General features: G+C 42.9%; 2 protein-coding genes and 1 long non-coding RNA gene across 10 annotated transcripts; 2 read left to right on the forward strand and 1 right to left on the reverse strand.

Annotated features, from left to right (window-relative positions):
* The first annotated feature begins 7,603 nt into the window (after positions 1-7,603).
* lama1 (laminin, alpha 1) lies at positions 7,604-298,783 on the forward strand. Its single transcript, XM_072569885.1, has 64 exons — positions 7,604-7,707; positions 7,787-7,999; positions 68,595-68,765; positions 69,808-69,920; positions 110,919-111,161; positions 122,668-122,847; positions 123,154-123,243; positions 128,091-128,208; positions 130,388-130,566; positions 131,652-131,757; positions 132,970-133,130; positions 135,544-135,684; positions 138,704-138,877; positions 140,863-140,964; positions 145,186-145,397; positions 149,131-149,242; positions 153,644-153,754; positions 154,351-154,478; positions 155,926-156,012; positions 159,600-159,811; positions 163,970-164,076; positions 167,994-168,174; positions 169,786-169,922; positions 173,746-173,982; positions 175,320-175,463; positions 176,953-177,132; positions 179,328-179,513; positions 185,826-185,953; positions 189,051-189,171; positions 192,367-192,492; positions 195,256-195,377; positions 197,663-197,749; positions 198,156-198,349; positions 202,948-203,090; positions 212,400-212,498; positions 216,923-217,034; positions 221,269-221,431; positions 224,729-224,939; positions 226,844-226,960; positions 230,482-230,645; positions 232,625-232,763; positions 238,273-238,375; positions 241,133-241,249; positions 242,488-242,670; positions 242,937-243,091; positions 245,868-246,011; positions 249,180-249,313; positions 250,762-250,918; positions 251,025-251,149; positions 254,071-254,221; positions 256,008-256,152; positions 257,840-257,981; positions 259,503-259,617; positions 262,615-262,785; positions 265,717-265,868; positions 266,946-267,131; positions 269,129-269,318; positions 271,687-271,793; positions 274,424-274,613; positions 279,143-279,295; positions 281,972-282,125; positions 285,942-286,075; positions 294,628-294,850; positions 298,284-298,783. Exons 1-64 carry the CDS (start codon positions 7,623-7,625, stop codon positions 298,442-298,444), a joined length of 9,528 nt encoding a protein of 3,175 aa, XP_072425986.1. The 5' UTR covers positions 7,604-7,622; the 3' UTR covers positions 298,445-298,783.
* A 3,557-nt stretch (positions 298,784-302,340) lies between these two features.
* arhgap28 (Rho GTPase activating protein 28) lies at positions 302,341-467,358 on the reverse strand. Of its 8 annotated transcripts, XM_072569894.1 has the most exons (17): positions 467,094-467,335; positions 436,047-436,120; positions 435,769-435,909; positions 368,138-368,334; positions 355,920-356,137; positions 341,585-341,675; positions 335,539-335,702; positions 333,339-333,504; positions 331,824-331,915; positions 329,041-329,118; positions 324,288-324,447; positions 322,942-323,024; positions 320,531-320,728; positions 318,405-318,638; positions 316,013-316,137; positions 309,825-309,889; positions 302,341-308,725 (listed from the first exon to the last, which is right to left on the reverse strand). In XM_072569894.1, the coding sequence occupies exons 4-17, from the start codon at positions 368,313-368,315 to the stop codon at positions 308,634-308,636; spliced, it is 1,944 nt and encodes a 647-aa protein (XP_072425995.1). In that variant the 5' UTR covers positions 368,316-368,334; positions 435,769-435,909; positions 436,047-436,120; positions 467,094-467,335; the 3' UTR covers positions 302,341-308,633. The 8 variants fall into 8 exon arrangements, with proteins under 8 accessions (XP_072425995.1, XP_072425987.1, XP_072425989.1 ...); XM_072569886.1 differs by lacking the exons at positions 435,769-435,909; positions 436,047-436,120 and adding an exon at positions 416,219-416,269 and having other exon boundaries at positions 467,094-467,358; XM_072569888.1 differs by lacking the exons at positions 309,825-309,889; positions 435,769-435,909; positions 436,047-436,120 and adding an exon at positions 416,219-416,269 and having other exon boundaries at positions 467,094-467,358.
* A 15,553-nt stretch (positions 467,359-482,911) lies between these two features.
* On the forward strand, positions 482,912-486,709 carry LOC140476934 (uncharacterized). The gene is made up of 3 exons (XR_011960627.1): positions 482,912-482,971; positions 483,171-483,252; positions 486,025-486,709. It is a non-coding gene; the product is annotated as an uncharacterized lncRNA (long non-coding RNA).
* Positions 486,710-566,011: the final 79,302 nt, after the last annotated feature.

Below are 566,011 nucleotides of genomic sequence, written 5' to 3' on the forward strand. Positions count from 1 at the left end.
ACTGTGAGATGTGTGCTAATATACTTGAAGCTTTGCCTTTGAGAGGAACAATGTACTTAAACTATCACTGGATGCCCAGAGGGCATCTTCAACCACGTGGGAGGGGAAATTGCGGTCTCTAAAGAAGGAGGCCATCTGGTGTGTTCTGTGGTGGAACTGGTCCTCCTGGGAGCAGGTACGACAGAGGTAGAGGAATTGGGAATACTGGATAGCATCTTCTTTGAGGATGAGTCGTGTCAGACTCACACATTAACACTGTTTCTCCCTCCACAGATAGAATCATTACAGCATGGAAACAGACCCTTCGGTCTGACTCATCCATGCCGATCAGTTTCCCAACCTAAGTTAGCCCCATGTGCCTGTGTTTAGCCCATATCCTTCTAAATGGTTTCTATTCATTTACCTATCCAGATGTCTTTAAAATGTTGAATCTGTACCAGTATCTACCACTTCCTTTGGCAACTCATTCCATATATACACCGACCTCTTCAGCATTTCCTTGTGTTTGTTACTTGCTATCCCTCATTTTTGGCCTGGATTGGACAGCTTGTCAAAGAACCTTTTCTATAACCTCAGGAAGGTTTCAAAATTTTGAGGAGGGGGCATTAAACAGAACCAGATGGGGGAAAAAGAAAAGACAAAGATATGTGACAGATCTCTCTTCGCGTCAGTTTACAGTGGAGGGATATCAGTGTGCACTCTGAATGGAGAGAATCAGCCAAGAGTTTCCAGCACTAACGAGATTACAATAGCACACAGAGGTGTTAATCATGATTTGGAGATGCCGGTGTTGGACTGGGGCGGACAAAGTTTAAAATCACACAACACCAGGTTATAACCCAACAGGTTTATTTGAAAGCACTAGCTTTCGGAGGACTGCTCCTTCATCAGGTGATTGTGGAGTTTAAGATTGTAAGACACAGAATTCATAGCAAACGTTTACAATCTGTGTAACTGAAATTATATATTGAAAAAGACCTGGATTGTTTGTTAAGTCTCTCATCTTTTAGAAAGACCATATTAGTTTCAGTTCTTTCATATGTAAATTGCAGAACTTTTTAAAAGTTACATTCTCAAGTGAACTTTAACAATTGATGTCATGTCGGCCCAGTAAGGTGTGAGGTGCCCTGTGTGAGACTGTCTGTGCCACAATAGTCAGACTGATTCTAATCTAAAACGTGGATTCACAGAATCTTACATGGATTCATGCACTTTTTGAGCAAAATAAAATGTAGTTCTGCAAATACAAATTCACCCCACAAACTTATATGTGTGTGTGTGTGTGTGTGTGTCTGTGTATGTGGGTGTGTTGTGGAGGCAAGGGAGGTGGGGAGGGTTATGAGTGTCTTTAGAGAGTGTGTGTGTGTATGTGTATGAGTGTGAGTGTAAAGGTGTATAAGTCTGTGAGCGGGTACGGGTGTGCGTGTGAGTGTGAACTTGTGTATGAGAGAGGGTCTGCATGAGAGTATAGGTCTGTAGGAGTGTGTGTGTGTGTGTGTTTGTGTGTGTGTGTGTTAATGCCAGCCAAAGGCAGGATCGACCTCACTGTTTTAAACCCTACAGTACAGTAGCCATTTGACCACACTGTCTATGCTCACATCTGATAAACATTCACTTGGATAAGTTAACGGTGCAGTGTCAAACTGGAAATTATCCCTGCAAGCTTGAGTAGTTTGAGGAGCTCAGATCTTTAAAATAAAAGTATTATTACAGATATAACTGAAACATTAAGAAGGGAAGAGCATGGAGACAAAACAAAGGAAGCAACATTAAAAATCTCACTGTGAGGCAAAAGGGTTTTTGGAACTAGATTAAACAAAGATCAGGTAAAGCAAATAAATGCGACAGACCTGGAAAAAAACTGAAGGAACATGAGCAGACGGTGGAAGCACGTGGATGTGACAAAAAGGAAAAGAAAATAAACAGTGTTAAAATGAAGCAGATTAATGTGGGGAATAAGAGTCAGAGCAAGAAACATATGGACAAAGTTAGACCAACTTCTACAAAATGAAAGAGACTCTAAGCAGCATGACAGCGTCAGGTAGGTGTGCATAGATTCCAGAATATAAAGGAAGATACTGAAATAGGAAGCAAAACTTACAGACTGAAGAATTAAAGCAATCAACAACATTAAGTGAGATCAATTCACTTGAACGTATTTGGATGTGTGGGACTAAATGAAATAGGATGCATTTAAATTAATATACTTATAAATTGAATTGTTCCCTTGAATATTCAGGAACAGATCTATTTGATTTTGTTTATTTTTGTAACAAAATAGAATGACAAAGCTGTACTTTATCATATAACAAAAATATATACTTAGCCACCTCAAAGTTTGTTCTTAAATATTTTGGGGTGTGGCATTATCTTTTTGGACATAATTAACAAAGTGACAAAAATTGTTCTCAAAGTGGCATCTAGAAGTGTCGTTTTCCTTGAGTTTTTACCTGAGCTTGTTTATATATTGCCAACATATTTTATTTTTAAAAATATTTCTTGATTTATTTAAAAGCATTAACTTTGTCGAGTTGGATTAATACAACTCAACATGGATTTATTACAGTGTTAATCCACCACCTGTGAGTTACCAGCTTCAAATTACTAGAAATTGCTTCTAAAATATCAACAGAACAATACGCCAGTCACACTGGGATACAGAAGTCAGTTTCTTAACAAATGAAACAAATCATATTCGGAAACTTTTAGAAATTTCCTGGTTCCCAGATATAGTTTAGGTTTTGGAACCTCTTCAATGTCTTGCAATCAAGAGAAATACTTAATGGTGATTAATTCACCCTGGGATGGGACATATTTGCTTCTAAATTTGTTGCTTTCGAAACTAGCTCAAAAAAAATCACAGAAGCCTTGATTTGTGTTGAATGTACTTTGCAGTTAGAATTCTGTGATCTTTTTTCTGGGTTACTCTAGGTTTGGGCTGATGAAGTAACAAAATCAGTCCAACCAAGCAAAAAAACCCACTTCTCTCTCCATGAGGTATTGATACAATGAGTCTAGATTGGAGTGGTGCTAGAAAAGCACAGCAGGTCAGGCAGCATCTGAGAAGCAGGAAAATCAATGTTTTGGGCAAAAACCCTTCATCAGGAATAAAGCGCTTTTGGCCGAAATGTCGATTTTCCTGCTCCTCCGATGCTGCCTGAACTGCTGTGCTTTTCCAGCACCACTCTAATCTAGACTCTGACTTCCAGTATCTGCAGTACCCACTTCTGCCTATCAATATAATGTCATTGCCATAATACCCCCTCATTATTCTGGACTGTTCTGATAGTAATGGCACTGGTTGTATCTCGGCTTTGGTAATTTTACAGTCTTTCAACTATGGCATCATACAGCAAAATATTTCAAATGAGAGGGGGCGTGATGGAATTTGCTTCACTGTAGGCAACTTTTTTAAGTTCTTACCTTTGCCATTGTAATGTGACTCCATTTCTTTGCTTATTTATTTTTCCCTTTCATGTCTTTCTGACACATCCTTGACATCTAACTCTCTATCCCCTCTACCACTTCTGTCACCCTTCCATCATTTAATCTCTCACTCCTCTTTTACTTCAGTCTATTGCATCCTACATTCATGCCACCCTGTCTAAATGAACACCCTGTAGAAATGAACACCCTGTCTAAATGAACACCCTGTCTAAATGAACACCCTGTAGAAATGAACACCCTGTCTAAATGAACACCCTGTTGAAATGAACACCCTGTCTAAATGGACACCCTGTCTAAATGGACACACTGTCTAAATGAACACACTATTTAAATGAACACCCTGTCTAAATGAACACCCTGTCTAAATGGACACACTGTCTAAATGAACACACTATTTAAATGAACACCCTGTCTAAATGGACACACTGTCTAAATGAACACCCTGTCTAAATGGACACACTGTCTAAATGGACACACTGTCTAAGTGGACACACTGTCTAAATGAACACCCTGACTAAATGAACACCCTGACTAAATGAACACCCTGTCTATGTGAATAATATCATAAGAAGTCGGAACAGGAGTAGGCCATTCCACAAGATCATGACTGACCAACTTGTATGCTGTATTCCACTTTCCTGCCCCTCCCCATCACCTTAATTGCCTTGTTGATCAAAGATCTGCCCAACAGCACTCTGAGAGAATAAAGTTCCTCCCCTTTGTCGTTGTAAATGGGGACCCCTTTTTAAATTGTGCTCCTAGTTCGAGGTTCCTAGATGAGGGAAACACTCCCTCAGCACCTATCCTATAAAGTCCACTCACAATTTCTTGTGCTTCAGTAAGATCACCTCTCATTCTTTTAAGCTTATGATTTGGAGACGCCGGTGTTGGACTAGGTTATACAAAGTTAAAAATCACACAACACCAAGTTATAGTCCAATAGGTTTGTTTGGAAGCACTAGCTTTCAGAGTGCTGCTCCTTCATCAGGAGGTTGACAACCACCTGACGAAGGAGCAGTGCTCCGAAAGCTGGAGCTTCTAAATACATGTGTTGAACTATAACCTGGTGTTGTGTGATCTTTTAAGCTCCAATGAGTACAGGCCCAACCTGCTCAACCTCCCCTCATGAGATTAGGAGAAAGTGAGGACTGCAGATACTGGAGATCAGAGTCAAAAAGTGTGGTGCTGGAAAAGCACAGCTGGTCAGGCAGCATCTGAGGAGTAAGAGAGTCGATGTTTCAAGCATAAGCTCTTTATCAGGAAGACATCTGCTTGAACTCAGGAATGTTAACTTGTAACCTCATTCCCCAGTCCTGTTTAGCCAATTCTGACTTCATACCCTTGCAATTAGTTTTATTTAAGACATAAGTCTCTGGCCCAAATTATTCACTCTAAAACAGAATGTGTAAGTCTATGTTATGATCATTCTTACCTCGAGGATTACTTTTTTTTTAGATTAGATTCCCTACAGTGCAGAAACAGGCCCTTCGGCCCAACCAGTCCACACTGACCCTCCGAAGAGTAACCCACCCAGACCCGTTTCCCTCTGACTAATGCACCTAGCACTATAGGCAATTTAGCATGGCCAATTCACCTGATCTGCACATCTTTGGACTGTGGGAGGAAACCAGGGCATCTGGTTATTATGAAGTAATTTGTTAACCCTGTGACATGACACATGACAGTCATAAAAGAACCTGTTTCCTGCCAAGTCTCAGACATTATTGCTGTAAGAAACTATCTCAAATCACGTCCATGAACTTATCCTCTAGGTTACCCTTATCTGACTCTTATTCCTGTCTGCCTTTTGCTATCTCACTTGGCTGGATTGATGGTTTGCAGCACAGTTCCCATGTCAGCGGACGTTACAATGAAGGACCCTCCTTCCTAAGGTGTGGTCACCCACCAATTAAATCATCACCAGTTGTCTCTTTCTCTCTCCCTAATGTGAAAGTGGGATTACAGTGAGGTATATCCCTTTTATCCAATTCCCTTTATCAGCTTAGAATAGAATCACTACAGTGTGGAAACAGGCTGTTCATCCCAATGGGTCCACACTGACCCTCCGAAGAGCATCCCACCCAGACCCATCTCCTTACCCTATTCCTGTAACCCTGCATTTCCCATGGCCAACCAACCTAACCTGCACATCCCTGAATACTATGTTCAATTTAGCATGGCAAATCTGCCTAACCTGCACATCCATGGACTGTGGGAGGAAGCTGGAGCACTCGGAGGAAACCCATGCAGACACAGGGAGAATGTACAAATTCCAACAGACAGTCAGCTGAGGGTGGAATCAAATCCGGGTCCCTCACGCTGTAAGGCAGCAGTACTAACTCATTTGTAATTCTTGCCCTATCTTTATCTCTCTCCTCCCCCAACCTAAGTTTATTCTGCTCTGTCTCTGCTTCATTACTTCATTTTTCTCTTACTTTTTGCACTATTTTTATTGCACTTTGGTATTTCTTTGTGAGGAACGTAAGGATTAAGACGAGCAGTCAAGTTTGGCAACTATAAAATCCATTACTCATTGGGAAGGAATGCTGGGAGTGCTTCGTTCTGCTGAGGGATACTTTCCCAATTGATGGATGTACATGATTTTTCACAGCTTGCTGGAGTGCTAAAGGATGGTGTGTGTTGGGGGGGGGGGGGGGTGAGGTGTTACAGAAATCAACTTTTTTTCCAGATGACTAGACAACTTTTTTTCCCTCCTGCAAGTTGGATGTGTCACTGATTAAATCAGCACTTATTGCCCATCCCTAGTTAAGAGTCAGCCACATTGTTGTGGACCTGTAGACCAGGTAAGGATGGCAGTTTCCTTCTCTGTTAGTGAATTAGATGGGGTTTTTGGATGCCATTAGATGAGTTTTTATTCCAGATTTTCCAGATTGGTAGGACTAAAGGAAAGGATTCTGGATTAGTGGTGCTGGAAGAGCACAGCAGTTCAGGCAGCATCCAAGTAGCTTCGAAATCGACGTTTCGGGCAAAAGCCCTAGAAGGAAAGGATGATAGTTGAGCTCAGTGGGAGATTTTCTAAAGGCAGTCGATTATTTAAAAGTAGTTTTTACATTATATATATGTGCTGAAAATTCAGTACAGTGCATGCTTTAACATGCCTCTTGTTTTAATTCCTGATATCCACACCACACATCATTTTAGAAAAAGCTTTGAACAATTATCTTGCAGAAGGAACCCCTTCAGCCCTTATTGTCTCTGCCAGCTCTCTGGGAGAGCAATTCACCTTGTTCCATTTCCCTGCCTTTTCTGCACAGACCGACAAACTTGTTCGCTTCAGATAATTAACTAAACCTCCTTTGAAGGCTCTGAATGAAAACCTTTTAAAGTATTATTTCCAAACTTTTATATTTGCCCACCCCATCCCAATTTTCTGCTCCCAGATTAATGAGATGTCAATTTATGAACACAGCATTCTGAGTTACAATCATGGATGCTATCTCTGAGCCATTTGGGCACCTCTCGTTTCCCTAACTATTTAGACATTAATATTTTTAAAATAAAATTATGCTGACAGCTTAGCCATAAATGCTCATTCATGTTTTAAGTAATTTCATCTATTGGATAATGGCTCGACTGAACTGGCTCAGTTTGAAGCAAAACGGAATAAACATTGCAGGATGTAACATTAGCAAAGTTGCAATACGAGAAACTCTACAGCACTTTATCCCAATGGTCGAAATGTGTAACTATTGATTGTGTTCGAATAGTTTTGTACTCCTCGATTCTCCTTCTGATATCAGAGAGCACAGTGTCATGCCAGGGATCTGATAATGTCATTGGCAGTTAAGTACTTTTAATTAGAGGGGGGGGGGGGAAACGGAATGATAAGGCAAATAATTCTGAACTATAAGCATAGGCAGGGAGTTAGTTAGTTTACATGATCGTTTCTGCCTTTGTCTCGTTTGGAAGGCTTTAATGCCATTTACTCATTATGAAAAATCAATTACAGACTTTATTAGTGATGAGAGGAAGGAGTAAAGGAATGCACAACCACTCACGAATCGTTATTGTCTAAGCTTTTTAAAAGTCCTCTCTGAGAGTGAGGGCTCCAGGCAGAGTGTACCATACATCCAGATGGGAAGGGGGAGTGGGAGTGGATGGGGACAGGCCAGTTGGCAATATTTGACACCTCGGCAAAAAATAAATTTAAAAAAATGTGCAAATGGTTGTTTATATACGTGAAAAACCTGCGTACAGTTTTTTTTTTGTTTTCAGGACTAGCAGGCGCAAAACAAGGAGGTAAAACCCCAGGCAGCACTCTTGATGCACCCCCTCGAACTCAAGTGGCGTGGGTCCAAAAGTGTAACTTTTTTTTCAGACGGTCGAATAACACAGAGACACAAGTTGCTGGGACATTGCAGTAGGAACGGTGCAGAGAGAGATTTAGAGCTGCCAGGAGCTGGTGAATTGTGGAAGTGTCAGACAGCACTCAGGGAGATGCAGCCCAGGAGAGTGGGAGAGCTGCAGGGAATGTGGCCGCTGACGGTGCTCCTGTTACTCCTTTGTGTCCCTGCGGAATCTCAGCAGAGAGGTAAGTGCACAGATCAGACCAAAAACAAAACACACACATATCCCTTTGAGCTAACTGCTGGGTCACAGTGTCCGAGCAGCTAGGTCAGAAGGTGAGAACAGTGAGTGAGAGAGAGAGAAGGGGGGTGCGTGCGGGGGAATAAACTCACAATCTCTTTCCCCCTTAAAAAAAAGTGGACTCTGACTCTTAAATACGTGAGGTTCGAATAAAAAGTCTACGTGAGATCAATTCAGGAACGTCCATGGGCAGGAAGGCTAATACAATCCGGAGAAAGTAACCCATTTGGAGTGAAGGAAACAAAAAGCAGTGTTTGCTCTTCAGTGATGTGGCTGAACTCTCGCTCCGATTGCTGATGCCTAGGAGTTCCAACTCTTTCTGTGTTCTTTATTTCAGCATTCTTAACATTTTTACCCCTACTCTGATTCTATGATTTGCAGCCTCGGGAATAGCCTGTGGGGGTTGGGGGTTGCAGAGTTTGCTGAGGGGTTGATAATTAAACATTACTGGCAGTTCATTTTGAGAGAAAGCTCTTATCTCCTGAGAGTTGCAGTAAGAACATCCTTGAGCCATGTGTGGCTGTAAGATTTGTGTGAGAGAGAGGTAGAGGGGAAAGGGTGTCAATTAATATACAGATTCATGTGCTCACCAGGACAAAAAAACAACTCAATTGCCACACACCTTCCCTCCATTTCTGGACGGAAATTATTGTGAAAATAAACCATTTTTCCCTTAGCCTGTTTTGATTGTCTGGACTCAGTAGGTCTGGCAGCATCTGAAGACCATGAAACAGGGGTAACACTTTGAGGCTGGTCCAATCTTATATGATGTAAATCCTTTTGTTTTAAACACCTATTTTGAGGAACTTCCCAATTTAAAAAATAAAGTCAGCCGGATTGTTTTATTTAAACTTCCCTTGGATAACGAGGCAAATTAATTGTGCGATTTGTAACAAAATATTTTCTTGCATTTGATGATTTCTGTCTCTGTGCAAAGGTTTTGTTTTGACATCTGCAGTGATCGGGGAAGACCATGCAGACAGGTTACTCTCCCGCACTCATTCCCACTTGTCTTCCTGTCCAGGAGAACTGAAGACGATTTCATTTACAATCCCATTACTCCCGCTGTTGTTTATTTTTAACAAAGGCCAGCATCATTTGCAGCGCTAACCTGTGTGTTCTGAGTTCCTCATGAACCAATGTTTTAAACAGCCCTCTGCTCGTTCCCACCGGGCCACGTTATTCCATCATCTTCCCATAGATCCTTTTATTCTGCCAGTGTGATTGCATCTGGTCACTGCACTGGCTTCCTCAATACAGTTTGGCGAATTGGTTTACTTATTGCCTGAAGGTTCACAGAAGCCCCTCAAGCTTCCACAATTTTCAATCACTGAGCGTAGAACGGTACCACTGGAACAGGCCATTCAGCCCACCATGTCTGTGCTGACCATGATCTATGTGTAAACTAATCTGATCTTCCTGCACATGGTCCATATCCCTCTATTCCCTGCCTGTTCGTGTGTCTGTCTAAATGCCTCTTAAATACTGCTATTGTATCTGCTTCTACCATCTCCGCTGACAGCGTGTTCCAGGCATGTAACACCCTCTGTCAAAAAATCTTGCCTCACACATCTCTTTTAAAGATTCCACCCCCCCACCCCCCCCCCCCATCTTAAATTTACGCCCGAAATGTCAACTTTCCTGCTCCTCGGATGCTGCGTGACTTACTGTGCTTCTCCAGCACCACCCTTTTTTGACTCTGATCTCCAGCATCTGCAGTCCTCACTTTCTCCTTTAATACCTGTGCCCCGTGGTACTGTATTTGACATTTTACCCCGGGGGAGAAGTCTATTTGTTGCCAAATAAGTGACATAATTTTATAATTGGGAAAAAGTAAAACACAGAATTGCAGGTGCTGAAGATCTGAAATAAAAGCAGAAATAGCTGGAGAAACTCCACAGCATCTGTGGAGAGAAAGCAGTTTTCTGGCTTCAGTCCAGTCCTGAAGAGTGACTGGACTCTTTTTTTTTTTCTCTCTCTCTCTCTGGTGATTCTGCCAACCCTCCTGAGTTTCTCCAGCAGTTTATGTTTTGATTTAGAACTGGGAGCTGGATTTTACCTCCGGTTCAGTAATGGAGAATTGTGGTTTTGCAGGAAGATAGTAGAGCAGGACTAGGCCATTTACCCCTGCTCATGACTCCACCCCCATTCCCCCCACCATCACACCCACTCCAGTTACAGATTCCGACCCCACTCCCAGCTCCACACCCACACCAGATCCCACCTCCCAGCCCTGCCGAGTTTTCACCATCCCCCCCAGACCTCCCCCTCACTGAGGACGAACGATCAGTCCTCAGCAAAGGACTCACCTTCATCCCCCTCCGTCCATGCATCAATGAATTTAATACACGCCGTGACATCGAACAATTCTTCCGTCAACTCCGCCTCCGAGCTTACTTTCACAATCAGGACTCCCGCCCACCTTCCGAGGACCCCTTCGCCCACCTCCAACACACTGCATCCACCTGGACACCCCGCGCTGGCCTATTACCTGCCCTCGACCTCTTCATTTCCAACTGCCGCCGGGACATTAACCGCCTCAACCTGTCTACCTCCCTCCCCCACTCCAACCTCTCACCCTCACAACGCGCAGCCCTCCAATCCCTCTGCTCCAATCCCAACCTCACCATCAAGCCAGCGGATAAAGGGGGCGCAGTGGTAGTCTGACGCACTGACCTCTACACCGCTGAAGCCAAACGCCAACTCGAGGATACCTCTTCCTTCCGCCCCCTTGACCATGACCCCACCCCCCATCACCAAACCATCATCTCCCAGATATACAGAACCTTATCACCTCAGGAGATCTCCCACCCACCGCTTCCAACCTCATAGTCCGGGAACCCCGCACTGCCCGGTTCTACCTCCTTCCCAAGATCCACAAGCCTGACCACCCTGGCCGACCCATTGTCTCAGCATGCTCCTGCCCCACTGAACTCATCTCTACCTACCTCGACACTGTCCTATCCCCCCCTGGTCCAGGAACTCCCCACGTACGTTTGAGACACCACCCACGCCCTCCACCGCCTCCAAGACTTCCGTTTCCCTGGCCCCCAACGCCTCATCTTCACCATGGATATCCAATCCCTCTACACCTCCATCTGCCATGACCAGGGCCTCCAAGCCCTCCGTTTTTTTCCTCTCCAGATGTCCCCAACATACCCTACCACCGACACTCTCATTCGTTTGGCCGAACTGGTCCTCACCCTTAACAATTTCTCCTTTGAATCCTCCCACTTCCTCCAGACCAAAGGGGTAGCCATGCGCACACATATGGGCCCCAGCTATGCCTGTCTCTTTGTTAGCTACGTAGAACAGTTGATCTTCCGTAATTACACCGGCACCACTCCCCACCTCTTCCTCCGCTACATTGATGACTGCATTGGCGCCACCTCGTGCTCCCGCGAGGAGGTTGAGCAATTCATCAACTTCACCAACACATTCCACCCTGACCTTAAATTTACCTGGACCATCTCTGACACCTCTCTCCCCTTCCTGGACCTCTCCATCTCCATTTAATGATGACCGACTTGACACGGACATTTTTTACAAACCCACCGACTCCTACAGCTACCTGGATTACACCTCTTCCCACCCTACCTCTTGCAAAAATGCCATCCCGTATTCCCAATTCCTCCGCCTCCGCTGGATCTGCTCCCAGGAGGACCAGTTCCACCATAGAACACACCAGTTGGCCTCCTCCTTTAGAGACCGCAATTTCCCTTCCCACGTGGTTAAAGATGCCCTCCAACACAACTCGTCTACATCCCGCACCTCCGCCCTCAGACCCCACCCCTCCAACCATAACAAGGACAGAACGCCCCTGGTGCTCATCTTCCACCCTACAAACCTTCGCATAAACCAAATCATCCGCCGACATTTCCGCCACCTCCAAACAGACCCCATTACAAGGGATATATTTCCCTCCCCACCCCTTTCCACCTTCCGTGAAGACCGTTCCCTCCGCGACTACCTGGTCAGGTCCACACCCCCAAACAACCCACCCTCCAATCCTGGCACTTTCCCCTGCCACCGCAGGAACTGCAAAGTCTGCGCCCACACCTCCTCCCTCACCTCTATCCAAGGCCCTAAAGGAGCCTTCCACATCCATCAAAGTTTTACCTGCACGTCCACTAATATCATTTATTGTATCCGTTGCTCCCGATGCGGTCTCCTCTACATTGGGGAGACTGGGTGCCTCCTAGCAGAGCGCTTTAGGGAACATCTCTGGGATACCCGCACCAATCAACCACACCGCCCCGTGGCCCAACATTTCAACTCCCCCTCCCACTCTGGGCCTCCTTCACCGCCGCTCCTTCACCACCAGACGCCTGGAGGAAGAACGCCTCATCTTCCGCCTCGGAACACTTCAACCCCAGGGCATCAATGTGGACTTCAACAGTTTCCTCATTTCCCCTTCCCCCACCTCACCCTAGTTCTAAACTTCCAGCTCAGTAACTGTCCCCATGACTTGTCCGGACTTGTCCTACCTGCCTATCTCCTTTTCCACCTATCCACTCCACCCTCTCCTCCCTGACCTATCACCTTCATCCCCTCCCCCACTCACCCATTGTACTCTATGCTACTTTCTCCCCACCCCCACCCTCCTCTAGCTTATCTCTCCACGCTTCAGGCACTGCCTTTATTCCTGATGAAGGGCTTTTGCCCGAAATGTTGATTTCGAAGCTACTTGGATGCTGCCTGAACAACTGTGCTCTTCCAGCACCACTAATCCAGCATTTGGCCCTTCAAGTTTGCTCCATTCATTGTGATCATGGCTGATCATCCAATTTGAGAACTATTCCCATTTATCCCCCATATCCTTTGATCCCTTTCGCTTCAAGTGCTATATCCATCTCCTTCTTGAAAGCAGGAGAAAGTGAGGACTGCAGATGCTGGAGATCAGAGCTGAAGATGTGTTGCTGGAAAAGTGCAGCAGGTCAGGCAGCATCCAAGGAACAGGAGAATCGACGTTTCGGGCTTCAGCCCTTCTTTAGGAAGCCCTTCCTGAAGAAGGGCTGATGCCCGAAACGTCGATTCTCCTGTTCCTTGGATGCTGCCTTCTTGAAAGCATACAATATTTTGGCCTCAACTGCTTGCTGTGGTAACAAATTCCACAGGCTCACCACTTTCTGGGTGAAGGAAAAAATAAGCGATTTATAGAGGTATACAGCACAGAAACAGACCCTTCGGTCCAACTCATCCATGTTGATGTGATATCCCAAACCAATCGAGTCCCATTTGCCAGCATTTGGCCCACATCCCTCTAAACCCTTCCTATTCATGTACCCATCCAGATGCCATTTAAATGTTGTAATTGTACCAGCTTCCACCACTTCCTCTGGCAGCTCATTGCATACTCGCACCACCCACTGCGCGGAAAAGGTGCCCCTTAGTTCCCTTTTAAAACTTTCCCCTCTCACCTTAAAGCTATGCTCTCTAGTTTTGGGCTCCACTATCCTGGGGAAAAGACCTTGGTTGTTCACCCTATCCACGTACCTCCTGATGCTATAAACCTAAATAAGGGCACCCTTTAACCTCTGACTCGCCAGGGAAAATAACCCTAGGCTGTTCAACCTCTCCTTATAGCTCAAATCAAATGGGCTTTTGGGTCCCAGTTGCTGATTAGAGATTGGGTAAGCTGATGATGTTGAGTTTTTCATAGGTAGAAATTGAAATCATTGGACATATTTTATGTCCCCGTGGCTAATTAAAGTACTTTGGGAATAGGCCTTTGGTTTTCGTGCATTGAAGCCCAGTATCTGGGGAGGTCATAGAATCCCTACAGTGTAGAAACAGGCCATTCAGCCCATCAAGTCCTCACTGACTCTCCAAAGAGCATCCCACCCCCTCCCTCACCCCATATTTCCCAATGACTAAGCTACCCAGCTCACACATCTTTGGACTGTGGGAGGAAGCCCATGCAGACACAGGGAGAATGTGCAAACTGCACACAGCTAGTTGCCTGAGGCTGAAATTGAACCCTGGCCCCTGGTGCTGTGAGGCAACACAGCCAACCACTGATCCACTGTACCACATGACAGATTTTTGTATTCCAAACATCACTGGCTTCGTAATCCAGAATCCAGCATCCAGACTGATGGTCCAATGCTGAATTATCATTGAGGCAGGGATATAAATATGAATAAGTCTGGAATTGGGAGCTAGTTTATTCGTCATGAACAGGAAATAATTGGGGTGGTTGCAAAAATGCTAGTTTCCCTGATACCTTGTTACACTGTTACCCTTACTATGCTCAGGTTCCAGGTGACTCCCGAAACACAGCAATGTGGTGAACTCTAACTCTGCAGTGTCTCAGTGACCCTCTTGGTTTCAGATGAGTTAGGAGTGGGTAACAAATGCAGCACCTACATGGTGGCGGGGTGGTTATGTCACTGTGCTAGAGAGCTAAGTCTATGCAGTGGTGGCAATGGTTCAAATCCCACCAGGGCCAGCTGGTGAACCTTGCCTTTAGTTAATACAGTTTGGAATGTAACATTAGTATTGGAAGTGGTTAACTATGAAAATGTTACAAGTTATTTTTAGAATCTGTCTGGTTCACTAACTCCCTTTAGGGAAAGAAATCTGCCATCCTTACCTGATCTGCTGTGCACGTGACTCCAGACCCATAACAACGTGGTTAACCTTCCCTCCGAAATGACTGAACAAGCTATTCAGTTCAAGGCCAGTTAGGGATGAGAACGATTCCCACATCCCACAAAAGCAAGAAAAGAAGGAAAAATCTAATCACAGAATATTATCTTGCACTATCTGATATACGAGAACGCGATTTTGGATTTGAATCAAGTGATGGGGAAATACATTTGCTTCTTAAACCCCAAATAGAGTTTCTCCAAGTCCTTTCGTACTTCCAGCAACTAGCATTTGTTACATTCCTGAGACATCTGGCCTCAATACAGTTGCATTAAACTTGCTCGAATGACCCACCTTTCAAAAGAAATGCTACAATTCTTTAAATATTCCTAAAGTATGCAGAAGGCAGTGAATAAAATGCAAGAAAATGATTAAATTGCAGTGAACGATACAGAAATTGTTATATCCACAGTTCTCAAACACACCTTGTGTCTCAGATTGCTTTGAGTTATAAATGAACGAACTTCATGAGTCAGGGAGTCCCATTGAAATGATTGAAGAGAAAAGTATTCCATAGACCAGAAGGCGTAATCTCAGAATGAGGAGTCACACATTTAAGACAAGAGAAGAGGAGGAATTTCTTCACTCAGAGACTTGTGAATCTTCACCACAGAGGGATGTTGAGGCTGGATCATTAAGTTCAAGAGTGAGATGGACAGTTTTAATGTGCAACGGAATCAAGGGTTGTGAGGAAAGTGGAGTTGAGGATAACCATGTAATTGAAGGATATTAGCCACGAGGAGAGATTGGACAAAGTTGGGGTTTTTTTTTTCAATTGAACATCGAAGGATGAGAGTGACATTTACAAAATTATGGGAGGCATGGATAAAGTCAAAGTTGTTTTCCCGGGTTATAAATGTTAATTACTCGGGGACATACCTTTATGGTAAAAGGGGTTAAGTTAAAAGAGATGTGACAGGCAAGTCTTTTACACAAGGGCAGGTAAGTGCCTGGGATGCACTGCCAGAGGAGGTGGTCGAGGTGGATACAATAGCAACAGTATCTTGACCGATCTCTGTATAGGCAGGCAACAGAGGGATACGGACATAATGTTTTTAATTTAGAAAGGCATTGCATGTTGGCACAATCTCAGTGGGCTGAAAGGCCTGTTCCTGTGCTGTATTGTTCTTTGTTCAGATCATCCATGATTGCATTGAATGGTGGAACAGACTTGATGGGCTGAATGTGTCAAGATTAGAGTGGTGCTGGAACAGCACAGCAGGTCAGGCAGCATCCAAGGAGCCGGAAAATCAACGTTTGGGGCAAAAGCCCTTCATCAGGAAAGGGCTGAAAGGCCTACATCTGTTCTTATTTCTGAGGTACGCAAGTCTTTTGAAAGCAGAGAAAGAGGAAGTAAGATTGGACATCATCGGCAATGTGTGGAATAGGTCTCATTAATCAGGATAAAGTCATTATACAGTATCCAGGCTACTCTTGGTGGCATTCTAAGAAGACAGATGAGGGAAGAGTGGTAAATGTTGTCTGTGTGGACTTCAGTAAGGATAAGCTGGCTGGATGGCTGGTTTGTGATGCAGGGCGATGCCAACAGCATGGGTTCAATTCCTGCACTGGCTGACATTGCCATGGAAGTTTCTCCTCTCAACCTCTCCCATTGCCCGAGGTGTGGCAACCCGCAGGTTAAACCATGACTAGCCACTTCTCTCTAATGAGAGAACGTTCTCATAGGACAGTGGCGACTTCATCTCTGACTTCCGTCCATGTCTTACCATGATAAATTTTACCTTCTACACGTGTGGCAGCCCTTTTCATAAAAATCTTCAAAGTCTTACAGATCTGCATTATCAGTTGGGGTCTCGGAACATTTTTGTCATCTGCCTATGTAGACTTCTCTCCCTGGCAACCTTTATCCCTTTTCACTTTGACCTTTCGATATACACTGCCAGGGACAGCAGCCTCTGACTAACCGTGCAGACCCAAAAAATTGCTTTTAGTTTCATACTTTTATTAACATTTTAAGAATGTCTGTCTTCCCTTCTGTGGTAATCAGATTGGTGACTATTTCAGTGAAAAGTCTGGAAGATAGGTTGTGGATTTGAACTGTTAACTTTTTACGTTGTGAGTGCCATTTCCTGCTTGACAAATTCACAGTCTTGCTATTGGACATCTGGAAGACTAATTTTCTCTAAATCTTTAAATAAATGATCTGGACCTAAAAATGAATGGGTTTATTGTCGAGCATTGAGTGAGAAATAGCCCTGCATTTAAATAATGTTTTAAGTGGAGAATTAAATTGTTTTAAATTCATGGCATAGTGGTTGTCCATACGAATAAATGAAACAAACATTTGCTTTGACATTTTTTTTTAATTCATTGTGTTTCCATTTAAAAAGTGAGAGATTTTGGGAGCTGAATCAAAGTGAAAAATTCAGACCTGGTGTTTCTGCTCAGTTGCGCTGTTGTGTTCAGCATCATTTGCCTCATTGTGCAACTGGTGAGCAAGACTGCAAACTTCAAGTGAAAAATTGGGTTCATTGAAACATGGGTTTCCACAATCCTTACAAGTCCTGCTAAAATTGAATTACTCACTGGTGCTGTCTTGATACTGTGATTTTTAAAATGCTCACTTTTTTGTGGTAAGAGCATTTCTAGCTATCTTAATCAAACCACCCTAACTTTCCACTTTTACATACGTCAAGGAAAATTAAAAACAGAACTTCTGTGAAGATTGAGGTTTTAAAACATTGCCCAATGGTGTTGGTTCATGGCATGTCTTAGGATTGGCAAGATGTAGATGAGTTAGTGTGGAAACCTGGGAGAAAATAATTCTTTCCAAAATTGCCATCTCAGCCAGAATCAAATGCATCCATAACTTAATGCATCCTATTATTTTACACCTTGGAATTCAAAACAATGCAGGACTTAAGCCCTAATGTTTGGATCCATTGATATCCTTTGGATCGTTGGATAGTCACAGTCAGTGAATCCACAGACAACCACACATTTGTTTGCTGGTTTGTTGCAAGTCAACCAGAAGATCTAAAATGATTCCAAGGTTATGTTAAGTTTGGGATCCCGTTGGGATGGTGCATGGCTTGGGTGTGCAACAGGGCAGCACATTGTATAGAGACACAGGATTTGGCTTGACATGGTACTCTATAGTCTACAGGTTGTTCTGCTATAAAGCACATCTCATCAAAGCGAGTTCGCTGTAAGGCGATTGATGAATTGGGGACACTTTCTAAAGAGCAAACTCTTAAAATGTGCATTGGTTGTAACATGATTACATTGCCAACACTTTTTAAGCGCTGTTTCTGAAGCATGATTTTTTTCTAAAATGTGGGGTTGCACAAGAACACAACCATTCGGTTATAGAAAAACCGACTGTATTAGGAAAACAATGTCACTTTGAGCCAGATTGTTTGCAGTGTCCCAGCAAATAACACCTTCATGTATTGATTCACTTTTATCTGACATCTTTAGTTCATAAAACATCCCATAAGTGGAGCTGATGGCCTAGTGGTATTCTACTAAACTATTAATCTAGTGACCTAGGTAATATTCTGGGCACTAGGGGTATGAATTCCACCATGGCAAATGGTGGGATTGAATTGAATTCACCAAAAGTATCTGGAATTAAGAAAACATCGTCGATTGTTGGGGAAACCCTATCTGGTTAACTAATGTCCTTTTATGTCGTCCTTACCTGATCTGGACCTGTATGTGATTCCAGATGCATAGCAATGTATAACTCTTAGCTGCCCTATGGGCAATTAAGGATGGCTAACGAATGCTGACCTAGCCAGAGATGCCCACATCCTGAGAATGAATTTTTTAAAAAGTGTTTGAAATAAATAGTGAGTGTCCTGACAGAGTTAGAGGGGATAGAAGGGGTTGGTTTAAACCAGAATTGAAAAATACAAGGCCTGTGAGTAGGATAGAGTGGCAGGATTGAAGAATAAGTACTGAGAGAGGGGGCTGTGATTCAATGGGAGCCATCAAACGCAGACTGATCTGAAACAGTGCGGGGCAGGAAGCTGTTTGGAAAATGTGGTCGTTTGTTTCGGATAGAGTAAGGAGGACGTTTTGATGGTTACATATGGATGAGGAAATTCAGGATGGCACCAAAACCTTCACCAGCCCCCACCTTTTCATCTCCAATAGAATTAGGTTTAGTGTGGGAAGGCCCATAGTTGAACTTCTCTTACTGCAGTTAATGAACCTTAAATAACTGCTTAATGGCCATTTCAAGGACTCATCTGCTGTGATTAATAATCTGGTTGCAAGGGGCCCCTTGTGGTGTGGTGGTAGTGTCCCTGTCTCTGAGCCAGGATATCCAGATTCAGATGAGTCATAATATCTCTGAACAGGTTGTTTCAAAAGATAGCTACAATACGTTAACCCTCTATAGGTGGGCATCTCATGGCATACTCTGCAGCTATCTGAGTAGTCTTCAGGAAGGGTGGGGAGGTGAGTGAGAGAAGGCTTTGTCTTGATTGAAGAAACGCAGTGATATATTGAGAGATCTGGCATGGAGAGTGAAAGGGAACCCACTCAGAACCCCTGCTGTATCCTTACTGCTGAGTCCCTGCATCATGCTCTCTATAACTCCCCTTCCCATTTAAAAAAAAACCCTTACCGCCATTAGTTACTTCTGGCCTGGGTCTCTGTGATCCTGGGATTATGAACCCATGACCCTCCTGCCCCCGTCTCACTACTAAAGACAAGAGTCCGGCAGCTCTACCTGAGGATACTTCCACCCCCTGAGGCTCCAATTCCATCGTGGAGAATTGTGGCTGGCCTCACCACTGCTTGATTGGTCTGCAGTTCAGAGGGCCAAAGTGAAAACAGGCAGTGGGCGTTCCCGTAGGGGTCTCACTGACAGGCAAGACCACCATCTTCTGAAGCAGAACTTGCCCATTGTTTCAGATTAATGGCCTTCTACATCAGGCTGTGGCGCACATGGGAATATGCTGGTCGTGAAATGTCAGCCCTTAGTTTTATATTCGTTCAATACTGGAATGTATCTTTCTTCAGATTTTAACAATTTAATCCCAACTATTTTTTTTTTACTGTGACTGCTTTTCTGCATAAGGGGAAAGTTATGTACAGCACATCTCCTTAAAAACTGACTGAATTGTTTCACATTGGTGCTCAAACAAATGTGATTTTGTACCTGTGTAAAACAACTTTAGCTTGTGAAGTCAAGGAATCTCCTCCTGAACATTTGATAGGAACCTGATTACTCCATTCTCTTTATTCTCTGTTGCTGTCATTGTTTATGGTGATGTGTCTGAAGTGTACTCAAGCAATCTTCTTCTCTTTGAAGGCAGCTGTTTGTTCACTTTGCCTGCCAGTCTTTTGATTCCAATCTACCTTAGCCATTGTCACACAACTTTTTCTGGTACATCTTGATTTGGACTTTTCTGTGTTAAGTGATGTCAAAGCAGAATTGAAAGGATAGACCGATATAAAAATCACCATTTACAGTTTTTATTCTTTTGTGAAAGGTGGGTGTCATGGGCAGTAGCTAGTGTGTACTGCCTACTCTCCTCAACTGCCCTTGAACTGAGTGGCTCGGTTGGCCGTTTCAGAGGCAGTTTAGACTCAACCACATTTAGGTAAGGATTTCCTTCCCTAAAGGACATTGTTGGGCTAGATGGTTTGTTACAATAATCACTAGTTTTGTGAGCACCATGACTGAAACTGGATTTTAGTTCTGGATTTTGTTCAATTGGTTTTGTTTAAATTTTCAGCAGATACCATGGTAGGGATTTGAACTGGTGCTTACAGTGCACAAATTTGGGCCTCTGGATTTCTGGTCTAAGACATTACCAACATCTCCCCATTGATTTAGGGTCATAGAGATGTACAGCATGGAAACAGACTCTTCGGTCCAACTCGTCCATGCCGACCAGATATCCCAACCCAATCTAGTCTCTCCTGCCAGCACCCGGCCCATATCCCTCCAAACCCTTCCTATTCATATACCCATCCAAATGCCTCTTAAATGTTGCAATTATACCAGCCTCCACCACATCCTCTGGCAGCTCATTCCATACACGTACCATCCTTTGCGTGAAAAGGTTGCCCCTTAGGTCTCTTTTATATCTTTCCCCTCTCACTCTAAACCTATGCCTTCTAGTTCTGGACTCCCCAACCCCAGGGAAAAGACTGTCTGTTTATCCTATCCATGCCCCTCATAATTTTGTAAACCTCTATAAGGTTGCCCCTCAGCCTCCGACGCTCCAGGGAAAACAGCCCCAGCCTGTTCAGCCTCTCCCTATAGCTCAAATCCTCCAATCCTGGCAACATCCTTGTAAATCTTTTCTGAACCCTTTCAAGTTTCACAACATCCTTCTGATAGGAAGGACACCAGAATTGCATACAGTATACCAACAGTGGCCTAACCAATGTCCTGTACAGTTGCAACATGACCTCCCAACTCCTGTACTCAATACTCTGACCAATAAAGGAAAGCATACCAAATGCCTTTTTCACTATCCTATCTACCTGTGACTCCACTTTCAAGGAGCTATGAACCTGCACTCCAAGGTCTCTTTGTTCAGCAACACTCCCTAGGACCTTACCATTAAGTGTATAAGTCCTGCTAAGATTTGCTTTCCCAAAATGCAGCACCTCGCATTTATCTGAATTAAACTCCATCTGCCACTTCTCAGCCTTGGCCCATCTGGTCCAGATCCTGTTGTAATCTGAGGTAACCCTCTTCGCTGTCCACTACACCTCCAATTTTGGTGTCATCTGCATTAAGAATTAACAACGTGTAATACTGATTTTTATTATTGAAAAAATGAGGATCAAATGCCAGTTTCTATTAATGGTGTTCCTTTGACAGTAGTGGGAATGCCATCCCATTTAGCAACAAAGCCAAGGATGAAGTTTACTGCTTGTCTCTGTTGAAATGTAAATGTTTCAAGGCCTGATGGTCCTGGATGTATAAAGACCTCAAAACTCCTCTTAATTGACCCCCACAAAGTGAACAAACAAGGGAGAGCAGTGGTTGACACCAACCAACATCTCAGGTGGAAAGCCAGAAGCCCTTGGAGAGCTAATGTGTATCAGCCTTGGACTGGGGTTGTTTCCCTTGGAGCAGAGGACAGTAAAGGAGGACATGAGTGAGATGTATAACGTTATGAGGATTTTAGATATGGTAGACGGAAAAGAGCTTTTCCTCTTGATGGAGGGATCAGGGAGACGTAGATTTAAGGTAAGGGACACGAGATTTAAAGGGAATGCGAGGAAAACATTTTCACCCAGATAATGGTGGGAATCTGGGACTCACTGCCTGTAAGGGTGGGAGAGGCAGAAACCCTAGCTGTGCACTTGTAATGCCAAAACATACAAGGCTATGGGACAAGTGCTGGGAAATCAGACTACAATAGTTCAGTAGGTTAAAATCAAACAACCCAGATGGCCTCCTTCTTCAAAGACCGCAATTTCCCCTCAGACGTGGTTGACGATGCTCTCCACCGCATCTCCTCCACTTCCCGCTCCTCCGCCCTTGAACCCCTCCCCTCCAATCGCCACCAGGACAGAACCCCACTGGTCCTCACCTACCACCCCACCAACCTCCAGATACATCATATCATCCTTCGTCATTTTTGTCACCTCCAGACAGACCCCACCACCAAGGATATCTTTCCCTCCCCTCCCCTATCAGCGTTCCGGAAAGACCACTCCCTCCGCGACTCCCTCGTCAGATCCACACCCCCCACCAACCCAACCTCCACTCCCAGCACCTTCCCCTGCAACCGCAAGAAATGCAAAACTTGCGCCCACGCCTCCCCCCTCACTTCCCTTCAAGGCCCCAAGGGATCCTTCCATATCCGTCAGAAATTCACCTGCACCTCCGCACACATCATTTGCTGCACCCAATGTGGCCTCCTCTACATTGGGGAGACAGGCCGCCTACTTGTGGAATGTTTCAGAGAACACCTCTGGGACACTCACACCAACCAGCCCAATCGCCCCGTGGCTGAACACTTTAACTCCCCCCTCCCACTCGGCCAAGGACATGCAGGTCCTTGGCCGCCTCCATCGCCAGACCATGGCAACACAACGCCTGGAGGAAGAGCGCCTCCTCTTCCGCCTAGGATCCCTCCAACCACAAGGGATGAATGCAGATTTCTCCAGCTTCCTCATTTTCCCCTCCCTCCACCTTTTCTCAGTCCCAACCCTCAGACTCAGCACCGCCTTCTTGACCTGCAATCTTCTTCCCAACCACTCCGCCACAACCCCCTCTCCGGCCTATCACCCTCACCTTAACCTCCTTCCACCTATCGTATTCCCAATGCCCCTCCCTCAAGTCCCTCCCTCCTACCTTTTATCTTAGCCTGCTTAGCACACCTTCCTCATTCCTGAAGAAGGGCTTATGCCCAAAATGTCGATTCTCCTGCTCCTTTGATGCTGCCTGACCTGCTGCGCTTTTCCAACAACACATTTTTAAGCTACAATAGTTCAGTGTTTGAGATAGGCATTCATTTGATGGGCTGAATGGCCTTTTCTGTATTGTAAACCTCTATTACTCTATATAGTTGGTACTGAGTAATATTCACTGATCTTTGAATATTTGAAATTATGTAAATATATATATATTTGAATATATGTACATTTTTTGAGGAAAAATACTTGGTGGATAACTGTCCGACTTTTCAAAGTTTATAACTTGATTTGATGATTACATCGATATAATTCACTCAGTAATTTTCAGCATGTAAATGTTCGTCATTAGTAACTAGCTTTGTGACTTGAGAGGGAGTTACGATTTTTGACAGAAAGTTGTCCAGTTAGTACTGACATTTAAACCTAGAAGGTTCAATCTGCTCTACCTTAAAGCTTCTAATTATTATTCACGTTGGATAAGTATGATCCAGGTGTGCACTATTTCGGATGATTTCTCACTAACATGCATGTCTTTCAGGCTGCATCACAGCTAAATTTGGATTTTCTAACTATTGCAAGTAAAATGCCAAATAAAATGAGACCTTAAATAAACCTAAAATCAGATTCCAGTTTGTGAAACGGAAAGTCGCAAAGCTGGAAAAGGGGAAACGAATAGTGGGAGCATAAGTTACAGGAAACAACCCAGGACAGGGATTTGAGATGTTAGTGAGAAAAGGACATGAACTGATAGTGCATTGCACCCCATCCGTAAAATGGCAAACATTATTTTTGAGAAACACATTGACCTGGTGTGCCTTGTGCAGTTCTGCACTTTTAGGAGTTACGAAGAGTAGAATTGGAAATTTATGATGTAAGGAGACACTGCAGGTATTCAGGATGTTAATGTTGTACATGATTGATAGTTTTCAAAACAAATTCCTCGAGAGAGTGGGTAAATTAGATCAAGAAAGACACAAGCAAAGGACAAGATCACGAATTTGAGCTTGGACAAGAGACAGTCACTAGACATGTATAGGATAGTAAAATATCAGCAGAAAGGTCTGAAACTCAGCAGGTCTGGCAACTTCTGTGGAGAGAGAAATATGTCAGTCAATGGGCAGAGTGGGGAGGGCAGTGGAAGCAGGGATTATTATACAGAATAGTGAATTTGTTTTGTTTAAGATCGGATGAACGAAAAGTTTACAGGAATTGAAGAGTGTGTAAAGTGATTGGCCTTTTGTGATGGCTAAAAATGTTAGCTCCCTCCCCGTGTTCAGCAGGACCTCTAGGTCCCTACTTGCGGAATGGGCTGCCAACTTCCCCCTGGTCTATTATGCCTGGGACAAATATCAGGAACCATGCAGGGCAACCCTAGATTGGGTAGTGCTTGCCTGGGTGCACTTTCAGACTGTACCTGGGCAAGAGTCTGGCTTTCTTGAGAACATTGTAACACATTGTCAGACAGAGTGATTACTTTGACATTAACTCGGCTGGTTAAACACAATCCTTGAAGTTTGCACAATTGGTTGTGTTTAGGAGAATCTCCCAAAAGCTACACTAAAATTAGTTTGTTCTTTGCTCCCCTTCCCAAGAAGTGAACTTTGCCGGTGATTGGGTGGGCTACCATTTAATCAATAGGGAACCATTAATGGATACCATATTTTCTTTCCTTTTTGTACTTTCAAGTGTAAGCCAAATCCAATGTTGATATTTAATTGGAGTAGGAAATGCTTATCAGAGGCACTTTTTATTCACCTTAGGGGGTGTGGGGGTTACTGATGGACTAGCGTTCATTACTGATCACCAGCTGCCCTTGAGAAGGTGGTGGTGAGCTGCCACCTTAAACTGCTGCAGTCCATGTGCTGTTGGTAGTCTCACTATGCCTTAGGCCTAGACTTCTGGAATTTGACCCAGTGTCAGTGAAGAAACAGCGATATGTTTCCAAGTCAGCTTGGAAGGGAACTTGCAAGTGGTGGTATTAGTATGTATCTGCTGCCCTTTCCCTTGTAGAAGGGAGTGATTGAGTTTGGAAGATGCTGTGCTCTCTGAGGAGCCTTGTTGAATTTCTGGTGTGCGTTTTGTAGCTGGCCCACTCTGCTGCTACTGACCATCAGTGGTGGAGGGGAGTGGATATTTGTGGATGTGGTACCATTCAAGCGGGCTATTTTGTCCTGAACGGTGTTGAATGTATTTGGTATTACTGGAGCTGCACCACCCCATCGTTCTGTACTGCAGTTCCTCCCTGGCCAATATATTCTTCTGAAGATGGCCAGTACTGCTCGCAGGTACCTCCATGGGTGAACTTTAGTGTGTTTCCTTGTAGGAAGGTTTATATGTAGGGGCACTGCTAAATCACCTCTGATCTTTTTCCTATATTGCCGGGCATTTCTACAGGTGGCTGTGATGGCTCTACGCTGAGTGGCACCCTCAGACCATGGTCAGGTGTCGTGGCCTCTACTAAAAGGACCTGGAGGAGGGCAAAGTCCCACCCTCCGTTCAGCAGGACACCTAGGTCCCTGCTTGCGAAATGGGCTGCCAACTTCCCCTGGTCTATAATATCCTGGGACAAATATCACGAACCATGCAGAGCAACTGTATATTGGTACTGCTTGCCTGGTTGCACTTTCAGACTATACCTGGGCAAGAGTCTGGCTTTCATAGGTAGCACGGATGGAAGGGATGCTGGTGAATTCTGGGATAGCCGAGTCGTTCCAAAAATGGTGTGTGGTAAGGTAGGGCTACAATTGGACAGGAGGGTCAGGATGGGTCATTGATGAGGCACAGTCAAAATGTACGGCGCTGGGAAAACACAGTAGGTCAGGCAGCATCCAAGGACAGGAGAGTTGATGTTCCGGGCATCAACCCTTCATCAGGAAGACCCTTCACCCGAAACGTCGAGTCTCCTGCTCCTCAGATGCTGCCTGACCTGCGCTTTTCCAGCGCCACACTTTCTGACTCTGATCTCCAGCATCTGCAGTCCTCACCTTCTCCTAACTGATAAGGGACGTTTGGCAAGATACAGTGAGAAAGCCCTCCAAAGATCTTGACGCAATTCACACTTAAACCAAACAAAATGTGTGATACAGCCTTCTGCCTCAGAGGAGACAGTGTCATTGACATTTTTAAGGTGGCAGAGGATACAGTTTTGTTAGGCAAGGGAATCCACTATTACCAGGGGCTAGAGGCGAATGTGAAATTTGGAACACACACATCTGTCAAGATCTTTTATAAAATGGAGGAACAAGCTTGAAGGACGAAATGGTCAGCTCACAATTTTCATTTGTTCATAATTGCATATTTTTGGTGAAGTTTACTTCCCATTAAATTTTGGTGGCATTGTAAATGAATTGTCTTCACTGTTTTACCTGTTCCATTTTCTGATCTCTTGATCCTAAAAGCAAGCCTGTTCTGTCACGTGAGGGTGCTTTCTCACAGAGAATCAAATCATAAAAATGGAACCCGTCTGGAGTTGATGGTTTGTGACTTGCCTGTTGAGCGGCCGGGTAATTGCTTTTCCCACTTTCTGCTGTCGTCTTGACACTGGCGAGGACTAGAAAATGCTAATTCTCTCCCAGCTGTGCTATCAACGATTATGGACTTAAAAAGAGAAATCGTGCTTTTCAAATCTACTGGAATTTTTTGAGGATGCAATGGGAAGAGTTGATGAGTGGGAACCAGTGGATGTGGTTTATTTGGACTCTCAGAGGGCTTTCAATAAGATCTCATAAGAGATGTGGCATGCAAAAGTGAAGCTTATGGGATTGGCAATGATGTGTTGACATGGATAGGGATCTGGTTGGTAGACAAAGCAAAGAGTAGGTACAAACTGGTATCCAGTGACCAGTGGGAGACGCAGAGATCAGTGTTTGGAACTTACCTATTCACGTGATCTAGATGTATATTAATGATCTAGATGTATTAAATGGAACTAAATGTATTAGCTCCACATTTGAGATGATACAACGTTGGGTGGGAGGCTAAACTGTGAGGCGAATGCAGAGATGCTTCAGTGTGATTTTGATAAGTTGAGTGAGTGGAGAGCGTGTTGCTGGAAAAGCACAGCTGGTCAGGCAGCATCCGAGGAGCAGGAGAGTCAACGTTTCGGGCCAGAGCCCTTGATTCCTGATGAAGGGCTTATGCCTGAAATGTCGACTCTCCTGCTCCTCGGATGCTGCCTGACCTGCTGCACTTTTCCAGCAACACACTCTCAACGCTGATCTCCAGCATCTGCAGACCTCACTTTCTCCAAGTTGAGTAGGCAATGCATGCAGATGAAGTATAATGTGGATAAATGTGATGTTAACTGCTTTGGGACCAAAAACAAGAAGGCAAATCTGAATGACGATAGATTGGGAATAGTGGTTTGCACCGATGAGATTGCACCAATCATATACCAGATTCTAAAAGTAAGCATTAAGGTACAGCAGGTGGTGAAGAAGGCAAAAGGTATGTTGGCTTTCTTAACAAGAGGATTTGAGGACAGGAGCAGGGATATCTTGCTGTAATTGTTCAGGGTCTTGGTGAGACCATAGAAGAAGTATTATGTGTAGATTGTTCTCCTTATCTGAGGAAGGATGTTCTGGCTATGGCGGGAGTGTAACAAAGATGTGCCAGACTGATTTCTGGGATGGCAGGACGGACATATGAAGAGAAACTGGGTCAGCTAGGTCTATATTCACAAGGATTAGAAGAACGAGGAGATGTCATAGAAATCTACAAAATGCCACTTGGACTAGACCGGGTAAATGAAGGAAGGCTGTTCCCCATGAGTGGAACCAGAAGTTAGTCTGTAGATAGAGGGGAGGCCATTTCGGACTGCGATGAGAAATTTCTTTATCGTGTGAAATTCTCTACCACACAAAGTAGCTGCGGTTAAAACGTGGAATGTTTGAAGAAAGAGTTAGATGTAGATTCTCGACCATGACCCCTTCCCCCATCACCAAACCGTCATCTCCCAGACCATATAGAACCTCATCACCTCAGGAGACCTCCCACCCACAGCTTCCAACCTCATAGCCCAGGAACCCCGCACTGCCCGGTGCTACCTCCTTCCCAAGATCCACAAGCCTGACCACCCTGGCCGACCCATTTTCTCAGCATGCTCCTGCCCCACTGAACTCATCTCCACCTACCTCGACACTGTCCTAACCCCCCCCCCCTAGTCCAGGAACTCCCCACATACGTTCAAGACACCACCCACGCCCTCTACCTCCTCCAAGACTTCCCTTTCCCCGGCTCCCAACGCCTCTGCTTCACCATGGATATTCAGTCCCTCTACACCTCCATCCGCCATGACCAGGGCCTCCAAGCCCTCTGTTTTTTTCCTCTCCCGACGTCCCCAACAGTACCCTTCCACCGATTCTCATTTATTTGGCCGAACTGGTCCACTCCCTTAACAATTTCTCCTTGGAATCCTCCAGACCAAAGGGGTAGCCATGAGCACACTTATGGGCCCCAGCTATGCCCGTCTCTTTGGCTACGTAGAACAGTCGATCTTCCGTAATTACACTGGCACCACTCCCCACTTCTTCCTCTGCTACATTGATGACAGCATTGGCGCTACCTCGTGATCCCACGAGGAGATTGAGCAATTCATCAACTTCACCAACGCATTCCACCCTGACCTTAAATTTACCTGGACCATCTCTGACACCTCCCTCCCCTTCCTGGACCTCTCCATCTCCACTAATGACGACCGACTTGACACCGACATTTTTTACAAACCTACCGACTCCCACAGCTACCTGGATTACACCTCTTCCCATCCTTCCTCCTGCAAAAATGCCATCCCGTATTCCCAATTCCTCCTCTGCCTCCACCGTATCTGCTCCCAGAAGGACTAGCTCCACTACAGAACACACCAGATAGCTTCCTTCTTTTAGAGACCACAATTTCCCTCCCCACATGATTAAAGATGCCCTCCAACGCATCTTGTCCACATCCTGAACCTCCACCCTCAGACCCCACCCCTCCAACCATAACAAGGACAGAACACCCCTGGTGCTCACCTTCCACCCTACCAACCTTCGTATAAACCAAATCATCCGCAGACATTTCCGCCACCTCCAAACAACCCACCCTCCCATCCTGGCACCTCCCCCGCCACCGCAGGAATTGCAAAACCTGCGCCCACACTCCTCCCCCCCCCCCCCCCTCACCTTCATCCAAGGCCCTAAAGGAGCTTTCCACATCCATCAAAGTTTTACCTGCACATCCACCAATATCATTTATTGTATCCGTTGCTCCTGCTGTGGTCTCCTCTACATGCCTCCTAGCAGAGTGCTTTAGGGAACATCTCCGGGACACCTGCACCAATCAACCACAGCGCCCTGTGGCCCAACATTTCAACTCCCCCTCCCACTCTGCTGATGCCTGGAGGAAGAACGCCTCATCTTCCACCTTGGAACACTTCAACCCTAGGGCATCAATGTGGACTTCAACAGTTTCCTCATTTCCCCTTCCCCCACCTCGCCCCAGTTCCAAACTTCCAGCTCAACACTGTGTCCCCATGACCTGTCCTACCTGCCTATCTTGCTTTCCATCTATCCACTCCACACTTCTCCCTGACCTATCACCTTCATCCCCACCCCCACTCACCTATTGTACTCTGCTACTTTCTCCCCACCCCCACCTACCTCTCATTTATCTCCACCCTGCAGGCACTCTGCCTGTATTCCTGATGAAGGGTTTTTGCCTGAAATGTGGATTTTACTGCTCCTCGGATGCTGCCTGAACTGCTGTGCTTTGAGTGTGTGGCTGCCTGTGTATGAGTGGGTGTGTGTCCATCAATATCTGTTTGATAGTGTGTGCAGTCATGTGCACATATATGCATTGCATAATCTGTGGAATGCCAAAATAAAAAGAAAAACTTGGATAATTTTTTTAACATGCTGAATGTTACTAATGAGCATTACAGAAGCTTAAGTCGGTCTTGGCTTGTGTGCTTTAGTGATTAGATGTTGGGCTTCAAGCCAGGGAGTTTTTGTTTGCACCCACCCCCGCAGTTATTTCATCAATTTATTGACATCCTAATCTGCTGCTGTGTCCCCTTTAGAATAATTTCCTTATTCTAAACTAACAGGTTAATTGTACCACCTATCCTTCTCACAATACAGTGAGCTCATCTGAATATGGAGGTGAAGGTAGAGTTGGAGCAGTGGCTGTATATTATAATAATAATAATAATAATAATAATATTACTACTACTACTACTACACACCGCTGAAACAGATGGGACTTGAGCTCAGGCCTCCTGGCTCACAGGTAGGGACAATACCACTGTGCCACAAGAACCCTTTGCTGAAGAGACTTCAGGAGTAGTGAAGCTTCAAAGACGGTGCTGAAGGCCTCCGAATCACTGCTTAACATCAAATTATTGAAATATAGTCTTATACAAGCAAGAAATGCTTGGGTTTGCTTGCTGGACTGAGTCAAACTCCAGTTTGTTTCATCATATGCTACTGTACAGAACAGAACTGCTTTAGGGAGTGTGTACTTTTGTGAATGAAGTATATTTTTACAGTGGTTAGCACTACTGCCTCACAGCACCAGAGACCCAGGTTCGATTCCTGCCTCAGGCAACTGTCTGTGTGGAGTTTGCACATTCTCCCCGTGTCTGCGTGGGTTTCCTCCGGGTGCTCCGGTTTCCTCCCACAGTCCAAAAATGTGCAAGTTAGGTGAATTGGCCATGCTAAATTGCCTGTAGTGTTAAGTGAAAATGTAGGGGAATGGGTCTGGGTGGGTTGTTCTTCGGAGGGTCAGTGTGGACTTGTTGGGCCGAAGGGCCTGTTTCCACACTGTAAGTAATCTAATCTAAAGTAATCTAATTTTTGAATTAACCATTCATAGGGTTATACAGCACAGAAACAGACCCTTCGGTCTGCGCTGACCAGACATCCCAATCTGACTTGGTCCCTTTTCCCAACGTTTGGCCCATATCCCTCTAAACCCTCCCTATTCCTATACACCTCCAGATATGTTTTCAATGTTGTAACTGTACCAGCATCCATCACTTCCTCTGCCAGCTCATTCCATACACATACCACCCTCTGCGTGAAAAAGTTGTCCCTTAGGTCCCTTCTAAATCTTTCCCCTCTCATCTTAAACCTTTGGACTCCCCCTATCCTGGGTAAAAGACCTTGGCTATTTACACTATCCATGCCCCCCCCCATGATTTTATAAACCTCTAAGGTCACACCTCAGCCTCTGAAGCTCCAGAGCAAAGAAATCCCCAGCCTATTAAATGTCTCCAGCCTCTCCCTATAGGTCACACCCTCCAATCATGGCAACATCCTCGTTAATCTATTAAGAACCCTTTCAAGTTTAACAACATCCTTCCTATTGCATGCTGTACTGTAAAAGTGGCCCCACCAATGTCCTGTACAGCTGCAACATGACATCCAACTCCTATAGTCAGTGCACTGACCAATGAAAGTAAGCATGCCAAACACCACCTTTACCACCCTGTCTACGTGTGACTCCACTTTCAAGGAACTATGCACCTGTGCCCTTTGGTCTCTGTTCAGTGCGGCCATACTGTTAAGTGTATAAGTTCCGCACTGGTTTGCCTTACTAAAATGCAGCATCTCACAGTTATCTAAATTTAACTCCATCTGCCACTCCTCAGCCTGTTGACCCATCCAATCAAGATCCTGCTGTACTCTGAGTATACCTCCTTCACTGTCCACTATGCCACCAATTTTGGTACCATCTGCAAACTTACTAACCATACCTCCGCTATTTGCATTCAAATCATTTTTATATGATTCAAAGATGGCACTAACTGTGTGCATTCACCGCTTTCATGCTTCTGGGGAATCTATGCGTCTTTAAACATTTGATCTCACTGGCTGAGTAATATTAGAGGTGCTTGTTGTTATACTAATGCGTTTGCCACATGTACAGAGTATTGGAAAGTGGCTGATGACTGAAACAGTACCCCAGCGAAAGACTGTGCCTTCAAGAGAGCCAGTGAATGTTAGGAAATTGGAAAAGAAAGATCTTTAAAAGCGAGACACTTTGTTGTATTCTTGACTCAATAACCTGGCGTGTCAAATGTCCCTTGTTACCAACTTCATTGGATCCAAAGGCTCCCAAACAAAATGTTAGTTGAAGGCAACATTTTAAACCTGACAGTGTTTCAAAAATGATTCCTGTAATGAATTGAAGAGTTTGGGATTTGCTTATCTGCCCCTGTTGACTGTGCTGCAAGTCAGACTGGTTTGATCTGTGATCCTTCTCATTGTTTGTGTGAGTATGGGTCCAGCTTTCACTCGCTGTATTTACATAAAACCCACAAGTGAGACTCCTGGAAAGAAAAGATAAGAGTTCTGATTCCTCGGGGGTTTTTGTGACTGGAATTAATCTCGTGTTCACGTGTGTTAATATCTGCCACTTTGTAATTAGAATAATAATTTCTCCAGTGTGTATGCAGCCTTGAAAAGACGGTGTCTGTATAGAAATGCAAAACTTTCCAAATTACTGGGATGTTTTGCAGTTCTGAAAATCTTGGTCTCTCAGCTACAGATTCGCATTATAATTACCTCCACTGATGTGTGCTCTTACCTTTTGGTTCCACGTTGAGAGTTAATTTTCTCACTCTTGTCATAATGAGACTATTGTTACATTGGCATCACGTTTTGTAGTTTGGGTGAAGTGAGCCAGTTTTTCGCTATGGGGTGAGAGAGAAAGCTTGGCTGAGTGAGTGCGATGGTCACCCACATTCTGCGAGGATTTTCACAGCCTGGAGACACAACACAGAATGATGCCATTGTTTGATAGGATGGTCTCCTGCCAGCGTTGTGTGACAGCCTGACAATGAAAGCAGTGAAATATATTACAAATAGATTCCAGTAATTCTGACGAAGGTACCTACAGTTGAATATGTTGGACGGTATAACGCATTCCTGTACATTATAAATCAGCAATTATGTGGGCCACCTACAGCGGGCACCTCAAAGCACTGGTGACGTGGCAGCTCTGATGCCTTTGGGGACAGGATCCTTCAAATCTGGTGACAAGAAAAATGATTCAAAAATAATAGCTGCTGAATTCCTCCAGCAATTCCCGGGTTCAATTCCCGCCTCAGGCGACTGTGTGGAGTTTGCACGTTCTCCCCGTGTCTGCGTGGGTTTCCTCCGGGTGCTCCGGTTTCCTCCCACAGTCCAAAGATGTGCAGGTCAGGTGAATTGGCCATGCTAAAATTGCCCGTAGTGTTAGGTAAGGGGTAGATGTAGGGGTATGGGTGGGTTGCGCTTCGGCGGGGCGGTGTGGACTTGTTGGGCCGAAGGGCCTGTTTCCACACTGTAAGTAATCTAATCTAATCTAATCTAATCAATTTATTACTGGCATTCCCACCCTCTCTCAATAAGAGATTGGCTAGCTTGGATTGTGGAGCTGCGTGATGCCATGTTTGCAGGGTCACTTCCTGCACCAGCTGAGGTTACCATATCAAACTCTCCCCTCCCCTCCTGTGTGGTAACCCTCAGGTTAAATGCTGCTGGTTGGCTCTCTTTTTAACTAAAAGAGCAGCCTTACAGTCTGGTAAGACTGTGGCAAATTGGTGTCTCCCAATCTAACCTTCCCGACACTGAAACACCAATCACTCCAAACCAGCTCCATTGGGCACGTCATGTCAGTCTTAGACCTGATACTAAACTCCCAGCCCAGCTGGTGTACACGTCCCTGAGCAGGTCAAATGTAGACCCCGGCTTGTGATTCGCTGAACTGGAGAAGACTATTAGGCATTAACTAAATTGAGAGACTGTCAGAAGTAAGTAGATGTGAAATCGAGGAACTTGAGGGTATGTGCATGCAACCAAAACAGTTGGCCAACACTTTATAACCTTCCCTTTGTGCATACAAATCCATGCAATAGATTTAGTAGCCATTGGATGAAGTAAGTAATCCACAATCTTGAGGACCTGAAGATAAGAATTAGTCAATTGGCCTGGATGATGTGTTGTTCAGAAACTAACGGATGCGTGGGAGTCCATTACAGCAGGCTCTTCTTCCACACAGAATACCAGTTGCCCATAGTATCAAACAGGCAGCAGGGTGTACACACTTGAAGTAGGGATTGGGCTATTGGCATCTGCAAAACTGGGACCTACCAAACAATCTTTGGCCCCTTTGACCAGGATGGTTGGCCTCCTGTGTTGTTCTTCTGCTATCAGGCAGATACCACATTGTTTTCTATTTCCTTAAGGAACCATGAGGGGAAGGACACCACAAGCTCTGTGGGCCAGCCTTGCATTTGCATCCCGGCGTTTTGCCCACTTTGAAGGTATTCTCAAAGAGAGAGAAAAACAATGGGAGAAGGGATGGATAAGAAGGGGAGGGTGGTGGATTCAAGGAGCTGGGCCAATTTATATTTCATGGCTATACCACCAATAATGGCCGACAGGAAGAGAGCTGTGCATAAGATTATGTATCAGAGGGCTAGAGGCCAGAGGCAGGGAGAGAACGTCCAAGGATATATGGATTGTGATTTTGGATTTGGCATTTTGAAAATTGGGAAACTGATATTGTTGTCTGAGGATATAACATTCTTCGGCTGCTACTTGTGATCAGAGATGACGTTCTTTTTCAGTTTGATGAGTTCCATGATGGTTGATAAATCCAGTGAACCATCACTATCCTCAGCCAAATGCAGGGCAGGCTGTGCTTGGAGGGCTTGGCAGATGACTTAGAGTCATAGAGATTTACAGCACAGAAACCGACCTTTTGGTCCAACTCGTTCATGCTGACCAGATATCCCAAACCAATCTAGTCCCATTTGCCATCATTTGGCCCGTATCGCTCTAAGTAAGGGAAATGGGTCTGAGTGGGTTACTCTTCGGAGGGTTGGTGTGGGCTTGTTGGGCCGAAGGGCCTGTTTCTAATCTAATCCACCCATATGCTCATCCAAATGCCTTTTAAATGTTGCAATTGTACCAGCACCCACCACTTTCTCTGGCAGCTCATTCCATACATGCACCACCCTCTGTGTGAAAAAGTTGCTCCTTAGGTCACTTTTATATCTTTCCCCTCTCACCCTAAACCTAGTTCTGGACTCCCCCACCCAGGGAAAATACATTGTCTATTTATCCTATCCATGCCCCTCATGATATTTTAACCTCAATAAAGTCACCCCTCAGCCTCCGACGCTCCAGGGAAAACAGCCCCAGGGGCCTGTTCTATTACTCCGTACAGCTCAAATCCTCCAACCCTGGCAACATCCTTGTACATCTTTTCTGAACCCTTTCAAGTTTCACAACATTTCTTCCAATAGGAAGGAGACCAAAATTGCACGCAATATTTCAAAAGTGGCCTAACCAAAGGCCTGAACTGCCGCAACATGACCTCCCAACTCCTGTACTCCGTACTCTGACCAATAAAGGAAAGCATACCAAACGCCGCCTTCACTATCCTATCTACGTGCGACTCCAATTTCAAGGAGTTATGAACCTGCACTCCAAAGTCTCATTGTTCAGCAACATTCACTAGGACCTTACCATTAATTGTTTGAAGGACAGTGCATTCCCTCCGAGGCCTTGACTTTGCCTCTCTGTATTCCTGATATTCTCTCATCCGAAATGGACCTGCTTCGGTTTGGTCGGTCATAAGCCAGGGGCTGCCATGGGTTGAAGTCTTTAGAGATGCTTCAGTGACATCCCTTAAACATTTCTGCTACCCTCCTGGGAGCCACGAACAAGTTCCAAGTAGAGCATGCAAATGCCGTGAGCATTGAGTGATTAGCAGTTATTCGTTGGGTAGCGTACACTGATGCCACCAATTTCTTGTGTGCAAGTTATGGTCGAGGATTTCAGCTGTTTTTGGACTTGTCACAAGGATCTTTGCTCACGTCCTGCTCCAGCGTTTGAATGCAATGATAACTTGTGGTGCAGGGTCAGCCTTTATCAGGTCATTATCGGTTTGCTGTTTGTGGGAGCTGATTGCATGCACTTTTTTGGCTGTTGTATTTCCTGCATCACAATGGTGGAACAATGACCTGTGCAATTCTCTGCTCCAAGACATAGTTTGAGGGCAAAACATTCAATGTTTTTAAGGAGGAGTTAGATATAATTCTTAGGGATAAAGGGATCAAAGTGTATAGGGAGAAAGTGGGAACAGGGGATTGAGTTGGGCAATGAGGTATGATCATATTGAATGGCAGAGCAAGCTTGAAGGACCGAATGGCTTACTCTGGCACCTATCTTCAGTATTTCTAATGATTACACTTTTGAAACATTTTATTGGCTGTAAAATGCCTTGAGCTGTCTGGTAATTTGCAAAAAGTATCGTGCAAAAGGAACCATCTGATATTAATGAATTGCAAACATTATTGTATTGGAGAATGAAGAATGACTGGCAGATTTAAGTTGTTGAGGCTTTCCCTTTATTCCCCTCAAAGGATGACAATGTCGTTGTAACAGCATCTAAGAACGCTTGGGCAATCACTGGTATCTGTGTAAATATGTGTTTTTGAATCTGCTGTCCCAGCAAATGTGACCAGAAAAATTATCCATTGCCGCCACCAACACTGCTAGGGATGAGGGGAAGTTGGCAACTCCGTTGAATGTGGGAAAGCCTGTTAGAGTATCCCCTAATTGTGTTTGACTGATTACGCTCCATGGAATTTGAAAGCACAAGTCAAGACAATGAAAATTACTCAGATAAATGTAAAGTGGACTTCAATTCGACGTGCCATATCCTGCTTGAGAAATATGCAAAGTGTAATTAAAAATGATTAGAAATCATGAGTGGAGGAAGTTTAGTAGTCACTTTTTTAAAAATTTTATGCTTTCATGAATTGCTGACAAATTGACCACTTTTATTTTGATCTGTAGCGTGTTGTTTTTAGCACTGGAATTTGAAAGGGGTTGAGAGAATATCATACATTTGTCTGTGTGAACCATGCAAGCTGTGTATTTGGCTGAATTAATGAAACATCATCTTTTGAAGAGTATATTTTGGTACAATTAACCTTTTGAAAAATGTATCTGAGATTCCCGAGCAAGTTGTCTGCTCTGCTTTTTTTTTATGTGAATGTGCAATCATTATGTCGTTTGACAAAAACTAGGAGTTCTCAGTGAGAATCTGAAAGAACAACAGCTCAATAACATACTACGATGGCTTACTCTGGCACCTATCTTCAATGTTTCTAATGATTTCACTTTCGAAGCATTTCATTGGCTGTAAAATGTTTGAGCTGTCTGGTAATTTGCGAAAAGTATCGTGCAAAAGGAACCATCTGATACTAATGAATTGCAAACATTATTGTATTGGAGAATGAAGAATGACTGGCAGATTTAAGTTGTTGAGGCTTCCCCTTTATTCCCCTCATTGTAACAGCATCTAAGAACGCTTGGGCAATCACTGGTTTCTGTGTAAATATGTGTCTTTGAATCTGCTGTCCCAGCAAATGTGACCAGAAGAATTATCCACCGGCAATCCTGCTGGGATGAGGGGAAGTTGGCAACTTTGTTATTTCAAGACTTACCTGCAGTGGAGAACCATCCTTGAGGATGAGCTTGGTTAAATGGTCATATTCATTCCTGTTGTTCCACAGTCTACTGTGCCAAGCCACACTCCTAAATTTGAGCCCACAGTCTCGATCGATACTTCAATTTGGTATCGAAGGAGAGCTGCATTTTTGGAGATGGGGAGTCGCTTTTAATCTTATGAAATTGTCTGTCTTGCCCATTAAGTGGGAATGGATGTTGTCAAGTAGATGCAAATTAGGTTTCGGAGGATTTGGACAGGCTTAGTGAATGGGCAAGATGCAGCACAATGTGGACAAAATGTGAGTTTATCCACTTTGTGAGGATGTGCAGAGTACTTCTTAAATGGTGAGCGGTTGGAAACTGTAGAAGTACAAGGGGACCTAGATTCCTTTCGAGGAGAAAGTGAGGACTGCAGATGCTGGAGATCAGAGCTGAAAATGTGTTGCTGGAAAAGCGCAGCAGGTCAGGCAGCATCCAAGGAACAGGAGAATCGATGTTTCGGGCATCAGCCCTTCTTCAGGAAGGGCTGATGCTCGAAACGTCGATTCTCCTGTTCCTTGGATGCTGCCTGACCTGCTGCGCTTTTCCAGCAACACATTTTCAACCTAGATTCCTTTGTCAACCAGTCACTGAAGGTTAACATGCAGATGCTGTAAGCTATTAGGAAGGTTTATATAATCGCCTTTATTGCAAGAGGATTTGAGTACAAGAGTAGTGAGGGCTTGTTTCATTTATATAGGAGTTTGGTTAAACGACACTTAGAGGGATGCCACTTCGGTCTAAGATGAGGAGGACTTCTTTTTAATCAGTAAGTTGTGCACCTTTTGGAATTCTTTACCACAGAGGACAATGGAGGCTTAGTCCTTGAGTATATTTAAGGTAAAGATTCAGATTTATAATGACCAGTGACATCCAAGAATATGGAGACTTGTTGAGTAAAAGGCATCGAAAATTTCAGTCAGCCATGATCAAATTGAATAATGGGGCAGGTTTGATGGATTGAATGGCCTACACCTGTTCCTATGAGCCCCTCTGGAGATTGCTGACCCATTGAACTATTATTCACTGTCTCTCTGATTATTAACCTGAAGAGCTCAGTTCTGTGTGCTACACCTTCTTAAAACAGACAGAAATGTCAAGGATTTATGGAGGTCTTGATTCTATTGCGTACCTTGAATTACAGACTGTTTGCAAAGTGGACAGCTCTCTCACCAATGAGGACCAGATTGGGAACCAGTGGGAAGTCCAAAGGGCTTCTGTCGCTCAATCAGTGATCAGGAGGCCTGGGAGTGCAGCTAAGGTCCTCTAAGAGGGTCTCGTACCCTCTGCTGCATTGTTGGACTTCGCCCCCAGCCTAACCTACATCTTCACCTCTTCTCCCCATTCCCCCGCTCCGAAAACCTCCAGCCGAGTACTTATCTGGAAGCTGGCAGGCAGCCCAGTACTGTCTCCTCTTGCCTGACCACTGTGCCCTCCTCTTGCCCAGAATGGACCACTGCTATTTGGGGCGGGGGTAGGGAGAGGGTGAGCAATCGTATAGAACCATAGAAATGAACCATAGAAGTGAGTTCCATGTTACACCACTCTCTGCATAAGAAAGGTTTTCCTCATGTCCCCGCTACTACTTCTGCCACTTAGCTTGAATCTATGACCCCTGGTTTTTGAACTGACTGCCAAGGGAAACAGGCTCCTCCTGTCTATCACTCCCCTCAGTTTTGTACACCTCAATCATGTCACCCCACAGCCTTCTCTGTTCCAAGGAAAACAACGCCAACCTCTCCAATTCTCAAATCTTCTCTGCACTCTCTCCAGAGCAATTACATCCTTGTTGTAATGTGACCAGTACTGCACACTTTAATCCAGCTATGGCCTCACCAGTATCTTGTACATGGTTTGATTGTAATGTAACTAGACTAGCAATCCAGAAAGTTCTGGGGATGTAACTTTGAATGTCATCACGGCAGATGGTGAAAGTTGAATTTGGTATAAAGCTGGGATGAAAGGCTGGCCTAACGATGAGCTTATCACTGTCAATTGTTGTAAAACAGCTAATCTGGTCTGGCCCACATGAGTCTGCTCATCTGCAGCATTGTGATTGACCCTTACTGACTGGGGATGGGGCAGTAAATACTGAATTTAAAAAGGTGAAGCGTAAGAGGTTGTAAATATCTGGGCTTCAAACTGCCTCTGGCAGGCTGGAAAAGCAGAAGTCGTTTGCTATTGCAAATTGGTGTGAAAAATCCTATTTGGTGTGAACATCTACTGTTGCTCCTGGAGATAATAAAATGAAATGAATCACTGCCTGCCAATCTCTTACTCATTTTAACATAGACAGAGGATTGGATGGGTGATAGAAGGCAGAGAGTGGGCATACAAGGGTAATCTGACAGTCTGGCAGGATGTGATGAGTGGTGTGCCATATGGATCAGTGTTGGGGACTTTAATAATTTAGAATCTGTATAAATTAATTGAATGAACAGACTGAATGTATGCTTGCTAAATTTACTGATAATAGACAATAGACAATAGACATGATATGAAGGAAAGAATGTTTCGAACAAGACATGAGGAATCTGTGTAAGTTCGCATCAATGAGAAAAACATCGGCAGGCAGAATATACCAGGGGAGAATGTGAACTGGTCCATTTTGGCAGGAAGAATGAAAAGCTGCATATTGTTGACATGAAAAATGGCTGCAGAACTGAGTTACCGAGGGACCTGGTGTTTCTGGTCCTTGAATCACACCAGGTTAGTATGCAGGATCCATCAGTGAATCGAAAGGCAAACAAGGTTTTTGCAAGGGAAATGGGATATAAAAGTAAGGAGGTGCTGCTACATATATCAAATATTGGTCAGGGCACATCTGGAATATGGTATATTTGGTTTCCTTGTTTAAGGAAGGATGTAAATATGTTAGACACAGTTCAGAGAAGGTTCTGGGATAAGGGGATTAACATATGAAGAAAAATTGGACAGGCTGGGCTTGATTCATGAGGGGTGATCCAGAGGGGACCTGATGAGGCGAATGGTGAAAGGATGTTTCACTTAATGGTAGAGATTAGAACTGGGGGCAATGGTTGAAAAACAGGAATTTTTTAAATCTTAGGGTCCTGAGTCTTTGTAACTCTCTCCTAGTAAACAAGGTATCATTGACTATTTTTAAAGTGAGGTGGTTAGATTTTGAGTGTACTCTATAATCAGTGATGGTCTTCATTGTACCTGCTGTGCCAGTATCACCAAAAGAGCCGGTATTGTTAATCTGGTTTCTTGTAGAACATCAATGTTAACATCAAATTTGAAGGTGACTGTCAGTCTGCATTGTCTTATGTACACTTGCTGTGGACTTTGGGTCATTGTTCATGCCAGAGCATGTATTCCTGACACTCTAGCTGCCAAGTTGGACAGCTCTACCTGCCTTTTCTTTGTTTTCTGTGCAGTGTCCGGCATGGTTTTGGAATGTTTAAACTTTCACAGGGTCTGTAGACGTACCTCAACCCAGTATCCAGAGGAGAGACAAACACCTTGACGTTTCTGAGGCCTAGTTTGTTCGTTCTTACCTCAATGCTGAGATTGTGGTAAGAGATTTATATATGAGGTCTTCCCTGCTCAACAACTGCATTTAGATTTCTGCTGGCCATTTGTGCTTGAAAATGTGTTCAACACTCTTCTAGAACATCTCGTCGTCCCTGACCTAACCTGCCCTCTGATTATGGATATCTCAGCCATCTTGTTTCACCACCATGTTGCACTTTGCTGGAAACTCCAGAAAAAGACACTGGACAACATTTCAGAGTTGGGTCACTGCTGCTTTATAATCTTCCTCATGTTGCTCTGCCATATAAAAGAGGACATTTCCTCCAAAGATTTGCAGTTTCTTACATGTGTGGAAACTTGCACAAGAAAAAAGAGCTTGATTATCTGTATTAAAAAAAAAGTTGGATTGCCCTTGTATTTTTTTTAACGTGGAAAAAGCAATGTTCTGATACTTAAGATATCTGAGAATGTGATAGTAAGTCTATAGTTTATTGACCAATGCTGGTGTTTTGTATACTTTAATGGCTGATTATTGGTAGTATTTAATTGGCTTTTTTTAAAGGGCTGATTCACCTATTGAATTATTGAAAATCATGGCAGAGTAAATAGAGAAAAGTAAAAGAAGCAAAATTGATATAAGAACAAACTTTTCACACAGCGGGTGGTTAGGTTCTGAAACGCACTGCCTGGTAGTGTGGTGGGGGCAGATTATTCGAGGCATACAAAAGGAAATTAGATCTTCCTTGTGAAGAGGAATGACGTGCAAGGGTTAAGGAGAAAAATCAGGAAAATGGTGCTTACTGAAATGCTCAGTTGGAGAGCTGACACAGACATGATGGGCTGAATGGCTATCTTTTCATTTTAACAATCTCACTCATTCTGATATTGCTTTTATAATCTATTATAATTTTGTGTGAGATGCTAAGCATACTTGTTTGGGATTAGAACTTCTTTATTTGCAAAGATATTCAGAATGAATGCTTTGGTCCTGTCCTGATTATTTTTTTTGATCAATCGACTCACATGCTGCTGGTTGCAAACCCTGCTTTAAAAAAATTCCAAATCCTGACTTTCAGATGTGGAACAAATTATGATTCTATATAAATTCTGCACTTTTTTTTTGATGATTGCTAAGTGTAAACTACTTACTTCCTGGGTTTAAATTAAGAGTTCCAACCTAGTCCTGAGTACCACAACTCTGTAATTATCAGCTCAGCTCGTTAAGTGTGTCCTGAAGGCTTTCAGGTGCTGTGTGTACAAGGTGTTTGAGGCTTTGCTGTTAACCCCCTCCTGAATGGATTGGATTTCGAGATGAGCTCCACTGCTCTGAAATAGTGCTAAATTGTTACAGCACAGGAGGAGACTATTTCGCCGACCGTATCTGCTCCGAATCTCAGTTGGAGCAAATTACCTCAATGCCATTTTCCCACCTTCTCTCCATAGCCTCATACGTTCTTCCTTTTTCGGATAACGATCCAAATCCTTGCATTCCTCAGTTCAGCCTGCCTCAACTATACTGTCACTCAGAGCAATCTGAATACTTTCAAACCTGAAAAAATAATTTCTCCATGTCACCACTCCTGACGGATTATCCTACATCTGTGCCCTCTTCTTCTCGATCTTTCTATCAATGGGAATTTAAGCAGACCGTTCAAAATTTTGAATATGTCCATCAAATCTCAAATATTAAATCCCCTCACAAGCTTCCCTTCTCCATGGAAACAATGCAATCTCTCCACTTAACTGTCGTGCTTCATCCCTGAAACCATTCTCATGAATTCTTTACGCTGTGTTCCGAATGCTTTCACGTTTTTATCCGAGGTGTAGTGTCTGAAACTGGGCACAGTATTCAAATTGAGGCTGAGCCTGTGTTCTGTAGAAGTTCCACACAGCTTTCTTGCTTTTCTACTCTATGCCTGTGTTCATAAAGCTAGGACAACGTATGTTGTACCAACTGTCGACCTGTCCTGCTTTCAATGATATGCGCACATACACACAGGTCTCTGCTGTTCCTGCATCCACATTTATATACTGTACTTCGGTTTTTGTCTCTCTGCATTCTTCCCGCCAAAATGTTTCATCAATCAAATCATCTATGACCTTGATGTATTTATAAGGTTACACTGTTGCAAAGTGCCTTTCCAAGTTAGCCAGTCAAGGCTGGATGAGGTGACTGCCCTATGTTTCATTTGATGCCTGAATTGTTTCCGATTCCAGTTATCCTATTGTTGCTTATACTTTTGTACCCTTAACCCTTGAACTACCTTCTGATGCTTTAAAAATACTATTTTGTATCTCACTTAAACTATATTTGCATGTAGTTCTGCCGGCTATATGGAGAGAAAAGTTTGCTTAAAGAAGAAAGTTGTGTCAACTTTAAATCTGACCTTTTGTGCAAAAGTTTTTTTAAAAGAAAGAAGCTAGTTTGTTCATATTATTGGTTTTAAAAATGCTTAGCAGCCCACAATTGGACAAGAATTCAGGTGAAGTTGTAGACTGGAGATACAGATGGAACGAATGACAGTATTGTATAGTGCACTTGCAGACTTTTATGAAGGGCGAATTCAGCTTGAACTGCCAAGTGTCAGCTCTTGGTTAATGAGGTATGCAGTTTGAAGATCAGATTTCAATAACTAGGTGAGAAGTTTTTATGAAGCTTGTTGCTGTGAGGTCTGATCTTGCTTTTATGGGCACTTTGTAGTCTAATGTTCTGAATGTAAAGTACTAAACGTTGCTGTTGAGTTACATTTGAAGGGCTGTACTCCTCCCAGAGGAAATTTATTCAGTCATCCAGCTGCCCAGCTGGTTGTGTTGGTACTTTGATACCCACTTATACAATGAGCGGAATAAGGCAGCGTTTTCTCAAAGAGGCCTTTCATTTCCTCCCAGGATCTTCCCAAGAAGGGTCAGGTTCCTTGGAACAAAGGAGCAAGGCCATCACTCTGTCAGTGGGAGCAGCCTTGCATTGCAATTGAAGGTGGACTGAACGTACTCCAACCGGATAACCTCTGGGCCGTCTGTGCACTGAAAGCAGATCTCCTAGGAAAACACGTGGCTGACAATCAGCAGTTTCCCCAGATGGAGAAAACCCTCAGGAACGTGGCTCCAAAAACAACTTCTTTAAGCCTGAGTGTTCAGCACTTGTTCGTATGAAAATACAGTATACATAGTTCTTTACTTGAGTATATGTGACAATAAAGTTTAAATCAACATTGTAAAATACCTACAAAAATACTTTGTAAAATACGTGCGTGCATTATAATTTTGATACAATAACTCTAAATTGTGGTTCATTTTTGTGGGCATTTTAAAAGAGATTAATTTCTATCTGTGGTTAATTACCAGTTTTTGAGTGAGGTTGATAATTGACAGGAGCAGAAGATAGTCTGTGAGTGCACACAGAGCAGAAAGGGAGTGGGGGAAAAGTCTGAAGAGGAGCTGAACATCAGATGAGCTACTTTAAGGTTTACTGAGGCATCAGATATAGAGAGGGAAGACATCCAAGCTGTCTGAAGCTGACCAGACATGGGGCCGGCACACAGCAAGGAACATGGAAAGCTGCAAGGGACATCAATTGGCGACAGTGAGTAAAACATTGCAATAAATTAGACATCGTAATAGAGTTGGAGATGGCAACAATACTAAACGTTCATCAACACGAAGTATGCAATGGTCCAGGGCACCATGGTCAACACCATTTAAATGACTGCACTCCCAAGAGCTAGACCTATCCACTGTTAGTGAAGGCCGTGAGTGCCATTTTGGAGTTGCAGCAGCAGAACAGAAAGGGAACAACAGACCGTGGCAATGTGCAAGGGTGTGGACCTGAACTCCTGAGAATGTGCGGCGGCGGGGGCAACAGAGTCAGCTTCTCCCGGCATTCGGAGGCTGTAGCAGCGGCGGCAAAGGCCATTGGTCTTTCTGCGTTTCTTTTCCCCCATGGGGGAGTCGCTTGGGACGGGGCCTTGTCCAGCCCCGGATCCTTACCTGGCTCTGGCTCAGATGCATGAAGTCACAAAGGCTTCAGTGTCTGCTGTGGAGAAGCCCAGAGATAGGATCCCGGCGGCAGCTTCAGGAGGAGAGTGGGAGGACACCAGGCCCAAGGCTCTAGCCCAGATGTGGGAGTGGCAGCAATGGGAGAGGAGGGCCTGTTACCAAAACCCCGGAGCCCCTTACAGCCACCCTGGCCAATGTCAGACAGCAAGTGGAGGAGGAGGGAAAGATGAACTCTATTGCAGTAGAATCTTGCATTTTACTCAGTGTTTCAAGATGGCACTGTAGCATGGCAACACTTTGCACTTTACACGCAAAAAAACACTTTTCACTGTACTTTTACAAACATGCAGCAATAAATCCAAACCTCATCAAATCAAATCATTTGGAGATGCTGAGGAATATGGTGAATTTTTTTAGTGTGTATAACAGGTCCATTGCTGGCCTTTGTAGAACCCTGACAGTGAGCTGGCAAGGGGACCAGCAGTGGGTGAAGATGGCATGTGGATGCCAACAGGAATGAGCCATTGAGACCAGGGTGAAAGGTGCGAGTGCTGCTCAGTTTTCATGGTTTGCAGGGAGTCTGACAAAATTCCCACTTCTACTGGACTCTGACAATCTGGGAACTGCAAGCTGCTTTCTCTGTTCAGCTATGTTGCAAAGCTGTAAACTTTGATAGTAAATGTCACACTTCTTTCTCTACAAGATGAAGACAAAAAATGAGCACAAAATGACAAAAAATGTAGTTTCTGTTAATATATATTTATTGTCGCTCCACTCTTCAGCCTGAGAGAAAAGCCAGGCTGTTCTATTCCTGTCTGGATTCGGGAGTCCAGTTACCTGCAAGAAGGAGCATCTTGTCTGAGAGGAATCTGTCACTATGTACTGAGGTTCGACCTGTCCCCCAGTGTTGCAAGGGATTAGATTAGATTCAATTCCCTACAGTGTGGAAATAGGCTCTTCGGTCCAGCAGGTCCACACCAACCCTCCGAAAAGAAATCCACCCAGACCCATTTCCCTCTGACTAACGCACCTAGCCTATGGGCAATTTAGAATGGCCGATTCACCTGACCTGCACATCTTTGGATTGTGTGAGGAAACCAGAGCACCTGGAGCAAGCCCACACAGACACAGGGAGAATGAGCAAACTCCACGCAGTCGCTCGAGGCTGGAATTGAACCTGGGATCCTAGTGCTGTGAGGCAGCAGTGCTAAACACTGAGCCACTGTGCCACCCCATGGGATGGGGCTGTCCCCAGTGTTGCAAGGGGTGGGATTGGCTTCGTTGTCATGGGAACACTTCAAGTAGTTAGACCTCATGGAGAAATTTACAAAGTAAAGCACCTTTGACCACAAGTCCATCAAGAAGTGGTCAGCGTATAGCGTCCTCGAGACCCTGCAGGAAAAGGAGAGGGTGGACCTTACTGGGTTGTTCCCTGAGCAGGCTGTCAGTCATTTGGAAGATCGCCACATCACCACCAGAACTTTCCAGCAAGAGCCAAGAAGTCGCTTGGCTGGTGGTGAGAAGGGCACCATCCATCCAATCCGTCATATACATTTGGTTGGCACCGTCTCACACTGCCCTCCGAGCAGCTGTCAGGGAGGGGTGGAGCTGAGACTGTCACACATCTGCTGGAATGTGCCTTTGCAAAGGAAGTCTGGAGAGAAATGCACTGGGTTTTGTCCAAGTTCATCCTGTGAAGCAGGACTCTGTTTCACTGTTTGTTTTGCCTCGGAACACTTCAAACCCAGGGCATCAATGTGGACTTCACCAGTTTCCTCATTTCACCTCCCCCCACACCTTACCCTCGTTTCAACCTTCCAGCTCAGCACCATCCTCATGACCTGTCCTACCTGCCAATCTCTCTTCCCACCTATCCACTCCACCCTCCTCTCTGACCTATCACCTTCATCCCCACCCCCATCCACCCATTGTACTCTTGGCTACCTTCTCCCCAGCCCCACCACCCCTCCCAGTAATCTCTTCACCCTGGGAGGCTCCCTGCCTTCAGCCCTGATGAAGGGCTTTTGCCCAAAACATTGATTTTCCTACTCTCGGATGCTGCCTGACCTGCTGTGCTTTTCCAGCACCACTCTAATCTTGACTCTGTCTTCCACTGGTTGTTCCCGAGACGCACATGGAAACAAACATTGACTGCGCCTGGAGGACCATTAACTCAGTGGAGGATGCTCTCTGGTCTGCCTGAAACCTATTGGTCTTCCAGAGGAAGAAGTTGACTTTGACCAAGTGTTGCAGACTGGCACATCCCAAAGTCCAGGACTACATGTTGAGGGGCGCACTAAAGCTTGAGGCTGCTGCCAAGAAAGCAGTGGGGAAAGACCCCTGAGGTATTTCTGCGCAAGTTAAATGGGTATCTGTTCAGTTATTGGACCCTCCGAGTGCCTCAGATAAATGTAAAGAGTATCTTGCATAAGTAAGAGACGCTATGGGTTTTTGTTTAGAACATAGAACGTTACAGCGCAGTACAGGCCCTTCGGCCCTCTGTTGCGCTGACCTGTGGAATCAATCTGAAGGCCATCATCTAGCCTACATCATTCCATTCTCGTCCATGCGCCTATCCGATAACCACTTACATGCCCTTAAAGTTGGCGAATCGACTACTTTTGCAGACAGTGCATTCCATATTCTTCCTATGCAAAGAATAGACAAAACCAAATTGCTTTAATGATTATGTTTGTATTTTTCATGAATAAAATATATTTTTGAAATTAAAGCTTATCTTGCACAAGAGGAGTCTCAAAATCTTGCACAGTGCCTGGCCGGGGACCCAGCTCATGCTCTGGGGATCAGAGTTCAGCAAAAGTTCATCAAAAAGATTTGGAATTAAGAGTCGAATGATGACTGAAGCCATTGCTGATGGTCAGGGGGGGAGAGCCCACTGGCATGGTGGCTCAGTGGTTAGCACTGCTGTCGTATGGTTCCAGGGTCCCAGGTTTGATTCCAGCCTCTGGCTTCTGCCTGTGTGGAGTTTGCACATTCTCCCTGTGCCAGTGTGGGTTTCCCCTGGGTGCTCCGGTTTCCTGCCACAATCCAAAGATGTGCAGGTCAGGTGAACTGACCATACTAAATTGCCCATAACGTTAAGTGCATTAGTCAGAGGGAAATGGGTCTGGGTGAGTTACTCTTCAGAGGGTCGGTGTGGACTGGTTGGGCCGAATCTCTTCAAATCTAACCCGTCTGGTTCACTCATATATCCAGTTCGAGATGGGTAATAAATGCTGGCCTAGTTAGTGATGTGAATGAATAAGAGAAAAAAAAAATCCCTGTTTATTTGGCCAAATCTAAAATACTAGGTTGTTATTCAATGTCTCCCTTTTATTTGATTTAAGTTATTACCTGGTTAATGTTTGTAATAGGACTTACAGAATTGGTCTATCATCATGTGGTACTTTTAATCATCTAGTGTACACAATTGGTACCAATGATTGCTTTACAAGGAATCTCTGACCTTGAGAGTTTTGAAGAATGTGTCTTTTTTTTTAAACTGACAGTCTGACTACTGTTACATGGTTAGACGGTTGATTGTTTTGTATTTCCTCATTATCTGCTTCATATCTGTCTGTATCTTGGCAGTGACGGCGGGATTATGCAAAGGTGGATTTGGTCACTGAAGATCATGCTGTTTCGAATCTGGCCCGTTCATGACTTGTTCACGTCAGCTGCCACGTCTAGCTGAAAGCATTTTGTTAAAAAGGACCCCAATTGAAGTGGGTTTTTCACTGCCTTTTTACTACTTTGCCAGTGAGTTTGGACTTTGCTGGGGCTGGGGTATAGCATGGGAACTGGGGCTGGACCCCACTATAACAATGGGGCATGAGCCCAGCGCCCAGTTACAGTCTAATGTTTTCTGATGAACCATGGAGAAACCCTCCTGCACGTTCTAGCTGAGTGGAATTATAAAGAAATCAAGGACCCCAATGCGCCTCTGCCAGCTCGGTTTTTGTCTGGTGTCACCTGACTCCACCATTTCCTGAGGGAGACACATTGGTGCCTGGGTATCCTGGAAGCTGAAATGGACTGTGTGTAAGTGTTCAGGGGTTTGATGCCTCATCACTGGTACCATTTTATTCCACTCTCTTCACTCCTCAGTGAAAGGGCAGGGTTAGAAACAAGGCATCCATCTGAACTCGGAGTGAAACCGTACTGACTCAAGCTTCAACAGGGATCCACGCTAGCTCAGGTTTAGAACAAAGAACAGAAAACACAGAACAACACAGCATAGAACAGGCCCTTGAGCCCTCAATGTTGCGCTGACCTATGAACTATTCTCAGCTTGCCGCCTCGCCTTACGCCGCCTCGCCTCCCGGCCCCCCCCCCCCCCATTCCATCATCATCCATGTGCTTATCCAAGGATTGTTTAAATCACCCTAATGTGGCTGAGTTAACTACATTGGCAGGCAGGGCATTCCATACCCTTACCGCTCTCTGAGTAATGAACCTGCCTCTGATATCTGTCCTAAATCTATCGCCCCTCAATTTGTAGTTTTTCCCCCTCATACAAGCTGACATCATCATCCTTGGAAAAAGACTTTTACTGTCTACCCTATCTAATCCTCTTATCATCTTGTATGTCTCTATCAAATGCCGTCTTTTTTTTTTGGTTTTCGCATGCTTTTTGTTAGAAACAGGATAGGAATATGCACGTGACACTGTGGAAATGTGTCATCTGCCATCTGCTCAATGACATCGATGACATCAAGTCCCTATGGTCTTCGTCTCCCAAGCGAAAGAAGTGGGTGGTTAGTAATAGGAAGCATTGAGGGCAAAAACAGGACTGGGGAGTGGGAGGGGCAATGAATAAGTGTGCTATTGTATTCCTATTGATTTTCCTGTGCGAACTGGTGGCTCATTGATAGGCCCTCAGATGTTTTCCCAAGCTGTGGTGCTCGTTGTCTGGTCCATTTAAATTGTTAATCTCTCTGCCGTTAGAATCGATTTCAGCTGTGTTTAAGAGTCAGACAGAAGTCTAATTCAAAGCTGTTCTTCAGTTGGGGAAGAAAACTTAAAGTATTTATTTGTTTAGATTTGAATAAAAGCCCAGTACTTTGTTTATGGATGATTTCAAGTCAAGCGAGAAGGCTACGTAAATGCGGAAGAGCAGGCAGGTGTCTGACTTGATGATTGTTGGTGGGATTGCTGCTTAGTTACTTAGCTCAGCAGCAATATTGGACAGTCCAAATGAAGAGGGATAGACATGAAACAAATTAGCTGTTGGCTAGATCCAATTAAAATGCCTCTGGTGTTTCAGATTCCAGATTGATATGAATCACTTCGCTTACGTAAAATCACAAACTCTGCTTGAATAATCCAGTATTGGTATTAAAGTTGGAATAAAATTGATATCTTTTTGAGAACAATTTTAATCCAACTGAACACTGAGGAATTCTGGGATTGAGGTGGAATAAGAACAGAAAGTGTTTGAAGAAATTCAATAGGTCTGACAGAGAGAAACAAATATGTTTTAAATCTGGTATGACTTCTTCAGAACTGCAAGGGGCTGGAACATCGTGTTTTTTCATACTTGTGACAGAGGGAGAGGAACAGATTGTGAGAGTGATAGAGAAAAGGACAGAGCAAGTGTTATTAGTGGTAAAGGAGTGATGGTGATGTAACATTGGTGCAAATATTAGATGTGAATAGGTTAGGTGGGTCTGCCCCACTAAACAAAAAGCCAACAAGTCAGAAACAAAGTATGGTTGTCAGAGGGTGAAGTGATTTAAGAAACATTTGAGTGTAAAAGTTGTCCTTTGGACTTGTGGAACGCAGTGTTGAGTCCAACAGGCTGTAAGGTGCTTAAACAGGAAATGAGATGTTGTTCCTCAGTTAGAATTGACCTTCATTGGATCACTGTACCAGACCAGCACCAGAACTATTAGTGAGTTGGAAATGATGAGGTACAGCATCGATTTAACACACTCCCAGGATTACTCCTCCTCTTTGGGAGCATGCACCCCCCAATATTTTACCCAACACTGTCAGTTTCACAACCGGGGTGATAGGTAAAAGTTTCTCCCAGTTAATGGGGTGTAAAATCACTTTCTCACCTCATGTCGATATTGATTATTTCCTTGGAATAATACTAGCAGTACCAGCATTTTGTATCATGAGTGAAATATAACCACAAATCCAATAAACAAACATGCCGCGTGGCATGGGTGAAATCTTGTACCCTTCAACATGGTGAGTTTAGGGGTTGAGGGGCATTTCGGCAGGGGTGGGAAAGATTTGGGTGGTGACCTAGCCACCTTTCTGCTTTTACCTCAATTAAATCCAGTGCAGAACTAATGCCCATTTGAAGAACTGATTCCTTTTATCCCTGATATTAGTCCATGTGGGGAGAACAGCAAGTGAATCGCTGAACCAACTGGTGTTGTGTAGGGAAAGTGGGGTGCCCTGATTCAGTTAGACCCAGTTGCTGATCAAGGTACCTGGAGAGGGCAGGGTGGGTGATGGGTGGGTGGCAGTGTTGCTCACTGAGAGTCACCATCTTGCCCATGCTGCAGATTTCCCCCCTCCAAAACCCTCCCTGGAGCATCAGAGGCAGAGGCTGAGAGGTGGCCGTATAGACGTTTATAAGATCATGAGGGGTATGGGTAGGATAAATGGAAAAGGTTTTTTCTCTGGGTTGGAGGAGTCCAGAACTAGAGGGCATAGGTTTAGGGTGCGAGGGGAAAAATTTAAAACAGACCTAGGGCGCAACTTTTTCACACCAAGGATGGTGCGTGTATGGAATGAGCTGCCAGAGAAGTAGTGGAGGCTAGTCCCATTACAGCATTTAAAAAGCATCTGGATGGGTAAATGAATAGGAAGGATTTAGAGGGATATGGGCCAAGTGCTGGCAAATGGGACGAGATTAATTTAGGGTATCTGGTCAGCATGGATGAGTTGGACTAAAGGGTCTGTTTCTGTGCTGTATGTCTCTCGGCTTTTATGTACCTAAGTCCATCTCTCTCCGAGGCCTCCCCTGGATGTCATGTTGACTGCAGCCACTGCCTCCTTGGTGGCGCTGCTGACCTCTGAGTGTAGTACTCGAAGGATAGGGCTTCCATCTTGGGCTGGGCTGGTTTCCGTGCTCCCCGAGCGGGCTCACCATTGGCCTATTATGTGGCAAAAAAATCTTCCCAAAAAGGAGACAAGATATGGTTCTCACCAACTCCTCAGCGGACTGTCAAAACTCCTATTCCCTCCAGAAAATTTAATGACATATTTAAAGAATTAATGCAAGCCAACAACTTTTTTTAAGCACTTCCCATTCTAATCCAGAAGTTTTTGAGAGTTTGAAAAAGATCACAAAACCATGAACCAGGGTGGCATCGTGGCTCAGTGGTTAACACTGCCTCACAGCATCGGGGGCCCAGGTTCGATCCCCGCCTCAAGCAACTGTCTGTGTGGGGTTTGCACATTCTCCCCGTGTCTGCGTGGGTTTGCTCCGGTTTCCTCCCACAATGCAAAGATGTGCAGGCCAGGTGAATTGGCCATGTTAAATTGACCATGGTGTTAAGTGCAGTAGTCAGAGGGAAATGTAGGGGATGGGTCTGGGTGGGTTACTCTTTGGAGGTTCAGTGTGGACTTGTTGGGTTGAAGGGCCTGTTTCCGCACTGTAGGGAATCTAATCTAAAAACAATTTGTGTGAAGATGATGCCTCTGTGGATGCTGACTGACCTGTTAAATTTTTACAGCAAATTCTTTTAAAATTTAGTCTCTTGTTTTCAAACTTGGCTCAGCTAATGAAAAGCCTTTGTGGATTTTCTTTTGTCCAATGTGTGATAAAGATCTACCCTCAAGACATTTCTGTGGCATTGATTACAAGTATTAGCATAATAGACCACGCACTCTCCATTTTATGAAACTGCTTTACAGTGCCAGTGTTTTGGCTCAGTCGAAACTGAAGCTCACTTTGGTTTTGTCATGCATTTAAAATTTGTGTTTTTTTTTGTTATTGTGCTAAATATTCTGTTGTGTAAAGTGCTTGCAAATCCTGGAAAATGTTCTGTATGATTTTTGTTCCCATGAGTGTTTGCATAAAGTAACCATAGTCCCAGGAAACTCGTGAGAGTGAGAGAGAGCGAGAGAGAGATAGATAGATAGATAGTGGTGGTTTAACCTGAGGGAGACCACACCTCAGGCAAAGGGAGAGGTTGAGGAGGGACATTCAACAGTCTGAGATTTGAACCTACATTAGGCATTGTTCTGTATCACAGGCAAACTATCCAGCCAACTGAGCTGTATGCAGATACAGTGGTAGACTTGTGCATTGTCAGTGTAACACCTTTTGACAAACAATATAGATGTTTTGAAAAGGAATACATCTAGGGTGGCACAGTGGTTGGCACTGCTGCCTCACAGCACAAGGAACCTAGATTCGGTTCAAGCTATCTATGTGGAGTTTGCACATTCTTCCTGTCATTGTGATAATTTCCTCTGCGTGCTCTGGTTTCCAGTGGAGGTGGAAAGGCTGTGCCAAAATAAAAATGTCCCAAAGTATCCAGGGATGTACAGATTAGGTGCAGTAGCCATGGTAAAAACCCCATGTGGGGTTATTGAGGTGAGGGTGCATCTAGATGGGGGTCAGTGTAGACTCGATGGGCCCAATGACCTCTTTCTGCACTACAGGTCTTTTATATTCCCTTTTGTTCATGAAGAAAGTCAGCAATCTCTGAATACTAAGTCACTGGGCAAGAAGACTAGGACAACCCATTTATTTCCTATTCGATCAACAAAGGTGTCTTAATATTTGTCAGTTACTTTCAATACCTATTCTGATGCAATATTTGGAATTAAAATATTCCAGCTAAGCTGTCTAGCAGTAACTGTGTGTTTAGCATGTTTACATTAACAATAAGCTGTGAGATTCTGTACTTTTCATCCTAAGTATGTGGATGTTATCGTTTTCGGGTTACACTACGTGGTTTCTCCTTCAGAAGATTTTGAAAAGAGCTTGCTGAGATGACGTTGGCACATGTGACTGACCATTCAGTGAAATCATGGCTGGCCTGATAACCCTCAAAACTTCACTTCCCTGCATTTTTCCCCATAAACCTTGCATGCCTTACTAATTAAACATGTATCTGTCTCAGCTTTGAACGTACGTAATGACCCAGCCTCAACAGCCCTGTACGGTAAATGATTCCACTGAACTGGGAATTAGAGAAGTTTGATCCCTTTGGGTGTCCGTACGTTGCAGTGATTTAAGAGGGAAGCTCACCACCACTTTCTGAAAGGCAACTAGGGATAGACTAAGGAATGCTGGCTGAGCCAGAGATGCCCATGTCCCATGAATGAATTTTAAAAACCCAATTTCTACTCAAGACACCAGCAAAATGCAAACTCAACATTAGGTTATGAAATGATACTATTTCCTGTTGTATGAAGAAATAAAAATGAACTAGCAGCTCATGCTTCTGGTAGAATACTGCCAGCAGTTCTCTTTTCTGTGCCAACCAGTCTCAGGGTTTGATTGGTTAACACTGATAGAGGATGAACCACTAGCGAGTCTTAACAAAAAGAGGCACTTGCCTTCACAACAACATGTACTTTATTAAATTACAGCATTACTTAGTTAGACATAACTACCATGACTATCAGGAACCATGGATGATCCTTAAGGATCTTGAGCTGAACAGCCTGTTCTTCACCTAAGACTGACTGGCATTATCAATGTACTGATTGTGACAAGGTCTGTCTGGTGGACCTCTTAGAATATGAGATCCCAGATTGGGGCTGTTAACCTGCTCCAGTTCGGGAGCCCTGGCTGACAGAAGGACAGGCTGTTTACTCTGAGAGCTGGTTCTAATGGAGCCGGATCAGCTTCAAGGACGTGCCATGTATAAATGAAGGGTGACTTGGTGGCAGGATATCAGCCTCTGTAAAGCTATTTCAATCAGATCGGGTGAATCCTATTGCATGCAGTAACATTAACCCTTTCTGAACCGTTACTGCATGCAGCAAGGATGTTTTAGTGTTGTTAATAAGTTTGTCAGTGCACATATTAAAAGATCAGAGAAGGAATCATCTCATTTATGTAGCACAGCTGTCAACCTCCGAATGTTCCACAGTGAGTTACTGCCTTTGAAGTTATTTTTTTACAGGTTTAATCACTGTTCTCATGTAACAAGTGAATTCCATACATAGTCTTAATGAATTTACGTGCCAGCGTCTGATAGACATAGCTTCAAGCCAGTTATCAGTATGAAGAATGGATGTGTTAATAGGATGATAGAGGCCACATTCCTGCAGTCAAATGGAAGTGAACAACGGAGCTGCAAATTCTCCCGACAAGTGCATTTAGAGTGGGCTTTCTCATCCATATCAGTTTTATAATCTTGTAATGATCCTCAATTAAGCAAAGTAATCAGTACTGATATCTGGAAGGTACTCTTAGGTACTGTTAATGAAACCAATGTCTCCATTCAAAGTCTCCTCATTAATGGCTGCCAGTTCTGATTTGGCATTAGGGGATGGTAGCAGGGACACTGAAGTACTGCGATTAGTTGTTTAATTGTCACCGAGCACTACGGCATGAGACCCAATTCCAACTTGCACGCTGTGTTAACAACTTGCATTGATCTAGCGCTTTTGATTTTTCAGTTAAACGATTCGAGTTGCGTCACAGGTGAAAGCTGACTCCAGACATCTGATTGCTTTTCGCCGGAGCATATAACTGACTGTCCTGGGAACAAATTCTCTTGGCTAGAAGCCAGGGGCATTATATGGAGCACAAAATCAATGGAGTAAATACCCATTTGCTGTCTCAGGCCCTGGGACAGCATAAAGTGAGTTACAGGAGAAATGAGGTCTGATGACTGATTTAAGGTTAACCAGTGAGTCAGAAAGATTGGATAGACTCCAGTCAATTTGATCTCTACTCAATGGCCTGTGGTGAGCTGGCTGTTCTTAGCTGGGGTTTTAGTGATGCTGTTGCAGTTGGCATTGTATTCACTGAAAGCAGTAAGACCATGCATCCTCCTCAAACTATTTGACTGAAATAAGTCACTTTGGTCAATTATCAGGAGGTGTGGAGGATCCACAGGAGCAGATGACAGTACAAGGAGGTGAAGGAGAAAAATTGGTGGAGAAAATAGATACTAAGGCAGCTTCTTAGCTCTACAATCATAAGAGTAGTGGGTGCCACATCAGAATAGCATTAGTAATCATCAAAAGTGGCAAATTACCCCATCAGTTGCTAATAGAAACTCTTCGTGTTCCTTTTTTTTTCCCCTTTTGGAGCTAAAGTATGGTATTTTGCAGCAGCAAAGTGAAGACCGCACAGTCAGATGCACATGGCAAAATAGAACACGAATCACAGTTTAATCATTTCAGTTGGACACAGTATTCTCCCAAGCTTAAATTGAAACCTGTAACCATAATTACGGAAGGCCAGTAACCTGAATGATGGAACTGTAGGATGAAGAGAGTTGCTATTTAATGTTGCTGGTCCAAGATCCTTTGTTCAGAATCTGAGCATTCTTGAGGGAAACTTGATATCCAGATGGAAATGGTAAATGTATGCAGAGGTCATCGAGCCCTGGAAGGGAAGCAGTGATGTATCTTATGTAGCCGGATTTTGTGAATTTGCTAAGTTACGGTTTATCCACTTTCATTTTAACAGACTGGAAAACGTGGACTGGCGGAGCAGACAGGTTGTCAGTCTGGGTTTTGCACTACATTCATCCCTAGTGGTCTCCCATCCAGTATATTATAAATGTGCATTTCTGTGGTGTCCAGTCAGCAGTGTGTTGTTGTCTTGCTCATCACATTTCAGTAAAAGTTGTTTAACAAAATGCAGCAAAGGATTTTGCTAAAATCTATTTCCTCTGATGGATGAAATCCAGCACAGAGTCTGATAGTTTCTAGTCACTTAGAAATCCAGGGGTGTGAGTAAATTGTGTTTGTACAAGCAAGCAGGTATGATCTAAGTGACTGTGTGAACTGGATCAAGGGTTTGAATGGGAATTGGGTGGAATTTTGAACTTCTGGAGGTGGGCTTAGTTGAGTGAGTGGTGATATAGCTGAACCTCTCCTGCATCAGAATATAATGGGAAGGCTCATCATTGACGTTGCTGCTTCACTGCCAGTTGAGAGCCTTGAATGACGAATTACATTGCATGGGTCTTCTGTGGTCCTGGGTGTCATTCTGAAAACATCCACTGTGTCTTTCATGACACTGTTGAGTACAAGGGTGGCCAGGCACTGATTGGCCTCTATCGCCCAGATCTTAATTCTGAGCAAAGGTCCACTGGTGGCCTTCCCAATGCGTAATTGCTGTATCAGCATGTGACAGCTTGGGTCTCTCTGCCCTCAAATAAAAGCAAAATACTGCAGATGCTTGAAAAACTCAGCAAGTCTTGATAGGATAGTGAAGAAGGTGTTTGGTATGCTTTCCTTTACTGGTCAGAGTATTGAGTACAGGAGCTGAGAGGTCATGTTGTGGCTATACAAGACATTGGTTAGGCCACCTTTGGAATATTGTGTGCAATTCTGGTCTCCTTCCTGTCAAACTTGAAAGGATTCAGAAAAGATTCACAAGGATGTTGGCAGGGTTGGAGGATTTAAGCTATAGGGATAGGTTGAATAGTAGTTTTCCCTGGAATTTTGAAGGTTGAGGGGTGACCTTACAGAGGTTTATAAAATCATGAGGGGCATGGATAGGATAAATAGACAAAGTCTTTTCCATAGGTTGGAGGAGTCCAGAACTAGAGGGCATAGTTTTAGGGTGAGAGGCGACTGACTGTGTGGAGTTTGCACGTTCTCCCCGTGTCTGCGTGGGTTTCCTCCGGGTGCTCCGGTTTCCTCCCACAGTCCAAAGATGTGCAGGTCAGGTGAATTGGCCATGCTAAATTGCCCGTAGTGTTAGGTCAGGGGTAGATGTAGATGTAGGGGTATGGGTGGGTTACGCTTCGGCGGGCGCGGTGTGGACTTGTTGGGCCGAAGGGCCTGTTTCCACACTGTAAGTAATCTAATCTAATCTAATAATCTAATTATAAGAGAGACTTAAGGGGCAACTTTTTCACACTGAGCGTGGTACGTGTATGGAATCAGCTGCCAGAGGAAGTGGTGGAGGCTGGTCCAATTGCAACATTTAAAAGGCATCTGGATGGGTATATGAATAGGGAGAGTTTGGAAGGATATGGACTGGGTGCTGGCAGGTGGAACTAGATTGGGTTGGGATATCTGGTCAGCATGGACGAGTTGAACCAAAGGGTCTGTTTCCGTGCCCTACATCTCTATGACTCTATGTCTGGCAGCATTTGTGGAGCGAGAAACTGAGTTAATGTTTCAAGTCCGTATTGGTCTCTTTCTACATTGTTGAGTTTTTAATTTGGATGATTCAGTTATTGAATGTCAGCAACTGGTTTTAACATTGAAACGTTGGTGCACGGACATGTTTCAATTTCATTTCACATGGAGATTTGGCCACACCTGAAGCAATGATATTCAATGGCAATTATTTTTTCATGTCTTTCTAACATAATTGTATTGCTATGAAAGTAGTTACATGCATTTAAATACTGATCATAAAGAAAGGGACTGATTGTGTGAAAAGTTTTTGTGCAATGTTTTCAGAGCTTCAAACAAAATCGTTGCGAGATCTGAAAATCATGAGAAATGGCTGGAGAGTGGCTGAAAGTGTAAAATCTTTCACCAAAAATGGTAGCATCTCTTGGGCTGTTATAGCAATAAAGCTAGATCATGCCTTTTCAAATAAAAACAAACTTGTTGCCCATTGAGTATTTTCATTTGAGTCATTTTGGAACATTTGAATAGCTGTCTACAGTGTGCCTCACACCTCTTCACATTATCCTGCATAAAGATTTCCTGGTGTCATGTTTAATTCAGTTGCATTGCATTGGTATCCTTTGACGTTTTAAATCTTTTTTGAGAGCTTTAGTATGGATTCAGCTGTTTGGTTTAATTCTTTTAGGAAGTGACTGAAACCTAGTAGCTTTCGTTCAGGTTATTAATCACGAAAGACAACATTGCCACTTTACCCCTGTACGAAATGGATTTTCACACAGTCAATTGCAATCCAGCTGAATTTTAAGGAATGGTGAACTTTACATCGAGGTCTGCTGCAACAAATCAAAAGCAGCCTCATTTTTGTAAAATATAATCTATACCGTAGCTGATTTAATAATAGGTTCAGTAACTTAATCCAAATAAAAAAAATGGAAAGCAATTAACATTTTACATCAAAGTAATTTAGGAATTAGCTTGCCCGATATGAGTGAGCTGCCCACTGCAGGGTAAGGCAACAACATTGAATCAGATAATCTTATTTTCATTCAAAGGTACAGCATTGTTTCATTGAAGTTATGCAATAAATGAAAATTACTTCATATGTGCAGATAAACCTTCCTCCCACCTTCAGTGGTTTAGTACTGGGACTTAGGAAAGTACATGGTCAGAAAACATTTTAACAAGCTACTAAATCACACACAATATATCTCCGCTTTGGCCCTCTCATTTCCCCCTCCCCCAGTTCCCTCTGAATCAAACAACCTACTGCTGTGCTCTCTGACTAGATATGCACATAGTATGCATTGTGTGAAATATTATCACATGCAAAACACTCTTGCAGCCCCAACCCAGGCAGAGTTAACGCCTTCAGGAAAAGGTGTAGGAAGTGCATTCAAATGAAAAGCTCTTTGCAAATCATATTTTTCAAGAAACATCAGGATTATTTTAATGCATTTTCTTTAGCCTGAGGAGTTGGTTAATTTTGATCCCCATGTACGTTCTGAATCTGTCTTTGCCTATTTAAATAAAAGCACTTTTTTAAAAAAACACTGCAGTTAGTCTCACAGTAAACTGGTGCTAATGGATTTTCTTTCTTCTGGTCGAGAGCTAGAGGACATAATCAGGAACAGGCTGGGTCACAGTCCTGGACGTCACATCTTATCCACTGATGTAGTCCAGCAGTGTTCTTTAAAGGGATTTGAGGGTAGATGAGTGAGATCTTTATTTGCATGAGAACATCAGGTGCTGGCAACACTGCCCGCTGGCTCTAATGTCTCCGTGTGATGGTACTGGCCTTTTAAGAGACTTGCATTCTGTGCCGGTTCTCTTGCAGAGAGGTATTACCACAGTGGTGCTGAAATATCTCCTTCAGACAGACAGTTGGTTGAACAGCTTTTGAGTTCTCCCTGGGTGTTTGGTTTTAAATGAGTCAAATGAATCAAGAGCAGACAAAAAGTTTTTAAAAAATCACACAACACCAGGCTATAGTCCAACAGGTTTATTTGGAAGCACGAGCTTTCGGAGCTCTGCTCCTTCATCAGGTGGTTGTGAAGCAAGAGAAAAATAAGACACAAAATCCATACCTTTGTGGTTACCTGATGAAGGAGCAGCGCTCTGAAAGCTAGTGGTTCCAAATAAACCTGTTGGACAATAACCTGATGCTGTGTGCATTTTAATTAATGTCAAGTGGTGGATAAATTGAATCATATTCAGAACACAACACCTTACATTTGTCTTTAAATAAATATAAAAGTTAGTGCTGAGGCTATCTCCTTACCGTACTTTGAGAGGGTGGTCTAAGCCATAACATTAGTGACATTTGCCTTGCAAAGTGCAGACAAAAAGTCTGCCTTCTGTGAGACATACTGAGAAATCACAGTCCTGGACTCATTCCTTTTTATGATGGTTCTGGTGGATTCCTGTAGAACCAATGAGCAATATCTGGGACTCTTCAGTAATGGACCAGTAATTCAGGAACCCATGAGCTAATTAGCTGGGCACCTGCATTTAAATCCACTCCTATCAGATGGTGGAATTTGAATTTTTTTTAAAATTTGTAATTTGAATTCTAATGCTGACCGGGAAAGCATTGTCAATTGTCATAAAAACTGATCTTGCTCATGATTTTCCTTCAGGAAATTTACCTGGTCTGGCCTACAGCGATGTGGTTTACTTGCAAATGGTATCACAAGCCCCCTGGTCCTCACCTTCCAACCCACCAATCTCTACATAAACCGCATCATCCGCCGACATTTCCGCCACCTACAAACAGACCCCACCACCAGGGATACCTTTCCCCTTCCCCAGTCCTATCCGTTTTCCGCAAAGACCGTTCCCTCTGTGACGACCTGGTCGGGTCCACGCTCCCCAACAACTTCACCTGCACATCCACCAATGTCATTTATTGTATCCATTGCTCCCGATGCAGTCTCCTTTACACTGGGGAGACTGGACGCCTTCTCACAGAACGCTTTAGGGAACATTTCTGGGACACCGCACCAATCAACCCCACCGCCCCAACATTTCAATTTCCCCTCCCACTCTGCTGAGGACATGCAGGTCCTGAGCCGCCTCCACCATTGTTCCCTCACCACCAGACGCCTGGAGGAAGAACGTCTCATCTTCTGCCTCAGAACACTTCAATCCCAGGGCATCAATGTGGACTTCACCAGTTTCCACATTTCCCCTCCCCCCACCTTACCCCAGTTCCAACCTGCCAGCTCAGCACCATCCTCATGACCTGTCCTACCTGCCAATCTCCCTTCCCACCTATCCACTCCACCCTCCTCTCTGACCTATCACCTTCATCCCCACCCCCATCCACCCATTGTACTCTTGGCTACCTTTTCCCCAACCCGACACCGCTCCCCCCCTCCCATTTTTCTCTCCACCCTGGAGGCTCCCTGCTTCCATTCGTGATGAAGGGCTTTTGCATGAAACGTCGATTTTCCTGCTCCTCGGATGCTGCCTGACCTGTTGTGCTTTTCCAGCACCACTCTAATCTTGACTCACAAGCCACTCAGTTGCATCTAGCACTAAAGTGTCTCAAAGAAAAAATAAATTCAAGGCATAATACTTAACATGAATAAGTTTAATTAAACTCCGTGATCTATTGCTTTCCAGACACAACTTACAAATTTGACAGGTTCAAGTTAAAACATTTGTTGGTACAATCTATTAATACATGATGTTCAGATTTTCTTCAAGTAAAGTAAGTACAGTACTAAAAGCTACTTTGTGAACCTGGCATGAAACTGAGTCTCAGTGAATTCAAAAATGAGGTTCAGTTCTTGGTTTGAGTTGGCTCTGCCATAACAATGCCATTCTATTCAGCATTTGTGGGCTAGGTGAGGCCCCAGGTGTCAGCACTGCTGCCTCACAGTACCAGGGACCCACATTCAATTCCAGCCTTGAGCAACTGCCTTTGTGAATTTGATTAGGTCACCTACAGTCTGGAAACAGGCCCTTCGGCCCAACTAGTCCTGCACCGACCCTCCGAAGTGCAACCTACCCAGACCCATTTCCGTCTGACTAATGCATTTAACACGATGAACAATTTAGCATAGCCAATCCACCTGATCTGCACATCTTTGGACTGTGGGAGAAAACCTACACAGACACAGGGAGAACATGCAAACTCCACACAGACAGTCACCCAAGGCCAGAATCGAACCCAGGTCCCTGGTGCTGTGAGGTTGCAGTGCTAACCACTGAGCCACCGTGCCACCCATTCACTCCATTTACACATTCTCCCTGTGTCTGCGTGGGTTTCCTCTGGGTGCTCCCCTTTCCTCCCACAATCCAAAGATGTGCAGGTGAATTGGCCATGCCTATTGCCCATGGTATTCAGGGATGTGCAGGCTAGGTGGATTATCCATGGAAAATCTGGGATTTACGGGGATAGGGTGGGGGCATGGTGGATCTGAGTTGGGATGCTCTTTGGAGGGTCTTTGCAGACTCAGTGGGCTAAATGGCCTCTTTCTGCACTGTAACGATTCTATGATTCTCTTTTTGGTCATTACTCAGAATCTCACGTCCTGGGGTGGGTAGTGAGCTCGGAGAAGGGCAGCACTCTATTAAACAAGTTGCTGGTGTACACAGATCCTGCCTCCTCCTTCCTTCAAGTGGAGTTAGCTTTCTGGATGAGGAGGTCAACCATCCTGCCTCACCACCAGTTGACGTCCTTAAGTGATCAGCTAAAGACCACTCTCAACCCTTAGGCCCACCTGCCAGTGCTTGATCTAGTCACCATGTTACATTTCTGATAGTTATTACCCTGCAACCGGCTTGTCTCCTCAACTGGGAATATTTTGATCAAAGGCAGCCAGAGCCTGGTGGAGGGTTTGGACACTGGCTGAGAGGTATTGGAGGGTGAACGTGGTTGGACCTGCTGGGAGCCACTATAAATCCCTCTGACTTCATGCACAAATTCCTCTTTTCTACTTTGATATGGTGATCCCCATCTCCAGCTGATTTAGCTTAAATTCTTTCTAACCTCTTTGTGAGAACATTGGACCCAGTCTTACTGAGGCACGACCTGTCCATTCTGAATAGATGTCTCCTTTCCCAGCTCTAGCCACAGTGTCCCAAGAATCTAAAGCGTTACCTTCTGCACCAGACATTGATCTTCCCTGTCCTCTGTTCCTACTACCTCTAGTAAGTAGCACTTAACAATAATCCAGAGGTTACTTCCTTCAAGGCAATACTTTTTAACTTCTTCCTAGCTCATGAAAATCTGACTGTAGGATCTCAATATTGCTTGTATTGATGTGTACCGCCCATCTCTGTCAGGATTGAGGATGACCTGTTTCGATGGACTGCGAGATGACAGAGTCCATTGCACAATCTACATGCTTTCTAACATGTGGACAGAACATACTGGAAGGCTGAGGTAGCTGGGTTGTTTGTGCCACCTCTCCAACTCCATATCTTTATCTCTGCAAATTCCAGAAGAAATCGCTCGCTGTGTTCGGTGGCCTTTTGAATGTGCCACCTCCATTTATGGTCAGTCTCCCATGAATCCGCAGGGATGCCTGATCTATTCTGTTAAAAATCATACAACACTAGGTTGTAGTCCAACAGGTTTATTTGGAAGCACTAGCTTTCGGAGCGCTGCTCCTTCTTCAGATGGTTGTGGAGTGTAAGATTGTAAGGCACAGAATTTATAGCAAAAGTTTACAGTGTGGTGCAAGTACTTGCAGAATTATATTTTAGTTTGCTCAAAAGTTACATGCATCCACGTAAGATTCTGTAAATCCCTTTTTTTATAAATAGAATCAGTCTGAACATTGGGGCACAGACAGACTTTAACCTCACACCTTCAATGCATTATCTGAGCTGACATGGCACCTACTGTTAAAATTCACTTGACAATATAACTTTAAAAAGGTTCTGGGATTTACATTTGAAAGAACTGAAACCAACATGGTCATGCTAAAAGATGAGAGAGTTAACAAACAAACCAGGTTTTTTTAATACATAATTTCAGTTGCACCACACTGTAAACTTTTGCTATAAATTCGATGTCTTACAATCTTATATTCCACAACCACCTGATGAAGGAGCGGCGCTCCGAAAGTTAGTGCTTCCAAATAAACCTGTTGGACTATAACCTGGTGTGATTTTTAACTTTGTCCACCCCAGTCCAACACCACCACCTCCAAGTCATGATCTATTCGGGATTGCTTTGAGGATATGCCTGAAGTATTTCCACTCTCCGTCTGGGAGTCTCCTGCCAGGACTGAGTTCCGAGGAGGGCAGTAACTTGAAGATCCAGTTTATGAACAAGGTCCCTCCAATGAGGTTGATTCTCCTCAACATCTCACAACTTCTGACACACTCCCTTTTTTCCCCCTGCAGAATTTTCTGCCCCTTTGCCATGATATCTTTTATCCTGGCATTCGGAAGCATGTCTAAAGCAACTCCTGATGCAGCTGTGATTAAATATAAAAGCCTGTTGTCTTACTAACTATGCAATCTTCTCAAAGAGTTGCATTTCTACTCACTGCTGTTGACTCTGCTAACTGTTAGTGTTCTGGTATGTGCTCATACAGCCTTCAGAAAGATTTAAGTAGTCAAGTGTAAAGATTAGACTAGATTCCCTACAGTGTGGAAACAGGCCATTTGGCCCAACAAGTCCACATCAACCCTCTGAATAGCAACCCAGCCAGACCCAACTTCTTCTGACTAATGCATCTTACACTATGAGCAATTTAGTGTAGCCAATTCACTTGACTACACATCCTTGGATTGTAGGAGGAAACCAGAGCATCCGGAGGAAACCCGCACAGACATGGGGAGACTGTGCAAACTCCATACAGGCAGTCGTCCGAGGCTGGTATTGAACCAGGTCACTGGCGCTATGAGGCAGCTCAATCCTGATGAAGGGTGCTGGGCCCAAAACATCAATTCTCCTGCTTCTCAGGTGCTGCCTGACCTGCTGTGCTTTTCCAGCAACACATACTTGACTCTCCAGCATCTGCAGACCTCACTTTCTCCACAGTGCTAACCACTGAGCCACTATGCTGCTCCAGCAGTAAGGTTAACAGTCAGGCAGTAAGATTAGATGAAACCATTAATGTAGCTTGAGTAGATCTAGTACTTTCCATCTGTAGGTGCTTGCAAATGCAACTGACTTAATCGCCATGCCTCGTTAACATGAAAACATTAGTGACAGTCTATTTACCAAATCAATTATGGTTCAACAGTTTAAAACACTTCCAATCAAGCATGGAAACTTTTGCAACTTAGATCTCATTTACTTTGCTTATCTACCAATGTATATCTCAGAAACAATCTCCCAGTCAGGACCCCAGAGGAAGTTTGCTAAACCAGAACCATTGATGCTTTATTTCTTGTGAATTCCATGGAACAGCTGAGTACAATGGTCAGATTGCAGTTTGTGATTGTTTGATTACTAGAACTGCATTCTTCCTTTTGTTGCTGGTTAGAATGGTCACATTCCAGTGAGTGTTCCCTTCAGATTTAGGTTGCAGGGGAGAGTAACTAATTTCCCGGAGAGAAATCCGGAGTGGGTTAAAGTCAGAAGCCTTGAACAAGACGATGGAAACTGCTGATGGGGTCTGATTGAGAAAGTGAACGATGATCAAAGCTTTACTCCAAAAATTCTGAAGCAATGTTATTCAACATTTCATTACTTTTTGAGATTTGAATGAATTCTGAATGGAAGGGATAACTCTCCACCTTGTGCTTATAATTGAGTTTATAGCTTTTTGCCTCCTGCGTCACAATATGTTTGCACCACTGGAAAAAAAATCTGCACTTGGAACACTTCATTTTAATTTTTTTTCCGGAAAAAGTAAATAGAAGTAATACATTCCCAACATACATCTGCTGTTTATGGTATGGTCCAGTGTGGAACTGAGTAATCGGGACCAGGAGGTGTCGAGGTTTAACTTCTGCTCTGTAACGGGGTCGTTGTGTTTTGGCTTGAAAGCCACTGGAACTTGTTACAATTGACCACAATTTCCTTGATCCAGTCAGGTTCCCACTCCTCTCACTATTCAGTATGGCACGGGGAGAGGTAATGGCCTTGTGGTGTTATTGCTGTGCTATTAATCCAGGGATTTGGGTAATGTTTTGGGGACCTGGGTTCAAGTCCCAATGTGGTACGTGATGGAATTTGAATTCAATAATTTTTTTTAAAAAATCTAGAATTGAGAGTCTAATGATGACTATTGCCAATTATTGGAGGAAACCCATTTGGTTCACTAATCCCCTTTAGGGAAGGAAGCTGCTGTCCTTACCCAATCTGGATTACATGTGACTCCAGATTTATGGCATTGTGGTTGACTCTTAACTACCGTCTAGCATGAGTAATAAATGCTGCCATGAATGAATAAAGAGTGTCATATGCGAATATGACAGTTGCAGGAAGACTGAAATATCTGTGATAAACACCTTGATCAACTGCATACTAAAAGAAATGTGATACATGAAGAGAAAAGTCGATGACATCCTTCGAACTGGGCCATGGCCCTATGTCTGACTGTACAACTGTCCCTGTAGAACATTTTCTTGTACCAGCACTTACAGGAGAAGACTCGAGAAATTTGGAGAGAAAAAGGAGCGAAGAGTTTAACATGTTTCTTATCTTTGCCCTGGAAGGGACTTGAATTGAATTGAGTTGAATTTATTGTTACGTGTCCCGAGGCACAGTGAAAAGCTTTGTCTTGTGAGCAATGCAGGCAGATCACAGAGTTAAGTAACATAGATAGTAAATAATAGGTAAACAGCGGCAAAAGCAAAAACACAGGTACAGGTGAATGTTAAAAGTTTGTGAGTCCATTCAGTATTCTAACAACGGTAGGGTAGAAACTGTTGCAAAACCAGCTGGTGTGTGTGTGTTCAGGCTTCGGTACCTTCTCCCCGATGGTAGAGGTTGTGGAAAAACATTGCCAGGGTAGGATGGATCTTTGAGAATGCTTGCAGCTTTCCTTGAAAGTGGGCCTGGTAGTTGGATTCTATAGATGGGAGATTGGCCTTTGTGCTTGTCTGGGCCGAGTTCACCACTCTCTGTAACCGTCTCTGATCTTGAATGGTACAGTTGCCATACCAGGTAGCGATACATCCAGACAGAATGGTCTCGATGGTGCATCTATAAAAGCTGGCAAAGGTATTCGCCGTCATGCCAAATTCCCTCAGCTGCCTGAAAAAGAAGAGACTTTGTTGGTCCTTTGTAACCAGCGCTTCCGTATGAAGAGTCCAAGAAAGCTTATTGTGGGTGACCACTCCCAGGAGTTTTGCTGGCATTGGGAACTAGGTTGTTCTCAGTGCACCATTTTTCCAGGTGTTCCACCTTCTGTCTGTAGTCTGTTTCGTTGCCATCTGAGATTCAACTGACTACGGTGGTGTCATCAGCGAACTTGTAAATGGCATTTGTCAGGTATTTGGCGATGCAGTCATGGGTACACAGTGAGTACAGTAGGGGGGCTGAGTACACCCCCCCCGGGGGGCTCCAGTGTTGAGTGTTAGTGAGGATGAAATATTGTCCCCAATCTTCACTGATAGTTTCCTGACCCACAGGCCACAGAGGATCCAGTTGCAGAGAGTGGGCTTAGTCCGAGATCACAAATTTTAGTAATCAGTCTCGAGGGGATAATAGTGTTGCAGGCTGAACTGTATTCAATGAGTAGGATTCTTAAGTAGCTGTTCTTGGTGTCAAGATGTTCTAGGGAGGAATGAAGGGCATCTGACGTGAATCTAGACTTTCCTGTCTAGCCTGTAGAAGACTGTTGACCACATTAGGTCAAGTAACTGCAATCTTTCTAGCAAGATGACTTCTAAATTTTAAAAAATGCTCATGGAATGAGGGCATCATTGACAAGGCCAGTATTTATTGCCCTCCTTACATGCCCAGGGGGTAGTTAGAGTCGACCACATTGCCGGGGTCTGGAGACACATGTCGGCCAGACCAATTCAGAATGGCAGAATTCCTTCCTTAAGTGGCATGAGATGACTTTGGTCATTCGGTGTAACTGTGTGAACAGTGTATAACAAATAATGAGTAACTCAACAGGAGCCACATTTGCTGGCCAGCCAGCCAAGCCCAGTGCCATAAGGGAATGCTGAAATCCTCCTGCTAAGTATTCCGAACAAAATGATCATTCCTATACACAGTGAGGAGAGAGGTTCTTAGCTCAGTCTCCTTTTTGTCAAGCCTATATGACAGTTCATAGCTGTGGTTTGATATCAGCTGCAGACTTTCTCAAGATTTACTGTCTTTGTTTGTACCAGGTCTATTCCCGGCAATCCTGAATCTTGCCAGTAATGCGGTGATCTCCACCAATGCAACGTGTGGTGAAAATGGTCCTGAGATGTACTGTAAGCTGGTGGAGCATGTTCCCGGGCGACCAATACGCAACCCACAATGTCGTATTTGTGACTCGAACAGTGCAAATCGCAAAGGTAACTAACTACTTGTCAATGTCTGTTTATGATATAGGTCTTGATGTTCGCTGAATTGGTGTAGGAGCCCTTTTAAAAGCATGTAGGTTCCAATTCCAAGATTCTCAACCCTGTTTATTGCATTCCTTTGAAGAGTGTGAGCTAGTTCGGTTTGTGAACTAACACCCTGTGGCCCCAACCCGGGATGTGTAATTCTCTGCAATTTTCACATACCTTCGAGGTTGTGTGATTTAGTAGGAAGTATGCAGGTCATACTGTGCCCATGTATCCACTGGTCTTATCCTTCTAGATGGAAGAGGATGTGAATTTGAAAGGTGCTGTTGAGGGAGTGAGTTGCTGCAAGGTACCTTTTAGATATACACACTACTGTCACCGCTCACTACTGGGGGAGCCAATGAATGTTTAAGGCGTGGTGGAAGTGCCAAAGAAATGTTTCCAAACATTGGAGACTTGCCCACCAGCTATCTAGTACAGTAAAAATGGTATTTGATACATGTGCATTGGTTTGGAAGAGGGTGGAAGGTGAAGGAATCGTTAGGTTTCAACACCTCCATGATGCTCCTTCCCCGGCCTTCTCCTGTCTTTGGTAAGGGGTTTAATACAAAGGCTGAAACCTTATTTATAGGTCTGTTGGAGCATGTGTGGTTCTCCTGACTAAATAAGGAATTGTCTGGATCTCACCTCGTCCTGGATTCTTTGAACTTCTCCCCTGTTAAGAGTTCTCCACTCACAGGATCTGAGGGTGAGTGTGTCCAGTCTTTGTCCGTGGTCATTTGGCCCATTTCCTGTTAATGCCAGATTTGGCTGGGCAAGACATGAACAGGGTTATAAAATTTTTCAGCTGGCCCTCCCTTCCAGCACAGTAACCACTACAAAAGGGTGCTAATTTGCCCCTTAATAGGCAGCTCCCTTAGCTGAATAGTAGTGTGCTTTCAAATTGGAATGAGCCAAAGAAGCAAAAGATGGAAGAAGACAAGACAGCTTTAGGACAGTTCACACAAAGAACAAATCTTTCTCTTTTTGTTTTGTACGGTATGTTTAGAGCGACATCCTATCGTGAGTGCTATAGATGGTACCAACAACTGGTGGCAGAGTCCCAGCATCCAGAATGGGAGGAAGTATCACTGGGTGACAATTACCCTGGACCTGAGACAGGTGAGGGAAAATTAGTAAAATAAACTTCTTATCGACTTTGGTATAATTTCTTCTTACTACACAGTTCCTTAAATGAACCTTGTTAACACTGACATTTCAATCAATTCTTAAGACCATCAGTTCCTAGGGCAAATGTTAATGGTAATAAAGAGATCAGTCTCATTGTTGGTCTCATTCGACCTCAAGTGGAATATTGTATCAGCTGTGGGCGCCATGTTATAGGAAAGATTCTGATGTGTTGGAAAGAGTGCAGAAGCAGTTTCTAAGACTGGGTCCAGGTATGAGAAGGTTCAGCTGTGAGGATAGATTGAAAGAGTTGAGACTTCTTCCTGGAGAGGGGGAGGCTATGTAGAGATCTGATTGACATTTTCAAAGCCATGAATAGGCTGGACAGAATAGATAGGATGAAACTGTTCCTCCTTGTAAAAGCAACAAGAATGAGAGTGCTTAGAGTTAAAGTTATGTGCAAATGAAGCAAGGATAATGTGAGAGAAAGCTTTTTTTTTATACAGTGAGTCTTTTGCGGATGGTATGAAATGTGTTGCGGTATGTTCAATCCATTCATGTAGGCATTGGATAATCATTTGGTTCGCAATGATGTGCAGGGATAAGGGGAAAAGGCAGGAGATTGGTGCGAGTGAAAACAGTTGGTGTAGGCACAATGGGACACAAGGTCTCCTTCTGGACCAGAAACATTCTGTGATCCGGTTTAACGAGGTGTTGAGGTGCCAGTCTTGCACTGGGGTGGACGAGGTCAGAGGTCATACGACACTAGGTTATAGTCCAATGGGTTTATTTGAAATCTCAAGCTTTCAGAGCGCTGCTCCATTAAGTGACTTCGCCTGACAATGGAGTAGCATTCCGAAAGTTTGTGATTGCAAGTAAATTTGTTGGACCATAACCTGGTGTTGTGTGACTTCTGACCCTGTTTAACAACAAAAGCTGACATGTATTAAAATGATGCTATCGAAGCTTGTGTTCAGATTACAAAGAACCAAGTTCCTTCGGTATTGCCGGAACTTTCCAAAGTGTTTATTTGAAGGAGTGTGTAACACTGCTTCAGCGCTGCATTGAAGAGTCAGCCTAGTTTAGTGGCTCAGGATCAGGAGTGGGGCTGATTCTGACTTGAGCACACCATCACTGACATTTTCCCCAAATGGCAAGGTTTCACAGAACGTGTGCCCAGCCTCGGCAATGATGGGATTGAAATCTGTGTTCCAACGTTCTTGTAACTTTTAGACTTTTCATTATTATGACACGTTTTCAGTGATGTTCCTGAAATTGGCCAGCACTTCAATTTGTCACCGTGTTTGGCACTGACTGACAGCATGGAGGGGACCAATCGCTTGTACGTTTATTGTTTGATTGATAAACTATGGATAACCAATGCATTAACAATTCCCTCAGGTCTCATCCAGGTACAATAGTATGCTGGCCATGTTAACGAGAAAATGTGAAAGGATATAAACAGAAAGAAAACTAACTCGACAGATACTGCAGGATGAAGGGGGGGAAGGGTCACTGAGATGAATATAAGTTAATTTATAAATGCATCAAAGAGGTGCCCAGTGGGGCAAAGAGAGACCTATCTGAAACAAAGTAGCAGAAGCTAAATGCTAACAGGAAAAACAATTCAAGTTGACAACAGAGGGCATTCTGGGAAGGAACAATTATTTTGTGAAACTTGAAACAGGCAGAGCAGAAAATAATAAATACTTAGAGTAATTACTTGCTCCTGATATCCAGAAACAAACATAAATTCCCTCCCAATGGAGATAAGCAAATTAATTGGCAAAATACAAAAGTGACAGAGAATCTAAAAGGGGATAGACTGTCAAGAAGTTTGCGGCAGGAACCGCTAGGTTTCTCTTTACCTGACAGTGAAGATTGGGAATAGACGTTAAGCTGAATAAGTAAGTAAAGTGAGGTGAGAGGTGTTAGAAAGGCAGTGTGTAGCTGCAGCAATGCATACCAGCTGGAGTCAAATCGGACAGAGAGAGGTCAACTAACATTAAAAAGCATTTTTGCTGGGAAATAGGTCAGGGTCAACAAATACAATTCAGGGTCAGCAAGTACAAGTCAGGGCTTTGCCTAGTATGAAGCTCAGGGAGAACATTGAGTTTGACATAGCAGCGCAGTTAATATTAACTGCTATAGAAAAAAATTCTTCAACATTGAAAAGTTTAAATAGTTTTAAAATTCAAAGTTAAAAATCACACAACACCCAGGTTATAGTCCAACAGGTTTAATTGGAAGCACACTCGCTTTTGGAGCGCTGCTCCTTCATCAGGTGGTTGTCTTACAATTGTGTCCTCCACAATCACCTGATGAAAGAGCAGCGCTCTGAAAGCTAGTGTGCATCCAATTAAACCTGTTGGATTATAACCTGGTGTTGTGTGATTTTTAGCTTGTACACACCAGTCCAACACTGGCATCTCCAAATTAAAATTCAAAGTAGTCTTACTATACTGCAGCATTTCCTGGTTAAGCTTCACTGGTCAACAAGCTGGCAATATTGTCCAATGACAGATATGTAGAACTAATGCCTTTAACAATAAGCAGAAAGGGATGCCTTTGCAGGCAACTGTTACAAAATGTGCATTCACCACTACCACTGGCTGTCTGGGCTGTAGGCAGTGCTTCACAATGCTGTTATGTGAACACTTTGTGTCTATGCAAAGTAGTGTTGAATGTGCAGTGTAATGAGAGTCAGGAGGCTATCAGACTCCCCCATCAGTTAAACTTTGCACGTTTTATGACTCCAAGCAGATGCAAAGCCCCATTTTAAAACTGCAACATCAACTTTTCAGTCTGAGAATGGAATTTTTTCTATTGATAGGAAAGAGCAGATCTCCACATGATTTGTCACCGAATTTTAAACCAAGTGAAACTATCCACATCAGTCAGCTCTGCTTGCTGGGGCCTCCCAACACTTTGTTTTATCTTGTCCTTTGATGGGGTTTGCTGCTTGTTGCTAATTGTCCTTGAACTTGCTCGGCCATTTCAGGAGACAGTTGATTTTGCTGCAGAACACATAGACCGGGTAAGGGTGTTGAATATCTTTCCCAAAGGGGCATTAGACGGGTTTTGAAGCAATGATTGACTGCTGAGATGAGCATTAATAACGGCAAATGTATTAATTGGTTTTGATTATCACTTGGTGCCTTGGTGGGATTTAAATATACAGACCTGAAGTATTTGCCTGGATTTCTGGGTTTTCTGCCAAGAGGCATTCCCACAACACCACCCTCACCTCATCGTCCAGCTAGCACTCTGCAGCTGATAGTATTCTAGCCTTCAATCATCTGATTCATATTGAAGAATCATTTCTACCACAATATTGGTGGAGTTACTGCATCATCAGGGCAATCATAGAATGCGTGGGTTTCCTCCAGGTGTTCCAGTTTCCTCCCACAGTCCAAAGATGTGCAGGTCAGGTGAATTGGCCATGCTAAATTTCCCATAGTGTTAGGTGCATTAGTCAGGGGTGAATGTAGGGGGATGGGTCTGGGTGGGTTGCTCTTCGGAGGGTCAGTGTGGACTTGTTGGGCCGAAGGGCCTGTTTCCATATTGTAGGGAATCTGATTAAAAATAAAATAAAAATCAGACCATTCAGCCCATCTAGTCTGCTATGCTTTCCGATGAGATTTGAGCTCATCTGAAAATCCTCAACTCCCCTGTGCTGCCTTTACCCCATAACCTTGATTTCATTACTGACTTAAAACTCTGTCACAGCCTTGAATATGCTTAACAACCCAAACTCAGCAGCCCCCTGAAGTAAAGAATTCCCCTGTATTCACTATCCTCTGAAAGAGGAAATTCCTCCTTTTTCTGCATCTGCCCTGTCAAATCCCTGTAAGAATCTTGCATGTTTCAATAAGGTCACCTCTCATCCTTCTATAATCTAACAAGTACAGGCCCAATCTACTCAACATCTCCTCAGAAGACAGTCCATCTACTGTACACGGTGTTGATCTCATGAGGCTTCTCTGAGTGCCTCCTTAAAGCACAGAGGTTAAGAGGCGATTTGATGGAAGTGTTCAAAATCATTGGGGGTCTAAACAGAGTCAAGAATGGAAACAGTTCCCACTGGCAGATAAGCTGAGAACCAGAGGCCACAGATTTAAGACAGATTGCGAAGGAAACAACGGTGACAGAGGAAAACATTGTCTGGACAGTGAGTGATTGCAGCCAGGAATGACCGGCTCATTGTCACCCAAATGGAACGAGTACAGGGTACAGGGATTAGGCAGGGTAATGGGAGTAGGATAGATTGCTTTTGCAGAGGTCCAGTGCAGAGTCACCAGGAGAATGGCCTCCTTCTGTGCTGTTGTCATTCTGTCATTCTGCAGCTTTATTCCATATGGTCAGATTATCGCTAAAACGTTTGTAGTTTAGCAAGAAGCCATTTGGCCAAGTGTGCTGCTACTAGCCCCTCGATCAGTGTTTTCCTCTTGTCGATAAAGTTTCCTGCCTTGTACCAAGATTTTTTGAAACAATTCCTTTGTAGACACTCATTCAGATCTCCTTTAAAATGATAACAGTAGTTGACTGCAGTAGCTCATTCTTGTGTGAATAATTTTACGTGAAAAGAATTTTTGCTGTCAACCTCTCATTGATAATTCGGAGTTCTTCCATGGTACCTTCAGTAATGAATTTGCCAACCGACAGAAGCCGTCTTACAAGATTCACTCTGAAAGCCTCTCTTAAATCCCCGTTGACCTTCTGAGCTTTTGGTATTGAAAAAGAATTCTATCGTTTGTGCCTTTTCTCAGGATGATAATTTCTCATTGCTGCTATCATTCAGTTCAATCCTCAGTGTGAGCTTTTCTGGCTGTCCCATTTGATGGATACGTCCACTGCACCCAAATTGTGCACTCACAGAGCTGGACACTGTAATATTGTAAAAATGCTTTCAACTGGGGACATTTGAAGAGAATACTGTCAGTGATATGGAAAGCTAGAGTGCACAACAATCCCGATGGGAGGGTCTGGCTCGCTTTGTCTTGCCTCAAATGCTGATGGCCCTTCAGATGGTGCTTGAAAAGGTTTTGAGTGGCTATGAAAATAACAGAATTGATGAGGGTGCCTGAAGGCTTTGTCAAGAATGGGCTACGTGTCCAATTACATGTGGCCTTTGATGTGTATCCATGTTAGTCACTTAGTTATTAAAATGGAACAGTGATTGGATAGAGACTCCTACCACCAAGCGGATCAAAGCAGCATTCCCGGCCAACCAGTGAGGAATACCTCGGCTGTGAAGCTGACCTTTATCCTTCCATCACTGTATAATCGTTCTCAATTAGGTTCTTCAGAAAGAAGGAGATAGTTATGTGCTACAGCTGAATAGTTTGGAGGGCGGGGGTGCACAGTGATGGTGGTGTAGCGGTGTAGTCACTAAACTAGCAATCTCGAGGCCCAGGCTAATGCAGCTTCACATCCCACTGCAGCCGGAGGGATTTAACTTCAACTAATAAATCTGGAGAGTCTTCAGTCTTTGGAAGTCTCATCCTCAAAAGGCAGTGGAAGCAGAGTTTTTGAATATTTCAAGGTGGATAGATTCTCGATGAGCAAGGTAATCAGGATAGATGGGAACGGAGAGTAATTAGAAAAGTTACAAACTTATCGAATGCTGAAGCAGACTGAAGGGCTCCTATTTTGTATCTTCATATGCCTTAATGACCCAATCATAGAAACATACCTGTGCTCACCTATTTCAATCCTGTGTTTATACATATTTACATAATTATCTGTAAAGTGCCATCTTTGCAGTACAAACTTGAGATGTGGTGAGGCCACTAACCCCTGGGCAATGTGATGTGCTCCTCAGCTGAGTACATTATTTTGTATGATATACCCCCATTCCATAGAGTCATCCAGCACAGAACCCGATCCAACCAGTCCATGCTGACCATAATCCCAAACTCAACGAATCCCTCCTGCCTGTGCCTGGCCCATATCCCTCCAAACCTTTACTATTCATGTACTTACTCGAATGTCTTTTCAATGTTGTAACCCTACCCGCATCCACCATTTCCTCAGGAAGTTCTTCCGACACATGAACCATCCTTTGTGTAAAGAAAATTGCCCTTGATGTCTCTTTTAAATCTTCTGTTCTCACTTTAAAAATGTGCCCCTTAGTTTTGAAAATCCCTCACCCTGAGGAAAGGACATCCACCATTAACCCTATCTGTACTCCTCATGATTTTTAAAATTAGATTAGATTACTGACAGTGTGGAAACAGGCCCTTCGGCCCAACAAGTCCACACCGACCCTCCGAAGGGCAACCCAACCAGACCCATTCCCCTACATTTACCCCTTCACCTAACACTACAGGCAATTTAGCATGGCCAATTCACCTAACCTGCACATTTTTGGACTGTGGGGGGAAACCAGAGCACCCAGAGGAAACCCACGCAGACACAGGGAGAATGTGCAGACACCACGCAGACAGTTGCCCGAGGTGGGAATTGAATCCGGGTCTCTGGCGCTGTGAGGCAGCAGTGCTAACCACTGTGCCACCGTATAAGGTTCTATAAGGTCACCTCTCAACTTACTGTGCTCCAGGGAAAAAACTTCCCAGCCTATCCAGCCTTTCTCCATAACTCAAACATGTTCTGGTAAATCTCATTTGAACCCTCCCTAGCTTAATAATATTCTTCCTATAACAATTGACTAGATATTTCTAACTTGCCTTTGTACCTCAGATATGCTGAAGTTAAGATTCAGGTTTGCATGTGCTTCTTAATATGACGACTCTTAACTGCCCTCTGAGGTGTCCTAGCAAGTTATTCAGTTCATAGGGCCTTTAGCGATGGCAAAATTTACTGGCATTTCCAGTGATACCCAGTTTCCAAGAATATAAAAGATTAATTGTGCAATGTCTGTAATATATTGGGAAACAGAGCAAACTCACTTTGATTTCACCGAGATACATATTCCAAGTAACCATTGAGTTTCTGAGCCTCATTGCATCTACACACTAAGGTCTACCTGAAGAAACCAGTATTGTCTTGATGGAAATCAACCTCTCAACAGCTTGTGACTCACCATGCCATGTATCATTGGAGAAACAAAAGTGGTACAGATTTTAATGGGAATGTGGTGGAGAGTCCATTGTCATTGACAAGGTACACAAAGCTGTTGACACTGTTTAAAGCATGTTCGCTAGTAAGTGCGTGAGCAAGAAAGATTCCAGGGAAAGGAAACTTTGATTCTTGATTTCCCACGGTAATTAGTCAAATGGGTTCTCCCTTGAAACTATTTGCACATTTCACGACTCCTTTCCTGTCACAAATGCACAGTTTCCTCTTCACCCCCAACTGTTTCTTCACAAGTTCCTGGGCTGCAAGGCTGTCATCTTGCTCCTTTTGTTTACACTTGGCCTGTTTTCTAATTGCCCTAGCCAGCCCAGAATGGCTTTCCGCATTGCTGCTTTCTGTCGAGTCTGTGAAAGAAGCTGTTTAGATGTGAAATCTAATTGCAAATTCATTTTCTCTGAACCCAGGTTTAGGTTAACAGAGATTGCCGGGGTTAAGAAACAGTTGAATGACATATTGCTGTGCTGGTGTTGAGTGTGCACAGCATGTTAATATTGGATTAGAGGTTCCGTACACCGCAATGCAAACTCAGTTGTCATTGGTGTTAAAGCAACCACAGCTTTGAAACAGAAATGATTGGCTTGTTGTTGTTTTTATGTTGGGGGAGGCAGCAAGAGCTCTGTTGATCACCAGAAAGTTCTGTCAGCATTTAACGGGGTAAAATTCTCTCCCATTTAAGGGAATTGTGGAGAGCTTCTAAATATCTTCTACTTTGTCGTTAGATATGGCACTGAATGAGAATAGTTCACAACTGCTGTATACCAACTTTAGTTTAGTTGACCATAAGACCGTAAGATATAGAAACAGAATTAGGCCATTCTGCCCATCAACTTTGCTCTGCCATTTGATAATAGCTGATATGTTTCTCAACATCCTTCTCCCGCCTTCTCCCTGTAACTCTTGATTCCATTACTAATCAAGAACAAAAACCGAAATTTCTGGGAAAACTCAGCAGGTCTGGCAGTATCTGTGGAGAGAAATCAGCGTTAAATGTTTCAGGTTGAGTGACCCTTCCTTGGAACTAATCAAGAACCAATCTATATCTCTGTCTTAAATATACTCAATGACTTGGTACATGTTGGTAGGACTCTGAACTCTTAGTCAGTTTTGTCGGTTCAAATCCCACTCCAGGGATTTCAAATAAATGAAGCTGACACTTCATGGAAAGGATGTGGAAGCTTTGGAAAGGGTTCAGAGGAGATTTATTCGGATGTTCCTTGGTATGGAAAGAAGGTCTTAACGAGGAAAGGTTGAGGGAACTGAGGCTGTTTTCATTGAAGAGACAAAATTTGAGAGGTAACTTAATCGAGACATATAAGATAATCAGAGGGTTAGATCGGGTGGACAGTGAGAGCCTTTTTCCTCGGATGGTGAAGGCTAGCATGAGAGGACGTAGCTTTAAATTGAGGGGTGATAGATTTAGGACAGATATTAGGAGTAGTTTCTTTACTCCGAGAGTAGTAGGGGCATGGAACAGTCTGCCTGCAACAGTAGTAGACTCGCTGACGTTAAGGGCATTTAAACGGGCATTGGACATACATATGGATTACAATGGAATGGTGTAGATTAGATGGGCATCAGATTAATTTTGCAGGTCAGCGCAACATCGAGGGCCGAAGGGCCTGGACTGCGCTGTAACGTTCTATGTTCTATGTTCAGTGCAGTACAAGGGATGAACTTTTGGATGAAACCATTTTTAAAAAAAGTTTCTTCAAACGATGTGGGTATCTCTTACAAACAGAAAATGTTGGAGAAACTCGGCAGGTCTGGCAGCATCTATCGAGAGCGAAACAGGGTTAATGTTTCAAGTCGAAAGAATTTTCGCCAGTTCTGACAAAAGCACTCGAAACATTAACTCTGCTTCTCCCTCCACAGGTGCTACCAGACATGGTGAATTTCTCCAGCACGCTCTGTTTACGTTTCATATCTCCAGCACCCGCAGTTCTTTGTTTTTACACCCGTGTCAGAAAACATCGACATACAATTAGTTATCTGTACTGTCTCCTCTTCTGATGAGATTATTAGTTTCCTGTGCAATTTGTACACAAGGGTGACTGTGTCTTCCTATCAAATTGTCTTCAGCATTATGTTTGGATTCAGAAGCTATGATCAAAGGCTGTGGATAGGTTAATGAACAGAGCTAAAAGTGCGAATGATGAGAACTTGCAGCATAAAAATGTGCTTCAATTGAGGTTCAGTTTCAGCTTTAGCCTGTTGCTGAAATAACTGTTCGTTTCATGAAAGATGTAACGCCTTGTCACATATGCAGCACCTTACAATTTGCAAGCCTTTTATATCCAATCATAAGACATAGGGGCAGAAGCAGGCCAATCAGCCCATCGAGTCTGATTGACCATTCAGTGAGATTATGGCTAAACTGATAAACCTCAACTCCATTTTCCTTATCCCCATAAGGTTTTGCTGTTAAACTGGTGTGCCTAATCAGAGTGGGTGGATTGTCGGTTTTTGTGCTTTGAAAGTATTTTAAAAATAACGATTGTTGATGAGGCAATTAAGTGACTCACTGTTTGATAGACTGTTAAAGATTATTGGGATATTAAAATTAATCTACTCATTGAACTCCCCAAAATAAGATTTTATTTTTGTGTTGCTTGTCAGAAGAAGAATGAAAAAAAAAGTTTGCATTAATATAGTGCTTCTCACAATTTCAAAATATTGCAAAGGTCTTCACAAATAGCATTTATTCGGATGTTCCCTGGTATGGAAGGAAGGTCTTATGAGGATCATTATTTGAAATATGAGTCTAGGAAGATATTTTTGAATTAACCTGTTCAGCGATACATACACCTGGAGCAGATGGGACTTGAACCTGGATCTCCTGGTTCTAAGGTGGGGACACTACCACTGTGCTACAAGAGCCACCTCAAGTCTAGAGAAAAAAATATTTTCCAATCAACCTGCTCAAAGATTTTATTACACACCTCTGGACCAGGTGGGATATGAGCCAGGACCTCCTAACCAACAGTAGGGACATTACTACAGCTACTGAAGAATCTGCTAAGTTATTTTCTGACAGTCCTTGCTTCCTGACAGTGATCCTAATCAATCTGTTTCAGCAAACAAAAAAAAAACCAAGGTTACCTAGTCCAAAGGTGGTGTCCCTACCTCTGTGCTACAAGATCTCTCTTTGAATCTAGGAAAATCAACCTGGTCAAAGCAGTGTTATGACGCACCTCTCGATCAGGTGGGTCTTGAACCCGGATCTCCTGGCTCACAGGAATATTACCACTGCACCACGGGAACTCTAAACAGAAGCCAAAGTACCTTTCTTTGCAGACAGAATTTCTTAATCAGTCACTCTTAAAGCTCCTTCCTAAATATTACAATGGTGAAGCAGGTGGGATTTGAACCCGGGGCTCCTGGCTCAGAGATATAGACACTACCACTTTGAGAGTCAAGGAAAGATAAGTTATAATTGGAAATAGTTTTCTTACTTTCTTGGGTTACTGTAAACTGATGAAAATCAAATCTTATCTTTCTATGGGTGCAGACTCGATGGATTCCATGATTCTTCTAAATGCAAACTTTAGAAATATATAAAGTTTCTCCTCCTGAGCTTCGAAAGGTTGACCACTTTTGTGCAAAGGATGAGCACTTGCAGAATAAAAATGTGCTTCTATTCAAGGTTCAGTTTCAGCTTTAGCCTGTTGCTGAAATAACTGTTCATTTCGTGAAAGATGTAAGGCCTTGTCACATATGCAGCACCTTACAATTTGCAAGCCTTTTATATCCAATCATAAGACATAGGAGCAGAAGCAGGCCAATCAGCCCATCGAGTCTGATTGACCATTCAGTGAGATTTTGGTTAAGCTGATAAATCTCAACTCCATTTTCCTTATCCCCATAGTCCTTTACTGATTAAAAATTGATCTCCGTTTTGAACGTACCTCCAGACACAACTTGACAGCAGACTGCAGTAAAGAATTCCACAGATTTCCTATCCTCTGAAAGAAAAACTCATCTCTATCTTAATTGGGCAACTCCTTACTCTGCGATTATGCTCTCCGGTTCCCGATTGTCCAAAAAAGGAACCAACCTCTTCAAATTCGCCTTGTCCAGCCCCCTAGGAATCTTGTATTTCAATAATGACACTTCTCATTCTTGTAAATTCCAATGTATATAAGCCCAAGATTTCTTTATAAAACAGTATCTCCTTATCCAAAATCAACTGAGGGGAACCTTTTTGCGCATGCCAGTATATCTTTCATTACATCTTCAAGCGCACTATTTTAATCCACTTTGTGTTAGGAGCTCGTTTTAATTTTAATATCGATGTTCTGAGTTTGTAGCTGAACATTGAAATAATTTGTAATGAAAGTTTAACACATGTAATGGACGTTGTTAAGGTTAACTACAAAGACAGGTGATATCCTGGAATCTGGTGCATTAGTCAAAATTAAACACCTTATTAACAACGACTTACAAATTAAACACTTCCCACACTCACTTGTAATCATTACTATAGTTCATCCAAAGCAGTTTTAAACTCCATCAGGCAATTAAAAACAATTAAACTTCTATTCAGAATGCATATTCTGCAATAAAACAGCGACAGTCAACAAACTGAAAACAAGTCTTCCATATTTTCTTCAAATACCCTGCTGTAAAACTGGAAATAGTGCAGGATACACAATTGTGACTTCTAGACTGAGTCCTCTCAATGAGTTACATTGACTTGTAAGTGCTTCCCATTGTATTTCTGTAAAATGTTTAGATCTGATGTGAAAGCAAGCAATGAAGCCTAAATTTGGAGTGCGTAGACAAGTTGGTTTGGTATGTAGTCATTAGAGCAAGAAGGTTGAGTTGAATTTCTGCTCAAGCTGAGTTAACAGATCTCAATGGGTTAGCATCAGTACTTCAAGTCAACTCAGTACCTTGAGTCAAAAGAAAGAAATTACTGTGGGCTTGCATTGCTTTTGGAGAACCTACATCCATTCTGCAAGGCTGGTGTGAATATTCTGTTTTCTCAAAGCGTTGTTCACCCATCATGCTTACCAGTATTGACTCCAAGTTCAACAAAACTGCACTTTCTGAATTCTTTCTCTCATTTCCATGGTCTCAGCCCTCCCTATCTTGGTAGCCTCTTCCAGCCTTTCAACCTTCCAAAATCCTGATTGTGGAGGTAACCCCTTCAGTTGACCACGCCTTAAACATTAGACTTATCTTCATTAATGTCTCAGCTTCTTCACCTTCCTCTCTCCTCCTTTAAACCATGCCTTAAAACCTTGCTTTGGCAAAACCTTTGGTCAGTCATCTCTATTTTGCTTTGGGCTTGGGGCACACTTTGTTTGATAACATGGAGTACTGTGGGAAGTGTTTAATTTATAAGTAGCTGTTAACAAGGTGTTTGATTTTGACTAATGCACCAGATTCCAGGATGTCACCTGTCTCGGTAGTTAACCTTTACAACATCCATTTCATGTGTTACACTTTCATTACAAATTCTTTCAATTCTGATCTACAAACTCAGGAATACCTTGGAACAATTTGCTGACTTATGGATTATAGAGTCATACAGATGTACAGCATAGAAACAGATACTTTGGTCCAACGTGTCCGTGCCGACCAGATATCCTAACCTAATCTAGTCCCATTTGTTAGCATTTAGCTCATATCCCTCCAAACCCTTCGTGTTCTTGTACCCATCCAGATGCCTTTTTTAAATGCTGTAATGATACCAGTCTCCACCACTTCCTCTGCCAGCTCGTTCCATACATGCACCACCCTCTGCGTGAAAATGTTGCCCCTCAGATTTTAAATGTTTCCCCTCTCACCTTAAACCTATGCCCTCAACTTTTGGACTTGTCTGGGGAAAAGTCCTTGGCTATTCACCCAATCCATGCGCCTCATGATTTTATGAACTTTAACATAAGGTCACCGCTTAGTCTCCAATATATCAATGCAAGTTGTTGGCAGATCAGGATAATATGGACCACATCCTTTGCTGCCTGTCTCAATTAATCAATAGTGTCATTCTAAAGCAATTATGAAGAGCTGTCATCATGGACTCTCTTCTGGAACAAATGACCTTCCAGGACTGAAGGTGTTGACAGCTGATATTACAATCAAACGTTACTCAAGTCATCTGCAAGATCCATATTTGGAAACGGCAGGAATACTCAGGAGCAGTATGGAGTCTGAACCATATTAAGCATTGTATTCTCCGTGAATCTTGAGCCCTTTGTCTTCAAGATAATCGTCACCAAGCCCAAATTCAGCACTCCTCTATAATCACACATTACATACCTGGCCAAGAGCATTATGATGGCTCCCATCCCTCATCCTATCCTGTCTGAGTTAATTATAGCTCACCTGTCACCATTCTGACAAATACTGGCTAATGTAGCGCAGGGGATCGGTTCAGTCAAGGATTTAGAATCATAGAATAGAATTACACAATGATTACAGCCCGGAAAGAAGCAGTTCAGTCTGTGAAGTCCATATGAGCTCATTGTCAGAATAGTTCATTTATTCCTACTCTCATGGTACAGCTCAAGACAAATTGTTTATCTGGGAGCGTAGCAGAACAGCTCTTGCCATTGTGTGAAATTGAGAATTTGAAAACGTTAAAATGAAGTGGGTGAAGAAATATTGCTGTTTTAGGCTGTGTGCTTTCTCTTTCAGTGTCTGTGAACTAATGAATCTTCACTAGGGCGCGCTAGTATGTACTCAATTAGGAAGGAAAGTATTGTTTTGCCCGTGGGCCTGTTTTCATTATTAAAATTTTTGTCAGCTCGAATGTAACTGCATTTTAAAAGACCATGAATAATAGGCACACAGCTGGTTGCAGACAAGTTGAGATACTTAAGGGGTAGAGGCATAAAATGATGTGAGGAATACACATTTGTGTTGAGAATCTCAACAGAAACTGGTCCCACTGCAAAACTTGTGGGGCTGTGTTTTTGAACACCCCAGATGTAGATTAGAAACAGGTTCCTAGAATATATCAGTCAAAGATCTAGTGGATGATTGTTTAATGGCTGCTTCAGGCAGATGAGCAGGCCTGCTTGGCCCAGGGTTTTTCCGGTTGCTCCCATGACCTTCAGTGAAAGGGGGAGTGCTAACTTACTTTCCTTTAGAATGAAACCACCTTCCTGTATGGCCAAGAAAAGGCAAGAGTGTTTTACCCAGTTCCAGTTGACTGACTGACTCTCTCACACAACCCCCTCGCCTCCCCTCCACCCAAACCTGTCCATTCTTTCCCTTCTGGAATTTTACCCAGAAGCACCTTTGGCGCATTGTGAAAGGCATGGTCTTCCCAAGGTGTGTTGTCTCTGCCAGCAACTTATTGGGTGGGCTGGAGGGGGACTGATGCCTACTATCAGCCCTCTCTCTCAAAAGAACTGAGTCTGGGCCAAAGGATAAATCCAGATTAACTTCTAGTTAATGCACTTGCCCTTCTCCAGTTTGGATTTTCCTGATGCATCTATTACTGCTTTTCTGTTCCTTTTTGTTTTGCACGTTGAATCAGTCGATGTGCTGCTTGGCTGAAGGTCAGGGAGGCTCTAGGTCTTCACTAGCTTGTCTGAAAATATTGCAATATGGTTGTTGAGTCTGCATCCTTTTATATCGCTGGAGTGCTTTCCATCAAAATACTTCAGAAAGGGTGCAATCTGCTTTTGTCATAACGGAATGGCCGATGGTAATAGCCTTGTGTATTTTCATTTCAAATATCTTCATGTGCTTTTTTTCAGTTGTGAGATAGACGGAGTCTGTGAACTCTTAACCACAAGCAACTGGTTAAAATGGTTGCAAATTGCTTTAGGGTTAAAGCTATAGCAATTACCAGTGACTGTTAAGACTTTGTTTTATATTTCTGAGCTACACTTGAACTCAGATCCCTGCGATGAAAGGCTTGGATTTTTTACCTTGAGCCTACTTGAGTTAGGTTATTCTGCTCCTAGCTGGCCTTACATTAGTGGCTTGTTGTGATTGACAGTAATAACACACCAAAGAAAAGCAAGAGCCAATAATACAATGGGTTTTCAGGACAACAGTGCTTGCTAGAGCTTAAGAGCGTGTGACTAACTTTTCGCTAAGTAAATTGTGAGAAAATTAGACTCATTTTTCAGCTTCTTAATAACCTTGAAAGTGCACCCTGCTCCTCAGTGTATGCAGTGTTCTGCTAACACACCTCCCTTGTAAACCTACTCAGGAAAACTTAATTGTCAGGTCAAAACCTCAACCAAGAGAAATTTCATGTTGTCATGGAACATACTCAGCTATACCAGTTATAGACTGTGTTCCAAATTGAAATATGAACTCCTGTAGGCATTTTCAAGCCAATAAAATGATTTTAGGTAAATAATAGCAGACATATTTTTTAGAATATGAGCAAATACAATACTTATGTAAAACGCTAGGATGTTATAAATTTAGAGTTGGACTTTTGAGGATAAAAATATGAGACTGTAGCTGTTGTGGACTAGGTCAGACCACTCAAAAAATCTTAAGCAGGCAGCCCAGACCATAACTTTGGAATTTGATTCAGTAAGTGTACAGTGAAAATTACCTAGGTTAAATTAATGAGGTTGACTACCAGGTTTAAAACAGACAAAAAAATTATTCACAAAATTACACAATGAAACACGAAGAACGGAATAAAGAATGTCTACAGAACTTGGTCTATCCAAACTAGATTTAATTATGTTGTTCTGAATATGCACAGCAGTCCCAATAAGCAAACCCCCTTTAAAATACAGTACAAAAAAGGGTCAGATGTTTAGAAGTTGAAGTTATAGAAGGGAAGGTTAGAGAGAAGAAGGTTGAGAGGTGACTTAGTAGAGACATACAAGATAATCAGAGGGTTAGATAGGGTGGACAGGGAGAGCCTTTTTCCAAGTATTGGACGGCAAACACGAGGGGACACAACTTTAAAGTGAGGGGAGATAGGTATAAGACAGATGTCAGAGGTAGTTTCTTTACTCAGAGAGTAGTAAGGGTATGGAATGCTTTGCCTGCAACGGTAGTAGATTCGGCAAGTTTAAGTGCATTTAAGTTGTCATTGGACAAGCATATGGACATACATGGAATAGTGTAGGTGGAATGGGCTTCAGATTTTTACCTTCAAATTTGTATGACAGGGCAGCACAACATCGAGGGCCGAAGGGCCTGTACTGCACTGTAGTGTTTTATAAGGGCAGAAGAGAGAGGAGTTTCCACACAGCTCACTGTTGAACTCCCAAGCAGTTCTGGATCGAACTGCTCAGCTAGAGAGCTGACCACTCCCCTTTCATTCTATAGGTCACTTTGAAAACATTGACCACTTTGGCCTGAAGTCTCATCTGTTTACAGATAAACAAAAAGGTATCTCAAAGTCCTTTTCATCTCGGTACCAATCCAGACTGATCGGAGCCTGGCCTGGTTTATTCCCCTCTTAAAGAAAATCAAGGACAGTATCTCCTTGAGCCATGGAACAGCTTAGAGAACAAAAAGGACTAGCTTTGTGACACAGCCCTCAGAATTGCTGATGGATGTTTATTGCACAAATCACTTCTCGATTGCATTAGAGCAATGATGAACTACAATACAATATATATTAAGACAATCACTTCACTTATGCAGTTAAGGCTCCACTACTTAGATGTTCAATGTTATATTCCATTAATAATGTGTTAGATATAAATTCAATCAAGATAGTTATAGCATGGCTATAGGACCATCCTAGACACCTTCCTCCCCTTCCTGGACCTCTCCATCTCCATCAACGGTGACTCACTCAACACTGTCATCTTCTATGAACCCACCGACTCCCACAGCCACCTGGATCACACATCCTCCCACCCAGCCTTCTGTAAAAATGGTATCCTTTATTCCCAATTTCTCCGCCTTCATTGCATCAGCTCCCAGGAGGACCAGTTCCACCATAGGACACACCAGATGGCCTCCTTCTTCAAAGCCCACAATTTCCCCTCCCACGTGGTTGACGACACCCTCCAGTGCATTTTATCCACTTCCTGCACCTCCGCCCTCGAACTCCACACCTCCAACCACAACAAGGACAGAATCCCCCAGTCCTCACCTTCCACCACACAAACCTCCGTATACATCGCATCATCCACCGCCATTGCCACCACCTACAAATGGATCCCACCACCAGTGATATATTTCCCTCCACACCCCTGTCTGCTTTCCGTAAAGACCATTCTCTCCGCGACTACCTCGTCAGGTCCATGCATCCAACAAACCCACCGTCCCCACCTGGCATCTTCCCCTGCCACTGCAGGAATTGCAAAACCTGCGCCCACACCTCTCTCCCCCCCCCCCCCCCACCCCCACCTCCGTCCAAGGCCCCAAAGGAACCTTCCACATCCATAAGAGTTTTATCTGCACTACCATACATGTCATTTACTGTATCTGTTGCTCCCAATGTGGTCTCCTCTGCATTAGGGAGAAAGGATACCTACTCACAGAACTCTTCAGAGAACATCTCTGGGACACCCACACACTGCACTAAGGACATGCAAGTCCAGGGCCGCCTCCATCACTAAACCCTAATCACCTGATGCCTGAATGAAGGACCCTCCAACCCCAGGGCATCAATGTGTATTTCACCAGTTTCCTCATTTCCCCTCTCCCCACCTTACCCCAGTTTCAACCTTCCAGCTCAGCACCACCCTCATGGCCTGTCCCATCTGTCCATCTTCCTTCCCACGTATCCGTACCACCCTCCCCTTTGACCTATCACCTTTACCCCCACCTACATCCACCTTTTGCACTCTAAGCTACCCCATTCCCCACTCCTCCTCCCCCCCCCCCCCCCCCCCACCCCCCCCAACAGCCCCACCACCCATTTATCTCTCCACCCTTCCCAAGGCTCCCAGTCTCATTCCTGATGAAGGGCTTTTGCCCGAAATGTCAACTGTCTTGCTCCTACCTGACCTGCTGCACTTTTCCAGCACCACACTCTCGACTCTAATCTCTAGCATCTGCAGTCCTCACCTTCACCTAACATGGCTAAATGTTAATTATGATGTGAGATAATTATGCATGATACATTAAGGTTATTCACAATATTTCAATTCACCTTGAAATTTTAGGTATTCAAACAACTAGGAAACTATACTCTCAATCCTCTATAATGTCTTTTACATGTTCTTCGTCTTAACTTTGAAGGGAAGTTGGTGATAAAGCCGACCCTTTTGTCTCCTGAACTAATATCTCTGTGGCATTGCTTTTGATAGCTTCAGTTTTTCTCTGTGGTTATTGAACAGAACTTCATTGTATGCCCAGAAAAACACTTGCTGAAAATAAATTTAGTCATTTGTTTAACAACCGACTTCTTACATTTGCTTGAAGTTCACCGATCTTTTGATTGTTTCTATCTTTTATCTGGGTCTTGTCACAGGTGCTTGGATGTTTTCCAACAGTCAGGTTTTTAACGGTCTCCTTCAGAGTCCTGTAACTTGTTGCCATGTTTCCTCATTAGCTTTTTGACACTCATTAAAATGCTGCTGAATGCATTTGTTTTCATTAATTCTTTGAATTTAATTATCACCTTAACTTCATCAAATCGGTCACTTCTTCTGCAAGTATCCTTTCAGCGGTGGTGTAGTAGACCTTCCGGAAAACACTTTTGCAAAAGTGCAGTCAAAGTTTGGAACACTCCGATGGTTGTGATAAGGTCAATCATTAGTTTTCAGTCTGAGATCGCAAAGATTAGTTCACAAAAAGTATCAAGGGACAGGGGGCATTGAACATGAGAGCTGTTCTTTGCTCAACATGGCTGGCTGGTTGTTGAATTGATTGAATTGTGATCACCCTCATATCCAAGATAATGTTGCTTGTGCACAGCCAGCGTTACAAATTCCCAGTTCCTGCGTGGCTACACACTCACAGCCAAGACGGAACATTAATGTGGGCAAAGGTGACATAGGGAGTCAAGTTGTAAAGGCACTACCATCCCATTGAATGGTGGCAAACAGACTCAAACGGCCAAATGGCCTCCTGTTCCAATGTGTTTCCGTGCCTCAAGCTTTTTCTGTTCTCTCCTCGGATGTGGAATTTGCTGACTCAGCCAAATGGCCCAATCCGAAATGTCCTGGGGAAGGTGGTGGTGAGCTGCCTTCTTGAAATGTTACACTCCCTTGGGTTGTAGATAGACCAACAGTGTAGCTAGGGAGCGAGTTCCACAATTCAGCCTAGGGTTAGTGAAAGGCCAGTGTGTGATTCCAAGAAAGTATACTGAGTGGCATGGACAGGAGTATGCGTGATGTACAGATGTATCTGCTGACCTTGCCTTTCCATGGAATAAAGGTCATGGGTTTGGAAAGTGCTGTCAGAGATGCCTTGCAGAGCTATTGTAGTGCATTCTCTAGACAGGGTGTTGGTATTGTACACTAATAGTGAAGGGATGAAGTGAGTGAATGTGGAAAGTGGAGGATGTTTATCCTGGATGGCTTGAGTATTGTTGGAGTTGCACTCACCCAGGTGCCCTGACGTGTGCCTTGTAAATGGTGGCCAGGCTTTAGAGAGTCAGAAGTTGAGTAAGACACTGCAGGATTCCTGGTCTCTGACCTGCTCTTGTAGGAACAGTGTTTATATGGCTGGTCTACTTCAGTTTCTTGTCCCTGCCAAATCTCAGGACAGGTGAGGTATTCAGCAATGGTAATGGCATTGAACATCATGGTTAGACTCTCCTGTTGGAGATGGTCAAGGCCTGGTACTTGTGACACATGGATACTATTGGCTACTTAGCTGTCCAAGCCTTGATGGTGTCCTGGTCTTGCTGCATTTGAACATGGGCTGCTTCAGGATCTGAGGAATTGTGAACAGTTCTGAACATGGTGCAGTTATTGTTGAAAAATACCACTCCACTCTTGGAGAGAAGGTCATTGATGAAGCAGCTGAAGATGAAGTGAAGTCTAGGACATGATGTGGAGGAACTTCTGCAGAGAGATGAGCTAGAGCTGAAATCACTGACTTACAACAACTTCAACCATCTTCCTTGGTGTCATGTATGACTCCAGCAAGTGAAGAATTTTCACCTGATTCCCATTGCCTTGGGCTTTGCTGGGAGTGTTCGATGCCGCAGTCAGTTAAGTGAAACCTTGATGTCAAGGGCAGTCCCCTTACCTCTGGAGTTCCGATCATTTGTCATTGTTTGAACCAAGGCTGCTTAGAGGTCAAGAAGTGAGTGACCCTGGCGGACCCCAAGCTGAGCAGGTTATTGCTAAGCATGTGCTGCTTGAGAGCACTGTTGATGACTCCTTGTCACAACTTGTGGCTAGTATGTCAGTATACCTTCAGGAGAATTGTTCATGAAGCCATCATCATATCCTAGCATGTGACCTGAGGTCTAAGACTCCATTTTTGTTTGGCTCATTTGATGCATGACGCAATGATGAAAGCAATTGGCTGTTTGTAACTCAATAATGTAATGGTAGCCCGGACTCTGAGGTTCCATGAATGTAATGTTTGAAAGTATCACTGAGCTGATATCACATTGCCCTGGTTTCATATGTTATGAAGGATAACATGTAAAGACACGTAAGGAGGTATTTGGACGGAAGGTCAAAGACAAAGTATTCAGGAGCTTCATGCAGCTGCATAAAGGAGGCGGAGAGATCTCAAGAGTGAATTATTTAATTCAAAGTTTCAACAACATGGGCAGAGCTCCCAGCAGTGGAGCAACTGAATTCAGGGATAACCCTGAGGCCAGCATAGTTAGAGGAGTGAAGATAATTTGGAGAATTAGGGGGCTGGAGGCAAATGCAAAGATGGGGAGGGATGAGGCCAGGGAGAGACTTGAAAGAGGAAATTTGAGAATTGCAATATTACGCAGCAGGAGACAGTGTCGTGTGATGGGTGAGTGGGTCTTGGCAAGATTTCAGATGTGGGCAACTGTGCTTTCAATGAGCCCCAGTTTCTGTAGGGGATAGGACAGGTCAGCAATGGCATATGGATGTTAACTTGCATTATTATTGATTAGGGGGAGGAGGAGGGCCTGTAAAGGTGGCCACAGTACCACCCCACACTTTGCTGCTACCCCGTCACATATTGGAAAGAGTAAAATGGGGAAGTAATCGGTTCATGAAACAGAGAAAATCAGGAAGGAAGTATATAATTTGCCTTTGACATGGGGAAGGAACAGCCCACTGATAGCTGGTTGAATAGTGAGCTGGGTGTGCAGTGTTGCATACTGGGGATAACTTCAAATTACTGAGGAGCCAAGCTTGAGGTCTCTTCACTGCATTGTACTGATTGAAGTGAGTAGACGCTTAAAAGAATCAAATGCTTTGACTGATTGCTGAAGTAGGATTTAAAATGAACTGCGTCAGCTGCAGTCTCCATGCTGTGATTGTACAGCTGTAGTAACAGGGAGAGGGAATGAACAAAAAAAAAACCATGTCAGCACAGTCAGAAATGTTTCATTCCCAACGCGGTCAACTGTGTAATGAGCACAAAGGCAGTTTAACATGCCATGGCCAACAAAGGGTAAATGGTGCCACCATCCTCCCTCCCTCACTGTCGGCTGATGCAACAAGAGGTTTTGTAGCCAGAAAACACTATATTTCCTATCAGACTTTCTACTGCACTCAGCTGTGTAAGCTTTAGATTAATTGTCCCTGAACAATTTGTTCTCAACCTATACGATAGGCAAGATTTTTGAATCTCTTCATGCAATGTATGCACTATCAGTAAGGCCGGAATTAGCTGCTCATCCCTAATTCCCTTTGAAAAGGTGGTGAGTTGCTCTTTTGGCCTTTGGCACTTCATCTTGGGTTGATACTGAAGCAGCTAGTGCCCACATACTGCAAGACCTGAACATTGGCGTGTGGGGGTGGAAACACTGTTTCTGCTCAAAGATCAGGGCTACTGCCATCATCCTTTTTTTTAAAGTGTAGGAACCTGCAGTCCCTGTCTGGTCTCGTCTGGTATAGGAGAGCCACTTCCTGGTCAAACTAGAAGAGTCTCTTGCAGTTAACAAGGACATGGTGATAATGTGTTAGCAGCTAGTTACAGGTTACATTGATGTGACTGATGCATTACAGAGACTTTGAGGAGAACCTAGATGTTAGATCTCACTCTTTCAAGATCCCAAGCTCTGTTCTACTTAAAAGTCCATGTGACATCACCACAGTTGGTGGGACACACGATTGATCCTTTAAGACCCATATAAAAGCAGATTACATTCAGGTGAGGGCTGATAATTGCGAAGTAACATTTGTGTCTCACAAGTGCCAGGTCAGTGTTCATCTCAATCAAAAGAAAAGCTAATCATCTCTCTTTGGCATTCAATGGTGTTACCATTGCTAAATTTCCAACGATTTTCATCCTGGGGTTACCACTGATCAGAAACTGAACTGAACTCGCTATATAAGTTGGCCACAAGTGCAGGCAGAGGCTTGGACTCCTGCAGTAAGTAATTCACCTCCTGCCTCCCCAGTGACTGTCCACTGATACACTCCACTCACTTGACCACCAACACACGTGCAGTGGTGTGGGCCATCTAAAATGGGCACTGCATCAACTCACAAAGGTTTCTTCAACAGCACCCTCCAAACCCATGGCTTCCAACATTTAGAAGTACAAGGACAGTAAGAGAATGGGAAGACCACCAACAGCAATCTTCCCACACCCAAGGGCTTTAGGAGCTCCCCATCCATCGCCTTCTTCCAGGGTCATTATGAATGGGCAATAAATTCTGGTCGAGCTACATGCTATGAATGGATATAAGAAAAAGAAAGTGACACTTCCAATGTTATTGGGCAGGGAGTTCCCAAAATTTTAACCCAGCGACAGTGAAGGAACAGAAATCTTTCAAAGAAACATAGAATATAGGAGTAGGTAGGAGTAGGCCAATTGACCCTTCGAGCCTTCATGCTCCATCATTCAATATGGTCATGGCTGATTATCAAACTTGTACCCTGTTCCCACTTTCTTCTCACATCTTTTGATTCCTTTAGCCCCAATAAATATATCTATCTCCTTATTTTAGGATCAGCCACTTCCTGTGGCAGAGAATTCCATACGCTTCTCACTCTCTGGTGGAGACATTTCTCCTCGTCTAGGTCCTAAAAGGCCTATCCTGTATATTACAACTGAGACCTCTGCTGTCAAGAACTTTCTTCCTGGCTCGACCTTGTGCAATCCTGTTAGATTATTTTCTCAGTTTCTTCATTGTTCTAAGTTCTAGTGAATATTGGCCTAACTGTTCCAGCCTGTCTCCATACAGCAGTCTCGCCATCCAGGAGTCAGTCTGGTTTGGAAGAGCTGACACAGGGCACAATTGTGCAATGGTTACCGAGGTGCCTGTACCCCTAGACCAAAGGCCCTGAGTTCAAGTCCCACCTCCTGCAGAGATGTGGAGGTCTGAAAAAGTTGGTTATAAACATAAGTGATTTTTTTTTTACCAGGGTGGAAATCTGTGGTCTTAGTGAAGCACCATGTTGTTTGACGGGCAGGGGGCTGGATATAGTTTGGCATTTGTTATATAAGAACCCATTAGGGCTATTTGGAGGCCTTATTTTAGCACAAAGTGAATGGGAAGTGGATGAAAGAATTGGAAGTGGGCATGGGTTAGCTAAGAGCATACACTGCAGTTGTTGTGGGTATGTTTGCCGAGCTAGGACGTGGATATGCAGATGTTTTGTCCCCTTTCTTGATGACATCGTCAGTGCTGTGTGGGGCCTCCTGTGAAGTGTTGCTGTACTGTGTTGGTTAGAACTTATTTGGTTTCATTCCCACTGCTTCTGGTTGCCGGTTCCAGATGCTCATTGCAGTGGTCGGTATATTTGATCTAGGTCAATATGTTTATTGATGGAGTGCATGGATGAGTGCCATGCTTCTAGGAATTCTCTGGCCGTCCTCTGTTTGGCTTGTCCTATTATTGTTGTGTTGTCCCAGTTGAATTTGTGGTCCTTGTCATCTGTGTGTATAACTACTAGGGACAGTGGGTTTAGTGGCTAGTTAGTGTTGATGAATGTGGATCGCTAGTTGTCTGCCTGTTTGTCCTATATAGTGTTTTGTGCAGTCCCTGCATGGAATCTTGTACACCACGTTTGTCCTGCACAAGATGGGTAGTGTACATTGACAAATGGAAAGTGTGTGGGAGTGTGAGATGGCGCTTGAGGGATGTTTTATGTTTTGCTGTTTATATTTTAAACTTTGGTAGTGTGCTGGAGCACACCTTCACACACCTTGCCTCCTTACCTAGCCCCTCCACCCTCACCCAGCCATTGCCCAGAGTATCTGACCACCCTGAACAAAATCCAGACCCTCCCAGTTCTCCCCAGCTGGGATTTGCAGAGCTGTCTGCGTTCCTGATCTAGGTGTACAAATCTAGGCCCAGACCTCTTACTCCTCATCCCTGGGCTCACTGACCCACATTGAGATCTGGATTAAAATCTTCAAGATATTAACAGGACAAGACTGGGTAGATAAAGTCAACTTATTTCCACTGGTTGGGGATTCTACAACTAAGGGGAATAGTCTAAATATCAGGGCCAAAATTGTTCGGGAGAGATGTTAAGAAGTGCTTCCATACACAAAGCACCCTCTGGAATGCTTTGGTGCTCAATTAGAGAAAGGTTATTATAGTCATAAAAGACTATGCAGTGGAGATGGTGTGGGGGAGGGTAATGTTATTTGTAAGGGACAATGTGTAAAAGTGGAAGAATCTCTGCTGTTCAGCAAAGCCAGGAATTCATAAGGTGTTAACATTTGTGTTCTTTTGTTTAATTGACAAGAAAGGACTTTTTTTTTTGGTGAATTGCTGTGAAGGGTTCACCTATTTGAAATTCTCACAAAAGTGAGGAGAGAGATTTAGGAGAAATTTGTTTGTGCAGGGGATAATTTAAACAAGCAGTTTTCCTGCAGAAGTGTTTGATGCAAAGACCACTGTAATTATTAAGAGAAAATTGGATAGTTGTTTGAAGCAGAGGAAGATGAATATACTTTTTAAAGCATGGGCAGTGCGATTATTTATGGATAGCTCTTAAAATGAGCTGGCACATACTTGATGGAGCGAATGGTCTTTCAACATAACATAAACCCTGGATTTCTAAGGAAATGTTAAATCAAGCACTTGTTGATGAATTGTGCATACTTTTCATTTCAAAAGGGTTTCTAAACAACATTGGAAAAATCATGCCTTTCATTCCTAACTATTTCCACAGAATTGTGGAAGCAAGGGTATTAGATAGTGACTAACATGCCATCCCATCACTGCTGAGATCAATTGTCCTATCATGTGCCAATGAACACATCAAGGCAGCACATAGGTCAGTTTCTTGGCAAATCACAGGCTGTAAGACTGGGTCACCACAAGCAGTCTGCCAATCAGAAGCTCCTGGGTCCTAAAGACCACCATTTGTACAGAACGCTAGAAGGTAGATCTTTTTGACTTCTTGACCAGGAAGAGAGTGGACATGGTCTGGGGCAAAGGGGTTGAAGGAAAGGACTCAGGTGGTTTCCCAGAGGCGGACTTCTGTTCCTAATCATGTACCTGATTGCCCTCAGATTTGGATAATTGGAGGACCCCCCCACAACTGGGCTGGCATGTTGCCTTGGTTTCCCATTCAGGACGCTGGCCACCTTTCAGGGAGTTGGATAATCAGGGAGGTAGTGAGTTGAAACCCAAAACAAAAACAGGAATTTCTGGAAAAAACTCAGCAGGTCTGGCAGCATCTATGGAGAGAAATCAGAGTTAACGTTTCGGGTCCAGTGACCCTTCTTCAGAAATGATCCGAAATGTTAACTGGAATGTCTCTCCACAAATGCTGTCAGACCTGCTGAGGTATTTTTTTCCTGCAATTTCTATTTTTATTTTTGCTTCTGATTTCCAGCATCTGCAGTTCTTTTGGTTTTAGGTTGTAAATTGAGGTCCTTAAGTGCTCATTAGCTGACCACCTGAAGGTCTTAATTATTTAGCAAAATATGACGTTCTATATTTTGGAAAGGCGAATCAGGGCAGGGCTTATACACTTAATGGTAAGGTCCTGAGGAGTGATGCTGAACAGAGGGACCTTGGAGTGCAGGTTCATTATTACTTGAAAGTGGAGTCGCAGGTAGATAGGATAGTGAAGAAAGTGTTTGGTATCTTTGCCTTCATTGGCCAGTGCATTGATTATAAGAGTTGGGAGGTCACATTGCAGCTGTATAGGGCATTGGTTAGGGCACTTTTGGAATACTGCTTTCAAGTCTGGTCTCCCTGCTATAGGAAGGATGTTGTGAAACTTTAAAAGGTTCAGAAAAACTGCACAAGGATGTTGCCAGGATTAGAGACTTTGAAGCTGTAGGGAGAGACTGAATAGACTGGGGCTGTTTTCCCTGGAGCACTGGAGGCTGAGGGGTGACCTTATAGAGGTTTATAAAATTATGAGGGATATAGATAGGGTGAATGATCAAGGTCTTTTCCCCAGGGTAGGGGAGTCCAAAACTAGAGGGCATAGTTTTAAGGTGAGAGGGGAAAGATTTAAAAAGGATTTAAGGGGCAACCTATTCACACAGAGGGTGGTATGGGTATGGAATGAGCTGCCGGAAGAAGTGGTGTAGGCTGGTACAATTACAACATTTTAAAAGGCATCCGGATGGGTACATGATTAGGAAGAGTTTAGAGAAATATTGGCCAAATGCTGGCAAATGGGACTAGATTCATTTTAGGATATCTGGTCAGCATATACGAGTTGAACCGAAGGGTCTGTTTGCATGCTGTAGATCTCTGTGACTCTAGTGGCAAGTTGAGATTGTACCCAATGGACCGTTCCAACCAAAACTTAATCAACAACTGGGGAGAAGGGGACTGTGTTTTGATAGTACCAACTCGTCCAACTCTTTCCCCTTCAGGACACCTTCTGGTAAGAGAATATTCTGCCCCAAGTAATTGCTGCATACACAAAATGGTGATGGCTCAGCAACTATGACCCCCCAAACAATAGTGAGACAAATTGATCTGCTTAACTGATGACACTGCCTAAAGTGAGCCATGTTGGTCAGAATAACAAGAGAACTCCCTGCTCCTTCACTAATGGTGCATGACCTTTTTTAAGGACAACTTGAATGAATCAATGAATGAAATGGAGAGATAGGAGCTTGGTTTATTATCACATTCAGAAGCTGGGGGATCTAATCCTCTAACCAGATGATACACAAAGATTCTTACCACTGTATCGTGTCAAGGACATCAGTCATGGCTGTTTCTGTTCAAAATTTCATGAGGAATTTCTTCATGCATAGTGAATGAAAGGTTCATCACACATGCCATTTCTGTTTGGATGTTTTGCAGCCATGTCTAAAGTTCGGTGGGCGGTCTGTAGGGAGGAGAAACTTCTGAGCTTTGCCCTATTCTACCTGCATATTTACCATTGCAGAGTATTTCACTATTGAAGGGTTTAGCTTATTTTCCACAGTGTGTGAGCATTTCTGACTTGCTGCTTCACTCTAACTCTGTGACGCAGTACATCTGTGTTTCATTTTCCATGAATCACTTCAACAACTGTGAGGTTGGTCTGTTCCCTGGTCCATGAAAATTCTGCTCTTGTGAGTTGCTTTTAAAACTCATTTTTTGGAAAACGTATGTTTTCATGCAAGAAATTATATCTAGAATTTTGCAAAAAGCCTGAGGTGGGTCCTTTTATACAATTATTGAAAACCTTGCGCACTTCAATGTGCTTTTCTGCTTTATGCTCACTCTCAATATTTTCACCAGGATTACTGATGTGGACAGATCATTCCAGAGATACATGTGGGGATAGGCTCAATAGTTCTCCTGACCAACTCCCTTTCTGCACTTCATAAACTTTATCTTATCCAATCTTTACTGACTGTTTCCCAATTCATGCCAAGACTTGTTTATACAACACTCTTGTGTCTGCTGACTTGGCATGGTTCCTCTTCTGGTATCACATCTTCATCCTTGTTTTCACACCCTTCCGTGGCTTTTTCCTATTTTCTGTAATCCCTTCAAGCCCAACACTGCCAGATTTCTGCGTTCCCCTTGAAGATCCACAACCTTTATCACTCTACTATTGGCAACCGCACCTTGACTCGCAACTCAGATGTTCCCTTCACTGCTTCCCCATTTCTCTACCTCTCTTACTCCTTCAAAATGCTTCCTAAAACCTCGGTTTGTGAACAAGATTTTGCTCACCAATTCTAATATTTCCTTATGTAGCTCAATGTCAAAAGATTTTGATAGTACGCTTATGTAGAGCCTTGTCAGATTTCACTATTGAAAGCACTATATAGACGCAAGTTTTTATTTTTATTGATTAAGATCTTTTATTTCCTTCCTTCCTTGACATTTTGAACAAAGAACCAAAGTCTGGGTTGAAAATGAAGCGTCCTTGAATGTAGTCATACAGTGTCCTGCCCTCTGCAAGCTAGAAGGACATGTCCAGGCATTGCAGCTTTTAAATAAAAGCTTGGGTAACAATGGCTCCCCCCAGCCGTGTCCATGGCAATACCTCGACCAATGAGAGTTGACTGACCAACTGAGCCTTTTCTTTGCCAGAGTTCTGAGGGTCTTCAGACCCAAAACGTGAACTCTGATTTCTGTGAACTCCACAGATCTGCTGGGTTATTCTGCTTTTGTTTCTGATTTACAGCATCCACAGTTCTTACGGTTTTCAGACCTTTTCTTGTTCAGCGCAAGTTGTTCTCTTTTGAAATTGATATTCTCGCAACTGGTTTCATTAAGAGAAAATCTTTTCACCAAGTCTTGCACGTATAACTAACGGGGGCCCTATAATCCACATCAACAGTGGAAAAGTTAGAGTGCATTGTCAGTGAGGCACAACTTGGGAGCTTGTAAATGTCGACGTCTGGTTTTCTGCCTAAATTGTGACTGTGCAAAGCTTCCAATCTGAGCAGCACTACTCCTCCACCATTTCCCGTCCCCACTTTTACCATCTCTCTCATTCTGGTCCCTTTGTTGCCCGCGCCTTCAGCCTGCCTACAACATTCAACCCTATCACACATCATTTTCACCCAGAGCTAGTTCAGGAATTGCTGTACAAACTTTGCAACCGCTGGTGTGAGTGAATCCTTTCAAGGTATTTACAACACTGGAAACATTTCTCCCTTTTGCATTTGCATGACTAGCTGGGCAGGGTCCTAATTTGAGTGAGGTGTCTTTGATCCGCACCGGGGAACATGAGTAGTTTTCCCGGCGTCTTGTTATTCCAGAGAAGGGGAAGGAGGAAAAGGAGAACAGAGGGAGAAAGGGTGACTGAGGCAGCACGAAAGCAACCTGTGGCCAAATCACGATTCTGCCCCTCCATGACAGCAGAGAAATCACATGCAAATATTTGTTTGAATGGAACCATTCATTAACAGTTCCCTGAAAACCAAGTCTTCAAAAGAGTGGCCTGGGCCTAGAGTGCAAGGTCGACAATCAGGACACATAACGCAACTCATAGGATTGTCCTTTGATGAGCGGCTAATCAAATTGGGCTGGTTTTCTGTAGAGTTTGAAATCAGTAAGATCCTGAAGGGGGCTTGGAGAATCTAGAATATGGGGGCACAAGATTAGGGTGACACAGTGGCTCAGTGGTCAGCACTGCTCTCTCAGCACGCCAGGGGCTTGGGTTCAATTCCAGCATTGGGCAACTATCTGTCTGGTGTTTGCATATTGTCTGCATGGGTTTCCGCTGGGTGCTCCAGTTTCCTCCCACAGTCCAAAGATGTGCAGGTTAGGTGGATTCACCATGTTAAATTTCCCATAGTGTCCAGGGATGTGCAGGCTAGGTGGATTCACCATGTTAAACTTCCCATAGTGTCCAGGGATGTGCAGGCTAGGTGTGTTAGCTGTAAGAAATGCAGGGTGACAGGGATCGGGTAGGGAAGTGAGCCTGGGTGGAATGCTCTTCGGAAACTCAATGGGCTGAATGGCCTCCTTCCATGTCATAGGAACTCTGATTCTAAGATAAGGGGGAAATCATTTCGGATTTTTAAAAACTCAGCTTGTGGTCTATCACTGACTGTTTCATTGTCCATCCCAGGTTACCCTTGAAAGGAGATGAGGAAAAAAACTCTTCATTCTGGAATTTCTTACTTCAGGTTGTGGAGACTGTGTCCTTGGATAACGACTTATTAGATCAAGGGTATTGGGATAGAGCTATTCCAGGCAAATAGTATTAAAGCCAGTAGATCAGACATGATTCTGTTGACTGACAGCATGCTGACAGGAAAGTACAGTGTGTTCCAGTTCCTACTGTGTTCCAGTAGCTGATTGCTGTATGAATGGATCTCGTGTCCATGAGTGAAGGCTTATCTCAGCCTGAACGTATTTGCATTTACATTTGTTAAGCAGCCGGCTGAAGTTTACTTTTGCCTGCAGAATGCCTATGGTATAAGATAGTGCTATTGTTCTTGAAATCTACTCTTCGTCTGCTGGCTTTCAGCAGTGATACCACTAACTCAGGACAGCTGCTTTCTGTTTACACCAGACTCATGTGGAAGTTGTTCTATCCCACTGGAGTGAAACAATGTCTGTGAAAGCAGTCCTCGTCATCAAAATGTGTTTCTGCTCAGTCTCTCCTCTGTTGAAGGTGCTGACTTGTGCAGTCTTGTAAGTCACAGCAGCTCTCTGACAGCAGCCCCATCTCACGAGAGGGACGTAATCAGCAGCCATTTTCTTACAGTGCAGTTCTTCGATGAGTTTCTCCCCACCCTGTCCCCAGTGGAAAGCAACTTCATCAGTCAAGGTCTTGAATGAGCCCAGCATCTGATCTGATCTTTAGTAACTTTACCAGGACAATTCTGCTTTAGGAAGGATGTAATGAAACTTGAAAGGGTCCAGAAAAGATTTACAAGAATATTGCCAAGGTTGAAAGGTTTGAGCTACAGAAGAGGCTTAGTAAATTGGGGCTGTTTTTCCCTGAAGCATCAGAGGCTGAGGGGTGACCTTATATAGGTTTATAATTAGAATCCCAACAGAATTAGAATCCATACACTGTGGAAACAGGCCCTTTGGCCTAACAAGTCCACACCAACCCACCGAAAAGTAACCCACCCAAACCCATTCCCCTACCCTATCTAATGAGGGGCATAGATATAGGGTAAATAGTCAAGATTTTTTCCGAAGGGTAGGGAGTCCAACACTAGAGGGCATTAGTTTAAGGTGAGAGGGAAAAGATTTAAAAGGGACCTAAGGAGCAATTACTTCATGCAGAGGATGGTGCATGTGTGGAATGAGCAGCCAGAGGAGGTGGTGGAGGCTGGTACAATTACAATCTTTAAAAGGCATGTGGATGGGTATATGAATAGGAAAGTTTTAGAAGGATATTGGCCAAATGCTGGCAATGGAATTAGGCTAATTTAGGATTTCTGGTCGGCATGGACAAGTTGGACTGAAGGGTTTGTTTCCATGCTGTACATCCCTATGACTCTATGACGGTGATCATAGGCAATGTTTTCAACTCCAGACACTGCCATTTTGAAACTTGACATCCACATGATCTGAACGGATGGTGGAAAGTGAGGGAGAATAGGAATCATAACTTTTTGTTCTGCACACTCGAGTCATGCTTTTCACGCACAGCTCATTCTGTTGGGATTTCGGCTCTTGACAAAGATCACAGAGGAGGAGCTCAAGTGAGGGAGGCAGTTCATCTCCTCTCAAACAACCTATTTTAGAAATCTAGGCCTCAGGCCTTCTGGAGAGGGAAGAGGACCCAGGTACTGTGTGGTGGGGTTAGTGCGATCGCGTTACACCACCGTTGCACCCCATTGACACAGGTCCTTTCAGGTTGCAATCTGGTGATATGGACAGGTCTCCTGACTGCTCCCCCAGTTAACAGGACCATCAGCTAGGAGGAACCTGCTGGCCAGCCCGGTTTTTGCAGCTTCTGTAAATCCCCAAAAAGGCCCACCATTCACTACTGAGACAGAAATCTGATGGGGAACACCTTTCCCGAGGGCGTGACACAATATGTTGCTGTGATGTTGTAGATGGCAGCTGAGGACAGGTCATGTTTGACCTGTATGTCATGGCTGTACTGATAACCTTGGGGGCTTCTCTTTGGGATATTGGCAGATTGAGACTATCTTCTGACTCCACCTTGAGGAGTGAATGCTGCAGATTTGATTTGAGCCAAGGAGCCCTATCTCAGTATCTCACTGTATCATGAGTGAGTTTGCTCCCATTAGTTATGGGAAGAAGTGCTTATGGATGCCAGTGTTGGCGCTGCCTAGGCTGACCTTACAGGGGTAATTCAATGGTCTTCTCCTGGCAATGAGAAAGTTTCACTCAGATGTTATGAAGGGCAGAGGTAGAGTTTAAGCACTATAGTCGCTGTGTAACTCTCGGTTACTATCTTTCAGTTTTCAATCATGAAATAGTGTTTAGGATTAACTTCTTTTATTCCACTTCATATGTTATATGCTGTCTAACATTTACCCCACCTCACTCGTCAAGAGGTGGGAAGCCAATGACGATAGTTTCCTCACTGGCAGCAGGGTGATGGAGGACTCTGGAAGGAATGGGGGTTTATCGATGTTTCCACATTGCCAGGCAGTAGATAATGCACAGGGGGGACTTACTAACAGGAGAATAGTCTATCGTCAGCTACCATCATCTTTTCACACTTGGGCTGGGTCTCTGGTTGGGCACACAACTCAGTGTTTCATGTATTAAAAGGTCCTCAGATTTACAACGGTCCTACTGATTACGACAACAGTAGTGACAACCTACATTTATTTGGCACCTTTAACACAATGAATCAACCCAAGACCTTCCCTGTTAGAATACTGAATGGACTGACAAACTCTTTAACGTTTGCCTGTACTTGTGTTTTTGTTTTTGCCTCTGTTTACCTATTATTTACTTATCTATGCGACTTAAACATGTATTACTTGCAAGGCAAAAGCTTTTCACTGTGCCCGGTACACGTGACAATAAATTCAATTCAACATATTTGATTAGATTAGATTAGATTAGATTAGATATTTGAAAACAAAGTTTGACATTAAGCTGCATGAGGAGATATTAGGTCAGATGACCAAACGCTCGTTCAAAGAGTTAGGTTTTAAGACGCATTGTAAAGAAGGACAGAGACCCAAAGAGGGACTTTCGGGGTTTGGGGCTGAGGTATCTGAAGACATTCTAACCAGTTGTGGGACAGTATGACAGGGATGCACAAGAACAGTGCATGTGCCCTGGAAGGTTATGATGCTGAAGGAGATTACAGAAATGGGGAGAGATGATGCATTGTAGGGGTTTGAAAACAAGGATGAGAGTTTTTAAAAAAATCTGAAGTAACTTAACCAGGAGCCAGTGTAGATCAGCGAGTGCAGGGGAGATAGGTGAACTGGACTTGCTGTAACTAAAACATGGGCAGCTGAGATCTGCACTTCCCTCAGCGTTTGTTAACAATAAACCGTGATGACTGGGCCATGTTCATTCAATGTCAATCATTCAGAAAGCCTCTTATTTGATCAGATTTGACTTCGGAGTGCTCTGCACAATCATGTTTTAAATTGATTTTCAAATGGCGTTTTGCAGCAGATTGGTGACCCTATTGGAGACGGGGAACATTGTGTGCATTGGATTGGTGAGGTGCAGGGTTTAAACCAGTACCCTGTGCGTGCTGTGTGTGCCCGGTTTCTGGTGTGGCACTGAGGGATGATGATGTGGAGGAGCGGTGTTGGACGGGGGTGGAATCACACAACACTGGGTTATAGTCGGACAGGATTATTTGGAAGCACTAGCTTTTGGAGCGAACATAGATTTGATGTCCCATGTAATGGAGCATCGGTCTCAAGTTGAGCTCACACATATTAATAGTCAGTTCTATTGCAGTATTCACAGATGAATCCAATATATCAAACTACACTCTGTACAACTCATGTGCACTTTATGAATAATTAAAGGAGGGAGGGGAGAATACCAGGCATGCAGATTTCCTGGATGCTCAGTTTTCTGTTTATAAAGCAATACTGACTGCTGCTCTTCGCTGCTGGTATTTCTTGGCTTTTGCTGGCAAATGGTGCTGCAGGTCAGAGGTCATTGGCATTTGTAAACAAAGCTCCCGTTTCAGGATTTCAGCTTCTCCATCAAACACGTTCGATCAGAAAAGGATCGAATTTCGAACGACATTGCAGCCTTCAGAGGCAGCCCATACGATGAAGTTAGTTGTTTTCCGTAAATGCCTTGGTGACCTGAGAGAAAGAGAGAGTCAGTCAGTTTTCGATCGAGTGCATTTATACCACTTCCATAAGAAGTAACATTTTACCTTGGTTAAGCGTCTGTTTGAGCTTAAGCAAAGATGTGCAGTTGATTAACTTTGTACATAACTAGCAATTCCTTACAAAGTTAAAAATCATGCAACACCAGGTTATAGTCCAACAGGTTTATTTGGAAGCACTAGCTTTTGAGCGCTGCTCCTTTCAGGTAACTAAAAGCTAGTGCTTCCAAATAAACCTGTTGGACTATAACCTGGTGTTGTGATTTTTAACTTTCTCCACCCCAGTCCAACACTGGCACCTCCATATCATCAATTCCTCATAAGGCATGCCTGGATTCTGAACAGCTGACCAGGGAAATTCCAATTTTCTGGAATATGGCAAAAACCCATTGTGGTTAGATGTTAGAGGGTAGGAAGTGGGCAATTTAAAATATGTCTTTGAAATGGAATTAGTTTCTTTAAAACCAGTACGAGACAATTCAAATTAATGTGCTGCTGGAAAAACTACTACTTAACATCAATGAGTATATGCAAACAATTAGTTTAGTATTGAGTTTGTGGTGCTTTCATCATTTTCTTTTGAAGAAGTTAAGACGAAAGATTTCTACTTTTGTCAATACATAAGTACATTTCCTGTGGTAATTTACCTGTTTAGTTCTTGTTAGGTAAGGTTTTAAACTTAAAGTGTGAGTCTCGATTTTCCTATTGACAGCAAGACAGTGGAGAAATCTAGTTGCAAACTGAAATGATCAGTTGAGGAGCATGAAGAAACGAGTTGCTAGTTTTGGACTCATTGCCAACCAGACAGTTTGGTACTGTTCAGATAGCGGTGCGCTGCAAGTTTAAAAAATTCTTGTGTTTCCCCTTCCCCAGGATAATGTTCAGAGGTCATGGCCTCAGCTGCAGCACTCAATAGTTCCCATTGTCAGTGGCTCCTGTTCCCCAACCTGCCTCCTGGAACAGGACCCAGCGACAGGAAATGCCAATGCTCCTGGGCCAGGATAAACATGGGAGCCCAACCCCTCACCCCACCGTCCCAGTGCTCTCCCAGTGTCTGCGTGGAGGGGTCCCGAGTCTCCTTCTTTCAACAAACTTCAGTCAGGAAGGATTTGTAATCCTTTTTATTGCATTCAATCGTTTTTCACCTTTCAAGTCCATAGATTTTTTAAAAATCCATTCCATGCCTCTTCTGAGAGTTTGCTTTATTTCGTTTGAAAAAGCAACAGATCTATTGAAAGGAACATTCAGATGCTAAAGCCCACACATGTTGTTTTTCATTCTCAGTGATGTTTGGGTGTCGAATCTGAGACTGAGGTGCAAATTGTTCTTAATCCTGGGCACATCAGTAGCACCACTGCTAAACTGTTCTGTCATGGCAATGCTCTGTAGTTTAATAATGCAAGATCAAAGTCTTTGAACCTTTTCAATAATGTCTTGATTGTACAAACTGTGTGCTCAGCTTCTCTATTTGTTTAAGGGTGGTGGGGTGAACATGTGACCTGAACAGAATCACATTTGCATGCAAACTTCTTGAACAGCACATTAGCAAATTGCACACCGTTAGAGTCACAGAGTCATAGTCAAAGAGATGTATAGCATGGAACCAGACCACTCAGTCCAACCCATCCATGCCGACCAGATATCCCAACCCAATCTAGTCCCACCTGCCAGCACCCGGCCCATATCCCTCCAAATCCTTCCTATTCATATACCCATCCCAATGCCTCTTAAATGTTGCAATTGTACCAGCATATACAGTACGGAAACAGACCCTTCGGTCCAACTCATCCATGCTGACCACATGTCCGAAATGAATCCACTCACAAGTACCAACATTTGGCCCTTATCCCTTTAAACCCTTCCTATCCTTTTAAATGTTGTGATTGTGCCAGTCTTTAGCACTTCCTTTGGCAGCTCATTCCATACGCACACCCCCCTTTGTGTGAAAAAGTTCCCCCTTATGTCCTTTTTAAATCTTTCCCCTGTCATCTTAAACGTATGCCCTCTAGTTTTGGACACCCCCACCCCAGGGAAAAGACCTTGTCCATTTACCCTATCCATACCCCTCATGATTTTATAAACTTCTATGAGGTCACCCCTCAGCCTCTGACGCTCTAGGGAAAATAACCCCAGTCTATTCAGCCATTCCCTATAGCTCAAATGCTCCAACCCTGGCAACATCCTTGTGAATCATTTTTGAACCATTTCAAGTTTCACAACATTGTTCCTATAGCAGTAGCAGTATTCCAAAAGTGACCTAACCAATGTCCTGTACAGTTGCAACATGTCCTCCCAACTCCTGTATTCCTGCACTAACCAATAAATGGAAGCACACCAAACGCCGCCTTCACTATCCTATCTACCTACGACTCCATTTCCAAGAAACTGTGAACCTGTGCTCCAAGGTCTCTCTGTTCAGCAACATTCCCCAGGACCTTACCATTAAGTGTATAAGTCCTGTCCTGATCTGCCTTCCTAAAATGCAACACCTCACATTTGTCTAAATTAAATTTCATCTGCCAGTCCTCGGCCTGATCCCGATCCCGATTCTGATCCGGCCTGATCAAGATCCCGTTGTACTCTGAGGTAACCTTCTTCACTGTCCACCACACCTCCAATTTTGGTGTCACCTGCAAACTTACTAACTATACCTCCAATGTTCACATCCAAATCATTTACATGAGTGACAAAAAGCAGTGAACCAAGCACCGATAACAGTGGACCCAGCACCAATTGTCTGAAGCTGCTGTATCTGAAATGCGCTCACATAAGAAGACTTTTCTGAGTTATTCTGTCACTGTCTCTGCCGTGATCTTGTGTGGATCTGACAATAATGAGGATCATATTGTTGAGTTTGAAGGCATCCATTCCTAAGTATGTCAACTGGGATGGAGAAATTGATGATAATTGTTCAAAGTTTGTGAGAAGATTTGTAGCTCGGGTGCTCGTTGTTGTGGCTCTGTTCACCGAGCTGGGAATTTGTGTTGCAGGCGTTTCGTCCCCTGTCTAGGTGACATCCTCGGTGCTTGGGAGAATCCTGTGAAGCGCTTCTGTGATGTTTCCTTTTATAGTGATTTTATAGTGATTTGTACCTACCGGAGGAAACATCACAGAAGCGCTTCACAGGAGGCTCCCAAGCACTGAGGATGTCACCTAGACAGAGGACGAAACGTCTGCAACACAAATTCCCAGCTCGGCGAACACAACCACAACAATGATGATAATAGTGGCTCTTCCTTCTTTTTGCCATTAATCTGATAATAAATGTAATTGTCCATCATTTCTTGCATGCAGTTTGAGATCCTTGACCACATTATTGACAGTCAAGCCTGCGCATGGCACTTGCTAATACTCAACATAATTAGGGTGAAGTGTCTGAAGAATTTCAAGTGTAAGAGCCCACTGTGTTGCTAATCTCTGTTTGAAGACTGGTAATTCATTGATAACAGTAAGATATCAATACAACTCTGAGTGCTACCATTATTTGGCTATGATTTGGAGATGCTGGTGTTGGACTGGGGTGTACAAAGTTAAAAATCACACAACACCAGGTTATAGTCCAACAGACTTAATTGGAAGTACACTAGCTTTCGGAGGACAATCACCAGATGAAGGAGTGTCGCTCCAGAAGCTAGTGTGCTTCCAATTAAACCTGTTGGACTATAACCTGGTGTTGTGTGATTTTTAACATTATTTGGCTAGCCTTTCAAACAGCATTTCCTTACCTGGATACATTCTTCATATACTTTCCACCTCCACCTCCATCAGAATCTTGCTGTCTTTTCCACCATCACCATGTTTTATTGTGTGCGGAGATCTCATTAACTTTAATTTCCTCAGAAATGCATCTTGAGTCTATACTCCATTAAAATTCTTTTGTTTACAGTGTGGTAAAAACAGGCATTCTGTCAGTTTCTAGTTGAGCTTCCTGATCAATGTGTCACTGACATTCCTATTAAATCATTAAATATCATCATTACACATTTTGCAGATGTCGCATTACTGTATTCACTTATTGTCATTTTTTCTTGTATACACAGGAGGTTTCCCTCCTGTCAAAAGGACCCTGCATTCGTTAAAAATAAATCAGAATTGAGTTGAATTGAATTTATTGTCACGTGCACTGAGGCACAGTGAAAAGCTTTGTCTTGTGAGCAATACAGGCAGATTACAGAGTTAAGTAACATAGATAGTAAATAATAGGTAAACAGCGGCAAAAACAAAAACACAGGTACAGGTGAATATTAAGAGTTTGTGAGTCCATTCAGTATTCTAACAACAGTAGGTTGGAAACTGTTTTGAAACCGACTGGTGCGTGTGCTCAGGCTTCTGTACCTTCTCCCCGATGGTAGAGGTTGTAGAAAAACATTGCCAGGGTGGGATGGATCTTTGAGAATGCTGGCCTTGACAGTTTCCTTGACAGCGGGCCTGGTAGATGGATTCTGTAGACGCGAGGTTGGCCTTTGTGATTGTCCGGACCGAGTTCACCACTCTCTGTAACCATCTCTGATCTTGAATGGTGCAGTTGACATACCAGGTAGTGATACATCTGACAGAATGCTCTCGATGGTGCATCTAAAAAGTTGGCAAGGGTATTCATCATCATGCCAAATTTTCTCAGCTGCCTGAAAAAGAAAAGCGGTTATTGGGCCTTTATAAACCAGTGCGTCCACATGAAGAGCCCAAAAAAGCTTGTTGTTGATGACCACTCCCAGGTGCTTGGCACTCTCCACTCGTTCCACCTCTGTGCTGTTAATGTGTAGGGGAGCATGAGTAACATCCCACCGAAAGTCAATAATGAGTTCCTTGGTTTTGCTGGCATTGAGAGCCATGTTGTTCTCAGTGCACCATTTTTCCAGGTCTTCCAACTCCCGTCTGTAGTCTGTTTCATCGCCATCTGAGATTTGACCAACTATGGTGGTGTCATCAGCAAACTTGTAAGTGGCATTAGTCTGGTATTTAGCGACGCAGTCATGGGTATACAATCTGCTCTAACAGAAAGGCAGGAGCTAATTTCAATCAAGCATTAGTTCAACGTTAGTGTACCCTATGCCATATGCATCTCATGTGTAATCGGTTTTTTCACAGTACTGCCCAATATGATGTGAATGTGCATTTAGATTGGTAGAAACCTAGCTCATTGAAAAAGTTCCAGGGTGAAAGATACAAAATTATGATGATGATACAATAAACAAGTAATCTTCCCCTGCCTGTGGGATATGGGCACCAGGGACTCTGCCAACATTTATTAACCACCTTTAATTGCCCTTGAGAAGGTAATGGTGAGCCACCCTCTTGAACTGCAGCAGTCCATGTGCTGTAGGTACACCCACAGTGCTGTTACGAAAGGGGTTTTGGGATTTTGACTCGGCAACACTGAAGAGTCAGTGATATGTTTTCAAGTCAGGGTGATGAGTGGAGGGGAACTTACAGGTGCCGGTATTCCCATGTGTCTGCTGCCCCTGTTCCTCTTAGTGATACAGGTCATGGGTTTGGAAAGTGCTATCAGAGGAACCTTCAGGAGCTGCCGCAGTGTGTTTTGTTGATGGTGTTATGTCACCCTGAATTCTTTGTGAAGGGATTGAACAATGAAGGTGGTAGATGTGGTAAAAACCAAGCAGGCTACTTTATCCTAGATGATGCTGAGTTTGTTGAGTGTTATTGGAGCTGTACTCATGCAGCAAGTCGAGAATATTCCATCACACTGCTGACTTGTGCTTTGTAGATGGTGGGCAGGCTTTGCGGGAGTCAGGAGCTGAGTTAAAGAGTTGCTTACCTCAGTTGGATTAGATTAGATTAGATTAGATTCCCAACAGTATGAAAATAGGCCCTTCAGACAACAAGTCCACACCGAACCTCCAAAGAATAACCCACCCAGACCCTTCCCCTACCCTCAGTTTACCCCTGACTAATGCACCTAACACTATGGGCAGTTTATCATGGCCAATTCACCTGACCTGCGCATCTTTGGATGGCTGGCTGGTTTGGAAAATAAAGCATTGCCAACAGTGAGGTTATCATGAAGATCCCACCTTCTCAACCTTGTGTGAGGTGTGGTGGTCCTCAGGTTATGCTCATCACTAACTCCCTCTTTCTCTAATGAGAAAGGCTACTACTGTTTGTTACATCGAACCAGTCTGTGATCTGCTCTTGTAATCCATATATTAATAGTCCAATTCCATTTCTGGTCAATGATGATATTGTTAGCAGGGTCTTATAATTCATATCCGAGTTATAGCCAATCAGTGAAATAAAAATAAGAAAGAATAGAAATAGAACATTTCAATATAAAAGTGAGCACAACATTAGCAAAATGCAGGTCTGTTTAATTTCTAGAATAAAACTACAGCACTGTGCATTTATTATTAAAATCCAAGGATCCTGTGTTGTCAGCTTGAGTTCCTTAAACTGTCAATCATTTACGTACTGTTTGAGTTTTATAAAATGGGGGAATGAGTTTCCTTGTCTGATCGTTTTTTACCTTAATTATGGATTGATATCTCTTCTTGATTCCATCATGTTCACTTTGTGGCTGCTTTTTAATGTTAAAATTGTTGGTTAAATAACTTCCGCCATTGCAGATACAGCCAACAAATGATAACGCTGCGCGTTCTCCAAATAATGCAACTTTTCAAATATTTTTGCATTTTTAAAACAAAATTACTGGGCAACCAGGTGTTTTGCAGGCATTTATAAACGAGAGCCTTGGTGTGTTTAATGTCCAGCTCTGTCGCCTTATTTTCTTCAGGTATTTCAAGTAGCCTATGTCATCATTAAGGCAGCAAACTCTCCTCGACCTGGGAACTGGGTGTTGGAACGCTCCATTGACGGTGTGGAGTTCACACCCTGGCAGTACTACGCCACAAGTGATACCGAGTGCCTGACCCGTTATAACATTGCACCTCGGATCGGACCGCCAACCTACAAGAGGGATGATGAAGTGATCTGCACATCTTACTATTCCAGACTCGTCCCGCTAGAGCATGGAGAGGTAAATTCATCTTCAAGGAGCGTCTGACATTTTCTATTAAAAAAGTCTCCCAATTCCACTGCATTTGAATAGTTTATATGAGAAAGAAAATCAAGCTTCAGTAGGAGTGTGTTATAACACAGTTCAGTGATCTGTGAATTTGCTTCTAGCAAGGATATATTATGAGTGCTGAAGAATGTAAATCTTTATTTAAATCTTCATTTTGCTCTTTTAAAAATGGCAATTTTCTTACTTGCACGGTTCAGCTGCTACTTTTTGGATTTCCCCCATTCTTGATTCCAAATGCAAATAAAATGATAGGCACTTATGTGAATCCCTTTGAATTTTATCACCAAACAGACCTGATCAAGAATGGATATTACGTTGCTGTGATTTTACAATTTTGAAAAAAATGAACTGCTGTTGTTTGGTCTGTGTGAAAATTAGCTACAAGTTATCAATAACGGCATTAAAAGAAGTCAGTGGAAAACTCTAACCCAGTCTACCCAGTGGAAACTCGGAAAGGTGGGCAGTGAAAATTGCTGAGGTTGTTATCTGCCCAGGAGCCACCTGGAAATAGTTTTGAAATCACACTGAAAACAGGAGGGGTCCTCACTCTATAATATCCGCATATTGATTCCTGATGATTTTGCTGGAATCCAAATGCAGTTTTAACTTGGCAGCCGGAGTGGGAAACATCAATTTTGTGTTCCTAGCTCAGAGGAACGAGGCTGGAGGAAGTTCAAACAGGGTAAGTTTTAAAAAATTTTTCGGCTTTTCCTATTGTGTTAGGAGAAATCTCCTCTGCAGCTCTTTTCGAGGAATGGTCTCCCACCAATCGTAAAGCTCTTTCTCCCCTACTTTCTCAGTTTGGGTCTGTAATCCCAGTCCCAGCACTTGCCTGTTGTCAAGATGGCTGCCTGAGTAGCAAGTCAGTTGGCAGCATTTCAATAAGGTTGAGGGATTAAAATGCCTTAGGCCTCTCCCGCTCCCCATTGCTGATATGTTTGGTGGGAGGATTGTTGATAAAATAGGATGGGTGTGCAGATCATGACCAGCTAACCCAGCCACCATTTCCTCTCCTTAATATGGAGGTTGGTTGAGTACTGCAATGAACAGAATGGCACCCCTTTCTGAAGGGGGTCATTGCCTACACCATAATACCCTCCCAACAGCACTGGGTGAACTTTTTTTTAAAAATAGAGTGTGAAATAGCAGAAAGAAAGTGGGTTAATGTCTTTGGATGGGATAGACCTGGAATAGACCCAATCCCCTCCTTTCCTACTCAGTTCCTATCCAAGCACACCATCCCAACAGCTTGCCTACCCCTTCCTTAGTTTGGATAAGCTCTCGTTGCTGAAAATGTGTCGCTGGAAAAGCGCAGCAGGTCAGGCAGCATCTAAGGAGCAGAGAATCGACGTTTCGGGCATCAGCCCGAAGAAGGGCTGATGCCCGAAACGTCGATTCTCCTGCTTCTTGGATGCTGCCTGACCTGCTGCGCTTTTCCAGCGACACATTTTCAGCTCTGACCTCCAGCATCTGCAGCCCTCACTTTCTCCTAAGCTCTCATTGCCAAGTATCCCCAAATCCACTTGGTCACTGGATCCATGGCTGCCTTCCTTGTTGACCTACCTGCAGTACTGGCAATGCCCACTACCAAGCTCCTAGCACTGCTGAGGCTGCTAGCTCCTGCATCGAGGGGCAAACATCCCATAAGCACCAACCACAAAGTGTTATCGCTACAGGGAAGGCTTTTCTTGTGTGCCATTTGGTTTCCGAATGACCTCTCGGGGGTGGTAAGAAATCTCCACGTCCCTGTGAAATACAGCCCAAGTTCAGTTTTCAACTCTCCCCACCGCACACTCACCCAGAACAAACTTGGAGTTAAAACCTCATGTCCATGTTTCCATTTCTCGGTCGATCATGATATAAAACAGCAAACTCAGCTGCACAAAGCCAGGAATGTTAACAAAAGGACTGTTCACGGCTGGAATTCTGAGGAGATCATTTTTTTGGCATTGTTACAGTTCAGATCTGTAATTAAACTATGCATCTCCTGCATTCCCAGTTGATTGTTCCTTGTTTAACTGAGTCTATTCATGTTGCTTCTTACTTGCCTATGAAAGGCAGATGCATAATGCAGTGCTTTATTAAAATTACCATGGGCCTGAATGTAATACCAGCCTGTCTTTTATAAATACAAGTGATTATTCCCACCATGTAAATTGACCCTATGTTTTCCAACTGCTTCTGTGCGTGGTAAAAATTGAAGTTGAATAAATCGGCACCTAAATTAGTAGCTAAGAAAGAGATAATTTGCATTGCATTTGAATTGACAAAAGGTGGATTTCGAGGTTTGTTGGCTACATTTCACTAATTTCACTGAAAAATAGGAAATTTGATTATAAAGTGTGAAATGTTACCTTATACCTTCAAAACTCAGGAATCAGAGGAGAATGTACTCTTTGGAGTGTAACTTCAAGGGAATTCCCTCAACGTTCATACATAACTTTCACAGGAACTGTGTAGAAACAGCATTCCTCAAGCATTTAGAGGAATATGGGCCAAACGCAGGAAAATGAGACTAGTTTGAGGAAACTGGTCAGCATGGATGAACTGGGCGGAAGAGCCTGTTTCTATGCTGTCTGACTTTCTGTCTGCATGACATTTCTGTAAAGTTGTTGCAGCGATCAGGAACAGGTATTGGACCCTCATTTGAGTTGGACCTGACACCCTAAAGCCTTATCATTCAGGAAATAGGAAGAGGAGTAGACCATCCAGTCAGCGCTTGTTTACTTGTTTACTTCTGCTCCATATATTTCTGTTAATCCATAACGTCTACCTCAAAAAACATCTTTAAAGCTGTCGCAAAAATACAATTAACCCAGTGCCTCAGCGCCAGAGGAGAGATCTTTTGAAATTTCCACTGTTCGTGTCCTTGTGTGCATTGGTCTAGCTTCAATAGATAATAGGTGCAGGAGTAGGCCATTTGGCCCCGCAAGCCAGCACCACCATTCATTATGATCATTGCTGATCATCCACCATCAGTATCCTGTTCCTGCTTTATCCCCATAACCCTTGATTCCACTATCTTGAAGAGCTTTATCCATTTCTTTCTTGAAAGTATCCAGAGACTTGGCCTCCATTGCCTTTTGGGGGCAGAGCATTCCATAAATCACCATTCTGGGTGAGGAAGTTTCTCCTCAACTCATTCCTGATGAAGGGCTTTTGCCCGAAACGTTGATTTCGCTGCTCGTTGGATGCTGCCTGAACTGCTGTGCTCTTCCAGCACCACTAATCCAGTATTTGATTTTCAGCATCTGCAGTCATTGTTTTTATTGGCCTGTTCTGATTGGCCAACCCCTTATTTTTAAACTGTGTCCTCTGGTTCTGGACTCACCCATCAACGGAAACATGCTTCCTGCCTCCAGAATGTCCAATCCTTTAATAATCTTATACATCTCGATCAGATCCCCCTCTCATCCTTCTAAACTCAAGTGTATACAAGCCCAGTCGCTCCAATCTTTCAACATATGATAGTCCCCCCCATTCCGGAAATTGACCTCATCGACCTTTGCTGCACTCCCTCAATAGCCAGAATGTCTTTCGTCAAATTTGGAGACCAAAACTGCACACAATACTCCAGGTGTGGTCTCACCAGGGCTCTGTACAGCTGCAGAAGGGCTTCTTTGCTCCTATACTTAATCCCTCTTGTTATGAAGGTCAGCATACCATTAGCTTTCTTCACTGCCTGCTGTACCTGCATGCTTGCTTTTATGGACTGATGCACAAGAACACCTAGATCTCATTGTACTTCCCCTTTACCTAACTTGATTCCATTTAGGTAGTAGTCTGCATTCCTGTTCTTGCCACCAAAGTGGATAACTGGGAGGTTTTGTTTGTCCCTTGTTCTGGATTTCCCCACTTGGAGAAGCACCTTCTCAGTATCTACTCCATGTCAGAATATTTGAATCTGACATCAAATATGATTCCTGCATAAACAATTTCTTGCAATCTCACAAGCGCTGTCCCTGGCCCCGATTGGTCACTGGAGCAGAGAGTGTCTCTCGTGACAATACTGGATGTCATGAATCCTGTCCCTGAACCTGTCACCTTTCGTTTTTCTTGAGGTGAGCTTTATTACACGCGTGCGCGTTCCCATCCATAGTAATTTCAATCACCATCTTCTAAAGCTGAAGTGAGATGCTGAAATCCCCACACTGTGGAACTCTGAATGTGGAGGTTACAGTTGATAAGAGTGATCTGCTCTCAGTCCATTTCTGTTCGATAGCAAGAGCATCCTTTTGGAGTCTTGGGATCCCCCCTACGGATCTGGCCAAGGGATCTCTTTGGAGAAATGGACTGAGGGAGCCTTGCCAATAGATCAGCACTCTCCTCTCATACAGTATCAATATTGATTTCCCCTCAAGTTGGCATTCTTGCAAATTGTCCTGATGAGTCCAGTCCAAAGGTATGCAGGTTAGGTCGATTGGCCATGCAAAATTGCCCATCGTGTCCAGGGATACGCACGTTAGATGGATAAGCCATAGGAAATCCAGGGTTACAGGGATGGGTGGAGTGCTCTTTGGAGGGTTGGCATGGACTTGATGGACTGAATGGCCTGCAGTTGGGATTCTGAGAGTGCGGGATGAATCGTTTCAACAAAATGTATCTTTTCTCAGCAATCCTCAACTTCTGTCATGCCGAATGGCTGTTTGTATCTCTTTATAGTTTTAAACATTTCAGTTACATCACCCAGTCTGAGGAAGGACATTTTTACTACTGAGGGAGTCCAGTGAAGGTTTACCAGACTGACTCCCAGGATGGCAGGACTGACTATGAAGATAGACTGGATTGACTGGGCTTGTACTCATTAGAATTTAGAAGAATCAGGGGGTTTTCATAGAACCATATAAAATCCTAGACAGGTTAGATGCAGGAAGAACGTTCCTGACGTTGGGGATTTCCAGAACTAGGGGTCCATTCGAAGAATAAGGGTAAGCCATTCAGGACTGAGATGAGGAAGAATTTTCTTCACTCAGAGTTGTGAACTTGTGGAATCCTTTATCACCGAAAGCTATTGGGGCCAATTTGTTAGATATATTCAAGAGTGAGCCAAGGGGTATGGAGAGAAAGCAGGAATGGGATACTGACATTGCATGGCTGTGCAGGCTCGAAGGGCCGAATGACCTCATCCTGCATCTATTTTCTAGTTTCTGTGTTTAAACCACTCAACCTTCTGTATCATGTGAATGCAACAGCAGCTTTTGCAACTTGTTTCTCATAATTTAAGGATTTTCATTGCATCCTGTCATTCAAATTTCAGCCTCACTTCGCTAAACTTCACAACTACCTGATGAAGGAACAGCGCTCCGAAAGCCCGTGCTTCCAATTAAATCTATTGGACTATAACCTGGTGATGTGTGATTTTTAACTTTGTCCACCCCAGTCCAACACCGGCATCTCCAAATCATGAACATTTCAGTCAGTTCATACCTCAACAGTTTCTAGTCTCTCTCTCTTTTGGTTTGTCTGGAATGAAAAGTAAACTATTCATATTTCTCCAGCTTGAAGCACCTTTGGATGTGGACTGAGAAATGGCACTTTAAAATGCTGCAACCCTTCACGGTCTCCGCCATCATAGATCTCCTGGCCACAAAGGGCTGGAAGACATTGCAATACTCAGCTCATCCACATGTTGAAAGAACCTGCACAGAACAGCAGAGTCACCCACTAGATTGAATCACAATGAAACATTCACCCCAACCCAAAATCTACTCGAGCAAAGGCTCAGAAAGCTACTGCCAAGCAAGAATATAAACTATAAGTTCGACAGTATATTCAGCATCATTTGTGTCTCCTCAGATACTGCAGCAGTCCAGGTTCAATTGCAACAAGATCTGGCCAATACCCAGGCTTGGGCTGACAAGAAGCAAGTGGTATTTGCACCATACCAATGCCAGGTTATGACATCATCAATAAGGGACAAGCTAACCACCTTCCCTTTACATTCAGTGGTGTTACTATCATTAGATTCCCCCACTATCAAGACCTTGGGGGTTACCATTGACCAGAAATGTAACTGGACTCACCACGTTAACACAGTGGCTCCAAGAACAGGTCAGAGGCTAGGAATACTGCAGCGAGTAACTCACCTCCTGACTGCCCAGAGCCTTGTTCACCATCTATAAAGCACAAGTCAGGAACGTGATGGAATACTCTTCACTTACATGGATTGGTTGACACCATCCACGACAAAGCAACCCGCTTAATTGGCACCACATCAATAAGTAGGAGAAAGTGAGGACTGCAGTTGATGGAGATCAGAGCTGAGAGTGTGGTGCTGGAAAAGCACCGCAGGTCAGGCAGCATCTGAGGAGCAGGAGAATCAACATTTCAGGCATCAACCTGATGAAGGGCTTTCTTGATGAAAGGCTTATGCTTGAAATGTCAATTCTCCTGCTTCTCAGATGCTGCCTGACCTGCTGTGCCTTTCCAGTACCACAGTCTTGACCACATCAATAAGTAGCCATTCCCTCCACCACCGAAGCTCAGTAGCAGCAGTATGTAATATCTGCAAGATGAACTGCAGAAATTCACCAAAGATCCTTAGACAACACCTTCCAAACCCATAGCCACTTCCACCGAAAAGGACAAGGACAGCAGATACATGGCAACACCACCATTCTGACTTGGAAATATTTCTCCATTCCTTTACTCTGGCTGGGTTAAAATCCTGGAATTCCTTACCTAATAGCATTGTGGGTCAACCCACAACAGGTGGACCACAGCGGTTTATAAAGGTATTTCAGCATCACCTCAAGGGCAACTAGGGATGGGCAATAAATGACAGTGCCCATGTCACAGGGAGTGAATGAAAAATAACTAGAAGCATTTTCATGCCATTATACTGTGTGAATTGCTTTGCACAAGTGATGATCAGTGCTAACTTGATTATTGTATTCATAAAGGTACATGCAGAAAGATTTTTTAAAGACAGCAGATATAACTGTGGGGCAGCACAGTGGCTCACTGGTTAGCACTGCTGCCCCACAGCACCAGTGTCCTCAGTTCAATTCCAGCCTCAGGTGACTGTCTGTGTGGAGTTTGCACATTCTCCCTGTGTCTGTGTGGATTTCCTCTGGGTGCTCCGGTTTCCTCCCACAAACCAAAGGTGTGGAGGTCAGGTGAATTGGCCGTGCTAAATAGTGTTAGGTGCATTAGTCAGAGGGAAATGGGTCTGGGTGGGTTTCTCTTCGGAGGGTTGGTGTGGGCTGGTTGGGCCAAAAGGCCTGTTTCCACACTGTAGGGAATCTAATCTATTATGTACAGAAGGAATTATGGGAGTTTAGATTAGTCTGGAGGGGAAAAACAGGAAATTGAGACTGTGTAGTGTTGTAGCCCTCACCCATTGAGAGTCTGCATTCTCTGCTCTACATTTTGTGCAGTTGAGGAGGAAAAACCATTACAAAACATTTCACAAAGTCATTAGTTGAGTGAATGTCAAGCCAAAAGCAGAACGAATTGGGGGTGGAATCGAGTGAAAGAACTGGTTTGCTATCCAGTGTGTGAGGAGGAGAGTCAGGTACATTAAGCGAGGGAGTTCCAGAGGCCAAAATGTGGATAGCTGAAAGCATGGCTGCAGTGGAACAAATGGAAGGCCAGGTAGATGAAGGGCCAACGTTAGACAAATAAGTAGCAGGGCTGGTGATATATGGGAGGATTTTAGGGATGGACATGTTTCTGACATGGGTGAATGAGAGAGAAAGTGCAGGGGTTTAAATACAAAGGGAACAACTTGGATAGGAGAAATAGAGTAACTGGTGAACAAAATTTGGGCAAGAGAAGATTAAGAACTGATCTGACCTTTACACAGGTGATGAGTTCATGGATGAATAGGATGAAATGGGCACCAAGATAAACACTGATACTGAAATGGAAGTAGGTACCTGGTGCAAGGAATATCAAGGTAGAATTGCTTGAGTGAACCTTTTGGATTCTCCATGTTAACGCATTGACAATATATAGAGAATGGAAGCCTTCCTGAATCATTTCAGTTTTCTGGCCCAGCATTTGGGGATTCAGGATCACTCAGTGTTCATTTTTATTCAGGCAAAATCTATTCAACGCATTTCAAACATTTCAGTCACAAACTGGTTCCTCCATTTATTTTGGAGCTGCCTTCACATCTGGAGCTGATCATCACCAAGGAGATTAGAAACAGGAGCCACATCTGTTTTTATGGCAGAACCCTACCTCCAGTGGGAATCTGATTGAGTTTCGGATTTCCCAGGGGTGGTGGGCCTTAAGTTGACGTGGAGACCAGTTTCCTGTTTACTTACAGCTGATGGGGCAGGAGTAGAGAGCTGTCTCAGATACCCCTACATGGCCTTTACTGAAGCTGCATCAGCCCCAAGACTAATGTCAAAGCCTGCCACTGCACTGCAGGGAAGAAAGATGTCAAAGGGGGACCTGGCACCTGTGAAGACGAGGAGGAAAGTCCTCTTCTGAGGGCTGGTAGGAGGAAGCCACCTGGTCATACAGTAGGAGCATCTATCTCTCTGTTTCGGTCGTCTCTCTGCCTCTGCCTCTGCCTCCAATTCCTTATCTCTTAATTGCTGCACCTCCCCTGATAAGCTACCTCCTCCCAGGCCTCACTGTCTTCTCAGAGATACACCTCTCTGGAGGGCCTGATCATGGAGAGTGATCACCACAATGAATGGGATTATGGGAAGAAAGCACAGGATGATGTCAAGCAGCTGATCCAATGCCCTGTCAAGCATGAATCTGTGTTCTGTTTTGGACACCTTGTTATAGGACAGATGTTATTAAACTGGAAAGAATGCAGAAAGAATTTACAAGGCTAGTGCCAGGACTCAATACTCTGAGTTAGAGAGAGAGGTTGGACAAGCTTGGACTTTTTCTTTGGAGTGTAGGAGACTGAGGGGGGAATCTTATAGCAGTGTATAAGATCATGAGAGGCATGGATAGGGTGAATGCACTCTGTCTTTTTCCAAGTGTTGAGGAATTGAGGACTAGAGGGCATCATTTTGAGGTTAGAAGGGGAAGAATGAAAGGGAACCTGAGGGGCAATGCTTTTACACAGAGGGTGGTACACATATGGAATGAGTTGCCAGTGGAAGTAGCTGAGGTGGGGACATTAACAACATTAAAAGGCATTTGGACAAATGCATGGATAGGAAAGGATTAGAAGGATATGGGCCAATTGCAGGGAAATAGAGTTAACGGAGATGAACATTTTGGTTGGCATGGACTAGTTTGGACCAAAGGGCCTGTCTCCATGCTGTAGGACTCTATGACTCTAATCTGAGGCATATCTAACCTCAGCAAAGAGGGTACCTGTCACCTTGAGGTTGCAGCAGGCTGCAGCCACCTGTGAGATGGCACAGATATCTATAACCATTGCTCTAGGATGTCACAATCTCCTTCAACATTGGCTCTCAGTGATCTGCAGTCATCTCTCCCTCTGCCTATAGATTCTTCTCGTAGAGCAGGGCCTCCTTCTCCATAATGCCCTTTGATCTCCTCCTCCAGTTTCCTAATGCCTAGTGCTGTGACCTTCCTGTGCAGGTCACTTCTACTTCTCATCTCCAATGGCCTCAATTTCTGAGATTGCAGCTTCCAGTCTTATCTCCACCCCTCCTGGTGGAGTCCAAGGTGCCTATGTAATTCCAGAGGGGTGACCACACACGCACAATTGCATGCACGTGTGCGCAAACATACATGAACACAGACACACACAGGTACAGACATACACACTACTCAGACACAGACATGCACAGACACAGATACATACATACACAGACAATAACACTGACTCTTCTCCTAGTCTATGATGGGCTCCTGCAATTTTAACTTTTAAAAAGGAAGGCAATGCAAGATGTTAAAGGTAAAGTTGCCATATTCCTAGAGGACAGTGGGACTGCTATCTCATTAGAGAGAGAGAGAAAGATGACTGCTGGTGGCTCAGGTGAGGGCCAAAGTTGAGAAGAAGGGCTCTTCACAGTAACCTCAGCCAGTATGGGAATTAAGCCCATACTGTTAGCATCACAAGCCAGCTGTCTAGCCATCTGAGTTAACTGACACCCAGAAAACGTACAAATATGTGCCTTGTTCAAATGTTCTGGCCTTTAGTAATTTGAGCTGGTATTGAATGGAATGGTCATTTCCAATAGATACACCCTGACGTCGCTCTTTCCTCATGGGTTCAGCCTAGCAGGAGGCCTGAAAGTCACATTAGGTCCTGCACTTTGTACTGAGACGTGGCCTTTGTAGCCCATACTGTCTTTACGCTGAGTTTATTGCATCTCTGTCTCTGTCTTATCCATCAGTGAAGATGGTCTTACCTTCTGAATTTCCAGCAAGCTCTCTTATTTGCATATTAATGCACCAAATACTAATCTGTGTATCTCTAATCTCTAGTTCAGTTTTTGCATGCTCCCTTCTTGTAGTCTATAACGTGACTGTTCATGTCCGGTACACAGCATTTTATAAACCATCGCATCATTAACACGTACATTCTCATTATCCTACATCCATCATCAATCCCAGCATGATCCTCACCTGTTGCCCTGGAACACAAAGCAGCTGAGCGAATGGCTGCCCCCAAGAAGGGTCCAAACATTGGAGAGATGGGCTTTTAGCAAGCCCTTGCCTTCATTTGTTTGTCTGTTTAGGAGCAAGGGCATGTTTGGCAGCACTGTTGCCCCCCTCCATCAGGAAAACTGGAGCCATTCATTTTTCTGGCTGCCTACCTCCATTCCAACCCAATCCAGGCCCCTGGAGTTTGGGCCCAGAATAATAAATCCAGAGATTTTGAGTCGAATGTGGACTTAACAGAATCTCAATAACACTCCTTAAGGATATATAGTTAGGAATGGTACCCGTATTCAGAGGGAGGAGTCTGAAGATGGTCAGTGCACCATAACCATTCATGCCAGATGACAAGCACCCCCAGACAAAGGATATTCCATATGCCTTTCACTATTGGTGTCCTATCTGTACAGTTTATGCATTTCTGAATGACTGTTGAGATTTGTACTTAGGTATCCAGGTTCTATACAGATTCTTAAGATGGTGCCATATCTGGCAACTTGAAAACTTTGCATTGTACTCATGTGAGTACATGTGACCATAAAGCTAATTCTTCCAGGTTGGCAGAAAGAGTACTTTGGTGAGTGGACATGTGTGAATTATGTTATTTCTCATATTTTTCTTTTCTTATCATTCAGTCTCGCCCATGGCGTTTAAAACACTGGTTGATGCCACGTAATGCCTACTTCCAAACTTGCCTTTTCATTTCTTAAAAAGGCTGGAATGATTCTTGCTCCATTCCCCAGTCTGAAAGTCAAAGATAGAGACTCTGTGAAAGTGTAGAGGGTACACTGGACATCTTTCTTCTGAGAGGGAGAGAGTGAAGAGCAAGGTGTTTTTTGTTTCAATTAAAAACATGTTAAATTCACAGTCTGTATATTCACAGTCACCATACCACTGTCTCTGTCCACAGATTCATACGTCCCTAATCAATGGCAGGCCGAGTGCTGATGATCCTTCCCCCACTTTGTTGGCGTTTACCTCGGCCCGTTATATCCGTCTCCTCCTTCAGCGCATCAGAACACTCAACGCTGATCTAATGACTCTTGGCTTCCGTGACCCTCGGGAAGTTGATCCAATTGTCACTCGCAGAGTAAGGACAATTGATGTGTTCGAGACCATTTCAGGCATTTGTGATTTTTTTTGTTGTTGTTTTTTCTGTTTGTTGCCAGTACTTTTATTCTTGTGAATAAAGAGGACACAATATTTTAACTTTTGGGGAAAGAATCATCCTCCTTCATTGTTTTGCGGTGTTTAAGGAAACTTAATTTTCAAATGTCTATCCGGGATAAATGTAAAGCTCATATTTGTATGTTCTGTGGATTGAGGAACTGAATGTGGTGACTCACGTTGAATAGTAAAACGTTTAAATATGCATCTGGTTTGTTCTCTTGCACAGTATTATTATTCCATCAAGGACATCTCTGTTGGAGGCATGTGTATCTGTTATGGTCATGCACGCAGCTGTCCGTGGGATGAAACACTAATGGTTCGTAGCTGATTTAATTCCGTCAAAAAATTAGTGCATGTGTAGCATTGTGCAGTCATCAAAACTGGCCACAAACCAAGATCTGATCGGATTGTGAATACTTGTGTCAAGTGGGTGGCATTTTTGAGCTGGCACATCTTGGTCAAATTACTACCCAAACTCCTCCTTTATATCTGTAGTTATTCCTCTGCAAGCAGTGTAATAAAGATAGTTGTAAAACTACAGAAAAGTTATGGCACAGAAACATCATGCCTGCACCAGTTAAGGTGATTAGAGTTAATCCCATCATTCCAATATGACCCAATGTGTTTGGATTCCTCCTCATGCAGAATGCATTGGAAGTAAGGTGCCTGCCCTAGGCAAAGATGACAGAATTACACCTACACTGACTACAGTAGAGAAACTAATTTCAAAAGGGGCAGAAGTAGTGTCAGTGTCTAAAATAATGGCAGCCCCTGGAGGGGGGCAGTCCAAGATATCGGGAGCAAAAATGTCACTTTCCCAAAATCCATCCCATTCCAGTCATTCACCCTATCCATGCTCCTCATGATTTTGTAAACCTCTATAAGGTCACCCCTCAGCCTCTAACGCTCCAGGGAAAACAGCCCCAGCGTATTCAACCTCTCCCTAAAGCTCAAACCCTCCAACCCTGGCAACATCCTTATAACTCTTTTCTGAACCCTTTCAAGTTTCACAACATCCTTGCTATAGGGCATTTAAATCCCATCTTCCCTGCTGTTGTGGGAGGTGAAGTTGACACAATGGGGGCGGAATGTGATGCCAGGCCTTCCCACATCTTCATTTCAGGCAAAACTGTAGAAAAAAAAGCCCAATTTTAATTTCTTTTGAAGAATATAACATTGATTAAGGGAGTGGTGACAAGGAGTTGCTGGTATCAACTTCCTTTCTCCTCTTACTTCATTAGTGTTGCTTATAAATGTAAGTTGTTATTGATCAGAGTAATCTACTTAAAGTACCTCAGGTTGTCAGTTTAACCTAAAGGAAATGTTACTCATTCAAGATGCTTCTCTAACGTTGTGACACATCGTGCAATGGAATTTTAAAATAGTGAGCTGCTGTTTAAACCACTCGTTATTAAATTTACACATGCGCATGCAGCCTAAGAACAGGAGTAGGCTTTTCTGCTGTTTGAGTCTGTTCTGTCATTCAGTCCCTCTGACTGAATTGAAATTCAAGCATGTCTCGATCACTCTTTATGAAGCTGCCAACTTCATAATAATAGCAGCATTTCTCTCTGTCGGATATTAGGCTAACTGACCTGCAGTTTCCTGTGATTCTTGAAAAGAGGAGGTGCGTTCAATAGTTTCCAATCTGATGGGACCTTTTCACAATCTTGGGAATCTGGGGAAAATTACAACCAGTTTGTTACTTTTTTTTTAAGACCTGGAAGATGCAGGTTAACAGGTCCTGGGGGCTTGTCAGATTTTTGTTTCAGTAGCTTCCTTGACAACCTTTCTATAGTGATTGTAATTGTTTTAAGTTTCTTTCTTTTTACTTATTTTTAATTTACATGTATTTCTGGAAGGCTTTTAAATGTCTTCTGCTTTGAAGAGAGAGGCTCTTTAATGTTCCAGCCATTTCCTTATGTCCTCTAATCAACTTCCTTATTTGGCAACAGATTCTTCTCAAAGAGTTGTCCTTTTCTCACCGAAATGTATCGCTGCAGGGAGTTATGAAATATCTCCTTCTCAGTTCAATTTAGCTCGGGGGTGGCATGGTGGCTCAGTGGTTAGCACTGCTGCCTAACAGCGCCAGGGGCCTGGGTTCCATTCCTGACTTGGGCAACTGTCCGTGTGGAATTTGCACATTCTCCCCGTGTCTGCGTGGGCATCCTCTGTGTGCTCTGGTTTCCTCCCACAATCCAAAGATGTGCAGGTCAGATGAATTGGCCATGCTAAATCGCCCATAATTAGGTACTTTAGTCATGGGTAAATATAGGATAGGGGAATGGGTCTGGGTGGGTTACTCTTCGGAAGGCTGGTGTGGACTTGTTGGGCTAAACGGCTTGTTTCCACACTGTAGGGAATCTAATCTTATCTAGCTCAGTCTTCACGCTTGACACCCTTATTTAAGTTTAAAATACTGATTTAAGCTAATCGGCCATCTCATCCCTGTTACCCGGAGGCTTCTTCACTGTGGGGTCATTAATACATCCTGAATCACGGCATGTGCTCAGATCCAGACTAGCCCACTGATTGGCTGTAGAATGTGTTGCTAAAAGAAATTTCTCCTAAAAAAAAGACTCCATGAACTCACTTTCCAGGTGCCAATTTGCCATTTGCCAATCTGATTTGTCCAATCTATTTGTGGATTAAAACCTCCCATGATTAATGCTACACCTTTTCTTATAAGTGCCCGTCATTTCTTCCTGGATACTCCATCCTGCTGTTAGGATACACAGACTCTGCTCAGATTCTTACATTTGATATTTTTCTCTATTCGAACTGATTCTACAGCTTGCTGTTTAAAACTAAAGTTGTCTCTCCTTATTGTACTAATGCCATCCTTAATGAACAGAGCGACCTCATCATCTTGTCCTACATTTTTGTTCTTCTGAGTTCTCTAATATTCTTGAAAATGCAAGTCTCAGTTCTGGTCATCTTGCAGCCAGACCTCTGTAATTGCAAACAAGTCATACATATTTATATCTATATGAGCTATTGGTTTACCTGCTTGGTTACAAATGCTGCACATATTTAAATACAGAATTTACTTGTGTCATTTTACTGTTTTTGCCAAATCTGGCCTAATTTGCTGGACTAGTGTTAAATTTGTATCCTCTGTTCCCTTTTGCGACTTCCTTAGTAGCAGTTTCCTTATTTTCCTTACTATATTCCCTTGTCCTTTCCATTTAACCTAACAGATCTTCTGTCATATGATCCTCCCCTCCCACTGTTTCGTTAATAACTCTCTCTACCTTCCAAGTTAAATAACTTGCGAGACAGCTCCCATTTTCCCAGCACTGAGCTTATACCCAATGAATCCAAACCCCTTCTTCCAATAATGTTGTTTGAGCCTCTAATCAACTCTCTGATGCTAATGAAAAGATTATTTGTTCTAGGTTTGCTTTTGTTCCAAACTAAAATGTATCCATAAAATTAATGTAATGTAATAAAATACCATGCAGACTGAACATAAGGCATAAACTAAATTGTTTCCTCCAATGCTGTACATGACTACAGTTACAATTGAAGAATTGATCATATTTTTGGCAAACTTTAGCAACTTATGAACTGGCGCTCTTGATAAACCGACAAAATTTATATACCTCATACGCAAAGTTTATTATATTATCACGATCTCCGTGATGCCCGAGTAGTCAGCTGAAAGGGTGTGACTGAAAAGGCAAAGTTGCATTATTATTTAAATGACTAATGCTGTAAATAACATAACAGTGGTGTGTATATCCATTGCATTCCATTTCTATTATTATTTAGTGTGTGTTTTTATATTGATTATGTGCACCTCTTGATTATCCAGAATATTTGATCAACCAGAACAGATGCAGTTAATAAAAGATTTGCTGTACTACGTGTTGAACATTTGGCCTGAAGGAGTTTCTCACCGTTTCCATCCCCTGGGTTTTCTGTGGCTAAAGGGCCTTAGACAGTGGTCTTTCTCCACTGTGCATTTTCAGCGCCATTAGCATTCTGTCCTGGACCTTGGGCAATGCAATCTTCAAGCCTGGGTCATAGACCAGCACTGATGCACTGGAACAACAGCATGTTTTGGCTACTTGGCGTGTAGGCTGGGTTGCTGGGTTCCTGAAAATAGAAGCAGTGTTGGACAGTGAGTTATTTTACTTCAAATGGTTCACATTACAGGCTAAATAGAGACTAGAGCAGACACATTTCTACATTTACTAGAAAGTTATCAAGCAAAGTGGCTCCACAATTCTCACAGGCAGAAAATGCTATATTATCATTTTGACTAGCGGAGAAACTGTGGTTGTTGACAATCAGTACACAGTTTTGTAGTGTCAACAGTCTTCCACATCATTAGATGCTCTTGCGATACGGGAAGTAATGATTAGCTACATATCAAAGATTTGCCTAACGAGAAATTTTGATTGATGTTGCAATATGACAGAATGAAATGCCATTCCAAGCCCTCCCTCAATATTCCCACTTTGTCTGGATTAGATTTAACCAGTCCAAGTCCCAGTACATGAAGCAAAAATAAAAAATATGTAGTCTGACTTTCAAAGAAATCTCCAATGAGGAAGTGAGGCGCTTAAAGAAATATAAACAGTCCAAAGTGCTTTTGAATTGGGCAAAGTTGACAGTGCTTTAAAATTCTAATTTTGCTTGAATTTAGCCACAGACCTGATATCTGATCTCTGCTCCATTTTGATCTTGCCCCTTTTGGCCATTGAAATAACCTCGAGAAAGCTTTGCTTTCTGGGCTGTTTAAACATCTCAGAAATCTGTTTCTTTTCTCATCCCTATTCAGAGAACTGAGCATGGACTCAAACAAACCAGAACCATCTGTCTAGCACAAACTTCTTACAATCAAGTGCTGTTGATTACTAAGTGTTTGTGGAGTTGAACTTTGACACCGGTTGATCTCAGTAAAATCACTGCATTTAGACTCGATGCATAGAATCAATTTTTTTTAACAAATTGAAAAGACACAGTGCCGGACTGAGGAGCAAGTAAATGAATACCTGCTCAGCAGCTTTTCAATTACAGCTTCCAGTATAGATCCTGCCTTAATATTTAATTCTCAACACTTTTTTTTCTCCTGGGTTGTTTGAAATTGAGAATACTTCTAAAATCAAGGAAAGTAACATTTTCTTTTTTTTTTCCTAAATTTTTTTAAAATAGAGATTGCAGTGCCAATGTGAACACAATACCTGTGGGGAGAGCTGCAGTGAGTGTTGCCCTGGTTACCATCAGAAACCATGGCAGTCTGGAACCTTTGCTTCTGACAACACTTGTGAGAGTGAGTAAATATTTCTCAACACATTTAGTAGAAGGCAGAGAAGATGGGTGACACAGCTGCCATTTCAAGGGTCTGTGCTGGGTTCACTGCTTTTTGTCATTTGTATAAATGATTTGGATGTTAACATAGGAGGTACGGTTAGTAAGTTTGCAGATGATACCAATTGGTGCTGTAGTGGACAGTGAAGAAGGTTATCTCAGAGTACAATGGGACCTTGATCAGATGGGCCAATGAGCTGAGGAGTAGCAGATGAAGTTTAATTTAGATAAACATGAGGTGTTGCATTTTAGTAAGGCAAATCAGGACAGGATACATATAGTTAACGGTAAGGCACTGGGGAGAAGTGCCGAACACAGAGACCTAAGGGTACAGGTGCATTGTTCCTTGAAAGTAGAGTTGCAGGTAGACAAGGTGGTGAAAATAACATTTGGCACACTTGCCTTCATTGATCAGAACATTGAGCATAGGGGAGAATGCGGGTAAGTGGAGTTGAAATGCCCATCAGCCATGATTGAATGGCGGAGTGGACTGGATGGGCCGAATGGCCTTACTTCCACTCCTATGTCTTATGGTCTTAGGAGTTGGGATGTCATGTTGTGGCTGTACAGGACATTGGTGAGGCCGCTTTTAAATCACTGTACAATTCTGGTTGCCCTTCTTTCGGAAGGATGTTGTTAAACTTGAGAGGGTGCCACAAAGATTTACAAGGATGTTGCTGTGGCTGGAGCTACATGGAGAGGCTGAATAGGCTGGGGCTGTTTTTCCTGGAGCGTTGGAGGCTGAGAGGTAACCTTATAGAGGTTCATAAAGCCATGAGGGGCATGGATAGGGTGAATAACCAAGGTCTTTTTCCAAGGGAGAGGGAGTCCAAAACTAGAGAGTATATATTTAAGGCGAGAGGGGAAAGATATAAAAGGTACCTAAGGGGTAAACTTTCCACGCAGTGGGTGGTGCGTGTATGGAATGAGCTGCCAGAGGAACTGGTGGAGGCTGGTACAATTACAGCATTTAAAAGGCATCTGGATGGGTATGTGAACAGGAAGGGTTTAGAGGGATAGGGGCCAAATGCTAGCAAATGGGACGAGGCCAGATTGGGATGTCTGATTGGCATGGATGAGTTGGACTGAAGACTCTGTTTCCGTGCTGTATGACTGTCTCTATAGTAGCCCTCTAGTATAGCAGTCCACACACTCATTCTGGGTCAGATATATGCAGTTCACCAACTCAGTAATGGTTGAAGAATCATCAGACAGTGTTCTTTCCTCAAAGGAGTTTGGTCCTTTTAAGTAAAGGGAAGTGATTTAAGACTGATGCTAGCCCATTTTCCCCACCTCACAAGCATCACCGACCTGGCTACCATCTCTTCCCCACTTACCACTCCATGATTAAAAGGCCTGATTGTTGCTGTTGTTATGGCCTCCTGGCCTGCACCAACCTCCTGTTGTCCACTTCCCTCCCATTCCTTGCGATTGTTGACTCAGCAAGCCTCACTTTTCTGCAGCAAACCGCTCCTCCTCAGACAATGTACCAGTTCCCTACCTAAAGTCACAATGCAGTAATTCAAGAACCCACCTTCTCAAGGGCAACTAGCCAGCAACATCTACATCCCATGAATGGAATTTTAAAAAATGTCCTGCCCCCGCACGCTCAGGATTAGCATCTCCGATCCTAATCTAATGGTTCTTCCACATGTCACCTTTTGTTCTTTTGTCATTCACTATGAAATGGTGTTGTCTGGTTCTCAAACCTTCTGGCAACGATTGGACTGAACTCGCCCGTTCGATGCAGCATGAAGATCCATATCATTGCTGACCTCTCTCTGATCTGCCTTCCCTCTCCAAACAAAAACTACTATTTTCCTTTATTTTGCAATAAAATTAACTGTATTATGGTCATTTTAAGTTGAATGTAAAATAATAATGCCATGTTTGATCCACCAAAACTTCAAACATTTCAGTTGCATGACTGAAATGTAGCTTGAAGTGATGTAAAGATTATGGTAGCTTGAAGTGATGTAAAGATTATGGTAACTCTCAAGAGTTTCTGGTGCATCTTTCATATTTGTACAGCTTTGATGGATACATGAAGGTTTTAGTAGACATCATTAATTAGTAAAATAGCTATCAGTCTGATTTGAGTCAGATATTGAAAACATTTATCTCAATTGTTTTTTAAATAGAGTGTAACTGCCATGACAAAGCAGAAGACTGTTACTATGACCAGAGTGTAGCTGATCGCAAGCTGAGTTTGAACATACATGGTCAGTACAATGGTGGGGGTGTCTGTATTAATTGTACCAACAACACTGCAGGCATCAACTGTGAGACCTGTATTGATGGCTTCTACAGACCCTACAAGGTAACTATTACGTGAAATAGAATTCTTTAGTCTCACTCATTTCCTCGTTTAGCCAACTGGCTCTCCATTCTTCCAGCAATGTTGCGATATTAAAACAATGCATTTCAGAAGACATCATTTAAAATATGTTTTTTAATATATTTTTATTAAGAAAAAATAGATTTTTAAATACTACAACAAATACAAAACAATGCAATTCAAAACAATACAAAAATAGTACAAAACTAAACCCAAATAATAAAACAAATTCCCCAGCCCACCCTCCTATACGAATGTATAAACATATATAGAGAAGTATAAAATTAAAAAAAAACCTAAACTAGCCATTTAAATAACTAAATAAATACCTAACAACAAACAATAAAATAGTAATAACTCAGCCCAGCCAAACAAAACACTCGTACATTCACAGTTCCTCCTCCCTGGATATTGGACTCGTGAAACACAATCGTTACGGCTATATAAAAGCCCTTGTTAGATAAATCTGTGTCCAGGTATTTCAAAAAGGGTTGCCATGTCTTGTAAAAATTCTCAGTTTTGTGGTGTACCATTTTTGTGAGAAAATCCAGGGGAATATGTTCCATAACAATCTTCCGCCAACCTAGCAAGATATTCTTCCTTGCACAGAATGTAAGAATATTGAAAAGTTTTGCCTTATGCGCGTCTGCAGGAAATACAATGGGTAGGCCCAAAAGGAGAGAAATAGGGTCCTTCTTCACCCCTACACCTAAAATCCTCTCCATTGCACCCCACCACAGCACTCCAATATGTTTGAAACCTGTCACAAGGCCAAAGACAATGGGTAAGAGTACCCATACAGACCTTGCACTTGGGACATGCTGAAGATACCCCTGGTTTAAAATTTTGACAAACGGTCTGGGGCTAAGTGGACCCTGTGGAGAATCTTCAACTGTAAAGCATGGGTCCTATTGCAAATTGATATCTTCCTTGCATTCTATTTAAAATATGTTGACTTACAATTTTTAAATGTTTTGATGAAAATTGTTTTTAAGATCAGGATGGCGTTCAAGGTGGCATTCAACAGTGGAGAGCTGAAAGAGCTGATAATGTTGATCTATTTATAGGTCTCTCCTTTTGAGCATGATCCTTGCTTGCCATGTGACTGTAACCCAGCAGGATCTATAAATGCTACTTGTGTGAAGGATGATAATCACGCGCTTATAGAACGTGGTGAGTTGATCTTAAATGGGGCTTATTTGCTCTCTTTAATCTTTCAAGGGATGAAACCATTGCTGGCATTGTTTATTCCTGATTGTCCGTGCATAATTTATGATGAGCTACTAACACGCACTGCTACAGTCCATTTGGCACACCCACAAGTACACTGAGGGAGGACGTGCTGGAATTTTGACCGAGCGACAGTAAAGGAGTGGTGATATAATTCCAAGTCAAGATGGGTGCATTGTTTAGAAGGGAATGTTTTGAAGGTGATGGTGCTCCCATACATTCATTATCCTCTCCTAGATGATTGAAGGGTTTGAGCTATGGGGAGAGGCTGAATAGGCTAGGGCTATTTTCCTTGGAGCGTCAGAGGCTGAGGGGTGCCCTTATAGAGGTTCATAAAGTCACGAGGGGCATAGATAGGGTGAATGACCAAGGTCTTTTTCCCAGGGTAGGGGAGTCCAAAATTAGAGGGCATAGGTTTAAGATGAGAAGGGAAAGATTTAAAAAGAACTTGAGGGGCAACGTTTCACACAGAGAGTGGTATGTGTATGGAATGAGCTGCCAGAGGATGTGGTGGAGGATGGCATAATTACAACATTTAAAAGGCATCTAGATGTGTACATGAATATGGGCCAAATGCTGGCAAATGTGACTAGATTAATTTAGATTATCTGGTCGGCTCAGACGAGTTGGACCAAAAGATCAGTTTCCGTACTGTACATCTCCATGTAACTCTATGACTCTATGGTAAAGGTCAGGTTTGAAAAGTGCAGTTGAAGGGGACTTGGTGATTTGCTGCAGTATATCTTGTAGATGATACATACTGCTGCTACTGACTGTCGGTGGTGGAAGGAGCAAACATTGAAGAATGCCGATGAAGTGGCCTTACCCAAACAGCATATATTCATTGATCAACCGTTGTATTTGGAGAGACTTTGTAAAAGACCTAATGCTACAGTATGCGCTGAATAATAGGAGTAGGTAGAAGACCAGGAAACAATTTTGCAATGTTATTTGACTGATGCTCATTAGTGGGTGTCAATGGCTCAAGCTCTCAAATATCTCCCCAAACCTTTTGTACTTTACTTCACACGACCTGGGCTTATGACTTCCATTCCACTTGTTTGTCAGGCACTGCATAAATTAATTGAATTTCGAATGGATCTGCTACCAGTTTTCTCTCGCATTGATTTGCTTTCTAATTTTATTTTGTCCTAGGCCTGTTCCCTGGTCAGTGCCATTGCCAAGACGGTTACACAGGGAGGACATGCAGCCATTGTGCTCCGGGCTTCAAAGGCTTTCCCAGTTGTGCACGCTGTAACTGTAGTGTAGCTGGTAGCCTCAATGATGACCCTTGCGCTGAGCCGTGCCAATGCAAGGTTTGTCGATGCCATCTGACAATGGCACAACTTCTTGAATTGAATTGAATTGAATTTATTGTCACGTGTACCGAGGCACAGTGAAAAGCTCTTCTTTCCAGTCCCTTTCAGAGAAAGGGAAAGTTTGTAAGTTTTGTAAAGACCCAATACGGATCTACATGAGAATGCAGTGCTACAGGTTTGGGTTTTGGATTGGGAAATTGGAAATCTAATGCACGACCTGACCCTTGCACGGTGTTTTTTTGGTTTGATTTGCTTGCCATCCAATTATTGGATGGTGGGAAGGGTCTCCGAGCTAATGGATGATCACAAGCATTGTAGGAGCTGCAGTTTGCTATTTGTAGATAAAGAGAAAGAGAGAGGGAGGGGGAGAGAGAGAAGGGGAGGAAGGAAGAGGGAGGGAGAAGGAGCGGGGCCAAACAGCAAGTTTAACCATTTTCCTTTTCAATTCCACTATCCCACTTAAAAGGTGTAAAGGAAGGAATTTCCTGCAGAATTTCAAGGTAAAAACAATGTCAGGGAGTTGGATTGGTTGGAAGATCCATCTTTACTCCCCACACACTTCCTTCCCAATTGCAAAGTCAACGTTGAGGTGAAAATTCTGATTAATTCCTGTATCACAACCTCCTCTTCCCCAACCCTGTAATGTTTACTTACTTCCTGTGCAGTCGCAAGAATGCTGGGGCCCTGATTGAAAGAAAGCAGTTTGGAACTATTCAGTAAAGTCAGTGTTCACTACTGAACGCCTGGGCATCCAGGAGAAGAAAGGATTAAAATGCTCACTATTCAATGGCTGGCTCGGTTAATGTCACAGGATTAGATTTACTTGTAAACAAATGTTTCCAGAATGTCATCACTCTCAGGGCAATGTGCAAGAAATCGGAAAATGTCAGACATGCCCACAGGTCAATCAGTGCTATCCTGTCACAATTTAATTATATCTTACCATGTTGTAAAGTAAAGAGAAATAAAGGGTTTATTTATTCACTGATGAAACTCCTGCACAGAATACCAGTTTAGTAGAAGGACTGCTTTTGGCCTGTCTGCATGAATGTTGACCCTTCCTCTGAAATCAACTCTTTGTGCGTCACTCATTTTTTTTTTGTCCCATAGAGAGACACAGAGTTTTCTCAGGCTGTTTCAGCAGCCCCCACCTAAAAGGTAATAGTCAGGTTTTGTAAATGATAAAAGCCGTCCTGTGGATCAGTCTACCCCAAAGTCTTCCAGAGACATGTTGGACCAGCCTTAGCTCAGTGTCTCTCACAGGTTGCAGGTTCAGTAACATAAGACAAATATTTTAGACTCAAAACACTTTGAGTGCAGTACTGAGGGAGTGCCGCACTATCATTTGCACGAAACACTGAACTGATGTCCCACCTGCTGCTGTGGTTGAGAAACAGAGGAGATATTCCTGAGGTTGTGACCAATATTTATTCCTGAACCAACAGATTGAAAAACTACCAGTCATAACTTTCTGGCTATTTATGGGAGCTTGCTGTGCAATAATTGCTGCAACACTTTTCTGCATTACAACTGCAGCTTCACCTAATTGGTTGTCAAGTGAGTTGGGTTGCCCTGGGGTGCTACTACCTGGTTCTATCCAGTTCTTTCTTTGCCACAGGGTTGCTGCTGGGAAAATAGATGCTACAACTTGATTCTTCCCTCATGAGAGCAGTCAGAGGCATGCAACAACATCCACCTCATCACCCAGATAAAGCCTGAGGCCTAGTTTCTACTGAGTCTCCAGTATCTTGCTTTGAGCACAGATTGACAACTGGATAATTATGTTTACCCCATACTCTCCAAAGTATAGATGTTGTGTTATGTCTCACAGTTGATATGCAGTCTGCCTATAAGAGACATTCCCGTGATGTCATCGTAGTATTTGACCTTGGGTATAAATGTCTCCGACTCCATTTTAACTAGGCCCTATTTGAAACACAACAAGCTGATAAAAGCATACGGCACTCGGTAACCAAATAATTTCATATTAGCCCATACGCTGACGAGCTTGTGAGGATAAAACCTGAATCCATGCAGAGCTGTAACAAATGCTTGTTGAATCATTCAGTACTGTGTTACCCATGCCTAACTGTCTGTTATGGGAGCTATGCAGTTTTAGGTATTAAAAACATTGCTGGAGAGAAGGCCCAAACCTTGGTGGCAATTTGGAAGTTACTGCCTACAATGTGAGTGTAGAGACACTGAGTTTTCTCAGAACATCTCGGTCCGATGCTTTAATGAGTTGTCCCACAGTTGCATTTGACTGTGATAACAATGTCTGATGCCATGCTTTCACTGGTGCATGTTAAGATTGCAAATGATGGTGGTTATTTATAAGTGTGGGGTATAAGTCATAAAATGCACTGCCTTCATTAATTCATGCTCAGACTCGAACAAATCTAAATTACAGAGAAACATGGAGGGGGAGAACTGTGACCAGTGCAAGCCAGGGTTCTACAACTTGCAGGAGAGGAATCCCGAAGGATGCACAGAGTGCTTCTGCTTTGGGCTCTCTGGTGTTTGCGAAAGCATTTCCTGGTCCATTACACAGGTGAGTGGTGACTGGTTCATGATGTGCCTGCGTGAGTTTTATTTACATTTCGCAAATACCTCTCCTTGTGGGATAGTTTTCATTTCATTGGAAGCAGATGAAGCTGGCTGTTTTAGGAGCCATTACTAGTCCAGCACAGTGTGTTGTACCAAGCATCAGGGAAATAGTGCAAGGGGCAATTTAACTCTACTCTGCTTTTGAAAGGATTTTTAACATGCCACTGGCATGGATTTGTAAATAGTCACTATGCTATATTTCAGTAAACCAGCTCTGTGCTTCGAGTTGTCAGTTGCTCCATTGTAAAATTGTTGTGCAAGGTTACACAGTCTATTAAATCTCTCTTTAAACCTCGAAACGGCACAGAAGAAAATTGCATGGCTTTTATAACAATTTCATTGTCTATAAATTGCCTGGTAGGCTCCTGAATTGTTGTATTGGGTGTCTTGGACTTCATAAGTGGGGATTTGTTTTATTTCTTATAGACCCAGGATTTGGTCATTAAGCTTTCAGCAAGTCGCTATTCCCAGTAGAGCAGAATTAGCTCCTGTGAAAGCAGGCATCAGGAGGAAACAGTTTTCATTTTTAACTGAGCAGCAAGTTTAAGTTTAATTTAATCTGGGTGGATATTATAGTAAGGTGTGGTCTTCTGTCTTGTGATTGAATATGAACAATCTTTATTAAGCATAATTTTTGACAAGAGTGGAGATCTTGTGGAACCCCACAGACTTGGGCTCAATTTCCACATGAGTGATTGTTACTATAACATAACTGTTTATGTATAGAAGGTATTAGAGTTAAATATAATAATTAACTCGTTACCCCACAGATATTGGTTCCAGTTTACCAATGCAGTGGTTGAGCAACATGTTTATTTTGAAACTTACACCTTTAATATGAATGAATCAATTCTCTCAAACTAGAATTTGTAAATCTTAATTGATGATGTAAATGTGAATTCTGTTTCACTGGTTCAGTAAAACTCATCACAGCATCTCCCAATCTGACATATTGTTGTTTTTTTCACAAGAAAATGGAGCTTTTAACTTCCTTAGTCCATCCTTCAATATTTCTGCATTTCAAACGACCAATCTGTGAGGTTAGGGTTAACTCCAACCCTAAAAAAGTACCTTCCAATTTAAACAGCTGTCATGAGCTCGAAAAAAAATAATAGTCTTGTCCTGTCTTCTCTTGATGTGTGACCTGTTTGAGGTCTTCAAATGGATGAAAGATTTTGGGTACAGGGAGAATGTTCATCTTCTGGGAGAGAGTTCAATCAGAAGTCATCAGCGTACAGAAGAAATCCCTTAAGGAAATCAGAAGATACTTCTCAGCTAAAGGGAAGTTCACTCTCGTAGCGAGTGGTTCAAGGGAATAGGATAGATGTCATTGACGGGAAATGAGACAAGCATCTGAGGGAGAAGGTAACAGGTGGTTCCAATCTTAGACTTAAATGGGAAAAAACTGGCAAGGAGTTCAAGTGGAACATTAACAACAACATGGACTGTTTGGGTCGAATGGCCTATTTCAGTATATGCTATCCAATCCAATGTAATTTATTCTCTACACCTCTTTATTATTAGTACACATTATATTGTGGTACACACTGTGGACCTTGACCTGCATCGTATTGATTTCTCAAAAAGACAGCCAATCAACTTATAATTTTTATCTTCAAATACTTTCAGTGATCTAACCTCCATAGCTGTCTGGAGTGGAAAGTTCCAAACATTCTGAGAGCAGAAATTCCTTTGCGTTCTTAGTTTTAGGTTGTCCCCTTCTCTTGTAACTATGTCTCCTAGTTTGAGATTCCCTCACATTTTCTCAACATTTACCGTGTCCAGCACCCCTCAGAATCTTATGTTTCAGTAAGACCACCCTTATTCTTGTAAATGCTAATGAATAAAGACCTAACCTGCTTAGCCATGTTAACACTGATATGCCTGGGGAGCATATGGGGATGATGGCTGGGTTTCCCTATCTCACATTCTAACAGATTCCATGCTCACCAGATCAAAGATGTCAGGGTGGAGCCAGGAATTCTACTGTCTCTGGGCACCTTCCAGGGAAATCCAATCTATGACATATCAAGACAGACTGGATCAGTTAGGACTGTGTTCACTGGAGTTTAGAAGCATGAGGAGGCAACATATGAAACCCTAATAGCACAAGACAGGGTGAATGTAGGAAGTATGTTCCCAATGACTGGGGAGCCAAGAACCAGCCAACCATTTAGGACTGAGATCACGAGAAACTTCTCCACCCAGACAGTGGTAAACGCGTGGAACTCTGCCACAGAAAGCAGTTAAAGCCCAACGTTGAATATTTTCAAGAAGGAGTTACATAGCGTTGTTAGGGCTAAATGGATCAAAGGGTACAGGGAGAAAGTGTGACCAGGGTATTATTATTATTGTTATTATTAGTCATAGACATACTGAATGGCAGAGCAAGCTTGAAGGGCCAAATGGCCTACTCTTGCTCCTATTTCTAGATAGCTTTGAACTAAGTTGGACATGTCTGAACCCTTCTGGAGCATCGCCTGTTTCATTCAAACACTTCTCCAGTGCTTTGAAGTTAATGAGGAGAATCACGTCAAGCTAATCAAATGTTCCACTTGCATTAAATGTCTCCGGGAACAAGTCAGGGACCACTAAATTAATTGCATTAATGTTTGGGTGAGTCAGTCCCCCCCCACATACCTGCACACTAAACAACATTACAATATGTCAGAAAGAACAAGGTGTGATTCAAGCATTTTCCAATTTTGAATATTTGTTTCTGCAAACAAATAAAATTAATTACCTTTTCCAAGTTTCTTTTTAATGCACAATTTTGTACAGCATTTAAGCACGTTTTATATAAGGAATATCACAGTTGCAGTTCGGTTTGGATTATCATTTAATTTAGTTTTCATCAACATTGTTGACCAACTAATGAATGGCATTAATATATTTGTTCTGTGCAGAATCTTATAATCTGAAATGCGATGACAAATGTCACACAACTCATTTTTATTTTGAAGGTCACGGATGTTAATGGATGGCAAGTGACTGACCGTCAAGGTATTAAAAGGATCCAGTCTTATCAGGATCTGTATGGAGGCCCTATCCGAATGAACGTTAACAGCACTGAGGCCACAAAGTCTCTGCCTGCTTTGTATTATTGGACAGCACCAGAATTGTACTTGGGTAATAAGGTAAACTGACCTGTTTCAAACAATCATTCAACTTGAATTTCTCATTTCTCAATAATAAATATGCCTTGAAATTATTTCCATGATAGGCCCACGAGAAAAGTTCCATCACAACTTCGATGATTAAAAGTATAATTATATCAAGATTGGATATTGGCATATTATTGAATTTAGTTAAAATATTATAACATGTTCATCATGTGTCCACTTACTTACAAAATAGCTACCATCATTTCGTAACCAAGGAAATTAAACAGCAACTACACAATTTAAAGAAAATGGGATTGAGGATGAAAAGGGCATGTAATTGGGTGTATCTTGCAGACTCCTTGGTTAACTGAATCCTTGGGCCCTATACAACCATCCCACTTTACCACCAACTGAGGTGCTTAATTAATGACCACTTAAAGGTGTTCGGATATGGGGTGTATCTTCCCTCTCTCCTACCCACTCCTCCACTTTTTGCAGCCCCATGACCCCCATTCTCCTGCTATCAGTTGTCTCTCTTCTGTGAGTGTAGGTGCTTCCTGCTAATCTTCACAACCTCCAAAGCCAATGTGTCGCTCCATGGCTGCAGTGCCCAGTCCTGAATGCTGCACTCTAAATTTCAGTCTATTCCCAGTGTTTTATTGAAATGACTTCCCATCATTTGTATTCTAATATGCTGAAGACAAAATACCAATGGTTGAGTAGGCAATACCTCAGGAATATGGATTTTCGCAAGTTTAATAGAGAGGGTCCAAGCTATCTGAAGATTAGAAAATTCCTCATTCCTCAGTAGATGATGAGGGATCCAACATAGATAATCATTTCAAGGAGGTTCAGGCCTACTGTAGCAAGGCTTCATCAACTTCAATGCAAATGGTGTCTGAGAAAATCCAGACCTAGACTGCTATGAGTCACACAGGGTCAGGAGTCTCATCAACTCACCCTTGATCACTTCTCATGAGGCTCCTCGTCATCAGCAAAGCTGTTATCAAATTAGAGTTTTAGATCCAAACTGTGGGAAGTCTCAAGTTTGTTCTGAATTCAGAATTTTGTTCTGAGCCATTGAGAGGTTTCCCAGGCCATTTCAGAGAGAAGTTAATAATCAGGCACAGTGCTGTGGTCCTGGAGACAAATATAGGCCAGACCAGGTAAGGGCAACAGATTCCCTTTCTAATGAACCAGATGGGTTCCTACAGATTCCTGATGAAGGGCTTTTGCCCGAAACGTCGATTTCGAAGCTACTTGGATGCTGCCTGAACTGCTGTGCTCTTCCAGCACCACTAATCCAGAATCTGGTTTCCAGCATCTGCAGTCATTGTTTTTACCTCCTACAGCATCAGCCTGGGCCACTGGATTAGAAGGCAAAAATAAGGAATGCAGATTAGAGTAAAGATTAAAGTGGTGCTGGAAAATCACAGCAGGTCAGGCAGTATCCAAAGAACAGGAAAATGGACATTTTTTTTAAATTTCAAAAATATACTTTATTCATAAAATATTTTGATGGTCTGTACAGTTGGTCATGCCATAAATATGTAAACATTCCATTCCTTTGCATACAGAGATCAGAATTTATTGTTTGTATATACAGGTCTATACATTTATCAATCATATATCCATATATTTAGCAGAGCCCAAATGACTGAGTGGGCTCCCTGTTCTTCTTAAGCAGGCAGATGTTACACAGTGGTCTTTCCCCATTGCGCCTTGGTGGCAGCTGCCCCAAGCTTCAGCACGTCCCTCAACACTTAGTCCTGGACCTTGGAGTGTGCCAGTCTGCAACACTCAGTCGGGGTCAACTCTTTCAGCTGGAAGATCAACAGGTTCAGTCAGGAAACCCTTCATCAGGAAGGGTTACACTAAGTTGCAACTCCAGTGAGTCTACTACTACTTCACCATCTCTCCCTTGTCCTACAGGGTCATAGTGACTGCACTTCCAAAGTTCTTCGCTTGAGGTTGTGATCACTGTAAATGCATGTCTGTCTGTCTTTTCCTTAATCCAGTTGACTGCGTATGGAGGCTACCTGAAGTTCACTGTGTTGTATGATTTTCCAATGGAAAGCAGTGTTAATGAGGCGATCTCCAATATTGATGTCATCATTGAGGTAAGGATGCTGGAACCAATTCCAAACTGAAGGGAACTGATTGCAGAGCAAGACAACTGTGAGGCTAGAGGTCTGTTCACACTGCACGCATTCTCTGTGGGCACAATTATTGTAGGTGGCATACAATTAAAGGGTGATTCAGAGTGGAATAATTGCATTGAATGAGTCCAGGTTGGTGATAAAGCTATAATGTAACCCCAGGGATCTGAGCCACACATGACTTCCCCAGAGATTTTATATTGATAGAGTGTAAGGCAGTACTGCATGCAGAAAGTAAATTGGACACAGTTTGAAGTATCATTTTTATTGTCACAGTAATTCATATACAGAATTATGCTATTAAGCAAAAGTGAACCCGAAGGATTTACACAGTTAATCATTTCCAATAAAAGACTACTTAATCCTGGTAAACTCTCATGTGGTGAATCTCATTAAAGCCCCCATTGTTGATGCCGGAAGGCTTTAATGTCCTTTCGTAAACATTAGTGAGCATCAAATACTTAGAGCATACTGATAGCTGGCAGGGACACCAAAAAAAACTGCCTAAACATCAGAATTAGCAAAATAACACAAACATTGGTGAATTGCAAGGCTGTAATCTAATCTCTGGGATTAATTGCTGTAAATTGATTAAATTCCCTCTTGCGATTTATTGAACTGAAGTCCTTGATTCGATTATGTCAAGCATGTTGGCTAAACAGGAGTAATTACAAGAGCACAGTCTCATCAAGAGGCTCAAATGATGACATTAGTGAGGAAAGCAATTTGATTTGTCACCCAAATACAAAATGTAATTGCTTTAATTGTAGCTGCTTACACATGCTCATTTTTCTGTGATGTACATTTCAGAGTTAGAAACGTAAGGGTTCAAGCTCCCACATCAAGATTTCGGTGCATAGCCTAGACTGGCAGTGTATTACAATATTGAATAGCTTCTGTATTGTCCAGTACACTATCCTTTGGCTAACTGATTAAACTGAGGCTCTGTTTTGTTATTCTGCTACTTTCTTCTCTCTTCCCATGCCTGGCAGTGCACCAAGTATAAAAGCTTCCATCGATATTTATTCCTGAAACAGGTCACTGGCCTGGTACCAGAGGCTATAGTTTGAGGGGTTCCACTCCACGTCAATCATTTCTGACTAGGGCATCTTCCACTGACTTATTGCAAGGATTTACTGGTCAGTAATTAACATGTCTAAGCCATGTCATAATGGCACTTCTCATGGCCAACAACTCCTAGAGTGGGACATGGATAAGGAGCTTCTGTCGCAGGCGCAGAGGTACTATTGTTCCATAAGATCGCTTTGTGATCATTCTTCAGGTGACTGTAGAAGATACAATAGCACCACCTCTGCTTTCAATCTCTCTCAATCTGACCTGTGGAAAGGTTGATTGAAAAGTAATTCCTCTTTTGTTGAACTGTGGGTGCTGCTGATTTGTCTCCCCCTGCCTTATTTCTAGTTGCTCCCCTTTCCTTTTTGTTAAGAAGTACATGCCATACTGAAAGAACTCAGTCCCTAGAGTATTGCTTAAAAGAACATATCCCTTTAAAGCTGTTTGTCTTTCATTCTTGGGGGTGGATACAAGAATACCACATTTCAAAGGGAACACACATTTTGCTACATGGAGGAAAACAACCAATCAGCACCCTTCATGCTGAAAAAAATGTTGTTCCCTTTGAGGTGTGGTGTTCTTGCATCTGTCCTGATGAGTAGAAGGCAAAAAGCTACAACATCATGTTTCACCCAATGCTCCCCTAAATTTGGATGCTGTCCTCTTACTGATAATAGTTGAGGGCTTTGCAATTATATCCAATTGGCATTGATTGAAAATGGAGAAAAATAAAGAATAACATTTGATTGGATATCATTTAGCTACCTTCTTCATTTCTTCCTGGGGCAGATTTTGCTTCATTTGTTACAATTAAAGTATCTTGTATACTCACCCTGACTTACTAGCTTCAGTTCACAAGGGGCGATAAATAAGACCATAAGACATAGGAGTGGAAGTAAGGCCATTCGGCCCATCGAGTCCACTCCGCCATTCAATCATGGCTGATGCGCATTTCAGCTCCACTTGCCAGCGTTCTCCCCGTAGCCCTTAATTCCTCTAGACAACAAGAACCTATCAATCTCGGCCTTGAAGACATTTAGCGTCCCGGCTTCCACTGCACTCCGTGGCAATGAATTCCACAGGCCCACCACTCTCTGGCTGAAGAAATGTCTCCGCATTTCCGTTCTGAAATGACCCCCTCTAATTCTAAGGCTGTGTCCACGGGTCCTAGTCTCCTCGCCTAACAGAAACAATTTTCTAGCATCCACCTTTTCAAAGCCATGTATTATTTTGTACCTCTCTATTAGATCTCCCCTTAATCTTCTAAACTCCAACGAATACAATCCCAGTATCCTCAGCCGTTCCTCATATGCTAGACCTGTCATTCCAGGGATCATCCGTGTGAATCTCCGCTGGACACGTTCCAGTGCCAGTATGTCCTTCCTGAGGTGTGGGGACCAAAACTGGACACAGTACTCCAAATGGGGCCTAACCAGAGCTTTATAAAGTCTTAGTAGTACATCTCTGCTTTTATATTCCAACCCTCTTGAGATAAGAGACAACATTGCATTCGCTTTCTTAATCACAGACTCAACCTGCATGTTTACCTTTAGAGAATCCTCGACTAGCACTCCCAGATCCCTTTGTGCTTTGGCTTTATTAAGTTTCTCACCATTTAGAAAGTAGTCCATTCCTATATTCTTTTTGCCAAAGTGCAAGACCTCGCACTTGCTCACGTTAAATTCCATCAGCCATTTCCTGGACCACTCTCCCAACTTGTCTAGATCCTTCTGTAGCCTCCCCACTTCCTCAGTACTACCTGCCTGTCCACCTAACTTCGTATCATCGGCAAACTTCGCTAGAATGCCCCCGGTTCCCTCATCCAAATCATTAATATATAATGCGAACAGCTGTGGCCCCAGCACCGAACCCTGCGGGACACCGCTCGTCACCAAATATTCATCCAGTGACACAATAACATTGAAATTCAGCATCATCATTCTATCTATGTGAAGTTACCATTTACAGATTTGATGAGCAGGCCATGTTGCAAAAGCTATGAGCCTTTTCCTTTTATTTGTCAGTTTGGTAAGACTAAGTCTCACCTCCAGCTCAAACAGTCAGTGTTCATTTTTCATTATAAGACTTGCATACTTAATCTAGCCTTTTATGCTTTATTGCAATATTAAGGAGGTGTTGCATTGTCAAAGCTGCCATCCTTCTTGAAGATGCATTAAACTGTAGGCACCGGTGCTTCACATCAACACAAAAGATCCCATTAATATATTTCTTACAGTCCCTGGTCCAATTTTGCTTCTTCAAATAGTAATACTCAGGAGAGATTAACTGTTCATTCAACTCTGTGCTGCTTATGGGCTTTTGTTGTATGCAGGATAACTGTCATATTCCTCCACTAGTCAAGAGTACACTGAAACATTCCTGTGTAATGAGACATTTAATTACAGTATTGTTCTGACTGGACTGCAGTATTTTCCCAATGCTGTGTAGAAAATAGGAGATGTTGTGATAAACTGATAAAATCCCTGATCAGCATTCCCTTGAAGTTCTGGGTTCAGGCCCCACTTCAGGACCTGATGGCCAAAGGAGGTCCTTCATAATAAGGACCAGCAAGTTGTGTATTGACTTGTAAATCCTTCCAGAGCGTTCAGACGGGGGAGGTAAGAGCAGGAGAGATTCTTGATCCACAGTGTGATGGAAATCATACTGAGGGTATTACTATCAGCGTTAATAGCCTCAGACCTTAACATGCTTGTAAACGTTCTGGTGTAGGTGTGCTGAACCTGAAACATTAACTCTGGTTTCTCTTCACAAATGCTGCCAGACCTGCTGAGTTTCTGTTTTCCACCGTCTGCGGTCTTTTGTTTGATTTTTAAGCTGGTAAAAGTTATAGTTTGCTCCAGTAACGTGGGTTCCTTTTGGGGAGGGAGATGGCTCAGTTGACTGTATCAGCAGTATGGATCAGACTGGTGCCAACAATACACTGTTAGATCCCCATTCAAGCTGGAATGGATTTGGAACCTGTCTCTTTAGCCCCACGCATGGTGGAGGACCTGGGTCAGACTTGCCTTCAGGCAGAGAATGCTCTCTGAAGAAGAAAATGCTCTCCTTCATTTTTAAGATGACATTTTGTATGTTTTGATTGTTTAGGGCAATGGTCGAACACTGAGTACAGAGTCCGAGGGCCTCCTGCTCCAACCATATGATGAAAAGCTGGTTTCAGTTCGACTCTTACCCGAGAACTTTGTGGACCATAATACAAATAATGCAATTGACCGAGATCGCCTCATGACCGTTCTAGTAAATGTAACACTGCTGCAGATCAGGGTCATGTACAATGTCGCCAAACAGGCTGTGTACAGGTGAGTATGCACGTTCTACTGATGTAAAGGTACACCAGAGACACTGGTTCAAATCCCACCACAACAGCTGATGGAGTTTATATTTTAGAAATAAATCTGGCATTAGTTGCAAATCTCACTCATGGTTACCATGGCAACTGTTGTTGATTGTTCTAAAGATCCATTGGGTTCACTGCTGTTTTACAGAAGGAAATCTGCTGCCCTTACCTGGTCTGGCCTATATGTGACTCCAAACCCACAACAATGTGGCTGACTCTTAACTGCCCCCTGAAATGGCCCTAGCAAACCACTCAGTTCAGGGGCAATTGGGGATGGGCAAGAAATGCCAGTCTTACCTGAGACTGCCTCATTCCATGAAAGAATTTCAAAAAAAGACAACACAGTGTTAAAAGCAATGGGATGAGAATTGTTCCAGGTTACTTGGGAGATAAGTCACACCAGTAAGCAGTATAATGTAGCGGCATATCCAGACTGCAGACATTGAGGTGTGAGTTTGCACAGCCAAGGTTGCAATGATCCTTGTGATTAAACTGGATGATCAAATCCTTTCACATTTCAAAGACAAAGTGGTATTGCCGAGATGTGATAGATGCGGGTCTACTTCATGACAAGTGTATGTGGACAGCAACGATTATGATTTGCAAAATTATAAAGATACTAGCCACGCTGCATGTTCCATAACAGTGGTCTATTCTGCTTGATGTAAATCAAACCGTTTCCAACCAGCCTCCTGTATGCTCCATTCTGACCATGTTCTTGCAGCTTCAGATTTCACAAAGTCTCTGCCTACAAGAGCTTCGCTAGACCTGACTAAAAGCCAGTCTTTGTTTTTATTTTAATCTTCCTTTAATCACAACCAGAAAATAAACAGGATCTTTCCAACACAAAGTGTAAGGGAACAATTTATTTTTGTAATGTTATAATGTGGGGAAACAACATCAAAGCTGATCTCATTAACAGTTCTATTGCCTATTGTATGATTAGGTTTAGATTAGATTACTTAGTGTGGAAACAGGCCCTTCGGCCCAACAAGTCCACACCAACCCTCCAAAGAGCAACCCACCCAGACCCATTCTCCGACATTTACCCCTTCACCTAACACTAGGGGCAATTTAGCATAGCCAATTCACCTAACCTGCACATCTTTGGACTGTGGGAGGAAACCAGAGCACCCGGAGGAAACCCACGCAAACACGGGGAGAATGTGCAAACTCCACGCAGACAGTTGCCCGAGGTGGAAATTGAACTCTGGTCTCTGGCGCTGTGAGGCAGCAGTGCTAACCACTGTGCCACCCATTGTTGCTATGTTCTTTTCAATTTATCTTCATTTCAAAAACGTGGACATTTTTAAAAATCGTTATTTTTCTCCAAATTCTTCTGTGAAATAGCATTCAAAAAATTCAAAGTTTTGAGATTTGATTGACGTGTAACAAATTGTTATCATTGCCAGGGGAACTGAGAGTTACTGAACAATTCGCTGAAAAATTATCAAAGGCAATACTATCTTCCAAGTATCATGTTGTATTTGAAACGATACTTCAGTGCAATGCAGTGGCTGTAGTATTTTAAGTTGCAATCAGAGCCTGTGAGATCAAATCTCACTGTAGTACCTTGTGAAAATCAGTTTAATCACTCAGCTCACTTGAGGGATTACACGAGGAAAAATGTTTATGGCAACTGCCATATTGGTGTGAAAAACTAACTGGTTTATTAAAGCTCTCACTCCTTCTCAATTTGGTCTACACAAAGCATAATCCCAAACTATAACTCTTAATGGCTTCTGAAATGGCTCAGCGTGACATAATATTGAAGAAGCAATCATTTCGCCAGTACTGGATCCATTTGCAGCTTTCTCAGACTGAGGGTGAAAATGCTGTCAGTCTGTTCACCCAGTTTTTTTATTCTCCCGTTTCGTCAGTTTATTCAGATCCTCTTTTTCACACTACCTACTCTCAGTTCACACTGACATTCTCTGTCTTTCTCCATTGCAAAGTGTCATTCCCAACTTCTGTCTCCTTCTTTCTTCCCTTGACAGTCATCTGTTTGCTTTTCATTCCCCAAACCCATCCCAATCTGTTTTTCTCTTCTCATAGACTTTATCCCTTGTCCCTTTCCATGTTGTCAGTCCTCACCACACACTCTAGAACCTCTGGCTACATCCCCATACAGTCTAGCCTCTTCCTAATGTTCTCCCACCCTCCCCTGTGAATTGCACTGTTAGTCTTTCTTTTCTTTCTCTACCTATTGCCAGACATTCTGTCCCTTGATATTCATTTCCCTCTCTGACCCCTTCCCAAATCCAAGGCGCAACATTCCAATAGGTCTCACCATTCCTCACCCTGGCCGGGTTTGACGCCTCTGTGTGCAGTAGCTCACAGTTTTGCAAGTATAGGAGTTCAGACCAATTACCAATGGAGCCAGCAAATCTGGCCATCAGTGTAATGGGGACGTAGAAACTGTCCAGTACTCTAGCCACCAGGCTGTCTCGGAGTCACTGGAACTGGCCATCATGTAATGGGGAAGTAGAAATTGTTCAATACTCTGGCAACCTTTCTTGAAGGGAACAGGGTAGGGCAGGTTTGGGGAGAAATAAAGAGTTTATTTGCAATGATTTGGATAATCACCGTCATTTAATTTTCCTTAAAGCTGTAGGTTTATAATAGAATTATAACTAATGCAGTGCACCAGTTATAATTTTACATATCTGTGGTTAAACCACATAACTGCAGATGGCAAGGTATTGTTTAAAGGGAGTGGATTGGGAAATGTTGATGAACAAAGGGACCTGGATCTCCTTGTACATTGGTCACTGTGAACGTGCACAAAGGTACAGAAAGCAGTTTGGAGGGAAAATGGTCGTAGCCTTCATTGCAAGGGCTGAGGAAGTCATACAGCAGTGATACAGGGCCTTGCTGAGATGACACCAGGAGCATTGTGCGCAGTTTGGTCTCTTTATCTAAAGTAGGATAATATTTTCCAAGTTGGAAGCACAGCAAATGTTCACTGGAATGATTTCTGGAATGAGGAGAGATTCTGCTTATATTCACTGGAGTTTAGTAGGACAAGAGGGAATTTCATTGATACATGTGGAATTCTGACAGAGTGGATACAGGGAGGATGCTCCCTTTGGCTGAGGGTCTAGAAGAAGAGGTCACAATCTCAGAATAAAGTATCGGCCATTTTGGACTGAGGTGAGAAATTTCTTCACTGAGGGTGCTGATCCTGTAACATTCCCTATCACATAAGACATTGGGTGACAATCACTGAATATATTTAAGAAGGAAATGGTTTTGTGGACACTAAAGGCTCCAAAGGATATGGAGAGATAGTATTGAGATGGAGGATCTCACATAATCATGTTGAATGACAGAATGGGCTCAGTTGAGCTGAATGGCCTACTCTGGCTTGTATATTTCTGTAGGAGGCTATTGAAGTGTTAGAGTGACTGAGCTTCACTTTTTGACATGGGTCTCACAGCGCTGCAGCAGAGGGTCACTCACAGGGTGTGTTTAATATTCCTGTTATCCTGATGGAATACAGTCAGGGTTATTTTACGTAATGTGGTTGAGCTTCCAGTGCCAGAAGCATTATCTATTTAATTGCTTGTTTGTTTTTCTTCTCGTGTAAGTAGAGAATGGTTATACGTGCCCTGAAACCCTCCTCCACCACACCGCCCCCCCCACAACCCCCAACTGACCCGCCTCACTTTGTAAAATGGTTTGTTGTATTTCAGGCTGAGTTCGGTCACGCTGGATGTTGCAAACCCCAATGCTATCGATATTCTTCCTGCTGTGGATGTTGAACACTGTGAATGCCCACCAGACTACTCTGGCATTTCCTGTGAGGTAATGCAGAAAACTCTTGTCCTCTGCTTGTGTCCTTTACCAATGTGAGTAGTGGTAGCTGAAGAACATTAAAGGAAAGTTGCCCGTCTTGCTGCAGACAACTTGATGCAAGAGTGGCTTCATTGTCTTTCAGTTGTGTAGAGCTGCTCATTACCTCTGTGCAATTGAACTGTGAAAATTATAGACCCTAAAATATTCAGAGGTTTATCCTAAGCAACTAGAAGTGACGTGCACTTTAATATTATTTGAAAAGTAAACACAACTTTCAGAGTGATCCAGAACAACCCTCGTGTGATCTCGGTTTTGCCAAATCAGATCACATTAAATGTGCTGTTGCCAATCTATGTACTTTGTTAATTTTCCACCTCCGTTTTCTTCTGTGTTTACGTTCCTTTCCATTATAGTGTACAATGGAAGTAGAGTCTGTCATAACGATGCAAATGAAATTGGATAAATACATGTAAGGGGAAATAAATTGCAGGACTTTGGGAGAAAGAGTATGGGCTATAGCTGTCTATGATTCTCTGATAGATTTAGCTTCATAGTTCAGGTAATTAAAACATTTCTTATTCAAGTAACTCATTGTGTGAAAATGCTTCTCAACCCCTGTTCCCTTTATGCATCCATTTCACTGACTTTACCCAATGTTTTGTATGAGTTTGTCATCCAGTTGCAATAATCTCTTTTTAAAAATATTTCAAATTTTTGTGTTAAATTCCCTTGTCTGGTTCTGAACTAATGGTCACCATCTTTCTGCTTTCAGTTTGTCATTTCACCTTGTGTATCATCGAACCCCACCACCAGAGTTGACTTTATTTGTCTGTAGTTCCTGGTCTGATTCGCAATTTTCCAATCCTCTGGCACCACCCTTAAATCCAGGGCAAATCAAAAGATAATTGTCACTCTCACTTCATTCAATATCCTTCGGTGTATATCATCCCATCCTGGTATCTTTTCAATGTAATTATCAACTGCTTATCCAATATCCCCTCTGTATCACTTTTAAACCTGTCTAATGACTGATTCCCCCCCTCTGTCATCATTAGTGTTTATCTCACAGGTAAAGACAGATTCAATTAACTCCTTCGCCATGTCTCTTGCCTTGAAGTGTAAATTCCCGTTTTCCTCCTTTTTATCACCCTTTTACAGTTGCCAAGCTTATCGAAGACTTTAGGATATCATTTTATGTTAGTGGCCAGTTATATTTTATAATCCCTCTCTGCTTCTTATATGCTCACCTCTCTTCTGTACCCAGCTTGGTTCTCAGCTGTATGTGCTCTCTGACACTTGTTCAGAGCACCCTTTAACTTCATTTCTATTTCCTTAGTCATTCAGGGAGTTTCGATTGTTTGTCCTATCTTTCCGTTTTGAGTGTATATTCTTTGACTGTACCCAAACCAACTCTTTGAAGGTAGTCCCTTGTTCAGCTGTTGTTTGACCTGCTAACTTTTGGTTCCAGTCTGTCCAGCCCAGCTATGTCCTTACCCTATGTCCCCTCTCCGCTGTTTGATTATTCTTCCTGTACATTGACCAAGGTCATCTTTTTGCCATCATCCTGCACCTTCTGATTGCTATCCTGTAGATGTTTCCCCACTGACATTTGATCTACCTGACCAGCCTCATTCCCAAGAACCAGGTCTAGAAGTGACTCCTTTCCTGTTGGACTGGATAAGTACTGCTGTAGGATATTCTGCTGAACACAATTGAAGAATGCTTTATGTTCACTGCCCCTCACAGTGCCATTATCCCAGTCGATACACCAGTAATTGAAGTCCTACTTATAATAACTCTGTGATGTTTAGTTTACAATGTAATTTCCTTGCAGATTTGTTTCTGTGTATCTTTCCCACAAGCTGGTAGTCTATAGATTTTATCGAGAAATCAAATTGCAGCCTTCGTATTCCTTAGCTGTAATCAAATCGATTCAGTCCTTGAATCCTCTGAAGCATCCTATTTCTCCGGTACTGCAATCCTCTCCTTCAACAAAAAATGTCACTCTGCTCCTTTTTTGCCTCCTTTCCTATCTTGTCTTGAACCACTTGTAACCAGCAATGTTTAACACCCAGACCTCCCCGTCCTTAAGCCGACTGCTCAACCTCATAATCACACGAGGCAGTCAGTTAGCCATACTCCTGAGTCTTCACACACCTAGTCCTTCCTCAGTTTATTTCTCAATCCTTAACTCTCATTAGGAGATACCTGTTGGTTCCATTGTTTATCATGTTTGATAGATATCCCATTGGCCTCACCTCACTGTTAGCAACTCACACTTCCAGGAGCACTCACAATAGAAACTGTTAGAGCTGATGGAACAAGTTCAACAAGTTGGCACATCATGAAGTGCCCTGTTTCTTTTTAATCTGCCAGTTCAGTAATGTAAATTTGCACATGTAAAATAATTTCAGACATGTGTGCCTATTTGTGATTGTAATCTCTGCTCCCAGTTGTGTTTCCCTATCCATGTACTTTCCTGAGTTTCTCTTAGATTACTTACTTACAGTGTGGAAACAGACCCTTTGGCCCAACAAGTCCACACCAACCTGCCGAAGAGCAACCCACCCAGATCCATTCCCCTACATTTACCCCTTCACCTAACACTACGGGTAATTTAGCATGGCCAATTCACCTAACATGCACATTTTTGGACTGTGGGAGGAAACCGGAGCACCCGGAGGAAACCCACGCAGACATTGGGAGAATGTGCAAACTCCACACAGTCAGTCACCTGAGTCGGGAATTGAACCCGGGTCTCTGGCGCTGTGAGGCAGCAGTGCTAACCACTCTGGGGTGGCACACCCCACACTTGACATTTTGTTTGCATTTTTTTAAGGTTGCTGCATCTTCATTGGAAAAGGAATAGGCCATTCATCCTGTCCAGCCTGCTCCACTATTTAATATGATCATGACGGATTGAACACTTTACCCACACTCTCCCTGTGATCCTGCATGCCAGTGACGATCAATAGTTTGTCAACTGGAGAAGGATGGTGGATTTTAACATTGGGCCTGTTTCCTGCTTGCTGCATGGTATAACAGAGTGAGGGCATGGGTTTGGAAAGATGGGATTTTGGTCAGAACTAAACCTCAATTTCTCGCCATCGGACGTAACAAACTGTCATCAACAAACCTGGTAGATCTGAGCCAAGAGATACAAGTTCAATTCCAATCTGCTCCAGAGGTGTGTAATGACATCTCTGACCAGATTGATTAGAAAATATCTAGGAGAAAGTGAGGACTGCAGATGCTGGGGATCAGAGCTTAAAAATGTGTTGCTGGAAAAGCGCAGCAAAAGCATAAGCTTATGCCCGAAACGTCGATTCTCCTTCTCCTTTGATGCTGCCTGACCTGTTGCGCTTTTCCAGCAACACATTTTTAAGTAGAAAATATCTAAACCAGCTTAAGCTCTGCTTCTGCACATGAAGCTCAAACATCAGCTACTATAGTGGTTGCAAAGGGTTGACTGTAATGTGCTCAGACATTTGGCTATATGACCATAATCCATCTTCACTCTCTTTGCTCCTGGAAGAGTAACTCTTCTGTCTTTCAGTGTCTTCTGTCATCAGCCTACCATAGATCTTTCTTCAGTCACTTACCCCACCCACACCTTGCTTAAATCTTATTCCATCTCCAGTTCCAAGTTCAGATGAAAGGACATCAAGCTGAAATGTTAATTCTCTGCGCAATCATGGCACGTCCAGGACCTGCCAGGATTTGTTTCAGATTTCCAGCACCCACAGTATCCTGCTTTTCCCTTGAGCAGCTCCGGGCCTGTTAAAGGATCCGCTGCAAGTCGCTCTGATAAAATGGGGAATAAATGACACCAGCATGTCCCATTTTTGGAAGTGTACAGAGAAGCAGGAATGTATCCGTCCCTCCATGCTTCAGTCGAAGAAGCCCAGTACAGTGCTTGCCTGAAGTACCCTGAAAATGACTGGAACCGTACACTGATGTCACCTCATGGACAGTGTGTCTTGTGCAGTCATCGCCTCTCTAGTGTGCACCCTGAATAAAATATGGTCCAAAGACCAAGATCCAGGAATTTTAAGCATGTTTCCTCACACTATTAATTTTGGTTGTAACTTTCAAACATAGCAGGAAGTTTTTCCAAGCTGATTTCAAAGCGGGGTAAACTTCCTTTTAGAGGCCGAGGAACCGCACTGTATGATGGACATTTTCTGGTAAAATTCTCAGCTGTTTCACGATCTTTGCAATTAGTTGATAAGGGTAGCCCCTGAACCGCACCTCAACCATCAACGTGCACTCTGGAAATTCCTCACGTTTCAGCTGAACCAAATCTGAAGAAAAGGAAGGAATCTGTTTGCAATATCTTATAAATTACAGTGGAGTATGTTGAGACCCAATAGAAATGCCTCACAATGGGAATTTTATTCTTTTCACCAGTCTTGTTCCCCAGGTTTTTATCGTGTCGATGGAATCTTGTTTGGAGGAATCTGCCAGCAGTGTGAATGTAATGGCCACGCCACAGAATGTGACACTAACGGCACTTGCTTGGTAAGTTCAATGGTCTACAATGTGAGGTGAAATCCTAATAAAGCAGAACCTCATGGCACACTGCAATTGGTTCTTGGACAATTTCATATTTCTTTTTAAAATACTGCTTAAATAAAGACGGAATCAACAAATGAGAACTTGTCGGGATGGCATTTGTCTGGTCTTTAACACATTGCTTTTCATGTGGGCTTGCTGTGTATATATTGGCTGCCCCTACAGTGAAGGCTGCATACAGTCTACATTAGATTCCCTACAGTGTGGAAACAGGCCCTTCAGCCCAACAAGTCCACACCGAAGAGTAATCCACCCAGATCCATCTTCCCCTGACACTGCACCTAACCTGCACATCCTTTGGAAACCAGAGTACCCAGAGGAAACCCGTACAGACGCGGGGAGAATGTGCAAACTCCACACAGACAGACACCTGAGCCGGGAATCAAGCCCAAGTCGCTGGCACTGTGAGGCAGCAGTGCTAACCACCAAGCCCCCATGCCTCCCCTGTGCCGTTCATGTCTGAACTATTTTACTGGCCGCTAAGCACTTTTGGATGCAGTCATCTCTAAATGCGTGTCTGCTCTTTTTCCACCTACTCCCAGGGCTGTCAGCACAATACAACCGGCCGCAATTGTGACCAGTGCTCCCTTGGATTGTACGGTGATGCCAGCAGAGGGACGAGTGAAGATTGTCAGCCGTGTGCTTGCCCACTGAACATTTCCTCCAACAAGTAAGCCTACTGTGCTTTGTTTTGCAAGGCAAATTAATAAACACTGTTGCCTTAGTAACTCTAATCATGGCAATAAAGAGAAAATTCACTCTGAAATTGACAATTAGGAAATCCTCTCGGCACATTTATTTTGCGTACTTGAAAGTAGCATGGTCTCCCACAGAGATATAATGACATCTCACAATGTAGAATAAATTACACTCAATATATTCTTGAAGTTCACCGTCAAATATTGAGATACGCTTAAATCCATTGTCCAGTTTGCAAATATAACCACCAGACTGATAACCAAGATATTTATGTTAAATTATTGGATACAGAAGAAGATGTTTGAGCTTCTATTATTATTTGGATACTTAGTTCATCAATAAAATAATGATGTTTATTGAAAGTAACCTCTCTGTTTTGGTACTAAAGTTGGCACCCTTTTGGAATGATAGAAGTGAAAGCAAGTTGGAGTAATCACTCGATTGGACAATTTATTTAAACCTAACTGGCATTTGTTATTTAAGAGAGATGAACATTTTTACCATTTGATTTAACATTGTAATGCTATGTTTCAGTTCACTGATGGAGTTTGATTTGTTGTGGTAATGTGCATGTGTTGGGGTCCTGGAGCTATGATTAGTGATTCTAGTAGCTCCACTAAAATCAGAGCATTGGAGAAGCTCAGCAGGTCTGGCAGCATCTGTGGAGAGAGAGGCAAGAGTTAACATACCAGGTCCTGAATGACTCTTTATTCAGAACTTCGAGAGCTTAGAGTCTCTACAGTGTGGAAACAGGCCCTTTGGCCCAATAAGTCCACACTGACCCTCCTGAAAAGTAACCCATCCAGATCCATTCCCCAACCCTATTATCCTAAATTTACCCTTGACTAACGCACCTAACCTACACGTTTCTAAACACGATGCGCAATTTAGCATGGCCAATTCACCTAACATGCACATCTTTGGATTGTGGGAGGAAACCCACACAGACACAGACAGAATGTGCAAACTCCACACAGAGGTTGGAATCGAGCCTGGGACCCTGGTACTGTGAGGCAGCAGCACTAACCACTGAGCCACCATGCCACCCAGAAATTGAGCTTCAGTGAGCCTGACGTGATTCGAACAGGCGACCTTCTGATCTGGAGTCAGACACCGTTGCACCACAAGCCTGCACTTCTCCAGTTCTGAAGAAGAGTTGTATCAGATTTGAAACATTAACTCTATTTCCCTCTCCTCAGAGGCTGCCAGACCTGCGGACTCTCTCTGACATGTTCCAGTTTTGTTTCAGGTCTCCAGCCTCGGCTGTATTTTGTTTTAGTGGGATCACCAATGTTTTTCTCAGCACGTGACTGACTGGGGATCTATCCCGCTCTTACTGCCTGCCATTGCAGATTGCCAAGCAACCTATTTGGTCACATTTGAATGCACTTTTGTCATGGTGTTTATTATTTCTTTAGCTTCAGCCCAACCTGCTACTTAAACAAAACAGGAAGCGTCATATGTGACCAGTGCCAGCCAGGCTACACAGGGATCAGATGCAACAGGTAATTGATAACAATGTTGGAATGTTGATCAATGGTTTTCAGTTAAAGGGGGAAAACCTCTGCTCCTTCTGATTGGTGAGCTCAGAGGTGGGAAGGGCATGGATTACAGCATTATTCTGACGTTCCTGCCCCTCACCCCGTTGCCAAATTGACGTTCTGGGTGGGGAGGCCTAGGGCTGAGCTTCCAACCCTCCGGCCAATTGAGGGACTGAGGTGATTGTACAGTGGCCATTTAAGAGTTCACCACCTCCGCCATTTGCAGACGTGCCTACTGCCATGTGACTCACACTGAAACTAAAACGTTGGGACTTTCTTGTCACTACCTGCCAACCCTCCTCTTCCAGGGGTGGGGAAGGGGAGGAGCCTGAGGAGAGTGGGTTGGTGGAGCGGACCCTCAAAGACACTCAATGGCTGATCAAGAGATTGGACATCAGGAGGGAAAGTGAACCCACTTCAGCCCCCTTGTCCTTGTTCATATTTACCCTACAATCCCCTCCCTGACCATGAAACCTCAGTTCCTGTGAAATCAGACATGAAGTCCCTCATATAGTTTGTCTGAGGGTAATTGGTTCCATCAAAGACCAGTTACCCACAGATGGAGTCAGAGTCACATGCAGCATGGAAGCATTCAGCCCTTGAAGCTTGCTCTGCCATTGTTTGTCATCATGGTCAATCATCCACCTCAAAACCCTTTGATTCCTTTAGTCCTAAGACGTATAATTAACTCCTTCTTGTATCAATGCAGGTTTTGTCTTCAATAGTGTTGTGTAGCAGAGAATTCCACAGGCTCTCTGGGTGCAGAAATTTCTCCTTATCTCAGTCCTAAGTAGCCCAGTTTATATCCTTAGAGTGTTACCCTCATGATGGGCTCCCCAGTCATTAGGGATATCCATCCTATAAAGGAGCAGGACTTGCATTGATATTTGGACACGACCTGATACCTCAAAGCTGTTACATTCATTGAAGAACCTTTTAAAGTGTGTCACTACTGTAATGGAAACTAATTTGAACACTACAAGGAGGCTTACATAAGGTTGAGGAAACAAGGTTCAGACAGAGCGTTGGAGGGATACAGGATAGCCAGGAGGGAGCTGAAGAAAGGGATTAGTGGGAGACTGTGTATTGAGTCGGAAGAGATAGGAGAGGTCTTGAATGAGTACTTTACTTCAGTATTTACAAATGAGAGGGACCGTATTGTTGAAGAGGAGAGTATGAAACGGACTGGTAAGCTAGTGGAGATACCTGTTAGGAAGGAAGATGTGTTGGGCATTTTCAAAAATTTGAGGATAGACAAGTTCCCCCGGACCTGACGGTATATATCCTAGGATTATGTGGGAAGCAAGAGAGGAAATTGCAGAACTGTTGGCAATGATCTTTTCGTCTTCACTGTCAATGGGGGTGGTGCCAGGGGACTGGAGAGTGGCGAATGTTGTGCCCCTGTTCAAAAAAGGGAATAGGGATAACCCCGGGAATTACATGCCAGTTAGTCTTACTTCGGTGATAGGCAAAGTAATGGAAAGGTTAGTGAGGGATAGGATTTATGAGTATCTGGAAAGACACTGCTTGATTAGGGACAGCCAGCACGGATTTGTGAGGGGTAGGTCTTGCCTTACAAGTCTTAATGAATTATTTGAGGAGGTGACCAAGCATGTGGGTGAGTGTAGAGCAGTGGATGTAGTGTACATGGATTTTAGTAAGGCATTTGATAAGATTCCCCATGGTAGGCTTATGTGGAAAGTCAGGAGGCATGGGATAGTGGGAAGTTTGGCCAGTTGGATAGAGAACTGGCTAACCGGTCGAAGTCAGAGAGTGGTGGTAGATGGTAAATATTCAGCCTGGAGCCTAGTTACAAGTGGAGTTCCTCAGGGATCAGTTTTGGGTCCTCTGCTGTTTGTAATTTTTATGAATGACTTGGAAGAGGGAGTCGAAGACTGGGTCAGTAAATTTGCAGACGATACAAAGATTGGTGGAGTTGTGGATAGTGAGGAGGGCTGTTGTCAGCTGCAAAGGGACTTAGATATGATTCAGAGCTGGGCTGAGGAGTGGCAGATGGAGTTCAACCCTGTCAAGTGTGAGTTTGTCCATTTTGGAAGGTCAAATAAGAATGCGGAATACACGGTTAACGGTAGGGTTCTTAGTAAGGCGGAGGAGCAGAGGGATCTTGGGGTCTATGTTCATAGCTCTTTGAAAGTTGCCACTCAGGTGGATAGAGCTTGTAAGAAGGCCTATGGTGTATTAGCGTTCATTAGCAGAGGGATTGAATTCAAGAGTCGTGAGGTGATGTTGCAGTTGTACAGGATGTTGGTAAGGCCACATTTGGAGTACTGTGTGCAGTTCTGGTCGCCTCATTTTAGGAAAGATGTGGAAGCGTTGGAGAAAGTGCAGAGGAGATTTACCAGGATGTTGCCTGGAATGGAGAATAGGTCGTACGAGGATAGGTTGAGAGTGATGGCCTTTTCTCATTGGAACGGCGAAGGATGAGGGGTGACTTGATAGAGGTTTATAAGATGATCAGGGGAATAGATAGAGTAGACAGTCAGAGACTTTTTCCCCGGGTACAACAGAGTGTTACAAGGGGACATAAATTTAAGGTGAAGGGTGGAAGGTATAGGGGGGATGTCAGGGGTAGGTTCTTTACCCAGAGAGTGGTGGGGGCATGGAATGTGCTGCATGTGGGAGTGGCAGAGTCAGAATCATTGGTGACCTTTAAGCGGCAATTGGATAGGTACATGGATAGGTGCTTAAGCTAGGACAAATGTTCATGGGCCGAAGGGCCTGTTCTGTGCTGTATTGTTCTATGTCCTAAGATCCTCCAAATAGCAATATGGAAATGACCGTATAATCTGTATTATTGCACCTTGAGTTGAGGGATGAGTATTGCCCAGGCTGCTGGAAATAATTCCACAGGGTTTTTGAACTGGAACAGACAGGTGGGCCCTTAGTTCATGTGTCAATTGAAAGACAGCACCTCGCCTCGGCCCCACAGTGGAGTGTCAGCATTGATTCCTGTGCTCAGGCCCCGGAGTGAAGATTCAGTCATGATCTGACACTTGTAAGCTAACTGCTGATTTAAAACGTAATCAATTATTTGTGCTCTTCACTAAAACCTATAGAATCCCCACAGTGTGGAAGCAGGCCATTCAGCCCATCAAGGGCACACAACTCTCTGAAGAGCAGCCCACCCCCCCCACCTATCCCATGGATAATCCACCTAACCTACACACCACTGGACAGTGCAGGCAATTTTGCGTCTGCACATCTTTGTGACTGTGGGAGGGAAACCCATGCAAACACAGGGAGAATGTGCAAACTCCACACAAACAGTCACCTGAGGCTGGGATCGAACTTTGCTCATACCACTCAATTAGACACTCCAATTCCAAATGTTTAATTCAAGAACAATTGCAGGTAACTGAATGAAAATAGTACCTTTTAGTTTTGAGTTTTATAATTAGTCAGCAATTCCACCAGGAGGGTTTTAACACTGACACTGGTGACCTTCTGTCTGAGTCTTCCTGCAAAGGTCACACTGAACCATGTTCAATCACAAGGGTCGCGAAACTCATTTGTAAATTCTCTCTGCGTAGGTGTGCTGATGGTTACTATGGAAACCCAACAACACCCGGAGAGTCCTGTGTGCCGTGTGACTGTAACGGCAACGTTGAGGTGTCAGTGCCAGGAAACTGTGACACGGTGACAGGAGAGTGTCTGAAATGTATTGGGAACACGGCAGGAATACAGTGCGAGCAGTGTGCGGAGGGATTTTTCGGTGATGCAGTTGTCGCCAAGAACTGCCGCAGTGAGTAAAAAGCAAAATGTGAGGCAGGAGGGGTACAGAGAAGAATGGTTTTTATTTTTTTTTTAAAAAAAGCCCGGTTGCAATATCTTTTCTTGAAGCTTTTTGGAGGAAGGACGTTATATAAAATGGAAGACACCTGGCCATCAGGAAACCTGCCTGTGACCCCACACACTGCAGCTGTGGGGAAGATGCTTGCTGTCAACACTTCAGGGTGAAAGGTGACAGCACTGTGACCTGTTTCTGGGACAGAGAGAGGCAGCGGTCAGAGGTGGTTAGGCAGTGGGGCCCCTACCTTCCATCGCAGCTGGGGAGGGGGAGGTGAGTGGTATACTAATAGAATCCCTGCAGTGTGGAAGTAGGCAATTCAGCCCATCAGATCCACACTGCCCCTACACCGAGCATCCCATGCAGATCCACCCCCCTACCCTATCTTACCCCTGTAAACCTGCATCTCTCATGGCTAGTCCACTAAGCCAGTATGTGTTTGGACTGTTGGGAGGAAACCCACGCAGACACAGGGAGAATTTGCAAGCTCCACTCAGACAGTCACCCAAGGCTGGGATTGAACCCAGGTTGTTGGTGCTATGAGACTGTAGTGCTAACTGCTGAACCACCATGCCATCCCCAACTCCACCTTGATGTTTCTGGCTGTTCACCCAAACTCTGACATTCTGCCCTTGTGACCCAAACTTGGCTGATTTGAAAATTTAAAGCAAACTCAATAATTATGGGGGTGTCATGTAAACATCAATGAAGCTGTCCTGCTGTGGGCGTTTTCTCTCCACCTGAATGCTCCATGTTAATCGGCATTGAGCCGAATAGGAAAATGTTGGAGCTTTATCGCTTCCAAGGGAGGATCAGAGCTGAGGGGAAGAGGGAGTGAAATGAGGCCTGTGGTTGAATGGTCTGTCAGAGCGTTGAAATGATTGGAGGCATTTTCCTTTAAGACAAATGGGGGCTGTCAGCAGAACAAGTAAAAGGAAAAAGCTTCTTTTCAATGATGGGAAGATTTTGTGTGTGTGTGTGTGTGTGTGAAGAATGCAACATAAATTTCAGATTGAGTGACCAGACATCTGGCTGAGGCGATGGATGAGTTTTGGAGGCCTGTTGGGATGTAGAGCCCCCAGAGAACAGAGCATCACCCCCAAAATGATGTGCCGACCTTGCTTCCCCACCTCTCTGGTAAAGTTTTGAAAACCAGACTCTCCTACACCTGGCTGCACAGCACTCCCCAGCACCCTATGGCAGCAGAGGTACATTGACGGCAAACATTGGCTTAATTCGAGGACCCGTATCAGTGTTGGAATGAGAGTGTGCTGTGTTGTCAGGGGTGTAATGTTTAACTGAGACCATGTCTGCCTGTTCAAGTGCACAGAAAGATCCCATGGCACTCTATAACGATCAGTTAGTAGTGCCCCTGCCCAACATCACCACAAACTGATTACTGCAAATTCATTTCATTTGCTCTGTGTGGTATCTTGTGTGCATTTTGATTGTCGCAGTTAGCCACACGTCTGTCCAAGAAATACATTTTGTGAGATCTCTGAAATAGGTTTGCAGACTCTTTAAGGAGCTGATTCCTGTTTTCCCAATGAGCATAAGATTAGGCGCTGATCCCACCCCTCCAAATTCAGGGGGGCTGCAGATAGACTCAGCACTGGTTCATGTGAAAGTGCTGCTGTCTGGTGTTTTAGGAGTGCTGCATTGTGTTGCTGCTGGTTAGTGGTCTCACACACAGACACCTGAGGTAGATATGACAGAGTAGAACATAGAAAAGTACAGCACAGAACAAGCCCTTTGGCCCACGATGTTGAGCCGAGGATTAATCCTAATGTAAAAGAAAGTAACTTAACCTACGCACCCCTCAATTCACTGCTATCCATGTTCATGTCCAGCAGTTGCTTAAATGTCCCTAATGACTCTGCTTCCACCACTACCGCTGGCAATTCATGCATTTATAACTCTCTGCGTAAAGAACCTACCTCTGCTGTCTCCTTTATACTTTCCTCCTAATATCTTCAAACTCTGACCCCTCGTGCCAGTCAATCCGGCCCTGGGGAAAAGTCTCTGGCTATTGACTCTATCCACTTAAATGGGAAGATGTGTTGTGGCTTCCTTTGTGAAGTTTTCATAACAAGAGCAAAAAGAAACACAGCTTGCATTTGTATAGCACCTTTTAATGCAGAGTGGTGCAAGCCACTTCACAGAAGCATTGCAAACTGAAATAGGTCATTGAGGTGAACAAGGTGATGTACATACCAGGGGAAAATGAAGAACGTTTGAAAATGCAAGAATGTGAAACCACGGATGCACATCGAGGCCACCATAAGTGATCCAGCGGGTCACATGAAGTAGCACTGGTGGAGAATCTTTGTTCCCTTTAATGCTGCTTCAGCTGTACATGGTTAACCCAAAACTCCAGTACTGACGTCATCACAGCAATGCAAAGTCACTCATGTCAATGCCTGGTTACCCCAGCCTGTTCTTCATGCTGCAAGCAGTCATCAGGCCTGAATGCACATGCTCTTTCACCAAGATGACATTGTCTGCCTTTTTGATGGTGATCAATGAGCTTTCAGGTCGTCCATAGGGTCTGGGCATCTCTGACATGTGTTGCCCATCACTGACTGCTTTGTTCGGCCATTTCAGAGGGTAGATAAGTGTCAGCCACATTGATGTGGGTCTGGAGTCACATGTAGGCCAGACGAGGTGAGGATGGCAGATTTCCAGGCGGCATCTGTGGAGAGAAGTCGGAGTTCGCGTTTCAGAGCCACGTAACTAAGGAAGGGTCACTGAACCTGAAACGTTAACTCTGATTTCTCTCCACAGATGCTGCCTGAACTGCTGAGCTTTTCCAGCAAATTCTGTTTCTGATTTCCAGCATTTGCTGGAATTTTGGATTTTTAACTGGCAGATGTTCTTCCCTAAGTGTCCGTCTAGTGAAGCAAATGGTGTTTTACATCATTCTGCCATAGGTCCATAGTCAGACTAGCTTCCCAATTCCAATTTTTAATCATTTATTGAAATTAATCTTTGAACCTGTATCCCCAGAGTATATATTAATAATCCAGTGACCTGACCACAATGCCATCAACTCTCTAGAGATCTCATTTTCAAATTTTTGTTTAGCACCTCACTAAATGGGTGTTACACAACCTGTTTAATGTTCCACACCATTGGAACCTCAGTGTACCAAAGTTCAAGACTAAACCAGGGTGGGAGCTAGAAATCTGAAATAGAAACCTAACCAAGGTCATAGTCTCATGGTATGGGGTAGGCCATGTCAGACTGAGATGAGGAGAATTTCCTTCTCACCCAGGGAGTGGAATTCTCTTCCACAGAAAGTGATTGAGATCAAAACATTGAATATTTTTAAAAAGGAGATTTTGCTAAAGGGATTAAAGAGTGAGGGAAAAAGTGGGAGCTTGGTGCTGAGTTGGGTGATCATATCCTTTGGTGGAGCACACATGAAGGGCTGAGTGGAATTCTCCTGTTTTCTGTGTTTCTATGGCGCTGGAGAAACTCAGCAGATCTGGCAGCGTTTGTGAAGAGAGAGAGAAAAACAGAGTTAATGCTTCAAATGTTGCTTTTAATTTTGATTATTCTTGACGAGACTCCGTTTGTCAGTAAGATGTATTAAATGCTTGAAAGCTCTGATATCCTTCCTTACTCAGCGAATGTCTATTTGTCCTCATCGCCTTGAGGGGGGATCAATACCTCTGGCCAGTCACATTGTTATCAGTGGGAATCTGTGGAAAAGGAGTGGAATAAAGGGAGATCCGGCATGCTCACCAGATTTGAAGATTGAAAGATAAACCATTGTACGGCTCTAATCGAAATGCTAACAACCCAATTTCAGACTCTTTCAAGGAGCTCAGCGTTTTGTGTGAGGAGTAATGGCAATTTGACAACTATTTTGTCAAAGTCTGTTGACTGAACAGAAAACCAGCTGCCTGTTAGCCTGATCTGTTTGCCGGGATTTATCGGTATAAAACTAGATTTGACAATTTGCAAGAACAAAACTCTTAACAGTTTCTCAACTCAAATGGCCTGTTGATGTCTAGTGCCACCTACAGGCAAAGAAAGTAAGCTGCATGAAGCTCTTTCCTCTAGGTCAGTACCAGGTTTGTTCATAGCTTTTGACCCTTTGTGTTTCAGCTTGTGACTGCAATGTGAATGGTTCCTATGGTGAGGCATGTGACCCCAAGACCGGCCATTGCCAGTGCAAGTCCAATGTTCTGGGGCAGAAGTGTGACCACTGTTTGGTATGTACTTACAGTTCCTATGCACTGTTTAAACAACCAGTCATACTGAACCCTGTGTCCTAATACAACACACAGAATAAGAAATGAGATTTGATGGTGAGATCACCAAAGAATTACCTCAATATTTATCATAATACCCTCAGTAGTTGATAGGAAACCACAAGTTTCTTGCTGTGTGATCCTTTAGCTTTACCTGATGGCACAGTGCAAGTTTAAATCCACAAGCAAGTTTTCAATATAGGATAATATCTGTATTACTTAAATAAAAGCCAGATGCCTAAACCTTTACATCACAACAAAAGAATCTAATTCATGTTACAGCCTGAAGCAACTGCTGAACCACATTAACACTGCCCTGAGATTTGGATTTTTTTTTCAATTTAATTTCTAATCGTGGCACTGATCTGATTCAGTAATGAGACATTTTGACTTGTCTTCAGACAGCTTAAGTAAGGCTCATCAGACACGGTTGTAAGGCTTTTATTCATCTGAAGTATTCAAATACAGAGAAAACAGAGGGATGCTATAGCTGTAATCTTATTGAGGAGTTTAGATGTGATCATTCTGAAAGCCATGCTCAGCATCTAATTGGCTCTTTTCCAAGCTCCGTAATACCTGGTTATCATTTTGACACGTCCAATGCTCTCTAACATTGTTCAGCAGGGAGATGACATTTTCATTTCTGCTTTTTCTCCCTCTTTTAAAAATTGTTTTTGACATTTCCAGATGGCCAGAAATAATTGAGAGTGAAGGATTGCTATCTGTTGTATAATTATTTTGCCTTTATTGAATAGTAATTATGTTATGACTAAGAGAGAGTGGCTACATTGTATTGAAGTGCCTAATCCTCTTGATCACCTCAAACACGGGATGGAAACGCTGTATCGTGGACTGATGAGACAGTTACACTTGGGGAATTTTCCACAAAGTGGAATCCCGGAGCTGATCTTCCTCTTTGAAATGCATTTTGGGAGTGGGGTCATTGCATGGCTGACAAACTGTACTCCTGACTAATGCATCCATTGCCCAGGCCTTTGCTCACCATTTACCACAGGCTTTGGATTTGTAGTGCAGCTTCGAGCTGGGAAGCGTTGGGAAGGTCTGGCCTGACTTCAATGATGACCGCATGGCTCTGAATAATGTTTAGAGGCCCCATTGACATCACCACTTCCTAATCTCACTTTCCGCCTACCCAGTCACCCATTCCACCGCACTGCTCCATTATGGCCCCATCACGTAGCCTCCAGGGTAAGTCACCCAGTATGCACACTGTACAGTCTTCACATTCAATACAATATCAGTGGAGAATATCTTCTATTTCTTGGAGGAAAAAGATAAACCTCTCTCAATTTAACAAAAGCTAGAAAGCAAAGCTCAGCAACTAATTCACTTATTCTCATCCTCAATAATATCTGATAATCATTCTCATACGTCATTGCTTTTTAAATTGTGTACAGTAGTGAGATGGTGTCTTATTGGGAAAAGAATGCATTCAACGATGTGATGAAAACCTTAATATTTCTGATCCTGTTATTCTGTACACTAATGGTAAGGGAGTGTTGCTGAACAAAGAGACCTTAGAGTGCAGGTTCATAGCTCCTTGAAAGTGGAGTCACAGATAGATAGGATAGTGAAGAAGGCGTTTGGTATGCTTTACTTTATTGGTCAGAGTATTGAGTACAGGAGTTGGGAGGTCATATTGCAGCAGTACATGACATTGGTTAGGCCACTTTTGGAATACTGTGTGCAAATCTGGTCTCCTTCCTATTGGAAAGATGTGAATCTTGAAAAGGTTCAGAAAAGATTTACAAGGCTGTTGAATGGTTGGAGGATTTGAGCTATAGGGAGAGGTTGAATAGGCTAGGGCTGTTTTCCATGTAACGTCAGAGGTTGAAGGTTGACCTTATAGAAGTTTAGACAATCATAAGGGGCATGGATAGGATTAATAGACAAAGTCTCTTCCCTAGGGTGGGACAGTCCAGAACTAGAGGTTTAGGGTGAAAGGGGAAAGATATAAAAGAGACCTAAGGGGCAATTTTTATCATGCAGAGGGTGGTACGTGTATGGAATGAGCTGCCAGAGGAAGTGGTGGAGGCTGGTACAATTGCAACATTTAAGAGGCATTTGGATGGGTATATGAATAGGAAGGGATATGGGCCGGGTGCTGACAGGTGGGACTAGATTGGGTTGGGATATCTGGTCGGCATGGACGGGTTGGACTGAAGGGTCTGTTTCTTTGCTGTATATCTTGATGACTCTATGTTAGCAAATACGTCAAAGACACTGTAAATTCAGCTGAATGGAACATGTACTATCCTGTAAACAGTTAGTACTTGACAGTCAGCCAGGCATTAATGTTAGTAACCTCTCTCAAAGCAAAAGAGTAATCTCTCAAATGGAAAGAAAGTAAAGTGCTTATTTTAACTTGTTAAAAAACGAATACCTATCAATAGCTGGATAATTGATCATGAGTTACAAACACCTTGTTGGAACTTAGAGCACTTTAATATAGAGCAACATGACTGGGCTGTTCCCAGAAATACCATTATACAAAGTTTTGGATGGTAAGGAAATCAAGGAAGTGATAAAAGGGGTGATTGAAGATTCTAAATATGAAGATGAATATTTTTAATTTTGACGCATTGATAGCATTGCCACAGTATGTAGTGAAGACAAGATTGATCAGTAAGGCAAGAGTGAAGACTGCAGATGCTGGAAACCAGTATTTAGATTAGAGTGGTGCTGGAAAAGCACAGCAGGTCAGGCAGCATCCGAGGAGCAGGAAAATTGATCTTTCGGGCAAAAGCCCTTCTTCAGGAATGTTCCTGCTCCTCGGATGCTGCCTGACCTGCTGTGCTTTTCCAGCACCACTCTAATCTAAAGATTGATCAGTAAGTCATACTTTGTTCAGGTTGAGATACAGAAGTCAGAGCTGCCATTGATAGAGTGTAGAGAATGAGACACTGGGTGGGAAGGCATTGCAATAGTCAAGTCTACAGCTTGCAAAGATACGGAGGTACTAGTGTTGGACTGGGGTGGATAAGGTCAGAAGTCATATGACAGCAGGTTATTGTTCAACAGGTTTATTTGAAATCACAAGTTTTCAGAATGCTGCTGCTTTGTCAGGTGGAGTTTGGTGTCATGTGACTTCTGGCCATGGCTTGCAAAGGCATAGATGATGGTTCCTCCTGTAAATGGATTAAGGCAGGGCTGGAGTTAGATGCTGGTGTACAAGTGGAACAAAACATTAAAGTTAGCAGCCTTCCTCAACTCAAGGTATGAGTTTGTGAGTTGATGGGGAAAGGGAACTGGAATAGATGATGTGGATCTGTTGTTTGTGGGAGAGTACTTTCAGACTTCCAAAAAACAGGCAAATATTTGAAGCAGAGGAAGATTCCAGCAGAGAGGAGGAAAGAGATGTGTTTTAAATTATTCTCATCAGTACTGACACAGCTATTGGAGTAGTCTTCCGTTGTGCAGTAAAATTCTGTGGATTTGTGAATATTATTCATTGGTTTGAACTGTTTTATGTGGCCACTAAGCATGTTCTTGGTGTTTATTATTGTTTCCTGCATGTCACTTAGTTAAAATGATATTATGTGGGTTACAATGTTTATGTACCAAAGACTTTCTTTCTCGTCTCAATTTATCTGAATTTCCCAGAGTGTACTTTTCAGAACAAAAGAAGTTCCCTGAATTTTGTGAAGCCCAAAATATAAAATCTATTGGAAAATTGTGTTTTTATTATCAACCACAATGATATATAGCTCTAGTGACCATTACTGCTAACCTGGCTAATGCTTGCCACTCTAAACTTGCTGACTCGTTTGCCTAAAGTGCATATTTTAAGGGAATTGTTCAGATTTGCTTTAGCCTCTGCACTGATGCCTAACCAACGCTTTTACTGTGCCTAACAGCATGGGTATTTTGGCTTGAGCACTGGACTGGGCTGTGTTCCCTGCAACTGCAGCCAATTTGGCTCACTCTCTGAGGACTGTAGCGATGATGGGCTCTGTCGCTGTGTGCCAGGGGTGAGTGGAGAGAAGTGTGACCGCTGCGCACATGGCTTTTATGGATTCCAGGATGGTGGCTGCACACGTAAGTCTTTACCCTCCTTTCACAACTACTGTCTGCAAAGCAATGCTTTGATACCGACTTTTCGAGGAGTAGCTGCTATTTTGCATCATTAAACTGAAAACAAAAGCCACCGTGAGGTCGTAAACATATGACAGCATAGAGTAGCAGCCACTGAATCGACTCTGAAAGTAAGTGCCCATCAAATCCACGGGGTTAAGGGAATGTGTAATTCCAATCTGCAAGACAGGATAGATTCTCGCAGAAAGGAGAGTCAGATCATTGAAAGCCAATTGATCGAATTTTCTTGTCTTCTTTAAAATGTTGTCCTTCTCTGTTACTGAAGTGCATTTCCATAGCAGCTGGTTTCGCTCTTGTATCCCGCAGTGGCTTATCTCTCAGAGCATGGGGTCCATCATACTGTTGTACCCTAGAGTGCATCTTTGCCTGACATTTAAGTGCAAGAGCCAACCAATAATGCAAAGGGGAGTGACCAGGAACTCGCGCACCATCTGACCTCAGGTCAAGGGAACATTGAACCTTCCCTAATGCCACACAGCCTTGGGTTTAGTGCTGGCTGTCTTTCAGTTGTCAGTCTGAGTCGGAATGTTGTGGCTTGAACTGCAGGACTTGAGCACAGAAAACGAGTAACTCCAATAACTCTGATAACTCCAGTGCAGTACCACGGCAGTGTCACACAGGCAGAGAGCCTATCTTTCGAAGGGGGCATTAAACCATCTGTCCTCTTTGCTGAACTTTAACCATCCCATGGTGCTATTCTGAAGTAGAGTGTAGGAATGATCCTTGTCAAAATGTATCCAACATCACTAAGACTGTCTGGTCTTTATCACGTTGCTGTTTGTGGGAGTTTAGTGGGCACTAACTGGCTGCAGTTTTCCTACATCACAGCAGTACTATTGTTTTGCCTAAAAAGTGCTTTGAGCCCCCCAGTGACTGTGAAAGATGCTTTTTATAAATGCTGGTGTTTCTCTTTCGGGATTTAATCTCGCTAGTCCTGAAACCTGGAAGGTCCATTGCAACGGCAGTTGAATAAAACCAAGAAATGCAGATGCTGGAAATCTGAAGCAAAACCTGAAATTGCTGGAGAAACACAGCTGGTCTGGCAGTATCTGTGGAGAGAAAGCAGAGTTAATATTTTAGGTCCAGTGACCCTCTGTTCTGATGAGTCGAAACATTGTCCACAGATGCTGCCAAACTTGATGAGTTTCTCCAAGAGTTTGGTTTATTATATCTCCACATGTAACCCCCTGAAACTAGCTGCACAGTATTATTGTACAAATGCTTAGCATGTTATATCAAATTTCTCTATATTAACAGAGACATTAAATCATTTTAAATTGAGCTGCTTAATAGCTTTTCAAATAAAGACGCTACTGCCATATTGCAATATGAGACAAAATTTGATTTGCACACATTAAAAATTCATACAATAATATCGTACAGCTTAATTTATAGCCTAATAGGGCTGAATATTGTTACATTGGATAGTAATATTCACTGGAAAATAAGTGGTCACTCAGAATTTTGTGCTGATTGTTAAAGTATAATATGTTTAATGAATATTTTTGATAATGGCAGAGTGGAACAAAGTCTCACTGTGTGTTATTCCTGCAGCTTGTGACTGTACCCACACTCGGAATAACTGTGCAGAGGATTCAGGCCAGTGCATCTGCCCAGCACACACTTATGGAGACAAATGTGAACACTGTGAAGCCAACTACTGGGGTCATGACCCTGAAAGTGGGTGCAAGGTATAGTAAGCAACTCCACTTACAACTCTCATGATTCTTTTTTCATCAGTACCACCCTTATGATCAAATCTGATCTAGTAGCTGTTATCAAATATTACTCCCCTCGGGCACAAGTGAGCAATTAAATGAAACAGTCGATTTAGAATCAATTGTAGGTACCTCTAACTGCTCAGATTGAAGAAGCCAATGATGATTCAAAGCTAGACTGCAACCATCATGTTTACATTGACAACAATTTCACACATGGTAGACTTCCATTTGCCCCATTTAACTTCCTCTTTGACAGCCTAAATGCTGAAGATATGCTATATTGAGCATTGCGCCACGTTCAGCAGAGCTGTGAGCCAAAGTTAGTTTAATGTGAAAATGCCAAGATCTTTGTGAACCCTTGTGGACTTATTGCTGTTAAATAGGTGAGAGTTTGAGACAGAGATAGGCAACAGATCAGACCATGTGTTAGAACCATATTTCCCACAGTTACCCTCCACAATGGCAACAAGGATCTTAGTTTATTATGAGGCCTTGATTTTTCTTTTAAAGCACGCCTCACTAACTGAAGCAGGCTATTGTATCCATCAACAATAGAACTGGAACACTGCAAATAATGTCGCATTAAGACTGCCAATGCTGTTTTCATTTACGCTGGTTAGATTGCTTTGAAATAGGCCCAAACAGTTTCATAAATTGATGGGCAGCACAGTGGCTCAGTGGTTAGCACTGGTGCATCACAGCGCCAGGGATCCAGGTTCGATTCCAGCCTTGAATAACTGTCTGTGTGGTGTTTGCACGTTCTCCCTGTGTCTGTGTGGGTTTCCTCTGGGTGCTCCGGTTTCCTCCCATAATCCAAAAATATGCAGGTTAGGTGGATTAGCCATGGGAAATTGCCTGTAGTGTGCAGGCTAGGTGGGTTAGTTGTGGGAATTGCAGGGTTACAGGGATAGCGTAGGGGAATGGGTCTGGGTGGGATGTTCTTTGGAGGGTTGGTGTGGACTCAATGGGCTGAATGGCCTGCTTCTACACCAGGATTCTATGACTGCCAAAACTTTAAAAAAAAATCATGATGTAGTAAGACAAGAATTACTGAACTGCAAGTTAAAGCAATTTAAGTTGCTTACTGTTTCTCACAAGAAGTCTATCTGTTCCACAGTAATTATCACAACAGAAATATTACTTACACCTCTTAAGAAATATTTTCCTCTGTAGAATAAAAGGTCAGCTGAAATATGAAAAGTTTTTGAACAAAAGGAAAACACACAGTCCAAATTGGATCAAAGGATGACGATCAGAAATCAAGAGCTTTTTGACTGGGAATTCTGCCAATATCACTTGTATCAAATGAGAAATTTGCCTTTAATTAGCAGATATTCCCAAGAGTTATGTAGCTGCTCCTCAATAAAAATAAAGCAAATAAATGTACACTATAAGAATATAATGAAAGCACATTTGTCACCATTATCTCAATTGATAGGAACTAGAGGAAGCTATTTCCTACTTGAGCTTATCCTGTGGGTGATATGCCACTTAACTCCATACACCCACTTCTGCCCCATATCCCCTTAATCTTGTTGGTTATCAACAGTCTGTCAATCCGAGTATTACATTTGACAACTGAATGAATACAGCTCATCACTTACAGAATAAAGTTCCATACTGAAAGGTCTGTCTGTAATTTTGTTGACTATGCCCCCAGTCTAAGACTTCCAAACTTAGAACCAAAATAGCTTCTCTCAATCTATTCTGTCTGTTTCCCTTAAGGTCTTGAGAAATTCAAGCAAATCACTTTTGAATCTTACAGAATTCACCCCTTCCTGGCAGATTAACTCTTGGTGTCGCAAGTCCACCCCCTACACCAGCAAACTGTGAAGGGTGATTTTTATAGGAAGGGGGTCTTTGTCACCCCAGAGATGATTCTGCTGTCAGTATGTCACTGGAGAGTGAGGGCAGCAGGTATGGGTTGGAGCAACAGGATACTGGACCATATTCTGGGACTAGCAATAGGTGAGGGGAAGGATGGTTATTAAATGTCGTTGGTGTTCACTTTCTTTGTCCAAACGTTCACTTCCTGCATTCAATAAAACTATTACATCACTGCCTGTTTCAGGCAGCTGGTCAGTTTCAGAGAGCACCAGACTGGAAGAATATGGATACAAAACTGACGGAGGGATGGAAACAAAGAACAATTGTCTGTGGATATTCTTTGGGCAGAGGAGTATTTAGAGTGGGGTTCCCCAGGGGTCGATATTTGCTTTTCATAATTGATCAGATTTCGGTGAGCAGTGGACAACTTCCAAGTTTTCTGATGACCTCAAAACTTGGGAAACATTTTAAACTGTGAGGTGATCAGTGTAAAAGGACATTGACAAGTTGGTGGAGTGGGCAGAGAGGTGGCTTGATGAAGTTCAACGCAGAGGAGTGTGAAATGATACATTTTTTTAAGAAAGAACATGGGGAGACAGTATAAAACAGGCACTATCTTAAAGGGTGTTGCAGGAGCAGAGGGATCTGATTGTGTCTGTCCACAAGTCTCTGAAAGTAGCAGGATAGTTCAATCAGGCAGTAAGTATACAGTATAAGACTCGAAGCTGTATTTAGAGGAATATAGAGTACAGGGACAGGATGGTTATGTTAAAGCAAAAACAGTGCTGGACAAACACAGCATGCCTGGTAGCATCTGTGGGGAGATAATGTTTTGAGTTCAGAACTAACAAAGAACAGATGCCAATTCTGAAATGTTCAGTCTGTTTTGCCTTGACAGATGCTGCCAGACCTGCAGATGTTTGACAGCATTTTACATTTTTGTTTTGTTTTCCAGCATCCACAGTTCTTTGTGTTTTTTTTAAGGCTGTGCTGAAGTTATATAAGCTCTCATCCGGAGGGCTGTGTACACTGAGTTCTGAGTGTCACACTCTCTGGATAATTGGAGAGAGTATGGAAGAGGTTTATGAGGAGGTTTCCAGGGATGAGATCCTTCAGTTTTGAGGAAAGGTTAGATAGGTCATGAATCTTTTACTTGAAAAAGGGGAAGGCTAACAGGAGACTCGATGGATGTTTCAAAACAATGAGGTGGCTGGACAGGATAAATAGGGAAAAACTGTTCTCTCTCATTAAAGATCAAGAGCAAGAGGGCACAGCTACAAGGTAATTTCAAAACGAGCAGGTGTGATATGAGAAAAGATTCCTTCACACAAGTGCATTATTCAGGTTTGGAAGGCACTGCCTATAAGTGATGGAGGCAGGCTCAGTTGAAGAGGACTTTAGATGATTATATAAATAGAAACAAGATCCAATGTTCTGCTGAAAAAGCAAGGGATTCACACTAAGTCATAGCGCTCATTCAGAGAGCTGGTGCAGAAACAAGGGGCCAATCAGCCTCCTCCTGCACTGTTACAATCCTGTGATTCCGTAATGGCTTCCTGCTCCCATGAAAGTCTCAGGAAGTCAGAAGACAAGCTCTTTCCAAACTCCCTCATGACCTCCATACAGTCAATCAAGAAGGTTGAAAAGATTTCCACCAACCCCCTCAGCTCTTCCTGTCTCCCAGCCGCCTGCCTTGCCACAGTTCTGTCCTGATTCAGGATGGGAAAACCTGAAGAAGGGCTTATGCCAGAAACGTCGATTCTCCTGCTCCTCGGATGCTGCCTGGCCTGCTGTGTTTTTCCAGCACCACATTTTTCAACTCTGAGAAAACCTCATCCCAGGTACCATCTCTGTAATTCTGCTCTGCACCCTTCCCAAGGCTAGTACGTAACTACTAAGGTCTGGTATCCAAAACTGCTCCCAGAACTCCAAATACTTACATCTGTTCATTTTAATTTTTGCACAGTTTTGTAACTGCAGTGCAGTCGGTTCTGTTGGTCTTCAGTGTGACAGAGTGAGTGGTCAATGCCCTTGCAAAGAAGAGTTCGGTGGAGAAAAATGCAGCAAGTGCACCATTGGCCATCGAGGCTACCCACAATGCACTGCTTGCAAGTGCAATCTCAGTGGTACCAGACCTGAAAAATGTGACCTGACCAAAGGAGTGTGCAGCTGTGAGGAACACACTGGGCTCTGTCCCTGTAAGGTACATCATCATTTACTTCACTGGATCCTTGGGAATTGTTAACTTGCTTCTCTTTCTATCACACCTTGTTTCACATTACTATTTTTCTCATGTTCATTTGCATTCGTGTTGTTGTTGTCAAGGGTGGCAGCCAGTAGCTTGTCTCCATTTAAGATGATCTGTTTTATTCATTTAGCCCCCTCCTCTTCCTCTGCAGGGTGGGTGCAGAATGAGTTGACTTCTGATTTTTTTTATTTTCCCTCAGCAATGGAGAATTGTGTAAGATGCTGAGCTGAGATGGCATCTCAGCAGTTATTAGTGAGGATTTGAATTATCCCACCTTCCTGTATATCCGTGTAAAATCGAAGGCTTTGAGAACAAGTTTCTAGGCTAAATGTCTGGGGGTACGAGTAATGCTTTTGACGGGTTGAAATCTCCACTGGGTTCCTGGAAATGTTGGTGGAAGGGGTTGCTGGCCATGGTGCTGAATGAGCAGGAAGTGGTTGTCACAGGTTATTTATTTACAATATTTAAACAACCAAAGAGCTCATTGTGAAAAAGACTCAGTAGACCGTTCCCACCAATTCTGCTCCCAAACCTAGCAGAAGAATTAACGAAAACATAGCATTCTGGGGACAGAGGTCCAGGGTCGACTATAACACAAGATTGTCTGTTACTTGAGTATCTGAAGTACTCCTTGAAAGTGAAGGGAACGTCAATGCTCTGCCATTTAAAGTCCCAAATTGTGCTTTGCTGGTTCAGATGTGAGGGTCTGCTCTTCCTGACACAAGGATGTGCCAACTGGCAAGATTAGGAAGTCAGCACTTTGATACATTTAAAAAGTGTGACTGAGGTTGGAACTTATTGAAAAGCCAGTTGATGCCTTTTAAAAGTGCTTCTTAAATCACCAGTTTCAGAGGAGCTTTCCAAAGTAATGACACTGCTAATGTAGTCTAATTGCTTCATTTGGATAATCTCTTTCCTGCTTCCTTACTGAAAATCATGCCTCATCACACCATCACCAAATGAGCCTTAAGATTTATTTATCATTCGGTTCAGAAACAGGCCATTCAGCCCTGTTGACATTTATGCTCCCCTCCTCCTTCATTTTACACTGTCAGACCACCTCTGCTGACTGTGTCTTCCACTTACAACTGGCATTTTAAAAATATTTGGGCTTTTGCTCAGGTTTTTTTCAATCCTCAATGTTTATCCTAATCTAGATTTGTTGATTTAGTTGACAGGGTGTGGAAACCAAGTTTGCAATGACGCTTTATTAAAAGAAAAGTCCCTTTCTTCTGTCGTGATGTAATCCTGAGTATTACTGCAAAATGTGAAACCATGTACCCTCCTTTCAGGACAGTGTTTCTGGTGTTCATTGCGATGAATGCAGATCTGGATCGTTTGCTCTCAGTCTCCAGCACCCAGGGGGGTGCAGCAGTTGTTACTGTTCTGGAGTGTCAAATTCCTGCTCCGAGCTCCAAGGACTGGTCAGGATTCCAGTAAGAAAACCTTCATAACTTACATTGTACTGAGCTGTCTTTAGGTGTATCTCTCACTGAATGAGAAAAGCATGTTATATTTTATAATATAATTATGAATAAATAAACATTAAACATTAGCACTAAATATGTAATAATTATTGAATAATCAAACAATGAAATAAGTCATTATATTAGTACATTTTATTCCTATAAATAATCTAACCATATTAATTGTGAAATGATACATATTCGGTGGGGTTCAGTTGATGACCCAGTAATACAAAGTCATTAGGGTATTGGTGTTGTGTAGCACTGTGGTCATATTACAAGAGTAATAGGCTGGAAGGTCAGGCGAATACTCATAAAGGATACAATCATGAGGACTGGAAGAACTTAAATTCAATTAAATTGAAATAATAAAACTGCATAAAATGCTAGATTCATTAATAATGTCTATGAAATCTTTGAATTGTGATAAAAGTTCATCCGATTTGGTAATGTCTTTGAGGGCAGGAAATCTGCCAACGGTAGGGCATGGGGACTTAGTGGTTAGGAGACCCAGGTTCAGTTCCATCCTCGGGCGACTGTTTGTGTGGAGCTTGCTCATTCTCCCCGCGTCTGCATGGGTTTCCTCCCACAGTCCAAAGATGCCAGGTCAGGTGGATTGGCCATGCTAAATTGCCAGCAATATGCAGGCTAGGTGGGTTACCCATAGGAAATGTGGGGCTACAAGGACAGTGTAGGGGGTGTGCGGCTGGGTGGGATGCTCTTTGGAGGGTCAGCGTGGATCCGATGGGGCCAAATGGCCTACTTCCGGTCTGTAGAGATTCTATAACCTTACCTGGTGTGCCCTGCATGTGACCCCAGATCTACAGCAACTCTCCCCTGTCCTCTGAAATGGCAGAGCAAGCCAGTCAATTGTATCAAGCTGCTGCAAAAAAGTAAATATTGTAGGTGCACCCAGACTAGTGTTTCCATGAAGCAGCTATCCATTGCTGCCTTGTGGGTTGTTGGGGATTGGCAATAAATGCCAGTCTTGATCTCATTTCAATAACAAACTTTTAAAAATCCCAATGTTTGTGAAGCTGTGAAACAGATTCTTATCATTCAGGGTAAATATGGAGAACAAACCAGTGAGCTGTATTGATCATTTCTTGGCAATGAAATGTAAATGATACTTTTCAAGAATAATTCTGCAGCTTGTATTTACAGATATAAATTGTTTGTATTCTTAGCAAGGAATAGTTTAGTTTTTGAAAAGTTCGCTAAATTTTTATATTGCTGCTAATAGTTTAGTGGAATAAGATGCTGCAAAGTCAGATTAACCATGACATTGTGAATCAAATGACTGATGCTTCAATATGGAGCGTATAATTTAGATTGAAGTGAGTAACTCTGGTTCATCACTTTTGTTGTAGCCGCAGATGACACATGAAAAATGCATTAATGACTAGCAGGGCTGGTTGCGCTCAGTGTTGGATAACAGTATCATTTCGTGTCTGTGTAGCTGACTCTGACACCTGACCAGCTGAGAATGCGTGTTGTCACCCAAGGCAACCTGACTGGTACCAGAGAGGGGGTCTTCGCTCAGCCCCCAGAGACCTTGCTGGATGCTGCACTAGTACAGAGGCATCTGCAAACAGAGCCGTACTATTGGTCGCTCCCTGCCCAGTTCACAGGCACTAAGGTGAGAGAAACGGGTGCAAACAAACCACAGCACTGAACAACACTGGGCATTACGTTTCTGAAATCTACTGTACAAATAAAGTCCGTGTGTTAATGAAACACATAGGAAATAATAACAAGACTCCTATTTTATACATTTACAGATATTTTATACATCTACCTTTAGGACTTATCAGCAGAAATACGCCAGTCAATCCTTTGAGCATGTTTTGCCATTCAATACTATGATGGCTGACCATTGACATCAATGTCTTTCTTCCACATTATCCCCATATTCTTTGACATCATTGTCTTTTAGAAATCAATCAATCTCTGCTATAAACATACTGAATCGCTGACCTTCCATTGTTTTTTATATTAATTCTAGAAGAAATTCTATAAAGTTAACAAACTGACTTTGACACCTCTCCCGTCCTCTCTCTCAGGGTCAGAAGGTCAGAGCTCTGACACTGGGAGCTATACATTGGTATCATCAATATCTATGGAACAGGCTGATAGAGCAGATTACACGGCTATGAACAGTCAGGTGACATTCAGTATGTTTCCCATCAAGAGGAATAAACTGTTAATTTGGAAGTTGGGGGGATATGGCTTCAGGAGCATCCTTTTCAGCAGGCTTCTCTCGTGGACATTTACTGTTCATTCAGATTGATGTAAAGTACAAAGTTGTTACAGTTTGATGGGTTATTTTGCGAAGAGAAATCTAGCCCTGAGCAGAGCCGTAATCTCAAACAACACAATTACAAAAATAAACAATGAAAAATAACCCATCTTGTTTTCGTAATTCTAGAAGAAGCATTATTTTTGAGTGTTCTCCTGCTTGTTTCAGAAAATAATGGCAATGATTGAAAGAGTTTGCAGGCTGCCCCTGCCATTACTGTCTTTATGCCAGCTGGAAATTCTACCCAGTGAATAGGATAGTAATGGGCACCATCACCAAAACAGAAAAGTTCTTGAAATGTTGGTTGAATGTAGAGCTGTGGGTGAAAAGGAGATCTACTTTACTGACTACCGTCTCCGAGACCTATACAAGCCCCCGAGCAACTCCCCTTTCCCAAAACCCAGCTCACACCCTCAATGATTCTGCTCCCTCTCATTCCCCCAGCTCACTCCCAATAATCCTGCTCCCTGTCATTTTCCCGGCTCACTCCCAATGATACCGTTCCATGTCATTCCCAATGATCCTGCTCTCTGTCATTTCCCCGCTCACTTCCAATAATCCTGCTGACTGTTATTCCCCCAGCTCACTCCCAATGACACTGCTCCCTGTCATTCTCCCAGCTCACTTCCAATGATCCCGCTCCCACTCATTCCCCCTGCTCACTCCCAATGACACTGCTCCCTGTCATTCTCCCAGCTCACTCCCAATCATCCCACTCCCACTCATTCCCCCATCTCACTCCCAATGACACTGCTCCCTGTCATTCCCCCAGCTCAATCCCAATGATCCTACTCCCTCTCATTCCCCCAGCTCACTCCCAATGACACTGCTCCCTCTCATTCCCCCAGCTCACTCCCGATGATTCCGTTCCATGTCATTCCCCAACTCATTCCCAATGATCCTGCTCCCTGTCATTCCCCCAGCTCAGTCCCCACCAATCCCCAGTTGCTTCACACGTCCCCACCCTGACTTCTATTTTACTCTTCATTGTTGCTCATTGGCAAAAATCCACCGGGCTCCATTGATTAATTGAGCTGGTATTTGTTGGCTGTTTTGGTGACAGAGTGTTTTTCTCTTTGACCATTCCTCTGTGTGAAGGTGTGATTCTCAGAACAGGTGTGTGGTATATGTGTGTGTGTGTCTGTGCGGTCTGTGTGTGTGGTGTGCTTCTGTGTCTGTGTGTGTGTGTGTGTGGTCTGTGTGGTTTATATGTGTCTGTGTCTGTGTGTGGTGTATCTATGTGTATGGTGTCTGTGTGTGGTGTATCTGTGTGTATGGTGTGTTTGTGTGGAGTATGTGCGTGCCTTTCAACGATGTGTCTGTTGTGTATAGTGGTCAGGAATGATTCATTGTCCTCAAGGGTCAGACACATCTCTGTCTGTTAGAGAGCGATACTGAATTATATGGAGCTTGGTGGCTATCATAAGGGAAGGTCAGGAGGAACCCCTCAATGAATTACCGCAGTGATTGTGATTACAAACATTACAAGCTTCAATCTTGCATGACCTTGAAATGTTCTGATCCCTTCTCAACAGCTGTTGGCCTATGGAGGGAAACTGAGATATGTGGTTGCATTTTATGCCTTGGAAGACTCTGGAAGCTTAAACCTGGAGCCCCAGATCCTACTGAAAGGACGCCACAGTGGCAAAATGGTAATTTACAGGAACGTGCCAACTCCTGCAAATGGAGAACAAATCAGGCACGTGATAGACCTGACTGAGGTGAGTCTGGTTCCAACACAGTTGTCGGAATTTCTTTTCTCATCGCCATTGCTTGTGTTATTATTTAATAGGAGAAAATTCAGATGCCTTTTAACACCTGAGCCTTTCAGAATCTATCTACATGTTGCTTTAATATTGTGAGCATTATACTGTAAACATTCCCTTTGGATTTCACAACACAGAAGGAGCGCATTACTGTGTGTGACATAGTCAGGGCTGAAGTAGCACTGGATATGGACTCAAGATAGTCACACCATTGACTTCAGTGAAGCTCAATGTCAGTCTGGTCTTGTATTAGGTGACTGATACAGTTCTGTCTGTTTGACGCTCCCGCCCATCTCTGATCTGATCCCCTTTGTGCCCTTTGTCGGCTCTATGTTTATCATTTTTACGGCGTTAATCGAATAGCAATTCAAAATGGATCCCTATTTCCCAGAAATCAGGAACCGTGGATGCTGGAATAAACTCAGCAGATCAGGCAGCTTCTTTGCACACAGAGACGGCTGCTCTCTCTGTCTCACCTGCCAAGCTTTTTTTCCAGAATGTTCTGTTTCAGTTTCTCTGAAGTCTGAATCTTCTGCCACTTCAAACCTTTCTCCAATTTTCCCTTAGAGACACAGTGGTCTTTGTCTCTAACATTCAGAGTACTAAAGTATCCCATATTTGTCTATAAAGGAATTTCTCCCAAGCTCCCACTGAGTTTTCCTGCTGACCTTCACCAGTCCTACTCAAGGGGAATGCTTTAGTAATGTTCTATAATTGGTGGTAATTTCTAGAGGACCAAAATCCTCATTTCAATTCAATTTTTTTTTCCACCTGATTTGCTAATATGCAAATTTTTTTTATTGGGATTGAAATTCAATTAAAACATCTTTTGCCTGACTGGCTAATGTGCCCATCTCAACATTGTGACACAAAATTTAATTGAAGCCTGGCTCTATGCAAATTTCTTAGAAAGGTGAGCCTGTCCAATAGCTCAAAATGCCTGAAAGTTGCCTGTCAGTTTTCCCTGTCTCTGTGTCAACAAGTAAAACATTCAAGGCATAAGGAACATCCAAAAATATTTCAGAAATGAAATTCTGAAGTGTTTTGAATGCTGATGCCTGAACTTAAAGTTAGTTCAGGTGTGTAGTCCATTCTAAGCCACGGTGTACTATTTTCAAACTGTTTCGATTCATTTTCAAGCCAAATTTGACCTGTTCTGATCACCCTACCCCACTGTACAACTTACATGCCCATACCCAAAACCCACCCATTAGTGGGCGGCACGGTGGCACAGTGGTTAGCACTGCTGCCTCGCAGCGCCGGAGACCCGGGTTCAATTCCCGCCTCGGGCGACTGACTGTGTGGAGTTTGCACGTTCTCCCTGTGTCTGCGTGGGTTTCCTCCGGGTGCTCCGGTTTCCTCCCACAGTCCAAAGATGTGCAGGTCAGGTGAATTGGCCATGCTAAATTGCCCGTAGTGTTAGGTAAGAGGTTGATGTAGATGTAGGGGTATGGGTGGGTACGCTTCGGCGGGGCGGTGTGGACTTGTTGGGCCGAAGGGCCTGTTTCCACACTGTAAGTAATCTAATCTAATCTAATACCACCCAGCCCAGCCGAACTCCGTCCCTTCCCATAAATCTCCCCACGCCTTTGCTCCCACTCCTTCTGGGAATCCTTTCAGACTAGTTTGTTTCCACCCTTACTTTGTAAAATTGAAGTCCCGGTAAAAAGCTTGGACAATTGGAGGTTGAAGGTTCACATAACAGTAATAGCATTTGGTGCAGGAATTGGCCCTGACTAATCGGTCAAGGGATGATTAATATATTGAGCCAACAGTAAATTACTGGTGTTTGTGGTCCTCAGCACAAGTGACCCTAAAGTGGATACGGACTGCACCACTAACGGAGCAGTTGAAATCGGAAACATTCAAGACACCAGAATTAAATGGCGCAGAGTTCACAAAATGTCGAGCAGAAAGGGACTACAGAGCCGGGGAGGGGTGAGGTCAAGGAGGAATTTGCAAACAAGGATGAACATTGTAAAACTTGGTGTGAGTTTTGATTAGATTCCCTACAGTATGGAAACAGGCCCTTCGGCCAACACGTCCGAAGAGTAACCCACCCAGATCCATTTCCCTCTGATTGATGCACCTAAAACCATGGCCGATTCGCCTGACCTGCACATCTTTGGAATGTGGGAGGAAACCAGAGCACCAGAGACACTGGGAGGATGCTCAAACTCCACACAGATGGCTGCCCGAGGCTGGAATTGAACCTGGTACCCTAGTGCTGTGAGGCAGCAGTGCTAACCATTGAGCCATCATGCTGCCCATTAGGTCACAGCAGTGGAGTTTTGGATGGCTGCAGGTTTACTTCAATTAGCTGCCTTTGTGATGTGGCCATCTAGAATAGGCTATTTGCTGGAACCAGTTCAAAAAGGCAGCAGGTACAACAGCATTGGAACAAGTTCTTACGTAAACAATTCTGAATTTTGACAAAATGCGAATACATTCCAAATCCATCACAGCCAATGCAAATAATTTCTTGGCGCTATCAATTTTTCTTAAGATATCTGTTAATCTTAAGAATTCACTCTCAATGCCAGTAAGTCACAAAACCCTCCTGTAGTCTGCAGAAACTCTGACCCTTCACTTCAGTTCCATAGATTCCCTGTTCACAGCCCACTATTCCCAACGCTCAGGATTACTGAACTGAATAATGTTTCTATATTCAAGGTATCCACCTCAGAAAAACTACATTTATCGAGTGCTTAACGTAAGGTTAAAAAGTAAAGATCAGTTACACCAATAAAGGGTCATAAATTAATAAACAAGGCCACTGGTTTATACTGTTCCTGAAAATCTGAAAGAAGGTGTGGTATTTGAGCTTCAAGTATACCAGAAAGCCTTGTAGTCAGAATATAATTTGGCATATTCAATTATTGTAGATGAATGACCCTGATTGTACATTTAACATTGGATAAGATCACTGTCATTTTAAAAGGGTATATCCTCAAACTCACTGCAATGTTTACAGTTTAGAAAGTAAGTTATTTTGTGAGTTTTTGTTTTTAGTAACACTTACACATGCTTACCTTGTTTCGTTCTTGCCTGTTGCATTTGTTTAGCTAAACAAGTACAATTAAGCCTAAAAAAATGAAAGCACTGGTGAATATGGTGAAACGTGTTGGTTGGGATATCTGGTCGGCATGGATTGGTTGGACTGAAGGGTCTGTTTCCGTGCTGTACATCTCTGACTCTGTGAATACAATGGTCAATTTCAGGTTCACTTGGCATATGGAAGACAAATGCAGTCTTCGAATTCATTTTGAGAGGGTTAGAATACAACAGCAGCGATGTACTGCTGAGGTTGTATAAGGCTGTGGTCAGACTGCATTTGGAATATTGTGAGCAGTTTTGGACCCTGTATCAAAGGAAGCTGCTGGCATTGGAGGGGGTCCAGAAGAGGTTACAAGAACAATCCTGAGGATGAAGGCCTTGTTCTATGAGGAGCGGTTGAGGACTCTGAATCTATACTCCATATGAACTAACTTCCCAGAGGCCGATATTCCATCACCAAATCACCCTTTATTTACATGTACATTGTACTTGGCAATGTATGGCTTCCTCAGAGCCAGGTCTCTGACACTCTTGTTTCTATCGCTCAGCCAGGAATCCCTGATTGGACCAGTTTCACAGCCCCAGTCAAGGAACTTAAACTCTGTGAAGTCCATCAGGCTGACCTTGTTATAATCACTACAGCCGGAGCTTAGAAGGATGAGGGAGGGATCTGGTTGAAACTTACAGGTAACTGGGAGGCCTGGATAGAATGGGCGTGGAGATGTTTCCGTTAGAAGGAGGGACTAGAACCCAAGGGCACATTTCTGGAGTGAAGGCATGGCCCTTTAGGACTGTGATGAGGAGAAATTTCTTCAGCCAGGAGATGGTAAACCTGTGGCACTCATTGCCACGAAAGGCTGTGGAGACCAAGTCATTGATTGTATTTAAGGTGAGGATCGATAGGTTCTTCATTAGTAAGGGGAGCCAGGGTTATGGAGAGAAGGCAGGAGAGTGGGTTGGAAAAACCTATCAGTCTTGATTGAATGGTGAAGCAGATTTGATGGGCTGAATGGCCTAATTCTACTGCTATCCCTTATGGTCTCTACATTTGGACCTGCCACATTCTCTGTGATTGGGATCGTTAATTGTGCGACCAATCAGTGCCTAGTCCAGTCCGTTAGATCTTTGGATTTTCCAAACAATGAAATACCTGGGTGGCTTTGATGTTTTTCATTGCTTGCACTTTTTCTTAAACAAAACAAGATTGCTCTTGCACATTTGGATACCTTCAGAAGAACAACGTTTGTTAATTTGTCACTTTCACTTTATTTTCTACAAAGACTTTGCCCACAGTTTCAAAATTATGCACTGCAAAAATGGCGTCCATAGCATATAAATGGATTGTATCCATTTATGTCCATACTGCAGAGAATCTCCGCGTATGTTGGTGGCTGCATTCTCTGCTTTGACATGTTACAGTCACTCTGTGGAAACAAAACTGACATTTACATCCACAGATTAATGAGCATGGAACAGCTTGGCTCCTTTCCTGTGGTTTATCATTGCATTAAATGTTGCATTCTTTCCTTTATTCAAGGGAGTATTTGAGTCTCATCGAATATTTTAGATGGAGCAAAATTCATGGCCGTAATATGGATTTAAGATGTCAAAAAAAATGTGCAATATGAAATTTAATTGCTGCAAGAAGAATTTTGTAAATGTTGCAAGTGTTGGTCTGTGAATACTTGCTTCAACACTCTATTAAATACAGACTATGAGGAGTGTAACTACTGGGTGTAATAAAGTCAATGGACCCAGTTTGTCAAACATTGATCGTTAAAGCAAGAGTTTTCGAATTATCACTTTATTTCACTGACGTTGCCGGAGAATGTTCTCTCCTCACAGTGCCATTTGATTGCCTTTTTTGTCTCATCATCCCCAAAATAGAGTAAATACTTCATGGAAATGTGACATTGTTTGTGATATAGTAGTTTTTAGTATAGTTTTTCTAGTCCCGAATGGCTGAATTCTGCTTGGATTTAATCCAAGCCTGTCAGTACTTGCCCTGATGTAGTGGGAAGCGATAGGGTTTGATCGTGTTCTGGAGAAGAGTCACAGGACCCAAAACGTTAACTCTGCTTTCTCTCCACAGACCCTGCCAGCCCTGCTGAGTTTTTCCAGCAATTTCTGTTTTTATTTCTGATTTCCAGCACCCGCCGTTCTTTCGATTGTTTTGATCTTAGTCTGTGTTGAGTTATCTGCTATGTCAGAGAGGGCAATACATGTGGAAGTGGACCAGAAAACCTTTTCTGGGTCACTCTTAACTCTGTTGAAATGAGCAATGTGTTTATTTACAGGACGTGATGGGAGTAGGGAGGTGCAGAAGGGACCATCTACATTTCTCACTGCTGTGGAAAGGCAGCCAATATCATCAAAGACTCCTCCCACTCCGGTTATAACCTCTTCTAACCCCTTCCGTCAGGCAGACAATATGAAAGCCTAAACATAAGTACCAACAGATTCAAGAACAGCTTCTTCTCTGCTGTTATTAGACTCCTGGATGGACCTCTCCAATTCAAATTTAATGTTGATCTTACTTTTCATGCACCTTCTTTGCTGCTGCAACAATGAATTCCTCGCTCTGTTCAATCACCCTGCAATCTTCATCGATATGATCTGCATGCATTGCAGGCAAAACAAAACTTCTCACTGTATTTAGATACATGTGACAATAATAAATCAAATTAAGTTGTTTCCCCCCAGCGGACTAGCCTGCTCTATCCAGTTTCAGAGGGAGGATAGGGTTAAGGTTAGAGACAAGACTGGAGTATTGCAGAAGCTTCCATTATAAACCTGACGAGTAAACTGAACCACCCCCACCCCACCCTCACTCACCCAGTGGTGGAAAGGAAATCCATGGAGTGTAGCAGCCCTTCCGTTTTCCAGTTTTCTGGCCTGGGCTGGAAATAAGATTCGCCCCTAAAGCCTGTGACAATCAATCTTAAGAGAGTTGGGAGGGGAGGAAATGTTTGGGAAAAAAAAGGTATTACATGCTACTTTTTATGAATGTTGCTGTATTTAAATGCAGTCGTAAACTTCATCCTTTGTCGAGGAATTGATGTTCTAACCAGAGCAACCTTCTAAAGAAAAGTCAGTGTCCCTAGAATCGAACTCTCCCCCAGCAATTGCTGGGGTGAGCTCTGGCTGTTATTTGCTCTCTTTCTGTTAAACGGTGTTTGATGTTCTGTAATTCCCTTTGTATTTTGAAAGCATGAATGGAAGTATTTCAATTCAGTCTCTGACCAACCCGTCACCCGCCCTGACTTCATGTCAGTCCTCAGCAACGTTGAATATTTCCTGATTAAAGCTTCCTATGGCACTGGACTCCAGCAAAGCAGGTAAACAATGTTATGATGTGACACTGAATTCAAGCATAAATAAACCTACAGGGCTTTGGACACAGGGCTGTAGGGGTCACAGATCAAAGGGCCAACACGATCCTCCAGGAGACATTTCCCATCATTCTCCTCGCCACCTAGACCTCTCTGCTATATTACTATGAGACGTCAAGGCCTAATGAACCCTTATGTGGGTAATTGATGACTGCTTAAGGGCCGTTTCCCACCCAGTCTCAAATTTGAGGCGAGTCGGAGGAGTTCAAACCCAGAAGATGATCCAGGTCAGACTTTGAGGATCTGAAAAAGGCTGGGACTCCTCCATCAATGGCTACCTTTTAACCATTAGGTGCCCTTCACAGGCTGTCCCTTTTGGCAGCTCCCTCTCACCTGGCCTCTCTGTCATCACCTGCAGACTTGCTCTGCTCAAACTGCTGGGTTTCACCTCCTTCTCCCGCTCCAGCCTGAGACACATGCTACTCACAATGGGACCCTGGGGATGGCAAGAGAGCCTCAGAGTGGCTGGCCAGAAGGTCCCCAAAGTGGCAGGTCATCTCAAGTGAGTGGCCAAATCCCCACCTTCTGCCAGTTAACAGACCTCTATCGGTGGGGATGCATTCACACCCCCTCCCCAAGGCGATGGTCTTCAGTGTATAATTATAGACACTGTCACTAGTGAACAAAAACACAAACTGTTGTGTTTGTGGCTTTAGAATGTATGAGTTCCAGCGCCTCAATCCCATCGAATTCCATGGTCTATGGCCGAGGGAAACTCCGAAACTTCGCGGAGGCCACCTCTGGAAGGCCCTTTCCATTTATGGATTCTGGGCATGCTCAGTGAGGGCCAACGGGAACACGTCATTGGGGCAGCCAAGTGGGCCCTGACCCTACTGGGCACTGCCATTGTAGAAGATTCCATTCATTCTTACCATCACATCCATTAAAAATAGCTTGTTTTACCAGAATCGTACAGAGAGGTCTGGAAATCAAAATTGCAGGACGTGAGTGAACAGTTACAATTCAGAAAGCTCACATTTATATAAAAAATACCTTGCTCATTGGCTGTGTTGGCAATGTAATTCGTCTCAGGGCTAATGGCTATTTCGGCTGATCAAACGTTTGGCCTGAGAATGACCCTAATGGTTTGTAACAAGTGAGTCGACCAAACCGTGCTGCAGGAACATTTTACAAATTCCAAAGTGTAATCGCAAATACTCAGCAAGTCACTCTGTTTCTTGGCGGCGCAACATCGAGGGCCGAAGGGCCTGTACTGTGCTGTAATGTTCTATGTTCTATATTAGATTAGATTAGATTAGATTAGATTAGATTACTTACAGTGTGGAAACAGGCCCTTCGGCCCAACAAGTCCACACCGCCCCGCCGAAGCGTAACCCACCCGTACCCCTACATCTACATTTACCCCTTACCTAACACTATGGGCAATTTAGCATGGCCAATTCACCTGGCCTGCACATCTTTGGACTGTGGGAGGAAACCGGAGCACCCGGAGGAAACCCACGCAGACACGGGGAGAACGTGCAAACTCCACACAGTCAGTCGCCTGAGGCGGGAATTGAACCCGGGTCTCAGGCGCTGTGAGGCAGCAGTGCTAACCACTGTGCCACCGTGCCGCCCACACTAAGGATGCCCACTCAGGAAGAGCTGTTGGAACAAGGTCCTGACAATCCTAATCACTTTGCCCTTAACGTCACAGTGCGCATGCTGCAATGTATTTTTGTATCTCAGTATCCCGAGGATCATTGTTTGTAAAATGTGTCCTTTTTCTATTCTTTCATGGGATGTGGGTGTCACTGGCTGGACAAACATTTGTTAGCCATCCCTAATTGCCCTTCAGAAGGTGTTAGAGAGTTGCATTCTTGAATTGCTGCTGTCCTTGATGTCTAGGTGCACCAATAGTGAGGTTAGGAAGGGCGTTCTAGGATATTGGCCTAGTGCCAGTAGAAGAATCATTATATAGTTCCAAGTCAGGATGGTCCTTGGCTGGGAGAGAAAACTGAAGGTGTTGGTGTTCCCTGGTTTGAAGGTTTGGAAAGGGCTATTGGTGGAGCTTTGATGAGTTGTTGCAGTGTGCTTTTGTAGATTTATACACACCGTTGCCACTGTGCATCAATGGTTCAGGGTGAGTATGATTCCTGGAGCGGGGGACTGGAAGAATGTATTGCTGAGGCTCTCATTTCAGGGGGAAGTCACACCACCATTTTGTTATTTTGAGGTCTCCAACTTCATTACAATATAGGGGGTCAGTTAGCTCAATTAACTGGATAGCTAGATTGTGATGCAGAGTAATGCCTACAGTGTGGGTTCAATTCCCACACTGGCTGAGGTGACCAGGAAGGACTCCTTCTCAAACACTCCCCTCACCTGAGGTGCAGTGACCCTCCGGTTAAACCACCACCGGTCACCTCTCTCTCTCTCTCTCTCTAATGAGAGCATGGTCCCCTGGCACATTGTGAGTTTACCTTCCCTTACAATAAAGCAGGTGAGCTGTGAGTCATAAACAGGTAGCTCACTGGGGTATAAACAATGACTGCAGATGCTGGAAACCAGATTCTGGATTAGTGGTGCTGGAAGAGCACAGCAGTTCAGGTAGCAGCCAAGGAGCTTCGAAATCGACATTTTGGGCAAAAGCCTATATTCCTGATGAAGGGCTTTTGCCCGAAACGTCGATTTCGAAGCTCCTTGGATGCGGCCAGGTAGCTGACTGGACTCAGGCATCATGATTAGGTTGGGGGCTTGCCGTCAGCAAGCCGCAGATGGAGATTCATTTGTGAGATTAGACCATGAGGAAGTGGGTGAGAGGGACCCAGTTTCCTTTTGTCGGACCCATTCTGACTCCTGTTCGTATCAGGCACCACCTTCACAAGGGGCAGCTAGGGATGGGTAACAAATGGTGTCCCAGCTCTGGAAGAATGTTTTAAAAAAAACACAGTGCAGCAGCAAAGTGTTGAATGGTTCTTATTTACTATGTTAGAGAAAGGAGGCGAATATCATATTCGATAAACAAAAGAAAATAACCACCTGTTTGCTGCTTGTATTAAAGAAGTCTGATCACATTGTATACCTGTCCTCACCTTGTCAGGATTTCTAATATCTCCATGGAGATTGCGATGGAGGATGATGGAACTCATGCATTGAGAGATCGTGCACGTCAGATTGAGATCTGTGACTGTCCCCCTGGATACGCAGGCCTCTCCTGCCAGGTATTGATGAGCTGGGTGATACCAAGCAATTCTAACCTGTCTTTCCAGCAACTGAACAGAACTGTGTGTATTGATTAGTAACTTTCACCCAGTTAGGATGACACTGCAACCAAATGCATGAAGCTGGCTGGATCTAAAAACTTTTGAAAACCAGGAGCAGATTATAATTTAGATGCTAACTAGATGTTGTGTTCAGTCAGTTCAAAACTCTACAGTGTAATTGGGTCTTTGGTGCAGGAGTAGTGAACTGTAGATCCAAGTTTAAGCATGGTACAACTTTGGAACACTCTTTGTGAAGGTTTATGGCTACGAGGGAATTTGGATCTTTCAAAACGGGGGTAAGTGGAACTTGGTTAGGTATGGTTGTGAGCAAAAGCAGGAAAATAGAGCTGAGACTCAGTTCAGTCACGTTCTTGTGGGTGGTGAGGCTGGCTCAAGATGATTTAACCTCCGAGATGCTCACATTATTCATAAGAACGTATGAACTAGGGGCAGGAGTAGGCCACCTGGCCTATCGAGACAGTTCCACCGTTCAATAAGATCACGGCTGATCTTTTCATGGCCTCAGCTCCACTTACCCACCCTCTCACCATAACCCTTAATTCCTTCACTGTTCAAAAGTCTACTTATCTTGCCTTAAAAACATTCAACAAGGTAGCTTCACTGGGCAAGGAATTCCACAGATTCACAACCCTTTGGATGACGAAACTTCCTCCTCCACTCGGCCCTAAATCTGCTCTGCCTTACTTTGAGGCTGGGCTCCCTCGTTCTAATTTGAACCTCCAGTGGAAATAACCTCCTTGGCTTCCACCTTATCTATTCCCTTCACGTGTTTCTATAAGGTTCCCCCCTCATTCTTCTAATTTCCAGTGTGTGTGGTCCCAGTCTGCTCGATCTCTCCTCATAAGCCAACCCTCTCAACTCTGTGAACCTCCTCTGCGTCCCCTTCAGTGCCAGTACCTTCTTTCCCAAGTAAGGAACAAACATATCGATCCTTTAAAGTTTCAGCGGCTGAAGTCTCAAACGTTTATGTTCCAGGTGTGGCCCCCAGGTGTGTTCCAGGTGTGGCCTCACCAATACCCTGTACAGTTGCAGCGTAACCTTGCTATTTATAAAGTCCAACCCTCTAGCAATGAAGTACAATATCCCATTTGCCGCCTTAATTACCTGTTGCACCTGTAAACCAATTTTTTCTAAGTCATGCCCAGGTCCCTCTGCACAGTGTCATGCTGCAGTTTTTCTGCATTTTAAACAATAGTCCACTTTGCCGTTGTTCCTACCAAAATGGATGGATCTCACAATAATGTGACATACGGTCTTGGAGAGGGATGGATTCCAACTCAGCCACTCCATTCCTCATTTGGGAAAAATGCCTGGCAACAGGAAGTGTGATAGTTTAGATACCTCAGTCATTACTCTGCCCTCAACTAGGCCTGTCAGTGGGCAAGTAGCCTAATGTGTATGTACAGTTCTTTAACTATACAAACTGGAGTCCCATAAGACCATAAGAAGTAGGAACAGGAGTAGGCCATTCGGCCCCTTGAGCCTGCTCTGCCATTCAGTCGAATTGTACTGATCTGACATTCCTCACATCCACTTTCCTGCTCTTTCCCTTAATTCCCCAACTGATCAGGAATCGATTTATCTCAGCTTTAAATGCACACAAGGACTCTGCACCCCACCCCCCGAGCTGTCTGTGGTAAGGTGTTCCAAAGACTCATGACCCTCTGAGAGAAGAAATTCCTTCTCAGTCTTAGTCATAAATTGGAACCCCTTTATTCTGAGTCCCTTGCCAAATCCATTTGCAATGATGACATTTGGACTGTTTAATAATTGGATCGTGAACATAACAATTATCACCCCTTGCTGTCATGATTGTTTTCCTTTGATCGATCAGATGGGAACACCGTGAAGGTATTCTCTCAATTTTTATTTAAGGTGACCTTTGCTGTGTGTGTATTAAATGCTGGTAAGTTGGTCTATTTGTTAAAACTCCCTGAGGGAAAAAAAAGAACTTGTAGCTGGAATAAATTTTGAGCTTTTTCTTTAAACGAAGAAATGTAGACGAAAGCATCAGTCCCATAATGCACACCACAGAGACCGAAAAAAATACACCGGGAAGTGGGAGTTAGGTTAATAAACAGAAAATTCTGGAATAACTGAGCTAGTTATGCAGCATCTTTGAAGAAAGTCTTTTTCTTCAGTCATGCTGCCTGGCCTGCAGAGTCCCTCTACAATATTTTCTGCTCATAATTTAGATGTCCCACACCAGCAATACTTTGACACTGTAGATGGGGTTTGGGTGTGATCAAGTCTGGATTTTAACAGACTGTTGATTGAAGGAGGAAAACTGGTATAGAGCTCAGCAAATTCAAAGTCAAACTAAAAAGAAATCAATGCAAGTACCAAACAGCGCAGTGATCAGTGATGACAGAATACAATGGAACAGAGGAGGTTAAAGGGTGACCTTGTATAAGTTTATAAAACCATGAGGGGTTTATATAGGGTGAATAGCAAGTGTCATTTCCCTGGGGTTAGTGATTTCAAGGCTAGAGGGCATATTTTTATGGTGAGAGGAGAAAGGTCTATTTCAAATCTGAGGGGGCAACACTTTTACACAGAGAGTGGTTCATGTGTGGAATGAACTTCCATAGGAAGTGGTGGATGTGGTTATAGTTACAACATTTAAAAGATAAATACACAAATAAGAAATGTTTGGAGGGATATGGGCCAAGTGCAGGTGGGTGGGACTAGCTTAGTTTGGGATTATGGTTGGCATGGACTGGTTGGACCGAAGGGTCTGTTTCTGTGCTTTGTGGCTCCATGTGACGGTAGATCCAACCAGAATGTATTTGTGCTGATCAATTTTTCACTTAATCTGGCAGCATGAATCAACCAGAGTTATAGACATAGACATAGAGATGTACAGCACGGAAACAGACCCTTCGGTCCAACCTGTCCATGCCGGCCAGATATCCCAACCCTATCTAGTCCCACCTGCCAGCACCCGGCCTATATCCCTCCAAACCCTTCCTATTCATACACCCATCCAAATGCCTTTTAAATATTGCTCTATTTTAAACCATTTGCCAATGAAGATAGTATAAAATAAATGTGGATAAGGTGTAAAACGGGTCAGTGGTAAGTCATCCATCAGTGAGAAATCTTTACTTCTGTTGTCTTGGTATTTTAAAGGAATGTGCTCCTGGGTTCTACAGACAAAAGATGACCGATGGCCTACAGTCACTCAATACTGTGTGTGTCTCATGCAAGTGCAACAACCACAGTAACGTCTGTGACCTTGATACAGGCAAATGTCAAGTAAGTGCCATCTATTGATTAATGCAGTCCATGCAAAGATTCACAAGATGCTGTCACCAGATTGATCAGTAACACTGTGTCATTCATAGAATTCAACACCGGATTAGGTTCGAGCAATCATTCACTGTTTGCGGATACATAGGGGAGAATTTCAGGATAGATTTTCAGCCTGGAGACAGGTAGTGGAAATCAGTAGATGCTGGTTCTGGAGGCAGGATTTTCAAGTTGCAGTCAGGCCAGTGGAGTCCAGGCTACTGTTTGAAGGTCGACATTTGTCTCATCTACTTTTCTAAAAGAACGAGCAGGACCCTCTCATCCCCACACACTCCCCAAGCCCCATCAGTGCCACCCTTATAACCCCAAACACCTCACAGCCCCATCACCAAAATATGCCCCACCTCCCACTTTGATCAAGATTCCCCTTCCATGCCCCCATTATCCTGTTGAGATGCAATGGACTCTATCGTAACAAAAGAATGTGGAAAAAATACTTAACAGGAACAGTCCTTTCTTGATAAATGAGTTCTGAAGAAAAGTCCGACCAGATTTGAAACATTAACTGCTTTTCTCCACAGATGCTGCCAGATCTGTTGGGTTTCTTTAGCATTCTCTGTGTTTGACAACTTTTCACAGTTAAACCCAGTGTGTTTTAAACAACACCATTAATTTGCAGCCTAAGAAAAGTATCAATCCTTTTAAGGTTTCAGCAGCTGAAATCTGAAACGTTTCCATTCACTGAACCTGCTGTGAACAGTGAAGATATGACACGACCTGGCAATGACCCAGGGGCTCAGAGGTTTCAGGAGAATAATGGTTGTCTGAGCTTCCTGCCAAGTCTCATTATGTATTTGTCACTGGTTGAATATGTAAATAGCAAGATGAGGTCTTAAGTAGGAATTAATATCATTCAACAGTGTAACATTTCAAGGATGGATATGTATATGTGTCTTACATGACTCTGACCTCAGCGTCAATTTTGATAAAATTCAGCCTGGAGATGTTTGCAGAGGTTCATGGGTAGTAGAAATCATCCTTATGGAAGTTTAAAATGCCTGGGCAATCTTGGTGTACGCATGCGCGCCAGGACCCTTGCAGAATCGCAGCATGCTGTCTCCCAACTTTCCAATGGTCCAGAGACAGACAGGGTCAGCATCTCTGACAGTGAGGGACTAGCTCTGTACAGCACTTCAGTCGACTGTCGGGCCTGGGCTTTGTGCTGAAGTCAGGCAGCTTCCTGGATCCAGATGTGAGAGGTCAACCAACTAAGGAGTACGGACTTTGCACTCAAGAAATTATTTGACCTTTGTCAGTCAGAAAAGAAATCAGTGTGGAGAAACCATCAAGATGGATTCAAGTCCTAGAGATCCAAACTGGGTTCCTTGCTGAGGGTTTTGAGATTAGGAATTCTATCTAACCCAGCAGCCGTCCCCTGGGAGACCAGCGCAGAGGTAACCTGTAAACCTGGACTTTGCCGCCTCACTTCTTTTATCACAGTGGGTTCTGCAAAATGTAAGGGTCATTGAGACCTCATCCCACGAAGCCCCCAACCCCATTTAGTTTTGTTTTTATTTTGTGCTCAGTAATTTGGGTGGAAACATCACAATAATAATTTTCAACAATTACATAAAATCTTAACAACCCATTCAATTCAAGGGGCATTTAGGGATGGGCAGTGAACACGTATTGCATGAACAAATTAGAAAAGGCTGCATCACATAAAAAAAAACCTCATGCTCCTTGCAACCTATTTCACTGATATACTTTGTAGATGTTCTGACATCCCAGAGGTATAGCCAGAATAGTTCTCATTTAAAATTGTAGATCGATCTGAAGCAACTACTCTTTTTGCTTTTTTGTGAAGGGAAATTTAAAAGCTGTAGAATCCATGATTACTCTCCAGATATAAGGCAGCAACTGCCCTTCTGGGTGCCGAGATTCACTATTAACTTTGATTTAGAATAGCAATTTTAGCTGGAAATGGGAACAATTTCTCATTTAATATTATACGCGTTAAGATTCCCACTTGTTAACATTGTATTGATCACTATTAAGCCCAAACAGTGCAATAAAGCTGTAGTATAATAGTCCTCCGTCTTCCCTAATGAAAAACTCTCAAAGCATGACAATTAACTCAACCACAAGGCTTTCAGAAGGCATTGGAAGTAGCTGAACTCTTTCTTTCATCGTTGAACATTGGAAAATAATACCTTGATTAGGAAGATGATGACTATATGTGATTAGACTCAATGCTTGAATTAAACTATTAGAATTAAATATTCTGCAGTCATGATCACCTTTGCTGATGCTGATCTTACAATCAGCAAGTCTTTGACTTTTATAAATAGGCAATAGCAATTCTGCCTTAAAATAGCTTCTCGAGATCAGAGGCCACATCTTATTAGTAAGCTCCTGCAGATTGTCTGCTGCATATGTTTGGTATGTTGAGGATGTCAAGATTTGTGGCTTTGCAGGTAATAAACACACAACATTTCATTTATTTCAGCTGCTGAATGTATGTGAGACGGAATTTTTAGCCTGTCTCTGAAGTAAAATTTCTGACTCTATTCCAAGACTATTGTTCACATCTTGGCTACTTTGGATGCCACCTCAGTAGGGAGCAGACTTTCACAGAGAGGTGACAGCGATCTAACTATAGGTTTAGTTAACCTACACCATGTTTATGTGGCTTATATGCATTTGTCTTGCCTTTCCTTCCAGTGAGCACGAATAACCTAATTATGATTTTCTATCTCTGAAAATCAGGCTTGTCGTGACAACACAATGGGTGATCACTGTGAGCTGTGTGCTTCAGGATACTATGGCAGAGTCGGTGGATCTGTCACGGACTGCTCCCTTTGTGCCTGTCCCAGATCCCATTCTGGCAGGTAATGTATGACCATAGGCATCTGTTGTTATTGAGTCACTTGAGATATACTTAGGTGGCTCAGTGTTAGCACTGCTGCCTCATAGTGCCAGGGACCCAGCTTCAATTCCAGCCCTGGGTGACTGTTTGGAGTTTGCACATTCTCCCCGTGTCTGTGTGGGTTTCCACGGGGTGCTCCAGTTTTTTGCTCAATTCAGAGATGAGCAGGTTAGGTAGATTTGCCATGCTAAATTGCCCATAGTGCCCAGGGATGCATGGGTTCAGTGGGTCAGCCATGGGAATTGTAGGATTATGGAGAAAAGGTAGAGGTTTGGGTGTGATGCTGTTTAGAGGATTGGTGTGGACTTGATGGACCGAATGACCTGCTTCCAAATTATAGAGATTCTGTGCCTATATACAGCTCCTTCAGTCCAACTCATTCATGCCGATCAGATATCCTAAATAAATCTCACCCCATTTGGCCAATATCCCTCTAAACCCTTCCTATTCATATACCATTGAGATGCCTTTAAATATTGCAATAGTACCAGCTTCCTCCACTTCCTCTGGCAGCTCATTCCATACACACACCACCCTCTGTGTGAATAGGTTGCCCCTTGGTCTCTTTTATATCTTTCCCCCTCACCATAAACCTATGTCCTCAAGTTCTGAACTCCTCCACCCCAGGGAAAAGACTTTGTCTATTTACCCTATCCATGCCCCTCATGATTTTATAAACCTTAGCTTCTGACACTCCACCCTGCAGGCACCCTGCCTGTATTCCCGATGAAGGGCTTTTGCCCGAAACGCGATTTTCCTGCTCCTCAGATGCTGCCTGACCTGCTGTGCTTTTCCAGCACCACTCTAAGCTCGACCCATCACCAACAGGAATCCATCTTATTTTTACTTCTGGAAATTCTGAATATATACAGGGATTTGAGAAAGTTGCATATTTACTTTCTTGTTAAGAAAAGGATTTCTGACAATGAAGAAATCAGAAAGTTGGATTCTGCCCATTGTCACATCTCAGTAATTCTACTGAGGTTAATCAATTCATGTTTTCCCCTTAACTCTGGCAATTTTTTGTGCTGATGAAGCTGAGAGATATCAGTGGTTTGGGCATTTGCATCTCAAATACTTAGTAAAGTAAGGTCACTTGTGTTATTTCAACCTCTCATTATCAGCATCATAGAGCCATAGAGATGTACAGCACGGAAACAGATCCTTTGATCCAACTTGTCCATGCCAACCAGATATCTTAGATTAATCTAGGCCCATTTGTCAGCATTTGGCCATATCCCTCTAAACCCTTCCTATTCATATACCTATCCAGATACCTTTTAAATGTTGTAATTGTACCAGCCTCCACCACTTCCTCTGGCAGCTCATTCCATACACGCATCACCCTCTGCGTGAAAAAGATATCCCTTAGGTCCCTTTCAAATCTTTCCCCTCTAACCTTAAATCTACGCCCTCTTCTTTTGGACTCCTGTATCTTGGGGATAGGATCTTGTTTTTCACGTATCCATGTCTCTCATGATTTTATAAACCTCTCTAAGGTCACCCCTCAGCCTCCAACACTCCAGTGAAAATAGCCCCAGCCTATTCACCCTTTCCCTATAGCTCAAACCCTCCAGCCTGGCAACATTCTTGTAAATTTTTTCTGAACCCTTTGAAGTTTAAAAAAATCTAATGAGTCCAGAATTGAACGTAGTATTCCAAAACTAGCCTTACCAATGTCCTGTGAAGCTGCAATATGACCTCCCACCTCCAATATAGGCAAACAGTTCCAAATGAGCATTTCATTCCTTCACTATAAAAAGTATTGAGATGGTAATACTGCTTAATTTTACATTTAATGGAGGTAAGTTTAGCTTTGATGGGCAATATGAAAAGGAGAGGCAGAGATTTGTGCACCCAGATTCCATTGAAAAAAAGAATTAGGTGGGTTGCATAAGGTTGGGGAAAATCAATACTGTCCTTTTTACACCAGTGATCAAAGACCAAGTTGCCCCTAATTGTTCAAGAACCCATTGATAGAAAATTATACCCTACAATGGAAATAAATTCAGATATGTAATAAATACAGATTAATATGTCATCAGTATGCTTTGGAGAAATTGTAAACATGTATGCCCATGGTTTGAATATCCTTTATTGTCACTTATTGCAAATTGGTTTGTAACCAAACTGTTTTTTTTTCAATTTTTGTGGGAATAAATTACCAATTGTTTCGAACTCCTGTAAATACATGTCTGACCAATTGTTTTGCGTTGCCTTCCAACTGTTCCCCCTTTTTCTCACCAGCTTTAGCCCCACATGTGTATTGGAGGGCGTGAGTGATTTCCGCTGTAATTCCTGTCTGATTGGCTATGAAGGACAGTACTGTGAGAGGTCGGTTGCTTTATTAAACAGAACACTGTCATTACTGCTTCTTTCCCATGTGGCTTGGAACCCTATGCAGCCTTTGTGTGGCGGATTTATCTGTTATATAAATCTACACTAATCTGATTGTAATTTTACACTTCTTAATGCATGACATTTTCATTGTTTGCCGTCTCGCCATATAATTTAATGGCTGAATCTCATTCATTGTACCCAGAGCAATCAAATCTTATGCTGTTCATGTAAAGTGTAATGGGGATTGCGCTATACAGAGGAACAGTTAGCATGATCTTGTGAAATAAATTCATCCTTTTTCAGACGTGTGTCATCCCACTTGAGAGTTTTGTACACCGAATCAGAGCACTAACGTTAAACACTGATTTATTTTCTGTTTCTTCCTGTCTTGTGCCTTTAGATGTGCTCCTGGTTACTATGGTAGCCCACGTGTACCAGGCGGTAGATGTCAAAGGTGTGAATGTAACCCGAATGGTTCTGTGCACATCAACTGTCATCCTTTAATGGGCCATTGTGTTTGCAAATCAGGTGTAACGGGTCGACTCTGTAATCAATGTGAAGCTAAGCATGTGCTGGTGGAAAGTGAATGCATATGTATGTATATTTACATCTTTTTATACTTCCCAAAAGTCTTAAACAGATAACATAGGATGAAATTTTCTGTAGATTCTCCTGTTTCCTTCAGAATAGGTTTTGCTAATGTGTCCCTGATTCGTTGTGAAGGAAAATTATTTCTGGCTTCAAGTCCTCGTTTCCTGATTTCTTTTTTCTCTTTACTCATTCATAGGATGTGGTGTTGTTGGCAAGGCCAGCATTTGTTGGCCGTCCCTCATAGTCCATGAGCTGAGTGGCTGGCTGGGCTATTTCAGAGGGCATCTAAGAGACAAGCACATGGCCTGGGGCCTGGAATCATGTGTGTGCTAAACCAAATAAAGGATCGCACGATACCCACTCAAAATGACATTAATGAACAAGCTGGGTTTTTACAGCAACTGACGATGGATATCATGGTCATTACTATTGAGACTAGCTTCCAATTTCTCCAACAGCCATTGTAGAATTTGAACCAGTGGCCCCAGAGCATTAGGCCAGGCCTCTGGATTACTAGTCCGATGAAATGCACCATCCCTCTGACATCCCTGAGATAGAATCATGTGGAAACAGGCCATTTGGCCCATCGAGTCCACACTGACCCTCCAAACAGCATCCCACCCAAACAAATCCCCCACCCTGACCCTATAACTCTGCATTTCCAATGGCTAACCCACTTAACCTGTACATGCCAGCACACTGTGGGCAATTTAGCATGGCTAATCCACCTAATCTGCACATCTTCGGATTATGGGAGGAAACCCGCACAGACACTGGGAGAATGTGCAAACTCCACACAGATAGTCACCCGAGGCTGGAATCGAACCCAGACCCTGGTACTGTGAGGCAGCAGTGTTAACCTCTGAGCCACTGTACCGATGAGCTCTCCCAAGTGAAATCAAATCAAATAACCAGACTGAGAGAAAACATTTGTGAAGCTCTAAAAAAAGCATGGTGGTGTTGAACTAATCGGGCAATGATTGACAACTGGAAGAGCTCTTCCGAAATGCCAGCAGAGACACAATGGGTCAAATGGCCTCTGACTGTGTTGTAACATTAGGAGTCATTTGCAATCCCAACCAACGGACTTGAAATGTGATTGTCACTGAGTAGTCTGATTGTGATTGAACACTGTGTGACATGTGGTATCATACAAAAATTTGCTTACCTTGCTCAGTAACTGGCAAGTCTTCACCAGCTGTGTGTAGTAAAATTCATTACTTCCAGCTTTTGAGTCTCACTGCTGCTCGGAGTTAAAATTCCACAGAGCAATGTTTATAGCACCTTGGTTAATGAATTTATATAAAGTTCTTCAATTTAACAGGGCTGTCATCTTGTTCAGAGCAAGCACATCACCAATTTTGTTTAAAAAGTAAACAAATGTTATTCAGGTGCCAAGGCATTACAAATTATCGCACAGCAGATTTTCAATTTGCCTGTGCTTCAGGGAAGACACTCTGTAATGTTAGTGTTGAACATCATGTTTCATGACCAACTGGACATGATCTGCCATTCTTTATGGTTTGCTTTGAATGCACTCACTGGGAAAAGAGGTTGCAGAGAAAATGCTGGGATGAGATTACTGATATCAAGAGACATGTTAAAGGCATGATATTAAAAATTGCAAGTGCCTTGTTCTAAAGTGTTTTGTGCACACATGTTTGTGCACATGAGTGAGACACTTGCATGTATAAACATTGAGGCTAGACACGTGGTGTTGTAGCTTTTCTCTCTGTTGTTACAGATAGCCTTTGGCAAGGTTCTGTTTGGTAGACTAATTAGTAAAGTTAGATCACATGGGATTCAGGATGAGCGTGCCATTTGGATGCAAAGTTAGTTTGATGGTAGGAGACAGAGAGTAGTGGTAGATGGTTGCTTTTCAGACTGGAGGTCTGTGACCAGTGGTGTTGCTCAGGGATTAGTACTGGATCCATTTTTGTTCGTCATTTATATAAATACTTTGGATGAGAATACAGAAGGCATGGAAAGTAAGTTTGCGGATGACACCAAAGTTGGTGGTACAGTGGACAGTGAAGAAGGTTTCCTAAGATTATAAAGAAATCTTGATTAGTTGGGTCAATAGGCTGAGGAGTAGCAAATGGAGTTTAATTTGGATAAATGCGAGTTATTACATTTTAGTAAAACAAACAAGGGCAGGACTTACACAATTAATGGTAGTGCCCTGGGTAGGGTTAGGAGAAAGTGAGGACTGCAGATGCTGGAGATCAGAGTCAACAGTGTGGTGCTGGAAAAGCACAGCTGGTCAGGCGGCATCCGAGGAGCAAGAGAATTGATGAAGGCTTCATGCCAGAAACGTCAATTCTCCTGCTCCTTGGATGCTGCCTGACCTGCTGTGCTTTCCCAGTGCCACACTCTCAACTGTGGGTAGTGTTGTAGAACAGAGACACCTAGAAGTGCAGGTAGATTATTCTTTGAAGTTTGTGTCACAAGTAGACAGGGTGGTTAAGAAGGAGCATAGCATGCTTGCCTTCCTTGCTCAGACCTTTGAGTGTAGGGGTTGGGACGTCATGTTGAGCTTGTACAGAACATTGGTGAGGCCTCTTCTGGAGTACTGTGTACAGTTCTGGTCACCTTGCTATAGGAAGGATATTATTGAATTGTAGAATGTTCAGAAAAGATTTGCCAGGATGTTCCCAGGAATAGATGGTTTGAGTTATAAAAATAGGCTGGATAGGCTGAAACTTTTTTCACTTGAGGGTAGGAGATTGACAGGTGACCTTATAGCGGTTTATAAAATCATGATGGGCATAGATAAGGTGAATGGAAAGGGTCTTTTATCTAGAGTGGGGGAATTCAAAACCCAGGGGAGATATAGTTAAGGTGAGAGGAGAATGTTTTAAAAAGGAAATGTGGGGCAACGTTTTTTCCACACAGAGTACTTCCTGTGTAGAATGTGCTTCCTGCCAGAGGAAGTGGTGGATGCAGGTACAGTTGCAACATTTAAAAGACAATTGGATAAATACATAAATAGGAAAAGTTTGGAAGGACATGAGCCAAAAGTAGGCAAGTGAACCTAGTTTAGTTTGGAACTGTGGTAGGCGTGGACTGGTTGGACCAAAGGGTCTACTTTCATGCTGTATGGCTCTAATAGACTTGGAGCAACTGCAATTGCACTCTCTAGGCAGGAGAATCTTTGTCAGAAGCAATAGCCTAGAAATTATTTTAGACAACCTTGATTTTAATGTACGAACACCATGTTACTTTGTCTACTATTCTTAAGTTGCCAATCTGTGCTGATAAATGAAACAGCCTTGAGTTGTTCTTGTTTCTCGGAGTTTCATAGAACATAGAACATAGAACAATACAGCGCAGTACAGGCCCTTCGGCCCTCGATGTTGCGCCGATCAAAGCCCACCTAACCTACACTAACCCACTATCCTCCATATACCTATCCAATGCCCGCTTAAATACCCATAAAGAGGGAGAGTCCACTACTGCTACTGGCAGGGCATTCCATGATCTTACGACTCGCTGAGTGAAGAACCTACCCCTAACATCAGTCCTATATCTACCCCCCCTTAATTTAAAGCTATGCCCCCTTGTAATAGCTGACTCCATACGCGGAAAAAGGTTCTCACTGTCAACCCTATCTAACCCCCTAATCATCTTGTACACCTCTATCAAATCACCCCTAAACCTTCTTTTCTCCAAAGAAAACAACCCCAAGTGCCTCAGCCTTTCCTCATAGGATCTTCCTACCATACCAGGCAACATTTTAATTCAGTCAGAAGTCCCATGAAGGTCAACTTAATTTTAGTCAATGTTTTTTAACAGGCAATATCAGATTAAATCCTCAATAATTTTAACTTCCACCGAAGAGAGAATGAAAATTGAAACATATACTCACAACACGCAATTGGCCAATATCAGAATTACCATCACTTCTTTATTTTCAGAAGCTATCTGTAGCTAGCTATGTGAATCTGATGTTGGTGGATTTCTACATATTAAGTTCATCAGGGACAGTGCAGGACAGTGATGTTGAAGTAGAAGATAAGCCAATATCTCATTGAATGGGCGTACAGATAGGAAGGGCTGAATGTCCTCCACCTGTTCCCATTTCTTACATTCTTCTGTTGTTCCCCACTCAGCTCTCCCACTGAGCAGCAGTGCTTGTGAGAAGTACATCTCCCAAACTCATGGATGTCCCAAATGTTCCTAAAATTCACACTTGGCATTCCACAATAAGATGAGGATGCAGTTTTACACATGGGAATTTTAAAAGAAAATTTTACCACAGTTTACAAACTAAGCAGTAAAATCTCACTGTGGATGCTGGAAATCTGAAACAAGGACAGAGTGTGCTGGTGAAGCATCTGTGGTGACAGAAGCAGAGTAAATGTTTCAAACCAAATATCAGTGTCCTTTAGGAGTCACAATGGACATTTCTCTCTCCGTGGAGGCTGTCAGAGCTGCTAAATTTCTCTCGCAAATTTTGTATTTCTGACAAATCTCACCTTTTACTCTCCCACATTTTTCCATTCAAGTAACGAAATCATCAGATGGCTGTGATGGATTTTTGAATTTTCTGACAATCCTTGCTTTTCAGTTCCTGACATTTCTCTCACTTTCTCCCACAGCTTGTGATGATGATTGCACAGGACTCCTGCTATCTGATCTTAGCAACTTGGAAACCATTTTGATGACATTAAACGTGACAGGCTTTGATCCAGCTCCCTATAATCTCTTTACTGACATAGAAAACAGGACAGAACAATACAAGGTGAGGCACTTTAGTATACTTCCATATTGGTGACTCAGGTGAGGTAAACTGTCAACACATTTAACACAGAGATCAGAATGGGTTACAGAGTTAGCTTGTTCAGGTTTTTGCCCATTAATGACAGCTTTCAGTCTTTCCAAAGAGACCAGGACAGAACTCACCAGTCGGTTTACAAGCGAGTGTGGGGTACAGTAAATGACCTTGATTTGCCTTAGCACTGCGATCCTGACCTCCCCATATCTCCATCCTGTTCCAATGTGGTGAGTGTAACCCCAGTTAGCCCACCTATTCCTGCCTAAATCAGGTCCTGTTGATGAGGGCTGTTTGACCACCCACCCAGTTTGTTGGCAGGAGTCCGAGGTCAATGGGAAAACCCAGGATGGTGGGGAGGGAGGGGAAGGAATGTGAGAGAGAGAGAGAGACACACACACACCCTCCTTTCAGCATCACTTGCCCCCCCAGTCCCTCCCCAGCAACAAGCCATGAATTCAGGCCAATCCCTGTGGACGCTCCCTCTCCACTTTCCTCTCCATCAACACCAATCCCACTCAGCTTCTCTCCTCAGCCTGAGATGTGATAGATACACACAGACATAGCCCACCTTGCCCAATACACAGACATATACACACAGACACGTATACACACACACATACGGACCCATATATAGACACACACACATACACAGAATTAACACACTGACACACACATGCAGATGCATACGCACAGGCATGCACTCACAGACACGCACACACGCACTTACACAGACATGCGCACACACACAAACACACACACATGCACAGACTTGCACAAGCAGACACACAGTCACGTAGGCATGCATGCAAACACACGTAGACAGATACACAGATGTGCCCATCCAGACATGCATGGAGACACAAACATACAGGCATATACACACTCGCAGACACAGATAGGCACAGACACACACATATCCATTCTAGGCCTTGGAGTTCCAGAGATGACCACTGCAGTTTCTGGGTCTGGGAGCTATTGGCCAGTCAAAGGGTCAGCAGCCATTGGTGGAGGTTCCATCACTGAGCAATGGTCACTCCTTGGAGCATTAAACCAGTGTGGGGCAGCCAGCACCGGTGAAGATGTGGAATGGGAAACCATGTGAAAACTCCCAGCCCAGGTGAGAAATGTAAATGTTGGCTTTTGTTTTGGGGTACTGACCGCTGGCAGCTTGCAGGGGCTATCATGCTGTCACCTGGGCCTTAAAGAGAAGGCTTTTAGACTCAGTAAGATGTGATTTAGTGCTACCCAAACGTTGCATTGCTGTGAGTCCATTTTGAGACTGAAAAATGTGACCCCTGCCCCCCCTCAGTGAGCTGGTGGAGGGGAGGGAGGTTGGTGTTGGTTGGAAGAGGTGAAGAAATATGGGATTGTGGAAGTTATTGCGGGGTGTATAGCCATTGCTGTCTCATAATCACAAAACTTCATCATGTGACTTCCCTTGGGGTCCCGACCCTAACCTTGGGAAGCCCTGATGGAGTTTATTTCTTGATGACAAACTGCTACGAGTTACAAGATAAAACATGGTTACAAAGATGGTGAGGAGATCTATGGGCATTCGTGTCCTTTCTTATCCCAATCTATGCATCATCAGATTGGGTGGAACTTGGGTGGAACTAAAGTGGTTAGCACTGTTGCCTCACAGCGCCGGAGACCCGGGTTCAATTCCCGCCTCAGGCGACTGACTGTGTGGAGTTTGCACGTTCTCCCCATGTCTGCGTGGGTTTCCTCCGGGTGCTCCGGTTTCCTCCCACAGTCCAAAGATGTGCAGGTCAGGTGAATTGGCCATGCTAAATTGCCCGTAGTGTTAAGTAAGGGGTAGATGTAGATGTAGATGTAGATGTAGATGTAGGGGTATGGGTGGGTTACGCTTCGGCGGGGCGGTGTGGACTTGTTGGGCCGAAGGGCCTGTTTCCACACTGTAAGTAATCTAATCTAATCTAATCTAAACGCAGTCGCTAACAGGAACTCTGTCAGAACTATTACCTTATGCAAATATGGAAACTTTGGGTGAGATAGTCCCTAAGGCAGTAATGCTGTCATTTTATGGCTTTTAATAAGGTATTGATGTTAGTGTCAATTTTGTCACAGTTGCTGTCACATAAAATGAAACATTTGTGGCCAGAGTGAGTGACTGACTGATTGATAATGGAGCATGGCGTGCTTTCTATGGTGAAACCTAATGGTTAACTGGGGGTGTATAACATGGCTGTAACATCACGTTTATTGTAAAGGATCTGGTTTGTGATCACCTGTAAACAGTAGTCGACTCTCACCCTGACTAAATTTAAGGTTATTGAGGTGAAGGGAATCTTTATTAATGATGTAAAAGAAATATTTATGAGTCAATAAACCTAAAACCAGCAACAGTTGTTTGCTAAGAATTGTAGACCCCCAACACTTGCTTTGGAATTGCAATATATCTGTAACTGATACAGAGTTCCTGCTTTATCCCTTAATGATGATCAAGAATCTGAAACTGATAGATTTTTACGTGTTTCTGTAACTAGTTTATTCTCTGCAATAGGATGTGGCTATTGCTGGCAATTTATTGCCCACCCCTATTTTTGGTCTTGGACTGAGTAGCTTATAAAAGGCAGAGATGAATAAACTATGTAGCTGTGGGCCTGGAGTTACATCTAGTCTATGCCAGGTACAAAAGGCAGATTTCCTTCTGGAAACTGATGCATTTTTAAACAACTATCAGTAGTCTAGCTGTCAGTTACAAATTCCTTTTAATGGGATTTAAATCCTGCCAATTACCACAGTGGGATTTGAACTGACCTGAAACACTAGCCCAGTGACAATATCACTTCACCACCATCTTCCCCCAACAGGTAGCAGTAACAAGGCTGAACATTTCTGCGATATCTCCTCACTTATAAAGTGAACTTCGCTGACTATTTTATATTAGGTAAGTCAGACTGAAAGGATTTTCAGAAGATCTAGCAAGAGTCAGAATTTCTTCATGTAAATCAAAGTCTAGTAACTGAAACAAAAGTGGAAGCAGAAGATATGAAATAAAGCACAGAACATGCCAGAGGAACTCTGCAACTTAGATTAGATTCTCTACAGTGTGGAAACAGGCCCTCCGGCCCAACAAATCCACACCGACTCTCCGAAGAGCAACCCACCCAGAATCATTCCCCTACATTCACCCCGACTAATGCACCTAACACTACGGGCAATTTAGCATGGCCAATTCACCTAACCTGCACATCTTTGGACGGCGGGAGGAAACCTGAGCACCCGGAGGAAACCCACGCAGACACGGGGAGAATGTGCAAACTCCACACAGATGGTTGCTCAAAGCCGGAATTGAACCCAGGTCCCTGGCGCTGTGAGGCAGCAGTGCTAGCCACTGTGCCACCCTGGAAGTTTCTGTGAATAGCGAAACAGTTAACATTTTGAGTCCAAAGACTATATTTTCACTGTTCTCCTTTGCCCTCAAAATGATGACTTTCTCGCTCCTCCATCACCAGCAGACTTGCTGAGTTTCTCCTGCACTTCCTGATTTTATTGCAGTGATTGGATGCTGAATTGAATGCATGGTCATTTTTTTGCATAATGAGATTAGTAAGTATTCCCCTTATTGCCTTCAGTGTAATTTTGTTAGTATTTCAGTGATCAGTTTACCAATTGTAATTGCTGTAAAACATGATCTGTAAAGAGAAAGGAATGAAAGAAAGAATACAGTCTTTGCTCTGGAAAATTTTCACTCACAACTGTAGTGCAGAGGGGGTGGTAAATCCTACCGATAGATCAGACCATATGTTGTCAGTTTGTGAGAGTTTGTGTAAAATGAAGACAGATGTTCTCTGGGACTAACAACAGGAGCAGCAATTTTCATTCAAAATACATGTCTTAAATGCTGAGATCAGTGTAATGTGGAACAGCTGGAGCTCTTGTGTACTAGAATGTTGAATACAAACAGTGTGAAGAGTTCTCAGCAAGAGACTTGCTAACGAAGCCTCATCTTGTCCTCAATGTGCTTGAACTTTCAACTTTTTACTAAGATAATTGAACGCAACTCGGCGTAACATTTACAACTGCCAGGAGTTTGTTTTGCCCGCAGCAAGATTTTCCTCCCCACACGTGTTGGAAATGTAGAGTGGGTGTGAACTTTGTCTCCAAATCGATTCGATGCACCTGACTTGGAAACCCTCAGTTACAAGTGTTTAATTAGAATAATTGATTACCAGTTCGGAGCACATGACTGGAAATCAGCTTGAACGCTTCTGGTACCCTGCATGGTGGCTCAGTGGTTAGCACTGCTGCCTTACAGCGCCAGGGACATGGGTTGAATTCCAACCTCGGGCGACTGTCTGTGTAGAGTTTGCACATTCTCCCAGTGTCTGCGTGGGTTTCCTCCCACAGTCCAAAGATGTGCAGGTTAGGTGAATTGGCCATGCTAAATTGCCCATAGTGATAGGTGCATTAGTAGGGAAATGGGTCTGAGTGGATTACTCTATGGAGGGCCTGTTTCCAGACTGTGGGGAATCTAATCTTCGCTGCTGTTCTGCAATGCTACTATCCTATGGAGGAAGTTTTTTCCACTATTACTGAAACCTGTGCTCCTTTTTAGACTTCAATACAATCTGTGCGGTCATGGTGCTCCAGACATTAGCTGTCTGAACAGAGGGGCAATAATAATGCAACTCTACAGCTCACTGGCGGACTCCCTGTTTCTGAGTCAAAGTATTTCCTCTCCACTCTCTACAAGACACAAGTCAGGAGTGTAATGGAAAATTTCCCAATTACCTGGATGAGAGCAACAACACTCAAGAAGCTTAGCACTATCCTGGGCAAACCAGCCTGCTTGATTGTCACCACATCCACAAGCATCCACTCCCTCCACCACCGACACTCAGTAGCAGTGCTTTGTGCTATCTACAAGATGCTGTGCAGTAACTCACCAATGCTCCTCAAACAGCACTTTCCAAACACACAATGTCTCTAAACCAAGAAGGACAAAGGCAGTAGATACGTGGGAACGTCCCCATCGCCTGTCAGCTCTCCTCCAAGCCACTCGTCATCCTGATTGGGAAATTAATCGCCATTCCTTCAGTGTTGCTGGGTCAAAATCCTGGTGCTCCCTTTCTAACCACTTTGTAGGTTTACCTGCAGCACATGGACTGCAGTGGTTTAAGAAGGAAACAACATCAGGTTATTGTGCAAGAGGCTTATTTGAAATCATAAGCTTTCAGAGCACTGCTCCTTCGTCTGGCAAATGAAAGAAAAGCACACAGGTACAGAATTTACAGGTAGAGAGAGATCAAGGGCAGAGAGATCAAAAGATCATATAAATAGTGTAAGCGGAGTGTCAAATAATAAGTCTCTGCTGGTGATCAAGACCGTCAGACAGTGTGAGTAAAGTGTCAACAGCTGAATAACAAGCGAAAAGATGATCAATAATCCAATTAAATGAGGCAGACAGATAATTACAAAAAAATGACTGGAATAATGTTAGGTATAAGAGTCGCATGCTGAGGGTCTAACTAAAGGAATAAGAAATCCAAAACTGTACAAACTAATTATGGTAGCAATTTGTCAAGGTGATGGAGAGTAAGGAAGATTTTACAAGTACAGAACAGTTTGATGAGGTCACATGTGGCATAACATGAACCTACGATCATGGTTGAGACCATCTTCATGTTTGCAGAACTTAGTTAGTAGTTTCTGCTCAGCAATTGTGTGTTGTTGTGTATCGTGAAGACCATCCTGGAGGATGCTTACTGGAAGATCGGAGGCTGAATGTCCTTGACCCCTGAAGAGTTCCCCGACTGGGAGGGAACATTCCTGTCTGGCGATTGTTGCGCAGTGTCCATTCATCCGTTGCCGTAGCGTCTGCATGGTCTCGCCAATATACCATGCCTTGGGGCATCCTTTCCTGCAGCATATGGGATGGACAGCATTAGCCGAGTCACATGAGTATCTGCCATGTACGTGATGGGTAGTGTTCCCACACGTGATGTATCCATGTCGATGATCTGATTTGTCTGGCAATGGTGTCCATGCCATGGTTGTGTGGTGTTGTGTGGTTGAAGTTATCCTGAAGGCTGGGCAGTTTGCTGCAAATAATGGTCTGTTTAAGGTGTGGTGGTTGTTTGAAGGCAAGAAGGGTAGGTGTAGGGATGATCTTGGCAAGATGCTCATTGTCATCGATGAAATGCTGAAGGCTGTGAAGAACATGGCGTAGTTCTCTGTCCACCCAGTCCAACACCGAAACCTCCACTGGGGGAGGGGAGGTCACTGTAGGATTCAAAGCAAACTTTCCTTTGTTGTACCTGCCCTGTTGATTGCCATGTGGTATGTTCCAGAGTGAACACACAGAAATCAAAGTGCCTGTTAATCATGGTGAGATCAGCCATTGACTGAAAGTGCATGGATTCTGGATTAGAGTGGTGCTGGAAAAGCACAGCAGTTCAGGCAGCATCCGAGGAGCAGTAAAATTGACCTTTCGGGCAAAAGCCCTTCATCAGGAATACAGGCAGAGTGCTTGCAGGGTGGAGAGATAAATTAGAGGAGGGTAGGGGTAGGGAGAAAGTAGCATAGAGTACAATAGGTGAGTGGGGGTGGGGATGGAGGTGATCGAACAGGGAGGGGGGTGGAGTGAATAGGTGGGAAAGAAGATCGGCAGCTAGGACAAGTCATGGGGACAGTGCTGAGCTGGAAGTTTGGAACTAGGGTGAGGTGGGGGAAGGGGAAATGAGGAAGCTGTTGAAGTCCACATTGATGCCCTGGGGTTGAAGTGTTCCGAGGCGGAAGATGAGGCGTTCTTCCTCCAGGCGTCTGGTGGTGAGGGAGCGGTGGCGAAAGAGGCCCAGGACCTCCATGTCCTCGGCTCAGTGGGAGGGGGAGTTGAAATGTTGGGCCACGGGGTGGTGTGGTTGATTGGTGCGGGTGTCCCGGAGATGTTCTCCCTAAAGCACTCTGCGAGGAGGCGTCCAGTCTCCCCAGTGTAGAGGAGACCGCGTCGGGAGCAACGGATACAATAAATGATATTAGTGGATGTGCAGGTAAAACTTTGATGGATGTGGAAGGCTCCTTTAGGGCCTTGGATGGAGGTGAGGGAGGAGGTGCGGGCAAAGGCTTTGCAATTCCTGCGGCGGCAGGGGAAGGTGCCAGGATGGGAGGGTCAGTTGTAGGGGGGGTGTGGACCTGACCAGGTCGTCATGAAGGGAATGGTCTTTGCGGAAGGTGGAAAGGGGTGGGGAGGGAAATATATCCCTGGTGGTGGGGTCCGTTTGGAGGTGGCGGAAATGTTGGCGGATGATTTGGTTTATGTGAAGGTTGGTAGGGTGGAAGGTGAGCACCAGGGGGTTCTGTCCTTGTTACGGTTGGAAGGGTGGGGTCTGAGGGCGGAGGTGCAGGATGTGGACGAGATGCGTTGGAGGGCATCTTTAACCACATGGGAAGGGAAATTGCGGTCTCTAAAGAAGGAGGCCATCTGGTGTGTTCTATGGTGGAACTGGTCCTCCTGGGAGCAGATACGGTGGAGGCGAAGGAATTGGGAATGTGGGATGGCATTTTTGCAGGAGGTACGGTTGGAAGAGGTTTAACCCAGATAGCTGTGGGAGTCAGTGGGTTTGTAAAAATGCCGGTGTCAAGTTGGTCGTCATTAATGGAGATGGAGAGGTCCAGGAAGGGGAGCGAGGTGTCAGAGATAGTCCAGGTAAATTTAAGGTCAGGGTGGAATGTGTTAGTGAAGTTGATGAATTGCTCAACCTCTTCGCGGGAGCACGAGGTGGTGCCAATGCAGTCATCAATGTAGCGGAGGAAGAGGTGGGGAGTGGTGCCGGTGTAATTACGGAAGATCAACTATTCTACGTAGCCAACAAAGAGACAGGCATAGCTGGGGCCCATACGTGTGCCCATGGCTACTCCTTTGGTCTGGAGGAAGTGGGAGGATTCGAAGGAGAAATTATTAAGGGTGAGGACCAGTTCGGCCAAATGAATGAGAGTGTCGGAGGAAGGGTACTGTTGGGGACGTCGAGAGAGGAAGAAACGGAGGGTTTGGAGGCCCTGGTCATGGTGGATGGAGGTGTAGACGGACTGGATATCCATGGTGAAGATAAGGCATTGGGAGCCGGGGAAGCCTTGGAGGAGGTGGAGAGAGTTTGTGGTGTCTCGAATATATGTGGGGAGTTCCTGGACTATGGGGGATAGGACAGTGTCGAGGTAGGTAGAGATGAGTTCAGTGGGGCAGGAGCATGCTGAGACAATGGGTCGGCCAGGGTGGTCAGGCTTGTGGATCTTGGGAAGGAGGTAAAACCGGGCAGTGTGGGGTTCCCGGACTATGAGGTTGGAAGCTGTGGGTGGGAGATCTCCTGAGGTGATGAGGTCCTGTATGGTCTGGGAGATGATGGTTTGGTGATGGGGGGGTGGGATCATGATCGAGGGGGTGGTAGGAAGAGGTGTCCTCGAGTTGGCATCTGGCTTCAGCGGTGTAGAAGTCAGTGTGCCAGACTGCCACTGCACCCCCTTTATCTGCTGGCTTGATGGTGAGGTCAGGATTGGAGCAGAGGGATTGGAGAGCTGCGCATTGTGAGGATGAGATGTTGGAGTTGGGGGGGGTGTGGTGGTAGACAGGTTGAGGCGGTTAATGTCCCAGCGGCAGTTGGAAATGAAGAGGTTGAGGATGGGTAATAGGCCAGCGCGGGGTGTCCAGATAGATGGAGTGTGTTGGAGGTGGGTGAAGGGATCCTCGGAAGGTGGACGGGAGTCCTGATTGTAAAAGTAAGCTCGGAGGCGGAAGCGGTGGAAGCATTGTTCGACGTCACGGCGTGTATCAAATTCATTGATGCGTGGACGGAGGGGGATGAATGTGAGTCCTTTGCTGAGGACTGATTGTTCATCCTCGGAAGGACTCACCTTCATCCCCCTCCGCCCACGCATCAATGAATTTAATACACGCCGTGACGTCGAACACTTCTTCCGTCGCCTCCGCCTCCAAGCTTACTTTTACAATCAGGACTCCCGCCCCCTTCCGAGGATACCCCCCTGAGATTGCGTGGAACTTAAGCAGTTATTTCGACCCATGAGATTGAGAACAACAGGTTACATAACTGGTTTAAGGAACTCTTTGTTCATTTCCTTCTCTATCTCTTGACCAACTGCCGGTCTGCAGAGAGAACAGAACCCTGTAATTGCATTCTGTTCCGCAGATAGGCTTACTAGTAAATGGCAAGAAGTAAATGACAAGAAGTAAGGTTTTATTTAGTGAGTAAGCCTCGGTGACTTTGACAAGGATGATTTTATTTATTGCTTTTCTCACAGACTACTCTGTCGACAGAAAGAAACACAAGTGCTCTCGTTGTAAAGGTGGAAGAACAGATGGCAGGCTTGACCTTGGGGATCAGCCACTTACAGCAGAAGGTAAAATAAATCCTTGTCTAATTCGTGGTTCGAGTGGAAATGCTTAATTGGGCTGGTGACTTTCTGACCAGAGGTGGAAAAGGCCCAGGCAGTTTAGAGGTGTGTATAGTAAATGCCATTTAAACATTGCTTGCTTAATATTGTTTCACTTTCAAGCTGTGAATAAGGTAGTGATAATCTATTTGTTTAGTTTGTAGATTTCAGTTTAACATTATTTGCTCCAGCCTTCCTGTAATGTGCCAACTGTTTCAGAGCGATGTAATAACCTCTCCAAACAGGGTGATTAGAAAATATCGAGGACCATTCTTTTGCTCCCACTCTATAACCCAATGAACTTCCCAGATGTTCCTTTCCTGGCCTGATATCCCATGCCCTGCCCCAGCTACCATTCCGAGCTTGCACTGAAGTCCTTAACTCCAGCCAGTGGCCACAGTTTGTCAGTGCAGGGAATTCCGCAACTTAATGGAGCACAGTCTAATGAAACATCATGAGGTGACTGAAATATTAACATGTAATTTTCATTTAGGAATAGAGGGCTCTTGAGGTACACTGGTAGCATCCCTGCGACACAGTTTCAAATCCTACCTTCTTAAGGTGGCATGGTGGCTCAGTAGCTTGCAGAGCTGCCTCACAGCATCAGGGACCTGGGTTCGATTCCACCCTTGGGCGACCGTCTGTGTGGAGTTTGCATGTTCTCCCTGTGTCTGAGTGGGTTTCCTCCCACAGTTCAGAAATGTGCAGATTAAGTGGATTGGCAATGGGAAATATAGGGTTACAGGGATGGTGTGGATGTGGGTGGGATCTTCTTCAGAGGGTTGGTGTGTACTCAGTGGGCTGAATGGCCTGCTTCCACACTATAGGGATTCTCTGATTCTAAGAAGTGTGTATGATATTCCAAGTTGATTAAAAAACTATTTTTATTTTGGAATCTGCACTATTCCAACTTAGTTCTTAAAGTTGCTTTCAGCTGAGACAGGCCAAAAATAATTTAATAGTTTAATTTATATCGAGTGACGTATTTTATTTTTACAAGTTTTTTCAGCTTGGAAAACTGTCCACATCAGGTACAGTTTTTGTACATTGTTTTCCATTGTAAGAAATGTCCAAAGGAATAATCAGTGTTATCATTGATTTCCATGGGAATGCATGATTCACTTAAAGTCACACATTTCAGGCCTCACTGTAACTGAAAGGCCCAGATGCACAACAGATTCAGCTCACAAGAAAACAGGACTGCCATCATTGCTGGGTACTTAAGGGCTGAATGAGGTAAAAGACAGGAATGTACGAAACAGGAAAGGAAGACATCAAACCCTGGTCAAGCCCCTTACTTTCCAACAGAGCACAACCTCCTCCCAAAGCATGACCGTTATTGCATTCTCATGGGAGAGACGTTCGCAAGGGGTGAAAATCAGTATGGAAAATTGAAACGAACTCGAAAGCAATTCCTTCCTAGTCAATTAATTAATTGAGTGAAGCCAGGAAACTGTGGTGCTTGATGTAGCTTCTGTAACCGAAGAAATAGTGGCAGATTACTCCAGTTTTCATTGTCAATGACTAGGAACTAAATATTTAACATGTTGTCACCGGCTCATTTGTACTGGTTCCAGGTTGGCAGCAAGATCTATGGCTTTCGATGATATTGTTTGGCAGACTGATGTAATTGCATTCAGTAGTACTCCTAGGGGAGCAATAGCAACAGTTACTACAATTACCTCTTGGCAGGAAAGATATTTTGTGTGGATAGGCAAAAGTAAAGCCAGGAATATTTGAAAAAAATATTTTCTCAGAAGGTATGTGCTATGACAGGGATGGCCTTTGAAGAAATTCAACTTGACATGCAGCGCCCTAGAAAATTTGATAAGTTTAGAACATAGATGGAAACTATTCGGTCCATTGTGTGCATGCCAGAAATGCTGTTTCCATTGCTGGCTATTCTGCAGGCATCTGGGATGCTATGCCCTACATTATTACTCAGTTTGTTTTGTAGAGAATTGATCGAAAGTTCACCTAGAGGTAGTTCATGATCTTTCCAGACATTGAACATACTTGGAGGTAGACCAATTGTTAGGGGCGGCATGGTGGCTCAGTGGTTAGCACCACTGCCTTACAGCGCTAGGGACCTGGGTTCAATTCCAGCCTTGGGCGACTGTCTGTCTGTGTGGAGTTTGTACATTCTCCCCGTGTCTGCATGGGTTTCCTTTGGGTGCTCTGCTTTCCTCCCACAATCCAAAGATGTGCAGGTTGAGTAAATTGGCTCATAGCATGAGGTCAGGGATAAATATAGGGTAGGGGACTGTGTTTGGATGGGCTATTCTTTGGAGGGTCGGTGTGGACTTGTTGGGCCAAAGGGCCTTTTCCATAGTGTAGAGAATTTAACCTAATCAAGTTGACACTGGGATTGCTGAGCCAGTTTCACGGCTGGAGTGTCTGTCGATTTCTGGACATTAAATGCTTCCCTAGACGTTTCATCCATTTGACCTGATCCCACCAGCAGTTCAGAGGGCAAGGTTAAATGGAGCTAAGGAGACATTGGTGGCTCTGCACACTGTGTTCCCCGGATTTATCAGTGACATATGTAGGAAGATGGTGCACACTACTTTGTGAGAAGGGTCAGTTCTCACACAGAAACAGAAACATTCTGGAAACTCTAAGCAAGTTAGGCTTTGGATATAGAGTGGAATGGAGTTGATGTTTCTAAGCTGCACATTCAACTGACTTGCTGCTTATTAAAGGTACACGATATATAGAGGAACCTCGATTATCTGAATGAGATGGGTGGGCACTATTTCATTCGGATAATGGATTATTCGGTTAATTGATTCAATGCCTTTACTCTGGGGCTCAGAGTTTTCTGAAGTTTCCTTTTTCTTTACTCTTTCTGCCTTGCTCCCTCTCTCTGTCTCAGGGTTTGTTTCTGAGCAGACATCCACCCCCCCCCCCCCCACCCTCACCCCGCACCCCCTCCCCCAATCAGTTCAATGGGATTGACACAGCGAGCACTTGGTACAACCGCTCCCCATTCAGGAGACTAGGCAGCAGCAAACCGCGTGTGAGACCCCCGTCTACCCCCCACTCCCTGTCTGAACCTGTCCACCACCCCACTCCTGTCCAACCCCGCCCCTGCCTGCCCACCTAACCCTGCCGCCGTCTCTGCCACCCCAATACCACCCAACCCTGCCCCTCCATCTGCCCCCCCCCAACCTACCCATGCCCCCTGTCTGTCCCACCACCATCTGCTCCCTGCCGGCCCCCTACCCCTCCAACACCACCCCAACCATGCCCACGGCCCTCCCCACCTGCCCCTCCCACCCAACATCCACTCCCCCACCCAACATCCACCCCAACTCCGCCACCCACCCCCCACCTCCCATCTGCTCCCTGTCAGCCCAATAGCCCCCTCCCACATCCGCCCTCGCTCCTGTCAGCTCTACCACTTGACAGCTTTTTGACAAGTTCCACCCTTGCCCTCAGGTCAATATTAGAGAGATTATCTGGGGAAGGGAGTTTTAGGGTAAACCCCTGTGTTGAACTCCAGGGAAAGTGTGGAAAGAGAGAGGGAGGGCGGGTTGTCGGTCCTTTGGTGGGAGCCCAGGCACTGTCTCCAATGTCCAGGACTGTTCTCGGCAGCATTTCAGTAAGCCGAATTCACTTTTAATCACTGTAAACAAAAGGCACAATCAGTGTTGGAAACACCCCTTTAATATAATGTTTCTATTGGGACCTTGAGATCTTCTTCGGATAATCTGAAATTCGGATAATAGATGTTCGAATAATCGAGGTTCCTTGTAGATCCTTTGGCAGATTCCAGCAGTGTATTCACTGGTGCATACACATGTGGTGCGAGACAAATGCAGGTTTGTTCTTTCATTCCCCTAAGAACAGCTTCTTCCCTGCTGTTGTCAGTCTTATGAACAAGCCGCCTATATATTAAAATTGATCTTTCTCTGCAGCTGCAACACTATACTCTGCATTCTGTTCTATTACCCTGATATACTCATGTAAGGTATGAAACTGCCTGGATAATACGCTAAATAATACTTTTCACTGTATCTCAGTAAATATGACAACAATCAAATCCTTGTTTTTTTGCCATTTTGATTCTCTCCCTTTGTGGCAAATAATAAAAGCTGGAAAAGGGTGTCTGGCAGGGTTCTTTAAGTCCGCTTTTGCCAGCTCATGTGTTCTCTCCAGTCTCTGGAATATGTCCAGTCACTGCTGAACGTTCTCTGGTGTTGTGCTACGGTGCAGGGTCTCACTGACTGCATGTTGCTGGTGACATCACAGTGCAGTTGGCCCAGAGGTTACCACGAGGTGACCACAAGCCCACATTCTCACATCAAACCTCATCGTGGCTACTGATAAAAGCCAGGGGGAGAATAGCTGAACCTCAGAGTAAATCTTGCTAAATATTCCTGTCCCAGGTCACTGTGGAATTGGCTGATGGACACAATCTGGATGAAGCTGTTGGGAGAACACTAACCAGGGGTTTGGAACTTGCAGCTTTTGTAAATAAAACAGCCAAGACAATAAATGGTATGTATATGGCAATCACTATGTAAGTCTTGTCATTTGATGAGCGCTAAGATTGTATTTTAATCAAAGCAGAATCATAAAACCAGTGACTGCTTTTGGTAAATGTAGCAGCGATATCAAGTGGTAAATTGCCATCTGCTGGACAATCATCTGCAGAGCAGTGTTAAAGGTGGGTTTTAAAATAGGCAATAATCATCTCTCTCAGGTAGTTTCAATTTAACAATTCATTAAATAACTATTTAGAACCAGAAGCATATCATGCAGTTTTTAAAGTGGGTTAATTATCTCCTGTCAGAACCTTACTGTCCTTTGTTTTGTTTCACGATTATAACAATAATGAACTAAATAAAGACCAGCATAAAACTGGCGTTGTACAAAATGGAATTGTACAAAATACATTGAATGTCCCTTTTATAATTTGAGCTGTAATAGGGAGACGCTGAACAGGCTGGGGCGGTTTTCCCTGGAGCATCTGTGGCTGAGGGGTGACCTTATAGAGGTTTACAAAATTATGAGGGGCATAGATAGGGTAAATAGGCAAAGTCTTTTCCCTGGGGTCGGGGAGTCCAAAACTAGAGGGCATAGGCTTAGGGTGAGAGGGGAAAGATATAAAAGAGACCTAAGGGGCAACATTTTCACACTGAGGGTGGTACGTGTATGGAATGAGCTGCCAGAGGAAGTGGTGGAGGCTGGTACAATTGCAACGTTTAAGAGGCATTTGGATGGGTATATGAATAGGAAGGGTTTGGAGGGATATGGGCCGGGTGCTGGCAGGTGGGACTAGATTGGGTTGGGATATCTGGTCGGCATGGACAGGTTGGACCGAAGGGTCTGTTTCCATGCTATACATCTCTATGACTCTATGACTCGATAGCATTTTAAAGCTGAAAGTAAATTTTTTAATCATTGATACATGCTGCTATGTGTCCAGTTGTTTAGGAACAGTATTAAAGCTCAACATGACTAACATTGCAAAGGAATCATGGTATTTGCTTTGTGGAGTTTCTGATCTATAGCTGGTTTCGGATTACTTCATGTAAAACCATGCTTTCAGTTGAGAAAGCAACAGCTATCCTGCGTTGTGAGGGGTCCTGTGCAGCATCACAAGTTTTGAAGACTCTCTCTCAAGGACAGTTTGCAGGTTTGGCGCAGCAGTAAGGCTGAGGTAGTCTAGCATTCAAGTGAGTTAAAAACTTCCCTCCAACAATCCAAGAAAAGATCCTTGAATATTGAGTATCCAGGTGATTTTTAAAAAGTGTAATTTCCCTGTGAGTGGTAGACTGTGAATCAGTCACCTCCTTTGAGCCAGTTGCCAAATGTTGAGAGTAACCAGAAGGTGGCTGATCTCTTTATTCCCATTGTTTTGTGGCAGTGCCCTTGGCAATGCTCCAAGCTTCTTCCAGCTGCCACTCTCTTGACTGGGAATGGGATGGTTGCTGTGCATTTTGCTGACTTCACAAACCGCCAAGCGAAGAGTATGGTGGCACAGTGGTTAGCACTGCTGCCTCACAGTGCCAGGGACCTGGGTTCAATTCCCACCTCGGGCAACTGACTGTGTGGAGTTTGCATGTTCTCCCCATGTCTGCGTGGGTTTCCTCCCACAGTCCAAAGATGTGAATTGGCCATGCTAAATTGCCCGTAGTGATACGTGAAGGGGTAAATGTAGGGGAATGGGTCTGGGTGGGTTGCTCTTTGGAGGGTCGGTGTGGACTTGTTGGGCCGAAGGGCCTGTTTCCACACTGTAATCTAATCTAATCCCATCTATTCTGCAAGATGATTTATGTTCGAAATGTAAGAACCTCTTAGTTTCAGGATTGTGTGTTTTATGCATGTGCAATGAGGCCTCCACTAGTCATTCAGATATGGGACCATGACCTGACTGTTATAGAAAATAGTTTCTACGGAAAAATTGAGAGCCCCATCCAATGCAGCATTGTATTAACTATAAAGAGTGGGAGGAAAGGAAAGGATGCCAATATGATTTACATGAACAAAAATGACTGCAATGCAGAAATTAAAAATGTTGCTGTTGTAGAGGGGTAAGTGAAGTTAATTTCTACATCTTCCCAAACAGTGAAATGTCTGCTTCGGTTGCTCCAGAAATCAGAACTTTTTGTTATTTAGGTGTGGAAGGGGATTAACAGAAAGGGATACTCTGAAAATCTAGGAGAAAGTGAGGACTACAGATGCTGAAGATCAGAGTCACGAGTGTGTTGCTAGAAAAGCACAGCAGGTCAGGCAGCCTCCAAGTAGCAGGAAAATCGATGTTTCGGGCAGAAGCCCTTCACCCTTATGCCCGAAACATCAATCCTCCTGCTCCCCAGATGCTGCCTGGCCTTCTGTGCTTTTCCAGCACCGCACTCCTACTCTGAAAATCTGCCTCACAATATAATTAACTAGTTCGAATTTCTGCAGACCACCATGTTTCCCTTTACTTTGAAGAATCTGGCCAGACTCGAGAGACGTTGGATGCATGCAATGAATTGAGTCATACTTACTTCAGAACCAATCCAGTGTTTTTGCTTTAATATATTTGACTTTAAACTGCTCCTCTAACACATGCTAGTGTGAACCAGTGGATTTTATCTGGCTGCCATAAGGCTTTCTCAAAGCTGTTAAACAATGCTGAAATAATGGCTGTAATTTGCTGTGGCTAATACAATCTGCCATCATTTGTGGCCAGTTTCCTTGTTGACTGTAGAAACTGGGCAGTAGCTAACGTTAAAGCATGCCAACTCACGATGCAGGATCAGCTGCTGATCATATTGAAGGTTATGCCATCATCTTTAACTGGAGGGAACTACACTTGCTGTTGACTAAACTCACGTCTTAGTCTAACAAGAAGACACTCCTGTGGTGAACAAGATGTAGTTTAGTTCATGTTAGCAATGAGCTACAAGTTACACTAATAATGATAGACATCATTACAGACACTATGACAACGACTCGCATTATATCTCACTCCTTTGTGATCTTAACAGTTGTTCAGTGGTTAGCACTGTTGCCTTACAGCACCAGGGGTCTGGGTTCAATTCCACCCTTGGATGATTGCCCGTGTGGAGCTTGGACTTTCAACCCCTGCGTGGGTTTCCTGCAGGTGCTCTGGTTTCTTCCCACAGTCCAAAGATGTGGATGGCTATGCTAAATTACTTTAGATGTGCAGGCTAAGTGAATTAGCTATGGGAAGTGCAGGGTCACAGGGATAAGGTGAGGAGGTTAACTGGTCAGTCGACCCACTTCAGAGGGTCAGTGTGAACTCGATGGGCCGAATGGCCCGAAACCATGCTGCAGGATTCCCTGATTCGACAATTAAGCTGTCCTACCCACAATTCTATAGTTTTGTCAGTCCTCATTATTAATCTTTTCAGACACACTCTCACAACAGCAGGAGTGAAAGTAAAACAGGCAGTTAAACCCTAAGTGATTGGGGCAAACAACTGAAACAGAAACAAAAGCAAAGTGTTGCAGATAGCAGAAATCTGAAATAAAAACTGAAAGTGTGAGGGAAACCCAGCAGGAGGAGCAGAGTCTGTGGAGAGAGAAACAAGGCTAACATTTCAAACCCAATATGAGTGTTCTCCTGAAGTGCTCCTAGTCTCAAACTGGACTGGACACCAATAATCATATTCCCTTAACAGTTGGACAATTGACCTCAGAGTGACTTCCTTAACAGTTTTCTATGTTTAACTAGCCTTAAATGGAAAAGTCTACTAAATTCTGGTTAAACCTTTGTGGCAGAATGAGACATTGCGCATTAGATGTTAAAACATTTCATTGGTATAAAGCACCGTATCATCCCGTTAACTGTGAGCAATGCCGTGGGAGATCCAGAAGTTAGAAACCTGTCTAATGAAGGTAGATATTGCCCTCTTACTTTGAAAATTTTTAAAAATAAATAAATAAATAACAAAGAGACTATCATCTAGGGTATAGAGGTAAGTTCTAATCTGTAGTTCTAAAGCAAGCTAGTTTCCAAATTACAAAGTTCCTTGACCCAGAGCAAACTAAAATGAATGATAGGGTCTTTACCCACCAGATGAACAACTGGGTATGTGAAATACATCGATGGAATGCCTAATTTTAATAGCATCCATCAGTTCTATTCCACACTTGAATCTTTGTTGTGGTCTTGCCAACCAGTGCAGACCATGTTCATTTGATAGATTGTTGCTGGTCACTGCCTCTGTTTTCTCCTGTTTATCTTCACTAACTTGTCCTGACTTGTTCTTGTTAGCTCTCGTTGACATGGCAAATCACCTAAATGAAACATTGGGCACTGACCTGGATCTTTCAGACACCAAATTGCAGCAACTCCAGCACGAGATCCTGAATATGCTGGAATCCATGCGGAATAGAGTGTTTAATCATTCAAAAGAAATTTCCGAAAAGGAACTAAAGTGAGTCCTGGTGTGTGGTTGTGTAAAGAGCCAGAGCTGCTAAATCGCGCAAGAGTGCTGTTTCAACACAGTTTGTAAATACTAAAACATGCAGCTGAACAAATATGACCATTGTGCTTGATACGTGATTAAAGTATTACAGTCATAGAATTATCATAGCAATAAAGGAGGCTGTCATTCCATCACGTCAGTACCAGCTCTCCAAATGAACATCTCACTGAGTGCCTTTCTCTTGTCTTGTCCCTTTGATACAGCACATTGGTCCTCGTCGAAGAGGCTTCAAATTCCCTTTTTTTGCCTCAATTGAACTCGTTTCCATCTCAGGGAGTGCATTCCAGATGTCAACCACTCACCATATGAAAATATTTTCCTCCTAATACTCTTGTTTTCTTTGCAAAACCCTGTGCCCTCACATTCTTGATCCTTTCACATCTCTCATAATTTTGAATATTTCAGTTAGATTTCCTGTCAGCCTTCCCTTAATGTCACCTTCTCCTCTTAAAATAAATTCTCATCCCTGGAATTATTCTCATAAATGTCTTCTAAGCTAACACTTTTCGTTTCATGCACAAGAACACCCAGATCCCTTTGTGCTGTATTTTGCTTAGATTGTTCTAAATGATAGTCAAGATTAGAGTGATGCTGGAAAAGTACAGCAAGTCAGGCAGCATCTGAGGAGCAGGAAGATCCACGTTTCGGGCAAAAGCCCAGGGTTCCTGATGAAGTGCTTTTGCCCGAAACGTGGATTTTCCTGCTCCTCGGATGCTGCCTGACCCGTTGTGCTTTGTCAGCACCACTCTAATCTTGACTGTAATCGCTAGCATCTGCAGTACCCACTTCTGCCTGTTCTAAATGAAAGACTGCTTTTTGATTCTTCCTGCCAAATGAGATGGCCTCACATTTTCCTGGATTAAACTCCATCTGCCAAATTACTGCCTATTCATACAACCTATCTATATTCCCTTGCAGATTCCTATTTGTCTTATCACTTTTGTCCCACTTATTTTTTGTAATGTTAGTGAATTTGGAGACATATACAGTGCCCCCTTCTCCATGTCATTAATGTAGATAGTAAATAATTGATTCCTCAGGACTGAATTTTGTCTCACTCCACTCCCAACATCTTTCCAACTTGAAAAAAGATGTGTTCATCCCAAATTTCTGCCTTCTATGTGTTAACCAGTCCTTAGTCTATGTTAGTCCTATACCTCCATTGTTTCAAACTCCTATCTTGTGCACTTAGCTTTAATATGGCACCTTGTTGAATGCCTTCTGAAAATTCAAATACATTATTTCATTTGGTTTCTGCTTGGAATATCCTCAAAAGAATTTTAGCACCCTTCTGTCAAACATGGATTTAATTTTCACAAAAACCAAAACCTTTTACAAAACCCTACTGCCCCTGCTTGGTTGCCTTTAGCATTGCTGAATGACCAGCTATTTCTTCCTTAATAATGGATGCTTGTATTTTCCCAAGGACAGCTGTTCGCCCAACTGACTTAAAGTTTCCTGTTTCCTGTCGTCCTCCCTTCTTGAATGAGTGTGTCACCTTAATGGCTTTCTAAGCCACAGAAACCTCCCAGAATCTAGTGAGAATTGAGACGAGGCTGAACTAGTGTCTAGTACAAGTTCAACTCTAATCTCATTGCCCTTATGCTCTATGCTACCATTAATAAAGCCTAGGATAAAGTATACTTTATTAACTGCTTTCTCAATCTATGCTATCACTCTTTAATGGGTTATGCAGAGATACACGAGGTCCCACCGCTCCTGCATCCATTTTTGAATAGTATCATTTAATTTGTTTCATCTCTCCATGTTCCTCCTTCCAAATGTAGCACCTTTCATTTTTCCAATAAAACCTCATCTGGCACCTACCTACCTACCCCACTAACTTGTCAATGTCCTTTTGCAGTTCAACACTATCCTAATAAATCTATTATAAACGTACGGTTTATAATGATTCCAAGTTTCACATCATCTGCAAATTTTAAAACTATGCTTTGTGCACCAAGCTCTAAACTATGGAGATGAATATCAGGAAATGCAAGGATCCCAACACTAACCTCTGGGCAACTTCTCTACCAACCTTCCCCAGATTAAACAAAATACATCCATTAAATATTACTTTACTATCGCACAACCCATTTTGTACTCATATTGTTACCATCCCTTTTATTCCACAACCTCTAACTTTGCTCCTCAGTCTGTTGTATCACACTGTGTCAAATGTTTTTTTGCAATTACATGTATCCTACATCAATAGCATGCCCTGATCAACCCTCTCCATTATCTCATCAAAAAGCTCCTGCCTCCTAGTTAAATATGATGTTTTTGCTACTAAATCCACATTGGCTCTCCTTAATTAACCCATATTCATCCATGTGATTTTTTTTCACCCTGAAGAGCTATGGTGTTAAGATATTGGGTCGGCCATTTTGAACTGCGATGAGGAGAGATTTCTTCACTCGAAAGGTGGTGATCCTGTGGAGTTCTCTATCATGAGAGGAGTAGGGAGATAATGTAACTCCATGCAGTTAAGAAAGAAATAGATATCTGAAAAATCAATGGTGCATCTAAACGGAGAGCATGTTATGAAGATAGACAATCAGGAATGATTTAGTGGCAGAGCTAGCTCAACGGGCTGAATAGCCTACTGCTCCTCTTTTCTATAACTGAGAAACACATGATATGAGTGAGCACCGCTGTGTTTGTCCTGTTGGCATGCCATTGAGTCTTCCTGTCCCACAATGATGGTGCTAATGCTGAGAATTCAGTCATGGTGACTAAGGCACCTCCATATGGGCAAAGATCCACCAGAAATGTAAACTGACCAGAGAGACCTTGGTCTTTTGAGGGGCAGCAGGAAGATGAGAAAAAATAAGTACAAAAATTACATTTTGTGGAACTTCAGAGTTGTCAATGCAAAAGTGCGATAAGAAGCCATTTCTGAGGACGAGCTGCTTGAGTCAATCAGAAGTATTGTAGGGAGAACTTTCTCCCATGTAGGTAAAGAGGAGGAATATTGGGGCTGAATGGAGTGTCTAAGTGTGTTGTAGAAGCCAGGCAATGATCGCTGAAGACAGGGTGATGATTGTTGACAAGCTATTATCGTTGGCTTTGACCAAGACAGACCTGTTGGTATTGGCAGGGCACATTCTGCAGTGAAGTTGTTACAAAGCTGATTCTTGGGATGGGTGGCACTGAGTGGAGTGTTCAGGTAGGGCTGTACTTAAAAAATCTGTGGACAGTTGCATGTAAATCCTGATATCTTTATATTTTTCTTTCATAAATCAGAGCGGCACAAGATCTGTTGGCCAGCGTGCAGAAGGAGTTTCAGAAACCCCATAAGGAACTGAAGGACTTGAAAATTAGGGTCAAGGATATGTTAGTCCAACGTGCGAATGGGTTGCAGGAAGCTCAAAAGCTAGTGAATGAAGCACGTTCAAACACCAATGAAAGCAGCAGGATGCTCCTCAGCATCACCAGCGGCCTGCAAGAGCTCCAGGTAAAAGGGAAAATATAAGAGAGGGAGTCAGCCATTTAGCTCCTCAAGCCTGTTCCATTCTTCAACAATAGCAGATCTGTGGCCTAATTTCATATACCTGCCTTTGGCTCATATATCTTAATACTTTTGCTTAACTAAATATTATCTACCTCAGGTTTAAAATGAACAACAGATCTAACGTCAACTGCCATTTGTGGAAAAGAGCTCTCAACCTGTCCCACCTGTTATGTGTAGAAGTGCTTCCTAACATCTCTCCTCATTATTCTGGCTGTAAAGTTTAGACCATGCTTTATAGACTATTCTGGAATCTCCAACTACTGGGAATAGTTTATCTCTATCTACATTATATTTTTGTGCTAATATCTTACATCATCCCTTAACCTTCACAGTTCTAGAGAAATCAGGCCTAATTTGTATGATCTATGCTCATAACTTTTCATAAAGTAAACATCTTAAAATATAATGTGTTATCCTGCATCACAATTGAGTCTGAAGGGTGTTATGAACCAGACCAAACCCCCTCAAAATATATGAAGGCAATAGTTTAGACCCTAACATTTTCTTATTTTATAGGTAAGTGTAAGGCGTTGCATTCCAGATGCAATTCAATTGGTCAAACTACCAGGCTTGAAACAAGACACACTTTATTCATATACTATAATTAAAATACAGACAAAATAAAAGAAAAATTAGCTTATCTGTAACTCTGTTGAAATTCTTAACAAAATAATATAGATATTAACTATTACTAATTAACTGTTCCAATGTAGTAACATCCCATAAACACAACCTTGGCAAAGGCAAATTCAGTAAAACAGATTGTCTCACAGGCAATTCTAGCAGCAGGAAGAGACCCCTAACTTGTAAGACCTTCCACATCCATATGCAAGACCCCAGCAACAGCAGAAAGTTAAAACTGAAAATCCTGATTCTGTGGGAGCTTGACCCCACCCATTCAGGCTAGTTCTATTGTTCCAACTTAAAAATCCAAGGCCTCACAAACTGGTTGCTTTATTGATTTTGAAGCAGACTGCTCTTCACTTCTGTCTCAACTTTTCTTCATTTAAAAAAAAAGGACAAAATACATCTTTTAAAGCCATAGCACCATCACAAGGGTTAATTCTTTAACATTGAACTCGAGACCTTCCCAGCCATGAACAGTCATTGCTGAAATTTGAGAGATTTCAAGAGCAGAGATGTCCAGCAAAAGTTCTCAGTTCAAGGGATAAGTATCTGTGTAGATTTTACTCTTGATATAGGGACAAGTTAGAAACAGCAGAGGGTGTAGGGTGACACAGTAATAAACATTCCTAATTCATAGCTGATTCACAGACATCTCTGGTAGTAGAGCCTCTGAAAACTTGCACTAATATCCCTGCCCATAAAAATACAGAATCACTTTTCTTTTTCTCATTTGCTCGTGGGATGAGGGCATTGCTGACTAGGTCAATGTTTACCGCCCCTCTTTAATTGCCCAGAGCACTATTAAGTGTCATCCTGTTGCTGCAGGTATGTAGACCAAACCAGGTTAAGGTGGCAGATTTCCTTCCCAGAAGAGCATAGTGTAACGGATGGGTTTTTAATTATGGCAGGTTGTTCCATGGTTGACATTTGGCGAATTGTTTATTCTAGAGTATTATTGAATTCAAATTTCAACATCTGCCATTGCTGGGATTTGAACTCATGCCCCTAGAACCTTAATTCTTAAATTCTAGATTTCTCATCCAAGGGAATTACCCTGCAAATACTAACACACTTGGGGGTTCATTAATTGACAGAAAATGAGGTCCTTCAGCATATTCAAGCCCCTGTCATTCAGGTTTGGTTAGCACTAGTAAGTCTTTGTTGGAAAAGACCATGTTTTGGTCAAATTGCTAACTCCTGTCAAATGCAACCATCCACAGGAAAAACAGCAGACTGTTAGGAATATCAAGACACTGACAACAAGCCTGATCCAAGATGGGAGAGAGATGCTGGACACTGCAGCAAATATGACAGAAGACATTGTGAACAACACAGCTGTAAGTTTCATTGCAGTTGCTGACTTTGGTTTTCATGTTACTCTTCCAGCCAATGTTGCCAACTAAGACAGCAAGCATGCCACTTGTACTGGTAGGAAGCCAGATGCCTCCTCCACTCAAATCATCAGGTAATGTGAGAATGTGGGCTGTGGAGACTTGTCCCCATGACCTGGAAATCAGGAGCTGTTCTGCAGCCTATGTCTTTGTGACAACATTGAATAGTTTCAGCGTTGTAAATACCACACGATGAATTAAAATTTTAATTTTAATTCAACATTCATCCAGTTAATAATTAACCTGCCATAAATTTTTATTTTAATTGATTGTATTGTGTCACTCGAGGTGACGTCGCCTCAGTTATTTGATACAGTGACATCAGTTTGGATTGAGGAGCTAACTGAACTACTGCTGTTCCTATAAACAAAACTTAGGTGTAAGAGCCAAATTTTCAATTTGGATTGGATTTGTGCAAATGATTTCAAATAAATTATTTAACTTTTTTTTAATTCACTTATGCAATGTGGGCATCAATGGCTGAACCAACATTTATTGCATTTTCCCCTTGAGAAAGTGCTGGTGAGCTGCGTTTTTGAACCACTGCAGTCGAAGTGCTATAGTTAGAGAAACTGTCTTCCTCCCTCATTGCCCCTTCCTCATGCTAAACTCGGATATGGTCCCACAAACAAGTTGCCACCTTGCCCACTTGACAATGCTTTGTATATGTGACTGGCTTACAGGGTGCCAATGGGAGCATTCACACTGAAGGTATCTGTCACAACCGTTCTCTCTAACTGTTCTGTTTCCAAAAGGACAGCAATAGCTCCTTCAGCTGAGTCCAGTTTTAATGTCACAATCTGATGGTGATTAGTCAGTTCCAAGGATTAGCGATCATCCAATGTGATGCTTCATTGATCTATGACATGAAGCCAGTTACAGTGAATTAACCCATTAAGTCCTTAAAGGAGCCAGCAGGTATCTGTGTTCCGAATGTGTCTTGTGCTCTGCCAGAAAGACCAGGGTCGCACGTAGCTTGGGAACAGCATGGCTTGCACTTTTCCCTCCAAAGAAATACAGAAAATAAAAGCAACTGTAAACCATTCATACCATCAAGCCTCTCCTATTCAAGGTGACCATGGCTGATCTTTTATCCCTGTGTCTTACTCCAACTCGCTCCTGGTATGTCTTGACACTTCTGCCTGCTAGAAATCTATTTCTCAAATACATGCAGTGACTTGACCTCCATTACCTCATGTGAATTCACTACCCTCAGTGAAGCAAGTTCTCCTCACCTCAGTCAAAGATGGTTAGCCCGGTAATCGGTGACCATAACTCCTTGCTTTAGAAACCCCCAGACCAGGGAAGCATCATCCCTGCATGCAGCCTGTCCAACCCTGTCAGAATTTGTCATGTTTCAATATGATTCCCTCATCTTTCGAAACTCCAGTGAGTACCGCTTAGTTGAGAAAATCTCCAGCAAAAAACCAGCAAGCCAACCCAGGATTCAGTTTGATGACCTGATCAATGCACTCCCTCTCTGGCAAGTATATCTTTCCTTAGGTAAGGTGACAAGGAATGTAAGTACTCCAGATGTGCTTGCACAGAGGCACTGTATAGCTGTTGTACATCTTCCTTGCTCCTGTATTCAAACTTACTGCACTGAAGGCTAATGTACCCATTTCCTTCCAAACTGCATGCCACACTCGAATGCTTGCTTTTGGTGACCAGTGTGCAGGTGTACACATGCCCTTTTCATACACCAACATTGTCAATCTAATACAATTTTATATTGTACTTGCCATGTACTTTGCCCACTCACTCAACTTGTCTAAATCACCATGAAGCCTTTTTACCTTCTCCTCATCACTCGCATTCCTTCTAGAGTCAGAGAGCACGGAAACAGACCTTTCAGTCCACCCAGTCCATGCCGAACATAATTCCAAACTAAACTGGCCCCACTTGCCTGCTCCATTTCCCTCCAAACCTTTCCTATTCATGTACTCCACTTTCTGTCCTATTCATGTCTCCAGCTATGTATTTTTTTAACTAATTCTAATTTCCTTCAATTTCCCTTCTCAATAAACTCTTCTCTCTCTAAGTTTTGGAAAGTTAATTGGGTCTTCTGTGAAGACAGAACTAAAGGAGTTTTTAATTCTTCTGCCATTTCCTTGCTCTCAACGATCAATTCTCACATTTCAGGCTATGAGGACCTTCGATGTGTCTTCGCTAATCTTTTCCTTTTCACACACTTAGAACCTTTACACTAATTTGTGTCCCTTGCAAGTTCACTTTCACACTGTATCACTCCTCTCATCATCAATTTCTTGGTCCCTCTGCTGAGTTTGAAAATGTTCCCCTTTCTCAGCTAGTTAAATATTCTAGCAACTTTATATGACTTTTGTTTGGATCTAATACTTAATTTGTTTTGTTAGCCAAAATTGGGCTACATTTCCTGTTGTACTTTTACACCAGAAAGGAATGCATAACTATCTTCTCAAATCTTCTCAAAATTTGGAATACATAACTACTGCAGCCATTGACTATCTGGTGCCAAGCTCTTTAATGTAGTTACCAATCTACTGCAGTCAACTTACACCTCATACCCTCATTGTTCCCCTTGTTTAGATTTGAGACTATAGTTTCAGAATGGATTGCTTCAGTTACTATCCCAATGGACAGTTCTAAAAATGTGTTGCTGGAAAAGCGCAGCAGGTCAGGCAGCATCCAAGGAGAAGGAGAATCGACGTTTCGGGCATAAGCCCTTCTTCAGCCATTCCTGAAGAAGGGCTTATGCCTGAAACGTCGATTCTCTTTCTCCTTGGATGCTGCCTGACCTGCTGCGCTTTTCCAGCAACACATTTATAAGCTCTGATCTCCAGCATCTGCAGTCCTCACGTTCTCCCAATGGACAGTTCTACCAGGTTACGGCCACTTGTCTCTGAAGGAGACACAATGAGATTATTAATGAACTCTTTTTCATGGCACAGTCACAAGCCACATGTCATCCTGACTTGGAACTAGTCAGAAGTTACATGACACCAGGTTATAGTCCAATAGGTTTATTTGATATCACAAGCTTTCGGAGCGCTGCTCCTTTGCCTGGTGAAGTGGTTCATCACATGACCTGACAAATGGGCAGCATTCCAAAAGCTTGTGATTTCAAATAAACCTGTTGGACTTTAACCTGGTATCATGTGACTTCTGAGTTTGTCCACCCCAGTCCAACATTGGCACCTTAACATTATCTGTTGGAACTAGATACCCATTCCTTCATTTTCACTGGGTCCAAACTTTGGAACTCCTTCATTAACAGCACCATGAGTACTGTTACATACCATGGACTGTAGCAATTCAAGAAGGATGCTCACCATCACAGTGTTGAGGAAATTAGAAAAAGGCAATAAATGTTGGCCTATCAATGATGCTCATATCCTATAAAAGTCTTCAAAAAAAGCTCAGTGTGGAACATCTTTGTGTATCTTCTGCGCTTTGTTAAAATTGTTGCGCTGTATTGTTGACCGCAGTTTCTGGAGCAATACAGCGACCAGCTGGATTTGTGGAATACTAAGATGAGGATGCACCTTGACAAGTTGGTAATGGAGATGACTCAAAAGAGTGTGCTCAGCCTCGTCTATAAGGCGGAAGACCATGCTGAAGAACTCAGTGAGATTGCGAATCTGCTGAACAGGTCGGTCTATGTAACTGGTTCCTCTGTAGCAGTCATAGTCTGTTCAGTCCCAGTGTGACCAGTAAGCCACCTCCCCCTTCACAATTTATAGCCATCAAGAAAACAAAGTTAGAGTGACCACATATACGTGTGCCAGCTGTGAGGCAGTTTGGTAGCACTCTCACCTCTGAGTCACTCACTCAGGTCTTGGGCTCTTGTTCCATTCTCAGACTTGAACACACAAGTGTGATGCTGAGCAGAGTGTGTACTATGGCAGATGCCATCTTTCAAACTAAAGCCTCTCTCTGCCTTCTCTGGTAGCTAGGAGAAAGTGAGGACTGCAGATGAGATTAGAGTTGAAAAGTGTGGCGCTGGAAAAGCACAGCAGGTCAGGCAGCATCTGAGGAGCAGGACAATTTACATTTCAAGCATAAGCCTTTCAGATCCCATGGTACTGTTTTGGAGAAAATCAGGAAAGTTAGTCTTCATACATCACCCAAAAAATGTGAGAAAAACTGATTACCTGCTCATGTTTGTTTGCTGTGGGAACAATTCGCTGCAGCATTTCCTACTTTACAACATTTCCATAGTATTTCATGGGCTGTGAACTCCGTTGGGATGTTTGTTGGTCATGATATAATTTTGAGTCTTTTTTTTTGATCATTTTGTTTTGTGGTCATAAAACCAGTTCAGATCAGTTACTTGTGTGAGCCTTAAGTAAACTAGCATTGTTTTTGTCTCCAGGTGAGAGGTTTGTGGGTTCAAGTCCATTGTCGGACTTGAGCTAAAAATAAAGGCTGTCATTGAAACATGGAAAATAAAAATAATAGAAGGCTACTCGGCTCTTCAAGCCTGCTCTACTATTCAGTATGATCATGGCTGGTCTTCCAACTAAACCTACAGCCATCTCACAGGCCTAACCATTCAAATACAAGGTTGATTGTATGCACCCAAATCTTGAAATAAAAGGCCACCCATTTTCTAAATGTTGACACAGCATTAATACTTAGGGCGGCACAGTGGCTCAGTGGTTAGCACTGCTGCCTCTCAGCGCCAGGGACCCAGATTCAACTCCAGCCTCGGGTGACTGTGTGGAGTAGGCACGTTCTCCCCGTGTCTGTGTGGGTTTTCTCCCACAGTCCAGAGATGTGCAGTGGATTAGCCATGAGGAATGCAGGGTTACAGGAATAGGAAAGGGGTGGTGGGGATGGATGTGGGTGGGATGGCCTTCATGTGACTATGTGGGTTAAATGGGCTGAATGGCCTGCTTCCACATTGTAAGGATTCTATGAAAATAGTTATTGTCAAATAAGTGGTCTGTCAGATTTAATGCATCTGGGAAAAGTTCTATTTCATTCGACTATATTTGTGTTTTTCTTTGATTCAAGGTGAATATTTGTTAGTTTGACCAAAATGCAGACCATACTGGCAAGTTAGCTCTTGCACAGGCCACTGAATGAATAGAATGTCTTCTATCTGCAGAATATGCTTCATCAGTTTCTATATGTTACGGTTTCTATATGTTAAACTTCAGAACAGATACCGCCATGTTCTTCTTGAGACAGGTGTCATGAAGTTTATTAACATCACTAACTATTTCACAGCTACAACCTTGCACAAACAGTACAAACTGCTGTTACTGTCCCTTACACACACAGTTGGCTGACCCCTTTACAAAGAGACCCGCCTGAAGGCAAGGCAGATAACTTGATAGCGAAAGATTACATGTTGTATAGCAGAAGCTCCAGGTTTATTCAGTCAGCTATCTCAACCTTAGTGCAACAGCTGTAGCCTACAATGACAGGAAAATTTGGTTCTTCTCATTCAGAAATAAATATCTGGGAGCCAGATTGTCTCATCCTTTTCATCCAGAGTAGGGGAAGGCAGAGTGAAGAAAGTAAGCACTGATATCATACACAGAGAAGTGCAATTTTTGGTTATAGTAGCACACCTGTGTAACACTCATTGAGCCACTTAACTGAACCATTTCCTGTTATTAGTTCCCTTGCAGCTGTAAGAAACATGTCTCTGAATGCCACAGTGGCCATCAACACGCACTCCAATATCAAAACACTCATTGATGAAGCTGCAAGCATTGCATTGGAAGCTCGGAACAAAGCTGATGCTGCATTGAAGTTGGTGAGTATTTTCACAGGGTCACAGATTCTTTATGATACACATGGGGGGCATCTGGTCCATTGTGTCTGCACCAGCTCTCTGTACGAACACTATGACAGAGTGCCATCCTCCAGCCATAAACCTGCACAGTCTTTCTGTTTAAAATGGTCATCCAATGCCCTCTTGAATATCTCAGTGGTTAGCACTGCTTCCTCACAGCGTCAGGGACTCGGGTTTGATTCCAGCCTTGGGCAACTGTCTGTGTGCAGTTTGCACATTCTCCCCATGTCTGCGAGGGTTTCCTCCGACAGTCCAAAAATGTGCAGTTTAGCTGGGTTGGCCATGCTAAATTGCTCATCGTGTATGAGGATGTGCAGGCTAGGTATATTAGCCATTGGAAATGCAGGATTCCAGGGCACGGGGTGGGTGAGTCTGGGTGGGGTGCTCTGTGGAGGGTCATTGTGAACTCGATGGGACGAATGGCCTGCTTCCATGCTGTAAGGATTCTATAATTTCTAGCAGCTGGCTGTGAGAGAGTGTTTACTCGAATTGCATTTAGTCCCAGGGGTATTTCACACAAGAGTCTTGCTCATCCTTAAGCCGAGTCTCTGCTAAAGCCACAACCTGATTCAGGTGGTAGCATGCACAATCCCACCTCCTCACCAAATACAACACCTTTGCTGTTAAAATAATGTACAGTGTGCAGGAGGAGTCAACACCAAGTTAAACTGGTTTATTCTGATGTATACATAGATATGCACATAGCCACAAGAAGTTGCTACTAAATGCGATATAAATCTTTTTTTTTCCATTCACAAGTGTCATTTTATTTCATTAGATGAACTCTTATCAGTATGGCAGAGTTTATATTATGGATTAAGAAATTCTTCCACACTGTTGTTGGAAACAAAACCTGCAGTCATCACTGAATGTTTGAGCCTAACCATTCAAGTATAAATTTGCCTGCATGCACCCAAATGTTTAGAATAAATGCATTCTTTTTCTAAATCTTTGAAGCTGCCTTAATATTCTTAACATTGAAAATGTGATTGTAGTGATTGTAATGAGGTCAGCCGGCTGGACATCATAGAGTATGAGTCTCTGATTGGGGCTGTTAATCTGATCCAGTCAGGGAGCCCTGGCTCACAGTTATAAAGAGGAGTGAGCAGATATGCTGCTCAGTCTGGGAGGTGGCTCTGATGAGGCTGTACAGAGTCCAGGATATAATAAAGGGTGATTTGGTGACGGGATACCGGCCTCTGTTTAGTTACTTCAATAGTAAAGAAGTTTTAGTGCATCTGAAAAAGTACATGCTATTGTTCGACTACATTGGACAGTATTTGTATTTTTTTTCCTCTGAATCCAGGTGAATAATTGTTAATTTGACTGAATTAGAATCTGAATTTCACTTAGTAATCTATGCTTGTGACTTTTCAATCTTATTTATTTTAACCATTCATGTGCAAGCCATGTAATGTTGGTTCTGAAAGTTTTCATTTACCTTTCATTCCTGTTCCACCTTCTAACTTAGTGTTCTCTATTCTAGTGCTAGCTGTCTCGTCCAATATTCCACTTTCTTACTGGTAATAGCTAAACCGAGCTACAACCTATCTCACCACTCAAGATCAATTCCTGAGACATTTTTCTCCTATTTGTAGAGAATTGGTCATGAAGAGTGCAGAGAACATGTTTATGACTTTGGACAAAAATCAAACTGAAGCTTAAAGTCACTCACACCATCCCATTGCCAGCTATGGTTCAGTGCGTAGCATCTTCTTTCTTAGACTGAAGATTCAAGCCGCAATCTCGAAACTGAAGTGTGAAAATCTAGGTGAACCTTTCAGTCCAATGCAGTACTGAAGAAGAGCTGCACAGTCGATCATGTTGGTTTTTGAAAGAGATGTTAAGTAAAGGCATTCTCTGCTTTTTAAGGTAGACATAAAAGAGGAGCAAGTGAGTTATTCCGATGTCCTGGCCAATTTCTATCCGTCAATCAACGTTACAAAAAAACCAGATGATCTGATGAATATCACATTCCTATTTGTGGCCATTTGCTGTGTAGAAATTAACCGGCATGTTTCCTACATTAAAACACTGCCCACACTCCACAAGGTGCTGCATTGGCTATAAAACACTCTTTGAGACATCTGTTGGTTGTGAAAAACACCAGAAGTATTCAAATCCATCTTTCCTTTTAACTCTCACACTGGATTAGTCATTGCTATATTTAGATTCATTGCATTTTATCTTTTGCTAATGAAAGTTGCTCATTGATAGTTCATGTTTTCCTTTGTTGCTGTGGTAAGATCAAGTCTGGGTTGTTAACAAAAGGCAGTCCACACTGATGCCAGTGACCTTTTACAAAGTATTAGCTGCCTTTAGGAGATAATAAGAAGGGACATCCCTAGAACTCAACACACTCAGTTCCATGTGATTTGATGCTGTTTTGACATAATTCCTTCCACACAGGCTCAGTAGCCATTATTATAAAGGTACAATGAATACTTAAACTGCAAGAAACTCCCACAAATTCACTATTTCAACAAATATTCAACTCCTGCTACATCCCCCCACCATCCTCTCTTCATGCCACTCTCTTTCCAAGTTACTTTTGCCTGAGACATTAATCTGCAACAGTATTCTCAGAACTCTTGGAAAACGTATTTGTTCCTGTATTGATTTCTTCCAGACAGCATGGAAACAGACCCTTCTGTGCATCTCAGCCATGCCAACCAAGTTTCCCAAATTAAACTAGTCCCACATGCCTGCGTTTGGCCCCTATCTCTCCATATCCTTCCTACTCGTGCACCTTTCCAAATGTCTTTTGGATGTTGTAACTGTACCTGTATCTCCCAATTCCTCTGGGAGTTCAGTCCACACACCCTCTGTGTGTAAATGTTGCCCGTCAGGTCCCTTTTAAATCTTTCTCCTCCCACCTTAAAAAAAAGTCCCCTAGTTTTAAACTCCCTGCCCTGGAGAAAAGACCTTTGGCATTCACCATATCAATGCGCCTCATGATTTTATAAACTTCGATAAGATCACCCCTCAACCTCCTACACCCCTGGGGAAAAAAACTCCCATAACCTTATAATCCTTATAACTCAAACCCCCCTGTCCTGGCAACATCCTGGTAAATACTTTCTGAATTGTCTTCAACTTAATAATGTCCTTCCTGAAGCAGGGCAACAAGAACTGTACACAGTACTCCACAAGTGGCCTCACCAACATCTTGCACAACCTCAACATGATGCTTTATACTCAATGATCTGAGCAACAAAGGCAAGCCTTTGTTAAGTGCCTTCTTAACCAACCTGTCTACCTGTGATGTAACTTTCAAAGAACTATGTACCAGAACCCCCGGGTCTCTCTGTTCAACAACACTACCCAGGACCCTTTCATTAACTGTATAAGTCCTGCCTTGTTCGTTTTAACAAAACACAAACCTCGCATTTATCTGAATTAAATATTATCTACCATTCCTCGGTGCTTTGGCCCAATTGATCAAGATCCTTTTGTAATTTTAGATTACGTTCTTCAGTGTCGATTATACCACCAGTTTTGGCGTCATCGGCAAATTTACTAACAAAGCCTGCTAAATCCCATCCAAATCATTTATCGAAATGACAAATGACAGTGGACCCAGCACCAATTCCTGCAGAACACCATTGGCCACAGACCTCCAAAAAAAAGCCCTCCACCACCACCCTCTGTATCTTTTTGTTATCCAATTGGCAAGCTCTCCCTGAATCCCATGTAATCTAACCTTACTGATCAGTCTACCATGTGGAATAATGTCAAAGGCTTTACTAAAGTCCAGAAAGATAATGTCTACCAGACAGATGGCAGCTTCTCTAACCAGCTGGTTCCTGGTCTTTGACATTGTTATGTTTAGTTAAGCCTATCAGTCTTCACTAATTCATGTGCAGACCTGATCTTAGTACAGTTACTGAACTTGTTTCTGTGGAACACTGCAGCACTCAGGTGCACAATACCTGCAGTAAGAAATCTGCATTTTTACCTGGAATCATTTGATCATACTTAGGAACATAAACGATTTTTGGACTGGATAAAATCCACAATAATCATCAAGTCTGTCTCCTGTTCAATAGATCTCAGCCATGTAAACCACCAAAGTCCTTATTCCCTCCTCTCATTGGAAACTCTTTTCACTAAATTTTGATTACACTGCCCTCCTCAATGTCCTTTCTTATACATTTTCTTACAAACAATTTCCGTAAGATCTTAAGAAATAGAAACAGGGGTAGGCCATTCAGCCCCTCCAGCCTGCTCCACCATTCAGTCCAACCCATTGCTAATCTGACATTTCTCACGTCCACTTTCCTGCCATTTTCCCACAACCCTTTATTTTCCTACTGATCAAGAATCTTTGTATCTCAGCCTTAAACACACAGAAGGACTCTGCCCCTACAGATAGAGTCATAGAGATGTACAGCACAGAAACGGACACTTCGGTCCAACCCGTCCATGCCGACCAGATATCCCAACCCAATCTAATCCCACCTGCCAGCACCCAGCCCATATCCCTCCAAACCCTTCCTATTCACATAGCCATCCAAATGCCTCCTAAATGTTGCAATTGTACTTCTCTGGCAGCTCATTCCATACACGTACCACCCTCTGTGTGAAAAGGTTGCCCCTTAGGTCTCTTTTATATCTTTCCCCTCTCACCCTAAACCTATGCCCTCTAGTTCTGGACTCCCTGATCCCAGGGAAGAGACTTTGTCTATTTTTCCTATCCATGCCCCTCATAAAGGAATTCCAAAGACACTCAACTCTTGGAGAGAAGAAATCCCTCCATACCTCAGTCTTAAGTTTTCACTATTGAATTCTGAGATGATGTTGTCCAGTCTGAGTGTCTCCCATGAGAGGATATGTTCTCGGCATTCACCCTGTCAAACCCCTTGGGAAACCTCGATGTTTCAATGAGATCCCCTCTCATTCTTTTAAACTCCAGTGAGTAGAGTCCCAATCTCTTAGCCTTTGCTCATAAGACAAGTTGTAGTAATGTCCATTTAATAATAATTTATTCAGTATTTTACCATATGTACAATTTAATCAGTAATTTATTCTGTAATCCAAGATGGCAGTGGAGCATGGTGACATTATGCACTTTCCACTGTACCTAGGTAGGAGTGACAATATTAAGTAAATCTAAATCTAAAGCCCTGCATACTGTTATCATTAACTCTGGACCTGGCTTTCACACTCCTGGAGTCTGTTATCAAGTGTGAAGAACTAGATCAAGCACATTGTCAGAGCAAATTACGGCAGAAGCTGGAATCTGTACTGCAAACAACAAATGCTGAAGATCAACCACATTATTAGCTGGAGTTATCTGATTGCAAAACAGTTTAAAAATGCACTCACCAAAAAGCAGTGTGGAATGACCACCACGCTTATTGGACTGGTCCATTATTTGTATTTATTGGCTGCCACATCCTAATGTCAGGTTTCTGTCTGACTCTGCTGCCTCGATCTAATGCTTCTATTCATTTTGCTCTTTACTAAGGCCATTGGTCCTCAAAAACCACTGGAGGAGTTAGGCAGGAAGTCAGCCCAGCGCAGTTCAGGGATCCTAAGCGATGCAAATGATTTGAAAAACAGATCTGCTGGTGAGTAACTCGACTGATTTGTGCGTTCAGTATCAATCTCAGCACTTCTTAACCAGGTGCTCCGGTTTCCTCCCACAGTGATGACAGCGAGAGGCCAGTAACTGGCACTGCCAAAATAGCACCAGATTTTACCACCATTCAACAAAGATGGAAACGAGACGGTGTGGAAAGTGGGTGGGAGATCCACCAATTTCTGTCCTGCATCGCTACCAACTCCGACCTGACTGCAGATACAAAACAACTAAAGGTATAACATCAGGTGAATGAAGTTCCAAGGAATATCGTCCCTACTCCAAGAAAACTCAGTGACTTGCAGAGTACTGACCATTAGCAATGGCTACTTGTTCTCCAGAGAAGACAACTTGGGGGTGTGAACTACCCTTCCCAAATCCCCCTGCACTTGAACACGATGACTGGCAGACAAACTGTGAGATGTTTCTCCAGTCCTGCTGCCTTCCAGTAACTCCCAAGAGTAATATGCACATTTGTTTTAAGCTAGGCCGGGACTTTTTTACTGAAGCGTAGGAGGTTGAAAGGCAACTTGATGGAAGGTTATACATTAACGAGGGGTATAGATAGAGTTAATGGTCAGTGGCTTTTCCCTCGGATGGGGGATTTCAAGACTAGGGAAACCAGTCTTAATGGAAACCAGTGAAGTCAATGGGCTACAACGAATGAGCTAGGAATGGGACTAACTGGTTAGAGGTGCACTGAGATCCATAGTCTCATTCTATGCTTTATCATTCTATGATTGCATCCAAAAATCTGGTGACTTTTCTGACTGCACCTAAGTTGAAAACACACATTCTAGACCTTTTTAAAGAGTGTTCTGCAGAAAACCTAGGGACAACTTTAATAATGTTGAGGAATAGATAGATAATCCCTGACCCTCCACTGTGTAAGACTGGGGAAGTTCTTAATTCTGAGGCCCTAATTAAATGTTCATCATCAGCCTTACACCCAAACCCAATGGAAAGGGCTGTTGGGCAGCAATAGGATCTTCAGTGTAATCCGGTCATTGGTAGGGACCAAATGGAAGAGTTGTTGGCACTGAGGTGAGCACAAAGGCGAAGGGAGGGGTTTGACAGCATTGCAAGAGTGGGGGGGGAGGAGAGGTGTCAATGGCACATAATCCTAGTGTAGGATCTGGTGGACCAACCTGAGAGGAATTCAATGGCAACTTACCTCTTTGGACTTTCTGGCTCCAACTCCTCACTGCCACATGGCGAAACCTCAAAGCCTCCCTGTCTGCCTGGGCCTCACTTGTCATAGACTCATAGAGCACAGAAACACACCAATCGGTCCATGACGAACATAACCCCAAACTAAACTAGTCCCACCCACCTGCTCCTGGCCCAAATTCCTCTGAACCTTTTCTATTTATGTACTTAGCCAGATGTCTTTTAAATGTTGTAATTGTACCCACATCCACCTCGTCCTCAGGAAGTTTGTTCCACACACAAACTACCCTCTGTGTAAACAATTGCCCCTCATGTCTTTTTAAAATCTCTCATCTCTCCCCTTTAACAATGTGCCCCCTAGTCTTGAAATCCCCCATCCGAGGGAAAAGCCACTGACCATTAACTCTATCTATACCCCTCGTTGATGTATAACCTTCCATCAAGTTGCCTCTCAACCTCCTACGCTTCAGTAAAAAAGTCCCAGCCTAGCTTAAAACAAATGTGCACATTACTCTTGGGAGTTACTGGAAGGCAGCAGGACTGGAGAAACATCTCACAGTTTGTCTGCCAGCCATCGTGTTGAAGTGCAGGGGGATTTGGGAAGGGTAGTTCACACCCCCAAGTTGTCTTCTCTGGAGAACAAGTAGCCATTGCTAATGGTCAGTACTCTGCAAGTCACTGAGTTTTCTTGGAGTAGGGACGATATTCCTTGGAACTTCATTCACCTGATGTTATACCTTTAGTTGTTTTGTATCTGCAGTCAGGTCGGAATTGGTAGCGATGCAGGACAGAAATTGGTGGATCTCCCACCCATTTTCCACACCGTCTCGTTTCCATCTTTGTTGAATGGTGGTAAAATCTGGTGCTATTTTGGCAGTGCCAGTTACTGGCCTCTCGCTGTCATCACTGTGGGAGGAAACCGGAGCACCTGGAGGAAACCCAAGCAGATCTGGGGTAAACATGCAAACTCCACACAGACAGTCACCTGAAGCTGGAATTGAATCCAGGTCTCTGGTGCAGTGCTAATCACCGGGCTACGGTGCCAGCCCAGGATGTCAAAGGTTTACAAGAGGGCTTCCAGGGACTTTGGTGACCTGGATAGGTTGGAGAAACTGAGAATGTTCACCTTAGAAAGGAGAGCATTGGGAGGAGCTATGATGGGAAGTTTTAAACATCATACAAAGTTGAAATAGATCAGGAGCAGCTGCTCCCATTGGATTATCAATCACCAGGTACAGGTTTTAGCAACTAACCAAAGGGCAAAAGCTGAAATGAAGAGAAAGCATTTCACATGTTGGCTGATTTGGGTCTGGAACATATTACTAGAGAGGCGTAGTGGAGGCAGATTCAGTCATGGCATTCAGAGGGGCACTGGATCAGCAGCTGAAGTGTAAATGAAATTCTTGGGTTACAGGGAAAAAGACAAGATGAGTGAGACGCTCTAAATTATTGCAGAAATTTACAGTGTGGTGATGAGCCAAATGGCCTCTTTCTGCACTGTAACCATTTGATGACTCCAAAATAAATGTACCTGGTATCTGAACAGTTTCTTTATTTTGTTTTCTGAAATGTTTAGGGCTTGTGAATCAGCTGAATGGATTGAAGGGGAAGGTGGACCAGATTCAGAAGGGTGTGGGTAATGTGAGCAGGCACCTCAGCAAGCCCTGGCGCATTCTGGCACAGTTGCCAAATGGTAAGTGAAGTTAGTCATTGAAACAGGCCACAAAACCAAGTAGGAACTTCTTGGACAATAAATTGAACAATATCCACCAAGAAAGTTTCGGATTATTTATGCAACTCTCTGGAGAATGTGTCTTGAGTGTTTCTCTTCCACTCAGAGAAACATGGAACTATCCAATCACCAGCAATCCTCCCTCCCCTCCATCCCATTGTCATTGGAGTTTTGTGAAATCTGGTTTAGAAACAATTGCAGTGCAGGAAATTTAGATTTTCCCACTCAAGGGTGATAGACCTCATTTGGACTCGATGTACAGATGAGAAATGGGAGGACTCCCTCAGGGACTAGCCCAGTTTTCTTCACTGTGCTCTGCTCTGGGTGACACAAAATGCAACAGCAGTAGTAATATACCTTTATACAGTGTCTTTACTATTGTAAACTTCCCTGTGGTGCATCAGATATAATTTGAGCAAGAGAAGCGACTTAGGGGGATCAGAAAGTCTTATAAAGGTGAATGTTACAGAGGGAAATCAGATTTGGGGCGAAGTCAGCAAAAGACGCAATGGCCAGGAGAGAAAGGAAGGAAATTAAGGATGAGAGACAGAGAGATCTTGAAGAGTTGCTGGAGAAGGTTACAGAGGTGGATAGAATCTCTACAGTGTAGATAGAGGCCATTCAGCCTATCAGGTCTACATTGACCCCCTGAATAACTACCCTCCTCCCCAACTCTGTCTCTGTAACCCTGCATTTATAAAGGCCAATTCACCTAGCCTGCACATTTCTGGACACAATGGGGTAATTTTGCATGGCCAATCGATACATGGACTGTGGGAGGGACCAGAGCACCCTGGCAAACTCCATACAAGCAGTCACCCTGTGAGTGGTGGGTGTCTGGAACGCATTGCCAGCAGAGGTGGTTAGAGGCAGGCACGGTAGGTGCATCTGGACAAATGCATGAGTAGGTGGGGAGCAGAAGGATACAGATGCTTGGGAACTGGGTGACAGGTTTAGACAGTAGATTTGGATCGGCTTCGGCTTGGAGGGCCGAATAACCTGCTCCTGGGCTAAATTTACTTTGTTTCTTTTTTACCCGAGGGCGGATGTAAACCCGGGGTCCCAGGCGCTGTGAGGCAGCAGTGCTACCCACTGAGTCACCGTGCCAAGAGTCAGTGCCTTGGAGGTATTTGAACACAGTGGTGATCGCAAAATGTGAGATGGTTCTGAACAGCAGCATCTCCACTTGTTTCTTGCAGGGACAGATGCTCGATTCCAAGAGGCGAAGGATCGTGCAGTCTCAGCAAACCTGACAGCAGCTGCAACTCTTGCTGAAATTCAGCAGTTCAGTCAGCAGCTGCTGAGCACATCTGGCTCCGTGGCGAGGGTCAATAAAACTGTCAGAGAAACAAATGACCTCATCAGTGACTCAGCGAAGATTGGTAAGTTTGCAGTGAGAAATTGATTAAAGGTCATTTTTGACAAATGCACTTATTTTACATGACTGGACACTTGCAGAGCCAAAACAAACAATCACACATTTACTTTTCTTTTAAAAGAAAGAAAGTCAAAACCATGCTGTCAAATGTTCTGCCACTTTGCTGTCTCACCCCAGAATAATGGAAATCTGGCTTCCAGCTGTAACATGCACAGTGCAGTGACGTTCAGTTCCGCCTGTATTTAAATTTCTGCTCTCTTTCCCGTTTAGCGGCGGCCGCTGGTAAAAAGGTGCAGGAGGTCGAAGTTCAAGCCAACTACCTGCTGGAGAAGCTGAAGCCGCTGAAAGTTCTGGAGGAGAACCTGAACAGAAACTTATCAGAGATAAAGGAATTGATCAGTCAGGCGCGGAAGCAAGCTGCTTCAGTGAGTAGCCAGCCAGGGATGCATTGATGGTGAAGGAAAGGTTAACGGCAGTGGTCACTTGCTTTGGCCCCCAGAAGTGGTTGGTGGGGGTGGGATGTTGTTTTGTTTGTAGCAGCGATGGGGAGTGGGCAGGGAATTGGAGTTGAACGCTACTGGCCATGATTGGTAATAACAGGACCAAAGGACCGAATGGGCTCTTCCTACCTGTGTTTATTATGTTCTTCTACCTTTTTATATTCTGCTAAAGTCACTCATGGCACCATCTCATACTCAACTCAATTCTTGCTCTTGCTTGGAGACACTGCTGTGATGCTGAGGTTTCCTGAACTCTTTGATCTATGACCCAGTAACAACAAGTAAAACCTCAATGCTACTTGCTAACGTGCCTCATAGCCCTTGTTTTCACAGCATTGGTTGTGTTCCTGTATCAGCCTTACTCTTCAACTTGTGCCTAGTTAAAAACATTGTTTCAAACTGCAATCTGTCCTTAGTCTTACCAGGAAATAAGAGGCAGATTAAAGTTTTAGTTCAACATCTTAAGGGCTAGTTTTATTTGCTGAGGAGTTCCCCAAGGCAGTGTCCTAGGCCCAATGACTTCCATCATTTTCTTCATCAATTACTTTCCCTCCATCCTAAGGCCAGAAAGAGGGATGGCCGCTGATGATGTTCAACACCATTTGTGACTTTTCAGATATAGAATTCATTCATGCCCATATGTAACAAGACCTGGATAACATTCAGGTTTGGGTTGACAAGTGGTAAGTAATATTCACATGACCATAAGCGACAGGCATTGAACATCTCCAGCAAGAGACAATCCAATATTTCCCCTTGACATTCAACGGTATTACCCTCGCCAAACGCCCCACTCTCTACCAACAACACAGTTACCAGAAATCTAGCTGGACCAACCATGAAAATACTGTGACTACATGAGCAGGTCAGAGGCTGGGAATCCTACAGTGATTAGTCACATCCCATCTCCCCAAAGCCTGTCCATCTTCCGCAAGGCCCAAGTCAGGAGTGTAATTGAATACTCCCCACTTGGCTGGATGGGTGCAGCTCTAATAACAATCAAGAAGATTAACACCATCCAGGACAAAGCTGCCCACTTGATTGGTACCACATCCACAAACATTCACTCCCTGTAGCACTGATACACACTGCCAACAATGTGTATCATTTGCAAGATACGCTGTAATAGCTTCTCAAAACTCCACCAACGGCACCTTCCAAACCCATGACCTCATAGACTCGTAGAAGTGTACAGCATGGAAACAGACCTTTCAGTCCAACTCCTCCATACCGACCAGATATCCCAACCCAATCTAGTCCCACCTCCAGCATCCGGCCCACATCCCTCCAAATCCTTCCTATTCATATACCCATCCAGATGCCTTTTAAATGTTGCAATTGTACCAGCCTCCACCATTTTCTCTGGCAGCCTCATTCCATACACGTCCCATACACATTTTGAGAGAAAAGGTTGCCCCTTAGGTCTCTTTTATATCTTTCCACTCTCACCCTAAACCTATGCCCTCTAGTTCTGGACTCCCCGACCCCAGGGAAAAAACTTTTACCATTTATCTTATCCATGCCCCCCATGATTTTATAAACCTCTAGAAGGTCACCCATTAGCCTCCAATGCTCCAGGGCAAACAGCCCTATCCTATTCAATCTCTCCCTATATCTCAAATCCTCCAACCTGGCATCCTTGTAAATCTTTTCTGAATCCCTTTAAGTTTCACGACATCTCTCCAAAAGAAAGGAGACCAGAATTGCAAGCTGTATTTCAAAAATGGCCTAACCAATGTCCTGTATAGCCACAATATGACCTCCCAACTCCTGTACTCAATACTCTGACCAATAAAGGAAAGCATACCAAATGCCGCCTTCACTATCCTATCTATCTGTGACTCCGCTTTCAAGGAGCTATGAACCTGCACTCCAAGGTCTCTTTGTTCAGCAACACTCTCGAGGACCTTACCATTAAGTGTATAAGTCCTGCTAAGATTTGCTTCAACCACAAAGAAGGACAAGGGTGTCAAATACGTAGGATTGTGTGCAGGTTTCCCTGCCAGCCATTTACCATCCTGACTTTGAACTATATCCCCATGCACTCCCTGTCACTAGATCATAATCCCTCCATAATGATATTATGGCTGTCCCTACACCACAAGGATTGCAGTGAATCAAGGAGACAGTTCAACATCCCCTTCTCAAACAGGTTAGAGATGGCAGTAATTACAGATGTAGCCAGCAAAGCCTACATCTCCTGAATGGAGAAAACAAAGGCAGAGGAATGCTGTCCAATGGGCTGCCCAGCTCAGGCAGTGTTGTTGGGGGGCAGGTGCGGAGAGAAGGCTTGGCTGCTTGGAGCCAGCAGAGGATGCTGCGTATTTGTCGGGATGGGCAAGTTGGTGATAGAAGGACACACAGACAGGCAACGGGATAGAGTGTTTGATTGAGGTGGGTTCAGGCACAGAGGGACTGAGCCTTGAGCACAATCGATTATAAGAATGGGGACGGGCCAGTAAGCTGCAGTATCTTTTATTTGTCAGGATCACGGTAGCTGTGAGCACTCAAGGCTGTTGTATTCCTGTGGAGTAGGAGCCATATTCTGTGAGGATGATCTAACTGACCGAGAACAGATGAGGTGAACTCTCCTGAGGAGAACTTACTAAACCTCCATGCTTGTGTCCTGGTTGGTCACCCTTGTGCCAATATCAAATCCAGCCATTTTGATACTGATCATGAATTTGATATTTTTCCTCAGATTAAAGTGGCAGTATCAGCCAACTCTGATTGTGTCCGTGCCTACCAACCAGCAGTGACGAGCAGCAACTACAACACTCTGACACTGAATGTGAAAACCTCCGAATCAGAAAACTTGCTCTTCTACCTCGGCAGCAGCACCAGTGTGAGTAACCTGATGTATCTGTTGTTACAAACTGTGGAGTGGCCTTGACTGACCGTTAAAGATTAGATGCCCTCCAGTGTGGAAACAGACCCTTTGGCCCAACAAGTCCCCGCTGACCCTCCGAAGAGTAACCCACCCAGAACCATTCCCCTACTCATGCACCTAACACTATGGGCAGCTTAGCACGGCCAATTCACCTGACCTGCACATCTTTGGACTGTGGGAGGAAACCCACACAGACACGGGGAAAATGTGCAAACTCCACACAGACAGTTGCCGGAGGCTGGAATTGAATCTGGGTCCTTGGCGCTGCGAGGCAGCCGTGCTAACCACTGAGCTACTGTGCCACAGGACTGTCAGACCATTAAAATAGTGAATCAATCGATGCACCTGCAGTGGTGTACGCCCACTGAGGTTTACTTATGCTTCAAATGCTTTGGTACAATGGATGGTAGGTTGCCATGTAAATGAAATGAAACTATTCCCATCCAGGTCAGGAGTTCCATTTCTCTTGTGTGAGAACAGCAGTAGTGTTTAGGTAACAACTAACTTCTCATGATTTGAAGAAGTTCTGTAGGACTACTTCAGGAAGGCAGCATTTCCCATCTTTTGCTAAATGTAGTTTTTGTTATGAGGCATTGTACAAATGTGTCAAGTGAAAATAATTCCGTAAATAATGATGTATCTTCATACAGCACAGAAACAGACCTTTGGTCCAACTCAACCACACCAACCAAGTTTCCCAAACCAAATTGGTCCCATTTGCCTGCTTTTGGCCCATATCCCTCTAAACCTTTCCTATTCATGTACCTGTCCAAGTGTCTTTTAAATGTTGAATTTGTACCTGCATCTATCATTTTCTCTGGCAGTTTATTCCACATACAAACCACCCTCTGTGTGAAAACATTGCCCCTCAGGTCCTTATTAAACCTTTCTACTCTCACCTTAAAAATACTTATGACCACCCCCACCTTCGAGAAAATACCTTTGCTATTCACTTCTCCATACCCCTCATGATTTTATAAAACTCTATAAAGTCACCCCTCAACCTTCTACACTCCTGGGAAAAAAGTCCCAGCCTATCCTTATAAGTCAAACCTTCCAGCCCTGGCAACATCCTGATAAATCTTTTCTGAACCCTCTCCAATTTATTAATATCCTTCCTATAGCAGGATGACCAGAACTGCACACAGTACTTCAGAATAGGCCTCACCAATGTTTTGTACAGCCTCAACATAATATTTCAACTCAGAGTTCTGAGCAATGAAGACAAGCGCGCTAAATGCCTTCTTAACCACACTGTCTACCTGTGACGCAACTTTCAAAGAACTACATACCTGAACTCTTAGATCTCTCTGTTCAACAACACTATCCAGGGCCTTACCATTAACTGTATAAGTCCTGCCCTTGTTGGTTTTACCAAAATACAATAACACGCATTTATCCAATTTCAACTCCATCTGCCCATTGACCCAGTTGATCGAGTTCCATTTGTAATCTTAAGTAACTTTCACTGTCGACTGTACCACCAATTTTGGTGTCATCCGCAAACTGACTGACCATGCCTCCTACATTCTCATCCAAATCATTTAAATAAATGACGAGCAAAAGTGGACCCAGCATCGATAGTCATCACAGGTCTCCAGTCAGAAAAACAACCATGTACCAGCATCCTCTGTCTCCTACCGTCAGGCCAACTTTGTATCTACTAATCAGTCCTTGCCTCTTCAAATGCTTGTAATTCAATTTCTCATAATCCCCTCCAACAACTTCGCCACCACTGATGTCAGACTTACAGGTCTACAGTTCCCAGGCTTCTCCTTACAATCCTTCTAAAATAAAGGCTCTACATTAGCCACCCCCAATCATCTGGCAGCTCAACCATGGCTGTACATGATGCAAACTCCAAAAGCAACACTGGGAATATACCAATGGACTGGTTGCAATGGAGCAAAGTTTTTAAAATGTTTTTCCATTTAGACCTCCCAACATGCTATTAGGTTTTTTTTTGGTTTTTTTGCAGCATTTGTGTGATGCTTTACAGCTAATAGACAATATAGAACTTTACATGCCACTTTCACCATAATGATATAAAGCTCACAGTCTCCCTCTTGCTGAACTCTGTCTTCTTGCAGCACGACATGCTGGGAGAAGTGTACTTCAGTACACTCCAGAGATGCACGTGCCTGTGATTGTGGATACCAAATGTGATAATAAACGTTTCTCACATTCTTCAATATGACATTACTCATGTCTCACCCTTACATTCCAGGAACGATCAGTGGAATCACAGTGTGACAGGGGCAGATCATGTCTTTCCAGATGCTGTGAACCATTACCTTCTGCAGGCACACACTATATTTAGAATATCAACATTTAACAATGCATTTTTTTAATCACACTTTGTAATACTCTTAATGTGTTCCTTTTAATAATGTTCTTAAATTAGTGTGTCCAAAGGTTCTGCAAGGTCTAGGAAACCCTTTACCAATTTTTACACTGACTTTTGAGTCAGATCTTTTGTCTTGAATACTGCGGCTTGTGGTATTTTTCTCGTTCTGCTTCAGATAAAACAAGATTAAAAATGCATTGTTCCATTTAGATCTCATAGTGTCATAGAGATGTACAGCATGGAAACAGACCCTTCGGTCCAATCCGTTCATGCTGACCAGATATCCCGACCCAATCTAGTCCCACCTGCCAGCACCTGGCCCCTATCCCTCCAAACCCTTTCTATTCATATACCCATCCAAATGCCTCTTAAATGTTGCAGTTGTACCAGCCACCACCACATCCTCTGGCAGCTCATTCCATACACGTACCACCCTCTGCGTGAAAACGTTGCCCCTTAGGTCTCTTTTATATCTTTCCCCTCTCACCCTAAACCTATGCCCTCTAGTTCTGGACTCCCCGATCCCAGGGAAAAGACTTTGCCTATTTATCCTATCCATGCCCCTCATTTTTGTAAACCTCTATAAGGTCACCCCTCAGCCTCCGATGCTCCAGGGCAAACAGCCCCAGCCTGTTCAGCCTCTCCCTGTAGCTCAAATCCTCCAACCCTGGCAACATCCTTGTAAATCTTTTCTGAACCCAAAAAGTGGCACCTGAATAGCTTTAATCATCTTCACAAAGAAACGAGGTTGTGCTAAGTCTCTGCCTGTTCCTCAGACTGAATTCCTGGCTGTGGAGATGCGACACGGCAGGGTTGTCTTCCTATGGGATGTGGGCTCTGGCACAACGAGACTGGAATACCCCGATCTTCAAATTAACAACAACAAGTGGTACAGGATTCACGCTGCCAGGCAAGTGGGCATTCCTTCGTCATCTCCCTGCCTGATGCAGGCTGTCGGTCACCTCTAGATTATCCGGAAGTGTTGGAAACCTATTAGAAATAAGAGCAGGGTTGAGACCATGTCAAGCCTGCTCCACCATTCAGTGCAGTTATGGCTTTTTGACTATGGTGGCTTTCAGCTCCTCATTGCTGCCTGCTTCTTATATTTCTTGATTCCCTGAGAGACGCTGCCAGGGCTGTCAGGAATCTTCCTGCATGTGTCCTGAACTAGGGACTTGTCGGGATTAAATGATGGTTTGGGGAGGGGTTGTGGAAGCCAGCCAATTACCCCCTCCTGCCCTGCACTGCTGCTTACCCAGGATTGGCAGCAGTGGGATGACAGGCTTAATTACAGGACACTATAAAGCCCCTTACCTATTCCCAATGCCTTCTTTATTATTTATGAAAGTAATTTTGGGTCACTTACGGAGGGACAGGAGTAGGCTGTTCCGCAGTCTATTTCTTCAGTCGATTGGATGACAGTCAGTCGTTCTCTCAGTTCTGATCACTCGATGGCACCTTCTCCCTGCTAAATCATGCCATCGTAATTTTCAACCCTCCCTCAGGAAATTCTCCACTTTGTGGCAGTGTGTTGCCTCTCATCTTGGAGTACCGTTCCTGGGCAATAGCAGCAGGCTCCCATCTCTCTAAACCGCGATTCAATCAGTCAGACTCAAAGGTGGGGGTCAGGGCAGAGGACAGGGGGTCAGGGCAGAGGACAGGGGGTCAGGGCAGAGGGCTGGGGTCAGAGTAGAGGACAGGGGGGTCAGGCCAGAGGACAGGGGGTCAGGCCAGAGGACAGGGGGTCAGGGCAGAGGACAGGGGGTCAGGGCAGTGGGTGGGGGTCAGGACAGAGGACGGGGGTGAGGCCAGGATCAGGACAGTGGGCAGGAGTCAGGGTGGGGGTCGGGTCTGGCAGAGGGCGAGGGTCTGGGCAGAGGGCGGGGGTCAGGGCCAAGGGTGGGGGTTAGGGCAGGGGTCAGGGCAGTGGACAGGGGTCAGCACAGAGGGTGGGGCTCAGGGCAGGGGTCAGAGCAGTGGACAGGGGGGTGACAGGGCAGGGGTCAGGAGTCATGAGTTAACCTATTTTCCCGGAGGGAGATTCAGCCCCTGATCTTTCACACATATTCTGCTGTGTCTTATGTTCTAATTTAAAACCAGGAACTGAGATGCTACTAACTGCTTACATGTTAACTAACTGAAACACGGTACACTGCAACTGAGCATATTGCTGCAAGAGTTTCAATTCTGTGGCTGAGACTAAACTGGAATTAGATTTTACAAGGTAATTGTGAGGTATGTGTAATTGCAATGTAAATGGAAATTGCCTTTTCCTAGCTGGACAATAAACATTTAACACTAATTATGTTGAGTTTTAAAATCCTTTATTTGTTTGGCTGAACAAAATGTGTTTGGTAGGTTTGGCCGTATGGGTACCTTATCTGTTCAAGAAGTTGGTGCGTCCAGTTTAGACAAGCCAGTGGTAAAGACAGCCTCATCTCCTGGAACCTCCACTGTATTGGATGTGGGCAATACCACACTCGTGTTTGTTGGGGGTCTCTCGAAACAGATGAAGGTCAGTGCATCTTCTCTGATTTCTACTGCTTACAGCTGGCCTCCTCTTGTCTAACGCCTGCGCATTTATTGTCTTTTTGAAATAACATCACTTACCTTTGCAACAGAAAGTAGCGGCTGTGAAGATTACCCACTTCAAAGGTTGTTTGGGTGAAGCCTTCCTGGATGGGAAATCCATCGGCTTGTGGAACTTCCGAGAAAGAGAAGGGAGTTGTAGTGGCTGCTTTGCAAGGTAAAACAGGCCCTATCACTCTTGCTGTTTAAAATCACTTTGGTGAGCATTTCCACCTTCAAAGGTTCATAGTATTACAGAATTGATACAGCACAGGTGGCCATTTGCTCTGTTGTATCCATGCTGGCCCACTGCAACAACAAACTCAGCTTGTCCTTTCCCATTTTAATTTTAAAAAAGAGTAAAGTGTTGCAGGTGCTGGAAATCTGAAATAAAAACCAAAAGTGGTGGAGGAACTCGGCAGCTCTGGCAGCGCCTGTGGAGAGAGAAGCAGAGAATATTTTGAAACCAGAACTGCTGCCAGATGTGTTGAGTTTCTCCAGCCTTTTCTCTTTTTATTTCTAGTTCTTTCCTCTGTAGCTGTTCATGAAAGGCTGTACCATTGGAAAAATGTCTTGTTTAAACCAGCGATGTTTCCAATTATGCCAGTAAATATTAGGTCACACGGTTTATGTTCTCTTTTTATTATTCATACAACTACTTATAACCAAAACAGCAATTGCTAGAGAAACGCAGCAGATCTGGCAGCATCTGTGGAGAGAGAAACAGAGTTAATGCTTGGGGTTCAGTAACCTTTCTTCAGAACTCATTTTTGAAAGCCACGTTTGAATCTGTGATTGATTGGTGGTGACGCCAAACAGTCCAAGCTGAAACCTTACTTTACCACTTTCTGAAAGAAGTTGACATTATTAAGAGGCTTTTGTACATCACCTGGGAGATAGAATACATTGCAATTGTCAGTACAAATTATTGCAGTTAAGTATCACCTTTCTAATTGTTACTTAGACAGGCTAAAGTAGCACAGTGGGCAGCATCTCTACCCCCACCCCAGCCAGAAGTTCCTGGGTTAAGTACCCATTGGTCCTGGGCAAATAGTTGACTGTTGAGACTGTAAATCTTCTCAATACATCTGATAGTAGATGATAAGAGCAAGGGAGTTTCCTGGTCTATCATCGGTCAGGAAGCAGTGGTGAACCACCACACCATGTTATTAATGTGTATGGTCCATTCTACTTAAAGTCTATTGCCCACCCTCAAAAATTACAGTAGGAGCTAACACAGTCAACTTCATTTCAAGCAAATGAGACTCAAGATAATGGTTCATAGCTTTTAGAATCCCGACATGCTGTGAATGCTCAGTCCATTAGTATGTGGATACGCAATCTCATGATCTGTTCTTCTTTTGTTGAATTTCATATATTTTATGTCTGTTCATAAAAGGCTGCACACCGTGATAAAAAGGTGTTGTCTAAACCAGTGACATTACTATTAGTTTACACAATCATTTTAACAATTCTTTAAAGACCAAGATAGCAATAAGGAACAAAATACACAGTATTTCAGCCAGTCTTTGACAGAGGTTACTCTCTGAGCTGTGCACATCACCAGTTGTCGAAATGGGTCATGCTTCAAACGTTCATCTGACTTTCACCTCCACCTGCTCCTCGAACTGCTGTAAACTTCAGCCAGTTTTTATTTCGATCTCAGATTTCTGGAATTTATTTTTTTCTCTACCTGCCAAACCACATTTGAATGTTTCTTTCTACATGAAAAGAATCTTGTGAATTGTGGCGTCCTGCAGAGTCCCCCAGCATCTCAAATGTCAGGCTTGGTCCAGTTTGATTCATTCAATGTGCAGTCAAGAAACATATGCAGGCATGAGATACTGCAAAGGCTGTGGACTCTGACCATACTCAGACTTGTCCTCCAACACAAATACCTCACGACCTCTATATAATTGCTTTGTTTGGATCAACAAAACCCACATAGTCACTGACAACTGCAACTGTTCAGCCATGTCCTCGACCTTGCTGCTGCACTAGCCAAGAAGGTGCTGGTAAGACCACATCTTGAGGCCTGTGAAGTGTTTGGTCCCTATATTTGAGGATAGGTATTACTTAATAGGAAGATCTCCAGATTGTCTGAACAGCAAAGGTTAAATACGTTGGGTCTCTGCTTAATGGAGTTTGGAAAAATGAGAGGTGATCTCATTGAAACGTCGAATTCTTAAGGGACTTGACAGAGTAAATGCTGAGAGGATGTTTCTCTTTATGGGAGAGTATAGGAGCAGAGGCATCATCTCAGAATGAACAGGTACACATTTAAGACTGCGATTAGATTAGATTACATAACATTACAGTGCGGAAACAGGCCCTTCGGCCCAACAAGTCCACACCGACCTGCCGAAGCGCAACCCACCCATACCCCTATATTTACCCATTACCTAACACTACGGGCAATTTAGCACGGCCAATTCACCTAACCTGCACATCTTTGGATTGTGGGAGGAAACGGGAGCACCCAGAGGAAACCCACACAGACACAGGGAGGATGTGTAAACTCCACACAGTCAGTCGCCTGAGGAGGGATTTATTTCTGCAGGGTTGAGAGTGTTTGGACCTCCTTGCTATGGACAGCTTGTGTATGTTTAAGGTGGAGATAAATCAATGCTTGATTAGTAGGAGAATCAGGGTTACAGGAAAAAGGCAGGAAAGTGTCAGAAAAGGAGGAATGTTGGATCAGCCACGTTCCTATTAAATGATGGAGCATGCATGAGAGGCTGGATGGTCTCCTCGTGTTCCTATTTCTTATGATCTTATGACCTTGTGTAGCTTTAGCATGTCTTCACTATTTTTATATTCCATTTCCTTTCAAATAAAGGCTAACATTCTATTTAACATGCCAATCCCTACTGCCTGATGCTAGTATTTTATGATTAACGCAGGAGGACCCCCACATCCAACTTTCTGCAGTCTTTCTCTGTTTAAATAATATTCAGCTCCTTTATTCCTCTTGTCAAAAAGTATAAGCACACATTTTACCGCAGGCCTACATTGCTGTTTCTGTGTGACGATGTCAATCTGTGATGTACATCAGGTGGAAAGGATTTATTGTGGAATTACATTGTACATACTCTGCAGGTCACAGAACGAAGACATTGCTTTCCACTTTGATGGTAGTGGCTATTCAGCTGTCGAGAAAGTGTTACGTTCCACAACAACCCAGCTGGTGATGCAGTTCAGCACATTCTCACCAAATGGCTTGCTCCTCTACCTCGCTTCAAATGGCACCGTAAGCATCCATCAGTTTTCTTTAATAGAATCTCTACAATGGGGAAGCAGGCCATTTGGCCCATTAAATCCCGACCAACCGTCCGAAGAGCATCACACCCAGACCCACCTCCACACCCTATCCCTGTAACCTTGCATTTCCCATGGCTCATCCACCTAGCCTGCACGTCCCTGGACACCCTGCTGTGGAGTCCCCTCTCCCAGCCCTTGGACCCTGAGTCTAAAGCTCCCCAACTGGCCCTGGTCTCTCCCAGCACCCACCAGCTGACACTTCCTTCCCCCTTGCATTGTCCTCTACAGTTAAAGCTTGTTTCTTGGCCTGTCACATGACAGGAGAGAAGCAAACTCTGATTGGAGGAGCAGCTCCTTCCTTTCAACTCAAGAAGATGACTTTTCTCTGGTTGGTCACTCCTTATGTGAACTTCCGAAGCAATTTGGCAGTTTGATGGGTGGGTATGGATTATGTAAGGTGTCAGTCGGCTCAGTTGGCTGGGTAGCCAGTTGGTGATGAAGAGTGTCACCACCATTGTGTATTCACCAACCAGCTGAGGGTACCATGTCGGACTGCCCTTCTTAGCCTCTCCCCTCACCTGAAGTGTGGAGACTCTCAGGCTAAACCACCACCAGTCACGCTCTGAAAAAAGAGCAAAGACTAAAGTGACTTTATCTTTGTGTAATCTGAACAATGATGCATACTAGTGTGTTCACAGGCAGCCTGGTGAACACACCGTAAGTGTGGAATGCTCCTTTAATCATGAGCATTGTAACACTATCTGAGGCAGATCAATTCTGCTCAGATTCTCTTATAACCGGCCCTTCCACACAGCGAAACCTGTGTCTGGCTGTGAAACATTGAAAAGGACTGCACTCCTATATCCACCCTTGACGGGGAAGTTAGTTTCTGAGTAGCAGGCGGAGTTTGTTTCTCGAGGAATGGAGAGGGTGAACTGGGTCATGCTTATGAGAAATTGTTCTGTAGGTTTATCTGCTTCCTGCCATGTTTCCTCCATAACATAAAACAAAAAATGAGACAGCCGCAGAATGTTCAAATCATGAGGGAGAATTGTGGAAGCGGGGTTCAAGAATGTTCATTTTATTGCTGTCATGCAGAAAGGTCAGAGTCCTTTACTGTTAGGGGCAAGACCAAACCTCCTCAAAATGTATAAAGAAAATAATCTAGACCCAAATTTATCCTAATTTTAAAGGCAAGTTACAGGTGTTGCATTACAGGTGCAATCCCATTGGTCAGTCTTGAAGCAAAACACCCTTTATTCATGTACTATAGTTAAAATACAAACAAGAGAAACATAAAATTGGAACAACAACTTTATTGGAAAATGTAACAGAACAATAGATTATTTAATTGCTAAACAGCAACTGGTCCAATGTAGTAACATCCCATAAACACATCCTTGGCAAAGGCAAGTTCAGCAAAATAGATTGTCTCACATGCAATTCCAGCAGCGGGAAGAGAATCCAAGCTTTTAGCTTTAACAGAGAGAGGAATAAGAGCTCCACATCCAGCTTCAAGATCCCAGCAGCAACTGCTACTGAAAAACTAAAATCAAACATTCTGGTTCTGTGGGAGCTTGGCCCCACCCATTCAGGCTGCTTCTATTGTTCCAACTTAAAAAAAAAGGGCTCACAAGATGTTTACTTTGTTAGTTTGAACAAACTGCTCATCTCCTGTGTCTCAAGCTTTCTTCATAAAAAATGCCAGGATGTAATACATCTCTTAAAGCCATAGTACCATCACAGTAACCTTCTTCCTTTTTACCCTTCACCAGAGAGATTTCTTAGCAGTAGAGCTGGCAGATGGGAAAGTGCGAGTGACCTTTGACCTAGGGTCTGGAGTTCTAACCCTTATGTCAGAGAAAAGATACAACAATGGAACATGGTTTAAAATTGCATTTCAGCGCAACCGGAAGCTAGGTAAGAAAAGAGATTTCTTAATCAGCCAATGAGCTTGTGTTTCTCATTAGGTTTCATTAAGTTTATAAATTCCCCTTTCTGGAGAATGCTTAGTAATGGGACTTCAAATGAGTAGCTAACCTAGTCCATTCTGTTGTTTCAGCTGGATTCGCTGATAAGGACAGGCAGTGACATGTCGCAATCTCACTCACCTAGTCATCCAGGGCTAATGCACTCACAACATGGGTTCGAGTCACACCATAGCAGATGGTGAAATTAGCTTTCAATAAATAGAAATAAAATAGCAAAATGGTGACAATTATCAATTGCTTTGAAGAAGGAAATCTGCCATCTTTATTTGGTCTGGCCTACACATGACTTACAGCACTGTGGTTGATTCTTAACTGCTCTTTGAAATGGTCCTAGCACGCTACTCAAAGAACAGAGACCAGTACAGGACAGGATCAGGCCTTTCTTCATGAATCATAGAGCCCAATCTTGTAGTGACAGTGAGATATGATGATGCTTCTAACAATCAGCACTCCCCTCTGATTCAGTATCAATGGTTAACCAATCAATGGTTTATTAATGGGGCAGCACAGTGGTTAGTACTGCTGCCTCACAAGCCAGGGACCCAGGTTTGATTCTAGCCTCGGGCAACTGTCTATGTGGAGTTTGCACATTCTCCCCGTGTCTGCGTGGGTTTCCTCCCACAATGCAAAGATGTGCAGGCCAGTTGAATTGGCCATGCTAAATTGCCCATAGTGTTAGGTGCATTAGTCAGAGGGAAATGGGTCTGGTTGGGTTCCTCTTCTGAGGGTCGGTGTGGACTTGTTGGGCCACACTGCAGGGAATTGAATCTAATCTAATCTACCCCCTTCAGCTGGTATTCTTGCAAACTGTCCTGATGAGCCCAGTACTCAAGTTCTGTGCTACCAAACAACCAATGGTATATTCTGTTTGTTTCAAATTTCCCACAAGTTATTTACCGAGTAAATAAACCCACGGTCATACTCCAGCATCAAAGATGTTTTTAGTCGGTGTGTATGAGTCCAGACACTAATTATCAGTAGCTATAAGGACCATAATTGCTGGTTACAATACCATTTTAAAAAAAAAATTCATTCACAGAATGTGGGCATTTCCCCAGAGGACAGTTAACCACATGGCTAGGCGGCCAGACCCGAGAAGGGTGGCAGATTTCCTTCCCTAAAGGGCATTAGTGAACTAGACTGAGTTTCCCCTAGCAATTAGCAGTGGTCTTCTGATCATCATTAGCCTCTGAGTTCCAGATTCTTTTTATTGAATTCCATCATGGCAGGATTTGAGGAAGGGTCACTGGACCCGAAATGTTAACTCTGATTTCTCTTCACAGGTGCTGCCAGACATACTGGGATATTCCAGAAACTTCTGTTTTTCTGTTTATGATGGTGGGGTTTGAACCTGGTTCCCTGGGACATTACCTGGACCACTGGATTAATAGTCTAGTGGTAATACCATTAGGCTGTCCCCTGACCATTAGCACTTAATAGTCACATTTCCTGATGGCATTCACTGTCCGGTCAGAACAGGATATTGTATGCCCTTGTATGCCCAAGGCATGAAGGATAGCACCCTGACCACTAACATTAGAGACACAAACCTAGAGACCTCCAGTGACACATCTCCAGGATTGTTTTTACTAACAGATTACACTGACCATTCACAGGTATTTTGGCTGTTATGGACCCATTTAATTCAACGGATCGAGAAACCAAGCAAGGAGAATCACCAGGAACTGCTTCAGATCTCAATCGTGGGAACAAAGATCCAATCTATGTCGGAGGATTGCCACGCTCCAGAAGCTACAGGTAGTTTAATGTGTTACTGTCGTCAAGAGTACAGTGCTGCTATAGTCTCACTGATTCTAACCAACGGTAGGAATAAAAGTTCCCAGAGTTAAAGCCTCATATTTTTGGCCTTGAGAGGTTTGGCTGTCATACACTCACTCCACCCGTTGGAGTTTGTTCAAATTGTTATTTTTGTAACACGCAGCACTAAAATGATTCTGAATCTTCTTGATGTTTGTAACTCAGGGATTAAAATAAGCAGAAGCCACATGGTGTAGATTGTGTTTCATCGGAATTATATTTTAATTGGCAGCGATTGATCCAAATGTCCATCCCAAGCCGACCCTTCAGAAAACCTAATGCACATCACTAAATCAGTTTTAACTGAAAAGTATTCTTTTCACTGAAAGCTGGTTCACTGTTTCCTTTCACGAATATTTGTGGTATTTGACTGAGTGGCCCATTTCAGAATCACCCTCATTGCTATCGGTCTGGAGTCCCCTAGAAGCCAGATTTCCTTCACTAAAAGACATTAATGAACCAGATGGATTTTTGATAACAGCTTCATTATTAATGTCACTAAGGTGAGCTTTCAGGTTAGATTTACGTTTTTCATTGAGATTAATTTCCACCAGTTACAGTGAGATTTGAACACATGACCTTCCCCCCCCCCACCTCCACCAAGAATCTTAACATGGATCAATGGCTTATAAGGAAGTGAGGATTCCAGAAGGACTCCTGCCCGAAATGTCAATTCTCCTGAACTCTTGGATGCTGCCTGACCTGCTGCGCTTTTCCAGCAACACATTTTCAGCTCAACGGCTTATGAAACCTGTGCCATTTAGAATTAGCATTAGCTTTTTCTATCACATACGCAAATGAGTGCACTGAAAAATTTAGACTCACAGCACCACAAGGGTATCCCAGTACAGATTCTTAAGTACAAATGCTTAGGGGTAAAATAATTAGAAAAATAAGTAAATAAAAAGTCAAGTTATACAGATTATAGGAATACATGGCACAGTGGCTCAGTGGTTAGCACTGCTGCCTCACAGCGCCAGGTACCCGGGTTCCGTTCCTGCCTTGAACAACTGTCTGTGTGGAGTTTGCACATTCTCCCCGTGTCTGCGTGGGTTTCCTCCGGGTGCTCCAGTTTCCTCCTACAGTCCAAAGATGTGCAGGTCAGGTGAATTGGTCATGCTAAATTGCCCATAGTGTTAGGTGCATTAGTCCGGGGTGAATGTAGGGGAATGGGTCTGGGTGGGTTGCTCTTCAGAGGGTCGGTGTGGATTGTTGGGCTGAAGGGCCTGTTTCCACACTGTAGGGAATCCAATCATTAGAGAAATAATGAAATAAAAAGTTCAGACTAAGTGTCCTTCCAACCCAGTCCAAACTGGCACGTAGTCTACTTTAATCCATTCCCAGTGCACCACCGTTTCCCTGTTTCGGCAAAGTTAAACTTTCTGTTGCACCTATTTCCCTGCTCGTGAGGTTTCAAAGGCCAGGGTTTGATCCTCAAAATGGTCTCTTGTCTTTTTGCAGGAAAGAAGTTCTCAGCAAATCGTTTGTGGGTTGCTTGAAGAAATTGGAGATTTACCGTTCGACTTTCGACCTGCTGAGGAATTCCTTGGGTGTGAGGAAAGGTTGTTTGCTTGAGGTAAAGAGGGACAGCGATGTAAATTAAGCAAGAGTGAGGACTTTCTTTCTTCTCTCTTACCAGAAAAGCTTAATGTTAAAAGCCACCACCGGCAAGTTCCCCTCCAAGCCACTCACCATCCTGACTTGGAAATAAATCACTGTTCCTTCAGGGTCACTGGGTCAATAACCTTGGAATTCCCTCCCTCAGGGCATTGTGGGTCTACCTATAGCACATGGACTGCAGTGGGTCAAGAAGGCAGCTCACTGCCAAGGGCAGCTAGGGGCAGGTAACAAATGCTGGCCACTCAGAGACACCCACATCCCACAGAGGATACAAAGATACAAGTTTGTTTGACATATACTGATGTTGACCATTTTATTACCAGCAAGGCAGTCAGATTTTCCTCCTCCTTAGATGAAAGGCTCTGTTAAACGTAGTGGAATTCAGACAGCTTTATTAAATGCATTTGCACTTATGAAATTGACTGTCAAATCGCAATTGTGTTAATATTTGTCTTAAATCCTAATGTTCAAATTGACTGCGCAGTGGCTCAGTGGTTAGCACTGCTGCCTCACAGCACCAGGGACCCGCGTTCGATTCTTGCCTTAGTTCGCTGTCTGTGCGGAGTTTACATGTTTTCCCCGTGTCTGCGTGGGCTTCTGCTAGGTGCTCCAGTTTCCTCCCACAGTCCAAAAATGTGCAGGTTAGGTACATTGGCCATGCTAAATTACCCATAGTGTTCAGGGAGGTGCGGGTTAGGTGCATTAGCCATGGAAAATGCAGGTTTGTAGGGTAGGGGAGAATGGGTGTGGGTGGGATACTATTCAGAGGGTTGGTGTGGACTCATTGGGCCAACTGGCCTGTTCCCACACTGTAGGAATTCTAAGGATAAATTGCCTCCCCCCGAGGTGTTGAGAAACGTCTATTCAGGAGCGTTAGCTATGATTTGTAAGTGGAAGTTAGTTGTAGCTGAGGAAGGCATGCCTGGATATTGAAGACACGGAGAACATTTGACAGCCTGGAAAATACTGAGAAGTGCAATAAGACCACCGAGGAATGTTGAGGAATTTATGTAGCTCTCTGCGTTATTGGAGTTTTTTGGAACAAAAAGACTTCTACTGAAGAAATAATTTGATTGCTCCTCTCTCTCCTGAGGGATTGGGTTACAGCAGGAAGTCTGAGGACTAGCCTGTTAGTCTGTGGAAAGGGACTGATGCTGTTATAGAGATTATGCTTACAGGATGTTATCAGGAATGGAGGACTTAAGTTATAATGATACGATGGGACTTTCTTCACTAGAGCATTGGAGGTTGAGGGGTGACCTTACAAAGGTTTATAAAATCATGAGGGGTGTAGATAAGGTGAATAGCCAAGGTCTGTTCCCTAAGGTGAGGGAGTTCAAAACTAAGGAGCATATGTTTAAGGTGAGGGGCGAAAGGTGTTAAAAGGACATGAGGGGTGACTTCTTTTCCACAGGTGGTGAGTGTGTGGAATGAACTGCCAGTGGAAGTGGTGAATGCATATGTAGTTACAGTGTTTAAAAACATTTGCATAAGTACATGAATAGGAAAGGTTTGGAGGGATATGGGCCAAACACAGGCAGGTGGGGTTGTTTAGTTTGGAAACTTGGTTGGCGTGGGCTAGTTGGACTGAAGGCTTTGTTTCCATGCTCGATGGCTCAATGACTCTTTTTGTTAGCAGGCATCATGATAGTTGATAAACTGGCCCAACCTTCTGACAGAACAGCACACCCAACGAGGAGGCTAATCCAGCTTGGTGGTTGAATCTCTAGGCACTGCTATATGAGTCCTTGGGGAGTAGGCCCGTGGTCTTCACTAGCTTCCCTTGTCAGTATACTGTGACTGAACAAATGCAATCTCCGAATTTTATGGTCTTACTTGATGCTTTAACTGTGCTGCTGAGTTACAAAAACCCATGGAAAGTCACAAGAAGCTTGCTTGCTCGGAGACACTGGCCTTGAGTCATTCCGTCAGTCGTTAGAAAACCAAACTCAGCTTGCAGTATGACCTTCAAACGAGGCTTTCGCTGGAGCAGCATTTTGTGTTGGATGTTTTTTGGTGGACATCCCTTTGTGCGAACAAGGTGTAGTAGACATCTGATGCTACCTGCCCCAAACTCCCTTGCTGTAGTTAGTTTTTGTTTTACATTCTGACAGCTCTCTTTGGAACAATCTGGGACGAGTTCTGTTTCAGAGCTGTCCACTTGGTGCCTGTTCTCTTCTGTAATTAAATAAGTCAGTTTGAGGTATTAGCCTCACCTTCACTGCTTTCTTGCAGACAGCCAGTTTCTTCACCACGTCCCTCCAGGGTGGAGACCAGGTGATTGAGTATATTTAAGGCTGAGAGAGACAGAGACATGCACAGGAATTCCTACACACCGGACATTCAAACTGGAACTCCATCAGTAATCACATTGATTTGGACCCCATTTACCAACGTCTGAGAAAAAGAACCGCAAATGATATCACCCACCTTAACAAGCCAAGACACACAGATAGAAAGTGGGTCACTAACACCAGTGCTTCACCGGTGGCTCATTGATGATGTTGCCTAGCTTGGTGACGAAACATCTAGAAACAAACCTTCCAGCTCAGCGAGCAAACTTACAACCTGAGGTTCTTGCGTATCAAGGGTTATGGGGGAGGAAGTGGGAGAATGGGGTTGAGAAACTTGTCATGATTGAATGGTGGAGCAGACTCCGTGGGCTGAATGGCCTAATTTCTGCTCCTATGTCTTGTAGTCTTAATCGATTGTTTGATTCCATTGCTGCACTGACAAGAGCAGTCGAGGGTGTGGTGCTGGAAAAGCACAGCAGGTCAGGCAGCATCCGAGGAGCAGGAGAATCGATGTTTCTGAAATGTTGACTCTCTTGCTCCTCGGATGTTGCCTGATCTGCTGTGCTTTTCCAGCAACACACTCTCGACTCTGCATTGGCAAGTGGTAAGTTATAAATGGAAATGCTGTATGTAACTTTTGATTACCTTTTCTTTACCAGCCTATCCGTAGTGTGACAGTTTGGAATGATGGCTACATTCAGTTACAGCCACAAGTCCTTCCAGTGGAAGCCAGGTTAATGACAACCTTTAGTACGCAGAATGACACTGGGATAATTTTAGCCGGGTTTGGCAAATCAACGAGGAACCGCAATCGTCGGCAGACAAAAATGGTGAGTCAAGGGGTACAGACCCAGTCTAATATTTGGCAAAAAAGATGCAGAGGAAAGAAGGGGGTTTTTCTTCCCAAAATGAAGTGAGTTATTTTGATCTGGAATTCCCTGCCTGGTGGAAACAGAGCTGTCAAAAGAGAATTTGATAAATGCTCAAACTTGCTGTAGATCCAGAGGGAAAGAGATTAATAGGATGTCTCTTCCAAAGAGCTATCACAAGTTCGATGGGCCAAATGGAGTAAGGCAAATGAAGCATAAGAACGTTCCAGAATCTTGTCAATTAGGTAATAGGGAACAAGAGGCCAAGCATAGACTGAAGTCACATTCTTGATCACTTTACCACAAACTAAAAGGTCTTAACGTGAAACAACAGCTTAAGCTGATCAAACGCTTTCTGGCATCTCTGAGGAACATCTGAATACACTTTGCTTACAATCAATTACTTTGAACTGCAGACAATGTTGCACTGTTCGCTTCAATATTTAATTATGATTATTTCCCATTTAACTCATCTGTAAAGAAAGGAAAATCAATTTCCTTTATTTTTAAGGCTTGAAATTCTAAATTAAGCAACTTTTAAACTATTGAAATCAAAAGTAGATCACCCCAGCAGCAACCTTATACAAAAGATCCAATTAGATATTGGTGTCACTGCACCTTGTCCACAAGTTGCATAGGCCAAATTTAATATTTGAGATGGACAAGTGTTTGATATGGTTTGAAGGATATGCCGCTATACCACATCACGGTTTCTGCACTTCTATTTGGCTATTATCTCTTCATTAAAAATGCAGAAATGTTTGGAAGCTCTGGCTGTGATATATGTCTGTATTGAGAGTTCTACCTGATTAAAGGCTGCTTTTTACATATTATAGGTGGACAACATTCAGTCTTGGGGTATACAGCTGAGGTGTTACCTGACAATCAGAGAGAGAAAGCGGTTGAAAGTAGCAAGTTCTATTTGTCAGAAGTCCCCATTCTGATGGAATATTTAATTCAGTCACAAGAACTTACATTTTCCTGTTTTAATGAGGGCATTAACACATTTATAATAAATTGTCCGCTAATACCAGTGGTATTTTCAAGTCATAAACTCTTCAGTGCTCTGATACCTCTTCCTGATATTCATCCCTATTTTCTTTTCTTCCATTCCTCATTCTGCTTCTGTTTTTCAGTTTCTCGTCATAGCCCAGTTGCTTGAGGTAACTCTGCACCTGTGGAGGAACCAGAGTACCCCCAGTGAAGGGAAAACTTTTTCCTTTCGGGACATGTGGATATCATTGGCTGGGCCAGTGACTGTGGCTGTACATCCCTAATTGCCCTTGAGGGGCTGGGGCATTTTGTTGGAGTACTTTTCACTGTTGCACCGAGAGTAGCTCCATTTCCATTGCACGTATCACTTCTGCCACTCCCTGGAGCTGGAGTCAGAGAGGAGACCAAACGTTACCGTTGCACTGTGGCATTGAACTTGAACCAAATCTGCTTGACCCCCGACTAATCTACATTTGCTTCCAGTCTGGCACCATCATCATTTTAAAGATTCGCATCCAATGTGTTCAAATCTTCCCATTGCCGCATCTGCTCACTGGTTTCTGTAGCATTCCCTGGCCCGTTCTCTGAACGATGTCATATTGGACTCAACATGTCCACTCTTGTGTCTCTCTCCACAAGATATTGCAGGACCTGCTGAGTTTCTCCAGCATTCTGTCTGTCTGTTCCCAGCCTTAAATCTGAAAACTCTCGGTGCCTCTGTGTCTGCTGTCTTCCTGCAGGCCCCATTGTGATATGATCATTAAAAGGCAGTTATCAGGATTGATTAAATTGGGTTGCTTACTTCCTTTTCAGCAGGACTGTCATTCTGGAATAAGTTAAACATCGTCCAACACCAGGTTATAGTCCAACAGGTTTATTTGGAAGCATTAGCTTTCGGAGCACTGCTCCTTCATCAGGTAACTAGTGGGGCAGGATCCTAAGGCACAGAATTTACAGCAAAATATCACACTGTCATACAATTAAAACACTACCTTGAACAAAACTGGATTGTTGCTAAATCCTTCATCTTTTAGAATAGGTTGCAGGTTTTGGTTCATTAATATGTAATTCCCAGAACTTCTTTTAAGTCACATTCTCGAGATAACATGGTTTTATAAAAAAAAGGTGACATCTCAACTCAGAAAATGAAATAAAGGTGTGAGGTTAGAGTCTGTCTGTATCCCAGTCTTGAACCAGACTGGTTCTGCTTCCAAACTTGGAATGTATAATATGTCACACGGATTGACTGCCTACAGGTTGTGTGCTTTTTGAGCAAAGATAGAATGTATCTGCAAATACAAATCTGCAAATGCATATTCACCCCATAGACTTATGTGTGTGTGTGTGCATGTGAGGGAGGGAGAGAGAGAGAGAGAGAGAGAGAGAGTCTGTGTGTGGGTGAGAGTGTGTGTTTGTATGTGTGTGTACTTGGTAGAGTGTGTGCGTGAGTCTGACAAAGTATCAGCCTGTGAGAGGGTGTGTGCATGTGTGAGTGTGGGGAGTGTATGTGTATGTCTGAAAGAGAGCGTGTATGAGAGGGGTCTATGTGAGTATGTAAGAGTGTGTATGTATGTGTGCTTGTGAGTGTGTGTGAGAGAGAGTGTATAGTGTAGTGGGGTCACCTGTAGTGTGACATGAATGCAGGTTCCAGTTGAGGCCATCCTCATGACTATCGGCTTCTGCTCGGCCACTCCTGATTGCTGCATATCCCCAAGTCCGCCTTGGAAAGCATTCACATAAACGTTTGGGAGTTGGATGTCTACATCTGAGCAGCATTGAATAACAAAGCATTGGGTTACAGGTAGTATTTCTCAAAGAGATTGCCTTTCAGCCAGTGCCCTGTGCTGTGTACCTTGCATGTGATTGAGGATTTGATGAGCTCCTCTGTGATATCTGCAGGCGTTCTTTGCTGTGATGATGATTGATGGCCGTGTGGAAGCTCATGTCAACACCGGCGATGGAGTCCATACCAGGAGAGTCATTGCCAAGTCTCCTTCAGGAACCTTCAGTGACGGACAGGAACATTCGATCATACTGTCGAGAAGTAAGAGGTGTGTGTTAACGCGCACAGAGCTGATCAAGATGAGAGTTCTTATGATGAAATGGGAATAAATGAAATGAAGGAAAGATAATGGGTGCTGATTACTGAGTTTCAATGGGTGTGCTTTTATCACTAACTCACCAAATGTTTCAAAATTCATGGATGTGATGCAGCCATTTCTAATGGATTTTGAACCCATTGGCCAAGGACACCATTTCATGAGCTATTTATGAGTCATTCACATCGCTAAGGGGCTGGTAACTAGGTTACCAGGTACCATGGTGGCATTCAAACCCACAGCTCCAGGACTTTGACCTGGTCATCAGGATTATGAATCCAGCACAATAACCACTACACCACTGTCACCCCATGAAAAATGCAGGAGGTCAGTGACAGAACACAGAGAAATGCAGCAATAGCTGTTTAAGGGGAACGAATTAATCTTCTCAGATGACTGGTTTCCTGAGAGCAGGTGGTTTGCACAGTATTAAACTCCCAGAGATTATACCATGGAGTTTTCTGGTCGACAGTTACACAGGACACTGGTCACAGTCCAGTTTCCCAAAGGCATCTGAGGCAGGGGTCAGGCACTTAATTTGCAAAGGATGACACCAGGGTTCCCTAAACACTTTGGCAAAACATGACACTTTTCGATGCAGGCTTATACCATAGTGAACCCTTTTGCCTTTGATCTGTAAGATGGACACTGCACATTTCAATTTCTGCAACTGTTGTTCTTCCCACGAACCTTACAATTAGTTGGTCGTATTGGATGGGAGGTTGCTGACTGGATTCTCAACTTCTGACATCTCCACCGCTTGCGTGTGTGTGTGTCTGTGTGTATGTGTCTGTCTGAATGTGTGGGTGTGTGTGTGAGAGAGGGTGTGTGTGTGACAGTGTCTGTGTCTCTGTGTTTATCTGTGTGTGTCTGTGAGTGTGTTTGGTGTGTCTCTGTGTGTATGTGTGAGAGAGAGAGAGAGTGTGTCTGTCTGTGTGCGTGTCTGTGAGTGTGTGTCTGTCTGTGAGTGTGTGTCTGTCTGTCTGTGTGTGTCTGTCTGTGTGTTAAACTCCTATTGATTTTTTCCAGGATTATGACGTTGCAGATTGATGAAGGAAACCGCCTTGAAATGAGACTTGGGGCCTCTGCGGATACCAGTCCATTGAATATAACCAGATTCTATGTTGGCGGGGTTCCAACTGGAGAGGGCGCTATTGTCCTTAAGATCACCAGCTCCTTCACAGGCTGCATTAAGAACCTGGTCCTGAATACAGAGTAAGTTTACATGGTATATACCAATCAGAACTATGTTCCTCTACTGCCTGAAGTTAAAAGCAAGTGTAATTTACGTGGAAGGAGTTTCTACGTGGAGAAACACACTTCAAACACAGTTCAAAGTTGAGGTCTTCTTGCAGTGTGTAAAATTAATGTAAAATTACTTAGGGTTTTCATGGTTATAATCTGTAACATAAAGCTACCTATTTGAATCGTGTTCTAGCTTTTAACTTTAAAAACAAAAGAGCTTTCTACTCCACGTAAATCAAAGTATAAAAATGGAAAGCAATGGGAGCAGGCTCAGTCACATCTCACAACGTCCTTTGTTTAACTCTTACTGTGCTGATCCTCTCCTGAGTCTAGATTAGAGTAGTGCTGGAAAAGCACAGCAGGTCAGGCAGCATCCGAGAAGCAGGAAAATGGGCGGGTTTGACCCCAAAGAGAGCCAGCACCACTCCTCTGGCAGGTTAAAATATCCGGAAACGCCTCAGATTCTCGGTGATCCCTCAGATTAGCGATGATCCCTCAGATTCCCAGTGATCTCTCAGATATCTGGGATCCCTCAGATTCCCAGTGATCTCTCAGATTCCCAGTGATCTCTCAGATACCTGGGATCCCTCAGATACCTGGGATCCCTCAGATACCTGGGATCCCTCAGATATCTGGGATCCCTCAGATTCTCAGTGATCCCTCAGATACCCAGTGATCCCTCAGATTCCTGACAATCCCTCAGATACCCAGTGATCTCTTGGATTCTAAGTGATCCCTCAGATTCCTGACAATCCCTCAGATGCCCGGTGATCCCTCAGGTGCCCCATCTGTACATTTCGAGAGCACCCACCATCCTGGGCTGGAGGGAGCAGAGGTTGCACTCTTGCATTGACAGCCCCCTCCATATTCTGACTGACTGTACACCAGAGTGAGTGAGTGACCTTTGGCTTTACCTTTAATATCATGACTGCATCAAGCCAGATGGGAAATGGGTTTATGATCCTCGGTCACTATCTCGGTGAAATGACTGACGGGTCAGCAAAGTTTAATCAAATAGATATCCGTCAGATTGCTCAGACATTAGAGCATTGACAGGTGGCCTCGATAGAACTCCATTGAACTGTCAGCCCCACAGCGGGAAATCCATCCGGGATTCGAGCTCTGTCCAAATCCCACATTCCAGCAATATCAAAACCAAACCTGCAAGAGGTAAGGCCGTGCTTTCTGCCGTTTGACAAATGGCAGGTAACGGGATCATTTCTGGATCATGTGTGATCCCTCCATACGACCCAACGTTGTACTGGCACAAGGAATCTACCAAGCAGCTACCTCCTGGTTCACAGTCTGGGTCAGGAAACTGAAAGAACTGCGGATGCTGTAAATCCAAAACAAAGACACAAGCTGCTGGAAAAGCTCAGCAGGTCTGACAGCATCTGTGACGAGAAATCAGAATTAACGGTTCGGGTCCAGTGACCCTTCCTCGGAACTCAGGACAAAAGGAAGCGGGTGTTCAGCAGGAAGGCCCGCAGCACCCAGTGGGTGACAGCTCCCCTGGGTGCTGCCAGAGCTGGTTAAGGAGTGTCTCCTGATGGAGGCCCAGGCTAGAGAGTTAGCTACAAGGAAGGCCCATTGCCTCATCAGGCAATCAGTGAGAGTTGGACCTCCACCCTCAACGCTAAATGCAGCTTTTACGCTCAGAATTGGGGCCTAGTGAGAGTCGCCTAATCCAGCGAGGCTGCCTTCAAGCTGTTGCTGGCTTCAGAGAGAACACCAGGCACATCCCAGTGACCTCTTCTACATTGTAATTGGACCTTAAAATGGCTGCCTGATCCTGCAGGTTTGGAGAGAGCAGAAAGAGGCCACACACAAAGTGGGACCGGTGTCACCAATGGCCCCTTAGTGCAGTGAAGCTCAGAATATGGCTATCGTTGGTAATGGTTCAGTTGTTTCAGGTGTGTTTTGCCTCCGCACGATTTTAAAAAGAGGAAATCTTATTTTAATCCCAGGTTGTTGGACTTCAGCGGCGTTTTGAGGTACCAGAATATCGACCTGGACAGCTGCCTGCTTTCAGCCCCTGAGCCGGACAAGAGAGACTTGGAGCTGGTGCTTCAGCCGACTGCAAAACCCATCCAACCACCCGTGAGAAACACCAGCCCCACCCACTCGCCATATAGCTCCTCCTCCAACAAGAAAACTGTAAGGACCCTGTCACATCGCCCCCACCACATTCAGTCAGAATAGAAACATTCCACTTTTGTTTCTGTGCGGAAGATTTTCCATTTGGATGAGACATCAATGAGACTGCTTCACACTAGGGCGGCCATTTTGCTTCTTGTCCCTTGTCAATCTGGTATAGTTCTGCCTGTACTTTGACGTGTCGGGTTAACATACGCATCGGTTCAATGTTCCTGACTGAACTGCAGGAAAGGTTTTGCGAATACCTCTGTGAAGTTGAGAGTCATTTGACCTTTGCCCCCAGGGGAATAAGTGATTGGGGAAAGCGCTGGGAGTTTTTTTAACCCAGTGTCGAGTCTTTTTGGCCCGAAATGAAAACCGAAAAGCCAGTCTGTGTGGTCGTGACATTAAAACATTAACCACCCAGAACAGAAGCTCTTTGAAGGACTCTTCCCTGGCTGAGGAAATGCAGTGTGTAGTCAGGGTCTGATCATGTCTGAAACACTGGCAGATACTGGTCTCAAAGCTCAGCTCATAAAATGGCAACCTGTGGGTTTTTCTCGTTGAGAAATTCTAATCTTACATGAGCCCTATTATTATTCCTGTGTCAAGTATTGATCAGTTGCAGCTTTCGAAATGTTCTCAGTAGTTCAGCAGAGAGTGGAGCGATACAGCCAGTGTGCAAAAGTCTGAGGAAGTGGCAGGAGAATGGCACCAACTCACGTTGCTCATTTGGAGAGCCAGTACAAACATGATGGGCCAAGTGGCCTTACAATTCTGAGAGGCCTCAAATTGCCTCATTCCTTAAAACCTTAGAATAATAGAACCTAGAGGCCATTCGGCCCAAGGTATATGTGTCAGGTCCTTGTTATAGCTATCCAGTTAGTCTCCCTCTCTTGCTGATAATTTGTTTCTCCAATGCTCTGTAATTCCCTTCAAGTCATTACCCAGTTCTGTTCCTGTTACTTCCACCAACCAGTATAAGGCCACTTGCTGTGTAAAAACATGTTTCCTCATATTACCTCTGACTCACACTAAAACCACTTCTGTCGATCGAAGCAGAAGCCCCCGTCTATGAAAGGGCATTTCCCTCATCCCAGAGATTCCCGGGATGGGGAAATTTCCAGACTGCTGCAGGGATGATGTCAGCAGGAGGAGAATGTTCCCACGGCAGCCTCCAGGAAGCTGGTTTAAATAATAGGTCAAAAAATCTGAAGGCCAGATCATGGGTATGCCAGGAATGTGCTGGAACTACACCTCAGGATACCCCAATGCAGCTGATTCCAAATGGAAACACCCGGAAACATTGAAAATTGTATCTGCAGCCCTCTGAAAAAACCCCTTAAAATTAGAGACTTAAGAAGATTCTGAGTCACTTAATAGTTATTGGGGAAAGGTTACAGGGTTCAACACCTCTTCTAACTGCTGGGTAACCATTAAACTTGAATCACCAAGTCAATATTGGCCACTTCCACCCCCAAACTACAGCTCACTTGGGCACACGCGTGCTCACACAGACACACATGCGTGCACACACAAACACACACACACACGTGTGCATACACACACAGACCTACAGACATGCACACATGCACACAAATGAACACACAGATACAAACGCAAACACAGACCTACAGGCACACACATACACACCCACAGACACACCAGCACACACAGGCCTACAGGCGCACACGCACACACCCACAACAGCACACACAGATCTACAGGCACACACATACACACCCACAGACACAAATACACCCACACACATACACAGCCACAAACACACACCCATAGACACACAGAGACACGCCTCTCTCCACCACTGCCCTTATCCCCAGCCAAACCCAGTGGTCTCTTCCCTCCCTTCACAACTCAACAATTCGAGTTACCTGCCAAGCTTCTCGCCCACCTACTGCCCTTGCCCTGGCACCCTACCCCCTTGCACAATCCCACTCTCTCTCCCCACACAAATACTCACCCCATCTCCACACTGACATACTCAGCCTTCCCCAGGAGCTGTTAAAGTGGCTGGCTGTGCTGCTGGCTGTTTAAACGTGAGAACGTGGCTCATTGAATGCTGCTAAAAGTGGGCTTGGTGCTTTCCACCATTGTTCTTCCTCTCCTGATTCCCAACATTTCCCGGACAGGTGTCTGCTACTTTCTAACAGCAGGCCCCCGTCCGGGAATCTATCCAGCGCAGGACTGACCTAAAGGATCAGGAATAGGAAAGGGATCAGTAAGGATCAAAGCTGGGCCAAATCTCCTGCCCGTTAACCTGAATGGAGTTGTGAGGGAGTCAGACAAAACTGGGGAAGGAGATAACTGGTGATGATCTCAAAGAAACTTCTGTATTGAATGTTTTGTTGTGCTTTTTGTCTTTGATCAGTGTACAGTGGACAAATTGCCAGGCCACGTTGCCAATGCTCATCAGTTTGGACTCTCCAAAGGCAGTCACATGATTCTGTCCCTTGATGAAACCACAGTTAAGAGGAAGTAAGTGCAGTCAGTAGTTGTGAAGGGGTGCCAGTCACCCTCTATTGGAAAAGTGAGGTACTGCAGGTTCTGGAAACTCTTGAAATAAAAGCCGAATGTGCGCAAAAGTTGTCAGCATCTGCAGAGAGAGCACTGGCTCCACTGAGAGACCACCAACCGGTAACGTTAAAAAACCAAGAGAACTGCGGATGCTGTAAATCAGAAACAGAAACAGAAATTGCTGCAAAAGCACAGCAGATCTGGCAGCATCTGCAGAGAGAAATCAGAGTTACTGTTTCGGGTCGAATGAACGTGAACTCTGATTTCTGTTCTCTCAGAGGCTGCCAGACATCCTGAGCACTTCTGAGGTCCTTCTGGCATTCTTAATTATTTATGACATTTATCAGAAATCGGCTTTACACGTAAAACTCTGCAAACAAGGTCATTTGAGCTGCTATTCTGTTTTAAAAGCCTGAATGAGCCGCAGAATTCCACCTCCTAAAAAGCAAATTAAACTGTTTCTACCTTTCACCAGTAGAGGGTGCCCTTGTTCCATACATGAATAGTTATGAAATGGCACTGTTTCTGCAACTCCCAACAAACATGACAAAATTGTACAGCGGAGATGAGAGAATTTGTTCATCTTTGAAACTTAGGTTTGGATTAACGTTTCCAACAGAAGATGGATATTTGTTTGCCTCAGTCAGGGCAGCAGAAGTAGGCCATTCAGCCCATTGAGTCTGCTTTGTCATTCAGTGTGACATGGCTCATCTGATTATCCTCAAATCCACTTTTCTGCCTCTTCCCTTTGACCCTGGATCACCTTACTGTTTGTCTCAGCCTTGAATATGTTTAACGAAAGCCGTTTGCTATAAAGAATTGCACCAATTCGCTAACTACTGGGAGAACACATTCCTCCCATCTCAGTTTTAAATTTGTGAACCCCTTATTCTGAGGTAATGCCCTCTGAACCTGGAACATTGAAAGGCCACATAAGTTAGGCTGCAGTCGATTGAACTCCAGCTGGGGAAAAATTATTGCTGAGGTACAGTATGTAGGCACTAAAGGGAGCCAGTCTCACACCGGAAGGTCTGTGAAAACAGTCTGTTGTTTGGTGGTCGATGGCATTCTGACAAGTCAGGGTGGTTGTGGTGTACTGATTATGACAGTAACAGAGAGACAGAGAGAGAGATAATGAGGGAAGAAAGCTCTGTTGCATCTCTCTCATTATCAGGATGTCCGCAATGCTAAACCGCCAATAAACTAATTTTGTAAACTCGTCACTGAACGAAAATATAACAGTCAGCTTTAGCAAGAAGCCACAAACACCACGATGAGATAAGTACCACAGACGTCAGTGATTTTTTTTAAGAAGTAGTTTTAGTGTGAGAAACTTGCTGCCCTTTGAATTATCCCAAACAGCGCCTGAAATCACTGTTACTTCAGCATTAACAACTCGTGAAAGGTAGCACCTCTGACACTGTGGCACTTACTCGGTACGTCGCTGAGACATTAACGTAGATAATGTGCTCAAGGACTTAGAATGGTTATGCCCATTAGTGCACAGGCAGAGATATTGGGGAAGGATTGACAAATAGGACTTGGAATGCGAAGGAAAGCTGAGGGCTGACCTAATAGAGGTCTTTAAAATTATAAGATGTTTGGATAGAGTGGATACGGGGCAGATGTAGAGCTCCATAACTTTGAGGCCATGAATATAAAGAGTTAGTAACCAAGAAATCCAACAGGGAGTTGGGAAGGAATTTCTTCACCAAGAGAATGTTGAGAATGTGAAATTCCCTAGAAAGACTGAAGCCAGTAATGTTGAAACATTTCAGGGAAGGCTGGTCAGGCATGGGGCAGAGAAGTAGAGCAGTATTTCCCAAACGTTTCCCTGCTGTGACCCTGTGTTAATGTTTGAAAGTTCATGTGATCCCAGAGTGAGGGCCAAAGATAGGGAATTATAGACTGAAGGAGTAAGGAGAGCTGGGTCAGTGATTTTGTCTGCAACTGTTTTGACGACTGGCATCGTTCAAAGCAAAGTATCATACGCATAGATAACCTGGAGCCTGATTCCCTGACCATCCCTCTGGAACTTCTGGTCCATGACCACCATTGCTGCCTTAGGCCTGGTGAGCTCCATGGGGATTGAGAGCCACAGTTTGAGGTTCTAATGGGGAAAGGTGGGCTCAGGTTCAAGTGAAGGACAAACACAGACACTGAATGACCACGGACTATGTGTCCTCCTGAATCCCCTCTGAAGCGGATCTGGGTCAGTGGCCTATGTGCTCCCCCAATCCAAGGCTGGCACCGTATTTGTAGCTTTGGATGGAGGGGGGAAGTGAAAATGAATGTGAATGAAAGAGGTTTGCTTTTCCCCTCCAGCAAAAACATGTTTAATTTAGTCTACACATCGAAAAATCACATGTTAGATGACTTGTATTGAAGAGTTTTCCAGAATTGTGCTTTGCAATAAAATACTCCAAATGAAAAGCAGCTTAAGCATATTTTACAGAGACAGCGCACATATGAATCTTGCTTTTATAAAGTTCAATATGTAAATCAAAAGATATTGACTAACTGGATCGGTGTCTAACTGAAAGATGATGATCACTTGAAGAATTGATAACTGTGCTTCCTGTTTCCCCCAGATTTATCGTTCAGCTGAATATTAGAACTTATGCCTCCAATGGCCTAATATATTATATGGCCCATCAAAACCAGATTGACTACGCCACCCTTCAACTATGGAAGGGGCAGTTACATTTCCTGTTTAACCTCGGGAAAGGCACAGCAACGTCCATCATGTCCACTCCTATTAATGATGGCAAATGGCATACAGTAAGTCCAGGTCTTTGATCTTGCGCTTAACTGATTGGTCGCGTTCTTCCCCACACAGGAGACGATAGTTTGATGACTGTTCCTGAACTCATATTTCAGACAGTGGTCTGGAGATAGGGGGGGAGGGGGGTTTCACCATTTAAGGAGAATTTTATTCACACAGACAATCATGAATCTTTGGAACTCTCTTCCTAAAAAGCAGAGTCTGAATACTACTAAAACAGAGGTATATAGACGTTTGATGAGCAAGGGATGGAAGATTATCCAGGGGCACATAGGAATGTGGAGCGATTAGATTAACAATGCACTTATTGAGTGGTGCAGCAGGCTTGAGGGGCTGAATTCTGTTCCGAGTTCATGTATTCATTTTGTACATATATGTTCAAGTTTGACTACAATAGCTAGAGAATTAAATGTGGTTGAGTTAAGAGATACATTTTATACTGGCACATAACCAATGGACTTGATCTGTGCTGTTGACCTCTATGACATTTGCAGGACACGCTAAAAACAATGTGCTGTATGTAGAAAGTCAATGCCTAACTTAACTAGTTTATTCTGGTATACACATATATATATACAAGAGGGTGCTATCACACACTTCCCTCCTTAATGAATATTTTACACAATGTTCAAAAAGCCATTTGACATCTATAAACCTCTCGTTTTCCATTTCTTTATAAATGGAACTTAACCTCTAATTTTCCATTCAAGTACTTCCGTACTTGAACCTGATTTGGCCCTTGACTTTCAATTGCATTTTCAGTTTCATTAGACATGTCTCTCTGACTCAGAACTGAATCTGAACTGGTTTTAAGCATCGCTCATGTTAGATCAACTATCCAAATAACCTAATTCATCAGATTGATTTGACCTTCCCCAATTCCCTCCCCATTGAATCTCTGAAGGTAAAGCATGGTCACCGAGATGGACAAGCCCAGCCCTTCCACTGCTAAACACCTTGATGAAACACCATGCAATGGCCGCATATTTTTACAAATAGCCACTTCAACCTATGTTCTTTCACCTTAATATTCTGGTCCAACTTCAGAATTCTTTCGCTCACTCAACCGCCAACATGTCTGGAGTGTTTTTCTTCCACAGACTGTGTGCTGAGTGTGGCCTCAGTGTTAATAAACCTCATTCTAGCCTGTCTACAGCTGGTCTTTTACTGTTGATGGTATGAGGTGTGGAATCCACTACCACAGAAAGTGGTAGAGGCCAAAACATTGTGTTTCCAAGAGGAGGATATTCATAGCTCTGGCGGCTGAAGGGAGAGGGCAAGTTGAATGCATCGGGTTTGAGGTTCAGCCATGATCATATTGAATAGTTCAGCAGGCTTGAAAGGTCAAATGGCCTACTCCCATCTTCTTTGTTTCTCTGTTATTATAATAATTAAACAAAAAAATTGCCCATTTGTGATTCAATCGCAGTGATCATTTCTTCCCAATTATATCCAGTATTTGTTTAATAAGAGAACGCTTAACAATTTGCTCGGTGCGTTCTGTGGCTCTGTTTAAATTGGGACTGTAATTTGCCTGAGTAAAGGCGGAACACTGTGAAAGCTGAAAAAGTGCTGTAAAAATAGAAAGTGCTCGGGGACCTCAGCAGAAAGAGAGAAAATTAATGTTTTGAGTCAGAGACAGTTCTTTGTCAGATCCCCTTTTGCTTTACCCTGTTCGCTCTTGTGAAAGTTGAAATCTCTCCCGAACCGAAGAGAGCTCCATTTCCAGACAGTTTTCTCTGGAAATCCATAAGCAGTAAGCCAGCTATAGAAAATCTTGAAGGGGTGACACCAGTTATTGTTCAGGTCATTGGAAATCTGACTTTTAAATATTTCTCAGCAAAATGAAAACATGCAATTTGTCTACTGATTTGCTGGAAGCTCAACCAATCCAGATTTGTCCAGGTAGCAATTCTATCTTGTTGTCAAAATGTGGTATCTTTACTTGACGGACTTGAGACACATGGAAAGTCAACCTGGATCAAACTGGTATAGATAGAGATATATATAAAATATACAAACAGGCTGCAAGGGAGTGCTACTGTAATCTGAAATTTCAATGATGGTGATGACAAAACTACTAGAATGGTGTCCCTTAGGGAATTCTATCATTGCTGCTCAATCTGGCCTATATGTAAACCCAGGCCCACAGCAATGCAGCCCAGTCTTAAACAGCTGGCATGAAGCAGCCAACTCAGCCTCTCCATTATATGAAATGAGAAGTTCACTTCTGCTGTGTCCAGGACAACTAGCAGTCGCTATGTTCCCGTACCTACTCCCCATGAATTTTTTTTCTTAGGCTGCAAAAGAAACTTTCATTTGACTATTGCCTTTATTCAAACTAATAATTCTGAGCCGTCAGAGGAAGTGGTGGAAGCTGGTAAAATTGTAACATTTTAAAGGCATCTGGATGGGTATAGGAATAGGAAGGGTTTAGAGGGATATGGACCAAGTGCTGGCAAATGGGACTCGATTAATTTAGGATTACCTGGTCAATATGGACGAGTTGGACCGAAGGGTCTGTTTCCATGCTATACATCTCTGTGACTCTATAAAGAATATCCTAAAGAAGCCTCACAAAAGGTTTGTGATAGTGCAACTCATTCCCTTACTGTGGGCCATCTTTACACCAAACAACCTGACCTGGAGAATCGGGGATTGAATCGATTCTCAGTATATCTAAGTCCCACTGACTCTCCACACCCTTCACCGCAGCTTGAGTAACAAAGGAACAGGGAGCAGAAGAAGGCTATTCAGCCCTTCGAACCAGTTCTGCTGTATAGTATGACCATGGCAAATCTTCCATCACAAAGCCATATTCTCCCTTTTTCCCATACCCCTTGATGCCTTTCATAGTTGTCTAATGCTGACAGTGAGCCACTGGGGCTATGGAAATTCTGGCACGGACACGTTGACAAATTCATTTCGGTTTCCGTATTGGAACCACCAAACACTAGGGTTAGCGTATGAATACAATTTTCACATGCCCTGTCAACCCGCAACCTGTTCCGTGAGCCCCATGGGTCAGTGAGTTGGTCTGACCTGCATTGGCAGTCAGTATTTGCCCGGGCCCCACCTTTGAGCAGCGAGACCTGTTGTAGAACGTAGAGTTCAAGGGTCATGCTCTGAAACTGTGGAGTTCACCATTGAGTCCCGGAGCCTGAAAAGTGCCTGAGCAGGAAACGGGGTGTTGAGCTTCATTGAACACTGCAGCAGGGCCAGGGTGGAAGTGTTAGCATGGGAGCAAGATGGCGTGTTAGGATGGCAGTCAACCAGTCAACTGGAAGGTTGGGCCATTCTCAGGTGTTCTACCAAGGTGGGCCCATGAGAAATAATGAGTGTGACTTTTTTTAGGTATCTGTAGGACACAGACCATTGCACCCTGAATTTGGGGCTTCATTGTGTCAATTTCCTACCTGGCAAGTAAGTGCCCACAGGCCCAAATTCTAGAGCATGATTTCCACAGGGTAACCCTGGACCAACAGGGTGGCAGCAAAACCAGGAGCTTTGCCCAAGAAAACCCACCTCTGTTTACTACTTGTTGGCAATTATTCAGGTCAGCAGTGGTCTTAGACTACCAACAAGAACAGTGCATGGCTGGAAGAAGCCTGGTATAAAGGAGAGGATGGGGGGGGCGGAGGGGGCACAGATTGCAATTTTGCTTTTAACATATTTTAATGCAATCTAATTTTTCCAACTATTATTGTTGATGAATTGCAACAGTCCTAAGTGGTGCATTCCTTGCCTACTGTTATTTCAGAGGATCAAAGGTTATGGGGAGAAAGCAGGAAAATGGGGTTGAGAAACATATCAGCCATCATAAAATGGCAGAGCAGACTTGATGGGCCGAATGGCTTATTTCTGCCCTAATACCTTATGGAAACCTGAGATAATAGCAGTTGCATTACATTTCCGGATTTTTAATAGCTCAACCAATTCGTTTACAACAGACAAGTGATGACCCCCTGTAGGATTTCACCCTCACAATGCTCTTTAATCTGCAAGAAATATGTAAACTGCCTATGTCCTAAATTCTCCTAATTCTCTTCCAAAGCCCCCATCTGTCCTCTGTTGGGATGCTCTTGAGACCTACTTCTTTGACTGAACCCTTAGTGGGTCTTTTAACATTGGGTTCAAATTTCACCGTCTCAAATATTGTTTGATGATGCATCTTTAAAGTGACTGGGATGTTTTACAGTGTCGTGGAGGGCTACATAAATACAAGTTGTTCTTGTTATTTGTCAATCATCACGATGTTTAACAGACAGCATGGGTATTGATTCTGGAGTGAGACAGCTGTAATTATATTCGAAGCAGTAGTGAACCATTCTTCAAAAAGTAATTTTCTGGAAGAAACATGGACGTAGATTGATGAGAAAAATCAACGGTTGAGATTTGGCACATTTCTGGGAATGTGAACTATTAACAGATAAACATTGTATTAGCTCTAGTATACTTAATGGGGAATTAGATCTTCTTAATTCTATCTCTCATGCTTTTTCCCCTTCATCACTCTCTCTCAAAGGTGAAAACAGAATATGTAAAGCGAAGAGGTCTGATTACTGTCGATGGGAAGGAATCCAACCCGGCTTTGGGAGATGGTAATTCACTGGATGTTGAAGGAAGGCTGTATCTTGGAGGTTTGCCTTTAGACTACACTGCCAGGAAAATAGGAAATGTAAGCATAACTCCGGTGTCAGACCAGCGAAGTGTCTCTCTCTCTCTCTCTCTCTCACTAACATACTATTTTTGTGTGTCAATATCACTGGTGATGAAGCATGTATATTTGAACGGACATATATCAGTAACATTTATCATTGAGCACATGGGAGTGAACTTACCTGTGTTAGTCACTGAAGGTGTGGCCGCAACATTAGAACAAGAGACAATTTTCAGATGGGCTGATTAACTACATTATCCAGGTCCCAGCTACCATGAAGGTATTGCGTCACTCAGGGAAGGGAAAGGGAGCAGAGGAAGGAAAGAGAGTAAAACATTAACAGATAGGAAACGGCATTATCAGCAAACACTGTCTCCATGCTGTCCCGTCCTCTCCTTACTGAAAAAGGATGTTGTAGAGCTACAAAGGAAATGGATACATGATTACATAAAAATAAATGATCTTCAGAAAAAAAAATCCTCATATTTTATATGAGCGATACATCAACGAATAAGGAGTGGAGATGACTGTTGAGTCATTCCTTCAATCATAAGATAAAAGGCAGTCCTTGAATCCCAGTCTGTTTATTTCAAATAACGTTATGGTGTTTAACATCGAGATATTAAATTGAAGTAAATAGTATCTGTAAGTAACGATGATTCTTCCCAGACTGAAATGTTGTGCTCACCTTCACATGGAAAACAACTTGCAAACTGACATCGGAAAAGTCAGCCCCAAGCCAGCGAATTGTTCGTGACCGTGGTGGTGGTGCTGTGAGAATATCTAATATTCAGTCCTGGAAGCTGGAAACACTGTCCCTAAACTCCAAAAGATTTTTAAAAAACAATTATTTTCACCGTGTTCTGTGGGCCGGAATCCTGGCTTGGGTCTCCCCGTATCAAGGAGGTGTGAATGATGTCCTGCCAAGACTAACCCATTGCCCTGTTCCCCGCTCACCTCACGTCCACCACATTACACTGTGGAGGCAAGCGGGTGCAGGGTCTGGTGCTCGCTACTTCCCCCTGTAGGAATTTGCAGCCTTAACCATCTCCCACCTGATATCTCATTGGAGGTCAGGATTGGAACAAAAAGGGAGGTAGGCCATTCAGCCCCTCGAAAGGTTCCATCTTGCTACCTCTTGGTAACTGCAGAGAAAACCCCAGTTTTGATTTCCCACACAAGGCATTCAAACAGCATAAAGCCTAGTGACCTAGTCTTAGATGTTATGATGGATGCAGCAATAGATTATTAATCTCTGGCAGATGGAGCACTACTCAAAACTGAAATCCGATTTCAGTGTCATTTCCAAGAATGCAAGAGTTGCAGCAGAACAAACAAATGCATACCTACTATTTCGTTGAACACAGGAGGTGACCTGTGAAGAGATTAGATTAGATTACATTACATTACTTACAGTTTGGAAACAGACTCTTCGGCCCAACAAGTCCACACTGACCCTCCGAAGATCAACCCACCCAGACCCATTCCCCTACATTTACTTCTTCACTTAACACTACGGGCAATTTAGCATGGCCAATTCACCTGACCTGCACATCTTTGGACTGTGGGAGGAAACCGGAGCACCCGGAGGAAACCCACACAGACACTGGGAGAATGTGCAAACTCCACACAGACAGTTGCCCGAGGCGGGAGTTGAACCCAGGTCTCTAACCACTGTGCCACCATGCCACCAAAAGAGGGAACCGTTTGAAGAGGGATCCCCACATGCAGAGGCACCAGATAATCGTTCTTCCTTGTCATACCATTTAAATATTCTACTTTGATTAGCATGTTGTTTGGATTCGATCAGTATTAAATTTATTTTGAAAGCTCCTCCCTTTTGGATTTTACCCATCCTTTTCTTAAAGTACTGATTCTTTCCAATGGATGTCCCAAAGGTGCTTCTGATATACGAGCCTAAATATTCAAGCAGCCCCTGTTGAATTACTGCCATCCTTTCACATATCTATATAAGCAGTCTATAGCTGGGAAAATAAGAAATGTTTGAAGGAAAAAGAGCCAAGTGCAGGCTTGTGGGATTAGTTTAGTTTGGGATTATGGTCAGCATTGACTGATTGGACCAAACAGACTGTTTCCTTGCTGTATTACTGTATGATTCTATAAAAGTCCCACACTAAATGCGAGAGTCACAGATCCATAGACTAGTTCATCTCCTTGTTGCACTCATGCACCCAGGAATGCTTCATCTCATCAGAAGTTGAAAAGCTGCTTAAACCAGGCTTGCTGAGAGAGTATTAGGAATTGGATCTGTGACTGATTCATTCTTTCAGGTTGCCTTCAGACAATAATTCTGGGTTAAAATTCGAAGACGCTTAAATGGTAATATTTTCCACTTGGTAACGATAAGGTAAAAATGCTGAGCAGTCATATTAAACCATTTTTGAGCAGCATTTACCCACTTATTTTAAATGGCCCACAATCCTCCTAAATATAACAGACTGAGGAATGCAGTATGAACCTGTTCCTTATTACTGCTTGAAACTCAGCAATTGAAAAATACGCACATCCAGCTCATTGCAGTTGTCTGTCTGATCCAAGTTATACCACATAGTATGCAAGGGGGAGAAAACATCATGGAAAGCATTAGGTCAAATTAAACTAGGAACAGCAAAAACAATTGTAATCTGTTGTGAATTATTGTACTTGCAACTCATTAAGAGTTATCTTCCTCAGGCAACGCACAGTATCCCTGCTTGTATTGGCAATGTGGCAATGAATAACAAGCCCCTGGATCTGGAGAGGCCAGTTTCCATCCTTACTGTGAGCAAGTGTTACTTGACTGTCCAGGAGGGCACTTTCTTCGATGGCACTGGATTTGCTGCGCTGGGTAAGCCAGGTTAAATGTCAGTGTTTAATGTAGTACCCACTTTACACTTGAAGGTAATTGTGAATCTCCTGAAAACCAAACAGCAAATCACTCCACCTTCATCTCCTCAATATAGTATTAGTGTTGTTGCAAAATTTGGAAAGAATCTGTATATTGCAATTAAATGAGTATCGTGTTTCCCTCATATTTTCTGCAATCAAACTGTATGAGTAACTTCAGTGTCTGGGAGGACAACAGTAGTTATCCCACCTCTACATTCCTCTTTTTGATGAGCCTCCAGATCCTATTGGAGGTTCAATCAAGAGAGAGATTGGTTTCCCCATCTCTGCTCTCCACTCTTACAAAATCATTGAATAGCATTGAAGACAGAGTCCACCTTCAGTATTTTTTAGTTCAGCCCAGTCAGATTCAGATCGCATTTGAATGCAGACAAGAGAGAAGAACTCGGAGGACGTGAGGACTGCAGATGCTGGGGAGTCAGAGTCGAAAAGTGTAGCGCTGGAAGAGCACAGAAGTTCAGGCATCATCCGAGGAGCAGGAGAGTCAATGTTTCAGGCATAAACTCTTCATCAGGAATGTGGGGGCAATAGGGGCTGAGCGATAATTAGGAGGGGGTGTGAGGCTGGGAAGATGATAGGTCTTCAGGACGTGGCTGAAGAGCTTCAGGGAAGAGGCGACGACTCTGAGAGAGAGACTCGCTGAAATCCTTGTGGAAGGAAGAGAACTTCCTCAAGGTGGACATCCTTAGAAGAGGCTTTGCGTTAAGGTTACAGCAACTAGGAGGAAAGGTGAGGTCTGGAGATCAAAGTCAAAATGTGCTGGGAAAGCACAGCAGGTCAGGCAGCAGCCGAGGAACAGGAGAATGGGCATTTCTGGCATAAACCCTTCATCGAAAGACAATAGACAATAGGTGCAGGAGTAGGCCATTCTGCCCTTCGAGCCTGCACCACCATTCAATATGATCATGGCTGATCATCCTTAATCAGTATCCTGTTCCTGCCTTATCTCCATAACCCTTGATTCCACTATCCTTGAGAGCTCTATCCAACTCTTTCTTAAATGAATCCAGGGACAGGGCCTCTACTGCCCTCTGGGGCAGAGCATTCCACACAGCCACCACTTTCTGGGTGAAGAAGTTTCTCCTCATCTCTGTCCTAAATGGTCTACCCCGTATTTTTAAGCTGTGTCCTCTGGTTCGGCACTCACCCATCAGCGGAGACATGTTTCCTGCCTCCAGAGTGTCCAATCCTTTCATAATCTTATATGTCTCAATCAGATCCCCTCTCAGTCTTCTAAACTCAAGGGTATACAAGCCCAGTTGCTCCAGTCTTTCAGTGTAAGGTAATCCCGCCATTCCAGAAATTGACCTCGTGAACCTACGCTGCACTCCCTCAATAGCCAGAATGTCTTTCCTCAAATTTGGAGACCAGAACTGCACACAGTAATCCAGGTGTGGTTTCACCAGGGCCCTGTACAGCTGCAGAAGAATCTCTTTGCTTCTATACTCAATCCCTCTTGTTATGAAGGCCAGCATGCTATTAGCCTTCTTCACTACCTGCTGTACCTGCATGCTTCATTGACTAGTGTACAAGAACACCTAGATCTCTCTGTACTGCCCCTTTACCTAAATTGATTCCATTTAGGTAGTAATCTGCCTTCCTGTTCTTGTCACCAAAGTGGATAACCATACATTTATCCACATTAAACTGCATCTGCCATGCATCTGACCACTCACCTAACTTGTCCAGGTCACCCTGTAATCTCCTAACATCCTCATCACATTTCACCCTGCCACCCAGCTTAGTATCATCAGCAAATTTGCTAATGTTATTGCTAATACCATCTTCTATATCATTAACATATATTGTAAAAAGCTGCGGTCCCAGTACTGATCCCTGCAGTACCCCACTGGTCACTGCCTGCCATTCCGAAATGGAGCCGTTTATCACTACTCTGTTTCCTATCAGCCAACCAACTTTCAATCCAAGTTAGTACTTTGCCCCCAATACCATGCGCCCTAATTTTGCTCACTAACCTCCTATGTGGGACTTTATCAAAAGCTTTCTGAAAGTCCAGGTACACTGCATCCACTGGATCTCCCTCGTCTATCTTCAGAGTTACATCCTCAAAAAATTCCAACTCTACTACAATTGAACTCAGTGTGGATCAGAGAGTAAATTCTTCATTAGCTGAAGCCATAGCTAATGAAAAGAAAGATGAGTGTTTCTGTTGAAAGTCAACGTTCACAGCTTCAGCACATGACATTGGGCTCAGTGTTAAGGCCAACTATTCATTCATCAGTAACCTCTCTGTCAGAGTAGGGCTGTTAGCAGCAAATGGCACAATGTTCATTATTCCCCAGACTATGGAGCAATTCATGCCATTTTGCAACAAGATGTTCCTGATTTTCATTCTTGAGTTGATAAATGACAAGTAACATTGATGTCACACAAGTGCTAAGTGATGATCACCTCCAACAAGAGAGAGGCTGATCTCCCTATGACATTCAGCACCATCACTGGATCCAATACCTCAACTGGATCAACACGTTAAGTGCTACGTGAGCATCTCAACGGCTGGGTTTTCTGGGCACCATGTTGGGTAAGAAACAAAGTTTTTGAGAGAAAGTACAGTGTATACAAACGTTAAACAAATGGCAAAATGTTTGGCAGATAGACTGTGATGTGGGAAAATGTGGATTTGTCTACTTTGGCAGGAAGAGTAGAAGAGAAGTATACTATTCAACTGGGGGGAGTTTCCATAACTCTGAAGGGGGTGGGGGGAGCTGTGGGATCCTGGCACATGAATCACAAAAGATTTGTATGGAGTTATTTTATAGCAAATGATTTGGAAGGCAAATGCAATGTTGCTGTTTATGGCAATGGGGATGAAATGTTTTATTGCACTGTATAGGATGTTGGTGAGACCACATCTGCGGCTTCTGTGTATGGCTTGACAGGAAATAATTAGGAAAACTTCACTTAATTCATTCCTGGGAGAAAAGGCTCATCTTATGAAGAAAGGATGAACAAGTTAATCCTTTACCCATTGGAGTTGAGAAACTGATGAGGTGATCTTATTGAAATATGTAAAGGTTTTGAGGAGACTGGTGAGGGTGGAGAATGCTTCCTGTTGTGAGAAATAGAAATAGGGGATGCAGTTTAAGAGTAAGATTAATAAGGATAATTAAGATGCAGAAGAGAATGAATTTATTCTGTTGCAAGTTCTTTTGTCCATGAAATTCTCTTCCCCAGTAAATATTGGAGGCTGAATCCTTAAATTTGTTTCATTTACGACAGACAGGGGAGTCCAGGGTTATAAGGAGCAGACAGGACAATGGAGCTGAGCCCACACCCAGATCAGCCATGATCTTATTGAATTGTGGAGCACAGTCGAAGGGCCAAATAGCCTACCCCCTGTCCTATGTTCCCAAGAGCACTTTGTACAGCAATTCAGTCAGTCCCTCGCTGTTTTCCTGGGTAGCCCAGCAAATTCATTCTCCTCAAGTACCCATCCAGGATCAACTGCCTCACCGTACCTGATGCTCCATCAACTGCCTGCTCCAAGGGGTTTATAGAGTCATCACTGCACACAGGGAGGCCATTTGGCCCACTGGACTCATGCTGGCTCTCAGAGCAATTCAGTCTGAGTAGGATCTGTAGAATATCCTTCTATCTACGCGACTGCCCATTGTTAGACACGAAATTGGACTGTTTGTGTGAAAATGAGAACAACTTTGTTCTTGTTGCAGGGTAAAATCTCTCCGTTGAAGAGCCTGAATGTGAATGAAACCTGTTTTTTCTGTTTTACTTGCAGTGAAAGAAGGTTACAAAGTGAGGTCAGATGTAATTGTTACATTTGAGTTCCGCAGTACAACCCGAAACGCGGTACTGCTTGGCATCAGCAGTGCTAAGGTGGATGCAATTGGCCTGGAGATTGTAAATGGCAAGGTGAGAGAGAATACATGCTTTCCTGATCTTGTTTAATCCAATAGGCTGTGTAAACCAGGTAGGCAACTGAGATCTGTGGCTATTACATTCAGATAGTCAAATGGCAAATTGGAAATGTTTGGCGCTAAAGCCTGCTGGATCCGTGGCTAAATGTTTCTTGTGCTCATGTAGGACTTCCATACATAATAAACTAGCAGAAAGCTGTACAAATACAGCCAGTATTAATTACAATTATGTCCACCAAAATGAAGAAGCATCTACCATCAAATCAAACTATATTTCCAGTGTCTGTTAGTGGCCTTATTAACCAATGGTCATGTCTTAAATTCATTGATAAATTGGGAAGCTCCCAGAATGGCAGCCAATTGATGACATTACGGAGCATTCATTAGAGAGAGAGTCCAGAGGTTGGCTATGAGTCTGCCTCCTGAAATTTGAAGTGGTGTATGTAGGGGTTAAAAGAAGTGATTACCTAACCTAGGACTTCCATGCTAAAGGGATGACTAGGATGCATTTGGTGAAGGTCTTCAGAAAATTTTCAAGATTACCAAAATTAAATCCTTTTATCAAGCAAGGCTTCGAGAGCCAGAGGACACTGCTCAAAGTGAATGGTGTCAGATGGAAAATAAGAAACTTTGGACAGCGTTTGCCAACAGAGAAGAAATCTACTACAATTGAAGTTATACATAGATCAAAGAGAAAACTCTCCCCTGGTTCAAGTCATAGCTAATGCAAAGAAAGATTCAGAAAAGATTTATCAGGATGTTGCTGGGAATGGAGGGTTTGAGTTATAAAAATAAGCTGGGACTTCTATTGGAGTGTAGGAGGTTGATGGGTTACCATATAGAAGTTTATAGAATCATGAGAGGCATGGATAAGGTGAATAGCAAAGATTTGGACTGGGGTGGACAAAGTTAAAAATCACACAACACCAGGTTATAGTCCAACAGGTTTAATTGGAATCACTAGCTTTCAGAGCACTGCTCCTTCATTGGGTCGCTATGGAGCAGGATTATAACACACATGATTTATAGCAAAAGATTACAGTCTAATGCGAGTAAAATGATATATTTAACAGCAATCTAGGTTTGTTAAATATATCATTTTACTTGCATGAGACTGTAATCTTTTGCTATAAATCCTGTGTGTTATAATCCTGCTCCATAGCGACCCGATGAAGGAGCAGTGCTCTGAAAGCTAGTAATTCCAAATAAACCTGTTGGACTGTAACCTGGTGTTGTGTGATTTTTAACTCTGAATAGCAAAGGTCTTTACCCTAAGATTCAAAACTAGGGTCCTTATTTTTAAGGTGAGAGAAGAAAGATTTCGAAGGGACACAACAGGCAACTTTTTTTACACAGTATAATTAGTGTGTGCGATGAACTGCTACAGGAAGTGGTGAATGCAGGTAAAGTTACAATGTTTGAAAGACTTTTGAATAAGTACATGAATGGGAAAGGTTTAGAGGGATATGTGCGAAACACAGGCAGATGGGACTAGTTTAGTTTGGGAACATGGTCAGTGTGGAATATTTGGACCGAAGGGTCTGTTTCCATGCTGTATGGTTCTGATTCTTTTAGTAGTTTGATCAGTTTCATTTGGGAAAAGCTTCTTTCATCTAACATAACTTTTGGCACAATCAACAGCATTGGATGCAATGCAGACTTTAAGATAAACATCTTGGAATCTTAAATCGTAATTATAATAAAGCAGATTATTTGGAGTTGAGAGAAAGTTTTAAAGAGAACGTGTCAAAGCTGCTTTAATTTCAATTACAGTATTATGTCAGATTGATTAATATTACTGTTTGGAGAGTGAAATTTATTGAATTGCTTATAGTTTCTGGAATAAACGTAATTCCTTCAGTGTATATGCAGTAAACTGAATTGAGTCTGGAAGCTATGAACTTGAATTAGAGCACTCATTAAGGCTAAACAATAACACATACATTACGTAAAGAAAGAAATTCAATTGGAAACTGTCTTATGATATTTGTGTGCAATTATCTTGTACCATCTGGAAGATTTGTTCCTTTGATTTTCCTGAGGGAGACTCATCAGTATTCATGTGTTTTCTGCAATTCCTACACACACAAAACTTTGCCAACATAAAACTGAAAGAACTGGGGATGCTGGAAATAGGAAACAGAGACAAGGACAGAAATTGCTGGAGAAACTCAGCAGGTTCTGAAGAAGGGTCACTGGACTCGAAACGTTAACTCTGATTTCTCTCCCCCAATGCTGCCAGACTTGTTTGGTTTTTTCCAGCGGTCTTTGTTTCTGTCTCTGATTTACCACCTCGAACCATGTTGTGCTGCTTCTACAACATCCCTGGAATTGGTACTGGGTCTTTGACAGATTCAGTTTGTAGATGGCACCAAAGTAGGTGGTATAGAGGACAGTAAAGGCAATTATCTCCGAGTACAATGGGACCTTGGTCAGATAGACCAATGAGCTGAGGAGTGGCAGATGTAGTTTAATTTAGATAAATGTGAGGTGTTACATTTTGTCCAGGCAAACCAGGACAGGACTTATGCAGTTAATGATGGGACCCTGGGGATTGTTGCCATACAAAGAGACCTAGGGGTCCAGCATAGTTCTTTGAAAGTGGAGTCACAGGTAGACAGGGTGGTGAAGAAGCCATTTGGCACGCTTGCCTTCATTGATCAGAACATTGAGTATAGGAGTTGCAATGTCATTTTGCAACTGTACGGGACGTTGGTGAGGCCACTTTTCGAATACTGTGTACAATCCTGGTCGCTCTTCTATCGGAAGGATGTTGTTAGACTTGAGAGGGTACAGAAGAGACTTAAGAGGATCTTGCCAGGACTGCAGGGTGTGAGTTATAGCGAGAGGCTGAATAGGCTGGGCTTTTTCTCCTGGAATGTTGGAGGCTGAGGGGTGATCTTTATAGAGATTTAGAAAATCATGTGCTGTATGTATAGAGTGAAGAGCCAGGGTCTTTATCCCAGGGTGAGGAAGTCCAAAACTGGAGGGCATAGGTTTAAGGTGAGAGGGGTAAGATTTAGAAAGGACATGAGGGACAACGTTTTTATGCAGCAGGTAGTGCATGTATAGATCGAGCTACCAGATGAAGTAGTGGGGGCGGGTATAATTACAACATTTAAAAAGCATCTGGATAGATACATGAATAGGAAGGGTTTAGAGGAATATGGCCAACTGCTGGCAAATGGGGCGAGATCAGATTGGGTTGTCTGGTCGTCATGGACTGGTTGGACCAAAGCATCCATTTCCTTGTTGTATGACTGTATGTCTCTAAAGGTGAGTTCTTTCTGTTGAGGGTCAACGTTCACAGCTTCAGTACATGAGACAGGGCTTAGTGTTCGGGCCAACTATTCATCCCTCAGTAACCTCTCCATCAGAGTGGGGCTGTTAGCAGCAAATGGCACAATGTTCATTATTTCTCAGACTTTGGAGCAATTCATGCCCTTATGCAATGGGATGTTCCTGATTTTCATTCTTGGGCTGATAAATAACAAGTAACATTCATGTCACACAATTGCCAGGTGATTATCTCCTACCTATGACCCTCAGTAGCATTACCGTCACTGGATTCCCCAGTGAAAGAGCTTTGGGCAGCATTTTCCAGAGGGACGTTGTGTAGAATATTATAGAGGTTTTAAGTTCGACCAAAACTCCTCCAAATTATATTTGTGAACATACGTCTCACGTGCTAAATTTAAATTTTTTTTCCGCAAAAGGACATGCAGAATTGCAATGCAATATTCTCTCTATATTCTAAAGCCATTTTTGCATACATTGATAGCTTATTTTTATACATCCAAAATCTATTCCCTGTTCACACCTTCAGTTACCTCTGGATTTAATAAAACTCGAAATCCACGGACTGTCAGACTCACTAGGCTGAAAACAGCTAAGTATGGATTTTGGTGAGTTTCGTGGAGGCGTTTCTCTGAATGGACCTGAGAATATTTCCTCGTGGTGTTTTTCACCTCATTAGCTATCTACCATGCCTCTCACACATTATCCTCCGCTCAGTAATAGCAGAAGCACTTGGCACTGCCGGGATTTTCCAGGATTCCCAGTGTCAGCCATTTTAGCGCTGGCAGCCCAGAGTTGCCATTCATCAGACACCTGGTAGGAGGGGAACAAAAACAAACACTTATGCAGTAACACAGCTGATAGATATTTCATTGCAAACATAAGTGTACATTTGTAAATGTTTTGCTGTTTAAGAAGCAAGCTATACATTTCCCTGTCCAGGGACCGAGGTAATGCCCTGGGGTGCTGGGTTTAAACCCTATCGTGACTGAATCTGGAATTAAGATCTAATGATAACCATGAAACCATAGTTGATTGCTTTTAGTCATGGGAAGCAGGTAACTCTCAGAAAATTGTCCTTCAAAGAACCTATAGTTTAACTAACTAGAGATCAATTGTTATTGGGACATCTGCCCAAACTCCTGCCACCATTCCAATTTAAATGCCTCTTTTGTTACATAAAGGTGATACATCGAGGTAGTGAGAAGGTGAGTTTCTGAGTTGAGATACTAGAATATTGATAGCTCTTCTCATTCTGTAGCTTCCTTCAGTGAAAGGGCTGACCACACATCTTGGTAATTGCCAGCTCCAGGTGAAGCTTGTTTCGACCGTTGTGGTTTCCCATTGTTTCAGGTGGGAGAGATTGGCTCAATTCTCAATGCAAATAATAAGCCTCTTTCATCCCCACCTCTCCATCTCAGAGGAGGCAAGAGAATTTGGGAAGGAGGGGACAGGGGTCACCAGTTTTACACTGGTTCCAGCAGCCTGGAATCTAATTCTTTCCCACTGAATTATCACGGCGTATTGAGCTTATGTGTAGACTGAAGATTCCTGACTGCTTGAGACCAGGATCAGTTGTAGATTAGAGAGACCGTGACCGTGACCTGTAATGTACGTTCGGAAGACAGGTCATTTTGTTTCGCCTTCCAAGTTAGTTATTGTGAAAATCTGCCCTCACAATATAGGCTTATCAAAATAAAATAGAATCTGGGCATATTATTCATTTAACATACATCCATTGTATGATTTTGCATTTATACTTTGGTGTTTACTATGCTGGTTAGGCCCTATGTTTTTGTCCCCTCCTTTCGTAATAAAGGGTGACTTTTAAAGGTCTTGAAATGTGATCTATAATCATGGAGGTGACTTTGGAGCAGAAACAAGAGATCAAAAGACATTTGATAGGTGCATGAATAAGAAAGTTTAGGAGGGATATGGGCCAACTCAGACAAGTGGGACTGGATTAGTTTGGGAAACTTGGTTGGCATGGACAAGTAGGACCAAAGGGTGTGTTTCCTTGCAGTATGACCCAATGACTGTATATGCTTCTGGCCAGATGTTCAGTACAGAGAATACCTCTGTCATGTCCCTCATGGAAGTACATTGGGAGCTCAAAAGAAATGGTGGAATTGGAAATCATGGAGGGTTGAAAAGTTGCTTTCCAACTAGCACTTGACCTTTGAGGGATATTTTCCCATTTTGCTGCTTCTTTAGTGCCAAGTCTTAATCTGTTTTAAATAATATCATACTCAGCCTAGCTATAATGTAAACGTTGTCCTTTTAATCCCTATTTAAGACTGTGTTTTGTTTATCAAGAACATGTATTTAATGTCTACACAGACATTTTGATTTCTTTCCATATTATGTGCCTAGTCTAATGTTTAACCATGTGGAAGTATTTAAAAATTCAGTTCAGTTACACAGGCTTTTTCCCAAAGAAGTACATTCATCTTATTTCCTTTACTTAACTCTTTCTTTCCTCCTTTATTCTGTTAAAAGAGAAATCAACATTTCAGAAGTAAATGTGATGTGTTGTGATTGGAGCGACTGCTACATTGTTTCCCCCTCACCAACACCGTCTACCCAAAGGCATTCCTGTTTGGAGTGTGTGATTATATTAGATTACATTACATTACAGTGTGGAAACAGGCCCTTCAGCCCAACAAGTCCACACTGACCCGCCGAAGCACAACCCACCCATAACCCTACATTTACCCCTTACCTAACATTATGGGCAATTCACCTGACCTGCACATCTTTGGACTGTGGGAGGAAACTGGAGCACCCGGAGGAAACCCACGCAGACACGGGGAGAACATGCAAACTCCATACAGTCAGTCGCCTGAGGCGGGAATTGAACCCGGGTCTCAGGCGCTGTGAGGCAGCAGTGCTAACCACTGTGCCACCATGCCGCCTGCTTACAGAGAGGTGATATGCTCCAAACTTCAACAAGGTTTGCTTTCTAGCCAGTTTCTGGAGATAAATGTAAGCAACTTTTGGTTCATTCATTGATTGCTAATCCCTCCATTTTGGATGAAGAGAGCAACTCACCACAGCACATTTTGATACTGAATACAAGAGCTTGGAAATTTGATGAGCGGGGGAATTTGCTGCAGTGATAGAGTAGACATTCCATAAAAAGTAGTGGTCAAAGAGAGGAAGCCAGAGAACAGGATGTGAGAGCCGAGGCCTAGAAACATTGAGATGAGTAATTAATCACTAAGTTTCTGTTTCCCTCAATAATTGGGGCAGTAGGTTAAGCTGGTCCTGGGGATATAATTGCCAGCAAGACATGTTAGATATTAGCAGGATTTATCAGTATTGGTAGGGTTTACTAATAGCAGTAAAGATTGTTAGTATTGGTAGAGTTTATTATATGGTTACGGTTAAGGTTATAGTGGCATAGCTAAATAATAAATTAATTAATGGAAAAGTTGCTTCAACTTCTAAACTACACATCCTGTGCCATGTGGAAAATCCAAAAGACTTTCCAGGAGAATCTGGCTATTGCTCTTTGACATCCAATGGCATTACCATCACTGACTGACTGCCCCACGATCAATATCCCGAGGATTAACATCAACCAGAAACTGAACTGGATTAGCTTTACAAATACTTTGGGCTCCAAGAGTAGTCAGGGGCTAGGGAGTAACTCACCTCCTGACTCCCCAAAGCCTGTCCAACATCTACAAGGCACAAGTCAGGGGTGTGATGGGATACTCTCCACTTGCCTGGATGGGTGCACTTCCAACAACACTAGAGAAGCTCAACACCATCCAGGACAAAGCAGCCTGCTTGTTTGGCTCCACATCCACAAACATTCACTCCCTCCACCGCCAACACTCAGTAGCAGCAGTGTGTCCTCTCTGCAAGATGTACTGCAGAAATTCACCAAGGTTCCTTAGGCAGCAGCTTCCGAACCCATGGTCACTATCAGCTAGAAGGACAAGGGCAGCAGATACACTGGAAAAACCACCAATTGGAAGTTTCTCTCCAAGCCACTCCCCATCCTGACTTGGAACAGTATCATCGTTCCTTCACTGACACCGGGTCAAACTCCTGGAATTCTCTCCCTAACGGCATTGTGAGTCTCCCTACACCAAATGGTCTTCAGTGGTTCAAGAAAGCAGCTCCCCAACACCTTCTCAAGGGCAACTAGGAATCAATTTAAAAAAACTTGAGGGTTAACAGCTGACATTATTGCAACACATCCTCGGGTTTAAGAACTCCCTCAGAGTCAGCATGTTTAACATTTGGTCACACCTCTACTTAAGGGTAATCAGCCCCTTGTCCCAAATTACTTTGACCTCTTGAAAGAAAACAAAGTCCATCTGCCTATATTTTAAACATCCAAATTTGAATAAAATGTTATACATATTTATCACACAAAGAGACTATGTTGAAATTGTATAAGACAGTTTTACCTAAACTGGAGTAGTGTGTCCAGTTTTGGCTACCGTAGTTTAGAAAGAATTTTAAAAGCTTTGGAGAGAATTCAGAAAAGAGTCATGAAAGTGTTTCCAAGAATAAAAAAATCTTCAACTATGAAGATAAATTGGAGACAATCTTGGAGAAAATAAGGTTGTAAGGAGACTTAATTGAAGTCTCTAAAACCATCGGTGGTCGGGACAGAGTATTATGGAGATATTGTTTCCACTCATGAAAGAATCGGGAGGAGGAAGTCAAAATAAGTGGGCAAAATAGACAAAAGCAACATGAGAGAAAGCTGAAACAGAATCTGAAACAGCTGGAGAAGCTCAGCAGGTCATCAATGGAGAGAAATCAGAGTTAATGTTTCGGATCGAGTGATTTACAGTGTCTCTAGTTCTTTTGGTTTTTATGAGAGAAAGCTGCCCTGCCTGACAGGATGGTAGAGGCAGCTTCATTTGAATCATTCAGATGGGACTTCGAATGCTCTCTGTAAAAGAAGAACGTTTGGGTCACATGGACAGAAAGTGGAGTCCGGCAGTGAGTGAATTGATCATTCAGAGAGCTGGCACAAACATGACGGGCCAAATGGTTTCCTGCACTGTCACAATTCTGTAATTCTGTGCTTTTGTGTCCCATTGGAAACTAAGGGTTTACCCTGTTGAGAAACATGGGTAGCATTTTGCTGGATGAAGTGTGTTAATAATGTTGTGCTGCCTTGGCTATATTAGGTACATTTGGAAAAAGTCAGTTTTGTCCATCCTTGCTTGTTAGTATTTGGTATGGAGTACTCTTTTAATGATAAAACAACTTTTCTTTCAGATTCTGTTCCATGTAAATAATGGAGCTGGAAGAATTACTGCCAGATATGAACCCAAGGATTCAAACCAGCTGTGCAATGGGAAGTGGCATAAACTTCGAGCCAATAAGAGCAAGCATCGTATTACACTGACTGTGGATGGAGTTACTGTGCAAGCTGACAATCCCCATATTCAGTCAACCTCAGCAGACACTAATGATCCAATTTATGTAGGAGGCTATCCTGGTATGTATTGTTATTAGAGTTTAACTTCTGCGTCGATAGCAGAATAGAACTTAAAATTGGCACATTATCCCTTCACGCTGTCTAATTGTTTTCTGCTGTTTTAGATTAAATTTCCTACAGTGCAGAAACAGGCCCTTCGGCCCAAATAGTCCACACTGACCCCCTGAAGAGTAACCCACCCAGACCAATTCCCCATATTACCCTTGACTAATGCACCTAACTCTATGGACAATTGAGTGTGACCAGTTCACCTAACCTGCACACCTTTGGACTTTACTTTGTATCATCAATGTCAACATCAGGAAAATATTAGGAATGAAACTGCAAATTGAAGAACTAGAGACAGATCACAATCCAATGTAATAAATAAGATGCGCATTTAGCTTTTGGAGCGGTATACACCACGACAGACTAAACTAAAATTAATTGAGTCTGATTCCCAATGTGGTGTACCAAAGTTTTGTGTTGACTGCATTCTGTTTATGGGGCACTAGAGCAAAAGGGTAGGAGATAAGTAAAGCCCATTGCATTGTCATTTGCATTTCTGGTGAGATTGGAGGCAGCTCCAGTTGGCTGGAGCCTCAATGGGAGTAGGCTTCATATCAGAATGATGCAAAAGTAAGCAGATGCTTTCCACATCTTTGGATGATCCATAGCACCATGGGACCACCACTTCACCTTGTCTGGGTTTTCCAGGATTGCACTCCAAAGTAAACATTAAAAGGTATTAGAGAGAATTCAGAAAAGATCCATGAAAATGTTTCCAAGAATGAAGAACTTCAGCTGTGAAGGTGGATTGAAGACAACTCGTGGACAAAAGAAGATTTCAAGGAGATTTGATCGAAGTCTCTAGAGGTCGGGACAGAAATTGGCAAAAGAAGCAAATTATGAATAGCAATTTTATTACTCTTTCCTTTTTAACCCCTTCCACTCCATTGTATCAACTCAGAGGTTTTATATGGTCACTTAGCAGTTAGTCATCATTAATCCAACTGCAGTCTTAAAGTGTAAATCTTGATTTGATTGTGCTTCCAACTAAATTTAATTCATCTGCAAAAAATACATTGTTAGCAAATCAAAACTGATATTTTCTTGGCTTTTGTCTAGTTTCTTATCTAGGTTTCTCTCTCCCCCCCTCATATCTAAGAGACAGTGCTGTAGCAACAAATTAATACATCATTCCTGTGTGGAATATACGCAGTAAATTATGACCGGCTCTTCTAATGTTGATTGGAAGTATAGGCCAGTAAGACTTCAATCTTCACCCAGTGTCTGGGAATGCATTTTATCCATCACTCAGTCATAATCAGCAGCAGCCCCTCTGGTTGATGCACACATTCCAAGCTCGAAGTCAATTGAGACACTTGTCCTACTGTGTGAGCAGAGTCAGCACCTATTTCTGATGCTGTTCTCTACCTAAATCAGGCTCTTGGGAATTAATGACAGATCAATAGCAGACAAACAGGCCCTACCTCAGTAGTTTCAGGTGACAGTATTGATTGATGGACTCCACAGAAACAACTTCTGATTGATTTGTCATCGTGGATTCAGCCAACCTTGAGAGTTGAGTGTTGGGAATGAGTCCTGTCCAACTGAGAGGTTGTTCCTCAGACCGTGCTGTGCACTGTATCTGTTTTTTTGCCTTACCTCAGAGTGCCTGTTGTCTGACTCTCTGAAATTCCCCCAGAACTCTTACTAATAAATCGAAGATTGATTTTTTTCTTGCAGCTTTCCAGAATGGTTGGCCTGTACTGTGAATCTTATAGTATTATAGAGTACAGAGAGGCCCTTCAGCCCATCAAGTCTGTACTGCCTAATAGCATGTGACTGCTGATGTCAATGCTACATTACTTTAGACATCATTATCTCATTAACATACACTGTTTCGCAGGTAATAGGGAATGCAAATGGAGTATTGGTCTTTATTTCCAGAAGAATGGAATATACAAGTAAGGAAGTCTTGATACACCTATACAGGTCATTCTGCTATGATGTGACAGTTACGGTCCTTTGCAACCCTGTGCTATAGCACTGTACAAGAGCGCTACTGAAAATCACTATACCCCTTCAGTAGAAAGTTTGCATTATCCAAATAGCGCCCACAATTTGTCAGTGGTGTTATAGCCAATTCGTGTTAACAAAATGTGCTTTATAGCAGAACGATCTATACATGCCATTAGTCAGACCACAGCTGGAATACTGTGAACAGGTTTGGTCCCCATATCTAAGGAAAGATGCACTGACATTGGAGGCACTCTAGAGAAAGTTCTCTAGGCTGATGCCAGGTATGGAGGGATTTGCTATGAAAAGAAGCAGAGTAGGTTGGGCCTGTACTAATTGGAGTTTAAATGAATGAGAGACAATCTTATTGAAACAGAAAGAACTCTTAGGGGACCCGACAGGGTAAATGCAGAATGGCTGTTTCCCTTGTGGGAGAGTCTAGGACCTGAGGGCAGAATAAAGGGTTACCAATTTTAGGTAGAGATTACACAGAATTCCTTCTCTCACCTCAAATTATAGGTGACTCTATAATTTCCTTTGCTGCAGAGACTGGGTCATAGAATCATGGCATACCTACACAGAGGCCATTCAGCCTATCAAATCGGCACCTACCCTCTGAAGACCATCCCACTTATACCCTCCCAAAACCCCCCCTCCCCCACAACCAATTTCCATGCCCCTGCATGGGGATTTTAGCAAGGCCAATCCACCTCACCTGCACATCTTTGGACTGTTGGAAGAAACTGGAACACCCCGAGGACACGGGAAGAATGTATCAACTCTACACAGTCGCCCGCAGCGTGAATTGACCTGGGTCCCTGGTACTGTGAGGCAGCAATGCTAACCACCATGCTGCCCTTAACTCTGTCCTGATGTAAAATCCAGGGAATTGAGCTACAGTCATCACATGATATGAACTCGCAACCTTCTGATTTAGATCTGATCTAGTCATTATTTATATTCAAGGCTGAGGTAGATAGATTTTTTAATCCTTAAGGGAATCATGTGTTAAGGGAAAGCAGCAGGGAAGTGAAGTTGAGGATTTAGCATGTGAGCCATAACCTCATTGAATTTCAGAGCAGATTTGATGGGCTCAGTGGCCTACCTGTGCTCTGGTATGGTCTTGTACGCCTGTTCAGTAAACTATACTCACGGGGAATGGGTCTCAAAGTTTCTTTGGTGCACGAATCGCATTCACAAACGAACCATCTAGCCAACTGAGCTCGCCCGCCCTTTTTTCCAGATCTAGATCAATCAATATACAAAATGCAAGGTCAATCATTATTCAAGTATTGAGTTTATTTTTAAACTTTAATTACTTACAGTTGAATTTTACCTGATTCTCAAGTTAGAGTTTGCCACCCATTGAATGTATTGTGAGTATTTCAGTTAACTCATGTTGATAGATGCATATTTGTCCTTTCACACACAGCTAATGTGAAACAAAATTGCCTGACCCTTCAAGAGCCATTCCAGGGGTGCATAAGGAACCTCAAGCTGACAAAAAACCAACAGATCCAGGCCTTTGATTTCAGCAAGGCCTTTGATCTCCGAGGCGTCTTTCCTCATTCTTGCCCCGGCGTCGAACACTAGACTTCAGGAATGTCCTCCCAGCCGAGAGAATTTCATCAAAACGACTGCTCCGTACTCCTTTCCCAATTGTATTAATTGACCTTCTTTACTCAGGATAAAAATGCATTTTAAGACGATAAATCACTTGTTTCTGGCAGATGCTTAACTAAAAGCATTTTGTATTATGCAACAAGTACCTCCATAAACAAAACCATTAACAACATCAGGATGGAATATTTTAATTTTTTTTAATGTTTACAATTGTTTTTTTCCTTGACAGTATTTCCTGAAATGTTAATCTGTGTTCGTTTTGAATATGTTATCATTTTGCAAATAAAGTGTAAACCTGATTTGAAACAATGTGCAAGCTTTTGAGTTACTATGTAATTGCACAAATTACAAAAACTTTAAGGACATTGTTCTCCTGGTTGCTCACCACATTTTCTTCAAAACTGCCTGCTTAATTCTAACGCTTTCCCATGAAACAATCCTGACATGACAATAAGTCCTTAATGCCTGTTATGAGATCGTTCCAGATGTGAATGATTGAATTAATCCATCGAGTCAAAAGAAGGTACAGATCATTCTGCTATAACGTGTGTTTCATTAATGCAAATTTGCTATAACACAATTGATGGTTTGGGGACATTGTTTCTAAAGCATAAACTTTTCAAGTGTGTATTAGTTATAACTCGATTCTGGCCCCATTAGTTTGCTGCTATTACGCAATTTTCTTATAACACGGGATTGTACAAGAATGGGACTACTGCATTATAGCAGAACTGACTGCAGATCTGTGTTAATATTATGTTTAAGTAGTTATCTTTGTCTTCCATCTTCCGAAAGGTAAAAGCTACAAGTAGAAGCTCAGACTTTCTTAAACTGGAATTTGGTCACAAGTTCAGAAGGCCACAGATACCTAGTGACTAGCACAGAACACACAGACTGAATGGCACAGATATTTGTGTCATGCCTATTTCTGTGTGAATGAACCAGCACGGTGCAGCTATATATTGATAATAAATTGATGCAATGCCGTTTAACACATGTACAAATCAGGCAAATATATGAATATTCCAAGTTAATTACCAATTATTCAAATAATTATTTGACAGTTTCACTGAACAAAAACACACATTTTGGCAACGTTTTTTGGGCTTTCACTGTTCAGGACAATTTGCAAGAATAACAGTGCAAGTGCTGCTTTTCCATGTTATTGTAGGACAGGAAGGTGCTGATGGGTTGGCAAGTGGACTCTGTCACCCATGTTGTCCATATGAGGAATTGTTGGAAATTGGAGTCCCATTAAAACTGAAATTTTCTAGTATTTCATGTATAGCAGGAAATCTCACATAATGGCTATTACTGTAGTAACCAGTTTGATCAAGAAATCTGTGTAGATGGCAGTTCTTATAAGAACTGTCTGTTTCAGACCGAAGGGGCTGAGGGAAGACCCAGGGAAGACTTTCCCAACATTTTGGTTGGGGAGCAGGATTCATAACCTTAATGTGAGCACCACAGTCTATGCCCAACGAACTTTATCCTCTGGCATCTGCGATTTATCCTAATTGTCACAGGTTATATACGTCTTTTGTCTGATAAACCACTGTATCATATCCAACCTCCACCTCTTATCAAACTTTATAACTTTCTATACAGTTAACTGGTCATAAAGCCTCAGAATCTAACAGAATCAGATCTAAAATTCTTGAGAGTTTAGCCAGTTGGATATAGTCACGACTTATGCTGGATGACCCTGAATGTGCAAAGAATTACATTGACAACAGATTTAGATTGTGCTCAAATTATATATCTCCCGTATGAGGACCTGAATTTTTCCAAAGAACATATGTGACTATTATAGCAAATATAGGTGATGACCATTTGCTGGTTGATTTCCCAGGTAATGTCTTGACCAATCTTAGCAAACCTGCTTGGTTTGAAATCGAAATAAAGATTGGCAGTTAACAGTCAATCATCATTAGTGCAACTTTACAGAGCATTGATTAGGTCATAGATGGAACTCTGGAGGTGGGGGTGCTTGGGATACAGTGGTAGCATCTTTTCCTCTGAGCTGGAAGACCCAGGCTCAAATCCCACCTGCACCAAACATTTAAGGGGCCCTCTTATGGTGCAATGGTAGTGTCCCCATGCCTCAACCAGGGTAAAAAATTAGATAGAATACTGGGCATAGTTCTGGTTGCCATACTATTGGAAGGACGTGCTTGTACTGGAGAGAGTGCAGAGGAGATACACTCGGCTATTGCCTGGGCTGAAAAGTCTCAGTTATGAGGAGAGGCTGGATCGGCTTGGGTTTGTTTTCCCTGGAGCAGAGGGGGAATCTGATTGAAGCACACAAAATTATGAATGGCATAGGGAGGGTAGATAGTGAGAAGCTTTTCCCCATGGCAGATGGACCTAAAGACGAGAGAGGATAAGTTTAAGGTGAGGAGTAGATGGGCTTAGAGGTAATCAGGAGGATAATATTTCCACCTGGAGGCTGGTAGAAGTATGGAACGTACTGGTTGAGGTGGTGGTGGAGGCAGCTACTCTCATAACATTTAAGAACCATCTGGATGTGCAGTCAAAACGCCTGGGCATAGTAGACTATGGATCAAGTGCAGGTAAATGCAATTAGTGTAATTCGGTGTTTGTTGGTCAGCATAGACACAGAAATAGGCCCTTTGGCTCACCATGTTGTATGATTCTGTCACTGTGGTACTCGCAATTGCTAAGCTTCTACCAATTAGAATCCACTTGCCAACCAATGAGCAGTCCCTGCTCACACAGTTTAAATGTTTGTTTGTTTTCCCCTTTATTGGTATGCTTGAGAATTGGCCAGAGGAGGGTAAGATAAAAAGGCTCTAACGGTGCTGAGTGAGTTCGTATTGAGGACGTGGTCTCCAAGGAAAGTCAGAGAACAATTATTCACCTGTGGCCAGGTAAAGAATCTTGCACAACTTACCATGTCTTCTGTTAGCAAGCTTTGTGAAGATGGGAACCATGAAAATGCAAAGCTTCAAGATCTGAGAACAGAGCAATTCAGACACTCTCAATATAGATGAAGCAGATGGATTCCTCCTCTTTAGACAGACCTTCAGATTGAGAATCACTGGTTTCCATACTGGGGTCAATGGGTTCAGGGATAGCTCATAGGTCCAGTGGCCAGACTCAGCCACGTGATGGGTTGTGGTTATAGAGTTGGTACATAGGTTATTTGCAGGTTTGTGTGCTCCTTCTGATGCCTCAAGTTTGCCTATTTATTCCCGACAGTGTATTACAAGGAATCCGCTGACAAGGAGCAGCACAGTGTTTAGCACTGCTGCCTCACAGCACCATGGACTCAGGCTTGATTCCATCCTTGGGCAACCACCTGTGTGGAGTTTGCACATTCTCCCTGTGTCTATGTGAGTTTCCTCTGAGTGCTCCAGTTTTCTCCCACAGTCCAAAATGCAGATTAGTTGGATTGACCAAATTAAATTGCCTATAGTGTCCAGGGAGAAGCAGGCTCAGTGGTTAGCCATGGGAAATGTAAGGTTAGAGGGTTAGGGTGGGGGGGGGGGGGGGGGGGGGTCTGGATAGAATGCTCTTTGAAGGGACAGTGTGGATGCAATGGGCTGAATGGCCACAATGTAGTGATTCTATGGCTAGCATTTGAGCAGAGTGCTCCATGGTTTATTCCTTTCTCCCTCATTGACTTATCTAATATCCCCTTCCATATATCTCATAATATTCATCATAGTCACTCCATGTTGTAGTAAGTATCATATTTTAACTGTTCTCGTAAAGTTACCCCACAATAATATTAAATTCTGATTTCAAGACTATTAGAGAGACAACTTCAAGGTTCCAAAATGTCTTTCTCCTAAAATATTATATAACCATAATGCAAAAATCGACACTTAAAATGTAAAGTGTATTTTTAAAATTATTTTATTGGTATGTGGTATGAACGTAGTAAATTACAATATACATTTGTACACATTCATAACGTTTTTGTGCATAGTCAGTAGTATTGGAACTTTCTAAGAATCTTGTCATTCCTTCTATTGAACCATTTGACATACTATGCACATGGGTCAAGTGCACCTCTAAACATTTTGGCTGTTCATTACACGCACTGAGCATTAACATCCCTGTGGGGTGTCCTCCTCAGTTTGTTACCACTGAAACAGCGACTAAAGGAATGGTGCTTTAAGAGGGACAAGTGGTTCTACATAGGACTCTGCCACGGGTACCATTCTGAAAGAGTTACCACCCTGATCCACTATTTTAACCACGGATTTGTTAGAAGTAAAAGGTAAGACTGAATCATCCATTGCATGGAATCATATAACATTGTATGGAAGGGGAGGTATGTGAATAAATAACAGGAATGAAAAAGTACTAGATCAGATGTCATTTATCACATTGTAGAGTAATGGCTTCATGTATATACAATTGCCAAAGTGGCAGTGTCAGTAAGATTACTTCACATGTAAGGCAGAACATTTTTTTATAATAGCGATCTCAATTAGACTTTTAAAAATATCCACTGTGTTTTAAAATCAGAAGAGTTTTTAAGATGATCGACAGGACTAGGAACTTACTTTCAAGAAACCTTTTCTAAATTAACGCAGTAGGTTACACAGTGACCTTTCATCTATAGCACCTGGGTTCAAAGCTGGTCATGATTGATGCTGTGTACAAGTCCTATGTGAAGTGACTTTGAATGAGATAGGCCTACAACTCAGAGTTGTCCTTCAATTAGTATGAATGGTCAATCTCAGAGACAATGTTCATGTTTTTAATTCAACTTTCCTCCACAATAACTGTGTTGCACTCAGGTTAAGTGTACTTCATTGTGCTGAGATGAGAGAGTTTTCACAGGGGTCTCAATCTCCAGAAGCAATAGTTCCACTGAAGGTGTCATCGAATACACTGACAACCTCCAAAGTAGATATCTGAAACTTGGGAATTGTTCCAACTGAACTGCACTGACATTCCCAGCCCCTGAAGATCAAAAACCAAACCATTTTTCCTTCTCCCATCGGTGACACATGTAAGTGTAGTGTGCAGCTGAGAATTGAGCCCAAGAGCTTCGGTCACCTAAGTATTAAGCCTGCACAGTGTATCACCAGTCTGAGTGGAATCCGTTCTAGTCACTGTTACTAAAATCAGGCTGGTTATCCACATCAACTAGATTACCACCCAAGCACTGAAGGTGAATGTTAACTTCATGTTGTTGGAATGTAATTCACTTCCTTCAGCTGAATAAAAAATGCATTTACATAGTTAAACAATGCAAGTAAATTAGGGCAATTGAATGCAGAAGGCATAAAGTCCAATTACCATTAATTGGCTAAAATTGTCAATTACTGTTAAATTACAATCTCATCAGTTGTATTATCTCGAAGAGTTAAATTGAGATTTTTGTTAAAAAATTAGATAAGAGTTCCTCACAGGTAATAGAAAAAAATTGTCATCTAATTAGACTAATGAAAGGTTACATGTCATTAAGTAACCCAGATATCCATTCGTACAATGAGCATGCCTTCTGGAACTAAAATTTCCTAAAATTCTACTATTGCTGCCAACTTTGTTCATGCACATTGAATGCTGTTGCATGATGAAAACTTTATATCGCGTGAGCTCCATATTTAATGATTACACAGACCGTTATTAGAAAATCAGTACAATCACATTGGAAAGAAGGCTCTTATCCTCTCAATCAATCTCAACTGTTAACATCAGCAATAAGTAACTGAACAGAGGTAGCGTTGCACAGACATGTCAGAAAACACAATGTAAAAAATTAATCATCAATAAACACATATAAAGTGGTTAATGTTCTGACATGCACAAAAACACACTGCTTTATATACATTACAGTTTCTACTGCACACTTGGCAGTAGAAACCACTTACAAATGAGAGATTATTAAAAAAATTTTTAGTGTTAAAAATTAAAGCTATATTATGAATTTCTGGAGATAAACTGGAGTATCATTAAAAAGGCAATTTCCACTAATTTATCAGGTCTTTTATTTTGTCCTGTCAAGTGGCCTTTTCTCTAATAATTTACTTTCGTGAAATCATTTCTTCCTTAGGTCAAGCAATGCTGTTTATGGAAATGAATACAAGATCCTCACACACCATTTGGCCTGAGGTAGAGAATGGTCATCCTCTCCTCCAACATGCCTTAGCCCATAGCTCCAGTGGGTAGTCATTACTATGGTAACTGTCCTGATAGTTCACAACAACCGTCCTCATAACCTCTGGTGGCATTGTCAAGTATTACGGGCTGCACACCTGTGCCTACTGATTCCAGGGATCAATACATTTCAACCAGAGCTTAGAATTTAGTTCAAAACCAAGGAATAAGGGCAAAACAGTAACACACTTAATTCACTGCCATTCTTCCCTCACCCACTGGAATGCATGTCTAATATGATGTTAACTGTTAATAATCTAACTGTTTGTCCCACCCTCCTCCCCTCACAGTTCAGTAGCTCACATTACAGTTTACACTGAGAATTAAAGACACTATTCATTATGTTCTGTGATTCGACTCCAGCAATATAAGATAGAAGTTCCACAACCTCAACCGTTGGTTTGTGGCTGCTGCAAATTATTTTCCAAAACCAGCAATGAAATCATCCCTAAAGCATCCTCAACTGAAAACCAATCGATTTTGAGCCTCTGTTACTGTTGCCAGTTTTTCAGTGTTGGAGAACCCACAATCGACTGAAGCCCTAATAATAGCTATAACATATAAAAGGCAATTGATATGAAACATTTAACCACATCCTGTGATGGTGGGGCCAACAACAAAGAGGCACACGAGATATCTCAGAATGCTGTATCTAGGATTCATTTTCATTTCAATATCACTGTTCATCAGTGGGAATAAGGTGGTAATAAACACAAGAAATTACCACAAGTTGCCACCTTTATATTTGACTCAAGTTTGCTTTAAGCAACTGGCCAGAGGCTTCCTGGCTCAAAACAGGAGTCACACATTTGGATTTAAACTGGGGTGCTGAGAGACAATTTGGGTGGTAAAGCAATAATTTTAGTCTTTCACTGGCAAACTACTGCAAATGAAAAAGGTAGATAAGCAATCCTCAAAAGAGGCCACTTAATAAAAAGGCATTTTTGAATATTTCATCATCTCGCATGTTGTCAGTCCCTCTGCAAACACCCTGCACCCTCCATGTATCATCTTCCCTCTTCCCAGGGCTCCTTCCGCTGCAATTCTCTAGTTTGGAGATTCAAAGTTTGGAGGGTGGAACTCTGCTTTTGCTTCTTGTGCAGTTAGTATCATGGGGACAGGAGTGTCTCTGGACTTGTCCATAACATGTATCTGGCCCATAAGATGGTAGTCCTACTGGGACCCTGAACTAGTTGGTCAAGGATTGCGTGATTGGAACCATGCTGTCAATGGATCATCACCATCAAGAGATAGTCCAGGACCAAAGAGATCCAGATACAGCATCAAACGAGGAAGAGCCCAAATTAATCGAGTTAGACAAGCTTCAAAAATCCACTGGCAAAGAATAATGTGCTTTAGTTTAAGCGAAGGCTTAAAATAAGGTACCATTTTTGACACTGGTGCAAAACAGAGAGAACTAAACCCTGGAGCGCTCCCTCCCTTCAGTCAATCTGTCAGTGGCATCCTGTTTTTTAAACTCATTACCCTGCTCCTGACTATCCCTGGGGTCAGAGGTTGCAGCAACGCAATGCAGGGAACTCTGATAGGCAGGATTATCAAGACCAGCCTTCCCAACATCATTTACATGTGGCAAAGGGGTCATGGGGTCACTGAGTTTGGGAGAGGGATTGAGAAGGGGGGGGTGGGGTTCACCATGCTGTCAACAATAAGACATCAATAGAGCTCTTTGCTCAATCTTCCTATCACCCAATTTCAGATAGTTAAATGGAGGAAGACCCAACCCTTTCAGTTGATAAGTTGTGCCACATGAAGGAATACACATTTAAGAATGGAACTTGGATATGAAAGGACTTGAATCAAATTTAGACAAATGCTGTCAGACCACCTTCACATCTCCTTTACAATTTGGAATTCTTAACAGACCATTCAGTAAGAGTCTTTCCACTCTCAGCAGGGACTAACCATCCAACAAGTCTTGTGTTACTAACTAAATTTAATTAGCATATAGAATTCTAATTTTCATCATCAAGCATCAATATAGAAAATAACAGCAAAATTTGTGTCTATACTCCCCTCCTCATAAATAATCATTCGGCACGTGGTAGTTGTAATATATAAAACCCTTGAAAATTCAACCAGCTCTGTCCTTTGAGGTTCCAGGAACAATTTCAGAAAATTCTCCACCATGTGTGCGATACTCTGTTAGTGTGATAGACTGTTTAGAACCATAGAGTCATAACATGGATAACACAGAACAAACAAAAGGATGTGGTGATAAGCTCTACATATGTCCTGTGCACCTACTATATTTAACCATAAGCACAGCATTGCCCTGAGCAAACTCAGTAAAATAGCCCATATTTCTAAGTTCCATCAGTAGGTGAGTTTGTTACAGGGCTATGGTCTAATTCACTTTCTGACAATGGACAGTGGAAAATACCTCTGTTGTAACCTCTCCTGTAGAAAGGGCAGGGTCATATAATGCATACATTCTTACCTGATTGATGTATGTTGACCAACAACACAAACGGGGCCATCAAACTCTTACGGCTGCCTTGGAACTGAATAAACAGCAAACAAGCCCACATTTTCCCTGGGGCAACCAAGGGTAAAAGGCAAAACAAAACCATTAAAGTAATTGTAGCTTCCTCTCCCCACCCACACCCCTTAAAAGTTATCAATCTGCACAACACAGAGCAGGATTTCAAATTCTTTCAACCTCCTCTCTTGCAAAAAGACTTGAGTTTTGAATGCTGGTTGCAATGCCGGTTAACTCCCTAGTTAGTGTACTAAAGCACATATCAAGAGAGACAAAACAATCCATGGTATTCACACACAGACTAAGCGCAGGAACAAGACTAAACCATTTTGCTCTTTGAGCCTATTCCACTGTAGTCAATTAAATCATGCCCAATTCTGTGATCTAAATACAATAAGTGTAGAAGATTAGGGTAATATTGCAATTTTCATGTTAATGCCATTTCCACTCATAAGGCAAATACCACAAGAGAATCTCCTGTGCCCAGGAGATTCTGAATTGTAACAAAGATTAATTCATCGCAGTGTCCCATGGAGGGCAAGTTTCAAAGCAAAAATGGCTCATTCCTTCTTCCACTCTCAATCAGCTTCCTGTCTGTTTTAAAAGCGTAGGGTTTTGTTTCCAACAGATCTGAATCTCTGAATTGAAAAGCAGTGGCTGCAATCCATCATTCTGTACATACACAGAATCTGTAAAGGACACAATACAAAAGTCAAACCTTTACTTTGCTGCAAAACAAATTCCAGTCAGATATGTAACTGAGTCCTGGAGTCACGTTCCGGCAGGAATTCCTTGCTAGTGCAGGTGCAGCTATCAAACTCTCCTTATGTAAAAACTTCCTGCTTGATAGGATGGATGGAATTTGGCACCGGTTCCAGGCGCTGGAAATGGCTGTTTCTTTTTTATTATCAGAGGGAAAAAAACACAACATCTGTCCTGTTTATTCTTTGGCTGTCCTCAGCAGACACCATCGCTCCAAGCAAACCCTTATATGCACCCCCATCAACTAAAAAAAACACAGAAAATAAGACGTAGTTGGTAAATCTTTTGCTTCCACAGTTGTGTGGTCTGGTCAAAAAGACATAATTGTTTAAAAATGCACATTCCTTCAAGGCTGCATTTTTAATGGTTGTGACTGGTGGATCAACTTAGTTCTTTATCACCACCAGATGAGTTTATTGCGAGCTGTTTTATTTGCAACAACTTCGTACTGACTCCAGTCTTCAGAGGTGGCTGACACAGAGAAGAGAAAGCCTTCACAATGGTGAAAATTCCCATTGGTGCTGAGGGTGTCCCATTGAGTGGCAACATGCTTAGCCAGTCCAGTAGGATTGAGACCTCTGAAAGGGTCACCTGTGAAGGCAGTGTCCTGCAGGTAACGATTATCAACAGCTCGAAGCCTTAGACATAGAGGCACCACTGTAAAAATAGCTAGTATTCTCAGGGGGTTCCTGAGGTCACATTCACCAAGACTGTGCCTGGATTATTAAACGGCCCATCACTCTGCAACAAGTAATCTCACAATGTTCTTGGTTTAATGACCCATGTTGCGTTCGGATTTAAATGGTACAAGTCCAGAATGTATGTGTTGAGGTCCAGGCAGCGTTCTCCTGCAAAGATGAAAACACAAAACGTAAATCATGAAATATAAACAGCCAAAGAGAATGTTGCTCGACAGTGCCAACATTTCCAATTTGTTGGTTATATCCATCAGGGTAACTTCCTCTCTGATGAGCCAGTTCAGGATTTTAACTTCTGTTTCACTCTACCGGAGGAAAATAAAACTTCAAGACTAGTGAGTGCTGACTTCCTTTTTGACAGACACTTCTCCTACTCATGGCTCTTCAGTAACCTGCGATCTGAGGCCCTGACTGAGCTGGGAAAGTTATCCCCAGTATCCTGGGAATTATTTATCTGTCAAATTAAATGCTTGAGGAACAAATTATCAAATTGCTGTGTGTGGATTTTTTGCTGCATATAAGTTGGGTCCCCTGCATTATAACACATCTCTGGCTACAAAAACCCTTTTGGCCTGTGGCTGTGAACAGTACAATGTAAATGTAATTTCTTTCTTGCTCAGTATGCTTCTGCTGGAGATTTCTGATAGTGAGTGTCAGTGGGATTTTACTCAATGGGGTACAGCTGATCTCCATTAGCGCACCTAGATGGGTGGCAAGAGTCTCTGAACAATGGCATATCTGGGCTCTTCCTGCTGCCCAACCTGGGAACAATAAAGCTAACAGCTGCACGAACCACTGTGGCTCAGATCAAACTTAGAGCCTTCTGATTGTGAGGCACAGCAGTGCAGCACTTCCGGCAGAATAAGACAACAGCATCGACACAATGGGTCAAATGGCCTTTTTCATTCTACTGAGCAGGAAGGGGAGTATACGATAATCTGAAGAAGAGTCACTGGACTCAAAACAATGCTTTCTCTCCACAGACACTGCTGAGTTTCTTCAGCAATTTACTACTTTGTTTCAATCTTCAGCATCTGAAATTCCTATTTTGACATTACTTAAGTTACTGTTGTTTGAAACCAGATTCTGAAGCTAATATTCCAAGGGTGGGACAACAGGCTTTTTTTTTAAATGAGTGGCGCAGGGTTGGGAGAGAGAAATGGCAATGACATTGATTGACACAAGCAAGAAATTAGACATTACATTCCTCCCACACCCTTCACGTGACAGCAACTTTAAAACAACCTACCTATATTTCCACCAATTTCAAACAAGTGATGGCTCTGTCCATTAACAGGTACTGCAGAATTCGTACTGTGAAGATTTGATAAAAAGCCAAGCTTAATTTAGAATTTGTTGAGGTGTGAACTATCGAATAATTAATCATACTCATTACATATATCAACTCAATACAATGTTTGCTGCAGATCATTTCAGGGAGGAGAAAGTGGGGACTGCAGATGCTGGAGATCAGAGTCGAGAGTGTGGTGCTGGAAAAGCACAGCAGGTCAGGCAGCATCCGAGGAGCAGGAGAATTGACGTTTCGGGCATGAGCCCTTCATGAATCAAGATTCCTGATGAAGAGCTTTTGCCTGAAAAGTTGATTCTTCTGCTCCTTGGATGCTGCTTGACCTGCTGTGCTTTTCCAGCACCACACTCTCGACTGCAGATCATTTCAGGTCAGTTTCCCAGAATATGAAACATATTAGCTTTTTAACATAATTTCAAAAACATTTGAATTTATTTTTCCTTTCATTTAAACTTCACTTTCTTTGTCATTACAGAGCAGAGGAAAGAACACAAGAATGTCCCCCCCGAACATTAACAGTTGCATTTTATGCAGCAAACTATTGGCTGGAGAGGATTCAATAAGCAACATTGGACTGTGGTTAGATTGCACTCCGGAATAATTCCAGACAGTGCTAGCTTCCACATAATCAAAAGGATTGTCACAATCAGGTCAAGAGAGGTGGAGCGGTCTCCCTCTCAGTTGACCAAATAGGCATTTTAAACATTTATTTATCAAGCTCATATGCATTTTAACAGTTTCAAGTACAGTGGCTGTTCACAATACAGATAGATAAGTTTTGTCTAAGTTTGAAAAGGAAATGACCCCTATTGTTCTTTGCAGTCGATAGATTAAATAATGTAATTAAGAAATGTTCCTTCTCACACACGCATTCAGAAATAGGCTACAAGAGGGGAGGGAGTTTAAATAGTTTCACTTCTGGTTTTCCTCTGAAGTCAGTAGCTGTGTGGATTACGTTGAAGATGCTGCTTGTAGTGTTTGGCTGATGAGAAACAGGTAAGTCGCACACTTGCACAACAGCTGGACAGTGTGCGAGAGAAAGGAACCATAAGTTTCTTTTCTCACTGTTACCCATGTGTGGTCTGTCTGACTCTCTAGGGAAAAGAAACATGGTCTACTTTAAAGATAAAAGGGTTAGCTTGCTATCACAGAACCTCCATTCACAAACTAACCAGTTACTAAGTAAGGTCACAGCAAACTGGGAAACCTTCATTCCGGGTCAGTGATTAGATTGAATGGTCTTTAGAGCCCTGTGCTCAAACAGAATCCATTATCCAAAAGGATTAAGTTCAACAGCTCATCTGTCCCACCTGAATGGGCAGATTATGTCTGGCTGTCTGTGCGAACAAAGTGACAGGCTATTCACACTTATTTCAGCTGAATGTCCTGGTGGGCTACTTTCTTTCTGACAGCTTCATAAATTGCAAGGTGGAGTTATGCAACATGCGGCCATTTTAGAAGCTGCTGTTCAGGTCACTTGAGGATACTGCTCCGTCCATTGTTTTAAAATTAATCCAATGGTTCAGCCAACTCAGCAATAAAGTCATTTTTTTGATAACAAGGCGTAGACGCAGTGAAAAAGGTACAAAAATGGATTTTCTTTAAGAATGCCAGAACTGAGATGTTACACCCACCAGGAAAGATTTCAAACAGACTGATTCTTTATTCTAGAAAAGAGAAGACTGAGGGATGACCCATCGTCAAGGTGATGGAAGAGTTGAATTGCATAAACACAGAAAAAGACTTCCAAATATGACCAGAAATAGGAGTCATAAGTCCAATAAGAAATTCAGAAATAAAACAATTTAGTCCGTGAGTTGCCAGACCATGGAACCAGCTAACACTGGGAGTAGTTCAGGCAACTCACCAAAGATGCATTTAAGGTGAAGCTAGACAAACACAGCAGACGGAAGGGAAGAGAGGATGAGATGATGGGGAGAGATGAAGGGTGGGGAAAGACTCAAGTGGAGTATGAATTGTAGTATGAACCAGATTGGACTGAATGGTCTATTGCTATCCTATACATTCTTCATAAGGATTCCTACTCTTTACGGATAACCTCACCTCAATCGACTTGAATTAGAAATCCACTTTGTCCTATCATATGTGCAGGTATATGTGTCAGTTTGATATAGCTGGAAGTCTGAATTAATTATAAAGTGTTGCATTCTCAGTGCTCATGTCTTTCAGACGATACATTGCAATGGCTCCTGCCTGCCTGTTCTGGTAGACGTAGAAGATCCCAGCAATATTGTGTTTATAGAGCACCGTTAATGGAATAAAACATCCTGAGGTGACGCACAGAAGTGGTATAAAACAAAACTTGAAAGAAAGCCGTAGGAAGAGATAGTCGGGCAGATGATGGATCACAAGTTTAGTTGAAGAGACAGGTTTCAAGGGTCACATAACGGAGGAGAGAAATGTAGAAAGAGGACAGGGTTAGGCAGGGAATTCCAAAGTTTAGAGCCTTGGCGGCTCAAGGCAAAATGGTGATGACACTCAAACAGACAGGCATTGGAAGAGCTCAGATATCCTGATGGGTTGTGATTCCGGGTGAAAATACAGAAACAGAGAGGGGTGAGGCCATGGGGGATTTGCGAAAAAGAATGGGAATTTTAAAAATGGAGGTGTTGCTTAACTGAGAATCCATTTGTGACAGGGAGCCTTGTATGAATGAGACTTGGGTGCAGGTCAGGATGTGGAATAAGGAAATGTGAAACAGAGCACGATACACTGAATGGTCTCCTAAGTCGTATTTTTTGATATTGAGTAGGGAGCTCTCCTACTGCTTTGGGTCAAAGAGCATTTCTCATTTGGCATCACCTAAAGAGATTAATTTATTCTCAGTTTCAGACCGTAAGTCAATATGAATTCAATTGCAGTGAAACACGGTCTTTATCCTCCTACTCAGATGTTTCCTAAACATTTGTCATTTGGTCCAGACTTCACGCTGAACGTGCCACTTATGCATTTTTGGGACATTCAGTATTTCTCTCCTGAAGAAGGAAAAAAGTAGGTGAAAGGTTAGGAGGGATTCGATCATTTAAGAGCTCATTGAGTGAGGAAACAGAAGGCTCAAGGGGACAAATGGTCTCTTCCTGCTCCTAATGTGCATGCTTATGTTTTACCAATGAGCTACAAATTAAGACTCATTTTTAGATTGAGATGGTGGCATGCTGATAATGTCACTAGTACCTGTAACTTCCAAATCTCTTTTTTTTGAGTGTTCAATCCAGAGGCCTAAGCCAAAAGATCCAGGGACAAAGGTTCAAATCCTATTTTGCCAGTCCACCACAATAGCAGGTGAACTTTAAATTCAAAGTTTGGGAGAAGATTTGTAGCTCGGGTGCTCACAGGAGCACCCGAACTTTAAATTAAATTGAAGAATCTGGACTCTGTCATGATGCCATGAAGCTACCGTTATGTTTTTAAAAAACTGATCTGGTTCACTAGTGACCCTAAGGAAGGAAGGCTGCCAGCACTATCTGCTCCGGCCTACATGTGACCCTCGGTCAACACCACCATCTTGAGGGCAAGTAGGGAAGGGCAATAAATACTGGCCCAGCTGGCAATGCCCACATTCCATAATGAATCAAACAAAAGTTGGCTCATAACTGGCCCCTTGAATGGCTGAGCAAGCTACTGAGTTAGAGGACAATGAGGGACGGGCGATTTAATGCTGGCCTTGCTGACATCCACATCCCATGAAAAGTCACCATTCATGCATGGAGCCGTTACACCACACGTGTAGGCCATTCAGCCCATCAAATACATTTTTACAAAAAAAAATAAGGTACTCATTGCTTTCTGCCCCAAGAGTTTTTACATTCCTGAAACATCATTTTCTTTTACCCTGTGGAATTGATATTCTTTCCAATCTCAAGGACCCTCCCTCTTCCTGAAGAATGAGGAGCTCAACAGACTCATTCAGGAGAGATGATAGAAAGCTCTTCCACACACAAAGGGTGGTAGATGTTTGGAATGTTCTTCCACAGGAGGCAGTAGATGCAGGATCAGTTGTTAATTCCAGGTCTGAGAGAGATAAATCGTGGTTAAGCAATGGTATTAAGGGATATGGGCCAAAGGCAGGAATTTGGAATTAGGCCAGAGATCAGCCATGCTCTCATTAATTGGTGGAACAAGCTCGAGGGGCTGAATGGACTACTCCTGTTTCTATGTTCCTATAATTCTCTTCTATCTTATCCATGTGGCCATGCTCCATATCACAATGAAACAATGTTGGCTTGGTAACTATCGAATCAATGGACAGCAATCAGTAAAACCTATGAGGAACCTCTGCAGTGGCTAATCCTGCTAACTGAGATTAATCAGAGTGTCTAGTTTGCCGCTGTCACTGAGGTCAGTTAGTTAGAGATTATAGCTGTGCAATCAGGATAATCAATACGAATGACATTCACTGAATAATCAGTACAGAAGTTGTTTTGAACTCGATAGGGTATGCAGCACAGAAATAGGCCAGTCAGCCTCTCCCCTGCACGTCTGTATAACGTTCAACTCAAACATCCTCCTGTCTAACTCTACCAGCATATCTCTGCTTCCTTAGCATGTAGAGCATTCATCTCAACTACTCCCTGTGCCAGCAAGTTATGTAATCGCACCTCTTGTGAGTAAAGAGGTTTTTTTTTCTCAAATTCTGGCTTATATTTCTTGATGACTGTCATACAATAATGGCCTTTCATTTCACTCCTCTCCAGGGGGAAAAAAAAGCAAATTGTACAATTTCCTCCTTGTGCAACAGATGACTACTTGAGTAAAATACTCTATCTGCATTCGATGAACTGAAGTCATAACAATGTGTGCTTTATTCACAACCTTACTATTTCTGACTATACAAATATTGTGGGTTAATCTTTATCTGATTTAGACCAATCATGGCACACAAACTGGAAAATACTTTCTATCAATTAGAGCTTAGCTGGAGTATTGTGTATAGTGTGGGCATCTGTTATGGTGCAGACCAAACTCCCTCAAAACATTATCAAGGAGATAACCTAGACCCTACCTTTTATCTTATTTAAAGGCAAGTGTAAGGCACTGCGTTCCAGATATGATTCGATTGGTCAAATTAGGAGGCTTTAAGCAAAGCACACTTCATTCTTACACCACAGATAAAAGAAAAACAAAAATAAAAATAATTGACACAGCTTTAGCTCTATCGAAATACTTAACAAAATAATATAGATTTTAACCACTACTCATCAACTGTTCCATCAGCAGTATTCCATGAACACATCCTTGGCAAAGGCAAATTCAGCAAAACATATTTGCTCATTTGCTATCTCCTCCAGTCCATGAGAAGGAACATTGACAATGAATCTAGCAGCAGAGAGAGATCTGTATCTAGCAGCTCCAACTTCAAAAAGCCAACTTTAACAACTGAAATCAAAACTAAAACTCTTGGTCTGTGTGAACCTGACTCCACCCACTCCATGCTTCTTTTGTCCAATTTTTTTAAAATCCCGAAGCTATTTATTCTGCTTTTCCATGGAACAGACACCTTGGCACCAGGTTTGCAATACCTCTCCAAGAGAACCAGGACTGAACAAATCCCTCTTAAAAGGCATATTTTGTCAGAGCACCATATTATGGGAAGGACGTGAACACACTGGGGAGATTGCAGACGTGGTTGACAAGGATGGTTCCATGGATGAGGAATTTCAGTTCCGAGGGCAGATTGAAGACATTCCTTGAAGAAAAGCCAGCTAAAAGGGGATCACGAGCAGGCTAGATAGAGTAGATCAGGAGAAACTGTTCCCATTTTCAAAATGAGCAATAACAAAAAGGCACAGATTTAAAGCAATCTGTGAAAGAAACAAGGATGAATTGAGGAAACCCTGTTGTCACTCAGCAAGTAGACAGGGCAGTGCCTACAAGTGTGGTGGAGGCAGGTTTAATTGAGACATTCCGCAGGACATTGGATGATTATTTGGATAGAGATACTGTGGTAAAGGCAGTAGATAGGCAATAGGCAACGATGCCCATTTAACCAACCAGTGCAAGCTTAAATGGGCCAAATGGCCTCCTTCTATGCCATAACACTCCTGTAATTGAGTTATTTAAAATCTTCCAAACATCATTCACGTTGACATAGCTTTTGCTGAGCTCACCTGTTTTCACAATGAAACCGAGCAAGAATGTCACTTGCTTTGGTCTCACTATCCAGCTGAATGGCCATGGAAACCTTTGACAGTTGGGTGGCATAAACACGGATGACTCCCTCAGGTATGTCTGACTGCAATGTAAAAGAGAAAATCATTTTCAAAGCCATGTAATTATTTTCCCATGCTCCTGCAATATCCTTTATGTAAACAGACAACATTCATTCAGGTGTTGTAAGCTGGTTATAAGACAGAGGAGATGGTGGCATTGAGGCAATGTGGAAAAGTAATCCAGAGACCCACACAGTGTCCTGTAGAAATGGGTTCAAATCCCACCATGGCAGCTGGTGGAATTTTAAATTCAATTTAGATTAGATTCCCTACAGTGTGGAAACAGGCCCTTAGGCCCAACAAGTCCACACCGACCCTCCGAAGAGTAACCCACCCAGACCCATTTCCATCTGACTAATGCACCTAACGCTAGGGGCAATTTTAGCATGGACATTTCACCTGCCCTGCACATCTTTGGACTGTGGGAGGAAACCGGAGCACCCGAAGGAAACCCACGCAGACACAGGGAGAATGTGCAAACTCCACACAGACAGTCACCCGAGGCTGGTATTGAACCTGGAACCCTGGTGATGTGAGGCAGCAGTGCTAACCACTAAGCCTCCGTGCCGCCTCAATTTATAAATTGAAATGAAGCTGGTCTTTGTAATAGTAACTGTGGCAACTACCACTGATTGTCTTGGAAACCCTTGTTGCCAACCCTACCTGGCGTGACTCACATGTGACTCCAAATACAATACGATTCTTAACGATCCTCAGGAATCAGTTCAAGGGATATAGATAAGGGAGTTCAGTTAATGCAGTTCATGTGGATTTCAGCACAGCCTTTGACAAGCACCCATTTGGGAGACTGATATCAAAGGTAAAAACACATGGGATCCAGCATAAGTTGGAAATTTAGATCCAAAATTGATTTTGTGGCAGGAGGCAGAGGACGGTGGTATAAGTGTGTGTGACTGGTGTGCAGAGGTGTACCACAGGGACCAGTGATATATTGTTTGCGATATATATAAATGATGCAGGTGAGAACGTATGGGGAGGATGGTAAATAATTTTCCAGATGACAGAGATTGGCCAGGTGGCTGACAGTGAGGAAGATGGTCTTAGGTTACAGGCAGATGGAATGTAACTCTGATACAGGTGAGGTGATGTACTTTGGAAGAATAACAAGACAAGGGAGTACTTAATGAATGGAAGGAGACAAGGATGCTCAGAGGATTTTGAGGTGGGGTTTGTCCACAACTTGCCGAAGGTGGTACAATAGGTTAATAGGGTAGTCATAGGCTTGTCTTTATCAATTGAGACATAGAATAAAGGGGCAGAAAAGTTATGTTAGGACTGTACAAAACTTTGGTTAGGCCCCAGTGGGGTATTGTTCATAATTCTGGTCACCACACTACAGGAAGGATGTGATTGAACTGGAGAGGCTGCAGAGGAGATTCACCAGGACATTGCTTGGGATGGAGAACTTCAAAATGGAGAGAGGCTGGACAGACTCGAGTTGTTTTCTTTGGAGCAGAGAAAGCGAAGTGGGGACCAGATAGAAGTGTATAAGATTATGAGAGAGATGGAAAGGGTAAATAAAAGGCAGCTCTTCCCCCTGAGTTAGAAAGGCAATATCAAGAGAACACACTTTTAAGGCAGAAGGCTTAGAGTGGTCTTGAGGAACACTTTTTCACCCAACGAGTTATAGGGGTGTGGACTGCACTGTCTGGGTGGGTGGCTGAGGTGGGTAACCTCACAACCTTTACAAAAAGGTGTCATAACTAATGGGCCTAGTGGGACTACTGTAGAATTGGTATATCTTTGATGGTATAGACCGAAGGACTGAAGGGCCATGTCCATACTATATAATCTATGATTCCAAGAAATGCTGACCTTACCTGTGAACCCATATGAAATAATTAAGAAAACAAAATTACCTAATTAATATGTGCCAAATTGACCTGGTACTAATAGATACATAGAAAGAAAAGTAAAAATATCACGTTCGTAAGATCATAGCTTGAGCATTGTGGACATCTCTGGTCATCATATACAAGGAAAAACAACGTCTTTTAAAAGAAGATACATCAGGATGTTACCAGGCAAAGGACAAAGGTTAAGAGGTAGCCTAATAGATATATTCAAGTTGACAGAACTATGCCCATTGATGAATGAGTCAATAACCACAGATTTCAAACCATTGACAAAACATCTTGAGGGTTGAGGCCTGCCCTTTCAAAGAGCCGACAGAGGCACAATGGCTTCCTTCCGTACTGTAAGGTTTGATTATTTTATGAAAGAAGAGAAAGGAATATTGCCAAGCCAATGGCAAGGCACAGGAATGTACCTTCAAACAGAGTCCCAAAGTAGATGGACAGGAGTTCACACCTGGGACCTCCCACAAGGCCGGCTCCTGGTTTCGGTTGCGTCCTCGGGGTGAGGAACCAGGTGAGGGTGAGCCATTTCCCCTGAAGGTTGGAGGGAAGAAAAATGAAGACGTGTTCAACCACGTCACTCTGGTCCGTCTTCGATTCTCACTTTCGTTCATCTTCCGCACCTGGGCGATCATAAAGGGCGGGATCTGCAAAAGACAAGTATAAAACTGCAGTCATTATTGCTGGAAGACATAACGGCCCAGAGAGATTTCTCTCAAAGTAGCAATGAGGCCAGTGATGCTCAGTCATTTTGAAACTAGCAAATGGAACAATGATTTCAGATGAAGGACTGAGGTGCAGCTAAACTTAAATTTCCAAACTTCATTGTCAGAGACACCACACTCAGAACTACAGAACTGTTTTACAGCGCAGGAGGTGGCTATTTGGCCAATTGTGCCTGTAACTGCCCTTCAAAAATGAATTGAATTGAATTTGTTGTCACGTGTACCGAGGCACAGTGAAAAGCTTTGTCATTATCGAGTTGACGAGTTATTATCTAGTGCCCATGTCCTGCTTTTGCCCCCATACCCTTGCAAACAATTTCCTTTTAAATAAGCATCCAATGCCTATTTGTATAACTCAAACCCTCCATTCCCAGAACCATCCTGGTAAATCTTTTCTGAACCCTCTCCACTTTAACAATATCCTTCCTACAACAGGGCTGTCAGAACTGCACACAGTACTTTAGAATAGGCCTCACCAACGTCCAGTAAAACCTCAACATGACATCCCATCTACTTGACACGATCCAGGACAAAGCAGCCTGTTTGATCAGCACCCCATCCATCAGATTCAATACCCGCCACTGACTCAGAGTGACAGTTGTGTGTACCATCTGCAGGATGCACAGCAGTAGCAAGGCTCCTAGCATAGCACTTTCCAAATCCACAATCCTTACCACCAAGAGGAACAATGGCTGGTAAGCTCCCCAACAACCAACTAACCATCTTGACATGGAAATAAATGGCCGCTCTTTCAGGGTCGCTAGGTCAAAATCCTAGAACGCCCTCTCTAACAGCACCACGGATGCGTCTACACTCCAAAGACTGCAGTGTTTAAAGTGACATCTCATCTACAAGGACAATTAGAGATAAGAAATATGTGTTGGCCCAGCCAGTGATATCCACAAACAAATAAATAACAAAACCATTTTGCTGAGTGACATAACCAGATTAATGGGCCAAAAGTCCTATTTCGTTCGCTCTTGGATTCACCCAATCCAGCAGTAAAAATGCACTTTCAAGTCAAAGAAGCTATATAATTTTGTACAGCAATCAGATTAAATTATTCAATTGTTACTAAATTGATAATTCTCCAACATTGCCCTTAGGTTTGCAGGAATGAAATATGAACATCCAGAATAATACACACAGCAAACCAGGAGGAGAATCACAGGTGTTTGAAAATAATTAGCTGTGTTTCTTCCCACATTATTTGGACATTTATCAGCACCTGCCTACATCAGTCAGAAAGTGAACTGCCACTTCATTATCCCTATTGGATGGGGATTGATTGGGTTGGTTGGCTAGACAGCTGGTTTGTGACACAGAATGATGCCAACAGAGCAGGTTCAAATCCCACACTGACTGAGGTCGCCACAAAGATCCTTTCCTTTCAACCTCACCTCTCATCTGAGGAGTGGTGACCCTTAGGTTAAACTCACCACCAATCCTCTGTCTCTCTCTCTCTCTCTCTTACGAGAGAGCTGCCCTATGGGACAATGGAAACTTTCCTTTACCCAATACTTCACTGCCAGTCAATAATCTTTATTCCTGGGTCCCACTTCTTGTTTTGCTTGCTGGTCGTCAAAATAAGGTTTAAAAGAGGTCTTGAAAACGCAATTATATTTTGCCCCTATTAAGTTTCTCTTGCTTTGATCACACCAGTATCCTGAAAATTAGTGTTTAATTCCTGGATGTTCTAAGGCATTGCCCCAGCATTGGCAAAACCCGACCAGGATTTCGACTTGCATGTGAATTCCTGGCTGGCTTGAAAGAGACTGAAAAGAAGTAGTGAAGAGTGCTGTCGGTTCACTCACAGTCCACAGGATGTCCTGGTATTTGATGAGAAGCTGCACGATGTTGGCAGCTTTGGTAGCGGCCTCTGCCTCTAAGTGGTTTCCACTCCTCCCTTTGCACATGAAGAGATTCGGGGCGACAATCATGGAGACATTCCAGAGGCTCATTCGGTTTTTGGCTTCGTTCGCTACGACCTTGCTGAGATATTCCAAGAAAGCCTGGAGGAGAGGGAGTGGGGGTTGGGATAGAGAAGGGGTTCAATTCAATGGTAATGAACATTCCTCTTGGAACTTGCCACTTCTTGGTTTATGTAAAAGAAATATAAATTTGCGTTCCTAGTTTTACACTATTTTCAGAGGATCTGGGTGCCATACTGCTTTCAACATTTATAAACAGTGTACTGGGAATAGATTTTGTACGACATACTCTTGGCTTATGAAATGAAATTATAACACTCTGATTAAGGAATTTTGGACCAACTGTGAATGAACTGTGGAACAGCAAAGGAATATTAACTGAAATTTTCTTTCAGATTAGATTCCCTACAATGTGGAAACAGGCCCTTCGGCCCACAAGTCCACACCAACCCTCTGAAGAATAACCCACTCAGACTCATTTCCTTACACTTACTCCTGAATAATGCATCTTACACAATGGGCAATTTAGCATGGCCAATCCACCTAACCTGCACATCTTTGGACTGTGGGAGGAAACCAGAGTGCCCGGAGGAAACCCACGCAGACACGGGGGTAAGGTGACAGTCACCCGAGGCTGGCATTGAACCCGGGTCGCTGCCACTATGAGGCAGCAGTGCTAACCACCGAGCCACCATGCTCACTTTCTAATACTAAGCTACTTTTCAATCCTGCCAACTAACGAGACCTTCACTTTGCTGGTATCGCGTTGGGCTGCTCACATCGCAGAGGACAGAGTCCAAGCCTGTGCAGCTCTGTGAGTGACCCAAATAGTCCCACTCCCTTTCTCCACTCTACTAACAGGTATGGGACACGGGGCGGCACGGTGGCTCAGTGTTTAGCACTGCTGCCTCATAGCGTCAGGAACCTGGGTTTAATTCCAGCCTCAGGAGACTGTGTGGAGTGTGCACGTTCTCCTTGTGTCTGTGCAGGTTTCCTCTGAGTGTTCCAGTTTCCTCCCGCAATCCAAAGATGTGCGGGTCAGGTAAACTGGCCATGCTAAATTCCCCATAGTGTTCAGGGATGTGTTAGTTAGGGGTGAATATAGAGTAATTGGTTAGGGGAATGGGTTTGGGTGCGTTACTCTTCAGCGTGTCAGTGTGGACTTGTTGGGCCAAAGGGTCTGTTTCCACACTGTAGAGATTCTATGATTCTATATTATGTTGCTGCCAAGAATTATATTCAAAATACAGGAGGGTCATCAATTCTCAGTGGGTGCTGGATTACTTGAAGGGTGAGTGATATTTTTACTAACCACAGAACATTTATATGTTGCCACTGAAAAGGACATGGATCAAGTTGTAGCTAGCAACTGAATCAAAGTGAGAAATTAGATGCATATGATGTTTTGAGACAACTGAGATTGGAATAACTTGCTTCAACTCAGTAATCACTGGCTGAGTGAACATTTATGGCCTATCCCTAATTGTTATTTAAACAAAGTGGTTTGTTAAATCCATTCAGAAGGGAGTTACCCATATTACTGCATCTGGTCCTTACCTAGTTGAGCCTGGCTTGTTACAACATCCAACAGTGATTAGGCTAACTTCTGATTCTAGATTGACACTGAATTCAAATTTCACCAACTCCCATGGTGGTAATTGAACCTACATCCTTGGTATTAGTCTGGGTCCAATGGATTACTGATCCAGTGACAATACCACCCTACACCACTGATCCATATTCTTGAGGAGATGACGGTAAGCCACCTTCTTAATCCTTGGTGCAAACTGAGTGACTTTCTGAGCTCTTCAGTCAACCATGTTGCTGTGGGCCTGGAGTCACGCATAAGGCAGAGTTTTGAATGACAGTCCAAAAACTTCACAGGGACATTTCTGACAACGTTCCTACTGTTTCTCCAGAACAGGGAGTTAGTGCTGTAATTGGTGTGTGTGTGGGCCCTCAGACCAACTCCATAGCACAAAGCTGCAAGAGATTGAGACCAACATTTTATCTAAATGAACTGAATTTAAGTTATCCAGTGTGCTGTGGTGGGACATGAATTCCTGATTTGATCATTACTCCCCAGACTCTGGATTACTGGCCCAGTAACACAACCACTACTGAATATTGTGACTTTCTTTTCTAAAATCTGTTAATGGGGTGCCCATCCCTCATTGCCCTTAAGTGGAGTATCCTGCTGGGTAGTTAAGTCAACTACTGATATATTCTGCTGTTCACCTTCTTCAGCTGAGCATCAACTAAGGTCAAACTCTTCCCCTTTCAGTCATGCATACCTTGATAGTGTCTCTATTGGGATCAGGCAGTAACATGATAATAAGATGCAGAGCTTGTATCTGCAACTTGATTGGTGAGATATCTGAAACCAAAACAAAAGATGATTGTTCAGATGCAAAACATCATTTTATGCATAAACAGAAAGGAAAACTTGTTATTTAGGAATGAAGTTAATGTCCCAACTATCTCCCACAGGGTGTAAGAGATCCCACGCTAAGTCAAGGTAAAGTCGCCATAGTCTTACCAAACCACAAGGCTACTCTCTCATTCGCGAGAGATAACCAGTGGTGTTCAACATGACATCATGCACCTTCAGGCAAGGGAGGGGTTGAGAAGGAGTGTCCTCCTTGATAACCTCAGACATTGTGGGAAGTGAACCCACGCTGTTGGCATCACTCTTCATTGCAAGACAGCCCTCCAGCCAACTGAGCTAACCAACTACGTTACTGTTTCAAAGAAACACTTTCCAGTGTCCTAGCAATTCTTATCCCCTCAGGCGACTGTCTGTGCGGAGTTTCCACATTGTCCCCCTGTCTACGTGGATTTTGTTCAGGGTGCTCCAGTTTCCTCCCACAGTCCAAGGATGTGTAGTGTATGTGGACTGGCTAAATTGTCACTCGACACTAATTATGAGATTAGCATCCAATTAAAATTAAATTACTGTACACATCATTCAACAAGCCACAACGTTTTCAATGACTGGGATTAACAGTCTTAAAACGCACAGTTTTGGTAGTTCAGTCATTTCCAATTGATAGCACACTGTGGGGGTTTCAACGGGGCACACAATGTGATCACACAGAATCACAAGCAACTTTGTACATGTAATCACATATAGACAGGTTCCAAAAGTAATCGGCTATGAAGGAGTAACACTTTGCAATAGTAATGACAGTTAATATTCCACCAAAGTCCTGGCCATGATGTCTGTAACTGACAGACAGGGGAAAAAAAGCACAAAGTAGGGTGAAATGCAAACTTGTCCAAGTTTCAAACATCAATATACAGGTTGTTCTGCTATAATGCGTGTTTCGCTAAAAGCAAATTTGTTGTAACGCGATTGATGAACTGGGGACACTGTTTCAAAAGCGCCAACTTTTAAAAAGTGTCTTGGCTGTAACCCAATTACATTGCTAACATTTTAAGCGCTTTTTTAAAGCGTGATTTTTCTGTAATGATGGTTTGCGCAAGAATACAACCATCGCGTTAAAGAAGAACTACCTGTATCGTTGATTGCGGGGCGGGGGAGGAAGAATACTTATGTGTGAGCACGTCTGCAAGGATAAATACACGTCACAAAAGATGTAAAAATGATACAAATATACTGAAGTTAACAAAGTCCTACTTTGCACAGCGACAAATGCTGGAAGGTATTCCGCAGTCAGTAAAGGGTAAGGCAGTTCTCGGATGAAGGTCTTCAGCAGGCATGCAACATCATTGTGATGGATTTGGTCCCAGTCAAAGGTGTCATTGTAAAATTTTGCCTCCAACTCTTGTCGATAATTCTGTAAATGAAAGTTACATCAGTTTGAATCCCACTCATCTTGTGGGTTTAACAGCATGTTTTGGTAGGACAGGTGATATGCTAGTTTTAAATTAATAAACGCGTAGCCAAGGTTGCCAGAACTTAATATTGAATGCTACATAGGATGGCCACAAAGTAAATCCTATCTTTGGTGAAGGATATCATATAGGAAGAAGATGCACGTGTTTCCTACCCATAATTAAACTGAACCAGAATGAGTTTGGGTCCTTAAATGAATGAACTATAACTGAACTGATCTGATGGGCAGAATGGCCTATCCATGTTGCTAATGTTCTTCTGTAATATCTGCTATCATACATAATTATTTTAAACATCTTTTTAAAATTCCCGTATAGCAATGGAGAAACATTGGTGTTAAGGAACATTATTATTTTAATTTCAATTTTCTTTTCTTCAGTAATACTTATCCTTCAGTTCATGAAATATAATTTTACACTAAATATTTAAAAGCAAATCATTTGCATTCCTCGTCATTGAAGGCAGACAGAATAACCCACTTAATAAATTCCACTTTGAACATCCATAGTGTCATTCAGCACGGAAACAGACACTTCAGTCCAATTCATTCATGTCAACCAAGTTTCCCAAACTAAACTATTCCCAATTGGCTGCATTTGGCCCATATCCTTCTAAACCCTTCCTATTCATGTACCTGTACATTTTTTTTTAAAATGGTGTAACTGTACCTGCATCTACCACTTCCTCTGGCAGTTCATTTCACATATGAACCCTCAGGTCTGTTTTAAATTTGTCTTCTCTAAAAATATGCCCTCAGATTTTGAACTCCCCCCACCTCAGGGAAAATATTTTCATTATTGATCTTATCTATGCCTCTCTTTATTTTATAAACCTCTTCAACGTCACTCCTCGAGCTCCTAGGCTCCAGTAAAAAACATCCCAGCCTTTCCTTATAACTCAAATCCTCCAGTCCAGCAATATGCTGGTCAATCTGTTCAGAACCCTCTACAATTTAATAATATTCTTCCTATAGCAGGGCTGATCTGCTTTATGACTGAGCGTGCATTGAGCATTCACTCACTTGCATTTCACCTTTGCATTTCATGCAAGGTGTATGATTTAAGTAAATGTATGATTTATTTTACAGTTTGCATTTTGAACTAGTGGCATGTGGGCTTCGGTCTATGTGTATGTGGGAGTTTAATCATAAACTTTTTCACTATTTGTGGAACCAGAATTTTTAAAATCCAGTTTGAGAGAGGAAGTCCATGTGGTGATAATGAGGATTTGTTTGATTGGAAACAGCTTTACGTCAGAGAGGTGATGGCCTAGTAGTATTATCGCTAGACTGTTAATCCGGAGACCTCGGCACCCAGGAGACCCAGGTTGAATCCCTCCAATGGGAGACGGGTTCACTAAGTCATTTAGCAAAGGAAACCACCATCCTTACCTGGTCTGGACTCCATGTGACTCTGGACCCACATAATATGGTTGGCTCTTGACCACCCTCTGAGATTGGCAATGTATGCTGAACTAACCACCCTCATCCCACGAATGAATTAAAAACAAAAACAAAGTGGGCAAAGCAAATAGTGAGGAAAATTATTTTGCTTTCCATTAAGACAGGTTTTTTTGGTACATTGTGGTAACGTCACTGGGCTAGTCACCCAGAGACCCAGGCTAATGCTCCAGCAACATGGGTTCAAGTCCCACCATAGCAGCTGGTAAAGGTTGTATTTGATTAATAAATGCGGAATGAAATGGTAGTCTCAGTGAGGTGACCATGATTGTCATAAACACTCATCTGGTTCGCTAACCTCTTTTAGGAAATTAACTCTGCCATCGTTACCTCCGTGTGACTGCAGCCTCATAGCAATGCGCTTGACCCTGAACGATCCTCTGAAATAGTCAAGCAAGCCACTCAGTTCAAGGACAATTAAACCATTTTAAACAGTGTACACAGGCTGCCGGACTGCTGTCTTAAAAACTAGGGCTGTATGTAACTAGGGCAACAGGGTTAATATTGCACTCCTCAATTGTGCTCCAAAAATGTACTTTTGACAAATGGGTTATGTGAATCTTAAACTTTTCCAACTGCACTCTGGTGCTAAGGAACCTCACTAATCCTTGGAAAATGGTAGAAAATTGCCTAATTTTCCAAGAACAAGATTCCTTATTTCTGGTGTGCAGCCAAAAACATTTTTCTAAAGGTTAAGACCCTACTTAACAGATTGGAATATTCCTTTTGAGCCCTTAGTCAGATTGTGCCATACTCACTCCCAAGTCACAAGGATACACAGCCTTCATCCTTTCAGTCTGCCAACCAGTGGCAGTCTCTGCGTGAGATTTTAAATGTGACTCACCACACGACAATGTCCAGTCCTTGATAAAAGGGATTTGTTTCCCTCTGATACTTGAGGCAAGGTTAGGATCCCCTCTATCACAAGAGAGATGTCAAACCACAGGGAATGTATGAATGTGGAATGTTGGTGGGCTAGCGTGGAGTAGGAGTTTTCCAGATCCTATTAATTCATCTGTTTTTCGACGGAACTAGTCTCCTAAACAGTGCACACACAATTTGTAATCTTCCAATGCACTTATAAGGCAGCAGGGGAGTCATAAACAGACAGCTAAAGGAAATACTTGGAGGATTAGTCACTCATCAGTGTCTTCCACTTCTCTAAACAGCTTCATTTTTTTTACAAAGCAACAGAAAAGAAAAAGGCACACTTCAGTTGAAGGAGGAGACACCTCTAGAAGACTAATCTTGATACTACCCCACATCATTGACCAAACAATGGGGTTTAAAGCGAGTAACAATTTCTCTAAGGATATGTAGGGTTTTGGGGTGCTATAGCATTGGCATACAATAAAACAGAGTTAGTAACTAAATAGTTAATCATGTTATTGTAGGGATCAAGTAAACAGTGTACATTCAAGTATACTTCAATTAATGTCACGACATTTGCATCAATATTGGTTTTCTTTTGACTTTCTTAATTCATTCATTGGATGTTGGTGCCGCTGGCTGGTCCAGCATTCATTTCCCATCCCTAATTGCTCAAAGGGCAGTTAAGAATCAATCACATGGTTGTGGGTCTGGAGTCATGTATAGACTAGATAAGGATGGCAGACTTACTTGCCTATAGGACATTAGTGAACCAGACAGATTTCTTCAGCAATTGAAGGGGTTGCACTATCACCACCAGACTAGCTTCTTATTCCAGACTTTTGTCGGATTCAAATCCCTGTCCCACATTGAAGGATCTTTGTTAGTTATTCTCAAAGCTGAAAGCAGGGGTCTGAGGTGATCAGAGGAAGGGTCAGAGTGGCAAGCAGAGTGGGAGAGGAGGGGCAGGTGTGGGGAGCAGAGAGGGAGGGGGAGGATGGAAATCAGGTCGGGAGGGGCAGGGTGGGGAGCAGAGAGCGAGCAGGAGGGTGGGGAGCAGAGGGGGAGGGGCAGGGTGGAGATCAGAGAGGGAGGGGGAGGGGGAGGGTAGGGATCAGAGAGGGAGGGGCAGTGGGGGTCGGGATCCAAGAGGGAGGGGCAGGATGGGGATCAGAGAGGGAGAGGGAAGGGGACGATGGGGAGCAGGGTGGGGGGGGGAGGGGGAGGGGAGGGGCAGGGGTGGGGAGCAGAGAGGGAGGGAGAGGATGGGAATCAGGGTGGGAGGGACAGGGTGGGGAGCAGAGAGGGAGCGGGAGGGTACGGAGCAGAGGGGGAGGGGCAGGGAGGAGATCAGAGAGGGAGGGGGAGGGGGAGGGTGAGGGGGAGGGTGGGGTGGGGATCAGAGAGGGAGAGGGGAGGGGGAGGGTGGGGTGGGGATCAGAGAGGAAGCAGGAGGATGGGGAGAGGGAGGGGAGGGGGAGGGGAGGATGGGGAGCAGAGAAGGAGTAGGAGGGTGGGGAGCAGAGGGGGAGCAGGAGGGTAGAGATCAGGAGGATGGGGAGCAGAGGGGGAGCGGGAGGGTGGGGAGCAGAGAGGGAGTGGGAGGATGGGGAGCAGAGGTGGCAGGGGGATCAAAGCAGGAATAGGTAATGGGGCTTGGCTGAATTCTCTGGCCACCATAAGTCTCTTGAAACACAAGCCCCTACTTGATCGACAGCTGTGGCTGCAATTCCAGCAAGGTTTGTTTACACCAGGTACAACGGCTCCAAGTGCGTTGCAGTTTGAGCTTTAGAAATTTTTAATTATCTGTACTATTGACACTCTTATTGGTCTGCAGTAAGAACTTTTTTTTAAATACTAGTGAAAACCTATCACTGAATGACTTCTTTTAAATACAGAACTGTTGCTATTGAGTTCATCACGTCTATATGGTATATAGTGAGTGAATGGCTATAGGACCATGAGGGTCTACAAGAGGGGGGACATTAGGAGGGCAAATAAGTATAGAAAGTGGTAGATAAGATGGCATGTATGGAATTGGCAAGTGTGTAGCTGACCTGAAAATGTTTATCTCCACTTTCTTGCCTTTTCCCCATTATCTTTCAGCAATTGGAATCCACTGGAATCAACTCTTATCCAAACAACAAGCTTTCCCTTCAGAAGGGGAGATTACCCACAAGGTGATGAATGAGAAGTGAATCCTACCTTCACTCGTGAGGCAGACCCTGGAACCCGGAGAATTCCTTCAGCATCCAAACCAGTTTGTTCCATTCTTGACAAAAGCTAGGACAAGGAATTATTACATATTTAATCAACTTTCATGATGGCAACCTAGTTAAGCCGAAGTCACAAGCCATTAAATCACCTCATCAGCCCCCAGACTCAATCTCAAGTCTGTGTGGTTATCTCTATCACCAGGTCCACTTCCTCCCTCCACCATAACATAGTCCTGCCTCGGCTCATCTACTGCTAAACCTCTAACGCTTTAGTTACCTACTGACTATTTTAATGCTCTCCTAGCTGACCTCCTACCTTCAAAATTTAAGCTCACCCAGATCTCTGTTGCCTTTATGCTAACTTGCACTATGTCAGGTTGACTACTACTCACTTATAGACATTGGTAACTTATTACAGATTTTAAAAAATGCACAAGTTTTTAAATCTCATCATGGTTTTACTCCCTCTCTCTCTCTCTCTCTCTCTCTCTCTCTCTAGGCCTACTTGGAACTTTATAAATACCTTGCTTTAGTAAACATCTCTCTTACATCCTCCAGATAAGAATTCTCACTGGGATGGAGGAAATAAAAATCTTCATCTGTTTAACACATAGACTAAGAAAGGTCACTGCTTCTGTAAAATAAAACTCGACCCGAGTGACTCATGCAATAGGCCTTGTGCTTTCTTGTGTTAATGATCCTGAACAAGTCAAGTCCTCACAGAATATCCACATCAGTTAACTCCGCTTTTGCCAATCCCCTACTCCCCCACCTGATAGCTTTACATTTAACAAAGGGACCCACACAAAACACTAAGGACAATGACGTGCTTGCAGCCCACTAAGTGCTTCTCTGCTGGGTCCAAGCCAGGGATAATGCTTTGTGACTTAATTGCTTAAAAGCTTGGATTTGCTGCTTGCACCCCAACACTCACTCTAACAGCTGAACTGCCAGCTGCCTGCACATTTACAAGGCACTCTCTTTCCAAAAGCTATCAGCAGTTTTGCAGTTTATGGTTTGCACAGTTCCCTTCACAACGCACTACCTAAAGACTGATGCCTAAACTGACTGCTGTGCTCCAACGATTGGACTGAGGCCTGGACAACTGAGGCGCCTGTACTCATCCTGACTCGCAGATTCAGACCCTCATGGGAGACAAGGTCAGCATTCCATTTTCGAGGATGCTGCAAATCTTAGGTGATATTTGGGCTTGGCACAGTGGCTCAATGGCACGGTGGCACTGCTGCCTCACAGCACCTGGGTCCCAGGTTTGATTCCAACCTCGGGTGACTGTCTATGTGGAGTTTGCACATTCTCCCAGTGTCTGCGTGGGTTTCCTCCCACAGTCCAAAGATGTGCAGATCAGGTAAATTGGCCTTGCTAAAATGCCCACAGTTTTAGGTGCATTAATCAGAGGGAAATGGGTCTGGGTGAGTTATTCTTTGAAATATCGGTATAGACTGGTTGGGCCGAAGGGCCTGTTTCCACACTGTAGGGAATCTAATCATTATTGTCCCTTCTGTGCTCATTAGGTAATCCATTGGGTACATGCATTCCTTACTTTCAATGCAATGCCTGGATCAATTTGCAATGCCTGGTGATGTCACTAAAGGCAGGAAATGGACATAGTGACCATCAGATAACTCTAAACTAAGTGTCGCCGTGGTATTATCCCTACCTCTGGAATGGAGGCTCGGGTTCAAGTCCCGCTTGCTCCAGAAGTGTTTAGTAACATCTCTGAACAAGTTGATTTGAAAAATAGGTTAAATTTAAAAAAAAACTCCAAACTAAAATAGTTTTAACCAGAATATTAACTGGGGCACATTACAGAGAGCAAATTAAAGGATAATGAAGTTTTTTTGATGCACAGTTTTGTTGAGAGTTCACTTTCAAATGTTATGGAACAAATGGAGCTATGAAATCAAACAGAAATGACTCAAAAACAAATCAACTCCGTTTACAGCCAGGAAGAAGCATAAAATGTGTCCAAGATCACATGCTTAAACCAAAATGTGGGTCTTTCACTTCAATAAAATAAGAATCGACAACGTGAAAGTCTGCGCATATCCATTAATATCTTGTGACAGGGCACCCCCTCCTTGACCATGCCTGAATTCCACACTACATTATACGGTGATTCAATGTGAAGAACTAATACTCCGATTTCAATTCAGCCAAAAGTAGCTCTTTGAAAAGGACAACATCTATCAATAATATAAAAAGAGACCATGTTTGGCAGGAGGTAAAGTCAGAAGGATACAATAGCAAACAATTTTCTGATCGTTCAATCTGAATCAGTGAGAGATTAAGATAACACAGATTGGGTACTTAATGACTGCCTCATAAGTCTTAAAGTTAAAGATAGTCCTGCATACAGCACCGGTCCAGCTGGGGAGGGGAAATGGCAGCTGGATCACAGCCAAGAAGATCACTCGGGAGGGGATTAAACCACTGCATTCTACAGAGGCTGTTTCATTTCAAGCACAGAGAATACCGTTAACTGTAACGTGCACCCTAAAAGGCAAGTCATCACATTTAATCCTCTCTTACAGTTTTACAGAATGCATATTATTCTTCAATGCAGATGTCAACATTTGTAATTTTCAATGGTTTGTGTGATTTATTGAAACTCTCTGCACTTGAGTCTTGCGTGTGTGCTCTATGCATAGCTGGATCCTCTCACTATCACCCTCCACAACACTGGGAATTATCCCAGCCCACGTTAATCCACCATTAAAAATCGAGCATTCCTGCTCAACATATTGTACTTACTTTTTGAAAGATGAGAGGAATTTTTGTCCCTGGAACCTTCTTTTGATCGTTTTCAAGCAATGTTGTGAGGGGAACACCAAAGGGACCCGTTTCTGTAACGAACAAAGAACTTATTAAAACACATATCGCCTCACTTTTCCAAAATCAGCAGCAGCAGTAACATAGGTTTCGAGGGTAATGTCATGCAGTCCCATGAAAATACAACGGCCTCGAGTGAAAGGTCTTTGGGACAGCCTTCAACCGCTCTGTATAAACAATCCCAGACAGACAGTCTCTAGTTCAGGGGGTTTCCATTCAGCCCAACAAAGAGCTGGTTACACTAATCCTATTTTCCAGTTTTTCTAGCCCCGGAGGATATGGCAATGCAAGTGGATATCTAAATACTGCTTAAGTATTCTGTGTTCCTGACTCTCACCATGCTTCGAGTGAAAATGAATTCTCCTCAACTCTCCTCTTACTGTTTTATCTCTTATCTTAAAGCTATTCCCCAGTGGTGATCGACTTCTCTCTTAATGGAAAACAGTGCCTTCCTATCCACCCTACCTCTGTCCCTCATAATCTGATCCATCTCTATCAGGGGTTCCCCTTCTCAATCGTCAATGCTCTACCACCTCTCACTCGTGGCTGTCTCGTTCATTTGAGAATTGGCACTGGATAGAGATGTTAATTTATCCTTTGTGCCACTGGTCACGAAGTAAGTAAAACCAATAAAAATAAATTTAAAGCAGATCTCAGAAGATATCATTTCCTCAAGAAGTTATGCACAGTGAGTTGTTGAGTAAAGGTGAGAGGGATCTGAGGGACAACTCTTTCACACAGAGGGTGGTGCATGTATGGAACAAGCTGCCAGAGGAAGTAGTAGAGATGAGTACAATTACAACATTTAAAAAACATTTGGGTAGGTGCATGGATAGAAATGGTATAGAGGGATATGGGCCAAACACAGGCAAATGAGACTAGTTTAGTTTAGGAAACCTGGTCACATGGAGTTGGGCCGAAAGGCCTGTTTCTGGGTTGTATACTTTTATACCTCTACTTGAGACTCCTGTAAAGTTTTGACCATTCAAGGAGTGTGGAGATTGGGCACGGAAATGGGATTGAGCTCAACGATCAGCCATAATCACATTGAGTGGCAGAGCAGGCTCAATAGGCAATATTCCTGCTCTTGTCATTTCAACCACTCAAATAGAGTTGCAAAGGCAAAAGATATTAGAAAAGAAAACATAACTGGATGTAAAACAAGACAGTAGTGATATAGAAGCTGTTGGTCTTTTGCCATTTCTTATAGTCCCCAGTTATTTAGTGTATCCCTTTCCCAAGGCCTTTAGAGAGGACTCATACTACTATTTATCTGCTCCATTAGCAAATGGCACTCAACCAACCAGATCAAAAGGAATGCTAAATAAGCACAAATGGTTAAAAGCAACACAAGCCTCGAGACTTATAATCCTGAATGTACTTTGTGCCTTCTTGCAGCATAATGAAAAGTTATGGATAGTATCGAGGAAAACTCACCCTTTGCTTTCACCTTCAGAGTCCTGTTCCTCTTCAATTCTATCCCAAGTGCATCGTAGAAAGTGGTGATCTCTATCAGAGAGAGGTTATGGATTTTTTTCATATCCTGAGAGGATAGATCTCCAATGCGTGTTAGCCCCAGCCTATCCTCCCGAATGGTAAATTTCTAAAATTGCAATCAGAGTCAAAATCATTAGCTAACTTCCCATGTGGGAAAACACAACTTCTTTTTTGATAAATTCACCTGTTTTACACTGGGATTTAAGTGATGAGTTAGCACATGGCATGAAATGTAGAGCACTGCTACAGGCACATGTGTGCATGGAATGGTGTGCCAAATGTTCTTGGACTGCCATCCCTAGACACCATGGGCTGTACCTCAGGCTAGCAATGGGCTCCGCCACACTCAAGTGTAAATTCTGGAAGTGAGCCTGCCTCTCAGCCAGCTTGCCAGATTTTAATCTGTCGAGCGATAGCCCTTTTAATTAGCACGAGAAAAGATTTCCATCCAGCTCCGAGGTGGCCTGCCAGACAACATGGCGGCCACTGCCAGCACTCCAGGTACTACTGACCAGCAGAAACAGACATTCAGGTTTCAACACACCAGGTCCTCTCATTGGGCTCAAGTCTGTCCTGCTGTCCACTATATCACAGCATCAATAGAATTGATGCTCATTGAAGTCTTCATGATTCTAATGAAATCTTCCTGGTGAAATCACAGCAGGAGGCAAGGGCCAATGAACCATCAACAGGTGCACCAATGGCACAGTGCACTAAAATGGGGAGGCAGTGTATTAGTAATGAACTAGTAATCCAAATCCAGACCGTTGGGGTAATGCTCCAAGAACATGGGTTCAAATACCACCAAGGTATATGGTGAAATTTGAATCAATCAAAATCTGGAATTAAAAGTTAGCCAAATGTTATAAAAACCTATCTGGTTCACTGATGTCTTGTACAGAACAAAATTTGGCATCTTTACCTGGTCTGGCCTACATGGACTCCAGAACCAGAGCAACGTGGTTGACTCTAAACCTCCCTCTGAAATGGCCTCACAAGCCACTCAGTTCAAGCAGTAATTAGGGACGGGCAATTAATGCTGGGTGACAGCCACACCAAGTGAAAGAACTTTTAAAAACGAATGGGCCGACCCATCAGATGTGGGCAGCCCATAGAAATGCAGCTTCTTGTTATCAATTTAAAACAAGACAGGATCAAAATCACTTCATAAAGAGGAAAAATCATTAACATATTCAGGTCTAGGCCATTCTTTAAGTATAAGAAATTGTTTTTATCCTGGTTGTGTGTGTCCTAATTGGAACAGGTATGGCTGATCTTTGCATAGTAAGGTACAACACTCTCATTTTTCACTCATGCAGACTCTGACACTTCCAGTGATGGTATTGCTAATAAACAGATCCATATGTTATATCTTGGATCTATCGTATCTGGGCAGTGAAATTAGCTGTAAGCGAGCAGAGGCTTTATTAACAAGATTTTATGCGAAGTTTCATTTCTCAGCTTCAAATAGCTTCTTATGTGACAATTTTGATTGATAAATTCTTAATCTCACAAGGAATTAAGTTATACAAGGACAGTGCGGGTAAGTGGCATTGAAATGCCCATGATCGAATGGTGAAGTGGACTCAATGGGCCGAATGGCCTTACTTCCACTCCTATGTCTTATGGTCTTCTTTTCATTTTTCTCTGTCTGCAATCAGGCTTGACCAATCAAGCACAGTGAGCATTGATCAGTTATCAGACTCGCTCACTCAAACACTGAGCAATTTAATACAGCAGCAATAGCAACTCCACTTTAGTAGCTGCAAAGTAGTTGAGATGTCCAAGTGGTCTCGAAAAAAATTACACAAATGAAAGACTTTCAATAGAAAAGGCAGAAAATATCAAAATCGCTTCCTGCAAATAATATGGTGTTCCGTTAAAATATGTAGAGCTTGAGAAATGTTTCAACAACTATTATTGCCTTAACAAAGTGCAGGAGGAAAGTACCTCCAGAGTTGTCCATTTTTGTTCAAAATCTGATTTGAGTATTTGAATGGAATATTTGAGGTTGAGGTTTGCTTTGCACTCAACTAACCCCAGCACACCCACACCATGTTTAAATCCTGAGAAACCACATAGCTAGTGATAAATTTGCTGCATTAAACACTTCAAGCACTCTGTCACCCTTCTCACTTACTGGTAATATCGCACTGCTGGGCCGCTTTGGAAAGTTGTTTCTACATTGCTGTTCTTTCTGAGCTGCTGTTAGAGACTCAGAGTACGGGATGTCCCAGTTCAGATCCTCCGTTATTTCTGGGCTGTTTTGCTGGGTTTCTATTTTCTCACCACTCTTATTATTCTCTGAGGAAACAATAACGTGTTGGTATTAACAATGCATAAAACTTAGTCACAAACTGTGTGAAATATTTACCTGTTTAGATTGGTAGTCTGTTCCGAATTACAAAGTATGGAACAGAGTTGATTCACAGACATTATGTACTACTACAGTTGCAAGAATTCTTTCCACTTTAAGTTGGGTGGAGAACCTCTGCAGCAGTATGTTCCTGTCACCCTTACAGAAGTACAGGTGACATGGTACCTCTCCTCTGCTAGGCTGTGTGGGTTCTGCATAGGCACGATGCCAGTTATGGACAGAGATGAAGAGGAATTACTTCTCTCAGGACATTGTGAATCTGTGGAATTCTTTATCACAGAGGGCTATTGAGGCTGGAGCATTAAGTATATTCAAACCTGAGACAGGCAGATTTGAAGAAAAGACAGGAAAGTGGAGTTGAGGATTATCAGATCAGCCATGATCTCATTGAATAGCAGTGCAGACTAGATGGACTGAATGGGTTACCTCTGCCATGGTAGAGGACAATTAAGAGTCATCCATATTGTTGTGGGTCTGGAGTCACATAAAGGCCAGACTAAAGGAGGACAACAGTCTTCCTTCCTCAAGGGAGTCCTCATGAACCTGATGATGGTCCAGTTGTCTTACCATCATCTTTAAAGATATTGGCTTATATTGATAGAACATTTTTAATAAGTGAACTAAATTGTTGTAACTGGATATGAGCATCTATCTCTAGATCATTAGCTGAGCTTCATAGCCAGAATACTACAACAGCCTAGTATAATACATTAATTACACAGAGTCACAGCATCATAGAGATGTACAGCTTGAAAACAGACTCTTTGGTCCAACTTGTCCATACTGACCAGATATCTTAACTTTATCTAGCCCCATTTGCCAGCATTTGGCCCATACCCCTCTCAACCCTTCGAATTCATATAACCATCCAGATGCCTTTCAAATGTTGTAATTGTACCTTGAGGAAAAACTGTTGAAGTGATTTAATGTTTAATGATTTGGAAATCCCCCCAATTTTATATTAGCTGTATGCAGGTTAAATTTAAAACAGTTTCCCGAGGTCAGATTTTAATATCTTTGGTTCAGCAGATGTCAGGAAGTCCTGATTTGGTCACTTATTAATATCCTTAAAAAGACAAGTGATGTACTGGCCTGACTGGTATTTTTCATAATTCATGAAGAAGAATAATGGCTCCATTATTCAAATAGTACAATGGTCAAACTTGCCATTCTAGCCTAGGTTAGATTTTTCAGCTGATCAAACAGGATGGATCTTATCAACAGGGAGAACAAGATTTTGAGACACTCTGAAAACAAGCCAGAAATAATATCACTCTCAGAGCTACTCAACTGATCTTCAGAAAGCAGCATTTGTTCTATCACAAGTGGCCAGATGATTCTTTTTATCTGATTCTGTACAAGTTCATCCTAGAACAAAAGGTTCCATTTTAAATGTTAGACTGCTTTCCGTCCGGTACTTGAGAAGGTTCTCCACTTGTGCATCAAGGCTTAATAATGCATTCAGATAAACGGGAATAGGCTGGATTTTATAAGTAGAATAGTAGGAAAAGAAACGTTTGATGATTCATTTCGAAACAATTTTTATTTTAGCCCTAACAGTCACCTGATGAGATTGGAAACTAGCCTGAAGTCCAGACTCAATGCTATGGTGAGTGTTTTCATTCTCTGTTTGTGGATGAGATAGTGACCAGTTGTACTGAAATCAAGCTGCCCACATCAGGGTACTTTTATCCTTTGCTGTCTGAACAGGAAATCAGTAAAGCTCATCACCCAACCCAATAGAGCAGGCAGCGTGAGTAACTGACAGGTGATCCTTTCCTCCCAGGCGGTGAACTGGTGGAAGGATCAAAAATAAACCCATAGAAAAAGGAAGGATGGGTCATTACCTTCAAATCATGTCGGAAAACCATTCCCAGCTCCTTGAATCAATGGCTGGATTAGTTTATAGAATCATACAGTGCAGGAAAAGGCCATTTGGTCCTTTCTACCTGTGCTAGTTCTTCTGAACTGCTCATCACTAGAATACAACCAGGAACAGATCTAAATATTTCACAGATCAATCTGATTAAACAAGTTGATGTTTTTAAAGTCTCCAACAGTGTTATAATACTGAAGTTTGATTCTGATAGGTCAATGGTGGACACAATTGTGAAACTTTAGCTTTATGTTGGGTTAATAATGATTGCCATAAATAATCCTACTGCAGGAGGGTTCCAACAGTAGGGCAGATTACACAAAGAATAACATTCTAAACAGGCTGCCAATGAATGATAACTCTTAGCTGGCTGCTACAATATTTGTTTAATCTTGATCATTATCATTTCTCTTGTACCACTTACATTTTGTTGGTACAGTTTGAGTGAATGTGATATGCAAATTAGGATCAGGAGTGGACCAGACATGACTTCATAACTTTAAGTCAAAACACAATTCCAAAATCAATTTTTGCGACACTTTGAAATGTGCAAAAATGGCAAAGATTAATAACGGATGCCAACTGAGATAACTATCTAATTGAAAACAAAAACCCATTAGCTCAATGTGCATCAGTTTGTTTCATCGATAAGTAGGCAATGTTTGAAGCATGCAGTATTACATTTATTTCTCCAAATGAGATGCCGATGTTATTTTCTTTCCGTAATTCATCCTGACCTACCAGTTTGCTCCCTTGCAAGTGGCAACATATGCTGGGAATCAGTTTGATGATTACAAATAGCCCAATAGATTCTCACTCCTCATTTATTATTTATAAGTCAAGAGTGTATCAGCTGGAATTCTTAACATAAGGCACATCATCATTAAGCACAGCTAATGAATACATATCACTAGATAACATAGATTACATAATAATGCAGTCATTATTTTGTTAGACTTTAAATGTGACAGACCTGGATTTGTGTCTCAGTCCAGGTGACACCTGCATCCTGTGGACTTTCAGGAGCTTTTCTGAAACCTGGGCTTACAAGCACACTCCTCATACCCCTTCTCAGTCAGTGTCAATGCTCCATCTCACTCCCCACGGCCCATCACTACCTAGGTGTTATTTATACCACCACATACTCACCACAATTATCGTATGCCCATTCCATACCATTTCCCATCCACTGCCCATCATATACACGTTCTTAATACCAACCCATGCCACCTCTACCACATCTATTTATACCCCTTATGCCCCTCAAATGTCACCTAATAGTTCCCTAATACTTTCAGGTATCCAATATAGCCACTTACCCAAATTTACAATAGCAAGATGTCTTTGCAATGAGCATTAAAAATAAGAAGCTTCTAACAATCTAACATTCTAACACATTTCACACAGAAAAATATTCGTAAAAGTCATTCAAAAATGTAAACTACCTAAACCATCAATCCATTGAAAAAAATTTATCTATGCATCACATTAAAGACAGGTTTAATAACCTCCTAAAGTTGATAATGAAACTGTGACCCACACCTGGAGATAGAGGTTTTGAGCAAACGTTTACAACACCTTGCCAGCAGTTTTACAGATGAGTGTCCCCAAACCCCCTGGGTATCCGTCCTACCACCTTCCCCAATTCTATGTCCCCTCCAACACCCAGCAACAGGCAGTACCCTGGTTATGAACAGCTTCTATTCTTCAATCGTTTGGCAAGTCGACTTGTACGCAAGTTGGAACTCAATGCCAAACAATACAAAGCAGCCATTTGTATGCAATGGGAACGTTCATATGTCCGATCTTTATAATTATATCCCTGTATGGGGTCATGTTCCTCAGTAAGTCGGACGTTTGTAAATTGGGCACCCCAGTAATTTTAAAGGGCGATGCAAGGCCTGGGGCAGGCCACTTGCCCTCATCCTAATTGAGGCCATCAAGTGGCCATGATCAATCAATCAATATAAAGCTTCTTCCTTCCTAGCCTGACAGCTGGGGTTCGGGAGTGGGGAAGAGTGGGAATTGGGAATTCCTGGCAGGTGATCACCCCAGGCCTCAAATGAGAAGGGAAGCATCTTCTTCTAGAAAGGTTAGTCTTTTCCAAAGATCTCCCCAGGACATCTCTATCAAGAACACTCCCTCTTCCCACTGATTTCCCACTTCTTCCTCCTGTAATTACCTGGACCTTGACTCTTGGGCTTAGAATGTAGAAACTACAGGAAGTCCTAATTCTGGCACTAGTGCTGCTGGGACAATACAGCTGTCAGCCAATGTGACTGGCCATCAGCTCTTAGGCAGACCCTCAGCACCAGGCAAGGTGCATAAATCCCTTCTTCATCAAGCCTTAAAGAATCAGATGACTAGCAGTTGCCATGATCAGAGATGAATCATTACTTGTCAACTCTTTCAGTGGGAGGCGTATAAATCCTACCATCTAAAATGTTCTCCCTTTAAACCATAACTAAGCATTCATTATAGCTTCAGCTATTACACTCTGGGGTAACGAAACAAAAAGGAAATTGGAAATAAAATGGCCTTTAAAGCTGCTGACGGTGTCCATTTCCATTTTAAAGAAGATTGTCAATGGAATCGTTCAGGTCCTGAGTTTTTTTTCAAAACTTTGAATGTCACAGCAATATTTTTCAAAGTTAATGGTCTCCCGATGCTTTTTCTGTGATTTATTGATGCCATGTATTTTCCCAGCATACTTTCCTGTAGTCTTGAATCCTATATATATCTCCTTCTCCAATGTGAAATAAACTTGAATACTTCTCAATGCACAAACAGTACTGCTCAACTAAAAGGTCAACTTGCTCCTTTAGGACAGACCCTTATGATGAATCATTGCAGTTAAAATGTGTCCACACTATAATACTTCATTTAATGGTAACATTTCAGCCACAGAGACATTTTGACTTGTCAGAATGTTCCCAATTCCTCCAAAGGCTACTCAAAGTCCACAGGATGTTTTATTTTTTAGGGTTTACAAAACCTGCATTGGCACTATAAAGTAGTGGTAGTGTGGGGCTGGGTGATGTGTAGGAGAGTTAATCGGAAGGAAAGATTGTGCAGGTTCACAGTGGGGAGTCCGATCACAGAATAAATGCATTAGAGATCATGGCCACAATACATTCTTGATATAACAGTGTTCTTTAAAGGACTGAAGGGGTTATATTTTCCAAAGAAGATTGAATACCTAATACAGCAATACTCTGTGCTTTTCTGACGTCGCTGGGAACACTTTTCAAATAATATCAGGAAACCTATTCCATAATTTCATTTGTGAAAAGATCACATGTTAAATAACCAAACTTTGAATAATGTTTAACAAATGGTGCATGCATACAAGGTGCATACATTCTGGGAAATACAGAGTAGGAAGTTACATCCGGGGATAAGGTTAACAGACTAAAGAGTGACAATAGCAAATTTGTTTCCTCATTTGTTATTCAAACTGCGAAGATGTTAATTTGACTTTCATTCACAGTGCACTGATGCCAAATAACTTACAATTCAGCTTTGCTTATCAAAGTCTTTACTTATGTGTGTGTTGGATAAATGATGGTTTTCATCTGATGCTTTGTTAATCATATTGGCCTAGTTGCTTTAGAGTCTTTTTCTTTTCTCTAACAATGATTTTTACTTTACTATAGAAACTGCAGTCAGCATCAAGGGCAATGGTTGTTTTGCATGTTCTCATTCACGTGACCAAACCTTCAACTACAGATTCACATCCACTCAGTTATAAGGACTGAATAGTTAAACCCAAACCTCTGCTCACCCATATAAATGGGAGCTTAGTTGTACAATCCTCAGACCAGGGCTGCTGAGGCAGTCTTTAGTAGCTTTTAACCTCCCCTCCCAAGCCCACTCCCCTGCCAACACCCACCGTCTTACCCTATTGTAGCTTCCAACCTGAGCAGCATTTACCTTTCGACTGATCCCACAAAGTTGTTTCCTCAGACTGCTGTACCCCATTAGGTGTAGGTGATTGCTCTGGGGTCATAAACTCAATTCTGGCCTGTGAACAGAAAGACGATTAATCAAAAACCAAAAAAAAAAGCAAACTTTGAGTCAATTAGCCAGAATATCCGCCTGAACCATGCCCATCTATCAGGCAAATAATTGACCCGATAAGTCTTCAATATGTTAGCAGGAAGGCCCAGGTCCATTACAAGCTGGAGGAGGACTGCGGTCCTCACAGTGCTGGGTAAAACATCAAATATGCAGGACACACAACTGTAACAAGTATTAGGCCCTTGGCTTTTTCAAATTGAGGAGGTGTTTGAGGAGCCTTCTCTGCAATAAGCAAAAAACCAACCAGCAACAGTGTGCAGCCAGTCAGAGAGAACAAGCTGCTCCAAACTCTGCATTCAAATCACACAGTCCGCTGTAAACTGCAGGGCGATAATACTGAAACCCAAGGTCCAATACCAAGTACCACTGGCACATAGCTCCTTCCTCATTTACACAGCATACTTGTTTTGGGCCAATTATTCTATTTCATGCAAATATTTATTCCTTTTTTTACTGATTGCACAACAACATAACAGTATCTGTAATGCAGTAGTTGCTTCTGGAGGCTGGATTCACACCAGTCGCAGTACCCAGGTTGCTATTTGAATCAGCACTCTTTCATATTCACCAGCACTTGGATGAAGCACTAAAGGTGACAAGAACACAGAATATACTCTGGTTGGAGAGTTTCAATGTCCATCATCAAAAGTGCCTCAGCAGTACCACTACTCACTGGGGTGACCCACTCCTCAAGGATTGTGCTGCTTGACTGGGTTTGTGGCAGGGATGTGTGAGACAACCAACAAGTGGGGGAAAAAAAAACATACTTGATCTCATCCTCACAAGTCTGTCACAGATAATACGGTGATATCCACTTTATTGGTAGGAGTTACCTTTGCACAGTTCTTGGAAAGAAAGTCCCATTGAAGATCCCCTCCATTGTGTCACTGTCATTATACACAACATGAGAGGTTCAGAACAGCTCAGAACTGAGATAGCATGAGGTGCAGCATCAACAGAATTGTGAACAACTCATTCTACCCCCTTACGGACCAGGAAGGTCCCAACTCCACCATCACCATCAAGCCAAGGAATTAACCCTGGTTCGTTGAAAAGTGCAGGAGGACCTGCCAAGAGCAGCACCAACCATATCAAGAAAAACCGTGAAGCTATCAAACAGGACCACTCATATGCTCAATAGTGGAAGCAGCATGTGGCAGATGAGGCTATGCAATCCCACAACCAACAGATCAGATCTAAAGCTCTGCATTCCTGCTACATCCAGTCCTAAACGGTTGTGGAAACCTAAAGAATTCACTGGAAAAGAGGTGCCACAAATGGCCCCATTCTCAATGATGGGGGAGCCCAGCACAGGCATGCAAAAGGCAAGGTTAGAAGTTTTACGACAATCTTCGGCCAGAAGTCCTGAGTGGATGATCCATCTTGGCCTCCTCCAGAGGCCCCCAGGATCACAGACGCTATACTTTCCACTCTCGCTTCCTTCAATATCCTTGGAGGTACTTCATCTGGTCCTAGGCCCTTATCAAGTTTATAGCATATCCATTACAAGTAGCCAAGCAAGGACACTGTAGTGTGTAATGAGGTGAGAGTGGCACTGGGAGCTGTCAATGTTGGATCAGAAACCGAAGAGATTCATGAATTGTGTTCACTCATTTACCACCATGTCAAATCAAAATTAGAAATTGCTGGAAAAGCTCAGCAGGTCTGGCCACATCTGTGGACAGAAATCAGTTAACGTTTTGGATCAAGTGACCATTCCTCTGTGATCCCTTGACCCAAAACACTAACTCTGATTTCTCTCCACAGGTGCCGCCAGACTGGCTGAGTTTTTCCAGCAATTCCTATTTTTGTCTCAAATTTACAGCATCTGCAGTTCTTTTGGCCTTTATGTCAAATCAAAAAAAAAATCTTTCGTGTTGAGCCTCAGTTTATGAAATTGCAATTAGAATCAAGGCCGAGAGAGTGTAGTTTGGGTGGAGTGGTCAAAGCTTAGTGCAGCCATGACCTTACTCAGTAGCACAGCAAGGCAAGGTTGCTGATAACCTAATCATACTACCTGTTGAAAGAAAAGGTAGACTTACGGAACAAACAAAAAAAGAAACCAAATCAGAAAAGAAAGTTATTAACAAAGCAAACAATTAAAACAGAAACTGAAAAGGAAAAAAGCAAATAATATATTGCCTTCAAAATGTAGCAAAAAAGCTCCAATTAAAGCTTTAAGCCATGAGCTTAAATTACCAATTACCAATTACCAAGAGAAAAAAAACATTTACGTGCAGATCGAAAAGGCAAACCAGTTTATGGGCAAGAAGCAATATGTATTCTGTTAAGATATTACTTACAGTGCTTGGCTCCTGGTCAGGATATAGGTGGATGCTCACTACAGGTTCAACTTCACAGTCGCACACCAAGAAAGACCCATCATGTCCAGAGTATCTGCCAGGCATCTTGGAAGTGCAGTTCCAATGCTATGCCACACAATCCACCAGCAAACTAATCCCTGCAATCTATCTAGCCAGCTTATGAAGCTCTATTGTTTCTTTCTATTTTAGTCAACTCAAATTCCATGCACATGGATTTGCATATTAATGGAAATATGGAACCATTCTTCGATCTCAATCAATTTTGTGCTGGGAACTCGGGAGAAAGGTTGTAGTGTGCAATGGCCCCTTGAGAGAAATGTTTTCCAAGACAACGCTTACCTTTCTCGTGTGAGACAGGATCTCAAACTTGAAGTGAAGCTCTTCGAAACTGGAATCTAGAAATTAGGTGGAACATCTAAAAATGCATGTGGTTGTGTGCAGATTGTAATCAGTCAGCCTACTCACAAGCTAGGAAAATAGATGCAAAGATCCTAGCAACCATAAACAACAACACCGATGACTATCGGTTAGCCCAGTGTAGTTAGCTATTGAGGTATCTATTTTGTAGCAAAGTTCAAGACCTGTAATATTTTAGCACCTAACGGAAAGCCACATACTGTAGTACCACAATTTCCAACAGTTTTATTTTCCCTGGACATTATTGTGCTACATATGTCTCGATTGATACATGTATTATTTGCTCCTTCATTGCCTTACTTGACAATCCAAGAGATCGCAGATCAGCTTATAATACTGAAGCTAATCATCTGACAAACACACTTGTTCGCCAAGCTTCCTGCTGATTACTTTACCTCTGCTTTCCCAGGGCTCCAAGTTGATGCATTATGTAGCACCATAATATTTTGCTTCCCAGAATCAGGGAAAGTGTGTGGTATCGTTACAATATAAGCACATGTGACTCATTACAGCTCTTTAGGTGTACGGGAAACACAACTGATATGATCTCAACCTTTCAACTGAAGAGGTTGCCTTGGCACCTATTAGCATCTACCATGGAGAGGGAGAGGACGAGGAAGAGAATCTGTCCTATTCATATACCCATCCAGATGCCTTTTAAATGTTGCAATTTTACCAGCCTCCACACTTCCTCTGGCAGCTCATTCCATACATGTACCACCCTCTGTGAAAAAGTTGTCCCTTAGGTCCCTTTTATATATTTCTCTTCTCACCCTAAACCCATGCCCTTTAGTTATCGACTCCCTGACCCCAGGGAAAAGACTTTGTCAATTATAGTATCCATGCCCATCATGATTTTATAAACCTCTATAAGGTCACTCCTCAGCCTCTGATGCTCCAGGAAAAACAAGCTCCAGCCTGTTCAGCCTCTCCCTATAGCTCAAATCCTCCAACTCTGGCAACATCCTTGTAAATCTTTTCTGAATCGTTTCAAGTTTCACAACATCCTTCCTATAGGAAGGAGACCAGGATTGCACACAATATTCCAACAGCGGCCTAACCAATGTCCTGTACAGCCACAACATGACCTCCCAACTCCTGTACTCAATACCCTGACCAATAAAGAGAAACATATCAAATGCTTTCTTCACTATCCTCTCTACCTCGACTCTACTTTCAAAGTACTATGAACCTGCACTCCATCCTGGAGCACAGACATTGCAAGGGGATCTCATCACACTGTTTCACACTGTTCAACTGATTTGGACGAGTGGCAAATTTAAAAAAAGGCCTATTTCAATGAAACAGAGGGTCAAGCACAGTGGCTCAGTGGTTAGCACTGCTGCCTCACAGCGCCAGGAACCTGGGTTCGATTCCAGACTTGGGTGACTGTGTGGAGTTTGCACGTTCTCCCTGTGTCTGCAGCAGTTTCCTCCCACAATCCAAGAATGTGCAGGTTAGAGGAATTGGACGTGCTAAATTGCTTATAGTGTTCAGGGACATGTAGGTTAAGTGCATTAGTCAGGGATAAATGTAGACTAATATAGCAGGGGAATGGGTCTGGGTTGGATACTATTCAGAGGGTCCATATGGACTTGTTGGGCCAAATGGCCTGTTTCCACACTGTAGGGATTCTATGATATTTACCAAAAAGATATAAAAAGAAAACATTTGGAATTACAGACATCAATCAGCTTCTGAAAAAGAAAGGCTGTTGTCACTTTTGTGACTTCAATGCATGCTCTCACCTGAAACATCAATCCAGCAGCTTTCATGTATTCCCAGCATTTCCTGTTTTTGTTTCCAATTTCTACCACTTATTGGCTTTGTTTAAAAAAAAACTCCCTTGCCTACTTTTGCAGCTTTTCATTCAAATCCCATATTTCCTTTCTAAAACTGTTAAGTCAAAATGGTTTTAAAGATTAAAGTAAGCAAGACAACTGACTCGTCATCCTTTCAGATCATTGCTTCACAAAGCTGCAGTTATTGTATTAGACATTGTTAATCTCTTTCTGTGGGTGTTTCCCATGTTGCTCATGCTGATCTTTATAGCACCAGAAACAAAGGATTAAGTTGTGGTATCTTGGGAAGCATTGGCTTCTCGAATAAGTAATCAAATTAACCATTAACTACATATGTTACAATCATTACTATCAGAGAGGAAAAAGACCTATTTTCTGATTCAGCGTCAGAATAACAAAATTCAGATGCATCTTTATTAAGAATCATAGAATGGTTACAGGGCTATAGGAAGCCATACAGTCATTATGTTTTACCAGTTCCATTCGAGACCAGATGCTCTCTGCTATTTCCAAATAGCACTGCAGGTACACCTTAACCTCAAAAGCTGCATCAATTCAAGAGGGCAACTCACCACCAGAGCACCTAGAGATGAACAATAAATGCTGGCCTAGCAGAGATATAGCACACATTTAACCCCAGGTGACTCTCTTCCTTTCCACACACCTCTGTAAATGGTTTCTCTGCTCAGGTGCTCATCCAATTTCCCTTTTGAAAACCATGATTGTAGATAAGATCTAGGAGCAGGAGTAGGCCATTCAGCCCCTCAAGCCTGCTCTGCCATTCAGTACGACCATGGCTGATCTCATCTCAGCTTTAGCTCCACTCTCCTACCTGCTCCTCATAACTCTTCAAATGATATCCATTAAAAATCTACTTATCTCTTCCTTAAAATTTACTCAACATCCCAGTGTCTGCCGTATTCTAGGGGAGTGAATTCACGAGCCTTTGAGAGCAGTAATTTCTCCTCAGCTCTGTTTTTATTCTGTAACCTCTTATTCTAAAACTATGACCTCTCATTCTACATTGTCCAAGAGGGAACATTGCCTTGATGTCTACCTTGTCAATACCCTTTAGCATCTTAGATACCTCAATTAGATGTCCTCTCTTTAAACTTCCTTCACCATATTGTCAGGCAGAGTACTACAGATCCTAACCACTTATTGTGTACATTTCCCAGCGTCGATTCTTTAACCAACCACCTTAAAAACTGGCAACCTCTCGTTCTCAGATTTTCCACCAATGGGAATAGTTTTTCTTCAGCCGAGACCCCTCCTGGCTATGAACTGATCTGACAACGTTCCTCTCACCATTATCTTCCCTAAGGAGAACAAGCACAATTTTGCCATTGTATCCATATATCTGGTGTTCCTAATTCCTGGAATCGCTCCCATAAATGTTTTCTGCAAACTCAATAAAGTTTGATATTCCTTGAATAGTTGGCTGCAGAGACTCACATACAATATTCTAGTTGGCATTGTTACTGGAATGTAACTTATATTTCCAGTCTTCATTTATAAAACCGCCCCCCACCCCCCACATCCCACTAGGCTTCCATAGGTAGGATTAAACGCTTCATTAACCAGAATCTGACTGGACTTGCCATATGAACACTGTCTACAAATGCATGTCAGGGGCTTGACTTTCTGCATTAAGTAACTCATCTCCTGCCTCCACAAAGTCTGCCACCCTTTTATAAGGCACAGCTCAGCAGTGTGATGGAATACCAACCACTTGCCTGGATGGGTGCAGCTCCAACAACACTCAAGAAGTTTCAGAGCATCTAGGACAATGCAGCTTGACTGGGACAACATCCACCACCGATGCTGAGTAGCAGCAGTGTGCATTATCTACAGGATGTACTGCAACACCTCACCAAGGCTCTTCCGACAACACCTTTCAAAGCTGCAACCTCCCACAACTAAGAAGGAGGAGGCCTGCAGATCCATGTGGACACCACCAGCTGTAAGTGTCCCTCCGAATCACACACCATCCCGACTTGGAACCATATCAGCATTCCTTTGCTAGGTCAAAATCTCGGAACTCCCTTCCAGCCCTCTACATGCAGCAATTCAAGATGGCGACACATTAACCCCTTTCTCCAAGACAATGGGGGGTGGGAAATAAATACTGGCCCAACCAGCAACGAGCACATCCCATGAACAAATTAAAACAAATACTGTGCTGCTACCTTCAATAATTCATGCACATACGCCTCCCCGTGACTTCGTTCCTACATCCCCTTTAGAGTGGCATCCTTTGTTTTCTATTGCCCCTTCTCATTCTGCCAAGCCAAATGTGATTTCTACTCTCGGAGGCCTTTGCTCTTGATTGCTCTTCTCTGCACCACGATGAGAGGCTGAATAGGCTGGAGCTATTTTCCCTGAAGTATCACAGGCTAAGGTGTATCAGTCTATAACATCATGAGGGGCATGTATTGGGTGAATAGCCAGGGTCTTTTCCCCAGGGTAGGGGAGTCCAAAACTAGAGGGCATAGGTTTAAGGTGAGAGGGGAAATATTTAAAAGGGACCCAAGGGGCAATGTTTTCATGCAGTGGGTGGTGCGTGTATGGAATGAGCTGCCAATGGAAGAGATGCAGGCTGGTACAATTACAGCATTTAAACAGTATCTGGATGGTATATAAAGAGGAAGGGTTTAGAAGGATACAGGCCAAATACTGGCAAATGGGACTAGATTAATTTAGGATATCTGGTCAGCATGGACAAATTGGACCGAAGGGTCTGTTTCTGTTCTGTACATCCCTCTGACTCAATGGTATCAGCTGATAAAATTAATTTGGACAAATACAACTTAGGTTTGAATTTGTGTGTTTATTAAACTTTGCTGTCCACCAGCCTGACCTTGGGCTGTGAGATCATCTGTACAGCAGATTTGTATTTAATCTTGCAAGAATCATGTGGTGGGAGAGTTTGTGGTGAATTGAATTTACAATAGCAGCTTTTTCCTCAGCCGTGGATATAACGTCCTGTCACAGGAAGCTAAAATCACCTACGCTGTGAGCTCACAACAGTTATCCCCAGCAGACTAAATGGAGTCAGGGAAAAGGCAGCTGGGGATATGAAAGAAAGCTGGCAGGCCACAATGGATGTTATTTTCATACTCATGGTATCCCTGCTCTAGGTTCTCTGCTGTGAGGCCTGTTCCAGCCTGGATGCGCTGCTGCTCAGTACAAAATGCTGTTTTGTCAATCTTCAGCAACTTTGTCAGAGTGCTGCGGACAGCTCACTTTTGTGCTTCATTCAGGCTCTACAGCAGTGAATTATAATGTGTTATGAGCATCAATAGCCCTCCAATATATTGCCCAAACACAATCCCAAATACTCAGCTTTATGGGAAAATACTGTCCTTTCCCAAAACTCATACACATTTTGGAGGAATCGTAGAATCCCCACAGTATGGATGCAGGCCATTCAGCCCATCAAGTCCACAGGGACCCTTCAACGGGCACCTCACCCACACCCACTCCCCTTACCCCATCCTTGTAAGCCTACTTTTCCCATGGTCATCCCAACTGACCTACACATTCCTGGACACTGTGGGAAATTTAGCATGGTCAATCCACTGTTTCCTGCACATGTTTGGACTGTGGGAGGAACCGGAGCACGTGGAGGAAACCCACGCAGACACGGGAAGAATGCTCAAACTCCACACAGTCACCTGAGGTAGAATGGAGTCCAGATCCCTGGCACTGAGGTAGCAGTGCTAACCACTGAGCCACCCCCAAATGAAATCACTGGTGAAAAAAAAGTGGGAGAGAGAACACGGTCTCCTTTGTTCAAATATTGAGTGTGACTGTGCCTTACGCTATTGCCCTGCAGTGGAATTAGCTAATGTTGTGGGTGGGTAAATGAAGCTTGAAGCATTGTGGTGTGCATGATCCATTACCACATCAAGCACTGCATTTATCCATTTACACAACTGACGACCGCTTATACAATAGGAAGGCTAAAGCTTTCAGTCTATAACAATTCTCTTCTTCAACCAGGACTTCTGGTCACTCATTCTAAATAACTCTGCATTCATTCATTTCAGATCATATCCCTGAAGTACTCTGGGATGATTTTTGTGAGTTAGAAAAAGATCCAATTAAAAAACCATCTTTCTTTCTTTGTTAACTCAAAGAAATGGAAGAGACTACTCAGACCCTCGTGCTTCACTCGATAATATGCATCTCTGTGGTGTGTTATTGTGCTTGAATTTTAAAAAAAGTATATGGGGCACCTCTAGCCTTCTGTTTGAAGGAAACGTTCAGCCTGTGAGTTCACAGAACTGGTAAAAGCATGCAACGGAATTGGGATGATTTGAACCATCCCATTCTGCAGATGAAATCTTCAGAAAACAAAATTGGACCATGTTTTCAGACTGGAAATAAACTAATAACAATTGTTACTAAGTTCAAGTTCCATTCAAAGGCCAAGTTGTCAGTCACTTTCATATTACAAGGAAACAATAAGCAGAGTTTCCCATCGTGAACGGTTTATGGCTTGATTCGAACGAAAGATCACTGGACAATGGTTCCAATTAGGTTTTAGCAGCTTAATTTTGAATTTGAATTTGTTTTACTTCAGGGAGGCAGCCTTTTGTTACGGTCCAGCCTGGAAACTGCTGGCAACATGACGTTTAAACACTGGGAGAAACTGTGCAATAGTGGCTAACGATGACCAGGGATACAGTGCTCAGCTCCTGTTGTTTCACTTCTGAACGCAACCTATGGAGGGTTAGATGTTCAACTCTTCTGTTAGGATTATTTAGCCAATCAAATGGACATCTAGAAGAGGAATAGGCCCACATCACAAAAGTGGATGCAATTTTCATTACAATACAAGCAATGGAGATAGGGTGAGACATAATGGCCTTGCCAACAGATTTGAATGTTTTGGAAATGCTGGTGTTGGACTGGAGTGGACAAAATTAGAAATCACAACAGGAGACGACAGGTGGTTGTCTCCCCGACGATGGAGCAGCGCTCCGAAAGCTAGTGCTTCCAAATAAACCTGTTGGGCTATAACCTGGTGTTGTGTGATTTTTAAGCAGGTTTTGAAACCAGTGTAAATGTAAAACGAAGGGGCAGCCTGCCCACTGTTTACAATGCAATCCTGCGCAGCCCGAGTTCAGGACTACTAGCAGCCACCACTCTGAATTGGCACTACTCAGTCCCTAAATGGTCAGCTCCTCAGAGAACTTCCTGCTACTGAAGGTCAAAGATGCCACCTCCTGTCTATTTGGGGCCAACTAGCAGTTAAATAACTACCATGTTCTTTACCCGAACAGGCCACCCCAACATTAATGGTCATAAAAACCAAACTGGCTCACTGATGAAATTTAAAACCCATTTTCCCATCCCTCAAATTTCTGTTCCAGCAACATCTGGTGAGTACCAACTCACTAGTACCCAGGACATCACATTTGCTGGCAAACTCGTGAAGTGGCTGAGCAAGACACTCACTGATCCTCCATGTTGGAACAATGACCACCATCATGGCAACTGGAAGGAAGGTGCATTCCATGACGAGGACAGTTAAAATAGGAAATGTTATCTCACTCTCCCACCCACACAATTCACAATCAATTATTTCAAGATCACAGTTGTTTGATGTCCTGGACAGTACAATCAAAGGCTTAGAAATGAAAGGCATGCAAGTTTCCAGATATCAAACAGAGCATTCGTAAGAGTATGATCAGCAACAAAAGGAATTCACAGGGAATACAGTTTCCATTCATTCCCCCAGTGAGGATGGTATCTTAGAGATGTAAGACATGCATATTTCCTCCAACACTAAACCAACCTTACACATCATCACTACAGCCCACTGATTCAGTTTGTTATGTTTCCTTGCCAAACTAGCTCTCTTGTTGCCTCCCTCTGTTGCCATCTTCTCTTCTATTTCACGTACTGTCCCTCATCTCCTTCAATCTTTTATTCATTCTCTTCGATTGCTTTTCCAGACCAAAGTACAGCCCGGTGGCTCAGTGTTTAGCACTGCTGCCTCACAGCGCCAGAGACCCAGGTTCGGTTCCCACCTCAGGCGACTGTCTATGTGGAGTTGCACATTCTCCCCCTGTCAATGTGGGTTTCCTCTGGGTGCTCCAGTTTCCTCCCACAATCCAAAAGTGTGCAGGTCAGGTGAATTGGCCATGCTAAATTGACCATAGTGTTAGGTACATTAGTCAGGAGTAAATCTAGGGTAGGGGTGGATTACTCTTTGGAGGATTAGTCTGGGTGGATTACTCTTTGGAGGGTCGGTGTGGACTTGTTGGGCCAAATGGCCCGTTTCCATACTGTAAAGAATCTAAAAACAAAGGATCCTTGATAATGTCCAAGCCTTACCCCCACTCAGTGGTGCTTAGTCTTAGAAAAATCTCATACACTATAAACCTAAACAGCCCTGTGTGTCAGCAATAGATAAATTAAGTAATAGGTTACCTTACTTATTCGGGGAATAGAGTCGGATTCATACAAGGTTGTGTCAAAAGCCTCATCTGACAGATTGCAGGTTAAACTTCATTAAAGGTAATAGGGATTGTGTTTCAAAAAGTATCCCATTGGTTATAAAGTGCTTTGAGATGTGTGGAATTGTGAAAAACACCAATGAAATGCAAGTCTTTCTCTCCTTTAGTCACCACCACACAGAAAGCATCGCTGCTCAAGGGTAGAAATGATGAGGAATCTTGAGTTTGGGAAACATTTGTCATCAAAAATAGTGGAGGAAATGAATGGAGTTTCCCCAGAAATAGTAAGACATCCAGCTGAAGTTGAAGACTTTCCATATTCATAAACAATATAAATTCAGGCATCGGAGGTTGGGGTCAAAGTTTGCAGATGGTGTCAATTGACAGGATACAGTTTGTGGGTGTGGAGGTTTGCACCAGAATATAAGACGACAAACAAACTTACAGAGTGGAGCAAACAACGCCTCTTACGTTCAAAACAGCAAAGTACAAGGTGGTTTTTCTCGATGAGATAAAAGAAAAAGAGACAGCTGATTCCTGGAGAAGCAAGGCACTAAATAGGGCAAAACTGCAAAGAGAACTGGGATAGAAAGAACTTTCAGCCAATTTCCAAGTCAAAAACATTTGACTGGCTGCAAAGTTTACTATACTAATCTCCAGGTTCATTTCCTGCATATCAGCAAACTGTAAATATGGACATAAGAATATCATGCTGGTATGCATTGAGATTATGAACACTGCAGAATAACATTTGCAATCTAAGTCTATTCAGTCTTAATGCACTGCTGCTTCTGTTCCTTCTGTAAACAGTATTGAGCTCCTGAGGTTTCTGGTCACCAACTCAATGGGAACACATTGTCAAAATGACCCAGACAGGTCACTTCCGGAAACCTAATGAAGGCTGCCATCCGGAATTATTCTACTTCCCATGATCCTGCTCAAAAGAGATCCCGTTACTGTACTTCAGTGTTGGGGAATTTGACAAATTATTTACAATGATGAACAGACACTCTTGTGATTTTCTTGAACTCGATGTGTCAGCATTGTGGCAGAATCAGGAATCAATTCCCAACAGGATCAGTTACATTGTCAACATTTCCTGCACCATTTTCGGAAGTATTCCATTGGCTATAAAACACTTTGACGCATGCCAAGGTCGTGAAAGGTACCACATAAATGCAAGTTCTTTCTTTTTCTCTCCCACCTCCCACCCCCGAAACAATTCAACTTTCACTAAATGTCCCCAACCCCACCCCCTCCACAAACTTATAAAAACACAAAACGGGAGAAAGAGAAACTTGCACAGGTTGGAGGTCAGGAGTCATTCTCACACTCCCATCAGGTATCTCTCATCTTGAATCCTGTTTTGCCCAAGATTCATTTATATGTCAAGTGGATGGTACGGTGGCTCAGTGGTTAGCACTGCTGCCTCTCAGAGCCAGGGACCAGGGTTCAATTCCAGCCTGAGGCGACTGTGTGGAGTTTGCATATTCTCCCTGTGGGTTTCCTCCGAGTGCTTCAGTTTCCTGCCACAGTCCAAAGATATGCAGGTTGAATGGATTAGCCATGGGAAATGCAGGGTTACAGAATAGGATGGGTTTGGATGGGATGGGCTTTGGAGGGTCAGTGTGGGCTCGATGGGCTGAATGGCCTGCTTCCACAATGGAGGATTTCTAGGATTCTACTGTTGCTTAATTGGTTCGTTGTCACAAGCAAGACGACCCAGTTACCAGCTTGAAAATAAGGACATAAAAACAGGGTCTGATGCTGTCATCGCAGTCACAAAATATCCAACCTCCAGTCTGCGAAACACTTTTTGGGTTTTTGATTGAGGAACCTAGGCCATATGACCTCAGTCCACAGAGGAGAGATTTATAGAGCACAATCACATCCTCTCTATATATTCGTCAAATCTCAGGGACTAGTTGTGAGAATCTTTCAAGAGTAGAAACAAGGATTGAAGGAGGCTTTTAGGCCCATCGTGCACATTCCTGGAGATTCCACTAAAGATCTTTACTTTAAGGATTCAGCAATTTGCACCTGCTTGCAAAGACCAGGGAATTGTATTACATCCAAGTGAAAGCAGACATTCTCATGAGAAAATGACCATCTGCCTCCCTGGAATAAAATAAAGAGTTGCCAGTGCAGAAGCTCTGAAACCCAGACCAGCATTTACTGCCTATCCCTCAGGCTACAAAGTAAAAGCTGAAACAGGAATCCAAAGCGATTGGATTTTGTGACGTTCTGGTTTTAATGAAGATGAGGGGTAGGGGAGAACAATCAAACCACTCCAGGAAAACAGATGAAACAAAAAATAGAAAATGCTGGAGAAACTCAGCAGGTCTGGCAGCAACAGCGAGGAGAAAGAGACAATCAATGCTTCAAGTCCAGTGACTCTCCATCAGAAAGGCTTTTCTTCTTAGCCTTTAGATATGGGCAATAAATGCTGCTCCCGAATGAATGACAAAAACAAAGCCTATGACACGACCTTTGCACACATCCTTTTGGGAGTTCAATTGAAACCACTCTCTCTAGTCGTAGGGATCTGTCAATTTATCCTGTACCGTCTCAGACCTCTCTCTTCTTGACTCTGATCTCCAGCACCTGCAGTCCTCTCGCTCTCCCTCTCTGTTCTTGCGCCACCTTTAAACCCATTCCATTTACACTGCCTTAGAATTATTTATACCTCACAGTGTACATCTCAGCAGTAAAATTTCATGTATTATGTACCTCCTGTATGCTTCAGATTGCGTCATCTAAAGTTTATTACTTCTCTCTGGGTTTACTACATCCCTATGTATTATGTCATTCAGATCCTAAGAAGTTACATCCCATGCACTGAAGCCCTGGCCACAACCTTACAGCACAGCCCAGTTTGATGCTGTTTCATTGCATCTTCCTCGAAGGGCCCTGTGTTTTCAGGACATAGTTCCACAGTCACAACCAGATTCCAATCTTCAATGAGCATCTCATTCAGACACTTAGTCACTGCATGAGCATGAGAATATTTTCAATGCCTGGTCAGGTTGTTATGCCTAACTTGCTACGTCACACATATCTCCCAGATTGCTACACTATGACAACACTTTAATTAAATGTATGCTATTGGCTGCAAGTTGCTTTAAAGCGATTGTGAAACAAAACTGACCTTATACAGGCCGCTCGCTGTACTTACTGGAGTGTCAGTGAGACCGAACACGTCTCGAACATCCCGGACTGGCTGTTTGTTCTTCCTCCGGGTGGTCTGGGTGTAGGTGTCCAGTCGGCGCTGGACGGCTTCAGCCTGCGCTCGGGTCAATGTGGACAACAAAGCCATGCCATCCTCTCCTGCCGAGCCTGAGACCAAGGTGGAGAGGCCTACCTCCTGCAACCACTCTGCTTCCATCTCCCCCTCTGCAAAGCAACACAAGGTCACGCTTATTAAAGTTCAAAAATCCAACAATCTAAAGCAAGAAGCTTCAAAAAGAAAACAATGTAGACAGTGTCTGTGGTGTACAGATTGACAGCACAGGTACAGGCCTTTCAGCCTGAGTCAGTTATGTTCTTCATTGGCCTTCTCCCACTCCTCTTCACTTTAAGCGATCAGATTATCAGAGTTAAACAACAAACTGTGGATGCTGGAGACCTGAAACAAAAAAGAGAAATTGCTGGAGAAACTCAGCAGGTCAGACAACATCCAGCATCTGCAGTCCTCACTTTCTCCTTTAACATCAGTGGAGGGAAAGCTTCTGATGAAGAGTCACCAGACTTGAAACGTTAACTCTGCTTTCTTCCCACAGACACTGCCAGACCTGTGAAATTGTCAAAGTACATGGGAGAGGAAACAATGGCTATCCTTCAGGGAGGATGGGACCTTTCACTAATTGACTAAGCCTCTCTCTGTCTATGCAATGATAGTGCTTGAGAGTATTTCCCAGTCCCTTCTCAATATTTTTTATATTATTCAGTTAAGAACATAAGAACTAGAATCAGCATTAGGTAATTCACCCTCGAATGTGATCTGCCATATCATATGATCATGGCTGATCCCATCTCAGCCTCAACTCTCCTTTCTACCCCCTCCCAATAACCCTTTCACCCATTGCTAATTAATAATCTGTCTATCACCTTAAATGTATTCAGTATTCCAGCCTCCACCACACTTCAAGTGAGTTAATTCCTTTGAAAGAAGCAATTTCCCCTCATCTCTTTCAAATCTGCCACTCCTTTAGCCTAAAACTATGACCTCTTGTTCTAGACTGTCCCACAAGCAGAAACGTCCACTCTACTTTGTCAATCCCATCTTATATACTTCAATTATATCTCCTCTTAAACTTCTAAACTCTAGTGAACATCGGCCTAAATTGCTCAACCTCTCTTCATAAGACATAGAAACATGCCAAATAGGAGCAGGAGTAGGCCATTCGCCCCTTTGAGTCTGCTCATCATGATCATGGCTGATTATCCAATTCAACAACCTGTTCCCACTTTTCCCACCGAGCTTTTGGTCCCTTTAGCCCCAACTTCTACATCCAATGCCTTCTCGATGCTTTGGCCTCAACCACTTTCTGTAATAGCAAATTCCACAGGTGCACCATTATCTGGAGGAAGGAATTCCTCCACATCTCAGTCCAAAATGGCTGACCCTGTATCTTTAAACTGTGACTCCTGGTTCTTAAATCCCCAGGCATCAGGAAAATTCTCTCTGGAATTAATCGAGTGAACAGTCTATGAATTGTTTCCAATGCAATTACATCCTTCCTCAAGTAAGGGGACGAAAACTGTACGCTGTGTGATGTTAAACCTCATCACACAATGAAGCAAAGATGATGCCTACTTTGACTTGTCAGCGATTGGTCAGCTGTGTGTACTGATGGTTCTGAAAGTGGAGAGGGTCAGTGATTCAGGCCACAGCCTCTCTGAAATCCAGCAAGGAAGTGCCAAACAGGTTCTTCATGAAGAAGAACAGTGAGTACTGAAGAAACTCAGCAGGCCTGTATGGAGAAAATGGAGCTAATGTTTTATGTCTGTGTCATTCTCACGAAGGGGCATTTACATTAACTTTGGCTTTCTCTCCACAGATGCTGCCAGACCAGCAGAGTTTCTCCAGCACTTTCTGTTTTTGTCTCAGGTTTTCAGCATCTATGGCTCTTTGGACTTCAATGAAAGCCTAAAATAAAAACATTCATGGGATGTGGGTGTCACCGATGAAGCTCAGTGTTTCTTGCTCATTCTCAATTGCCCTGCAGAGGGTGGTAGCAAGTTGTCCTCCTCTACATAACTGTATCGATCGCTATGCCAATTCAGAGAGCAGTTAAGAGTCAACGACATTTGCGTGGACCTGGAGTCACATATCGGCCAAAACTGGGTGAGGTTTCCCTTGTCTGAAAGGACATCAGTGAATCAGTCTTGTGGTTTTGTGGGCATGATTACTGGGTTAGCTGATCCTCCTGGATTTATTAAGTGAATTTTATTTCCCTCGCCAGATTGATGGGAAGTGGACTCATCGCTTCAGGCTTCTGGATTACTCATCCACTCTTTCAACAGCAACAGCCAGAGCAGGGGTTGGGTTGTGGAGGGAGCTGATGTTACTGCTTTACTTGGTAGCCACAACCGGCATGTGGCCCTGCTAGGAACTTGCTTAGATAGCATTCCTGCCATCAATGTTTCCTTGTAATACATATCCACCAGGCTAGCCTCCAGCAGAACCAACATCTAACTTGTGACAACACAACGGTTCAATGGTTAGCACTGCTGCCTCACAGTACCAGGGACTTGGGTTCAATCCCAGCCTCAGGTGACTGTCTGTCTGTGTAGAGTTTGCACGTTCTCTTGTGGGTTTCCTTTGGGTACTCCAGCTTCCTCCCATGGTCCAAGGATGTGTGGGTTAGATGTGTTGACCGTGCTAAGCTGCCCTGTAATGTGCAGTCTAGGTGGGTTAGCTAGGGTAAATGTGGGGTTATGATGGAAGGATGGAACCCTGTTTGGAGAGCTGATGCAGACTTAATGGGCTGAATGGCCTCTATCTGCATTGTATGGCTTCTAGTCTTCAGCAGAATATGCATGCGCTTGATTGAATGGTATTGTTGAAATGTAGGAGCAGAAGTAGGCCATTCAGCCCATCAAAGTCTGTTCTGTCATTCAATAAGATCACTGCTGATCTGATAATCCTCAACCTAACTTCCCGCCTTTTCCCAAAAAAAAGCCTTTGATTCTTTTACGGATTAAAAATCTGTCCCTCTCAGCCTGGAATATACTTAGTCTCACAGCCCTGAGCAGTAAAGAATTCCACAAATTCATTAACCTCTGAGAAGAAATTCCTCCATTTCTGTGTCTTAAAAAGGCAATCCCTTCGTGCCCTCTGGTCCAAGTCTGTCCAACACTGGGAAACAGCCTTTCTGCATCTGCCTTGTCAAGTGCCCAAAGAACTTTATATGTTTCAATAAAGCTGCCTGTCATTCTTCTAAATTCCATTGATTACAGGCCCAACCTGCTCAACCTTCTCAAACAGGCCCTCCATACCTGGTAACAACCTGATGAACCTTCTCTGGACTCCCTCCAATACCGATATATTTTTCCTCAGATAAGGAACCCAAAACTGTTCACAGTATTCCAGCTGTGGCCTGACTAGAGCCATTTATAGTTTCAGCAAAAACCTTCCTACTTTTACTCTTGATTTCCTTTGATTTGACATACACTAATAAAGATAACCAGCCCTAAGCTAATGTAACCTATCAAATATCTCACACTTAAGTTAGCCTGGTATCTCTTAAGAGATACAGATGTCTCTTACCAAAGTGCAGATAAGATTAAGAGACAGCTAGAACTAACTAGGTCCTCCCTGAGAGCCAGTCTCTCAGTGAGTGGAGCTATACCAAGGCCTCAGAGTTAACACTTCCAGACTAACTATCTTGTACAATAGTTTGATTTCCCTCGCACAAGAGTGGAATCTGTTCTTTCCACACATCTTTTCCCGGTTGGTGCAATCATGTCACATTGTATTTTAAGAAGGCGCTCAATCACAACCTAGTCAAACAAAGCTAGATATCCCACAAATTTCAAGACGTTCCCATTATCAGAAGTATGGCAGGGTCATTTGTGTGTTTCCCGAAAAGCAGCATTTCCAAACCAAGAACTCATTAAACCAGTCATCATCGGATCTGCTGCCAATACTTTTCGTTTGGTTTCTCAATCGCAATCCAAGTTCTTTCCACTATTGAAAACTTTCCAAAATGTCCACTGCTCCTCTCCCATGTTGCTGGAATTGCGGACATGTTTTTATTTTAAAGTTTTGAACCTTTACCCAAAAAAGAAAGAAATAACGCCCCACCATCAGTAAACAGCTTGCAGCAGAAGCAAAATGCCAAGCTCTTTGCAGCATTGACAATGCATTTCTTCTCCAATTGGCAAGCATCCCGTAATGATTTGTTGAAAATTTTCTTCGATTACAATCTCGCAGGAAACTGAATTACTGAACTCGTTCTGGCCCATGTTCCTGTCACACATGATTATCATGTGTTGGCCAAGTTGCAGGGTCACCATAGTTCAAACTGACCACACATGCGGCAGGTCCCGATCCTTTTGACTCTTCATCCTGGGGACTTCTTCATTTGGTTCAACTTCTCCATTTCTCATCAAAATCAACTTCAACTTTAACGAGATCAGAAACAAGGCTGTCACCCCAACATTGCTCTCCAGTGAATTATTTTCTTCCCCTTCCTGAGGCTGTGCTCCATAACACCATAAGACATAGAAGTGGATATAAGGCCATTCGGCCCATTGAGTCCGTCCCGCCATTTAATCATGGCCGATGGGCATTTCAATTCCACTTACTCGCAGTCTCCCCACATCCCTTAATTCCTTGCGAGATCACGAATTTATCAATCTCTGCCTTGAAGACATTTAAAGTTCCGGGCTCCACTGCACTCCATGGTGATGAATTCCACAGGCCCACCGCTCTCTGGCTGAAGAAATCATTCCTCATTTACATTCTAAATTGACCCTCTCTAATTCTAAGGTTGTGCCCATGTGTCCTAGTCTTCCCGTCTAACGGAAACAACTTCCCAGCGTCCACCCTTTCTAAGCCATGCATTATCTTGTAAGTTTCTATTAGATCCCCCCTCAATCTTCTCAACTCTAATGAATACAATCCCAGGATCCTCAGCCGGTCATCGTATGTTAGGCCAACCATTCCAGGGATCATCCATGTGAATCGCTGCTGGACATGCTCCAGTGCCAGTATGTCCTTCCTGAGGTGTGGAGCTCAAAACTGGACACAGTACTCTAAATGGGGCCTAACCAGAGCTTTATAAAGTCTCAGTAGCACATCGCTGCTTTTATATTCCAACCCTCTTGAGATAAATGACAACATTGCATTCACTTTTTAATCACTGACTCAACCTGCAAGTTAACCTTCAGAGAATCCTGGACTAGCACTCCCAGAACCCTTTGTACTTTGGCTTTATGAATGTTCTCACCATTCAGAAAATAGTCCATGCCTGCATTCTTTTTTTCAAAGTGCAAGACCTCACATTTGCTCACGTTGAATTTCATCAGCCACTTTCTGGACCACTTTCCTAAATCTTTCTGCAGCCTCCCCACCTCCTCAGTACTACCTGCCTATCCATCTAACTTTGTATCATTGGCAAACCTCGTCAGAACGTCCCCAGTCCCCTCATCCAGATCATTTATATATGAAGTGAACAGCTGTAGCCCCAACACTGAACACTGCGGGACACCACTTGTCACTAGTGCCATTCCGAAAAAGAACCTTTTATCCCAACTTTCTGCCTTCTGTCAGACAGCCAATCCTCAATCCATGCCAGTAGCTCACCTCAAACACCATGGGCCCTCACCTTACTCAGCAACCTCCCATGAGGCACCTTATCAAAGGCCTTTTGGAAGTCTAGGTAGATAACACCCACTGGGTTTCCCTGGTCTAACCTACTTGTTACTTCTTCAAAAAACTCTAACTGGTTTGTGAAGCACAACCTCCCCTTACTAAATCCGTGCTGACTGGTTCTAATCAGAACCTGCACTTCCAAGAATTTAGAAATCTCATCCTTAACAATGGATTCTAGAATTTTTACCAACAACTGAGATTAGGCTAATCGGCCTATAAATTTTCATATTTTGTCTTGAAATTTCTTGAACAAGGGGATTACAACAGCAATTTTCCAATCATCTGGGACTTTCCCTGACTCTAGTGACTTTTGAAAGATCACAAACAATGCCTCCACCTTTTCCTCAGCCACCTCACTCAGAACTCTAGGATGTTGCCCATCGGGGCCAGGAGATTTATCAATTTTTAGACCTTTTAGCTTTTCTAGCACTTTCTCTTTTGTAATGGCCACCATATTCAACTCTGCCCCCTGACTCTCCTGAATTGTTGGGATATTACTCATGCCTTCCACTGCGAAGACTGACACAAAGTACTTTAGTTGTTCAGCTATTTCCTTATCTCCCAGCACTCGCCTTCCTGCATCAAATTGGAGCGGCCCAATGTCTACTTTTGCCTCTCATTTGTTTCTAATGTATTGAAAGAAACTTTTACTATCATTTCCAATATTATTGGCTACTTTACCTTCACATATGATCCTCTCCTTCCATATTTCTCTCTTTGTTATCCTCTGTTTGTTTTTGTAATCTTCCCAATGTTCTGATTTCCCAGTGCTCTTGGCCACTTTATAGACTCTCTCTTTTTCTTTGATACCTTTCCTGACTTCCTTTGTCAGCCACCCCGGATAATATGTCAGAAAGGAACACGCCTGCTGCTCCACTCTTGCGCCTTTTCAGCTTTCAGTTTACAATATTTTGCTGCAGACTATTCTTTTCTATTTGTGTCTACCAGGAGCTGTATCAGTGTGACCTTAGCTTTCCCTGGGTTTGGTCTGACTACTGTAGTGAGCTCCAGCTTCCTCTCAATGTCTGCCCTTTGGGAATATGTTTATCTGTGCAATAGTTACTGCAGCCCTTTTCGTGATTGTGAACCTAACCTTCACATTTTTCTTTCCTCTTTAAAACTATCGATAAGAAGAAAGCTCACACCCTGGGAGTAAAAGTGTGTATTGCTCTCACATCACATACGGAGTGTGCACAGTCTGCCCTGCCTGTCAAGTAAACCTTCTATTTCCCTTTTATCGTCCACCTTTCATTAATTCGGAGATCTCCAACTGGTCATGCCTATTGACTTCAAGCTGTGCACAGGAACAAGAGGTCCTCCCATTGCCATCACTTAGGCAAGGGGAGGGCAACTGAGTCTAAATGACGCCTGCTTGTGCCCAGTCAATTTGACTCAAACAGATTTTTTAAAAAACATGAGTTCATGTGCCAAAGGGGGCAGGGAACTGCTCACCGGAGAGGGGGAGCCCCACACATGCTCAGACTAGGCAGCAGCTAATACAAATGGGCTGAAGGGCAGCCATGAGCAGCTGAGTCAAAGTCACATCAAAACAAGAGGAGTGACAAAGCACGAGCTGTAACTGAACTGAAGGTACAGGCTCAGGATTTTCACAGATCAGCGGTTTGTGTCTTCATGTGAAATGTGTTCAAACATGTGTGATGTAGTAAGTCTGTGTGTGTGCCAGAGCACGTGTGCATGTCAGAGCATGCGAGAACGTGTGCGCATATGTGAGAGCATGCCTGTCTGTCAGAGAGCATGTATGGCTATGTGTCAGCATGCGTGGTTGTGTGAGAGCTCATGCTACCCATGTGAGTTCATATATATATATATGTGTGCGTGTGTGTGTGTACATACACATATGTCTGTGTATGTGAGCTCATATATCTGTGTGTGCATGCGCATGTGAGAGTGCGGAGAACAGGAATCGGATCAGCACTGAGCACATGCACTTTCCATGTGAAGGGGTGACAATATTGTGGGTTTAAGAGATGTTTTTTCTTACGAAGAAAGGTTGAGACAGAGATGTTGAGCAGTCCAATAAAGCAAACAGATTGTGGGGCCTTAGGTTTTTGTTTTAAATGTTGGAACAATAGAAGCAGCCTGAATGGGTGGGGCCAAGCTCCCAAAAAAAAGGATTTGAGTTTGTCTTTCAGTAACCTTTGGAGTTGTGAAAGCTGCTACATCTTTGTCTCTCTTTGTGAAAGCTAAAAACTGGAGTTCTCTTCCTGCTGCTAAAATTGCACGTAAGACATTATTTTGCTGAATTTGCCTTTGCTAAGGGCATTTTTATGGGATGTTACTATAGCGGAAAAGTTGCTGTTTAGTAGTTAAATAATCTAACATTCTGTTAAGTTTTCTAATAGAGTCAAGTTATTCTAATCATTCTTTCTTTTGTTTGCATTTTAAGTATAGTGTAAGAATAAAGTGTGGTTTGCTTCAAGCCTGGTAGTTTGACCAATCAAATTGCATCTGGAATGCAACACCTGGCACTTGCCTTTGAAATAAGAACATCAGTTCGGATCGAGGCTATCTCTTTGAGATGTTTCAAGGGGATCGGTCTGGTCCATACCAGAGGGAAACTTCAGTTTCAAATATTCAGGAGCAAGGTGGGGCAGAGAAAAGTTGAAAGTGATCACTGCTGTCGCCTGGCAGAGAACTCTAGGTGAAGAGAGGGTGGGCAGCACAGAGGGAGAGAGATCAGAAAGTGAAGAAAGGTAGGTAGAAGTCAAACATCATAGTGCTGTGTCCCCAGGCATCTACTGACGTTGTTCATCCTTTATTGCAGCTGCTGAGTTGCTTATCATAAAGCCCCAAGTCTCTTTACTCAGCCTTTGATACTGTGCCATGGTACCAGTGCTAGCACACCACAACGGGTAGCCGTGGCCTCCTGGATTCTATTGGATAAGGGTGTCTAAGTGCTAATTGTATCTTAAACGCCACCATAATGATGCCCACAGAGACCTGAAAACAGAACAGCTTAAGGTCTCATAGGAGTAAGACCAACCGTCACAGCAGCCGAACAGAATCTATGCTATTCACGTAACATGCAACTATTAGTTGTGGGGCAGTTAGCTCAGTTGGCTGGATGGTTGGTTTGCGATGCAGAATGGGTTCAATTCCCACACCAGCTGAGGTTACCATGAAAGATTGTCCTTCTCAACCTCTTATGTCACCTGAGGCATGGTGACCCTCAGGTTAACCATCACATCTTCTCTCTCGACAAGAGAGCAGCTCTGCAGTGCAGTAGGACTGTGGTGACTTTACTTACCTTTACCTATTAGCCACCAATCAATAATCTTGTTGAAGATGGGAGTTCCTTCCAGGGTGGAATTTCCTTTACTACACAGGATCTGTAGACCCTAATCTCGGAAGGTCATGGTGGTCAGCCAATCTACCAAATAGCTCACACACCACAATGAGCAGTGATGAGAATTCATCTTACAACCAACACACTGGCCCTGGATTCACCGCACCCATGGCATATGTGCTGATATGAGTGAATGTCTGTTATACATCAGGTTGGGGGGGGGGGTGGGGGGGTGGGAGGGAGAGGAGGTGGGGAGGTGGGGGGTGGTGGTGAACGATTGTGCCTTGCTCTTCCTTGAATTCATACTTTATTTTCGGGTCTCAGCACATGGTAAGTAAATAAACTCCTATTTAAAAAGAGGGAACTGAAATGTTAACTGGTATCTGGGAAAACACTTCCTCACAATTAGATTGTAGGCCTTTGGTGTCCCCAAATATTTCTACAGTTTATATGAATGAATCCCACTGACCTTGTATAATTAATGCCAACAACTTGTAATCGCTACAATCTGAGATATTGCAACTAAACTGGTACAGCCAAACCGCCCACTGAGTTTAAACAGGTATTTCACGGATTGCTGTATTAGGCAACAACTTCTTGCAAAATATTAACTTCGACCCACAGCCAATAAGGATGGTTGATTCTTTCTAGAAATAGCATTGGCTAATGTTTAAACTTCGGTCTGCTTTTATGTAGGTTATCATAAAGCTATTCAAAGTGCAGAATTCTCCTCTTCGCCTGAAGTGTACCACTACAGATGCAAATAGCTGTACAATCAGTGAGTTCAAGCAGCCTTTTACCAATGATCAGCAGTGTTTACAAATGTCATTGAAGACTTACCTGGCATTCCACACTCTGTTTCCACCAGAATTTAGGGTAGATGGCATCCAAACTCTGTGTGACTGATCAAAATACTCTTGTTCCTTGGGCCGATTTCGCAGGCCCTGCCACTACACAGAGTGTATTGTATAGAAACAAGTCATTCGGCCCAACCTGCTCATCCTCTTGCAAACCCCAATGTCATTTCCCTTCTCCCTCACTGTGTCAATGTGTGTATGCAGCACCAATCAGTTCCTGAGAGGGCAAAACTCTAAAATATTTAGAGTTGTGCACGATTTCATTGATACACCACTTTCATTCACAGTGAGTTTTGAAAAGATTTGTAACTCAGGTTGAGGTTCTGGATGTAGGTTTGCTTGATGAGCTGGAAGGTTTGTTTTCAGACATTTCATCACCATACTAAATATCATCAGTGAGCCTCTGGATGAAGCACTGATAGTGTAGCCCACATTCTACTTATGTGTTTGGGGTTCCTTGGGTTGGTGGGGTCATTTCCAGTTTGACATCACTGCCTGAGGTGATGTCATTTCCTGTTCATTTTCAGGGGTGGTAAATGGGATCTAAGTTGATGTGTTTGTAGATAAGAGTTCTGGTTGGAATGCCATGCATCTCGGAATTCTCATGCGTGTCTCTGCTTGGCTTGTCCTCGGATGGATACATTGTCCCAGTCGAAGTGGTGTCCTTCCTCAGCCATATGTAAGAATACTAGTGAGAGTGGATCAAGAGCAGAGGAAAATCACCTATACAGTGTATTCAGAAAGAATGGGTACCCAATGCACACAGTCAGCCGATTTCTCAGCAACAAACGCAAACAAGCAGACAAAACAAGTCCAGAAACCCTAGCCACTCTCCTCCACATCAAAGACATCTCAGAAATGACTGCCTAACTACGCAGACCCCTTGGCATCATGGTAGCCCGCAATCCTACCAACACACTAAAACAAAAGCTAATGAACTTGAAAGATTCTATATGCACAACAAAACTAATGTCATTTACAAAATACCATGCAAGGATTGTAACAAACACTACATTGGACTAAGAGGCAGAAAACTATCCACCAGAATACATGAACATCAACTAGACACAAAACGATATGACCGTCTCTCACTAGTATCCTTACATACGGATGAAGAAGGACTCCACTTCAACTGGGACAACACATCCATCCTAGGACAAGCCAAACAGAGACATGCACAAGAATTTCTAGAAGCATGGCATTCCGACCGGAACTTCAAACACATTGCCCTAGATCTCATTTAACACCCCCTGAGAAAAAGAACAGGAAATGATGTCACCATAGGAAATGGCATCACCAACCCAAGGAAATCCAAACATATAAATAAAAAGTGAGCTACACCACCAGTGCTTCATCCAGAGGCTCACTGAAGACGTTGCCCAGTATGGTAACGAAATGTCTGAAAACAAACCTTCCAGCTCAGCAAGCAAACCTACATCCAGAACTTTCATTCACAATTACATATTATAATTTCAGGGATTTCTTCCATCCCTGGTCATTTTCCCCATTATGGGGCAGTACAGTGGCTCAGTGGTTAGCACTGCTACCTCACACTAGGGCAGCAGCGACCTGGGTTCGACTCCAACCTTGGGTGACTGTCTGTGTGGTGTTTGCACATTCTCCCCATGTCTGCACAGGTTTCCATCAGATGCTCTTGTTTCCTCCCAGTTCAAAGATGTGCAGGTTAAGTGGGTTGGCCATGTTAAAACGCCCAGGGATGTGTTGGCTAGGTGATTAACCATGGTAAATGCAGGGTTATGTGGATGGGTTGGAATGTGGGTCTGGGTTGGATGCTCTTCGGGAGGTCGATGTGGATTTGATGGGCCGAGTGGCAAATTGGGATTCTATGAATTTGTATAATAGCTGTAAAATTGTGGGAGAAGCATCTGCAAATGAAAACAAAGTGCAGAACATGACAGCAATAAATATAGTTTCACAATGACAATAGTTGCATGGTACAACGTAACAGCATTGTAAAAATGAGATAGTATTGCCTGCCTGATGCTCGTCAACTTAGTAACACTACGATATATTCAGTAATAAAACAGAATAGCCTATCCCTGCACCTACTTTCTATGTTTTTCAATGTTTCTAAATACAGCAGTAATGTGTTGCATAGCTCACATCAAATCAAATGTTCAAATCATGCTGTTAGAGATGCAATTTTAAAGACCTTGATATTTTATCACCTTTATCTATATGGCAAGCAAGTCCATTTGTGTGCAAAGCTAGTGGTAGTTACATAAGGGCCACGCATATAGTGGGCAAGGGGTTTGGCTTTGTAAATTATCAGGCTTTATTGCTCAGGGGTTAAATGGCACATCTCACTGAGACTTGCTATCACTCACCATCAGGTGTCTTGACCTCCACTAGGTTCTGTTCCTCTTGTCCATTCTGACTGCTCTCCTTAATGCTCCTCACTTCTCTCCAATAGTCCTCCATCGAGGAGCTCTCCACAGAATCCTGAGATATGGACCGGCCAAATACCTGCGGGCACTGCAGCTCTCGTGAAACAGATGAGCTCATCCTTCTGAAATGTAGCTTCCTGCAGAGAATAAATGGAGGGGGGCTTTTAACTGAGAACTTTGGCTTCATACACAGAACTGCAGAGAATATCACACAGCTGCTGCCTGCCACAGGGTCAAAACGCACACATTGCTGTCAATATCAGATTCCTGGCTTAGCAGGGTATGAGGCAGCCTGTTTAATTTCGCGTGAAGAAACTTCTTACCTTGTTTTTTGCTTCCCTTTAGCTCCTCAATTCCCCACACTGCTGAGTTCTGGGTGATTGTGTAAGTGCTCCCTTGAGCAGATAACAATCAAGTCAAAATAAATCAGTCCCTGCCTGTAACCTGTTTAACCCCTTGAAGCTGCAGTCTGACTGTCCTTCAATCAGCAGGGGGCAAACTGCTTGGATAGTACATAAAATGAAAAAGGAAAGTAATAACTAATCACGTAAGCCAAAGAAATATTGGGGGAAAAACATGCATATGTTGAAGGATTTGTTGACTTGGTTTTCACCAAGTCTGGGCAACTGCCCACTGACAAGAGCATACAACACACACACACATTACAGGAGTTTCTTCAGACAATGAGGAGTTCAGATCTTGGCAGTGGTCCTGGTTGGTTCATCAGCTTATCAAATCCTGTTAGCTTATCTCAGTGCTGGGGAGTCACCCCCAGTCAGCTTCCTTTAACAAAGAGCAGAGGCAGCTTCACAAAGAAGATTCCGCTGTGTTAACCCAGTCTTCAAACCTACAAACAGGTCAGGAGACAAGAAACTAGGATAAAAGGCAGAGGAGAGAAATTGTCTATCAGAACAATGAAAAACCCAACTTTGTTTTGGAAAAGAAAGAAAGAGAGAGAGAAATACTTGCCTCTGAAATCCATCAAAATGTAGTATCTCTTTAGTTCTCCTCCTCCCAAGAGTAATATTTCATGTACTGACTGAAATGTCTCACTGCAGTATTTATAGTTTTGGATGACAACAGCTGAGGATGCCATTTATAAATCCATCAAAGTGACTGTGGCATTTTAAAAAATTCAGTATCTTAGTGTAATGTACCGATGTGTGCTCATCATTAGAAAAGTGTTCATTTGGTTTTGTGTTGATGAGGGAGATGGTTACATTATAGTTGCAGTTAAAATCTGGTTAAAGTTAATCATTTTGCTTCTCCTTCATTGTGCTGCACACTGTGGGAATGAGTTTCTGGAACAGCAGAATTGTAAAACGTTTGTGTGATGCATGGTGTCACTGAGAACTGAACTCCACAACAGTATATGGTGGAGTGGGGGAACACCAACTTACAATTCACAGTAATGTTATTCACAATTGACAGAATATTTCAGGATTAAAAGGCACTGGTTGATTCTCAGTTGTAATAAAATATCGAATAAACGGAGACAGAACTGTTTGAGAACAACCTGGATTATTGAAACGAGACAGGCAGGGAGTATTTTGTTTGAATAACTGATTGTTCAGATAACGGATAACGTTTTTACGGGACCTTGAGATCTTGTTCGGATAATCTGAAATTCGGATAATTGATGTTCGGATAACCGAGGTTTTTCTGTAGTTAGGTAGCTACAGCAAAACCCACTGAACCTCACATCAGCACTTTAGCTTACAACTCAAAGTGGTAAAGGATAGAGCTGGAATGTGGTCTTCATACACGTAACAAGCTTTTATTTACAGAGACATGTGTTACATATCAAGCCCCTGCAATCCAATAACCACATCCTGCACCTTCCTTCATTAATGCCAAATAGCTCAAAACAATGAAACTCTGACTTATACATTGGTCCCCCATTTGGCACATGTAATGGACATGTGTAGTGTAGGCATGAGGGAACACCCCGATGTTTGGTGTCGCTCCCCTAATTTCTTGAATGCAATCATTCCTACTGTGGTACAGTTCAACAGAGAACAGCTGCCTTTGTTGAAATATTAATTCACGACGTATTGACAGTTTAACTATTTGGATCATTCAGAAACTCAGCTAATGTTCAGGGGACCTGGGCAGATGGTAGAATTCATTTTTAATAGAATCCCCACTGTGTGGAAACAGAGCATTCGGCCCAACAAGTCCACACCAACCCTCCAAAGAGCATTCCACCTAGACCCATCCCACTACCTAATCCCTGCCATGGCTAATGCACCTAACCTACACATCCCTGAACACTATGGGTAAATTAGCATGACCAATTCACCTAACCTGCACATCTTTGGACTGTGGGAGGAAACCGGAGCACCCAGAGGAAACCCACACAGACACAAGGAGAATGCGCAAACTCCACACAGACAGTCGCCCGATGCTGGAATCGAAACCAGGTCCCTGGCACTGTGAGACAGCAGTGCTGACCACTGAGCCACAGTGTCGCCCATTGAATTTGAATCCAATCGAGAATCTGGAATCTAATTATGACCATGAAACCATTGTCAATTGTCAGAAACACCCATCTAGTTCACTAATATTCTTTTGGGAAGGAAATCTGTCATCCTTACCTGGTTTACATGTGGTTCAGACCCAGAGCAATGTGGTTGTCTCTTAACTGCAATTAGGGGTAGGCAATAAATATGAGCCCAGTCAGAAACACCCCCAACCCGTGAAAGTCTGCAGTGAGAAACAAAGCAATAGGACTCACTTCTGACCTTTACGAAAGCAACTGATGATCTCCGGCACAGATCTCTTCTCTCCTGACTGTTTGAATCCACAGTCATGTAAAGGCTATAACCAGGCACCCTGCCTGGTCAAGGAGGGCCAACAGTGAATTATACTGAAATAATCTCAGGTAGTAAAATACACCAATTACTTTCCCGCCTTTCCACTGAAATTGAAACATGCACGGTACCTCTAATTACACGTATAGGATTAAGGTAGGGACTGAAATGCACACAAACTTAAATTGCGATAACAAAGTTTTTTTTTGTTTAAATCAGCAATGTGACAATGCTCAGATATGTAATTACATTTTTCAGTAGCAGGAAGATTTTTTTTTAGTAAGTATGAACTTTGTATACCATTAAAGACAGTTATAGCTCATTAAACAAGGTGTAACATTAAAGGTTTTAGTTACAGTGAGACCAGCATCATGAAAGTTGGAAAATTTTGTAATTCCATGATTTTTATCCTATTCTCAGTTAGAGTATTAACAGTTCACCCAACAAGGAAGCAGAGGGTCAAAAGGTTTTGCTTTTTATTTCATTTGTTCATGAGATGTGAGCATCACAGTCAGTTTATTGCCTATCTCAAACTTCCCAGAAGGCAGTTAAATGCAACCACATTGCTTTGGGTCCTGGAGTCACATGTAGGCCAGACCTGCTAAGGGCAGGAGATTTCTTAAATTCCCTAAAGTAGTGAAGAGGATAGGCCGTTAACAACAATCAATGATGGTTACATGGTCATAGTTAGACTAGCTATTTATTCCAGATTTAATTTTTGTTTATTGAATTCATATTTCGCCATCTACCATGGTGAGATTTGAACTCATGCCCACAGAACATTAACCCAGGATTCTGGATTACTAGTCCATTATGCCATCACCTCAATATGATCAGACAGTGGATGTTGCTGTCAGGTTCTGAGGAGGAATAGTGACCACTGAGTTTTGCTATCATTATTACAGCAAAACCTAGGCCACATTATGCCCCTAGCAAGCATACGCGCACACACTTTACAGTAACCACTTAATGATCAGGAGTGTGGTCCCCACTGCAATGCAGCTGCACTTAGGGTGACACAATGACTGGCAACACCGCAACATCCCATCATTCCATGGTGTCCAACATTGGTGCTCCACTGCACTCCCTCATGTCTTTGCCCAGACAGACCACTGAGCCAGAACTTCCCTCAAATCTTACAATGGCCAAACACTATCAAGTCCATAACTTCAGTGGCCACTGGTAAAAATAATCTGTTTCACTCAAACCGACCACTGAGCAAAACCGAAATCTTCAGTCCTTTCCCCAGTTGCCCCAGACACGCAGGCTAAGCTGAGGCTCCGGGTCCACAGCTAGGATCTGGGCACCTGGAAGGCAGTTTTGGCTGGGCCTGGTGGTCTTCCTGTGTGGAGGCTGTGTGGCAGTCTTCTTTGTCTTTGAAGTCCAGCTGTTTCAGCAACCCAGAAGACAGTCTTGCCCAGGAGTGGCAGTCTCGGCATGGCTTGGCAGTCGCCTTCAGTGGAGGGGTCTGGCTTACTATCCAATAGTCCAGAAGGAAGTCTCAGCACATTCCATCATTCCTTACATTGGCTTTCCCAGAGCTTAGGAGCCCACTGATTTGTGATGGATTTTGTCTTAACTTTTTTTTAAAATGATATATGACTTCTGTCATTGATGTAGACACCAGAGTGAGGCAACTTCTAAAACTTTTCACTGTATATTTCAAGCCATTTTCTCAGAACAATTGGAAATGGTTAAGTGTACTCGGGGCTTGGCTCTGACAATGATCTGATATTCAGGCCAGAGGGAGTGGCATCCAAAATTTGCATTGAATATTAAACCACAAGCCAAAAATGTTGGGGTTGGTCAACTTACATGCAAGCAAAATTCACCCTCTTCCTCCACCTCACTATCACAGAGTTTCAAGTCAGAGACTGTTCCCACCATCACCCCCAATTATCATGCAAAACAATCCAAAAATGGTATATTCAGGTATTCTGTGCAGAAATGAGGAGGCATTCAAATGAGATCAACCATTACTCAAACTTATCAATTATGAAAAACATTAAATGAAGGCTGGAAGGCAATATTCCAGATGCTGTAGAAAGGTGAGTAAGTGGCAGATGGAGCTCAACGCAAGCGATAATTTGAAAGAAGATGGTGAAAAAGATTTATCTGGGTTCTGATTATCAATACGCTTTCAACCAAAAGCTAATGGCAGGGTCTCAAAATCTTTCTCCATCTTGTTTGCTTGAAACCATGCATCAAAAAGTGAAATCAGCTGTGAGTCCACAATGCTTTGAATGTGAAGTTTCTTTCAGGCACAAAGCAGTTAGTCTCAGGGTCACTCCTCACCACTAAATACTAACTCTTGCGGTGAGGTTCAAAAATGGTGACATGAGCTGAAGGTAAGATTGCCTTCATCACTGATGCCCCACCTTTTGCACACCAGGGTCTAACAGTCAGCAAGCACACTGTTCTGCTTTGTGCTCACAGTCAAGGAATGGCCACTCGACTACTGAAGAGCAATGTCTGTGGAACTATATCCCAGCAAGAGACGGTTGTATGATTTCACTTCTTTCCCTGAAAAGGTCTTGTGTATTAAAAACTCTCTTCCATAATAGCAGTGAATGCTGGATTACTTGTTAATTTTAAATCATAGATAGATTTCTTTTCATAAGCAAAGGTGTGAAAGGAAACGGGCTATTGACTTAGGCCACAGATCAGTGAATGATAGAACAGGCTGGATGGGCTGGATGGTCTACTCCTGTTCCCGTGTCTCTCTGTTCCCAGTTCAGACAAAGCAGAGCAAGTAACAGCACAAATTGTACTCAACCAAAGTCCATCTTTGTGTTATTTGCCGGAGTTTCGGAGAATAAGAGATGATTTATTGAAACATACAAAATCCTAAAAGGGTCTTGAGAGGGTGAATGTGGAAAAGGATTCTTCTCCCTATAGGACAATTTAGAAGTAAGGGTGACTGTTTAAAAATCGAGGATCACCCATTTATGATGTAAAATTTCTTTGCTCCCAATCTTTGGAACTCTACTCCTGTCACCTTTTCTAGAAGAGTTGCTGAATATCTTTCAAACAAAGATGGATAAGATTTTTGTTAAGCAAGCGATTGGACGGTGGTCAAGGGGGAGGCAGGAACGTGGATTTGAGGTTACAGTCAGATCAGCCATGATCTTATGAAAGATTAAAGATTCTTTAATCAGAGATTTTTATTAAGGAGCAGGTTCAAGGGTCAAATTCTGCTCTTGATTCAAATATATATGTTCAAGCCAGTGGCAGATTAGAAGGGGCAACTGGGAGAGGTGCAATGCTACTATCAGTGTCTAAAATATGTACAAATATATTCCTCAAACTGTGGGAAAATTCCTGTTCCCTTTGATTGTGTATGAACTTTGCTGCCATTTTTTGGCAGACGATGAGAAGTGTAATGCCGAGAGTCAGAAAAATATTTAAATTTTGACATTAAAGTATATCCATCAGAAGTTAGTCTTTTGGCATGAAAAAGGTATAATTCTTATCCTCCAAGACTCTTGTTTGTTTTGACAGTCACAATCACGCACACATAGATGGCAAAAGTCCCTCCTTTCGATTCCCAACTGAGAACTCGAATGCTTTCACAGTATGCTCAGCCAGGCCAACAAACACAGCTTGTATATTTAACTCCAACAAAATTCAACGGTTGATTTATATATAAAAATGGCTGTCCTATCTTTTATTTCACCCCACCTTTACAACATAGCCGTGTGTTGGGATTATCCCAGGGTGTACATGAGACCCATGTCCCTATTTTAGGTACTGAACTTCATGAAAAGCAAGAGATCAGCAAGAGAAGCAGTGACGTATGGCGTTGGCTCAGAAGGGCAACTCCTCCAGTCTCATGTCTGTTATAATGCAGACAGTAGGATATAGTAGAACGGCTGGTGAGGAAATGGAGCATCTATTTTAGGCACATGGGCAGCTGCAAAATGTATCACTCCTTTCTCCCCTCCCTCCGTCGCACCTTCAAAGTATGCTATTCACCATCACATTGATAAGCCAGCCTGCCAACTGTTCAACAAACACAAACACACCCAAGCCCAATATCCTCAACAGATAGAAAGGCTAGTGGTCTGGCATCTAGTATGATCCCTAGGGATTTAAAAATAGAATAATGACTTCAGTCAGACCATTGGCAAGAGCACTAAATTGGTTTCAGTATCTCCAGGCGTGGAAGTTTTCATAAACATCACCTCCGGTTCTCTCTCCTGATCGCGATCCCAAGACCTCGTAGAAGTCAAGACAGGATTACTGCAGATCACTGCTCCTCTAACCCCAATTGTCCAGGTTCCCATTGGGTCGCTAAGGGCCAGAGGGAGATGCTAGAGGCACACTTTTCTCCTCCACAGGACGCTATTCCAATGCAACTTCAAGAAAGGAAAGTATTGAATGGAAGACAGAAAATAAATGCAGGTCTATGACACCACAATGTGTTCTGTGGGGATTGGAGAACGGACAGATAAATGTTTTAAAACATCTCGAAAATTAAATCATTCGAATCTTGGCTTCCAGATGCTTACAGGATTAATAATTTTTTTTTAAAAAATCCATATTCAATGGGGGACCCTGGTTAATGCTTCTACCAAATTGCAACCAGAATTGAAACTCAATATTTGTAAGCACAGTGTAACTTAAGGGCTTTTAAATTTAATTTTATGACACTGTCAAAATACAAAGTTACATGGAGTTGATAGCAGACAGCAAGCAATTCAACCCAACTGCCTGAGGCCTGTAGTCCGCAGCAGTCTCTAATCAGCCCAGGTCAACTCACCTCATCAGATTAATTTTTCTTTCTAGTTTCCACAAGTGTTGATTAATTCAATGACAGTAGCGCTCATAGTGATAGCATGTCATTCATTCTGCTCGATTTCCTTTGTCCCTCCACCTCCACTTCCAGGAAGAAAAGATAAGAAAGATGGATCTGAGCAGGCATAGAGAGAGGACGACTTGAGTGGAAATCATCTCACTGATGGATGATGAAGCGGGGGTGAAGCAAACATTCTACAAGAGGTTCATGTCACTCTTAATGGTGACTGTGAGAACTGAGTGGTCACTCACTCCGGTTAGCCAACAACATTGTTTTCATGCAACACGCCTGCAATATCTCTTCACCAGCAGGAACTGACAAAACAGGGGCAGAATCACCAATACCACAGTTGCTCCTGTGTCAACTCAGAAAACTCCAGGATTGCTTGGATTTTGAGAAAGCGAGGACAGCGGATGCTGGCGATCAGCGTCGAGACTGTGGTGCTGGAAAAGCACAGCAGGTCAGGCAGCATCCGAGGAGCAGGAATCTTGATGAAGGGCTTATGCCCGAAACATCAATTCTCCTGCTCCTCGGATACCGCTGGAGCTGCTCTGCTTTTCCAGCACCACACCCTCGACTGCTTGGACTTTGAGTATTGTGATACAAAAGAGCCAAGACAATAATCCTCCTTAATTCTTGAGAAAATTGCAAAGAAAAGGGAACCCCTCTCTCCCTCAAAGACTGAATATTTGCACTGACTGACATGGACCCCAGCTTAGCCAGAATGGTGGCCCAAACCATAAACTCCCACTTTTGTGAAGGAGTAGGGAACTGGGTTGAGGAGGACAGGCACAGCTGAAAGTTTGGTCAAGACATTGGGTTTCATAGATATTGCTGCCACAGCCTTCAGTCACTTTCAATATTCAGAGGGACAGACAGGAAAATGCAAACTGTGCACATTAGACCCAGTAGAGAAATATCTAAACTTACCAGATTCCTTTAGCATGGAAGAATATCCTTTTGCACAGGTAAGTTACTCTTTCAGATATGACCCCAAAACAACTTCTTAGGAGCCTGTTGGATTGTTAGAAGCAAATGTGAATGTCTGTCAAAAATGGATAAACTATTTTGAACTAACAGGGAACTGTCAAGGCATTTAAATCTCCTGCCCTTTAAATAGTTGAAAATCTGTCTGAAATGTTAACATAAATCAACGCTTGTTATTCTTATTTATTGAACTGTGAATAGTTTTCTTCCCCTTACCAAGGGGAACTATACTGGCATTAGAGGTAGTTCAGAAAGTGTTCATTGGATTAATTTTAGATATAGGGGAATTATTTTTATGAGGAGAGGTTGAATAGTTGGGCTGGTGCTCATTGGTGCTCAGTACAATGACAGGAAACAGACTCTTACTTTGCTTTGACAGGGGAGATGCAGAAAGATCATTTCCCCTAGTGAAACTGTCAAGGACAATAGGGCATAAACTCAGAGAAATTTCTCTTCGAGGGTAATGAGCCATTGGAATGATTTACCATAGATTGGAGGGGGAAGGTGTGGGGGGGGGGGGGGGGGCAAAGATGGCATTGTTTGCCATGAATAGGACAAAGTGTGTGTGAGGGGGGAGGGGAAGTGAAAACTGTACTGCTGTTTATCCACCCACAGTAGTCCCTTTAGCTGCCAATAATCTCTGTCTGGGGTCAATCAACCCAACTACCCCCATCCTCCTCCCGAACAGCCTTCCCCCACTCCTGGAGGGAAAAATCCAAACACTTCCAGGCTCTTTCTCCTAGGTCGGGTTTGCAAAGCCCAGAACTATTCCAACTCTGTGTACGCCCAACCTGGAAAATGTGGATCAGGAAAAGAGATTATTCTTTTTTGTGTTACTATTTAATCTTGGGATGTATGAATCAAACACATTGCTGTGAAAGTCAGACCAGATAAGAACAGCAGGGTCTTTTTTTCCTTAAAAGACATTAATGAATCAGATTAATACTTTCATGGCTTTCAGATTAATACTTTCATGGCTATAGTATGGACATTCGCTTGCAAGTCCAGTTTTATAGTTAATTGAATGTTAATTCCACCTCATTACCTTTCACGAATGTAATCATCATTAACAAGGTCAGCATTTGTTTCTCCCCCACCGCCCAGTTCCCACTGGGCTGATTAATTCGACCATTTCAGAGGGAAGTTAACAGTCAGCCTCAACACTGTGGGACTGGAGTCACAGGTTGGCCAGGCCAGGTGAGGATGGCAGTTTCCTTCCCTGAAGGATGTTACTAAAACAAATCATTTCTTTTACAACATTCAGTGACAGCTTCACATTCATTGCTGAGATTTCAATTCCAAACTCAACAATCCCATTTGGATGCCATCAGCTGTTGTGATGCAATTATAACTCTGATCCCCACAGCTTTTGGTTGACCCTCTGCATTATTAGTCCTGCTGCCTCATCGTTACTGTGTCAACTCCCCAGCAACTCATTCGTCAAAAAAAATTCAAACACTGGTTTAACTTTTAAACTTTGTTAGTGATGCATTCCTATTGAAATGATGAAACAAAAATGATGTTTGGTGACATTGAGATAGTGTCACTGATCTTTTTTTGTGTCCCTTTATCTTGCAGTGAGTTAGAACATTACAATATATCTTTGAAGGACAAGCTCTCAATTCAGCATTGTTGGCCTTTCCAGAGATGGGGTTTTATTTTGCCTGGAGCACTAATTTAAATCAAGATCAAACAAGCAAATGGGACCACATTGCTCCTTTTAGCCACAGTTATTCTCGACTTTCATTACCCCCTCACAGCCATGGGATCAAAGCCGAGCTAGAAAATGGGTCATTTGACTTCTGCCTTAAAGCTTGAACAAATCTAATTGCGACAAGGGTGCACTGTCATACAGCGACATTAGTGTTTTTGAAAACAGGAATTGATTTTTCACGCTGCCAGCCTCGTGTTATCCAGTGTCCTATCTACCTTCAGTTAGAGCAATTCCTGTCTCAACAAACCGTCTTCGAAAGTGAGCTACAGTAGGAGAGCAGAGACCAAATTGTTTAATGGCAGGCGATTACAAATGTTTGAAATGTAAAAGCTCTAGAGTTAAGCAAACGCCAAAAGTCAATCAAAGATGTCCTGGGATTGCTCACGTGATCTTTCCTTGCTGGAAAAAGTGATTGCATGAGCTCGACAACACACAAAACTTCAAAAACAGAGCATCCCTGATAGAATAGTTTAACTACACTCATGGTATAGATTAATTCCTGAAGCCCTTGTCAAGATGTTAAAGATGATAGCAATAAGGTAATTCCTGCTGGACTCAAGTCTTCACAGGAAGGAAGAATATTTAAATAACAGGCAAAGGTTCAAAATGATGGTACTTTTAAAGATTTCAGGACCTCTCAAAGCACTTTCCAGCCACTGAAGTCCTTCTGAAGTATAGTCACTGTTGGAATGTGGGAAATTCAGTAACCAATTTGCACACAGCAAGCTCCTGCAAGTTATAAATGACCAGATAGTCAACATCTTTTTTGTAACATTGCAGGATAATCATTAGCCAGGAAAACACAGATAGTTCTCCTGCTCTTTTGTGAAATAATGGCCACATGAAATTTCACAATCAACCAATAGAAAAGCAACTGACCCAAAAGATAGCCACAGCCAAAGTGCTGGATTAGTCCAAGTTGGCAAGACATAGATTTGAAAATGTGTTGCTGGAAAAGCGCAGCAGGTCAGGCAGCATCCAAGGAGCAGGAGAATCGACGTTTCGGGCATGAGCCCTTCTTCAGGAATCCTGAAGAAGGGCTCATGCCCGAAACGTCGATTCTCCTGCTCCTTGGATGCTGCCTGACCTGCTGTGCTTTTCCAGCAACACATTTTCAGCTCTGATCTCTAGCATCTGCAGTCCTCACTTTCTCCTAGAAGATACAGATTTGTCCTCAGCAACTGCGCACACAGTGACTCTTAGTACAACTGAGTGGCATTCTGGGGAAACAAATTCATCCCAGATGCACAAAATGGGGTGAGATTGCTTGTCTGTTCCACGCAGTACCCAATATTCCATCTAAAACAAGGCAATTAAATATCAGGGGCTGCACACAACAGGCATTTGATTGGAAAATGTGGACAGTCAAGCAAGGGGGCACCAAAATCTTTAACAAAAGACTGAGAGAAACATTGATGCAGCAGTAAAGACAATATAATCTGAATCTGGTAGCGTGATCTCCCCAACTGACACGATTTCAGAAGCACTTGGAGTAGGAGCAAGCGTACCTGGAAACTTTAGCCAACAAACTAACTGGATAACTGATGAGCGAATATTTCAGAGAAGTGGAAATGAATGGTACCTTTTATCTGCTTTGTTACTTTGTTTCCTGCTGAGTAGGTAAATGCATGCAGCTTAAAAGCTCTTGGCACAGTCCCAATTTTGTCAACATAGCCAGCTACGTCCCATTCCTACCTACCACATCTGACTGCATCGCTGAATGACCACGTTCAGTGCAAGCCAATGTACAACGTCGATTCTTATAGAGCAAAGTCTGCTCCAAGCTGGTACACATCCACCTTTATTACATCTGGGGTCTTGCTGTGCACAGATTTGATAGTGCTTCACTAATAAGATGAACTGAACCCAATTTCCACATTGTAAAGCAGACAAGGGCATGCACACATGAGCTAACATTTCTGGACCTGGCAATAATGCAGTATCCACAGCTGAGATCACTTTTTAAAGGAAAGAAAGCTAATTTTTGCACCCTTTGGTAAACTTTGCATAATTCAATGGAAATCTCTGGTTACAGTGAAGTAGGAGCTGACAGTGAACATGCACTCCAAAACATTTCCTACTGCCCTGTTGCAAATCTTTCAATACCTTTAATACTTGCCTGGAAGTCCATCCCATCTTATTAACAAAACAGTAAGATTCCAATAACAAATTTTAGATTTTCCACTCACCCCGCCCCCTTAACTTAAATTTCTCAGTGCTAATATTGGTTTCAGAGCTTTTGGCATCATTCTGACTGTAGATAAGAGAGAAACCTACTAAGAAGGTCACTTATATGGACTGTTTTAAGGAGACAGCTAGAATACAGTAAGCAACACAACCACTGGTTAATACTAAATTAATTCTTAATTGTGAAAAAAGAAACTGCAAACAAAAACAGACAGAAGCACAAACCTTCCTTGCAAACCAGCAGCGGAGTTGCTGTGATCAGAGTATCTTCTCGCTTCGAGGGAGCATTTGGGCTGCTTTTGCAAAGCACACTTCATGCACTGATAGACCTGGGGCTTTAAATCAAGCAGATCCTGCCACTGCTCCCATGGGCTCCACTAAACTGTTTCCTCAATATAAGAGAGCACTTCATCAGAATCACTGGCCCTTTAGGCTCCGTCTGTACCGCCTTTGTCCTTCATACACAGCATAAGCAAATTAAATGAGATCTGCCATACCTCAGGAAAACAAAAGTATTAGAATGCAGGAGCCAGTCCTCAGTTCATTACATTAAAATGCTGCTAAAGTCAAGACCAGACATCGATCCTGCTGCATACTTACTTAGTTTAGTTTTTTTTTAACCACTGCTGCACCTTCTGATTTTCTAAGTGGTTTTCATTCAGGTCTTAATGGCTGGCAGCTCTAAGGCTCTCTACCTCGACTCTCTCACGATATCAGAGAGGATCGTGAAATAATATCAGGCGCAGCAAACCGATTTGGGGCTGGGTTCAGGAGGAATTTCACGCTTCTCAGCTTCACTCGGTGAAGGTTTCAGTTGAACTGTTTTTTTTTGTCAGTTTTATTTCCTTTAGACGATCCGTGTTCAGTGTCGTAGTGAAATACAGACAGAATGCAGGGACTGAAGGGCATTGTGCAAAGTAAGAAAACAGGTTCATGTTTTGAGTGTAAATCTTTCATGGAAGGCCCACTCCAAAACATCACAATTGTTTTTCAGTCCAACGACTGAGTTTATTTTCTCTTTCTGTGTAAGGTTTTATCGCAGTGAATCTTTTATATCCTCATTTTTTTGTGTGCGTAGCAGAGACTACAGGGCTGAATGGTCGACTTATGTCTCTCTTAAGTTTCCTTCCCCTAATTAAACATCACCTCGTCACAAACCTACACTCTTAATGCACTTTGACTGTTCTTCAAACACTATACTGGGGAAATCTACAGTGATATTTTGAGCTCCCTTTTGGGCTTCTACTAACTTTAGCTGGGCCCATTCTTTCAATTGTCACGCAAGTCATGGGAACAAAAATATGGAACTGACCTTTTCACAGCTCATTTAATCATATTTTAGCCTTGCTATCTGTTTCAGACCCCAAGTGAATGATATCTTCATCTGGAATTTAGTCAGATGAAATTTTCCCAAAGTAGTCATGTTGCAGATTCCTATTAATAGTTGGTCATTGTCTAATTTTGTAGGAAGTTCATAGCTTCAGGGTGTTCAAACCAAATAAAATAAGAGGCTCATTTATGAAGCATCTCAGTCAGTGGAGAATAGGGTCAGCTTTGCACTGATGCCAATGGTTTATTACAATTTCTCTACACTATCACTTCAATCAAAGTTTAGCGGTTGGAGATCACCCTGGTTTTGCATTCTTCCAGCTTCTCAGAGTCTAGCTGTGAAAGTTTAAAACAATTCCCCATCCTGAGTTGGAAGTACATCACTGTTTCTTCGCTGTTGCTGAGACAAAATCCTGGAACTCGTTCACCAGCAAGATTGTGTATACCGACACAAAATGGATTGTAGTGGTTGCAGGCAGCAAGTTGCCACCACCTTCTCAGGACAAATAAGATGGGGCAATAAATGTTGGTCCAGCCAGAAAAGGCCACATTCCCTGAAGGAGTTAAAAAAGGACACCTGGTCCCTTTACTAATGCAGAGAGCTTTTATTTTCAATTAGCATACAGCAATGCAGAGCTAACAGTAATAACTTTGTTTTCCCTTCCTGTGTCCTGCTACACAATTACTGCTATCCCCAACATAAAACCATGCTTTAACAGTAAAATATTCCACGTAAACATCTGATCATTCAGTGATTACCAAATCTACAGGTACTCAGACTTTTAAATGTCCAACTGATCAGGGAACAAAATATCCCATGTTTTGATAATTATACTGGGACTTGTAGTGCAGAGGCTGAAGTTCTAGAGACATGGGTTTGAATCCACCTGTAACAGACTGAATGGGATTTGATTTCAATAGAATCTGGGAAAAAAACATATGATTGCCGGGAAAAAAAACACAATGCCCTTCAAGGAAAGAAATCTGCCATCATTGCTTGATCTGGCCGACATGTGACTTAAAACTCTTAACCTCCCTCTGAAATGGCTTAGAGAACCAATCATTTCAAGAGCCAGCCTTGTCGGTGATGACCACGCTCTCACAAGAATAGGAAAGAAATGCACTTGGACTCAGATCCTGCTGTATCTTACAGCTCTGCAACCAGTCACCATGCGAATAATGTGCATTTTTTTCCACCTTTTCTGTGAAGGTGGACAATTTCACATAGAGTCATAGAGATGTACAGCATGGAAACACACCCTTCAGTCCAACCTGTCCATGCTGACCAGATATCCCAACCCAATCTAGCCCCACCTGCCAGCACCCAGATCATATCCCTCCAAACCATTCCTATTCATATACCCATCCAAATGCCTCTTAAATGTTCCAACTGTACCAGCCTCCATCACATCCTCTGGCAGCTCATTCCATACACGTACCACCTTCTGCATGAAAAGGTTGCCCCTTAGGTCTCTTTTATGTCTTTCCCCTCTCACCCTAAACCTATGTCCTCTAGTTCTGGACTCCCTGACCCCAGGGAAAAGACTTTGTCTATTTATCCTATCCATGCCCCTCATAATTTTGTAAACCTCTAAGGTCACCCCTCAGCCTCCGATGCTCCAGAGAAAACAGCCCGAGCCTGTTCAGCCTCTCCCTCTAGCTCAAATCCTCCAACCCTAGCAACATCCTTGCAAATCTTTTCTGAACCCTTTCAAGTTTCACAATATCCTTCCGATAGGAAGGAGACCAGAATTGCGTGCAATATTCCAACAGTGGCCTAACCAATGTCCTGTACAGCCACAACATGACCTCCCTGTACTCAGCTCCTGAACTCAATACCGATAAAGGAAAGCATACCAAACGCCTTCTTCACTATCTACCTGTGACTCCACTTTCAAGGAGCTATGAACCTGCACTCCAAGGTCTCTTTGTTCAGCAACACTCCCTAGGACCTTACCATGAAGTGTATATAAGTCCTGCTAAGATTTGCTTTCCCAACATGCAACATCTCGCATTTATCTGAATTAAACTCCATCTGCCACTTCTCAGTCTATTGGCCCATCTGGTCCAGATCCTGTTGTAATCTGAGGTAACCCTCTTCGCTGTCCATTACACCTCCAATTTTGGCGTCATCTGCAAACTTACTAACTATACCTCCTATGTTCATATCCAAATCATTTATGTAAATGACGAAAATAGTAGACCCAGACCAATCTTTGTGGCATTCCATTGGTCACAAACCTCCAGTCTGAAAAACAACCCTCCACCACCACCCTCTGTCTTCTACCTTTGAGCCAGTTCTGTATCCAAATGGCTAGTTCTCCCTGTATTCCATGAGATCTAACCTTGCTAATCAGTCTCCCATGGGGAACCTTGTCGGACACTTTACTGAACTCCATATATATCACATCTACTGCTCTGCCCTCATCAATCTTCTTTGTTACTTCTTCAAAAAACTCAATCAAGTTTGTGAGACATGATTTCCCACCCACAAAGCCATGTTGACTATCCCGAATCAGTCCTTGCCTTTCCAAATACATGTACATCCTGCCCCTCAGGATTCCCTCCAACAACTTGCCCACCACTGAGGTCAGGCTCACCGGTCTATAATTCTCTGGCTTGTCTTTATCGCCCTTCTTAAACAGTGGCACCACGTTTGCCAACCTCCAGTCTTCCGGCACCTCACCTGTGACTATCGAAAGGCGAGAAAACAAATGTTGAAACTCTCCGTATGTCTAACTCACTTAACTTATCTATATTCCTTCCTGGTTTCCCATACCTCAATCTTTTCATCCGACTGATTTATATAAATTCTAACAGGTTAAGGACACAGTATGGATTGCTGTGGCACAGCCTTGTTCCACTTTGCCAATCAGAAAAAGATATACTCACTGTTTCCTTTCAGCTGGTAATCTTGCATCCATACCAATATATTACTTCCTTCACCATGAGTTTTTCCTTTTGACAACTGTATTTGATGTGACACCCTATCAAATGTCTTCTAAATGTCCACCAGTTCCCCAGCAGATGCTACTTCTTCAAAGAACTTCAATAATTTGATTAAAATATAATTTCTCTTTCACAAAGTCACGTTTACACTGTCTGATTACATTGAATTTTTCTAGGTGTTCTTCTACAAACATTTTTAATAACAGCCACTTCCATTTTTCGTATGTCAGATGTTAAACCAACTAGCCTGGACTTTCAACATTTGTTTTCTCGCCTTTCACCTTTTGAATAAAGGAGTCGCATTCATTATCTTCCATGTGCCTCCCAACTGCTCAAGACTCTTCCAAGATCTGCAAAGCACCAAGTCAGCTCTAACTCGCCAGTCCCCTGAACGGGTCCTAGTCCAACACAAGGAGCTAGGTACTATCCCTGCTTGAGCAGTAGCCATTACTTTCCACATTCATTCCATCCATCACCAGTACGCCATGGCTGCAATGTTTACAACCTACAAGATGCACCGCTACAACTTTGAAAGATTATTTGGATGAGAATATAGAATGCATGGCTAGTGAATTTGCAACAACACCAAAATTGGTGGCACAGTAAACAGTGAAGAAGTTTCTAAGATTGCAAAGGATCAATGAGCTTAAAAATGGCAGATGGAGTTGAATCTGGATAAATGTGTGATATTGCATTTTGGTACAACAAACAAGTGTAGGACTTATATAATTAATGGTAGGGCCTTGAATAGAGCTGTAGAACAGAGGGACTTGGTAGTACAGGTACATAGTTCACATATAGAAGGAGGTTAAAAAGGCACTTGGCACGCTGGCCTTCATTGCGCAGTCCTTTGAGTATAGGAATTGGGAAATCACGGAGCGGCATGGTGGCTCAGTGGTTAGCCCTGCGGCCTCCCAGCATCAGGCACCCGAGTTGGATTCCAGCCTGGGGCGGCTGTCTGTGTGGAGATTACAACCCTGTGTCTGCGTGGGTTTCCTCCAGTAGTCCAAAGATGTACAGGTTAGGTGAATTGGCCAAGCTAAATTGTCCATAGTGTTCAAGAATGTGTAGGTTAGGTGCATTAGTCAGGGAAAATGTCAAGAAATAAGGAAGGTAATGAGTCTGGGTGGGAAACCTGTTGGGCTGAATGGCCTGTTTCCACACTGTAGGAATTCTATGTTGAGGTTGTACAGGACATTAGTGAGGTCTCTTCTGGAATGTGTGTCCAGTTCTGGACCAGTTATGAAAGGATATTATTAAGCTGGAAAGGGTTTAAAAGAGATTTACCAGGATGTTGCTGGGTATGGAAAATTTGAATTACAAAGAAAGGCTGGGACTTCTTTTCACTGGGGTATAGGAGGTTGAAAGGTGACTTTACAGAAACTTATAAAATAATGAGAGGTATAGATAGAAATCATTTTTCTCTAGTATGGGGGGGATTTTAAGGATCGGGGACACATTGTTTAAGATGAAAGGAGAGAGAGATTTTAAAAAGACATGAAGCGTAACGTTTTTTTGCACAAAGGGTGGTTTGCATGTGGTATGAACTGCCTGAGGAAGGTAATGGATGTGGGTATAATTACAACATTTAAAAGACATTTGGATAAGAATATGAATGGGAAAGGCTTGGAGGGATATGGGCCAGGAGCAGGCAGGTGGGAGCAATTAGTTTGGACCAAAGGGTCTGTTACCATGCTGTATGACTATGACTATACCTGATGAAGGCTCTTTCAACACACCTTCCAAATGCCATTAACCAGAGTAGCAGACACAAACTAAACACTTCCAAGTTCCGAACAATCTTGTCTTGAAAATATACTGCCCTGCCTTCATAGTCACTGGGTAAAGTCCTGAAGCCCCCAAGATAAAAACACTGTGGGTAGACTAATTACCTCCAATGCATATAGACAACAAGCCATTGAAGGCCATCATAACCACACTGTCAATGATAGCTATCGATGTTCAATAAATGTTGACCCTGATTGTGACACAGAGTGAATTAAAAAGTAACTGCTTCTTCAACAAAACAAGAGATTCATCAACTTATTATCTAACTTCTATGATGCAGGAAAAGTAAAATTCAACGCGATAAACAGTTCTCCTGTTCAAATAATTACACTTGCCGATAGACCACCATGAAACTTCAGCCACTTTACCAGTTGATGTTTACTTCAAGAAACATTAATTTCTTACCTAATCCGACAACTGGTAAATATTCACCATTTATTAGCAGTCAGCTTTTTATGGCACACTCATGTGCCTTCAGATTTTTTTTAGTTATCCCACAATCATCTGTGAGTTTGATCCATACAAAGAGAAATAACAGCTAATTTGAAATTTCTTTTTGTCCAAGATCAGAGCGCAAAAAACACTTGGGGGCCAAACCTAAAAGAATGAAACTTGACATTCATTTGAATTTACCAGATTACATCAACCGTATCCATTGCCGATGGCATTATCTGTTGGTAATTAGTCATTTTACATGTTTTCAGGTAAACTAATAACGAAAAGGGGATAAAATAAACTACTGATAAAAGTAGCATCTGCCTCAACAATCTCTGACTAACCATACCTCAATTCCTAATTCCTCAATCATTTTGTCTACTCCAAAAGTGTAAAGTTGACCTGGTTGAAGATTAATGAAAACCAACCCACATTTGGAAGTTATGACAATTCTTACTAAAAATATAAATAATATTGCACAGACATATGAATGAGAGTGATTAGATTAGATTCCCTACAGTGTGGAAACAGGCCCTTCGGCCCAACAAGTCCACACCGACTCTCCAAAGAGTAATCCACCCAGACCCATTTCCCCCTGACTAATGCACCTAACACTACGGGCAATTTAGCATAGCCAATTCACCTGACCTGCACATCTTTGGACTGTGTGGGGAAACCAGAGCACCCGGAGGAAACCCACGCAGACACAGGGAGAATGTGCAAACTCCATACAGACAGTCGCCCGAGGCTGGAATCAAACCTGGGACCCTGGTGCTGTGAGAGTGCTGCTTAAAGTGCAAGTGGAGTACTTGGTCCAGCAATGTAAAATGATGACACTGGATTAGGTAATGGCCTTAAAACAACTTCTTTTAGATAGAAACTGTGATTGCTACCATTTCCTCTTGAATTACAGATCAGTGATGTTGCCCTGTCCACCAATTACACACTCACTATTGTTCCCTACACTGTCGACCTGTCTTCTTCCAACTTCTTGCTGGTATTCACTGGTCACTACAGCAGTAGCTATCGCCACAGCTGGACTGTCAGCTCCTTCCTCTGACTGCAGTGAGAATTGCATGCTGCTGTTCACTCATTATGAATCCCCAAGATGTCAGAATTGGGCTCTAATACCGACACTGTACAGTCGCTGTTCAATCCCGAAGCCAAGTGTCACAGAGTAGGGCAGGGTGCTACAGGACAAATGGTGGATGTGGGTTGGTAAGAGGTAATGTGGTGTTTGATACCAATGCCAGTATGAGGCACTGGGATAGGGATAGTTGATGTTGTTTATTGCCAATCCACCTTTACTAAAGAGTGTCTAGGGCCCAACAAATCATCAGTGGTCGAGGATAGTCTACTGGTGCATCCAAGCAAAAAACAAAAGACACTTGTCTTCATTAACAAAATGATTACTAAAGATGCACTCACCATGGAGGCTACAAGAGCAGGTCAAAGGTTAAGAATATTTCTGTGAGTAACTCACCCCCTCGCCCTCCAAAGCCTGTCCACCATCAGGATCCTGATGAAGGGCTTATGCCCAAAACATCGATTCTCCTGGTCCTTGGGTGCTGCCTGACCTGCTGTGCTTTTCCAGCATCACACTCTCGACTCTGACCTCCATAATCTGCAGTCCCCACTTTCTCCATCATCTACAAGGCACAAGTCAGGAGCGTGATGAAATACCCGCTGCTTGCCTGGATGGGTGCAGCTCCAATAGCAATCCAGTAACTTCACGCCATCCAGAACAAAGCAGCCCACTTGAGTGGCATCACGTCCACTCACCACTGATGCTCAGTAGCAGCAATGTATATTATCTACAAGAGAGACAGTAGAAATTCATAAAGATCCTCAGACAGCACCATCCAAACCGATGCCCACTTGCACCTAGAAGGACAAGGGCAGCAGATATATGGGAACACCACCACTTCCAAGTTCCCCTTGAAACCACCCAGCATCCTGACTTGGAAATATATCGCTGTTCCTTCACTGTTGCTGGGTCAAAATCCTAGAATTCCCTCCGTAAGGGCATTGTGGATCTATGTACAGCACGTGAACTGCAGCAGTTCAAAAGGCAGCTGATCGCCACTTTCTCAAGGGCAACTAGAGACAGGCAATAAATCCCCACGTCCCAGGAGTGCCAAGAAGAAATTGCACCATGAAACAATTGTGCTAAATTTATTGATCGTTCGCAAAATAGGCTACAATAATTAAGAGTTAATAAATTAATTAAGACTTCAGGAGTTAACAAATAAGTTTTATTGACTCAGAGTTGGGGGGTGTTCAGCCACTGAATCCCTCAAGGCTTTTCTACTAATTATTAAGATTAACTCGATGAGCAACTGCACTCCATTTCTCTGCTTTGGTTTCCATGGAGGAGCACTTGTGACAGTGAGGGATCGTCCGTCAGCAGCTGGGAGGACCAGCAAAGTTTCCTTGACACCATTTCAAAAACGGTCAACCATAGTTTGAACCACTCAACAGTCCAGTGGTGGGCCTTAGCCCTGTCATTAAGGATCCTAGAGTTTAATGCCCTGCCCATGGGGTCCAGTATTGGTTACAGGAAGGCAGCTGCTGATGCCAATATGACGTCTGCCAGCATCGGATTGAGGCTGGGCCCAGGTACTGGTGAGCAATGGCCGGTAGGAGCTCACCAAGGAAGTGGGCTCTGCATCAAGGGCAGGGGTTTGATTTTAGCCTGCACTCCTCCAGTCTCTGCCCAAGGGAACCCTCCAACAATATTCCCCCCTTCTACCCTGGAAGCCCATAAGCAAACATGTCAGGTAACGGTGCTCCCTGGATGACAAGTGATCCATTTCTCACTGGGTTCATACCAGAGGTGACAGGGTGAGGCACTTGGGTTGGCATTTTTCCGCCTCATTAGAGCCTCAAATCTCAATGGAGTGTGCAGCAGGAAGGCTGTCCCATCCCAGACCTAACTGGAGAGGAGGCTGGAAGGTGACAGAGTTCCCTGCACCTCCACATGAGGCTCCATCGCCACAGAGATGGGGGGGGGGGCACAATATCACACCCTACATCACCATCATTCACCTCATGATAAAGCACCAATTTTGACATTTCCAATTAACCCAGCTTTTTTCAAATTACATTCCCAATTTCTACTATCCTTTTGCTTTCCATCTTCACCCTGAATGACCTGGCTCTTAATTTTAGAAGTTATTGTCCTTTGTTCTGGTCTCCCCTAGAGAAAAAGTATTTCTCTCCATTCCAATCCTTTCGCCCAGAAACATAAATTAAGAGCCTGCCAATGACATCATTGTTTTACAATTCACTAATGGATTTGATTCTTCTCTTCGTTCAGTGGCTTGTCTGAAAAAAGTTAGCAGCAATAAATTTAAACAAAAAATTCAATCAGCATTGCTCTTGCAGAATATCCGACTGCATGTTGAAATAATCAGTGGGTCAGATCTCAGCTATCCTCCTGCCTTTATATTTACTTTTTAATCCAGGTTTTACCTTGTATTACACTCCCATTCACCTCTGCCCCAATATTCCAACTGGGTTTTCCCTCTGTTATCTATTTCTTGGTGGACTGTGATATTTCTTCACTCCACTGTTGGACTTAACCCACAGCCTGCTTTGAACATGCTGCTTTGACCAGTAATACCACAGAGAGAGATGCTTGAGCTTACTCAGACCTTGTCCACTCTTGTTCCCTTGCTCCCTATAGCCTGTGCCACAAACTCTAGCAATTTGAGCATCTATACCTAACACAAGCAGATACATTGTTTTATTCAGTCCTGGGTGGCACTGATAGGCAAGTATTTATCACCCATCTCTAGTTGCCCTTGGGAAGGTGGTGGTGAACTGCTTTCTTGAACCACTGCACTCCAAGTGCTGTCAGAACTTATTTTTCTGGTTTTCAATGAGTAGAGTTACTTAGGTGATCATAGGTTATTGATCAGATCATTCCTCAGGGATCAGTTACCATCCTCAGTATAAACCAAAGATGAATTCTCAAGCATGCACTGATCCATGTAATTTACTATTCCACCATGAAATGTAATCTACCCATTGAATTTAGTATTCAGGGGAACCAAGAGCTGAGATTATCTTCTAAAGTATTAGTTGAAAAGCAATAGTAAAATAGACTTTGAAAACAAAGTGATTAATATGCTGCAAATAAAGCTACAATGGCTAACAATAAGACTGGAACATTTATGTGCATTGAGTACAGGTGTTGGGAGGTCATGTTGCAGCTGTACAGAACATTGGTTAGGCCACTTTTGAAATATAGTACTCAACTCAGGTCTCCCTGCTATAGCAAAGCTGTTGTGAAACTTGAAAGGGTTCAGAAAAGATTTACAAGGATGTTGCCAGGATTGGAGCGTTTGAGCTATAGGGAGAGGCTGAATAGGCTGAAGCTGTTTTCTCTGAAGCATCAGAGTCTGAGAGATGACCTTGTAGAGTTTTATAAAATCACGAGGAGCTTGAATAGGGTGATTAGTCAAGGTCTTTTCCCCAGGGTAGCAGAGTCCAAAACTAGAGGGCATAGGTTTAAGGTGGTGGTGGTGGTGGTGGTGGTGGTGGTGGGGGGGGGTGTTTAAAAGGAAACAAGGGGCAACGTTTTCATGCAAACAGTGGTGACTGTATGAAATGAGCTGCCAGAGGTGGTAGTAGGGGCTGGCACAATTACACTATTTAAAAGGAAGGGTACATGAATAGGAAGAATTTTGAATCTTATGGGCCAAGTGCTGTCAAATGGGACTAGATTAATTTCGAGTATATGGTTGGCAATAGATAAATTGGACCAAAGGGTCTGTTTCCGTGCTGTATATCTTGATGACTCAATGACCCTATGATTCCAACGTCACTCAGAGGGGAGGAGACACACAAAAGGACACAATAGCCAAGATTTTATTGTTTGCAATGAAATCAAAACCCTACATTTTATTTGTTACAGGAACGTCCACTGTCTGCACATAAATGTGCTAAACATTGAAAGCCAGAAGCTGTAGTCAGTGATTCTTTGCTCTTCGCCAATGCAGTGAATTCTCTACAAAAGATTATCCTTTAGAAATCACAGGACTGAGGACAGCTTGCGCTTATGTTGTAGTGTTGCTTTTAAAAATGCTCCAAGAGAGTAAAGCCTTGTCAAGTGCAATCAATGTTGAAGAATCCCTGTAGCCTGGGAACCCAATTTTACTTTTATGGAAGAACAATTTTTTTTTGTTGTTAGTTGTGATAAAACAGCCAAGTTTAACATAAATTTAAGTAGTTTGATATTCCAGCTTCAAATATATACATGTCCATGTATATTTTGTAAAATTTATGCAAAAATAACATTTTACTTCCCGCTTTGCTGTCAGTGAGAATTTTTCTAATTATTTGACCACTTGTAGTTGTCACTGCTATTGGATGATGGGAAATCTCTCGATTTGGAATCACATTCATACAATCACAGTCAATTCACAGGAAACCCGCACAACAAAAGATCTGTGGCCAACTTCCGGAGATCAGTGGAGAGCACCATCAGTCCACCACCCCCTGCAAAATCTGGGGAACTTTATTCAGACAAATTACAGTTTCAGAGCTGCATTTCAGGACCATTGTTTGGAAATGTTGTGCAATTCCGAGCATCAATTTTTTTTAATAAGAGAAGAAATAACAAACTGATTGATGAATACTTTGAAAGGTATCCACTCAAATGCCTATAAAGCTGTATACTTTCAGCGTTAAAGTGGTTGTTGATATTGTATTATAAATTACTCATGATGTGCCATTTTATTGGTTCTGGCAGCCACTTTACAAATGCAAGCTTTTAATACCTGCTGCCTCAGCCAATATAATAATGATGTTCCAATAATCCTCTACAAGCTATAAAACTGTAGGAAGATGCTGTACTGACCTGCAACTGTTTCATTAACAAAAATGTCACATCATGCCCCAAGATACCCATCAGTCAGTTCTAGTGCACTTTACTTCCTCACTCAATCTAGGATGGAAGAGGAGAATACTTAGATCGAGCTAATTAAACAGAGCAATCAAACCCCGATGGGTGTAGTAAAAGGTACAAACAATGACTGCAGATGCTGAAAACCAAAAACTGGATTAGTGGTGCTGGAAGAGCACAGCAGTTCAGGCAGCATCCAATGAGCAGCGAAATCGATTTCGCTGCTCATTGGATGCTGCCTGAACTGCTGTGCTCTTCCAGCACCACTAATCCAGTAGTAAAATGTACTGCTGTCAAATAGTCCTATTATAAGGACAGACTTGCATTTATACAATGTTTTTTGAGTCTGAGGGCACATCAAGGTGTCTCATAGCCAAAGATGTAGTTTTAAGGTGCAGTCACTGTCGGAAATGCAAGTCAACTTCTACTTAACATGGGACTACAAACAGCATGCTAAAAGAACAGATGACATCACTAAAAAGGAACGTAAGGGATAAATATTGGCCAGAGAGAATTTCTCTCTTTTCCCCCAGAGTAATGCACATCTAATTTTTTATCATACAAGCCGAAACATCTCATCCATGCTGCACGTCTGAAAAGACAGCTCACATCCTACACTGGATTCGCCAAACTGGGAGTTAAACTTAATGCTACTGAGCAAAGTACAAGTGACACAATGAGATCTACACCAATATTTTTGTTTAGTTCATCAAAATAATTTAGTTTTCACGTGAACACTTATCATACTCTGTGCAGATACTTATATACTTTGCAAATTTTGGGAACTTACTTAATTTATAAAATCGATGTTCTGCCAGCACTCCAATACTTGATTAGATTACTTACTATGTGGAAACAGGCCCTTCGGCCCAACAAGTCCACACTGGCCCTCTGAAGAGCAACCCACCCAGATCCATTCCCCTACATTTACCCCTTCACCTAACACTATGGGCAATTTAACACGGCCAATTCACCTAACCTGCACATTTTTGGACTGTGGGAGGAAACCGGAGCACCCGGAGGAAACCCAAGCGGACACTGGGAGAATGTGCAAACTCCACACAGATAGTTGCCTGGGGCGGGAATTGAACCCTGGTCTCTGGCGCTGTGAGGCAGCAGTGCTCGCCACTGTGCTCTACACCACTGCATGATATGGCATGCTCATGTACACCAAAAATGTTCAAATTGTGCAGATTAATTAAAGAGAATCTGGCAATCAGAAACTGGTGTATATTTTTAGAAGAGGGGGTGAATCAGAATCAGGTATCCCAGAACACATCATAACTCCAAGACCCCACTACAGGGCGGAATCGCTGTTGATCAGAGATAAAACAATGGATAGAATAGAGCAATTAGTATTTTTGCACTAATAGCTTAGACATTGTCCCATTATTCCTAAACACTGGCTTTAGGAGTGTGTGCTTGTCTAAGTAAGTAACATTTGCAGTACATAAAGCCAAGCAATGATCATCTCCAATAAGTTGGAATCTAGTCAGCGTCCCTTGGTATTCAATGGTGTCACCATCACTGAATCCCCCACTGTCATCATCCTGGGAGTTACCATCAACTAAAAATTGAACTGAACTCACAATTAACATACATACAGGAGTGAAAGTGAGGACTGCAGATGCTGGAGATTAGAGTCAAGATTAGAATGGTGCTGGAAAAGCACAGAAGGTCAGGCAGCATCGAGGAGCAGGAGAATCGACGTTTCAGGCAAAAGACCTTCATGCCTGATGAAGGGCTTTTGCCCAAAATATCAATTTTCTTGCTCCTCGGATGCTGCCTGACTTTCTGTGCTTTTCCAGCACCACTCTACTCTTGATACATACAGTGGCTACAAGAGCAGGTCAAAAGTTAGGAATACTGCAGTGAATAATTCACCTCCAAACTCCCCAAAGCCTGACCACCACCTGCAAGGCACAAATCAGGTGTGTGGTGGGATACTTCCCATTTGTCTGGGTGAGTGCAGTTCAAGGATTCTTGACATTATCCAGGACATAGAACATAGAACAATACAGCACAGAACAGGCCCTTCAGCCCTCGATGTTGCGCTGACCTGTGACCTATTCTCAGCTTATCCCCCTACACTATCCCAAAATCATGCGACATACAGCTTACTTGATTGGTACCACATCAATTCAGTCACTCCACCACCAATGCTCAGTAGCAGCAGTGTATATCACCTTCAAGATGCACTTAGAAATTCACCAAGGTTCCTTAGACAGCATCTTCCGGATCCACAACCATTTCCATCTAGAAGGACAGGGCCGGCTCATGCATGGAACACCACCACTTGTTAGTTCCCCTCCAAGCCACTCATCATCCTGACTCTGCTGTTCCTTCAGGTGTTGCTAGGTCAAAATCCTGAAACTTCCCTCTAAAAGCATCATGGGTTTACCTGCAGCACAGGTGCTGCATTGGTGCGAGAAGGCAGCTCACCACCACTTTCTCCAAGGGCATCTAGAGACAGGTATAAACTCTGGTCAGCCAGCAATGCCCAGGAGTGAATTTTTAAAAACTATGGGGTGGGTGGGGGGCACAATTTTCATTTAATACTTGAAATGTCGGTTTATGCTTAGCGTAGGACATAACCTCAGTAAAGGGGGTAAAGCCAGTGTCAGGAATGCTGCATGAAAGCTTGTTGAAGAGCCTATAGCTACTCACAATACCTGCTAGCACTAATTACGGAGAGAGTGTGCACAGCATCCTGGTAGATAGCACTTCAATGCTTATGCTGATTTCAAAGACAACGATGAAGAGGTACTGATCATTTCACATTCATTGCTGCTGCAACCCTGCAGGTAACCTCTGAAACATGTCAGGAGGCTTTCTGGGAATCCATTGAGATGTCAACATCAGCGGCTTTGAGCCCAGAAATTCTGCAATAGCCACATAAAGGTAATGAATTCTGATCAAAGACTTTACAAATGGAGCCACCAGGAGTCAAGGGAATTTAGCGACGGGCATCTTGCTAGTGATTCCTCCCTTGTTTTGGGCCAGGAATGGAAGGACAAACATTAGACTAGGCAGAGCATGAATAACTGCTGCTAGAAAAACAAGAAAGAGGGGTAGGTGGATGGGGTGATAAACTTCCCCTGCCCTGCTGAACAAAGGGCATCTCTGCTGCCACCAACCTCCAGCATGGCAACAAGAGGCTGTATTTACTGTCTTCACCCTACACAGAGCCAGGGGAAGTGCATATGGAACACGCCTTTTACAGCACCACAAAAACTGCATTGGTCAGCATGCAATTATGATAACTGCAACTTTCTGTTTCACACCTCTCAGCAAGTTCACATTATAGCAATCAGACTCTCCAACAGGTTTGTCTTCCAAACACTGTAGTAATTTAGCACCCACTTTTGGCCTTGGTCCAAAATAACCCCCATATAGTTTGTAACATCACACAACTGTACATAAATCACCTTAACCACATTAACTCAAACACATTTACCAAAAACTCAGCTTCAACATTATGCCCGTCTACTGCTCCCTGAATGAATTGGAGACTTCCCCTTGCCTGTACCGTCTAATGCAAGAGATTTCTCAAAACATCAGGGGTTCAGTGTCTTCCGGACGGTCCTGAATTAACACTTCATTATTTTAAATCGACGTATCAATGTCCCTCTTAGGCATTACTTGAACTCATTGGCACACCACTTTTTTTTCTCTTACATACTGTACCTCTGATAAAAAGTCTTCTTACAGTCTCCTCCGTTCACAGTCGAAAAGCTGCCTCTGCTCGTAGCTCTTCAATCATCACTCAGTGTTAAGATCAATTCCAAGGGAAGTTAATAGACTCTCTCAAGTCTCAAGTTAACAATTTGATTCTGTGCCATTTGCACAGAGGAGCCTATGTAGTCCTCAAGGAACACCAGAGGCAGCCCAGAAGTACAATACTAGAAGCTACTGAACAAAATAAAGTATATGTTCAGCACAGCGAGAAAGACTCTCTCTCCCTCTACTCTTTGCCAGCAAGAGAAAAGGCAGTGTATGTGTCAGCATTCAATGTGAAACCTTAACTGATTCAAATAAGCTGCAGTCTCCCAACAGTCTGGTGTTCATCAACACAGTAACAATCACCAGGAGGGGAAAATTCGCTCTCATCAGCTAAGGGTGCTGGCAAAAAAAAATCTGCTGGAGATCGTAGCCAACTCTGAGTCACTCAATTTGCTTTTAGTGGTGGCTTTTGTTGGCTAATTCCATTCAGCTTATGGATATAACTATGTAGAAAGGCATTTGGAAAACCCACAAAAGAATATGCATTGAAACAGTTAAGCGTGCTCAGAACAGATCATGCTCCAACAAAAAGAATCCATGCAACTTTGCTGAAATAAACACTAACTCCAATGTATGCACTAAAGTAACCTTCCAGATTTGAAAAGAAGCATGTAGGTAACATTGCCAGATGTTACAGCATTCCCATTACTCAAAATGTATTGCATTACTCACAAAGTACAGTAACACAGTAATTATATTATTGTATTAATAAAGCCAGTAGACCTGGATTAATGATCTGGAGAGCTAAGTTTAAATCCCAAAGCAGCTGGGAAATTTAAATTGAAGCAAATGAAAACTGAAATTTTAAAAAAAATGTCTGTAATGCTGACCTTGAAACTGTTAGACTGTCATGAAAACTCATTTGGTTTACTCTCGCTCTTTCGGCACAGAAATCTATTCCCCTTACTGGAGTTTAGCCTCCTCTCCGACGGGTGCCTTGGAGAATTTCAGTTTCCGAAAGCTGCTGATGAAGAAATGCTCGGAGGTCTCTTATTTCAGCAGCATCACAGTGGTTAGGGCAAGAGCTAGGTATTCGGATGGAGACAGGTCCAAGGTCTTACAGGGCAGGCTAGCAGACGCAATTAGGGTGGCTGCAGCATCAGAGCCAGTCAAGGTTGGGTTAGGGTTAGGGTTAAGATGAGGATACAATACCTTGGTTGCAACACCTCCAATGGGCGCAGCAGACAAACAGGAGGCATTTACCCCAATTGGAGAACATCACATTTCACCCAGCAGTTGGATGCTTTATTGCTCCCCCCACCCGGAGTGCAGGTGAAATTCCAGCTTGTGTGCGATAAATCCCTTTGTGCAGTCCATCATTTGGTGACTCAAAGGCTTCAACTGGCCCATGGCCAAACAGTATGTCTTTTGAAGGAGGCAGGTAGGCAATGAGTACACCACCATTATCATGGTGCCCATTTTGCCATCTGTCAGTTGCCCACTTTAACATCTCTAAATGCTGAAGTGAGCATTACAATGTCAGCACTGCAAATTCAGAAGAAATGACACATTGAGAAGAAAATGACTGAAATTTTATTCTGAATTTCACAGATTGTATCAGAACTATGTAGAGTTCACAGCCAATGCTACTTTAAGAGGCAGACATTTTCATGACAGCAACACTACAGTCACATGTGACCCGAGGGTATAAAGATCTCAGACTCCATTTTACGTCATAACACTTGAGGCATGACACTACCTGAAGCATGATCCTCTGTTTTAACCTAATAGCTTACTATTGGTCCAGACACTCTTACGTCTGAGGAAGGTAACAATTGTACACAATAGTTGTGAGAAATGTCTGTTTTCTTCAATACCATAATGTTTGCAGCTTGTTTCACCAGGTAAAACACACTATTGGAGGCAAGCGCAAGGGAAATATCAAGGTCCAAGTAGAATTTGAACAGATGAAATACAATGATTATAAATGGACAAAAAGTGATACAGATGGGCACATGACAACCTTGGATCAATATCTGCCAAATTACACAATGATTCAGCTGATGGTGTGGAAAGTACAGAAGCTGTTTCATTGTTTCCATAAGTTGATTTAATATTTTGTACCCATGTATGGAGCTGGAAATAATGTATTGGATGTAGGAAGCGTCATGATGAGGGAACACTGCCCAGGACAGATTTTGCTACAAAAAAAGAGAGCTTGCAAGTACTTTTTAAAAAGAAGTTTGGTGAATGTTTAACAACTGAAAGAAATTGAATTGCATTCTTGCCCAATAAAATTTGCTGAGACTTCATGTGTAGTTTTAGTAGCCTTTACTTCAACAGATTCTCCCATTCCTACACAAGACTTTAGAATCCTGGAAATCCTTCCTTCCAAGTCTTCCAATCCATAAACATTTTCAAACCCAATCTCAGTGCCACATCCTCATGACTTGTTGATTTAACTCCCCTTCTCTCATGTCCTTTACATCCTGGGTTTCTTGAATCGTAGGCCTTTACTTTTCATTACTCTTTACTGGTCAGATAGTTTGAAGGCACACGTCAGGGGTGTGATGGAACACTCCCACTTGCCTGGATGGGTGCAGCTCCAACAACACTCGAGAAGCTCGACACCATCCAAGACAAAACAGCCCAACTTGAATGGTACCACATACTCAAAACCTCACTCATTTCAACACCAGCAACAGCAGCAGCAATGTATACCAGCTGAAATTCAGCAAGGTTCCTTTAACATCACCTTCCAAACTGTCAAAGTCTACCTCCCCAAAAGGACAAAGGCAGCCATTAAACGAGAACACAACCATCTGCAAGCTCCCCTGCAAGGCATTCACCATCCAGACGCGAAACTATATCCAAAGATGTGCAGGTTCAGTGAATTGGCCATATTAAATTGCCATTCGTATTCAGGGATATGTAGGTTAGGTGCATTAGTCAAGGATAAATCTAGAACAATAGAGTAGGGGAATGGGCCTGGGTGGATTCCCCTTTGGAGGCTCAGTGTGGACTCGTTGGGCCAAATGGCCCGTTTCCACCCTGTAGGGTTTCTATTATTCTATTCCATCAGGTCAAAATCCTGGAACTCCCTCCCTCCCAGCATTGTGAGGATACCTACATCAAAGGGATGGCAGCGGTTTAAAAGTAGGCAACTCACCACCACTTCCTCAAAGGTAACGGGGGGGGTGGGGGGGAATAAATGCTGGCCCAGCCAGGGACACCCATCCCCAGGAAAAACAAGTCAAAAGCCCTATTTAATTTCGATCCCGGACGCAAGCATCAGAAACTCCAGCTAGTGGCCACTGATGAAGTTGCAGTCCAAGAGTGACTACACTTTTAACAAAGAAAAACAATCACAGGTTTAATAACTTGGGAAGTCCCAAGGCAGAGAGTTGGCTTGTAAGGGGAAAAGCAGCTTGCATTTAAGTTCTGCTTTCAATCGCATAGAATGCTAAATGCAGACAGAACGTAAGGAGCCTGTACAGGCTGCCTGGGTCCCCATGGCCCAACAAATATTTCTCATCAACATTCAGTCAGCACGTGAGCAGCTGACTGCAACAGAGCCAGCATTAAAGAGGCAACACAGCATTTTGTAGAGTCGCACTTAACCTAGCCCTCTCTAAATGACCACCAGTGCACAGTGGGAGTAAATTACAAAGCTGCTGCACACTGAAGGGTACACAGACAATTCCCAGGTTATAAAGAGTCCCGCAGCCGCACACAAGTCACACTGCATAATAAATAGCAGTGCATAAGGACGAGTTCACGGGTCCCATGTTTAAAATTAATATTAATACACGTCTGTGTGAGATTCCGTTTAAGTGTTCGTAAATCAGGGAGCACCTATATCACCTTTCACTGCCGCTGGACGTTCAAGGAGATGTGTTGAAATGTAACAGAACACTTACTGGGACACTTTGTCATTGACACACTAATTAACATTTATTCTAGAAATTCTCTGCGATCTTCACTTAATAGGGAAGCTCGACAATGTGTGGAAGTCACAGCGAGAGCATCAACTTGTTTACGGAAGGATTTGGGAGAGGAGCAAGGCCAGGGACAGAACCCTGCCGTTCCAAGGGGCTGCTGACAGAAGAGGACATCTCTTCCGGACCTCCTCCAACAGGTCTCCTCCCCTTTCCTTCCCAATCCCTTTTGTGATTCAACTTGCTAATGTTCAGATCCCAACAAGGCACCTGGTGGAATTTAAATTAAATATAAAGTTAGCCTCAATAATTGTGCTACGAAATATGTAATCTGTGATTTGTTGTAAAACCCATCTGGTTCCCTGATGCCCTCCAGGGCCCTCCAGGGAAGGAAATCTGCCATCCTTACTTGGTCTGCTCAGGCAATGAGATTGACTCTTAGCTGCCCTGGGACATGGTCTTGCAAGCTACTCAATTTACAGTCAGTTAGACAAGCTATTGATGTTCAAATCCACTTAAAGAATCATCAAACTCTAGTGTGGAAGCAGGCCATTCAATCAGTCAAGTCCACACTGATCCTCTGAAGAGAAGCCCTCCTTACCCTATCCCCATAACCCTGCATTTCCCATTGCTAGTCCACCTAGCCTGCACATCTTTGGACTGTGGGAGGAAACCAGAGCAACTGGAAGAAACCCATGTAAACTCCATACAGCCACCCCAAGGCTAGAATCGAACCCAGGTCCCTGGCATTGTGAGGCAACAGTGCTAACCACTGAGCCACCACGCCACCTGGAAAAAGTAAAGAGAGGAAAAAGAGTCAATGGTAGGCCAACAGACAAATCAAACATTGTCACTGCACTAGGCAACAAGGATGGTCAAACTCTTGAGGCCAGATTCTCAGGGAAGCCAGTAAGATAATAGTTTCAAAACAACGGAAATATTTGTCACTGGGATAACACATATAGGAAGGCCCAGCTGTAGACAGAATCTATTCCTGTTAGTCACTTACTGCAGATGGTAGAATGGCACTACACATGACAGAGCAACTAACAACAGAACAGCTTCCTGAGCTCAGCTCCCCAGCCTACACTGACGTTATTTGGTTTGAGCAATTTTCATGAACTTCTCACAAGTACAAAGTTGAACCTGCTTATTTTTATACAATATCATTTAAAGAAAATGACAAGGAAAAATTAAAGTTATCTTGGTCAACCATAACAACCTATATTTAATGGAGCATCTTTAACAGAATAAAATGTTCCAATTCATAGGAGTATTATGAAACAAAGTATGACACATCATGGCTTGAATATTTGCCAGGGTGACAAAAAAACTTGTTCAAGGAAGGAGGTTTATAAGACGTGTCTCTGGCTTCTTACACTGATTCAGACCAGTACAGCATAGAAAGGTGTGTTCATTTGTAAAACAATATAATCTGCCAGGTCACTGGAAAGGACTTTCTGAAATAGTGATGAATATTGTTCAGGAATTTGACAGGATGTATTTACACCCCAGTTATAACTTCATTTACAAAAATTGCAAATCATCTCTTATTTGCAAACCTTCAAACATATAATCAGTTTCTAATCTCAACAGGGAAAAGCATGAGAAACATTGCGGCATCAGGAAGTCAGGGTGACAAGTGACATTAATCCTGAATTGTCTCTTATGTCACGTATATAAAAGGTAAAGTCGCCACAGTCTTACCAGACCATAGGGCTGCTTTCAAATTAGAGAGAGTGATGACTGGTGGTGGTTTAACCTGAGGGTCACCATACCTCAGGCCAGGGGAGAGATTGAGAAGGGGAGTATGGGAATTGATCCCATGCTGTTGGGGACACCCTGCACTTTAAGCCATACCAGTTACACTTTAAAAAGTAATTTTTAAACCAGTGGATGAAGACATGATTAGTTTGAGGGTGGTTTCACAACAATTATTTTACATTTGAATAGAGTATTGCAGGCTCCCAGGTCCTCTAAGTCCATTTGGAGAGTTCCAGACTCCAGCATCCTTAGGCTGCCTGCTACAATGATGGCACAAACTCTAATCAAATTGTCTGGATTCACTTGATAGCCCATTACACAAATTCACACTTCTCAATGCAGTGACCTATCACCACAGTAGCTTTTATCTTGGGCCATAGCTTTCATCATTCAGTGGAATTTGGGAAATGGATGGACAGTTCGCACAAGGTATACATCTAGGTGCCACCAGAACCTATGCCGCATGACCTCACTTCCCAAGTTTTTGTGATTCAACTTGCTAATGTTACATACAAACATGAACTATCTCAACATCCATCCATGATTGTCTATTACACCTGACCCCATGACGATTGACCCACGGGGTGGGACTTGGAAGGGACAGTTGCACAGCTGATGGGAATTCCAGATCAGGAAGCTGGAAATACCCATGGCAGGACGTTGCTCCTGATCTTCTCAAGATGCTTTCTTACAAAGCCATAACCAAAAGCGAGTAACCCCTGTCAGGAGGGCACAGGCACATGACCATGAGGTCATCTTCAATTGCAGGCATACCCTGCAGAGCTGTGGAAAGGGTAAAAGATTTCTCATGGCCACAGTTGTCAGACTAATGTGGAGCTCAGTCTGTTCCACAGACTGATCCATGGTCATAGCAGTGGCTATAATATGCCAGTGGGTAAGTATGGAGGTGGGGTGGGGGTGGGTAGGGTGGATTTGAAGAGCAGGCCTTACTCAGGTCTCAGCAGAGGGAAGGCCCACGACTGGGGGAGGTCCCATCAGCAGCTGCATTTCTCCTGACCCATTTGTACTGGGGTTGTTGCTGGGAGGCAGACAGCCTTTGCTTCCTTCATCCTTCCTCTGGTAAGATCACTTGGAGCTGAAGTACATTCAGTACCTTCCCTCGTGCACTTACCAATTTTACTGTCAGTCTCAGCTCCTGAACCCTGTCTCCAGTCTGTAAAAAATCCAGCTTCATCATTCCAGAACTTACAGTGACTGGACTGAAGCCATCCAACTTCACTCCAGCAATTCTGCATTTTTGACCCCAGTTCCAAGGCCATTTTTGGCAGTTCACTCTGGTTAAATGCCATGATGCTCCACTCTTGTATCCTCTTTGGTCCTGCACCCGGCTGGAGAGCAAAGACAAAACTTTCCCATCCAAAACTGACTGTTTTTAGCTTCATCACCCACTCTCCTCTGAGATTCTTAACCTGACTTCATCACCCAAAGGCCCACTTTCCATATTGAATTCCCAAACAACCTTCAAACATCTTGAGAAAAAAAAGAGAGACATATTTGTGACATTTTCCATCAAGCACACATCAGGACACATGTAATAATGTTAAATTTCAAATGATCATAACTTAAGTTACAGGAGATAAAAAGTGTGCTAATAACCGAGTAAGCCAACCCTGAATGGCCAAGACTTCGCCATGGAGAAAGCAATGGAGAACTCACAGCTCCTCAAGTTCCTAGATAATTCAAAAAAGACTAAAGTTGCAAATATATTCCTTTAGCTTTCAGAGAAGGGGGTCCTGTGTACAAGTATATCCAATCTGGCAAGCAATGAGCCATGTTACGATCTTGATGGATAATCATAAATTTGTTGTTGGTATAGCTATACTGCAGTTATACTGCAACTTAGTTATGTTACATATGAATTTCAGAGCCACTGCATATCAGATATGTAAGCCATACTTGATAGTGTTTAGTTGATTGAATCACATGGCATATATCTTCAGTTATTCTTGATAGGCAGAGCACATTCAAATCAGTTGCCATAAGTCAAATAAAACTGCTAGGTTCTGAAGTGTGGACAGCATTGGGTGAACAATCCTGGAGCACCAACTTGTAATGCTCTTATGCTGGCTAAAATAAATAGCAATGGAATATCAGCTTTCTATAATGATGGAAATTACATGAGTGTTGGAGGAGGCAGTGTTTACTGACACCTGTAACTGTTCATAACTATGCATGCACGCTCACAGGGAAATGCATGTGCAGAGGCATTACTGTCTCTGCCTCTCTGTCCCAAACTCTCCCCAATCACATCCCAGTCTCTCTCCCTATCTGTCCCAATCTCCCCATCGCTGCGCATGCACGATTTAGAGCAACACATAGCATGCAGTGTCAGTATCCGAAAACATAACTGTCGCTAAACCCCACAGCTGAAGTAATTGAGGAACGGGCACCTGTACCTCACAAGAAACATCTAATCTGAGCAGAATTATTTCCCAATGATCATTTTCAAACACATCAATAGATAAGTTGCAGAAAGTTAGCAAACTGCCACAGCAAAAAAGATTAAGAGCAAATTAATCCTATTTAGAGAGAATGCAATTGCAATTAGTTCCAGGAAGCAATTGCTTGTAACCATACATTCTTTCATTTGACCACAACTGGATTGGCTAAAATTAAAGGTGAAAGCAAATAGAATATACCAGACAGATTGACTCACTGCTGAAGACCATTTGCAGGCTCTCTCTCATGCAAATAAAATGGTGATGAATTCATTAGTTGAGTTTTCAAAGTCACCTCTTTTAAAAGTCCAACAATCCTCAGATTTCTGCATTTCACACTGTACATCCTTGAAGTTAAATGTTGCCATCACTGCCAAAGTTCTTGGTTCTGCAAGTCCCTGCCTACATCTTTCAGCCTCTCTCTGTTCCACTTTAGGAATCCCTTGCGTGTTTCACAAAATGTTTGATAACTTCTCCTAACATTACATAACAATTTTTATCTGAATCCCTCTATGAAGTGCATTGAGAAGTTTATTAGTTGAAGGTGCTGTACAAATATAAGTTAGTCTTGGTTGACAGACGTAAAGCCATTTAGCAACATATCCAGGAGAATTATTTATTTTCCCAATATATTTTTGTGGCTTGTCCAAATAAATTAATTGGAGGTTTTATTATCCAAATGTGAGTTGCGAGCTTCGCTGTTATTGCCCATCTCATCGAGACACTGGTGGTCAGTGGCAGTCTTGACCTGAGAGAGGCTGCAGTTTGGAAGATGCTGTCTAAAGAGCCTTGGTGAGTTTCTGGTAGTGCATCTTGTCAATAGTACACACCACTGCTGCTGTGTAACCATGTTAAGGGAATGAATGTCCAACATGGTGGGTGGGGTGCCACTGAGTTTGGTTGCTTTATCCTGGAATACTTCAAGCCTCTGCAGTGTTGTCGGAGCTTAACCCATCAAGGCACAAGTTAGGAGTGTGGTTGAATACTCTTCACTTGCCTGGTAAATGGTGGACAGGCTTTGGGAGACAGAAGGCAAATTATTTGTCATAGAATTCCTAGCTTCTGATGAGCTCCTCAAGCCAGAGTTTTTAAATGACCGGGCCAGTTCAGTTTCTGATCAATGATAAACCCCAGAAGGCTGGCTGTATCAAGATTAAACATGAGAAGCACTAAGCATATGAGTTAACCTGGAGCAAAGAGAAGGCTGCCTCTCTCTCTTTTGCATTTTTTTTGATTGTCATATTGGGTCTTGACACAGGATTTAAACAGCATTTGCACAGTAGGTGAATTGTAACTCATCTGTGCTTAAACTTAAGTTGTAATGTAAATAAACCATAAAGTCAGACTTAACTAGTAATTGGATAGGAAGTGGAAGAACTAACTTATAATTAGTTAGATTGGTCAATTACAAAAGTGAGAAGCAACAGTCTAATCTGAAAAGATGTAACAGAAATAGATAGAAGCCATTGAACAGAATTTTGTAACGTATTCGTTTTTGGGTTTTGTCATCATTAACAATGCCAGCATTTATGAATGAACAAATTAGGAACAGTAGTAAGCCATTTAGCCCCTTGACCCTGTTCCATTATTTAACACAATCATGTTTGCATTTGAGATTCCAGGTTCCCATCTACTCCCAACGACCTTTGATTTCCTTGTCCAACAAGGACTCATTAGCCCATGGGCTGTTAACTGCATTGAGAAAAGAAACAAGCCTGGGTTCCCACTTCTACATCATCATAGGTCCCTCCTCACAGGTAACACTCAATAAGGCATTTGTTGAGTCATGATTTTGGGATTAGCTGCCAAATAGTCTGTTGACATTAGAGTAAAGTTTTCCTCCCTTTTTACTGCTGGAAGTGACAGCAAACACTGAATAACCCACCCAAATATGGGTGGGAATGTTCAAAGGGGATGTTTTGAAGGAAATTCATTCAATATATTTCCCTTAAACAATAACTTAACAGCACTAGGTATTAAGCCCACTGCTAGTTTCCAATATCCATGATGTAAAAGGGAGAGGCTGAGGACTATTTGAGTTGGCCCACAAGCAGATAGATACAGTACTAAATACATTAAGGACAAAAGAGTAACTAAGGAGAGAATAATGTCCGTTGATGATCAGCAAGGCGTCTATGTTTAGAACCACATAAGATGGGTGAGACACTAAACTGAATATTATGCAATAGTATTTAATGTGGAGAAGAACATGGAAGCTAGGGAACTTGGGTAAATAAATAATAATGTCTTGAAAAGTCTCCATATTACAGAAGAGCAGGTGCTGGGGGGTCTTAAAATGCATAAATGTAGATAAATCCCCAGTACCTGATCAGTTGCATCCCAGAACTGTGTGGGAAAGTAGGGAAGAGATTGCAGGGCCCCTTGCTGAGGTCTTTGTCCTATCGACAGCCACATGTCAAGTGCCAGAAGACTGGAAGGTGGCTAATATGGTACCATAACTTAAGAAAGTTTACAAGGAAAATCAGGGAACTGGTGAGTTGTTGGAAGGGATGCTGAGGGACAGGATTGACGTGCATTTGGAAAGATAAGGACAGGTTAGGGATAGTCAACATGGTTTTGCACATGGGAAGTCATATCTCACTAACTTGATTGAGTTTTTATGATGATATGACAAAGATGATTGAAGACAAAGTGGTAGATAGAATTCAGTAAGGCGCTTGACAAGGTTCCACATGGTAGACTGGTTAGTAAGGTTAGAGCACAAGAACACAAGAGCTGGCCAAGTAGATTCAAAATTGGCTTGAAGGCAAGAGTCAGGGGGTGATGGTGGAGAGTTCTTTTCTGGGCTGGAGGCCTATGTCCAGCTGTGTTCTGCAAGGATCAGTGCTGGGGCCACTGCTTTTTGTCATTTATATAAATAACTTGGATGCGAATATAGGAGGTATGGTTAGTAAGTTTGCCGATGACAAAAATTGAAGATGTAGTGGACAGTAAAGAAGATTACCTCAGAACACAACAGGAACTTGACCAGATTGGCCGAGGGGCAGAGGAGAGGCAGATAGAGTTTAATTTAGATAAGTATGAGGAATTACATTTTGGTAAAGCAAACCAGGCTTACACACTTAATGGTATGGCACTGGAGAGTGGTGCCGAACACAGAGACCTAGGGATGCTGGTGTATAGTTCCTTGAAAGTGGAGTGGCAGGTAGACATGGTAGTGAAGGCAACATTTTGGCATGCTTACCTTTATTGGTCAACGCATTGAATATATGAGTTGGGAGGTTATGTTGCAGCTGTACAGGACATTGGGGAGACCACTTTTAGATTACTTAGTGTGCAAACAGGCCCTTCGGCACAACAAGTCCACACCGACCCGCCGAAGCACATCCCACCCAGACCCCCTCCCCTACATTTACCCTTTCACCTAAGACTATGGGCAATTTAGGATGGCCAATTCACCTATACTGCACATTTTTGGACTGTGGAAGGAAACTGGAGCACCGAGAGGAAACCCACGCAGACACAGGGAGAATGTGCAAACTCCACACAGTCTTTCGCTTGAAGCGGGAACCGAACCCGGGTCTCTGGCGCTGTGAGGCAGCAGTGCTAACCACTGTGCCACCGTGCCGCCCAACTTGTTCAGAAAATATTGAAAAGGATGTTGCTGGGATTGGAGAGTTTGAGCTATACAGTAAAGGTAAATAGGCTGGGTCTTTTATCCTCAGAGCGTTGAAGGCTGAGGTGTGACCTTATAGGTGTTTATAAAATCGTGAGGGCATGAATAGGGTAAATAGCCAAAGCATTTTTCCCAGGGTAGGGGAATCCAAAGCTAACAGACATAGGCTTAAGAGTAGGGAAAGATTTAAAAGGGACCTAAAAGGAAACTTTACATGCAGGAGGGTGATGCATGTATGGAACAAGTTGCCAGAGGAAGTGCTGGAGGCTGGTACAATTACAACAGTTAAAAAACATCTGGATGGGTATATGGATAGGAAGGGCTTCAAGGGATATGGGCCAAAGACTGGTTATTTTCGGATATCTGGTCAGCATGGACAAGTTGGTCCAAAGCATGCGGTATAACTTTATGACTTTACGACTCTACTAGAGGTTCTAAGACTCAATGAAGAGGTGGAAAATTGACAAAAGTCCATGAAGTTTAATTTCTTAAATAGGGATTTTGAGAATCCCTCAAATCTGTTTGTACTTTCAAGTGTTGCAAGGTCAGAACATTGCTGCAAACTGCAAGAATTTGAACTTTTTGGATCATTATGGAGTCCTTGTTGAATTGGCATGCCTTCTCCTAGACAGTCCCCAAGGATCAAAGTTAAAAATCACACAATACCGGGTTATAGTCCAATAGGTTTAATTAGAAGCATTGGCTCCAAAAGCTAGTGCTTCCAAATAAACCTGTTGGACTATAACCTGGTGTGTGATTTTTAACTTTGTAACCCCATTTCAACACCAGCATCTCCAAATCATGACTCCCAAGGATCAAGGTTACCTTACTTTCACTTCGGTTCAGTGGATGATATTTCCAGTGTTTGGTCGAAGATTCTGCCATCTGCAGGGCAAGTGGGAATTGAAAAAATGAGAGATGGGTTTTGGTGATTTGTGCATTTCTTCTGACACCCCAACTTCACTTCTGCCTGCTCCAGAAGTTTTACAGTTGTGCGGTTTTCCCAGATGAACACTCCTGGTTCTGTGTGGTCTTTACCATCCCTACTGGCATCAGAAAAAGGTGGTTTAAGATAGCTCACTGCCAAATTTTCTGGCTGCTGTTCACTAGGGTATTGTTGCACAGAATGACCCTTCAGTTTGGTACCATAACCAGACCAGGCACTACCAATTCACTTGTGTACACTTTTAATATGAATTTCTATCAGAGCCTGTAACTTTAGTGCTTCAGAAATAGATATTGCTCCCAGTTATCCTGATAAAATGTCATCAGTCAAATACATTAATTGTTTCTTTCTCCACAGAGGCTACTCAAGCCACTGAGTATTTCCAGCATCCCACAGTACAACCCAAGCTTTGGATCCACTATGTGGATTACACCTTTGTCATCACAAAACGGAACAAATTATCAGAAACCTACAATCTCATTAATAATCCTTACTGGCATAAAGTTCGCCAAAGAGGAAGAGAACAACAGACTCCCCTTCCTGGATGACACAGTGGAACAGTGGCGAACTGCAGACCAGCGTCTACAGGAAAGCAACACACACTGACCAGATACTCAACTACAGGAGCAGTCATCCTGACACCCACAAACGGAGCTGCATCAGGACATTATTTAAATAGGCCAGAACACACTGCAGCACCCAGGAACCACGAGCTGCAGAAGTAAAATACCTATCCAGCGTATTCAAGAACAAAGGGTACCCGATAAACACAGGCAAAAGTGGGTACTGCAGATGCTGGAGATCAGAGACATGATTAGAGTGGTTCTGGAAAAGCACAGCAGGTCAGGCAGCATCTGAGGAGCAGGAAAATAGACGTTTCGAGCAAAAGCCCTTCATCAGGAATGAGGCTGGGAGCCTTGGTGGGGCCCCTCCCATTTATCTCTCCACCCCTGAGGCTCCCAGCCTTATTCCTAATAAAGGGCTTTTGCCCAAAATGTCGATTTTCCTGCTCTTCAGATGCTGCCTAACCTGCTGTGCACTTCCAGCACCACTCTAATCTTAACCCAATTAACACAGTCCGCCGATTCGTAAACAACAAACCCAAACAAGAAGACACAACACACCCAGAGACTTGAGCCATACATCAAAGACATCTCGGAGGTGACTACCAGACTACTCCAACTCCTTGGCATCATGGTAACCCACAAACCTACCAACACACTGCAACAGCTACTGATGAATCCAAACGATCCTGTGCCAACAATCAGCAAAATGAATGTCATTTACAAAATACCCTGCAATGACTGCAACAAACACTACACCAGACAGACAGGGCAGGAAGCTAGCCACCAGGATACACAAACACCAACTAGCCACCAAAAGACATGACCAACCATCACTAGTATCCTTACACACAGATGAAGGAGGACGCAACTTTGACTGGGACAACACATCCATCCTGGGACAGACTAAACTTGAACAACTGTGTATTTCTAGCATTTTCTGTTTTCCCCTCACTTTCATATATGCCCTTTCAAATTCTTCAAGCAGATCCAAATGATTTCCGTCAGAGTACAACTCAATATTTTTTGTGAATTTCTGCTCCAAAGAACACCATGGCTGTAGCTTAGAATAGAATGACTTAAGAGTCATTGATATATACAGCATGGAAACAGGCCCTTCAGTCCAACTCCTCCATATCTTAAATTAATATAGTCCCATTTGCCAGTATTTGGCCCATACCCTTCTAAACCCTTCCTATTCATATACCCATCCAGATGCCTTTTAAATCTTGCAATTGTACCAGCCTCCACCACTTCCTATGGTAGCTCATTCCATGCACCACCTTCTGCATGAAAAGGTTGCCCCTTAGGTCCCTTTTATATCTGTCCTCTTACCTTAAACCTATGCCCTCTATTTTTGGACTCCCCCACTCCAGGGAAAAGACTTTGCCTATTTATCCCATCCATGCCCCTATGATTTTATAAACTTCTATAAGGTCACCCTCAGCCTCTGACGCTCCAGGGAAAACAGCCCCAGCCTACTCAACCTCTCCCTATGGCTCAAATCCTCCAACCCTGGCAACATACTTGTAAAACTTTTCTGAACCCTTTCAAGTTTCACAACACCCTTCCTATAGCAGGGAGACTGGAATTGCACACAGTTTTCCAAAAGTGGTCTAACCAATGTCCTGTACAGCCACAACATGACCTCACAACTCCTATACTCATTGCACGATCCAATAAAGGGAAGCATACCAAACGCCTTCTTCACTATCCTATCTACCTGTGACTTCACTTTCAAGAAACTATGAACCTGCACTCCAAGGTCTCTTTGTTCAGCAACACTTCTCAGAACCTTACCATTAAGTGTATACATCCTGCCATGATTGGCCTTTCCAAAATGCAGCACCTTGCATTTATCTAAATTAAACTCCATCTGCTACTCCTCGGTCCACGGTCCCATCTGATCAAGATCCCATAGGACTTTGAAGTAACCTTCTGTGCTGTCCACTACACTTTCAACTTTGGTGACATCTGCAAACTTACTAATCATATCCCCTATGTTCACATCCAAATCATTTATATAAATGACAAAAAGCAGTTGATACAGCACTGATCCTTGTGGCATACTGCTGGTCACAGGCCTCCAGTCTGAAAAACAACACTCCATCACCACCCTCTGTCTTCTCCCTTCAAGCCAGTTCTGTATCCAAATGGCTAGTTCTCCCTCTTTTCTGTATGATCTAACCTTGCTAACCAGTTGACCATGAGGAACCTTGTCAAACACCTTACTGAAGTCACATAGACTTAGCCATTCCTCCTCTTATCTCCTCGCAGCACCTCTTGATGGCCAGCATTCTCTTTGGTCTGCAGATAGTGTCATGACAGACTCCACACATTCCAATCTTCTTTGTGGTCTCAGCTTTTTTAAAAAAAATATGGGCTTTGTCTGTCCACTATAACCACTCTGCTTCCTGTCATAACTTCTCCTACCCTGTGTGTAGAAGGAATCCTTTCCCTGTTGTATTGGGTAACAATATGTGACTGGTGCCTGCAACATTTCTTGCAACACATCCTTCAGGTGTTTGGTATGTTGACCATCTTGTCGTCTCAGCCCGGGCAGAGATTTCTTGACTTGTCCAACTACACCCTGACTTTAGTACTATGTTTTCTAATATGCTGGCAGGAAACGATTAGAATTCGGGGACAGGTATCACGTGAAGTTTACTTCAAAGCAGTGTTACATATGGCAGTGAAAACATGCTCTGTAGAATGATTTTTGTCATCTACTGCCACACGATAAGCCCTTTTCTACAAGCCAGCATGAACTCTGGTCATGCCTGGGAGTCCTTCCCTTGAGTCACAACCATGCAGCTAGCAAAGCATGCAGGATGCTGGAATGCAATGCAGCCTTTTCGGAACACAATGCTGTGAAATACATGCTGGTTGTTTGCGACGTAACTGTATTTTTCTACTGAACGTTCAACCAGCTGAAAACCTCACCTCAGATGGAGATTTGTTTCACTCGATATTTCAGCTATTGTCCCATCTGAAATACCTACTTTTTCTCCATAGTTATAGGTTTTAAAAGACAGTAAAGATATGACAGCTAAGTGGGTGGAGAAGCATTTAATTTGCTGAAAGTATCAATCTAATGCAGTCTGCTGTTAATTAGACAGCCTGTTTGAGTGAAGATCTTATAGGGTACAAGTTGCTGGATGTAGCAGTCATAGTGAGAGAAACCAAGCAACCCAACAGCCAAGTGAAGGACAAATAACAAAAATCTCCTGTATTAACCAGGGTTGAGAGGAATGATAAATTAGAAGGGGTGACTTCAATGTCTAATCAGCTGTAGAAAGAAAGATTGGTCAGAGAGCGAAAAGGAGTATCTTGTGACAATACAGAAACTTCATGTTACCCATTCAAAGATTCGCCAGAAACATAGATGCCATTTTCTCAGATCAACAGATCATGGACTGCGACTTTTAGACTTCCACGTTCTCTGTGCCAGCAAGCCAGAGTTACTCACCTGCAGTTACTATTACTTATGCCACTACATGATACAGTGAGTGTTATTAGCCCCAACAATCATCATTCCGATCATTCAGAAAGCAAGGAGGCAAGGGACACAGGGAAATTTGGCTGAGTGGATACAGAATTGGCCGGCTCATAGAAGACAGAGGGTGGTAGTAGATGGAAAGTATTCAGCCTGGAGCTCTGTGATCAGTGGTGTTCCGCAGGGATCGGTTTGGGAACCTCTACTCTTGGTGATTTTTACAAATGACTTGGATGAGGAAGTGGAAGGGTGGGTTGGTAAGTTTGCCAATGATACAAAGATTGGCAGAGTTTTGGGTAGTGTGGGAGGCCTGTTGTAGGTTGCAAAAGAACATTGACAGGATGCAAGGCTGATAAGTGGCAGATGGAATTCAACCTGGTAAAGTGTAAAATGAATTCATTTTGGAAGGTCGAATTTGAATGCAAAATACAGGGTTAAAGACAGGATTCTTGGCAGTGTGGAGGAACAAAAGGATCTTGGGGACCACTTCAGTAGATCCCTCAAAATTGCCACCCAAGTTGATAGGGTCGTTAAGAGGGCAGATAGTCAGTTGGTTTTCAATGGCGGGGATTTAAGTTTAAGAGCTGCGAGGTTATGCTGCAGCTCTATAGAGCCCTGGTTAGACCACACTTGGAATATTGTGTTCAGTGCTAGTTGCCTCATTAGAGGAAGGATATGGAAGCTTTAGAGAGGTTGCAGAGGAGATTTACTAGGATGCTGCTTAGATTGAAGGGGATGTCTGATGAAGAAAGGTTGAAGGAGCAAGGGCTTTTCTCATTGGAGTGAAGAAGGATGAGTGGTGACTTGATAGAGATGTACAAGATGATGAGAGGCATAGATAGAGTGGATAGCCAGAGTCTTTTACCCATGGCAAAAATGGCTATCACAAGGGGGCATAAATTTAAGATGTCTGGAGGAAAGTTGAGTGTAGATGCCAGAGGTAGGTTCTTTACACAGAGTGGTGAGTGCGTAGAATGCACTGCCAGCAGTGGTAGTAGAGTCAGACACATTAGGGTCCAGAGTGTGGTGCTGGAAAAGCACAGCAGGTGAGGCAGCATCCGACAGCAGGAAAATCAACGTTTTGGGCAAAATTCCTGATGAAGGGCTTTTGCCCAAAACATCGATTTTCTTGCTCTTCGGATGCTGCCTGACCTGCTGTACTTTTCCAGTACCACTCTCTCGACTCTAATCTCTAGCATCTGCAGTCCTCACCATCGCCTCTGATACATTAGGGACATTTAAACGACTCCTGGATAGGCACATGGATGATTGCAAAATGTAGGGTATGTAGGTTAGTTTGATCTTAGAGTAGAATAAAAAGTCAGCACAACATCGAGGGCCAAAGGGCCTGTACTGTTCTATGCGCCACCAGGTTACATTAACATTGTTGTTGATGGTGTGGCAGGAGTCTTAAACTAGCAACACAAAGTCAAATCCCACCAGGGCAGCTTGGGGAGTTACATTCGGTTAATTAAATAAATCTGGAGTTTAAAAAAAAAGATGAATAATGGTATTGGTGACCATGTAATTACCTTCTCAAAAAGCCCATCCAGTTCGCAAACATCGTTTTGGAGAAGGAGACCTAGTGAAGCAGTTTTGGCTACCTCATTGAATGTTTTTTTAAGGCAAAGATGGACAGATTTTTGAACAGTAAAGGAATTGAAGGTTATGATGAGCGGGTGGGTAAGTGGAGTTGAGTCCACAAAAAGATCAGCCATGGTCTTACTGAATGGCAGAGCAGGCTCGAGGCGCCAGATGGCCTACTCCTGCTCCTCTTTATGGTCTTATGACCCGACGTCTTTAGCTGATTGGCCTACTTGTGACTCCAATCCCACAGTATTACGATTCACTTAAGAGCTGCCCTCTAAAATGGCCCACCAAGCCACTCAATTATTTTTGAGAAGGGCTCCTGAAGAGATATTAAGAATGGGCCATAAATTCCGGCCATAAATGACACCCACATCCTACACATGAATATTTAATCAAGATAGAATGGGCCTGTACAGCAGGAGGGGGTGGTGCAAGGGAAAACAGAAGTAGTAATAAATATCCAAAATTCACATGGGATTATTTAATTGATGTTTAATCTTGTCATAACAAAGCTTCTCATGGTATCAGAGAGCTTTTGTTCTATAATATTATTGTTTATCATTACTAATGCCTGACCCAAGTGCTTCATAAAATGGCTAATTCAGAAAAATCTTTCCTTAAACCTGTCAGAATTCTAAACACCAGGGAAATGATAACTCAGGAAAAGGTAAAACGCATTTGGCAGACCTTTTCACAATGTGTCGGGCACAAGGCCAACGTACAGCAGGTGTCCTTCAGTTTGTTTCCATTCTCAATTTTAGCAATCTTCCTTTTGAGAAAGTCAAGTAAGGGTGTACATACGGTGAAAAGAGCATCTTACTCCCAACAAGGCAAAATACAAAATCAATCACACACCATTTCTGTAAATGAATAACCAATTCTCTAATTATTATTGCTCATTTTCCAAAGTGATATATTTTTGAGTACGGTTTAACAGAAGGCATCATCATTGAATCATCCAATGAACAAAGTGTCAAGTTTGCCATATTCCTACCTGGACCAGCCTTTCAGATGACTAAGGATCGCTAACTGAGTCGCTGTGGAGCTGCAGACAAACAGTGCACATTATGAGGTGGATGGCAGTAGCAATGTACTCAAACCAATGCAAGTATGTTATGGCACCTTGCCAACTCATTTGACAATCTGATTTCTTTGGTAACCTAACCCCTCAACACTGAGCAGTACTTACTAGTTGTGGTATCAGGAGAAGTTCCTGAGGGAGATTTTACCTCCTGTGATCAATGTGTGCCTTTGTGTATTATAGTTAATGTTCACGTGCTTTTATACTGACAACAGGGTGACAAGCCTGTTGTTTAAAAAAAAAGCCTGCGTCCTTGGGTTTTATTAATAGTATCAGAGTACGAAAGCAAGGAAGTTACGGTAATTTTTCATAAGTCTCTGGTTAGGCCTCAGCTGGAGTATTGTCTCCAATTCTAGGCTTCACAATTCAGGAAGGATGTCAAAGCCTTGGAGAGAGTGCAGAGGGGATTTGTTAAAATGGTCCTGGGGTGAGGGACTTCCGTTTTTGGAGAGACTATTGAAGCTGGAATTGTTCTCAGGGGAGATTTAAGAGTGATTATCAAAGCCTTACATGTCTTTAAGCAAGTAAATAAGGAGAAAATATGGTTCCATTGGCAGAAGCGTTGGTGACCAGATGGCGAATGGTAATTGACAGAGTGCCAGATGAGGAACTGAGTTTTTTGGCCCCACACAAGTATATCTGAGAGCAGGGGGCTCAAAATAAAACAACTGGCCTTCCAACAGCCTCCACCCACTTACACTCCCAACCTGTCATCTACTTGGTCAGGATGGAGGAGACAATCAGGCAGCTCCAATGGGCCATTGAGACCTCACTCCACCTTTGGCACAATAATACTTAAGACAGAGGAAGGCAGAGACAAGAATGGTCAAGCATTTACTGTTGGCAGCAGGGTACCAAGTATAAAGTTCCCTTAAAAAAATTTAAACATTTAAAACAATAAATGATATTTTATATTGAGTATTAGAATGAATCATGTTGAAATCTCGTGGACAGACACTCCTATAAGAGGTTAGCATAAAGCAGGGACAATTATCTTGACAGGCTACCCTTGACCATATGAATCCCCGGCCTATCCTCCTCATCTACCCCACCTCCTCCAATCCCAACTAAGTCTTTTACCATAGCATTGATTCAGCAAACTGCACTTTTAAACCATTTCCTCAGGATTCCTGGCAATTTGATCTCTTGTTGCTTTGTTTTGGGTTATGTGCTGGCATGGAGGACTGGAGAATGGTACAGAGGTGGGGAGAGGGAAAACTGATGGCTAAGACCTTGAAATGATGTCAGATAAAGGAGATCAGCAAGCCCATGGGGTAATAGGTGAAGGCTGGGTAGGGATAGGATACGAGCAGAGAGGTCCTGGATGATCGCCATTCTCCATGAACATCCAATCAGGAGACCAGCAAAGGAGAACAGCAGAAAAGACAAGTCTACAGCTGAGGGATTTATGAATGAATTGTTCATTAGCTATCGAGACAGGTTAAATGGAATCTTATAGATAGAGTTTACGATCGCTGGTCGTGACCATTCACTTGTCCACATTCCACAGGGGTTACAGCGTTCTAACAGGAACAATCACAGGACATGACCAAGTAAGAAGATGTCTCAGAATTTGTTGTCCAGTTAAGGACAGCAGACACATTTCCAAGTCAGGAGGCCCAGTAGAATGGCTCGAAGCAATCGATAGACACTGGGAGAGGTGGCAGTCTCCAGATGCTCAGACCCTTCAAAAAGTGAGGCGCTCATAAAATTTTAAAAATAAGAAATGCCCTCGGCTCTTGGGGCCATCATTGTGGAGGGAACAACTTCTGCAGAAAGGATGATGGTCAAGGTTGCAGTCTTTCCATTAGACCAATGGGAGGAGTCACCCATGTCCACCTCACCTACTGCTGATAGGCTGACTCTAATGTGCTACCAGCAGCCAGGCCTGAGGGAAGCAATGGCTTAGTGGCATTGTCACTGGTCTGGTAATCCAGAAACCCAGGCAATGTGCTGGGACCCAGGTTTGAATCTTGCCGTGGTGAAGTTTGAACTCAATGAAATAGAAATTAATAAAAAATTTTAAATGTCCAATGGTGATTATGAAATCAATGTCAACTGTCAGAAAAGCCCACCTGATTCACTAATGTTGTTTAAGGAACATTATCTGGTCTGGCCTACAGGTGAGTTCAGACCCACAGCAATGTGATTGATTCTTAAATTCTCACAGGGCAATTCAGGATGAGCAATAAATGCCAGCCGAGCCAGGCCTCCCATATCCCATGATTTATTTTTTTTAAAGTAGCTGATCTGAGATTGATCAGATAACATTGGCATCCAAATGTTCCCCTAACTGGGTCCTTAATTATTTGGCTACCTACCACTACATGGGCAGAACGCCACTGCTGTATACCAATCTCTCCCCTTCACCCTGCCTTCTCTCAGCTTTCACAGCCATCTCCACAAGATTCAGCCCAGTGTGTCAGAGGTCAACTATATTGCAGGAGTGAAAAATCAACAAACTTGATGGACAGGAAATGAGTTTTGCAACTGAAGTTCAGGGACAGAGGGATAATACACCCACACATGATGAGAGTGCAGACTTTACTAAATAACAACCAACTCAAATCCAGATCAATTTCAGCATTGCTCTCTTACTAGGCCCTGTCATTTCATTCTGACTAAGTTAGAAGTTGTTAATTAATTGAGGACAATAAGACAAGCAGGTGTGGCAATATCTGTAGACGGAGAAACAAAGCCAATGTTTCAAGTCCAGTATGGGTCTTGTGTTGGGATATTAATTTCGAAGCAAAGTTAATTAACTTCCTCTTAAATGAGTCAAATATACAAACAAATTTTCCAGTCATCCCGATGGGATCGGTATCTTTCTTAGAAACCCAGAAACATTTAGTTTTTTTTCATGCTTGCAAGTTTGAAGGTGTTAGAAATGAAATAACTCGAGCTGTTCAGAATCACAAGATGGATGTAATTAAGGTTTACAACTTGTTTTAACACTGTTTAACACCAACGGTTGCAGATACAAGAACAAGTCCTTTTCAAACAAGCAAGTGAAATTCTTTAGCAAAGGTTGAGAGGCTACAAAGTTTTATTCAAGGTTAGGAGTTAAAAACTTAAATTTCCAAATTAGATCTTCCCCTTTATCTTTCAACTACTCCACAAATACAAAAAGACATATATAGGATTGTTTGCTTGCATGGAAGGTAAATTTTGATCAGGATTGGATGACCAATGTCCCAGTTCCTGCATTATAACTTTGATGTACTTTCTGGCTAAATGTTCAAAAGCAAACAGAAATTATCAGAATGGAAACGTGAATGGATTACAAGTATCTATGTTTTATTGAATATGTCAGTTGACACATTAATCCACATGTCTAATCCAGAACAAGAACAGGTATCAGAATAAAGCTCCCTGGTGACTCAGTGTCAAAAAGCACAACTTATTATGGTCTTTTGTCATACAGATCAGGAAGGGTCTAAATCTAATTCCCTGTTAACAGCCCTGCAGAATATTCAGGCTTGGTTTCCTACTGCTCTTCCTTTCCCAGTTGCTATTGGGTAGAGTGCTGTGTCCATAGAGGCTGGAAAACAACCAATAGCCACCCAAAAGGCATTGGATTGTGATCAACAATAAACCCAGGAACTACAATATCTTATCTTAGCCCAAACTGAGACCAGTTATACAACAACAAAAGCAGAAATGCTGGAAAAGCTCAGCAGTTCAGGCAGCATCTGGGGAGAGAAAATCAGAGTTAATGTTTCAGGTCAAGTGACCCTTCCACAGAACCAGTTATACAGCCCTTCCTGTAAACAAGGCTGAAATCAGCACCAAGTCCTTCCTACTCTGTAGTAAGTCAACAATTGAGCCATAAACTTCCTGAACGATTTGGGGAACCATGGAAATAGACCTGACACTCAAAGATCCAAAGGTCCTTAAGAACACTCTGAGGAAAACAGGAACATAGTTGAAGTAACAAAGGCCAAAGGGAGGAAGCTTGTAATGGAACGTCGAAAGGACTTAAGATTAATATTCAATGTAAGAAATTGTTTTTGTATTTAGCTTTTCAACATCTTAACAAGAATAGCTCACGAGAGCAGTATAGCCTTTGAAGCCATTATATTTTGTCGCTGCCACGTACTATTCATCCTGCATCAATAAGTTGAAATCGTCTGCAGAGAGAAACTCATGATTGAATGCAAAGCTCCATCTATTCCAGAAAATAATGCGTGTATTAAAGTGATGACTGTAAAAATCATCAAAATCCACATGAAAACAAGTCACTTGAACACCATTCCTGTGGTTTGGAATATATTTGGAATCCTACTCCATTCCTCCATTAGAGCAATATTCTCTTCAAAACCATTATCCTTTGTTTAGTTCGTTGTATGAATACTATATTCTTTTGCAAAATGCCTCTACTGAAATTTGCACAGGAACATTAGTAAATAAGTACAAGTTGAAATGATAGCCAAAGTACTCAAAGGTTTCCAATTCATTGAGATGACTCATTGTGGTGTTTCACTCCATACAACTGCTGACAATTCAACTGGTTAATCTTCCATTGTAAATATAAACAGAAACTGCTACACAGCAATGATTCTTAGTCATGCAAAACGACAAGAAGTGGAGCCTGTAGAAACTAAAACTATTTTTTAAAAAAACACAATTCTTTATAATCCACTGACATTCCATACAATCATGCTATTTCCCTCCTTTTGTTACACTCCTTTGTGCTAAAGGCATTAGATGAGAAATTTAGGCATGAAATATTTTGATCACAAAATGGCATACCAATTTTTCCAAAATGGAAGCTGTGAAGTATATTCTGAACTGGTAATCGACCCTTTGATAAACGCCAAACAAAAAAAAAGTCTGTCTTTATTACCCGGGTTTACAATAAACATTGGGAGCTGTGCATAGGAAATGAGGACTGTTCATTTATGACCCACTTGAAGGCAGGATAGCAGGGAGTCTGGAGACAGTGGGGTGGGAATTGTTGTAAAATTGGGCACCACTATACAACACCACACTAATACAACTTTACCTGTAAAAGGGGAGGCTTCAGGAGGTTTGCTCACCCATGGGACAATTGAAGCCCTTAGGTGGCCAATTAATGATCATTTCAGAGCCCCAGTTTGCTGCCATGGACTTTTTAGCCATGGAAAGGGTAGACCAGTACTGAGTATCCAGTGCACACCCCGTAAAACCTGGGCAGTAGCCAGGTAAATTACATGTACACGGTCATTCAGACTAAAGATAACAAAATCACCTACATTGAGCTCAATATTGAAATTTCCACAAAGGAAGGGAAGATTATTGAGGGACATAGATGCTGACAGTCTTCTCCAAAGCCTTTATCACAACCTGACAAGGTTCAACAAGTGGGCAAGATCCTTAAAATAGGCAACAGTCTCATGAGTTTATGCAACTGTCAACTGCGTTACATCAGGAGAACCCCAATGACATTTTGACCAAGCTCTGATTTCCCTGCCAGCTAGCATGGTTCCACAGTTGGTGGAAAAAGGCAAAGGGACCTTCTATGTACATGTTCACGAATATCCTTTGCAGGACCAGTTCTTCTGCCAGGGCTCCCTGTCTCCACCCCAAAGCCCCTCCTCCTTTTAATGAAAGCTTCCCAAACTCTTGCATGCCAGCCTCGTTCAGCTGGTGGCATTCATGCCTTCAAATCGCAAGGTTCAAGTCCCATCCAGGGCTCATTGAGCACCAAAAGCAAGATTAAAATCTCTAATTCCATACAGAGGGTGTGCTACACTGTCAGGGGTGCCATCTTTCAGGTGAGACATCAAACCGAGGCTTGGCTAAATAAGAAAGATCTCATTACATTATCCCAAAGATGCAGAGGAGAGATTCCCCAAGTGTGCCAGCCAATATTTATAACATTGCAAAAACAGATCATCTAGATACGATCACATTGCTGTTTGTATGATGTGTCTATTTACTGGACATTTCTACATTACAGTGATAATACTTTGAAAATACTTATTTGGGTGCAAAGCAATTTGCAATGTCCAATGATTGTGAAAAGCACACTTTTCTCAAGAAACTAGCAGCCACTCTAGATCCTCTGAACAGAAAACAGGGCCAGAGGCATTTAGACAAAAGTGGGTACTGGGGATGCTGGAGATTAGAGTCTAGGTTAGAGTGCTACTGGAAAAGCACAGCAGGTCAGGCAGCAACCGGGGAGCAGGAAAATCGACATTTCGGGCAAAATCCCTTCATCAGGAATTTAGAAATGACCAAGGCCTGAAGTTGGAACATGTCTTCAGCCCAACTCCACAGCCCTGCTTGGGTTCAAATCTTAACTGGTGGAAAATATTTATATGTTGAACATTACAGACAAAAACCTTCAGGAAATAAATGCTGCCCACGTAGGACTAGTACATACTTATTTACAGCAGGTCCAGGCTAAACAACTCTAAATGGATCAAGACCCATTTGAAATGAAAGTGAGGAGAAGTGACCTTGACAGATGCTGAAATAATCAAGGGTTCATTCAGACCAATCTCTGATCATAAATATAAAACAAGTGAAAGAACAAAGGAGCAAAACAAAGACCGAGAAAAATACACTACTGCAAAGACAAAACAGAACACAAAATTTCCCAGTAACACTCAAATACATAAAAGACTGAAAATTCAGGTAATTCACCTCCTGAGTCCCCAAAGCCTCTCCACCATCTCCAAGGCACAAGTTAGGAGTGTGATGGAATACTCCCTGCTTGCCTGGATGAGTGCAGCTCCAACGACACTCACGGAGCTCAATGCCATTTGGAGCAAAGCAGCAACTTGAGCAGCAACATATCCATAAACATTCATTCCCTCCACCACTGACCATAAATAGCAGTAGACCCTCCGCAAGACACATTGAAGCCACCCACCAAAGCTCATTAGACGGCACGTTCCAAACTCATGACGGTTATCACCTGGAAGATGAAAAGTAGCAGATACATGGGGACACCATCAGCCTCCAAGCCACCTCACAATCCTAACTTGGAAGTATATCGCCATTCCTCCAATGTTGCTGGGTCAATATTTTGGAGCTCTCTCCCGAACTGCAGTGTGGGGAACCTACACCACATGCTCTGTAACAGTTCAAGATGGTAGCTCACTACTTGCTCAAGAGCAATTCGGGACCATCAATAAATGCTGGTCTAGCCAGCGGTGCCACATCCCGTGAGTGAATTTTTAAATGAGTGCGTGGCTGTTATCCCATGAATGAAAAAATAGCTTGTACACTACTGGAGTCAAGCCTTACTGAAGTAATTCTGATGGGCTACAATTATATTAACCTTTACCAGAAGCTATCCAAATAATGCCCAGAAACATTTTTGAGAATTGAGATCCCAAGTGAAATCAAATAAGGGCCATAGCAATAACTCTTTGGAGCTTTGAAGTTGCTGTCACGACACAAAAGTTTCATCAAAAAATAAAGAGGTAATTCCAACCTCCTCTAAATGCCAGTTAACAATGAGCCTTTGTATTTTTACAGTAAATTTTTAGACAAGAATACATGTTACATCCTTACCTCAAGGAAAAAAATCATTTGCGAAAAGCAAATAAGAAAAGAAAAGCTCAATCTGGGTTAATTGAAGCTTCTAAAATTTCCTAAAAAAAGACTTACTTGGTCCACAGAACTTTAACAGCATGCTTTATGCATCTACTTCACAAAACGCTTGGGGATACTAATCCTACACTGATAGCTCTGTAGTGTCACAAGAGAACAAGACAATTTTGCTTCATGACATTTCTCTGAGCCAGCAAAACAAAGAGATATTAAGTTTCCTGTCTTGGGAATTAAATCACATTTGACACAGCTACTATTTAAAGAACAGATAGTTGGAGGACAAATTCTTTAGATCACGTTTGCCGACAGCATGCAGCCATTTATCTTTTCCATTTTTGCAACAAATCAATCCGTCGAAATAGCTGTTTAGCTGAGCACAGCTTCTTCACTTTAAACACAGGAGGATTGTGCTCTGTAGCAAACAAGATTAAAAATTATTACACTGTTCCTTTTCAATTGAAAAGTCATGTTTACGCCCAGTTCATGTTAATTCTAGAGCTGCTCTACGATTTGTACCTCACACAGCATTTGAGACATTCCATTTTCTTCAGATTGTACAAATAATGATGCCACTTTGTAATTAGAGTCTTCTGGGATATTCAGCATTTGTAAATCGATAAATGTGCTGTGGAAACTGAAGCAATGACAAGAACTTTGCAAAAAAAGTGTGCTCTGGAAAGCTTTTGCTTAAAGAGGAGGTCATGCATCATTTTACAAAGGGTGTAAACTACTTAATTCTGTGCATTTGTTTCCTTTCTTAAAAGAACTTTTATTTCTTTAACTTTCCACCAGTTCTTTAAGCTTTGTACAAACTAAATGCTGTAAAACACTCAGGGCAAATCCCTCCCAATCTGATGCTCGGCCACATGTGATCAAAGCGATCTCTACTGAAGAGAGACTTAACTCATTAAACCACTTCACTCATTGAGCTGTACACCCCCTGCAGGACAACCACAACAACTGATGCAAGAAAAGCGCAGCAGGTCAGGCAGCAACCAAGGAACAGGAGAATCGACGTTTCGGGCAGAAGCCCTTCTTCAGGAATCATTCCTGAAGAAGGGCTTATGCCCGAAATGTCGATTCTCCTGCTCCTTGGATGCTGCCTGATCTGCTGCGCTTTTCCAGCAACACATTTTCAGCTCTGATCTCCAGCATCTGCAGTCCTCACTTTCTCCACCACAACTGATGCAGTCAATTACAAGCATCAGCGAGTAGCCTTTGGATCGTGCAGTTTCCCTCAATGCCTGATGATTCCCTCAGAGCTGAAATATGCCAGAAATCCAGACCATAAGACATAGGAGTGGAAGTAAGGCCATTTGGCCCATTGAGTCCACTCCACCATTCAATCATGGCTGATGGGCATTTCAATGCCACTTACCCGCACTCTCCCTGTAGCCCTTAATTCCTTGCAAGATTAAGGATTTATCAATCTCTGCCTTAAAAATATTTAACGTCCCGGCCTCCACTGTGCTCCGTGACAGTGAATTCCACAATCCCACTGCTCTCTGGCTGAAGAAACATCTCCTCATTTCTGTTCGAAATTGACCCCCTCTAATTCTAAGGCTGTGCCCACGGGTCCTGGCATCCCCACCTGACGGAAACAAATTCCCAGCATCCACCTTTTCTAAGCCATGCATTATCTTGTAACTTTCTATTAGATCTCCCCTCAACCTTCTAAACTCTAATGAATACAATCCCAGGATCCACAGCTGTTCATATGTTAGGCCTACCATTCCAGGGACCATCCATGTGAATCTCCACTGGACACGGTCCAGTGCAAGTACATCCTTCCTGGAGGTGTGGGGCCCAAAACTGGACACAGTATTCTAAATGGGGCCTAACCAGAGCTTTATAAAGTCTCAGCAGCACATTGCTGCTTTTCTATGCCATACCTCTACAGATAAATGACAACATTACATTTGCTTTCTTAATCACAGATTCAACTGTAAGTCAACCTTCAGAGAATCCTGGACTAGCACTCACAGCTCCCTTTGTACTTTGGCTTTATGAATTTTCTCACCGTTTCGAAAATAGTCTGTCCCTGTATTTTATTTCAACAATCAGCATTGAAACAAAGACTATAATGCAGCTTTGTTTCATAGAATCATAGAACCCCAACCCCTCAGTGTGGAAGCAGGCCATTCAGCCCATTGAATCCACACCAGTCCTCTGAAGAGCATCCTACCCAGACACACCACTCGCCCCCGCCCCCGTAACCCTGCATTTCCCACTGTTAACCCACCCAGCCTGGACACTGTGGGCAATTTCGCGTTGCCAATTCACCTAACCTGCCCATCTTTGGACCACGGGATGAAATCAGAGCACCCGGAGGAAACTCACGCAGACACGGGAAGGACGTGCAAACACCACACAGACAGTTACCCAAAGCTGGAATCAAACCCAAGTCCCTGGCGCTGAGAGGCGGTCGTGCTAACCAATGAGCCACCCCGGGAGTAGTTTATGACTTTCTAATTCTCCCCATTATACACCCAACTGACGTGAGACAGGAATTAAAATGGAGTCTAGAAAGTCATGTTACTGTCTGAAACTAGTCTCAAAGGTGCTTTTAACAGCCAAAATCCCACATGGCTTTAACATGTCTATTAAAGACAAATCAAAACACACTGAGCTCACAATTTATATCCGAACATCATCAAAATAGCTTCACCAGCGTACCATTAAATGAAAATTGTCCCAACATCCATCTGTCTATATAGTTTCAATATAACGTCAATCCTAAAAATATATATCTATATTAAATTTAAACTTCTGATTGGAATCCACCTGTCCATGTTGAACAGCTGAATTCAATCCCAGAGGAACACCCTCATGGCCACACCTTGCTGTATAAGGAACAGACCAGATTCTTTGGATTCATTTAGAATGGATCCCAATGTAAAAATATGCAATCAGTAATTTATATCACAGTTGGGGCTATGCAGCCTATGTTCTGTATCAGCTCTACAAGATCGATCCAATTAGTTCCATTACTGATGCAATTTGTACTCTTAGCTGTCTAGACATAGCTGTAATTTATAAAACTGCTCTGAAGTTTCACAGGCTAGGGCCTATTTTGCAATTGAGCATTTTGGGTCTAAGCAGACTGCTAATGCTGCCTTGATCCAGATTTTAAAATCACACAACACCAGGTTATAGTCCAACAGGTTTCATTGGAAGCACTAGCTTTCAGAGCATCGCTCCTTCATCAGGTAGTCATGGTTGACCATCCAATTAAAGAGCCCGTTCCCCCACCCCCACATATCCTTTGGTCCCTTTAGCCCCAAATGCTATAGCCAACTCTTTCTTGAAATCATACAATGTTTGGGTCTCTACTGCTTTCTGTAATAGCAAATTCCACAAGCTCACCACATTCTGAGTGATGAAATGTGTCCTTGTCTCAGTAAAGGGTAGATAGCACAGATGAAGACAACAACATAGCTCATCTTTCTAAGTTTCTAATATTTTATCGCTTAGTATAGGTTGTGAAAAGCCATTTAACTGCAAAAGGTGACTATATAGTAGAACTGGTAGACACAGTTGTAAAACAGAAAAATACATTTTTAGAGGAAGTGAAGCAATATGAAACAGTGACTCTAAATCAGGTACAGAAGCAGAGGGACCAGCATTTGGATACGCAGTAATTGCAGGTGTCAGAGGAGGTTGAGAAAGTGGTTACTCAGTCATACAGAAGACTGGGCTCTGTAAATAGAGTGATAGAAAATAAAATCAGGGAACCTACAGTAAACCTTTGGAAAAAAAAAACATCTTTTGCCTCCACTGGGGAATTGTGCCCAATTCTGAGCATTAAACTTTAAAAAAAGGATCACGGTGTAGAATATATTTACAAGAATGGTTCCAGTGAAGAGGAATTTCCTTTATTTGGATTGTTTTAAGAAGCTCTGGCTATTTACCCTCGAGATGAGAAGTTTAAAGACCTTCAGACATAGGAGCAGAAGTAGGTCATTTGGCCCATCAAGTCTACACCAACTTCAGGGAGATTAGAGCTAATCTGAATTCTTAACTCCATTTTCCAGCCTTTCCCTTATAATCCCCAATTCCCTTACTGATTAACTGTCTGCTTATCTTACTTTTATTGATAACATTCCTGTGAAGAGCCTAGAGACAAACACTATACTTTTACTATACTAAAAGGTGCAATCTAAATGCAAGTCTTGCTCTGTTCCTGTTCATGAGCTCAGATTTTCTCTATCCAGGTTGAGAGTAGCTCTGCTCATAAGCCTGGGTCCTGGGAATCTGTGAGGTGGTTAGACAGTCTGTATTTTGCATTCCTTTGACTGGTTTCCTTTAGTTGCTCGTCCATTCTGCAACTAAAACCACATCTGGCAAGGGATATCCATGAGGAAACCAACTGCAGATGTTTGGGAGAAAAAGTTCCAAATGCTCGGCACAGAGCCTACTTAGCAGAGGGAAAAATAAACACAAACTAAGAAAAAGCTGGTTACAGAAATAGAGGTTGCTGGAAAAACTCACCAGGTCTGGCAGCATCTGTGGAAAGAGGGACAGAGTTAACGTTTCGGGTCCAGTGACCAGTCTTCAGAACTGGGAGAAAGACAAGCTAATAACGCAGACCATAAGTCACAACAAACAAAATGTCCCTGAGCTTCCAGTTACCTGCCACTTCAACACACCACTGTGCTCTCTTGCCAATATCTCTGTCTCGGATGTGCTACAGTGCTCCAGCTAAGTTCGGTGCAAGCACCTCATTTTCCACTTGGGGACTCTCAGCCTTTAGGACTCAATATCAAGTTCAATAATTTTAGTACCAGAACACCATCTACTATGTCCTTTACCCATCCCCATACCCCAGGCCCTGTGGGCTATGTTTAGCACAGCCAAGCCTTTTTCACCTACCAATAGTCCCCATTATCAGCTTTCCATTTTCCCTGGCATATTATCATCCATCCCTTTGTCTGCCACTTTCTCTCTCTCTGGGCTCTTTCTGAACTTATCTGCTCATTCCTTCCTCCAACCAACTGTTTTCGGTACCTACATGAGTGCGCGTGCGCGCACACACACACCCTTTTCCGAGCTACTGTCGGTTGAGTTTCTACAGCGATTTGTCTTCGTTTCAGATCCTCAGCATCTGCAGTTCTTTGTTTAAAATTGCTATATTTTGAAACAGTTGTTGCAACTATGTCTTCTGATAGGATCATACATTTCTCCATAAACGAGAACCCAAGCAGACATTTAAGTGAGAATATCCTGAATCCTAAATAAAAATCATTAAAAAACAAAGTTCAGGAAAGATAAAATTTTCCGTATGTACACTTAGAATTGCTCAAGATTCATAGTGGACTTGATTTTTTTTGTTATTTAATCTCAAGATATGGACAACGCTGCCTTTATTTTCTGTCACAGGTTGGGAAGGAAGTAATGGCACTGAGTTTTCTTGCTTGAGGTCCAGCTGAGAACAGATTACTAAACAAACATATAGTGGGAGACTGGAGTTACTTGGAAGGTGGACAGGCAGGGAAGGCAGGTCTTCACTAATGAAGGACATCAGTGGCCCACTCATACTTTTATAGCAATGCAGCAGCTTTCTTTTCTTTGTAAATTATTGGTATTGACCCAGGCCATTTCAGTTATTTAAGCTTTGCTCACCACGTTCATACAAAGCGGAGAGTGAATTAGCCAGTCATCCTTCGCTGCGAAGATCAACGGATTGTCATCTTCATGAAAGAACAAACTGGATGAGTAAGTGGCTCCCAACCTCTTGATACTAAGCAATACAAGGTAACATTAGCCTGAATTCAACCTCAGAATTTAACGATAAACAATCATCAAACCAGATACATCAACGCGTTTTCTCTCTTCACAGATGCTAGCAGACCTGCTGAGTTTCTCCAGCACACTGTGTTCATAACCTCACTATTTACCACATTGGCATTGCAGCCCAATTTTAGAAATCCTGGCTCATGACCACAAAGCCTTCACCACCACCCCACCCCCCCCCCCCACCCCCAATATAAATGCAACTGATATAGGTACGAGAGATCAGTTTGATGATGCCTCCTCAATTTGGTACCACAAAAAGTGCAAGACAACATTCACAGGTCACTTTGTTATTGAGAAAAATGAGGCAGTAACATAGGACCTACACTCTCTCTCCAGGTTTAGTTTTCATAACACTACCGGCTCAGGCCTTGTTGCATTACGATGGAGGCCAATTCTCAGGAGCAATGAAATCCTTAATCTTGTTCAACACTACAGGTTGCCAGACACTACTTAACAGTGGGAGCACTGTATGTTGTCACTAACAGGATGTTAGCAATACAGAACCACAATGAGGAAACAAAGTTCAGTCTCCGACGACCAGAATTTCGAGCAAAAACTCCATTAATTTGAAAGAATACCAAAATCAAACAGCTGACATGGTCACCTCAGTTATCAGGAAATCTGCGTTACCTTTCTCATTGAAGAATTCATTGTCAAGTGAATAGCTTTATTTCAGAACATTGCCAGTGCTCCTGGAACTCATGTGGAGAAAAGGTATGGAATGTTGACATGTGTAATTTTAAGAATAACCAGGAAGCTGTTCAACAAAAGAAGCCCCTTTCTTACTACTAATAATAGTTTTGAGGATATACGGTCAGATTGTTTTCATTAAAAAAGGGAAGCAGGGCCTAGTTCCTTTTCACACAAATATTTAAACTTTAAATCACACAACATTTGTGAATTGCAACTTCCCAAACTGATGGCTTCTAGAGAGATAATGAGCAGCCAGAAATCCATTAGTGCAAGGACTCACATGCCCTGGTTTCACATTAATGCATTTCATCACACTAATAAATTCTCAGAAAGAGATGCAGAAGCTACAGAGCACTTGATGACCTTCAGACTTATAAAATCAATTTAGAAATTGCAAAACAATGTTTGGGGCATTTATTGACATTGAGAGAGAGAAAGAGAGAGAGAGAAAGAGAGAGAGAGAAAGAGAGGGAGAAAGAGAAAGAAATAGAAATAGAAATAGACAGAGAGAAAGAGAGAGAGAGAGAGAGAGAGAGAGAGAGAGAGAGAGAGAGAGAAAGAAAAGAAAAAGAAAGAAAGAAATGAAAAAGAAAGATAGAGAAAGAGAGACTCAACACCCCAGGGGGAGCATTTGAGATGGCATGGTATTCATGGTGACCGCAGCCAATGTAGGAATTGAACTTGCACGGTCACTCAGGCTGCAAACCATCTATTTGGGCAACTCAGTTGTCCAACTCCCTGACCCAGATCTCAAATTCTAAAGAAAAGATTGTCAAAACTAATGGAAACAAGATAATGGAGACACTTGACAGTCCATAAACTCAGGGCTAGAGAGGGTATCTGTAGTAAATAGTTTCCCATTAACTATGGCGAGTCTGCAGAATTCTCTCCCACAGCAAGTGGTTGAGGCTAAGACATTGAATGTCTTCAAGAAGGAGTTAGATAAAGCTCTTACAGCTAAAGGTATGGTGAGAAAGCAGGATCAGTGTACCAAATTGGATGATCAACCATGATCTAACTGAATGGCATAGCAGTTTGAAGGGCTGAATGGACTAGGCCTGCTCCTATTTTCTACAGTTCTATTAAAATTAAAATCCAGTTACACATCATTCTAAGAAAGTGGAACTTTTCAGGGTTTTTAACCGTGGGACTAACTTGGGGATAATCAGGGAGTTATTCTGATTCCCTGTAGCTCTTTGATTTTCACAGTTAAGTGGACATTCACAAATTACAAAAGTTGCCGTCAATTTCACTGAAGTAGCAACAGCAAGTACAGACAGTTTCAGCACTGCTACACCTGCTTAACCCAGTCAAAGTTAGTTTAGGAAATGAATATTGTGAAAGCAGATTACTGCAATACTTTGCAAGCTTTTCTGCATAAGGAAAACCCCCCCAAATTATTCAACTGGATGGGATTCCGCTGATGACAGGAAGTCTCAATTGCCCAAGTGCTGTAATCACAGACTGTTTTACAGTACTGAATGCAGATGACATCAAATATCTCCCATTTTATCCCCCCAAAACACCCGATGCTTGGAATCTGAAACAAAAGAAAAACAAAAACAAAAACAGAAATTGCTAGGAAACTCTCAGCAGGTCTGGCAGCATCCGTGGAGAGAAATCAGAGTTAATCTTTCAGGTGCAGTGGCCTTCCTTCAGAACTGATCGTAGCCAGGACAAGGATGGTTTTTGTACAGAAGATGGTTGGGTGGGGGTGTGTGATAGTAAACAGTAGGTGGAGATAGAGCCCAAAAGACAGAACAACAGTTCCCTCCACTCCCTTGTCAGCGTTTGGCAGGGACTGTTCCCTTCAGGACACCCTGATCCACAGGGCAGCATGGTGGCTCAGTGGCAGCACTGCAGCCTCACAGCACCAGGGACCCAGGTTGAATTCCTGCCTCGGGCGACTTACTGTGTGGACATTCTCCCAGTGTCTGCATGGGTTTCCTCCGGGTGCTCCACTTTTCTCCCACAGTCCAAAGATGTGCGGTCAGGTGGATTGGCTATGTTAACTTGCCCATAGTGTTAGGTGCATTAGTCGGGGTGGGGTTGCTTTTCGGATGGTCAGTGTGGACTTGTTGGGCCAAATGTCCTGGTTCCACACTGTAGGGAATCTAATCTAATCCTCCTTCACTCCCACAGCCCCATGGCACCTTTCCCTGCAGCTGCTGAAGGTGTAACATCTGTCCATTTACTTCCTCCCTCCTCACTACTCAAACTTATCTTCCAGAAGAAACAGTCTTTACCTGCACTTCACACAATTCAGTCTACTGCATTCTCTGCTCACAAAGTGTTCTCCTCTACATTGGGAAAACGAAGTGCAGACTAGGTGACCGCTTCACAGAACAGACCCTGAGCTTCCCGTTGCCTGCCACTTCAACACACGACCCTGTTCCCTGGCCAACATCTCTGTCTCAGGCTTGCTGCAGTGCTCCAGTGAAGCTCAGCGGAAGCTGGAAGAACAGCACCTCATTTTACGCTTGGGGATCCTGCAGCCTTCTAGACTGGATATTGATTTCAACAATTCTAGGGTCGAAATACACCACCCCCCACCCCGCCCAGCCTTCCCCCATTCCCACACACCAGGCCTTGTTATTACATGACTTGCTATCACACACTACGCATTGTGAGCCAATAATAGCCCCCATTATCAGCTATTCATTCCCCCAGACTGGCCTTTCACCACTCCTTTGTCTGTCCAACTGCCTCGCTCTCATCTTGGGCTCTGTTTCCTCCTATCGCCTACACCCCACTTCCCCCATCCATCTTCTGTATAAAAACCATCAATTCTGAAGAAGGGTCATTGGAGCCAAAACGTTAACTCTGATTTCTCTCCACAGACGCTGCCAGACCTGCTGAGCTTTAAGAGCAATTTCTGCTTTTGCTTCATTTTATCGCCTCCAAGTCGGGTGGGAGACAGAGTCTGAGAGAGGCTTCTGACCCCAAACCCCACAAGTTTAAGTGCGCTGCTGTGGAGAGACAGAAATTAGGAGATTTAAGAGTGGGCACCTGCAATGCAACCAAGGCTAGCTCTCCCACGGTTTTAACATTTGCCATTCGTATATAAGCTTTGCAGGGTTTGGAAAACTCAGCAGTGAAAGGGGGGTGGAAAATATTGGCCTCGAGGAGCAGTTTAGTTCCTCCCTTCCTGGGCACACTCTCCACCTATCTCCACGCGGACCACACATTCCCTTCCCCTCTTCAATCACCACCCAATCTAGACCCAAATCCTCTTCCAACTTCTACCCTTGGTCCCCTCTCCTCACAATCTCCATCCTGGGTGCTCTTTTGCTCCAATCGCAGGGTGGACATTCACTATCAAGGCAGGAGTCAGGAGGCAGCCATGATCATGGAGGGCAAAGGTTAAGAATTCTGGTGCAAACAAGAATTATTCAACCTTTACAGTTAGTGGCCCTGCTCGGTTCCACCATGTGGATCTGCACAAACTCCTAACGGTTCTGATGAAAATAGAACCTACTTACAATACAACATCCAGTGTTGTATATCATAAAAGGGTTTCTTGCTGTTGCACATGTGTCATGTCTGGTAAAGTCTTCTTAAAATGCAGTTGGCCACGTCACTTACATTAACCCCAGGTGAAGGAGTCATAATGGACTCTGCTGCATCTAGATATAGACCTTTAGTATTTTGTACAGCATAAAAAGGAGCTATTAGTGAATTAAACTACAGCATTACAGGATATACAACAAAAACAGATTTACAATAACTTATTTGTAAGTCAAAAATCACACTAAAATACATGATACTACTAGGGGAACAGTTTGGGGAATACATTCAAATCTCCAACATGCAAGGCTTCGCCGTACAGTCAGAATTTCCCGATGTGTGATGTAATAGCACCCTCATTGAGAAACTAAAATTCATTAAAAAAGAAGCACATTTTAGTTTTTATTTCACATAGTATTCAAAACATCTGAAGTTAAAATGAAAGCTCTGCTTCCTTCCAAAAATCGCAAATGGAAATTAAAAATGAATCTCATGTGATGAAGGCCATGTGAGAGTTACATCATCTCATTGAAGTGGAAGGAGTCACATTGCCTTACAAAGCAAACTAGACAAATCTATACAATAGGCAAGAGACCAGAGTCTTTGGTCTAACTGCAAACTGAATTGTCCACTGTCAAATCCTCAGCAGGTTTGACAGACTTAGCACCCATTTCTATTCTAATGAACAGTACTCGGAGATATCCATGATGGGGAACCAACAACACTGCATGGAGGAAACCAATCAAAATGATCTCAAGAAAGATAATTTATATGATACTTGTCACATACTCAGGGAATTTCCTAATACTTTCTCTTCATTCATAGGATGCAGGCCTTGCAGGCTGGGCCAGGATTTATTGCCCATCTCAAATTGCCAAAAGGGCAGTTCAGAGTCAACCACATCACTGTGGGTCTGGAGTCACACTGTGAGCCTTGGGATCAGACTGGGTAAGGTCAGCAGATTTCCTTCCCTAAAAAGGACATCAGTGAACCAGATGGGTTTTTACACCAATCACCAGTGGTTACATTGTTAGACTTCAAAGCTAATAAAACGTGTGCCTGTCCTCCCAGCTGATGTGGAGATTCTGTCTCAAACAGCATTTTTTAAAAAATCATTCATGGGATGTGAGCATAACTGGCATTTACTGCTCATCCTTAATTACTCAAACAGCAGTCAAAATCAACCACATTGCAGTGGGTCCGGAGTCACATGTAGGCCAGACCAGGTAAGGATGGCAGTTTCCTTCCCAAAAGGACATTTGTGAACAACGTGGATTTTTCAACAATAGATTCATGGTCACCATTCGTGTCTCACTTCCAGATTTTTATTGAATTCAAATTTCACTATTTGCCATGGTAAGATTCGAACCCAACTCCCCAGAACATTATCTGGGTCTCTGGATTAGCAGTCTATGGATAGTACTATTAGGTCATTGCCTCCCATACTGGACTTGACATCAGGCTTATATGTAGTCCAAGGTTTGGAGCATCGGAGACTGAGGGGTGATCAGATAAACAGACAAGGTTTTTTCCCTGGGGTCGGGGAGTCCAGAACTAAAGGACATAGGTTTAGGGTGAGAGGGGAAACATTTAAAAGGGACCTCAAGGGCAACTTTTACCCGCAGAGGGTGATGCATGGATGGAATGAGCTGCCAGAGGTGGTGGTGGAGGCTGGTACAATTACAACATTCAAAAGGCATCTGGATGGGTATATGAATAGGAAATGTGTAGAGGAATATGGGCCAAGTGCTAGAAAATAGGACTAGATTAGTTTAAGATATCTGATCAGCATGGATGAGTTGGACTGAAGGGTCTGTTTCTGTGCTGTACATCTGTATGACTCTGCCTCATACACAAGGATGTTTGTATTAGCACAGATATCACAAAGACATTCATCCTTGGGTACGTGAAGGGGTACTCACAGATTGATTACAAAGTAGGATCAACTTCAGCTTTAGGGTAAGAGGTGGCTCCTTCATGGAGGAATGGACCAGAACTTGCTCTGTTCTAGGTTGCTAAAGGACCCAAGTCTTCTTGGCTGAGACCAATTCTTTGGCGTGCTTCTGTGAGGAACATAATGAACAGCTCAAATTGTGACAGTAGCTAGCCAAGTCAGACCACGTCCACATACTGAATAAAGGCAAAAAACTGCAGATGCCGGAAATCTGAAATAAACACAGAAAATGCTGGAGAAACTCACTCATTCTGGCGGTGTCTGTGGAGAGAAATACCATGAATGTTTTGAGTCTGGTATGACTTCTTCAGAAGGATTACCTACAACGAGGTCAAAAAGGTACATGCTTGAGAAAAATATTTCAATCAAGAAACTGATTTTTATCACAACTACTACTGCACCTACCACGCCTGGCACAAATACAGACCTTGCTGCATTTTTCAGAATGATCTTGATTTCTCCTTTGTATCAATTATCACTGTACAATCCACCAGCAAGCATTAATGAGTAAAATTATGGATATTTTTCATAAAATGTAAGTTGGAATTAAAATTATAAACTCAATTCAAACAAGATCCCTTCTGCACAAATTTTATTCATCCTTACCCAAACTCAATACTGCTGCCTGTGGGGACCTAATTTGTCACACTGACATGAGGTTGTTAAGACAAGGTAAGGTTCTGTAAAGATTTATTGATCCGATGCTTGAAATCATCACTTTCCTTAAATCAAGTAATGAAGTGTGCAGTAAGCTGTCACACAATACACAATTGTTCAACTTTGGGTCAAATCTCAAAAGGTTAGTACTCATGGGTTTTGTGGGTGATGCCTAGAACTCTTGATAAATTTCTGCAGCGCATCTCGTTGATTGTTCACACTGCTGTTACTGTGCATCAATCAACGCAGCTGCTTTGTCCTGGATAGTAACAAGTCTGAGTGTTATTGGAGCTGCATTCATCCAGACAAGAGGGATTTTTCCATCACACCCCTGACTTGCAGCTTGCAGATGGTGGACAGGCTTTAGGGTGTCAGGGGGTGAATTACTCACTGCAGTATTCCTAGCCTCTGACCTTCTTTTGTAGCCACAGTCTTTGTGTGACCAGTCCAATGTGTTTCTAGTCAACGGTAACCCCAGAATGTTGATGGTTGAGGATTCAGTGATGGCAACAGCATTTAATGTCAAAGGGCAATGGTTAGATTCTCTCTTGTTGGAGAATAGTCGTTGTCTGGCATTTGGGCAAAACAAATTTAACATGTCACTTGTCAGCTCAAGCCTGGATAATTGCCCAGATCTTGTTGCATTTGGACATGGATTGCTTCAGTATCTGAGGAGTTAGAAATGAATGTTATGCAATTATCAATGAATATCCCCACTTTCAACCTTAATATGGAAAGAGGTTTATCCTTAATATGAATGGTCGTACCTAAGAAACTAACTGCTGAGACGTCCTGGAATGTCCGTCAGTAACCATAACCATCTTCCTCTGTGCTGGGTATATCTCAAACTAGTGCAACATCTCACCCCTACCCTGCTCTCTAGAACTCAATTCTTTTGTCCATATTTGAAGCAGGGCTGTAATGAGGTCAGGAGCAGAGTGGCCCATCACTGAGCATGTGCTGCTTGATCTCACTGCTGATGACATCCTCCATCATTTTAGCAATGATCGAGAGTAGATGATGGGGTTGTCATTGGCTGGGTGGGATTTGTGCTGCTCTGTGTATATAGAACATACCTAGACAAGTCTTTGCATTGTAGAGTAAATGCCAGTGTTGTAGCTGTACTGAAACTGCTTGGTTGGGGGTGCAGCAGGTTCTGTACTATTGCTGGAAGGTCATAATCTTTGCCTTATCACATGCCTTTAGCCATATCACATGCAGTGAAGTAAATTGGCTGAAGACTGGGGTCTATGATGCTGGAGACCTCTGGAGGAGACCTAGATGGATCATGTACTCGACACTTCTGGCTGAAGATTGTTGCTAATGCTTCAACCTTATCTTGTACACTGATGTGCAGTGCTCCCCTGTCATTGAGGATGGGGATATTTGTGGAGCCCCCTCCTCCAGTGAGTTGTTTAATTATCCTTCACCATTCCTGAAAGGGCTGTAGAACTTAGATCTGATCCAGTAGCTATGAAATTTCTTAGCTCTGTCTATTATTGGCTGATTGGCACGCAACTCCGACTATACACCCAGCTGTGTACCATGGTGCCACCACCTCTGCTGGCCTTGTTCTGTCAGTGGAACATGATATATCTAGGGCTGGGGATGGTGGTGTCTGGGACATTGTCTGCTAGGTATGATTCTGAGAGTATGATACCGTCAGGCTATTGCATAACAAGTCTGTGAGACCGTTTTCCTAATCTAGGCACTAGACCCTAGATGTAGATGAGAAGGATTACGTAGGGTCAACAGGACTGTTTGCTATTGTCATTTCTGGTGCCTAGGCCATGTTGTACGTCTGGGGCCAATCCTTTTTTGCAAGTTTGTGATAGCTTGATACAACTGAGCAGTTTGCTCTATGATTTCAAAAGAGCCAACCACATTGCAATAGATCTGGAGTCACATAGATCAGACTAGATATGGATGGCAGGTTTCCTTCCCAAATTGCACCAATCAACAATGGAATTGGTTACATAACTGTGTCCAAACTATTTAAAACAAATTCTAACCTCTGCCCCTAGATTACTACCCAGTTCTCTGGATTACTAGTCCAAGAACAATACCACTGTGCCATTGCCTCCTGATTAAGATCACTCAGAAAACAGGAGATGGGATGTGGTAATTTGAATAGCATCTAAGGCTGGGAATGCAGTTGCCGATGTACAGCATTTGAAGATGCGCTCACTGCCCCTAACCACTCATAAGAGCTCCTTGATCTTCTTGCAGCACCATATCCAGCTTTGAGGCTTCCCTTCAGCCATTGACTTTCAAGACTACTTTTCCCATCATTGTTTTACTGTAAGTCTAAAGTCACAGTCCATATCTCCCTGCCCCAGCTATATAGGACAACTCCTCTCTTTTCTATATCCAACACTCAGACCTCCAGCACAGTGCTTAAAAGCCCAGGAGGCCAACCTCTTCCATCTTGTGCCACTTCACTGTTTGCCAGGTGAGTCAAATTCACTTCTTACCCATCTCCCTGCACTGGCTTCAGCCACAATGCACTTTTCACAGAAGAGGTGCAGACTGTGTGGTGCTGGAACTTTAATGAATCTTGGGTCCTAATGATACACAGCTACTGCTGGTTGAACAGGAAGCTTTCTAAATAAGCAGGCAGCATAAACCTGGCTTGGTGCCAGTGTTTCAATCAATAGACAAGGGTTAATCACACTGTGCACCTCACGGTGCCTGTGCAATTTAATTCTCTCCAAATCTATCAGACAATAACATGTAAAATCCCATTTAAATTCCTCTTTGATTGATTAAATCTGGACATATAATACATATTAAAGCCCTTTACTGTAAACCTTGAACTTCCAGTTGAGAATGTTTGACAAATGCTCTAAAATGTATATTCCCATTCTAAAAACAAATGAAAAAACTTCAAAGAAACTCTAAGAGTGAAGTATTTTGAGTGATTAACAACTGTAGCCAGATTTAAAGCAAATCATTGGGTTGAAAGAATAATGTTTAGCTCCATCACTGACAGCTAATGCTGAGACTAGGAGTTTCCATTTCAGATCTCCATTGGTTTCATTGCATTCTATCGGTTTGATTGTACTGGAATTAACTTGAGCTCAGGACTCTTGACCAGAAAAAGGATTTCTGGCCTGGCATTATACTCCAGAAGGTTATCCAATGATTTTTAATGGGAGTAGTAGTAATCGATCCGACAGGCCATGAGTGAAGAGAGAAATAATACAGAAAATGGGCCATGGATATCAATTGTGTTTACATAGTAGTACTTTTCTCTCCAACACATCTGACCTCCACTGAAGACTCCAGAATGTAACTCCTAAACAGGCCCCTTCTTTATTAACTGGACTCCGTCGATCCCAAATGGTTACCCAACTCCAAGCTCTCCCTTGCGTGGAATCCAACTTTTTTGTTGCCTCTGGCTTCAACCCTTGCCCTGCTCAAAACTGCTCTTCATAAATTCCAACCCATCCAGAACTCTCATGTCTCATCCTATCCCATATAAAATCCCTCTTCCCCTCGTATCTGGCTGTTTGTATTCCTTGTTCTGTTCTATTATCCTAATGCGCTTTTTACAATATGATCTGCCTGTATTGCATGCTAAACACAACTTTTCAGTGTACCTAGGTACATGTGACAATAATAGATCAATTCAAATCTAAACCAATACTGAGCTGCAGTGGATCTCTGCTGCACTGTATAGAATAAAAGATCTCTTCAAATAAAGTTTTCTTTTTGCCTTCCTACCTCAGCAACTTCTCTAGCTCACTTTCTTGTAACCTCAAACTATTGGATAGCCCTATCCTATCAAGGGCATTAATAGGAGTCGCCAGAATTTAAACTCATCCTAATCTTCCTAGTCTTTGCCATCAAATACTCCTTGCAATTTAATTTTTTTAAATCAGCCTCTCTAACAATTCCAAATGTGAAACTTAACCAAAGCTCTGAGGGTTGTTTTGCTACACTTATAAAGGCACAAGAATTCTAACTTGTTTTTGTTATTTTCTCTCTTTGTTCAGGATGGTATTAAAGATTAAATGACACCACAAAAGAAAGGAACTCACTCCGTACACTTGCCATCTAATTAAACCCTGTCTTCTCAAACACAACAAAAAAAATTACATTAATCTAATCCTTTATCACTTCAATGATAATTTTGGGATGTGTATATGTTGTCTATCACTAGTGTCACTGGAGACAACTGTAAATTCTGACTCGATGAGTGTGGCAGGTTTCCTCCCCTGAAGGTTTTTATTTGTTTTGAATACCCAACTAGTGTTACTGAACAGTAGTTTACAAGTTTGTTTGCTGGTGCCAGCTAACAAATTAATAAATGCCTTTGAATTTAATTTTACAACTTGCAATGGGTGAAATTTGAATTCACCACCTCAGCATCATTAGTACAATACCTTAACCCAAATACCCAATTCTGTTTGCTGAAATTAATTGTGCTTCACTTGTAAAAAGAAACCTTAGATTTATAAAACAATTAATGTGGGAAAAATAGCCCAAAATACTTCACAGATACATGAGGAAAAAAGTCATTAGGTTAAAGATCATTTACAGTAAGTGGTCAAGGGAACGGTGGAAATGATATAAGCAGGGAGACGCAGATATAAAGGAATTAAGGTTGGGAATTCAAAGGGATGGAATCTGGACAGATGAAGGAATACCACTAATGGTGTGGTGAAGAGAAAGAGGTACACAGGGGACAGGGTCAGAGTATGTAATGGGAACAAGTGCAATATAAAGCTAAAGGTTTCAGAGATAAGAGGAAGATCACATCATCGAAAAATTTAAACACATACAGAACACTAAAAACTTGAAGCGCTGGGGCATGATGAACTAATCTACAGCAGCAAGATTTGATGGACAAGACTAACTGAGTACAAGATGGGAAACACACAACGGAATTTTGGATCAGCTGAAGATTATACAGAGTGAATCAGCAGGGGCTGGCCAAAAGAAAGTTGTTCACATTTCATGAAGACGACTATTCCAACAACATTCATTTATTGGATTATTACATGAAACCTTTGATTCATGTCAAGTTACTTCTAAAAATTATGGAACCAGAGATTTGTTCCCCTCACATCAGTGACAGAGGTACAAATGACAAACAAATCTCACTCAAACCTCTCTGTCAATGATAAACAATGAGAAAACACGTCTAAGTTTAGAAGAATTAATATCACTAAATGAGAAATCAATCAATATCTTTTGAGAAACAGAAGTGATGGTTTTGCAAATGTTAACAAATCTGTTTAGCTCATGAGGGATGGAATTGAATAAAATGGCAACAGACAATGCTACGGCATGGAAGTTAGTTAATTCCCAATTACCAGTCTACGGTGATATTTGTCCTGCATGCAAGCTGTCGCAACCCTACGTGTCCATATCATTGTGCCTCCATTTTTTTCGATTGGGACAGAGACTTTGGGTTGGGCACAGAGTGGAGTAGGTGGGGGTCAAAATGTCAACTATCATGGATTGCGGAAGAATAGGGTCAACAGGCTGAATGTTTCACAAGATTGAAGTACAGATCGAAGGAACTGCAAACTGCAATAATTTCTGTGCTACAACATGATATTATAATCACTGCTTAATCTTACTTCAATAATTCACTGTCTACAATTTCATATTGCACAGCACACAATAGATTAGAATGCCTCATCATATTCATGCAACTGGCTCAGCATAATCCTGATGGAATAGAAAACAGGACTTTCAATTCACCCTTATTCAGGAATAATCATCTGCTATTATTTTTAAATACTTTTGTTACTTAGCATTGGAGGGAAGAAATAAAGGATGATGACAGCCCAAAGTATCAAGTCAAAAACAGTTCCCCGTGTGGATGGTTCCTCTTGCTTCTTAAGGGTTTGACCCTGTTTACGCACTTCAGCTTTTTCAGAGTTGTGAATGTAACATTACAGATCACAGTGCAAATACGATCTTTGCAGTAAAGTATTAAGAGCAAGTGTTAAGATTCAAAGTTGTTCAGGGGCACATGGGGGAAGTGAAAAAATCCTGAATGGCACAATGTGACAATCTAAATGACTATTAACGATGACAATGCCTACCAAGATGGCACGTGGTGTTTGCATCTCTTTTAATGGAAAGGAGTAGCATTTACACAGAAATGATCTCAAGAATATTGAAAAGCTGCGTAATTTTCTGTCCTGTCAGGTTACTGTCTTAATTAATGTACCATGAGATTCTGTATTGATTAAGACAAGGTGCTCCCACAGTGATATCTAAATTCTAAGTATGGATCTTGAATCATAGCAGTGCTACTTTACGACAGAATTAAAACATTTGGAAGAAAGGACGAAACAATATCCATAAATGTTTGTACAAGGAAGGAGCAGAAATAGGCCATTCAGCCCATCAAGTCTGCTCCATTATTCAATTCGATTATGGCTGACCTGATATCCTCAACTCCTTTTTCTGCCTATCCCCTGTAGTCCTTGATTCCTTTACTAATTAAAAATCTATCCATTGCAGGCTTGTAAATACTTATCAAACCAGTCTCGACAGCCTCTGCTGTTAAGGATTCCAGAGATTTACTACCCTCTGAGAAAATAAATTCCTCATCTCTGCTTTAACCAATGACCTTTTACACTCAGTCAGGTCCTTGACCCTTCCACAAGGAGAAATAACCTTTCCACCTCTACCCTATCAAACCTCCTAAGAATCTTGTATGTTTCAATAAGGTCTTCTCTCAATCTTCTCAACTCCATCGAGTGTAAGTTCAACCTACTCAACCTCTCCACCAGACCTGGGATCAACCTGGTGAAACTTCTCTGGGCTGCCTCCAATGCCAGAGCATCTTTCCTTAGATAAGCGAACCAAAGCTATTCATAATATTCTATGACATGGAGGTGCCGGTGTTGGACTGAGGCGGACAAAGTTAAAAATCACACAACACCAGGTTATACTCCAACAGGTTTATTTGGAAGCACTAGCTTTCAGAGCGCTACTCCAAAGCCACCTGATGAAGGAGTGGTGCTCTGAAAGCTAGTGCTTCCAAATAAACGTGTTGGACTATAACCTGGTGTGGTGTGATTTTTATCATAATATTCTAGGCTTCAACGTAACAGTAGACCCGAAAGTGTGTCGATTAAGTAATTCAGATACTGATCTCAAGCACAATTTTTCAAATTTTTTTTGGTATTAAAAATTGTGATCATATAAAAGTCAATTGGAAAAAAACACATTCCACAATCCAGATCCCAAATTCCAGGGCACTCAACCATTTCCTTTTACTCCCATTGTTCAAAATATCTGATGACCCCAGCACTGTATTATTTATAATTACCTCAGAGATTCCATGTATTGCAAAGCTAAGTGCACCGCCAAATTTTGGTCAGGGACACAGGAATGATTGATTAGTCTAATCGCCCTGATGTTAAGTGTTTGTTATCAGTTTTATTTACAGATGATGAATAACTGATTAAGCACTAGTATGTAATCTTCTGAAATTCTCATCCAAAGTAAAATATTTCTGCCAGATTAGCTACAGATTTATTAGGATTCAATCCTATAATTATCTATACTACTGATCATTTAAAGTAATTGTATTTGCAATTAAAACATTCAATTATCCAAAGCTTTGGATTAAGGAACACTGAACTTTTAAATCACTGCATGAAGATCAATTCTCTTAAATTCTCCCAGTATCCTTACTGCCAAATCAAGATCACTCAGCCACATTAACAGATCGTTATCACATCGCTGTTCCTAGGAGTTTCCTGTGCACAAATGTACTTCATTGGCTGAGAAATGTTTGGGAGATTTTGAAAGTAATTACATAAATGAAAATATTTACTTTTACATGTTATGTACCATTGTAGTTGAGAATCCAAATATGCTGCACTTTAAAATGAGATTTCTCAGAAATCGAACTAACCACATAAACACAGTAGCTACTAGAGTAGCTCAAATGATGGGAATCCTGTAGCAAGTAACTCACTTCCTGACTCGGCACAGCCTGCCCACCATTTACCTTTGATAGATGGAGTTTAAAAATAGGGAGGTTATGCTGCAGTTGTACTGTCTCGGGTGCTGGTGAGGCCACACCAGGATACTTTGTGGGGCTTTCATCTCCTTACTTGAGAAAAGATATACTGGCACTGGAGAGGGTGCAGAGGAGGTTCACTAGGCTGATTCTGGAGTTGAGAGGGTTGGTTTAAGAGGAGATATTGAGTAAACTGGGACTATAGTCAATGGAATTTAGTAGAGGGGGGCGGGAGGAATATTAAAGAAACATAAAATTATGGAGGGAATGGATAAGATAGAAGCAGGGAGATTCCTTCCTTTGGCAGGTGAAACTAGAACTGGGGTGCATAGCCTCAATCTAAAGGAGCTGATTTAGGACTGATTTGAGGAGGAACTTCTTCACCAAAGGGTTGCACATCTGTAGAATTCCCTGCCCAGTGAAGCAGATGAGGCTACCCACTAAATGTTGTTAAGGCAAAGATAGACAGATTTTAAACAGTAAAGGAATTAAGGGTTATGGTGAGTGGGTGGGTAGGTGGAGCTGAGTCGATGAAAGAATCAGCCATGACTTTGTTGAATGGTGGAGCCAAATGGTCTTCTCCTGCTACAATGGTCTTATTTGCAAGGCACAAGTGAGGAGTGAGATGGAATATTCCTCACTTGCCTGGATGAGTGCAGCTCCAACAACACAAGAATCCGGACAACATCTCGATCACAGCAGCCCGCTTGGTACACATCACATCCACATCCATTGATTGGCCCCAAACCAGCACTGGCCCTACAAGATGCACTGCAGAAATTCACTAAGGAACCTTAGCGGGCACCTTTCAAACCCAAAACTAATATTATCTAGAAGGACAAGGGCAGCAGAAACATGAGAGCACTACCACTTGCAAGTTCCCCTTCAAGGCCTCACCATCCCGAATTGGAAATACATCACCATTCTTCAGTGTCCCTGGGTCAAAACCTTGGAACTCCCTCCATACCAATATATGAGGGTTCCTACACCAAATGGATTGCAGTGGTTCAAAAAGGCAGTTCACCACCACCCTGATAAGGGTAACGAAGGATAAGCGATAAATGTTGGCCCAACCAGTGATGCCCATGTCGCACGAATGAATAAAGAAAATGCACAACCCATAACTCCTTTATAGCCTTGAAATGTTTTTAGCCTTCATCACAGATTTCTTGTCAACTTGCATGAATGCCTGTCATCTTTCAGCGCCTCATCCAAATGGACACGTTTTAGTATCATTTCCAGATTATATCAAAACAGTTTTATTGGGATGACTGCGAGTCTCACTGAGATTAATTAATATTGTCCTTACTTATTGTTTTATCAGATGTGCTTTCTTTAATGAAAGTCACTTGATGGAGATCAGCAATGGGAAACTTGTTTTTTTTATATTTCCCCCTTTCGTAGAGGGCACTGAGATCGATTGCAGCTCCTGTCACCATTCAGCTTAGATCAGCTGACAAACCACGGTAGCAATCAAACCTGGGTCTCTGTTTGGCTCAGTTTTACATGTTCAGTACCATGTACACTGTCTGAATGAGCCCATTGTCAGAGCAGCAAGTTCAATCCTTGTCACAAACAAGAATGAAAAGAAAACTTCAAAGATGCATTTGGCATTTTGTTACTTGAAACACTCACCATTTACTTGCAGATACACTAATGGCTAAGCCAGCTTTTCACGCAAGGGGAATCTGTTGATATGCTGAGAAGGACAGTAGCCGCAGCCAGAAGTGTGTCGAGAGAATGGTGCTGCAAGAGCATAGCAGGTCAGGCAGCACCTGAGGAGCAGGACAGTCAAATTTCAGGGAAAATCCCTTCATCAGGAATGTGCAGACAGATGTGCACACACCATTACAAACTGTGTCCCTTTGAAATTAAAGAAAGCAGAACCTTAGGGAAATGCTAGAGGATTATAGCTGTTGGACTGGAAATGAGCTCTTAGCACAGGTTGCTCGAGGTCCTCTGGGAAATAAGGACCAATCATTACAGTCTCAGTTGACTGATTGAAGTCTTCATTCTATATGAACATATTTAGTATTTTTTAAAAAGTTAGATGAAAGCTCCTTGCTTCTTTACTGACCTAGTACGGCATGCATATTTCATGGTTATACCTAAAACCTGTAAAAGTCTGGGTATTTGAAGCCTTCACTATAGAAGATTAATAGAAGCCGATTTGCATAGTTAAACTGCAGCAGCCTGACTTGCTGTAAAGCTCAATCGTGCCTTACGTGTATTAAGAGCTTCTTACATAACCACTTGGCTGAAAGATCAAAAAATAAACACCGGTAAGGATCAACTTCGAACCAGCAAGCTTGGCAGAAAGTTGTGACAAGGATGCGGGAGGTTCAAGTGCAGCTTCTGAAATGAAGGCTCAAATACTAAAGTAAAATGGGTTAATGACCCTAACTAATTAGTATACTCTTCTATTTCTATCGTTTGTGTAATAATCTGAATTCCATTTCAAACATAACCCAAATAAAACAATACGTGCAGCAGAAACACAATTTAGGCATCCTCCAGAAACAAACAGATCTTGTCAAGCAGATCTTCCCCTTTGTATTTTTCCAACCAAAATAGCTAATGAGGTTCTGAGTCACAAAATCAATTCTGTAAAACAAGAATAAATAACTTAGCCTACAGCAATGGTAGGAATTTTTTTTTCTAGAAAATGCATCTTACAACACAAATGAAGCATTATCATCAATTGTCTTCGGGTTTCATTGTAAAGACAGAACTCAAAAAGCAGGCAGACAACTGTTGGCCCAAAGAAAAAACTGGCGTCTTTCAAAACAATATACAATTTGAAAACTGCCATAAATCTGTCAAGTTATTGATTCACAGGACAGGAATAAATTGATTTTTTTTAAGCACTTTATTAGTGACTTGAGAAATTCCAAAATACACTGCTCTCAAAACAGCAAAGAATCATTGGATTGCTACAGTGTGGAAGCAGGTATTCAGCCCATTGGGTCCATACTGACCCTCCGAAGAGCATCCCACCCATCCCTATAACTCTGCATTTCCCATGGCTAATCCACCTTGCCTGTACATATCTGGATACTATGGCTAATTTAGCATGGCCAATCCACCTAACCCGCACGTCTTTGGACTGCGGGAGGAAACTGGAGCACCCAGTGTAAATCCATAGAGACACGGGGAGAATGTGCAAACTCTACACAGACAGTTGCCAGAGGGTGGAATCAAACCTGGGTCCTTGGCATTGTGAGGCAGCAATGCTAATTACTGAGCCACTGCGTCACATAGAGGGAGTGCAGTGGAATATCAAAAAGTGTCCTCAATTCACCTACAGCTATACCCACTACTCCAGGAGCTGCACTGAAGTTTTGGAATTTATGCAGTGCAGCATGAGAGACTGAACATATCTAGCTGTAAGCATTTGCAAGTTGAGCAACTTTGGGTCCTCGGTTGAAGATTTGAAGAGTTGAAGCTGGAGTCAGAGTTGCAGACAGTAATCACGCCAGGGAATGGGGGAAAGCCACCTGGGCACTCTGCTCCAGGAGACACGGTTCTTAAATGAGGTCATTGAAACTTAGTCTGTGATTTGGGCTGCATGGTGGCACAGTGGTTAGCACTGCTGCCTCACAGCGCCAGAGACCCAGGTTCAATTCCCGCCTCAGGCGACTGACTGTGTGGAGTTTGCACATTCTCCCAGTGTCTGTGTGGGTTTCCTCCCACAGTCCAAAAATGCGCAGGTTAGGTGATTTGGCCATGTGAAATTGCCCGTAGTGTTAGGTGCAGGAGTAAACGTAGGGGAATGGGTCTGGGTGGGTTGCGCTTTGGCGGGTTGGTGTGGACTTGTTGGGCTGAAGGGCCTGTTTCCACACTGTAAGTAATCTAATCTAATCAAGAACAAGAGGGTAAGATTGGAGGTGAAGCAGGTATGGTGGGGACCCAAGGGGAAGATCTTAAGAAGCCTCAGTCCCTGAAATTGCCCAAAAGTAACAAGGTACTTGCAAGCTGCATGCATGAGCGTGGGGTCCGTAGGGAGGAGGAGTGAATTGATCATGGTTCTATGGCACAACAAGCCACTCAAGTGATGGTGTTAGGAAATAGTAAGATGGTACTGGTAGGGCGTCATACAATTAGGGGAATAAATACAGTTCACTGCAGCAGTGAGCGCGAGTGCCAAAGGCTGTCGGCCAGGTGACAAGATTAAGGACATCTCCTTGGGGCTAGAGAGGGAGGGGAGGGATCGAGTTATTGTCATCCAAGTTCATACCAAAGATATTGATAGGTTTGGAAAGGATATTCCACTGAAAGAAAGATTTTGAACAGTTAGGGGCTAAATTAAAAAGCAAAACCTCAAGGTACTAATCTAAGGATTACTATCTGAGCCATGTGCAATTTGGCAGAGAGTAAATAAAGTCAAGTCAAATGATTGACTCAAAGTTTGGTGTGGGAGGAATGGGTTTCACTTCAGGAGGCTCCAGGAATATAGAACATAGAAAAATACAGCGCAGTACATGCCCTTTGGCCCTCGATGTTGCGCTGACCAAAGCCTACCTAACCTACACTAGCCCAATAACCTCCTTATGCTTATCCAATGCCCGCTTGAATGCCCATAAAGAGGGAGAGTCCACCACTGATACTGGCAGGGCATTCCATGAACCCACAACCCGCTGAGTAAAGAATCTACCCCGAACATCTGTCCTATACCAACCTCCCCTTAATTTAAAGCTGTGTCCCCTAGTAACAGCTGACTCCATACGCGGAAAAAGGTTCTCACTGTCAACCCTATCTAAACCCCTAATCATCTTGTACACCTCTATCAAATCTCCCCTAAACCTTCTTTTCTCCAATGAGAACAGCCCCAAGTGCCTCAGCCTTTCCTCATATGATCTTCCTACCATGCCAGGCAACATCCTGGTAAACCTCCTCTGCACCCGTTCCAGTGCCTCCACATCCTTCCTATAAAGGGAGTGTTCCGGTCAGTCAGGCTTCACTCGTCCTGGTGAACAGAATAACTCAGGCTGTCAAGAGGACTTTAAATTAATTTGAGGGTGGAGGGTTTGGGATTGGAAAAATGTAGACTTATAAAATCTAAAAAGGTACAGTGAGACTGCAGGGCAACAACTTTGATTACGATACTAGAGTGGGGCATGAAGGGACAGAGTCTAGAAGCATGCAAAAAGCAGCAATTAGGGACAAAAGAGGAACATAACTGTAAAAATGCAAAATAATGGCTCTTTAGTTGAATGCATGTAGTATTTGGAACAAAGTAGATTTAAATAACCATGCAAATATAGGTTAATGGAGATGATCTTGTAGCCATTTCAGTGACGTGGTTACAAGGAGATCAAAGCCGGGATGTGACCTTTCAAAAGGACTCGAGAGCGTGTTGCTGGAAAAGCACGACATGTCAGGCAGCATCCAAAGGGCAGAAGAGTCGACATTTCAGGCATAAGCCCTTCATCAGGAAGCATTCCTGATGAAGGGCTTATGCCCAAAACGGCAATTCTTCTGCTCTTCAGATGCTGCCTGATCTGCTGTGCTTTTCCAGCACCACACTCTCGACTCTGATTTCCAGCATCTGCAGGTCTCACTTTCTCCTTTTGAATGGATTGACAGGAAGGAATCGGTGCTGGGGCTATATTTTTGGTATGGTATAGGATAGGTGCTATAGTAAAAAATAATCTTGGATGGGATATGATAGAACCCTTATGGGTGGAGGCATGAAATAGAAAAATAAGACGACACTGTAGAAACCCTCACTACTTTCCATTTTTTGGTGGAACTGAGAGTTGAGGTTAGGATTAGTTGAATTTTGACCAGCTGCGTGTTTTAAAGGAGAAAAACAAGTGCAGATGTTTGCTGTTGGTGACTGGCCTGAACGCTAACATAACTTAATTACTGACCTAAAGAATACTGTAGGTGATTCAGCACCGGTCATTGCTGTGTTAGGCAGCTGATTGGATGTTCAGTTGGTCAATAAATGGAGGACCGTGGCTAAAAAGCTAGCCCAAAAATTGATTAAAAAAGAGAAGAGACAATACCAGTTTTTACTGGTTTTGGCAGATGCAATCTGATTTTAGAAGCTTTGGGACTGGCTGTTATTTTTCACTCTCTCTAGTTTTCCTTCCAGTTATTGTACTGTTGAATGTTCTGAGAAAATAATCTTATTCTGGAGGAAATAAATAAATGCTCCTGAAGATAGACTGAAATTGTTTGCATTCAGTGGTGCCTTTTTAATTAGATTTACATACCTACAACCAACTCACTACACAAGAATTGCATGAATGCATCGTAACTATGGTCTGGCAGTGTGGAATTCAACAGTAAATTATCTTTCTTTTATTCTCTTTTTAATTTGTGTGTCTTTGTCTGAGAGAGTGGTGATAATGATCAAAGAAAATTGGGTTGAAATCATAAATATTAATTAGATTATCTTGTTGCCCTGTTAAAATTTCAGTATTAATAATAAATTGACAATTTGTGTTTAAGTTATAAACTTGGTGCCCAAGATCTGTTATTCATAAAATCTGGTTAGGAACAATGGGGAAATTTTGGTGGGTCATTGAATATTTTAATTTCGCAGTATATTGTGAATCCAGTGATAGTAAGGCTGAAGCGGCTTGCTAACTCTGTGCCGTAACATCCTTAACAGTAATTGTTTTGTGAAGCAGAGAATAAATCAGGAAATAAGAGCAAGTAAAAAATTTAGTACATTATTACATGGATGACCTTAAACTTCACGTAAATTGGAAAAATCAAAGTGGCAGAGGTAGCCGTGAAAAAGAATTCATTGAGTATATGTGGAATAGTTTTCAAGAACAACATGTTGTGGATCCATCCAGGGGTCAGATTACTTTGGTTCTGGTAATCTGTAATGAGGTACTTCAGAGGGAAAAAATATATAATTATCACTAGAAAAAAAGTATTAGGGAAACTAATGGGGCTGAAGAGCAATAAGTCCCTTGGATTTGATGGGATGCATCCTAGTATTTTAAAAGGAAGTATCTGCAGTGATGATGGATAGGCACTGAGAGTAATCCACCAAGAACCCTCAGACTCTGAAAAAGTCCCAGAGGTTTGGAAACTTGCCAATGTAACACATCCTTAAGAGAGAAAATATGGCTAATTGTGGGCCAGTTAGCTTAACATCTGTCATTGGGAAAATGTTAGGGTCTAATTATAAAGGATGTAGTAACACATAACATCATCAAGCAGAGTCATGAAGGGGAAGTCATGCCCGACAAATAAATAATAGTTCTTTGAGGAAGTAATGAGCAAGTTTAATAAAGGGGAACTAGTAGATGTAATGTATCTAGATTTCCAAAGGTATTCAGTAACGTGTCACACAGAAGGCTATCCAACAAAATAAGTGCCCATGCGTATTGGGATTTTTATAAATTAGCATGCCAAAATAAAAGAACTCAGAAGGTTGAGATAAAGAGGGCATTTTAAAGGTGGCATCCTGTAACTAGTGTAGTGCCACAGAGATAAGTTCTGGGCCACAATTATTTACATTATATATTGGATGATGCAAGTGAATATATTATAACCAAGTTTGTGGATGAAACAAAAATTAGTGCCAAGGCAAGTAGTGAGGCTGACTTCACAAGGAGTCTAAAGTCGGCTATATACAGATTAAGTGAGCTTGCAAAAATTTAGCAGATGGAGTGTAATGTGGGAAAATGGAGTTATGCACCTTAGCAGGAAGAATACAGCAGCTGAATATTATTGAGATGGGAAAGCTGCAGCACAGAGGACTTTGATGGCCCGAGCGTATGAATCACAAAAAACTAACATCTGAGTTCAGTGGGTAATACGGAAGGCAAATAGAATATTAGTCTTCATTCCAAAGGGAATGGATTATAAAAATAGAGAGGTCTTGCTAAAATGACAAGACACTAGTTAGAATACAGCTGTAACACAGTATACAATTTTTGCCCCATTTCCAGAGAAACATACACTGGCATTGAAGGCAGACCAGAAAAAAGGTTCACAAGGTTGATCCCGGGTATGAAGTATTTTCTTATGAGGACAAGTTCACTACGTTGGACATTTACTCATTAGAGTTTAGAACAACGAAAGGAGACCTTGTTGGAGCACAATTTTAGGATTTCAACAGGATGGATGTGGAGACGCTGTTTCCCCTTGTGAGACAGAGTCTAGCACCAGAGGAAATAATTTTAGAAAAAAGGACTCGCCCATTTCAGACAGCAATGAGGAGGATTGTTGTCTCTCAGAGGATGGTAACTCTGTGGAATTGTTTACTGAAAGGTGCTGTCAAGGCTAGATTGATACATGTATTCAAGATTGAGAGATATTGCTAATTGTTACGGGAATCGGGATTTTCAGAGAGATTAGGCAAAGAAAGTGGTGTTGAGAATTATCAGATCAGCCACGATCTCATTGAGTCTCCTCTACTATTCAATGGGCTAAATGGCCTACTTCCAGTATTTTGGTTTTATGATAGATTTAGACATTCTTGAAGAGCAAAGAGATCTTACAGAAGTAGAGTGTCATCTAGCTATTTGTAATTAATGTTCTACATAATCAATTCTCCAAATGCCAACAGTTAAATATGATACCAAAGTCATGGTTAGGAAAGTAAAGATGAAAAACGAAGTGTGCACTGAGCTGCAGATATAGGTACATCAATGCTCCCTTGGATTTATATTTGTTGCTCTCAGCTCTTTTTTTACACTCTGAAACATTCCAGATTGCTGCACGGTTTCTGGGAAGCAGTGATTGATGTGCACACGAATGCCTCTGCACGTGTTTATGTCCTCCTGGTCTGTCCCTTAAGGGTGACTGCTCAGGTACTATGCATTGAAAAAAGTTCTAAATAGGTCTTGGAGGTTAATTATTATCCAGGGAGAATTTCACAAGATTGCTAAACACTCAGGACCTCTCATTACCTTAAGCGTTATTTTAAATCAACAAAATTACAGGAACAACAAGTCACCTTCTCTTTAGATCTTTTTATAAACACAATTGTTCAACAGCAATTTTGCGGTGTTCAACAATGAATGACAACTTGAGTGTGACAAAAGCTCTGACTTTATTGAACAAAATATTTTGAAAACGCTTTCAGATTCATACTTACATTTTTGCTCTCAGTGGCAAGGAGTTAACATTATGAGATATGTACTTGTTTATTTATTTCAAGGAATTATGTTTGCATCCAGCTCATGTTGACAATTAGATATAATCTTTGAAATTGCAGAACTGCATTATGCAACACAGGTCACAGGAGAAGTGGGCCTAGAGATTACTGCAGCTGATTTGTAGTTCTGTGCTGTTCAACTCTAGACTGCAAATCAATGTCTCCAATGCTACTGGTCATAGCATGCCTGATGGTGCCTAAAAATCAGAGTCAATGACAAGTTGAACAGAATCAGAAAGAGTAAATCACCAAGTATGTAAGTATACACTGAGATGCTCTCATTCATATTTCTCAGTTACTGATTATAATCACAAGTGGTAACATTGGCGACATACAAAAAGAGATCTTATCCCATGGCCTGCCTATCCACCTGGAGATAGCCAATAAGCCCTAGAGATGCTTAAAAAGCTCTGTAGATTCCTGCCCAGATACTATTTTTTTTTGACTGGGCAATTCCTTTAAATCAAAGCTAAGTGATCTGGCCAGCTTTATAATTGATCGGGGGACTGGCCAAACAATCAGGCCAGTGTGATCAAAGGGCCAGATGGTTCCAATCAGCTACGCATGCCGAACCCACCGGGGGAGCAAGAATGAACAGGGGAAACTTGAGAAGCCAACTCTGATTTCAACCATAACAATAAACACAAGTCACATACCAGATGCTCTAGGCTTGCCTTAACTACAGAGAGGCACACAGCACATCACAAAACTGTACTAACATGGTCAGTTGTAACTATAGCACTGACCCACTTAGATTGCAGCAATCAACATGTCTATCTGTGTGCAGGCATTTCAGTGGGACATCACTAAAAATGCCTGCACAAACTAGTCTCCAATGAGTTTTGCCCACCCTCATTTCTTTACTTATCAAGATCACTGAACACATTTCTACAGCAACTTTTTACCTCTGTCTTTCAATTATGCTTAGAACGTGGAATTACTGCAGTTCAGTAATTAGGGGGTCAAAATTATAAACTTGTACTGATGCTAGCTAACAAAGAAAAATAATATTAGGGAAAAAAACACTGTTCTGATCCCAGCTGATGTTATGACTGGACAAGTCAAATCCCAGACTGAAATCTGCCTTGCTCTTTTTTTTTGGTTTTATCACTGAAACATAAGCATGTAATGTGGCAGATTTGGTTTCAACAATAGAACTGAAGTTTATTATGGAAAAACGTGAATATAAAATAAAATAAACCAAACTATTTATAAATAGTGCCTGATTGAAAATTTCAAAACATTCAATAAAATATAATCCCAACAGCACCCAAGTACAATACTCAAACACAAGATAGAATTTGCTTCTCTGTCATACAGAAGGTGCAACTTACCTGTGGCTTTAATTCCCGGTTTGGAAAATCCATTCACCTCTTCCCTGAGCCTTGATACAATTGAGCTTAGACTTTCTCAGCTTCAAAGAACCTCTTCAGGCTTTTAACAAAACACTTCTGGTCTGGCACTTGAATATTGCACTTCTTATACTGAGGTAACCTGTTTCCTAACAGCTCTAAATTATGATCCTTTTTTAGGTGCACCTGTTTTACATATTCAGCTTCAGTCAAGATAAGTACAAAGGTTCCCAAACTGAAACCTAAAAGCTTTTTTCCAAGGTGTGGGTGTTTTCCCTAAATCAAAAACAAAAAGACATTTCTAAACTGAAGGCAGAAAGAATAGTTGCTTACTTTCTTTGCTGGTAAAGACTTTCCCAATGCAAACAAAACTCATGCTCAGATGAATGAATGCACACTCAGATTTTTTTTTTAAATCACCATGGGTACAAAAATACTTACATGTTCATTATTAAACCCCTTCAGACTAATCCCACATATCATACATTAAAAATCCAAACTCAAAAATAAACGATAAAGCACACATCTTACAGCACAGCAGAGGCTCCATTCTAGAGAAACAAAATTCAAAATGTAAAGATCACATTTTATGTTTATTCTTCAATTAGCAGAGAGAGTTGCGTGTCTAAGTGAGGGAAGACTGAGGGTAAGTATATGAGAGACAGCATGAGCATGTGTATGAGTGCATGTATGTGTGTGAGAGAGTGTATGTGAGAATGAGTGAGAGTGATTGCATACGTGTGTGTGCGCGTGTACATGTGAGTCTGTGTAAGTCAGTCAGATGGAGTTTTCAGTGGCACTATGTGTTACCTTCCATTGCACCTTCAGTCAGAATGGAATTCATCAGGATTTGACTTTCCCTTTGTCTGAAAGCAACCTGAGAGAAGAACTCCTATAAAAGTCTCCTTTCAATTAAAAAAACTTACAAGAGCAGAGCACAATAACTTTACCTTCCTCTTATTTACCTTTCATGACAGGGGTCATCATTCTCTAAGGGGTTTGTACATGCCTCTGGCACCAAACTCAGATGAACATTCTTTATTGGGAATCTTATGTATTGAATATTGCAAGGCTTTTGGGGAATTGGAAAGATTTTACAACCAACTCTAATCCCATCCATGTACATAATCTCCAGCAGGACTTAATGGATAGTGATAAATGTTTCCCTTGTTCCGAAATACAGACACCAACTGAAGAGTTGCACTACAAGATCAACTAACTAGATGATTTAGCATCTGGTTGATTTATCCAACACTAGTTGCTCATTTTTATTTTACACCGAGTGTATAACAGCCACCCAAAACACTAAAACAAAATCCTCTCCAAACTTTAATTCTTTGTTCTCCAAGTCAGAATATGGAAAGTGACATTTCTATTCTTAATGAACAGAGAAATCTACTGCCAGCAAGATAAATGGAAGCATGTTACTCCAGAACCAAACTTACTTTGACAATAATCTTCCATTCTGTCATGAAGCAGTTGCAGTCAAAGCCAACCATGTACCTCATCTAAATAGTTGAGAGCTGGTGGTTTCAAATAATCAAGATTGTCTCACGTCATATTAAAACTTGCACAACGTTTTGACAGAGTGGATGCAGAGAGAGAGAGAGAGAGAGACACACACACACACAGAGAAAATGTTTGTATTGTGGGGAAGAGAAAAGTGATAAAGAAATTCAATAGGGAATTCAAAAGAAAATTCTTCACCCAAAAAAAAGTGACAAAAAAGTGGAATTTGCTAGCACAGGAAGTGAATAGTAAAGATACACTTAAGGGGAAACTAGACAAGTGAAACAGGGAGAAAGCAATAAAGGGTTACAGTGATAGATTTAAATAACTAAAGAGGAGGCTGGAGTGCAGCATAAACATTAGCAATGGACTAGTTGGACCAAATACGTTACTTGTGCCATGTACATTATGTAATTGGCTAGGACACCCTGTATTGGGTCAGTACTAGGCTCACTTACCTATACATCTTGGGTCCTCAACACATGCTTAAGTCTCCTTTGACTGGTTGGCAACTGACTACAGCATTCACAGTGTGCATTCTGGTCAGTTTCCCCAGGTACACAGCAGCCAAATTCTCCTTCCTTTGAGAGATTATTGAAGGTTGCCACTCAATGTAAAAAATTAAGAGCAATTGGCACCATAAGAATGACTACTAGATCACTCCTGACATTGCAATCTCCCTTTTCTCCACAATAGTGAGCTACTTCTGGGGCACAGTAGCCAGCAAGCCAATAACAAATGGATGACGCTAGCACCACAGACTGCCACTGGTCTGTTAAAGCAAGTGCTGCATTCCTACCACAACCCAATTCAAGCCCAATGCTATTTGTGGCCATTTCTAGTGTTTTCAAAAAGTGACTTCTTGGTTCAGACATATTTCCAGGTGTGAAATCATGAGCTTGTCAGACAAAGCAACTTGCAGGTTTGACACTTTGCCTTCACATCATCAACTTATCAGAGGGGAATAACAATAAAGGTCATTAATGTTAAACACAATGACCTTAGAACATAGCCTCCTACTTCCTGCACAAGATGATAAACACAATTAAAAGTTATGATGTCAATTAAGAAGTTGAACTGAACTTTACATACGTTAAAAATACATTGATGGGATGTCGCATCACTGGCTAGGCAATTTTAGCCAGCCATTAACTTATCCGTGAGAAGGTGGTGGTGAGCTGCCTTCTTGAATTTCTGCAGTCCTTGGAATGTAGGTACACCCACCCATGCTCACAGGAAGGAAGGAAGTTCCAGGATTTTGACCCAGTGACACTGAACAAGCTGTGATATATTTCCCAGTCAGGATGTTGAGTGGCTTAGAGGTCAATTTGCAGGTGGTAGTGTTTCCATGTATCTGCTGTCCTTCTAGAATGGTAGTAGATACTGGTTTGGAAGATGCTATCAAATGAGCTTTGGTGAGTTTCTTCACTGCATCTTCCAGATGGTGCACATTGTTGCTGAGTGTTGGCGATGGAGAGACTGAATGTTGAAGGGATTCCAGTCAAGTGGGTGGCTTTCTCTCGGGTGGAATTGTGCTTCTTTAGAGTTCTACAAGCTGCATCCATTCCGGCAAATAGAGAGAATTCCATCGCATCCTGAACTTGTGCCTTACCAATGGTGGACATGCTTTGTGAATTCAGGTGATGAGTTATTCACTGCAAAATGCTTCTGATCTGCGGTTATAGAAAGACTATGAATATGGCTTGGCCAGTTCAGATTCTGATTAACGGTAACACCAGGTTGTTGATCCTGGAGAGTTCAGCATTGGTAATGTCATTCAATGTCAAAGATCCATGGTTAAAGTCTCTATTGTTGGAGATGCTTATTGCCTGACATTTGTATAGTATACCTATCACAAATTAATTGCCAGCCCAAATCTGGATATTGTCCAGGTCTTACTGCATTTTAATTCAGACTGCTTTCAACATCTGAGGAGTTGCAAATGCTGCTGAATATTGCTTGTCAATATTTGCATATTCCCACTTCTGACCTTATGGAGGAAAAGTTATTAAATGGATCAGCTGGAGATGGTTGGGCCTACAACACCATCCTTCAGAAATGTTCTGGACCGGAGATTACTGATCTCCAACAACCATCTTCCTGTGCGTCAGATATGACTCCATCCAGTGGTGAGTTTTCCCACAATCCCCACTGACTCCATTTTTGCTGGGACTCTTCAATGCTACATTTTGTTAAATGAAGCCTTGAAGTCAAGCAGTTACCTCACCTCTAGAATTCAGCAATTTTGTCCAGGTTTGAGCTAAAGCTGAAGTGAGGTCAGGAGCTACGTGGCCCTGACAGAAGCCAAATTGGGCAGTGAGTAGGTTATTGATGTGGGCCTGCCAATGACACCTTCCATCACTTTACTGATAATCGAGAGTAGTATCTAGTGACTTAGTGCAAACACTGAACACATTATTCACTGTCTTCAGCCATTTCATGATATCACGTGGAGTAAAGTGAACCGTAATTCAGTGGGAGCATTTCCTCTTCCAAATCACAATGTTATTGGCTCAGCCCTGATGCAGACTGACACTTTCTCACAGCACTGAGGGCATGGTAACCTGTCAGATCTGATTTTGTCAGGTTGAATGTTAATTAAACTCTTTTCTTGGATTAGGGTAATATAATCTAAACCACCATTCAAAGAAACCTAGATGATGTCCCCTTGTGCTCTGCCCAATATCTATCTTTCAACCAGCATTACTGAAACAGATTATACCACTTAACCATGAGGCATTAGAGATAGAGTCATACAATCATACAGCACAGAAACAGTCCCTTCAGATAATGCTTCTTCTGGTAAAACTCAAGCTTAACATCTCTTCTTTGGCAGCAAAGCTCGCTGTGATAGGTTGGATCCTTAAAAGGCAAGAAATAAATACAAGTTCTCTATATCAAAGGTGCAGTGTAAAAACAAAGGATCTAATCCCCTTGTCTAGCATTTCAGATGGTGCTAACCAAATGACATTAGGATTAGAATGCAGTTAAAATGTTCCAAACATTTTAGAGAGTGTTCCCTCAGTCAACACTAATAATTCAACTGATTTGGAGCAAGATGATGGGAGGTTATGGATATCTTGCTGTTAAACAGCAACCATTTTATACACAAGCGTAACCTGACCTCAAAAATAGTTGAAGCACTTGACCACATGCAACATTGAGATGAAGCTGTGATTCTACTATGAAGTTAAACAGAATGCCAACATTCATTGTCTAGGCTCATATATACAAAATTTGCACTGTGATAAGGTACCAGAGAACAAATCACAAACATGGAGGCATATTCAACCATTAATTAATAGCATCAATAAGGAAAAGACAGAAGAAAATTGCAGGACATAATTTGGAATAAGATACTGATGCACAAACATGATACTTTCTTGGTGTTAATTCCTATTCCGTTCAGACCCTGCTTATTTGACATGCCTCGCACTATTACTACATCATATGCTGAATAATCAATCAAATGGATTTACTCACTCATTCTTGGTCCATATGCCTCTGACAACCAACAGCCCCATATCAACTAACAGATTCAAACATCCCTGGTGCAATAAAGGTTACTGGATTAGTCCCATCTCAGAAAGAAAATCCCTTCAAATGGAAAATTCGGCAGGCAGCTGGTTTCAGTCCTGAAAATTCATGTTGGCTCTGACAGAAGCTCTGCATGCTTTCAGACAGCTGTGGTGTCCTCAGTACATTACAATGGTAATGAGAGCAAGGGTGTTTCCCTGATTTCTTTACCATCAATAGCAGTACTTCCAAAACACCTGAGGACATTCATTAACTGATCAATCATGTTGTTGTATACCTGGGTTTTACAAGCCTCAAAATACTTGCACTAATCATCTTGGACTCACTTGGCTTTCATATGCGAGTTAGAAATTCCGTTATAGACTGATTGTAGATAGAAACAGTGCACTGTAGGTAATCCAGCTGAATTATTACATGTGGCTGTTGTCTGCTGAATAGACAAATCTGGAATTATTTAACACATCAGTCTCTTCCCAGATGACTGTCTGCAGGTGTTCATCACCTGTAGAGGATCAGAACTTTGGAATTTTATTGTTTTCAAAATGGAGTGCAGGGCAGGCTCTGTTCAAAGGAATTTGCAAGTAAACAGCCTATAGCTTCCAGGTTTAAAAAGTAAAATCATTTATATTTACACAGCAGCTTTTTATGAGTTTAGGATGCCCCAGAGCACGTTATGCTACACAGTGTTTTTGAACTGTAATTGTAATGTCAGAAATGAGGCAGTTTTATCAATGCAAGATCCCACAAACAATGAGATAATGACCAAATATTCTCTGTGTGTTAACTGGGAGATAAGTACTGGCCCAAACACAGGGACCAATTCCCATTCACCATCTTGGATAGTCTCATGGAATCTTTTACATCCAGCCAAGGGAATAAATCTGGCTTTAGGTTCTCATCCTCAAGTGGGTGCTCAGACCGCTGAAATGAGATTATGAATCCACAACCTTTTGACTCAGTGGCACTGAGCCACTGCAGCTGTAGGACTGATAACAGTGCCACATGATATAGGTGAATGAAGAAATACCAACAACCAACCTCCCCACAAGAAAGGAGACCAATACAGACTGACACCTGGGAAATAATGCCCATGAGTATTATGTTGTCTTCAGTACAAAGGGAGATAAAATAACAAAAGAATTATCCTTTAACGGTTCCTTATTTCTAGACTTTCATCCAAGTGTACTTGCCATAATGCCATAAAGTATTGTTATCTCTACCTGTTATACATTTATTACTGTCTCACGCAATGTAGTCAGGGCAACCCATCAATTCTCTGAATGCTCAATAGGAATGAACAGCTGAAAGCAATAGACACATTCATAATGCAGTCTCCAAGAGAAGCTTCTATCCTCAATGCAAAACTTATTCTAAGGAGAAGAAATAAAATTATGCATGTTTGTTTCGATGCTGCTATACATGTCCTCCACATTTCCATAATATCAAAAGTATTTGAGCATTCACAAGGCATGATAGTTTGTAAGGGCAGAGAGCTGGTCCACACTGAAGTAGAACCTTGAAACTTCTGACTGTTGACATTATTCAAGGAGGTCTCATTGGCAATAGTCACTGATATGAAGAACATAGAGTATGTGTGGGAGGGTGAAGTCACAAGCGGTGAACTGGTCATCAACTCTAATCATTCAAGTGGATAGAGAGCCAAACTCACATCATAACACATGGTTTATCAATTACATAGGTCATTTGTTCCAACAAGTTCATTCGTCACTTTAGCTGCTTCCCATCATTCCTCAGCTAAAATAAATCAGTGTAACATTCTGTTCCCTTCTCCATAATGTTTGTCCAGCATGCCCTTAAAAGTATCTACACCATTTACTTCAAATGTTCCCTGTGGTAGTGAGTTACACTCTTTGACAAAATGTGTCAGTGCAGGCTTGGAGGGACAAAGAGCCTGAACCTGTGTTGTATTGTTCTTTGTTCACTCTTTGAGTAATAGGCATGTACCATGAGTCATAAATAAGGCACAAAACTCTTCCCTGTATTGACATGTCAGTTCTCTCTCAATTGGGAGTACTCCTGCCTCTAAGGATTATGGAGTCAAGTCCCATTCCACAGCATTATACGAGATGCACCGTACAAGGTGCTTAGGTTAAGATGTTAAACCAACTCAACTGGTTTATTTCAAAAGGGATGTTCACTCTGACGTTGCAAATGTCATGGTATTCTCCTGGTCACTGAATTGCCACACATTGATGGAGTTGGATCTCTTCCTATTCAGGAAGGTTGTATACTTTTGACCTGAGACTGAAAAGGACAGGCAATGAAAGGTCACGAAGAACTAGGTGAAGCAATTCTCCAGAAAAATGCAGAAAAGACTGGAATAATGAAAATTCAAGTAAAAATCAAAAAAGTGGAACAGCACCAAATCCAGAAAGTAAATAATTCAGAATGCAGAGAAGGGAAGATATATGGTATCAGTCCACAATCTTTCAATCTACACTCCAAGGAATGCAACAGTGCAAGAAAGCAACTCACGCCCACCTTCTCAAGGACAATTAGGGATGGGCAATAAAAGCTGGCCTAGACAGTGATGCTCACATGTTATGAACAGATGAAAATAAATCTTTTCGATGGCGAAACTTGAAAGGGTTCAGAAAAGATTTACAAGGATGTTGCCAGGGTTGGAGGATTTGAGCTATAGGGAGAGGCTGAACAGGCTGGGGCTGTTTTCCCTGGAGAGTCGGAGGCTGGGAGGTGACCTTATAAAAGGTTTACAAAATTATGAGGGGCATGGATAAGATAAATAGACATAGTCTTTTCCCTGGGATCCGGGAGTCCAGAACTAGAGGGCATAGGTTTAGGGTGAGAGGGGAAAGATATAAAAGAGGGCAATTTTTTCACACAGAGGGTGGTACATGTATGGAATGAGCTGCCAGAGGAAATGGTGGAAGCTGGTACAATTGCAACATTTAAGAGGCATTTGGATGGGTATATGAATAGGAAGGGTTTGGAGGGATATGGGTTGGGTGTTGGCAGGTGGGATATGGGTTGGGTGTTGGCAGGTGGGATTAGATTGGGTTGGGATATCTGATCGGCATGGACAGGTTGAACCGAAGGGTCTGTTTTCATGCTGTACATCTCTATGAATCTATGACATACAATCATGCTTGCAAAGCCTACCTTCTGTGAACATAAATGGCAACAGTGAAGATACAATTAAAAAAAACCAATATTTCTGAAAATGTTGGTTCTTGTTATTTTAATGCTAAACTGCTAAAAGAGAGCAACCTCTAATTTGAAAGAAAAGTTTAGACTTAGATTTGAAAGGGGTAGAGGTTAAAAGTTGCAATTCTGTTAGTTTCCAATCACTGTTCCTAAGTTTCCCTCTAGCCACATATGCTTTATATACATTTTTTGTCAATATTGTTTGAAATTCTTGTGAGTCTGACTTTATTTTTTTCAGGCACTGGTTTCACATCCTATTGTGTCTCCACAAGTCATTTGGTATCTGTGTTTCCCTGATTTTAGACCTGTAGAAGTCTCTCCCCACTGCCCATAAAACTTACACCAGCAGCCACCCGATTCTCAACAACTGGGGCTGCAAACAAAAGATCCTGGCCCGCAGTACAGGGGAGCTCAGGATAAATCTATCTTCACTTGTTGTTGAATTCATTGTTCTTAAATCTACTTTCCAGTGTGATATAATCAGACCTGCAATTGAACTTACAATGGGAAAAAAAATGCTGATCATAATTTGAAAGCATACAATATGTTTGAATTGCATAAACCATACTCAAGCTTCATGTAAAGATCAAAATGGACAATCTTCTTAGCATTCTTGGTAACTATTTTCTTGTTAGCGAATAGTAAGACCGCTGTAGCACAAGATATAATTGCCAAGTGCTGGATCTCACTTGACGCAATTGCTTTCTGTCGTTACTAAGGAAGTTTTCGAAAAAAGTTATTGAGGTTTACTGCTGAAATTCCACTTCCTACAAGAGTATGGTAACACAGATTCCCCCAGTGGCATCTTACGTAAACATAATTGCCTTCTACAATATTGAGCAATGCAAACCACAAAGATCCCACATTAAATTCCTGGTCTGTGCTAAGCTAGTTGATCACAGCTGTAAAAAGCACGATGAACCTCAGCAACCCAGGGCCAAGATTGGAAGAATGTCAGGGTGCTTCTGGACTGCTTTTGAGTAAACCTGTGGAAAATATGCCGAGGTAGCTAATGAGGTAAAATAGAATTGGGATTAGCTGTGGTGCCATTTGTGTTGGAATTCACTGCATGGACTTCCATTTAAAACAATGAATATTTGGCTGAAGTACTAACAGGCAGTAACTTAGAAGCATTTTCTTGGACTAAAAGATGCTATATAAATTCACATTGTTGTAGAATGACACTCCAGAATGAATCAAGGGACTTCATTTGACAAGGAAAGAAAATAGTGGCAAAGAGAGTTCCTGCTAATTAACCATTCAGGAACATTATCAAAGATTACTCTCTAAATGTTAGTGGAAAGTTGTATCAGTCCAGTTTATAGGGTCTGGGTGTGTCCCTACCTCTGGCCAATAAGGTCCAGGTTGAAGTCCCACCTCCACATAAGATGACCACAGAGGGACATCAGAACACATCTTAACAGGTTAATTTAACATAAAACCCTGCAGGGTCACCATGTGGAACTTGAATGAGATTACTTACATTATCCCCATTCAACATCACCAGTCACTAATGGAACAATGTGGTAACATGACAGCTGGCAAAGGTCAAAAGCTAGCCAGGGTTAAAAGGGTCACTGAGGTCCGATACATCTATTATTCAGTCAACGAACATGAGGTGCTGTCAGAATAGATTTGTCACTGGCCAAAATAAGGTTTGCGGAACTCAAAGAGAAAAAAAAATTTAATCACATTTGTGTTGCCTTCAAAAGAAGTTGAATTTTATTTTCCACCTTCTTCTCTCAGGAGAATTAGTTGAAGCTACGGTATGGTCCCATGAGTGAAGAGATGTTGTTGTTCCTCATCAAAGTGACCACTGGCTATACTTAAACTCCCAACTCAGCTTTCTATGTAATTCATTACATTCAAGCTTGATCCTTCTCTCTCCCAACATCTACCCAATTGTGGGAGAAAGTGAGGACTGCAGATTCTGGAGATCAGAGTCAAGGGTGTGGTGCTAGAAAAGCACAGCAGGTCAGACAACATCCGAGGAGCAGGAGAATCTCAGTTGTTCAGAGGAAGGGTCACTAGACCTGAAACATCAACTTTGATTTCTCTTCACAGACACTGCCAGACCTGCTGAGATTTTCCAACAATTTGTTTATGTTTCTGATTCACAGCATTTGCAGTTCTTTCAGTTTTTATTTATCAAGTTGTTCTGACCATTAGGAGACCACTGAGTAACAATAAAGGGTTAGAGACCATAGCTACATCCTCCGCACGCTATTCAGTCATTGAGGTCAACAGTAACACAGCTACTGAAACACTGGCTGTAATCAACTCATCCCACACTAAATCAGTCCACACATCCAAGCGTGACGAAGGGCTTATGCCCCAAACGTCAACTCTCCTGCTCCTCAGATGCTGCCTGACCTGCTGAGCTTTTCCAGCATCACACTTTTCTACGCAGTTGCAGAGAATATCCCCTAAATATTACCTGAGGAAAGGCAAATATTTGTTGAACCCTAGTTTCCTAAAAATACCATTGTGTGTTATTAAGATGGTAATGAAAATAGAAGCATCCATGTCACAAACACGGAATGAATTGAGTACTTTACCCTCACGGTGGTTGGGGGTAGGAAACAGATTGAGCTTTTTTGGGGTATATGGAGACACTATCCCATACCCCCAATCCAGTGCCTGAACAGTGAGACTTGGCCCAGGTCAATGTTGGGTCTTAGTGTAAAGGTTGCCTGGAAAGGAAACCAGGAGCAGACCACAGCTGTCTTTGGATAAATGACATTTGTGGACCAGAGGAGGAAAGCAAAACTGGACGTTAGGAATGGCAGGTTCAAAGTCAATCGATTGGAGGCTGCAAAGAGATCAGGCATGAGAAGTGAACATGAAAGTGGGGGTTAACTACACATAGTGTTTCAACATGGGCCAAGGGAAACACAACTGCACTCTAACTATGGACCCTGGATTCCTCCTTTCTTCCTTTCCTTCCAAATATCCCAAGCAATTTGTCTTGGGCCAAAATATTGAATGGCTTCATGACTGCCAAACTAGGTGCTTAGTAAACACAATGAACAGCCACCACATTGAAATATCCGCAAGATTCTTTTCTCAGATAGCCTACTATTTAAAAATAGTTTTCATCACTTCCTTTCACACTTAAGAGATTTAGTTTTCCATGTCCTGAAGGGGGTCATGAGGTAGAATGATTGGCACCTACTGAAACATTGATCTCTAAATGCACAAGGATCTCATTGTACTGGATTTCTGAGATTTTGATAGAGGTGTTAGTCCCTGAAGGATTAACCCTCAGATTATTAACATTCAAAAGGAGTTGTGAGAAACCCCAAGGTGAGTTAGTACAGCAGGCACCACTGATTTCAGCACTGACAGGTATACTCATAACCATGTGAGGCTTGATGCAGAAATCTGAAAATGGCAGAAAGTAAGAAAGCAAAATAATAAAAGAAAACAATGAAGAGAGAGAAAGAAAGGGGGAAAAGTGGGAAAGAGAAAAGAAGAGGGGAAGGGGGGGGGGGGGAGTTGAGAGAGTTGGGCGACAAAGGAGGAAGAACCCAGAGAGCGGAAAGGAAATGGGAATGGAAAATAAAGAGAAATGGTGAAACAAATATTGAATAACACCAGTTGTGTAAAACAGAATGTGGAACACAATAACTTTGGAGCCACCCAACTGGATTACTGAAAGATCAACGCAGAAAATCTCAGATTTTTAACTTGTTTTGCTTATAAACTTCATGAAGCATCTCCGTTGTTCAGTGTTTAGCACACACAAAGCTTCACCCCTCCAATGCAATTCTTCCCCCACAATAAAAAGAAATTAACCATCAGGAAGGTAATCTAATGCAGGTAGTACACGTCCAGCATCTGATAAAAACAAAAGATTCTAATGACAGAGAATATTGACTTATACATAATACATCAGTCTCACGGCAGATTTGAACGTTTACCTGTGTGTGGGACCAAGACTTGAAGGAAGTTCAGTTACACAGCTTTGATCCATGATTGGTATTCTTGATGGAGAATAGGAGTGGTAAGCTGTTAAAACCACACTGCCTGAATCATTTAACTCCATTCTCCGAGGCGCATGCTTCTCTATACTCTGAGTGACAGCTAGCGCTGGAAATATTCAGTCGTCATGGACTGTGAGAGATGCAGTCTGCAAAATGTTCTTAAAGGCGACAGCTCTGCCTCTCTCTCTCTCTATACTGTGAAAGCCAGGCGATGAAACAGGATTAGCATAAGTACGCCTCCCCAGACACCAGTGGCCAGTCACCAGCATCTAGGGAGGTATCCTATGCACCAGTGTTTTTGGACACCACAAGCAATCCAGAACTAAGCTTTCATTAACCACTCTAAACTAATTGGGGGAAAAGAGATGGACAGCAAATTATTTAATTTTCACGTTAGCTTGTGGATGTGTCTGAAACTAAAGTTAACCTGTCTTTTGTCAAAAAAAAGGAGGGGGGGGGGGGAGAGGAAAACGCTGCCGTTCAGTTACTACATGCAGCCGAGAGATGTTCCTGTTGTAAAATGAAACCTTTGCAAACCGGAGCCAAGAAAACCAGCGCGCTATCAAAGTGTCTCCATGAAAAATTCAGGAAGTGGAATTGCATGTTTGTTTGAACAGTCGAGGTAAACCCAGCCGAGCTTCAGGTCAAGGTTACTGGCAGGCGAAATATTTGATGTTTCTCAACTGAGCTGAGGAAAATGTAACCCTTTAATGCAAATTAATCTCAGTCAGTGCCCTGTACGCTTGGGAGGGCGAGCAATAATGGTTACCGCAGACAAGGTGGTAACTCTCTATGTAAACTTCAAAGAATAGCAATGGTTAGTTAAAGTCTTGCGTTAAAACACTGGGTGAACGCTGCTTTGTTTAAGGTGCCTGCCAACACATTATAATTGCTCGCATGCTGCTCCAATCACCACTCGACTCGAAGTTATTTGGAAAATAGTGGTTTAAGTAGAATCTCAGCCAATGATTAAAATAAAGACCCACTTCAGTGCCAGGCATAGCCAGTCACATGCGTAAATCCTTGTAATTTTCATTTTATAGGCAAAATGCGGCTAGACTGGACGGGAAAGTTGGCCCAATTGCTTATCTAGTCAAAAGTACTTGTGGGGGAAATGTCTCACGATACCTGCCATATGTAAGATGTCAGAAGCTTCTAAACCGCTGCACATTTAATTCCCTTAATGTGTTACAGCTCTCATTTGGTTTCCTGGCAAGTAAAATCCTTTGCCGGGGAAATGAGCCAATAGCTGATCCCTCAACCATTCCCCTGCCCCAGTGCTTCCCACCCCAAACTACCTGATACTTTTTTTTGGCCCTTGCAAAGCCCGAGTCCAGAACTGCTTTCACAGGGTAATGTACACACTGAGATTTCATGGACGGTTTTACTCACTATAACATAAAAAGAACTGCAGATCGGAAACAAAAACAAATTGCTTGAGAATCTCAGCAGGTCTTACTGCATCTGTGGAAGAAAGCAGAGTTAAGGTTTCAAGAGCAGCGAGTTTTCATCAGAACTCCAATGAAGAGTCACCAGACTCTTCGGTCACTGAGATGTTAATTCTACTTTCTTTCCACAGATGCTGCAAGACCTGCTAAGTTTCTCCAGCAATTTCTGTCTTTGTTCTGTTCACTATGAATTGGCCTTATCAGAAATCTTGTAAATAGAGTCTGAGTCATTTGCTCATTGTGGTAGTGTTCCTACCTCTGGATCTGGAGGTCCATTTCACTACTCCAAATATCATAACATCGCTGAACAGGTTGCTTAGAGAATATGTAAGGCACATTGAAGCCATATTGTGGGATAATGGTTACACGAACCAGTTCATTGCTTGATGTACAGTAAACATGCTCATAGAAAGGTCTAAGCTCACCACTTTCAGTCCTGAAAAGTGCCCAGCATGTTTTCCCTGCAGTTTGAGCTGTTATTAAGCATTTCCAACTAGCAGGGTGCTGCCATCAAGTCAGAAAGACATTCTACTTCTCTCACAAGTCTGTAAAGTTATATGTGAAGTTCATTGTCAAAGTGATGCTAGGGATGTAGATACATCCCATAGTCTGATGGATTGTATTAAACCACATATCCCTGCAACAAGTAAGGTACTGACTGAACCCAAACAACTCTGAATACATTATCCAATATCTGGTTTCATGATTGGACAACACTTGTTTAATAATTGAGTATGCTAAGAATTATTTTGACAACCTAATTTAAGATTGTTAGTCAGGTTTACAGTGTGGTGCAGGGATATACAGAGACCTATTCAGTATGTTAACTAACATCCTTTAGGGCAGTTGTCAATCGACTATGTCCCGTCTAACCTCTACATGATGTTGGTTCCATACTTATGCAATTAATTTTTAATTGCCCCCTCTCCCCAAGGAGACTGAAAAGTCATTTAGTTGAATCAAAGGGCAGTAGGAAGATTCGTACACAGTGGGTCACAAAGAAGGCCCACCAATAGATTCCCTGGTCAGCCAGGAACAGGCAATAGATGCCCACATCATGACATTGAATAAAGAAACTAGAATTTTCTGAAGAGCCACACAGCTCTCAGTGGTGTTATTCTCTTTCTTTCTCTCTCTTTCTCTTTTCTCTGAGTCTAAAGGTAACCATGGCAATCACAGTTTTCAGTTCATTGCAGGAAACCACAGGTTGTCATATCAGTTGGGCCTCCACTAAGTAGCTGTCATAGGAAGGTTAATCAGCTCGTCACCTTTAGCAACACAGCAAATGCAGCAGCAGTTTGCAACAAGACTGAATGAGTAAGAGGAAATGTGGCAATGGGGAAGTATGTTAAGCTTTGTAATCAGCATGTTTATAACATTTCATTCATGGGGTCCGGCCACTGCTGGCTGGCCAGCATTTATCAGCCATCTCAAGTTGCTGATGAGAAGGTGGTGGTGAGCTGTCTTCTTAAACCGCGGTAGTCCATGTGTAAGTAGACCTACAATTCCACTAAGGAGGGAGTTCCAGGATTTTGCCCCAGTGACTCTGAAGAGACGGCAAGTTAGGATGGTCAGTGCCTTGGAGGGAAATGTCTTCCCATGTATCTACTACCCTTGCCCTTCATGATGGAAGTGGTCATGGTTCTTGAAGTTAGTATTAAAAGAGCCTTAGTAAATTTTTGCAGTGCATCTTATAGGTGCTACTAAGTATCAACGGTTGAGGAAAACAATGTTTGTAGATGTCAGGTTGATCAAGCGGCTGCTTTGGCCTGGATGGTGTCAAGCTTCTTGTGTGTTGTTGGAGCTGCACTCATCCAGACCAGTGGAGAGCATTCATTACACTCCTGACTTCAGTGTGTAGATGGTGAGCAGGCTTTGGGCAGTCAGGAGGTGAGTTATTTGCTGCAGGATTCCTAGCCTCTGACCTGCTCTTGTAGTCACAGTGTTTATAAGGTTAGTCCTGTTCAGTCTCTTGGTAACATAGTTTAAAGTGGAAGAAGGTGAAACCAACACCAATTGTCCGTCTCTCTAATGAGAGAGCAGCTCTATGGCCTGGTAAACAATGGTGACTTTACTGTACAGAGTCGCCAATTGCAATTATATCCTATCTTGGGATAATGGCGTACAGAGTTGAAGAAAATTCCATGTAACCACAAATCCTATCCCAATTTATTCTGTCTCAAAGCTTCCTCACTATTGAGTTAAAATGACCAATCTGTGTTTGTTGGGTTTATCCTTGAGCAAGGCCATAAAGTTTGTGATTCTCCAGTCTTCTGGGGTGTCAGTGAGGGAGCACTTTGGCACCATAATTCTATTAGTTTTAAAAAAGTGATGGAAAAGGATAGACCAGATCTAACAGTTGAAGTTCAAAACTGGAGGAAAGCTAATTTTGATGGTATTAGGCAAGAACTTTCAAAAGCTGATTGGGCAGATGTTTGCAGGTAAAGAGCCGGCTGGAAAATGGGAAGCCTTCAGAAATGAGATAATGAGAGTCCAGAGAAAGTATACTCCTGTTAGGGTGAAAGGAAAGGCTGGTAGGTATAGGGAATGCTGGATGACTAAAGAAATTGAGGGTTTGGTTAAGAAAAAGAAGGAAACATGTCAGGTACAGACAGGATAGATCGAGTGAATCGTTCGAAGAGTATAAAGGTAGTACGAGTCTACTTAAGAGGGAAATCAGGAGGGCAAAAAGGGGACATGAGATAGCTTTGGCAAATAGAATTAAGGAGAATCCAAAGGATTGTTACAAATACATTAAGGACAAAAGGGTAACTAGGGAGAGAATAGGGCCCCTCAAAGATCAGCAAGGCAGCCTTTGTGTGGAACTGCAGGAGATGGGGAAGTGTTTACTGTGGAGAAGGACATGAAAGGTAGAATGCGGTTAAATAAATGGTGACATCTTGAAAAAGGAGGAAGTGTATAAAAGTGGATAAATCCCCAGAACATGATCAGGTGTACCGTAGAACTCTGTGGGAAGCTAGGGAAGTGATTGCTGGGCCTCTTGCTGAGATATGTGTATCATCGATAGTCACAGCTAAGATGCCAGAAAACTGGAGGTTCACCAACGTGGTACCATTATTTAAGAAAGGTGGTAAGGACAACTATAGACCAGTGAGCCTGACGTCAGTGATGGGCAAGTTGTTGGAGGGAATCCTGAGGGACAGGATGTACATGTATTAGGAAAGGCAAGGACTGATTAGTGATCGTCAACATGGCCTTGTCCATGGGAAATCATTGTCTCACAAACTTGATTGAGTTTTTTGAGGAAGTAACAAAGAGGATTGATGAGGGCAGAGCGGTGGACATGATCTGTGTGTACTTTTGTAAGGCATTCGACAAGGTTCCCCATGGGAGACTGGTTAATAAGGTTAGATCTCATGGAATACAAAAAGAGATAGCCATTTGGATACAGAACTGGCTCGAAGGTAGAAGACAGAGGGTGGTGGTGGAGGGATGTTTTTCAGATTGAAGGCCTATGACCAGTGGAGTGTCACAAGAATCGGTGCTTTGACCACTACTTTTCATCATTTATGTAAATGATTTGGATGTGAACATAAGAGGTACAGTTAGTAAGTTTGCAGATGACACCAAAATCAGAGGTGTGGTGGACAGCGAAAAAGGTTACCTCAGATTACAACGGAATCTTGATCAGATGGGCCAATGGGCTGAAGAGTGGCAGATGGAGTTTAATTTAGATAAATGCAAGGTGCTGCATTTTGGAAAAGCAAATCAGAGCAAGACTTATACACCAAATAGTAAAATCCATGGGAGTGTTACTGAACAAAGCGACCTTGGAGTGCAAGTTCATATTTCCTTGAAAGGAGAGTCGCAGGTAGATAGGATAGTGAAGAAGGCATTTGATATGCTTTCCTTTATTGGTCAGAGCATTGAGTATAGGAAATGGGAGGTCATGTTGCGGCTGTACAGGACATTGGTTAGGCCACTTTTGGAATATTGCATGGAATTCTGGTCTCCTTCCTATCGGATGGATTTTGTGAAACTTGAAAGGGTTCAGAAAAGATTTACAAGGATGTTGCCAGGGTTGGAGGATTTGAGCTAGAGGGAGAGGCTGAATAGACTGGGGCTGTTTTCTCTAGAGTGTTGAAGACTGAAGAGTGACCTAATAGAGTTTTATAAAATCATGAGGGGCAGGGATAGGATAAATAGACAATGTCTTCTCCCTGGGATGGGGGAGTCCAGAAGTAGAGGGCATAGGTTTAGGGCGAGAGGCATCTGGATGGGTAAATGAATAGGAAGGGTTTAGAGGGATATGGGCAAAATGCTGGCAAATGGGGCTAGATTAGGTTAGAATATCTGGTCAGCATGGACGAGTTGGATCGAAGGGTTTGTTTCCGTGCTGTTCATCCCTATGACTCTATGACTGTGAGTCTCCTGAGTCTAGGGAAAACTGAAAGATAGTGGCCAGCATCGCTGCAAATTCCACTTTCACTTCCTTCAAAATCTTTGATGCATCTCATCTGATCCTTGGTTCCTTGCTAACTTTAAGTATCAACAGCTTATCCAACACTTCAGCCGTTATCTATTTTGAATCCGTCTAATGACTGAGTTCTCTCTTCTGCCACTACGATCTGGGTTGCATCTCCCTTTGGTAAAGAGATCTCAGCTATGCCCCCGACTCCTGATATAAATCCTCTTTTTAGTCCCTAAACGGCCTACTCCTGTTCCCTCTGTTTTATTGCTTTGATGCCTGTAGAAGGTTTTGGGACACCCTTTTATGTTTGTTGCCAGACTTTTCTCATAATTCCCACTTGCTTCTCTGACTTGCTTTTTCATCTCCCCTATGAACCTTCAATATTACTCAGTCATGACTCCTTTTATTTCACAAAAGATGTAATTAGAGGCAATCCAGCGAAGGTTCCGAGGTTGATTCCAAGTATGGAGGGATTTTCTTATCAGGAGAGGTTGAATAGGTTGCCTTGTACTCATTGAGGTTCAGAAGAATGATAGGTGACCTTGTTGAAATATATAAGATGCTATGAGGACTTAACAAGGGAGATATGGAAAGGTTGCTTCCCCTTGTGACACAGTCTAGCAGCAGAGGTCATGACCTCAGAGGAAGGGCTCACCCATTTATGGCAGATCTGAGGATGAACTTATTTTCTCCAGGTGGTGAATCTTTGGATTTCATTATGGCAGAGGGCTGTAGAGACTGGGTCATTAAGGATATTCAAGTTTGAGATAGACAGATTTTTAATCAGTTAATGGATCGAAGATTAAAATGATAATGCAGGAAAGTAGAGTTAAGGGTTATCAGACCAGCTGTGACCTCATTCAGTGGCAGAGCAGACCTGATGGACTCAATGGTCAACTTCTGCTCCTATGTCTTAAAGTGTAATGGACACCTCCAGGAACATAGGTCACCTGAACATATCTCAATGTGATACAAATGCTGCATCCCTTCAGCAACAACCAGCAGTTAAGTTACTCCAGGGCAATGCTGAAAATTTGCATTCAGATGTGATAGACTAGATTATTGTTACATTTCTCCAATTAAAATTTTCATTCAACTTTCTCTATTGAGATTATCAAAGGCGTTATAGAAATACAAGTCTTTCTTTCTTCCACATTCACCAAGTCAAAGTGTATAGCTATGTGGATGTGCAAGAAGGCACAAGTGTTAAATTGGAAATAAAGGCTTTGGAAGAGTTTCCTCAAGGTTGCTGGCTTCACCACACTGCATTGTAAATGGTATCAGATAACAAATCATCATATTAATCATTGTCTAGACTGTATTGGTTCACAAATATATTAAACACATAGGTGTAAGAGTGCAGCTTGTCCACCAGGACTCTGTCCCATGTTCCCCACTGCTGTGTCATCTCCTGGGAGAGAGGCAGAGAAAATGGTAATGATTCGAAATGATTCAGATTGTGGAATTCACTGCGATAGCATGGATCAGAATAATCTAAGCAAGTATATGAGGGAAAGGGAATGAGAGTGTTAAGTTAATAGATTTAAATGAAAGAATGGAAGAGGCTGGAACGAGTGTAAATGTATGGAATACTTCGGCCAACTTCTGAGCCATAAATCTATTGAAAGGAATGTTATGCTTTGAGTTATCATTTTTGATAACAAGATTTTACAGTGATTGCCTTCACTTTGACTTATAAAACACTTCTTATACCCTTTTAAAAAAGACCAGAAGTCAATAGACAATAGGTGCAGGAGTAGGCTATTCTGCCCTTCAAGCCTGCACCACCATTCAATATGATCATGGCTGATCATCCTTAAGCAGTATCCTGTTCCTGCCTTATCTCCATAACCCTAGATCCCACTATCCTTGATAGCTCTATCCAACTCTTTCTTAAATGAATCCAGAGACTGGGCCTCCACTGCCCTCTGGGGAAGAGCATTCCATACAGCCACCACTCTCTGGGTGAAGAAGTTTCTCCTCATCTCTGTCCTAAATGGTCTACCCCATATTTTTAAGCTGTGTCTTCTGGTTCAGCACTCACCTATAAGCGGAAACATGTTTCCTGCCTCCAGAGTATCCAATCCTTTAATAATCTTATAGGTCTCAATCAGATCCCCTCTCAGTCTTCTAAACTCAAGGGTATACAAGCCCAGTCGCTCCAGTCTTTCAGCGTAAGGTAATCCCGCCATTCCAGGAATTGACCTCGTGAACCTACACTGCACTCCCTCAATAGGCAGGATGTCTTTCCTCAAATTTGGAGCCCAGAACTGCACACAGTACTCCAGGTGCGGTCTCACCAGGGCCCTGTAGAGCTGCAGAAGAACCTCTTTGCTTCTATACTCAATCCCTCTTGTTATGAAGGCCAACATGATATTAGCCTTCTTCACTACCTGCTGTACCTGCATGCTTACCTTCATTGACTGGTGTACAAGAACACCCAGATCTCTTTGTACTGCCCCTTTACCTAACTTGATTCCATTTAGGTAGTAATCTGCCTTCCTGTTCTTACCACCAAAGTGGATAACCATTTATCCACATTAAACTGCATCTGCCATGCATCTGACCACTCACCTAACCTGTCCAGGTCACCCTGTTATCTCCTAACATCCTCCTCACATTTCACCCTGCCACCCAGCATAGTATCATCAGCAAATTTGCTAATGTTATTGCTAATACCATCTTGTATAACATTAATATATATTGTAAAAAGCTGCGGTCCCAGCACTGATCCCTGCGGTACCCCACTAGTATTCCGAAATGGAGCCGTTTGTCACTACTCTTTGTTTCCCGTCAGCCAACCAACTATCAATCCAAGTTAGTACTTTGCCCCCAATACCATGCGCCCTAATTTTGCTCACTAACCTCCTATGTGGGACTTTATCAAAAGCTTTCTGAAAGCCCAGGTACACTACATCTACTGGATCTCCCTCGTTCATCTTCAGAGTTACATCTCAAAAAATTCCAGAAGGTTAGTCAAGCATGAGTTCCCCTTCATAAATCCATGCTGACTCTGACCTATCCTGTTACTACTATCCAGATGTGTTGTAATTTAATCCTTTCTAATAGACTCCAGCATCTTTCCCACCACTGAGGTCAGACTAACTGGTCTATAATTTCCTGCTTTTTCTCTCCCACCTTTCTTAAAAAGTGGTACAACATTAGCCACCCTCCAATTCACAGGAAATGATCCTGAATCTATCGAACTCTGGAAAATAATCACCAACGCATCCATGATTTCTCGAGCCACCTCCTTCAGTACCCTGGTCCCTGTGCATAATAATGTATTCCAGCTGAAAATACAAAGCATTTTCATTTTCAGAGAAATATATTTACATAGAGTTATTGATGTGCAAATGAACACACACACACGCACACGCCACTATATCCAGCTCAGCCTTTAAAACAGCTTCAAAACCATTCTATTTCGTAGAACTACAGCTAACTCAGATTAATCCAGTCCTGTTTATTCCACGACTATCCAATGTGAAACACTTTGTAATGAAATATTAAAATGTCATGGAAGTGAGAGTTATTGTTGGACCTTTTTTCATTCATCCACGGCATGTAGATGTCACTGGCTGGGCCAGCATTTATTGCCAATCACTAGTTACTTTTGAGAAGATGTTGGTGTGCCATCTGCAGTGGTAAACTGCTGCCATCCATGTGCTGTAGGTAGACTTACATTAGGAAGAGAGTACCAGGAGTTTGACTCAGTGACACTGAATGAACGATGATATGGTTCCAGGTCAGATGGTGAGTGATGCATACAGATAAATATAGACAGCCATATGTAAATGTACACAGTCATATGAAAACATTCGGGTAGACATAGGCAGCATCACAAAACAGAAGTGTATCAATGCTATTGCTAGCCTCTGCTCTGCCACTGCTGTATATATTTGATAGATACTTGTCTTGTTCACAGATGTTATTGCACACTGCTGAAGCAGTGGGATTTGAACTTGGCCTTCTGGCTCAGAGGAAGGGACACTACCACTGCACCACAGCAAGCCTTGTATGGACTTGACATGGTGGGCTTAATAATAGACTTAAAGTCTTTATATTTTCTATTGTTCACTGTCTCAATATTGATGCCAATTTGTACTTGGGCTCTCAGACCCCACACACAAACAGACACACACAAATACAAATGGACCATAACGTCTTAATTTTTGCCTTCAATTTTCCCACATTTTCCATCTCTACTGCTAGCTCCAATATCTGTATTCTGTCTCCTCCCATCCCCTGGCTACAACAAGCCTTTTAAGGAAAATTTGCCACTGTCCTAATTCCATTTTTCTGTTGGTTAGTGCCATTTCAGTGTGACTTCACTGATCACTGAATTTAACAGCAACAGCCAAATGAGAAAAATAGATGAGTTTGTTCTTTAATAACCCACGTAGGCAAATGGAATGTCCCAGATTTGATTCAAGTTTGCAATAGATTGAAGTTTAGACTGTAGAGGAATTAGGGATCAGGTTGGAAAGCAAAACTGAGGGAGAGGTTTGGCAGTGATTGTAGAAAATAGTCAAGGAAGCTAATGCAATGCTGGCCTTTTATCCAGAGGACTGCTGTACAAGGTTGCAGAAGGTAATGCTGCAGTTATACAAAACCTTGGTTAGACCTCACTTGGAAGGAGTACAACATATGTCGATATTGGTACCTGGGCTTCAGGGGTTAAGTTATGAGGAGAGTTTACACACTTTTTTTTCCTAGAATTTAGGAAGTTAAGGGGTGATCTGATCTTCAAGATATTAACAGGAAAAGACAAGCTGTTTCCATGGTTGGGGATTCTAAAACTAAGTGTCATAGTCTGAGAATTAGGACCAGACAATCCAGGAGAGATATTAGGAAGCATTTCAACACACACTCTACCACAAATGGTAGTGAATGCTAGATCAGTTGTTGATTTTAAATCTGAGATTAATAATCTTTTGTTCAGGAAAGATATTAATGGTTATAGGCCAAAGGCAGGTATATGGAGTTAGGTCATAGATCAGCCATGATCTCATTGAATGGTGGGACAGGTTCAAGGGGCTGAATGGCCTATTCCTGTTCCTATGTCCCGAGAATGACTGAAGTGGTTGAGATGTGCTGGAGGGCATAATTAACCATGTTGTGGGGGGGGGGGGGGGGGGAAGAGAAGTTGTCATCTTTGAAGAAGGAGGCCATCTGGTGTGTTCTGTGGTCCTCCTGGAAGCAGATGCAGCAGAGGCAGAGAAATTGGGAGTTAGGGATAACATTTTTACAGGAAGCAGGGTGGGAGGTGGTATAGTCCAGATAGTTGTGGGAGTAGGTGTGTTTATAGAAGAGTCAGGGAAGCGAAAGTCTTGGAGGAGGTGGAGGGTGTGAGTGATGTCCCGAACATAGATCGGATTTCCTGGAACGGGGGGGGTAATAAAGCCGGCTGTTGGGATTTCTTGGACTATGAGGTTGGAAGCTGTGGGTGGGAGATCCCCTGAGGTGATGAGGTTGTGTTTGGTCTGGGAGATGATGGTTTGGTGATGGGGGGTGGGGTCATGGGCGGGGGGGGGGGGGGTAGTAGGGTGAGGTATCTTCGAGTTGGCACCTGGCTTCAGTGGTATAGAGGTGAGTGCACCAAACTACCACTGCACCCCCTCTTTGTCCGCTGGTTTGATGATGAGGTTGGGGTTGGAGCGTGGGAAGTGGAGGGCTGCGCATTGCGAGGGCGTGAGGTTGGAGTGGGAGAAGTGGATAGACAGTTTGAGGCGGTCAATGTCCTGGCGGCAGTTGTAAATAAAGAGATCGAAGGCAGGTAACAGAGCAGCATGGAGTGTCCAGGTGGATGGAGTGTGTTGGAGGTGGGAGAAGGCGGGAGTCTTGGGGCAAAAAGTAAGCCCGCAGGCAGAGGCGGCGGAAGAAGTATTCAATGTCATAATGAATTCATTGATGCGGGAGCAGAGGGGTTGAAGGTAAGGCCTTTGCTGAGGACTGATCATTCGTCCTCAGTTAGGGGGGATGGTGAAAACATGGCAGGGCTGGTGGCTGGGGCATGGTGCAGGGCTGGAGCTGGGAATGACTGTGTGATCTACTCCTGCTCCCATTTATTATGCTCTTATGTTCTTTTGAGCAAACACATCACCAATTCAGGTAATAAAATAGACCCCAGAATTCCTGGGATGTGTAAAGTGAATGTCAGCCAGGTTCCTGATTTAGATTTCTCAGAGACTTTGTCTGTTCTCTGCTTGAATGTCATGCCTACTACAGTGAAATAGCCTGGTGATGCAACCTGACCTGGGTTAGAATAAACAAGTATAATATGTGACCTTTTTTTTGGAAATTGGGTTAAAAATATAGAGGCAGTTGGATTTTGGTTTGTCCTGTGAAGATCTTTTCAAAAAATAAACTTAGAAAATCATTTAGCCAATGACATAAATTTATCATTTTTCAGAAAGCATGTGACTTCAGTCATGTGTTGGTCAGAAAACTTGCAATGGTAATGGATAGACTATTTATACTGTTGAGCTTATGATATAGTTGGAGTTCAGAGTAGACGCATTTAGGTAATGACTTTAGTTTTTGCTTCAGAACAGAAGGTTCAAAGTTTTAATTCAGAAGAAAACAATTTTAGCTTTCAGATCAGTTCAGGGGAGCCAGTTACTTCAGCAGAAAGGACGACAGGCTGGTACAATTACAACATTTAAAAGGCATCTGGATGGGTAAATGAATAAGAAGGATTTGGAGGGATACGGGCCAAGTGCTGGTAAATGGTACTAGATTAGGTTAGGATACCTGAGTCCAAGAGTGTGGTGCTGGAAAAGCACAGCAGGTCAGGCAACATCCGAGTATAGGAAAATCGACGTTTCGGGCAAAGGGTTTTGCCTGAAACATCGATTTTCCTACACTCGGATGCTAACTGACTTGCTGTGCTTTTCCAGACACACTCTTGACTCTGATCTCCAGCACCTTCAGCCCTCACTTTTGCCTGGCTTGGGATATCTGGTTGGCATGGATAAGTTGGACCAGAGGATCTGTTCTAATTTGAGGAGCTTCCATGTCAAGAGAGTTTGTATTGGAGTTTTTAAGTTGTTAAAACTGATAGAATTTTGGCCATCAGACTCAAAAAGGAATGACAGAAAACAGTCTCAATAGTCCAAGGTAAAGAAACTGGAAAGTGTCAGCTCAGATTTAAGAAACTGAAAATGTCAGCGCGGCACTGTGTACCACCTACAAGATGTGCTGCAGAAATTCACCAAGCCTCATAAGACTCCACCTTCTAAAACCACAACGCCATCATCCAGAAGCTCAAGAGTAGCAGATTTATAGGATATTTCTCTGTGATTGAGTCTTTGTAACAGATAATCTTCAGAAACAACTGGAAATCTCTTTTTGATATTTCTGTTCAGTACTTTTCAATTGTCTTGTTTTGGTTTACTTTTTCTTTTGTATAATGAACTTATTTTCTCTTGTTAAAGATCATTAGCAGATTGATGTGACTCTGTTTCAGTTATTATCCACCATGTTAACCAACTGCAAAGTTAAATATATCAAATCAAATTTAATTCTAGGATCTGACTAATCCAATTTTACGAACAGATGGTGTCATTCATAATAAGATTGATGTATAAAACCAGATGAGATACTAAAGGGCAGTCAATTCTTACTGAAAAAGGTAAGGGAGAACCAGTGGATGTGATATATTTGGACTTTCTGAAAGCGTTTGATACAATGCCACATAGGAGATTAGCATGTAAAATTAAAGAACACAGGATTGGGAGTTATATATTGGCAAGGATTGGTTGGCCTACATAAACAGAGATTAGGAATGGATGTCCCATTTGGGGAGTAGAAGGCAATGATAAGTGGGGTAGCATATGGATCAGTGCTTAGGACCCAACTATTCACAATATATATAGACAATTTGAATGTGGGAATTAAATGGAATTATAAATTTTCTGATGATGCAAAATTAGGGGGATTGTGAATGGTGAGGAGTCTGCAGAGTAATTTAGACATGTTGGGGAAAAACCAATGGGGCCCTGACAACATTCTGGCAATAGCATTCAAGATTTGTGCTGTAGAGCTTTCCGTTTCTCAAGCCAAGCTCTTCCAGTACAAATACAACACTGGCATCAACCCAGCAATGGAAAATTGCCCAGCTATGTTCTGTACATAAAAAGCTAGACAAATTAAACCAGCCAGTTACCACCCCATCAGTCTATTCTTGATCATCAGTAAAGCAATTGAAGGTTTCAACAATATTACCAAACAGCACCTGCTAAGCAATAATCTGCTCAGTGACATCCAGTTTGGATTCTGCCAGGACCTGACCTCACGACAGCCTCAGTTTAAAAATGGACGAAAGAGTTGACTTCCAGAGGTGAGGTGAGAGTTGACAGCTCTGCTTGATTGGCACCACATCCACATTCGCTCCCTCCACCACTGGTGCACACTAGCAGCAATGTGTACCACCGAAAAGATGTACTGCAGAAATTCACTGAGACTCATAACACACCACCTTCCAAAACCACAATACTATTATCTGGGAGCTCAAGAGTAGCAGATTTATAGGAAAATATAAGTTCCCTTCGAAGCCATTCACCATCCAGATTTGTAAATATCATCATTCCTTCATTGTTGTTGGCACAATCCCAGTGGTTTCCCTCCCTAATGGCATTATGGGTCGACTGACAGCACATGGACCATAGCAGTTCAAGAAGGCAGCTCATTGCCACCGTTTCAAAGGCAACTAGAGACAAGCAGTAAATGCTGGCCAGACTCAGAATGAATTAAAAAAGAACCTCTCCAATAAACTTTAAGTAAGTAATACAGTCACTTGATAGTGATGAGGTGCACTAGTTGTGTTTTAGACAACCATTGATAAAAATGGGGTTTGATTGAAGGTAACAACACTTTAAAAATGTGCAGTAGTTTCTTATGTATAAACTACAACTTGCCTGTATCGCTACCCCTGCAAAAAATGTCGGTGCTGAGTTCAGAGGTTAGGTCTGCAATTTGGGTCACCACTGTTTTGGCTAAACCAGGTATCCTCTCTATCTGCACAAAAATTCAAACCTTTGTACTCATCTGGGTAAACACAAATTAAGTTTATCAAGGAGAGTTTACAACAGTAAATTCAGATATGCTTCAATTACCTGCCAGGTCTTTTGTTTTGTACATTTTCTCATGTTTTGTAAGGTAAAATGTGAACTAACATTTCCCTTGATCTCATTAACTTCAAACGCTGGCCTTTGCCCTGGAGTTCAAAGAACACAGTAACTATATGTCCTGAATATTACTTAATATAGAGAGTAACAAGATGTTTTGGGTGTTGAGACTGTGTGAATGTGAGCTATTCGTTTTCAATTCCTGAGAAAGCTAACATGGGCAATCATTCAAAAAGAAACTGTGATCTTTGAAAAGAAAAAGTTGAGCAAAAGTTTGATAAAATGATACATTCCCATCAGTTGCTTTTTTTTTCATAATATTCAATTTGGATTTAAAAAGTCTAAAGTCGTGATGACCACAATCAGTTTGAGGCAATAGGTCAAATTTTTCAAAAAGTGTGTATCAGCCTTTGCTGTTCATAAATATTTCTCATTTTCCTATCTAAGTTAATCAAAGTCTACTTCCAAATCCTTTCATCTAATCTTTGTTTTATTTTTACAGATAATAGTGTCCTATCTCCAATTGCTTTCCCACAATGTACTCTGTGCCCTTTACAATCATCATATTCTGTGCAGCACAATTTTAGTTCCACCGAGAAACCGCGATCTGTCCTCCTTTAGAAGATGACTTTACTACAGGTCTGTGCTCTTCAGCAGAGGATTCCCATTAAGAACCAGTAGGTTGTAAAAACTAAACTGACAAGTGTTCACCACATTTTTTGTTTATTCACAGAACAAGCATTTATTGCCCATCCCTAATTGACCATTGGAAGGAGGTGGCAAGCTGGCTTCTTAAAATCCATGGTGAGTGTGTGCACCCACAAGTTCTATAAGAAAGGGAGCTCCAGGAATTTGATCCTGGACCATCTGCAAAATTGTGTGAGACCACAATCTGTGACCTCACTGTGGTATTTCCCCCGGTGACCAATCCTGGCAGAGGGTAACGTTGTTTGAAGTAGTTCATTGTGTCAATGCTCCTTTGTCTTTGCTTTGCCTTGAACAGAGTAGTGATCCATGGTAGAGGATACACCTCCATAAAGAATCTATGGAAGAAGCGCTATTCTCAGGAAACAAGAAGGAAAGTAGTAAGTACAACATTTTGATGAGGTTTAATACTAGGACATTAGGGAGCTGGTACAGATACATCTCTGAAAGCTCAAGTGGAATTCTTTGATTCCACCCACAGACTGAGAGAGACATTAATAGAATGGATGGAGCCAGTGTAACATGAATATTAACCCCTTTACTTTATGCAACGCTCATGGGCCCCATATTTCCCACCATAGCATTGTGATCATGCTAGCGGCTTATCCCTGTTTTAATGATGATTGCAGGAGGACACAACCAAGAGTAATGCCAAACCTACCTAAAAATGAAATATCAACCCAAAGAAGTCACAAAACAAGACTGTTTGCATGCCAATAGAGAGAGCCCAATAATCCTAGAACCAATTAATGAATTCTAAGCCCTGCAATTTTGCAGTCCAGTCATGAATGGTGCTGCACAATTAAACAATTGATGGAGTTTAATTTAGATAAATGTGAAATGCTACATTTTGGAAAGGCAAATCAGGACAGGACTTATAACTTAATGGTAAGGAGCAGTGGAGTGTTGTTGAACAAAGAGACCTTGGACTGCAGGTTCATACTTCTTTGAAAGTGGAGTCGCAGGGAGATAGGATAGTGAAAGCAGTATTGGTACCTTTCCCTTATTGGTCAGTGCATTGAGTTTAGGAATTGGGAGATCATATTGTGACTCTACAGGACATTGGTTAGGCCACTTTTGGAATATTGCATGAAATTCTGCAATAGGAAGGATGTCGTGAAACTTAAAAGGATTCGGAAAAGATTTACAAAGGTGTTGCCAGGGTTGGAGGATTTGAGCTTTAGCGAGAACTGAATCAGCACATGAGTGCAAAAGAAAAGGCTTAAGCATGCACAGCAATCTTCAGTCAAAAGTGCTGAGTGGATGGTCGGTCTCTACCTCTTCTCAAGGACCCCATCATCACAGACTGGCTAATTCAATTCACTCCATGTGATGTCAAGAAATGCCTCAAGGCACTGGATACTACAAAGGCTGTGGACCTTCAAAGCATTCCAACAAAAGTGCAGAAGTCTTGTGCTTCAGAACTTGCCACTCCCCTAGCCGAGTTGTTCCAGTATAACTACAACACTGGCATCCATCTGACAACGTGAAAAATAGCCAAGTATGTCCTGTCCACAAAAAGCAGCCAATTGCATGACTCTCAAATACTTCAAATATAAGAGAATGGCATCAGAGGAAAAAAGTTGGGTTTTTTCCCTGAAAACCAAGCAAGTATAATATACAATATACAGAAGCAGTAATGTTGACTGGTTGAAATTTCATTGCCCCGGTGACCTACATCCAGATAACATGTTGACTTAAAGGGATGAAGGTTAAGGAAGAACTCAGAGGGAGAACTTGAAAGAAAAGTAGAAAAAAAATTAAGCAAATGTAATATGACACATAACACAGCTCATGACCAAAGTAGGTTAAAGAATGTTACTTCCTACAGCTTGTCATTAATGACAGCCCAGGTTCTGACTGAGCAGTTAACTAACCTGCATTGAACCAGGAATCAGTAAATCTCTGAATCACAATTGTGACCAAATGTGCACAGTCGTTATTCAGTGCATTCTTAGTTCTAAGTACCTGTTTTTTTTTCACTGGGGTAGATAAGGTGACCTCAACATGGGTGGTTAAACATATGTAGCATTCATATGAAGCCAAAATAAATCAGTTATGATATGGTTATGCCATTATCTCAGACAATGTTTTTGGCAATGGTACAAGCATCTGTAACCACAAATCTTGTACAGTGAAACAATTACTTCAATGAACCAACACAAGATGAATGGCTAGAAAATGCTTTTGCTGTATATTTGAGTAATTGCTTCTGTGATTTGTTTCAGATGCATGGGGTTTTTATTTCCCAAGTTGTAAATTACTTTCATATGTCTCCCAGAAATTGGCGACCAGGATTTTTTGCCTTTCTATTTTGTTCAATATTCAAACCGACTGAATTCCAGATAATAGACCTTAAAGCAGTTCTCTTATTTATTCTTTCCAACATTCTTATTTTGGGGACTTGGCGTTTTGTAACCTCCTTCCCATCTGCTACTTCCACAATCACTCATTGTATTGGAGTGTAAGACATTTCCTCTTCCTGATGTCGGGATTGAATGAATTACACTGCATCCACTGTCTGTCCGCAAAATAGTTAATAAAACTCCATTCTCTGAATGGTTAGCTGTGTAAGTACAGGAGGAAGAGGGCAACAAGGGAATATGCTGAGATAAACTATAACAGGATAAGGCTCATGTGGAATATGAACAGCCACATACACCATTTAGGCTAAACGGCCTGTTTCTGTGTTGTGAATTCTGTGTCATCTGCATTTTGTATCTGCAATTTTAGTGCTGAACTCCTCATCACGACCAATATAAATTGGTAACCATACTCTGAGTATAAAAAGGGCATTCAGCTGTGCGTTTTCACATATATGAGCCCAAAATAATTTAAAAGTGACTATCCAAACTACAAGTTATCTTGTTATATCATTCCAAATGACTTAGGAACTATACTGTAATCTTTAAGCATGCAGCCACAGTGCCACATCACTTGCTGCTGCAGTATGGTTAATGTAGCAAAACGAGAGTGTATCATTTCATAGTACATTGCAGGGAAAGCCGAAATATACTTGGCGTAAGCATCAGCATTTGTGTCTAAATGCATGATTACTTTGAACTCCTGAAAACTATAAGATAGGTCAAGAAGACTTGATCAGGTGAGAAATGTCTGGACATCTGTGATTGGAATCCTTTGTAACCCTGCAGCTTTAACTCATGTACTGGACAAGAACACAAAGTAGAACCGAGAGAACTGCATTCAAACGAAGCATAAATCCGTTTCCTGATCTCACCATTTCCTGAAATGCTGATCTGCTGCATATGCTATCCTGCTGTTTAAAGGATATACAGTTGACCATCAGCCATTGCCTCTTGATGATCTGCTAAACTCTCGTCATGGTTGTTTGGCAGAGCAGCCGAAATACATCAACCAGTTTCTTTTGTATCTTGATGGTCACGTTGGTACAACCACTTCATAGTTGTGCAAGGTAGGATTGTCATCTCTTTTTACAGTAAGGTCCAACAATTTCAAACCACAGTCTGCTCTTAGATTCCACTTGAAAAGGCATAGAGAATTCATCATCGCATCTAGAAAATAGCTCCTTCAACAAAGTTACATTCTTGCTCCATTGAAGTAGGTTGTGTGATTGAGCCTCTCGGTTAGTACCTGATCTCTTCCAATCTCTTTGGCCAAGCTGAAGATACAAAAGCTTAAACGCAAGTACCAACAGGTTCAAGAACAGCTTCTTCCCTGCGGTTGTTAGACTTCTGAATGGACCTCTCAAATTTCAAATGTAATGTTGATCTTGCTTTGTGCATCTTGCCTGCAGCTATAACATTGTATTCCTTGCCCTGTTCTAAGAACTTTGTATGGTATGATCCACCTGTACTGCATGCTAAACAAAACTTCTCACTGTACCTAGGTACATGTGACAAAAATAAATAATAAATCAAGTTAACCCATGATTTTGAGACAGCTACAATAATACTGTCATTGAACTAAGACTGAAGTCTAGCCTTGGTTTGCAATTTACTCATCCTCAAAATCAAAAACTTCATTCTATGTGCAATCACCCATTTTATATTTAAAGTAATTTCCTCCCTACAAATATTTTTGATCAATAGAGCATATCAAAAACTAGCAAAAAGGAGCTGAAAGGCCTTTTGATCTGATCCTATTTGGTGATGTTCCCTGTCTGAAGTGCACAGCCTTGTTTCTCTCTTTATCTTTAATAATGAATGCATTGCATTAATCTCAAAAGGGAGCTAATTTTCTCAGTTCGTAACACTGACCATTTGTCACCACTCAGAGTTATCATAACAGTTATGGTGAGAAATTTGTGACCTCACTTGGGTAAATAGATTTTAGATTGGGATTGTTTTCCTTCGAGAATAGGAGTTTGGGAGATGGTAGGGGTATAGGCAACCTTGAAGAGTCTGGACAGAGTAGGGAGAGGAAAGCTGTTTCAATTAGCAGAAAGATCATGAACAAGGGACCACAAATTTAATGGAATTGGCTGAAGAAGCGATGGTGACAAGAGGAAAAATGTTACCAAGTGAGGCCAAGACAGGTTCAGTTGAAGTCTTCAAATGGGAATCAGATTATCTCAAAGGGCTTCAGGGAGAAGGAAGGGGCAGCCAGAGATAAAGGGCCAAATGGACTCTCTTTATGTAACCATTCTGTAACTCTGTGTTAACAATTGTTACGAAAACATAGAAATGAAATTTTCCTTGTGGGAGGAGCTGAGATAATAGAAAAATGGGAGGGCAAGGGGCAAGGGGAGGGCATGGGGGGGGGGGGGGGGAGGCGGTCATCGACAGTCTGGCCTCACAGAGAGCTTTCATGTCTAGGATTGCTTTTTGTTTGGATAAGTGTATCAAGGGATTTGAAGTAGAAAAGGTAGAAAAATTGGCATTGAGGTGCTAACCAGAATTAACCTGGCTAGATAGCAGACCAGCTCAAGGGACTGAATGGCTTACTTCTGTCCTTATATTCCATCCCAAGTCGCTATATTTAGGACTTTCCTGTCAGGACTAATGGGATGGCACGGTGGCTCAGTGATTAGCAATGCTGCCTCACAGCACCACGGACCCGGGTTCAATTCCAGCCTCGGGCGATTGTCTGTATGGAGTTTGCACATTCTCCCCATATCTGCTTCCATCGGGTGCTCTGGTTTCCTCCCACAATCCAAAGATGTGCTGATTATGCTAAATTGCCCATAGTATTCAAGGATGTGTTAATTAGGAGTAAATGTAGAGTAATAGCGTGGGATACACTTCAGAGGGTCAGTGTGGACTTGTTGGGTCGAAGGGCCTGTTTCCACACTGTAGGGATTCTGTGATCCTACAACAACCTCCAGTAGCTTCATACATGGTGACTGTCACTTAAACTTTTGCTGGAGCAGACACAATTTGTAGTTTACTATGTCCGTTTACTGTGGAGTTTCAGTTTACTGCTTTCCCATTGTATAAGATGACGATCTCCCAACTTGCTTTCTCTGTTAGCTGGTCTCAGTCTGACTGTTACAATTGGCCTTCATTTACCTCAGGTTGTGCAGAGAGAAATCAGCCAGGTTTCCCATTGTTCGCTGTGCAGTGACCATGTCGAGGAGCATTCAGATCTGGACATGGGTTGAGAATAAAATAAGACTCAGCTTTGTTGCATACATGGCTGGATAGTTGGCTGGCTGGACACATATACAAAAAGTGCTCACTTTCTCCGTGTGCCTGCTGCACGTAAAACTGATTAAATGTTTAGGTGGTGGAAAAAGAAGGGTTTTTTTTGTCGATTAAGAAGGAGACAAAATGATGCAAAATGAGAAATATTGAGAGCCCAATTCTGCCGGTACCAGAATTCTATCATTAAACACAAGTTTTGCTTACTCTTCTCATCCCACTACCTCCTGTCTCCTCTGAACTTTAATCTGCTCTGTGGATCAGCTAAGTGGAACACATCTGAGGGACCTGACCTTCAATGTTAGTGAAGGTCTAAGTGGGGAAGTCAGAACTCTCATGGCCTGGGTCAGAAGAGGGCAAGGCAAGGCAAGTAAAACGCTCATTTTCAAATTTCCGTCTCTGCCAGCGGGATCTCCCAGAAACGCATATTCCCAATTCCCAAGCTTCCATCTGACTGCTGGGATCAGTTTTCATGGATCTCTCACTTTGGCCTCCAAATTCCTCCAGCCTGTCCCTCAGGTCCTGGCTAGGGCTCCAGAAAGCCTAGGAACATGGAATGCTGGTGATAAGGCTGTCCTGCTGGAGGAAGGAGGTTACCTCTAGTGAGGTCAGGAAGCAGGTGCACAGTTTCACAATCAGCGATAGGTCACGTTGGACTGAAATAAGGAGAAGTGTCTTTACTTAGACAATGGTGCAGTCTCTGAATTCTCTACCCCTCTGGGCTGTGGATGCTCAATCCTTGAGTTTGAGGCAGAGATTAATGGATTTCTAGATATTAAAGATACCAGAGGATGTGGGGAACAGTGTAGGAAAGTGGCACTGAGGGTGAAGATCAACCAGAATCTAATAGATCAGGGGAGCGGGCTAAAGAAGTTGAATGGCCTACTCCTGCTCCTATATTCCTGCACCTCCAGGTCCTCTGATTTGCTCTTCCATCTCACTGAAACATCTAAAACTCTTACAAAGCTTCCGGGTAGGCTGTTTCTCCTGACTGGAGAGTCAAGAGTGATGGGACACAATCTCAGGTTAAGAGGTCAGCCATTTTGGACCAAGGTGAGGAGAAATATGTTCACACAGAATGCTGCACTTCTTGTAATTCTGTACCTAGGACAGCTGAGGCTGCTCATTCAATGAGTATACTAAAGACTGAGGTTGATGGATGGTTGGACACAGAGATACAGGGATAAAGCAAGAACATGGGGCTAATATAAAAGTTCAAGTATAATGTTGAATATCAGAGCCAATTCAAGGAGACAAATCTGTTCTTAAGTCCTATATCTTTATCTGTACAGTCCTGCCCCCTCCTCCCCTCTCTCATTTTAAAAAGGAATTGGAGAGAATATGAATAGGTAAAGAGGTGTTGGTGGAAAGCAAAGTGTGAACAACTATACAGTTTTCTGAGTGGCAATCTTCCTCATCTTCCTTTTCCTTGTTTGTTCTCTAATTTAAGACCTGTTATATCTGTAATATTTTCCATTCTTAAGGAAAGGACTCAGACTTGCAACGTCAATTTTCATTTCTGGGTAAAGAACTTAATGTCCATATATTTCAGGCTCACCCCATTGCTGCATCCGCTATTTTAGAATATGATTGTCCTCTAATTTTGTCAAAGGCAAGCTTGGTGTCCAATCAGTGATGCTCAGCATCTCTAGGGAGCTGCTTACACAGCCCAATTGGCAAATCCAGATGGTGGCCATGATGGAGTCTATTGCCAAAGAGTGGTGGCAGCATAATGGAGGACCAGCAGTCACACCAAGCACAAATAGGAGTCAACAGCTGGATGACAGAAAATACAACTAATTTGGCACAGAATCCCTAGAGCCTGAAAATTTTGCAACTGCTAGATTGGAATTGGACCCTTGTCCCCAAAGCATTAGCCTGAATATTTGGTTTATTAATTTGGGATTAACATATGAGGAGACATTGAATCAGTTAACATATAATGTTTGCTGGAGTTCAAAAGAATAAAGGGTGGTCTCATAGAAACCGATAAAATTCTAACATGTCTAGACAGAGTAAATGCAGGAAGGAGGTTCCCAGTGACTGGGGAGTCCAGAACCATCTATGGATGTGGGGTAAACCTTCAGTAATTTGGGCAGTGCATCTTGTCAATACTACACACTGCTGCTACTGAGCATCAGTGGCTGAGCGAATTAATCCTTCTGGATGTGGTGTCAATCAAAACAACCACTTTGTCCTGGATAGTGTCAGGTGTCTTGAGTGTAGCACTCATCCAGGCAAGTGGAGAGTTTTCCACCACACTCCTGACTTGTGCCATGGAGATAGTGGACAGGTTTTGGTGAGATCCAAGCCTCTAACCTCCTCCTGGAGCCACAATATTTGGATGGTCCAGTCCAGTTCAGTTTCTGGTCAATGATAACCCCCAGAACAGGATGTTAGTAATTGGAGCTTACAAATAGGCAGCAGCAGCAGGCCTTCCCTAGGACCAGAACTAGTAGCTAATGGATGACAGTAGCTGTTTTGAATGCAGCCCCACCTGGGAGATGGTGGCAGCTATCAGCACAATACCAAGCCAAAGCCTAATATTGCTGCTACATCCTAAACCACAGGCAAGTGATGGCAGGAAAGGGTTAATGAATGAGACAGACTCTGAATTACAGGAATATCACGGGTTCTGGGGAGCAGTCAGGAAACTGGAATTGAGCTGAAAATGTGTTGCTGGAAAAGTGCAGCAGGTCAGGCAGCATCCAAGGAGCAGGAGAATCGACGTTTCGGGCATGAGCCCTTCTTCAGGAAATTGGAATTGAGGACAAGTTTGAATCAGCCATGATCTCATTGAATGGTGGACAATTCAGGAGGAAGGGGTGCCTTTAACTTAACAGGTTTAAACCAAACTGCCTCACAATTGTGCACGTTTTGGATTCGGTGGTCAGGAATGCAGCACTCCGTCTTTGAACTCATTCCCATCTCCCGTCGCATTGTTCTGATGTAATTACACAGCATTTTCCTTCTTCCCATTTCTTCCATAACTAGTCCCACATGTGGTGAAAGGTAGGTTGATTTGCAGACGTTCAAATGTCTTTTTTTCTTCCCCCTAAGGTTAAACATTAGCTTGTGAGGAAGGTCAACCAGATTTTGTACATTCCTGTCGCAACTGGACTGATAGGCTGGGAGGCCGTTACCTTCTTACCTGATTAAATGCCCCCCTGCATAGGGGACCAGTACATTCCACACTAGCTGTGGTCTCAGTAATGCCTTGTACAGTTCAGGCCCGATATTAAAAATCTTGAAAGCATCCATTCCGAAGCTGAGGTCTTTTTCGGGTGCTTGTTCAGAGTTGCTTTACGACTTTGGCAGTGATAGCTCGAAGCAACTCAGGCCGACAGATCATTAAAATGTTCTGCAATGACTCGAGTCAGAGAAAAAATATTTTTAATTTGCAATTTTAGGAGCAAGTTGTACAGAAAGGAACTTGACCCCGCATTCCATCACACGCTGAAAAATGTTAACACTTTCTCTTTCCTGTATGGTTATTGTTGCAGTGGAGCAACATTACACTGCAGAGTGCTGATCTATCTGTTCTAGTGTCCCAAAATTAATTGCTTTCATTGAATTTCTTGGCATATTTTTCATGTCTTTGAATGAATGTTCTTGTCCTTTCACCATTCTTCTATCTGCTGGTTCAACAGTGACAGTACGTATGAGTTGATCAAAAGAAAGATAGAAGTCACTGGCTGCACTCTCATTAGAGAGAGACAGGACTGGTCCTTCATGGTAACCTCAGCCAGTGTGGGAATTGAACCCATGCTGTTGGTGTCACACTGTATTGCAAACCAGCCATCCAGCCAGCTGACCTAACCGACTCTTGTTGATCAGTATTAAGATAGAGTTGCCACAGTCCTGGTCTGTCATTAACAATACTGAGTTTAACCCGAGAGTCACTACACTTCAGGCAAATGATGAGAGTGAGAAGGCAGAACCTTCCTGGTCACCTCTGTCAGTGCAGGAATTAAACCCACCCTTTGATGTCACTTTGCATCATAAACCGGCTGTCCAGCTATTACATTTCACCAAGGCTAATGAAGTACAACCCCCAGGCTTGCATGCTTCACAGTACTCAAGGGTTCTCAAACCTCTCAGCCTGCAAAGAACTAATCTTTCCTGTCATCTGTGGTTCCTATTCACTCCCTGGAGCACCTCGCCACCTCAATTATTTATACATCACCACTAACTGCTCTCCCATCCATTTCCAACATGCACTATCCCTCCCTTTATCTCATATACAGCCCCTCCCCAAGACTGACATCTGAACAGCCCCCTGATTGATTTACCTGTAATCCTCAGACTGCTTGTACTCATCTAACAACGTCCTGAACTGGAACAGGGTAAGTCCCACAAATGACTGCAGCAGTACCCTTGACTGATGGTAGAGCTCAGATCTGATTCATTGGTTGTGGGATCACTAAAGCTGTGTGCTACTTGCACAGTATGGTACACAAGTAGCCTCGTTTTGTTGCTTCATCAGGTTAACACCTCATTTTTAGGTATGCCCGGTGCCACTGCTGGCATGCCCGCCTTCACTCTCAATTGAACCGGAATTGGTCCCTGGCTTAATGGTAATGGCTCAATGGGGGACATGCTGGGCCATGACTTTGTTTACACTTAGTTCTGTTGCTACTGATGGCCTGCAGCATAGTCTTGATTTGCTGATCTGTTCAAAGTTAATGCCAGTTAGCATGGTGATGGTGCTACACAATATGATGGATGGTATCTTCAACATGAGGTTGGGAGTTCATCTCTAAAAGGACAGTGCAATGATCACCCCTACCGATACTATCGAGGACAGTACATCTGCAATACATCGGTTAGTGAGGATGAGGTCAAGTACATTTCTTCCCCTCGATACTTCCCTCATCACTTGTCCTCGACCCTGTCTAGTAGTTATTGTCCTTCAGAACTCATCCAGTAATAATGCTGCCAAACCACTCTTGTCAGTGGACATTGAAACCCCATCCAGATTACCTTCTGTGCCCTTGCCACGTTAAATGCTGCCTCCAAGTGTTGTTCAACATGGAGGAGTACTGATTCATCAGCTGAGGGAGAATCAGCAGAAGCTTTCTTTGTCCATGTTTGACCTGATATCGTAAGACTTCATGGGGCCTGGAGTCAATGCTGTGGACTCTCAGGGGAACTTCTTCCTGACTGTATACCACTGTGCTGCTACCTCTGCTAGGGTTGGCCTGGCAGTGGGACAGGACATATCCAGGGATGCTGATGGTGGTGGTGTCTGAGATATTGTCTGATTGTTGTTTGATTAGTGTCTGAGACAGCTCTCTTGATTTTGGCATGAGGCCCAAGATTGAATAAAAGGAATTTGCAGGGTCAACAGGGCTGTGTTCGCCATCATCTTTTCCAGCGCCTTGTGACAGATGGTTTGATAGAACTAAAATAATAGAGTCACAGAATCCCTACAGTATGGAAGCAGGCCATTCAGCCCATCAAGTCCTTGTTGACCTTCTGAAGGACATCCCATCCAGATCCACCCCTTCCCTATAGTCCTGCATTCCCCACTTAGCCTGCACATTATGGACAATTTTAGCACGGCCAGTCCACCTAACCAGCACATCTTTGGACTGTGGGAGGAAACTGGAGACCATGCAGATGCAGGGAGAATGTGCAAACACCACAGACAGTTGCCCGAGGTTGGAATTGAATCTGAGTGTCTGGTGCTGTGAAGCAGCAGTACTAACCACTCAGCCACTGTGCTGCCCCTACAGGTGTCTTGTTAGGCTGTTTCAGAAGGCAGTTAAGAGTCAACCACCTTGCTGTAGTTGTAAAGTCACATGTAAGCCAGACCAGGTAAAAATGAGACATTTCCTCCACTATTAGTGAACCAGGTTGGTTTTTATGACAATCAACAATGGTTACATGGTGTCATTAGACATAGCTTTTTTAATTTCCACATGTTTATTGAATTTAAATCTTATCATCAGTCATGATTGGATTCAAACCTGAGGTTACAGCTAATTAGCCTGATGTTCTAGATTACTAGTGCAGTACCATCTGACAAGTTGGTCACTTCTCTGACCATCTGCAGAGAAGATTTACCAGGATGTGCAGAGAAGATTTACCAGGATGTTGCCTGGAATGGAGAGTAGGTCGTACGAGGATAGGTTGAGAGTTCTCGGCCTTTTCTCGTTGGAACGGCGAAGGATGAGGGGTGACTTGATAGAGGTTTATAAGATGATCAGAGGAATAGATAGAGTAGACAGTCAGAAACTTTTTCCCCGGGTACAACAGAGTGTTACAAGGGGACATAAATTTAAGGTGAAGGGTGGAAGGTATAGGGGAGATGTCAGGGGTGGGTTCTTTACCCAGAGAGTGGTGGGGGCATGGAATGCGCTGCCCGAGGGAGTGGTAGAGTCAGATTCATTGGCGACCTTTAAGCGGCATTTGGATAGGTACATGGATGGGTGCTTAATCTAGGATAGAAGTTCGGCACAACATCGTGGGCCGAAGGGCCTGTTCTGTGCTGTATTGTTCTATGTTCTATCTATGTTCTAAGTTGATGCATTACTTTGCCAAATATATTCCTTTTTCTTACATTGTTTCCATGCCACAACTTCAATCTACTAGGCTCAACAGGCCTGTACCACATTTATTCTCTTCTGCCTACTGGGAATAATATAATCAGACCAGCAAAATGGTTAGCAAAAATAACTTGTGATCTGAGCGCATAAACCCTGCAGCAAGATACAGTTTGAATTAGTTTCCCTGGTTTAGTATTTGCATTGGTGGTTGGTACAGACGTATATGTGCCATTTATATCAATAATATCCGTCTCCATCCTCTCTCTTCCCAAGGACAAGTCCTATGAAGGGAGAGAAAGAAAGACAAGATAATGCCAGGCAGATGCTAACTCACCTGAAAAACAAATGAAGAGTTCTCAAAAATAAGTCAGAATCAGCAATTAACTAACAACTAACCTGACTCTCAAAGAAAAGTGTATTGAGACAAGAATAATTAACTCTCAATGTCACAAGCACTCTCTTCCTTACAATACTTACTTTGTATATCTTACAACATATCTCTATGAATGTGGTTGGTGTTCATCAGGGTTTGAATTGCACCTCCTTCATAAGGCACCTCATATTGCCCAGCCAGTGATACATTTGGAAAGATTGGGCAGGGAGTTCATTCTCATCATAATGTTTTGTGTATTTTACAATAGGACTTGTGTGAAGGAACAGCACAAGCTCCCTGCTCTCTTAGCACAGCTTGGTGCATTTCCACCAAATTTCTGTCTCCCACCCTCATCCCCAGCACTCACCTCTCCTCCCCGTGAGCAATGCACCACCAGGAGTGTGGAAAATCATCCTTCGACTACCATCAAGTACTCAAAATCAACATTTTACACTGAGAAAGTTTATTGCAGGGCCTGGTCAGTTGTCTCGATAGTCAGAGTGTGATGTAGACTAACACCAACATCGGTTCAATACTAGCTGAGGGCTAGCCCATTCTCTTTACTTTGTCGACATTCCATGAATAAAGAATAAAGTAAAAGCCAATATTGATATCATAAGTCATGATTTCAGCCTTTGGACATCAAGAGTGCTACTGGAAGAAAGAGCATGTTTATTGCAGTGCTATCCTTATGTTTTTTTAGTGTAAACATGCAGGTTTGGCTTAAACACTACCATCTCTCATGATAATCCTGCAGTTATAGTATCATGGAACACTGACATTTTGACTCCAATGCTCAGTGGAGAGGTCAGTGTCTTATATATTGCAGCAATAAAGCCATTAGCCACTAATCATTAAATTGGTGAGGTAGCTAAATTAGTCTCGAACAACCCTTGTTACAATTAAATGTGATAATATAAAAATAGAAAATACACAATTAGACCATCAATTGCACATGATGGGCTGCAATGTTCTATATTGCCCTTAATAATTATTGTTTTTCTGCAACTACTGTGCTAAATTTCACTAAGCTCATTCATTCAAAACAGACAGGCATTTCAACAATTCAACCTGGACTACTTGTTCATATTGCTGAACATTCTTTGAAATCTGTTTGAAGCAAGTTGCTTTGAAGTGTCAAAGGGTAGAGAATTAAAGCCGGAGATTTAAACAACATGGCCCTTTCTTGCAAGCAGTCTGGTAATGGAATTTGATAATACATGATCCTGAGAGAGCTTTCCTGTACAGTCGTTCAGCCCTAACTTGACCTAAAGAAAACAGTTTTGGTGTGCTATTGGATATGCCAGTGGCACATTGGAAGTAATAAACGTCAAATGGATTGAAATAGTTATACAAAAATGTTTACCTGAGCAACCAAACTCAAGCAGAATGTTTTCATTAAGTTCTTATCTCACTTAGACATTGATCGAATGCAGATTTAAAAAAAGGATTGAACTTAAAAACAAAATATTTGTAGCAAGTTCCCACTCAGGCTTTGTAAAGTTTAACCATTGCACATTCAACTGTGCAAAGGCATAACGACTTTAATTCACATTGTCATCTACATGAAATCCACCAGCTCCAGCAAGGATAATCGTGTAGAAATGAAGCTCAGAAATGATAGATGATTTATCATTTTGCCAGACCAAGGAGATTGAACCTGATTGTATGCCACACCGTATGTTGTATTTGCTTCCTGGCTAAGTTCAGCTAATTCATCATAGACCAGCGATCAAGTCTGGGCTTCCTTAAAGATTTGTAGAATTCTGCAACACATAAACAGGCACTTTGGCCCATTGTGTCTGCATCAGTTCTCAAGCACCTATCTACTCTAATCCCAATTTCCAGCACTTGGCCTGTAACTTTGTATGCTATGATGTTTCAAGCTGTCATCTAAATACTTCTTAAAGGCTTGAATGCTTAAAATCCCTCTAGAAACCAAGAAAGTTTAAATAGAGATATGAGTTTTGCAATGGAAAGTATTGGATAATAAGAGTTCATGTCTTTGGACTTTTACTGTAACAAATATACTGAAATCAATATAAGACTAAACATTAGTTAATAGGCGACAAACATACAGTAAAGGTTCAACTTCATAACAGAGGCAGATACGGTGGCTCAGTGGCTAGCACTGCTGCCTCATAGCACCAGGAACCCAGGTTCAATTCCAGCCTTTGGTGACTGTCTGTGTGGAGTTTGCATGTTCTTCCTGTGTCTGCGTGGGTGTGCTCTGGTTTCCTTCCACATTCCAAAGATATGCAGGTCTGGTGAATTGGCCATGCTAACTTGTCCATTGTGTTAGGTGCATCAGTCAGAGGGAAATGGGTCTGGGTGGGTTACTCTTCAGAGGGTCGGTGTGGACTTGTTGGGCCGAAGGACCTGTTTCCACGCTGTAGGGAATCTAATCTAATCATAACAATTAACACAAACAAAAATGATTCAACATTATGCCACACTTTCAAGTCAAAACCCCTTCTAATCTCTGCAGCAGGCTCCCTGCTCCCTGTCGTGTTAAGATGAGTTCTTTCAAAAGTAGCTTTACTCAGTCTTCCAGCACTTGCAAGCAGCAAGATGCCCTCTGACAGCTCCCTTGTTCTTAAATCTCCACAAATTGCATCTGAGAACCATTTCCTAGTTGCTTGAGACAAACCTTTTTCTCTTTAATTCTCAGAACACCCACTTTCAATCACTCTCGATCTTCAGGATCTCGGACTGAGAATCTGTACCCAGAAGGACCTCTTTTGTGTTATGAAAGCTAGTACCTGAGATTCTGTGGGTTTCTACTTTAGGCCCCATGGCAACCAAATCAATTTACCCTAAATTAAAAGAAACATTTAATACATTGCTGCCTTATATACTCTCCCATTCACAACGCTTATCAGTGCCACACCAACTTGAAAACTGAGGCACAAGTTCACAGAGCCAAGTTTTGGAGGCCCTAGTCTGTACTGCCACAGTTTAACTAGCTAAAGGTATACTGGTAACCAGAACAAAGGACATTTACACTTTACACTGTCTGTCCTGCCAGTTCAACACAGGTAAGGAATGGCCAACTGGAATGGGAAAACTAGCAATCCCAATTGACAGGTTCCAGGCAATGACCAGGCAATTCCTGCAGTGTTGCAGACCATCCTATTCCAGCTATTTGCTTAATAAGCCTGGCATGAGGGTTTGGCTTACTTCTAAACCTCTATCAATCCAACACCAATAGATAATTTACCTTCCTCAAAAAAGAGGTGAAATCACTTGAGGGTAATTAAAATAGTTAAAGTTCTCCATCATAAGACTATAAGATGTTCAGAGCTGAAACAAGCCATCAAATTTTTTTTTGCTGATTTCATAGTCCTCAACTCCACTTATACCCGTAATACTCGATTCCCTGAATAATTCAAAATCTGCCTATTTCGGCCTTCAATATAATTAATGATCCAGTCTTGACAGTCTTCTGCAGTAAAGTGTTCCATAAATTCACTACCCTCCAGAGAAGGAAGTCTTCCTTATCTCTGTATCCTCTTAATCAGAAAATTTGAATCCTTGACTTTCCCTCATAATGTCAGGAATGTAAAAGCCCATGGTTTGGAAGTACACAAAGTTCAGTCATGCAGTTACCATGTTGGGAAATAGCCTTTACTGGACGCCAAGAGATAGTTAATGTGCTCAATTAGGTCAATAAGGGTAATTCATAAAAAGAGCAAACTCTTTGAGCAGCCAGCAATAAACCATTACTCTCACAGTCTAATGGATGTGTGGAATGGAATCTGAAGGTCAAGTGGTTTATGACACCTTCTATAAAAGAACTGGATGAATTTGTTTGGGACAACAACTGCAATTCATAAGATCAGCTACAGAATGAAACAATCAAATTCTGTGTGGGTTCTGAGGACTGTTAGAAATGTCACATCGAGGTGATTGCACAGTGTAAGATGCTGTGTGATATAACAGATCAGTCACGCTTTGTGGGAAATACAGATTCCAGTTGGACTTAATTGACAATTAATGACACCACTGAGTCACCAATTCTGACCATGCAGGAAGAGAAAGCCCTCTCAAACTGATCATTCGATCAGCTCTTGTCAGCAATCAGGGTTAAAAGAGGAGATGTAATCTACCCTAAGGATTGCTGCTGCCCCTATTTAGGACAAATGCTGTGGCTCTTTCTGGAATGACCATGTTTATTTTCTGTGCCATATTGCTGAATTGGCCATTCACAAATAACTCCTTTTGAGTGTAATTGTAAAGTGCCTTCAATCAATCTAATGCTCAGTCTTCAGACAAAAGGAAGAACCACCACATCACAGAGCTGTAACCCAAATCAGATATCTGCTTACTCTATCTTTCCGCTCATTGATCCTCCATGTATTTTCAGCATTTGTGGCTTTGCTCTTCCATATTTACAATTGACACTTGCATTAATTGGGACAAGTGCAGGAAATTGGGATTCACACGCCTTTTGTGGTAGTTATGTCAGTGCAGACTCGATGAACCGAAGGGCCTTTTCTGCACTGTATGACCCTAAGTAATTTATTATATATCATCAAACGAAAAAGGAAAATCCCCATCACAGTCACTATATCACATTCAACAGTAACTCCGAGTCAGGTGTCTACTGACCCTTAGCTTAAGAACTTAATTCTCTCATTTTCCTTGCCCTATTCCCTCTACCACTAGCTCTGAAGCACCCTTTGTGATCTCACTTACCAGATCCTGCAATTGGATCTCCAGGCTGCTCCAACTAAGGCAGTGAGTGAAAGAATGCTAGCAGAGGCATCAAGTTTGATGGAAAGTAGTATTAAGCATGCTACCTTGGCACTTGGCTCTGGAATGCCAGTGGATTCGAAAGTGGAGGGCTAAATTTGCATTGACACTGAAGGCAAATTAATTTCTGAGGGTAATAATGAGCAATAACCCCTGTTAATAGGCCTCCTGATGCTCATTAGCAAGAATCTGATATTGACATCAGAGAGCTGGTTGGATAATGCGACTGTTGTTCCCAATGTTAAGAAAGGTCTCATACAACTTCTCACCCCATTCTCCTGAATTTCCCGTCATTGCCCGCATTGTTTAAGGGCTGGGGAAATACTGCCCACAGTCGGTTTGTGGACTCAGTTTGTCTTTAAATTCATTCAGGTAATGTGGGCGTCAATTGTTGGACCAGTATTTATTGCCCCTCCCTAAATGTTCATGAGAAGGTAATGGTTAGCTGCCTTATTGATATAGGTGCAATCACACTGCCACTTGGGAGGGCTGGTTCCACAATGTTGACCCTGCCACACTGAAGGATCATCGATAGCCGAGAGACTGAAAGGGAAGGTAGAAGCACTGGCTGGAAATTTCACTGATCCATGAACAATGGAGAAATCTCCCCTCACAGTTGGTCATATTTTAGGGCCATGGTGGGTATTTTTCATTGTTTTGAAGGTATACAGTCAATTACTGTAAATCTGAAAAAGCAAAGCTACAAGTGCTGGAAATACATAGAGGCTCAGCGAGCAGAAAGGAAAAATAGATTTCTCAGAACTGGCATGAACTATTGTGCCTGTTTTTGTGTGTATATGATTCCTGTACAGAACAAAAAAAGTTGCTAAAATAATGCTTGGGGGAGTACAGACATGCTGATATTTTGGGTCCCCACTATTTGAAATGAAGGAAATGCTCCCACAGATCCTAGCCTGAGTGTGTCGATATCTTTACTGGCTCAGCTGAGGAACTAATTGTGGGCCTCTGTTATTGTTAACTCAACCAACTCAGATTGGTGAATGCCACGGTGACAGGCAATGTCTGTATATCACTGCTTACATTTCAGGAAGGACCTGTATTTGACACAGGGCCTCATGAAGATACAGACTGATGCACAGAGCAGTCATGGTTTGTTAACTCGCTCCAGTGTCAGCATCAAGTGTTCCTGGGTCAGTATTTTGCCTCATCGATGTGTCTGACTCAATACCACCATAATGGACTAGTGTGGCAATGTATACGGTTTCCACACTGAGTGACATGAACTCATTATTCACTCTTGTACCCTGCAGTGATTGCCAGATGGATCTCATGGAATAAGATTTCCCTGACTGGGGCTGTTAGCCTGGGCTAATCGGGAAGTCCTGGCTGACAGATTTAAGAATCGGCATGTCGGAGGTTCTGGCTGATTCTGAAGAGGGTATTACTAGAGTCAAGAATTCTCCACAAGTAAATAAATGGTGACTTGGTGATGGGATACCAGCCTTTGTGGAGATATTTCAGCACCCTTACAGCCACCAAATAAATGACACTATTTACCATCCAGTTGAACTGAGATTTAAACCTATTGTTTACCGATAGTGGAGGTTCAAAACCAAGAAATATGGAGACTTCTGGCTGCCCTAGTGGAGTTCCGAAATAGAGTCAAATCAGACTTGAAACATTAAGTCAATTTCTTCCTAAACGGACGCTGCCAGACCAGATGAGGTTCTCCAGCATTTTCTGTTTTTATTTCAGGTGCCCAAGGCTTGCCTGATGCAATATTCTACATGTGCAAGGACCTCAAACACTTTTTTTCATGTGATTCTGTAGGGGTTCTATGTAAATATACAACCGGGGGCCGGCAACAATTAGAGGACGGAGGTTGTAATCTTTAAGCACAGAGGAGTGAAGCAGCCCCCGTCTCTGATTCAGATGTTTAGAAACTCAACCTTCCATTCCAGAGTGCTGAGCCCAAAAAGTGTGGTAGCAAAGGAGTGCTGTGCTGTGGGAGATGCCGTATTTCAGATAAGGCCTTGTCCACTCTGCACAAGTGGAAACAATCCCATGGCACTTTTGTGCAGAAGAACAGTTGAGTTATTGACAGTGAAATATGACCAACATGCGGCTATTAAACAACACCACAAGACTGATAATTTTTTTTTAAATCTGTTCTTTGTTACATTAATATTTACAAGGGCTTACTGTGCATAACTTGGCTGTTGTGTTCTCCACATTACAACAGTGACCTGTTCATTGACTCTAAAGCATTTGGGCCTCCCCTATACAGTGAGAAACACCATACAAACACAATCAGATAATCATACAGTGTAGAAGAGGACCTTTGGCCCATAAAGTGTACACCAACAAAAAAGTATTCTAGATCTACACTAGTCCCACAAGTCTTTCTTTATCCATGAAAGACATACAGGCAGATGTTGGTTGTGAATTTTTTCAAGTGCATACTGGCTATGGCGAATTTACACAACATAAATACCGATAGTAAGCTGCATCTGATAAGCTGCAGACAGTATAACATGTATACTTTTTGGAAGTTATCAGGCATTAGCTTAGCCCCTCAGTATTTGCAAAGGGAAAGAACATGCCCACATATTGTATCTTATACAACTGTTGCCCATGTCAATGCCTTGATGAATTGGAGACAACTTGGTAAATTTGAACTTAAATGATAGTTTGGCAGCTAACTGTTCCCTGATGCATCTTCCATGGCAACAGCTCAATCAATCAGCGTTGACCTGCCAACCAAACAGCACTCTCTTCTCATGTATTAGAAATTCCCTTTGGGATTTGGTGTTCTTGCAATTCTGTCCTGATGAGTGCAAGACAAAACATTTTGACAGCATGACTGTTTTCTCAGCAAGTTATGTATCAACAAGTGACTACCTCTAATAAATCTTCTTTAAAACTTCCAGCTGTAAGCATGATTTGTTATTACTGAGTATTAGCAAGGTATAGTTACAGCCAAAGATCTGCATACTTTTTAAATGGAAAACCAGTGTTTTATTTGCAATGAAACATGACAACACCATTCCAAAAGCATTGCCAGACCAAGCGTGTTTGAAATAAACCAGCTGATCAGTGAATGACTGCTGAGTTTAGCAAGATTTGTTGAATTAGTAAATTTTACCAACCATCCTTTTGGATCCACATCCCCCAAAAGAAATCGACAGAAACATTGAACCTGAAATATAGAATCATGTTGTCTTCCGCACTGAGAACAGTGGTAATATATTCTGAATTCTTTAAATTCAAATTTAAGGGCGGCACGGTGGCACAGTGGTTAGCACTGCTGCCTCACAGCGCCAGAGACCCGGGTTCAATTCCCGCCTCAGGCGACTGACTGTGTGGAGTTTGCATGTTCTCCCTGTGTCTGCGTGGGTTTCCTCCGGGTGCTCCGGTTTCCTCCCACAGTCCAAAGATGTGCAGGTCAGGTGAATTGGCCATGCTAAATTGCCCGTAGTGTTAGGTAAGGGGTAGATGTAGATCTCGATTTCGATGTAGATGTAGATGTAGGGGTATGGGTGGGCTACGCTTCGGCGGGGCGGTGTGGACTTGTTGGGCCGAAGGGCCTGTTTCCACACTGTAGGTAATCTAATCTTAATATTATTGAGGATGAAGAATATCATTCCAATTAGACTCAGATCTAAAAAAATTGTTTGTGGGGGGCGCGATACGATCCAGTTTTGCTTAAGAAAGAAAGGAATATGCAGAGGTCATGCAAGGTCAGTTTAATGATGAAAGGTTTGCTATAAAAGTTCTGGAAAATTTGCCTTGTAACACACAAAGAATTGTACCTTGCCTTAGTACAATGTGTATACCCAATTACCTTGCATACATGTCCCAGTGCACTACTGACACAGTGCTGTATTTTCTGAGGTGGTATCATTCAGTTAAAATATTGAACAGTTAGCTCCCAACCCACAATCACCTAAGTATTGAAAAGGTTTCAGTGGAAAGGGAGCATGAGTTCACTCAGTATCTTGGCTTATATTCCTTCTTCAAGCTAAAAAAATGCGAGAAACAGAGCAGTCAGTAATTTATCCACTCAATGTTTACAGAATGTTGTTTGGAGCACCATTGGCAGCTGCCTTTGCTTGCTTAACAACAGTGACTACACTTCAAAACATAAATAATTTGAATGTGAAGTGTTTCCAGCTGTAAGGAGGAACGATAAGGTGCTACGTGGGTGCTTGTTCTTTCTCGTACCATCAACTGCAAGCAATTTGCATTGATTATACGTACCACGTTCCCCTTTCTAAGCAAATAAAAGGCATTTTGCACAAAGGCACTGAGTCCCATCTGTAGTTTGGCCTTTGCATAACCAGGAGAAAGTGAGGACTGCAGATTCTGGAGATCAGAGCTGAAAATGTGTTGCTGGAAAAGCGCAGCATGTCAGGCAGCATCCAAGGAGCAGGAGAAGTGACGTTTCAGGCATGAGCCCTTCTTTGCACAACCAGTAATAATATAGCCCCGAGACTATTTATATAAAAATGTTAAGTGCATTCCGAAGACTTTTATCATTTGGAGGACCCCGGGTGCATTATTGTCATTTAAAGAAACACTCTGAAACAGTGGGGATAATTTGAGCTTCCAACAATGATTGAGTTGGGGACAAATGGGATGTTGCAATTTATAAAAGGTTTTCAAAGCAGACCGCACTGACCCTCCAAACCACACACTTCCTGTATCATTTTATTCATTCACAGAATGCTGGCATTACTGGTCGGGCTGACTGATTTAGCACAGTTCCCTGGACTGGTTCCACTAGAGCTGCAGCACTAACAATGGCCTGGCTATGGGCCTGGGGTGATATGGACCCTGCAACCCCCCAAGCTACCGATTAATCATGTCAAAGCCCCTAGGCTGACTGATATCAGAAGCTGCCCTTTGCCTACTGTGCCTGGGCTCCTGGTGTTTTCTTTAGCCTGACTGAAAACTTCACCCCCTGGACTTGAGATATGACCATTTGGTTGAAGCACATGCAGTGTATTTGCTGCAGAATCCGCTGACAGTAGAGAAGCTGTGAGATTGATGCTGCACAACCACATGTTCCCACCCTTCCCTTGACTGCTCACTGCTGACAACTCTAACAAACTGCCTGGCTTTGAGTCGGTGTTAATGGCAAGGCAAGACAGAAGTACTCTTGAGTGTTTAAGCTCTGGCTGTCGAAGCAAAGGACAAAAAGGCAAGGCAGGGGAAAGCTGAGGTGCAGTGCACATCCAAGTCGGGGCAAAGTGAACGGACGCTAAGATTATAAGCGAGGATCATTGAGATTCTCCCTCTGTGAATCCGTGAACTGACTGCCTGTCCATCTGCACAAAATGGCCTGGCAGCAGCATTCCAAGAAAAGGTGCTGGTGCATTCCAAAGTCCAACATTAAAATGCAGAAGCATGTTGTAAGAGAGTCAGAAATGCACCTAAAGGGTAATTTTGGGGCTGGTGCATGTCCAATGCCAATATTATGTCCAGGGGTGACTGCCCTTAGAGCACGCCCAATGATGTTGGTGCCTGCTGACCAAGACTGAGGCCTGGATTCAGCAGGTGCCTGCTCTGAATTAGAGGGCAGATAGCAGAGTAGAGATCACAATAAGATCAGCCATGATTGTACTGAATGGCAGATCAGACCAGAGGGAGTGAATGGTCTACTCTTGTTTTTAATTTATACGTTTATGTATTTGCATGTAGCAGGACAATCAGTAAAAGCTTTTAAGGAGCCTGGGATTTCAGGATTTGGGGGAGTGCACTAAAGAAAAGGGAGCAAGAGGATTTCACCAAGTGAGGTTATTGATTCTAAAACTCTGCTTGTGGACCAGGAGGGAGAGAAACCTTTCCTCCACATCCAGCAAAGTTTATCCCTTAACATACTGCACAATCATAGACAATCCTCCCTGATCTCTGATGTTCCTGCCTTCTAGTCTCCAACTCCCTAATCCCACTTCCCCATCTCACAACCTTCCTCCCTTGTCCAAATTATCCTGCCCTGAATCCCCTACATTTCCTGTAACATTGTAACATACACCCTCACAATCTTGGCATGTGAGCAACACACCATCCAAAATAAATAGCTCAAATTTAAAGTCTCTGTGACCGTGCACCCCACCCCACCTCCTCCAGTGAGGTGCCCCTATCCTGTCGGTGATAGCTCACCCACCCCTTCCTTTCCTTCCCTGCCTCAGAGATGGCCTTGCCACAAGCTCTCCTGCCTGGCGATCAGCCACGCCTGTCAATCGGACTGACTGTTGAGCAGGAAACCAGCTGAACAAATGTAAAGGAATGCCTTTTGTTAATGTTGGCAGAGTGCCCTGAATCTCGTTCTTCTTCCTCCCCCACATCCATGGCTGCCAGTGTCCATTATAATGAAGAGCCTTCTTCCCTACCCTTACCTTTCCCAATTCACTTCATAAAGACTCCATCCAAAAACCCTTCCCCCCTCCACCTCCCTCTCCCAAACAATTTATGCTACACAAAAACATCAGAATGCCATATGAAACTACCATCTGGGTAAAGTTATTGAGTATTCTTTGCTTGGCTGGCCAATTCTAAAAGTTGTGCCCAATCCTCTAGTCCATATTATTGCATCAGGGTTTTTATTGTAAATTCATACAATCATAAAGAACATAAGACCGCACTTTGAAACATCATATCTGTGCTGGGTCTTTGCTAGATCATTCTAATTAATTCCGTTCTTGTACTCTAGCCCCAGAGAAAACATCTTTCAAGCCTTTATTCAACTTCCTCAAAAGATTCAAATGATTACACACTGTTCATTCTTGATCACAACAAGATTTCCTCTTGTCACATCTGCGTCTTTTGCCAATCCCTGTATATTAACATCCTGTGTTATCAATTCTTCAACAGTGGATAAGTTTGTTGTGGCACAGTGGTAGCAACCCTACCTCAGAGCCAGGAGGTTCAAATGCCACCCGCTCCAGAGATGTGCAATAACATCTCTGAACAGGTTGATTAGAAAATTACTAAGTTTCTCCTGGAGTCCTTGAAACACAGGGAAATGTCTTAGGTGCAACCATCTTCAGTTGCTTCATCAATGATCTTTTCTCCATCATAATATCAGAAGTGAGAATGTGTCCATATGCAGAAAGACCTGAACAACATATAGAGTTGAAATTATAAGAATCACTTGTGCCACATGAGTAGCAGGAAATGACTATCTCCGACAAGAGAGAATCCAACCGTCACCCATCCAACACTTGATGTTCAATGATATTACCATGATGAAGAGATATGTGAAGAGAAAAATATTAGAAAACACAAATGGAGATCTGTTACAGTCAGAAGTTGAGAAGCTGTGACAGCACCTTCCAAATCCATGACCTCCACAATTTGGAAAGACAAGTACATCATATTCATAAACCCGAGGGAAGCTATGGAATTTTCTACCACAGAAGGCTATAGAGACCAATTCACTGAAAATAATCAAGAAAGAAGCATTGAAAGCCTCACTATGAACATCCTCGGGCTTACCATTGACCAGAAACTGTACTGGACCAGCTATATAAGTACTGTGACTACAAGGGCAAGTCAGAGGGTAGGAATTTTCTTAATGGTAGTCATTTGGCCTGTTGTATCTACACTAGTCAACAAAGATCTGACTACACTAACCCCATTTTCCAGCAATTGGAGTCTACAGCAGCACAATCCTTGAAAGTGGGGTCACAGGTAGATAGGATTGTGAAGGAGGCGTTTGGCATGCTTTCCTGTATTGGTCAGAGTATTGAGTACAGGAGTTGGGAGGTCATGTTGCGGCTGTACAGGAAATTGGTTAGGCCACTGTTGGAATATTGCGTGCAATTCTGGTCTCCTTCCTATTGGAAAGATGTTGTGAAACTCGAAAGGGTTCAGAAAAGATTTACAAGGATGTTGCCAGGGTTGGAGGATTTGAACTATAGGGAGAGGCTGAACAGGCTGGGGCTGTTTTCCCTGGAGCGTCGAAGGCTGAGGGGCAACCTTATAGAGGTTTACAAAATTATAAGGGGCATGGATAGGATAAATAGACAAAGTCTTTTCCCTGGGGTGGGGGAGTCCAGAACTAGAGGGCATAGGTTTAGGGTGAGAGGGGAAAGATATAAAAGAGACCTAAGGGGCAACTTTTTCACGCAGAGGATGGTACGTGTATGGAATGAGAAAGTGGAGGAGGCTGGTACAATTGCAACATTTAAGAGGCATTTGGATGGGTATATGAATAGGAAGGGTTTGGAGGGATATGGACCGGGTGCTGGCAGGTGGGAGTAGATTGGGTTGGGATATCTGGTCAGCATGGACGGGTTGGACCCAAGGGTTTGTTTCCATGCTGTACATCTCTATGACTGTTGTGGCTCTGTTCACCGAGCTGGGAATTTGTGTTGCGGACGTTTCGTCCCCTGTCTCGGTGACATCCTCAGTGCTTGGGAGCCTCCTGTGAAGCGCTTTTGTGATGTTTCCTCCGGCATTATGCTGGAGGAAAGATCACAGAAGCGCTTCACAGGAGGCTCCCAAGCACTGAGGATGTCACCTAGACAGGGGACGAAACGTCCGCAACACAAATTCCCAGCTCGGTGAACAGAACCACAACAATGAGCACCCGAGCTACAAATCTTCTCCCAAACTTTGAATCTCTATGACTCCATGACTCTAAGTGATTATCTGAATATTCCTTAAATGTTCAGTGTTTATGATTCAACCAAACCTTCAGTTAGTGAGCTCCAGACTTCCACCATCCTCTGGGTGAAAAACATTCTTCTTAACTCTCCTCTTAGCTTAAATCTAGGCCCCACCCCCAATTTTTGGCCCCTCTACTGTGGAAATGTTATCTTCTATTAACCCTTTCTGTGTGTCTCAGACTCTGATACCTCTCTATAAGGTCCCCTCTCAAACTAGTCTGCTCCAAGGAAAACAACCCCAGCCAAAGTACACATTGGAATATGCACATCAAGGTCCCTCTGATCTTCCAGGGTCCTACTATTCATAGTGTACTCCCTTTCCTTGTAACCTCTCCACAAGTGCATTACCTCACATTTTTCTGGCTTGATTTCCATTTGCCACTGGTCTAGCCAGCCGGCCAGATAATTTATATCTTCTACAATCTATGGCTATCTTCCTCACTATTCAACACCTTACCAACTAACTTCTCTGAACTTTTTTTATATAGTATATTTTTATTAAGGAAAAATAGATTATTAAATATTACAACAAATACAAAACAATGCAATTCAAAACAGTATAAAAATAGTACAAAACTAAACCCAAATAATAAAAAAATTCCCCAGCCCACCCTCCTATGCGAATGTATAAACACATATAGAGAAGTATAAAATTTTTAAAAAGCCTAAACTAGCTATTTAAATAACTAAATAAATACCTAACAACAAACAATAAAATAGTAATAACTCAGCCCAGCCAAACAAAACACTCGTACATTCACAGTTCCTCCTCCCTGGATATTGGACTCAGGAAACACAATCGCTGCGGCTATATAAAAGCCCTTGTTAGTGTGGCAGATAAATCTGTGTCCAGGTATTTCAAAAAGGGTTGCCATGTCTTGTAAAAATTCTCAGTTTTGTGATGTACCATATTTGTGAGAAAATCCAGGGGAATATGCTCCATAACAATCTTCCGCCAACCCGACAGGCCTGGGGGGGGGGCGGGTTTCTGATACCCAAACTAGCAAGATATTCTTCCTTGCACAGAATGTAAGAATATTGAAAAGTTTTTCCTTATGCGAGTCTGCAGGAAATACAATGGGTAGGCCCAGAAGGAGTGAAATAGGGTCTCTGAACTTCTTGATCACACCCCTACGTTGAAGTCCGAATCATTAATGCACACCTCAAACAGCAAGGAGCTGAGCACCACGTCTTGTGGGACCTCACTAAAAGTAGACTTCCAGTCACAGTGACATTTCTCTACTATCATCCTCTGCTTCTTAACTCTCAAACAATTGTAAATCCAACAGGTCCATGGGGGTCTCACTTTATTCACCAGTCAGCCAAGGGAATCTTGCTAAAGTCCACATAGAGCAGCAAATATATTACCTTCATCAGCACTCCTAGTTATCTCCTCAAAAAAAATTGAGTAAATTTGTAAAACAAGACCTTCCTTTAACAAATCCTGGTCTCTCCATAAACAGATATATTGTGTCCCTCAGGGTTCTTATTGATAACTTCTGTATTGCCAAGGTTAGACTGACTGGCCTGTAATTTAGGTAAAAGTGAGGACTGCAAATGCTGGAAATCAGAGTCTGGATTAGAGTGGTGTTGGAGAAGCACAGCAGGTCTCTGTATTCTCTTCTAGCGATGCAAGCCAGCTTTCTCAGTGGTAATTCTTTTTCTGCAGTCTAAATACCTCTTTGGGACCTGAAATTTAGAAGGACTTTTTTTTTGGACGTAGTGTTTTATTTCAGACTGTCACATCCTGGTTCTCTGTCTAGTCACCAGATGCTACGCCAGTCAACCATTTTCCTTCTCAGGGTTAAACAACAGATTTCCTTTCCTCTCCGGTCAGGAAGCTGGCCACTTTTGAAACAACATCAGGAGTCCCATTTGAACTCTGAGTGAAGGACTGGGGTTGGCACTGGATCCTGGACCAGTATAGGTCACATGTGAGGGAGAGGGAGAGGGGGAGGTTAAAGCAGCTTTTCAGAATAGCTGAAGAATTTGTAAACTTAAAGAAAAAAAAGACAAAATCATAAGCAAAGCCGTGTGTTTATGATTCACTTAGAATCAGACGAAACTTGAGAGGTCATCCAAGAAATAAACTGTGTAACAAAGCAGTCAAAAATAATCAGCTAGAAGATACTGCTGTTGGTTTAGCAGATGATGGGCTAAATGTTTGAACAATAGAACAACAGGAAATGTTTTATGAATTTTATATTATCATTTAAAAAATCATATCTAAGCTATTAGGCTATCCTTTAGCAACTCTTGAGTTAGCTTCATGACAGAGAATGGTCTCCTCTATGCCATACATATCTCCATATGTTGAACATTTTACCCTAATCTGGGACAGGTTGCCACCAGGGAGCTAGCGACAACTTGATTGGTCAATAGCTCTTCGAGACGGAGTGATCTTTCCTCAGGTGCGGGCAGAAGATTCACCTTAAGCTACATAACGTACGCACCCTCCCGCCTATCAGAGGGGCACGTTGGCCAAGTGAGGTCTGTCTCTTTGTACGCCAAGGTGGGGATGAGGGTTTCCGCTCCAGTCTAAACCTCAGTCTGTGTCTGGTTTACAAAATCATGAGAGGCATAGATACGGTGAATAGCCAAGGTCTTTCCCCACTCTTTGGGAGTCAAAACCTAGAGGGCATAGGTTTAAGGTGAGAGGGGAAAGATTTAAAAGAGATCTGAGGGTCAACGTTTTCACCTAGGGTGGTGAAGTATGGAACGACTTGCCAGAGGAAGTGGTAGAAGTGAGTATGATTTACAACATTTAAAAGATATTTGGATAGGGCATGGATAGGAAGGATTGAAAAGGATATAGGCTAAATACAGGCAAATGGGGCTAGTTCAGTTTGGGTCAGCATAGATGGGTTAGGCTGAAGGGCCTGTCTCTGTGCTGTATGATTCAATGCTGCTCATGCGCTCATTTGGCAACAGGGGTACTTTACCGATGGCCTTAGGGAAGGTGTCTAGCAACATTCCTTCTATCTATGCAGATCTGCAGTGATAAGGAATGGAACACACAGGTATCAAACAGATCGCACAAGAGCAGTGGTCTCTTTAAGATGAACACTTGCAATGCTGCATGGCAATCTTAAAGGACCCCACGCAGAAACAAACATGATGTGTGTAGTGAAGCTATAGGGAACATTAGTGACCATCAATGTTTGATATTGCCAATCAATAATCATGAAATAACTTACACATCAAGCTGTGTGAAGACACAGAAGCACCGGGTTAGATAAAACAGTTTTATTTATGTAGCACCTTTCATGATCTTTTAAAGGCAATGACACATTATTGAACTGTAGTGGTTGTTATGATGAAAAATCACAGCAGTTAATTTGTGTACAACGAGATCCCACTAACAGCAATGTGATAATGACCCTGTTCAATTGATGTTGATTGAGTGGAAAATATTTGCCAGTACACAAGGGATAATTCCTTGTTCCACGTCTCTTGCTTCCACCTGAGAGAAAATACAGAGCCTCCATTTGATGTCACATCCAAAAGACAGCACCACTAATAATGCAGCAACCTATCTGTACTGCACCAGTATACTAGACTAACATTTTGATGTTAAGTTCTGAAGTGTTTTAACTCAAAAGGACGGAAGGCTGTAACTGAGTGTAAGCTGTTATTTTAAATCTTTGTGCTTGCATTTCAACTTCACTGAAAATAAATGGAGACTGTCCAACAAATAGCAGTCAGCTGTGGCTCAGTCCAATGCCTCTGAGTCAGAATGTTGTGAGATCAATTCGCAAGACAGAGACTCCTGATGAATGAAGTGTTCCATTGTTGAAGATGCTGTCTTTTTAATGAGGTGTTGGTTCCATCTGCCAAACAGTGGTGTGTAACACATCCTCTGGCTCTATTTCAAAGAAAATCAGAGGAGTCTTACTCCTCATAATACCACGGCCAGTTGTATTTCTCAGTTAACAACACTAAAACTGATCGGGACATCATGTTGAGGTTTTACAGAACATGGTGGGGCTACTTCTGCAGTACTGTGTACAGTTCTGGGTCACCCTGCCATAGAAAATATATGATTAAGCTGCAGAGGGTTCAGATGAGATTTACTAGGACATTGCTGGCAATGGAGGGTTTGAGTTATAAGGTGAGGCTGGATAAGCTGGGACTTTTTTCACTGGACCATAGGAGGTTGAGAGGTGACCTTAGAGAGGTTTATAAAATCATGAGGAACATAGAAAAGTGAATAGCAACCTATGGTTGGGAAGTTCAAAATTAGGGGCAAATCTTTAAGGTGAGGGGAGAAAGATTTACAGAGAAAGGGGAGAAAGGTATTCCCCGCTTTTCGAAAGTTCGGTTTACGCTTTTCTGAAAGCCCTACATTAGTACCTGTTTTCGCGAACTGAAAGAAATCCGAAGAGGATTTTCGCTTTTATAAAAAAAGGTGAAATTTTTCCCATATAAATTAATGCTTCTTAGCTTTACGCCATTTCAGATTACGAAATGTTTCATAGGAACGCTCTACTTTTGGATAGCAGGGAACACCTGTAAAAGGGCAACCTTTTATGTAGAAGGTGGTTTGTATGTGGGATGAACTGCCAGAGAAGTGGTAGATGCAGGTACAATTTCAACATTTTAAAAATATTTTCCAGCTATATGAATAGGAAAAGTCTATAAGGATGTGGGCCAAATGCAGGCAAGTGTGATTAGTTTAGTTTAGGAAACTTGGTCAGCATGGATGAGTTGGTCTGTTTCCATGGAGATCAAGTAACTGAATATACTTAAGAGAGAACTAAATGGTGTATATGTCCATGTATAGATTTTTTAAACTAGCAGTTATAGTTTAAAAATAAGGGGTCAGTGTTATTTTTCTCTCAGAGGGTTGTGAGTCTTTGGAGTTCCTTTCCTCAAAAGGCAGTGGATGGAGAATCTTTAAATATTTTTAATGCAGAGGTAGATAGATTCCTAATTACCAATCGGATGAAAGATTATTGGCAATTGGCAGGATTGCAGAGTTGAGGTTAAAATCAGATCAGCCATGGTCTTACTGAATGGCAGATCAAGGTCAAAGGGCTGAGTGGCCCACTGTTATTCTTTATTCATATGTTTATACACTAAAGGCATCAAGGGGAATGAGGAGAGTGTAAGTGTCTGGCTTTGAGATGGAGGATCAGCCATGATCACATTGAAAGGCACAGCAGGCTTGAAGGGCCAATGGCCTACTCCTGCTGCGATGATCTATATTTCAACAATTGCAACTCATAGCTCAAAGCTACAGCACACATATAAAGGTGTATGTTACCATAGCAACTCAGACTCCTTGTGTGAACTGTAACACATCATCATCATCATCACTTAAGGAAGAAAGGATGAGAAGTTTATTGCTAATGAGAATCAGAGTAAATAATGTGGGAGGAGGATTGGATGGAGCATTAATGCTGGTATGGACCCTTTAGGCTAAATGGCCTGTTTCTATGCTGCAATCTCTGTGTATACTACATGCCATAAAGCCAGAGAAGGTGACAGTCCATAGGTTGAATATCACGTCATATTCTACTTCACTCTGTATCTAAATGTTCATGGCCATCAATGATGCAAAAAGCCTGAATGTTATTCTGGCAATATCAAGATTGATATTCTCAGGAGATGTGCTATCAATCTGTCACATTTGATAGCTGGGCTAGAGCACATATTAGCTCAATTATTTTTCTTCTCTAAGCTCCATAAGTTAAAATGTAGCACAAATCTGATCAATTGAATAGCTATCACTCCCTCCCATTCATCCAAATGGGTAATTACATTCGGTGAATGATTTCATCTGCTCAACATGCAGTAGAAACAATCACAATACCTATGTGCAAAAGCAATGCAATTCCATTAATGAAATTAATTTATGTCCAGAGATTAAAGACACAGCAAGCACTGACGGGACATTAATTAAGCAGGTACCCTTCAGGTGACCTTATAATGTCAATGCAAATTCAATAAGCCAAATGGTTACAATAGCTCCACAGCCTCTTCCCCGACTGCACTATTCTCTGATACACAATAATGCACTCAGCATACATTGTTTCTGTGACTAATGTCCTCTTACTCAATTTAGTTAGTCTCCGAACAAAGTACATGGCAATAATAATTATCAAGTGTGCTCCAAATTATAAAGTACTGTCTTTAATTAAAGTTATATTTAAGGTTTCCTCAAATAATAGACTTGGTGGGGGTCAAACTATACAAGGCCGAAGGAAACAAGATACTACAAAAAAATGATGTGAAATGCAGATGTGAGTACATAGATCTATAATGCACCAACAGAGCAGTTGGTAGGTGTGGCTGCAGAGTACCCCCCACCCCACCCCGTGCTAGAGGTGGATGTTAAAGTTCTGTTTCTGAAAGAAAGATTCCAATTTAACCTCTGTTGTCAAAAAGGTGTCCTCAACTGATTGCGCAGTGCATGGAATCTTCTGGTGTGCTTGGAGTCAGAAAGGGAATTTAATTAGGCAAGATGGTGGCAGATGAGATTTGAGCTACAGGGAGAGGCTGAATAGGCTGGGGCTGTTTTCCCTGGAGCGTCGGAGGCTGAGGGGTGACCTCATAGAGGTTTATAAAATCATGAAGGGCATGGATAGAATAAATAGACAAAATCTTTTCCCTGGGGTGGGGGAGTCCAGAACTAGAGGGCATAGGTTTAGAGTGAGAGGAGAAAGATATAAAAGGGACCTAAGGGGCAACTTTTTCACACAGAGGTTGGTACGTGTATGGAATGAGCTGCCAGAGGAAATGTTGGAGGCTAGTACAATTGCAACATTTAAAAGACATCTGGATGGGTATATGAATAGAAAGAGTCTAGAGGGATATGGGCCACATGCTGGCAAGTGGGACTAGATTAGGTTAGGATATCTGATTGGCATGGACGAGTTGGATCAAAAGTTCTGTTTCCGTGCTGTACATCTCTATGACTCTATGTCCCCAGCTCTGTCACAATTGAGCTCTCTTGGAAGGCTCAAATTCAAAACCTTTCTGTCCTGTCACCTAAGTTATTTGAAAGGTCAATTAACGATGACACAAGGTCTCAGCTTGCCTGAGATGAAATTAGTTCAGCTCCAGGCAGGATATCGGGCCTACCTGGACTGGTTGGCCAAGGCAGACAGGCTGTCAGTTTGGAGGGTCAGGTTAGGCAGTCCCTTAATCTGCTCTAATTAGAGGGCAACTGCGAGATTGGCCTGGGTCTCTGGATTACTCGTCCAGTGATGTTGCCATGATGTCACCACCTCCCCAGGGGAAAACTCTGGGGCCTCCAGCTGGCCCACCAGCTTTGCAAAGAAGCCACTTACTATTCCTGCCCCGCTGAGCCAGACTCTTGGGTCCTGGTTACACTGGCAGAGCAGGTTCAATGTGAGACACAATTATTTTTACATTGCCAACTGACCTGCTGGGAGCAGCTTAACTTTCTATCCTGAGCCAACCTCCATCACAACTCAGAAGGTTAGAACAAGGCTGGGATCGCATGGGAGATTTTATAACTCTTATGTCTCATCTGACTTTCCAGTCTTCATTTTGAGGGTTAAAATAACCTTTTATTAAACCACTCATAGCACAAAGGTGTCACTGGCTGGGCTAGCATTCATTACCCATATCTATTTGCTCAGAAGTAGGTGGCGCTGAGATGCCTTCTTGAACTGTTGCAGGCCTGTGGGTTGGGAGGACGCCCACAATGCTGTTAAGAGAGTGTTCCCATGAAACTGCTACCCTTGTCCTTCTCAAGGTGATGCGTTTGGAAGCTACTGCCTAAGGATCCTTGATGAGATGTTCAAATAGTTCTGGTTCTATCACCTCGTGGTGAGGAGGCAAACAGCAAACCAGAGTGGAAAGGAAAGCAGTGTTGTAGTGATAATGTCACAGAACAAACAATTCAGATACTGTGGGGACATGGGTTAATTTCCCACCATAACAGATTGTGAAACTTTAACTTAACTAAACAACTGGAATTAAAAGCTCGCATGAAGGAAGACATTGTTGTGAAAACCCATCTTGGTCACTAGCATCTTTCTTATCAGTCTGGCCTACATCTAACTCCTATCCCACAGCAATGTGGTTAACTCCTAACTCCCTCAGTAATGGCCTAGCAAGCCATCCAATTGAGAGGCAATTAGGAATGGGCAATAAGAGCTGCCCCACCCAGATTTACACACATTTCATGAATTAAAGCTATGTTGGTACACGGGCTTTAATATGACTGGAAAGGTCCCATTTGACAAAGGTCAGAATCTGATTGTGAAGTGTGCCTGACTGAAAAGGTTATTTGCATATACAATTGAGTGATCCTGAGTGATACCTGTCCATTTACCTCCTCCCTCCTCACTATCCAAGGTCCCAGACATACCTTCCAGCGATTTACCTTCACTTCACTTGACCTAGTCTAAAATATTCACTGCTCACAATGTGGTCTCCTCTATACTCAGGAGATGAAATGCAGATTGGGCAACCATTTTGTGAAACGCCTACAAAAATAACCCTGAGCTTCCAGTTGCCTGCCACTTCAACACGCCACCCTATTCCCAGGCCAATATCTCTGTCTGAGGTTTGCTGCAGTGCTTCAGTGAAACTCAACACAAGCTGGAAGAAAAACATATCATTTTCCACTTGCGGACCCTGCAGCCTTCAGGACTCAATACCAAATCCAATAATTTTAGGGCCTGACCACCTTCTTCCATGTCCCTCTCCCAACCACCACACACCAATCATCACATGGGTTGCTACCACACTCAACTCTCCCATCACCCACTCATGGTCCCCACTGGCAGCTACTGACTCTCCCAAGCTAATTATTACCCATTCCTTTGTCTGCCTGACTACTGTTCCCTCTCTCTAAGCTAAATCTCCACCTATCGTTTACTCCTCCCTCCTCTCCTGACTCCACCTTCAGCATATATACCAACTTTTTCCTGGCTACAATCGGTTCTGAAGACGGGTCACTGGAATCTAAGCGTTAACTCTGCTTTCCCTCCACAGCTGCTGCCGGACCTGATTAGAGTAGATTCGTGACTAGATTAGATTCCCTACCATGTGGAAACAGGCCCTTCGGCCCAACAAGTCCACACCGACCCTCCGAAGAGTAACCCACCCAGACCCATTTCTCTCTGACTAATGCACCTAACACTACGGGCAATTTAGCATGGCCAATCCACCTGACCTGCACATCTTTGGACTGTGAGAGGAAACCGGAGTACCGGGAGGAAACCCACGCAGACACGGGAAAATTGTGGGCCTTTCCAACACAAAAGAGGTCACTCTACAAATGTATTAGGAAGGGGGGGTTTCTGTCAGAGTACAATGTATTGAATCCATATTATGCACTGTATTGAATCGAATTTTCGTGATGATGAATAAAAAGACCTGCTGAGTTGCTCCAGCAATTTCAGTTATTGTTTCAGATTTCCAGCATCCACTGTTTTTTTTGTTATTCTGTTGAGAGGACCTCATTCCTTTCTGAGGTGCCCTCTGTTTGTGCCTGTGCATTTGGAGAAACCAGGCCTTCTAAGATTGAAGTGAAGTCTCTCAGCAGCTTGACATCAACAATTTTTTTTGGTTCTTTGTTTATCGCATTCCTCACATCAAAAACATGCAGGTTGGCATCCTAGTGCCTTCCAGCTTCCATTTCCCAAGATTCCATTCTCTCCCTTCAAAATCTCCTCGACATTGGACACAAATATCCTCTCCCACCCCAACTAATCCACCCGGCCCGCCCCGTAAGCACAGAGTAACTCACCCACAGTAAGCCTCCTGCTCCCCTCTTCTCATGAGGCTGCTTCCAGAGTTACAGTGGATTGTAGTTCAATACTACTTTTACTGGGCAAGGTGCTCATTGTTTTCCAAAGATGCTCCTGCATCATGGAAATGAGACACAAGTCTCTAAAAGGGTGGGGGGGAGGAGTATCCTCAGACTTTACCATTCGTGCTTGGTGATGGGGAGGGGGTTCCAAGGCCTGCCAATTACACCCCCATCTCCTGCAGTCCGACAGTTTTAACTCAATTTTGTCAGGAACTGAAAAGCTGTGGGTTACACAGTCAAATATTTTCAATGTTTTAACATAGGAACATACATTTTAATACCTTTGTTTTGGCTCAGCTGCCTAACCGGGCCAGGCTATTGTGCAACAACATGTCTTTCATCATCATTATCAGTATAATTGTCATAGATTAATTTATACGAGGTTCTGGAATGGGTCTTATTCAACAATGTCAACATGGACACCTGCCAGTATAAGCTGACAACAGCCTCGTAGCCCAGATCCTTGCAGGTTGGCAATCACTGACGTATTCCGCCCAATTCCCTGTTTCCCCTAATCCCACCCACTAATTGTCTCTGACTAGACCTCTCCCCACTGCAGGATATTGAAAAATAAAAAGTGTTTTTAAACGTCTTGCTATGTAAGTTGTATCAGCGTCAGACATCTAATATGTACTGCATCTGAGTATGTGCCTTTTTTTAAACAATAAGGCTGCTCTTGGCTTCTGTTCTTGCTTCAAATTCATTCCAACAACCCCCCGCCACTTTCTACTCACACTTCCTACCCTCTGCTGAACATTACTTACCATTCCCAAAGTGCAGTCTGACCTTTGATCTTGTCTTCCTCCTACAAAACAACTAAACTTCACTTCCTTTCCCTGAACGCTGTTCGCTAGTGACTGACTCCAGCCCTCTCCCTGGCAACAGCCTGGGATTAGTCCAGTCTGGTGTTGTATTTGATTTGGAATCACCTTCCAATTTCATTCCATTGCTGAGACCACCTATTTCCACTTTTGTAATGTTAAGGCCAGTCCCCGATGAGAATTCCCATTTCGTCATGATCCTAGGAGAAGAGGGAGGAACTGGCTTTCTTCTTTACTCAAACCCCATTGCCCTGTTCTGTTGGTCTCTTAACTTAAAACAAAGAAGCCCTTCCCTCATGAATACCTTTTCAGGTTCCTATGTAGTTATGTTTCAAATGTAACGAGGTTTTGTTGCGTTCAAGAGAGAGTGAGTTTGATAGTCACTAAAATGTGAGGTAAAATAAAATGCAATACCCATGGAAACAGGGCTTCCATGGAAGCAAGTAAAAACATCATGGGTAGAAAAGATATACAAAACAGGCTTTGGTTAGCCCATGTGGACAAGGTGATAAAATGAGGAAGAGTTTAAGTTGATTAATTCTGGTGACATTGACTCTTGTATTTGAGCAGTTAGTTTGAAAATTCTGAGTTCTGCAGATTTGCTGAGTGGAACTTTTCAGTTTCCTGTCTGACTGTGGCTTTTAACTGGCAGCTTCGTTCCAGCAAACAGAGAAGTGTGTTCAGTTTCTAACTATTTCTCTTGTGTATTCCTGCAGGGGAAACACAGACATATCTTTCACCCAGACTATTATATTGTATTGCACCACATCCACAGACTTCGGATGTAACTCACAGGCGATTGGGCAGGATTTTGCATTGTATCACTTTCTTTAAAGTTCCTCTGAAATTCCTTAACATCCTTCTAGAGTGTTACGATATTCCAAGGTTTCTCTCAAGGCTGAGTACAATGCACATGGGAATTTTTCCAAACGGTCAATGAGTTTCATTCTCAGCAGAAAAAAACCTGTCTTACATAAAAGGGTAATCTATCCATAGGTAGTGAATTGTGAATTGAATTTATTGTCATGAGGCACAGTGAAAAGCTTTGTCTTGTGAGCAATACAGACAGATCACAGAGTTACGTAGCATAGACAGGTAAATAGGTAAACAGCGGAAAAAACCAAAACACAGGTACAGGTGAATGTTAAGAGTTTGTGAGTCCATTCAGTATTCTCACAACAGTAGGGTAGAAACTGTTCCGAAACCAGCTGGTGTGTGTGTTCACATTGTAGAAAAACATTGTCAGGGTAGAATGGATCTTTGAGAATGCTGGCGGCCTTTCCTTGACAACGGGCCTGGTAGTTGGATTCTATAGATGGGAGGTTGGCCTTTGGGATTGTCCAGGCTGAGTTCATTACTTTCTGCAACTGTCTCTGATCTTGAATGGTACAGTTGCCATACCAGGTAGTGATACATCCAGACAGAATGCTCTCGATAGCGCACCTATAAAAGTTGGCAAAGGTATTCGCCGTCATGCCAAAGTTGATTAATGTCATGACCAGCCTTTCAAAGCACTTCATGACTACCGAAGTTAGGGCCACCGGGCGGTAGTCATTGAGACATGCTGCATGAGCCTTCTTAGGCACAGGGATGATGTTGGTCCTCTTGAAACAGGCAGGGACAGGGGCCTGCTGCAGGGAGAGGTTGAAGATGTCCGAGAAGACCTCTGCCAGTTGATCTGCACATGCTCTGAGTGCACGGCCTCGTACTCCATCTGGTCCTATCACTTTCCTTGGATTCACATGAAGGAAAACTGATCTGACCTCTGATCCAGTGACTGTTGGGATAGGACTTGTTGGAATAGGTGTTACCTTTCTGCCGAGATTCTGCTCAAAGCGAGCATAGAAGGCGTTGAGACGATCTGGGAGGGGTGTATCATCGTCTGCTATCTTGCACTGTCTCTTTTTAGGACCTGTGATGTCATTCAGTCCTTACCATAGTCGCCAGGTGTCTGTCCGGGTCTCTAGTTTGGGTTGTAGGGTTATAAACTATTGTTGTGACAGTAACATAGTCCGATTTCACACCTGTCTCAACTCATCTGGTGCTGAAATCTTCATCCATGCTTTTAATACCATTAAACACAACTATTCAAAGTTAAAAGCCACGCAACACCAGGTTATAGTCCAACAGGTTTAATTGGAAGCACTAGCTTTTGGAGCGCTGCTCCTTCATCAGGTGGTTGATGAAGGAGCAGCGCTCCGAAAGCTAGTGCTTCCAATTAAACCTGTTGGACTATAACCTGGTGTTGTGTGATTTTTAACTTTGTACATCTCAGTCCAAAACCAACATCTCCAAATCATGACTACCATCTATTCCAATGCACTTCTGGTTGCAAGTCTCTCAATTTCAGCACTTGAAATCATCCAAAACACTGCTGCCCATATCTTACTTGGGTCCTAGGTCAAAACCTAGAATTCCCTCCCTGTGGCATAAGGGGTATACCTACAGCATGTGGACTATATTGGTTCAAGAAGGCAGCCCACCACCACCTTCTCATGAGCAACTCGGAACTGGCAAAACATGCTGGCCAGCTAGATGTTCCCACATCCCCCAAATGAATATATATATATATATATATATCCCATTCCTTATCGTCCCTGGTGCTCAATAATCTTTACTGGCTCCTGGCCAAGCCATGGAAGAAAGTGAGGACTACAGATGCTGGAGAGTCAGAGTCGAAAAGTGTGGCGCTGGAAAAGCACAGCAGGTCAGGCAGCATCCAAGGAGCAGGGCTTATGTCCAAAACATCAACTCTCCTGCTCCTCGGATACTGCCTGATCTGCTGTGCTTTTCCAGTGCCACGCTTTTCGACTCCCGGGCAAGCCATGTCTTGTTTCCTGGTCTCGTAATGTCTCCTCCCTGTTTGCCAGTTCATCAGTGGCCTCGCCACTCCCTAATTCTGTAATCTCCTGCAGCCCGGAAACACCCCTCTGAGGAATTGGTGCTCCCCTAATTCTTGCCTGGTGTGCATTTCTAATTAAAAGGGCCTGACCATGGGTGGCTGCAATTTTTGTTGCCCATGCCTTGTAATTCGCTCACTGCACCGTTTCAACTCTGACCTCCCGTTCCTTCTTTAAGACATGTATTAGAGCCAACTTCTATGGTCAAGCTTTTGCTCGTTTGACTTAACGCCTCCTTATGTGGCTTGATACCAATAAGGAACATGTAGATGAGTTTCTGAGGTATGCTCCAATGTAACAATGCCCTCAGTGGTCACGTATTACAGATTAGAAGTTGCAGCTCAAAGCAGGGAACCCTAATGCCTTTGTCATCATGTATATGTTGTTAATGAAGATTGTTGGAAAGAAACTTTGAGGTCTGGCCTGAATTTGTATGAAGAATAGAGGAACCCATATTACAACAGTGCCATAATTTGTTTCGTGACCCTTCTGTGAGACACCTTGTAATGTTTTGTTATGCTAAAGTTGCTATATAAATATAAATTGTTGTTTTCAAACCAGCCCCAGCTTTTATCTTCTTTCTCGTTCCTGAAAGCTCAGTCCTGACCTTTCCTGGTCACAGAAGCAACGCCTTCACTTCCTTCCCATTCTCAGCGGCCGCACAGGACCATCACAGCGCTTCTCCCTTCCCCAGGACCTGAGAGCTAACCTTCTGGTATTGTGCATGTTGTGGGAAGGAATTCCCATTCTTGCCAGAATCCTCTATCCTAGGAGCACTTTACAGCTGGAGTGTCAAAAGGTACAAACTCAGCATCAGTATTCAGGGTAATGCACACTGATTTTGAACAAAGAACCAAAGACAGGCCCGGGATACTGACATCCGTGTCAAAGATGGATGGGTGGGGTGCATTGTTTCCACTTCCATCAATTTCAACACAAGATCACTGAAGGAAACAGCTCTGAAATCACTTCTCTGCACACAGCAGCTTTGAGGTAATTGGATATACATGTTGCCATAGACACATACCTTAATGACGGGAAACAGCTACAGACAGCATTGCCAAGAGCCCAGAATTGCCCTGAAATCTCCCGTCGTCAAAAATTATTTATGTCAAGCAACCTGAAAGATCCATCAGAAGGATGTTAACAGAATTGTACATTGTTTTCATTCTCGTTGAATGTTTAGTTATTTGATTCAAAATTACTTGTCTGAATAGGCAGTGAGGATGATAACACGAGTGACACTTTCTCTAGTTATTTTTGGCAGTTGTGTGATGTCCACAATCCTTTTAGTTAGAATCCAACTTGTACACAACTGGATCTGGTTATCTCTGGGCTATAGCCTTGCAGTTAAGAAGGAACCATGGGAGAGAGAACACGTGATGAAGGATCCTGGAATATATCTAACTAGAACGGGTAGCCCAAATCACTCTGGTAACAGAAGGGACAGCTAAAATCTAAGATGTCACCAGTGGTGATTTTGAAGTAGGGGATGAGCCAATCACAGATCTAAAGTGAAGAAGTAGCAGATGGACTGTTGATCTCTTCTGTCACCAGACTAGCTGTAGCCTCATGGGAATGCTGTGTTGTCTTCAAGCCTCCCTCTGTATAAATTGACGCGATTCCCATTTGCTTTAGGTGGACACTTCTCCTGACCGCAAATCCCTGCTTATTAGCTATCACAAACCATTAGTTTAAACTGCTGATTTTTAACGCTGCTTACAGCTAGCTGGGTAGTGTCAAGACCAACCCTTATAAGTGTGTGTTCACACTTGCTCTGTGATCTATATGCTGTATCTAGAAGGAAATGGGCACTACTCAATTAACATGCAAATTTGTATGTGATCTGTTTATGAAGATCACATTCCTCAAAGCACTGATTGCAAGGAATATTCACAATATTTCACTTCATTTTATAAGCCAACCCTCCTCCAACATTTCCATTCGTCTATAGGTTTAAAGTCTCTCCCCTCAGCCTGGTTCCCCTGTTTGCAGTAAAGAGAACTGTCATCGGAGGCTTCAAACAGATTCCAATGCAAGCATGTTGTTTGTGTCCAATTTCATGAGGACAGACCATGTTTAGGTCATGATTCTCTGGGTGCGGTAGTTATCCACCACCCATCTGAGGGCAAATATATTCCTTGCCTTAGTTTTCCTGGGCATCTGTCAGCAGTTTCTATGGGTGAATTGCAAACTTTGTACCAGTCAGCATTTTCATTAACATTAAATTTAGGCATTGCCTTTCAGCTCTATTATGCCATAGTAAACCAAAAAAGAAACAAAAAACTGTTTTATTCATTCATAGGATGAGATTGGCCTGGCTAGGCTAGTGTTTATGATCAATTCCAACTACCTAGAAGGAAATGAAGTTAAGTTGCCTTGAATTGCTGCAGATATCAGGTTGTAGGGACACTTCAGGTGTTAAGAAGTGAGTTCCAGGACGTTGACCTAACAACAAGAAAGGAATGGCAGGTTCCATGGTGTGTAGTTTAAAGGGGAACTGGAAGGTGGTGGTGTTCCCATACATCTGCTGTCCATAGCTTCTAGGTGGTAGAGGTCGCAGGTCTGGAAGGTGCTGTTGGAGGAGCCCTGGTGAGTTACTGCAGTGCATCTTGTTGGTGCTGTCCCATTGTCTGTCAGGGGTGACCAAAATATTAATGAGGGAAACATTACAGTGCAAGAGAAAGGAAGCCATAAATATAAAAAGAAATCTCTACAAATATTTAAAGAAGAAAAAGAATTAACAAAACGAGTGATGGTCCAATTGAAATTGAGACTGGAAAATTAATAATGGGAAGTAAAGAGAGAGCAGATGAACCAAACAGGTACTTTGCATCATTCTTCACTATAAAGGATACACGTAACGTTGCAGAAACAGTGATAAGTCAGGAGCTCAGGCAAATCACAGTCACAAGAGAAGTATTCTAAGCAAATTGTTTGAACTGCAGGCTGACAAGTGTCCAAGTCCCGATGGACATTATGCTTGGGTTTTAAAAGAAATGGCAAGCGACATAGTTTATGTCTTGGCTTTAATTTCCAAAACATCCTCGATTCAGGGACAGTCCCATTTGATCAGAAGATAGTGCATGTAATCCCTTTATTCTCAAAGGGAGAGAGACAGAAAGCAGGAAACTACAGGCTAGTTAAGCCTAACAACCATCATACAGATGATGTCCAAAGCTATGATTAAAGATGTTTATAACAGGGCATCAGGGTTAACTTCAAAGCAATCAGGCAGAGTCAACATGGTTTGTGAAGGGGAAATCAAAATTGGAGATTTTTGGGGAGATATCACAAATGGGTAAAGGAGAATTGGAGGAGGCATTGGCACTTAGATTTCCAGAAAGCATTTGAAAAAGTGTCACATCAAAGTTTATCACAGAAAATAAATCCTCAATGTATGAGGGGTGGGGGTGGAGAGATGTAACATATTTGGACAAAAGAATCTCTGCTTAACAGGAGGCAAAGATTTGATTTGGTTTATTATCGTCACATGTCCTGAGATACAGTAAAATGTATTCTTTATTGCACTATCCAGACAAATCATACCTTACATAAGTACATCAGGGTAATAAAACAGAATGGAAAATATAGTGCTATAGCTACAGAGAAGGTGCAGTGAAAAATTGATTTTAATATATGAGAGGTACGTTCAAAAGTCTGATAACAGTGAGGAAGAAGCTGTTCTTAAATCTGTTGGTGTATGTTTTCAAGCTTCTGTATCTTCTGCCCAACAGAAGAGGTTGGAAGAGAGCATAACTGGGGTGGGAGGGGTCTTTGACTATGTTTGCTGCTTTCCTGAGGCAGTGAGAAATATCAATGGAGACAATGGATGAAGGCTATTTTCATGATGAACTGGGCTACATTCACAACTCTCTGTAATTTCTTGTTGTCTTGAGCAGAGCAGTTGCCATACCAAGCTGTGTATCCGAATGCTTTCTATGGTATGTCAATAAAAATGGGTAACAGTCATTGTGGACCTGCTGAATTTCCTTAGCCATCTGAGGAAGTTGAGGCACTGGTCTGCTTTGAGAAGATGTAATGTGTGGTATGCCTCAGGGATTGGAATTGGGCCTCAACTGCTTACAATTTAAGTAAGTGACTTAGATGAGGTCTGGATGCCACATCAAATTTACTGATAACACAAAGCAAGTGGAAAAGTAAGTTGTGAAGAGGATTTAGGGAAGCTACAAAAACATACAAATGGTGAGGTGTGACAAATGGGAGTACAATGTGGGAAACTGTGCAATTGTACATTTGGATAAGAAGAATAAAAATGAAGCTTATTACCTAAATAGTGAGAGCTTGCAGAGCTCTGAGATGCAGAGGGATTTGGGTATCCTTGTGTATGAATTGCTAATGGTTAATATGTAAATATAAAGCTAGTAGATTTCTAACATATATCATGAACAGAATTAAATATTGAAGTAGGGAGGTTATGTTTCAATTATAAAGGGCACTGGTGAGATTGCATCTTAATTCACTCATGGGATATGGGAACCTCTCAGACAGTTTCAAGTCATCCAAATTCTCTACCTGAAGAGTCCTTGAATATTTTTAAGGCAGACGTAGATACATGCTTATTAAGCAAAGAGGTGAAATGCTATCAAGGATGGGTGGGAACAGGATTATAGTCAGATCAGCCGTCATCTCACTGAATGAGGCAGAGGGACTGAACATGCTACTCCTGCTCCTAATTCATGTGTTCTTATAGAAGGAAGAAGTGAATGATGAAGATGGTGGATGTGCTGCCAATAAAGTGGCCTGCTCCATCCTGGATGGTGTTGAACTTCTTCAGTGTTGTCACACTAGGCCATGACAAGAAGCTGGAAAAAGTGGAGGTTATGAAAGGACAGTAAAGTAGAGTTGTGACAGGCAGAGAGGAGAATGTAAGGGACACCAAGCAAAGAAAGAAGCCTTAGGGAGAATATACACCAAAATAAGGCTCTTATGTGCAATGGTAGCGTCCCTACCTCTAAGCCAGAAGGCTTGGGTTCAGGTCACACCTGCCCCAGAAGTGTATCATAACAACTCTGAAAATATTGCTTCATAATATCTACCAACAAAAATAAAAAGATCAGCCATTGACCAAGGAGCAGCTACGAGAGGGGAAGGGATAAATGGAGGAATGGAGAGGTACAGCGATGGCAGAGGAAGAGCAGAAACTAAGAGAGACCGGAGGAAAGGGGGACTTAAAAAGGAAAGTATGAGGAGCCAGTGTTGTGATTTGCACCAGCCACATCAACTAGGCTCAGAGTACATGTCACAGTTTACTGTGAGGTCAGATGGTCCCTGTAAATTCTATAGGCACCAATTGCTTCTCACATGACTGAGATTACACGACAGAGAAATGAGGCTGTATAAAATTAAAGTGAGGTAAAAAGGTAAAAAGGTTGCTGATGAAGGGCTTTTGCCCGAAACGTCGATTTCGCTGCTCGTTGGATGTTGCCTGAACTGCTGTGCTCTTCCAGCACCCCTAATCCAGTATAAAATTAAAGTGATCCTACTTTCTAGATTCCCACGTAAAGAAATGTTTTGAAAGGACATAGCAAGACTGTGTTAGTCTGAGTCAGAACCTTCAGAAAAGGAGAGCCTGAAGATTGAAAGAATTAAATCGGTACATTTTTAAGCTCTGATTTCCCCATGAAGTCAGAATTTCTGAATAAATTTGAAACCAGATGGCTATACACACAGGACAACATGTCTTCAATAATGTTTCTACTTCCTATATTCATGAAAGATCCAGAAGTCCTCATATAGCCTGGGGACTTTTGAAATGTGTGATAAGGGGTATTCCAATCTCCTGGTAAATTCTTACTGTTTTTTTTATGAGTTTTAGATGCTGACAGCAGCTTTGACAATTAAAACTGTGAAATTATTCAGCATCATAGTCACCTGAGCTGATTTGTGTGTTTTTCCTTGAAAATACATTAGGAATTTCAAGTGCCAGAGACACTGGTCTGTTGTACTTTGCACTGCGGCAACACAGCACGAAAGTTTCTGAGTGATACATTAAAATACATTCCTCCCACTCCTTGCCATCTTCCTTGGTCCAGTAAATAGCTAAGCTCCTCAGAGTCAGAGCATTCCCTCGCTCAGTCTGTTACAAACTCACTGCTCTCAGGCAGACTAGTAGGAAGGTGTGCGCAGAGCCTAGAGTTAGGAGCCTAGAGTTAGGAAGAAGGAGATTCATTGGGATTTTTGGTGCGCAACACCTTCCAGTGACCCCGGTTGTAAAGTGTAGACATTTGATCAAGGCCAGATTGCCCTCAATGTTTATTAGAGTTCGCCCATGCTCAGGGCATGAGGGCAGCCTGAGGCAAAAAGCTTTCAACTTCTTCAAGAATGTTGATGGAAAACTAAAGCTGATGCTTGATGTACAGGAATGTAATTGACTTTTACACTCAGTGAAAGACATGTTTTTACCATCATCATGAAAATTCAATTCAATACAGTACAAGATATGGATTCAATACACTGTACTCTGACAGAAACCCTCTTTCCATAATACCTTTGTAGAGTGACCTTTTTGTCTGCTGGAAAGGCCCATAACTTTATTACCTTTAGGAATTAGTCAGGCTCCCCATCATCATCACAAATTGTGGGTGGGAGCTGTTTGTTTAAGTTCAATGTTGACACTAATCTCCAATATTCACATTGCTGTAGCTGCCAGCAAGTGAAGTTCTCTTGTACTTATACTTCTCCATTGCCATGTGACCATCAGGTATCTCCCTGGGAGGTTCTTTCTGCATTTGATTATTCTGGATCCGGACAACAGAACACCATCTTGTATTGAGATACCACTTCCAATAGGCCAATACCGTGCTGCATTTGCCAGATTCCATCAGGCCATTCTCTATATCACTTGCTGAGAGATCATCTGTAATTCTTAGTCTTTGCTGCTGGCCTAAGTTGACTCAGTTTTGTTCACGGCATAGAATCATACAGCACAGAAACAGCCCCGTCTGGCCAACTTGTCTATGACGACCAAATTTCCAAATCTAAACTAGTCCCATTTTGTCTGCATGTGGCCCATCTCCCTCCAAACCTTTCCTATTCATGTATCTGTCCAAATGTCATTTAAATGTAGCTGTATCTGCATTCTACCACCTCTTCTGGCAGTTCATTCCACACATGAACCATCCTCTGTGTAAAAAATGTTGCCCTCAGGTGCCTTTGAAACATTTCTCCTCTCCTTTTTAAAATATGCCCTCTACTTTTGAACTCCCCTACCCTGGGGAAAAGACTGTAGCTATTCACCTTATCTATGCCCCTCATGATTTTATAAACCTCTATAATATCACCCCTCAACTTCCTACACTCCAATGAAAAAATTCCCAGCCTATCCAATCCATCCTTTAACTCAAACTCTCTAGCAACATCTTTGAAATCATTTCTGAACCCTGTCCAATTTAATAATATCTTTCTATAGCAGAGTGACCAGAACTGTCTCCAGTCCACCAGAAATCACCTCAACAACTTCAATATGATGTCATAACTCCTATACTCAATGGGCTGAGCAATCAAGGCAAGCATGCTAAACATCATCTTAACCACCCGGTGACGCAACTTTTAAGAACTGTGTACCTGAGTCTCTAGGTGTCCCTGCTTGACAACACTACCCATTCTTGAAGTGAAGGTTAGTTAGCTCAGTTACCATAGAATCTCTACAGTGTGGAAACAGGCCCTTTGGCCCAAGTCCACACTGACCCTCTGAGAGTAAACTAACCAGAACCTATTACTCTACGTTTACCCCTAACTAATGCTCCTAACCTACACATTCTGAAACACTATAGGCAATTTTGAATGGCTAATTCACCTAACCTGCACATTTTTGGATTGTGGGAAGAAACCCACAGAGACACAGAGAGAACGTGCAAACTCCATAGAGACAGTCACCCAAGGCTGGAATCGAATCCGGGTCCCTAGCGCTGTGAGGCTAGCCACTGAGCCACCGTGCCGCCCTGGCCAGAGAATTAGAGCATGGTACAGAATAAAGGCAACAGCACAGCTTTAATTCTCATACTGACTATGGCAACTCTAGGAGTTCCTGTAACTTCCCCCTGTCCCATGTTGTGGGCAGTGCTTACCTTGCAGCTGTACCAAACCAATGCTCTCTCTCTCTCTAATGGAGAGAGATACCTATAGTCTTTTGTGGGCTATGACTTCTTACATTCGCAAGGCGATCGATCTTCTAGCTCACACTTCCCAGGTACCTGTCTTCCTCCCAGTCTGGGCAAAATGGAACCTTCCTCACCCCTTGAAGGGGTGGGGCACCTGGAGGGAGATCAAATGTCCTTACACACCCCCAAACCTGACCTGGCCAGAAAATGAATGTATCCATTGCTCAGGTTGTAGGAGTCTAGCCCCTGTACATCCCCAACAGAGAGTGAAGGCCCTGTACATTCCCAGCAGAGAGTGAAGCCCCTGTACATTCCCAGCAGAGAATGAAGCTCCTGTACATCCCCAACAGAGAGTGAAGCCCCTGTACATTCCCAGCAGAGTGAAGCCCCTGTACATCCCCAACAGAGAGTGAATCCCTGTACATTCCCAGCAAAGAGTGAAGCCCCTGTATATCCCCAGCAGAGAGTGAAGCCCATGTACATTCCCAGCAGAGAGTGAAGGCCCTGTACATTCCCAGCAGAGAGTGAAGCCCCTGTATATCCCCAGCAGAGAGTTAAGCCCGTTTACATTCCCAGCAGAGAGTGAAGCCCGTTTACATTCCCAGCAGAGAATGAAGCTCCTGTACATCCCCAACAGAGAGTGAAGCCCGTGTACATTCCCAGAAAAGAGTGAAGCCCCTGTATATCCCCAGCAAAGAGTGAAGCCCCTGTACATTCCCAGCAGAGAGTGAAGCCCCTGTACATCCCCAGCAGAGAGTGACACTCCTGTACATACCCAGCAGACAGTGGTGTCCCTTGCACATACCCAACAGAATAGTCTCTCTGGTGTCGCTGTTTTACCTTTATTTTTGAGGGAGGGGGAGCTGAGTGCTGATTTTCTGATGATCCTGGACTGCAGACAGTGACGTGTCATGTCAGTGACCTTTATATATGAGCTCGAGATTAGAGTGGTGCTGGAAAAGCACAGCAGGTCAGGCAGCATTGACGTTTCAGGCAAAAGCTCTTCATCAGGAATAGAGGCAGGGTGCCTGCAGAGTGGAGAGATTAATGAGAGGGGGGTGGGGGTGGGGAGAAGGTAGCACAGAGTACAATAGGTGAGTGGGGGTGGGGATGGAGGTGATAAGTCAGAGAGGAGGGTGGGGGAAGATAGCATAGAGTACAATAGGTGAATGGGGGTGGGGATGAAGGTGATAGGTCAGAGAGGAGGGTGGAGTGGATAGGCAGGTAGGACAGGTCATGAGGGTGGTGCTGAGCTGGAAGGTTGGAGCTAGGGTGACGTGGGGGAAGGGGAAATGAGAAAACTAGTGAAACTGGAGGAAACTGGTTTATATATGGGGTACCAGGAACTTCAAACTTGGAATTTCCTGGTGGACATTGGAACTTAATGCTTGCCCACCCATGAAATTCAGCACTTTATCCTAGAATGAGCCATGGAATTACATGAGAACACCCTCCTCTGAGTGGAAATCCCTCCTGCTTGTGGGCCCACCGCCCACACTTAGTCTCAATAAAAACAAGGTTCTGCCCATATTCTCTGGACTATTGGTCCAGTAACTTAACCATTCTACTATCTTATCCATTAAACCCCTTCAGAACGTTACCAATACTCACCAGACTTGCTACCTGGCCACTGACTATTGCAATCAACAGCTCAGATGAGAATCTTTCCAGTAACATGATCATACTACTGGAAGGATTCTCATCTGAGCTGTTTGTGAATCTTACTGGAGAATTTAACAGATCCTTGTGGAGTGCCACTGCTTACAGACAACCCCCAGTCTTAACCAACCCCATTGTCCCATTTTCCACTCAGCATCACATTCCCTTGCCAAACCAATCTCTATTTCAGCCAATTAAGTTACAATTAACCCTGTGCTTAAAGCTGACATGCATAAAGTTAGCAAGGACATCTGACAAACCAAGAAAGTAAATTATAACCATCAGAGAAACCTCATCCATTAATTTAGGGCCATTTTCTCAAGGAAATCCGGTGATTTGTGAGATGTGGCCCTGTGGCTCCTTAAATCATATTCTATGTTGTTCAGCAGAAACCAGTCTTCCAAAACTTGAGAGCCAGAGTAAGAAAGAAATAATTCCATCCTGGCAAAAAGCCACAGTTGCTTACTCAATGACTTCCGAATCCCCATCTTTCCAATGAGATGTTAAACCATCCGCCCTTGGGCAGACATCATAGATCCCACAGCTCTATTGAGAGAAGATCGAGTGTGGGGGGGTAGGGGTTCTGCCAATGTTCTGGTCAACATTTATCTCTCAGCTAAGATCCTTAAAATGGACTATTCATTCATTATCAGCCTGCTGTGCCCCAATTACCTTCTGACGTTGTAGCAACACCTTTAATTCATGAGATATAAAGAACTTTGAGGTCATGCTGAGGCCATGACTGGTACTATATATATGCTTCTCTCTTTCATTTGATCACTTTGACCACTGCATCACTTACCTTGCTATCTTGCCCTCTGGCACCCAAAGCCTGTCACTTGGCACCTACTTAACTGGCACCTTCCCACCCTACAGCCCTGTCACCTACACCCCTACATCTAGCATCCCACTCCCAAAACCTACCCACCCCGTAGATGGCACCCTTCCTACTTGGTATCCTAGCTACCTGGAAGTCTACTTACTTGATACCCCATTACCCATCTGGCAACCTACCCTCCCATCCTGACCTCATGCAGTTATAGTTTAATGGCAGCGGTCAAAGTGGCTGTCAGGGTCTTTACATTTCAGAATACTGCACCTTACTACTGTGAAAGGAGGTCGGGTTTGCCTTCCTCTGACAGTTCTGCACTGCAAGGGAGCCAACAGAATGCAAGTATGGTTCTGCATTTCTGAAGGAGAGCTGCGAGAATCTCCTCTCAGAAATACAGAGCACCTTGCTTTCTAAAAAAAAGGAAATGGGAATTTGTGTGTGATTGCCACTCCTTGGCAAATCGGCCCATCATTCCTAAAATGTGAGCATGTTTCAATATCTTCCATATATTATACTTATTAAAGTCAATACATGTACTCACCCTAAGATGGGTTGCAGAAACAACAATAAATGTGTCTGTGTAAATACATGAACAAATTGCCACAAGCACAACATTAATGGAGATATAATTGAAGAAGCTAATGGTAATCATTGTGCATACAAGGCCATCCATCAGGCAGACATTAAGTTCATGAATGCTTTAATGAGGAATTGATTTGCATAAATGGAAAATATAATGTTACCTATTAAGTATGATAGAGACAGAGCTCTAAAAATAATTATACATCACGATTTTCTTTCAATCTAATTGTTATGAGTTACATGACATTTAACCATCAAAAATAACGGAAGTGAACTCACTTACTGTCACCCAGTATCTGCCATAAAGCCCATTACCTACAGCCACCTCTCCAACAGAGAAATGTTACAAACCATTCCGACTGCCAGCATCAACAGGCCATCATTACTGCCCTTGCATCCCCCTCAGCTATGATACAATTGTACACACAATGTACCATTGATAATAACTTCTTACTTAAATCAGGTACACAATCCATCACTCGGCACATGGGATTTTCTTGACCTTTTGCACATATTTTTATATCAAGGCTTATGAAATTTTGACAACTTTACGAAGACTTTACAACTGGACATCAAGGTGGAGAGAAATTAGAGGCCACAAATACAAATTTGAGAGATGTGTGTTTAGAAATTATGTCCAAGACTGGGTGTCTCATAAACTACAGCAAAATATGAAGATGCCACCTCCTAACTTGAAGGTAACAAGGCAAAAGAGGGAACTGCATTGTAAATATCAAACGTATTCTAATTTAATTGAGGCAGCTTACAGTGCAACATGCCAAATGCCAAAAAGTTGAATTATTTGAAACCTGCAATTGGAAACATTTTGGAATGCACCTTCACAAATGTTATGAAAAAGTAACCTTTGAAAGAAAGGATCAAAGAGACAAGGCTATTGAGGATGAATAGATTTGGGAGTATTAGTGGGTTAAGTGCAGTCAAAGAATTGAGATGCCTTTACTATTGATACAATCTGACCAAAAACAGTGCACCCTTTAGTTTTGCTTCTCTGCATTAATTCGGTGCCTTTCCCCTCTAGAATTACAGTTAGCTGTTGGATGACGAGGATGCATTTGTGCTTCAAAATGTAAACTTGCCTGTAACATAGAGCTCTCAAAGAAAACTCGAAAGACATTGTTGACATTCCAGAGGTAGGTGTTCTCAGTGAGATAAGCAAACATCTCTGAATGCAGATTGGTGAAAAACAACTTGTAGCCAGTGGTTTGGGAGCGTTGATTGCTTCTTAGATGACTATCAGTTTGAAATATAATGTAGAGGAATGTAAGGCCTTTAATTGTTACCCCTGGACTGTGAGACCTCTTGTGTTGCAGTATTCCTACCTCTGAATCAGAAAGCCTAGGTTTTAAGTCTCATCTACTCCAGAGGTGTGTCATAACATCTTTGAACAGGTCGATTCAGAAAATACCTACTGCTGGAGTAGAAATTGTCATGAAAGTTTGAAGTTTGCTGTCATAGATTCATAGAGTCCTACAGGATAGAGTCAGGCCCTTTGGACCAAACTGGTCCACACTGACCAAAATGTCCATCCACGCTAACCCCATTTCCCTGCACTTGGCCCATATCCTTCTAAATCTCTCCCATCCATGTGTTTGTCCAAATGCCTTTTAAATGTTAACATACCCACCTCAACCACTTCTGCCAGTAGCTCATTCCATATGAGTATCACCTTCTGTGTAAAAAACTTGCCTCTCAAGTTCCCTTTTATTCTTTCCTCTCTAACCTTAAACTGACGCTCTCTAGTCCTCAACTTCCCAACCCTGGGAAAAAGACTGAGTGCATTCACCCTATCCATGCCATCTTATACACGTCTATCAGCTCCCCCATCAGTCTCCTACGCTCTAAAGAAAAAGTCCTAGCTTGTCAAATCTCTCCCTATAGCTTAGACCGTTGAGTCCTGGCAACATCCTTGTAAGTTTCCTCTGCACTCTTTCCCATTTAATAACATCCTTCCTATAGCAAGGTGACCAAAACTGAACACAATACTCTGGGTGCAGCTTCACCACGTCCTGTACAACTGCAACATAACTTCCCAACTTCTATACTTAATGCCCTGACTGATGAAGGCCAGTGTGCCAAAAGCCTTCTTCACTGCCCTGTGTACCTGGGACTCCAGTTTCAGAGAATCATGCACGTGAACTCCAAGGTCCCTCTGTTCCACTACACTCCGTCAGTCCCTACCATTCACCATGAAACTCCTACCTTAATTTGACTTTACAAAATTCAAGACCTCACATTTACCTATCCCTGTGTTCGTCTTAAGGAGCACAAGATGATAAACTTCAGCAATATTTAGTGTAGAATTTCCAAATATATTCTATAAGTGGTTAACTTGCAGAGTTTTAGATCAATTTCTCATTAGTCTCAAACCATTGCCACACATTGCTCACATCTTTGATATTGAGGAGAAGCTAATTACGGGAACTGAGAAAAGTGACAAAAAAAAACATCAGATCTAACATGCGAGTTGAATAGAAATGGAAAGGGAAATGTTGACAAAAGCTGAAAGGTTGGAGAGTTTTGCTTTACTTTTCTAACATGTCCACCAACCATGGAGGGAGGAGAGTGAGCATATGAGCTGCTTATTGATTCACAGAAAAAAAGTATCATTTTTTTTCCCGGTTAGATCCATCAGAATATCTTAGATTTACTTATATGATTTACCAGTGACAAGCCTTACTTCTCAAACATGTCGATCAGCAAATGGTGAGTATACTGGTCACAACTATCTGACCATTAATGAACCTCGAATGAAATAGGGCCCTGCTAACAACAGTCTTTTGTAAAATTGATCCTTTTGTATCAACAAGATGAACAATTAGGAAGAAGAGCTTTCAGATTATAAATAATAATTACTTTATAGCTACTTAATGCACTTGATGACAACACCTACAATTTTCTCGGGTTGAACAAGAACTTACTACTGATTCTTTTTCTTTCTGCAGCACCGTTGGGAATGTCTCTTTTTAGCTACTTGATCTCATAATGTAAGAGCATAGTGTCCTCCAGACACCAATAAAGAGCAGATGATAATTCTCCAGAAAACGCCAGACTGTCAGAATCTATTCACTCAGGCAAATGGAGCTGAGGCCATCGAGTCAACATTAAATCAAACAACTAAAGTAAGATGCATTGTGCAGCAAAGGGACCAACATCAATCTATTCAGGAACAGTTTGTTCACGTTTAACTGAAACTGCAAGTCTAGATCATGAGTTCTCAAAGCCTGGAAGTGAATAGGGATTAGAGAATCACTTGCATTGCTTTCTTTGATTTTATTTTATTTCATTTATTATTGTCATATAGAGCATAGAGTAGGATAAGAGGTCAGCACAACATCGAGGGCCTGTACTGTGCTGCACTGTTCTGAGATCAAACTAACCTACATACCCTTCATTTTACTATCATCCTTGTGCCTATCCAAGAGCCGTTTAAATGTCCCTAATGTATCTCACTCTATTACCACTGCGAGAAATGCATTCCATGCACCCACCACTCTCTGTGTAAAGAATCTACCTTTGACATGTCCCCTAAACCTTCCTCCAATCAACTTAAAATTATGCCCCTCGTGACAGCCATTTTTGTCCAGGTAAAAGTGTCTAGCTATCCACTCTGCCTAAGCTTCTCATCATCTTGTATCCTTCTATCAAGTCACCTCTCATCCTCTTCGTTCCAATGAGAAAAGCCCTCGCTCCCTCAACCTTTCTTCATCAGACATGCCTCCAGTCCAGGCAGCATCCTGGTAAATCTCCTTTGCACCCTCTCTAAAGCTTCCACATCTTTCCTATGATGAGGCGACCAGAACTGAACACAATATTCCAAGTGTGGTCTAACTAGGGCTTTATGAGCTGCAACATAACCTCACGGCTCTTAAACTCAACCCTTGCTAATGAAAACCAACACACTATATGCCTTCTTAATAAACCTATTAACTTGGGTTGAAAAGTGTGTTGCTGGAAAAGCACAGCAGGTCAGGCAGCATCCAAGGAGCAGGAGAATCGATGTTTCGGGCATAAGCCCTTCTTCAGGAATGAGGAAGGTGTGCCAAGCAGGCTAAGATAAAAGGTAGGGAGGAGGGACTTAGGGGAGGGGCGTTGGGTATGTGGAACAGTCCAACTTCCGCAGCTACACTGGCACCACCCTCCACCTTTTCCTCCGCTACATCGATGACGGTATCGGCGCTACCTTGTGCTCCCACGAGGAGGTTGAACAGTTCGTCCACTTTACTAACATCTTCCACCCCGACCTCAAATTTACCTGGACTGTCTCAGACTCCTCCCTCCCCTTCCTAGACCTCTCCATTTCTATCTCGGGCGACTGACTCAACACGGACACTTACTATAAACCGACCGACTCCCACAGCTACCTAGATTATACCTCCTCCCACCCTGCCCCCTGTAAAAACGCCATCCCATATTCCCAATCCCTTCGCCTCCGCCGCATCTGGTCCCAGGAGGACCAATTCCAATACCGAACAGCCCAGATGGCCTCCTTCTTCAAAGACCGCAATTTCCCCTCAGACGTGGTTGATGATGCTCTCCACCGCATCTCCTCCACATTACGCTCCTCCGCCCTTGAACCCCGCCCCTCCAATCGCCACCAGGACAGAACCCCACTGGTCCTCACCTACCACCCCACCAACCTCCAGATACATCGTATCATCCTTTGTCATTTCCGCCACTTCCAAACAGACTTCACCACCAAGGATATATCCCTCTATCAGCGTTCAGGAAAGACCACTCCCTCCGCGACTCCCTTGTCAGATCCACACCCCCCACCAACCCAACCTCCATTCCCGGCACCTTCCCCTGCAACCGCAAGAAATGCAAAACTTGCGCCCACACCTCCCCCCTCACTTCCCTCCAAGGCCCCAAGGGATCCTTCCATATCCATCACATCATTTACTGCATCCGCTGCACCCGATGTGGCCTCCTCTAAATTGGGGAGACAGGCCGCCTACTTGTGGAACGTTTCAGAGAACACCTCTGGGACACCCGCACCAACCAACCCAACCGCCCTGTGGCTGAACACTTTAACTCCCCCTCCCACTCCACCAAGGACATGCAGGTCCTTGGCCTCCTCCATCGCCAGACCATGACAACACGACGCCTGGAGGAAGAGCGCCTCATCTTAATAGAACAATAGAACAATAGAACAATACAGCGCAGTACAGGCCCTTCGGCCCTCGATGTTGCGCCGATCAAAGCCCACCTAACCTACACTAACCCACTATCCTCCATATACCTATCCAATGCCCGCTTAAATACCCATAAAGAGGGAGAGTCCACTACTGCTACTGGCAGGGCATTCCATGATCTTACGACTCGCTGAGTGAAGAACCTACCCCTAACATCAGTCCTATATCTACCCCCCCTTAATTTAAAGCTATGCCCCCTTGTAATAGCTGACTCCATACGCGGAAAAAGGTTCTCACTGTCAACCCTATCTAACCCCCTAATCATCTTGTACACCTCTATCAAATCACCCCTAAACCTTCTTTTCTCCAAAGAAAACAACCCCAAGTGCCTCAGCCTTTCCTCATAGGATCTTCCTACCATACCAGGCAACATCCTGGTAAACTTCCTCTGCACCCGTTCCAGTGCCTCCACATCCTTCCTATAGTATGGCGACCAAAACTGCACACAATATTCCAGATGCGGCCGCACCAGAGTCTTATACAACTGCAGCATGACCTCAGGACTCCGGAACTCAATTCCTCTACCAATAAAAGCCAGTACGCCATATGCCTTCTTCACTGCACTATTTACCTGGGTGGCAACTTTCAGAGATCTGTGTACATGGACACCAAGATCCCTCTGCTCTTCCACACTACCAAGTAGTCTACCATTAGCCCAGTAATCCATCTTTTTATTACTCTTACCAAAGTGAATCACTTCACACTTAGCTACATTGAACTCCATTTGCCACCTTTCTGCCCAGCTCTGCAGCTTCTCTATATCCCGCTGTAACCTGCCATATCCTTCCTCACTGTCTACAACTCCTCCGACTTTCGTATCATCCGCAAACTTGCTCACCCAACCTTCTAACCCTTCCTCCAGGTCATTTATAAAAATGACAAACAGCAATGGTCCCAAAACAGATCCTTGCGGAACACCACTAGTGACGGCACTCCAAGATGAATCTTTGCCATCAACTACTACCCTCTGTCTTCTTCCAGAGAGCCAATTCCTAATCCAAACCTCCAACTCACCCTCAATGCCATATCTCTGTATTTTCTGCAGTAGCCTACCATGGGGGACCTTATCAAACGCCTTACTAAAATCCATATATACTACATCTACCGCTTTCCCCTCATCTACCTCCTTCGTCACCTTCTCAAAGAATTCAATAAGGTTTGTGAGGCACGACCTGCCCTTCACAAAACCATGCTGACTATCCTTGATCACATCATTCTTATCCAGATGTGCATAAATCCTATCTTCTGCCTAGGAACCCTCCAACCAGAAGAGATGAATGCAGATTTCTCCAGCTTCCTCATTTCCCCTCCCCCCACCTTATCTCAGTCCCAACCCTCAGACTCAGCACCGCCTTCTTGACCTGCAATCTTCTTCCCGACCTTTCCGCCCCCACCCCCTCTCCGGCCTATCACCCTCACCTTAACCTCCTTCCACCTATCGCATTCCCAACGTCCCTTCCCCAAGTCCCTCTTCCCTACCTTTTATCTTAGCCTGCTTGGCACACCTTCCTCATTCCTGAAGAAGGGCTTATGCCCAAAACGTCGATTCTCCTGTTCCTTGGATGCTGCCTGACCTGCTGCACTTTTCCAGCAACACATTTTTCAGCTCTGATCTCCAGCATCTGCAGTCCTCACTTTCTCCTAGATGATTTTTCCCTATTAACTTGGGTGGCAACTTTGAAGGATTTATGGACGTGGACCCCAAGGTCCCTCTGTTCCTCCATCATGCCAAGAATCCTGCCTTTAATCTGTAAGCTGCATTCAAATTCAACCTTCTAAAATGAATCACTTCACACTTTTCCAGGTTGAACTCCATCTGCCACTTCTTTGCCCAGTTCAGCATCCTGTCAATGTCCTGTTGCAATCTACAACAGACCTCCACACTATCCACGACTCCACCAACCTTCGTGTCATTGGCAAACTTACTAACCCACCTTTCCACTTCCTCACCCAAGTCATTTATAAAATCACAAAGAGCAGAGGTCCTACATATACCGACATACAGTGAAAAGCATTTTTTGCATGCTATCCAGGTAAATCATATCTTACATAAGTACATCAGACCTATAGAGTTACAACTACAGAGAAAGTGCAAAGAAAGATCAACTTAAGTATATGAGAGTTCTGTACATAAGTTTGATAACAGCAGGGAAAAAGCTGTCCTTCAATCTGTTAGTGCATGTTTTCAAACTTTTGTCTTTCTCTTCCTGCTCCAACACCATTACCTTGCCCCTTCCCTCCCATGCTGCCCTTGGTGACATCAATTAAAAGCACAATGTGCTGACACCAGCTTTACCTCGCCACTAACTTGACTCCTGAACCATTGTGAGACCTTCCAACCACCATGCTGACATCCCAAGCTGGGTGAGCTGAAATTTCTTCCTGTTAAATATTTGGGACTCAAGCCATTGCTTTCAATTCCTTCTCCAAACTTTAATCCTAGCTTCCAACTCTATCCCTCTCACTGGCAGGTATGTGAGATTAAACCAGTCTGTCTAACCGTGGTGTCACATCTAATGACTTTCGCCTACATATTTGCATCATTAATAAGGCTGCAAAGTTCACCTTCTGCTGAAGCCCTGAATCTTTCCATTGTTGCTTTACATTTGACTTTCCAATGGAATCCTCACTGAACTGCACACAGTCTATAAACCCGAGATCAAAATTCTGCTGCTCATGTCTTAACTTGCATCAAGTCTTGATCACCTACATACACTGTATCTGGCCTTCCTTCGCTCTTGGTCTCAAATGTCTTGATTTTAAAATTCTCATCCTTGTTTTCAAATTCCTCCATGGTGTCTCCCCACCCTAGCTCTACCCAACACTGAAACTCCCTAAGATATCTACACACCGACGATTCTGGTTTCTGAAACATGCCCAAATATAATTGCTTCACGACTTGTGGCAATGCCTTCGGCTACCTGGACCCAAAGCTCTCAAGTTCTCTCCCCAAATCTTCTGCCTCTCTACCTTGCTTTCTCCTTTAACATGCTCCTTAGAACTAGCTGAGAGCTGTTGCAAGCAGCTGGACAATGATACAAAGGTCTTGGTGAAGGGTGAGGTGAATAATATCTAGTGGTATGACACAAACAGTGGGATAAAGAAAGAGCAGTACTTACTTCTGCTAGGAGAAAGTGAGGACTGCAGATGCTGGAGATCAGAGCCAAAACGTGTGGCATTGGAAAAGCACAGCAGGTCAGGCAGCATCCGAGGAGCAGGAAAGTCAACATATCGGGCTTATTCCTGATGAAGGGCTTATGCCCGAAATGTCAACTCTCCTGCTCCTTGGATGCTGCCCGACCTGCTTGCTTTTCCAGCTGCACACTTTTTACCTCTGCTAGACTGCTGAGGCCATTGAAACAGCTCCTGTACTGTATCCAAGTCCTCAGTGCCCACTTGAGAGCTGATCCTCCTCCCCCCCCCCCACCAGTCACTGCTGTCTGTGCCTAGAGGACAAGATAATCATATCACTCCTGCTACCCCTTTACCTACACCTTTACCAGATTCAGTCAGAGAAAGTATTTTCCAAAGATGATGATACAGCAAGAACTAGTAATCTAAAAATCCAAGCTAATCCTCTTACATTTGATGGAATTCCTGTACAATTAATAAAAATATAGAAATGACCTTGAAACTATCATTGATTGTTGCAAAAACAAACTAACTGGTTCACTCTGAGGGAGGAAATCTGCCATCCATACCTGATGTGATCCACATGTGACTCCAGGAGAAAGTGAGGTCTGCAGATGCTGGAGATCAGAGTTGAGAGTGTGGTGCTGGAAAAGCACAGCAGGTCAGGCAGTTCCAAGGAGCAGGAGAATCAACGTTTCGGGCCAGCGGCCCACACTGTTCAGTTCAAGTGCAGTTAGAGATGGACAACACATGCTGGCTTTGTCAGTGAAGACCGTGAAAGAACAAACCTCTGTTCAACCCTCGAACCTTGCGATACTTACCTGGATAGTGTTGAATTCAAGGAGCATTTCTGATGAAGAGCTCTGGCCTGAAACGTCGATTCTCCTGCTCCTTGGAAGTGCCTGACCTGCTGTGCTTTTCCAGCAACACACTCTCCACCACATGTGACTCCAGACCCACTGCAACGTGGTTGACTCCTAGCTGCCCTCTGAAATGGTTCAGTACACTATAGAGTTGAAGAGCAGTTAGAGATGGACAACACATGTTGGCTTTGTCAGTGAAGACCGTGAAAGAACAATCCTCTGTTCAACCCTCGAACCTTGTGATACTTACCTGGATAGTGTTGAATTCAAGGAGCATTTGGATTTTAAAATCTCAAAAACATACCAGTCTCTTTGTGCCAAAGAGTGTGCAGAGCCATCTGTTGAGCCACGAATGGTAGACCATGTGATAGCATCCCAGCTCCGCTGGGTAGAACTGATAGTGTTTGAAACTTGAATTGTGGTGCTGTAAATGTGGATCGCAGCTGTGATCTCATCTCCAGACACTGAGCTAATGAGCAGCTATCATGGGATTTACAAGTCGTTGAAACATAAATAAACATTTTATTCCAGGAACAAATGTGTGTGATTGTGGGAGGTGAAGAGAAATCTCTTCATGAACATATGTTCACCAAGAACTAAAGGCAGTGTAGCTTTGAAAGTGGTTGTAATTGCAGGAACCAAGATGTATGTAATGTTTTTCAAAGGATGTTTTTCCGGATCCACATCACTTTGATCGGGTCTGCTCATCTCTTCAAGTAACTTCTACTATAGATTGTAGTGGACATGCCAAAGAAATGTCTTAGAGACGTGGACAAGTTATGACCAGTGAGACTTGTATCAAGCAAAACAGACACCATGCTGCCTCACTGAGTTTTTCAGCTCTGTTCTATAGTCCTAGAGGTTGCAGCACTTTAAATGTGCATCTCATGTGGTTTAACTGTCTCTTCCAAACCAAGGAGAAGCTGGAACATGGAAATGCAGGTACCTCTCCAACTCACACATCATTCAAATGTGGAAATACACTAACCTTTCCTTCATCATCGCCGGGTCAAAGTCCTAGCAGAGCTGCAGCAGCATCCACAACTGTGTTTTAGATGAGACATTAATCCGAGTGCCCGTCTGTGTGCTCAGTGGCTGTAAGAGCTACATAAGGACATAAGAAATAGGAGCAGGAGTAGGCCATCTGGCCCATCGAGACTGTTCCACCATTCAATAAGATCATGGCTGGTGTTTTCATGGAGTCAGCTCCATTTATCTCCCTGCTCACCATAATCCTTAATGATTACTGTTCAAAAATCTATCTATCTTTACCTTAAAAACATTTAACGAGGCAGTCTCACCTGCTTCACTGGCATAGAATTCCACCAATGCACAACCCTTTGTTCCTCCTCAACTTTGTCGTAAATCTGCTCCCCCTTATTTTGAGGCTATGCCCCTAGTTCTAGTTTCACCTGCCAGTGGAAACAACCTCCCTTGCTTATATCTTATCTATTCCCTTCATAATTTTGTGTTTCCATAAGAATCCCCCCCTCATTCTTCTAAGTCCCAAGGCCTCACTTATGTGAAGCACACTGTACTTATTTCCAGTGCCCTGTTCAATCTTAATCTCCCAAGCAGCATCACCCAAAGAAACAGATTATCTGGTCATTATCATGTTCCTGGTTGTGAGAGTTTGCTTTGTGACTTCAAAATAGTCATGAAAAATTCTACATAAATGCAAGTCTTTTGATTAATATGTAAAATGTTTTATTTTCAATGGTTATGTTCTTTAAATAAGAATTAATTTATTTATTTCAGTTTGATTACTTTTCATGTTTCCCATAATGCAGTAATGATTTCATTTCCTGCTCTAAAGTTTATCAGTAATTCATAAGATCACGAGAAAAATTTCTCTAGCAATTTCAGTTCCAACAGCATTTAAAAAGCTTACCACCATCCAGGTCAAAGCAATCTGCTTGACTGGCACGACATCCACAAACATCCACTCTGTCCACCACAATGCTCAATAACACCAGTGGGTACCATCTACAAGATGTAATGCAAAAATTCACGGATGCTCCTTAATAGCACCTTCCAAACCCATGACTGCAATTATCTAGAAGGTAAAGGGTAGCAGATACATGGGAAAACTACTAACTGCAAGCCACTCAGACTTGGAAACATATCATTGTTTCTTCACCGTGGCTGGGTAAAAATTCTGGAATTCCCTCCATAATGGCATTGTGGCTCAACCTACAGCAAATGGACTGCGGCTGTTCAAGAAGGCAACTCTATGTCACCTTTTCAAGGGCAACTAGGTTTAGGCAATGAATGCTGGCCTAGTCAGTGATGCCCATAATCCAAGAGTGAATTTGAAATGGAATCCTGCATCCCAGGCCCACCTATCTTCTGGGGTGTCCTGGTCCATGAGTTCAAAGATCTGTGGCCAAGAATTAATCTGTTCAATCACATGAAAAGCCACAGCAGAAACCCTGAGTGCACCTCATCCTCGAATTGTGGGACAAACAATAAAAACCATGCTTCCAAAGTAGGCCTTTGACTGGGAAGCAGATCCATTTGCCCTAAAATGATTAAGGGTGCAACATATGGTCAAGCTCTATTTTCTTTACAAATTATTTGTTGACAGAATCATTGGTTGTGCAAATTCTAATTAAGTATTGGACTAAAAATATTGCACAGTCCCTGTTTTGATTGAGTAAATAGTTGGCAATGCCCCTGTATGTACACCAGACGCACAGGTGCCAGACGAATTTGAGTAACACTATCAGTGGAGACTTTGGTTGCAGTAAAGTTGAGCAACACAATAAAACTCTCCCTGTGCTGGGAGTACTGAGAAATCTGTTTGGGCATTTGAATGTTGTGCGGTCGTATGTTACAAACTTAGTGATAAAGCACAATATTGATCAACCACACACAGCCTGTGTCATGGAGACAGCAACCATCTTCTTTTCATCAATACACCCTGCAGCCTAGATCTTCCCAGCCCTGCGGCTAGTCACAATGCAGCAACCAAACCAGCCCAATCCTGTAAATCACTAGCCGACGTTAGTCACAGGAGGTCCCACGCCGACCTTTACAACTTTGACTGAAGGAATACCCCAGCATGCTCTTTGGCAGGGAGAGGTGATGACCTAGTGGTATTATCATGCAACTATTAACCCTGAAACCGAGATAATGTTTTGGTAATTCTACCTTAGCAGATTGTGGAATTTGAATTTAATAAAACATAAATCTGGAATTAAGGATCTAATGATGACCATGAAACTGTTGCTGATTGTCATGTCCTTTAGGGAAGGAAACTGCCATCCTTACCTAGTCTGGCCTACATGTGACTCCGGACCCACAGCAATGTGGTTGACTCTTAACTGCGTATTGGTAATTAGGGATGGGCAATAAATGCTGACCCAACCAGCAATACCCAGATCATATGAATGAATTAAAACAAAATATGATGTATGACTGCTCAACAACTTCAGCTGGCATTTGGTAACTCTTAGGCCTGCTGCCAGATGAGTCCATTGCAGCTTTAATTTTTTTTTTGTCAGCAACTGTTTCTCTACTTCTGTCTTTAATATCTCATTTTGGTTTCAAACTGTGTTCTTTTTGACATTTTGTAAATAACTGTTCTCAGAGATGATGCTTTCCACTGACATTGAGTGTGATTGATTTATTCCAGGAGGCAACTCCTGGCATCCCCAGGAGTTGGGGATGAGAAAATTTCTTTAGGAGGTTCCTAATCTCCTCAGCTTCGATAATACCTCAAATGGTTTGCATCCTGCCTTCAATTCCACTCCCTCCTCCAACATCCCAGAGACCTCACCTCCCAGCCATGACATTCTGACCTGAGGTCACTAGGGGACTGGCCATTATGGATGGAGTGACCGAACTGGGCAACAAACTGACCTGGAGACAACCCAAGGATGAGGATAGCTTTTCCCATATATCTAAATGTGGCATGAGCATCAGGCAATGAAATGCCTCCAAAAATGACGACAGCAGTAACAGTAAAACGAAAAAACAGCGGATGCTGGGGATCTGACATGAAGAATAGTGAAAATGCACAGCACAGTATAGACAACGCATCTGTTACCAAATTCATTTCTACATCTGTGCAATTTAGTTGTTCCCCTCACTTGGTTGACGAAGTAACAGGTTTGGACAAGGTCAGGGATTGACCAGAATCACAAACATAATGCTAGGAGTTCGAGAGCCATCTGGTGGCCAAAAGGAAAAAAGCCAAGATCTCCAAATCAACATCAATAATAATCGGAAAACCCACACCACAAATTTCTCAGACTTTGCACTACAGTTTTTTGCAATTACTTTCAGGTTTTTTTTTGGGGGGGGGGGCGCATGAAGTGGGGAGTGTGGCAAGTGGCGTCATTCTAGTAGACTAGTAATCCAAGATTAATACCCTGAGACAATAGGTTCAAATTCCATTATAGCAGCTAGTGGAATTTAAATTCAACTAACAACAGATATGCAATATAAATAAAACTAGTTTCAGTAATGGTGACCACAGGAAACTGAAGAACCAGAAAGTCCTGGAGAAACTCAGCAGGTCTGGCAGCATCTGCAAGAGAGAAACAGAGTTGAGTATAACATGATTCATCTTCAGAAACGATCTGGTTCATGCAGGTTCTTTAGTAAAGGATGTTCTTACCTGATCTGGTCTCCATGTGACTCCAGACCCAGAACAATGTGGCTGACTCTTAACTGCCTTCTGAAATGGCCCCCACCAACCCACTCAGTTCAAAGGCCATTCGGTATGGGCAATAAATGATGGCCTTGCCTGGGACACTACTTCTCATGAAAGAATAAAGAATAACAATTACAGGAGATCCAAGTATAATTTGTCCACCAATAGAGTCACAATAATAAGTCCTAATTTTCAAGACAGTTTACAGGACATAACGCTTTATTCTTTTTTTTAAACAATTCAATGCAATTGATAACTCGAATCAATATAAGTCTGGTACCCAGAGATTCTCCACCCTCTCTCAGCTTTTCTATAGGAACGAATAATCAAACACACTTGTTCTTGACAGAATTCAGTGGTTAATCAGATATCAGCTACACACCAGAAACCACCGTACATGCACCGAAATGAAAGAAATTTGTAAGTAAAATACTAAGCTCTATTCTGTAACATGACTTTCAGAGAGTAACTCAACACAAACTATAAATGGGATTAAATTTGCAACTGGACATAGAAAACAATCTCGCAGAAATATAGACCCAAGGTCAGAGAATACAATCTCGCATCAACATAATTCCAAGGACATAGAAAACAATCTCGCAGAAATATAGTCCCAAGGTCAGAGAATACAATCTTGCATCAACATAGTTCCAAGGACATAGAAAACAATCTCGCAGAAATATAGTCCCAAGGTCAGAGAATACAATCTCGCATCAACATAGTTCCAAGGACATAGAAAACAATCTGGCATCAATATAGTCCCAAGGACATAGAAAACAATCTGGCATCAATATAGTCCCAAGGACAGAGAAAACAATCTCGCATCAATATAGCCCCAAGGACAGAGAAAACAATCTCGCATCAATATAGTCCCAAGGTCAGAAAAAACAATCTCGCATCAATATAGTTCCAAGGTCAGAGAAAACAATCTCGCATCAATATAGTTCCAAGGACATAGAAAACAATCTGGCATCAATATAGTCCCAAGGTCATAGAAAACAATCTCACATCAATATAGTTCCAAGGACATAGAAAACAATCTGGCATCAATATAGTCCCAAGGACATAGAAAACAATCTCGTATCAATATAGTCCCAAGGACATAGAAAACAATCTCACATCAATATAGTCCCAAGGTCATAGAAAACAATCTCACATCAATACAGTCCCAAGGTCATAGAAAACAATCTTGCATCAATATAGTCCCAAGGACATAGAAAACAATCTCACATCAATACAGTCCCAAGGTCATAGAAAACAATCTTGCATCAATATAGTCCCAAGGACATAAAAAACAATCTCGCATCAATATAGTCCCAAGGTCATAGAAAACAATCTCACATCAATATAGTCCCAAGGATATAGAAAACAATCTTGCAGAAATATAGTCCCAAGGTCATAGAAAACAGCTAGGTGGACCTCAAAGAATATGAGTTCTCTGATTGAGGCTGTTAACCTGTTCCAATCAGGGATCCTGGGCTGACAGATATAAACAGGGTTGTTCACACATCATTGCCCTCTCTTGAGAAGAGCACTGTTTGTCACTGGCCACTCTGGTGTTTCCTTTCATCCTGGTGGTGGAACATAAATAAAGATTTACACACTTGTTGTTGTTCACTATGTCCTACACCTGCACACACACAACATGGATGCTGGGGGGAAAATAAGCACCACTGCTGTTAGGCAGTAGTGCGGGGGAGAAATATAAAGAAAAACAAGAAACTGGAGTGTTGGGGTAAAAAAGAAAAGGATAAAGAAAGAAAAAAGAAATAAGAGTAAAAAAAATTGTAAAAAGGATAAACAGGATTATTAGGGGTTCTGCTCATTCTAGTAGCCAGCACTGAGCTAATTGGGTTAGTGTTATGTACTATGCACCAGTCTTCATGGAGTTATTTCATCCTGAATTAAGTACATACCTCTCTAAGTTGTGCTAATTACATCTTTAATTAACAGAGCTACCCCTCCACCCTTTCCGAGTCTCCTGTCCTCCCTTGTGGAGTTATTTCAACTTGGTCTGGACATTTTCACAACCTGCAACCCTTACACCAAAGCAATTCATTCTCTTTGTTTCTCAAAACAATCTCACTTTCTAGGAAAAACTATTCTTGCAAAGACCTCAGTCAGGTCTTCTTCAAACTGCCAAACAAATATTGCCATCTCTGGGATCACCTAAGCTCAAATCAATTCTTGATTATTCCATTCCCAAAATCAAGCTAATGTCTTTCGAGAGTATTTTTTAAATTTCTTGTCTGTTGTAAATGTACACAATTTAAACAAACTTCCTTTGTTACTCACGTTCCAATAAAAGTAGGTAATGATTAAACTCTTTCACAAAATAAAAGGGCAGCATAGTGGTTCAGTGGTCAGCACTGCTGCCTCACAGCACCAGGGTTCCAGGTTCAATTCCAGCCTTGGATGACTGTCTGTGTGGAGTTTGCACTTTCTCCCTGTATCTGCGCGGTTTTGCTCCGGTTTCCTCCCACAGTCCAAAGATGTGCAGGCCAGGTGAATTGGCCATGCTAAATTGTCCATAGTGTTGGGTGCATAAGTCAGAGGGAAATGGATCTGGGTGGGTTACTCTTTGGAGGGTTGGTGTGGACTGGTTGAGCCGAAGGACCTGTTTCCACACTGTAGGGAATCTAATCTAATCTAAATCCCTGATATACCACTAGTTTGTACTGAAACTCTCATAACATAATGTTAATGCATATAAATCACACTTTTCATCATGTTATTCCTGATTTCCAAGACAAAAACTGAATTCTGACTCATAATCATTACTATTAATCAGTCAGGAACAAACCCTTATTACTGATGGACAGATAATCAGGTGAGTGATAGGAAACAGTGAATGGGAAAAAGGGTTCAGGGTTAGCAACCCATAACCAGTGGAGTCCCACAGGGCTCAGTGCTGGGACAACAACTGTTTGCAATATGTATTCCTGATAAAGGAAATGAATATACCACAAATTGCAGATGACACAAACATAGGTGGAAAGGCAAGTTGCGAGAGGGATGCAAACACTTTAGAGAAAGATATTGATAGTTTAAGTAAGTGAGGGAAAAAGCTTGCAAACGGAGTATAATTTGAGAAAATGTAATGTTGCTCATTTTGAAAGGGACAACAAAAGTACGAGTTTTATTTAAATGGAAACAAAATGTGGAAAACTTCAAGACAGAGGGTTCTTGTGCCCAGAACATGGAAAGCTAGCACACAGATGCAGCAGATAATCAGAAAGGCCTTTATTTCAAGGGAGGTTGGAGTACAAGAGTAGGGAAGTCTTACTATACCTGTACAAGGTGCCAGTCAGACCACATCTGGAGTATTATGAGCAGTTTTGGTCCCCTTATTTTAGGAAAGATACCATTTCATTGGAGACAGTTCAGAAAAGGTTCACAAATATGATCCTGGTAAGGAGCAATTACCTTATGTGCAAAAATAACAGGTTGGGATTCTACTCACTAGATTTTTGAAGAAGATTAGATTACTTACAGTGTGAAAACAGGCCCTTCGGCCCAACAAGTCCACACCGCCCCGCTGAAGCGCAACCCACCCATACCCCTACATTTACCACTTACCTAACACTACGGGCAATTTAGCACAGCCAATTCACCTGACCTGCACATCTTTGGACTGTGGGAGGAAACCGGAGCACCCGGAGGAAACCCACGCAGACACGGGGAGAATGTGCAAACTCCACACAGAGAGTCGCCTGAGGCAGGAATTGAACCCGGGTCTCTGGCGCTGTGAGGCAGCAGTGCTAACCACTGTGCCACCGTGCTGCCCACGGTGATCTCATTGAAACAGAAAGGCTTCTTAAGGGCCTTGACAGGGTAAATGCTGTGAGGATGTTTCCCCTCATGGGAGAATCTAGGCCAAGAGGGTATCGTCTCAGAATAAAGGAGCGCCAACTTAAGATTGTGATAAGAAGGAATTTCTTCTCAGAAGGTTATGAATCTTTGGAAATCTTTGCCACAGGCAGCTGTGGGGACAGAGTCCTTGTGTATATTTAAGGCTGAAATAGATAGATTCTTGAATAATAGGAGAATAAAGGATTATGGGGAAAACACAGGAAAATGGACAAAAACACAGAAGTTTTGGATCACCATGATCCTACTGAACAGCAGAGGAGGTGAGAAGGGCTGACTGGTCTCATAATCCTATTATCAATTCCAAATGAACCATTAATACTGACCACTCATGAACAAACAGTGGCCGGATGAGCCATCAAAATAATGAACTTCTGATGGAAAATAATGATCTTATTATGACGTTACAAAAGATGGACAATGATTAAAGCATGCTGGGAAATGGGAACCAGCCTTGACCAAGGGGACTGTGCTCATCCACAAGCTGCAGAATCCAAACAGGCTGCAGCTACCAACAGACAGTTTGCAAACAAACGTGGAAGCTGCAGACCCTGCAATACCCCACACCTGGATTTGGGTTTGAATGGGACAACTGAATGTCGTCCCCGGGACAATCGGAGCCATTGAGGTGTGTTCAGGACATTTAGGTGCCTCACACCCTTATTTGAAGGAGGCCCTACATGCACTCAGCACCTCCAGTAATGAACACTTAAGGACTACCCTGCCGTCAGTACGCCAACACCTGATGGGTCCAATCGATCAGGGTGATCAAAGCTGATTGGTCCATTGAAAGGTACTCAAGACTCTCCCAAAAGTGTGCCGAGACTTCGGAGTTAGGAATCACACAATACTTCCCTCAGGAGTGTTAACTTGAGTGGCAACTCGAGAATAACTACCGAAAGTGAAGACACCTCAGAAACCATCAGAAGGTGACCAGATGACATCACCATATGAAGCCTGGCCAAGTTTTAGTCCAGTGGTATATGATCATCCAAAGTTAAGTGAAAGAATAAGTTAAAGATTTGTAGTGTTTATTGTTAGTTCGTGGTGTATTTGTTATTCTAATATTAATTGTGGTCAAATAAATGAACATTATTATTTTACTATGATTAGGCATCAACTCACAGTTCCTTTGCTGGGTATAAGAATTCAAACACACTGTGTGGCAGGCGCAACAACACTATTGTGATTGATCTGTCCTGAACAAACCTTCGACTTTCAGATAGGTTTACACTATCATCCACCGCACAAATGTAGTGACTTCCATTGGACCATCTCCAATACAAGTACATCTTTCCTCAAATATAGAAACATCATTCCAGGCAGTGGTCACACCAATGCCCTGTAGGCCTGTAGCAAAACTTTCTTATTACAGAGCTGACCATTTATTTTCTTAATTGCTTGCTGTACCTGCAGGTTAACGTTCTGAGTTCCTTGTATGAACAAGTACAGCCAAGTCTGTTTGAACGTCAACATTCACAATTTTTGTATCCTTTCTAAAATGGTTCTCCTTTTCTATTCTTTAATCCAAAAGGAATAATGTCACACTTCTCTATACAATGCTCCATCTGCCAACTAGTTGTCCAATCTCTTAACCTGTCTATGTCTCTTTGTAACCTCTGTGTGGTATCATTCCAGAATTCTCCCCTAAGATTTGTATCATCAGCAAACAGAGACATATTATTCTCTGTCTCTTCACCTTTGTCATTAATATTGATTGTAAATAGCTGAGGCCCTAGCACTGATCCTTGTAGCACTCCATTAGCCATGATCTGTCAACCTGAAAATGTTCCGTTTACACCTAGTGTTTACTTCCTTTCCATTAACTAATCTTCTGTCCTTGTTCGTATATTACTCCCAAATATAGATTAAAGGTCGGAAAAAGACTAAAATTTACTTATGCAACATATTACAGCATGTGGCAAAGGTTTCAAATAACCTATATAATTTATAACTTCTCTTACTCTAAAGTATAAAATAAAAGAGGATTACTTACGAGATTTGCGAGGACAGATTACAGCAAATTTACCTGTATTTGAACACAATGGGTATGTGGCTTTAGGTCAATGGTAATTTAGACAAAGAATGGGACCAAAAGAAAATTCCCACATCACAGTTTGAGACAAATGCAAGTCTTCCAAGAATTAAGGATTAGTCTTCTTTTGTAGCTGGTCACTCCATCACCTTCTGGAAGATAAAGAATTTTAGAATTAGAATTAAGTATAATGTCACATCAGTGCAGTGAACAATTTACAAAGTTGCCATTTTAGGTACAAAGCCTCCAGACCACATCAGGCCTTACCTTCAGACTTCACCAGGCCTCGCCTCCAGACTGCACCAGGCCTCACCTCCAGACCACGCTAGGCCTCTCCTCCAGACCGTGTCGGATCTCACCTCCAAATGGCAAAAGACCTCACCTCCAGACTGCGTTGGGATTCATCTCCAGACAGCAGCAGGCCTCATCTCCAGACCACACTGGGCCTCACCTCCAGATCACATTGGGCCTCCCCTCCAGACGGCATCGGGCTTCACCTCCAGACCATGTTGGGCCTCACCTCCAGACCGCATCGGGCTTCATCTCCAAACCATGTCGGTCCTCTCCTCCAGACTGCTCCAGACCTCAGCTCCAGACACGGTGTGCCTCACCTCGAGACCGCATTGGGCCTGACCCTCAGACAGCACCAGACCTCAGCTCCAGACTGCACCGGCCCTCTCCTCCAGACCGTGTCGGGCCTTGCTTCCAGACTGCGCCAGATCTTGCATCCAGACCATTCCAGGCCTCGCCTCCAGACGGTGTTGGGTCTCAACTCCAGACTGTGTTGGGCCTTACGTCCAGACAGCACCAGGCCTCACCCCCAGGCCACACCAGGCCTCGTCTCCAAACCGCACCAGGCCTCACCTCCAGACCACGCTGGGCCTCTCCTCCAGACTGCATCGGGTCTCACCTCCAGACTGCGTTGGATCTCACCTCCAAACTGCACTGGGCATCTCCTCCACACCACGTCGGGACTCACCTCCAGACTGTGCTGGGCCTCACTTCCAGACTGTGACGGACCTCACCTTCAGACTGCATCGTGCCTCATCTCCAGACTATGCTGGACTTCACTTTGAGACTGTGCTGGGCCTCGCATCCAAACCACATTTGGACCTCACCTCCAGTCTGTGCCAAAGCAGGCTGCCCACCCAGGTGTGTGTTTCTATTATTGAATATATAACTTCCCTCCATCAATTCTAAATGTTGGGGTAATACGTGTCAATATGGTGAGCAAATTACATTTAATTTTCTGCCCTGGTAAGAAAAGATCTGTTGTTGTCAACCACTTGACTGATAAGCAATGGAACAAACACTTCACACATATTAGAAAGAAGAATGCTGTGAGTCTGTGCTCCATCACTGGCACATCATGATCAGAGGAAACCCCACAGGTACCAGTAACAGAGACCACATGCGCCTTTGGCTTTAAACATTCTGCTGTTAGTATTAATACCGTCTACAACCGCAGCTTAGGAACTTTTAAAAAGAGACTACTGCCACCTGGTGGATTTTCATTTTAATTTAATTTAACCAATCTGTTGGGGCAATACTCACAATGATCTTATCAAGTGCTTACTATTCCTTCTACACTTCTGTTCCTCTGAGCTTCCCAGTGTCCTGTCATGAATTGGTCACTCCATTGTCTTGCTACTTGTTAGAAGTGCATCACCTCACACGTATCAGGGTTAAATTCTAACTGTCTCTGATCTGTCCATCTGAGTGATATGTAACCAACTTACTCACTGTCAACCACCCAGCTAATCTTTGTGTCATCCACAAAATTATTCATTCTTCCCCCAACCATATTTTACTTCTATATCATTTATATACTCTATATCACAAATAACAAGGAACATTGACCACTGTGATATGCCATGGACACTGGGCTCCAATCACACTAATAACCTTCTACCACCACCCTCTCTCTCCAACCACCAAACCAATTTTGGATCCAACTTGCTAAGTTATTCTGGATCACAGGTGCTTTCTTTATTGCATGATCTTCTTTATCAATCTCCCAAGTGAGAACTTGTCAAAGATTTTGCAGAAATCCATCCACTGCCAATGCTCAATAGTAGCACTATGTACTAGCTACAAGGTGAACTGTAGAAATTCACTAGAGATCCATAAGCAGCAACTTCCAAACCCATGACCACTTCCATCTAGAAGGACAAGGACAGCATATACATGGGAACATCAACAGCTGCAAGTTCTCCTCCAAGCCACTCTCTATCCCGACTTAGAAATGTATTGCTGTTCCTTCACTACAACAGGGTCAAACTCCTGGAATTCCCTCCCTCAAGATATTGCGGTTTACAGCACATGGTTTGGTAGTGGTTCAAGAAGACAGCTCATGACCATTATCCCAAGAGTAACTTGGGATAGGTAATATATGCTGGCCCAGCCAGTGACACCCACATCCCATGAGTGAATAAAGAAAAAGAATACAGAAACTGTATTACCTTTATCTGCACGTCTGGTCATCTCCTCAAAAAATTCAATAAAATTTGTCGGTCATGACCTCCTTCTGACAAATCCATGTTTCATTATCCCTGATGAAACCTTGCCTCTACAACTCTGGTCAGCATGGACGAGTTGGACCAGAGGGTCTGTTTCCGAACTATCTCTACCACCCTTCTTGAATGGTGGAATCGCATTAGCTGTCCTCCGGTCCTCTGGCACCGCCCCTATGGCCGAAAAGAAATTAAACATTTTGGTCAAAGCTCCTTTAATTTCCTCACATGTCTCCCAGAGCAAGCTGGGATACAACTCTTCCAGACTGGGGAAAATTCCAATACCTTCCTATGTCAAATGCTCAAGAACCTCAGAGTCCCTCTTCCCAAATTCTGTACCTACATGCTTCTCCTCCAAAGGGAAGAACCCACTTAACACCTTACCAATTGTCTTTGGCTCCATGCAACTCAAACCAAATCAAATCAGATTGCCTCCCTACTCTTTCCCTGGTTATCCTCTTCCCCTTGGTGCACTTACAGAAGAGCAGTGCAGTGGCTCATGGTCAGCACTATTGCCTCACAGCGCCATGGACTGGGTTCGATTCGAACCTTGGGTGACTGTCTGTGCAGAGATTGCATGTTCGCCCTATGTCTGAGATTAGATTCCCTACAGTATGGGAACAGGCCCTTTGGCCCAACAAGTCCACACTGACCCTCTGAAGAGTAACCCACCTAGACCCATTTCCCTACTCTATATATACTCCTGACTTATGCACTTAACATGATGGGCAATTTAGCTTGGTCAATTCACCTGGCCTGCACATCTTTGGATTGTGGGAGGAAACCCACATAGACACGGGAAGAATGTGCAAACTCCACACAGACAGTTGCCCAAGGTGGGAATCGAACCCGGGTTACTTGATGCTGTGAGGCAGCAGTACTAACCACTGAGCCACTGTGCCACCCATGCCGTCTGTGTGGGTTTACTACTGCTTCTCTGGTTTCCTCCCGCAGTGCAAAAATGTGCAAATTAGGTGGATTGGCCAAGCTAAATTGCTGTGTAGTTTCCAGGGCTGTGCTGGCGAGGTGGATTAGCTCTGGTAAATGAAGGGTTATGGGATAGAGTGGGTCTGGGTGAGATGCCTTTTGGTGGGTTGGTGCAGGCTCAATGGACCAACCTGATGAAGGGCTTTTGCCTGTAATGTCGATTTCCCTGACCCACTGTGCTTTTCCAGCACCACTCTAATCTTGACCCTGAAAACCTGTCCAGCTTCATTCCCAGAGCTAGGAGAGGTGATGGTCTCATGGCCTTATTACTGGACTGTTAATCCAGAGACCTTGGTAATGTTCTCGGGACCTGGGTTCAAATCCTGCCATGACAGATGGTGGAATTTGAATGCACGTGGAATTAAGAGACTAATATTGACAATGAATCCATTGTTACTTGTTGGAAAAACCTGTCTGACTCACTCGTGTCCTTTCGGGAAGGAAACTACAATCCTTACCTGGTCTGCCATACACGTGATTCCAGATACACAATGATATGGTGACTCTTAAAAGCTCTCTGGGTAATTAGGGATGAGCAATAAATGCACAAATGAATAAAAGAAAGGTTCTGAACTATCCATGTTGGGCCTTCTCCATGTTAACATAAGACGCTCTCCCATCAGTTGGAGATCCAGACACAATCAATCATGGGCAATGTTGGATGTCAGTGTAGGTGCTTGGACGTAGTCAGTTGATCCCTCAGGACAGGAAGGACCATATGTTTTGTATCATTACAGTTCAGGGAGTGCGCCCAATCAGTCCCACAGTCCCAGAAGGGTGGCACAGTGTCTCAGTGGTTAGTACTGCTGCCTCACAGCACTTGGGACCTGGATTCAATTCCAGACTCAGGTAACTGTCTGTGTGGAGTTTGTACATTCTCCTTGTGTCTGCGTGGGTTTCCTCCGGGAGCTCTGGTTTCCTCCCACAGTCAAAAGATGTGCAGGTCAGGTGAATTGGCCATGCTAAATTGCCCTTAGTGTTCAGGGATATGTAGGCTAGGTGCATTAGTCAGATGAAATGTAGAGTAATAGGGTAGGTGAACGGGTCTGTGGGTGGGATACTCTTCAGAGGGTCAGTGTGGACTTGTTGGGCCAAATGGCCTGTCTCCACACTGTAGGGATTCTATGAAAAGTCCCGTGCAACAAATCCAGCGATTGATGGTAAATTAGTTTGGGAACTGCACGCAATTCATCATTAAAGGTAAATGTAAATGGCAAGGAAGAAATAATTGGCAAGACAATCACAATGTAAACCATATTGGTGTTGGTCGAGGAGGTAAGTAAGACTGATAGTTTTTATGAAGGGACACAGCAGGACTTTGAGAGGTGGCAGATTTTAATGAACACAGGTCAGGGAACCATCAACACAGTGAAGAGAAAGACAGACTGATCAGAGGAGCTACAATGGAAATATTAAAAAAAGGAGCTGGAAGTAATCATTATCCAAGTAATTGTGAGCCTATCATTGAAATTTATCAACAGTTATTAGGAAAACAAAAGAAGTGTCTCAGAGGTGTTACATCCAAAAACAAAATATTCACTTAACTCTAAATCTGTGCATGAAAAGTAGTAACTGTATATTGGAGGCAAAACAAGGATTAAGCTTAATTCAAGTTAATATAAACTGTGTTTTGCATCTTTCAGAAAAAAGTGAGGACTGCAGATGCTGGAGATCAGAGCTAAAAATGTGTCACTGGAAAAGCGCAGCAGGTCAGGCAGCATCCAAGGAGCAGGAGAATCGACGTTTCGGGCATGAGCCCTTCTTCAGGAATGAGGAAAGTATGCCAAGCAGGCTAAGATAAAAGGTAGGGAGGAGGGACTTGGGGGAGAGTGGAGGATCCAGAGGGAGGTCTGTTGCTGAAGGCTTCGGATTTGTTGTAGGTACTGGTTGTCCTGGTTGGGTCCAAATTTTGTTGGTCTGAACGTAGTCCGGAGTCCGTGCGGGATCAGTCGGTTCCGTAGGCAGGTACTGAGGAAGGAGATGTGGCTGTGGTAGCGAGTCTGTTTGAGAACGTGGCTGAAGAGCTTCTGGACAGAGGAGCGGAGGATCCGGAGGGAGGTCTGTTGCTGGAGGCTTCGGATTTGTTGTAGGTACTGGTTGTCCTGGTTGGAGGCTTCGGATTTGTTGGGCCCTTCCCCCAAGTCCCTCCTCCCTACCATTTATCTTAGCCTGCTTGGCACACTTTCTTCATTCCTGAAGAAGGGCTCATGCCCAAAATGTCGATTCTCCTGCTCCTTAGATGCTGCCTGATCTGCTGCGCTTTTCCAGCAACACATTTTCAGATCTTTCAGAAATAGCCAAATATACTGAGAATCCATCTAACGTTTGGAGATAGAGTGCTGAGGATAAAGCCAAATACAGCAGAGTTGGACTCTAGTGTCACATTGGATGTAGCTTCAGAGAAAACAGAGAGCCCTGAGGCTATTATAATGAAGAACAAAGATATAAGAGATGCAAAGAACCAGGTTTGAAAAGAATTTACGATTAGAAGAACTTCGGAATGGGAATTAGCCTTTAATCCTGTTCCATCAGCCAACAAAATACATCTGATCTATAATCTAATTCCACATGCACACCTTGATTCCACGTCCCTTTGGTTGAAGAAAATGATCAATTAGCTTCAAAATTAACAAGTAATATTGTATTAAATCCCACAGGAAGAAGAGAGTTTAAACTTTTGCATGAAGAAATGTTCCTGATTATACGTGTTGCTTTTTTTTTAACATACTTCTGGTCCTAGACTTCCTAACCAACAGAAATCGTTTCTCCCTCATTAGCTGTTCCCCATAGTATCTTGACAGCTCCATGATATCAAACCTTAACCTTCCAAATTCCAAATAATTTGTATAACTTCTCCTCTTAGCAGCTTCCTTCAAGCCCTTTCCGAAATGATAAAAGGTTATTCAGAGCTTAAATTTTAAAAACATTAACAGAAGAACAATCAGGAGAATTACTGGTGTAAGCAAGTGATTGGGCAAATGAGTGACAATAGAATTAAGGTAGCAAAAAACTGGGGCTAGGTAGAAACAAGTACTTCAGGACTGATCAGAATTGGTAACAGATAATCTTTGGTTAAGAACATCAGGAAGACTCTAAATTTGTCCCTAATCTAGTGGCATGTCATAGGTGAAAGGTGGAAGTGATTAGAGGCAGTCAATTAGTACCAGTGCAAGGGAAGACAGAAGCCTATTGAACTCCTGAGTTAAAAATATCTCAAAGGCCTAGTGAGGAAACATGAACAGAGATTTGATGGGTGCTGAGAGCATAAATTACATTTATTGCCTCAACTTGAACAAGACTATTACAGGAAACTTTGAAATTACAGCTACATTCATAATAAACAAAGATCTATTATATAATAATTGCCCCAGAGCAACAAACTTGACAACTTGAAAACGCATGAGACAAAAAGAAACAAAGAACAAGGGAACTTGAAGACAAGATTCTTTCTCATTTATTCAATTAAAGCTGGTGTTACCATGGGTTACCATCAAAATGTCTTGAAGGAAAAATGATAATCAATGAAATAGCAGATGTGCTAAAGGTACTGATGAGGCAGTTTAACTTTCTCTTTGTATTGAAACGATTTAACATCCTGAACATCATATTCCAATATTTAAATATGAAAGGTATTCAATGAGACATATTATAAATGCGAGGTGCTGCATTTTGGGAAAGCAAATATTAGCAGGACTTACACTTAATGGTAAGGTCGTGGGGAGACTGCAGAACAAAGAGACCTTAGAGTGCAGGTTCATAGTTCCTTGAAAGTAGAGTCGCAGGTAAATAGGATAGTGAAGAAGGCACTTGGTCTGCTTGCCTTTATTGGTCAGAAAATTGAATACAGGAGTTGGGAGGTCATGTTGCAGCTGGACAGGACGTTGGTTAGGCCACTTTTGGAATATTGCGTGCAATTCTGGTCTCCTTCCTTTCGGAAGGATGTTGTGAAACTTGAAAGGGTTCAGAAAAGATTTACAAGGATGTTACCAGGGTTGGAAGATTTGAGCTACAGGGAGAGGCTGAATAGGCTGGGGCTGGTTTCCCTGGAGCATCTGAGGCTGATGGGTGACCTTATAGAGGTTTATAAAATCATGAGGGTCATGGATAGGATAAATAGACAAAGTCTTTTCCCTGGGGTGGGGGAGTCCAGAACTAGATGGTGTAGGTTTAGGTGAGAGGGGAAAGATATAAAAGGGACCTAAGACACAACTTTTTCACGAAGAAGGTGGTGCGTGTATGGAATGAGCTGCCAGAGGAAGTGGTGGAGGCTGATGCAATTGTAGCATTTAAAAGGCATCTGGATGGGTATATGAATAGGAAGGGTTTAGAGAAATGGTCCAATTACTGGCAAATGGGACTAGATTAGGTTAGGATATCTGGTCGGCATGGACGAGTTGGACTAAAGGGTTTGTTTCCATGCTGTACATCTCTATGACTCTATGAGAGTTATTGTTATGTACAGTATTCAGCTGACATTAACCACCGATTCACAGTGGATTAAACAACTATGAACATCTCTAAAAATTCTTCAGTTTTCAATATTAACAGTCAACAAAGTTGTTATTTAGACCCACTCTGTCTCAATAATTTTTACTTCATATTTATGAACAGTTTAAGTATAAATTGGGTGACCTACTTGAAGACTTCAGAGGAAACTATAGACCCAAAGGAGGCTCTGTGAAAGGGAGATTTTCATGTGAAGGTGAATAATTAGGAACAAATTACGATGTTAAGGTTAATAGTTAGGACAGTGGCATTAGATCACATAGAAAGATTTGTAAGCTTCTAGATCAGATGTTCTACATCAATTTCTTCTGCATATAGTTTTATGTCATTTACAAGTACAGTTGTCATACTCTGAGAGGATGCAAGGGGTGCCCTCTCATTAGAGAGAGAGAGAGATAACTTGTGGTGAGTTCAAACTCAAGGTCAAAACGTATCAGGTGAGAGGCTAAATTGAAAAGGTGGCATACAAGAGGAAGAAATGGCATAGCAGGGTTGTCACAAGGTATGTAATCCAGAAACGCAGACAGAGGGTGAAATTTGCATTTGATAAAATTAAATGTGTAATGATGACCATGAACTGATTGTCACGAAAACTCATCTGGTTCACTCATGATCTTTAGGAAGGGAAAACTGCCATCTTTGCCTGGTCATGTGATTCCACATGTTGCCTCATAGCTGCCCTCAAATTCAGTTGTATCAACCACCAAGAAGTCTCAAAAAAGCAATAGAATCTGATATTGAAACAGGCACCAGAAACGACAACAGCAAACTCAGCTGTCAAGTCCTTATTTCTAGTATCTGGGGGCTAGTGCCAAAAGTTTGAGATCAGTCTCACAGACTAGTCAAGCAACAGCCTGATGTAGTCATACTCAAGGTGTGATTCCTTACACATAATGTCTTAGACACAGCCATTATCCATCAGCAGGACAGGCCCAGCAGAGGTGCAGGCACAATGAGGATGGAATATCCCTGGCAGTGCTTAACATTGACTCCAGACCCCATGAAGTCACACAGCACCAGGTCAAACATGGGAAAGGATCTAATATGTCCAACAGTTACTTCAGCTAGGATGATAACAATAGTTGCAGTAATTTTATCCACCTCAATACAAAGATAATGATGTTGAGATAGTTATAAACTGTTTTGCTCTTGGCTGAACCCATTCTTGGCCATTACAACTGTGTTGTACATTGTTGTCAAATACAGACAGAAGATGAAAGATATAATCAAGTAAGTTAGTAACTGAGCATTGGTCTGTTAGAAAGTGAGTCTATAAAATGAATAATAAAAAATAAACAGATGTCAAATGTATAAGTAATTTGCATTTTGTTTATTTTGAAAGGAAAGAAGCATATTATCTAAATGGTAAGGAACTGCAGGGGTCGGAAATGCAGAGGGATCTGGGCATGCTCATACATGAATCACAAAACATTAGAATGCAGGTACAGCAAGTAGGTAAAAAAGCTAATAGAAAGTTACCATTTATTGCAAGGTGAGGTTATGCTTCAAAAAATTAGGGTGCTGGTGACGCCATACTTGGAGTATTGTGCACAGTATTAGTCAGGTCAGGCAGCATCCAAGGAGTAGGAGAATCGATGTTTTGGGCATAAGCCCTTCTTCACGAATGAGGAAGGTGTGCCAAGCAGGCTAAGATAAAAGGTAGGGAGGAGGGACTTGGAGGAGGGGCGTTGGGAATGCGATAGGTGGAAGGAGGTCAAGGTGATGGCGATAGGCCGGAGAGGGAGTTGGGGCGGGGAACAACTTCTCTTTCCAATCCTTCCACTTCCTCGAAACCAAAGGAGTGGCCATGGGCACCCACATGGGCCCCAGCCATGCCTGCCTCTTCGTCAGATATGTGGAACAGTCCCAACTTCCGCAGCTACACTGGCACCACCCTCCACCTTTTCCTCCGCTACATCAATGACTGTATCGGCGCTACCTTGTGCTCCCACGAGGAGGTTGAGCAGTTCATCCACTTTACTAACATCTTCCACCCCGACCTCAAATTTACCTGGACCGTCTCAGACTCCTCCCTCCCCTTCCTAGACCTCTCCATTTCTATCTCAGGCGACCGACTCAACACGGACATTTACTATAAACCGACCGACTCCCACAGCTACCTCGACTACAGCTCCTCCCACCCTGCCCCCTGTAAAAACACCATCCCATATTCCCAATTCCTTCGCCTCTGCTGCATCTGCTCCCAGGAGGACCAATTCCAATACCGAACAACCCAGATGGCCTCCTTCTTCAAAGACCGCAATTTCCCCTCAGACGTGGTTGACGATGCTCTCCACCGCATCTCCTCCACTTCCCACTCCTCCGCCCTTGAACCCCGCCCCTCCAATCGCCACCAGGACAGAACCCCACTGGTCCTCACCTACCACCCCGCCAACCTTCAGATACATCGTATCATCCTTCGTCATTTCCGCCACCTCCAAACAGACCCCACCACCAAGGATATATTTCCCTCCCCTCCCCTATCAGCATTCTGGAAAGACCACTCCCTCCGTGACTCCCTCGTCAGGTCCACACCCCCCACCTACCCAACCTCCACTCCCGGCACCTTCCCCTGCAACCACAAGGAATGCAAAACTTGCGCCCACACCTCCCCCCTCACTTCCCTCCAAGGTTCCAAGGGATCCTTCCATATCCGTCACAAATTCACCTGCACCTCCACACACATCATTTACTGCATCTGCTGCACCCGATGTGGCCTCCTCTACATTGGGGAGACAGGCCGCCTACTTGCGGAACCTTTCAGAGAACACCTCTGGGACACCCGCACTAACCAACCCAACCGCCCCGTGGCTGAACACTTTAACTCCCCCTCGCACTTTGCCAAGGACATGAAGGTCCTTGGCCTCCTCCATCGCCAGACCATGACAACGCAACGCCTGGAGGAAGAGCGCCTCATCTTCCGCCTAGGAACCCTCCAACCACAAGGGATGAATGCAGATTTCTCCAGCTTCCTCATTTCCCCTCCCCCCCATCTTATCTCAGTCCCAACCCTCGGACTCAGCACCGCCTTCTTGACCTGCAATCTTCTTCCCGACCTCTCTGCCCCTACCCCCTCTCTGGTCTATCACCCTCACCTTAACCTCCTTCCACCTATCGCATTCCCAACATCCCTCCCCCAAGTCCCTCCTCCCTACCTTTCATCTTAGCCTGCTTGGCACACCTTCCTCATTCCTGAAGAAGGGCTTATGCCCGAAACGTCGATTCTCCTGCTCCTTGCATGTTGCCTGACCTGCTGCGCTTTTCCAGCAACACATTTTTCAGCTCTGATCTCCAGCATCTGCAGTCGTCACTTTCTCCACAGTATTAGTCACCTTATTTAAGGAAGAATGTAAATGTGTTGGAGGACGTTCAGAGAATCTATAGTGGACTCACTCATAAAATGAGTAGGTTGTCTTTTGAGGAAACATTGGAGAGACTAGGCTTACGGCCACTGGAGTTTTGAAGACTAGGGGACAATTTGATTGAAACATATGAGATCCTGACAGCTCTTGACAGGGTAAAATCTAGTACTAGGTCATCACAGCTTAAAATTCAGGGGATTGCCCAGTTAAAACTGAGATAAGCTGAAACCTTTTCTCTCAGAAGGTGTGTAAATCTTTGGAACACTCTTCCTGAAAAGGTGGTAGAAGTAGAGCCCTTGAATATTTTTAAGGCAGATTCTTCCGTCTTGTTAAGATTCTTGTTAAGCAATGGCATAAAAGGATGGAAGCATATGTAAGAACTAGGAGGGTGGGAACTGACAAAGCTCTTGAAGTATGTAAGCAAAGTAGGAAAGAACTTAAATAAGGAATTAGAAGGGCAAAAAGGGGTGATGAAAAGGCATTAGCATACAGGAGAATTGAAGTAGATGAGTCCCTGGGTCCTGATGGGATCTATCCCAGAGGGAGGCAAGAGAATAAATTGCTGGAACATTGACAGGCATCTTTGTATCCTCTTTGGCCACAGGTGAGGTCCCAGAGGACGGGAGAATAGCCAACGTTGTTCCGTTGTTTAAGTGAGGTAGCATGGATAATCCTGGAAATTTCAGACCTGTGAGTCTTATGTCAGTGGAATGGAAATTATTGGAAATGGTTCTCAGTGACAAGATCGATATGCATTTTGAAGCAAATGGACTTACTGCAATAGACAGCTAATTGTGGGATTTTAGCTATGAAGGAAGGTTAAATAGACTGGATTTGTTTTCACTGGAATGGAGGTGGTTGAGGGGCAACCTGATAGAAATCTATAAGACTGTGAATGGCATGGATACAGTGGAAATTATGAGGCTTTTTTCACAGGGTGGTGGGGTCAATTACTACGGGACATGGGTTCATTGTGCAAGGTAGGAGGGGAAGGCATTGGTTTGGAAGAGATGTATGAGGCAGGTTTTTCACACAAAGGGTGGCAAGTGCCTGGAATGCGCTGCCAGATGAGATGGTGGAAGCAGACACAATACCAGCATTGAAGAAGCACCTGGATAAATACGCGAATAGGAGGAGAATAAAGGGATATAGATCCTGTAAGTGAAGACAGTTTTACGATGGAAGGGCAAAAGGTATTGGCTCAGGCTTGGAGGGCAGAAGGGCCTGTAACTGTGCTGTGTTGTTCGTTGTTTTTCTTTGCTATCAGGGATAGGCAGGAATGCAGATTTCAATCTGATCAGTCATGATCTTGTAAAGCAGGGGTTGAATGGTCTCCTAATTCATGCAGTGAT

This window comes from Chiloscyllium punctatum, chromosome 5 (assembly GCF_047496795.1).
Source record: "Chiloscyllium punctatum isolate Juve2018m chromosome 5, sChiPun1.3, whole genome shotgun sequence".
NCBI classification, from domain to species: domain Eukaryota; kingdom Metazoa; phylum Chordata; class Chondrichthyes; order Orectolobiformes; family Hemiscylliidae; genus Chiloscyllium; species Chiloscyllium punctatum.

What these genes read in the sequence shown, in the direction of transcription:
- arhgap28 (XM_072569886.1), bottom strand. Translation starts at nt 467,218, where the DNA reads ATGGAGTTAAATGATTCAGGCAGTGTGGTTTTAACAGCTTACCACTCC. An exon ending in GGTCTGCCTCACGAGTGAAG is followed by an intron (nt 324,448 to 329,040) that starts GTAGGATTCACT and finishes TTTCATTTACAG; the next exon opens with AATTATCGACAAGAGTTGGA. An exon ending in CCAATAGAGACACTATCAAG is followed by an intron (nt 320,729 to 322,941) that starts GTATGCATGACT and finishes CCTCTCCTCCAG; the next exon opens with GCTTTCTTGGAATATCTCAG.
- lama1 (XM_072569885.1), top strand. Translation starts at nt 7,623, where the DNA reads ATGTGCAAATGGTTGTTTATATACGTGAAAAACCTGCGTACAGTTTTT. An exon ending in AAGGACTGGTCAGGATTCCA is followed by an intron (nt 175,464 to 176,952) that starts GTAAGAAAACCT and finishes GTGTCTGTGTAG; the next exon opens with CTGACTCTGACACCTGACCA. An exon ending in CCACGCTCCAGAAGCTACAG is followed by an intron (nt 257,982 to 259,502) that starts GTAGTTTAATGT and finishes GTCTTTTTGCAG; the next exon opens with GAAAGAAGTTCTCAGCAAAT.